This window comes from Pleurodeles waltl, chromosome 3_1, assembly GCF_031143425.1.
Source record: "Pleurodeles waltl isolate 20211129_DDA chromosome 3_1, aPleWal1.hap1.20221129, whole genome shotgun sequence".
Taxonomy (NCBI): Eukaryota; Metazoa; Chordata; class Amphibia; order Caudata; family Salamandridae; genus Pleurodeles; species Pleurodeles waltl.
The window spans coordinates 35,115,398-35,590,767 of record NC_090440.1 but is presented as its reverse complement, the minus strand read 5'-3'; the positions used below and the strand labels follow the sequence as shown (position 1 = coordinate 35,590,767).

Sequence of the window (475,370 nt, the reverse complement as noted above, 5' to 3'; positions counted from 1 at the left end):
GAAAGTTGAACATGTCCACTTGAAGAAATATTATGAAGAAGTGCTCCGGGGTCCCCACACGTGGGATGTACTATTTAGTGCTCATGACTATAAATGGAAATCCACTACGAGAGAACAAATGTTGCCAGAAGAAAAATGTTTTGAAAGGCCCTATGCATTTGAACTTCACTTGAGTTCAAAAGAGCTATGTGAGATTTAGCATGGAGTAGGTTAATACCTTCATGGATTGGTTGGCAATGCTCTAATCAGCTCTAATTCTTCTGAACACCGTATGGGTGTATTTGTTCTCAAAGGGCCCCCTATCCCTCCACACAAATACATTTCACCTCTTGCATTTGAATAGGGGTTTAGGCCTGACTCTCAAAATGGTAACTTTCATAAAATAAATGTAAATATATTTTTTTTAAAGTGTGATCGGTATTTCTCCTGGTGTTTTGTTCTGCTCTCATCCACCCAGAACTGATGAAGGATCCCGCTGTCTTCCCAGAATCCCCTTGGCAATGCTGGATCACTAATCAGGGAATATACACAACCCACCTGTGTGCATAATATGCTCAAACCTACCCTAAAAGCAGACCCTGCTTCTTTCTCCAACTCAGACCACTAGTCTTCAGCCATAAAAGGCTCCCTTGGTTCCTTCTCTATCCAGTATCCCTCAATCAACATTTTGGGGAATTCTGAGCTTTCTCTGCCTTTCAAACTACCTCTTTGATCAAATGCTGGTGTTTCACCTAAGGCTTACTGGAATTATTTCTTATAGATTGTCTAGCCACAGAGCCAGCGTTCAGTAACTGAGGCCCTGGATTTCTTCTTAAGTGCTTTCTGCTGTCCAGAATTCTGCTTTGCATGTGGTTCTCCACCATACATCAGAGGCTGTATTTCCATAGGGTTGAGTTTTCCTCACTGCATACCTGAGTCCAAGTGTAAGGGGTTTACGGACACCTACGATATTCACCCGGCCCTCCATGGTCGCAGGTCTCAATACATCTCTGAAATGAAAATGCTGGACACCCCAGATCAAACATTCAGGTCAATTGAGGTTCATTTTTGGGATTTCCCAAAAGCTATGCTGGCCTGACTGTGCCAAGGAAGATAGATAGTTACACATTAGGGGCAGGAATTGCTGTTTGGCAGGGAGTTGTAACCTTGTGTTATACTACTGTGGTGCATGGTTTCATTCAGGCCCATAGTTTGCAAGTGTCTTTACAATGCAAATTGTGTGACATTGCTAAAAGGTACCTTTTACAGACTTGCGTGAAAAAGGAATGGTTTCTTACCTGTAACTTCAGTTCTCTCATAGGGGAGTTTCCATAATAAGTCATAAGCACTGAATAGTACCGCCCATGTGCGGGGATCCCAGAGCACTTCTCCAAATATCTTCTTAAGTGGAAGTTTTCACCTTTCTTCAGGAAGGCCTGTTAAGTCACTTAAGAAAAGGACAGATAATGCAGTCTATGTTCCTAGACTACACTGGCTGAGCTCTTCATCCTAAATCAAAAAAGTGTCAGCACATTATAATTTGAGAGTAATTTGTTCGCAGAATGAATCTCCCTCACAAAGCCTTTTTGCATGATAGAGATTAAGGAAAGGAGGACAGCGTAGCCTCATAGGCTGTCATTATATGGCTGAAAAAAAAGCCTATGCCTTTAAGAACTCAGACACCACCAGTATCCCTTCATGTACAGCTGGTGTTAGTTGTTTCAGTTCTTTTTTAAGGCGACACTGGACTCATACAGTGTGTATCAATACCTCTGTCTTCTTATGACTTATCATGGGAATTCCCCTATGGGAGAACTTGAGTTACAGGTAAGAAACAGTTCCTTTCCTCTCGTATGGGATTTCCATATATAGCCATAAGCACTGCATAGAATAGCAAGCCCACCCCTACGGAGAGGGGGGGGAGAGAAAGAGGGTGAACTGGACAACATAGCAAATAGGTTCCTAAGGGAAGCCTCCCCTACTCAAGCGTCTGCTCTAGTGTCAGAGACTTAGCAGTAGTGTTCAGTGAAGGTGTGAACTGATTTCCAGGTTGCTGCCTTGCAAATTTCTGGGATAGGAATATTGCGCAGGAAAGCAGTTTGCTTTTGGTCTAATAGGGAGCGTTTTGTTAGTTTTTTGATAGCAGACTAGAATACATGAGGCTATCCCTCGCAGGATGGATGTGGCAAGGCCTGTGCGTATAGGACCATTATTGATAAACAAATGGTCCGATTTGTGGATGGTTTGTGTTTTGTCAAGATAGAATTTGACAACTTGTTTTACATTCAGGGAATGGAGTGATCTTTCTGCTGGGGTAGAGGGATTCTGAAAAAAGGCAAGGAGAGGGATTGGTTTATGTGGAAATCCAAAACCACCTTTAGGAGGAATTTGGGGTGTGTCCTCATGAGCACTTTGTTGGAATGAAATACTATGGAAGGTTCATTTGAACACAGTGCCTTGATTTCACTGACTCTGCGGGCAGATGTAATGGTCACAAGGAAATCGACTTTCCAAGATAAGTGTTGGAGAGAGGCCTTATTTATGGGCTCAAAAGGGTCCTACATAAGGCTTGAAAGAACTATATTTAGCTCCCATGGAGGAGAAGGGCGCATAATGGGAAGAAAGACTTTCTTCATACCCTCTAAGAAATCCTTGATGACAGGGATTCTAAAAAAAAGAGGTTTGTGAAGAACATTTTCTGTATGCAGTAAGAGCTACCAGATGGAATTTTATAGACGAGACCTGCAAGCCAAATTGTACTAAATGGAGTCAGTATGGAAGTATGACATCTTTCTGGCAGGTGGTAGGGTCTTTGCTTTTTGATGAAGACCATATGCAAAATCTCTTCCATTTGAAGGTATATGCAGCTCGTGTGGAAGGCTGATTCGCTTCTTTAAGAATGTCTGTGCATTCTTGTGGAAGCTTCAGGTGACCATATTGTACTAGCTCATGAGCCATGCTGCCAAACACAAAGAGGAGAGATTGGGATGCACCATCTGACCTCCAAATTTCGTTAATAGATCCTGTCTGCATGGCAGCCTGAGATGTGGATAGATGGACCAGTGAAGGAGGTCCGTGAACTACCATTGACGTGGCCACCCCGGATCTATGAGTATCATCTTGGCTCTTGACTGGGATAGCTTGATGAGGACTGCCGGAATTAGGGGAATTGGTGGAAAAGAGTAGAGAAATCTGCCTGACCAATTGATCAGTAGGGCATTCCCAAGGGTCCCTGGTTGGAAGTACCTCGATGCAATGTTTTGGCATTTTGGTGTTTTCTGTGGTGGCGAACAAATCGATGGCCGAAGTTCCCCACCACTGAAAGATGTCTTGAACAATGTTGTTGTTTAAGACCCACTTCTGGTATTCGTGGGGTATTCGTGGATGAGTCTGCTGGGAGAATAGGCTTGGGTATTTTGCTCTCCCAGAAGGTGAGTCACGGTTATCAACAAGCCCCTGGCCAGAAGCCATCTCCAGGTTGTCTGGGCTTCGTGAGATAAGGGCTTGGACCTCTTCCCTTCCTGCTTGTTGAGGTAGTACATGGTTGTTCTAGTGTCCATCTGAACTAGCAGGGAGTTGGAGGAAAACAATGGAAGGAACACTTTCAGCGCTAGATGAACTGCGTGCAGCTTTAGGAGATTGATGTGATATGTCGACTCTCTCTGTGAGCACTTGTTCAAAATGTGTAGGTGGTCCAAGTGGGCTCCCCATACTTGAGAGAGGCATCCGTGACTTAAAAAAAAAAAAATGACAAAATCCAAGCTTTTTTGGTCATAAACCATCAAAGCATCAGCCATAAAAATTACAAAAATAGATTATGTGAATAAAACAGTTAAAATCATCATAGAATTCTAAAAGAATAAAAATACTCGATTATCCAAGACTAAGCCCTAGAGCATACATAAGTAGCACCATTAATCAAACATGCATACATAAAAGATATATATTACTTTTTTTTTAAAAAGCGGGTACGTATGTTCCATGCAGCCACGAGGAACTTGCTAACTGTATGAACCAAAACCAAAACAACTGTATGAACTCTTTAAAATCCTAAAGGCTATAACATATTGTCTAATGTCCAAATTCTGGAAAATTGGCCGAGTCCACTTGCATCGTGCGGAAGCATAAGCTGTGTAAAAGAACAGAAAGTGTTCAACTGACTCAGAGGCACCGCTGCAAGCCGGGCATAAGTTAGATACAGACGATTCCTTCCTACTACTAGTAAAAGACATTAGCAGGAAGCACCCGTAACAAAAACGAACATACAAACTCTTGCCTAAGGAATCGGAAATAACATCTAAAAAAGGTTTGAACTGGGGGTACCATTTAAAATCAAGAAATTGATTGGCCAGCCGCCCATGGGTTGTACCAAGATGATTATTCCTAACATAGGACAAATAGGTTAGTTTCAAGGATTTACTTAAATCCTGAGGATTCTCCTAATAGCTCCAAAGACCCAGAATATGGAGCCGCTTGACACATGCCTGAACCATGGAATAGAGACTACAATAGATCTTTTTAGAAGATCAAGAAGTGAGTCCCTATAATTAGTGAGCTCCAGAGTAGTCCAAATCCTAACCCAAACAAGCATTTTCAATGCATCTGGTCTAGCATTTGCTCGAGTTAGAGCTATTAGCTTTGTAAACTCCTAACCGGACTTTCCTTGCCACACACGATCGTGCTGCATTTTCTTTTCATTTGTGTGGCAAGAAAAGTCCAGTAAGGAGTTTACAACGCTAATAGCTCTAACTCGAGCAAATGCGAGACACGTTGCTATTAGCTTTGTAAACTTCTAACCGAACTTTTCTTGCCACACAAATGAAAAAAAAAACGCAGCAAGATCGTCTTTTCATTTGTGTGGCAAGAAAAGTCCAGTTAGGAGTTTACAAGGCTGATAGCTCTAACTCGAGCAAATGGGAGACCCATTGCTATTAGCTTTGGAAACTCCTAACCGGACTTTTCTTGCCACACAAATTTTAAAAAACGCAGCACGATCGTGCTATGTAAACCCCAGCGCGATCGCGCTGCGGTTTTTGTTCTTTTCATTTGTTTGGCAAGAAAAGTCCAGTTAGGAGTTTACAACGCTAATAGCTCTAACTCGAGCAAATGCGAGACTCGTTGCGCCGATGAGCGCACCTGGGGATGAAAACAATAAGCTGTAGAGCTCAACTGCAAAAACACATGGTGTGTTTTGTGACCTTTTAAAAATAAGCACGAGAAATTGAATCATGTTTGCATAACATAAAAAACAATGAGGGGAGAGCAAGCTGGCCCTGGAAAAGCCCCCCTCTGTTTTATTATGTTTGCAAAGGGAGCTGGTGGGGAGGAGGAACTGAACAAGCACCCACAGTGTTGAGGTGAAACAGGCAAATGCCAAAAAAAAGTCCCTTACAGAAGACATAAACAGAACATAGCATAATTACACAGTAGTTTGTGCTGCTCCCAAAGTGAAAAAAGGCAGGACAAAGAGGCAGAACTGACCACTAGCAAGCAGCGATTTTTGAAGGACATTGCAACTAACAAATAAAAACGCTGGTACTCACTCTATAGTATACTTAAAAGTATACAGCAGGCCAAACGCTAACACTCGACCTAAAAAGTAGGGCTAACATATCAGAAATACAATTAAATCCAAGATCCAAAAAGATGGGAGCCATGGGGGTACTGCCTGGACATGGAAGTAGTGCTCTGGCAAAATTCACTCACATGCAGTTTTTGAGATTTACAAAAGCCCCAAACCTCAGTGCCTTAGGCAGCAGCATTTTGTGCTTTAGCCAAGTAAATCTTTATAGCCGGAGCGTTGGCTCTTGTATCGGTGCTTTTATGTAGGCGCAAAATGGCACCCGATCTATGTTTTAGAAGGGACATGCTTTTGGTCTTCCCAATTAAATTTATTGGTGATCCTAACACCCAAATGATCTATTGAACTAACTTTGTCCAAAGGAACCCCATCTACAGTGATAGTGCATCTTGTGGCTGGCCCGAGCTGAACACCATCAATTTGGTTTTGTTGACATCTAGTTCCAACCCACAATCTGCACAAAACACTGTGAACTTATTAACAAGAGTCTGGAGCCCGATCAGGGTCTTGGAGATGAGGAGGGAATCATCCGCTGAAAGCAATATAGGGATTTTTTGAGACACAGCTTGAACCACCTCATTTATGTATAGGGTAAATAGAGTTGGTGCCAAGACGCAGCCTTTGCGAACCCTGCTGGATAGTGATATGATCTGTTAATTCTCCCTGGTTGCCCCATCTCACCTGAGCATATGTGCCCTCATGTAGCCCTTGTAAGAGCTGAATTATATTCCCTGGAGTGCCTATTTTGTGTAGAAACTCCCACAGTTTCTCTCTAGGGACCAAATCAAATGTGGACCAAAGGTCCACAAATACAACATACAGGTTTTGTTTGGCAAGGGGTACGTAATTTCCAATAAAGGAGCGCCAACCGAAAGACTTGATCCACCATACTTGTTTTGGAATGCAAACTCGCCTATAGGGGAGAAATCATGATTGGCATCAGCCCAGTCCAACAACCTATCCAGTAACTGTTTAGAAAAAGTTTGGGAGGCTGTCAATAAGACTAATAGGTCTATAGTTATCGGGAAAGCTCACTTCACCCTTCTTATAAATAAGTGTTATTTCAGCCCCTTTCCAGGTACTGGGCATTGGGCCCCATCTGCTATTTCATTAGATAGCGTATCGCTATAGCTAGACCAAATTTCCTGCTCAGACTTAAATAGATCCCTGTTATCTTATCTGATCTAGGGGCTTTAAATGGTTTTAAAGAGTCAGTTGCGGCAGTGGTTTCCCCCCCAGGGTAACGACAATGCTATCATCGGGATTATTAACACCTGCCCCTGGCCCACCTAAGAGTGAGTATTGTTTGAAGAGGAATATCTTGAAGGAATGGTGTTCCTCGCAGGCTATTGGTTGGAGAGTGCCACCATTTAAATGACAGTTTCGTGTGATGGGATAGCTGAATCCTGTAATCCCAAATGCCAGTCCGCTGGTCCCACTGGTCCTCGATGCATTCCTGTAATGGTCTCATGTGAAGATGGGCATTCAGTGTGAGAAATATGCAGGAAGCCATCGAGCCGAGGGGAGAAGATACTGCTCTCACGGTTGGATGAGAGATCTCATGAGTGTAGGAAGCTGCCTCTGTATAGTGTGCACAGAGTCCAGGGGTTCCCCAGAGGCTTAACAGAGGCTAAAGTAGATAATACTAATGCTTTCTTTTGTGGCAATGTGGTCGAGCAGTTACGCTTATCAGAGGGTATTGCAAAGCATTTGTTGTACACACACAGACAATAGAAGAAGCACATACTCAATAACTTAACTCCAGACCAATGGTATTTATATAGCTAAAATATGTTTTTATTTCTAGAACCCCAAAATTCAAGTTGCGGGTAAGTACTTCAATAGATTTGTATTTCACACAAATATCAACAATACTTTGTTTGAAATCGATAAGTTATACAATTTTTGAAATATTGGCAATTATCTGTTTGCTGGGGAAGCAGAAAAGTTAGTTTGATTTGCAGGTAAGTACAAAACATACAGTTCCAGTTTCCGGGGTTTAGGAAGTCCACAGGTCGGGGTTCAAGTTAACTCCAAACACCCACCACCAGCCACACGGGGCCGGACGGATGCAGAGGTCAAAGTTGAGGCAAATTTGACGTATCATCCTATTGAGACTGGGGGCACTCAGTTTCAGATCTGCAGGCAGGTAAGTACCTGCATCTTTGGAGGGCTGACCTGGTTGGTTTGGAGGAGCACCGGAGGGGGGGCACAAGTAGGCACAAAACACACACCCGCAGTGGCACAGGGCTGGCCGAGCGCAGGGTGCAAGCAGAGCATCGGGCTCCCAAAGCTTTTCTATGAGGGGACCCCAAGAGTCACTTGGATGCAGCAGGCTGGGCCCAGTGGGTCGGTTCAGGAAAACCACAGGTTGGACAACTCGGAGAGCCACCGGGTGAACGTTGCTGCACTGGAGGTCGGTTTCCCCAAAGCCAGGGGGCTGCGGGTTACATGGACCTTTAGGCAATGGGTAGCTTCATCCCGGGCTTTCGTGGTCAGGGGGGTCCTCTGGATTCACACTGCAGGTGGCGTCGTGGGAGATGGGAGAGGTCAGCCCAGGGTGTGCACTTGCTTGGCATTGCCTGGGGATCCTCTCTAGTCAGTTGGGCCACCTGGACACGGGCCATGGGCGTCGGGTGCAGAGTGGTCAGGACTCACGCATCCGGGGGTGCTGGAGTCCTTGGGTGGTGTTTCTTCTTGGACAGGGCCGCTGTCCACGGGAGTTCTTGGTCCTTTTTGATGCAGAGCAGTCCTCTGGAGCTTGGCAGAGGTCGCTAGTCCCGCAGGATGCGTCGCTGTTCTTGTGCAGGTTCTTTGAAGCAGGAGACAGACCGGTAGGACTGGGGCCAAGTCAATTGTCATCTTCCTTCATCACTGCTGGGGGTTCAGCATAGTAGTTCTTCTTCTTTCTTGTCAGGCCTCCAGGAATCTGATGGCTTGAGTTCAGGTGAGCCCTTAAATCCTGGATTTAGGGGCGTTACAGGGGTCAGAGGGCAGTAGCCAATGGCTACTGTCCCTGAGGGTGGCTACACCCTTCTTGTGTCCATTCTCTTTGAGGAGGCGGACACAGTCCTAACCCTATTGTCCCTGTCCTCCAACTCAAAATGGAGTATTCTGCAGGGAGGGAGTCACCTCATCTCTGGACACCTTAGGGGTAGTCCTAGCTGGGGTGGTCACTCCTCCCTGTTTTCCCAAATGTTCCCGCCAGACTTGACGCCAAAAGTGGGGCTTTGTCCGGGGGCGGGCAACTCCACTAGCTGAAGTGCCCTGGGGCACTGTAACACAAGACTTGAGACTTTAAGGCTCACTGCCAGGTGTTACAGTTCCTGCAAAGGGGAGGTGAAGCACCTCCTCCCAGGACAGGCTTTGTTTCTGGCCTTAGAGTGCACAAGGGCTCTCACTCCATGTGGTCAGAAACTTGTCTGGAAGTGGCAGGCTGGCACAGACTGGTCAGCCCTGCACTAGCAGTTTGGCTGACATATAGGGGGCATCTCTAAGATGCCATCTGGGTGCATTTATCAATAAGTCCCACACTGGCATCAGTGTGGGTTTATTGTGCTGGGACGTTTGATACCAATTCAGTGAAGCCATTATAGAGCTGTTGGGTTTGTTATGACAACCTGCTAGACCATGCACTCAATACAGCTACACTGCACTTACAATGTCTAAGAATGGACTTAGCTAGTGTGGGGGCATATTGCTCATGCAGCTATGCCCTTACCTGTTTTATAGTGCACCTTGCCTTAGGGCTGTAAGGAATGCTACCTATGCCACAGGCAGTGGTTTGTAGGCATGACCCCCTGAAAGGAGTGCCATGTTGACTTTGCCTGTTTCTCCCCACCAGCACACACAAGCTGCAGGGGCAGTGTGCATGTGCTTTGTGAGGGGTTCCCCAGGGTGGCATTATACATGCTGCAACCCTTAGGGCCCTGCCCTGGCCGCAGGGCCCTTGGTACCAGGAGTACTTTTTACAAGGGACTTAACTGTGTGCCATGGGTGTGCCAATTGTGAAAACAAGGGTACAGATTTTGGGAAAGAACACTGGTGCTGGGGCCTGGTTAGCAGGATCCCAGCACACTTTAAAACTTGGCATCAAAATAAGGCAAAAAGTGTGGGGGGACCATGCCAGCAGTGGCACTTTCCTACAATGAGAGCTTGAGATTTCTGAAGGATTGATAAGTGTCTGTCCTCTGATGGACACACGCTTGCTTTGAGAGTTTTGATGGAAGCCCCCAAGTATTATATCATTTGTACTGGGACGAAGGTTGATTTTGCATGGTTGAGCTGAAGGCCCAGCCATCGAAGGAGATCGTACGTCAAATTGTACTGTAGTTGAACCTTTTGAAATGTGGATGCCTTGATTAGCTAATTGTGTAGATATGGATAGACAAATACTTTGTGTTTTCGGAGGTGGGCAGCAACTACAGCCATACATATGGGAAGGTTCTGGATGCTGATTTTAGACCAAATGGAAGCACTTGATACTGATAATGGTTGTGCCCCACTAGGAACCTCTAGTATTTCCGATGCTTTCTGGCTATTGGAGTATGAAAGTATGCATCTTGATGGAGCAGAGCCAAATCCCTTTGAAATAACTGAGGGTAGATTTGGTGTAATGACTGCATCTGGAATTTTTCTCATCAAATCCACTTGTTGGCCAGTTTGAGTTTCAGAATGGGTCCGAATTCGTTCCTGTCTTTATTCTTGATGAGAAAGTACCTGGAGTAAATCTCGGTTCCTTGTTGATGAGGAGGAACATGCTCCAACGCCTGTTTCTCTAAAAGGATGTCAGTAGGAAAGTCACTCTTTTTGGCATGGTTACCCCCACCTTTTGCCTGCTTTCAGTATGCTTAGACTGTTTTCACTGGGATCCTGCTAACCAGGACCACAGTGATCGTGTTCTCTCCCTCTAAATTTGGTTGCCTTGGATTTTGCACACCCCACCATTGGCATACTGGTGCCCCCTGATAAGTCCTTTGTATATGGTACTTAGGTACCCAGGGCATTGGGGCACCAGGAGTTCCCCATGAGCTGCAGCATGTATTATGCCACCCATGGGAGCCCATGCAAAATGTGTCTGCAGGCCTGCAATGCAGCTTGCATGAAAAGGTGCATGCACCCTTTCACCACAGATCAATGCACCAGGTCACTGTAAGTCACCCATATGGTAGGCCCTCCTAGCCAGGAGGGCAGGGTGCAGGTCCCTGTGTATGAGGGCACCCCTACAGTGCCAGAGGTGCCCCTACGAGCTCCAGTTCCATAAGTGTGGGGAAGCCATTTTACCTGTGTACTGGACACAGGTCACTACTTGTGTCCAGCTACATAATAGTAACTCCGAACCTGGCATGTTTGGTATCAAATATGTCAGAATCATACCTCAATACTGTTGCCAGTATTGGTTGTATGATTCCATGCACTTTGTGGGCTCCTTAGAGGACCTCCAGTGTTGCTCCTACCAGTCTTCTGGGATTTTCCGGGCAGCCCGCACTGCTGCCACCCCTCTGACAGGTTTATGTCATCCTGCTGCTTGACCAGCTCAGGCAGAGGAAGCCAGAACAAACGATTATCTGTGGGAGAGGGCAGAAACACCCTCTCCCTTGGAAATAGGTGTTACTAGGCTTGGGAGGGGTAAACTCCCCAATCCACCGGTTTGCTTTGAAGGGCACATTTGGTGCCCTCTTTGCATAAACCGGTTTGCACCAGTCCAGGGACTCCCGGCCCCTGCTCTGGCATGGAACTGGACAAAGGAAAGGGGAGTGACCACGCCCCTAGCCATCACCACCCCAGGGGTGGTGCCCAGAGCTCCTCCAGGTGGCCACTTGACTTCCATATTTAATCCAAGATGTGCAGAGGCCCCTGGGAGCATCTGAGTGGCCAGGTCAGGCAGATGACATCACAGCCCCCTTCCAGGGCTATTTAGGGTCTCCCTCTAGGCTGGGTCCTCAGATTCGACATGCAAGCTCCTCCAGGACTCCTTTGCATTGTTTACTTCATATTCTGGCCACTGGAACCGCAACTGGACTCTTCAGGAACCAACAATCTGCAACTCAGCGACGACTCCGCTTTGCAACATTGTTTCTCCGGCTCCTTCCAGCAACTGCAACATTTCCCTGGCTGTGCATCCTCTGAGGTCGGTGAGACGTCAGCCTGCACCAAGAAGTAAGAAGGAATCTTCCTTGGAGCGAAGGAGTCACTCCCCTGCATCTGCAGGCACCAAATGCAACGACAACAGGCTGCATGGATCTGCTCTCCTCTGGAATGGAATGGATCCTGCATCACAGGTGGTGGTCTGGAGTGGTCCCCTTGGTACTCCCTGCCAGCTGTCCAACTTGGAAGATGATAAGCCCTTGCCTCTCCTTGCAGAATAGTACCCCTGTGCACCTCGACTCTTCGAGGTACCAAGGCTTGTTTGCTCCTGCTCCAAGGGATCTTCAGGCTCCATGTAGCCCCGGCCCCCAGCACTTCTTCCTAACAAGCAAAGTCTCCTCTCTGCTGCTCCAGCGACGTGGGACTCCTCTTCAGGTGTACTGACTGGGCCTCACTGCAACTTGCTGTGCCTGCTGCCAGTTGGTTGCCTGTGGGGGCTGCGACTGCTTCCGGTCACCTCAGACTCCCCTCCAAGGGTCGAGTCCCCTGGGCCTTGCTGGCCCTCTTCAGCCTTGCAACTCTTCTTTTTTCTTCTTTTGTATTTGCCAAGGCTTGTTAGTGGTTCTCCAGCACTACTGACCCCCTGCAACCTGACAGCCGACGTGGAACACCATCTGCATCGCTTCAGGGACTCCTCTTCATCTCTTGCGATGCACAGCTGGTCCTCTTCTTCCACCATTAACCTGGTCCTGCATCCACAGAAGGGTAGTTAGGGTCTCCTGCCATGATCAAACACTCCATCATTAACTGGACTCGGTCCCCTTCCTTTGCAGGTCCTCTTCTGCCAGAATCCACCTTTGGGTTCTTCCAGTCAGGTCTGGGTCTCACACAATCCTTTTCTTAAGTCATCCTGTTAGTTTTAGGGAAAACCAGGTACTTACCTCTCCTCTCCTGGTCGCTGGGGGTTATTCTGGTACTTACCTATTGGGGTTTCTAGTTCCTCCAGCTTCCCTCTAATGACTCCACATCCTTGGGTGGGGGACTGTATCTCGCATTCTACTTTCTTAGTATATGGTTTGGCCCTCCTCTAGGGCCCTCACTATTTTCTAATACTTTTGCCAATGCGTGTTGTTTTTATGCTCCTTACTGATTGCTATTGTGTATATAATTACTGTGTTCTTACCAACAGTTAGGGGGGGCTGCCTATCAGTATTCTAGTGTTGTGTTACTATAATAAAGTACATTTATTTTTGTAACACTGTGTGGTTCTTTCATGTATGATAGTGCTGTGTGACTATAGTAGTGTTGCATAAGCATTGCATGTCTACTAGATAAGTCTTGGCTGCTCATCTACAGCTACCTCTAGAGAGCCTTGGCTTCCTAGACACTTCCTACACTTCACTAATAGGGATACCTGGACCTGGTGTAGGGTGACAACACCATAGGTGTTCACCATACACCAGGCGAGCTTCCTACAATGTCTACCTCCACTTGTAATTGTGGGATGTTGAATCTGGAAGGCTTCGGAGGAACAGAGGGTGGGGGACTGGTGAAGCTGAGACAATATCCATTGCAAACAATATTCAGAACACAGGCGTCTTGCATGATGTTTTGCCACTCTTCCTTGTAATGTCGGATGCTTCCCCCTACCTTTGCCGTTGAATGGCCACGATGGGTCTACTTTGATAAGGACCTCGACGGCGAGTGGTGAGGGAGCATTGCCGTCAATAAGCTACTCGATATTGATGCTCTTTGGTGCAATGACGGCATTGCCGTCGATCTTATGCACTCCGACGTCCATGTGCATTGTCTCTTCGACATTGACCCATGGAGGGACCGTGAACAGGTCGGCGCTGCATCTCTTCTCGGCATCGACGCTCTCGACATCGACTGGGACCAACAATGTTTTTCAGGCCTTATTTGACTGGAGCGCCCTCCAGAGGCCGATGACAGCGCCCTGCTAGAGAACTGTGCCTCTCCTCGCCCTGAGGTCCCACCTGAAGTCTTGGACTTCCGCTGCTCCTCCATACCTTGAAGGTGAATCTTCTCTCTATCACGTAGGGTGCACCTGGAAAAGGTCTTACAAATTTTGCAGGAATCAGGCATGTGGTTATCTGTAAGACAGAGAATACACCCACTATGAAGATCAGTGTTGGCCTTTTTCCTTCCAAAGTCTGGCCCCTTTTGAAAAAGGGATGGCATTTTTTTAAAGTAAAAAACACAGATTTCTGTCAGAAAATGCGGAAAAAGGTTGGGGAAGATCAAAGACGTTGAGTGAAAGAGTTGTCACTGAAATTCACAAGTGAATTTATCTGAAACAAAACACAAATTGGTCAAGCTCAATGCTCCCGGGTCCTGTCAGCAGGAGCCCAAAAAAAGAACTGAGGCAACTGCTACCAGCTGTGCATGATGGAATACTGGTGGTCTCTGAGTTCTTAAAGGTGCAGGCTCTTTTTTAGCCATATTATGGCAGCCTACGAGGCTACTCTGTCCTCCTTTCTTTCATCACTATCATGTAAAAGGGGTTTGTGAGGGAGAGTCATTATGTGAACAAATTACTCTCAAAATATGTGCTGACACTTTCTTTGATTTCAGATGAAGAGCTCAGCCAGCGTAGCTTAGGTACATAGGCTGCATTAGCTGTCCTTTTCTTAAGTGACTTTATAGGCCTTTCTGAAGGAAGGCAAAAACCTCCACTTAAGAAGATATTTTGAAGAAATGCTCCGGGTTCCCTGCACGTGGGCTGGACCATTCAGTGCTTATGACTATACATGGAAATCCTCTATGAGAGAACCTGTTGTTCCTAGCCTATTGCTCCATCTTCTCTTGAACCCAGAGAAGACCAATTCACGTTGTCTAGTGCAGTTAACAGGATAACTATGCCCTTTCAAAGGAAACCTAACATAATCATAACTCCTTCTGTTCTCTGGTGCACCCTCTGAATGAGCAAAAATGTGCCCACCCCTGAAGCTCTTACTGTGTTACAGCGCAATTCTGGCTAGTCTGGCACAGTGTACAAAATGTCCACGTGTCATAGATCAAGGCTATTTAGACGTAGTTTGCTAAGAGGAAGAGAAGAAGGGGGTGCGGTAGAGAAGTAACACCATATAGACATGAACAAAGCATAACCAGAAAAGTAACACCATATAGACATGAACAAAGCATAACGAGGCACAGTTGGATGTTATTTATTGTCGTTGAACACAGATCTAGATATGCTAACACGTCACATTAATTCTGCACTTCTAAGTACTGACAAGTGTTTGTCACAACACAAACAAGGTCAATGTTAGCTGGAAATATTGATAGGATCAATAGATGAGATGAAACCTCGAATAGTGAGAATAAATATGTCTGCATTCGACCACTTAAACTCAGAGGTTAGTTGTTATGAAAACCCTGACAGAGTTAGCAGGACAGAGTTTGGTTAATAAAACATTGATCATTACTTCCAAATTCATGCAATGATGGAAACAGTGTATCACAACACTAATGGGATAGGTATTGGTGAGCCGGCACCAGCTGCTGCACAAGCCCATCATCTGTCATTAGGAAACTGGACAACAATGTGTAATTTAAGATCCTCCCTAGAGACTGGCAAGGCACTGTCTTCCATTGGATCCAGCATTTCTTTTTTGAGATGCAGTCAGTCACTCCATCTCTTCCAGCCCAGTAGATCAGATCTGGATCCTTCTTGCAGGGGTGTACATCACTTGAGCCATAGAATCAGACTTATGAGTGGTCTTCTGATGCAAAGTGCACTGTCTTGAATCAAGTGACCTGCAGCAAGACTTACATATCCCCAGAAATAAAAGAGGAATGACTATGCCTCTTCGTTGCTTTGCCAAGTAAAACCTGGACAATAATTGTGATTTTCATGACTGGTTTTTGTCATTGTTTTCAGCATTAGGTCACTTCACAGTGGCCCTGTAAAATCTTCAATAGACCTGTTAGGATGTGCTGTAGCTGTACTGTTTTAAGTACAAATAATACTACTGCTGATCATCTGTTGCCAATAGAGGGTATTTTGCCAACAGAGGAATGTGACAGATAAGGCATGGAGAGACAAGACTGGTGATCAAAGGGTCCTCAAGGGTCCACGCTTAGTAACTAGAGAGAAGGAAGTGGTCGCTGGATGTGAGGGACCATGCGTGAGGTGAAACCTACAGTAGCATACTTTGGATCCCAATTGTGTGGTACTGGTCTTGGCTCCCTGCATTTGAGCCCGTCCAGTACTTGGTAATATGCAATGAACGACTTGGTGTTATGTCCATTTGTGATGTGCTGTTTGTCGTAAATTGCTGAATGCCTGAACTAGAGTTGGATGGTAAGAGGAAATCCTCTGCTATTTGACAATAGTTTTAAATTCTTCATTGGTGGACTCTCCACCAGCTAAGAACCCTCCAATAGACAATTCAGCATATTTACATTTAACATCACTCCACCGCTGTCACTGTACGGCCTTTGGAAAAATTCTGTAATTGAATTGCGCCACCAATGAGAACAGCTGCAGAATGGCAAAGGCCTGAGAAATGTGGTCAGAGACCAGTGCTTGGGTTGTGCTTATGAAATAGTGCTTGCATCCACACAACTGTGACTTGATGGGGCTGCATGTGCTTATACACAGGACTTGCCTTTGTAAATCCTATGCTAATGTAAAGTGAAAAGTAGCAAGCCATCTCCCCTGATATATCTCTCTAGCTACGCCATCTTCAAAGTAGTCTTGCATTTGACTGAGTTTTTGGGGCAGGGCTGTGCCCCCTTTCTTGATACCTACAATGCTATGACCAGAAACATCACATTTTCGTGTCAACCTCTGGTATATTTGTGATACCTAATGTGGGCTTTATTGCTGCGCTTTTTTGAAAACCCCCTGATAATGCTGGTGCAATGTTTATGGTGGTGGTGGACTCCAGTGCAGTCATTGCCCAACTATGCTTTTTGTTGTCTGTGTCCCTTCAAATTTCATAGACACTATAACTTTGCCACTCGCTGTCTCCCGTACTGCCACATGGTGTCTGCGCTCTCAGACAGTGACTGCGCCCTTAGACTGTAACTGCTTGGCTATTGACTCTTGGTCATTGTCTGAGAACACACTGAGTTCAGTGAGCCTATGAGTAGGTGGTTCTCACCTTGTGCTTAGTTGCCCCATGCCATTGAGGATTATGTAGGGGCCTCATGGTCTATCAGATAATGGTGGAAGCTCTGAAAACTGGCTTGAGGTGCTAATTTTTTTACTTATCTGCTTTGGGGGCATAGCCATTAGTAATGAATACTCTACTATGCAAGGGTTTTCACCTTGAGAATGAGTGCAAACCTCTAACACGAGGTGGCTGTGTTCTTTGTTGCTGAGTACTGCTACTCTGTCTCTGAGTTATATGCTTCTAGCAGGCACAAGAGGAGGAGGCTTCTGAGATTGCCATTAAAAACTGGTTCTAATGAAGACCTTTAGTTCATACACTGTCTGCACAAGAGGGGAAGGCCTCTAACTAGGTCCTTTATCTTCCATGTTTGGCCTTACATAGATATAGTCAAATAGCTAAAGGAGTTACCCTCTACCCAGGTCTATTCCCTTCCATGCTGGGTCTTACTTAGATCTGGTCTCCCAGCTAGAGGACGGTTTGTCCAAGTAGCCCTTATTCCATTACAACTCCTTGTGTGCAGAGTCACTGGTTTGCATTCCTTTCTCTTGTGACAATTTCTGCCCAACTATTATTGCTTTCATGTTACTGATGCATGGTGTGTGTCATCCTTCTGTGCTCTGAGACAGACTACACATCAATCTAAAGTGCTATACAAATGTGCTGTAGCAGGACACAACTAGAACAAGATGCCTTGACACGTTGTGCCCACTGGTCTTTTACATACCTCATTTGTATAGGATTAGGCACCGTTGAGTGCCTTTCATTAAACACAAGGCATTGGTCTTATAAGCCAGCTACCAAGGGCTGCCTACGAAGTCTCTGTTCCTCGTTGCCTCCTGGTAGGCAGTCCAGACGGTCATATATGAGGTAGAGAAGCAGGGGGGAGGTAAAGTTAAAGGCGCTAGTAATGTACACTTTCTATGGTCATTCATAGTATGGTTCTAACTTCTCCCCGCACTTACGTTATACCAGATACTTGTAACTCTTAAGCGCATAGAGATGCTCAGCTATCCGTGACACATATGTTCTCCTCTTCTTTACCATACACCCGTTCCCTATTGGGTTCTTCAGTTCATGAACCAAGCTAACTTAGTCCCAGACAGGGCTGTACAGCTCAGTTTGTAAATACATACATTTGAAGGGAAACATGATTACCCGACTATTTTCCCTTAACTTTGAATTTCGTTGAGGTAGCAGCTTTCGTGAACTTATGATGTAGACATCACTCAGGCCACCCTAGCTCAGGGAGGTGTATGTGTAGTTTACCCAGATTAAAGTGATTTTGGATAAATATCATGGACCTAGTACAGCAACCATAAGTTAGATATTTCACAATAATTCTTGAACCTAAGGAGCCTTCATATGGTGGTGCAGGAGATCCTACAGGATTGTGGTGCCCAGGTGGTCTTTGAGAAGTGCATATCGCACTCACTCAATTATTTAATACTGTGTTTAGCCATGGGTGCTTACTTAGAGCTGTGTCCCTCAGCACTGTTTTTACCCCATGCTACAAAAGAGTGAGCAGGTACATGTAATACTTTGACCTCGTGTTGGGGCAGTCTCTTTGTTGACTTCGAGGAGATCTGTAAGCTTGCTTGGTAAGGGCTCCATGTATTCCTTGCTGCAGCTACTGGTGAAGCTGGTGCCACATGGCGATTTGTCTCCTCGGATTGCTCAGCATTTCTTGCCAGTGGTTCCTTTCTGAGCCCACAGAGTGCAGCCCTAGGTGGCACCGCCCCAGCACATGGTATGGCCCACCTGGAGTGTGCTGGCACAGCATCTCCAGCTCCACACTGGAAGCACACAGGAGATCTTGGGGTACCTCGAACATGATCATCTCATTCCAGACCGGACTGATCTTCTGCTTGACACGCTTTGTCTGCTTCTTCTTCACCTTCAGGGCCAGGTGCCTCAAGGTTACCTTTACAGACATATCTACAGAAGGGAACAGAGAGGATGGAGAGACCACTGTCAGTCAAGTCACTGTACTCCATCAGCCTTAGCCCAATCAAGGAGAGTGAGTGAGTGCAGCTCTGAGACCTGCGTATAGGCCATCGCTGTTGGTATTCTATTAAATGAAAAGTGAGTAAGGAAGAACCCTGAAATTCTTTTTTATCCTATTGAACAGTAGTTCGACAGGAACACAAGCCCATTCCAGTTTCAGGAATGTCTACTGCAGTACGTCCATTCCATGCATCATGCTGTTTCACAAAATTCATCCAGCTCTCCCAGACAGTGACAAATATGGAAGCTTCATGCATCATGCTGTTTCATAAAATTCATCCTGCTCTCCCGTGCAATGAAAATAGGGATGCTTCATGATGATAAAATCGTGCAGGTATACTTAACAATATGGTCATTTGGATCAGGAGAGTCCAGCGTTGGTGCACAGTGCCCAATTCATTTCAGATTTTAGTTCCATTAGATACATTTACATGCAGTGCGTCTACATTTACATACTGATTATCCTACAAACAGGGCATGTATCAGGCCCACCCTCATCTAGGTTGGACATTCCTGAATTAGATGTTATGGGCTACCTCAGCTTGTCCCTTGTCCCATGCATATATCCTACAGTGTTTCATATGCAATGCAGTACAATAAATGTGGTCAATGTGTTCCTTTTCATATATCTTGTGGAACTGAGGCTATTCATATTCCTTCCATGACTCATTTGAAGAGGCTCACCCAGGTACTGACGCTCTTTAGTCCATACTTGCCTTTGCCAAGGAGGTCATCGAGCCCACTGGAAGGAAGATCTCTCGCTTTGATGAGGACCACAATCAGACGACTTGATGCTGGCAGGTAGCTGATGGACAATAGAACCTCGCCACCAGAGATAATGTCTGTGTTGGTGTCAGCTACATCCTGCAATAGAACAGATTTAAGTTAAGACTCTTCATTTCTCAATTTTGGAGGTGACCAAACTAAATGGATTTTTAATTTGCCCGGGCATGTTATGTATATCTTAATTAATGAAGCAGCAGGCTGTAAGGTTTGGGGTTTGACTATGGAGTTGGTAAAAAACATTCCCACTTTGGCTGTTATTTTGCGTTTGCAAAATAATATATTGTACTTGTGTACAATATGTATATGTTTAAGAAGTATGGATACTTAGTGATATTTTTGACTACTCTGTAGGAGAGGTTGAGTTTGGTTGTCTTGTTTTTGTCCACTTTTGGCAGCCTTGTGTCCATTTTTTCCAGTACATACAGTCTTGTGGCACCTTCTATGCCACCTTTTTCAGACCATGCAGGACACACTAAAATCTAATACCAAAGAACCTAGACCCAGATTTACAATTTGAAAACTACCTGTTATGTTATGGGCCCAATTTTGTTGGTGGGGCTGATTTCCTGAGTTCACTTGAAGGGCAATATAGTGGACAGTGCCAGTGCTTCTGTCACGTGATATGTGGGGTTTTACTCTTGCCATTGAGATGGTCGGCTGCAATTTTTGAGGCACAGCTGTTTCTTTTGTACTGCTGGACACACCAGATTTTAGAAGAACACTGATGTTAGTACTATGTTTTTGAAAGTAGTGTAGTTCTAGATCACTTTAAATTAATGTGCTGGCGAACTACATCTATTGGATTAATCAAGATGTTGGATAATTTGTAGAAGGGGAGAGAACCTGCTTCAAGGAATAATCATAATCCTTGTCAGGATGAACCACAAAACTCAATAAATAATCCTGTGCTTAACCCTTTGTTAGCTTGCCACAAAGGAGTCTAGCTTAATTTAGGGGCAATATGTAACGTATTTTATGCAAAACTCAAACAGCAGTATAACAAAAACACAACAAAACAAAAACCCAAATAAATTTCGAGAAATAGAGTACATTTTAATAAATAAAATTACATCAAAACAAAAAAAATGAAATACGTAGCACCAGAGATTTTTTAAAGTTTGAATTTTAAAACACAGCCAAAAAAACACAAAGGGGGTCATTCTGACCCCGGCGGGCGGCGGGAGCCGCCCGCCTGGCGGGAACCGCCGAATGACCGCACCGCGGACAAAAGACCGCGGCGGCCATTCTGGCTTTCCCACTGGGCCGGCGGGCGACCGCCAGAAGGCCGCCCGCCGGCCCAGCGGGAAACCCCCTGCAACAATGAAGCCGGCTCCGAATGGAGCCGGCGGAGTTGTAGGGGTGCGGCGGGTGCAGTGGCACCCGTCGCGATTTTCTGTGTCTGCAAAGCAGACACTGAAAATCTTTATGGGGCCCTGTTAGGGGGCCCCTACGACACCCGTTCCCGTCATCCTGTTCCTGGCGGTAAAAACCGCCAGGAACAGGATGGCGGGAAGGGGGTCGGAATCCCCATGGCGGCGCTGGGAGGATTCCCTGGGCCAGGGGTAAACCGGCAGGAAACCGCCGGTTGCCCTTTTCTGACCGCAGAATGGCCCAGGAAGCACCGCCAACCTGTTGGCGGTGCTTCCGCGGTCGGAATGACCCCCAAAGTGTCAACTGCAGTTATCTGGTTATATTAGACAGGTGAAAGTTGAAAGTTATGACCAACCGCTAGGGAACACAGATTGACTGCAGGGACCAGGTGGAAAGTTTTCCTTTGGACTTAGACATTTTTCTGGAGAAAAGTGATTGTTACCTCCACTGAGTTTGGTGCCAGGCTAACTAGAAAGACAAAGTGCAAGCAAGCTGAGATATAAGTTGCATCTGCCAGTGACAGGGTAGGCATCTTTTGAGGTCAGGAAGAGGCTGGGTACAGCTGCCAGGCTATCCTTTGAAGCACAGGAAGGGGCTGAAAACTGTTCTCTCAGGTCATCCTGCTTAAAAGAGGAACACCTCTCCCCACACCCAAGGCCTTTTGTCCACTGTCTAGGAGCAACACATATAAGACTGCAGGTAAATCACAGCATTTTCCATCCCCCTCTGCCTCAGGAGATACAAAGATTGAATTCTATTCTCTAGTTTTGCAGAGATCATAGCCAGACTAACAAGTCAAAAACATCACTGACAATATTTCCACAAGTCATGGCACTTAAAGTAAAACTATGATCTAATGCTCCACTGCCAGATTTTTTTTCCTTTAAACTAGGCATCAGTTTCCTTGAGCAGTGATTTTTGACTGAACACACTGCTCCAGACGCATCAAAGGGCCAGGACATAAGCTCTGCGACCCCCACCCATTTTAATGTCCGAGGTCACGAGTGAATGGAAAATAATTGTGGGAGGTTCATTCAGAAATTATCAACTCGTAATGCCCAGCACGAAGTGGGGCTGGAGACAGTACTTACCACTTAGTGTGGGTTGAACTCATGGGAACGATACTCCAAACATCTCTGAGGAAAGGAAAGGCTGTCTGGCTGTCATCATGAAGTGCCAGTTCTGTTAGGATTGAGGATGCTTGTGTGCGAGGCAGCGCTATGTGGCAGGATTCCAATAATGAACTATTATTTCCAGCAAGCCACGAGTTCTCATGCAGGCTGTAGAAATGATGGCCATATTGGCCTCCTGGACATTACTTCTACTATGGCTGTCATGACCATCTACGACTATTATGGAGGTACTGAGTATGGGCTCTGATGAGGCAGCAGCCGTGTTAACGCTCACACAGCCAGGATAGCATTAATATTTAGTAACATAAGCACACAGTATATATACGAACAATCTCCCTCCCAACTCCTGTAGGGACAGCAGGCCCTCGGGCACTTCAAAATATTTCTTTTAGTGAGGTTAGAAACGAAAGACGCGTTCGGCAGTAAACTTGATGTTGTTAACATCGCCTGCTTGGTTTAAATGCAGTTACACAGTGCTCGTGTTCCCTCAAATATTAACACAATGTGTACGTGTATTCAAACCAAGTGAGCTAAAGCTTTTTAGGCCGAGCATTCGAGGCCTCTTGTATATACTTTAGTATATACTTCTATACTTCTTTGTGGGGTCTCTGCTTTTTCACTGGTTTGTTTCAGTGTCCTTAAAAAATCCTTGCTTGCTAGTGGTCAATCCTTACTCTTTGTCCCACCTTTTCCACAGTTGTACACTCCCCTGGAGCATGGCCCTAATACTTGTACCCTTCCACTTGTGCCTATGAAGCATGTGCTTAGGGATTACTTTGTTCAAAGGCTAATAGCATTTGACCAGAGCGCTGGATGCTTCAGTGGCCCAAGTCTGTTTCTGTTGACAGGGCTCTAGTCTATTACTTACTTTTCATCTGCAGTGGTGTCACTTTGTTTAGTCCATTCATTACTCTCCCTCTGTCTCTGCCAGCTCAGCAGCGCTTTGAACCTTGCTTATGTCAACTGTTTTACTTTTTATTTTCAGTTTGTGGCAAGAAACGCTAATAGCTGAAACTCGAGCGAACACGAGAGCTATTGCAGTTCAAATGTTTGTTTTGTTTTCAGTCTGTGTGGAAATAAAAGTCCAGTCAGTAATTTACAACGCTATGAGCTCTTACTCGAGCACATGCGAGACACTTTGCATTGAAAATGCTTGTGATACTAGCAATCGGGAAATCATTCGCGAATGCACATTAGTGTGTTTAGACTGTGTCTGTTCCAGCTGGAGATCATGTGTATTGTTCTGAAGTGGGCTGACGGGCATTCTTTTCGCTTTGTGACCCCACCCTGCAAAAAAACCTCACACTGAACGTTTTCCTTTCCCGCACGCCTAAATAACGACTTTCATGGTTTTGTTTACTTTAGTGAGATGAATACTAACTTATCTGCCTCACACATTGTGTTTCGATAAATTGTGAAATACAGAGTAGCCTTTTTGGCGTTCCTGACTTCAAACATGTTACAACATCCGCTGGGGAATTTCTTCTTTTGCAACTGGCGCTTTCGTCATGGCTTGACACAACAGTCATCCACACGTGAAGGGTGTCAGAACTTTGCATTACTGTGTGGGTAGGTCAACAACGGGTCTAGTTACCCTGCTGTGTGGAGTTTCCAGCGCCCCGCATCGATGACCCATCTCTATGGGAACTCTGGGGATTTCTTCAGCTGGGAAAGCTATTGTGTTTGCCTAACTGCCGGTGCAAGGAGGGCGTGTGGACGCTGAAGGTTTACATCTTGGGACGAGATAACTTGTTGTGGATTGCAAGTTTCAGTTTTCTAAAACTGCCTCCTCTCCAACCTCAGCCGACCCTTTGCAAAACCAGTAGAGAAGTTTTGGGGTAATTTCTTAATTCCTTTTATCGATGCTCTACAGCGTCTATCTTTTTACTACAATCATGCAGCATCGTGGTATAATTTAACAACCAAAAAAAGGCGCAATGAGGTGACAGCTTCTTGCAGTTGCGTCACACCTTTCGTGTGTGCCTGCATGAGGATGTATGCCCGTGCATGCGTCAGAACGCATGTGCACACTAGCAGAATGACACAGGCAAACGTGCTTTAATTTTTTATTTAAGTATCCAAGATGGCTTTGGGATATTAAATATGTAAAGCTCTGTGTGGGTTAAGTCAGGGCTGCCATAGAATTATCAGTCGGCAAAGAGGCAACAAGCTGGTGGCTACCAGGCCAGCAGACAGGCTGAGCGCCATATCCTACAAAAGGGAGTGAAGGAATGACTTTCGCAAATATCAAGTAAAGCGCATGGGTAGAAGAGTTTAGAGTGGTTTGCTTCTTACCTGCTCTCTTACAATATGCTTGAATATGGTCTGCAGACAGTTTGAGTAAATTCTGGTGGAAGCACAGATTCAATATTACAGTCTACTTATGGAGGACAATAGAGTCTGTCAGAGTGACTGTTCTACTCTGTTTTGAACTATTGTCCAGATTTGACGATGCACTCCGCCACCTACCACTGCGAAGACTAAATGACACTCCAGTCGCACAGTCATCAGTTGGATAAAGACGTATCTCGCAAAGCCCAGCTTGTTAATTTCCTCCATCCTACTGTTTGCCATTCACCTCTCTAGTAGATGTTCTCCAACACTCCAACAGCCAGCCCTCTCCTCTGTAATGCCTCTCCCCACTTCCCTGATCTCATTCAAATTGACCTGCTGCAACTGTGCCAAACATACCCAGATATTCTTTAAACTTGAAATCCTTTGGACCTTAAATCCTCTAGTCTCGGTAAATGCCTTCTAGCAGTAGACTAGTGGACTCTGAAGAAAATTCTGAAACTTAACTCGCCAAAATGCAAATACTCACCTGGGAAAATTGTGTCCCTGTATCTATTTTACCCTGCAGACGGCATCACTACCCACCACACTGGTGGCAGTGATATGGGTGATCTTGGTGTTCTTGGTGTAATCATAAAGTTGTACCTCTCATTCCAGAGCCAAGTAATAAAGTAACTAGAGATGCTTTTTGTACAAAGAGTACATTGCAGAGTATCTTCCCTCACCTAGGCTATCCACACATGATTCAGGCTTCAAATGCATCAGTGTCATGTCGTGACTGTGCCAATGGGCTTTGTATCTGATGTTTTTAGATCCCTGATTGGTAAGGTGCAACTAATTCACAATGTTACTGCCAGACAAGTCCTAAACCTCAGTAGATGGGACCACATGACCCACGACGTTGGAGCTCTGCACTGTTTACAGTGCAAAGAAGAATGTTTGTCAGAGCCTTCTCCAATGCTTGCCAGGTAATTCACGGGCAGGACTTATCTTGGTACCACCTATACTCAAACTGTAGAGGACTAGGAGAAACTTGAGATCTAGAATAGCTTCGTCTTGAGCATCCCTTCTTAAAAAACCAATATACTCACTGAAAAAACAAACGTTACCAGGACCTTATAGTTAGGCTCACATTTCACATGTACAAAACCATAGAAATTAAGCAGGTATAGTAACCTGAGCTAGCTATAAATTGTGCTCCTGTAATGCACTGCTTATGACCTCACATATTACATCACTCATGAAATGGTCAGTGACATCACTGATGACATCTAAAATGACATTTGATCTTCGGTCATGAGCGGTGGGGGTTGACCTCAGGGCCTGGCCTACCCCATCTAACCACCGAACCCCGCACTGCATACAGCTTTGGCTGTGTTGTGGCGGGAGTTGGCCATCGACCCTGTCTCTCTGGGTGTGAGAAGGTGTCTGTGGGTGTGACAGTGGCTGTGAGAGTGTTTGAGTGTTAGAAATGATGAAAGAGGGTCTCTCTGGGTGTGGGAGTGGGAGGGAGCACTTTCTACTGGTTAGTAAGTGCTACCAAATTGGGTGAATGGCCAGTGTGGGGAGGAGTCCATGCGGCCCCCTCCCCAGACCGATTTCGGCCCCGTGGACCCCGTCCCCTGGGGGCCCACCACAGTTCAATGGGGGGGCGCACAGATCCCTTCCTGGGCTGATCTCGGCCCCTAGGACCTGATCCCCTGGGGCCCGGCCTTCATTAAATGGAAGCGGGGGCCACACGTCCCCTCTCTTCTGTCCGATTTTGGCCATAAGGATCCCATCCCCCGGGGCTCGGCCATATACATTTTTTTGGGGAGGAGGGGATTCCACGTGCCCCCCCCCTCCCCAGGCCAGTCTCAGGCCTGGGGACCCAAGTCCCCGGGGCCAGGCCTTAACATTTCTTTTTGGGGAGGGTGGCCACGCGCCCACCCTTTCTCAGGCAGATCTCGGCCCTAGGGCCCCCATTCCCTGGGGCCCAGCCTAAACATTTTATTTTTTGGGGGGAGGGGGCTGCACTCAGTTCTGGGGACCCCATCCCTCAGGGCCTGGCCATAACATATTTTTTTGGGGGGCCTACCTCGACCCCGGGGACCCCATCCCCCGAGGCACGGTCTAAACATTTTATTTTGTGGGGGTTGCGTGTCCCCCCTCCCCGGGGTGATCATGGCTCCAGGAACCCCATTCCCCGGGGCCCAGAAGAAATGTTGTGAAATGCATTAGAAAAAATGTTGTGTGTTTTAAAGTTGTTTGTTTTATTTTGTATTCTAGTTGTTCATGTAATTTGTTTTGTATTGTTAAAATGTTTTATTGTAATAAAAAAAGTTTAAAGTTACTTTGGATTGCATTCTTTAATAATTGTCATGAATTTAAAGTTTATTATTGTATTGCAATATTCAGTAAAACTGGCAGTTTTACTGAATATTTTACTGACCTACCAAACACATTACAAACCTATACCAGCAGAGGACACATAGCCTACAAACTTTACTCTCTCTCCCCCAGAACCTCCACTGTAGCTGAATCAATACAAAATAAATGGGAATCACTCTTAAACAATAGAAACAGTACTCAGGCGGAGCCACTGAACTGGACGCCCATCTGGGCGAACCTCACCTTAAACAAAATTACACCAACATTAGCTCAAAGGAGATACTGGACTGCTTATATGGCCTATCAGACCCCTGCTAAGGTCTCTGTGACTCTGACGCTTGCTGGAGCTACGAGAGAGAACTAGGTGACGTGAAACACATGATAATTGACTGCACCTTCTTTAAGTAATTCTGGATGTAACTCAGTGAAACCATTTCACAAACTACATATATCCTCTCCCGCAGCCACCAACTCTACGATATGCAAAGAAGACCGCTTTTAATGAGATATGAAACCTTGGAGATAAAACTGACCATAAAAGCTGATTATTGCCACAGGTAAGATAACATTGGAGGTCTGGGATAGTGAGATGAGGTGAAATATATTGATTTTGTTTGAAACTAACTTTCTAATTATGAGGCCAACTATGGTTTGGATATAGGGACCCATATATTTTGGTGATATTGCTTCTTTGTGATGTATAGGAGTGTGTTCAGTTATGGGGGTTCAATTGTTTTGGTTACAGATGATAAGGGACACTAAAACTACTTTGTCTCCGAGTTCAGACCAGAAGGATGGAAGGAAACCGTTAATAAGATTGTGTGAGTTGCAGTCTGAAGACCTCAAGAGACGGGTTCTCTTGTCGAACCCAGGTCAGTATGGAAAGATAACATCTGATACCAATACGTTTGGTGTTTTCAATATAAGGAAGAATAATGGAGTTTCTTTCAATCTCTAGATAGTTGCGAAGGGGGATATGAGGCTGAGTGCCATGTGAATGTTTAAGGTATTTATTGAAAACAGATAGCACCTTATTGAGATGTGGCACGGAGTTATGAGCCTAGTGTTCTTGAATTCTCAACCCACAGGTGTTGCATGTCATACAAGATAACGTGCATGGCTTTCTAATTTCAATACTAAGTTTCACTCGGGGTGTTTTGTACAACATTTACTCTGTAATAATTTTTAATAATTTGTGATAATGGATATATGGTGTTTGTTTCCTTTTTCTTTTATTACTATGGGGATGGGGTAGTGATTATATTTATTTTATATAATAAAGAAAATGTTTAGGAATGATGTATGTATTAGTTTATAAAAGAATGTTGTTTATTATGATTTTCTCAGCCTTGAAGAAGTCCGGTTTGGATGAAACACGTGTCGGCTGATGGCTTTTGTAATTTATATTTATTTATGTATTTTTTTGCATTGTTTGTATTGCGTATGTATATTTGTGATAATTTTATGTGGTATATACATAAACGTTACGCTGTTTTGGGATTTTTGTCTTTTACTAATTTTTTGTATGTTTGTCTATGTATTTATTGTTTATATAATACTGTTACCAACACCATTAGAGGAATACACTTTGATGGTTCAGTCGATGGTTTGCTGTTGTCAACTTTACTCATAAGACAACATTTGTCTTTAAACTTTTGATACATTGTGTCTCTTGGTGTGCTCCACTAATCTTGTTTCTGTTTAGTTTATGCTACCGGTTTACTTTCTTGTAATCCGGCACCACACATCATGGCAACGATGTGTTTTAGTGTATGAGCACCCTAATTTGTTTTGAATAGACTGTCAGAATGTGCATTTATTTCAATTTTTGAGTTGCCAGTTTTTTGTTTGTTTTAATGGGATATCCCTGTTTTAACTAGCCTTAAAGTAAATTCTCTCTGTATGGAAAGACCTATCCAATCTTACACACTTGGTGAGAATGGGTACAATTTAACAGAGAAGTGGATAATTCTCTAAACTCGCACCTAAAAACACCATCAGGAAAAAAAAAGCTAAAACCTGGTCCAAAATAGACAGATTAATCTCAAACATGTCTCCATAGCAGATGCCAATACCACCCCCACCTCCTATCCTCCCTCTTCCCCCCAATCTACCCCTTCTAGCTCCATATCATCCCTTTCCTACCACCTCTTCTAAACCTTTCTTTTTTCTGTTCTACTCTAATTTCACCTATCCTCTCACCTCTCTGTCTCTCTTCCCACCCATCTTACATATTAGCCTGGGTATTCCATCTAATTTTTGTTGTACTATTCCTCCACAACACTTCTCTCGCTTCTCCACCGCATAAGTAACAACAGAATTTGTTTTAATACCATCACAAAATACAGCTACACCTAGGTACTTTGCTTCCTTGAGACCCCTTCACCAATACATATACTAATGTACTCAATTGTATCTCTTACACCGTACCAAGTACTTGTTCCAGTCTATGTGCACTATTTCTGCATTCCTCAGCTTGTATAAAAAACCTTGTATTAAAAAAAGCTGACAGTGTGGAATGATATAGCTTGCCCTCTTGTGAATAAATATATTGTTTCTTCTTTTTCTCATTTCTTTCTTGTCTTTTATTCCTTCTCTTCCTTTCTTCCCTGCTTGCATGTCTTTCTCTCCATTCTCGATTTATTTTACCCCACTTTCCGTCTATCTTGCTACACATTTTCTTCCTATCTTTTTAGACTACTTCTTTCTTTTCCTACTTTTTCCTATCTTTCCATCCTCTTTGTTATGCACTCTTTTTCAGTTTTGTCTCCTGTTTTCTTCTTACCTTTATCTTACTCTTGCTATTTTCCCTACCTGTGTTTTTCTCATTTCTACCTTACTTTTATCCTCTTCCTCAATTTCCCCTTCTGTGTTTTACTTAAAAAAAAGTATTCTCCTCTTTCATGCTCTTTATTTCTCCACTTTTCTCATTTTTTTTATTCACCTTTCTCTCATTAATTAGTTCCGTTGTTCTTTTATTTTTCTCCACTTTCTTTCTCCTTTCTCCGTTTATTTTTCCTTTCTTCTCTCTTTCTTGATTTCTGTCCTTCTTTACTCTTTTCCTTTAACCTATCCTTCTTTCTCTGGTTTTTATGTTCTTTTTCTTCTTTCATTGTCCTATCTTTTTTCTATCTTAATTTTTCCTCCTCTCTGCTATTCTTTCTCTTGATTTCTGTTTTTCTTATTGTATTCACTTATTGTAGTTTTCCTTTTTTCCCTTTTCTTCCTTCACTACTGTCCTTTTCTCTGTCTCTCCTTATGTTTGTTTCTTTCCTATTTTCCTTTTTCCTCTACTCTTTCTCTTACTACCCTTCTCTCATTTTTACTCTCCTGTGTAGTCTTTTATCATTCTTGTTTTCTTTCTCTTGCTTTCTTTCTTTAAATTTTCCCTGCGGTGATCGTCCTTCTTTTTTCCTACTTCTTCCATTGTCATTCATACTTTTCTCCTCTTGTTTCATTCATTCATTCCTTTCACTTTCTTTTTCTTCCTCTTTCATCTCTTTTTGATTTCCTTTCTTTTGCTCGTTTCTTTGTTTTCCTTATTCTCTCTTGCCTTACTTTTGTTTATTCTTTCCTTGGCTTTCTCTGATTTTTTCCGATTTGCCTTTCTTTCACTCTTGCCTTTTTCTCGCTCATTCTTTCATCCTTTCATTTCTTTCTCTCTTTCTCGCTTCCTCTCCATTCTTTCTCTCATATTCTGTCTCTCTTTCTCTCTCTCTCCATGACTCTCTCTTTCCCCCTTGTGCTGTCTCAAGAGCAAAGAGACAAAACTGATCCATAGAGCCCCCAAACATAAACCTTTAGCGATGCAGATGTTGTGCTATTAATGCTGTCTTCTCCCTGTAGCAGGACTGGGATCCTCTAGGGGCAGTGTTTGTTATTTGGCCTCTGTGTATATTTATTGAATACATTCATAGCTCTTCTGTGATGCCTAATAAAAAGATTTCTTCTTCACTTTTGTCTTTGTTGGGTTATAATACTGGCCCAGTGTATCTTTGCTAAGCAAACAGGATATAATGTGGCTGCACCCAGGACCTCTCTACAAGGATATTTTATTTTCTTGCCAAGATCTACTGCTTCCTATGGATTTGTTTAGATGGATATTGGGAATACATATAAGTATTTAGAAAGTCCTGTTGTTAATTAAAACAAAGTGTATTGAACACTTACTGGGAGTTGTTACATTTTGCTAGGGTTATCCTGTAACGGAACAGGAAGGACTGATAGGCTGCCCTATGTTGTGCATATATTTTTATGTATATTACCTAGGTAGTTATAGTTAGGTCTACTTTTCTATAGACTAAGCATTTATTGGTTTGCTAATAACGTTCGTCTCTTTTGATAAATCTTCACAAAAGTTTCCCAAAAAAGTTAATCGAGCTCAGCTCCTTCCTGGAAAGTTTCAGGGTGATCTGTCCAGTGGGGCTGCAAAAAAAGGTGCAGGGTCCCAAAACGTAAAACCCCATGTGTTTTCCATAGACTTCTTTAGACAAAGCTACAGCAAATACTGCTGAACTGAATTACACCAAGTTTGGCTAGAAGCTAGATCTTGGTCTGCAGAGTGTGCTTTTTGTGATTTGGTATGAATCTGTTCACTAGTTTTTGAGGAATTATAGTTAAAAAATTATTGTTTATTTGGACAGTTGGGCTTGCAAGAGTCCTGCTAGACTCCCACAAGAGCACAAATTCAAAAATGGAGCCCTGTGATTAACCAAGAGGCCGTTGTTTTCTGTGAGCCTTCACGCTATCGTACGTAAGAGTGAGAATCTCCAGCAAGTCTTGCGAGAACAAGAATCACCTGTGAGCCTTGCGAGTGCTGTCATTGGCTGGCTGTTGGAATGTTAGAAATGAAATGGCCACCATTACTGTCTACTGTGAAAAATTGGAGGTGTTGTTGAAATGAAATAAAAAGCTATATAAGGGGGCAGCAGAAAGGCATGGTGTCCCCCTAAGCTTAGAGAGGTCTAAAGATTAACTACTGTGAAGAAAATAAATGTATATTGTTGAAACTAATTTTTACAATCTTGTTGGACCGTGAATAGTAAAAAGAAGCAGATGAGTTCTCCATACACTCCATCAGTAGGAATACACATTGTTGTGTTTTTTTTTTAGAGAAAATGTGCGGGAGATAAGTACTGTGATGAGTAGATGGTTAATTCTCATGGGGTTTGTTAGATCTGGTGACCATCACAAAACGTGCATGGAAAATGACTGGGGCTGCCGCAAGGTGTTTTACTATCCTGCAAGATTCTTGCAAGATCATAGGTGGAGAAGTGAAAAAGAAGGGCCTAGGCTCAACCCATAGTTACTATTTTTATTACATGGTTGCAGAAATGCTGTGATGTGATTGCGTGCAGTACCAGAGATAGCTCAGTTTGTTTTTGGCGCTTTGGAGGAGAAGGAAGTCTCTTTAAGTTGTGCTCAGCATTGCTCAATATATATGGAGTAGAAAGAGACTGGTGTGGGCATTTGCATTTAAGAAAGAATTCTAAGTTCAGGTATTTAATAATGTATTTGGTAAACTGTGTTGTGAAGTGTCAGTAAGTGTACTAATGCTGGAAAACTTATTCTACAATATGTTTACAGAGTGAAATGTTTGGGAGGTTTATCTGTGTTAATATAGCATTTGAGAGGTACAGACTAGAATGTAGAGCGATGTCAGCAAGATTTGCAGATTGTTGTAAAAAATGAAATGCGCAAACTGTGTACTTATGAGTAAAGGAAGCAGTGGTTCTTACTTTATAAAACAAAGAATGTAATAATACAAGCTGTACTGTTATTATGGGTCTCATGGTCCATATAGTTTAGCCCTATGAAATGTTGGAGTGGTGATAGTGATATTTGTAAACTGAAATGCTGTAGTGAGCGTTAGCAAAGTTGTCTCAAATGGAATGTGTTACTTTATAAAGTTTTATGATATGGGGTCTGGTGGCATGTTAAAATGTATTTGTTAAAAAAGTGCAGTGGGTGAGGGGGGGAATTTTTCAGATGAAAGGAAGATCAAGTTACTAGTGCATTAGACCTAAATATGTGATTGTCGGTGAAAAATGTAGAAAGGTTTAGAAAATATACTGATGTATCCCTGTTATCAATTTTTGACCAGTATGTACCTTTTATCTTTTTGGTTGGCGTTGTCTTTTTCAGGAATAAAATCAAAAGCTGTCTCTGGGAAAATAATTATTTTCTTCCCTAAGTAGCAAAGAAGAGACTTGTTAAGAAAAAGGATAATTGTGTTGTTCAGCAATAACTACTTCTTCAGGTACAGTCAATCAATCAATCAATCTATCAAATATTTTCAGAGAGCCCTACTCACCCATAGGGTCTCAAGGCGCTGAGGGGTATGTCCTTAAAGTTCAGTCGAAGAGCCAGGTCTTGAGGTCCTTCCTGAATTGAGATAGCGATGGCGACTGTCTGAGATGAAGAAGTAAGGTGTTCTAACATTTTTATGCCAGGTAGGTGAAAGATCTTCTTCCAGCTGAGGAATTCCTTATGCGGGGTATGTTGGCGACCGACTGCTGGAAGAAGTGGAGAGGTCTGAAAGGGGAGTACCATGTGACGCGGTGGTCGATGTAGCTGGGTCCGATGTTGTGGAGGGCTCTGTAGGCATGTATGAGGAGTTTGAAGTTGATCCTCTTCTCGACGGTGAGCCTGTGGAGGTCTTTCAAGTGTTCTGTGATGTGTTCTCGGCAGGGATGGTCAGGACGACTCTGGCGGCACGTTCTGAATTTGTTCAAGTTAGAAGGATGTGGAGGTGCCTGTACAGATGAGTAGTTCAGTAGCACAAGCTAACATTGCACGAGCTAGGCTTTGTGAAGTATAATTTATAGATATGGTGATTTGCTGAGAATTTATTGCCACCTAACCTGCCATCACATACCAGGAAATTGAAGATGCTGTGGCAGGTTAAGGTGGCTAACAGACTCAAAAAGAAGTGTTACCAGGATCAAAATCCAGTAGTCAAATAAAGCAAAAAGGAGGTGGGGGTGTATAGCAGCTGCTTATGAGTGTTAGAAAAAATGTTATGTATTTTAAAGTTGTTTGTTTACTTTGTATTATGGTTGTCCATATAATTTAATATAGGTGTTGTAGCTTAGTTTTGTATTGTTAACATGTTTTATTGTAATACAATGTTTGAAGTTACTTTGGATTACTTTCCTCAATAATTGCTATGAATTTTAAGTTTATTATAGTATTGCAATATTCAGTAAAAATGGCAGTTCTATGTTGAGGGACTGTAAGTATGCTACTATATGTGTATGTATGTCAGTGGCATCATGCACATCTTTTATCCTACAGAGACGTGTTAATGGAGAACCCAATGAAACTATGGTTATTTGTCATGCAACACTGAGGTGTTCCTACAAAGATTTATTGTTGTGCATGCCATAGAATAGGCAGGGCCACTGGAATTATGCGACCCGAGGACACCAAATTATGTGGCAGTGTTTAGTGAATTATGCAGCAGGAAATGGCAAATTATGCGGCATAATGTGGCACACATTGTAATATTCCTTCATTATTTCAACATATTTAAACTTGATAACATTGTCTGGGCATTAATTACACCTCGTTAGTACCATTTCAATACCCAAACGTAGCAATAAGCAACAAAAAAGGTTACCAGTCCTGTTTTGCAAAGGGCCTTTTACTGTGCAGCAACAAGTGTTGCTGAACTTTTAGTAACTGTTGAACCGTTTGAGCTAGAAACAATTTTTTTGTTGTTAAAATCTGCAGATTATGCAGAATATGGTAGATTATGTGGCAAATGCGGCAAATCTGTAATTATTCGAAAATCGCCGCACAACTGCATAGTTCCAGCGGCCCTGAGTATAGGGAATTCTGATACAAGGGAGAGGCCATGATGCAGAGGGGTGTGCATCTTTAATACACACTGCTTTCAACTGCTGTGCCCAACCTATTATGTATGGGTGTTTTGCATTGGGAGGCGTCTCAAACTGACGTGAGCATGACTCCACAATCAAATATGGACACCAGTTGTCAAAGACGGTTCTGAAGAGAGAGGATACTCCAATTTATACTCTACCATGGACATTCATCAGTATGAAGAGGGGTGTGTGTAGAGAGAGGTTTCAACCCACAGTCTACTTTGCACATATGTTACTCTGGGAAGATGCCTCACCTGTGTTTTCATATCATAGTCTCTCAGGGGTGGGGTGTTGGCTGAGGAAGCTAGGGTAGCCGGGTGCAGGGCGATGGCAGCAGGCGATCATCCTATTTACAGGAGCCCCTGTGCTGGGCTTGGACCAAGTTCCCAGCAGGACTTCTGTGAGTGCTTCATTAAAGGGCAGAAGGGTTTTGGATCTAGAAGCCCCAGGCTGAAGCATTTCCATCAAGAAGTTTGTCTTGACAGCCACTGAGGGTAGTTTGAGGTCAAGGACCTCTGCTTCCCTACACACCACCATTGCACAATGGGGGAAGAGAGTAAGTCAGTATCTGGAGAGGTGTCCAGACCACTGGCCTCTCCTAGCTCCTCATATCAGTCCAAAGATCTCTCCAACTGGTTTTGTAAAGGGTCCATTGACCCCTCCCAGTCGTCACACATGCCTGGCTGTGTGAAATAAAGCTCAGGCAACGATCTGGCATCTGAGGGCACAGTCAGCGCTGGAATCAGCATTGTGCGATGCCATTCCGGCTCGTCATCAGAATGGGGATGGTGCTGCCAGTGCCACCGGGAGCATTGGTGTCTGGAGCAGGCTGTCTTGGTACGATCAGCTCCGGTCCAGAATCGGGTCCATGAGACCCCCAGCAGAGCCAAAGCTGCCTGTTTGGAACCAGAGGAGGCCTCCTCTGACCCTGTGGGGTCCAAAGGCGCACCAGAGGGGTCGCCCCACTCAAATAAGCGGTGCATGGCCTTGTAAAATTCTTTAATCTGAGCAGGTGTTGATCCGGCTCCCAGAAACGGGAGAGCCACAGAGTCGAACTGGGTAACAGCTTCACAGAACCATGCTGGGAATGCCGACGTTCCCCACTCGTCTCGTCGGCCGATGGACGAGATGAAGTTGAAGTCCTGTTGGACTTCTTTTTCTTTTTGTGGCTCTTCTCCAAGAGTCCCGAGGACCTTGAGTGGGTCAAACAGGACCTGGGGCTCCTGGAGCAGTCTTGCAACCTCATTCTCGACCGTGACCTCCGAAAAGTCGTGTGTGCCAGTGTCGCTGACTACCGGCCACAAGCAGCTTTAGGGACCGCTCCCTCAAAGCCTACAGCGCCATAGCCCGGGAGTCTGAGCACGACCTGAGTCGTGGTCTCACTCGAGCCACCAGAGGCAAACGAGATGGGGGTCTGCAACCGATATGGCACGGTGACAGGCTCAACGCGGTTTGATCCCTGCCTTCTTCGATGACATCCTCAACACATTTGAATAAAAAATCTTGCAAAACTTTGAAAAAGCGACAGAAGGGTAGCTCTCCCCAGATCTACAGTAACTGGTGCGGACAGAAAAAAACTAATGCCTGTGCACCTGGGTGTCACCTATATAGGTGACCTCGACGCCACTTCCAGAGCCAACAATGCCACACTGATCCAAATGGAGCCACGAACCGGCGCACGCAGGGGTATTGCTTGAGCAAAAGTTCCGGATCCAGTCTGACGCCTGGGGAAAATCAAAGGTAAGGAATCTGCAGCCAAAAGTCTCTATCAGATCCACTTTTTACAGCCTTATTTGCCGATCTATCATCCAAGAGACAGGTCACAGGAGAGAGGCCAATCTCTTCTCACACTATATTATGCAATGTTATCATGCAAGAAACGTGTGTCAGGGAACAAGATAGTTTCTCCCCACTGGCTACTCTCTATACATGCCAGCATGAGAGGTTATATGAGTAGATGGATACATTTTTCTCAAACCCTACTACAGACACCTCTTGCGTGGTAAGATGTGTTGGTGGACAGGTCCTTCTCTTACCACAAAGCACTGCGTATCACTGTTGTTCTAAGGAGAGGTGTCAGCACAGAGGCCACTGCTTTTCCTCACCGTACTGAACATCCATGATGTCCTGGAGATAGGTGTTAGTGGAAATGACAATGTTTCCCTAAAAACTACTTTATATGTTTGCCATGCTGGGGAAAGCTGTAAGTGGGTACTGAAAGCCATTCCCGCACTTTATTATTTATGGTTATTTCCCTAACGGCTAATACTTGTACTTGTACTTACTATAGAATAGTCATAAATTATGTCATAGAACATGTCATGAGTGATATTATTATTGAGGTCATAAGCTGTGCAGGGCGGGGGAGCAAGTTGTAGTCAGTGCTCCTAATTACAACTGGTGAATTTCTGTGTTTTTTTTAGTTAAAAATATTGATGTTGTTACAGAGAAATTCACCTAACTATAACATTACAATCACTTTTTTTTTTTTAGAATATATACATATATCTATATGTATATATATGTATATATTTATCTATGTGTGTGTGGTGTGTGGTGTGTGTGTCTATATATATATCTATATATATTACCTAGTGGCCACTAGGTAGCTATAGTTAGGATTTAGGGGGTCAATCTGACCCCGGGGGTCGGCGTTAATATGGAGGAAAGTACTGCCAACAGGCTGGCGGTACTTTCCTCCATATTATGACATTGGAATGTACCACACCGACTGCCACAGCAGTAATGGCCGCCGGGCTGGAGACTTCAATCTCCAGCCCGGCAGCGGCCACTTGCCCGCCTGCGGGATTATGACCCCGTCTATCGCCATGGTTTTCGTGGCATCCTTACCGCCATGAAAACCATGGCGGTAGGCACTATTAGTGACAGGGAATCGTTTCTCTGTCATTGATAGGGGTCTTCCCCGCGTCCCTCTCCCTTCCCCGATTTCCTCCCTATACCCCCCTTACTCTCCAGACCCCCCATTCATACACGCTCCTCCATTCACATATGCACACGCACATACACACACGCATTCCAACATTCATCCATGCATGCATACATCCGTTCACACATACATCCACCCACACTTACATACATACACGCACACATGCAGTCACACAACTCAACATACACGCATTCACACCCCCAAACATGCACACACATACAAAACGCAACACACACCCGCATACACGCACGCACAGGCATACACCCCCCCCCCCCCACACACACACACACACTGTCGCGTGGGCTCTCATTATCCTAAATGAGACTACTGGATTTCTAGGCAGCAGGATCGATAACGGTGTGGGGGACTGAGTCTGACCCACGTGTAAGGAACTCTGTCACCCTAAATCCGGTTGTTGCTCCGGCTAACTAGCAGTGCCTCATTTCTCCCATGGGGAAGAAATGATTGGGCAGCCGAGCGCATGACATCTTTGGAACTTCTCAGGGAAGTCGTGGTCACTCAGATCCAAACCAACTCTCTCATTCACAATATGGTCTCATATACAAATGACAAAGACAGTATAAGTTTTATATAATGTTTTAATAAAACGACTGTATTTTAGATATTAAGGCGTGAGCCGCAATAACCAGAACAATACAACATAGTAGGATTGATATAGTAACCAGGAGAGTAAAACATAAGAATAAAGCTATCATAATTCCTAACCGTTTCTACTCTCCCTCTGCTTGTTCTATTTAGAGCACAGCATGTTAAGCTTCTAGCTTGCCTTTCTGTATCACTAGGGAGACGGACACACTCATACCTGAGCAAAGGCCTGTGATCTGGTTCAGCATCTGCAACGAGGCAGTCAGCGTCTAGTTGTGGTTCCCTGGTCGGAATCTCCCTCTTGCTTGTATTGGGACAAGGAAGTGATTTTATAACTAACATGTCATCGTGATCACAAAATGTCCCTACGCAGGAATGGCAAGTCTAAACTCCTACCACGCCTATCGGCAATGTACCAGACTGTATCCTTGACTGAAGCACAGAGTGAATATGTTATGAACTTCAGTGCTGAAGTAGGCAAAACAGTGTGATATGAATAAAAAACAACACCGTAGAACTGGCTATTCTGAAAAATAACAGTACGAAGCCTAATAAAAAGCATTTAGAGTAAAGTGCACAGAGGCTCTAAGCTGTTAGCAAATGAATAAAATATATTTAGGGCAAAGTGCACAGAGGCCTAAAGCCTGAAGCTAATGCGCAAAATATACGTAAAACTGACCACACTACACCCTCCCCTTGTCGGTAGCAAGTGGTTCTAATAACATAAAAAACATAACCTAAATTTAAACATAACATTTCGACAAGATGAGAAGACAACAAAGTCATAAATTTAGGAAACATGTGACAATAGAGCGAATTGCAATATAGTGTCAATTTAGTCGGGGAAAAAAAAATCCAATTGTCAGACAGAAGCAATAGAACGTAGAAGCTCTTCCACTTCGAGATATGTCAATATCGGAAGATCCACGCCACAAAGTACCGTGGAACAGGTGTGTTCCAAAGCCCCAAAACCATTCAGGGCTGCACCCCGTGTAGTGCCAAGGAAAGAGACAAAACCATCTTCCTCCAGGAAGGGAATCTCATAATCCGCTTCACGAAGCAAACGCAACCGTAGTGCACAAGTCTGGGAATGAGCCCTAATCGGGAACATCAACAGATCAGGATCTGGAGAACTGGAACTGGAGAGCGCTGCAGTGAGAGACAGAAAGCCAGTGCATGTTCAAACGAGCACCAAAGGCATCGAAACACGGGTTGCACACAATCCAAAACCGGTCTGAATGACAAAGACCAGTCACACTCCAAATGAGCCAGGAGTGTTGCTCCAAAACGCTGCATCATGCGTTCACGACACAGCTGCGCTGACGGGAGCAGCAATATAGGATCTCGTCGCGGCGGGACAGCCATTGCGAAAAAATAGTAACAATAGCAAAACTCCAGCCAATAAAGCCAAGTAATTGGAAATCCCCCAAAAATGCTTCCGAAAATAGAGTGTATAGCCGAAGGTACAAACCGAATATGGAAGAGAAGGTGTGAACGAAACCAACACCAACGGCTTTGAAAAAATGAGCAATACCAGCAGTGCTGGATGCATTAAATATACGTCCCACAAGTTCACCGAAGTGACTCGGAAAGTTAGTATTCAAAAGGGACTGTATCCCTGCCGATGACCTTGCCACTTGAAGTGCGTAGGTCTCGCCAGCAGATGTAAGGGCCACATGCTTTTGAAACAATAAAGCTTTCAGCCGACTCAACTTGTCGAAATCAACCTTGGAAGTAGCAATATGAGGCCAGATGTCTGCTACCTCCCTAAATTCAGTAGGGGGAAACAACACATTCCCGCAGCACGTAACGGCCTTGTTGACGACAACGACGTAAACTATTCCGGCACGGATGCCACAGCAGCATTCGCTGTTAAGAACAATGTAACTGCCGTTAGAAAGCACCTGGAATGTGTTTTTAATTACCGGGACTGGAACTCCCTTCAGATAACAAGCTAAGTTAGCAATCGAAGCGTTACACGCTCCGTGCAAGGACAGCTGTTTACAAACCATGGAATGGCTAACAGAAGCTTCGCAGTCGCTACTGCTAAGAAAAACTTCCCGCAAACCATTAACACATCTGTACTGAAAAGGAAGCTCCCACACCTCGTGTATGTAACTGTCACCCAATTGTTCATATCTACCCACCGGAATGTGCTTCAAACAAGAAGTAAATTGCAGAATGGAGATAGGCAAATTAATAACCCCATGAATGAACCACTCAGCTGACGGAATCTCAGCCACCGTGAAAGGCAGTTTCTCCAATTTTTCAATATTTAACATAACATACGTCGCTTCCTTCTTAGCCATCAATTGTTGTTAACGAGTTAAATTAAAGGAGATAAAGATCTCTCTAGCACGGATGTGCTGCCATGGAACGCGACCCGCCTTCAAGGTCTGAAGAGTCCAACCCAGCTGCATGATAGATCGTGTCTGACTCTGCCCATGATATAAAGAAGACATGTCTGATTTTATCATGTCAATAGCAGAAGAGACAATGCTGTCAATCGTGTAAACACGGTCAGAAAGGGTATGCATGCCATTATCAACAACAGACAAAGGCCCTCATTCTGACCCTGGCGGATTGAATCCGCCAGGGCCGAGGGCAGCGAATGCACCGCCAACAGGCTGGCGGTGCATTCATGGGCATTCTGACCGCGGCGGTAACGCCGCAGTCAGAAACGGGAAACCAGCGGTCTCCCGCCGGTTTCCCGCTGCCCATGGGAATCCTCCATGGCGGCGCAGCAAGCTGCGCCGCCATGGGGATTCCGACCCCCTTCCCGCCAGCCTGGTTCTGGCGGTTTACACCGCCAGAACCTGGCTGGCGGGAACGGGTGTCGTGGGGCCCCTGGGGGCCCCTGCAGTGCCCATGCCAATGGCATGGGCACTGCAGGGGCCCCCTAACAGGGCCCCACATTGCTTTTCAGTGTCTGCTTAGCAGACACTGAAAAGCGCGACGGGTGCCACAGCACCCGTCGCACACCTTCCACTCCGCCGGCTCCATTCGGAGCCGGCATCCTCGTGGAAGGCGCTTTCCCGCTGGGCCGGCGGGCGATCTTTTGCAGATCGCCCGCCGGCCCAGCGGGAAAGTTGAAATGCCCCCCGCGGTCTTCTGACCGCGGGGCGGTGTTTGGGCGGTTTCCGCCCGGCGGGCGGCGTCCGCCGCCCGTCCGGGTCGGAATGAGGCCCAAAGTCTGCAGCAGATTTTCTTGATCAATCTGTCTTAACCGGGCTGCAGCCTCCTGCTGGGAAAGTTTCCAAAACTCATTATACACTTCGTATAAGAACCTTTTTCTCCGGGGCACCGTGGGACCTGATAAGAAATCTTGCAAATCAGTACCATTAGACAGTAACTTGAGGTGTGACTTAACTGCACCCAGGGTGGAATACCTCAACCATTGTTGACAAAGTTTCCCCACACTGTATGTAGTTATTATATCAGCATGTTCTGGTGAAATGTAACGAGGGTCCGCCCTACTAGTCCTGAACCCCCCTGAAGAGGTAACAAAACGTTGATGACACTGATTAGTGTCTACAGGCCACAATAACCACCCGCCCGGATGTAACGATGAAGCGTTAAGCGTACCATTCTGGACCCAATGCGTAAATTCACTAAAAGTAGCATTCACATAGTGCTGCCAGTTATTTAATTTAGAAGGGACAGGTATACTAGGCAAAGTCAAGTCTCTAATCGACGCCAAGCCCAAACAACTAGTCTGTTGTACTGTGTCATTGAGGAAAATCATTTGCACAGGGATAATGCATGCTCGAAATAATGTATCTCTGCCTTGCATCTGCCAATTTTTCGTACCCCAAACACTTTTCAAGTCAACAGTCTTCAACCAGTATTCATATCCTTCGACCGAAAGTTTAGATACAAACGAATTTGAATACAGTAATTTAGTATCGGTCAACAAAATTTGCTTATTAGAATACGGTGCCACTTTAAAATAGTAAGACTTAGCATTTCGCTGATCATGCCCAGAAAAATATGCAAATTTATCATTATACGTTTTCGAACTCCCTTGTGGAGGAGTCGAGCAATGTTCCCATTGTACATAATTAAACATGGACTTAGGGCTACTCGCTTTGTGAATAAAGTGGTGTCCATAATAGTTGTAGCAAAACATATCACCATGATTATCTCTAAATTGGTAAGCATCTTCATCGTCATAGACAGTATAATATTGCAAATCTTTTAGCATAGAATCTACCGTCTTCACGTCCCAATCATCAGAAACAATGCGTGGAATAACAATATCATTCATTGATAACTTGAGGACATACGGTATTTGAATCAATTCAGTGGGACCATATATATCAAACATTACTTTATCCCACACAATCCCATCCGGAATTGGTATTGCAGAAATGTTCACATTGGATAAGTCTCTTCGAACCATATGAGACGAAAAATGTGGTCTCAACACAGTCTCCACGTGCTCAATGTCTGATCGATCAGGAAGAAAATGACCATGTATTACTAGAAAAAAAGTAACCACAAATCCCAACCATAAAAAAAGAGTCATTACAGCCATAAAAAGCCACAAATAGTTCCAAGGAATAACAAAATATGTACGTTTAAGCCAACCGAGTAGCTTACGTGGACCTCGGATTGAAGACAGCGAAGACGAAGAGCTGGATACAGCAGCATCCGCGTCGTTGAAGCAGCCAGAGGCAGTTCTTGCAAAAGGTGCAACAGTGAACAAAGAAGCAGATGGAGGCTCTCTCCTAGGTACGCTATAAAGCACATGTTCAGAAACATCAGTAGAACGTACAGCAACTTGATCAAAAGAATCGATATCAATCGTTGACTGTGGAACAATCGCAAGATCATCTTCCACCCTCCCCAAGCTCGGAGAGGAAACAACGTCGGTGCAAAGCACCTGCAGTGGGACGTCTTCCCCAGTAGTGAGAGGGATGCCGGAACTACTGGGTGTCCCTCTTGGTCTGCTGTGCAGAATCGGCCACATGTTGTAACTTGACATTATCAATGGAAACAAAACGAGTTCCTTTGGCCCCTTGCAGCGGCGGTAAAATCACAGTTCTCGTGCCGCTCACCCCTAACACCGGGACAGGTGCTCGATAAGAAGGACCAAATTCTTTCTTTACTGCGACCTTTTCACGCACCAGATCCCCAATCCTGGGTATCCAACCAGTAGGTGTTACTGGCTCATCCTTAATTCCTGAGGAGGCAGCACTTGCAGAAGAGTTATCTTCACGAAATTGTTGCAAATCCTGCAAAACAGTGACACAATCATTTATGTCAAAGGGCGTATCTGCCGCCTCCACACCAGGACCATCTAGATCAGGAACATACATTCGTGTTCCGAACAGGCACTCATATGAAGTACGACCCCCCAGTGACGACCTAGGCAAGTTATTAAGTGCTCTCTGTACTCCATACAGGTGGGCTAGCCAACAACGACCCGTACCTATAACTCTGGCTGTTAAAGATTGCTTTAAATCACGAATTAAACGCTCCACGACAGAATTTCCCTCGGGATGAAATGGAGACGAGAATTGGAGCTGGACCCCCAACGAAGCCATGGTGTCCCTGAATGCCTTAGAGGCAAAAGCAGGGCCCTGGTCCGAATGAAAAGCCGTAACTGCAAATGTATCGACAAAGATACGCAAATCTTTAATAACAGTCCGAGCGTCAGCCGAGCGCTGTGGCCAGACCCACACAAATCTGGAGCACGAATCTACAGCAACCAATATGTATTTGTATGCACTATCTGGTGTCAGCGGACCACAATGGTCCAAGTACACACACTGTAATGGTCTGTTTGAAATCAGAAGAGGCGTCTGCTGCGGGCGTCTAGCCGACGAAGCTTTAATTTGTTGACAGACGTCACAACAAAGGACATACTGCTTTGTCTCCTTATAGAGACCAGGCCACCAATAACGGGCCTGTAAAAGTGAAATCGTGGCAGCCACACCAGCATGCGCAGATGCCACCCCTTGATGTGCTGCAGAAATTAATCGAGGTCTCTCAATCTTATTCGGTAACTCACGTACACCAATGCCAGGAATATTAACAACAGCATTTAGTGCACCACTCAAGCAGTAACTATATTTAGAAGGGAATCCTTTAGGAAATGGCGTGCCATCAGCCGTAGCTTTTATGGCAGTCGAGATCTCTATGTCTGGTTTGGAACTCGAACGAGTCACCGCGGCTACAGTGGCGATAGCCACTGCCGACTTTGCAGCCTCATCAGCCAAAGTATTCCCAGCAACGTGAATTCCAACGCGCTGGTGTCCAAGTGTATGTACAACATGGACCTTAGGAAGCGTTTCTTTCAGACCCGCAACCTTACCCCACAACAATTTATGTTTAATGGTGTTGCCTTTAGAATCTCTGAACCCATTCATTTTTCAATAGTGCAGATATTCATTGAAGGATTGCACACAGTAGTAGGAGTCACAGACCAGCAAGGTCAATATCGCCGGTTCTGCATGCTCCAACGCCAACAAAAGAGCTTTGAGCTCAGCCAGCTGCGCCGTGCAATCTCCCAAGGTTTTAGTATAAGTATGTCGGGGGCAGAAGACTTCCCCCTCCATAGTCCCGCTCACCACCGCACATGCAGCAGAATACTGTTGTTTAGTCCCAACCGCCGGTTGCGCAGAGCCATCGGTATACATGACCACTTCATATTGGTCAATAGGCAATGTGCCAGCAGGAACTGGGTACTCTATTTCATATTGAAGAAATTCTTGAGTCTGCAGCTTAGGGTCAAATATGTAATCCACATCAGTGGCCGTCAAAGACGTAGCCCATTGTATCCACCGCGGGTGTAAAGCTTTCGAATTAGGAACACTCGCTTTTGTAACAGCCTCTAAGGCCGGAAACGGGGAAACAACAATAATGCGTTGGCCCTGGGCTAGCGGTCTTTCTTTGATCACAGCCATCTGTACTGCAGTGAGAATTTTCTCAGTCTGTGCAAAACGTTGTTCTGCAGCAGAATACAAGTGGGACTTGTATGCTATCGGGACTGTCTCCCCTTCATTAAAGGTGACATACGTAAATCCAACAGCCCCAGGAATCAACCTGATGACCAAATGAGTTTTATTGTCCCGTGTGTGTAAGTGTTTAACCGCTAAGAGATCATTCTGCAACTCTCGCAGTATGTGTGTATGCTCAATCGTCCAAAATCTACTTGAAAAATTCGGGCGAATCAGTTCATATAAAGGTTTTATACGTGTAGCATAATCAGGAATGTAAGTTCGGCCAAAATTCAGAAACCCCAATAATGACTGGAGCTTCCGAACCGTATTAGGAGGCTGCAATAAAGCACATTTCTCCCAAAAATGTGGCGCCAGGCTCTTGCCCTCACTCGATAACTCATATCCCAGGAAAATAACACTGAGGAAGGCAATCTTTGATTTCTTAAAATTAAACTTATAGCCAATATCAGCAAAACCCACAACAATGCGTGATACGCATCTGAGATGTTGTAGAATCTCATCGTCCGTCAAATAAATGTCATCAACATATGATAACGCCTCAGGGTCCAACTCGTGCAGAAGTTCAGTCACACGAGCCGAAAACAGTCCTGGGCTATTCTTATACCCCTGAGGTAAACGACAAAACTTTTTCTGAGAGCCAAACGCACTGAAACTGGTATAGTCCGACTTTCGGGTGCTATATTCTGGCAGAAAAATCCATTCGAGATATCCAAGGTTGTTTTGTATTTTTTACGCACTATATTATTCATAAGCGCAGTGCTATGTGAATTCTGTATGGCATATGTGCGTGTATGACTATTCAAATGCCTGTAATCCACAACTATCCTATAGGAATGGTCCGGTTTAGCAACCGGAAATAAGGGATTATTCATCGGCGAGACACAAGGCTCAATCACACCTTGGTACTCCAATTGTGTAAGAATTTTCCTAACCGATGCCCTTGCTTCAAATTTAATAGGATATTGCGGCTGTGGCTGAGGTTCTCCCCTTATTGGAATTATATGATAAGGTGATTGTTCATCCCACCCCACATTATTTCTATATAGGGCGGGGGCTTGTGCTAGAGCCCATGATTTACTATAGGACTCCGCTAGTTCTCTTGGAACAAGTGGTGAAAAGGAAGGCGCAATAACCTCCTCCCCAACCGGACAGTTGCAAACAAAGTCAGGTGGCCAATCTTGTTCAGCTAACAGGACATCATATGATTTCACCACATGGTCCCAAAAGATGGCGTGTACAATGCGGTCAATGTCCCCTTCTAATCGTAGAGTCACAAGATATACTTGATCAGGATCAGAGACTCGCATATCCGCCGTCTCGACTTGTATGAAGTCATCAGTTGCTTTCGCCTCCAGATGCTCTAGAAGACTCCGGCGAACTATTGTGACCTCTGCCGCGCTGTCTAACAGCGCTAACGCCCATGTCTTGTTCGTCAAGAGAACTCTCTTCTTGAGCGGCATGTCTAACTGAGACTGCTGCCACTTTCTTCTTTTTAAATTGCTGTTTTTGTTGCAGCGGTTTCTCTTCTTGTTTAATAGAAACCTCTGCTGAGCGTTGTGAATCCTGTCTCGGTTTCACGTACTCCGTCCTCCGCTCTGACCGCCCACCTCTCTCACTTCTTTTTTCCGAGGAGTCCTGAAAGGAACGAGATTGGCGTGTATCAGTATATTGATATCTATCAGGCGTCTTCAAAGTATCCCTATTCCTGAAATTATACTTATTTTGTGGGGTCTCCGGTTGCGGAGACTGCCCACCATCTTTCTTAGGTGTTTGCTGTTTCTTTTCCCAGCGCTTTTTTGCACCCTCAGGTTGCTGTTGCTTAGCATTATCCTTATTATTTTTACCCTGCAATTGTGGTTTCTGCGGTTGAGCCCCCAGGCTATCACGACCAATACTAGAATATGTTTCTGCTATTATTCTCGGAAGTTCCCGCTCCTGATTAATCTGTGGAACGTCCCGAAGACGCATTCGCACTGCTAGTGCTACAGCCTCCCCCTTGAGATTACTCAAAATAATAGAAGAAACCGCACCAAAATTACCCATCAATTGCATGCCTAAATCCAAGGCAGGGGCTGCCCCATATTCATCCTGAATTTGTTTAAGCACCTCCGGCAAATTAGCCAAAGTCGGTGTACTGTGTGCTGTAGTGTAGAGTGCGGCAAACACCGTGCCCCAAGTATTACAAAGGTCCACCGTAGGAACCATCCCATACGGCAAACACATCGTCAAAATTCTATGCTTATCCTGAGGTCCCGTATGGGGAAATACTGCTTCCAGCGTATTAATTTTTTGCGCCAGCCAAAATGGAGTCTCCTCACGTTTAGCCGGCACTTTGCCCATTACTGAGTGTACAGTGGCCAGATTGATTCCCGGTACCACCGCGTGTGGGTGTGCTGGAGCAGCACGCGCTGCATTAGTATTTAATGTCTGCATCACAAACTGAACTAAGCGTCTGTACGTTGCAGTTAATTCCATATATAAACGACGGACTTCAGCCACTGCCACATTTGCCACTCCAGGATATGGTGTATACGTAGCCAATAAAGGCCAGGTCGGACCATCATTACTTAACGGACCTAACCTTACTGGTGTTACTGAGTGTGGGAGGGCGCCATCAAGCCAATTATGGTGTTCTTGATAAGATAAAGGTATTTCTAAGTATGCATAAGCCCTGTATTGTCCAGGGACATTCGCAACAGTATATTCGTGAAAAGTATTTGTACCCCCATCAGCTGCTGGAAATACGACCCAAGAATAAAAAAGTTCTGTTCTATAGGCTGCATGGGCGTCCACCACAAAAGTGACCAGACCCCCCTGGACTGTCAGTCCATGTGCTATCAGATGACCCGTGAGCGGAAATCGCATATTAAGCGGTATATTTACTACAACTGGATTCGCCATTAGTATAACAAAAATAGCTCTAGGACAGAGAAGGCACACCAATATCGGGGTTTTTTCCTTTCAAAGTTCAAGCTTGAACAACCAACCACTAAGTAATAGGATGTACCCAACCTGTGGTGGCGGAAACCCTCAGCCCCACGGACGTCTCCGCATACGGAACCGAGGAGTCAAAATATATACGAGACCGAGAGAGTCAGTCGGACCCAAACATTAGAGCCAGACCAATCGTTGGTGGCGCCATGTCGCGTGGGCTCTCATTATCCTAAATGAGACTACTGGATTTCTAGGCAGCAGGATCGATAACGGTGTGGGGGACTGAGTCTGACCCACGTGTAAGGAACTCTGTCACCCTAAATCCGGTTGTTGCTCCGGCTAACTAGCAGTGCCTCATTTCTCCCATGGGGAAGAAATGATTGGGCAGCCGAGCGCATGACATCTTTTGAACTTCTCAGGGAAGTCGTGGTCACTCAGATCTAAACCAACTCTCTCATTCACAATATGGTCTCATATACAAATGACAAAGACAGTATAAGTTTCATATAATGTTTTAATAAAACGACTGTATTTTAGATATTAAGGCGTGAGCCGCAATAACCAGAGCAATACAACATAGTAGGATTGATATAGTAACCAGGAGAGTAAAACATAAGAATAAAGCTATCATAATTCCCAACCGTTTCTACTCTCCCTCTGCTTGTTCTATTTAGAGCACAGCATGTTAAGCTTCTAGCTTGCCTTTCTGTATCACTAGGGAGACGGACACACTCATACCTGAGCAAAGGCCTGTTATCTGGTTCAGCATCTGCAACGAGGCAGTCAGCGAGTAGTTGTGGTTCCCTGGTCGGAATCTCCCTCTTGCATGTATTGGGACAAGGAAGTGATTTTATAACTAACATGTCATTGTGATCACAAAATGTCCCTACGCAGGAATGGCAAGTCTAAACTCCTACCACGTCTATCGGCAATGTACCAGACTGTATCCTTGATTGAAGCACAGAGTGAATATGTTATGAACTCCAGTGCTGAAGTAGGCAAAACAGTGTGATATGAATAAAAAACAACACCGTTGAACTGGCTATTCTGAAAAATAACAGTACGAAGCCTAATAAAAAGCATTTAGAGTAAAGTGCACAGAGGCTCTAAGCTGTTAGCAAATGAATAAAATATATTTAGGGCAAAGTGCACAGAGGCCTAAAGCCTGAAGCTAATGCGCAAAATATACGTAACACTGACCACACTACAACACAACACCCCCATACCCCTCCCCTGTCGGAGCACCCCACTTACCTGTGTTCCGGGGGTCCTCCCGCAGGTGACGGGATGGGGTGCTGCTGCAAGCAGCAGCGTCCACCAGCAGAACACTGCCAGGCCGTATTATTCTCATAATACGGCCGGCGGCGGTCTACTGACTTGGCGCTGCTGGTGGCAGCAGCACCACCTTACCGCCATCTGCCGGCATGGCCATAGCCAGATTTCCGCCATCCTTCTGACGGAAATCCGTCTGGGGTCATATTCTGGCAGACGGCTGGTAGCCGCAGCAACAGTCTTTTGGCGGCCGTCGCCTCGGCGATAGGCGGTTTTTACTGCCAGGGTCATAATGACCCCCTTAGTTTCTATATAAAAATCGTTTATTATTTTGCCTATATCTTTGGTGCCGCTTGACAAAGATTCACAAAACTTTCCAAAAATATTTGCCAGTCCCGTCAGTTTCTGCCTTGAAATTTTCACGGTGATCGGTCCGGTGGGGCCGAGACAAAAAGGGGGTTCCAAAACACGTTTTCTCAATTCATTTTTCAATAGGGATTTTGAACAGCAGTAGCACAAAAACTACTAGACTGAATTACACCAAATTTGTCAGGAAGCTAGGTCCTGGTCCAGAAAAACTGTTGTGTTGTTTTGGTGTGATTCCATTCAGTAGTTTTTGAGACATTAAGGGGAAAACAAATTTGTATATTTAGGGATACGAAGGATTCGCGACCCCTTCCGATCTCGTGCAGAGATCTCATTGGCTTTTAACAGAAACTGTTGAAGAGTTGTCAGAGCATCTTGGGACTTGGCTTCACCCAAGTCCCAAAATAAAAGTGTAAAAAAAAAATGTAAAAGGCTCAGTGTACAAGCATGACCCCTTAGCTAAAAAGCTATTTTTTTTTTATTTACAAGCGGAGACGTGGTGGATCTGCAAATCCTCTCATAAAATAATAAAAAATATACAAAGCACAGTCTCCCGCGCTTTGTTATTTCAATGCTCCCGGGTGGGACAAATCCCAGGGGCTTTTTAAAAAAAAAAAAAAAAACAGTGGGGGGCCTCTTGGCCCCCTCCTGATGCCCCGGTAACTGCTACCTCCCCGGGTCTTAGTTTTTTTGTATGCCGTGGGGGCCTATGTCCCCGCTGCCCTGAGGACCATCACCTCCCCTGTGCTCTTTTAGTATGCGGGAGGGGGCCTCCTCCCACTGCCATGGGGACCGCCACCTCCCCAGGGTGATCTCGTACTTGATGGGGGGAGCCCTATGGCCCCCCGCACCCTGAGGACCACCATTCCCAGGGGCAAATATTTACAAAAAGAAAGAGGGTCCCTATGGGACCCCGCACCCCAGGACCGCCACCCCCGGGGCTAAGTTCTCATTGAGGAGTTACCTCATGTAAATATAACTCGTGTCCTAAGGTAACTATAACTCACGCCCTTGCCCTGCACTGCTAATTACCCCACAAATTACGGCAATCATGCCATCTTTCATAACATCAATGTAATATTTACAGTAAATCTTTTGATGAAAAAACTGGGGATGGCGAGGGCGTGAGTTATAGTTACCTTAGGGCACTAGTTATAGGTACATGAGGTACTCTAATTATAACTAGTGAATTTCTTTGGTTTGGTACATTTCAAATGTGAGCCTAACTATAACGTCCCTCTAACCTTTGGTTTTTAAGTGAATATATATCTATATATATATTACCTACTGTTGTCGCCAGTAGGTAGTTATAGTTAGGACCATGTTTCCATTGAAAAAGCGTTTTTTGAATTGCTTATATCTTTGGTGACAAATCTTCACAATATTTTCCAATCTCGATGAGAATAGCCAGCTAGGACTGCGGCCCCCCTTGGTCCTATCACTCTCTCTCTCTCTGAGATGGAAGAGAGAAAGAATGAGATTGTTATTGCAATGGTCACTCTATACAATGACTTCAAAGCATCAAACTAGCACGGTTTGGTGAAAATATTCTAGTTAAGTTTTGATGGACAGCAGACCAGGGTCACTTCTGGCCTAATGGTAAAGCTCTTAGAATGTCAATAGGTTTAAGGTTCAGATCCTAGTATCTCATGACAGTGTCTCTGTTCATGTTTTGATTGTTAAACATTCCTAGTGATATAACATTGAAGTTATTTCCCCTCAAAATCTGTGGGCTGAATGTCAGAGCTAAGTCTGGACACCACACAGGGAGGAGTCACCTCTGGCCTAGTGTTTAAGGTCTCAGACATGCACACTGAACGTTAAGAGTTCCAATCTAGGTGAGTCTGTGATCATTTCCTGCTTTAGCTTCTTTTCATCTATAAATATTTAAGTTACATACTGAAAGGTGATCTCACTCTTTTTAAATGACAAAAACATTTTTATTTTCAATTTGTCCAGAAATATCTCAATAATCAAATCCTAAAAAAATAAAAATCTGTGTCTCTGTCTCTCAATTTCTCACTGTCAAATCTTTCACTAAATTGCTCTCTCTCTCAATCTCCCTCTCAATCTCTCTCTCTCTCAGGGTTGGGAGGGCATAGGAGATTGGCCTCAGGTCCTGGCCGCAGACCAGGCCCTGCAGATAACCGGTACTGCATACTGCCGAAGTGCTGGGTTTGGTGGTTATAGGGGTTACCTGCGGGCCCTGCTGTCAACCCCCGCTGCTCACGGCCAAAGGCTATGCGCGGCAATGGTTGGATTAACATATGTATAGCAATGAAAATGGCTTCACGTTAAAAAATCCTTAGAAATGTACTAAAAGAAACAAAGGTTACAGGGACGTTTAGTCGAACAAAACCTTAGATATTCACCAGTTATCGGTATTTCAAGTAACTAACTTGTGTCCTAAGGTAATTATAACTTGGTCTCTCACCATGCACTGCTAATTACCCGATTTTACAGCAATCATGAAATCTTTCAGTACATCATTGATAATATCACTGTAACATTTATTGTAAAACTCTTCATTAAAAAAATTTGCAGGGCGTGGACATGAATTATATTTACTTAAAATAACTATAACTGGTGACTTTCTAAGGTTTTGTACGAGTAAATTCAGAACCTAACTATAACATCCCTGTAACCTTTGTTTTTTTAAAGTAAATATATATATATATATATATATATATATATATATACAACCCACTGGCAGTTGACAGTAGGTAGTTATAGTTAGGACCTAGTTTCCACGGAAAAGCATTTGGTGCCGCTTGACAAATCTTCATTAAATTGCAACACTAGTTTCCTACTTACTTCAGCTGCTGTCTTGAAAATTTCAGGGGATTCGTCAAATGGGGTCTGTGATAAAGGTGGGCTTCCAAAAAGCATTGTCCCCATACAATTTCCCATAGGGAATTTGTACACGACTACAGCTGGAACCGCTGAACAGAATTACACCAAATTTAGAAAAAAGCTAGATCTTGGTCCAGAAAAAGTGCTTTTTGTAATTTGCTGAAAATGCGTTCAGTAGTTTTGGAGTTGATAAAGGAAGAACAAAATATAGATATCTAGACTGACTCTTGGTGTCTCCTTGATGTTGATGCCGAAAAACTCCTCAACATTGATATTTTACTAAGACTCCTCAACGTTGATCTGCTCCTTGATGTCGATCTCTGTTGACGCCTTGACATCAATCCACTCATTCCTGACGATGAGACATTCCTCAACATCGACCTCAGTATGTTCGGCAACGCTGTATGGGCATTCAGCGCTGACTGATGTTGACTTGCCTTGACAGTGACCAACGCTGTTTTCTCAATGTCGACTTAGATCTTGACAGGAACATGTCATTTTTGCACAGGAACCCTCTTTTTGGACCTCCCATGACCTTTAGAGGTTGATAGCAGAGTCTTGGTGGGAGACTGACCTTCCCTTTTCTCTGAGGTTCCACCTCCGGCCTTTGCTTGTTTCCACTGCCTCGCCTTAGTCCTGTGGAGGCAAATCTTCTCCCCTTCTCATGATGTACGTTGTGGAAAGTTCCTGTAGGGATGATATGAGTCAGGAACATGAGATGGTGGAAGGCAGATGATGTAGACTTCATGAGGGTCCGTTTAGGCCTTCTTCCTCTCACAGGCTGGGCACTTACCAAATAAAGATTTTGATGAGGAAAAGCCAATAAAGGCTGAGATCAATGCTCCAGGATCCTGTCAGCAGGAGCTGGAAGAAAAAACTGAAGCAACTGCCACTTGCTGAGCATGATGAGATACTAGTGGTCTCTGGGTTCTTAAAGGCACAGTCTCTGTTTCTAACTCATATAACGACAGCCTATGGGGCTACACTGTCCTGCTTTACTTCATCTCTATATCAAAAAAAGGTTTGTGAAAGACATTTATGCTGTTTTACCAAAACATCATGAAATTATTTGTATATTTAATTCTCCTGGACCCTTTTTAAGTATAAGATGAAGAATTGGGCCATTGTAGCCTACTCCTATAGGCTGCATATTATTTTCTATCTCAAGTCCTTTCTGATGAAAGGTGAACATCTACACTTAAGAAGATATATTATGAAAAATTTCACCGGGGTCCTCGCACATGGACGGGACTAGTCAGTGCTCATGACTATCAATGGAGATCCCCTACGAGAGAACCTACTGTTCCTAATTGTGGTAATTTCATGTTCTTATTAAAACTCTAATGCCTTGTGTGTGATATTTATAAATGCATATACTGTGAACTGCTAAGCATTGCACAAAAGCTGGAGATTATTTTTGTAGGAAAGAAGCATCTTTCCAGTAGAGCTACCCCCACATTTTGCCTGGTGTCAGTGTGCTTAGACTGTAGTACACTGCGATCTTGCTAATCAGGACCCCAGCGTCTGTGCTCTCTCCTCTAAATTTGGTTACATGGCAATTCCTATACCCTACAATTGCCATACTGGAGCACCCATGTAAGTCCCAAATAGATGGTACTTAGGTACTCAGGGCATTGATACACCAGGGGTCTCCCATAGGCTGCAACATGTATTATGCCACCCATGGAAGCCCATGCACACTGTGTCTCCAGGCCTGCCGTTGCAGCCTGCATGAAATAGTTCACGCACCTTTCACTTCAGATATAAGGCTTGCCCTATATTGCGGACACTGTAAGTCACCCCTATTGTAGGCCCTTCAGCCCAAGGGCAGGGTGAATGGTCCTCAATGGTCCTTAGTGTGAGAGCACCCCTGCATAAGGAGAGGTGTCCCTACAAACTCCAGACTCCGATGGCTTCACCGAACCGAGGCATGTTTGGTATCGAATATGTTTAAATCATGCAACTACACCAATTCCACTGCTAGCTGCATGATCCCAGGTACTCTGGGGGGTTCCTGAGAAGATCCTCCAGATCTGCCTGTACAGACTTTCAGGGTCTGCATGCCAGCCCGCGCGACTGCTGACCCCAGACACTGTTTTGCCCTCCTGCTGCTGAGCCTAACTCGAGCGGGGAAGGCAGAACAAAGGGTTTCCTGTAGGAGGATGGTGTCTCCTACTCTCCTTTAGAACTAGGTGTCTCAGGGCTGGGTGGGGTGGCCTTTCAGTGCCACCAGACTGCTTTAAAGGGCACATTTGGTGCCTTTGGTGCCCTTCATGCAAAAACCGGTTTACAGCAGTGCAGGAACCCCCGGTTCCCGCTCTGGAGCGAAACCACACAAAGGACAGGGGAGTGACTACCCCCTGTCCAGCTTCTCCCCTAAGGAGGTGCACAGAGCTCTGCCAGGTGGCCACTTGATTCTGCCACCTGGGAAATAAAATGTGCATAGGCCCCTGGGAGCATCTGACTGGTTAGGCCAGGTGAGGGACATCCCTCTGATAGGTGGGAACCGCAGACTTTGTCCTCAAGGAGATCTTCAAACTTCCAGAAGCCACAGCCTCTAGCACTCTGCAAGTCCAAGTTCAGCTTCCACTGTGCAACTCTTGCGGCATGGGACTCCTGCTTTGTTGTGCTGCTGAGGCCTCCCTGCGACTCCCTGTGCCTGCTGCCAGTGGGTCACTCTTGGGGGCTCCAAAGATTCCTCCTGGCTCTCCTGTGTGCTGAAGGCCAGCCCTGACTCTCCTCCAAGGGTTGAGTCTCTTGAACCTTGCGGGTCCCCAAAAATATGCACATTCATCTGCAACTTCTCTTGCATCTGCCAATGCTTGTTGGTGGTCCTGCTGACCACTGACCCTCCTGCAATCCGGTGACCAACGTGGGACAGCTTGTAGGTGACTCCAAAGATCTTCCTGCATCCCCTGGACTCTGCAGCTGGCCTTCACCCTCCACCAACTTGCAGGAACTTCCCCTCTAGGAAGGTGGGCATTGCCTTTCTGCACCACCTGGACATATCTGAGTGGTCTGGAATCTGTCCCCTTCTCTTTCCGGTTCTTCTTGTCCAGGAATCCACCTTTTGGTTCCACCGACCTGGTCCATGGATCACGACAGCAGCTGGACTAACGAGGCTCCCACTGACTCTAACAAAGGTTTTCCAATGTCACTTCACCCCTATGCACCTTGGCTCCATGTTGTAGGTACTCCACTTTCCTGGCTATCCACTGGTGGGGGTACTATCCAACCTTCCTTGTGCTAACTGGTTTCCTCGGAGTCCTCTGGGAAGGGTCCTGAATCCTGAAAATTTTAACCACAACTGTCCTGTGTTAGCCTAGGGGACAACCAGCTTGATAACAACTCTGCCCCCGGGTACCTGTGGGATTTCTGATACTTACCTCTAGTACCAAAGATGCACACCATAAATTGAGCCAGCCTCCCACAGTTTCCACCAACAAAACAACTTTAGAATAGTAACTATATGAAACAAAAATCAATTTCCAATAGTTTGGAAATAGGTCAAGTTCGAAAGTCGTTTTCACGAACAATACTACTTTGTTCCTTGTAACTCTTGAGTAAATTAAACTCCAGTTCCAATAGCTAGCACTGGGACGCTGTAGTGCAGGGCAGCTGTCTTGCATTACAATTCATTAATGATTCAGTCATGCATTCATTCACAGTTCAAGCTTGGTTGAAGCTCAATGCTACAACATGACTTTAGAATGTTGTCAGTAAATTAAATTCCACTCTCAACAGATTGAAATTAGCTTAAATTCAAAGTTAGTTTTCATCAATAATACAATTTAAATTCACATCTCTGTGACCCAATAGTTGAATACAAACAATCCTCAGTAGACAACTAGATTCATGTAAACGGAATCCGGCATTCAAGTAGACTGTCCTGGCTGTAGCAATATTATAGTATGAATGCCTAGCATGGAAGCCGTAAACTATGAGGGAAGTTATATGCAATAACGTACAATGGAGGTGTCTCTGCAGAAAACAGGAGAATGTGAGAATGTGGTATTAGCTCCCTAAAGGTTTAATCTGAGAGCTGACTGGGAGGGTGAAGGGGAGATGCTGCAAAGAAGTACATGTAGAAGGACAGAATGAGAAGACAGCGATGAAGAAAGAGGAGATGGCATGAGAGACAAGCAGAGGGAAGATTCAAAAAGATGTGGGCAGAAAAGAGGGTGTCTCAAAGAGTAAGAGACTACAGAGGAAAGTGGTGTGAAGGGGAGAACAGGAGTGATTTACACACAGTCTCCTATGTTCAGATTTATTAATGTTAATTTCTTACATACTGCAAACAGACCTCAAAAAGAGCTTGCAATACTGTGTTTTTTGTTGCAGCATTGGTACAAATACTGAACCAAGAAGAATACCACCACTACATTTTGAGATTGAACAAATATGCTTTGAGCTATTTTGTAAATAGTCTCAAGTAAGTCTCAATTAAGATTGTGAGTGAAGATGTACTGGGATTTTATTGCAGGCTTTCAACATGATTACTGAAAGCTTCCATCCCCTGATTCTGGTCTTCTTAAAATTGGGGCCAGCAAATAGAAATTGTGAAGAAGACATCAAAGTTCTGACAGTAGAGCATATTCTTTGTGTAGTTATCTTTCTTGTCACAATGAATCGCATTATGGCAGAGGCAGAGGGTTCTGTTTCCAGTGGGGAGCCAGTGACGTTTTCAGTGCAGATCTCACACCCTAGACCTAGCATCTAGCTGTGGAGATTTGTACTACTTGCTGCTTTTGAGCCATATATTTTGTGCTTTTGAGTCACATATGTGTGCATCCATGGTAAAATTCAGGCACTGACATAATATATTTAAGTCTTTACACATGGGAGATATCTAGTGTGTAGGAAAGCCCCCTTTTGGGCATGGTTAGCCCCCACTTTTTGCCTGGTATCTGATGTGATTTCGACTGAAAGTGCAAAAGGTTCCTGCTAACCAGGTCCCCTGTGCCAGAGCTCTTTCCCGAAAATGGTACAGTTGCTTCTCTCAGTTGGCCCCACCATTAGCACCCACTGTAAGTCCCTTGTAAATGGTACTCTTGTAACCTAGAGCCTGGGTTACTTAACAAGATCCCTAAAGAATGCAGCATGAATTGTACCACACTCGGGGACCTTGCACCAAACACCCACAGTGCTGCCATCGCAGGCTGCGTGTCTTGGTGCAGACAAAATTGAAGAAACGACCTGTCACACATCCCAGTGTGCCAAGTCCCCTACCACTGCATATGATATTTGTAAGTCACCCCTACAGAAGACCTACAGCCCTAAGGCAGATTGCATCATATCATATGTGAGGACCTATTTGCATGAGCAGATATGCCCCTATTATGTCTATGTCAATTATTAGACATAGTAAGTGAACAGGGAAGTCATTCTGAGCACGTGCTGGACACTGGTCATTATGAGTTCCTGGCTACCTGATGGCTTCACTGAAAATAGGGGTGTTTCGTAACACACATCTCGTATTAATAAGCCCTCACTGAATCCAGTGATAGATTTATTAATACATGCACTCAGAGGGCATCTTAAAAGTGCCCCCTGAAAACCTACCCGACTGCTAATGTGTTAACTGACTGGTCTAAACCAATACAGCCACCCTACACAGATTTCTGACCTCAGGTGAGAGCAAGCGCTCTCGGAGGCCAGGAACAAAACCCTGGTCTGAGTGGAGGTGTTATCACTGTTTTCAGGCAGGATGGACATTCCAGGGTGGGAAGTTTCCAAGGTCAAGCCACCTTTATAATGCGACCCAGGTTTCTCCGGATGGTGGAGATGTCCACCCCCCTGTTCTGACCCTACTTTTTGGTGTCAAGACAGGCGGTAAAATTAGTGAGATTAGGAGGTGTGCCAACATCACGCCAGTGCCACCCCTAAGGTATACTAGCTGATGTGGACATCACTTTTCAAATTTCTCTATCTTGTTTTGGATGGAATTAGCATTCTAGGGTCAGGGTTATGCCCACTTCCCAACCTAAGTGGTCATATAGAGGCTGTAGTCACCCTAAAGGTAGGCAAACAATTGGCTTCCACCTGGCACTCCCTGTAACACTCCTAAAAGTTTTTAGGTGGCAACCCTGAACCCAAGAACTCAGATTCGACAGATCATGGAAAGAAGAGAGAAGAAGAGCCACCACCCGGTGAGAACAGCAGAAGAGCTGTGGACATTTTGGCGGGAAATCCTGCCTGCACCTCTCTTGACGATTGTGACAGAGTGACTTGTCCTGCAAGCTGGAGAACTTCCCAAGTCTCAGGTAGCCTATCAGCACTTCAAAGCCACCACCAGTCACCCTTGGAGTAGAGGAGTTACTTTCCTGCAGTGCGCAGGCACCAAAAAGCAGAGTATGGTCCACTGCCTTGCAGCTCCCTGGCCCTGACTGACTCTGCAGATGACCAGGAGGAGGTATCCGTGCTCTGGAGGACCAGGACTGTTCCCCCACCAAGTGTGATGACAGCAGGACCCACCGGAGCTGTGCAACACTAAACTCCGGGGTTCCGGAGTACCTGCATCAAGCATCAACAGTGAGATTCCTGTCGGAATTCTCACTGCACCAGGATCAAGTAGCCATCAAGGGACATCAGCATCACTGAGACCAACTTTGTGAGTGGCCCAGCTGTCTTGATTTTGCCCCTGCCAGCTGGATGACCCTGACTGCGAGAAGCCTTTTTGCGCAGAGGGCCCAGCCCCCTTATCCACCCTACACCGAGCTGTCCAGCCCAGGTCCCAAAGAATCGGCTGTACCCCCTTGCTCTAAGGCCCCTTGCGGCCCCTTGGGAGCTCTTGGACTTGTCCCCCTGTTCAGCCTATTTTTCGGAGGCCCCCTTCTTCATAGCACCTAACTACAACCACACCAGCACCCTGCTCCTGGTGGAATTCAGGGTGCTCCCAATGAACTGCTAGTTGCACCTTGGGCCCCTATATTTCTAGTTCCAGAAGGTGAACCCCAAAACCGATTGTACTTACCTTTATTCATTGTTGAATTTTCTCTCCATAGGATTAGATAGGTGTGAACTCTTTACTTATCTGTAACTTTTAAATGTGAAACTATTACTTAATCTTTGGCAGAGTTCTTGGTTGTAAAATATATATAAAAAGACGTGTTATTTTTCTAAATTGGTCTTGGATTTATTCTTTGAGTGTGTGTTTCCTTTTTTGCCCCTGTGAGTACAAGAAAGCTTAGACTCCCCTCATTTAGCCTAACTGCTCACCAACACTACCACAAAAGACAGCACTAGTGTTATCTACGTTTGCCTCTGTCAACCAATTGAGGATCCATTGGACTCTCTGCACAGTGTACTTCTTTTTGGTGCTCCATATAGAGAGCCAGCTTCCTACATTTGAGGGACACCCACAAAATACTTGTAGTTGCACCCTGGAGGTAATTCTTGATATGGGTGAAGTCACTGCCATTTTTCAGGCCCTCACATACTGACAGTACTTCATTATATATGGGGTGAGCCCTTGGCAAATTTTGAAAATTCAATTGCCCAGTACTGCAGGGGTCAGGATTCTTCGGCAAGTTGTGAAAATACTGGAATATTTCTGGAATGCCCTTTGAGGTCCCATGGGTGCTTAGCAATTTTATGTAACAATTATATGTTAAAATGCACTATTTGATCCCCTATTTTATACAAAAAGATTTCTTGGGGGAGAACACAATATAATATGCCCCACCATTTTCATAGTTGACCAGTCGCTAAGAGTAAGTAGAAGTGACAGAGAGCAGAGGAGGCAGTGTGTGAGCAGGAGTAGATATTTATCATTGAAATGAACTATATTGTCCATTCCTAAAGTGTAAAATAAGCAAAAAACAAGTAAATACGCATAGGGACTCAATTTATTCCTGCTCCAATTTATAGCCAATTTATTATATTCATGAATATGTGACAAACCACTATTCTTGTGAACCTGACTCCTTTGAGTGCACACCACATAGCTACACCTCCCAGTGATCTAAAAAAGGTCTACCTCAATAAATGAGGTAATGCCTACGTATTGTAATAGTATTTAGGTAGCGCTTACTAGTCCTGATGGGATGTTGAAGTGATTTTCTGAAGTTTAGTAGGAGTTTAAAATCCTTAGTTCGTTTTAAAAAATCTTGGTTTTGACAGCCTGTATAGAACAATGTTCTATGTAAGAGTTTTGATGAAACCTCCAACTAACCAATAAATTATAATCGTTACGTTATAATTCATGGGATCCTGCAAACCTTTTACTCATTACAGGCTATTTTTGTGAGGACTAGCAAAGCCGCTCAACTTACAGCTGAATTCTGACATCACAATTCCTGCTGTCAGAAACAGCAGCCAGGGTGAAAGGCAGGTCACAGAGCATGATTAAAGCTGCATGTTAAACAAGCACTGACAAGCCAATAGTTTAGCGTTGGGAAACCTCAATTTTTTAAAAAATGGTTTGCAATCTAATGCAATAAGTATCTAAAGTATTAAAAAGTAAAATGCTGCTGTCCCAGTTGTGTTCAAGTTTCCCAAAAATATAAAATCATGAAAAGTATGTAAGACATGCAGAAACGAAAGCGAATAACGGCCCATAAGCCCTAACACTGAAATGAACTACTTTGTAGCTGGATGCTACAGGCAAAATGTTGGTGCTCAGAATGAGTTCCATAACTTTATAAAGGAACTTGGCCTTTGGACTCGGACCTTTGATCTATTTGGTCATCGAACTCCTCTGTGACTTGTAACATCCTGTAGGAAAGTGCCATCTTTCTTGCATGGTTACCCCCACTTTTTGCCTGGTGTCAGTGTGTTTAGACTGTAGTTCACTGGGATCCTGCTAACCCAGTCCCCAGTGTCTGCTCTGTCCTCTAAATTTGTATGTGGGTAAGCTTTTTCTACCCTCAATTGGCATACTGGTGCACCTATGTAAGTCCCTAGTATATGGTACGTAGGTACCCAGGGCATTGGTACACCAGGGGTCCCCCATGGGCTGCAGCATGTATTGTGCCACCCATGAGAGCCCAAGCAAATTGTGTCTGCATGTCTGCCAATGCAGCCTGTGTGAAATGCAAGCACCCTTTCACCATAGGTATAAGGCTTGACTTATATCCTGGTCACTGCACTTAGACACTGCAAGTCATCCGTCTAGTAGGCCCTTCAGCCCAAAGGCAGAGTGCATGCCCCTAAGTGTGAGAGCTTCATGAGCAGGGTCACCCTACAGATCCCAGGCTCCATTTTCTGGAATCTGTAAGTGCTGGAAAGCCATCTTAAGGTAAGTAGTGGACACTGGTCAATACGAGTGGCCCAGCTACATAATGGCTTCTCGAAACCTAGGCATGTTTGGTATCAAACATGTTGGAATCATGCAGCTACACTGATTCCAGTGTTAGTTGCATGATACCATGTACTCTGGAGGTTCCTTAGAGGATCCCCCCAGTTCTGCCTGTGCATCCTTATGGGGTCTAGCTGCCAGCTCACGCTGCTGCTGACCCCAGACACTGTTCTGCCCTCCTGCTGGTGAGCCTGGCTCAGGCCAGAGAGGCAGAACAAGGGATTTCCTGCAAGGGAGAGGTGTGACCACCTCCCCCTGTGTGTTAGGTGTCTAAGGGCTGGGGTGGGGTGGCCTCTGAGCGCCACCAGACTGCTTTTTTAGGGCACATTTGGTGCCCTTCTTGCATAATCCGGTTTCCACCAGTTCAGGAACCCCCCAGATCCCGCTCTGGCACGAAACTGCACAAAGGACAGGGGAATGACCACCCCCTTGTCCAACCACGCCCCTAGTGAGGTGCACAGAGCTCTGCCAGGTGGCCAGTTGATTCTGCCATCTAGTAAACAAGATGGGCAGAGGCCCCTGGGGGCATCTGACTGGTTAGGCCAGGTAGATGACGCCCCTGACCCTGTCTGATAGGTGGGTCACTTCAGAGAGTGACCAACCCCCTTTTAGGGTCACTTAAGGACTTCCCCAAGGGTGGGTCCTCAGATTCATTGAGCAAGACTCTCCAAGGAACTCTCTGCAAGACATCTTCTGCTCCTGTCCTCTGAAACTGCTGCTGGTCTTCTTTGGAACCCAAACACGTCTACGTCTGGTGGGAAGGCTCCCATTGCAACATTATTTCCCCAGACCCCGTAGGAATTTTGCACCATCCAAGGCTGTGTATCCTCCTGGGTAACAAGGACTCTGTTTGCACCTGGAATCCCTGTGCACTGCGACTGCTGCACTTGCCAAGGCTTGTTAGTGCTTCTTCCAGAAGTTCTACAGGCGCCAAGAAGCCCCGGCCTCTAGCACTCTGCAAGTCGAAGATCAGCCCCTATCTTGCAACTCCTGCAATCTGGGACTTCTGTATTGTTGTGCTGGTGAGGCCTCCTTGTGACTCCCTGTGTCTATTGCCTGTGAGTCACTTGTAAGGGCTCCAATGACTTCTGCTGACCTTCCTATGTGCTGAGGGCCAGCCCAGACTTCCCCTCCAGGGTAGAGTATTCTGGACCTTGCTGTTCCCCAAAACTCTACAAATTCCTCTTTAGCTCCTGCTTGCATATGCTAGTGCTTGTTGGTAACCTGGCTGGTCACTGACCCTCCTGCAATCCGGTGACTGTTAAGGGACAGCTTGTAGGTGACTCCTGTATTCTTCTGCAGCTCCTGGAACCCGCAGCTGGTCTTCTTCCTCCACTGACTTGCAGGAACTTCACCTCCAGGAGGGTAGGCATTGCCACCTGCACCACCTGGGCACCTCCAAGGGTGCTGGACTCTGTCCCCTTGTTTTCCAGGTCCTCCACATCCGGAGTCCATTCCTGGGTTCCACTGGCCCGACCCACGGGTTGTGACAGCAGCTGCACAATCCGAAGCTTCCACTGACTTCAGAGAGAGTCCCTTCTCCCCTCTGTATCCGGATCCCTGGTGTAGGCACTCCTGTCTTTCGGGTATCCTGGGGTGGGGGCACTCTCCAACCTTCCTCTTGTCTTTTGGTTTCCTCTGGGTCTTCTGGGAAGGGTCCTGAATCACATGAACTCCAACCACTACTACCTGTGTTAGTCTATGGGACGACAGGGTGGGTAACTACCTTGCACCCGGTCACTGGGGATGACTGGGTGGGTAACTACCTTGCACCCGGTCACTGGGGACACTTATCATACTTACCTCTGCTGTTTTAATCTAACCCTAGCCCCTAGCTAACTACCTCACTTACCTTGGTTGGGTTCACTATTTCACATTCCACTTTCTTAGTATATGGTTTAGCCCTCCCATAGGGCCCTGTATATTTTATGCTAATTCTGTTGGTTATTTTGTGTATATATTGTGTGTAATATCTCCAGAGGAAGATATACCAATGCTAGTCTAGTAGTTGTGCTGTAATAAAGTAACCTTTATTTTTGCAACTCTTTCTTGTGAGTAACTGTCTGACTACTGTGGCACTGCAAGTGCTTTACGTTCCTCCTGGATAAGCTTTAGCTGCTTACCTCAGCTACCCCTAGAGAACTTCTGCTATCTGGACAACCCTTCACTATCACTAAGGGTTACCTGGACTCAGTATATGGTGCAATACCATAGGTGTACACCATAAACTGAGCCAGCCTCCTACACATCCCATATATGTAGTGCATGAAAATTAGGAGCAGCAGGGAGGCATGCTGAGTTTTGTCAACCCCCAGCTCCAGCCTACCCCTCACCAACCCCACCCCCGCAGCAGTGGATACATGATTGAGAGGCAGCCTAGTCACAGCAGCTTTCAGACGTGCGGGCCTCAGTTACCAGCAGATGCTTCACATCTCCTGCCTGCTCCTTCCTCACTCCATTATTAAGTGTCTGCCGTGAGCTGCCTTTACTGGGTTTTCCCCTGAGGAGGTTTCTCCTGAAGCAAATCTGCCTCTAATGGTGGTGCAGCACTCACATCGTCCGAAGGAGCTCCTGTGTTCTCAGGTCAGCCTAATTAGGACGAGCTCCTCCCGGAGTTTGTAACTGTAACTCATATCTAAGTATACACTAGCTCTACCTCGGAGAGAGCCAGTGCATAACTTGAGCCATGGTTGCCGGTCGGGCCCACAGGCACTCATTTTTAGGGTCCTGGACTTATTTTTCATCAGACTATCAACCATAGCAACAGAGAAAAAGGAAGAAATTGAAGGAAGAAGGATAAAGAAAAAGAGAGGAAAACAGTGACAAAGGGGGAAAGCAGTAACGAAAAAGAACCAGCAGGAGTGAGATAAAGAAACATGAAGTGTGTGGTGGTGGTTGAAAGAGTCATGAGGTGGAATCAATCATGGCTGGATCTGAGGTCATCCCTGGATCTCTCTATATTCCAGCACTGATCGGCAAACATTTCAGTGTTATGTGCACATGACAGCTAATTTGTGTGGAGGTCTGGCCCATCTGTGTCAACTTTTGTGTTCCAAAATCCATACTCCTGATTTAGAGAAACCAGATTGGCAGAATTGTACATGTGTAGAGAGTATTTGTGATACCTCACTTGTTTAGTGGGATTTCTGGCTTCCTGGACTGTGTTGTATGATTGGGTTTGTGGATTTTCCTTGGAAAATCTACCTTCAAATGTTAATGAACACCCACAAAAGCCAATGCCCATTTATGTTACATCTGGTATGCAGAAATATTCATGTGGTGGAAACTTCACATGCCTGAATGTTACCTACGTAACTACTGTAACACTATAGCTGTCATAGTTTCCCAGGAGTAGTCCTAGTTTCTTCAAGACTCCCCTGAAGGTCAGGGTTTTTCACCTAACCTAGAAGGAATCCTACAGGTTATTTTACTCTGTCTTTTTTTAATCATAGCCATCATCTCCATGTGTCTCAGATCCCTAATATATGTACCAGAGGCAGCAAAACCTTAGGCGGAGGAGGAAATGTATTCTGAGATTCAGAGTTGTACCCTTAGGGTAGCCAATTATGGGAATCAGGGATAATATACACACTTTCCCCTGTTTTCAAAGTTTGAACCAGACACTAAGGGCCACATTCATCAAACTTTCATGCAGCACAGTGCAGGAAGCCACATAGCTGTGCCGCACTGCATGAAAGGGAAGGGCAGGCATGCATTGTATTTAACATTATACAGCGCATTCCTGTCCTTTGCTTGCGCTGGCGCACTAGTGAATGCCTAGAGCCAATGCAGGCATCATTGTGCCGTGGTGCAAGGGTGCCTGCACTGTAGGAAGGATAGTTTTTGTGCAGGAAGAGGTACAGAATGCAAAATGCAGCACACTTAGAAAGAGGAAACGAGACGTAAAGATATTTCTCCTCTACGTGCCTCCCCTGGGAAGTCGTAGCATTTCGATCCATTCCCATATTCCAGTGTTGGTAAATCTGGGGAAGGGCCAAAATCCATGGGTGGATGCGTGGGAACACCCCATGTTCTGCCCATGGAATACCTCCTTGGTGCAGAGTAATGCAATGCAGTGATCTGAGCTGTGTTGCGTTCCTCTAGATTTATCAAGCTGTGCAGAGCCACACAAGGTAGCCTTGCTGGCGTGATAAATCTGACTTAGTAGTTGTGTCACTTGCGTCATCTGGTCTGGCGCAAGGGCAATGCAACTCAATGATAGCTATGCTCCTTAAGTTGCATTGAGTAGCCAGAGTTTCTGAGTGAAACGCCTCGGACCCATCAATTTACCATTGATTCTGTAATCTTGCTGGGCCGCATAGCTCCAGTCCCTGTTGCTATTAGTACAGGACTTGCAATAAGACCCTAATTTATATATATATGAAACAGTCTATTAACAGTTACCAGAGTGGATTCACTCCAAGCTGGAGTCTACCCTGGAGTGCACATATTTTAATTGTGTAGTCCAATCAGTTTACTCTTCCCACATTGTTTTGGCTTTTGAGGCTTTTCGTCCATGGTTAATCCAAGGTCCTTGCCATTAGGCAGGTATGGCCGGGTTCCTCACTGACCTTCCCTAAAAGATCTGGGCAGGTTTGTGTAGGCGATCTAGGCACCAAAATTGAAGTAGAAAAATACTAATGAAAATGTAGGGTTCTCTGTTTGCATGGTTTGCCTAGGATGCGGTCCCTGATAGTCGGGGGCGAGCTCCAGGAGCCCCCTCAGCACGGTACCTGGCCAGTGTGAGTTCGGTGGGGTCCCCTCCATGTTCAGTGCGGGGGGGGGGGGTGGGCTTCCAGTTTCCTTACGCCACTGGTAATAGGTAATCTAGGCAACCTCGACTAGGGGAATGGTATTCGGCTCGGCTGCATCTTCTGACAGGTCCCTGGTTTCATCTTATTTCCGGTTCCATACTTGGTTAGCCCTCCTCTCTTGAGCATGAGTACTTGAGCAGGTTGGCAGGGGCTGGGGGCGCATTGATAATACACAAGGCAGTGAGCGTCACCCGCCCCACGTCAATCAGTCGCTGCCTGCGTGAGTGGCTTTGAAACGATATTCACGCAGCTGAAATCTGGTGGCTTGGATGTAAGGGGGGAACGTGATTCAGCATCGGCAGAGCACGTCACAAGAGGCGAAAACTGCGGGTTTCGGAGAAAGGAGCGGAGCCTGGAACACTCCGCTTCACAGCAGAGCGGGGGCGCCTCTTGGCGCTTCAAAGAGAATAGTTTGTTTTATTGTACACGCCACAGGCTCAACAGAGCGGCTGCAGCCTTCCATTCGGTGCCAGGGCAACTCGTCGTCCAAAGTGCCCGATTGGGCTCCTGACTGCGTTAAATGTGCCCTCGTAATAAAGGGAACACGTACAAAGAGTTGCTGCTTGTGTTCAAACTGGGTAGACATGGTTTGCTCCAATACAGATACATACATGCCAACATTTTAGAAGAGAAAAGCGGGGGATTTCCAGAAAAAATCTGGTGAATGTATTTCCCCATTGACTTCTATTGGGGCTGAATTGGGTAACTGTTATGAACGGGATTTGCAAGTCTGCAGCTGCAGGATCGGATATTAGATACACAAATGTGTGGTTTTTCTCCTTACCCTTCGGGAGCACGGAGAAAAAGCTATGTCAAGCAGAGAGCGCTTAATGCAAGTGCTGTGCACTGGTCTAAGTTGGCGAGCGTGATTTTTGAGTGCGAGCTGTCGTGGTAGACCACAACCGCTCGCCATTAGAAAGCTGCCGCTTGCACTGAGGAACCTGTCGCTCAAGTAGAAAATCTACTTGAGCATCAGAAAGAAGTTAGTGACCTCTGGCGCTCCACGTGATGCCATTCGCACTGTGGGAGAAAGTTTTGGCGCTGGAAATCAGCGCGAACAATGCGACTTACCCATACTCTGCCGCTCGCTGAAATCTGCATATCGCCACAGAGTTTTTTCAGAACTTCACGGAGTTGCGCGTAGCAGAACTCCGCAAACTCCACCAGGCCTAGTTATTGGCAGTGCAAACTCCGAGCAACACAAGACCAGGCCCTGTCAGCTGAATCCCGCAGATGAACTAGGTTTTTTACATGCAAAAAATCGGGAGACTAGCATTGAAATCAGTAGTCTCCCGCCTGAATCGGAAGGGTTGGCATGTATGTAGATAACATGAAGATTCTTGCGCTAATGGGAAAAACAACAGAATTTACTTTGTTTGTAATGTTTATAGGAAGTATGTATTGTAACGAGTACAGTTTTCTCCAGTTTTAATTTGTAGAAAATGAAACAGCTTTGTCCGTTGTTATGAATGAAGCATCGATAATACAGACAAGAGCAACGTCTGTTTGCTTGCAGCTTACTGAACAAGCAGCAAAACTGTGCAAAAGTGAATATGCTCGATTTTTACACTAGTGCAAAATTTTTGTAATCTGGCCAAGTGAGTTTTCACACCTATGTAAGAATGTTGTTCTGTCCGGTACAGATTGCTGCAGATTTCCATCTGCTTTATCTATAGACAACGGAATCATACAGGGACATATCAATTAATAGGGCAAAAGGAGCAGTAGGAATTCCTCATTTGAGTGACCCTTTTGACCTCAATTTTATGGCAAGACCGGAGGCTCCTATTATGCATTTCTTTTCTTACTTTAATAAATAGCAGCTGTCAAGAAACATACTACAATTCCGAGAAGGCCAGGGAACCAGAGCCAATGGGAATAAAAACGTAGTCCAACTACTATTAACCAATCATATTACATACATATGCATTATGACATCACTTGACTGCGAACAGCCCTCTTTTCTTGCTGCTCGCAGTCAAGTTAAGTACCCTTTTTCACTTGTCTTTAGGAATGGTTATAATATTAGACTTTATATCCTTTGTCCATGTGGATATTTCATGGTATTTCATGTTATTTATTAAATACGCTTCACGCGCTGCGCTCGCGCGCTTAATGAATTTTTTTTTAGCTAGTCGTCAAGTTGCCGCATCGGGTTGGCGCGCCGCGTCTCGCACGCTTCGTTTCCAACCACCTGAAGTTTTTCTTCACAAGGCGGTTGGTCCGAAATGCTTGAGGCCTCGTCCGGTGTGCTGCGCGTCTGTTTTCTCAGCGCGCTGTTATTCTATTTACTTTTGGGAAAAAACATCGTCTCTGCTCACCTCGGAGCCTTCGGCAGCATGTCCTGCTGTGCCCATATATCTCGTTCGACGAAGGCTGGGATTTCCTGGTTCCTCTCCTTCGGCGACGCCCAAAGGCAGGCCTTCAGCTCCTCTGAAGCCTGCTTTCATTAACTGTAGGAAAGTACCATCTTGCCTGGCATGTTACCCCCAATTTTCACTGTATATATGTTGTTTTAGTTGTATGTGTCACTGGGACCCTGGTAACCCAGGGCCCCAGTGCTCATAAGTGTGCCTGAATGTGTTACCTGTGTAGTGACTAACTGTCTCACTGAGGCTCTGCTAACCAGAACCTCAGTGGTTATGCTCTCTCATTTCTTTCCAAATTGTCACTGACAGGCTAGTGACAATTTTTACCAATTTACATTGGCTTACTGGAACACCCTTATAATTCCCTAGTATATGGTACTGAGGTACCCAGGGTATTGGGGTTCCAGGAGATCCCTATGGGCTGCAGCATTTCTTTTGCCACCCATAGGGAGCTCTGACAATTCTTACACAGGCCTGCCACTGCAGCCTGAGTGAAATAACGTCCACGTTATTTCACAGCCATTTTACACTGCACTTAAGTAACTTATAAGTCACCTATATGTCTAACCTTTACCTGGTAAAGGTTAGGTGCAAAGTTACTTAGTGTGAGGGCACCCTGGCACTAGCCAAGGTGCCCCCACATTGTTCAGAACCAATTCCCTGAACTTTGTGAGTGCGGGGACACCATTACACGCGTGCACTACATATAGGTCACTACCTATATGTAGCTTCACAATGGTAACTCCGAATATGGCCATGTAACATGTCTATGATCATGGAATTGCCCCCTCTATGCCATCCTGGCATAGTTGGCACAATCCCATGATCCCAGTGGTCTGTAGCACAGACCCTGGTACTGCCAAACTGCCCTTCCTGGGGTTTCACTGCAGCTGCTGCTGCTGCCAACCCCTCAGACAGGCAGCTGCCCTCCTGGGGTCCAGCCAGGCCTGGCCCAGGATGGCAGAACAAAGAACTTCCTCTGAGAGAGGGTGTGACACCCTCTCCCTTTGGAAAATGGTGTGAAGGCAGGGGAGGAGTAGCCTCCCCCAGCCTCTGGAAATGCTTTGTTGGGCACAGAGGTGCCCAATTCTGCATAAGCCAGTCTACACCGGTTCAGGGGACCCCTTAGCCCTGCTCTGGCGCGAAACTGGACAAAGGAAAGGGGAGTGACCACTCCCCTGACCTGCACCTCCCCTGGGAGGTGTCCAGAGCTCCTCCAGTGTGCTCCAGACCTCTGCCATCTTGGAAACAGAGGTGCTGCTGACACACTGGACTGCTCTGAGTGGCCAGTGCCACCAGGTGACGTCAGAGACTCCTGCTGATAGGCTCCTTCAGGTGTTAGTAGCCTATCCTCTCTCCTAGGTAGCCAAACCCTCTTTTCTGGCTATTTAGGGTCTCTGTCTCTGGGGAAACTTCAGATAACGAATGCAAGAGCTCATCCGAGTTCCTCTGCATCTCTCTCTTCACCTTCTGATAAGGAATCGACTGCTGACCGCGCTGGAAGCCTGCAAACCTGCAACATAGTAGCAAAGACGACTACTGCAACTCTGTAACGCTGATCCTGCCGCCTTCTCGACTGTTTTCCTGCTTGTGCATGCTGTGGGGGTAGTCTGCCTCCTCTCTGCACCAGAAGCTCAGAAGAAATCTCCCGTGGGTCGACGGAATCTTCCCCCTGCAACCGCAGGCACCAAAAAGCTGCATTACCGGTCCCTTGGGTCTCCTCTCAGCACGACGAGCGAGGTCCCTCGAATCCAGCGACTCTGTCCAAGTGACCCCCACAGTCCAGTGACTCTCAAGTCCAAGTTTGGTGGAGGTAAGTCCTTGCCTCACCTCGCTGGGCTGCATTGCTGGGAACCGCGACTTTGCAGCTACTCCGGCCCCTGTGCACTTCCGGCGGAAATCCTTTGTGCACAGCCAAGCCTGGGTCCACGGCACTCTAACCTGCATTGCATGACTTTCTAAGTTGGTCTCCGGCGACGTGGGACTCCTTTGTGCAACTTCGGCGAGCACCGTTTCACGCATCCTCGTAGTGCCTGTTTCTGGCACTTCTCCGGGCGCTACCTGCTTCAGTGAGGGCTCTTTGTCTTGCTCGACGTCCCCTCTCTCTTCAGGTCCAATTTGAGACCTCCTGGTCCCTCCTGGGCCTCAGCAGCGTCCAAAAACGCCAAACGCACGATTTGCAACTAACAAGGCTTGTTGGCGTCCTTTCAGCGGGAAAACACTTCTGCACGACTCTCCAAGGCGAGAGGGATCCGTCCACCAAAGGGGAAGTCTCTAGCCCTTTTCGTTCCTGCAGAAACCTCAGCTTCTTCTGTCCAGTAGAAGCTTCTTTGCACCCGCAGCTGGCATTTCCTGGGCATCTGCCCATCTCCGACTTGCTTGTGACTTTTGGACTTGGTCCCCTTGTTCCACAGGTACCCTAGATTGGAAATCCACAGTTGTTGCATTGCTGGTTTGTGTCTTTCCTGCATTATTCCTCTAACACGACTTCTTTGTCCTTAGGGGAACTTTAGTGCACTTTGCACTCACTTTTCAGGGTCTTGGGGAGGGTTATTTTGCTAACTCTCACTATTTTCTAATAGTCCCAGCGACCCTCTACAAGGTCACATAGGTTTGGGGTCCATTCGTGGTTCGCATTCCACTTTTGGAGTATATGGTTTGTGTTGCCCCTATCCCTATGTTTCCCCATTGCATCCTATGGTAACTATACATTGTTTGCACTGTTTTCTAAGACTATACTGCATATTTTTGCTATTGTGTATATATATCTTGTGTATATTTCCTATCCTCTCACTGAGGGTACACTCTAAGATACTTTGGCATATTGTCATAAAAATAAAGTACCTTTATTTTTAGTATAACTGTGTATTGTGTTTTCTTATGATATTGTGCATATGACACTAAGTGGTACTGTAGTAGCTTCACACGTCTCCTAGTTCAGCCTAAGCTGCTCTGCTAAGCTACCATTATCTATCAGCCTAAGCTGCTAGACACCCTATACACTAATAAGGGATAACTGGGCCTGGTGCAAGGTGCAAGTACCCCTTGGTACTCACTACAAGCCAGTCCAGCCTCCTACATTAACCCCATAATTGCCAGTTCCCTTTTCTTCATTATGGATCCAGATAACTCACCCTATGTTCAAGATGCGGATGACATTAGGCAGGAGCTTTCTGCCTTTATAAAATCTTCTGTTCAACAGGCTGTAAATTATTCCATTCAAAAAATGTAAAAAAAATTGGAATTTTCATTCTCTGACATGATTTTTCGATTTATGTCGGCCGAGGCTGCGGGGGAATGCAGTCAGCGCCTCTCTCCCCCCAAAAATCCTAAAAAATCACTCAAAATGGCACAAAAGATAAGTGAGTCTACCTCACTTGTGGCAGAGGATGCGGTTCCTCAAAAGGCTCCCTCCAAGGAGTATAAAAATTTTGACTTTGGGAAATCAAGTTTGAAACATAAATCCAAATAAAAAAATATTATTACCCCTTTTTTTATTTTGTCCATCCCTGACTCGGACGATGATGTATTGGATCTGGACTCTGACTCCAATGTTTCAGATGTTGGGGACGACGCTCCTGTCTCCCCTCCTCCCCCAAAGAAATCTAAATTGACCTCTCTTTCCAAGCCTATTTCCCTCCTTGACCCTGAAGGTTTCCCAATGTTTGACCCTTCAAATATCCTTCATCCCATTTCTACTGAGTGGGTCCCTGCTGATCACGTTGCCCAATACGTTTCCGCCAAAATCTACTGTCCATTAGACAAACAAACTAGAGCTAAATTAAAATCTGAATGTCCCCGCCCCTCCTTATCCCACCATCTCTCGGTCCCCCCCTCCATAGATCAGCCCCTCCTGACATTTTGTTACTAAAATGGGCAAGGATCCACGCAAGGGAGTGGATAAGGCGTGGGCCTCCTGCCAAGATAAGTTGCGTGACGTTTTGGGTCCCTTAACCTGTATTTTCGACATTGCAGAGGCAGCCAGAATTGAAGGCTCGTTTATTGACCCTGAAGAACTCACACTATGGGTCCAACGTACCTTTTGCCTCCTGGTAATGCAAATTCCGCACTCACCCACGAGAGACGAAAAGGCTTACTTCTAAAGCTCGATCCAAAGCTGGTTAACCTGACATCTGTCCAGCCCAACGTCCACACTGATGGTGCTCTATTTGGAGATTCTTTCATCAAAGATTTAAGTAAATATGTTGCAGCCTTTACGTCATTAGACAAAGCTCAGCAATCGCTGAAAAAGATGTTCTCCCAACAGGTTTCTGCAAGGGCTGGCAGAGGTAGGAACCGCTTTGCCGGCCGTTCCTACCACAATCAAGGTTCCAGAGGATACCATAACGCCTCCTACCAGGAGTATCGGCCACAGTTTATCCTCAAAGAGGCAGAGGTTTCCGCTCCAGAGGCTTCAGGAACGCAAGATCGTCTACTCAACCAAGTAAGTCTTTTACCTCCTTCTGTTCCCATAGGTGGGCGTCTCCGTTTTTTCCTAACAAAATGGGAGGAAATCACGGCAGACCCCTGGGTTCTCAACACTATTCAAGGTTACGCCATAGAGCTCTATTCAACTCCAGCCCAAACCCCCTCCCGTCCTCTTCCTCGTTTTTCCTCAGACATGGCTCTCCTTATCTCTTCCGAAGTCCAGTCTCTGTTGCAAAAACAGGCCATATCTCCCACCTTTCCGGACCCATCAGGTTTCACCAGCTCCATTTTTCTGGTTCAGAAGAAGAACAAAAAGATGCGTCCTGTGATAAACCTCAAAGGTTTCAATCATTTCGTAGTGCATCATCATTTCAAAATGGAAACCATCCTCCACCTAAGAGACACTCTGCTTCAGCGGGACTGGATGGTGCGATTGGATCTTCAAGATGCGTATCTAGTCGTTCCAATCCACCCTCATTTCAGAAAGTTCCTCCAATTCCAGTGGGCAAACCAGTATTTTCATTTTACCTCTCTTTCCTTCGGGCTATCATCGGCTCCATGGTGTTTCACCAAGCTCATGAAACCAGTAGTAGCCTTTCTCAGGGCTCAGGGGATCAGACTTATCATCTACCTCAATGACATTTTATGAATGAGCCAATCTCCACATTCTCTCTCGACTATTCTATCCATAACGTGCTCCCTTCTTTCGGAGATAGGTTTCATCATAAACAGGGAATATTCCATCCTAATACCTTCTCAAACTATAGAATTCTTAGGCTTTCAGATAAATTCAATCTCAGCCACTCTCATGCTTCCCTCTGCAAAGATCAAAACGATAAAGTCAGAGATTCTTCAAATCCTAGGCAGTTCTCAGATCTCCCTCAGAACGTTAGCACAAACTGTAGGTCTTCTATCTTGATCAATTGAGGCCATTTTCCCGGGACCACTTCACTACAGAGCTCTTCAGAGATTAAAGATTTGGCATCTTCGGAGAGGCCTCTCCTATTCAGATGTCATTCCCTTAGATGTAGGCGCACGCACAGAACTTCAATGGTGGATAGACCATTTAGATGCTTGGAACGGAAGAACTATCTTTGCATCAGCCCCAGATCTAGTATTAGACTCAGATGCAAGCCAAACTGGCTGGGGGGCCCGGTGTGGACCAATCTCACTGGAGGCACATGGTCGTCAGAGTCCAAAATGCATATCAATTGTTTAGAGATGCTTGCCGGCTCCTTTGCAATCAAAAGCTTTGCAAAAAACAGAGTTCTTTGTGCCATCCTTCTCAGAATGGACAACATCTCTGCGGTTCGATATATCAATCATCTCGGAGGCACAAAATCCAAACCGCTGGTGGAATTAGCCAAGGGCTTTTGGGAATACTGCCTTTTAAACCACATTTCGGTTCATGCAGAGTATCTTCCAGGATCTCTCAATGCAGTGGCAGATTGGCATTCTCGCCATCTTCGGGATTCAAGTGATTGGAAACTCCACGCTTCCACTTTTCAGAACCTTCAGAACATTTGGGGTCCTCTAGTAATCAACCTTTTCGCATCCCGTCTCAATTCTCAACTTCCCCAATTTTACAGTTGGCGCCCAGATCCTCTAGCTTTAGCTTTTTACAGAACTGGTCGCTTACCCTCAATTACGCCTTTCCCCCTTTCCTCATGATCAGCAGGGTATTGGCTCATGTCAGACGCCAACAAGCCGCCCTAGTGCTCATAGCCCCTTTCTGGCAATCACAAGCTGTTGGAGCTGTCAATAGATTTCCCAATATTGATTCCTTCCGTCCCATCTCTCCTGCTAGACCCCTTGGAACATCCTCATCCTCTTGTTCTGGACAATGTGTTGACACTCTCCGCATGGAAGGTCTCGGGCAATCCCGTTTTTTCCTGTGCATTTCGGCAGCAGCTTCACGATACATCTCTCAGTCCTGGGCCCCAGGTACAAAGAAAGCTTATCAATCAGCCTGGTCTTTTTGGCACAGCTGGTGTCTGGGAAAACACATCGATCGCGTTTTAACGGATGTCATTTTTATAGTGAATTTTTTAGCGGCAGAAGCAAGTAAAGGTAAGGCTTTCCGTACTATCGGTAGGAAATTGGCTCTGTATGTACTATTTCAAAGTAAGAAATAGCATGCACAGAGTCCAAGGGTTCCCCTTAGAGGTAAGATAGTGGCAAAAAGAGATAATTCTAATGCTCTATTTTGTGGTAGAGTGGTCGAGCAGTATGCTTATCAGAGGGTAGTGTTAAGCATTTGTTGTACACACACAGGCAATAAATGAGGAACACACACTCATAGACAATTCCAGGCCAATAGGTTTTTGTATAGAAAAATATCTTTTCTTAGTTTATTTTAAGAATCACAGGTTCAATATTTACAAACAATACTTTAAATGAAAGATATTTCACTTAGGAACTTTGAATTAGCAAAATAGCATATACAGTTTTCACACAAATGGCATATAGCTATTTTAAAACTAGACACAGTGCAATTTTCAACAGTTCCTGGGGAGGTAAGTGTTTGTTAGTTTTTGCAGGTAAGTAAACCACCTACAGGGTTCAAAGTTGGGTCTAAGGTAGCCCAGCGTTGGGGGCTCAGAGCAACCCCAAATTTACCACACCAGCAGCTCAGGGCCGGTCAGGTGCAGAGGTCAAAGTGGTGCCCAAAACGCATAGGCTTCAATGGATAAGGGGGTGCCCCGGTTCCAGTCTGCAGCAGGTAAGTACCCGCGTCTTCGGAGGGCAGACCAGGGGGGTTTTGTAGGGCACCGGGGGGGACACAAGTCAGCACAGAAAGTACACCCTCAGCGGCACGGGGGCGGCCGGGTGCAGTGTGCAAACAGGCGTCGGGTTCGTAATAGGTTTCAATGGGAGACCAAGGGGTCTCTTCAGCGATGCAGGCAGGCAAGGGGGGGGGCTCCTCGGGGTAGGCACCACCTGGGCAAGGCAGAGGGCCACCTGGGGGTCGCTCCTGCACTGGAGGTCGGATCCTTCAGGTCCTGGGGGCTGCGGGTGCAGTGTCTTTACCAGGCGTCGGGTCTTTGAAGCAGGCAGTCGCCGTCAGGGGGAGCCTCGGGATTCACTCTGCAGGCGTTGCTGTGGGGGTCAACTCTGGCTACTCACAGTCTCGTAGTCACCGGGGAGTCCTCCTTGTGGTGTTTGTTCTCCACAAGTCGAGCCAGGGGCGTCTGGTGCAGAGTGCAAAGTCTCACGCTTCCGGCGGAAACGTGTGTTGTTTCAAAGTTGCTTCTTTGTTGCAAAGTTGTAGTCTTTGGGGAACAGAGCCGCTGTCCTTGGGAGTTCTTGGTCCTTCTAGATTCAGGGTAGTCCTCTGATGCTTCAGAGGTCGCTGGACCCTGTGGTACGCTTCGCTGGAGCAGTGTCTTTAGAAGTGGGGAGACAGGCCGGTAGAGATGGGGCCAAAGCAGTTGGTGTCTCCGTCTTCTCTGCAGGTTTTCAGCTCAGCAGTCCTTCGTCTTAGGTTGCAGGAATCTGCTTTCCTAGGTTCTGGGGAGCCCCTAAATACCGAATTTAGGGGTGTGTTTAGGTCTGGGGGGTTAGTAGCCAATGGCTACTAGCCCTGAGGGTGGCTACACCCTCTTTGTGCTTCCTCCCTGAGGGGAGGGGGGCACATCCCTAATCCTATTGGGGGAATCCACCATCTGCAAGATGGAGGATTTCTAAAAGTCAGAATCACCTCAGCTAAGGACACCTTAGGGGCTGTCCTGACTGGCCAGTGACTCCTCCTTGTTTTTCTCATTATCTCCTCCGGCCTTGCCGCCAAAAGTGGGTCCGTGGCCGGAGGGGGCGGGCAACTCCACTAGCTGGAGTGCCCTGGGGTACTGTAACAAAGGGGGTGAGCCTTTGAGGTGTTACAGTTCCTGCAGGGGGAGATGAGAAGCACCTCCACCCAGTACAGGCTTTGTTACTAGCCACAGAGTGACAAAGGCACTCTCCCCATGTGGCCAGCAACATGTCTGGTGTGTGGCAGGCTGCTAAAACCAGTCAGCCTACACGGGTAGTCGGTTAAAGTTTCAGGGGGCACCTCTAAGGTGCCCTCTGGGGTGTATGTTACAATAAAATGTACACTGGCATCAGTGTGCATTTATTGTACTGAGAAGTTTGATTCCAAACTTCACAGGTTTCAGTGTAGCCATTATGGTGCTGTGGAGTTTGTGCATGACAGACTCCCAGACCATATACTCTTATGGCTACCCTGCACTTACAATGTCTAAGGTTTTGCTTAGACACTGTAGGGGCATAGTGCTCAGGCACTTATGCCCTCACCTATGGTATAGTGCACCCTGCCTTAGGGCTGTAAGGCCTGCTAGAGGGGTGACTTATCTATACCTGTAGGCAGTGTGAGGTTGGCATGGCACCCTGAGGGGAGTGCCATGTCGACTTAGTCTTTTTATCCCCACTAGCACACACAAGTTGGCAAGCAGTGTGTCTGTGCTGAGTGAGGGGTCTCCAGGGTGGCATAAGACATGCTGCAGACCTTAGAGACCTTCCCTGGCATCAGGGCCCTTGGTACCAGGGGTACCAGTTACAAGGGACTTACCTGAATGCCAGGGTGTGCCAATTGTGGAAACAAAAGTACAGGTTAGGGAAAGAACACTGGTGCTGGGGCCTGATTAGCAGGCCTCAGCACACTTTCAAATCATAACTTGGAATCAGCAAAGGCAAAAAGCCAGGGGGTAACCATGCCAAGGAGGCATTTCCTTACACTATCAATTTGTACAGATCAGCTATTTCCTCCAACCACTCTTTCGTTAATGGGAAACCACTTGGAGAACACCCTCTGATTTGCCGTCTATTAACGGGAGTAAAAGTTTGCAATCCTCTTCTACCTAAATACAGTCAATTATGGGATGTTAATATTGTTTTTAAATTTCTATTGTCATGGCCTGATAATCTCATGCTTTCTTTAAAAATGTTATTTGCAAAATTAACCATGTTATTGTGCCTTGTTTCTATTAAACGCCTCTCAGACGTTAAAGCGCTAGATATTTCTAACCGTCAATTTACTCCATCTGGAGTCTTGTTTACTGTGGTTCGCCGAACCAAAACCAATTTATCTTCAGTTTTTTACCCATATTTTCCTGACCATCCCAAACTATGTGTCGGACAATGTCTAAAAGCGTATGAACTAAAGACTGCAGATTTGAGAACTCCCTCTCATTCTCAATTACTAATTTCCTTCAGGAAACATCACAACCCTGTTTCGTCCGCTGATTTAGCCCGATGGGTTAAATGGGTAATGTCCTTGGCTGGTATAGATACTTCTATGTTTGGAGCTCATTCCTCCAGGGGTGCTATGGCTTCCAAAGCTTTTTGGGCGGGTTCCTTATTTAGAGGATATTCTCAAATCTGCAGATTGGTCTAATGACAATATATTTAAAGTTTTTTACTGTAAACCTGTTGATAATGTTTCATTAAATGTAATTAATATGCTTTAAACTCGCATAATAGGAGCCTCCGGTCTTGCCATTAAATGTAGATTTTCCTATTCCCATGATGGAAAGTCTTAATTTTATGAAAGACTCGGAGGCGAGTATTATCCCTCCACTTATTTTAACTTTGTTCATTTTTTCCCCCCCTTCTCTAGCACCATTGGCCATTACTCAACCTTAAACCTAAGACTTCGACTTGCTCTTGGGCCTCTACTCGTCAAGCTATCAAGACGCCATTCACCGCTTCATTTGCTGTGGATCGAACTTTCCAGGATCTTTCGTGGTTATCTCGGACTTTGAACTTTTGTTCTCATTTTCTATCTTTCCTTATGGCAATTCTTATTTTATTTACCATATTTCCATTGTTTAATGCTAATTGACTTTCTCGCAAGAAAAGAGGGCTGTTCGCAGTCAAGTGATGTCATAATGCGTTATACTCGCCTCCAAGTCTTTAATAAAATTAAGACTTTCTGTCATGGGAATAGGAAAATCTACATTATAGCTGCCTTTTACTACCAAACGGTGAGTAGGATAGCCCATTATTATTATTAACATAATGACCTCTGGCACCCTCACTACATCAATGGCACCATAGGTTACTTCCATGCTCACCAGTGGCGCTCTCACTACACCAATGGCATCGTCGGTTCCTTCCATGATGACCTGTGGTGCCCTTGCTACACTAATGGCATCCTAGGTTCCTTTCATGATGACCGGTGGTGCCCTTGCTACACTAATGGCATCATAGGTTCCTTCCACGATGACCTGTAGTGCCTTTGCTACACCAATGGCATCATAGGTTCCTTCCACGATGACCTGTGGCACCCTTGCTACACCAATGACAACATAGGTTCCCTTCCATGATGACCTGTTGTACCCTCACTTCACCAATGGCATCATAGGTTCTATCCATGATGAGCTCTGGTGCTTTCGCTACTCCAGTGGCATCATAGGTTCCTTCCATGATGACATGTTGTGCCCTCGCTACACCAATGGCATCTTAGGTTCCTTCTCATGATGACCTGTGGTGCCCTCGCTACACCAATGGCATCATAGGTTCCTTCCACAATGACCTGTGGTGCGCTTGCTACACTAATGGCATCATAGGTTCCTAACATGATGACCTGTGGCGCCCTTGCTACACTAATGGCATCATAGGTTCATTTCATGATGTCCTGTGGCGCCCTTGCTACACTAATGGCATCATAGGTTCCTTCCACGATGACCTGTGGGGCCCTTGCTACACCAGTGGCAACATAGGTTCCCTTCCATGATGACCTGTTGTACCCTCACTACACCAATGGCATCATGGGTTCTATCCATGATGAGCTCTGGCGCTTTTGCTACTCCAGTGGCATCATAGGTTCCTTCCACGATGACATGTTGTGCCCTTGCTACACCAATGGCATCTTAGGTTCCTTCTCATGAAGACCTGTGGGCCTTCGTTACACCAATGGCAGCTTAGGTTCCTTCCCATGATGACCTGTGGTGCCCTTAATACACCAATCACATCACAGGTTCATACCCATTACAAGTGTTTAATTTGAGCTGATGACTGCCTGTGGGGGCCACCAGCACTTATTTATGGGGGACCGACACTTATTTTTCTGCATGAGTCATTTAATGATAGCAAGAGAGGAAAAACACACAAGGTAGAAAGGTGGAGGAATGGAAAGACAGAAAAGCTGTCCCAAAGGAAGAAAGCAGAATCCTGTAAGAGTGAGATAAAGGAGCAGGGTTGTCTGGTAGTGGATTAGAGTCCTGAGGTACGCTGACGACTATGCTTTGGTATTGGGCGTGCTGGCATTTAATTGTACCTGCCGTGGGCTTCTTATTAAAGCTTTGTGCATCTGCATTAATTGTTTTACAAATAAGCACTGCATAAGGACCTGTAATACCCTTGCTATGCCAGTGGAATCATAGGTTTCTTCCCATGAGGACCTGTGGCATCCCACCCTTGCTAAACCAAATACATCATAGATTTATTCCCATAAGGACATAGGGCACCCTCTCTACACCAGTGGCATCATAACTTTCTTCTCATAATGAGCTGTAGCAACCTAGCAACAGCACGGACATCATCGGTTCCTTCCTACATTTGTGTGGATTTCCATCTATGAGCTGAAGAGACCCAAACGCATGGTGGGGGTGCTGACAATGCAGCATATCTGAGGCATTTAACCCAAAGTTAGAGGACTGGTGGGCCAGCCCATCTACATAATTCCACGGTCCTGAATAGAGCAGTGAAGATCGAAAAAGCCCATATTGCATCAGCCCACTCTTGTAACTCTGTATGGGTTTGACCACCATATTGGGCTGGGCTGCATTCCAGTGGGTAGCATCACCATCCACGCATATTTCTGATTAACATGGCCAGCCACGGGGCCACCACTACACTTAACCCAAGGTAAGGTTCCATGAGAAGAGTCAGTGGAACAGGTAGGAGTGGCCAAACAGTGATTTAGAGAGAGGAAAGTGGCAAGACCATTTCTCCCTGAAACCCCCTCCCTCACCAGCAGTTGTGGTGGTAGGCAAGCCATCATGAGTCCTGGGTCCTACCCTATTCCAAAAGGAGAGCTGGAAAGAAGGAGGAAAGGAGATGAGGATGGCTTTAAAAAAGAGTTATTCCATCAGTCCAGGATTGGCCATGAAGGGATGTGCACATACCCTTACAACATGGACTTTATTTCCACCCACAGTGGATTAGGGTCTTAGAACAGTGTGAAGTGGGAAGTACAAAGAGACATGCACATCCTGAAAGTCTTCTTTCTTTTTCACATAGATAATCCTCATGGTTTTAGTTGTTGTCAACTACATTATGTAAGCTTAGGTGAAGAGAATACTATAAACGATGTACTTTCTTACATACGAGTGGTGACAACAACTTTCTTGCAATTCACCAACATTCACAGAAGTGCTCATGGGAATGTATGTATATTGTACTCATTAACTCTTCTCTGTCTCGTTGCTTAGTTCTTCCAGATTAAGTGCTACGGAAATAAACTTTTAAACAATAATCTTCTTTCACCGTATGGAAAGCTTTGTTATTTCAATCAATCATTCATTCATTTATAAAGTGCAACACTATCACCCCTAGGGTTATCTGGGGGGTGAGGTTGCTGCGTCTGCATCGAAAAGCCAGGTCTTTAGTTGCCTTCTGAAGTCTGCCAGGGAGGGTGCAGTTTGGGGCTTTGGTGGGAATGCAGGCGAATGCGCTGCCCCCGCTGCAGGTGCAATGGATGCAGAGGACTTGTGCGGGTGAAGGTCTCTGAAGGGAAGATGGAAGTTCAGCTGATGGTTGATGTAGAATGGTCCCAGTTTGTGGAGGGCTTTGTAGGTGTGTGTGACTGTCTTGAACTGGCATCTTTTCTGGACAGGGGGCAAGTGGAGTTTCCTAAGGTGAGAAGTGATGTAGGTTAATTTGGGGAGGTGAAAGATGAGTCTGGCTGCCACGTTCTCTATTGTCTGGAGTCTTCTGAGGAGCTGGGAGGGGATACCCGTGTAGAATGCATAGCCGTAGTCGAGGCAGCTGGTGACAAGGGCTTGTGCAACGGTCTTTTTGGTGTTTACTGGGATCCATCTGAAGATCTTGCAAAGGGAGTGGAAACAGGAGAAGGCGACTACATTCACTTCTTGTTCCATGGTCAGTTGGCTGTCCAAGATTATACCGAGGTTGCGAGCATGGTCAGTCTGTGTGGGAATTGGTCTGAGTTCTTCTGACCACCAGCTGTGGTCCCAAATGGAGGTATTCTTTCCAAAGATCAGTACCTCTGTTTTGTCGGAGGTCAGTTTGAGGCAGCTGTCTCTCATCCAGTTGGCTACATCAGTCATGGTGTGGAAGAAGTTGGTTTTGGTGATGGAGGGTTCTTTGGTGAGCAAGAGGATGAGCTGGGTGTCATCAGCGTAGATGATATTAAGCCCGTGGGCTCTGACGATGTCATGAAGATATTGAACAGCATGGGGCTGAGCGATGATCCTTGGGGCATGCCACATATGATATTCTTGGAAGAGAATGAAGATAGGCAGATGATCTGGGTGCATCCTGAGAGGAATGAGGTGATCCACTTGAGGCCACACTTTTGAATTCCAATGTTGTGGAGGTTGTCGTTGAGGATGTGGTGATGGACGGTGTCAAAAGCTGCAGACAGATCAAGGAAAATCAGATCCACTGTTTCTCCTTGTCCAAGTAGCAATCTGATGCCATCTGTTGAAGCGATGAGCGCGGTCTCAGTGCCATTGTTGGACTGGATACCTGATTGTGATGCATCGAGTAGGCGGTTCCGTTCTAACTAGTCGTGATCTGTCGGTTAATGGCCTTCTCGAGTACTTTGGTTGGATGTGCGAGCAGGGAGACTAGCCAGTAGTTCTTGAGGTCACAGGGGTCAGCTGAGGGCTTCTTTAGGAGGTGTCTGATGTCTGTGTGCTTCCATCCGTCTGAGAAGGATGCTGTGGAGATGGAAATGTTGAGGAGGTTGGTTAGTTCAGTGCTGATTATGTTGGATGCAAGGTTGAAGAGATGGTGGGGGCAGGTTTTGGTGGGTGCCCCTGAATAGATGGAGGATATAATGGTGGTGGTGGTCTGGACTTCAAGTGAGGACCAGGTGGTTATAGATGGGTTGGGGTTCACTGGTTGGATGAGGTTGTGGGGTCTGAACAAAGTGGTTTGAGGGTTAAAGTTATTGTAGATATTGGCAGTCTTGCTGTGGAAGTAGTCGGATAGAGATTCGCAGAGTTGGGAACGGTGTACTGTGTTTTCTGTGGCAGTCAGGTTGGAGAATTCCTTGATGATCTTGAAGAGTTTCTTGGTGTGGTTGGATGCGGTGTCGATGTGGTCAGTGATGGCTGTTCTTTTGACCTCCTTGATGCACCAGTAGTAGTCGTTGAGTGCTGTTTTGTGTGTGTCAGAGGGATCTTTGGAGATGCGCCAGTCACTTCTTGAGTAGAAGGCAGTTACGCTTGGTGGTTCTGTGACAAGCCAGTTTGCTTGTTGTGACATTCTACTGGTTTTTACCGGTTTCAGAGGGGCAACTTTGTCGATATATTTGCTGATCCAGGCAGAAAAGTTGTGGACGGGCTGGTCGGGGTTGGTTGACGTGTCGGGTGGTGTGATGCTGAGTGTCTATATCTATTGGCGCTCTGTTACATTTCCCCAGCTGCAGTATGTGGTGTCGAGGGTGTGTCCAGCCTTGTGGGAGGATTTGGAGACTAGTTGGGTGAGTCCGATGTTGATGTAGTTCTCCAGTAGGAATGTGGAGATGGCGTCCTTTGGCTCCTTGATGTGGAAGATGAGGTTGCGGAGCAGCATGTAGTGGAGGGAGTCTATGGCGAGGGGGGCGATGATGTTGCTGATGGTGTTGCAAAAAGCTGGTAGCAGTCCTGGTGATCTGTATGCAAGGTTATGGTTGTCTTGGGGTCGATGTATAGTAGAAAGTTAAGGTGCTGCATGAGAGGGGTAGGGTCATTGTTCGTGGTAGAGCATTGGATGGGTTCCCTGAAGATTATGGTGATTCCTCCTGCGTGCTTGTTGGGGCATTCCTCGTGTATCATCTTGTATCCTTCAGGGGTGGTGGTGGCAATTTTGTGACTGGAGGTGGGGTTGAGCTATGTTTCATTGATGAAGGCGACGTCTGGGGTGAGGGTGGTGATGGTGTCCCAGATTTCCAGGGTGTGTTTGTTGAGGAAGCGGATGTGAGCAGGATGCAGTGTAACAGGTCTGGGTGGTAGTGGTCTTCCTGGAGGTAGTGGTGTTGGGTCCTGTATGGGTAGGTGGTCCTGTGAGGCAAGAGAAGCGGCAGTGGTGGCAGGTGAAGGGTCCTTCGGTGGAGGACGGGGTAGGCGTGCAGCAGCAAAAGTCTTGATGTCCAGTGTTGAGGATCTGGAGCTCATCTGCGGAGTGGCGGCAGATGGTGGGAGGACCAGGGGTCCATGCGCTGGGCACGGTCCAGGCATGGACGGGTGTAGATGCGTGTTACACCTGACTGCCTTAGGGTGGTCACCCCTACCTTTTTGCCTGCCTCCCTCCACTTTATGGATACTGTTTTTGCTGGTTTTTAGACTCTGTGCACTTTACCACTGCTAACTAGTACTAAAGTGCATATGCTTTCTCCCTTTAAACATGGTAACATTGGATCACACTCAATTGGGCTATTTAATTTACTTATAAGTCCCTAGTAGAGTGCACTATATGTGCCCAGGGCCTGTAGATTGAAAGCTACTAGTGGGCCTGCAGCACTGATTGTGACACCCACTTCAGTAGCCCTTAACCTTGACTCAAGCCTGCCATTGCATGGCATGTGTGTGCAGTTTCACTGCCAATTCGACTTGCATTTAAGAGTACTTGCCAATCCTAAAGCTCCCCTTTTTCTACATATAACTCACCCCTAAGAGGTGCCCTAGGTATCCCCTAGGGCAGGGTGCTGCGTATGTAAAAGGCAGGACATGTACCTGTGTAGTTTACATGTCCTGGTAGTGTAAAACTGCTAAATTCGTTTTTACACTCCTGTGAGGCCTGCTTCCTTCATAGGCTAACATTGGGGCAGCCCTCATACATTGTTTGAGTGGTAGCTGCTAATCTGAAAGGAGTAGGAAGGTCATATTTAGTATGGCCAGAATGGTAATACAAAATCCCGCTGACTAGTGAAGTTGGATTTAATATTACTATTTTAGAAATGCCACTTTTAGAAAGTGAACAGTTTTCTGCACTTAAATCTTTCGGTGCCTTACAATCCACGTCTGGCTGGGTTTAGTTGACAACTCCTTGTGCATTCACTCAGACACACCCCAAACACAGGATACTCAGCCTCACTTGCATACATCTGAATTTTGAATGGGTCTTCCTGGGCTGGGAGGGTGGAGGGCCTGCTCTCTCACAAAGGACTGCCACACCCCCTACTGGGACCCTGGCAGACAGGATTGAACTGAAAGGGGACCTGGTGCACTTCTAAGCCACTCTTTGAAGTCTCCCCCACTTCAAAGGCACATTTCGGTACCTGCCCTACCAGCTCCGACACTTCCTGGAGAAGAAACCTGAACCAGAACCTGCACCCTGACAAGAACTGCCTGGCTGCCCAAAGGGCTCACCTGACTGCTTTCTGAAGAGGACTGCTGCCTTGCTGTTGCCCTGCTGTCTTGTTGCTCTCTTGCTTTGCTGCAGAAGTGCTCTCCAAGGGCTTGGATAGAGCTTGCCTCCTGTTCCCTGAAGTCTCAGGACCAAAAAGACTTCTCTCCTGCAGCTGAAATCCTCGTGCGGTGAAAATACGACGCACCACCTGCCAAGAACGGTGCACAGCCTGCTTGTGGTGGAAAATTCACCGCACGACGAGTCCGGAACGACGCAGCCTGACTTCGCGACAGAAGGTCGACGCAGCACCAGCGACGCGACCAGAACTTCGATGCAAGGCCCTATTAGATTGACGCAAGCTGACTTAGAACGACGACGCCCAACTTCCTGAGAGGAATCGACGCAGCCCCTGGGACTTCGCTTCGCAAGCCCAGGATTGCGTGCATCATCCCTGAGATGTCTGAAAACCCCCCAACCCGAACAGAATCCAAGTCCGAGCGCCGGAAATCGAAGCAACATGTTCCGTGCGTGGAAAATAACTACGCAAATCCGTGTGCGAATGGGCGAAACCGATGCACACTCACCGTTTTCCACGCATCTCCTCTGCTGTCCCTTGCGTGGATTTTTCAATGCAAACCAGGTACTTTGCCCTGCAAGAGACACTTGTTGTTTCTAGGAGAACTTAAGACACTTTTTATTGCTTTTACAAGTAATATTTTAACTATAAGACACTTGATATCACTTTCAGTGATAGCCCTACATTTGCTTATTTCATCTTTAATCGTTTTGATCTGCATTTATCCAGATAAATATTATATATTTTTCTAAACACTGTGTGGTGTATTTTTGTGGTGTTATATTGTGGTATTGTATGATTTATTGCACAAATACTTTACACATTGCCTTCTAAGTTAAGCCTGACTGCTCAATGCCAAGCTACCAGAGGGTGCGCACAGGATAATCTGGATTGTGTGTGACTTACCCTGACTGAGTGAGAGTGAGGGTCCTTGCTTGGACAGGGGGTAACCTGACTGCCAACCAAAGACCCCATTTCTAACAATGCGCATGCCTTTGGCGCATCAATTAAGTAGGTCCTGGAGTGGGAGGGGTGCGGAGAGGCAGGAGGGGGAGCGGAGTGGGAAAAAACAGGATGTGGTGGGGCCTGAATTAGGGGCAGAAGAGCAGAAAGATTGCAGGGGAGGCGGCCGGAGCCTGAACAGCAAGCAGCAAAGCAGAACCAGGAGCAACAATGCAGAAGGCAGCAGTAGGCACTATGCTTCAAGCGCTATAGAGTGCTTAGCAGTAAGCACAGGGGGGAGCTGGCGGGCCTGCTCAATGGCATTGTGCAGCGACCGCCATCAAGTAGGTCCTAGAGTGAGAGGTGTGCAGGGTGGTGGGAGTTGGAGCGGGGATCGAGAGAAAACGGTGGGATGTGGTGGGGCCTGAAGCAGGTGGGCAGAAGAGTGGGAAGAGTGCAGGAGAGGTGGCGGGGCCTGAACAGTAAGCAGCATAGCAGAACCAGGAGCAGGAAGGCAGCAGCAGGCACTATGCTGCAAGTGCTATAGAACGCTTAGCAGTAAATGCAGGGGGTACATGGAGGGGCCTGCTCATTGGCGTTGCGCAGTGACCGCCATTAAGTAGGTCCTAGAGTGGGAGGGGAGCGGGGGGCAGGAGAGGGAGCGGAGTGGGAAAAAATGGAGGGACATGGTGTGGCCTGAAGCGGGAGGCAGAAGAGAGTGGTGAGCGCAAGGGAGGCAGTGGGGTCCTGAACAGCAAGCAGCAAAGCAGCAAAGCAGCACCAGGAGCAAGAAGGCAGAAGGCAGCAGTACGCACTATACTGCAAGCGCTATAGAGCGCTTAGCAGTAAGTGCAGGGGGAGGTGCAGTGACCTGTTGGAGAAAGCCCTCCATATAAGTGCTTTAAAATGAGAGTGTTTGAGGAGGTTTTGCACTCATGTTTGGGCATTTACTCTAATCTTGTTTGTAGTAAGCTTTCATGTGCCAAAGGGTTAAAGGGCATTGAGAGGTATGGGATTATGACAAAGATAAGCCTATATGTGCTCAGATTTACTAAAGTGATGCAGCAACGCAAAGTGGCGCAAATTGCCTATGCAGTTTACTATTCACTGCAAAAGACTTTTTCCCAAGGAAAGGTGTCCTTTTGTCAGCGGAAATGCCTCTTTGTGCTACTTTGCATAGTATTGCATCAAGAGGGCGTTATTGTGGCAGATCAGCACAAATATCCACAGACTTTGAACTACTAAGATAGCCAAACTGCGCTTTGTGACAAAAATCTGCCACCACCTTGACGCAAGTGTATTACTTTCTCTAAAAAAAGCATGTGCCCTGTAGTACATAGTAATCATCTAATGCGTAGAATCCTTTTGAATATGTCTCTGCATAGGATTTTATACTGGAACTGTATACTTTCCAGTACGAATCGTTTGTATACATCTGCACCATATCCAAAGCTGTGGGTTGCGCAACACCACTAGTTAGAGCACCATCGACACGAGTCGTAGGCTAATGTCAGTACACTTAGCTCTGCGCTGGCAAAAAAGACCTTACTAAAGTAAATTGGATGCTGTGCCGCTTTGCATGAAAAATCAGTAAACAGTAGCCTGTGAGTTTTCTGTACCTTCCCAATTCCTAATAGTCTTTCCCCTTTGGAACACCTGTGTTACTCCTACTGCCCCAAAACATAGCACTGTGGAATCCCTGTCCTTGCACATTTTCAGTGATATTAAGGCCCATATTTATAGTTTTTGGCACCAAACTGCGCGAATGCAGTTTTGCGTCAAAAAGTATAGTGCCGGTCTGCGTCATTCCAGAGCACCAGCCGGGCACCAAATTTATGGAATGCCGCAAGCCGCCGCAAAGGGTGGGCGACTGTAAAAAAAAAAATGACTTTAGCCGGGTGGGGGCGGCAATATGGGAGAAGGGGCTTTTGCACAAGAAAATTACATTAGGCTGGTTAGAGGCAAAAAAATGGCTCTAATCAGCCTAGCGTCTTTTTCTGACGCAAAACCATCCATACCACATGACTCCTGTCTTAGAAAAGACAGGAGTCATACCCACCACGCCGATGGCCAGAACAGGGGACCAATGTCTTCTGGACATGGCCATTGTAGCCTGTGCCATGCAGGGGGCCTCAAGTTGGACCTCTGATGGCACTTTAATTTAAAAAAATACTTACATATACTTACCTTTACCTGGGATCGGGTCCTCCATCCTCTGCTGTTCCTCTGGTGTGGGTGTTGCTGGGGCTTGAGGAGGGCACGATGGAGGGGTCCACAGGTCCCCTATCGCCTGGTCTGACCAAGGCGTTAAATAATGGTGCAATGCAAGCTTTGCACCATTATTGAGCCCCTCCTCCCACCTGTGCGTCATTTCAGCACAGGGGGATAAATATGGAGCTATGGGGTTAGCACCATTTTTGAGATGGGAACGACTACCTTGCGTCACCTTGATGCAAGGTAGATGCACCCATCCAGAAAATGGTGCTAACTCCAATATTTTGACACTAGACGTGCCTAGTGTCAGAATATAATTATGGGGTTAAGTTTGCACCGAATTTGCATTAAAAATGATGCAAATTTGGCGCAAACATAGTATAAATATCCCCCTAAGTTCCATCTGCCGGTGTAAATTTCCCTAGATGCTTAGGCCCTCATTTATGGGGATTTGCATAGGGCAGTGCAGCAAGTCATCTTGCTGTGCTGCCCTACATCAAAGTGAAAGGAAGAAACGCACAGTATTTATCCAATACGGTGTATTTCTTTCCTTTCCCTGTGTACTGATGCTTTTTCAGCAGCCTAGTGCAGCACACATACAAAGAGGAAAAACAAGTGGAAAATAAAGATATTTCTCCTTGTTATGCCTGCCCTGAGGAGGCATAGGATCTTGAGTTATTACCAGGTTTACAAGTCCTTGTAAATCTGGGAATGTCTCAAAACACATGGGAGTTGTGTAGGAACACTCACCGCAACGCAGATGGAACGCCTCCCTTGCGTAGAGTAAGGCGATGTAGCCATTTATGCTGTGTTTCATTTCTCAAGATTTATGAGGCCACTCATAGCCACACAATGTGGCTTTGCCTGGCTGAATAAATCTGACTCAGAGCCTTGCGTCACACATGTACCACTTTGCTTGGTGTAGACATGACATGACACAAGGTTCTCATAAATATGCACCTTAGTTTATGAATCAGGATCTGACATTTATGTCTACAGATGGATATGTTCATGAATTTACCTAGAGGCATACAATAGGTTAGGAAAATATTTGTTACTTACCTGTAACTCTCGTTCTCCAGTATTGGAATCTTTCATAGATTCATATCCATGAATCATCCCTGTTGTCGAGGTGGGAGTCCCACGGTATATTCTAAAGCAGTTAAAGTAATTAGCATAGCTTACAATGGCAAAGGACATTGAATTTAATAGCTTATTCACATCATTTCAAAAGAACAAAACTTCTGCCAATCAGGCACTAGCACACTTACAACACTCCCAGCAGAGGCATCTTCCCTCAGAATTTTGAAGCACTAGTGTGAATAATTACAATGTGCCAAGAAGGAGAGCCTCTAAGGGGAGGATGGTGGGTCACATGTGAATCTATGAAAGATTCCAATACTGGAGAATAAGATTTACAGGTACGTAACATTTGTTTTCTCCATTATTAGGGTATATTTCATAGATTCACATCCTTGAATGAAGGTAGCAAGCAGTTATGAAACCTTATCTATAATCATAATAATATCAGGCTCACCTTATTGGAAAAGATGCCAAAGTGCATCATTGTGGTGATCCATATCTAGACAGGAGCGCTGTGTCAAAGTATGTTTGCTTTTCCAAGTTGTAGCACAGCATATACTGTCAATGGAAACACCAGCGAACAGAGCTGCTGTTGTCGAGATTGTTCAAACAGAATGCAATTTAACTTTAAAATGAAGAGGCCTGCCAGCCTTTGAATGGCAAAATTGTATTTCTGTTGTGAGCTCTCTTGCAATAATGGCTTTAGTTACTGGGCCTCCCTTGTTATGTCTACGGTATGCCACAAACAACTGGTACGTATTGCAGAAATCTTTTGTGTGCTGTAGATAGAACTTTAAACACTTTCTTACATTGAAAGCATGCAAAGGTCTTTCCGCAGGTGTCTGTGGGTTTGGGAAGAAAGTTAGAAGAACAAGAGGTTCATTGAGGTGGAAGTCTGTCGGCACTTTAGGTATGATCCTGGGATTAGTTTGAAGAATAACCTTATTATATTTGAATTGCAGAAAAGTATTGTTAATCATGAAAACCCGAAGCTCCCTTACTCTTCTTGCTGAAGTAAATGCCAAAAGCAAGGCAACTTTCCATGTTAAGAACTTAAGATCAGTTTTGTGGATCAGCTCCAAAGGGTTTTTCATAAGTTGGGACAATACAGTGTTGAGTTGTCATGCTGATGCAGGTGATTTTATTGGAGGAAGCGTTCTGAAGAGCCCCTTTAGAAATTGTTGGTTCAGTCTTTTTTGCCATAGAGAAGGGGAACTGGCAATCCTCTTATATCTAGAAATTGCTGCCATGTGTACTCTGATGGTGGAATGTGCCAGACCTGCTTCGGCGAGAGAGAGAAGATGTGGCAACACTTGCTCAGGAAGTGAGGAAATAGAATGTATGCTTGAGTTTTGACACCATAAACAAAAATGCTTCCATTATAAATGATAGGTTTTGTTTGTAGCATGAGCTCTGGCCCTTGCAAGGATATCCCTGCACTCCTGTGGAATAGCTAGATGTTGGTGTTCATTGTGTTCAGGAGCCATGCCGAATAATGTATAGAAATCAGGCCTGGATAAAGAACCTTCCCGTTATTCATTGATAACAGATCCTTCTGAGGCCTCAGCTGTACATGAGTTTCCTCCGACAACAAAAGAAGCTTCATAAACCAGTATTGTCTGGGTCATCGTGCAGCAATAAGTATTAGCCTGAAAGGTTCCCTCTTCACTTTTAAGGAAGCCTGGAAATAAGAGGGATCAGGAGAAAAAGGGTATGCAAGGATCCCTGACCACCTTATCAAAAACGCACTCCCCCTTGTAGGGATCCCGACTTTCGTAGAATCTGCATTTTTTGTTGTCTTGTGATGCAAAAAGATCCAGAGTTGTCTTTCCTCTTCTTTGGAAAATTGTGTTGAGAATAGTTTGACTCAGCTCCCATTCATGACAAGTTTAATGCGTTCTGCCTAATGTCTCTGCTAAGTAGTTGACGCCTGTCAGAAGTTCCACTCTGTTGTTGATTCTGTGAGCCAATGCCCATTTCCATGTGCTTTGCGTTTCTTGTGAGAGGGCTTCAGATTTCATACCTCCCGCTTTGCTGAGGTAATGCATGCTGACTGTAATGTCCATTTTGATCAAAACAGATGACCCTTGTATAGCTGGTAGGAAGACTTGAAGAGCAAGTGAAATCGCTTTAAGCTCCAAAAAGCTTATGTGCATTTTTGGCTATTGTGCACTCCATGTGCCCTGAATTTGCAGGTCCTGCAAGAGTGCTCCCCAGCCTTCCAGAGAGGCATCTGTTGTTATGACGTACTCTGAAATTGTGAAGAGGAAAGACATTCCCAATGGCAGATTGTCTGGATCTATCTACCAATGGAGAGCTCTTTTCATAATCGGTGTGATGCGGAAGATGACGTTGACCGACTCGTCTTCCTGGAGCCATTGTGCATTCAGTTCCTCTTGGAAAGGTCTTGTAGGAAGCCTGCTCTGTATATACTATACCAAAGTAAGGTATAGTGTGCACATAGTGCAGAGGATCCACAGAGGTTTTACAGAGGCTAAAGTAGATAATACTATCGCTCTATTTTGTGGCAGTGTGGTTGAGCAGTTAGGCTTATCAGAGGGTAGTGCAAAGCATCTGTTGTACACACACAGTCAAGAATTGAGGCACACGCAAAGACTAACTCCAGGCCAATGTTTATGCATCAAAAATATACTTTGTTACTTTATTTCTAGAACCAAAAGGATCTTTGTTGCAGGCAAGTACAGTTTTAAGAATGTATGACTTTCAAGAATTAAATGCACTTTGTTAGGAATTCACAAATAAAACAGTATTCAGTTAAGTAATACTTTTCAATTTCAAAAGTAGACAAAGTGCAATTTTCATAGAAAGCAATGCAGTCCTACGGGAGGAAAAGTAACAGCACAGTTTGCAGGTAAGTACTCGACTTACAATCTCAGTCTTTTATGGATTAAGCTGTCCACAGGGCAAAGTTTATGAAGACACCAAGAGTGCAACACAGGGCCAGCCTGGTGCAAAGGTCAAAGTTGGTGTTGGGCGCCAAATGGAATCCTATGGAGACTGGGGGCACTTTGAAAGAAACAGCTTGCAGGTAAGTACCTGCAACTTTAGGGCACAAGCCTGGGGAGATTAGATCAGAGCACCAGGGGGCCACAGGTCAGCACCAACACACACATTCTTAGTGGCACGGGGACGGGCGAGTGCAGAGTGCAAACACAGCGTCGGGCACCCAATGCCTTTCAATGGAGGAACCCCAGGAATCACAAAGAGGCTGCAGGCTTGGTCCAGGGAGTGGGCTGAGGAAGACCAATAGCTGAACAGGTAATTAGAGAGCCTACTGGACGCTGCTGAACCTTTGGTAGGGTTCCCCAAGGCCAGGGGCATGCAGGTGCAGAGATATCTTTAGGCATCAGGAAATCTTCACTGGAGCCGGTCGCGGCCACCTGAGCTTGGGCCATGGCCATCCGGTGCCGCGTGGGCGGGACTCGCATATCCTGGGAGGGTCTGTAGTCCTTTTTCGAGGTTTCTTTGTGGACAGCACCACTGTCCTGGGGAGATCTTGGTCCTTGGGTAGGCAGGCAGTCCTCTGGGGGTTTGTAGGGGTCACTGGTCCTGCAGGAGGCATTGTTCTTTTACAACAGGAGTCTTGAAGCTGCAGACAGGTTGGTAGGGCTGGGCTAAGTTACTTGTCATCTGGAGTCTTCACTGCTTGTGCAGCAATTTAGTCACTCTTCTTCTTTTAAGTTGCCAGGAATCTGAAGAGCAAGGTTCAGGGGTGCCCCTAAATACTAGATTTAGGGGCATTACAGGGGTCATAGGGCAATAGCCAATGCCGACTGACCCTAAGGGTGGCTACACCCTTTCTGTGCCCACTCCTCTTGGGAAGGGGGCACATTCCTAACCCTATTGGCAATCTTCCTCCAAAACAAGATGGAAGATTCTTCCAGGAGGGGTTCACCTCAGCTCTGGGCACCTTAGGGGTGGTCCCATCTGGGGTGAACACTCCTCCTAGTATTTACTAATATTCTTGCAAGGCCTGCCCCCAAGAGTGGGACCTGGTCCGGGGGGGCCTCTCCATTAGCTGAAGTGCCCCCTGAAGCAGCAGAACAAAAGGCATGAGTCTTTGGAGCTCACCGCCAAGTGTTGCGGTTCCTGCAAGGGGGAGGTGTGAAGCACCTCCACCCACAGCAGGCTTTGTCCCGATCCCTGAGAGCACAAAGCCCCTCACCCCATGAGTTCAGAATCTTGTCTGGTGGTGGCAGGCAAGCAAAGACGGGTCAACCACACACTGGAGAGTTGGGTGAATCTCAGGGGGCATCTCTAAGATGCCCTCTGTGTGCATTTTACAATACATACAATACTGGCATCAGTGTGGGTTTATTGAGCTGAGGAGTTAGATACCAAACGCCCAAGTATTTAATGAAGCCATCATGGAGCTATGGAGTTTGTAATGACAAACTCCTAGCCCAAGTAGTCAATATGGCTACGCTTCACTTACAGACTCAAAGAATGGACTCAGGCACTACAGGGGCAAATTGCTTATGCAGCTATGCCCTCAATGGGGTATATTGCACCCTGCCTTAGGGCTATAAGGCCTGCTAAAGGGGTGACCTACCTATGTCACAGGCAGTGGTTTGTGGGCGTGGCACCCAAAGAGGGATGCCATGTCGACTTTACCTTTTTCTTCCCACCAACACACAGAATCTGAAATGTCAGTGTGCATGTGTTTGGTGAGGGTACCCTTAGGGTGGCATAATACATGCTTCAGCCCTTAGAGACCTCACTGGTACCTTTTACAAGGGACTTAGGTGTGTGCCAGGGCTGTGCCAATTGTGGAAGCAATGATACAGTTAGGGTGCTGGGACCTGTTTAGCAGGATCCCAGCACACACTCAGTCACGTTAGCATCAGATATCAAGCAAACAATTGTGTGTGGAGGGGTACCCATGCCAAAGGGGCAGTTTCCTACAGGTTTCATCTGCAGACAAGCATTTGGAATTAAAAATATTGCAGAAGACCTCATGTCCAGTAAAGTTTTGCGAGGGCGAACTGAAGTGGACTGTCTTTTTACAAAATCGCTGGCCAGTGGCAACAGTTTCTTTTGTCTGTCTGTAGACAAGTATGCTTTGTTTTGAAGTATGTTTAAGGTTGCCCCTTGAAAAGTGATCGTTGTTGAGGAAGATAGGCGAGATTTCTGATAGTTTACTACGAGCCCCAAGGTAGAAACGCCCAAAGGCATGTTGCTGTATTCATGGGTGCTTGGTGAAAGGAAGTTGCTTTTATCAACCAGTCATCTAGATATGGAAAAACTTGAAGGCCTTCTTGATGCAAATAGGCTGCTACCGGAGCTAGACATTTTGTGAATATTCTGGATGTGGACCTGGGACCAAACCGGAGTACCTTGAATTGGTAGTGAGTGCCGGCCACTGTTAGCCCAAGAAATTTCCAATGCTTTGGGTAGATGGAAATGTGAAAATAAGCTACTGTGAACCTGAGAAATTTTCAGTGCTTTGGGTGGATGAATGTTAGACCTGACACCCTTCTAGTGGTCATCCCCCAACTTTTTGCCTGTCTCCCTCCACTCTACTGACACCGTTTATGCTGGTTTTAGGACTCTGAGCACTTTACCACTGCTAACCATTGCTAAAGTGCATATGCTCTCTCCCTTAGACATGGTAACGTGCACTACATGTGCCTAGGTCCTGTAAATTAAATGCTACTAGTGGGCCTGCAGCACTGGTTGTGCCACCCACATAAGTAGCCCTCTAACCATGTCTCAGGCCTGCCATTGCAAGTCCTGTGTGTGCAGGTTCACTGCCACTTCGACTTGGCATTTAAAAGTTCTTGCCAAGCCCTAAACTCCCCTATTTCTACATATACGTCACCCCTAAGGTAGGCCCTAGGTAAACCATGGGGCAGGGTGCTATGTAGTTAAAAGCCAGGACATGCACTTGTGTGGTTTTTACGTCCTGGTAGTGGAAGACTCCTAAATTGGTTTTCCACTACTGTGAGGCCTATACCTTTCATAGGATAGCATTATGGTGACCCTCATATACTGCTTGAGTGGTAGATTCTGATCAGAAAGGGGTAACAAGGTCATATTTAGTATGACCTGAATGGTAATAAAAAATCCTGCTTCTTAGTGAGGTTCGATTTTATATTACTATTTTAGAAATGCCACTTTTAGAAAGTGAGCATTTCTCTGCACTTGAAATCAATCTGTGCTTAACAGTCTGTATTCAATCCACGTCTGGGCTGGGCTGGTTGACAGCTCCCTTGTCCATTTCACCCAGACAACCACAAACATAGGATACTCATTCACACCTGCACCCATTTACCTACTGAATGAGGCTTCCTGGGCTGGGAGGGTGGAGGGCCTGACACTTACATTTCAAAGGCTAGTGGCCTGCCCTCACACAATGGACCACTAAACCCCCTACTGGGACCCTGGCAGACAAACTTCTACTGAAATGGGACCTTGTGCACTTCAAATCCACTCTTTGATGTCTCCCCCACTTCAAAGGCATTTTGGGGTATATAGACTGGGTATCTGACCCCACCAACTCAGACACTTCTGGACCTGAACCTGCAACCTGTCAAGAGGAACTGCCTCGCTGCCCAAAGGACTCATCTGGACTGCTTTGCTGAGAAGGACTGCTGCCCTCTGATTTTGCTGAGAAGTGCTCTCCAAGGGCTTGGATTGAGCTTGCCTCTTGTTTTCTGAAGTCTCAAGGCCAAAAAGACTTCATCCCTTCAAGAAACTGCTTGTGCGGCGAAAGTTGTCGCACAGCCTGCCGGAAACAACGCACAGCTTACCTTGCGACAAGAAAATCTCCGCACAGCCGAACCGCAACGACGCAGCCCAACTTCCCGAGTGAAGAATCGACACAGTGCCTGCCTTGCGGGTGGAAATCTGACACACAGCCGGACCAGAACGACACAGTCCGACTTCCTGAGTGAAGAATTGAAGCAGCGCCTACTGGATTGAAGCAACGCCTGTGACTTCGTCTCGCATGCCCAGGATTTTCACACATCGTCCCTGGGTGTCAAAAAGATCCCTGCATCGCAGTGAGGAACCAAGACTGCACGCCAGAAATCGATGCAAAGCCCCTTGCAGCGTGGGAAGAAACCATGCAATGTCTGTGCTGCGCCGGAAATTCTGACACCCATCATATTTTTCCAGGCATCTCCTCCTCTGCGGTGTCCGTGCGTGTGATTTTTGATGCAAGCCAGGTACTTTGTGAAACCAAGAGACAACTGTTGATTTGTAAAATTTAACACTCTTTTTAATCTTGCAAAAGTGATATCTCAACTTGTGCTTATTGAATCTTTATCGTTTTGACCTTAATTTAACCTGATAAATATCTTCTATTTTTCTAAACCTGTGTGGTGTATTTTTGTGGTGTTTTCACTGTGTTACGGTATGATTTATTGCACAAATACTTTACACATTGCCTTCTAAGTTAAGCCTCACTGCTCAGTGCCAAGCTATCAGAGGGTGGACACAAAATAATTTGGATTGTGGGTGACTTACCCTGACTAGGATTGTAGTCTCTATTTGGACAAAGGTGAATATCTCTGCCAACTAGAGACCCCATGTCTAACAATGGAAATATGAAAATAGGCATCCTGGAGATCGAGACTTGTCATGAAATCTCATTGATAGAGAAGGTTGAGAATTTCCTGGGGTGTAATCATAGAAAAAGATTGCTTTTTCAGGCTCTTGTTGAGTTTCCTGAGATCCAGAATGGGACGCCATTCTCCTGATTTCATGAGGATCAGGGAAAAATTAGAATAGAAACCCTTTCCTCTTTGTGAAGGTGGAACCTTTTCCATGGCACCCTTGGCTTACATTGCCAACTCTTCCTTGCGAAGAAGATGAAGGGGAGAAGGCAAGGATTGTGTTGGTGGTGGATGGGGTGGAATTTTAGTGAACTCCAGAGTGTGTCTGTATGTGATGAGATCCAGGACTGATTTGTCCATTGTGATCTTTTCCTATTGGGGTTTGTAACTTGCAATTTTGGCTCCCATTTCATGTTGTTTTGTAGAGGTTGTGAACGGCACTAAAAGATTGTCATTGCTTCCTGCTGGTGTCTCTGGCTGAAGCAGTTTGCTATCCCCTAGACTGTGGTTTAGAGTAAGCCACTGATGGTGGTGCTTGATAAGTCTGATTCTGTTGAAAGCCAGGTCAAAAAGGTGGAACAATTGATATGGTTGATACTTCTGGTATTCTCCTAGAAAGGAATATGTCCCGCGTACACAAGCTCCACAAAAGGGTGACTTCTGGTACTGAAGAGTTCCTAAGGATCTAGCAGTTTTGGTGTCTGACTTGATAGTGAGCAGTGCATCATTGATATGCTTGCTAAATAAAGCCTCTCCATCATAGGGTATGTCCAAGATCTTTGTTTGGACCTCTGGGCAGAACACTGTAGCTTTGAGCCAGTCCTGTCATCTGAGAACAGCTGTTCTTGCTAATTGCCTGAAGCCATTAGAGGCAATATCCTTTGCACACTCAATAATTTTGGATGCTGACCTCTCACCCTCCTGCAAAATCTTTCTTGCCTCTACTTTTTTGTCCTCTGGCAAAAAAATCAGGTATGTGGCGATGTCCAAACACATCTGGTGATCATTTCAGCAAATAATTGGCAGGCAATTAGATGCTCAGACAGATGTAGCTGCCATAGTGGAGAATCTTTTCCCAGTATTATCAAGACATCTGCCTTCTTTGACGGATTTTTCCATTGGCGCTGCTTGGGAAATCACTGAGTCTGGTAGCAGATGCCCTAGAAAGAAAGCTGGTGATCCTTCTGGTGCCTTATATTTTTTGTTGATTTGTGGTAGCACCGCTGCGACCAAAGCCTGTGTCTTCCTTATCTTGAGTCCTTCCTCCATATATAATCTATTTTAGGGATTGCCCTTACTGTCTTTCTAGCATGTTCTTTAAAGTCATAAAGAAAGCAATGAGATTGCTTTATTCGGATTGGTAAGTGAAAATGTGTTGTTGCCCTTTCCTTAAGTGTGTGAAATCTGCCAATATCTTCAGGTGGGGAATGTATTGAATGTGGCGCAAGAGGAGAAGGCGTTGGAATAAGAAATTTGTCCTACTCATTTGTTAAATATTGTGTGTCACGAATTTCACCTTCCTCTGCCTTCTTCATCTGCGGGTGATGAAGACGATGATGGGTCATCCCAAGGAGGTATAGCAATATGCCGTCTTGGAGTCATCCTGTGAGTAGATGGTGGCAAGAGCTGCAGTGAGTGTGGTGCAGCAACTGGCTTTTCAGTGGGAGACTGCGCTCCTGCTGGTGCTGGAAATCGTCTGTAGTAGTCCTGGAGTATGATTTGTAGATCTTGAACTAAAGTTGCTGGAACCTGGACCATATACTGTGAGAAAGGGTAATACTGGTATTGACCCATAGATTAATGCAGCTGGTCAACAAATTGTTGGCCTTGAACACAGGCTCATAGTGTTCCCTTTCCTCCTCCCCGTCCTGGTATTTTACAAAGAGCTCTGATGGCTGTGAGCTGTATTGAAAGGACCCTGATCTTCATCATCTGAGTCTTCAACATTTAGCAAGTGGCTAGGTGGGAACAGAGACACCTTGTTGGTTGAGGTAAGCTCTTGACGCAGCATTTAAAGTGGTAGACTGCAGCCTCATTGGCAATGTCGTCGATGGTGGTAGTGTAGATGTTAAAATCAACATGGGGGATTTCTTTGTTTTAGTGTTTGAAATTGTTACATCCTCACTTATTTGTAAAGTTGTTGGTCTCATCAACGAGGTCTTCTGAGACAATGTTGTTGTCGATGGTGTAATTGACGTGGGTACTAAATGTTTTGTCGCTGATGTATTCGCCGATGCTGCGACCTTCGCCAACGGTGCAGTCTTCATAAATGGTGTGGTTCTCGTGAACAGTGTGGTCGTCATCGGTGGTTTATCTATCGTTGATGGTGCTGTCATCATCGGCGTTGTGGTCATTGTCAACGTTGAAGTCGACGTTGTAGTTGTCGCTGATGACGCAGTTGTCTTCGTCCACATGGTAGTCGTTATCAAGCTGGTCATCAACGGTTCGAAAGGAACATTTTAACTTTAACCATTGGTGATGATGATTTTGAGGATGTCGCCGTCGTTCACAATGTCTTTTCTAACAGTTTGTGCTTTTCAAATCTGGCGCAGAAGAGGATTTTACTGGTTTTATTGATACTTCCAGAGCAGGAATAGTAGGTTCAGATCTGATTTCGGATGTTCCATTTTTTCCTCATGAAAGGAGTCTGTACACAACTGGTGGTGGGTCTTTTTCAAGCCTTTTTTCTGACTCTGACATGACCCATGGTGTGACCTCTCCCTCTTCTTAGATTTTGATTGAGAGGTAGCAGAACTAACACTATCCTCTTCCTCATATATAACTGCAGTCTTGGTTTTAAGCTTCTGGAGCCAAAGCAAAAGACGGTCCTCTCTATCTTTGAGTTGTTATGTAGAAAAAGTCCTTCAGATTTTACAGTCTTTTGCTTGATAGGCTGGGTGAAGGCAATAGATTCATTCTTTGTGAGGATCTTTTGAATGGAGCCTCTTCGTACAAAAGGTCCCACAAGGTCAGAATAATCCTTTTTCCAACACTTCTGACATACTGGAACACGGTTGAAAGTACTGTGGTAGAGAAATCTGAAGAAAATTTAGCAGAGCTCAGGGAGTCTCCCTTTCACACAGAGTGTGGTAGAAAATAGAGGGAATATGCCACTGCTGGGAGTGTCCTAAGGGTGCTGTCCCCTAACTGGCTGAAGTTTGGTTCCTTTTAAAAGATGTGAATAAGCTATTAAATTCTATGTCCTTGGTCATTGTAAGACATGCTAAATACTTCTGCTTCTTTAGAATATACTGTGAGACTCCCACCTCAACGATGGGGATGGCTCAAGCATGCAAATCTATGAAAGATTCTCCAATACAGGAAAATCATTCCTTCTGAACCCATCTAGTGCATGTCTTAACAACCCTTTTACTGCTTCACCCCCTCCCTTGTACTGTCTCTTCTCACAAGAACTGAACCTAGTTCTGAAACATTAAGGTTAATGTAATAACAGTTTTACAGAAGCGCGCTTAGATTCTGCAGCTATAGGCCCCTCATTGCAGCCTCTCTGTGAGTCACCTCATCTCACAAAGATTGGCTCACTGAGAGTGCCTCCCTATGCAGCCACTGTAAGAGAAAGGGCCACTGGCACTGGCTGGGGGCCCATTAGGGTTTGTTAAGAAGAATGACTAAGCCACCCTGCTAGACATGTTAAGGTGACCTTGTTTGATCTGTAAACAAAGATGGAAGCTTCCTGTCCACGCCAAGTACCTTTCCAGGCGATTTCAGATCCACCCAATGGCCAGGACCCTCAGCGGCATTCACGTTGGCCAAACTCAGCTTGACCTTCCCAGCAATGTTGTGCCTGGAGAATTTGTCACAGTTCCTGAGAGTTAAAGTCAGCATTGCCTCTGGCTTTTCTGCCTCTACTAGTGGAAACAGTAGTATGTCCTCCCACACAACATGACCTTTCTTGTTCACCAGTGCCGTCTGGACCTCAATCCTGCCAGTGCTGGTGACCAGGCTGCCAAGGACATAGCAGTCACAGAGTGCCTCTTCGTTGCCTTCCAGGATTCCATTGACTGCTGAATGAAAAGAGACAGTGAATTACATCAGAAGGTCTACTAAGAGAAGGGTGACATTACAAGTCCAGTGGGATTCTGGGTATTTAAGCATAATATTCACAGTAGGTCAGACAGACTGGCATCTCAGAAATCATTAGGATGACACACTGACTCTTAACATACAACTCATAAAATGTAGAGCCAAAGAAAGCATCACCAGATAGCACAAAAACACGTTCACACCTGGCATTAAAGCTGACATGCCAGTGTACCCATTTATAGGAGACAATTCCCAGGTTGGGACAGTGTGGCACAGATCATTACATTCAATACAGGGTAATGTCAAGACAGAGAGTTCAGAGGCCAGAATTACTAATAACGTGTGTTGTCCTTGCGTAACGCAAGTCATTGCTAGGCAACGCAAGACACTACATGGGATTTACAAAGCCACACAAGAAGCTATTTGCACTGCGTTGTGTGGCTTTGTAAAGAAATGTAACACAATGAAGTGCCTTGTGCTGCATTCTGTTCTGTTTTGTTGTGGTAGGCATTGCATGGATAGAGCATGAGTGGACCAAGGGGGTTCCCGTGCATCCACCAAGGAATCTGACACAATCTCAGATTTACAAACGGTAGTAAACTTGGGATTGCACCAAAATAGCATCACAAACTATCCTGCAACCTTATTCACCGAAGATTAGGTGTACAAATGTTCTACTTAGATAAAGTAGAGCAGGGCATATACAAATAATATTTTCAAATGATTAAAAGGGGATATAACCAAGGCAACACCATCAAACTGAGAAATTGGAATGTATGCAGACTAAAATAGAAGAACTATTTTTTTTATTTTATAAGATAAATTGGAGTTAGGATAATACTTTATTTTTCACTGTAGAAGTGCGTTGCATATAGCCCAGGGGTCTCCAAACTTTTCTGTAGCAAGAGCTACTTCTGATTAGTGAATATCACTGTGAGCTACCGAAGGTTAAACAACTTGCGCATTATTACCAGACACCACCATGCCCAGCTTCCTTGACTCTAAGCCTAATGTCCATAAAGCCAGATACTATGGTTTGAACAAAAAACTTTGACTAGGGGTGACTGTGGGCTGCCCTGTGTGTGTGTGTCAGTGAGAGCGTGATCTTTGGGGATGTATGAACATGTGCGCATATAAATGGGTTATGTGTCTATGGGTGACAGAGCCTGTGTCGTAAGTACTTGTGGCACAGGACTAACCTTTTGCCACATGTGCCACCGTTACATGTATAGCATAAGCATACAACCATTTTTTTCTGTGGGAGAAATTTAGGGGCAGAATTATAAAAAGTGGCGTTGCACCTAGTGCAGCGCCATTTTTCTTGTGCCCCGTAGGGTCCCCCTAATGCCACCATATGTGCGCCGTATTTAAATTATGGTGCACCATGGTTAATGTTAGGGAACTAGCGTCCAAAATGTTTACACTGGTTTGGTGCTTTGCAGGACTAGGGTCAAAAATGTTGACGCTAATCCTGCAAAGCACCCAGAAGAGACTAAAGAAGTCTGTCCAAGCTCTAGATGTAAACAGCAATGGGGAGTAACTGATCTTAACTTGACTAAGGAGCAGACAGATTAAATGTGCATAGTGTCAATATTAGTTACTTTCTGAGAGAGGGGAGCAATGCAGCCATATAATTTTGGAACTAATTTGCATATAGCTGTGCTGATTAAAGGACCCAAAGCACTACCTCCAAATTTATTTGAGAAATGTTTAATAGCGGTGAATATTTCCCTACTTCTAAAGCGAAATCTGCTTGATATAGATTCCAGTTAAATTTGTGTTCATTGTTAGACCCAGATTAAGGTAATTTAGTACTTCTCACTATTTTAGGATCAATTGCCCATTTCGATTCAAATTTTGACATCCAAAAAAGCATAAGAAAATAAGCTACTTACCTGTAACTGTGGTTCTACAGTATTGGTATCTTTCATACATTCACATGCTTAAATCATTCCTTATCGTCGAAGTGGAAGCCCCACGGTAAACTGAAAAGTTTTACAATAAAGCACACATAACCTCTAATGGCTAAAGGACATTAATTTTAATGACCTATCTACATCATTTATGCGGACTTCAGTCAATCAGGTGACAGTACTCTCTACAATACTCCCTAAAGAGGCACTTTTCGTCAGATTTTCAAGCACTAGTGGGAACGAAATCCTTTTATAATAAGGGGAGCCTCTATGGGGAGGAGGGTAAGTCGCATGTGAATCAATGAACGAAACCAATTTTGGAGAACCACAGTTGCAGGTAAATAACTTATTTTCTTCTCCAGTATGGGATCTTTCATAGATTCACATGCTTACATCGAAATAAACAGCAGCTAGAGTATCTGTACAATCATCTTGAACATAAGACAATAGCGAAAGGTGGGTTAATAGGATAGTTAGAAAGGCTCACTACATTGAAATAAATGACATAACATTGCTTGTGCTACGGCCCCATCTTTGCGTTCCGACTATTCCAGGCAGTAATATTGCGTGAAAATATGCTTGTTCTTCCATGTTGCTACTGAACGTACTTCCAAGGGGTACCACTGCAAACAAAGCAGTCCCAGTAAAGCCTGCTCTGGTTGAGTCAAAGATCTTCCAGCTTTGGAGTAGCAAAAATGGATAGCAGCTGAAAACGTGATTCCCATATGCCACTAACAGCTGATCTGCTCTCCTGAATTGTTTAGTGTAGTGTAGATAAAATGTCAGGCATCTTTTATTGTCCAATTTATGTTACAATTGCTCAGCTGTTGTTTTTGGATTTGAAAAGAAAGTTTTTAAAACAATAAGTTCATTCACATGAAGATCTGTAGGGACTTTGGGAATTAATCTGGGTTTGGTTCTGAGAACCACAGAATTTTGTTTGAACTGCAGCAAATATTCTTTAATTGTGAAGGCTTGTATCTTCCTAACCCTTCCTCCTGATGTAACAGCCAATACAAATGCTACTTTTTCACGTTAAATGTTTGATATCTGCCTTACAGATAGGTTGAAATGGAGCCTTCATTAGCTGCGCAAGCACTGTATTGAGCTGCCAAGCAGACAGAAGAGCCTTAATTGGATGGAAGATTTTAAGGGACTGCTTAATGACCCTACTAGACCAAAATGATGGTGAACCACTTGATCTTCTGTACCTTGAGTGCTGCCAGATGAGCTTTAATGGAAGCATGGATCAATACCAATGATAAAAGGGAAGGTAAAAGTTGTTCTGGTGGAGGTAAGATAAGATGAATGTCCGATTTCTTGCACCATAAACAGAAACACTTCCATCTAAATTTATACATCCTATTAGTGGTATCGGCTCATGCCTTCGCAAGAATGTCTCCGTAGTCTTGAGGGATGTTCATACTTGTAAACTCATTGTATTTAGGAGCCAAGCCAATAAGTGTAAGGAGGTCGCGTCCAGATGAAGTACATGGTTGTGGTTCATCATTAATAACACTGATAGAGGTTTTAGCTGGATGTGAGTCCTTTCTAACAGGAGTAACAGCTCCATGAACCAGAGCTAGGCCATCTTGGAGCAATCAGAATTATTATTCAACATGGCTCCCTCTTCATTTTGCTGAGAATTATTAGAATTAGAGGCTCTGGGGAAAAGTGTAGGCAAAGATCCCTGAACATCTCATAAAAAATGCATTCCCCCACGAATTGGCATTTTCAATTCTCTTGGGTGGCAAAAAGATCCAGTGTTGGTTTGCTCCATTGATGGAAGATCTTGTCCAAAGTTGACTGATTGAGCTCCCATTCGTGGCAGCTGTTTTTGGTTTCGCGCAATTTGTTAGCCAGGATATTTTTTGGTCCTGGAAAATGTGGGAGGTGTGCATCGATTTCTCTGGGCACACAGAGACGATGCATCAATGTTTTTTTATACACCAAGGGCTTTGCGTCATTTTCCGGCAAGCAGACTTGGATCCTCTTCGGATATTTGGACACCATAAGGACGATGCGGAGAAATCCTGGGTATGCAAGGCAAAGTCACAGAAGCTGCGTCGATCTGGTGGGCGCTGCAGCAACATTTCTGTCGCAATGCTGGCGCTGCGTCGATCTCCACTCGGGAAGCCAGGCTGCGTCATTCTGGTTCGCCGTTGCATAATTTTCTCACCGCAGGGCAGGCTGTGCATTGTTCTGGAAAGCTGTGCGTCGATTTTCACCACACAAGGAGTTCTTTGCAGAGATGAAGTCTTTTTGGCCCTGAGACTTCAGAAAACAGGAGGCAAGCTCAATCCAAGCCCTTGGACAGCACCTCTCAGCAGAGCCAGAGGGATGCAAGGCAGCAGGCCAACAATAAGGCAGTAGTCCTTTTCCGCAAAGCAGTCAGTTGAGTCCTTTGGGCAGCCAGGCAGCTTCTTTTAGCAGGTTGCAGGTTCTGGTTCAGAGTTCCTTTCCCAGTAGGTATCTTGTCAAGAATGATGTGAGATGGTAGGGTCAGAGGCCCTGTTTAAATACCCAAATGTGCCTTTGAAGTGGGGGAGACTTCAAAGAGTGGCTTAGAAGTGCACAAGGTCCCCTATCTGATGGAGATTCCTTACATTAGAATTCCCTGGCGTCAGCTGAGAAACCAGAGTTTTTTCTGAGCAGTACCCTGCGCGCGAGCCGTCGGACGGCGTCGTTCAGATCCGCGTGCGTCAACCAGCTCCGCGTGCATCGTCAGCGTCGTTGGAGCCGTCTATGACGTCACTGTTGTCCACATAGACGCCGTCTCGGTGCGCATACGTCAGTTCTTTTCCTTCCGCGCCGGTTAAGCGCAGTTTTGGAAAGAGCTACCCTGCTTCGGCGGTTTGTCGACGCTTTTTTGACTGTTTGAAGTCATGTCTTCGAGAAAGACAGGATTCAAGCCGTGTGGTGCGTGTCATCGCACCATGTCGGTGACGGATCCGCACCGAGTTTGTCTTTGGTGCCTGGAGAAGGACCACGATTCCACCTCGTGCTCCGACTGTCAGGCCATGGCGCCGATGGCCTTGAGGGAAAGATCCCTTAAGCTTCTTGCGGCCTGACATTCGTCTTCGGTCGTCGCGACTCCGCGGAGGTCACGGTCCCGCAGTAGAAGGAGGTCGCGCCATCGCTCCCGGTGCCCCAATTCCTCTTCCTCGCATTCGAGGTCATCCAAAGGTAAGAGGCACAAGAAGAAGAAGAAGTCCAAGCGGACTTCGTCTTCGTCACGCCCGTCGGCCGACGAGGCGTCTAGGGAACGTCCACGTTCCGAGCGCGGTTCTGCGGTGCCGTCGCCAGGGTCGACTCTGCATCTTCCCCCCTTTCCGGGGACCGGATCGACCCCGCTCAAATAAAAAAAATTACAAGGCCATGCGTCTCGTTTTTGAGCAGGCTGCACCCTTGGGTGGGTCTTTGGGCCCCATGGGATCAGCAGGGGCCCCTTTGGATTCGACGCCGGCGGCTTCGGCCTCTGCGCCATTGGGGACCCCAGGATCCGATATCGGATCCGGACCGGCGCCGGTCTCTCACAGTCGGCCTCCTTCGGCGCCGGGTGCGACGTTGACGATTCCGCCACCGGCGCCCACCGGTGGCAGCCCCATCCTTATTCCGGAAGATCCGAAGCCGGAGCGAAGTCGTACGACGTCGACTCCGACTTCGATGGAGCCAATTCGGCCCAGATCATTGTCTGAGCATTATTTAGACCAGCCAGACGCAGGAGAGGAATGGGTAGGGGTCTGAGGACCCTTTTGAATCTGGATTGCAACAGGACTGGTATGAGGATCTAGGGGAGGCCAATGGACTGGACACGTCTCCAGATACTGGTATGCTCTCTCCTCCTAATGTGGCTACGGAGGAGGGTGCTTCTTTTGCTATGGTGGTACATAGGGCAGCTGAGGTTTTGGACGTAGATTTGCCTATGGTGCCAGTCAGGACGAATATCCTGACAGAAGTGCTTCAGCCGGGGGTGTCAACATCGGAGCCGTTGTTGCCCTTCAATGAGGCTCTTACAGACGTCTTACTGGATACGTGGTCCAAACCCAGCACAGGGGATCCTGTGAATAGGACGATCGGCCGCCACCATAGACCCTCTCCCAGCAACCCTAGTTTCCTGACACAACACCCCACTCCTGAGAACTTGGTTGTCCAAGCCTCTACTTCCTGTGGTGCCTTCCCTTCCTCTCCCCCGGATAGGGAATCCAAGAGGCTGGATCAGCTTGGGAAGAAGATGTTTTCTTCCACCAGCCTGGCATTGAGGTCTGTAAACACCTCTTGCCTATTGGGCTGTTATTCCCATACTTTATGGGATACGGTGGCACAGGTGCTGCCCCAGGTCCCGGAGGCCATACAGGACACTCTCACCCAGGCTGTCAAGGATGGGAGAAATGCAGCCAAGTTTACGATCTGGTGTGGTTTGGACACAACCGACTCGCTGGGCAGAGCAATTTTATCGTCATTGGCCCTACGTCGCCACGCCTGGCTACGTTCTACTGGTTTTTCAGGGGATGTCCAGTCCAGCTTGATGGACATGCCCTTTGATGGCTCTCGCCTTTTTGGCGAAAAGGCAGACTCTGCGCTTGAGAGGTTCAAGGATTCTCGAGCCACGGCCAGATCCTTGGGCCTTTCAGCGCCAGCAAGACAGCAATCTGTCTTTCGCCCCTTTTGAGGCTTTGGAAGGGGTGTTGTACCACGCCAGCAGCAGTTCAGCCACCGTCCTCAGGCTTCACAGCATCCAGGAAGAGGATGTGGTCGTGGTACCATCAGACCCAGAGGGTCTGGCCAGAGGTCGGCCGCCACACAGCCCCCCTCCACTGCGCCCAAACCCTCCTAGTGTGGTTCTGCGGGATCATGTCCGTCCAGTTGGAGGGAGGATTAGTTTTCATCTCCCTCACTGGCTTTCCATCACCACGGACATTTGGGTCCTGCAGATCATACGGAAGGGCTACTCCCTTTCCTTCCAGTCTTTCCCTCCTTCTATCCCTCCGACAAAGGAATGGCTGATGGAGGGCCATCTAGCTTTGCTCCGCGTGGAAGTTACAGCTCTCTTGGCCAAGGGAGCCATAGAAAGAGTCCCGATATCAGAAGTAGGCAGTGGTTGTTATTCCCGCTACTTTCTGATTCACAAAAAGAACAAAGGCCTTCGCCCTATCTTGGATTTAAGGGACGTCAATCTCTTCCTCAAGAAAAAGAAATTCAAGATGCTCACTCTTGCTCAGGTTTTGTCTGCCCTAGACCAAGGAGACTGGATGGTAGCGTTGGATTTGCAGGATTCATATTTCCATATTTCTATCCTGCCAGCCCACAGGCGTTACCTGCGGTTCAAGGTGGGCCACGAGCACTTTCAGTTTATCGTGCTTCCTTTCGGTCTCACCAGTCCCCCTCGGGTGTTCACAAAGGTGATGGAGGTAGTGGCAGCTCATTTGCGCAGGTCAGGGATTTCAGTCTTCCCCTACCTAGAGGATTGGCTGTTGAAGGCTCCTACGCCCCAGGCTCTCGTCACCCACCTCCAGATGATGGCGGACCTCTTGCATTCGCTGGGGTTCACTATAAATGTGCCAAAGTCACATCTGACTCCCTCTCAGAAGCTCACTTTCATTGGAGCTGTTCTGGACACAGTGCAGTATCGGACTTATCCTCCCGATCAGCGGGTCCAGGATATTCAGGTTATGATTCCGATATTTTGGCCTCTATCCTGGATCTCGGTGAGACAGACTCTGAGGCTGCTGGGACTCATGGCTTCCTGCATCCTATTGGTCAAACATGCCAGATGGGGCATGAGGGCTCTGCAGTGGGACCTGAAGTTCCAATGGGCACAGCATCAGGGAAATCTTACCGACGTGGTTCAGATCTCAGAGGGGACTGCAAAAGATCTGCAGTGGTGGTTAGTGAACTGCGAGTGGGTCAAAGGCAGACCCCTCTCCCTTCCCCAACCAGATCTAATGGTAGTGACAGATGCGTCACTTCTGGGATGGGGCGGCCATCTGGGGGAGGTGGAGGTCAGAGGTCACTGGTCTCCGGCGGAATCCGGGTTCCACATCAACTTGCTGGAGCTTCGGGCGATCCGGCTAGCATTAAAAGCATTTCTTCCTGTTGTGAAGGGGAAGGTGGTGCACGTGTTCACGGACAACACTACCACAATGTGGTACTGCAACAAGCAGGGCGCTGTGGGGTCGTGGACCCTTTGTCAAGAGGCTTTACGTCTCTGGACATGGCTGGAACAGCAGGGCATGACCCTCGTGGTTCAACACCTGGCAGATTCTCTGAACGCCAGAGCAGATGAACTCAGCTGAAAATGCTTAGAGGATCACGAATGGTGTCTCTATCCGGAGGTGGTGCAAGGACTCTTTCAGCAGTGGGGAGAGCCTTGGTTAGATCTGTTCGCCTCCGCAGAGAACGCGCAATGTCAGCAGTTTTGCGCATTGGAGTTTCCAAGGGGGCTATCGCTAGGTGATGCTTTTCGTCGCTGGTGGAGTTCAGGCCTCCTGTACGCCTTTCCGCCTATACCACTTCTGCCCAGAGTTCTCAAGAAAATCAAGAACGACCGGGCCCAAATGATCCTAGTAGCTCCGGATTGGGCACGGACAGTTTGGTACCCAGAGCTTCAAAAAATTAGCATCGGTCCTCCAATCAGGCTGCCTCCTCGGGAGGATCTTCTGTCGCAGCAGCAGGGGAAGGTTCTCCACCCGAACCTGTCAACTCTGCGCCTTCATGCATGGAGATTGAGCGGCGACAGCTGATGGTTTATGACCTCCCTCCCGAGGTCTGTGATGTCATTCTGGCAGCCAGGCGTCCCTGTACTAAGTCGATCTACGCCTGCCGTTGGAAACTTTTTGTTTCATATTGTTCAGAGAGGTCTATTGATCCTCTTTCTTCTTCTCTATCTAACATCCTTTTGTTTATTTTGTCTCTCGCCCAGCAGTGTTCCTCCTTGGGGATTCTCAAGGGCTATCTTGCAGCCTTATCAGCCTTTCTTCAGTTGCCCGATCAACCATCTCTGTTTAAATCACCTATAGTACAGAGGTTTTTGAAAGGGCTTGTACATCTATTCCCGCCTGTGCCTTTCGTTATGCCCCAGTGGGATCTTAATTTGGTTCTTACCTTCCTTATGTGTGCTCCCTTCGAGCCCTTGCATAACTGTCCTCTTCGGCTGCTCACTATTAAGACAGCCTTTTTGGTGGCAATTACATCTGCCAGAAGAGTTAGTGAGCTACAGGCTTTGTCATCAAAACCGCCGTATCTCACAATCTTTTCTGAAAAAGTGGTTCCCAGAACTCGTGCCTCTTTCCTCCCCAAGGTGGTGACCCCTTTCCATCTGGGTCAAAATATCACCCTGCCCACCTTCTTTGCACCACCGCATCCTTCTAAGGAAGAGGAACGTCTCCATCGGCTGGACCCAAAAAGAGCGTTATCGTCCTACCTTGACCGCACTAAAGAGTTCCGGGTGGACGACCAACTCTTTGTGGGGTACGTTGGTGCAAAGAAGGGTCGGGCAGTGCAGAAACGATCCATTTCGCGCTGGGTCGTTCTCTGTATAAAAATGTGCTACGCTTTGGCGAAGAAGCAGCCTCCCGAGGGCTTGAGAGCTCATTCTACTAGGGGGGAAAGCTGCTACCACTGCGTTAGCAAGTGGCGTACCGGTGGTGGACATCTGTCAGGCTGCAACGTGGGCTTCTTTGCACACGTTTGCAAAACACTACTGCCTGGATATTCAGGTGAGAAGAGAAGGGCATTTTGCCCAGTCTGTTTTGCAAGACTTTCTGGTGTAAAAATCTCCTTCAGACCCACCGCCATGGGTTATAGCTTGGTTATCTATTCTTAAGGAAGCTGCAGCTAGAAGTCTCTATCAGATGAACAAGTTACTTACCTTCGGTAACGAGGTATCTGGTAGAGACTCTATCTAGCGGCAGATTCCTTACACCCGCCCCAGCCTCCCCGCTCTGCGGATATTTTTCTTATGTAGATATATATATTTATGTATATATGCATTTATGTGTACAGATGTATATTTTTGGTCTTGGCATTTTTGCCTTTCTTAAAGGCATGAAAGAATTTTTGCTTCAAACAGTCAAAGAAGTAAAATACATAATGGGTGGTTCTTCCATGACTCTGCGCTTCTGGCGTGGGAAGTTGTGAAAAAGAACTGACGTACGTGCGCCGAGGCGGTATCTATATAGACAACTGTGATGTCATAGATGGCTCCAACGACGCTGACGACGCACGCGGAGCTGGTCGACGCACGCGGATCCGAACGCCGCCGCCCGTCGGCGCACGCAGGGTACTGCTGAGAAAAAACTCCGGATTCGAAGCTGACGCCAGGGAATTCTAATGTAAGGAATCTGCAGCTAGATAGAGTCTCTACCAGATACCTTGTTACCGAAGGTAAGTAACTTGTTCCTCAGTTCCATCCTGCGTGCCAGGGTCCCAGTAGGGGGTTTGGCAGTCCATTGTGTGAGGGCAGGCCACTGTCCTTTGACATGTAAGTGTGATGCCCTCCACCCTCCCAGACCTTGAAGACCCAGTCAGTATGCAGATGTGTGCAGGTGTGACTGAGCATCCTTTGTTTGGGGTTATCTGAGTGAAATGCACAAGGGAGCTGGCAACTAACCCAGCCAGACGTGGATTATAATGCACAGAAGGATTTAAGTGCAGAGAAATGCTCATTTTCTAAAAGTGGCATTTCTAAAATATTAATATTAAATCCAACTTCACCAGTCAGCAGGATTTCGTAATACCATTCTGGCCATACTAAATATGACCTTAGTACTCCTTGCAGATCAGAATCTACCACTCAGACAGTATATAAGGGTAGCCCTAATGTTAGCCTATGAAAGAAGCAGGCCTCACAGCAGTGTAAAACGAATTTAGGAGTTTTACACTACCAAGACATATAAACTACACAAGTATATGTCCTGCCTTTTCCCTACATAGCATCTTACCCTATGGGTTACCCACGGCCTACCTTAGGGGTGACTAATATGTAGAAAAAGGGCAGTTTGAGGCTTGGCAAGTACTTTTAAATGCCAAGTCGAATTGGCAGTGAAACTGCACACACAGGCCTTGCAATGGCAGGCCTGAGACACGGTTAGAGAGCTACTTATGTGGGTGGCACAATAAGTGCTGCAGGCACACTAGTAGTATTTAATCTACAGGCCCTGGGCACATGTAGTGCACTTTTACTAGGGACTTATAAGTAAATTAAATAAGTCAATTGGGTATGAGCCAATGTCACCATGTTTTAAGGGAGAGAGCATATGCACTTTAGCACAGGTCAGCAGTGGTAAAGTGTGCAGAGTCCTAAAACCATCAAAAATATGTCAGAAAGTGGAGGGAGGCAGGCAGAAATGTGAGGGGGACCACCCTAAGACTGTCAGGTGAAACACTCACCTTTTCCTATAGCTAGTCAGTTACTATGTATAAAGTCATACACACATACATACAAACATACAACAGCATGAAGCCAATCAATAAAGTAGGAAAGAAGAGCAAAAGGGAAATAGAGTAGAAGAGGGTAAAAGGAGTGGCTTGGAGTCTAATCAACAAGGTGGCAGGTGAAAAGAAAGAGCTTGCCCTGTGAAAAGCAGCATTAATGTTCTGGACATTGATATTTTTACATATAACCTGGAACCTGTAGTGATAGGGCAAGAATACAACACATTAACCTCATTAAGTGCTGAAAGTATGCACATTTTCATGTGACCACCTGATACATACATGTGAAAACCTTACCTTCTAGACAGGCCACAATTAGCTCTGCTTTTTCACAGTCATATCCCAGTGAAAAGTGTAATTTGGGGATAGGGCTACTGCTGGTGCTCTGATCAGGGTCCAAACTCTCAGTAATGTGGATGCCCTTGTGTTGATCTGCAATGGAAAATGCAAACCTAAGTCACCAGGACTGACACATTAGTATTCAGGTACATAAAGAGATGTTAGAAATTCTTTAAGACAAACATGGCCCTTTATTCTAGTACATCTACATAAATATATGAACTCTTTCTTGTTGTATCCTAAATGCAGCAAGCCCATTGAGCACTGAGACTTTGATAGTGGGCCTTAGTCGCTCTAAGAGCTGCTGGAAAATAATCAAGGCCAACTTAAACCTTAGGGTAATGGAGCGCTCAGGGTACAAATCACACATACGTGAAGCATGTATGGAGAATGTAATGCCCAGGCTGATTAGGTTGGATATGACAATGAGAACTACAGATGTAAATACTAACGGATTTGGGCAAGGATTTACTTGACTTGCCGTTGAGTCATGCAAGCCCTTGAATCCGTTTTCCGATGCCACGCAAAGCCCCCTTGTGTGGTTCTGCTTGGCATAGTAAATCTGCAGTAACGCCAAGCAGGCCCAGTTGCTACCTTGCATTACTCTGGGCAAGGAAGGTGTTCCATGGGTAAAGCATCGGCGTTCCCACGCTTCCACTCATGGTTTTTGTCACATTCACAGATTTACTAACACTAGTAAACCTGGGAATGCATCAAGATGCTACGCCTTCCCAAGTGAGACGTAACAAGAAGAAGGAATGGTTTCCTACCCTTAATCCTAGTTCTCTCTCAGGAGAATCTCCACTGAAATCAAAAGCACTGAATAGTCTCACCCACTTGCAGGGATCTAGGAGCACTTCTTTACAATATATATTCTTAAGTGTAGGTGTTGGCCTTACTTCAGGAAGGCCAGGATAAATACTTAATTTATTAAAATGTTTTGCTGCCTGTAAATGAGGTCATATTAGCCAATTGCTTTCATATACATTTAAAAATGGGCCAATATACAATTTAAAAACAGAAGGAAAATTAACAGGAGCTGAGAAATGTTTCCTGATAAACCTCATTCACAAACCTTTTTTAAAGGCAAATAGAGAAGAAGGAAAAGGACAATGTAGACTTATATGCTGCGCTTCTGCAGATATGAAAAGGTACTCTGTGCCTTTAAGGGCTCACGCTCCACCCATATCCCATCATGCCCAGCAGCTGGCTGTTACCTCAGTTCTTTTTTACCAAGCAAACCTAGTATAACTAAGGACGCAGAACGCCTATTAATCGTCTCTGTCTCTTCCACAGGGGAGGAGGGTGGGTTGCTTATGATTTCAATGGCGATTCCCCTGAGAGAGAATGAGCATTACAGATAAACCATTCTTTCTCTGTAAGGGAATCTCCATTGATAATCATAAACACTGAATACAGTAGCAAGCCTATCCCTACAAAATGCAGTGGAAGAAAAAAAGATGATCCATAGTAATAACTAAGCAAAGAGATTCCTCATGGAAGCCTGTCCTAGTTGGGCATTTGTTCTAGCTTCTAAGTCCAAACAATAGTGTCTCGTAAAAGTGTGAACCGGTTTCCACATAGCTGTTTTGCATATTTCTGAAAAAGCAACCTGCCAAAGCTGTATTTGCTTTCTGGTAGCATAACAGGAAGCAATCAATTATTCAACTGGATATAGATTTTTTAGGCATCGCTTAACCTGTACATACAGGCCCATTGATTAGACTTGCATATGTCTTTTGTCTAGATAAAAATATAATACTTGTCTGAAGCGAAGTGGCAGTATTATGCCGTATGACTGGGGTTCTTACCATCTAATACTAGCACATTACCCAGAAGTAGACCTCGGATTCACACTAGTAAACATTAGCTCAGTCCTGGTAGAGTGGCAAAGAGCTGTCAGGCTGCTTAGAGGAACATGTGTTAAGAATTTCACAACACCAACATGGACGATAAGTAATTGACACGATTCGAAAGAAATCCAACATCAATTTATAAAAATAGATTTTTATATTAATTTAGACACCAAAACAAAATCAATACTTTGCAGATAACCAGAGTTATCAATGTTAAAGGATTAAATAAATCAGTACTTTGTGGAGCTGTCAAATTCTATCATAGTGGTCAATTGGCAAAAGCACAGTGTGTCATCAGTCACTTATGGAGGGAGTTCTGTAAAAGCCACCTGAGGTCAGATCAATTTTACCTGGCTTGTGGGGCCAGGATGCAGAGTGGAACTGGCTGACCCTGGTGCTGTACGTGGCTCATGGTCTTAGGATGGCACTTTGGCAAAAGGTACCTTGCAGGTCGAGTTCAGTACAGTCCTTTGGTTTTGGAGCTGGTCTCAGGTCAGGATTCACCAGGCAGTGCAACCCAGCGACACTCTGCTGACTTGGGCGTAGAGGGGATCCCGGCTTTACGGAGTGCTGAAGGGATCCACAGGTGCTGTCAAAATGCAGCACTTGTCAAAAACACACTTATGGGTGGATGTGCACTCTACACTCAGAGAGTAGAGGCCTTTGGGGTCCCAGGGCCTGGATTTAACAGCCATGCTATGTCCGGCAGCTCTGGGTGCAGAGGTGGCCTTGCAGCTGTTAATCACAGGTAGGTTGCGTCAAAGATGCTTTGCCCCTTCCTCAAAGTTGTCTCCTTCAGGATGCAGGATCTCGGCAATGGGGTCATTGACAATGTCGGTCACTATTGCTGAGGGTCGCTCTGGCACTGGGGATGTCTGAGACAGGGTTGTTTACTGGATTGGTGACCAACACGTCTTGGCAGCGGCAAAAGTAGTCCATGGAATCCACAGGTACTTCGTAGCCTAAAGGTCGACAGGAGTTTGGTAGCAGCTCGAAACTTACTGTGAGCCTCACTACAACTCTTGGGGTGCAGGTCACCATTTCTCTTTGGGCTCACTCACAAGAGGACCAACGGTTTGCACTTCTTGTGACACACCATGACGATTCTTCTCCAGGATGCAGGTGACTGGTCCCACCATGCTTCAGTTTCTGGCGTCCACTGTGGTCCCTCTTGCAAGAAGCAGCGTGCTTGTGCTACGGGCACATGTCCAACTCTCGGTTCCGGTATATGATTTCTTCATGGCACTTAAGTGTCTCATCTTTGCACTGTAGCAGAGTTCAAAGTCCTGTTGGCGGTGACGGTATCTTCTTTGTGCCTCTTCTCAGAAACAAAGTCAAAACGGAGGTTCTAGGGCTAGGGAAGGCCCTTAAATCCTAGTTTAGGAGGTGTTAAGGGTGTGGGGGACAGTGGGCGATAGGCAGCTGATCGCCATGGTTAGGCTGCCCCAGCAGTGATGACTTCCGGTGGGAGTACGTCACTGCTCTACCTAGAATCCACTAATTTAGGGTTTGCCATGATGGCAGGACCTTCCCTTGGACATCCTAGCCCACCCTAGAGGTATGACTAGTCTTTGGGGGTGTACACCTCCTGAATACCTAATTTTCCTTCCTGTCAGCTTCAACAGGGTGGGAAGGGATCTGTCCTCAAGTGGGGGACAAGAGATCATGTATCAAGGACAGTGAAAGCCTTTGAGGCTCACCCCCTTGATTACTGTAAACACAAGGCTTCCTGGTGTGACCTCCTTCCTGCCCAGGTCCCTTTTCTCTGTCCTGTGAATGTTCTAGCACATCCAGCAGCAGTGCAGACTCTTGTTTTGGCGGCAAACACTCAGGGAAGCATGCCAAGGCAGGAAAAAGTTGGTATCTCGGTGGGCAGTCTCTAAGGACACCACCTGGGTAATGCTAGGTAAACCTGGGCACGAGAATCATGTTCTGGGTTAAAAAGTATCGTGTTTGACACCAAACATGAGGGAATTTGGCTGGGCCATCATGCAACTGGACATCAAGGATCTGCCCAAGTGCCAGCCCATGTTATCTTATGGACTGCCGGTCACTTGTGGTAGCATAAAGTTTTAAATACTATCACAGGGCCATATATGCCTGCACATATATGTCCACACTCATAACAAGTGCACCCTGCCTCCTGGGCTAGAGGAGGCCTGCTTTAGGGGTGACTGACCTGTGCTATGACAGTGAAGGGACTCTGCCTGAATGTGGCGGGGTCTTTTTCCCGCGTCGAGGGAATATTGGAAGAAGGTGATAGACGCAACACTTAAGGGGGTAGTATGTTTATTTTCTTGCTCGTTTGGGATTTATAACACTGACTTGTCCGCCAAACTGTTATACTCCAAGTCCAAAATAAAATAATTCCCTTTTCTTTTCAGGGCTCTTTGGTGTTCTTGGGACGGCCTGGTCCGGTTCGGAGGGAGAGGTCTTGTTCACCCGGTATTCATGGCCCAGGATTTCCCAAACAAAAGAAGGAAAAAGGAACAGGTAAGTGGGGCAAATTATTTATACACGGTTTAATAAGGGTTAGTAAGGAGTGAAAGGGGGGGGGGTTCTGTGGAGGTGGAGGAATGTGGGGTTACTTTTCGTTTTCGTGCCGTCCTTTTGTTGTGTCCTCTCTGTGACCCTCTTACACTTTTATTCCCTGGTCTGGATACGGAGGGTGTGATTATTCTTTAATTATCGGTATTCCTACTCAGATGAGCTCCCCTTCCTTACAGGATCTCAGCCCTCCCTCCTTAACCCCCTTAAACCCAGCCAACCACCCAGAACCCCAGCCCCAGTCCCGGTACGCTCGTACCTGGCTTGGCCACGCCCCTCCAGGGACGTGGCCGGCTTGCATGGGATCTCCCGACTTCGCCTCGGCAGGGGCGGGAGGCGCCCAAGGCTTTCCGCTCTCCTCGCGTCGATCCTCGTCTACGGCGGGGCTTCCTTTCCGTCTCGGCGATCCGTGGCGTTCCTCTCTCCGGCTCTGCTTGACGTCGGCTTCTCTTTCTCGGACGCGTCCTGCTCGCCTCTCGTCGGCTGTTCTTGTCTGACGGATGACGTTGGACGTCATCACGTCAGGAATCCCTCGGGTGCCCCCGGGGTATCCCTTGTCGGTCGTTTCCTTCGACGGGGAAGGGGCGTCCGGAGGCGCCCGGTTACACATCCCCTCACATGAATGGGGCTGATCGAGCCCCACCAGATCCGGAAAGCGGGACAGATAGTCAGCCTGACCCATAAGGTCACCAGGGAGGTGGCACACCTGGAAGGAGAAAGGTTGGAGTTCGATGAACCATCTCAAAATACGATTGTTGGTATTCTTGTATCTTGAGAGCCACGTAAGGGGTGCATGGTCCGTATATAGTAGGAAAGGTCTGCCCAAAAGATAGTATTGGAGACTTTCGATAGCCCACTTAATGGCAAGACATTCGCGCTCTATAATGGGGTATTTTTGCTCCCTGGGAAGTAGCTTACGGCTAATAAAGACGACTGGATGGTTCACCCCATCTTCATTCTTTTGAAAGAGAACGGCCCCGACCCCCACATCGGAGGCATCCGTTTGGAGATGGAAGGGTTTGTCGAACTCAGGACATTTCAATATCGGTTGAGTGGTGAGATACCTTTGCAAGGTATGATAACTATGAAGTTGAGTCGGGTCTAGTTGTGGGATGTTGTTGGGCTGTCCTTTTCTTAAAAGATTGGTTAGGGGGGCCGCTAAACTGGAATAGTGGGGAATGAACCTTCGATAGTACCCCACTAGACCTAAAAAGGAACGGATTCCCTTCTTCGTGGTGGGTGCATTGGTGTGTAGGATGGCTTCGATTTTATTCTTTTGGGGTCGAAGTATACCGTTGCTAATGTGATAACCCAGGTAGGAGATCTCCCTAAAAGCCAGTCGGCTCTTTGCGGGGTTGGCTGTCAGTCCAGCCTTCCCTAAAGCCGAGAAGATGTGATCTATGTGGGTCACATGGTCTTCCCAGGTCTCACTGAAAATAACGATGTCATCCAGATAGGCCGCCGCGTATCTGGTATGAGGTCGTAATATGGTATCCATGAGACGTTGGAAGGTGGCGGGGGCGCCATGCAACCCGAAAGGGAGAACCTTAAAGTGATACAATCCTGAGGGAGTAGCGAAAGCCGTCTTTTCTTTGTCTTCGGGACCCAACGGGATCTGCCAATATCCCTTGGTCAAATCAAGCGTAGACATGTATTTTGCTTTCCCCAATCTTTCTAAGAGCTCATCTATCCTTGGAAGGGGATAGGTGTCAAATTGTGATAGGGAATTGACCTGTCTAAAGTCAATACAGAAACGTATAGACCCATCAGGTTTGGGCACCAATACCACGGGCGAACACCAGGGGCTGTGGGAAGGTTCTACGATGTCTAGATCTAACATCTTCTCGATTTTGTTTTCTACGAGGGTTTTCCTAGCTTCCGGGATACGATAAGGCTTTAGTCGCACGGTCTTCCCAGGTGGTGTGAGGATGTGATGATGTACCAATCGTGTCCTACCGGGTATCGAGGAGAACACCCGAACGTGTTTATCGAAGAGATTCTTCAACTGTCTATTTTGTTGAATCGAGATCTCTGTATTAATGAGAGGGATCTCCCTCTCGCCAGGGGGGTCAGTGGGACACCAGCCTATCTCTAGTTCCTTAACTGTATTAATTAGGCAGCCGTGCCTTGGGTCGTTCGGTGGTTCTTCCCATCTTTTTAATAAGTTAACATGGAAGATCTGGGACCTAAGGGGGGTATCGTTAAGCTGAATTTTATAAGTTACGGGAGTTACTAGTCCTGTTACGGGGTAGGGTCCCTGCCATTTGGCCAATAATTTGTTATCGGAACTGGGAAGAAGAACTAGCACTTTATCTCCTAGGGAAAAGGACCTCAATTGGGTATTCCGATCATAATTCCTTTTCTGCTTGTCTTGGGCCCTCTCCATGTGTTCCCTTACGCTTTCCCATACTGTATGCAGTTGGGTTTTTAACTCATGTGCGTATTTTAGAATGGTTTTTTCCCCGTCTTCTTCTTCCCACATCTCAGCGGCCATGTCTAGTAGGGTCCGTGGTTGTCGCCCAAACAACAGTTCAAACGGACTATGGCCCGTAGAGGCTTGTTCGTGTGTCCTGATTGCGTATAACACTAAGGGGAGTTTCCTATCCCAGTCCTTACCTGTCTCCGAGATAGCTTTCTTTAGTAGTGATTTGAGGGTACGGTTGTATCTCTCTACTAAGCCATCGGTTTGTGGGTGATAGACCGACGTCCGTAACTGTTTGATCCCCAATAGCTGACATATTTGTGTCATCAGGTTGGACATAAATTGGGTCCCTTGGTCCGTTAGGACTTCTCGAGGAAACCCAACTCGGGAAAAGAAGCCTATCATGGCGTGTGCAACACTCTGGGTGTTAATACTAGAGAGGGGAATAGCCTCAGGGTATCTTGTGGCGTAATCCACTAATACCAATATATAACGATAGCCTCTCGACGAGGGTAGAAGAGGGCCAACGAGGTCCATCCCTATTCTGGAGAAGGGCACATCAATGATGGGGAGGGGTTGTAAAGGGGCTTTTCTCCGTGAGCCTGGGTCAAACCATTGACATTTTGGACATTGTTGACAGAACTTCCTAATCTGGGAAAATACCCCCGGCCAGTAAAATTTTCTCAACAAATACTCCTCGGTTTTCTCCCTCCCATAGTGTCCGCCCCCCGGCTGACTGTGTGCTAAGTGTAGAACTTGTTGTCTATAGGGTTCTGGAACTATCAACTGTGTCTTTTCGTCTTGGTCTTTGTATGTGACTCGGTATAATAGGTCCTTGACTATGGTGAACGAGGGACCCTTATCCTGAGGTTTCCGTGGCCGTGCACTTTTCCATGCATGAATCAGACTGGGGTCTTCTCTTTGAGAAGACCGGAAGCTGGGAAGGGCAGTGAGGGCGAGGACCTTTGTAATTACCCGGGGCGTGCTGGAGAGGTCTTGAGTATAGGCTTTCTTCATTATTCTTTTCTCCTTCCGGGAGATTTTAGGTCGTACCCTCGGAGGTGATAGAGGCTCACCGGAGAAAGGAGCATCTTTCCACCAGTTGTTAGTTTCTTCGAGCTATCTGAGGCTGTCTAGGAGTTGTGGGAATTCCGAAAAGTCAGTTCCTATAATAGCTTCTTCAACCAGTTGTTCTACTAAACCCATTCTTATGGGTATTTCTTTTCCTCCCCAGGTGAGGGTTGTCCAGATTAGGGGATATTCTCTAGTTTCTCCATGGATGCAACAGATTGATACCGTGAGTCCCGAAGTACAGTCATGGGCGTCGAACAACCCGGCCCGGGCCACAGACTGGCTACAACCTGAATCGATGAGGGCCACTGTGCTTTTCCCATTGATAACGAGTCTCTTTTTATAAGGGGTGTCTCTTTTCCCTGTATAAAAGACTCTTCCCCTAGTAACCCCTATTTCCATGGGTTCCGGTTTTTCTGTTTTCAGGGGGCATCCTCGAGCTATGTGACCCCATTCCCCGCAACTGAAACACTGAGGTTGTTGTATATAGGGCCTATCCAGTCCCCGGGTTCTCCCTATGTCCTCATTGATTCTTCGTCCCCCTGTCGAGGATGTTCCCGAACTCAGACGCAGGGGACTAGGTGTTGACCGGGGGGGGGGTTACTTTGAACTCAAGGGAGCGATGAAAGGCGCAGGCCAACTCGATGGTAGCATTGGTATCTGGGTTTGGATGTTGTTTGATCCAGTTGCGCGTGGACGGAGGCAGCGCGTCCATGTATTGCTCTAAGAGCACGATCTCAATAATGTCTTCCCGATTTGTCCCTATGGGGCCCAACCATTTGAGACCCAGATCTTTGATCCTAAAATATAGGGCCCGGGGATTTTCGTTGGGTCCCCACTTGGCTTTCCTAAACCGGACGCGATAATGTTCAGAATCAAAACCCACCCGTTCTAAGATGCTCTTTTTAATATCCTTATAGGGGGTTATTCCACCGGGGTTTACCGCTTGATAGGCGGCTTGGAGAGTCCCCGTCAATAAGGGGGCGATATACTGGCCCCATCGTTCCGGAGGCCAAGTAGCGGAAGTAGCAACTCGTTCAAAATTGGTGAAAAAGGCATCGGGGTCTTCACCTTCTTGATATCGTTGTAAGACCGAACTGGGCACATTTGGGTGTACACGGGTAGCAGCGATGGTATCTGTGAGATTCTTAATGGCGGTTTCATGAACCAACTGGTTGTTGGCCATTATGGTGGCCTGACTCTTAAGGGCATTTTGTAGTGCCTCTCTTTCCATTTTGGCCTCTTTTTGTTGCTCTTCCCACACTAACTGCAGGTGTCTTTGTCCGGAGGCCAACTGTTGCATCATATCGGATATGGTACACTTCTCCTCCATGGTTGGGCAGTCTCGGTCGCCTCTTCCAATATCCCACTTCTGACACCACTGTGGCGGGGTCTTTTTCCCGCGTCGAGGGAATATTGGAAGAAGGTGATAGACGCAACACTTAAGGGGGTAGTATGTTTATTTTCTTGCTCGTTTGGGATTTATAACACTGACTTGTCCGCCAAACTGTTATACTCCAAGTCCAAAATAAAATAATTCCCTTTTCTTTTCAGGGCTCTTTGGTGTTCTTGGGACGGCCTGGTCCGGTTCGGAGGGAGAGGTCTTGTTCACCCGGTATTCATGGCCCAGGATTTCCCAAACAAAAGAAGGAAAAAGGAACAGGTAAGTGGGGCAAATTATTTATACACGGTTTAATAAGGGTTAGTAAGGAGTGAAAGGGGGGGGGTTCTGTGGAGGTGGAGGAATGTGGGGTTACTTTTCGTTTTCGTGCCATCCTTTTGTTGTGTCCTCTCTGTGACCCTCTTACACTTTTATTCCCTGGTCTGGATACGGAGGGTGTGATTATTCTTTAATTATCGGTATTCCTACTCAGATGAGCTCCCCTTCCTTACAGGATCTCAGCCCTCCCTCCTTAACCCCCTTAAACCCAGCCAACCACCCAGAACCCCAGCCCCAGTCCCGGTACGCTCGTACCTGGCTTGGCCACGCCCCTCCAGGGACGTGGCCGGCTTGCAGGGGATCTCCCGACTTCGCCTCGGCAGGGGCGGGAGGCGCCCAAGGCTTTCCGCTCTCCTCGCGTCGATCCTCGTCTACGGCGGGGCTTCCTTTCCGTCTCGGCGATCCGTGGCGTTCCTCTCTCCGGCTCTGCTTGACGTCGGCTTCTCTTTCTCGGACGCGTCCCGCTCGCCTCTCGTCGGCTGTTCTTGTCTGACGGATGACGTTGGACGTCATCACGTCAGGAATCCCTCGGGTGCCCCCGGGGTATCCCTTGTCGGTCGTTTCCTTCGACGGGGAAGGGGCGTCCGGAGGCGCCTGGTTACACTGCACTTGGTGTGGGCAGAATCAAACTCGAGCAGGTAAGCTGATCATGCAGGGCTGACATGGCAGCTATGCAGGCTTTGCGTTTACTCGGGTCACACAGGGTTGCACAATCAGTGCTGCAGCCCTGGTGACCCCTTTACCATCCCTGCCTCGTACTAGGGCCTTACAGAGGTGGTAAAGCCCTTGCCAGTTGGGTTTACCAGATCACAGTTCATGCTAAGGGAGAGAGCATTGGCACTGAGGTCTGATCAGTAGGCCTCAGCGCACTTTCAGATAAAAAACGACAGCGTCAAGCAGCAAAAAGTGTGGGGTGGTGACCATCCAAAAAAGAGGACTTTACAACATTGTCTAACATGTGGAGAATTATCTCTGCTGGAATAGAAGGATACTGCAAGAAAGCAGGCACAGTAATGGGTTCGCAAGGTGGTGCCAAAAGGCGTTAGAGTACCAAGTTCTAAGATGTAATTAGGGGAATCGGATGAAAAGGCATATTTGATTGACTAGTTGATCCATAGGTCCTTTCTGCGATGCTCATGGTTGGTAGTACCTCTAGGCAAAGTTTGGCATTTTTTTGTTTTCTGCAGTTGCAGATAAATCTATAGGAGGAAAACCCCATGCGCAGAAGATGTTTTGAACGACGCTGTCATGTAGAACCTACTCATGATTTTCTTGAACAATCCTGCTTGGGGAGCCTGCTTAAGTATCCTGGACACCCAGTAGATGGGTTGCAGTGATTTACAGGTCCCTGGTTAACCACCAATTCCATATAGTTTGGGCTTCCAGTGACAAGGCTCCAGACCTTGTCCCCTCCTTGCTTGTTTAGACAGTACATTGTTGTTATGTTGTCTGAGCAAGAAGGGATTTTGGGGGTCATTCTGACCTCGGCGGTAAAAGGCGCTTACCGCCGGTCAGAAGACCGCCATAACACCGCCACAGTCGCGGTAAACCGCCACGGTTATTCTGACCCGCCACCTGAAAACCTCCAAAAACCCGACATCCACAAAAGTCCGCCACACCAAAGGTCAGCGAAAAAATGGCGATGACCAAACCTCCACCGCCACGCCAACAGAAATACTCCCATGCCATTACGACCGACGAATCCACGCGGCAGTCTTACAACCGCGGTATTCCATTGGCGGTACACACCGCCGCGCTCAAAATACACACACCCTTACAAAACACAACCACATTGGACATTTGGAAATACACACACCTGAGACACATATACACACCACTCCCACACACCCAATACAATATAAAACACACACCCACATCACCCACAAACCCCTATGACCACAATTGCGAATCAAGGACAGAGAGAGACAGCACTGCTTAGAGTAGACCATCACAGAGAGGCAAATCACAACATCACCCACACAATTACCACGCACAAAACACCATACACCACCACACACATTACACTCCACAACACATACAACTTCCCTCACCTCATCCACACCACCCCATGGCACCCCAAAGACACCCCAGGTTCTCTGATGCAGAACTCAGGGTCATGGTGGAGGAAATAGTTTGTGGTAGAGCCCCAGCTATTCGGGGCACAGGTGCAGCACACCACAATTGCTAGGAAGATGGAGCTATGGCAGAGGATAGTCGACAGGGTCAACGCGGTGGGACAGCATCCACGCAATCGGGAGGACATCAGGAAGCGATGGAACGACCTACGGGGGAAGGTGCATTCCATGGTATCAAGGCACAACATTGCGGTGCAGAAGACTGGCGGCGGACCCCCACCTACTACCCCAGAATTTACAGCATGGGAGGAGGAAGTCTTGCACATCCTGCATCCTGACGGCCTCGCAGGAGTATCTGGAGGAATGGACTCTGGTAAGTCAATTCTTAACTACTACTTCCCACCCCCACCACACCTGCATGCCAGCAAATACCCCCACCCTCACCCCCACCCCCACCCCCATCACACCAACTCCTTGCAAATGTCCCACCATCACAACCCACCCATCCCAACACCAAGCCCTGCATGCGACCACAAAGCATGGACACCCATCACCAAAGCATGCCCACTGCACACACACATCACCCCCACAAGCCACCCTCACAAAAGCCACCACAAGGGAATGCCTGCACTTGGGTACACGGACACCCACCCATCACACGAAATGCCACACACAGAAGCAATAACCATACCCTTAAACCCCTGCAGGACCCGAACGCCACCACACCGCCACAGAGGGTACAGAGATGTCCATCCCACCCCTAGAAGAGGCCCCCAGCGATGACAGCAGCTCTGTCTCCCTGGACCCAGATGACCAGCCCGGCCCATTGGGGACCTCTGGACAGTCGGTTCCCCACACACAGCCACAGGCTACAGCAGACCTAACCCCCTCTGGGAACACCAGCACAGCTCCCACCCAGCGGGCCCATGCCTCTGTCTCCAGGACACGTCAATCAGCGGTGTGTCCGCCACTACAGGGCACCCAGGTTGACCCACCACCCCAACAACAACAGGGACCTGGGGGCAGTGGTAGTGGGCACACCGTCCAGGGGACAGAGGCCCAGGAACACAGGGGAACTGGGAGAGCTGCTGTGCGACAGGGGGGGGACAGGCCCAGGGAACCCACTCTCCAAGAGGCCCTCACCACCATCATGGGAGCATACCACCACTCCCAGGAGATGATGGCGACGGTACTGGCCAGGTTCCAGGAGATCCAGGCTCAGCAGGAGGAACGGTACATGGGGTTCAGAGAGGAACTGAGGAACATTGGTTCCGCAATGGGGACCATCGTCCTGGCCCTTAACCAGATAGTCACCACATCGCGGGACCATGTGGCACCCCAAAGGGTCCCTGTCACTAGCCTGGACCAGGAACAGCCTACCACCTCCGCCGGCGCTAGTGGACAGGAGGCCCCCACACAACGACAGGCCACCAGAACCCCACCTCCTGCTGAAGAACAACCACCCCGCAAGCGGAACCTGAGATCTCACAAGAAGACAGAGTAGGATGCCAAGACCCCCGCCAGCATAAGATACCCCATGATGTCATCCCACTGTCCCACATTGTCACGCTGTCCAACCTTAAACTGCCCCTGCTCCATCCTTCCACAGGCATATGGACAATGCACCTGTGAAACTGAGAACTGGACTCTGCCATGGACATTACTCCACCCCCACCCATCCCCGTTTTACAATCCTGTACCTATATGTAGCATTTGAAATAAATCACTTATTGCACTTACAATAACAGGAGTCTGCTTGTATTTTTCACAAATGTATTACACATAACGGTGCAATAATGTTCAGTTACATTGTGATGACAACATACCAATGTCAATAAGCTTTAGTCCATGGCCAAACAAAGCAGAAGTCACGCAGTGGGTCATACAGTTCTGAAAAGGGAAGGGAAAGTCACAATTCAGTTAAAAGGAACTGGGGGGAAACACAGACAGTAGAGATGCAGGAGGCGTTAAGTAAATGTGAAATGGCGTGGGTGATTCTTACCTGTGTGCTACTGAAAATATTGTTGTATGACTGTATCCCTGTTGTCCGTGTCGTCCCCGTCGTCTTCCTCCTCTTCACTCTCCACAGTCTCCACAGCTGCTACAACACCACCATCTGGACCATCCTCCTGCACAAAAGGCACCTGGCGTTGCAAAGCAAGATTGTGAAGCATACAGCAGGCCACGATGATATGGCACACCTTCTTTGGTGAGTACATTAGGGATCCACCTGTCATATTCAGGCACCTAAACCTGGCCTTCAGGAGGCCGAAGGTCCGCTCGATCACCCTCCTAGTTCGCCCATGGGCCTCATTGTACCTTTCCTCTGCCCTGGTCCTGGGATTCCTCACTGGGGTCAGTAGCCACGACAGGTTGGGGTAACCAGAGTCACCTAATAACCACACACGGTGTCTTTGTAGCTGTTCCATCACATAAGGGATTCTGCTATTTCGCATAACATACGCGTCATGCACTGACCCAGGGAACTTGGCATTTACATGGGAGATGTACTGGTCAGCCAAACAGACCACCTGGACATTCATCGAATGATAACTTTTTCTGTTTCTGTACACCTGCTCACTTCCTTTGGGGGGAACCAAAGGCACATGGGTCCCATCAATGGCACCAATGATGTTGGGGATATGTCCAAGGGCATAGAAATCACCCTTCACTGTAGCCAATTCATCCACCTCAGGGAAAACAATGTAGCTCCGCATGTATTTCATCAGGGCAGACAACACTCTGGCCAAAACCTTAGAAAACATAGGCTGAGACATCCCTGATGACATGGCCACTGTTGTCTGAAAAGACCCACTTGCCAAAAAATGGAGTCCTGACACAACCTGCACCAGAGGGGGAATCCCTGTGGGTTGGCGGATGGGTGACATCAGGTCTGGCTCCAGCTGGGCACACAGTTCATGTATAGTGGCTCTGTCAAGCCTGTATCTAAGTATAATATGTCGTTCTTCCATTGTCGACAGGTCCACCAGCGGTCGGTACACGGGAGGATTAATCCTTCTCCTCGCAAGTCCCAGCGGACGGTGCCTAGGAAGGACAACATGGAGCACAGAGTCAAGCAAACCACAGGTTCGTTCACACAGCTTGCACAGTAAAAGATTCGCAATGCATAGAAAGGCTTGTATGAGTGGCAATGCACGGCCTAGGCCTGTGTGACGCAGTTGAAATTATGCCATGTGGGCCCTTGAAATGGCGGCTGCCTGACCTGTGAAGTGTGACAGTGGGATGTGAGGTCAATGCGCTGGCGTGGCACACCGTGGCGGTAGGCGGTCGAAGACCGCGGTGCTAAGCCGCATTGGTTAACATTGAACCCTATGGGTTTCAGGAGCCAATGACGATGTGCGCCGGCGGTCGCGGGACAGCTTAATCACTCGAGACCTGATCATCCACAGGAGAGGACCTATACTGCAAGTGCTGCTGTGACCTCGGTCTGGGAGATACAATGGCTGCTGCGACTGGGGAAAGGGCCCCTGCCTTCACATCTGAGGAATTGGAGAAACTTGTTGATGGGGTCCTCCCCCAGTATGCGCTACTCTACGCTCCTCCAGACCAGCAGGTTAGTACACAGGGTGCACGTTGAATGGGCTATGCCTGTGTTGAGTGGGGTGGATGTAAGATGGTGGGGAGGGGAGCGAATGAGGAGTGCAACGCACGACAGATGAGAGCATGTGCCACATGGCAAGGTTGGGGAGGGGAGGCCACTCACATCGACCATGCAGAAAAGTGATGATATTTCTTTTCCCACCCTGTACATGTCACATAGGTCAGCGCCCATCAGAAGATCGACATTTGGCGTGCCATCGCCAAGGACGTCCGGGCCCTGGGGGTCCACAACAGACGGGGCACCCACTGCCGAAAGAGGTGGGAGGACATCCGCCGCGGGACCAGAAAGACCGCCGAGTCTCTGCTGGGGATGGCCTCACAACGTAGGAGGGGTGCCAGCCGCCAATTGACCCCCCTGATGTCCCGGATCCTGGCGGTGGCCTACCCCGATTTGGATGGGCGCGTGAGGACATCACAGCAGACACAAGGGGGTGAGTATCTGCACATTCTGCTATCTTTGCGCGCAGTGGAGGTGTCTGGGTTGGGGAGGAGGGCTGTGGGTAACTCTAGGCCAGGGCGCTTTCTGTAGGCTAGTCCCCTCCGTTAGGCATGGCCCTGTGCCCCCGCCCCCCACCTCTGTAGGGTGCCAAGTACAGCTATCCATGATCCTGCATCACCCATGTGTGCATTTGTCGTCCATAGACCTGTAGGCCTAGTCACAAGAACTGAGTAGTGTACCCCGATTGCGCGGCGTAGTGCTGGGGGCTTCTGTGTCTGTCCTCTCCGACAACACTGTTGCCAATGCATGCACTCAAACTGTCTTTATTTCTTCCCCCCCCCCCATTTTCTTTGTCTTCCTGTTCATGTGTGCATTAGCATCATCAGGCGGAGGAGAAGTGGCATCGGCGCACGAGGGAGCTGCATCTCACATGGCCCTGGAGGGCCATGCAACCGACTCCGAGTTCACCAGTGAGACGGAGGGCGAGGGGAGCTCCACAACAGGAACCCGTGGAGACGTCAGCGACACCGACACGTCCTCGGAAGGGAGCTCCCTTGCGGTGGCGGCAACATCCGTGCCCACCGCCACAACAGGTACAGCCGCCACACAGCGCACCAGCCCCGCCCTCCCAGCAGCCCCTCAGCCTTCGCTCCGTGCCCGCTCGCCCAGGAAGGCGGGCATCTCCTTCGCCCCAGGCACCTCAGGCCCTGCCCCAGTTACCCCTGCTGCCCTCAGTGAGGAGGTCATTGACCTCCTGAGGACCATCATTGTTGGGCAGTCTACCCTTTTGAATGCCATCCAGGGTGTAGAAAGGGAGGTGCATCGGAGCAATGCATACCTGGAGGGCATTCATTCGGGTCAGGCTGCCCATCAGCGATCGTTCAACGCTCTGGCCTCAGCACTGACGGCATCCATTGTCCCTGTCTCCAGCCTCCCTCTTCTAACTGCCTCCACCCAGTCCCAGTCTCCTGTTCCTCAGCCTATCTCATCCACACCATCAGACCAGCCTGCACACACCTCAACACCCAAGGGCAGCTCATCCAGACATAAGCACCACAGATCCCACAAGCATTCACCCAAGCAACATCCAGATGCAGACATGGCAACAGTCACTACCACCTCTGTGTCCCCCTCCTCCTCGTCTCCCTCCTCCCTCCCTGTGACGTCTCCACTCACACCTGCATGCACAACACCATCAGCCAGTACTTCCATCACCAGCACACCCTCCAGTACAGTCCGCACACGTTCAGTCACCACCCCCACTGCCATTTACACGTCCCCTGTGTCCTCTCCCAGTGTGTCTGTCACCCCCTCTTCCAAAACACACAAACGCAGGCAGCCACCCACCCAACAGCCATCCACCTCACAACAGCCTCCGTCACAGGCACCTGCACCCAAAGACAGCACACTTGACTCTCCTACAACCACATCCTCTTCCTCCACTCCCATACCCACTGCACCTACCCTTCCCATTGCTCCTAAAAAACTTCTCCTCTCCAAAATTAACCTCTTTGCATCACCTGACCCACCCCCTCCATCTGGTAAGAGTCCAAAGAGCACCTCAGCCACCACCAGCCCTGCATCTAGTATGACCATTGTGCAGGGCTATTGGAGTCCACCAGCTCCTAGGGCAGGGACATCGGCCAGCAGCAAGGGGACAGCCAACCCACCCCCTGGGAAGAGGAAAAAAAAACTAAGGGCCGGCGCGAGAAGCCTGAGACGGCTGACACCAAGGACAGTAGCCTTGCCCCGTCACCTGCCACATCATCAAAGGGAGGCAAGGGCCAGAGAGCTTCAGCGAAGGAGGGCAAGGGCAGCAGGGTGGAGAAGTCATGCAGCAGGCGAGCTGACCAGGAGGGCCCCACCAGCCCCATTCCGGGTGTGACGGAAGACACCCACGGGCCCAAGACTCCATCACAGGAGGGCCCCGCAACCGCAAGGTCGGAGGGCGACTAAGTGGGGAGTCTTGGCCAGGTCTGGCTCCCTAGAAAGACAGGACAAGCACCGCTGAACAGGCCCCGCCAAGACAGGCACCGCTGAACAGGCCCCGCCGTGAAAAGCACCGCTGAACAGGGCCCCGGCCGTGAGAAGCACCGCTGAACAGGCCCCGCCGTGAGAAGCACCGCTGAACAGGGCCCCGCCAAGACAGGCACCGCTGAACAGGGCCCCGCCGTGAGAAGCACCGCTGAACAGGGCCCCGCCGTGAGAAGCACCGCTGAACAGGGCCCTTCATCTCAAGCACCGCTCCGCTGGGCCCCGCCGTCTCAAGCACCGCTCCGCTGGGCCCTTCATCTCAAGCTGGGCCCTTCCTGTCAAACACCGCTCCGCTGGGCCCTTCCTGTCAAGCACCGCTCCACTGGGCCCTTCCCGTCAAGCACCGCTCCACTGGGCCCTTCATCTCAAGCACCGCTCTGCTGGGCCCTTCATCTCAAGCACCGCTCCGCTGGGCTCTTCATCTCAAGCACCACTCCGCTGGGCCCCGCCGTCTCAAGCACCGCTCCGCTGGGCCCTTCCTGTCAAGCTCCGCTCCGCTGGGCCCTTCATCTCAAGCACCGCTCCGCTGGGCCCTTCATCTCAAGCACTGCTCCGCTGGGCCCTTCCTGTCAAGCACCGCTGAGCTGGGCCCTTCATCTCAAGCACCGCTCCGCTGGGCCCTTCCTGTCAAGCACCGCTCCGCAGGGCCCTTCATCTCAAGCACCGCTCCGCTGGGCCCTTCATCTCAAGCAGCGCTCCGCTGGGCACCGCCGTCTCAAGCACCGCTCTGCTGGGCCCTTCCTGTCAAGCACCGCTCCGCTGGGCCCTTCATCTCAAGCACCGCTCCGCTGGGCCCTTCATCTCAAGCACCGCTCTGCTGGGCCCTTCATCTCAAGCACCGCTCCACTGGGCCCCGTCGTCTCAAGCACCGCTCCGCTGGGCCCTTCCTGTCAAGCACCGCTTCGCTGGGCCCTTCATCTCAAGCACCGCTCCGCTGGGCCCTTCCTGTCAAGCACCGCTCCGCTTGGCCCTTCCTGTCAAGCACCGCTCCGCTGGGCCCTTCATCTCAAGCTCCGCTCCGCTGGGCACCGCCGTCTCAAGCACCGCTCCGCTGGGCCCTTCCTGTCAAGCACCGCTCCGCTGGGCAACGCCGTCTCAAGCACCGCTGGCCCATTGACAGTGCTGGTTCTGTGTCGAGCAGGTGTTCACGAAGCACTCTGGGCACCATGCCTCCTCCAATACCAGTGGAGTCTGTTATCCATCTGATGGACTGTGGCTTTGCATTCCCCAGGATGGTACAGTGGGCAACCCACCCACTGTAGAGACTTGTGAGACTGTGGCTTTTCACTCCCCAGGATGGTACAGTGGGCATGGAGGCCCCTCGTGGATCTGGCGTCGTGGACTCATGTGGCTGAGGTGCCCCCCCTTCCCTTCCCCCTGAGGTGCCTGTAGTTTTTTTATCTGATACCCCTGCAGTGTTCTCTCCAATGGTATCCGGTCTCCTGTGTGGGCTTTGCCCATGTGTTTTACACATTGGCCCACGGACTATGGAAATTTAACTGACTGTGCAGGACTTATTGCCTATGTTTCAAATTTACACTATGTTCATTCGTTATTTTGTATATTTCATATTGCATATTTACCACGACTTCGATGAACCTATTTTATACATAACTTTTACGGATCATTTTAATAATGTCTTTGCATTATTCCGGGGGGTTTTGGGGGTGTCACTCTGACTTGTTGCTCTGCCTTGGTGTGTAGGTATTTGGGGTGGGGGGTGGGGGGTGGGTGTATCGCGTATGTGTGAGCCCGTAACCTTTCCTCCTCCCCCCTCCCCTGTGTCGTGGGTGCAGTACTCACCGTTGTCGTCTGCGCCGGCGTTCATACTCGTGGTAGATGAGCAGGTAGACAATAGCTGGTAGGATGTTTAATTCGGGTTCCATGCTGTCCTCCTTCCTCGTAGAGTGTGTAGAGGTGAGCGTTTTCCCGTTCGTAGTCTGTTTCCGCCGTGTTTTTATCGGCTGGGCTCCCACCCCGGAAAAGGTGGCGGATTGGTGAGTTGTGATAGGGTGGGCGGTACATTGTCTGCCGCCTGTCTGTTGGCGGTGACCGCCGCGCTGTTTGTCTGTCCCGCCGTGGCGGTCGGAGTGTTAAAGTGGCGGGCTGTGTTGGCGGTTCCCGCCAAGGTCAGAATTCCATTTGTTTGACCGCCTGCCTGTTGGCGGGTTGGCTGCCGCTTTATCACCGACCGCCAGGGTTGGAATGACCCCCTTTGTCTTGAAGGATGGTAAGAAAGATTTCAAGGCTAACATATTTTAGTCCAGAAGGCTGATAAGTCTTTTCCTTCACAAACCATGTTCCTTGAATTTGAAGGTGATCCATGTGAACTCCCCAACCTAACTGAGAAGCATCAGTCACTACTGCCTGAGAGGGAGCATCCGTATGGAAAGGCATCCGTTGTAGAAAATATTTTGGCTTACACCACCATGTGCAAGACTGCCTCACTTTCAGGTAAAGTGTGATTTTGTTTTTGCACTTGCCTGAGTATTGACACCACTGGCTCACCAGACATTCTTGTAGTCGTTTCATGTGGAGACTGACATTGGCATCAGAAAGATGCAAGAAGCCATCAAGCCTAATAGAGATGGCACTTTTCTCACCATTGAATGAGAGACTTTCATGAAAGATTGCCATTTCAGATGTATAGATAAAAGTCTCTCTTCTGAGGGATACACTTTTGCTTTTATTGTGTCGAAAGTTGCTCCAAGATGATGAAGAGACTGAACTGGTGATGATGTTGACTTCTGGTGATTGACATGAAGACCTAGGCAATTGAGAGCAGAGATAATTATTTGCTAATGGAGTTGTGCTTGTTGCGTTGACGCCTTGATAAACCAGTTGTCTAGATATGGGTAGACGTATATTCGAAGTTTCCTGAGATGTGCGGGGACCACTGCCATGCACTTCGAAAACATTCTGGGGGCTGATTCAGGCCAAACGAAGTACTTTGTACTGGTAGTGATTATTTCCTACAAAAAATCTCAGGAGTTTGTAGTGTTTTCTGGCTATTGGAATGTGAGAGTTCACATCCTGAAGATCTATGCAGCAGAGCCAGTCTGCTTGATGGATCTAAGGATAAATTTGGTCTAAAGATAAAGATAACATTCAGATTTTTTCTCTCCATACCCATTTGTTTACAAGTTTCAGATCTAGTATGGGTCTGAATTGGTTTTGGGGACCTTTCTTTTCTACCAAGAAATAACAGGAATAAATCCCTGTTTCCTGTTGGTTGAGAGGTACAAGCTCCACCACATACTTTTGCAGGAGGATGTTCACTTCTGATCTCAGCATCTGTAGATGTTGGTTAGATGATTTTGGTGGAATATTTGGTGGCGGACTGGTGAATCTGAGATGATAACCATTCTAGGTAATATTCAGAACCCAGGCATTTTTTGTGATGGATTTCCACTCGGTTAGATATTCTGAAATAGTTCCCCCTGCCGGAATGGACAACTGAAGAAGGAAAAGCAGAGGCTCATTGTTTAGAGCCTGTAGGAGGCGTTCTTGCTTCAGCTGATTGGTGGAAGCCTCTTCCTTTTGGTTGATGCCATTGATGTTGCAGGAAAGACCTTTGCTGCTTCTGGCGGTGGTGTCCTTGCAACCACTGGGCGGTTTGAACCCTCTGTGGATAAAAACACTTATCGTAAGGTTTGTAAGGATGCTTTTGTTGCTTCTTACATTTCTCCAGACCAAACTCCTTTAAGGTCTCCATCTTGCTCTTCATGCGTGCCATCTCATCATCTGTATGACTCCCAAACAGTGTTACCAGAGAAAGGAAGGTTCAATATGCTCTGCTGAGGTTGTTGCTTGACCGCGACAAAGCCAAGAATGACGCCCAACAGCCAATCTGTGACAGTAACCATGGGCTGCTAGCAAAGATGAATCATTGGCATCACTGTTTAGAAACCATTATGCCTTCATTCATGATTTCTAAGAAGCCGTCGATGGGATCTCTTGGGAGGTCATCTACTAATTGCTGTAGAGAGTATCACAAGGATCTTTTATGCCTGCTAAGAAGGGTAATTGTGCTTGCCGCTTTCATAGTCATGGCAGCTGTGCTGCGTATCTTGTGCTCCACTGAGTCGAGTTTCCTGCTTTCCTTGTCTGGTGAAACTGTGGGAGAAGGATTAGTTGCATGAACTTTCTTTGCAGCCAAAATCACAACTGAGCCAGGAGGAGCATCTCACTGTTGGAATAAGGGATCCTGCTCTGGAGGCTTATATATTTTTTTTAAGCCTAGACTGAGCTGCTTTGGCTGAAGCTGGTGTAAGGAAACGTTCCATGGCTAGTTCTAATAAACCTGGGGGTAGAAGTAGAAGGGGTCTTGATGCTGAACATTGGTGAAGAATCTCAAATATCACCGATGTATCCCTTGATGGAGCAGGCAATGAAATATTCTGTTTTGTAGCTCCTCATACAAGCACTTCCTGAGTGATGTTGGTATCTTCTGGCAAGAACACTGGTTGGTGAGAATCAGTCAGCTTTGGTGAGTATTTTCGAGTGCTAGAGGAAGATGTGGAATAAAAAGATCTGCATCTGGATCATGATCTGGACATTGCCTTGGATGATATCTATGTCTGCGCCTATGGCAACGCATTAGTTGAGAAGTGCCAAGAACGATGATGGCAACATCTGGAAGTCGCTCTTATTTGTGATCTATGGTGAGATTTGGACTGACGAGTCTTGATCTCCATGGGCAACCTGGAGTCTCACTAGTGAAGGAGCTCCTAAAGGCGCCTCTGCCTGAGGAAGAGGCGGAGGTGAAGTATGTGGTGTAGGTGCTAAAGGAATTGGCAGAGGTGAAGGAGGTGATGAGGAGAGTTCAGAATAAGGACCCGCAAAGATGGTGATTATGCCTTGGACTACTAAGAGTCAGATGTTGATGGCTAATTTTCTAGTCTCGATTTCTTGACCCATTCCACAGATCTGGCATGACTCGACATCGACAGGCTTCTTTATGTCAACTATCCTCTATGTCTTGACGACAACAGACTTTTTGACGGTGAGCATCTCCTGTGCATCAATGTTGTGAACTCTTTTGATGTTGGCCTCCTATATCTGAACATCAAATGGTCTCTCCTTCTCAATGTCGCCTCACCTCTCGACAGCACAGTACCTCATCTTGACATTGATGTCCTCAAAGTCAACTGAGAACAGCTTTGTTTGCACTATTTCTTCTCATTTTTTTGCTTGACTCTTTATTTTTTAAGCTTTAAATGCAAAGTCACAATACAATACAGAATAACATGGAGGGCATTCACATTTGTATTTCAGGCCGCCTCACCATTCAACTATGCGTCAAGGTGGAGAGTAAGCATAGCTGTAGCGCAGTAATGGAGTGATAACAAAGAACAGATAACAACTTGGAGTCTGTTTCGACCGCCCCCACCCAGTCCCAGCATACCCCATGTGTCCATCATCTATTTCTATCTACTTGCAGGAGGTGCATCTCTCCACCCCACCTCTCCCGTCAAGTAGGTCCCCCAAACTCGAATGAAGACGGCGCTCAAGCAGTATAATGATTGCGGCATTCAGCCCCTATGTACGGACATGTCAATCAGTGGACGGATATGCGTCAAGGGCCACAGTGTACCCAGGTTTGAAGATTGCCTCATCTCCCTCAGGTAATCTAGCATCGCATCCCAACTACTGGCCAAGGGGTACTTCTGGAGGCCCATGTTGTCCTCCCTATGCAGTGCCACTCCCTCCGCCTCTGCCCACACCACAAAGGAGTTCTCTCATGCCGTTAATATAGGTGGGGATGTGGCTTTCCCACCCCTGGTAATGAGACACCTAGCGGCTAGGAGCCCAAGGTCAATAAATATCAACAAGGCTTTGTGTCCCTTGGTCCTTTACACAAGCTTCCCATGTGGACAGGAATAGGTGCAACGTGCAGTCCGACAGTCGTGTCAATACGCCACACCAGTAGGCACCAAGAGAAGGACAGGACCAAAGCATGTCAAGCAAGTCCACCCCCGCCAGCGCACAACGGGGGCATGCTGCATTTAACTGCTGGTAGTATTTGTTTAGGATGGCCGGCAAAAGATAGGCCATGTGAAGAATGTAAAACTGGATGAGGCAGAACCTAGAGTTATAGGGGATGTTAGTGTGGCTAGACAATATTGCAGCCCATGTTGTGTCGGAGCAAGGCCCAGTCATATCTGCCTCCCATCTGGTACGCAGCACAATTATAGGCCGTGTGTGAATGGAGGGCATCAGTAAGCCATCGCACTAGCTTTTCCCATGGCATGCATATATTGCAGTAGAAGGTGTATTGGTGGTTCAGTGGTTATGTCCCCTCAGTGCCTCTTCAATGTTGCTAACAGGGAGCTGTGCAGCAAGAATTGTCCCGTGGACAGACCCGTCTCCACCGCCAGGGTGGGGAACGGAAAAAGTTTGCCCTCTTCGTAAAGTTCGCCTAATGTGTGAATCTCCGCTGCCCGCCAGAGTCCCACCTTAGCGCTACTAGTGTACACGTGGGGTGCCCAGCAATGCCACAGCAGGTGCATAGGAGGTGCTGGAGCGTGTGAGGTACAGGCTCCTGCAGTAGCATCGATGTGTCATGCCCAGCAAGGGTGGGTCAGGCCGCTTTGCTCTTGTAAGAGGGTGAAAAGGTGTAAGGTTTCGGAAATTGTCCAGGGCGGCGCTTTAGTCGCCGTGTCCGCCAGTTGTCCGCCACCTAGCCATCGTGCCACCCATTGAAGCTGGGAGGCAAGATAGTATTGCTCCATATTTGGAACTGCCAGGCCTCCCCTATCCAAGGGAAAGTACATCTTACTCAGTGCCACTCTGCAGCGGCCCTTATACCAAAGAAATTCTCTGGTTCTAGTCTCAAGCTCCTGAAAGAATTTAGTCAGGACATAGTAGGGTAAATTAGTGAAATAATAGAGAAGGCGGGGGAGAACTATCATTTTTAGAAGGGCTATTCTACCCATCACCGAGAGGGGCAGAGTTTGCCAGAACGTCATCTGGGTTCTAATGGAGGTCACCGTCCATTTAAGGTTGCCATCATGCAAGTCATCGTCTGCATGAAATATGTTTATACCCAGGTAATGGAATGAGGTAGTCTGCCAAGGGGTAGACACTCCGGACAAATAGAGACCCAGGTCAGGCGTGTCAGGCGCAAAAGGAAAAAGACAGGACTTCGCCCAGCTGACCCACAGGCCAGTAAGTGCGGCAAAGTTTTGTAGGATATCCGTAATGTCAGCTGGGATGTTCATAATGTCCCTGAAATATAAAAGGAGGTCGTCCGCATATAAGAAGACAACATGGGAGCCATCTCCCATTGGGATACCCCAGGCTTGCCCCCTCCGGTGAAGCTCGACTGGCACAGGCTCCATGGCAATGGAGAATAAAAACAGAGAGAGGGGACAACTCTGTCGGGTTCCGCTGCCCACCTCAATGGGGTCAGAGATGTTTGTACCAATTTTAATCCTGAGCTGTTGATGAGTGTACAGCAGTCTTGTCAGGCACAGAAAGTGGGGGCCAAATCTGAAGCGCTGCAATGCCTTGAACAGATAGGACCACTCCAGGGAGTCAAAGGCTTTTTCAGGGTCAAGCACTAGGCAGCCCACCTGGGGCCAGTCCCGAGTCGAGTGCCTCATGACCCTGAATATTCAAGGATGTGTTACGGTCCGGCTGAACCAGTTGGGGTAGGTGGGGCGTTAATCGTGACACCAAAGTTTTGCTCAAAATTTTGTAAACAGTGTTTAATGTGGCAAGGGGTCTGTAAGAGCCCAGCTTCAGCGGATCCTTACCAGGTTTGGGGAGAGATACCAAAAGCGGCTCCTGCTCTGATGCAGGCAGGGTTGCAGTTCTCAGTGCCTCCTTGTATAGGCCGAGATGGCGAGGAACGATGGCAGAAGAGAACGCCTTATAGAATTCTCATGGAAGGTCATCATGGCCCGGCGTTTTGCCCGTTTTCAGCTCACGGATACTGTCTTGTAGTTCAAGGAGCGCTAAAGGTGCATCCAGCTCTGATGCCCTGAAAGCAGTGTCCTCTAGCAGCTCAGGGCGCAGGCTCTATGTGGGGATTACAGGGAGAGATATGTCCCATTCCAGCTGCAGGAGCTGTGGGTTGTGATCAGAGTGAGTGCGGCCTAGGTAATCCGTCCCCAAGACCGCGGAGTCCAGGTTGGGAGTACATAGAAATCTGTAAAGTCTCACATGGAGCTGATGTGGGGCCGAGAAGAACGAGTAGACTCTAGCATCTGTATTACGCTGGTGCCAAATATCCAGCAGCCGCCAGTGTCCAAGCCATTCTCTCAGAGCACGTGCAGTGGTAATTTAGGTGCAGCAGGCAGTGGAGGGAAGGAGTGGTCCAACCGGAGGTCCAGGACACTATTAATGTCTCCTCCCAGCAGCCAGGGGAGGTCACTCCATCTAGAGAGAGGACCAGAGAGTCTGCTGAGAAAAGAAGCCTGGTCCACATTTGGTGCATAAATGGATCCCAGCAATATCATCCTGCGCCGCAGTCGTCTGCGCACCAACATATAACGCCCCTCAGTATCAATTTCATAGGTGTCAGCCACAAAGTGCCCGGGCAAACCCAGAACAGGGCCCCCCTGGCATGGGAAGAGTAGTTAGTCGCAAACAGCTGCCCTCGCCAGCGCCTCTGCAACTGCTCACCCTCCGGGTGCGTGAGGTGGGTTTCCTGTAAGAGCGGTATATGAATTAAGTGTCTCATAAGGTAAGAGTATATGGCATATCTGTGCGCTGGTATGTGAATGCCGCACAGATTCCATGTCAGGATGTTGGTGGAGGACATGCTAGGTGGCGTGTAAGAATTGCCCTCGACACCAGGGCCCGGGGGGGGGTCAGGCTCGCGGGCCACTGGGCAGGGCGCAGAGGAGAGGGGCAAAAGTAAGGGGAACCTGCGCTCCAACCAAAACTTAACTTGCACTGTGCAGAACTGACTGCTATCTTAACAATAAAAGTGTAGAATACAGAGCGGAGGGACAACCGGTATCTGTCCAAACTAAGAAAAAAACGTGCCCGTTGGCGTCACCAGTGTGAGTGGGAAGGGCCCGCTAACAACAGGTAAGTTGTGAGGGGAGGCGACCGGATGGCAACCAGTGAGCCTAAGAAGGTAGGGGCCCCGGACATATTAAGAATTTAGGAGGCGAATGTATGTGTTGAATGGCATCCAGCATGGCGCTAAACAGATCGCTCGGGAGCACGCTATAACTGCCCAAACAATTGCGAAAAGCAGCGCAACACAGCATTCCATTATTGTCAGTCTACTCAGTGCATCCTGCATGGAGGTCTCCAGTTGAGATGTCTGAGGGGTGATTTCGTCAAGGCGAGTCTCCAGAGAATGGGTCTTGTCCACCAGTTTACGGTGATCAGTGCGGAGCAGAGTGAAATCGCTAGCTACTTTGACCATCTTACCCTCGAGCAAGGTGCTGGCCCTGATGCGTTCCACTGCCGTCAGCACCGCATCCAGCTTGTTGCCGTCAGTGTCAGGAGATCCACTCTAAAGTGACGGTTGTTTGGCTCCCATGACGGCCCATGTCGGTTGGTCTAGGATTTAGGTGTGCCAGGCTCATTGAGACACTGTAAAGCTCCGCATCCACAGGGATGGGCCATCAGGCGTCTGTCGCCCCCGGGGGGGGGGGCCCGCTTGCCTATGCGGTGAGCAGGTCCTAGTGCGCAGCAGCACGAGGAGTCCCCCTCCCCATCCCCCCCCCCCCCAAAGACGAATCCAGTTGGTGATCCCTCCTTCACATATGCATAAGGCCAACTGCTGCTCCAGGGGCAATTAAGTTGTGAGTTTGCAAGATTGTCGATCAGGTGGCCTACACCAGCACAATAGCGGAGCAAGCAGGTGGTAAGGCAGAGTTCACGCTTGACGGCAAAAGCATGTTAGGCGGGTGGGTCGGTCAATCAGTGATATCCACAGTTCCAGGGGCCCGATTATAGGAGAGTAATAGTAAGGCCATTGATTAAATGAGCATCCAATCCACAGCCTCCGAGAGGCGCTCCTCAGCTGCCTCAAATCAACAGTGTCTCTCCTGTCACATCGCAGCCCCACACGATTCTTACTTAACCAGGGGCCTATCACACATGCACCTACAGTGCGGGCCCACAGCACGATCAAGTTCTCAGCCAAGTCGGGGGGGGGAATGGGGCACCAGCTCAGCACTAACTCACGGCCCCGGTCTCCTCAGCAATAGGCCAGTCAACAAGGCAGGAGGCAGGGAAGAGGTAGGTAGGACGGCGTCTCACCTAGCATTGGTCTGTTGACACGCCTGTAAGGGCCTGCACACCATGCAATGCTTGTGGAGGCAGCGTGGGGGAGAACCAACGCACTCAGGTCTACGCGTGCGGTCCTTCACCCCGCGACTCGCTCCACCAGCTCCTCACCCACTCACAAGTGTAGGCAGGGGCCAATCTATTCAATCCTCTCCAGGACCGGCCTTCAGGGCGATGCAGGGCACATCTGATTTGCGCCACCCTCCTGCACTGGTTGCAGGAGCAGCCTCCTCTTCACATCCAACACGCCTCTTCTCACCGCACGGACCACAGCTGCACCAGCACGGCTCCTGGCGTCTCAAGACACCTCATGAGCAGCATGTCCGGCGCCCCATAAGCTCATGTCTCACACTACACATGGCAGAGCGATCCGATCGCCTCCCAGTGATTAAGAGGATTACTGGATCGGGCCCCACCACAGAGCTCTATAACTTGCTCCCGCCATCTTGGCCAGCCAAGTCACCACTATTTCTTCTCATAATGAATATTCCTCTCCTGGAGTCCTCAGAGGTATGTGGAAAAGGCCTGGTAGAGGATTGACCCTCTCGTAAGATTTTTGAAGCAAAAAAAAAAAAGGCTGAGGTCAGTGCCCCAAGATCCCGTAACCATGAGCAGGAATAAGAACTGAGGTAACTGCCACCTGCTGGGCATGATGGGATATTGGTAGACTGTGAGCCCTTAAATGCACAGTCACTTTTCATATATGCAGAACTGCAGCCTCTACATCTACATTGTCCTTTTTCTTCTTCCTAAACAAGATTTATAAAAACAATTGTCACATCTGCTGGTAATTATCAGTTTTTTTAATTATATACTGACCCTTTTAAATGCAAATTAAAATAATTGGCCAATATAGTCTCATTTGTAGGCTTCAAAATGTTTTAATGAATTAAGAGCTAATCCTGGTCTTGGTGCAAAGGTGCCTGCCTTGACTTGATAGCCACAAGTGCTCGAGCACAGAGAGAGAGGAAGAATGCTCCATATGTTAGTATGTATGGCACATTCCTGCCCTGTCCATTTGATGTAGTGCAGCAGTTTGTATTGCTGCATTGCCCTGCTTCATACCTTAGTAAATCTTGCACTTGGTTTTCAGATAAGGGTGCAGGGATAGTGTGATAACTATGTGTCAGACCAGGATGCAGGGGCTCACAAGGGAGGCTACTTCAAAGGGTGCCATTTACTGGGTCACAAGTTGGTGTTAAAGTGTGGACTGCACAGGTTCACTGCAGTGATGGACCATCTCACCTAGTGCATTCCGCAGGCTTCACACATGCACTGCTTACTTAAACGGTTGGCTCAAAATTACAAATTTAGTCGTTCCGGATCTCTGAATAGGGTGACCAGAATTTTAAAGTAAAAAGTCGGGACATTTCATGAAAATAGAAAAAGGACTATAATTTTACTTAAACAAGCACAGAATGACAGCGCTCATCAGCATACAATTTAAGCAGAGGCACTAAGAACATAAATATAATTAAATCTTTAAGGCCAGCACTATGCTTGTTAATGAAATTGCTTTTTTATTATAAAATCTGCTAACTACCCCTGCTTTGGAAAACATAAAAAGGCTCTGCCTACAGTTTTCAGTCGATCCTCTCTGAAAACTGGGACATGAGCTACATTTCCTGAAATCTGGCAGGGCAGCTGAAAAAAAAATGGGACTGTCCCAGCAAATCCGGGACGCCTGGTTGTGAGAAAAGGCCTCTTTTGTCATGGTTAAACCCCCAATTTTTGCCTGGTATTTGATGTAATCTCAAAGTTGTTAGTCCCCAGGGCCCCGACTAACCAGGTTCCCTGGTCCAAATCTCTTTCCCTAAAACTGTTGTGATGCATTGACACAATTGGCAACACCTTCAGCTGCCACTATAGTAAGTCCCTAGTTAATGGTACTTAGGTATCCAGGCAATGGGGGTGCTAAGGGTAGGCCCCTGAGGACAGCAGCAAAGATTGTGCCACTGTCAAGAGCCATGCATCCGGATACACCCAGCACTTCCATTGTAGGCTGAGCGTCCTCGAGCAATCCTAAAATGTAAACTTGACATGGAACACAGCCTGTGTACCCTGTCCACTACACACTGCATTCAATTTAGGTAAGTGTAAGGAAATGCCTCCTTGGCATGATTATCCCCCGACTTTTTGCCTTTTGTTTATAGCAGTTCTGATTGAAAGTGTGCTAGGGCCCTGCTAACCAGGCCCCAGCACCAGTGTCCTTTCCCTAAACTGTACCTTTGTTCCCACAATTGGCACAGCCTTGGCACCCAGATAAGTCCCTTGTAAATGGTTCCCCTGGTACCACGGCCCCTAATGCCAGGGAAGGTCTCTAAGGGCTGCAGCATTCCACCCTGGGAACCCCTCACTCAGCATATGCACACTGCCTCACAGCTTGTGTGTGCTAGTGGGGAGAAAATGACTAAGTCGACATGACACTCCCCTCAGAGTGCCATGCCCACCTCACACTGCCTGTGGCATAGGTAAGTCACCCCTGTAGCAGGCCTTCAAACCCTAAGGCAGGGTGCACTATACCACAGGTGAGGGCATATGTGCATGAGCACTATGCCCCTACAGTGTCTAAGCAAAACCTTAAACATTGTAAGTGCAGGGTAGCCATAAAGATTATATGGTCTGGGAGTTTGTCAAATATGAACTCCACAGTTCCATAATGGCTACACTGAAATCTGGGAAGTTTGGTATCAAACTTCTCACCACAATAAATGCACACTGATGCCATTGTATAATGCACCCAGAGGGAATCTTAGAGATGCCCCCTGAATACCAGTCCGACTCCTAGTGCTAGGCTGACCAGTTTCTGCCAGCCTGCCACAACAAGGCGAGTTGCTGGCCACATGGGGAGAGTGCCTTTGCCACTCTGTGGCCTAGGAACAAAGCCTGTACTGGGTAGAGGTGCTTCTCACCTCACCCTGCAGGAACTGTAACACCTGGCGGTGAGCCTCAAAGGCTCATGCCTTTTGTTACAGCCCCCTAGGACATCCCAGCTAGTGGAGATGCCCGCCCCTCCGGCCACTGCCCCCACTTTTGGCAGCAAGGCTGGAGGAGATAATGAGAAAAACAAGGAGGAGTCACCCACCAGTCAGGACAGCCCCTAAGGTGTCCTGAGCTGAGGTGACACCTGCCTTTAGAAATCCTCCATCTTGAGATTGGAGGATTCCCCCAATAGGATAAGGGATGTGCCCCCTCCCCTCAGGGAGGAGGCACAAAGAGGGTGTAGCCACCCTCCAGGACAGTAGCCATTGGCTACTGCCCTCCTGACCTAAACACACCCCTAAATTCAGTATTTAGGGGCACCCCAGAACCCAGGAAATCAGATTCCTGCAACCTACACAAAGAAGAAGGACTGCTGACCTGAAAGCCTTGCAGAGACGACAGAGACGACAACTGCTTTGGCCCCAGCCCTATCGGCCTGTCTCCAGACTCAAAGAAAACTGCACAGCGACGCATCCGACAGGGAACAGCGACCTCTGAAGCCTCAGAGGACTGCCCTGAAACCCGAAGGACCAAGAAACTCCTGAGAACAGTGGCACTGTTCACCCACAGCAACATCTTTGCAACAAGGTAGCAACTTTTACTGAACTCACTCTTCCTGCCGGAAGCGTGAGACTTCACCCTCTGCACCCGACGTCCCCGGCTCGAGCTCCAGAGAGCCAACACTACAGGGAGGACTCCCGGGTGACTGCGACCTCGTGAGTAACCTGGAGCCCCACAGCGAATCATGCAGAGAGAATCTAGTGGCTCCCCCTGACTGCGACTGCCTAAAACAAGGAACCCGACGCCTGGACCAAGCACTGTACCCGCAGCCCCAGGACCAGAAGGAACCGAACTCCAGTGCAGGAGTGACCATAAGGCGACCCTCTGTCTAGCCCCGTCAGTGGCTGGCCTGAGAAGCCCCCATTTGTCCTGCCTGCACCGCTAGAGTGACCCCCGGGTCCCTCCATTGACTCCTATTGACAAAACGACGCCTGCTTTGCACACTGCACCCGGCTGCCCCTGTGCCACTGAGGGTGTGTTTTGTGTGCCTACTTGTGCCCCCCCCCAGTGCTTTACAAACCCCCCCTGGTCTGCCCTCCGAAGATGCAGGTACTACCTGTTGGGAGACTGGAACCGGGCACCCCGTTCTTCATAGGCGCCTATGTGTTTTGGGCCCTCCTTTGACCTCTGCACCTGACCGGCCCTGTGTTGCTGGTGCAGTGACTTTGGGGTTGCCTTGAACCCCCAACGGTGGGCTGCCTATGCCCAGGAACTTGAACTTGTAAGTGCTTTACTTACCTGAAAAACTAACCAATACTTACCTCCCCCAGGAACTGTTGATTTTTGCACTGTGTCCACTTTAAAAATAGCTTATTGCCATTTTATCTAAATCTGTGTATGTTACTGCTCTAATTCAAAGTTCCCAATTTACCTGTGTGGGGTACCGTGCATTTTATGCGATTTACTTCAAATCTTGCATCTTGTGGTTCTAAAATAAATTTTAAAAAGATATTTTTCAATATAAAAACTACTGGCCTGGAGTTAAGTCTTTGAGTGTGTGTTCCTAATTTATTGCCTGTGTGTACAACAAGTGCTTAACACTGCCCTCTGATAAGCCTACTGCTCGACCGCACTACCACAAAATAGAGCATTAGAATTATCACATTTTGCCACTATATTACCTCTATGGGGAACCCTTGGACTCTATGCACACTATCTCTCACTTTGAGATAGTGTATACAGAGCCAACTTCCTACATTGGTTGATCAGCTTTTGGTCTAAGACTTTGCATTTGCTGGACTACTCAGCCAATACCTGATCACACGACTACATTCCAAACATTGTCATTAGAAACTGATTTTTGCAATTTTAACTATTTTTCTAAGTTTTTAAAAGACCTGCTAGGGCCTTGTGTAAGTCCCTGTTAGCATTTCTTTTCGAGTTTAAAAGTTTGTCAAAGTTTGGATTTAAGTTCTAGAAGTAGTTTTTAGGTTCTTAAAAAGTAATCCCAACTTTTAGAGAAATAATGTCTAGCACAGATGAGATGGTAGTGGAACTCAACCTCACCCCTTACCTGCATCTAGGGGTGTCAGAGTTAAGCACTCTCTGTAAGCTAAAAAATATAAAGACTGGGTCCAACCCTACCAAAGTAAAGCTCCAGGAGTTTTTGGCAGAGTTTGCAAAGGACCACCCCTCTGAGGATAATCCTCAAACCCTGACTCCACAAATAATAGTCAGAGAGACTGGTTCTTCCACAGGGGAGACCTGTAACTCTGGAAGCATTGAGGGCATCCTCAATAAAGATGACCTCCTATTAGCCAGGATGGCCAAAAGATTGGCTTTGGAGAGACTGTTCCTAGCCATAGAGAGGGAAAGACAAGAGATGGGTTTAGATCCCATCTATGGTGGCAGCAATATAAATAGGATCAGAGAAAATACTGACATTCTAAAAATCCCCAAAGGGATTGTAACAAAATTTGAAGATGGTGATGACATCACCAAATGGTTCTCAGCTTTGAGAGGGCTTGTGCAATCAGAAAAGTAAACAGATCTCACTGGGGTACTCTCCTTTGGGAAATGTTCACTGGGAAGTGTAGGGATAGACTCCTCACACTCTCTGGTAAAGATGCAGAATCCTATGACCTCATGAAGGCTACACTGAATCCTCGAGCCAGACCTGGGTTGATTTTGTTGACTTCTCATTCAAAACACTAGATGGTTGGATAACTGGCAGTGGTGTAAATGATTATGATGGGCTGTATAAGTTGTTTATGAAAGAAGATCTGTTAAGTAATTGTTTCAATGACAAACCGCATCAACATCTGGTAGACCTAGGTCCAATTTCTCCCCAAGAATTGGGAAAGAAGGCAGACCATTGGGTCAAGACTAGGGTGACCAAGACTTCCACAGGGGGTGACCAAAAGAAAGGGGTCACAAAGCCTCCTCAGGGGAAGAGTGATGAGACATCCAAGGGAAAAAGTAAAGAGTCGTCTACGGGGCCCAAAAAACCTGCTCAGGAGGGTGGGCCCAGAGCCTCTTCACAGTCCTCAAATGGGTATAAGGGTAAAAACTTTGATACCAAGAAGGCCTGGTGTCACATCTGAACTCAGCATGGACACCAAACTGGAGACAAGGCCTGTCCCAAGAAAAGTCCCACAACAAATACTACTCCAGTTAGCACTGGAATAGCCAGTCTCCAGGTGGGATCAACAGTGTGCCCAAAACAAATCAGGGTTCACACTGAAGCTACATTAGTCTCTGAGGGTGGGTTGGACCTAGCCACACTTGCTGCCTGGCCAGCTAACATGCAAAAATAGAGGAAGCAGCTCTTAATCAATGGGACTAGAGTAGAAGCCCTGAGGGATGCAGGTGCCAGTGTCACTGTGGTGACAGACAAACTGTTTTCCCCAGGACAGTACCTGGCTGGACAGACATATCCAGTCACTAATGTTGACAATCAAACTAAAGTCCATCCCATGGCAATGGTAACTTTAGAATGGGGAGGGTTCACTGTCCTAAAACAGGTGGTAGTCTCCTCTGCAATTCCAGTAGAATGTCTGCTAGGATCTGGAGTTCTCATCATGGGCTGAGGTAGAGCTCAAGACCCATGCAGCCATGCTGGGTATCCCCGAACTGGCGTGTGTCAAGAAAAGGGCACAGTGCAGGGTAAAAAAGAAGTGTTGGAGTCGGCAACGCCCTCTACGTGGGAACAATGGCCAAGCTCCAGAGGAAATTCCAGCGCATCCAGAACGCCTCAGCACGACTCATCCCCAACCTCCCTCACCACAAAGCCCACCTCAGAGACCTCCACTGTCTCCCGTCAACAAAAGGATCATCTTCAAACTCCTGATTCACGCTCACAAAGCTCTCCATGACGACGGAACTGCCTACCTCAACGAGCTTCTCAACTTCCACATCCCAACACGCCAGCTCCGCTCCGCCAACCTCGCCCTTGCAACCGTCCCCCGCATCCACTGGACCACAACCGGCGGCAGATCCCTCTCCCACCTTGCTGCCAAAACATGGAACTACTTCCCCGTCAACCTAAGTCTGACCCAGGACCTCCTGACCTTCAGGAAGCACTTCAAGACCTGGCTCTTCGAGCAGTAGTATCCCCCCCAGCGCCTTGATACCCTACCAGGTGAGTAGCGCACTTAATAAATTACTAATTGATTGATTGAATAATGGCCCAACCTTCCAAGAGAAAAGGAAAGAAGACTGGGGAACCAGCTTCAACTCAGCACAAGAAACAGAACCTCTCTTCCCAGGAAGATGTTCTATTCCCTGAGGGAACTGAGTCCATGGAGCTGGGACCTTACCAGGTTGAGCTCTTGGGCCCAGGGCGAACCTCAAGGGAACAGCTGTGTAAGGGGCAAGAAACTTGTCCCTCTCTTGAAGGCCTTAGACAGCAAGCAGCTGAGCAAGAAAAAGGAAATGTCAGTGGAACTCACAGGGTCTATTGGGAAGATGGACTCCTTTACACTGAGGCAAGAGATCCCACACCTGGTGCCACTAGGAGAGTGGTAGTGCCTCACAAGTTTAGGGAGTTAATTCTGACCTTAGCCCATGACATTCCCCTTGCTGGGCATTTGGGACAAACCAAGACATGGGAGAGATTAGTCAACCATTTCTACTGGCCCAGTATGTCCCAGAAGGTAAAGGAGTTTTGCACCTCCTGTGTCACCTGTCAAACCAGTGGTAAGACAGGTGGCTATCCAGAGGCCTCCCTCATTCCACTTCTAGTGGTGGTGGTCCCCTTTGAAAGAGTAGGAGTGGACATAGTGGGTCCACTGGAACCTCCCACAGCATCAGGGAATCAGTATATCCTAGTAGTAGTGGATCATGCTACTAGGTACCCTGAAGCAATTCCCCTTAAGTCCACTACTGCCCCTTCAGTAGCCAAAGCACTCATTGGTATCTTTACCAGAGTGGGATTTCCTAAGGAGGTTTCTGACATAGGTGCCAACTTCATGTCAGGTTACCTGAAACACATGTGAAATGAGTGTGGGGTGACTTATAAGTTCACCACACCATACCATCCACAAAACAATGGTCTTGTTGAGAGATTCAACAAGACATTGAAGGGCATGATCATGGGGCTCCCTGAAAAATGCAAAAGGAGATGGGATATCCTCTTGCCATGCCTGCTTTTTGCCTACAGAGAGGTGCCACAGAAGGGAGTAGGGTTTTCCCCCTTTGAACGTCTGTTTGGTCATCCTGTTAGGGGACCACTAGCAGTTGTAAAAGAAGGCTGGGAGAGACCTCTCCATGAGCCTAAACAAGATGTGGTGGACTATGTTCTAGGCCTACGTTCAAGGATGGCGGAGTACATGGAAAAGGCAGGCAAAAACCTTGAGGCCAGCCAACAACTCCAGAAGATGTGGTATGACCTAGGCACTAGCAGGACCCCCAAAAGGGTGATCCATGTGTACCGCCTCAAACTCTTTCATGATAGGGCAGATGTAAACATGTTAATGGTTACAGATGAGGACCAGGAAGCTGAGAGTGAATCTCTCCCTGATCTCCTCTCCACTGACCCTTCTAAAGATGGCTCAGTAGAAGGAGAGATCGATTCAGACACCCTCTCTGGCCAACAGCAGGCTGACTGCAGGCAAGTGCTCTAGCAGTTTGCTGAGCTCTTTTCTTTAACCCCTGGTCAGACACACCTGTGTACCCATGATGTGGAGATAGGAGAAAGTATGCCTGTCAAGAATAAAATATTCAGACAGTCTGATCAAGTTAAAGAAAACATCAAGGTGGAAGTCCACAAGATGCTGGAGTTGGGAGTGATTGAGCATTCTGAAAGTCCCTGGGCTAGCCCAGTGGTCTTGGTCCCCAAACCTCACACAAAATATGGCAAGAGAGAAGTGAGGTTTTGTGTGGACTACAGAGGGCTCACCTCTGTCACCAAGATGGATGCTCACCCCATTCCAAGGGCAGATGAGCTCATAGATAAATTAGGTGCTGGCAAATACTTAAGTACCTTTGACTTAACAGCAGGGTACTGGCAAATAAGAATGGCACCAGGAGCAAAAGAGGAAATAGCATTCTCTACACCTGATGGGCACTACCAGTTTATTGTGATGCCCTCTGGCTTAAAGAATGCCCCTGCTACCTTCCAAAGGTTGGTGAATCAAGTCCTTACTGGCTTGGAGTCCTTTAGTGCAGCTTATCTTGATGATATTGCTGTCTTTAGCTCCAACTGGCAGGATCACCTGGTCCACCTGAAGAAGGTTTTGCAGGCCCTGCAAGCAGCAGGCCTCTCTATTAAGGCATCTAGGGCAGGGTACTGTGGTTTACTTGGGTCACCTTGTTGGTGGAGGCCAAGTTTAGCCACTCCAACCCAAGATCCACACTATTCTGGACTGGGTAGCTCCAAAACCCCAGACTAAAGTCAGGGCATTGCTAGGCTTGACAGGGTACTATAGGAGGTTTGTGAAGGGATATGGATCAATAGTGACATCCCTCACAGAACTGACCTCCAAGAAAATGCCCAAGAAAGTGAACTGGACCGTGGACTGTCAAAAGGCCTTTGACACCCTGAAGAAAGCAATGTGTACAGCACCAGTTTTGAAAGCTCCAGATTACTCTAAGCATTTCATTGTGCAGACAGACACCTCTGGGCATGGGATAGGAGCAGACCTGTCCCAAACAAATGATGATGGCCTTGACCAGCCTGTTGCTTTTATTAGCAGGAGGTTACTTCCCAGGGAGCAGCGTTGGAGTGACATTAAGAGGGAGGCCTTTGCTGTGGTCTGGTCCCTGAAGAAGGTGAGACCATACCTTTTTGGTACTCACTTCGTAGTTCAAACTGACCACAGACCTCTCAGATGGCTGATGCAAATGAAAGGAGAAAACTCTAAACTGTTGAGGTGGTCCCTATCCCCACAGGGAATGGACTTTGTAATGGAACACAGACCTGGGACTGCCCATGCCAATTCAGATGGCCTTTCCAGGTTCTTCCACTTAGAAAATTAAGACAGTCTTGGGAGAGGTTAGTCTTATCCTCTTTTGCTTGGGGGGCGTTTTTGTAAGGAAATGCCTTCTTGTCATGGTTACCCCCTGACGTTTTGCCTTCTGTTGATGCCAGTTATGATTGAAAGTGTGCTGGGACCCTGCTACAAGGCCCCAGCACCAGCGTTCTTTCCCTAAACTGTACCTTTGTTCCCACAATTGGCACAGCCCTGGCACCCAGATAAGTCCCTTGTAAATGGTACCCCTGGTACCAAGGGCCCTGATGCCAGGGAAGGTCTCTAAGGGCGGCAGCATGTCGTATGCCACCCTTGGGACCCCCTCACTCAGCACATGCACACTGCCTCACAGCTTGTGTGTGCTGGTGGGGAGAAAATTACTAAGTTGACATGGCACTCCCCTCAGAGTGCCATGCCAACCTCACACTGCCTGTGGCATAGGTAAGGCAGCCCTCTAGCAGGCCTTACAGCCCTAAGGCAGGGTGCACTATACCACAGGTGAGGGGGGCATGTGCATGAGACTATATGGTCTGGGAGTTTGTCAAATACGAACTCCACAGTTCCATAATGGCTACACTGAAGTCTGGGAAGTTTGGTATCAAACTTCTCAGCACAATAAAAGCACACTGATGCCAGTGTGGAATTTATTGTAAAATGTACCCAGAGAGCATCGTAGAGATGCCCCTGAATACAAGTCCGACTCCTAGTGCTAGGCTGACCAGTTTCTGCCAGCCTGCCACAAGCAGAGGAGTTGCTGGCCACATGGGGAGAGTGCCTTTGTCACTCTGTGGCCAGGAACAAAGCCTGTAATGGGTAGAGGTGATTCTCACCTCTCCCTGTAGGAACTGTAACACCTGGCGGTGAGCCTGAAAAGCTCATGCCTTTTGTTACAGCACTCCAGGGCATCCCAGCTAGTGGAGATGCCCGCTCCTCCGGCCACTGCCCCCACTTTTGGCGGCAAGGCTGGAGGAGATAATGAGAAAAACAAGAAGGAGTCACCCACCATTCAGGACAGCCCCTAAGGTGTCCTGAGCTGAGGTGACCCCTGCCTTTAGAAATCCTCCATCTTGAGATTGGAGGATTCCCCCAATAGGATTAGTGATGTGACCCCCTCCCCTCAGGGAGGAGTCACAAAGGGGGTGTAGCCACCTTCCAGGACAGTAGCCATTGGCTACTGCCATCCTGAACTAAACACACCCCTAAATTCAGTATTTAGGGGCACCCCAGAACCCAACCTATACAAAGAAGAAGGACTGCTGACCTGAAAGCCCTGCAGAGACGACGGAGACAACAACTGCTTTGGCCCCAGCCCTACCGGCCTGTCTCCAGACTCAAAGAAAACTACACAGCAACGCATCCGACAGGGAACAGCGACCTCTGAAGCCTCAGAGGACTGCCCTGAAACCCAAAGGACCAAGAAACTACCGCAAACAGAGGCACTGTTCACCCACAGCAACATCTTTGCAACAAAGTAGCAACTTTTAAAGAACTCACTCTTCCTGCCGGAAGCGTGAGCCTTCACCCTGGGCACCCGATGCCCCCGGCTCCAGCTCCAGAGAACCAACACTACAGGGAGGACTCCCAGGCGACTGCGACCTCGTGAGTAACCAGAGACGACCCCATTGGACTCCTACAGCGACGCATGCAGAGAGAATCCAGAGGCGCCCCCTGACCGCGACTGCCTGAAACAAGGAACCCGACGCCGGGACCAAGCAGTGTACCCGCAGCCCCCAGAACCAGAAGGAACCGAACTCCAGTGCAGGAGTGACCATCCGTCGACCCTCTGTCTAGCCCAGTCGGTGGCTGGCCTGAGAAGCCCCCCTGTGCCCTGCCTGCACCGCTAGAGTGACCCCCGGGTCCCTCCATTGATTCCTATTGACAACCCAACGCCTGCTTTGCACCCCCTATGCCGCTGAGGATGTGTTTTGTGTGCCTACTTGTGTCCCCCCCCAGCGCTCTACAAAACCACCCTGGTCTGCCCTCCGAAGACGCAGGTACTTACCTGTTGGCAGACTGGAACCAGAACACCCCTGTTCTTCATAGGCGAATATGTGTTTTGGGCCCTCCTTTGTCCTCTGCACCTGACCGGCCCTGTGTTGCTGGTGGGGTGACTTTGGGGTTGCCTTGAATCCCCAACGGTGGGCTGCATATGCCCAGGAACTTGAACTTGTAAGTGCTTTACTTACCTGAAAAACTAACCAATACTTACCTCCCCCAGGGACTGTTGATTTTCGCAGTGTCCACTTTTAAAATAGCTTATTGCCATTTTATCTAAAACTGTGTATGTTACTGCTCTAATTCAAATTTCCTAACTTACCTGTGTGGAGTACCTTGCAATTTATGTATTTACTTCAAATCTTGCATCTTGTGGTTCTAAAATAAATAAAATATATTTTTCCTTATAAAAAACTATTGGCCTGGAGTTAAGTCTTTGAGTGTGTGTTCCTCATTTATTGCCTGTGTGTGTACAAGTGCTTAACACTACCCTCTGATAAGTCTACTTCTCGACCACACTACCACAAAATAGAGCATTAGAATTATCTAATTTTGCCACTATCCTCCCTCTAAGAGGAACCCTTGGACTCTGTGCACACTATCTTTCACTTTGAGATAGTATATACAGAGCCAACGTCCTACAGTAAGTCACCCCTCTGGCAAGCCTTCCAGCCCTGAGGCAGGGATGCACTATATTTCATGGGTGGGCATAGATTTATGAGTAATATAAACCTACTGCGTCCTTGCCAAACCTGGGATATAATAAATGAAAAGCGCAGTCATTTTAATACATGTGCTGGACACTGGTCACTACACGTTTCACAGCCACATGATGGAATCTGAACCTTGGGTTGTTTGGTATCAAACAACTCAGAATGATAAATCCAGTCTGGTACCAGCATTGGATTTATTCCAAAATGTACTGAGGGCTCCCCTCAGAGGTATCCCCCTGCAAAAGCTAACTACCCTGGCATGGTTGCTGACCGGTCACAACCAGCCTACCACCACCAGACTGAAGATTTAGATCCAGATTCTGAAAGCCTGGGGTGAGAGATCCTACTCTCTGGGTCCCAGAACAAAGCCCTTCCTGGGCAGAGGTGCTACCATACACCCCCCCCCCCACCCCACAAATGTGCACTGCCCTGCTAGTGAGCTTCAAAGTGCTCACTGCCCTTAAAACTTGATCCCCAAGCCTGCTGCTAGCAGCAGATGGCCACCTCCCTTGCGAACCCTCACTTTTGGCAGGAGCAATAGCAGAACAATACACAAAGGACAGGAGGAGTGGTCAGCCCTAGCTTGCACCACCCCTAAGGTGTTGCTTGTGTGGTGACCCCTACATTAAATTTTCCTCCATCTTGCATGGAATGAATATAGCCAATCAGGTGTAAGACAGTGACCTCTCCCCATAGGAAGTCGTCATTTAATGGGTGTAGCCACCCTAAGGTGGTTGCTTGGACACTGGATGAACTCTACAAACACTCAGAGGACCTCCACACTTCTGAAAATTGCTAAAGATCTCCCTCCAGAGTGAAGGTATCACTCTCCTGCAACAAAGATCAGAAGACCAGTGAAGTCCATTTCACTGACCAACTACTGACCAGGGAACTGGACGCCACAGCTGGACTAAACTCCACCCTTACATACTGTTAGGACAAACCCTGCAAGTGTGCCAAGTTTGGTGGCACTGCAACCTCCAGTGTCCAAACCATGCAATAGCCCCAGTACTGGTCACTCCACGTCGGACACCCAGAAGGATTGTCCACTCCATACTGAAAAAGGACCAGGAGGAAGTCCCAATCAAGGAACTTCAGAAAACACTAGGACCTCCTACCAGAGTGCCCCTGCTGACCTGCAAGCGACTCTCAATGCAACCTACCTCCTGCTTCCAAGGGCACCTTAGGTTATGGCACCTGCCTCACTGATTTGCTCTGCACCTGGCCGCCTTGTGTCCTGCACTGAAGATCCAGCTGTGTCCTAAGAGCCCCCCAACCCTTGTTACACGACAATCCAAGGGGACCCACCGGACTCACCTTGAAGTCCTCCTGTGCAGTGCTTTTCCAAGTGGTCCCCCGTAGTGGGCTTGCACCAGCTCCAACGACTATCTACAGCTGCTCCCACCGGAACCGGAAGGCACTCGAACTTCTCTAGATGGTCCTTAGGGCCCACCAGTGACCTCAACATACCTGCAAAATGAGACATTGGCTAAACGCATTGTCTGACTTTATATGCATTTTGTAAGTATTTCTACGTTGATTCCTATGGTGCGTAAAGGTGCACAGAACTGTGAAATTTTCTAAATTTAGAAATTCATAACTTTAAAAGTATTTACCCGATTTTGATGATCTTGGTCTTAACAGTTTTATAAAAATCTGAAGTATTTTTGAAAATTGGTCTTGAGTTATTCTTTTGGGTTTGTGTCTTGCTTTATTGATACTGTGAGTACTCCAAATGCTTTGCACTTCTCCAAGATTAGCCTAACTGCTCAACCAAGCTACCATAAAAATTATAGCATTAGGTGGTCTAGTTTTTACCTCTGTAAACCACTGTGTGGTTGCCCAGACCCTCTACACAGTGTGCCTGGTTTGCACACTACAAAAAGGGCCAGCATCCTACACTGGCCACTCTATCTTTGACCATAGTCTGTAATGTATGTTGGACCAAGCAGTGCTAAGTACCTCACACTACACAACAGGAATCGCAGGCTATAGCAGTGCAAGGCAGGTTCTAAACATGCTGGGCAGACTACCCCTTCTCTGCAGCCTGGATCTTCTCTGGAGTCCTACAGATTTAGACCCTCATTATGACTTTGGCGGTCTTCCATGAAGACTGCCAAAGCCATGGGCGCCAGAAGACCACTAGTGCTGACGGTCTCCCACCCACCAGATCACGGGTACTGCTGGATTTCTGCCAAACTTTGGGTGGAAATCCAGCAGTAGTCGTGCTGGCGGGCGGAGATGCACTGGCGGTTCCACCACCGGCCCCGCACCGCCAGTAGGACACTGCCCGCCATATTATGGGCCATAATACGGCCTGGTGGTGTCCTGCTGGCGGGCGCTGCCGGTGGTGGAAGGGCTCCTTCCCTGCAGGACAACCTAGTCCCAGGAACAGGTAAGGAGATTGTCCAACAGGGGAGGAGTGGTGTTGTGTGTGCGTGTATGAGTGTGTAGTGTCTGCATGTGTGCAAGAATGTGTGTATGCGTGGTTGTATGTGTGTCTGAATGTTGAAGTGAGTGGGTGTCTGCATGTAATGGTGTATGCATCTGAGTATGCGTGTTATGATGAGTGTGAGTATGCACGCTTAAGTTTGTGTATGAATGTTGTTGTGAATACGTCTATGGATGCGTGCTTAAATGCCTGTATGAATGGTGTTGTGAATGCGTGTATGAATGTTGTTGTGAATGCGTGATGCGTGTCTGTGTGCATGTATGTAAGGAGGGGGGTAGGGGAGGGGTGCGATGTGGCTGAAGGGGGTGTGGGGTTGGCGGGAGGGGCGCTGTGGCTGAAGAGGTGTTGGGGTGGGGGGAGGGGGGTGCTGTGGCTGAAGGGGGTGAGGGGTGGGGGGGTATAGTGCTTGCTGAGGGGGGAGGGGGAGACGTCTACCAGTGACAGGGAAGAAATTCCCTGTCACCAGTAGCCTTTCCGCCATAGTTTTCATGGCGGTGCTACTGCTGCGGAAACCCTGGTGGAAAGGCAGCTCCTGATACTGCCGGTGGTCATCTGTGGACCGTCGGGTCAGAGATGATCATCTCCAGCCTGGCGGTTCCGACCACCATGGCGGTATGAGTGGAGATGTGGCGGGTTGGCAGAGGCCAACCCGCCACACTTATAATGTGGCAGTCTTCACTGCCAGCCTGTTAGTGGTGGGACTGAAATATTTACAAAATGACCCCCTTAGTCTGCCGCCTTTTCTGTATCTGGTCAAGTTTATATGGATGTGCAGAGCTTCAGCAAATCAAAGATGAACACTATTTAGGCAAAATACCCAGTCCTGGGACCAGGTGAAATTTGCAAGTATCTAATTCAATTCAAATTTTGCCCCAAACATTTAAAGGAAATCAGTCCTTTCAGAGTGCATTTCTCTTTCAGGTAGACACACCTGCATGGTAATTAGTTGGGGAGTGAAATTGCCACCTTGCTCTTTGTGTCCTACAGATCGACAATCACTGTCCTCAGGACACTACGCCAGATGTGGGGGAGTATTGTATTGCATTGTATTGTATTGGGTTATTTGTAAAGCGCGTTCCTGCGGAAGCATGGAAGCGCTATGCAGTCCATAAATGCAGAAAAACGATATAAATAACACTATATCAAGGCAGTGTAACTCCACTCTCAGAGCCCAGCTCTCCCACCATCACTAACTGATTGTATCATTGCCTGTCCCCTTGCACAGAGCTCTCCTGCCCTTCTGTAATGTTTACGCAATGGAAATACTATACCGATACCTAGATCCACAGATACCAACAGTCAGATATTGAAATTCGCAAAAAAACTGCTTTACAACCAAAAACACAGCTCTAGTTTGTACTGAGGCCACAGGATTTCTCTTTCTGACTGCAGCCAGTCTCGGAAGACAGCCAGATTGCACATTTTCCAAGTTTCCATGATCCAAGAAGCAGCATTAGTTGTAAACACAATTTAAGGCAAGTTCATAAATGTAACAGCTGAAGAGAAAATGTGTCTACTTGCCCTCTGGGTGTGATTCAGAAGCATTTCAGATATCGAGTCACTCGTAGGGTTGGAAGGGATTATAAGGCACGGACAAGTAGAAATTGAGTTAATGCAAACACTAATACTAGGCCACACAACACAGTTTCAACTGATATCCTCACTTCTGGTTTAATCTGAACACGTCTGTGGTTTTAGTGGGAGAGTCAGTATTTCAGGCCCCCTCAAGACAGGTACTGTGTTTCTTTACTTCGATTTAGTTCGCCGCCGCTTCATGCATCCTAGCACTTGTTACTTTTTACTCTTTTCTGTTCTGAATCCCCACAGTTATGGTTTCCTTGAGTTCCCTTCATGGCCTAATAGTCATTATGTGTGGTTCCTTATGTTTTTCTACTTACAGTTTTGATTCACAGCTTGAGACCTGGCGGTCTTCTGACATCCTGGAGATCTTGCCTTGGGTCCTGGTCAGGCTCTTTTCATCACCGTCAGCCAGTACGATTGTTAAGCCTCACTCTATCCTTCTGCCTAGTTTTACTTGTCTCATTGCTATACCATATACTATATTCCTAACAGTTGTATTCTACTTACCTTATAGTCCACCCAAAATCCATTGAAGTTCTCTAAATTACCTGTAGACAGGCACGGCTCGTGGGAGGGAAAAGGGGCTGGGCCGTGCGTGGCAGGGAGTGTGGGGGGGACAGGAAAAAAATAAATTATAAAAAGAAACCTTATTTTTTTCACTCGCCGCGCTGCTCCATCCGCTCTGCTCTCCTCTGTCATTGCAGGCACAGGCTCCCACCCTGCCCTGCAGCCAATCCTGACACTGCTCAAAGAAGTGTTCGGATTAGCTAGGAGCATCCAGCCATGGCACTCCCAGGCAGACTGGGAGCCTGTGCTTGCTCTCTCCAGCCCAGCATCACAATTGCCAGGCTGGAAAGAGCCTACTGTGCATGTATGTTTGGCTGGTCCAAGACGGCCGGCCAAACATACATGCGCACTGAGGGGGAGTGCTGTGTACGCCCCCTCCGTCCCCGTCAGCCCCGTGGCCCCACTCACTTTTATAAGTAAAGACATAAGAGTTTATTATGTTTTACTATAAATGTTTTGCAGCACCTGCTGCTGGTGGGGGGGGGGATTGCGATGCTCCTCCGATCTAGCTGAGGAGCCATTCCTGCCTGCAGAGTGTATCCAGTAGTGGATATCTCAAACTCTTATTTCCCTGCTCCTCCAGTGCGCGTTTTTTATACCTGATACATCCATGCAGAGATTTGGGGACTTCAAGGATTGACAGAGGGTCTGACTACTACTAGAATTTGATACCTCCTTGCATTAGACTACTGAGAAGATTCAACTCGACCTTTCCAATGGGTGAAAAAATGTTTCTGGAGTAGCACTGTAATGAATAATGGAACGTGATTAGCATCCTAAGAAATTGAGGGGCATATATAAGAGCCCCTAGCGCCATCTACCGACACATTAGCATTATTATTTTACAATAATGTTCCGTTAGATGGCAGAATCCCTGCATCATATTTACAAAGTGGCGCAATGCATGCATTGTGCCACTTTGTAGCCCTTTGCGGCTACATTATGCCTGCGCCAGGAAAGCGAAGAGATTTCCTTGTGCCTTTTTTTTCGGCACTTGTAACGGCTACTCAGAGTAGGCGTTGACAGGGGACATACCACTGATTACAATGGGCCCCTATGTACTCTGCAGGAGTAGTGCCAATATTTTGGCACTACACCTCCAGTGTACATCAATAGCATAAATAAAAATGACACTATTGTCCCCTACCCTGCACCATTGTGTACCGTATCTTAGATACGGTAGAGGTAGGGGGGTGCTAAGGGGTGCAAGGAAAGTGGCGCTGCACTGGGTACAGCACTACTTTCCTCAAATCTGCACCTCAATATTCAAAACATTTTGTAGCATGTTCGCCATTCTTTTATTGCTGAGTATACTATTGGAACAGCTAACACGTGTTTCTTTAAGGCTATTGATATGCTCACTAGCTTCCTCAAGGCATGTTTTGCTACTCTTTACTAATTTTCAAATGACAAGGTCTACTGTTGTGTATGTTTCACTGCTCGGTCAGCATGATTAGAGCAAAGTTCATGAAATGCCCCTGCAGTTGGTAGTGACTGAATAAGGGCCGAATGGACAATACAGTTCCCATTCCATCATATGTTGTTATCAGCTACAGGGTAGGGATACCATTCCTAACAGAGTCCTAAAAGCTTTTACCTTTGACATAATTTGTGATTTTCAGAAAACGATTGGCAAGTAGTTCCAGAGCAAAGGGTTGTCCACCTCATCCTACACTTTGGCATTTTCTAATGGAACAGACATTTTTAATGTGTATTTGCCTAATTGCCAAAGGCAAGCCCGTCTGCGCCCATCCGTGCGTGGACCGTGCCCAGCGCCACGCACCCTGGTTCTTGTCCCGACCGGTTAGATGCCAGCACTCTACGCACCCTCAAACAGGAAAGATCCGCAGCCTGCCACAAAGACGACCCTAGGAACAACCATGGACCTTTTTCTTGCCGCGCCTGCTCCAACACCCTCCAAGGGACACCCCATGTTCCCACACCAATCACGGACAGCCACTTCAAGTGCATACTCCTCAACACACGCTCCCTCGTCAAACACGCTGTAGAAGTCTGGGACCTTCTTGACTCAACAGCCCAGTACGTCGCCTTCTTCACAGAGGCATGGATCACTACCACCGCTGCCACAACCATCAACACAGCCATCCTGGACAACTACAAAATCATCCACAAGGACAGAGCCAACTGGTCTGGATGAGGCATTGTCATAATCTACAAGAACAACTTCCGCCTGACTATCAGCACTGAGTCACAGTCTCTTTCAATGCACGAGCACCTACCCTTCCAGATCCAGACCAACCTAAACCCCTTCCTACATGGTACCCTCATTTACAGGTCACCCAGACCCGACCCCAGTTCTGCGAAGACATCACCGACCTCGTCGCCCCTCAAGCACTCACCTCCTCCGACTACATCCTGCTCAGCGACCTAAATTTCCACATTGACACCCTCGATGACCCCAACACCTCAAACCTCCTGGACAACCTCACAACTCTCAGCCTCAAACAACTTGTCAATGTCCCCACACACAGAGCCGGACACATTATCAACCCCGTATTCTCAGCACGGGACAACATCACCATCTCCCACACCCCAGAACACCATTGGAACGACCAGAAGTATATCCACTTTACCAACACAAAGAACACTGCACACCACTCCCCTCTGCCCCCCCAGCAGATGCTGGGGCAAAGTCAACGAAGCACAGCTCACCAACGCTCTCAACCACTCCCTCCCACCGGATGCAACGGACGCTAACAAAGCCGATGGCTCTCAGACTGCACCGATCTCATAATCCCCCTAAGGAAATCAGCAGGGAATGGACAGAGCAAATCACCCTAGTGGTTTACGCCAGACCTACAGGAATCCAAGCGTGCCTGCAGACGATTGGAATGTAAATGGAGGCTTTGCATATCCACCGAAGACTGCACAGTCTACAAAATAGCAGTCACCACACACCACCAGAACATCAAAATCACCAAAGAAGCCACCTTTCAAGCATGCCTGAACACCAGCATTCACAACAGCAAAGAGCTCTTCACCATTGTCAAAGAGTTCACAAACCCTGGGGCAGACACCTCATCCATTCCTCCCTCTCAAGACTTCTGCGACGACCTCACCACCTTCTTGAACCGCAAGATCCAGGACATCTACGAAGGCTTCAGGAACCAAAGCCCGCCAGCACTGCTCACCACCACGGACCTTGCACCCCACCAGTTATTGAACACTTGGACACCTATCACCATTGAGGACACCCAAAGACTAATGAACTCCATGCACTCAGGAGCGCCCTTGGATCCATGTACTCATCACATCCTCAACTTGGCCAGCACCTCCATTGCACCAGAGTACTGCTGAACCATCAACCTGTCCTTCAAGACCGCCCCATTCCCCTCAAACTGGAAACACGCCAAAATCAGCCCACTACTCAAGGAGCCCACCACCAACCCTAGGGAGCTGAACAACTACAGACCCATCTCTGTGCTCCCTTTCCAAGCCAAGGTAACGGAGAAGGCCGTCAACCAGAAACTTACTGAGTTCCCCGAGACACACCGTCTCCTGGGCCCTTTCCATTCTAGCTCCAGAAGCAACCACAGCACCGCAACCGCACTCTTAGCAGCCACTAATGAGATATGTACCACACTGGATCACAGAGGCACTGCCGCACTCATCCTCCTCAACCTCTTCATTGCATTTGACACCGTCTCCCACTCCTCCCTCTGCGACAGACTGCATGATGACGGCATCGAAGACAAAGCCCTGAACTGGATCTGGTCCTTCCTCACCAGAAGAACACAGAAGGTCAGACTACCAATGTTCACTTCAGAACCTAAAGACACTTCCTGTGGAGTGCCCCAAGGATCCGCACTCAGCCAGATGCTTTTCAATGTCTACATGGCCCCACTCACCAAGATCACCAGACAACACAAGCTAAACATAGTCTTCTATGCTGACACCCAACTGATCCTCTCCCTGTCCGAGGACTCTGCGCAAGCCAAGAGGAACTTCCACAACTGGATGAGAGCAGTCGCTATTTGGATGGAGGACCGCTACCTCAAGCTCAACTCGGACAAGACAGAGATCCTCATAATCGGCTCCACCCCTTCTGCCTGAAACGACTCCTGGTGGCCAACCGCACTGTGTAACGCACCCGCCCCCACGAACCATGCCTGCAACCTGAGCATCATCCTGGACTCCACTGTATCAATGACCTGCCAAGTTAATGTCTTCTCCACACCTTCCACACCCTCTGTCTCCTGCGGAAGATCTTCAAATGGATTCCCCCCGACACAAGGAAGACAATCACCCAAGCACTCATCACCAGCAAACTGGACTACGGCAACGCACTATACGCTGGCATTACCAAGAAACGTCAATCAAAACTACAGCAAGTCCAGAATGCAGCAGCTGGACTCATCCTGGACATCCCCCAACACAGCCGAATCTCCTCCCACCTAAGAGACCTACACTGGTTCTCAGTCAACAAGCACATCACATACAAACTCCTGATCCACACCTTCAAGGCACCGCACAACATAGGACCAGCATACCTCAACCACCGCCTCACCTTCTAGATACCTATCACGGAAAAGCTACCACTCCAGGGAGGTCTTTAGTACCTCTATTTCGTTTACAGATAGGACTTTACACTAGGGATTGTTTGACCAGGCTGATTTGTTTTTATTTCCCAAAATAATTTTAGGTATTTTCTCAGAGTCCATTAAGAGGATAGGTTTTGTTTTTCCACGTCTCGGTCTTCCATTCCTCTGGTAATCTCTTCTCTGTCTGTTTCCACAGGTAATGTAAAGTTTTGCCATTCGTCCACGCCCACGTAGCCAGCAAGAGAAGGTGAGAAATCAAGACAAGAAGCCTCTATCAGGTAAGAGTTCCTTTTCTTTTCGTATCACCTTCTGTTTTTAGTACTATGTCATTTGTGCACTAATAGTAGGTGTGATTATAGTGTGAAGGGGGGGTTACAAAGACACTCCTTTTGTGCACCACTCAACGAGGAAGAGTGCTGCCCAAGAGATTGCCATGTTCCTCTGTCTTTAGTCTCCAATACTTTATGGTGGTGGGGTTTTCTTTATTTTATTTTTCCCTTTTTGTGGCTTATTTTTTTTTATATAAGAACAATTAAACAAAATAAATACACCAAAGCAAAATCACCAGTGGTCTCCAAGAAAACGTGCCCTAACTTCAGTTTTCTATGAGGGCTTTGCCCTATTTCACTTTTAGGTATGGTGCTCCGGCTTGCCCATTCCTCCTCCCCGCTCCCTCCCTGCCTTCCCCACCAATGTTGTGAATGAACCGCATAAGCGGTTCTGTACCTGTAAGAGCCAAGACCCTCCGGGGACATGACTGGCTTTTCTGCTCTCTCCCTTCTCTGAGGCTGGTTCCCGGCTTCTCGCTGCTCCTCCGCTATCGCCGCTAGTCTTCTTCCTCATTTCGTTGTTCTCTGGTCCTTCCGTCTTCCGTCCGTGTCCCTCCTCCTGCTGGTGCTCCTCCGAACTCCTCTCCCGGCTCTGCGTCTCTTTTTTTTCAGCTTTCCTCTCCACGACGCCGGAATTCCTCCTGATGTCATTACGTTCCGTCGTGCTTACTTGGGAATAAACTCTTGCGAGTTCCCCTGGGGTACTCAGGAATCAGCCCGACCCTTGCCCACTTCTGTGTCCTGACACAGTACCCAACAGACGTCTTCATTCCTCCCAGATCGCCTTTGCAGCTGTCCACAAGATCCGGAAAAGTACAGCAGGAGGAAGATCCTTTTACTACCTAGCAGCCTGAACATGGAACACATTTCCCCTCAAGCTCAGGCAGACCGCATCACTGAAGCAGTTCAGGAAGGACCTCAAGACCTGGCTCTTCAACTGAGCAGCACGCCTTCATTCAGTGCCTTAAGACCCCGTAAGCGATTAGCCGTGCTTGACAAGTCCTTATTGATTGATTGATTGATTGATAATTGCTTTAAAGGACCTCACCCTCACTGGTCAATAGGTATGGCCCTTAAGAGAAATCACCCATTTTTATAAATCAGGATTTTCTCTTGACCTCACGAACAATCACCCAAGGGGGAGGTTGCTAGTCTATGGAATGCTGATACTATTGCTGAGCATCTCTTGCTCAATAGCACGTCAGTCCATATCACGGATATTATTGCAGATTAACATTTAGGAACAATACTTGGTCTGCTCTGCCTTGTTTATTGGGTTGAGCCATAGTCTTAGCAAGGGCCAGCAATATTTAATCTGCCTTTAGGTTAGGTGTGAAAGAGTTGCACCCTCTCCATTGTGCTATTTTTCCACTGTGTTTAGCAGATTGCAAAGTGGATAATTTTCCTTTTCAAACTCTGCTGATTACACAAAAAGTAGTACCACTTTAGGATGAATGTATTACAGCTATATGCTATCCACATGAAATAATCTTTGTGAATCCGCAGAGGATAGATAGGGTTTCAAAGAAAGCTATAGATAGACAGTGTTGCAAATATAGATCAATAGACATATAGATAGATAGAAAGATGGAGTTCCGAAGATACATAGATTGGGTTGGATAGATTGACAGACAAACAGACTTGGGGTAAATAACATAGATAGACAGGTAGACAGACAGAAAGATAGGTGGATACATGAATTCCCGTTTTGACTGCATCAGCTGGCTTATTTTGTTGAGATCTGAAACCACATTTTAAATGCTGTTGAGTTATTTGGGACATACAAACAGGCAGACAAATAGAGAGACAGATAGTTAGGTAGACAGATAGGGTTGAATGGACAGATAGACAGGTAGCTACACAGACAGGTAGCTAGACAGACAAACATGGTTGGATGGATGGATGGATAGATAGATAGATAGATAGATAGATAGATAGATAGATAGATAGATAGATAGATAGATAGATCAGGAAACTGGAATAAATGGTGCAGCTTCAATTAGTAATATTCTATTTAAATGTCTCTATAAGCATGACATACAAGAGCACAGAAAGCATACCAGAAAGCCACACAAGCAGGACAGATTAAACTGGTTTACAAGTATGACTGTAGTTCTCAATTAAAAGACATACCAGCATAACATATAGGAGTGCGGTTATAAATGCACTTCATTGCGTACATTCTAGAAAGAGAATAAATTCATAATGACCAGTTCCAAATGGACACAATCTGGTATGCTGTGAAACGGCAGCAGTTGGATAAACAAAGGACACTCCAAAAGGAATTTGCAACATCATTGGCAGGAAACAGGAACTCCTTGTGCTCACATCAAATGCGTCCTGCTATCACATCAGGCACTAAACACAAATGCAACACTAACTTAATAGTAAATTAAAAACACTGGCACTAAAGAGAACTACCTTTTTTGAGTATGTTCTCCTTGTGAAAGAACAAAGTGTAGGCACTCAAAGTTAAGTTAGCCAGTGGCTAAAGTAGGCTGAGCTCAGAAGAGATGGCATTTTTCTCACTGTGGCATGAGAGACTTTCATGAGAGAGTGACACTTCAGATTGATTGATAACAGTCTCTCATCCAAAGAATACATTCTTGCTTGCATGCTATTGATGGTGGCACCTAGGTAATGTGGAGACTGGACTGGAGAAGAGGTCGATTGCTGTGACTTGTAGGAAAGTATCCTCTTTTTGGCATGGTTACCCCCACTTTTTCCCTACTGCCAGTGTGTTTTGACTGTGTTCACTAGGACCCTGCTAATCAGGACCCCAGTGACTGTGCTCTCTCCCTCTAAATTTGATTGCTTAGGACTTATCACACCCCACAATTGGCATACTGGTACCCCCATCTAAGCCCCTAATATATGGTACTTAGGTAGCCAGGGCAATGGGGTACCAGGGGTTCCCCATGGACTGTGGCATGTATTGTGCCACCCATACGAGCCCATGCAAAATGTGTCTGCAGGCCTGCCATTGCAGCCTGTGTGAAAAGGTGCATGCACCCTTTCACCATAGGCCACTGCACCAGGTCACTGTAAGTCACCCCTATGGCAGGCCCTCCTATCCCAGAGGGCAGGGTGAAGGTACCTCTGTGTGAGGGCACCCCTGCATGAGCAGAGGTGCCCCTGCGAACTCCAGCTCCATTTGTCTGGACTTTGTGAGTGCGGGGAAGCCATTTTACCCTTGTACTGAACATAGGTCACTACCTATTTCCAGCTACATTATGGTAACTCCAAACCTGGTAATGTTTGCTATCAAACATGTCTAAATCATACCCCGATACTGTTGTCAGTATTGGTTTATGATTCCATGCACTCTGGCGGCTCATTCGAGGACCCCCAGCATTGCTGCTGCCAGTCTTCTTAGGTTTTCCAGGCAGCCCGTACTACTGCAACCCCACAGATAGGTTTCTGCCCTCTTTCTGCCTGACTAGCTCAAGAAGAGGAAGGCAAAACAAAGGATTTCCTTTGGGAGAGGGGGATAACACCATCTCCCTTTGGAAATAGGTGTTACATGGCTTCGGAGGGGTAGCCTCCTCAAGCCACCGGCATGCTTTGAAGGGCACATTTGGTGCCGTCCTTGCATAAACCCGTTCGCATCAGTCCAGAGACTCCTGGTCCCTGCTCTGGCATTAAACTGGATATTGGAAAGGTGAGTAACCCTCTCTGTCCATCACCACCACAGGGCTGGTGCACAGAGCTCCTCCAGGTGGCCACTTGATTCTGCCATCTTGAATCCAAGATTCCCCCTCCTGATAGGAGGTCACCGTGCCAGGTGATCAATCCCTCTTCCTGAACTATTTAGGGTCTCGTTCCAGGGTGGGTCTTCAGATTTGACGTGCAAGATTCCCGCAGGACTCCTGTGCATCGTTTATTTCATCTTCTGGCCACTGGGACTGCAACTGGACCCTCCAGGAACCGACAATCTGCAACTCAAGCAACAACTCTGCTCTGTAACATTGTTTCTTCAGCTCCTTCGAGCAACTGCAACATTTTACCTGGCTGTGCATCCTCTCAGGGTGATGAGTCATCAGCCTGCACAAGATGCAAGAAGGAATATCCTTTGGGGTGAAGGAGTCACTCCCCTGCATCTGCAGGCACCAACTGCAACGATGACCGGTGGTGTGGATCCACTTTCCTGCAAAACTGCATGGATCCTGCAAAACAGGTGGTGGTCTGGAGTGGTCCCCGGGCCCTCTCGACCAGCTTTCCCACTTAGGAGACGGTGAGCCGTTGCCTCTCTTTGGAGGACAGTACCCCATGCACTGCAACTCTTGCAGCTACCAAGGCTTGTTGGCTCTTCTTCCAAGGGATCTTCATTCTTCGTGTAGCCCCAACCTCCAGCACACTTCCCTGCAAAGCACAGTCTCCTGCCTGCTGCTCCAGTGACGTGGGACTCCTCTCCACGTGTGGTGAGTGGGCCTCACTGCGACTCCTGTGCCTGCTGCCTGTGAGTTGCTTATGGGGGCTGCATCCTCATCTTCTGACTACCCTTACTGCTGAGGGTCACCTGGGTCTCCCCTCCTTGGGTTAAGTCCCCCTGGACCTTGCTGGTCCCTGGCAGCTCCGCAACTCTTCATCTGCAACATTTGCCTTTGCCAAGGCTTGTTGGTGGTTTTCCAACACCAATGACTGAAATCATCACTTCTGGAACTCTTCTCTTGCTCCAGTGCTTCACAGCTGTGTCCTTGTCTCCACCATCGACCTGGTCCTGCATCTCCAGAAGGGTGGGTAGTGGCTCCTGCCACAACCAGATACTCCATCTTCAACTGGACTTGGTCCCCTTCTTTTGCAGGTCCTCCTCTGTCAGGATTCACCTTTGGTTTCTTCCAGTCTTGTCTGGGTCTTGTACATCCCTTTTCCAAAGTTCTCCTGTGGGTTGGGGAAAAAAAAGAGGTACTTACCTCCTCTCTCCTGGTCGCTGAGGGCACCCTAGTACTTGCCTTTTGGGGTTCCTAATTCCTCCAGCTCCCCTCTACAGATTCTTCTTCCTTGAGTGGGGGACAGCCTTTCACACTCCACTTACTTAGTATATGGTTTGGTCTTCCCCCAGGGCCTTCACTGTTTTCTATTGTTTTACTATTTGCTATTGCTATATATTCTAATCACTGACTTCGAACATGTGTATAATAGTGTGTTTATGCTAGTGGAGTATTGCCTACATAGTATTTTAGTATTTGTGTTACCATAATAAAGTACCTTTATTTTTGTAACACTGTGAGGTTCCTTCATGTGTGTAAGTGCTGTGCTGTGTGACTGTAGTGGTATTGCATAAGCTTTACATGCCTCCTAGATAAGTCTTGGCTGCTCATCCACAGCTAACTCTAGAGAGCCCTGACTTCCTAGACACTGTCTACACCTCACAAATAGGGGATACCTGGACCTGGTGCAAGGTTATAAAACCATAGGTGCTCACCACACACCAGGCCAGCTTCCTACATGACTGACATTTAGCCATTATGGTTGGAGAAGATTGCTCTTCAACCAATAGTGAAGTTGGGCTTCTTGTTGCATTGACGCCTTGATATGCCAGTCATTTAGATATGTATAGATTCATATTCAGAGTTTCCTGAGATGTGCTGGACTACTGCCATGCACTTCCAGAAACTTCTGGGGGCTGATTTAAGGCCAAATGGAAGTACTTTGTTACTGGTAATGATCTTGACCTATTAGAAACCTCAGGAATTTGTGGTGTTTTCTGGCTATTGGAACGTAAAAGTATGTATCCTGGAAGTCTAACGAGCAGAGCCAGCCTCCCTGGTAGATTTGGGGATAAATCTGATGCACTGCAAGCATTCAGAACTTTTCTTTCAACATCTGTTGGGTAGTTTCAGATCTAGTATGGGTCTGAATTTGTTTTTGGGGCCTTTATTTTTCTCCAAAAAATGACGGGAAAAAATCCTTGTGCCTCGTTGTTTGTGAAGAATGATCTCCACCGCTTGTTTCTACAGAAGGATGTTAAATTTTGATTGTAGCATCTGCAGATATTGTTTGGATGGTTTTGGTGGGGTATTTGGAGGAGGGCTTGTAAACCAGAGACAATACCCATTCTGTACAACATTTAAAATCCAGGCATCTTTCATGATGGATTGTCACTCTGTCAGGAAATGAGAGATACATCCCCCAACCAGAATGTTGCTGCTGTTTGTGGTGACCTTGGTACCATTGAGGGGTTTGAACCGTTGGTGGGTAGAAACATTGTTCATAAGGCTTGTACGTGTGTCTACGTTGTTCTTTGCATATCTCTAGACCCACTGCTTCAAAGGTCTCCATCTCGGACTTCATGCAAGCCATCTCATCACTGGTATGACTTAGGTGTTATCAAGATGCGAAGAATAAAATTGCGCTGCTGGGATTCTTGTTTCAAGGCTGTGAGACAAAGCCAAGTGTCTTGTCTAAGGGCAAACATATGACAGTACCTTTGATCTGCCAGTAGTGAAAAATCTGCAGCAGCACTAAATACCTGGTTGGAAACCATCATCCCCTCAACTACTATTTCTAGGAAATCATCTTGTAAATTGTCTCAGGAGATCTTCTTCAAACGGTTGCAAGAAGTCCCATTAGGCTCTGTCATATCTGCCCAGCAGGGCTAATGCACTTCCTGCTTTCATGGTGGTGTCAACTGTACCACACACCTTGCACCCCACTGAATCTAGCTTCTCACTCTCTTTGTCTGGTGAAACTGTAGATGAAGGAGTAGTAGAATGTAGTTTATTTGCAGCTAGATGACCACTGAACTAGGGGGAGGGTCTCAATGAAGAAACAGTGGGCCCTGTTCTGGAGACCTATACTTTCTCTTGAGCCTCAACAGAGCTGATTCAGCTGCAGCCGATTTAAGGAACAGTTCCATGGCTGGTCCCAACAGACCTGGCACCAGTTGTAGGAAGGGTCTGGATGCTGGCCGTTGGTGAAGCATCTCAAAGATTTTGATGTTGATGTAGTTGGAGCAGGCATTGGAATGTTCAACTTCAATACCCCTCGCACCTACACTTCTTGAAAGATGTTAATGTCATGCACTTGAGAGAACCATGATTAGAGAGAATCAGTTAGTGTTGGAGATATATATCTCAGCGCTGTATGAAGAATAAGAGATATAGGTAGGACAACATCTTGACCGTGTTCTAGATTTGAACCTGGATGCATGATGGCGATGTGCGTGCAAGAAGATTGCCGTGAAGAGGAATGTCAAGACTGATGCCGATGTCTCAATGCGCTTGTCTTAAATGCTGATGAGATCTGAAATGAGAAGGTCTTGATCTTTGAGGAGAAGGTAGAGGTCTAGGGAGAAGAGCTTCCGCAAGAGTTTGTGGTTGGGGAAGAGGCGCTGGTGAAGTAGGTGGAAGAGGGGCTGGAAGAGGTGGCAGAGGAGGAGTAGGAGAGTCTGGAAGCAGTATAGGCAGCAACGGAGAATACACCCTGGAGTATTCACAGTCAGAAGTGGATGCTAGATGTCTTGCTCTTGATTGTCTGACTTTTTTCACAGGTCTGGAATGTCTGAATGTTGATAGACTTCTCGATGTCGATTTTTCCCTATGTCTCAATTTGACATACTCCTTGATATTGAACTTCTCCTACACCTCAACGTCATGGTATCCTTCGACGTCGACCTCCTATGTCTCGACATTGAACTTTGTCACCTCTTTGATGTCGACTGAGCTCTCAACGGCGAACATGTAGGTGCTGTATATTGTCTTGACATCAATCCCCTCGACATTGACCTGGGATGACAACAATTTTGATGTAGGCTTCTCTTTTTGGATCTCCAACACCTGGAGTCCTCAGAGGAAGGTGGAAAAGCCCTGGTAAAGGACTGACCCTTTCCTCTCTCCCTTGATGTCCCACCTTCAGATTGCTCCTGCCTGCATGTGCCACACCTCTGCTCCCTGGAGGCAAATCTTCTCCCTTTCCCTCAGGTGCACCTGGAAAACTTCCTTCAGACTGAACACTTGTCAAGAATGTGAATTTCAGAAAGACAGATGATTCAATCGTCATGAGGGTCTGACTTGGCTTTCTTTCTTCCACAGGCAGGACACATGTAAAATAAAGATGGCATTTTATTTGACTAAGGAACATTCTTTTCTGTCAGAAAATGACAGCAAAATACTGAAACAGATGAAACCCATTGAGTAAAACAGTTGTCAGATGTTTCCTAGTGAGCTTTTTGAAGGAAAAAAACAAAAAGGCGAAGCTCAGTGCACCAAGATCCTGTCACCAGGAGCATGAAAAAAGAACTGAGGCAACTGACACCTGCTGAGCATTATGGGACACTGGTGGGCTATAAGCCCTCAAAGGCGCAGATGCTGATTTCACATCTACATAATGGCATTCTATAGGGCTACATTGTCCTCTACTCTGTCATCTTTCTCCATTTAAGATGGGTTTTCTGAAAAAAATGTAGGCAGACATATCACAATTCCAGTTAATTTGTGTGATTTCTTTTTTATATATGTATTGTCCTTTTTTTAATGCAATCTGAATCATTTGGTCAATGTAACCTTACTAATAGGCTGCAGAACATTAATGTCTTAAGTATTTCTCCAGGCCTTACTGAAGAAAGTCGAACACCTACACTTAAGAAGACATACTGTAAAGAATTGCTCCAGCATACTGAGGGACTATTGAGTGCTTATGACTGCCAATGGCGACCCCCCTAAGAGAGAACTAAGGGCCTGATTTAGAACTTGGTGGATGGGTTACTCCGTCACAACGATGATGGATATCCCATCTGCCAAAATGTAAATCCCATTATAGCCTATGGTGTTTAGATTTCGGCAGACTGGATATCCGTCACCGTAGTGACAGAGTAACCCAACAGCCTAGTTCTAAATCAGGCCCTAATTTTTTGTGGGGTGTGCTCCATGTGAAAGAACAAAATGTCAGTACTCAAAATTAAGTTAGCCAGAGGCTGAAGTTGGCCAACACTTTGCCCCAAGCTTTTTGTTGTAGTGAGGGAGGCAAAATGTGAATGACTCAACAGCAGACGAATGGATGAAGAGAGGTGGCGGAAAGCCCCTTTACATAGGGATATCATACATATAATTTTAGTAATTAAAAGGTCTTGGCCTACGTCAGACCTACACAGAGATGCCTTGCTACACAGGGGTGTGATTTTGTAACACTTCGCATGCAGTCAGAAGAAGCTGGGAATGTGCCATGCCGTGTAAGGGACATGTGTAAATTAATGTAGCAGTATCTTATCACATGAAAGGGGAGCAGCTGAAACATGTAACCTATAAAGGACCTGTAACGATAACATGTAAAGAGAGTTTAGTAACAGCATGAGACATGTAGAGCAAGTGTAGCAGATGTGACATAGTGTAGGTAATGCATTAGCATGTAGGCAGGTGAGAGACAAGTTTTTTTTGGGCTATTGTCAGCTTCCACTTAGAAAAATGTCCTGCAGGGTACGTAGACTTCCTAATGTGCACAGACTCTTTTAAATGTGGTATTCTGCACTGTTCTCTTTTGAAGCACAAAGGGGCATATTTAAGAACCCCTAGTGGCACCCTAGCACCCTCAAAGCATCATTTTTTGTACTCTAATGCGGCGCTAAAGTGACATTTTCCCTGCGCCATATTTACAAAGTGGTACGATGCATACATTGCGCCACTTTGTCACCCCTTGCGCCACATTATGCCTGCGTCAGGCATAATGTATGCAAGGGGGGTGTTCCCCCATTAGGGGAGCCCAAAAAATGACGCAAGGAAGTCTAGAAGATTTCCTTGCGCCATTTTTTCGGCACTTTTAATGCATGCACAGAGTAGGCTTTAAAAGGGGGCATGCCGTTATCTATAATAGGTCCATATGGCGCTACTCCTGCCGAGTACACCAATAGCGTAAAAAAAAATGTAAATGACGCAATTGCCCCCTACCCTCACCATGGTGCGCCTTATTTTAAATGACTCGCACACAACGTGTATGGAGGTGGGCAAAAAAGGATGCAAAAAAAGCGACGGTGCACTAGTGCAGCACCACTTTTTTTTAAATGGGTATTACATTTTCAGCCTCATTTGCGCCTGTAATGTGATGGTCTTTCACCGTCGGAGACCTACAAACCCAGAGCCCGGAGTTATAAACAGATCTGCGGCCGGTGATGGATGCCTTAGACCAGTGGTACTCAAACTTTTTTACGCCCCCCCTAGTGGGGGAAATAAAAAATCTCCTGCGCTCTCGCCCCGGGGCCGGTGAGATGAGTTGCTGTTCCTGTCTGCGCTCAGGTCCGGGCGCTGTGCCAGGCCCGGCTCTGCTGCTCAGCACCGGGGCTAAAAATAGATTTCCTGGACGGCTGAGGAGAGATGAGGGGGCGAGGAGTAGCCAGCCGCAGCTCTTCACGCGCAGTGGGGAGGGAGTCGGGGCTATTTGTATTCCGTTCAGCACCTGCTGTAGGATAGAGGGACATTAGGCAGCAGAGAAGACGGAGAAATCAGGTCTACCTGAAATCACAAGAATATCCTGCGATCATGGGAGACGGACCTTGTGGAGCCAGTGAGACCCCCGCTTCCCCACCCCCAGCCCGAAAAAAGCACCAACCCTGGATGCCCCACTTCCCGATCACCTTGTCTGGAAGCAGAAAAAAAGCTATCATTTGGGTGCAATGGCACCTTAGTTCCCGGTGTCACTGCACCCGCTGTACTGTTAGTACCTGTGCCCCAACACAAGCGTGGTTTACTGACGCAGGCAACATTGCCAGACCCCGGAATATAACAGTAGAACAGCTTCTAAAATGTATGCCTCTCTACGTAGCATTTTGTCACCCGTTCCAAATGATAAAAATAATCATTTTTGAGGGCCCATCTCAAAGTGCCCTGGCAGGGGTTTTAGTGCTTCCTAGCAAAGTTACGAGGGCTTACTCTCAGCTCCCTGTCATACAGCTGGTTGTGATGTCTGTTACTGAATATAGAACTGGTCAGTATTCATAGGCACGTGTCATCCCCGACAGCATCCTCGCGCCGCAGCTGTGCGAGCCAACTAGTTATCGGGTAGAGCCATAGGTCTAGCTTGGGCCCAAGAGCCCGTGCAGGTGTGCATGAGCCGAACCATTATAAATACAGCTCGGCATCTAAATTGCAACATTCATCGAGTAAATATATGATGGAGTCTCTTCAAAGGTCCCCAAAAATATTTCTTTAATGCGCTGAAGCGCTTCGCGTTAAGATTATAACACTAAATTGAGAGGGATTCTGTACAAATGATAGCTTTTGAACATTAACTTAAAAACATGCCTACCTCTCCGCCCTGACGACAATGCCATTAGTACACTAAGGGGCAGATTTAGGAGCCCTCAGCTCCTCCTTGCGCCACGTTAGCGTCATTTTTTTAATGCTAATGTCGCCCAATGACGTCAAACTTGCAGCGCCAAATTTAGAAAGTGGCGCAATGCATGCATTGCACCACTTTGTAACCCCTTGCGCTACATTATGCCTGCGCCAGGCATAATGTATGCAAAGGGGGCGTTTGACTGTTGGGGGGGGCAGAAAAATAGGCACAAATTTGATTTTTTTGTGTCACTTTTTTCCGCACTTTTAATGCTTGCTCGGAGCAGGCATTAAAATGAGGCTTCCATTGCTTACCATCAGCCTCAATGGGCTTTTGCAGGGTGCTGCCCCTCGGATAATGTTTCCTCAGCCACCAGCCTTTCCCTGGCGGGTTTCCCTGCCAGGGAAAGGCTGGCGGAAGGGGTGCACTGGGGCACCCCTGGGGGCCCCTGCACTGCCCATGCACTTGGCATGGGCAGTGCAGGGGCCCTGGTGCAGTGCCCCATCGCGCAAGTCTGCGCGAAAGATGCAGCTGCACCGTCCGCACAGAGGCATTGGCAGCGGCTCCATGTGGAGCCGCCGTCAATGTCCTGGCCAGGCCAGGAACAATGTTTCCGCCCACCGGCCCACAGGAATGTTCCTAATATAGCCGTCGGGGATCCGGGGACGCTGGCAGTCAGTGTTTTGACCGCCAGCATGAACATGTTTATAATGAAGTTTCTACATGAGAGCAAATAGCAGTGGTAGCCCTAATCCACCAATCTAGTCCTGGAATGGAACCCAATCCCCATACCTGTTGTAGCAAAGTGGTCTGTTAGTCTGCTGGGCATCCTCCCACGTACACAAAGAGGAAGCGTGAGGTTTCAGCAGAAACTGTGACAATGAGCAGCATGAGATGGCAGGCTGGCTGGAATGTCCTTTCTGACTTATTTTGGGCAGCCTGTTGTTTCATACTAAAACATATTGTGGTTCTGAGAACTGCCAAGATCTGATAATGCATCTTTTCTGTGTTAGGTAGACATCCCACTCTCTGGACTGTCAATACCCAGTAAACTATTGTGTATAGTCTTGGAGTGAGCCACAGGATGAAATATTGTGCAGAGAAATGAATAACAATTCTGCGTGGAAGTGGCAAGTGATATAAAATAATAAAACATTGTCACTAAAATGAAGCCTTACTAGAATAATAATATGAATAAAATAAGAAGTGACTAGGTGAGGGGCACAGGCCTCAGACCCAAGCTAAAATAAATGTGCCTACTTAAATGCTAAAATAACCTCACAACAACACCCCTATTGTTGGATCGAGAGTGCCATGGTCTATACAAATATAACCTATGGCTAAAATCACTATATCAGCAACAAGTGTTATTAAAATCAAGCTAAACTAAATGTACGTGGAAGGAGATAAAATGTCCATGTTGACAAGGAGGACAGACCAAGAGCAAGCCAATTTTAAACAGTCAATTTAAAAGTTTGATACAAAACATTCCATCAGATTAAGGCCACAGTCACACAGCACTATCACACATGAAAGAACCACATAATGTTCCAAAAATAAAGGTACTTTATCATGGTAACACAAACAATAGAATATTATTAGGCAGTTCCCCACAACTGGAGGTATGTAACCACACTATTATACACACAATAGTAATCAGTGGAGATCATAAAAAGCATAGGCATTGGCAAAAGCAATAGAAAATAGTGTGGGCCCTAGGGGAGGGCCAAACCATACACTAAGAACGTGGAATGCGAGAAACATTCCCCCACCCAAGCAGGTGGAATCGTTAGAGGAGAGCTGGATGAACTAGGAACCCCGATAGGTGAGTACCAGAGTGACCACCAGCGACCAGGAGAGCAGAGGTAAGTGCCTGGTCTACCCCAAAACTAACAGAAGAACTTGGGAAAAGTATTGTGCAAGACCCAGACAAGACTTTAAGAACCCAAAGGTGGATTCTGGCAGAAGAGGACCTGCAAAGGAAGGGGACCAAGTCCAGTTCGTGATAAAGTGTCTGGTAGTGGCCAGAGCCTCTACCCACCCTTCTGTGGATGCAGGAACAGGTCAACAGTGAATGAAGAAGGCCATCTGTGCAGCACAGGAGCTGAAGAGGAGTCCGTGAATTAATGCAGATGGTGTCCCATGTCAGCTGTTGGGTTGCAGTGGGTCAGTGGTGCTGAAGAACCACCTTGGCAAATACAAGAGAGGAAGAAGGCGAGTTGCAAGGCTGAAGAGGGCCAGCAAGGCCTAGGGTACTCCGGGGCGACCCTCAGCAGTTGGGAGTGCCACAAGAAGAGGAGGCAGCCCCCACAGGCAACCCACTGGCAGCAGGCATAGCAGTCACAGTAAGGCTTACTCAGCACACATGAAGAGGAGTCCCAGGTCGCTGGAGCAGCAGAGAGGAGACTGTGCTTGGCAGGAAGAAGATCTAGGGGCCAGGGCTAAAAGAAGCCTGAAGACCCCTTTTAGAGGAGCAAACAATCCTAGAAGCTGCAAGAGTTGTGGTGCACAGGGGCACTGTCCTGCAAATAGAGGCCAAGGCTTTCCAATCCCCAAGTTGGACACCTGGCAGAGAGCACCAAGGGGACCACTCCAGACCACCACCTGTGATGCAGGATCCACATAGCTCTGGAGGAGTGAAGGTCCACGCAGCCGGTCATCTTTGCAGTTGGTGCCTGCAGATGCAGGGGAGTGATTGCTTCACTTCAAGAGAGATTGCTTCTTACTTCTTGATAAAGGCTGGAGTCTGGTCGACCTCAGAGGATAAACAGCCAGGGAAATGTTGCAGTTGCTGAAAATAGCTGGAGACACAATGTTGCAAAGTGGAGTCGTTGCTGAAGTGGCAGATTGTTGCTTCCTGAAGATTCCAGTTTTAGTTCTGGTGGCCAGAAGATGAAGTAAATGATGCAGAGGAATCCTGCTGTAATCTTGCATGTCGAATCTGAGGACCTACTGAAAAGGGAGACTGTAAATAGCACAGAAAGGGGGCTTGGTCACCTGCGACGTGACCACCTGTCAGAAGGGGACTGTGACATCACCTGCCTGATTGGGCCCCTCAAATGCTCCCAGGGGCCTCTGCCGACCTTAGATTCAAAATGGCAAAATCAAGGGGCTCAAGGAGCTCTGGGCACCACCCATGGGGTGGTAATGTAATGGGAAGTGGTCATTTCCCATTCTTTTGTCCTGTTTCACACCATAGCAGGGACTGAGGGTCCCTGGACTGGTGCAAACTGGTTTATGCAAGGAGGGCACCATATGTGCCCTTCAAAGCAAACTGGTGGCTTGGGGAGGCAAGCCCTCCCAAGCCTTGTAACACCTATTTCCAAGGGAGAGGGTGTTACCTCCCTCTCCCACAGAAAATCTTTTGTTCTGCCTTCCTCTGCCTGAGCTGGTCAAGCATCAGTAGAGCAGAAACCTGTCTGAGTGGTGGCAGCAGTGCGGGCCACCCAGAAAACCCCGGAAGACTGGTAGGAGCAATGCTGGGGGTCCTCTAAGGAGCCCCCGGAGTACATGCAATCATGCAACTAATACTGGCAAAAGTATTGGGGTATGATTCTGACATGTTTCATACCAAACATGCCCAGGCTCGGAGTTACCATTATGTAGCTGAACATTCCAGTACACTGGTAAAATGGCTTTCCCACACTTACGAAGTCCAGTGTAATGGAGCTGGAGTTTGTAGGGGCACCTATGCTCATGCAGGGGTGCCCTCACACACAGGTACCTGCACCCTGCCCTCTGGGCTAGAAGGGCCTACTATAGGGGTAACTTACAGTGACCTGTGGCGAAAGGGTGCATGCACCTTTTCACGCAGGCTGAAATGGCAGGCCTGCAGACACATTTTACATGGGCTCTGATGGGTGGCATAATACATGCTACAGCCCATGGGGAACCCTGGGTGTCCCAGTGCCCTTGGTACCTAAGTACTATATACTAGGGACTTATATGGTGACACCCGTATGCAAAATGTCTGGTGACCAAAGTCCTGAGCAACCAAATTTAGAAGGAGAGAGCACAATCACTGGGGTCCTGGTTAGCAGGATCCCAGTGAAAACAGTGAAAGAATACTGATAGCAGGCGAACAGTGGGGGTAGCCATGCCAAAAAGAGGGTGCTTTCCTACAATGGTTTGTAGCTGTCTGGAGCTGAAGTCTACAGCAGGTCAGTGAATGAGTGAGAAAAGGCAAATCATAACAATAGGGCTACCACCGAGGTAGGGTTAGAAGGTGGTCTCCTTTGTTAAGGTGTTGGGAGGTGCCTAGGACCTTGCACACAGCCAGGAAACATCTTTGGCTCCTATCCAAGTAGTAAACCTTTAACTGGTATTCCAAATGCCCAGGGTGATTCCTAAGAGAACATCTACCATCACCTTCTCACCAGACTGAATATAACTTGTCCACTTTCTGGTCTTCCCCATTCATTCAGACAAATTCACAGCAATACCAGAGGGTAACAGTTCAAAGCCAGGCATGAACCATGGAGAACACTAAGTAGTCTCTCATCGGCTGAGCATTAGAGGTTCAGCAGAACTAGGTGAATATGAGGATTGCTCTTTGTATCTGGCCTGCATAGAGTTTACTACTTTCACTAGCGTGGTTATGTTGTGCTTACTGGGTTTCTATTTTTGTTAAAGGCATTGACTTGCAGGTAGGGTTGGTAAAGTGTGTGGTTGTGAAGTGTTCAATATGGAAGAAGTTGTAAAATGTGTGAGGTTCTGAGTGGCACCATACACACTGTTTCCACCATGACTTTGTGAGTAGGTATCCTAGGGTCATAGAGAAGTGTTAAAGTGATTTGAGATGCTTTATCATCTTGGTGTTTGTCTATGTTCATGGCTGGTGTTGCATGTATACGGTAGACCTATATGTGTGACCTTCTGAAGGTGGCTGGATCTTGATGCCTCACATGTGACGGAAGTTGCATGTGTGACAGAGTCACAAGCAAGTGTCAGAAACATAAAGTTGATAAAGTTGGACTTGTTACCCATCTGTTCTGGGCTGGCGTATCTACTTGGTAGTGAACATGTGTGTTGCATCCAACATAACAGGATTAGATGAGATATGTGAGATTCTTCTAGCTGCCAACAGTAGGCCATGGTCACAAATAAGTTGGTGACGGGTACTGCCTCACTTATGTACCCAACTTTGAGGTGTGGGCGGGTGCCTGGCTTCGTATCTGATGATGTAGTGAAAGTTCAGGGAGGCAAAGAAAGGAAAAGTTACTCACCTGTAATCCTGTTTCTTTTCCAGTGGAAATCTCATCAAGATGCTGAATAGTCTCACACACATGTGGATCCCGGAGCACTTTAAAAAGTATACGTATTTGTATGACAAGAACTTGTACCATAGGAATTTATATATGCGTTTGCAGCCTAAAGAAGGCTCGAAAGGGCCGGATTCCATTGAATGTTCATTTTAAAAAGAAGCCAGTTGTAATGTATCACTATAAAAAGGTGGCCATAGGAAATCTTTCATAAACCTTTTTAAAAGGAAAAAAAGGGAATATGAGACATTGGTAGCTAATAGGCTGCAGTGCAGAGCATAGATTAGAAACCTGGCACTGTGCCTGTAAGAACCTCACAGTACCCCCTGTATCTCATCTTCCCTCACAGGTGACAGGTCATTTAATTTTTCTGGTGCCTACAAACAGGTTCACGGGGCACTGAGCTCTGCCTTTTTGGCAAAAATCTTTTGGAAATCTTTCTAAACCTTATATTTAGAGTTTTTACTCCAGAACTTTTGTTATTTGGGGCACCCTCCTGGCCCTCACTCAATGAAGGACTGCTAGGTCGAAATTTGAAGAAAAAATAGGGGTCCTTCCTTCACCAAAGCCTGTAATGGAGTGCTAACTGATCACAAATGAGATGGCCTTCCATTCCTTGGAGGACACAGTAGCAGCTGAGGACTGTCACTCTTGTCTTGGATGGTGGAGAAGGAGTGGTGGTGGACTACCCTCACCCACACATCTACAGTGAGACTGTCAGCTACACTACTGGTATCTGGTGGATCTGTGCCCAGAGGGGAGAAGAACTAAACCCAAACCAAGAAATCTGTACTCCAGTGTGGACTGAACAATATAACAAAATTCGGAGAAGAGGAGCATGTGTGGTACTGAAAACATCAGTGAAAGGCTCGGCTACATTTCAAGCAGCCTGACACAAGGCAGCATAGAGGTACATGATTGTCCCATATGAAGAGTACCACAAAGAGACCACTGGTAATGCTGAGCAGTGGGTGCCTCCAACAAGGCACAATGGATTGAGACACCTCCTGTCCTTTTGTGAACTTTGAGCACTTGAGATAAAGTAAGGCAGCCACAGGAAGGACAAGCAGATTTCCTGGCAGTCTGTGTGCAAGGAAGCAACAATGTTAAGGGGAAGAAGGCACAGCTTACACAAATCACCGGAGTGGAGAGCCATTTAAAGAAATTAAAGGACCCTCCTTTGCACCGGTCCAGAGTTTGAAGTGTACTCCCAGGAACATTCAACACAAAAATACACAAGCCTGAGGAACACTGACTTCAATCAGGAAAACTCAGATAGATGGCAGTATAGAGAGGCAAAGATAGGCAGTGTGCAGCAGAAAAGCTGGAGCAATTCACTCAGTTGGGGCCTTCAACGTACTTGGCTGACCCACACAAACTGAGATAAACTGTGTATTCCCTAAACAGGGGAGATTCTTAGAGAATGGGGGAGAAAATACTAATCTTAGGTTGTGAGGGTGGCAGAAAAAGAGCAGTGCCCCTGTAGAACAACTCATCTCAACGTTTCCCTGCAGCAACTGACTCTTCAAGTATAAATACCCACTTATGAGCCAAAGAGACTGCTCATGGGTTTTACATTGGTGTGGGGACATGAGTTAAACCCCTCGAGGATACATAGCACAGAAGGCTCAATCGTATGACCTGACCACAGGTAAAGCATACCCCCTGCTCTTCAGTGTGTGTTTTTAGTTCCATTGTCCCATAGCAGCCTTTTCCTACTTACTTAATAATCATCTTTCTGTCCCCTATACGTGGTCCCTCACTCTCCCTCCCTTTTTCTCCCCACCTGTGCCCCCATTTCATTTATTGATTATCCCACTAGAAGTGTGGGGTTCCACTGGAACTGCAGTTCATTACACATACAGATGAATGGAGCCTGCAGAGCTGGCTCATGATCCATCATCTCCAGGAGCATGGGCACACTTGAGGGCTACAACTGTGTTATTACCAGCTTATATCATTGGACATGGGCTCTGAAACATCACTTCGCCCTACATGTTTCTGTCACTGTCATGTGTAATAAAATGCCAAGAAAGGTAAAGCTAAAACAAAACTTGGGTACAGCCAAATCTTGTGACATACTAATTGTTAGAAATGGTCAGAGGCCACATACTGTTCGATGGTAGATCACAAGTCTCTCCCGTTTCTTGAGACTTTCTGGCTTGCCCATTAGTGATGTCCTCATCTGCTGGAACTGGAGTCTCAGTCGCTGGATTCTTCCTAATGTCAGCACAATTGATTAATTCTGGTAAGGTCATTGCCAGCTTTGGGCTATAGATATTAGGGAATTTCAGCAGGGTTTTCGGCTGGATGGGTTCTGTCGTCTTCTCAATACTAAACTGGAAGTAGACAGGAGAGAGAGAGATGAAACAAAGTATCAAAGAGGATGCTCTCCAGCACAAGCAAGCCCTTATACTGGAACTAACCTTTACAAGAAGAAATTGAGAAAATCAACCTTGACCTCTTCACCCATGATCTCTTGGGAACGTCGTCCGCCTCTGATAAAATTCTGGTCTCCCTTAAGAGCTATACCATTACAACTCTCAATAGCCTACCCTCCATCAGACTAACAGGGACAAAACATAATAACAACTAAAGTAACAGCTCGTGCGCAGATTAACTTTGTCTGTTGAAACACAGGTCTACCGCCCTGGAGGAATCAACAGATATATCCCTATCCCAGACTGACCACACAGCTCCACTCTCAATGTTTAAGGCCACCAACATAGTCCACCGATCAGCACCCATGCGCCTACCTGTAAACCTACATGGAGGAATCATCAGTCTCCACCACAGACCTGCTTCAACTCTACAAAGAACTGTTAACCTCGGCACATGCCCCAAGGTCTTGCTCCTTCTCGGCTATGATTCAGAGATTACAGACACCCCATCTGTAGCCTCATCCCAGGTGCAACAAACAATACTGCTGGGTTTCACACCTGAATACTCCCAGGGCATTGCTGCAAGGTGTTTCTTCTTCAACATGTCACTCACCCCAACTGACATCTGAACTGTTTAAGTTGTAAACATCAACACCTCTGCACTGAACCCCACCATCTCCAACATCATCAATCCTTTTCTGTTTACCAGTGTGGCCCTTCGCTGCACTCAATGGGCAGTATTGAAAGCGTGTCTTAAAAAACGGATCACAACATATTGTTCAGCTAGAGATGATTCTCCACTAACTGCACTTTGTAAAGTCACTATCAATGTTGGTAACTCTGCAACTCACTCTGTACCTGCAGTTAATGATGGACCACACGGCTTCCAGTCCATGCTCTCCCCAGAGTTAGAAACAGAAACGCTATGCACACAACATCAGAGAAGAATTACTCAACAGATAGGACTAAGGCCATGATTTTACTATTCTATTCCTCTACACCTGACAATGACCATCAATTACTTGTTTATATGCCTGATACAAGCACAGATGTAGTAGGGACTAAAGATTTGATTACGCCATTCCTCAACAGTTGTGGCCAGCTAGTTATGATTGATCACTTCCTGTCTGAAGCCTCCATCCTCAACCACAGGGTGCCACACAGTTTGAATGTCTCCCTTAATCTTGTCTGGATATACTTGTTCTACTGGCGTGTACACTGGTCATCACCATTACTGTGGCATCACTAGAGCTCTCAAACTTTTTGTAGCTTACACAATGCTTTGATATTAGTAATGAGGCATCACCAAAGCTCACCTGGGAGGAATTTGCTAATATTTTGCACCTGGTTTGCATCACAAAACTGACATGATGAAGCAAAACAGCCTTGAGTGTTCGCAGGGGAAGAAACAGCACCATACTGTAGGACATGGGGCTCTGTTTTGCTCTCTCCCTTTCATGCAAAGTGGCACAGCAACTATGGTTGATACGCTGCATTGCATATAAGCTCAGACGTCAGTTGTGGTGGGTAAATTTGGCCAATAATGCACATCTGTTCTGATGTGTAACATGGAAATCTATTCCACTCTTGAGACATAACGAGTTCATGCAATGCACCTGACTCTTGGCATGGTTCCTACATTGGTGTTCAGGTACTGAGAGAGCTTGGTCCACGTTATGAGCTAATTGGGGCGGTATCTCAGGAATTGAAGAACATATAGCTCTAGCCACTCCCAGTATTCCCAAAGCCCAGAGTCCTGTGAATAGAAACACTAAGGGCCTGGTTTAGAGTTTGGCGGAAGGGGTTACTCGGTCACAAACGTGACAGATATCCCGTTCGCCATATTACGATCCCATTATAGCCTATGGAGATTGTAATAAGGTGGGCAGGATATCCGTCACGTTTTTTACAGTGCAACCTGTCTGCCAAACTCTAAATCAGCCCCTGAGTCGAGTTTAACCAGGTGAAGAAATGCACCAGGTAAAACCACTGGGGCTCCACGGCCCGGCGGTGAACAAAGATTTAGGTCAGTTCCACCTCACCTACTTCTTCAGCACACAGGGGAGCCTGCTTTGACTCAGTTGCATAAAGGGCCCAGTAATTCTGGGTCTATGTGATCCCCGTTAGCTAATGGTGAAATACTGGTTAGTACTGTTAATTCCAGCCCCGGCGTCTGCCACTGACATAACAGGGAACTTTGTAAATAGGGCCCTGTAGAGCTTCTCCAATATACCTATCCTGCATCAAGAACTGGGACTCAAGTAATGAGATGTCATGCACCCTGGTATTACATTCCAGAGACATCCAAAGTGCCTTCTTAAAGCACCTCCATCCTGATCCTCATTCTGCCTTTCGCTAACGGGTACCTTTGTCCTTATTTGCAGTGCACCCAAGGTTCAAAGTACTGAGGCATACACAAGCCTGTAATGGGCCCAGGGGTATGGTGCTTAGCCCAATGAGAAGGTGCACAGCACCACCTTCTGCCACTGAGAAAGGTGTCACTTTAGATGTCTGCTCCCTCTGATTGAGACCTGCGGCCAGAGGTAACAGCAGTTATGGTGTACCAAGTGTCCTCTCTTGGCTATACAGAGACTTGAGAATGGCATTATGGCCATAAATTATCTAGCACAATGCAGTGCAAATATGCTCTAACAGCCAGTGTGACTGACAGCAGAGGCCTACAATCTGAGGTCACTTACCATGCTGCTTATTGGAAGATGCATATTGATTGGCTAGGTATTTTAGGCTCCACATTGTCAGTCACAGTGACGTGTATAGGTATGAGGCTCACTCACCATTGAGGAGGAATGCACTGCTTTCCTGGGTCACTGCAGCAACCATGTATCTTCACTGCTACCTTGTGGTCATTGAGGGGGATATTGCAGCACTGGATGTACTGAACATAGTTAGTATTTCCTGATCAGCATTTTAGACCTATGTGGGCAGAGGTGTATGTGTGTGTGGGGGAGGTGTGGGTGGTAGCCATCCCAAACAACTGGCAGCTGCCACCACATAGCATTTGCAGGCTATCACTCTCCAAAATCCTGGGCCATCGATTTCTTGGCTTCCCTGCTCCTTTACAAGGTAGACTGTCCTGTCATTGTGTAGCCCTGATTCTTGTCATAGGGATTTAAGGGTGGCTATCCTTGACGTTAAAGGACCTGATATTATGGCAAACCTAGCATATGCTGTATTTGCCTAGCACATTGTGGGTATACTGTGCATTATGATGGCCCTGAGATAATATGGTCCTCCTAGGTACATTATGTGCTTAATGCACAAAATATTATTCCTGTCATAAAGTTGCTTTCTTCAGCATTTAATGTGCATCCTAGGCATTGTGATGGTGATGGCATAAAGCGGAAATCGTTTGCACACTGTGTTTCCCGTGAAAGGAAAATCGTTCCAAGACGTGCACCATATGAATCTAAAGTACGCAGGTGGAAAAGTGTACTCACAAACAAAAATAGGAGGGACAGAAAGGAAACACATGCTCTTCCATGGAGTACACAAAAAGCAAATTAAAAATAGAGTCCCTGAAATATGCTGTGCAAATCTTTCAGTCCGAAGACTATGACACCAACATTCTCCAGGGTGGGAACCCGCACAAAAATATGGAGGAAAGCCTTCAAATAAAGAGCAGACAGCTGAGATAGACACCAAAGCCACCAATCAAGAACAGCGGGTTGACAAAAACCCCACTCTAAGTGTGTGTTGTGTACTGTAAAGAATAGGTCTACTTAAAAAAGCTGAGTGGAATCAAGTTGTAGAAAAATAGCCATGTTTTCAGAAGTGTGCAAATGGAAATCATTTAAGGTAATTTGGGATTGAAACGCCATCAACACTTCGTGGTGGTATGAAAACACAATTGCCATGAGAGATTTTAACCATTTATCTTTGCAAACCAACAAAGGATGGTCAATTTCATAACAGTTTATGATGTTTTGACTGTTTCCATTTCGATCTGGTCACCTTTATCAGGCTTGCTACAGTCGTCCTCCTCACTTTCAACTTCACACCTTTGAGCACTTTTCTTGCATGTTATGTTATCAGGTTTGCACTGGACACTATCACACGGCAGGGTGTTCTGGTGCTGAGCAGGTCTGAGTCTAGCCAAACGTAGGGCCTGGAGGTACTACTCAAAAAGCCAAGATCCATATTTACGGGGCATTGGTGTAGTGCAGCGACGCCAGTCTTCTTGCCACGCTGCCCTTCACTAATCTGAAAGGGTAGGAATGCATCTAATTTATGGAATATGATGCTTTATTGTCCTTTCCCCTTGTGCTGATGCACAAGTGGCTGCCTAGCACCAACACAGGTACCTTTGCACTATGGTAAAGGATGTCAGCGTTGCATGCTGGATTGGTTTTGTGCAGGAAGAGACTCCTTCCTGCACAAAAACAATCCAGAGAGGCATTTTCCTCTTTCCATGCATGCTGCAGAATGCAGCACACATGAAAAGAGGAAAAATGTTACGCCTGGTCTGTGGAGGCGAAGGTTTTGGCGCTGTTTCAGGTTTACATCATTAAGTAAATTTGAGGCAGGGTCAAAATCCATGGGTGTTGTGTGAGAAAACCTACCGCAACGCCCCTGGCACACCTTCCTGGCCCAGAGTAAGCAATGCAGTGACCTGCGCTGCTTTGTCTTACTCCATATCTATGAGGCCATTCAAAGCAACACAAAGTGGCTTTACATGACCTCATAGACATAGTTGAGAGGCTTTTTTTGATGCTCTGGCAACACAAGCCTCTCATAAATATGCCCAAGGTCTTTAGCTTCATCAGACCGGGTTCTGTGCGTCTTGCCTGTGAGGGAGAAAATCAGCTGTGTGATGTTGATGACGTGAGACCAGGTGATGCTGGCTTGAGATATCATGTATACATTAAAGAGGGACTGGCTCAAGGAGAAACCCTGCAGAACTCCGCAGGTGAGGTACTGGGCGTCCGAGGTATACAGTGCCAGGCTAACTGTCTGGGTCCTTCCTGTCCGGAAGGAGCAGATCCATTGGAGTGTGTATCCTTTGATTTTGATGTTGTGAAAGTGATATGTCGAGGAGGGGTGACAGATCAAGTTAAATGCTGCCGAGATGTATAGGAGGATGAGGGTCACTGTGTCTTCTCCATCCAGAGTGATGTGGATGTCATCTGTGGTGGTGATGAGGGCAGTATCCATGCAGTGGTTGGGTCTGAAACCAGACTGGTGTCAATGAGTTAGTGGTCATTGAGGTATTCGGTAAGGCACCTGTTGATGTTTTTTCTCTAAAACCTTATCTGGGAATTGTAGCAAGGAGATCGATGTGTAGTTGGCGGGTGTTGGACGTTTTCTTCAGCAGTGGGCGGACAGTTGTGTGTTTCCAGGTGTCTGGGATGGTCGTAGAAGAGGTGGAGCTATTCAAAATGGGTGTGAGCATGGCACTGATGAACCCTCTGAAGTAGGCATAGAGGGGGCAGGGGGTGAAAGGGTGCCCCTAAGTGGATGAACTTCAGGGCCATTGCGGTTTCTTCCAAGGTGATGACCGGCCATATGGTTACCATTGGTTCTTTGGATAAGATCAAGAGGCGTTTAGCAAGGTCTGTCCGGTCTGGTTGCAGGTTGAAGTTGCTGTAAATGGCTATGAGTTTATTACTGAAGAATTGAGAGATATCATTGCAAACGCCCTGTGAGAGGGGTAATCAAGCTGGAGATGTTGCTGGTGAGGTAAAATCCTTCACAATGGCAAAGATTTCTTTGCTTCTGTTGATGCTGGATTACATTTGGTTCTCTCATACGGTAGTTCAGTATATGGTAGTTCAGTATAATATACATATGTTTTATGGATGACTGTATTTAATGTCATAAATATACATAAAAAGCAATTCTGTAGTACACATTGTCTCCCTCAATAAGTTTGCAAATATTCACAGAACTATAAGATATGTATTCCCATTGTATTTACTAATTTATTGCTTTTTTGCTTACCTTACAAATTGTGAATAATTGTGACATGAAACCTGGCTGGACACTGTTGTAGCAACTTACGCCCTCATTACGTGTGGTCCGAATGGGAAGGCTATTATTAGACCTGTCAGCCTTAGGGTGGTCTTCCCCCAAACCTTTTGCCTTCATCCTCCTATTTGATGATTTTGTTTTGTTGGCCAAATTACTCTGTACACTTTATCACAGCTAACCCCTTGCTAAAGTGTTTGTGCGCAATCTTCAAAATGTGATAACATTGGCTTACACCTAATTGGCATATTTAATTTATTTATATCATATACCATGTACCATGTACCATATACCTAGAGCCTGTAAATTAAATGCTGCTAGTGGACAGATTATTTGACAGATTCTTTTTCACTTTTTAATGGTGTTTGTTGATTTTTTATATTTTGTAAAGTACAATATCAATAGTAATTAAAAAATATAGAAAAATGTTTTTTAATGTATATTAAGATTTTTTTCATTGGACTGTGGATTATAATGTGACTGCATGGAATATATATATATATATATATATATATATATATATATATATATATATTTTGTTTTTGAAGAACTTAGTTGTGAGACTACACAATTTTTAATACAAGTAACAGTATTTGCCCTGAATCGTTTGAAAATTAAGAATATGTGAAAACGCAAAAATAAAAATATTAAACACGGGGTAAATCCAGGATTACAAGCGGAACCTATAGTGGAAGTTTGAGGCATGAAAGGGAACTTAATTTGTTTTCTTGTGATACCTACCCTGTCCCTTGTTCATTTGAAGGAGTAACTCTCTTGTAGTTGAGGCTAGGGGCCTGCAACACCTACTGTGCCATCCACATAAGTAGCCCCTTAAAACATGTCCCAGGCCTGCCATTGCTGCCTGAGTGCAGTTTTAAACTGCCAATTCGACTTGGCAATATAACCATCTTGCCAAACCTTAAACTCCCCTTTTATTGCATATAATTTACCCACTAGGGCCCATATTTATACTTTTTGCCGCACAACTGCGCCAACGCAGTTGTGCGTCAAAAATTTTACCGCCGGCTACCGCCATTCCAAAGCGCCATGCGGGCGCCTTATTTATGGAATGACGTTAGCCGGTGCTGCGGACTGGTGTGCGTAAAAAAAAATGACTCACACCAGGCAGCGGCGGCGTAGGGGAAAAGAGGGTTGTGAGTCAAAAAATGGGGCAAGTCAGGTCTGAGGCAAAATTCAGGCCTCAAACCGGATTTGCGCCATTTATTTTGACGCCCAACCTCCATTGACATGACTCCTGTCTTAGCAAAGACAGGAGTCATGCCCCCTTGCCCAATGGCCATGCCCAGGGGACTTATGTCCCCTGGGCATGGTCATTGGGCATAGTGGCATGTAGGGGGGCCCAAATCAGGCCCCCCTATGCCACCCAAAAAAATCTGAAAAAAATACTTACCCGAACTTACCTTTACTTCCCTGGGATGGGTCCCTCCATCCTTGGGTGTCCTCCTGGGGTGGGCAAGGGTGGCAGGAGGTGTCCCTGGGGGCAGGGGAGGGCACCTCTGGGCTCCTTCCGAGCCCACAGGACCCTTAACGCCTGCCCTGACCCAGGTGTTAAAAAACGGCGCCCATCAGGCTGTGCGTCGTTTTTTAAGGCCCACCCCCTCCTGTGCGTCAAAATGACGTCAGAGTATAAATATGGGGCACAGGCCTTAAAGTCATTTTTTGGAAGGGTACGCCTACTTTGCATATAATTAACCCAAGGCTGGTTCCCCCTTCCAAAAAATGACGCACATGGTGGAATTTTGACGCCCGCGGGGTCGGACGTCAAAGTATAAATATGGGGCAGGGTTTGCGCCGATTGTGCGTCATAATTTTATATAAAAATTCCCCTAAGTAGCTAATAGAGCAGGGTATATTGCAATTTAGAGGTTAGACATGTACTTTTAAGTTTTACATGTCCTGCTAGTGAAAACCCCCTAAATTTGTTTTTCCCTACTGCAAGGCCTACCTCGCCCATAGGATAACATTGGTTTGCCTTATTACATTTAATTATTATTTGATTGGGAATAGGTGAACATTTCATGTTTGGTGTCTGAGAAATTGTAATTAAAAAAACTCTTTAATGGTAAAGTTGGGTCTTAAGTTACAATTTTAAAAATGCCACTCTTAGAAAGTCACCATTTTCCTGCCATGTTTGGTGCCTGCAGCCTGTCCCTGTGTCACATGACTGGGTGTAGATGGAAGTTGGACTTTCTTTATTCCTCCCAGACAGCCACACAATAGAGGGATTAGGTGTGCCTGGGTGGGCCATTACTGGCAGGATGGGAGTGTTGAACTGGGCACAACCCTACTTGCAACTGAATGGCTGTGCTATGCCTTCACACAAAGGGCTTGTCACCCCTGCATTTTTCATGCAGAAAGCCAGGAGCTATGACAAGGGAAGTAGGAAACCTCAAGCACTTCAAAGTAAATTCTCTAGAACTTCACCTACTTCAAAGAAGGCACCAGGTATAAAAATAGGACCCTCAAACCCACTTTTCCGTTTCACTTTCTGGACCTGCAGAAGGACTCTCTGAAGGTTGCCTGCTGCTGTGTACTTCAGAAGACTGCTTTGCTGAATCTGGGAGGACTGCTTTGCTGTCTGAAGCCTGCCTTGGACGATAATAGGCTCATCCTGTTTTTTGAGCGCTGTTCTACTGCTGAACCCAGGACTACTAGAGTGCCTCCAAGAGCTAGTTGGCTAGCCTCCTGGTCAGAGCCTTAGTGACAGAAAAGGCTCCAACCATCTTGAACCCGCACCTGGACCCAGCCTGAGTGAGATCTAACCTCCCATGTGGTGTCCCTCTAGTCCTGGACCCTTGGTGGTTGTGCTAAAGATGCCCAGATAGCCAAAAATCTAAAACTTGGGACTTTTGGGTAAAACTGCTCTGAGAGGAGACTGGGACCAACCTGCTTGTCTATCTGCCCAAGATGCATCCCCAGTCAACCTGACCTCATAGCAGCTCCTGCTGTGTTCTTCTCTACTGCAGCAAATCCTGTTCAGTGGCCCCATGCCATTTAGGGGGGTATGGGCTCATGGACATTTCGTCAGCTACAGGCCCCAGCTTCATCTCGCTGGAGACTTCGAACCGGTCTTGCGAGACTAGATGTCCGTGGTTGGCGCTTTGATCTTTTAGGCACTAGTTTTTAGTTTGAACCTCTAAAAAGTCATAACTCCGGTTTTAATTGGATTTTTTTTCATTTTCGTGTCAAATACATTTTTTACATTTACAGTTGGTGTGGGATTTTTCTTGTTTCGTGTTTTCACTTTTCTTTTTACTGTTTTTATGCTGTTGTATAAATACTTTATACATTGCCTCTAAGTTAAGTTTGACTGCTTATATGCCAAGCTACCAGACGGTTAAGCACAGGTTAATTCAGTGGCTTTTGTGGTTCACCCTGACAGGGGTTGTGGCTGTTGCTTGAGCAGGGTTAACACCCTACTCAAACAACAACCCAATTTGTCACAGCGACTGTTATTGTACTTTTTTACAATATGATACCACGAGGATTAGAATTTCAATAATTATTGCTGATTGCAAGTTGTGCTCTTCAAAATGGAGCATAACATGCAGACTTTGGTGCTCAGTATTTCCAGTGCATTTTCCTGTGGACAAATGTGGCAGATTTCACCTGTTGAAGTTTACTTGAGGAAATTGCACGGTATGTCATAACTACCACAACAGTTGTAATTCTGATTTCAATGTAAACAGTCATTTGCACAGGGATTGGAAAAGAATGGGCCACTTGTAGTGAGCGCCTTCTAGCAATCAGCTAAACATGGGCAAAGACCGAAGGTGCCAAAAGCTGCTGACAGATCTAGCAAGTTGATGTGATGACACTGCGTCATCCCTCTCAGACCATCCAGTACAGAGATGACCACTGACCCTATACTGTGCTCTGGACTGAATCAGCATGATAGCCCTTTAATACAGACGCGTAGCTTCATCATAAGCAACACATCGCTACATGCACAGCAGACACTGAGAAACTCCACTCTTTACTAAAACAGGCAAAATTCCTCATGGACATGCAGTTGGCACCATGGAAACCAGGCCTAACTGCCTAATACTCAGCTTGCTTGTATAGCACACACTGCAAACTGACTCACTTCCAGGCACTCCCAAATTAGCCAAGTAGTGAACTTGAGGCTTACGGAGATGTCAACAGTTGCCCAGATTGTGAACAAGCGAGGAAGCTATGCTTACCCTTGGCCGCCTGGCTTCTCTGTCAGCGGCCTTTCTGCTAGATCAGATGCCCTCCTTGAGTGGGCAGCGAAGGCTCCGCAGAGACTTTTGCAATGACCTTTTGCTGGTTGTGAAGGACCCCCATGGCTCTTCACAGCCCAGAATGTCCCAGGCAAGTGTTCACAGATCTAGGGGTTTCCTGCACTGAATGTATTTCACGAACACTAACATGAGGGCCATGCATCACTGCTGGCTTTACCCTAGATTCAAGTGCCCCAGGGCATAGCTTGCATTGATGGAGCAGGCGCTGTGGCACTGGAGAGAGATAGATTATCCTATTGTAAGGTAGAGAACTACAAATCCGGTCATGCAGCGGGGCGTTTCCTGAACATAAAGACCTGTCCTAAGGCTCTTTTGGTGACATGGCCTCAGTTCGAATCCCTTTGGTGATGGTGCCAACACTTCTTCCTGCAGAGTCTGCCTTTTTTGCACATTTCAATATGAAAATAAAGTCTCGAAGCACCGCAAACATGGCAGAATAACTGTGCGCAGTGGGGGACATAGCTGCCCCTGGAATTGTGACAAATGTATACCCTGCTGTCTCATAGTAAGAATGCCAAACTGGCTGCCAGCCGCAGATACCCACACCCAAGAGGAAGTCACTTCATCACCTCACTTAAGGCAAGTTGTGGGAGTTGGTCAGCTGACTGGGTTCAGCTCTTACCTTGGCGTTGTATTGGCGCAGGTTCACTGCCCATCAAGGTCCGTTCAACCTTTCCTTGTCCCACAAGTTGACTGAAAGGACTTCCTGAGGTGCAGTACATCAAAGGCCACTGATATGTTGGTACCTACTTAATTTTGGCAACCTTTAAAAACTGCCTTCTATGCAGATTGCTCATCTTCCGCTCTGTCGCTTCCCCCCCAGCCAGCTCGGGTTTAATGAGGCCATTTGCATAAAATCTGTATCCTTTTTCCTCTGAGATTCCATCTGCTCCACCAGATGCATCTTAAGGAGGCAAAAAACCTATTTCTCTGCAGTGTCCATTCTGCGCCAGACGTGATCACTGTGGCCAAATGGGCCATAAGACACCTAGGGGGTTATTCTAACTTTGGAGGAGTGTTAATCCGTCCCAAAAGTGACGGTAAAGTGACGGATATACCACCAGCCGTATTACGAGTTCCATAGGATATAATGGACTCGTAATACGGCTGGTGGTAAATCCGTCACTTTTCCGTCACTTTTGGGACGGATTAACACCTCCTCCAAAGTTAGAATAACCCCCCTAATGATGGACATGTAGCAGAGCCCAGACGGACGGAAACAATCTCACGTGACATCTGTGCCCCTACAAAATATATTTCAATGAATAGAAATCATACATTTTTGTCTTGGTCTGTTGCCTCACTTAGAAGCAGTCTGTAGCTGCAGCAGTGACATCACACCTGAAACAGCTACATCTCACCTGCAGCAGCGACATCCTATCCTTGTCAATTACCCCCACAGGAGTCACATTATACCATCAACTGTGACATCAAACACATAGCAGCAACATCACACCTGCAGCAGTGACATCCCATCCTTGTCAATTACCCCCACAGGAGTCACATTATACCATCAACAGTGACATCACACCCATAGCAGCGACATCACACCTGCAGCAGTGACATCCCATCCTTGTCAAGTATCCCCACAGGAGTCACATTATACCATCACCAGTGACATCACACCCATAGCAGCGACATCACACCTGCAGCAGTGACATCCCATCCTTGTCAATTACCCCCACAGGAGTCACATTATACCATCAACAGTGACATCACACCCATAGCAGCGACATCACAACTGCAGCAGTGACATCATGCCAGCAGAAGTGACACAACACTCAAACAAGCCCCATCATGACTGCAACAGAGGCATAACTGCAACAGTGATATTACACCTGCAGCAGTGATATCATATCCACAGTATTGACATCACATCACGTGCAGTGACATCACACCCACAGTACTGACCTGGGACCCTCAACAATGACATCACTCTCGCATAAGCAGCATCACACCCACAACAGTGAGACTGCCCCAGAAGCTGTGGCATCACATCCACAGCAGTGGCATCAGACCGTTGTAGATGGTTAATGCACTGTGATGTGTGTTCTTTAAAAAGGTGGGTCTTCCATTCTTTCTTAAATTGAAGCAGAGTTGGGGTGGTCCTGATGGATACTGGGATGTTGTTTCATATTCTTGGTGCTCAGAAGGAAAAGGCCTGTTGTCTGTTTTTTATTACATTTAGGGGCATATTTATACTCTGTTGACGCCAGATTTGTGTAAGTATTTTTGACGCAAATCCGGCGCAAACTTAACTCCATATTCATATTTTGGCGCTAGACATATCTAGACATCTATCTATCATAGACATATTATCCCAAGGACCGCTGCCTACTCTGAAAAAATGAAAAGAAAACTTTTTAGCTTTCTTTTTGTAATGCATCCTGTTTTCCCTTAAGGAAAATGGGCTGCAATACAAAAAAATAGCTTTATTTAACAAGCATTTGCAATGCAAAAGGTCTCGTATTAGGGTGAGTTAGAGCTGTTGGTACTATAAATGATAATGACAACCTCACATTTGGGACCTTATAAATATTTAGCTATGTAGCACGTTAAACCTCTATCAGAAATAAACTGTATTTGTGCCTTCCTTCATACACTTGGCATTAGACTGCAATGGTCTGAACAGCCCCTACAGAGCACCACAGTAAAACAGCATTCGGAAGATACATGTTCATTTTACCATACATTCAGCCCCTAGAGGGCATGATCACATACAAAAGAATAATAAAAAAACATTGCAGTGTAACCATATAATCATCCCTTTAAGGGCATAGTGTATTAGACATTTTCAGGCCTAGCAGGCCTTTTAAATATCATTTAACTGTGGAGTCAGCGGCACAAGGATGCAGTGCGCAGGTCGTTCCTAGATATCCCTGTACAGTCAATAGCAGAAGGCGCAGTGCCACTGGTTGTGGCTAGATGTCTCTGTAAAGTCAACAGCTGAAGGTGCAGTACCTCTGGTTGTGGCTTAATGTCCCTTTGGAGCCAAAAGCACTCAGTGTACAGTGTCACAGAACGCTGCCAGAACTTCTGACATCAGAAGCTCAGACTGTCTCCCAAACCTGGAAACGGCTGGAGAAGTACCAGGTCCTCAGTGAAGTGGCTGAAATATTTAGCCATTCCACACATTAAACCTTTATCAGAAATAAACTGTGTTTGTACATTCCTTCATACACTTGGCATTAGACTGTAATGGTCCGAACAGCCCCTACAGAGCACCACATTAAAAATAGCATTCCGAACAAACATGGTCATGTAACCATATAGTCAGCTCCAAGAGGGCATAATCACATGAAAAAAGAATGCCAAAAAACAGTGCAGTGTAACCATATAATCAGCCCCTTGAGGGCATAGTGTATTACACATTTTCAGGCCTAGCAGGCCTTTTGAATATTTAACTGTGAAGTCAGTGGCTGAAATATTTAGCCATGTTGTACATTAAACCTTTATCAGAAATAAACTGTGGTTATGCATTAGCAGAAGGTGCGAAACCACTGGTCTTGGCTAGATGTCCCCGTAGAGTATACAGCAGAAGGTGCAGTACCACTGGTCGTGTCTAAATGTCCCTGTGAAGCCTACTGAGTCAGTAGAGCCTTGGGGCAGTTATAATCTTTCAGTCCTTGGAGAACATAGTGCATTACACATTTGCAGGCCAAGCAAGGCTGCGAGAATATTATTACAAACAAGGCCTTTATAACACAAACTCATCTCAGCTGTAAAAACAAAAGTTCAAGCTATAATAGAGTTTACATATACATTGAATAGTGGAAGAGGTTGTGATTTCTGGGCCCCCTCTAACCTAGTGTGACCCACAAGATGGCATGGACACAAAGAGCACATCGTTCTAAATGTTTTGGCGGTGGTCCCGTTGCCCTAGGACCAGCACAGGCGGAGTTATGGCCAAAAATGTGTTGTAAAAGGAATGCCTGCAAATCATTATGAGGTGAGTTTCCCGGAGTGGAGTGAATATTGTAGTATGTTGAAGATTCATTACCTGGGTCGATTTTCTGCTATAAAAAGCGTAAAAAATTTACAAAACACACACAAGACACAACTACCTGTATTTACTGATTATGTAAAGTAAGGACCAAGTGAAGGGCAAACGCGGAAAAGTGCTTACAGAAAAACAATGCAGGCGTAATTAAACTGTACTTGGGTGGTGTGCCTCAGCCAAGTACAGGAAGTGACATATGGGCTGCCAAAACAAGAGTGACACTGCCTTCAACCTATAGTAAGCGGCAGGCAGACGGGAGCAAAGTCCTATACTCATTCCAACAAGTCTTGCAGACAGTGCATGCGCACTGTCTAGGCTTGTAGGCTCGACCTAAAAAGCAGCCACAGATATGGTGGTCTGCTGACCCTAGAAGGCCACCATCCCTTGAGTGTTAGCCATTTCCAGTGGGTCACAAATTGCGACCTGCCTCATGAATATTGATGAGGCAGGTCCCCTGTGACCCATTTGGGAATCGCAAACAATGTTAAACACACTGTAGTAAATCGCAGTTTGTGATTTTCTAATTGCGAATTGCTAAGATTCGCAATTAGGAAACCGCAACCTGGATTTTTCCTACATCTGGCCCTCAGTTTTATGCTTTATAAACAAAATATAGGAACCTGGTTCATCAAATTATTGGTAGGACCAGGTTGACACGAGCAGTGCTATGTGGATGCCTTTACTCATAAGCATGATGGTACGAGATAAACACTGTGGAATAAGATAGTTGGCCCTAAAATAAGCAACATATTTAATAGTTTTGTGCTGCGACAACCAACCAGTGCTTGATGCCCCCGTTTGTCATTCCTTGGACCCTGAAAGCAGGGCCCAAGTCATGGGAAAAATAGGAGAAATAGAACAGGCAATGTGCGTCAATGTCACTTCATTGTAAGAAGGGCTGTCATATTCTTATCACACGCTCCATTACAGTCATAGTTGGAGTAAAACCTAGCAATGTCTATAATATATGCATGTCAATATACAGTCAGGGTCATTTTTACAAGTCCTGTGGCGCAGAGAAGCGGAGCAAATGATCTTGCTGTGCTGCCCTGCACCACAGGGAAAGGGCAGAAATGCACTGAATTTACAAGATACGGTGCATTCTTGTCCTTTCCACCTGTACTGGTGCACAAATTGCTACCTAGCGCCAAAACAGGCACCCTGCACCATGATGCAAGGGTGTCTGCATTGTTGGCAGGATTGTTTTTGGGCAGGAAGGGGCACCTTCCTGCAAAAAAACAATCCTGAGAGGCATTTTCCTCTTTCTATGTGTGCTGCATTCTACAGCACACATAGAAAGATGAAACAACGGGGAGAAATAAAGATATTTCTCCTCGCTGCCCCTGCCCTGGGGAAGCGTACAGTTTTAGAGCATTCCCAGGTTTACAGATTTTTGTAAATCTGGGAATGCAGCAAAACCCATGGGTGTTGTGTGGGAACACCCGCTGCAATGCCCATGGTATGCCTCCCTGACGCAGTGTAAGGCAACCAAGCAACTTGTGTAGCGTTGCCTCACACCATATCTACAAGCCCATGAAACACCACACAACTTAGCTTTGCGTGTCCTTGTAAATATGGGCCTGCATTAAGCGCCACCTTTGCATCACAAAAAAGTTACGTACTGTGGCGCATGGGGCTTGTAAATATGCCCCCTACTTTGTATATTTTCCTACAAAAAACACGTTCAGGGGCTGAAAGATTTTTGCTTGTGTTATATTTTTATTGGTGCCTCCTAACTATTCTATTCTGAATGGAAATGGAAAGCCTAAGTTATATTACTAATGTAAAACACATGCATATTTCCAGGTATTGAGGAGTTGCCTTTATTAATGCGTGAAAATGACATTTAAAACAAAGATTACACTTTACTGGTACATTTAAAAAGGGCATAGTTTCAACAAGTAAGATAAATGTTCTGCCTTGAATGTTTTAATGCTTGTGTGCTAAAGGTCTGTGAAATGAAATAATTACTTCCTGGTAATCTTCATTACCCATTATACATCCTCATGCTCCACGTCCTGCCATGTCTGAGGATATTCCAAGTAGAAACATCTTGCACCAACAACAAGGAAGATGCTCACAGAAATGTTTCATTTGGAATGCAACCATCAAGAAATAGCTGCATCTAACACCTCTGAACCGAAAATGTAATCCAGAGACTGAGATAGCACCAACCTATATAACAAAGGTGTGTAGCACTGGCCACGTGTCCCCATGCATATTTCTTATAAGACGGCACCCACTGCTTTTGTCCATGAAGCTTACACCACCCTTGCACTCGCTGTGAAGGTTCTTGGTTTGCTGATCTCTATACTTGTGTAACAGCTTCTACTTAAGGTAGGAGTGGAAACATTTTACCTTTGTTAGACGCCAGAAATTAAATAAAGACTTTGATGCTCAAAAGTGTTTTGTTCTCTCTACATATGTCAGAATTTAAACTGAAACAGATGAAACTATCTCTTCAGTATGAAGATATCTGGCGTTGACCTTCATAATAAACTTCAGGTCTGTTCTCAAAACCACTCTGTCAGGGAAAAATGTCAGGAAAGGGTAGGAAACTATGATTGCAGACAACTCTCCCAACCTCCTAGCCGAAGTAATAGACAAAAGAAAAGCTACCTTAGAAGATAGCAACTGAAATTTAGCAGTCACCAAAGGCTCAAAGGGCAACTCCTGCAAGCCTGTCAACACTTTCGCTAAATCCCAAATTGGCACCAGGTTCTGAAGGGATGGTCTTTTGAGCCTAAAACAGGCAACAAGGGAAGACTCTCAGAAAAACTTTCATGATCCCTTAGTGCTCTCACAACTCCCACTGAGCAGATAAAGCTGCTGGAGCAAGAGACTGCCCCTCCAAACACCTGAAAAATCTCTATAGAGTCTGGAGCTCCTGACCTCTCTACATACCATGCTTTCTGGAAGAAGCTAAAGTGGAGGTTCTCCATGACCCTTACATGTCAATGGCAACCTGCATTGAACAACCCAATGGCTCCAAACGACTCCTTTCAATGTCCATGCTGTCAAAATTAGGCGTTGAGAATTTGAGCTGGTAACCTGGGAAACTGAATGGGGGAGGATCGAGAGGAAGATGAAAAGGGCCCTTGAGCACAATATGTGCGATAAGCAAAAAACAAGCATCTTAATTTTATAAAAATAGAACCCTCGATCCCTATGGTTCTCTGGTACTTGAAACCCTGCTCACTTGACAATGAGGTCCTGAATTCTGTTCAATGTTGACTCCTTTTTAGGTCAGGCGTGCAAGTGCTTTCACCTATTGTAAGTCTTGTGGGCTTTTAACCACGCCCACCGCACGCCCATCAAGTTCACTTACTTGTGGGCTAGCTTTAAAAAATCCTTTGTTATCATTGGGAAATGCTTTAAGTTTGTCCCTCCTTGGGGCGGTTTTGTTACCGCCTTGCAGACTGCCCCTGCTTCATAGATAATTGCACGATTGCTGATACGTTTGACTGCTAGCAAACGTCTTCTTTTTGTGTCTCTCCTTTGCGCTCAGACTCATGGTAGCCGTGACGCTTGGAATTGGCTCCCTTATGTCAACTGTTTTACTTTTCATTTTCAATTTATGTGGCAAGAAAAGTCCAGTTAGGAATTTACAACACTAATAGCTTTAACTAGAGCAAACGCGAGACCCACTGCATTGCAAAAGCTTGTTTTATAGTATCTCCTGGTAACGATGTACAGTTGTACCTTACTGCTGGGGGTTTGTCCTTGAACAACAGAAGATATCCTTTGTTTATTACTGACCAGACCCAGGCGTCATAAATTATTTCTGATCATTGTGGAAAAAGTCCTTCACCCGTCCACCCACTTTGATCACATCACTGTTATTGCTGTTGAGTTTAGGAAGGCTGTAACTGGGAGTTGTTGTTGAATGCAGCCCCCAATGGGCGTTTGGCTAGCCTCTCATTTTGAATCATGCTCTTGTAGAGAACTTACTTCTTCTGAGAAAAATACGTAAACGGTTTTAGAATCTAGTGGATTTCAGCAGCATTTCATTAAGTTTTTAATTGAACAACTTAGGCCTTGTAAATGACAGCTTTTAAATCAGAGGCATCTGTACATCGATCTTCGAAGGTCTCAGCCAGAGGCTGCATCCTCCTTCCTTGAAACGGAGCTGACCACTGATTGTCAACTGAAATATCCGATATTAACTAGGTAAGAGCTCTATATAAGCCAGAATACGATGAGCGTCTTGTTAAACACAATCATGAAGACCTTAGAAATCTTTCAAGAGAACTTGGGTTGCATGTGCCGCATATGTGTTTGTTTTCAAGAAACATTTAAGTGACATTTTTAAGGGATCCCTCTACTTTCCCCTCTACCACACCATAATGCGTCATATCCTCCGACGCCAGTGAAGAGGTTAAAGCTACTTAAGAGAATTGTGTACACCTTGCGAACTTGAGGGAACTGTTCCTCAAAGTTAAGAATCGCGTCCCTTTTATTAAAAACACAAATGGCCTCATTTACAAGAGGCCTGCTGCTCAGGGGTGTCACTTTTTATGACGCTCTGAGGCGCCTCTCAATCCTATCTAGGAGGCGTGGCTTTGCATGGCCTCATAGATATGGAGTATTACTGCCTTGCCTTACTCTATGTCAAGGAGGTGCTCCATGGGCGTTGCAGTGAGTTTTCCCACGCATTCCCTGATTGACAAGGCTCTGTAAACCTGGGAATGTGTCAAAACTGTCCTTCTACTTGTGTGTTCTCTCTCACATTCACTCACTCTTGTCCTGTCTCTCTCCTCATCTTTAAACAAAGGGGCATATTTAAGAGCCACCCAGTGCCTCCTTGCACCACATTAGCTTAATTATTTTGACCCTAATGTGGCCCGAGGCCAAAATCGCTGCACCAAATTTTTAAAGTGGTGCAATTTATGCATTGCACCACTTTGTAAGCCTTTGCACTACATTATGCCTAGCATAATATGTGTAGAGAGGGCGTTCCCCCATTAGAGGGACCGAAAAAATGGTGCAAAGAAATCTAAAAGTTTTCTTTGTGTCATTTTTTTGGCACTTTTAACACCTACTCAGAGCAGGTGTTAAAAGGCGCATCGTTGTTTACAATGGGCCTCAATGGGCTTTGCAGGATGAGCGTCAAAACTTTTTACGGTAATCCTGCAAAGCTCCGAACTAGCATCAAAAAGTTTGACAATAGTTCCCCTAACTACCGCCATGGTGTGCCATATCTTAGACATGGCGCACATATGGTGGCATTAGGGGGGTGGTAAGGGGCGAAAGAAAAGTGGCACTGCACTGTGCGGAGCCACTTTTCTTAAATCAGGCCCAAAGTATTTTCTTTTGCAGTAATGTTGGAACGGTAAAGTACAATGCATGATAATGGACTCCTGCCCTGAGTGCCCAGATGTACTGCTGTCTGGATCCATAATGCTGATGTTTGTTGTCATAGGCAAACATGGATAATGCATAGGAGCCATGACAAAGGCCTGTCTCACAGATTACAGTCTTGTTGTACCAGGAGGGACTCCCGAAGTGCTTCTCTCATAGTGATGGAAGGCTACCACCTTCACCAGGAGTTAAACAGCACAAGTGCAGTGGTGGCAGCATCACATTTCGTGATCAGTAGGAGTGAACAGGTCGTTTTAACCTGTGGCACTGAAGGGAGACCTACAGGCTCACCCACTTTTTAAAGTTCCGCTGCTATGTGCTTAACTCGTCCCTTGGTCTACATGAATTACATGTGAAGTATGTGAAGTACTGTGTAGTGCAGGAGTGGTGACTCTGCACTGGTTGTATGTGTGCCTTGGAAGGATACAGTACAGGGTTAGAGCAGTACTGTGCAGTGTGTGCATGTTAAGTGCATGCACTGGGTCTATGTGTAACTGCGAAGAGTGCAGTACACGAGAGATGTAGTGGTATGAAAAGGGTGCATGGTGAGTGCATGTTTTGAATGTATGTGTACCTGCAAGGATTATAATTCATGAAGGGTGTAGTTTTACTTTGCAGCGTATACATGGTGAATGTGTGCACTGGCTGTATGTGTGCCTAAAAGTGGCACAGTGCAGAAAGGCTACAGTACTGTGCACTGTGAATGTGTGTGCTGAATGTATGTGTGCCTGGGGTGGCACAATACATGGAGGTAACAGTGCTGGGCAGTGTGTGCTGTGTACATCCACAGAGTCTACGTGTGCCTGTAATGATATATTACACGGAGGACCTTGGATTCCTTTTTTGGAAGCCTAAGGCTGCCTGGTAAAGACACGAGGAGGTAGAGGAGTCCCCCAGATAGATCTGTGTATTGCTGCACTCCTGTGAGCTGAGTGGAACACAGAGAACCCTAAAAACCCTTACTACCCTTTAATATTGCCCCTCCCTGAACCCTAAAAAGCTCCTGCTACCCTTTAACACTACCTTTCCCCGAATCCTAAAAACTACTTACTACCTCTTAACACTGCTTTTCCCTGAACCCCAAAAGCCCATTGCTACCCTTTAATGCTACACTTTATTGAAATGTACAACCTCTCTACTACCCCTTAATGCTCACTCAGGGACTCTGCCTGCTGAAAGCAGGTGGAGCCTAATGGTGAAAGCCTAAGGGCAAAATTCTCATCAGTCAAATCACTAATTCCCCCACTAATTCCTCATTTGTAAGGTGTCCCTTAGGATCCCACCCGTGGTTCCTGTTGGTTCTATCACCACCTCCCTCCCTGCAGATATCAATGAGCCCCGGTATCAGGACCTCTGGGGAGGAGTCACCTGGTGATACCAGGGAAATAATTATATGGCTTTTGGTGGTGTGGAGCACAACAGAAACACTTACCTCTTTAAAGAGTTAGAACAATGGTTTTAGGACATCAGCAGAAACTCTTTCAGACCTGCATTCTGAACAGCTCTATTGCCATTTTGGAGAAATGTGCACCGCCTACTACTGGAATCATTTATTGAATGCCTGATGTTTTACGGTTACACCACAATTCGGTAATACCATTACCACAACAAGATATCATGATATTTCCACAAATGTAGAGATAAATGTGCAAGTACTATTTCTGTCTCTTTCCGCCATTATTGGTGTAAAATGAGCACCAGCTTTGAATTGGCTTCACCCGGAGGAGTATTACTCTGTCAACTCATGCTATCAGATGGGGCAGTATCATTCCGCCTTCCAAGAAGTGTTTCCTTTGGCATACATGAGGGATGATTCTGAATCATACACATAAACTGAACTATACTCTTTGTCACATTCTTCCTTTTTTCTCCTAAATTCATTCTACACAGAATACCCTGTTGCTCCCTTTTCAAAGCATTGGCAACGCCAGTACGACATGCTTGTGATAAACAACATTTATGCAAACAATGGATGCAAACAGAATTTGTGTTGCATTTGTAGGAACATTAAAGCTAGACCTGTTAGCTTTGCCAATGCCTGTCTTTTAGCAGAGGTGCATGTCGCGAGTCCCCTGGCAGGTGCTCTGCATGGTTCTCTTCCTCAGCTGGGTACTAGACACTTCTGGAGCTAATGGTACCACTCAAAGTCCAACTCCTTTGAACATGGCTGTCTATGAGCCTCATCTCCAGGTCATGACACGACTAACAGCTCGTGACATCTTTGGGGCACAGACCTCTGGTTTATCAACACCCCAAGATGGGGAGATAGCCTGATAGTTACCTGATAAATTAATAAAGTGGTATGGCCAGGCACTCCCACCCCCAAACCCAGAGCGTGAAAGGTATGTTAAGGGAGTACTTGTATGCTAGGAAAGTTGTGCTGCTTCTGTCTAGAGAAGGGTCCTCCTGTATGTATGCAGACCCATATTTGTGGGATTCTGCATAAGGACAGCTGTGGTCCTTAAATGTATGTTTTCTCTTCTTTGCATGGCCTGCAGCACCCTTAGAAACAAGGTGTTATGAATACACATTAAGTCTCAGTGAAGCAGAAAAACGTTTTGTGTTCCGTTTTGCGGTTCTCGAAGGTCAGCCCATGCATGGTCTGATAAAAGTAATACCTTAACGAAAACAGTGAAGGGCATTGCTGCTGCCAAGCACCTTACAATGTCCTGCCTGCCTTTCTCTCACATCTGGGGTTCTCCTATAGCAAGGAGAGCCTTGCCATTGCAAAACTCAAGGTTTGGCTATAAGTGTTTGGAACAGATACTTTAAACAAGTGGATACTATAGGATACCTGTAGTGACCATGGAACCACAGTGATTGTGCATGTTCCTGTAAGACAGAATTGGACCCAAAGAAGATGCACTTGACTGTGGCAGTATCACACCAACATTTTCAAGTGCAGCATCAAATCAGAGTGAGCAGATGGGCAATTACTACTGTTTCTAAACATAAGCTGGACCTGTAGCAAGGCTTTCAAGTTCCCTTTACAAATGCAGCAGAAGCTTTGTCCACTAAAACTGAGGAATGATTGATCATGGGCCAAGGAGCAGAGACTGCCCTTCCTAAAGTCAAGACCAGATTTATGGCTACACTAATAACCAGACCAGTAAGTATTAACAGGCAAACTTGTATGTGCTACCATTCATCATCAGCCACGTGGATGGGCACAGCGCAGGACGCCAATCCTAGGTTACAAGGGCTATTCTGTGCTTTTTTATACGATAAGCATGGCCCTGCGACTTGTAATCTCCATGCTGCATTGTTTGCAGAGGTGGCAAGGACTGCTAGGACTGGCGAACTGGTGGTGCAGGAGAAGATGGGCTGGCAGATGATTGGTGGGTGCCAGTCTGAGTCTGTTTCCTTGGGGAGCCCCCCATACGCCCATCCCACTGTGAACTGCTGAAATGGTGTTTGGTCTGTGTTAGGTCCTTTGAAGGTGCACAGGAGTGCATGAGGACTCGGGCCCCTGGTGAGGACAGTGAGGGAGCCAAAGAGTGAAGGGGCTGCCCAGTGGCTTGGTGTCTGCTTGTGGCAGTGGGGCTCCTTCTTGGCAGCCATTGGGAGGTGGTGACTGGACCTTTCTAGACTTTCTGTGAGTGGTGGGGTCAAGAGGGTCCCGGACCCTGACATTTCAGCACTTTGGCACCCGGCACCCTCTATCAGTGATAACCAGAACCTTGGTGGTTTGTAGCAGTGACGGTCTGGTTGCAGGTTTGGCCCTAGAGATAGGTTGACTTTGGGTCACATGTGGCTGTCTGGAAGGGAGCGTAAAGAGCCCCTGTAGGGCCTGGTGATGATTGGAGGACCCCTCCGGAAGGAAGATTGTGCGGGAGGGCCTGGCCATTACCGTGCTCGTAGCAAGCATGGCACATGCTAAAACAACATCCGTGACTACCCAATAAAAGATTGACTAGTATTCCAAGCACCATGCCTCTGTGGGGGAAGTGGGGGCCCTGTGACGGATGATAATGCCCAAATGTCATCCATACTACAAGCTATTAAGGATCTAAAGGTCACTCTGGAGGGCAGGGTGGGGGAACTTAAGGTGGATCTGGTACTGATCCATCAAGATCTCAGCAATACTACACACAGAGTCACCAAAGTCTAAAGATGGCTGTCAGAAATGGAGAACACAGTTAAGTCACATGAGGAATGTTTGGTGTAGCTGCAGTGTCGCGAGGCCAGGGCAGAGGACACAGAGGTGAAGTCCAGAAGACACATCTTGAGGGTAGTGGGCATCCCTGAAGGGGTGTAGGCGCCACCCCTACAAAGTTAATGTGGGACTGGTGAGTAGGGTTAGCAAGGAGGAAGTATCAACAAGCTTTATTGTTGCACGCACCCACAGGGCCCTGACTGCTAAATCACTGGTAGAGGCGCCGCTCAGACCGTTCATTGTGAGGGTGCTCAATTACGCTGACAGAGAAGCTATCCTTAGAGTGGCACGGAAGATGGATCATTTGCTATATCAATCTACCCCTATGATGATTTTTCTGGACTATACTTTGAAAGTTGAACAACAATGCTGTTCCTTTCAGGAGACGTAAATAAAGGTAAGTGTCCTGAGCCTCACCTAAAAAAAAAATTCCATCCCACATTAAGGTCATTTTTCAGGGCAAATCCTTCTTCTTCGATTTGCCAGAGGCACTCTGGAACTGGACTGTGGAGCGACCATCTTGAGAATCATTCCTACCTTCGGCGCAGGGGGACACAAGAGAGGGTGATGTGGGGTGAGCGCAGAGAGAATGGCATACAGCTCTACATAAGAGGTCAAGATAGAGGGAAACAAGAGCACAATTGTTGGAGCCTGTGCCCACTGAGACAAAGAAGGACATGGCCACTTCGCAGGCTGGTCCGGGAACTCAAGAAGAGGTTGCGGGTCATAAGCGGGAGCTGTTGCTCCCCTCACGATCAGAAGACTGAGTAAACATATGGGTGATCTATTTTAAGGCTTTATCTGTGGGGTTTATAGCCAAATAAGACTGGTAGCCATGTTTCCTTTTGTGTTGGGGATGGATTTTGTTGGTGAGGTGGGGGTTCAGACATGGGGGTGACACAGGTTAGCCCGGTTGGCTTGGTCCCTAGATGCAGCACGACAGGTACTTCCAGTTCACAAAGTATGGGGGGGTTTGGGGGAGAGTTGGGTGGTTTCATTTAATTTTCCCTATTAGGTGTGGATGTTCAACATGAGCCATTGAATGTACACATGGGTGGCGGACACAGCATTCTGACACATTTTATCTATGGCAAGCCTACCTCATTAGGAGCCGATGGCTTTGCCTCCACCATCCCAGATACTCTTAAAATAGTGTTGTGGAATGTGAATGGAATATTTGATAAGATCAAGAAAAGGGCTGTTCTTAAGGTGGCTGTGAGGACGGAGGCGGATATTGTCCTGCTCCAGGAAACCCATCTCCTGGGCAACAGATGTTCCTTTCTGGCTCGTAAGGGGTATTCCCAGGTCTACCGTCCAGGCTTTCACTGGGGATCCAAGGGTACAGCCATTTTGATTAGGAGGTGCACTCCACTGGTGGTTTCCCGGGTATGGCAGGACGGCTTCGGCCAATATGTGGCAATCAGAGGAACTCTATGGGGTCTTCTTTTGCCCTTGATGTGTCTAAGCCCCGCGTATGCTAACGGTGGGCTTTTGTCATACTTAGAACCTTTGCACTAAGGTTCTCTGTTGATGTAAGGAGCGCTCGCGTTCCATTGTCAGGGAAGAATGTTCGTAATTAAATCCCTGGTGACAGTTGGTCTTAGACTGGCAAGGGAGAAGGTCACTTCTGGCAGGTTGATTAAAAGGATACCAGCTCAGCATTTGGAGAACATGTCTTATTTGATACCACATTTTTGGCGACGAGCATGCCAGTCTAACCATCGGCCTTCTGAGTGAGAGAGACTTTTGATGGAACCCAACTCCTAAGGTGCACTCAGCGTTTCCCGGTCTGAAAGCAGAGATCTATGATTATTTAAGGGAGTACTGACGGTACTGTTATTTAAAGAGCCTCACTGTGTGTTACTTAGTGCGTTGTGTGTTGCAGTAGTCAGTATCACTGTATGGTGTTCAGCGAACATTGTGCTGGAGTTCGTGACAATCTATATTTAGAGAAATAAATGGAAGGCCAGCAAAATGTGCATGAAGGAAGTCTGTACTAATGGAATAAACACGTAACAATTGCAAACCTACCAACAGTTAGTAGTACTGCTAACGGATTATGAAGCGCGGAAAGGCCATCCTGTGAAGATTCGGTGTGCGTGTGCCACTTGGTTATTGAGCACGAGGATCCAGAGCGTGTCTGCCCCGAAGCTCTTGTTCACTGCTGTTGCTGTTTCCTGTTGGAGCGTGGTGACGTGGACACAAGGAATTTTTACAGTAATTTACATAGCAACGAATCCAAGACATGTTTTGCTATATATAAAGAATGCAGGAGGTGTGGGCGCAGAGGGCACTTCGCGCGCATGTGTAGAGAACGGTCTAAGGTGGCCGTGGCGTTTAAGGAAGGAAGTGAGCCCTGTTATGATCACCTTTTGAACCTAGAAGATATAAAAGACAATGATAAAAGAAGAACTAGGCCAAGAGCTTGGTTCAGCTTTAGGGTCAACGATATAGAAATAATGGTTAATATACTAGTTCAAGGTATGCCATCATTCCAAAGGGTGTGTTTTATCAGAAGTGGCGACAAATAGTCTTGAGGGCGAAGGATATTTGCCCGGGTGGGTATCAAGGAGAGGAGATCGATATTTTCATTTTTTTCACAGCATCTATATGGTTTAAAATGAGAGAGACACAAGGCAAAATTTACGTAGCTGAAAGGGGGCCACCAATCCTCAGATGGATGCATCAATACAATCTTAATTTAGTAGTAAATCCAAGGGGCTTGTAACGAGTATTGATTGTGGAGGACAGTGATGTAAATGAAATTTTCGAAGAAGGGAAAGCGGTGTTTCGAGAGGATTTGGGTGAAATAAAAGGGTATGTGCACAAGATTCTAATGAAACCAGGGGTAGTATCAGTGAAACACAAAGTCAGAAAAGCTCCCATAGTGGTTAGAGAGGAAGTCAGTCGCATGGTGTGGGGCATGGTAAGAGAGGGGTTGATTGAACCAGTGGAGGCTTCTAATTGGGTATCACCTGTGGTCATAATGAAAAAATCTAACCGTCAACTTAGAGTTTGTGTGGACCTTCGTAGTGTCAATCAGAGCATAATTACAGGCAATTTTCCCCTACCAAACATCAATGAGCTTCTCTTGTTGCTTAAGGGTGGCAGGTTATTTTCTAAATTGGACCTGAGAAGTGCTTACCATCAGATGCATTTGCATCACAGTTCCACAGATGTAACAGCTTTCATCACCATAAATGGCACATTCTGTTTTATCAGGATGCCATTCGGACTCTCTTCCGTGGCTAGTGTTTTCCAACGCATGACGTCACAAATTTTCAAGGGTGTTACCAATGTGATTGTCTTTAAAGACAACATTTTAGTGTATGCACCAACAGTGGGAGCACACAATCAGATTTTGAGGAAGGTACTTAGGAAACTGTTGGATGCTGGTCTTATATTACGTAAAGAGAAGTGCATCTTCTTAGGCAAAATAATTAGAATACTTAGGTCACACAATTTCTGGCAAGGGAGTCAAACCAAAAAAGATCTTTTAGAAGCCATAATATTGCTTTCATGTCCAAAGAAAAAGATGAACTACGGTCTTTTATGGGACTTATAGAGTACTATTCAAAATTTGTTGAGAACTTTGAAGCTAAAACAGAAGGTCTGAAGATTTTGTTGCAAAAAAAGATGTGTTTTTAAAGATCTGAGGACCAGCAAGCATGTTATGATAATATAAAGCAAGAAGTGTGTGCTGGAAAGATTTTTTTGTACCATTCAGTACCACTTTTCCTACTACTCTCTGTAGATACAAGTGCATCTGGTGTGGGTGCTATCTTATTCCAACTACCCAAAGGTGTTGAAAGGACGGTAGCCTTTGCGTCAAGCTCGTTGACTGAAACTGAAAGAAATTATTGAGTCATTGAGCGCAAGGCATTTGCGTGCTGTGAGGTCAGCAGATTACTTTAGAACGTTTTTGTGGGGGTAAAAATTTCAAACTGAGAACAGAACACAAGCCATTGATCAAAGTTTTATCTGCAGGAGCCGGTAAGGGATCTGCAAGGTTGGCGAGGTTGGCAGCTCGCTTACCCAAACCGATGCCCTTTCACGACTTTAGGTAGATTAGAATGTTGTTGATGGGGATGCAGTTTTGAACAAAGAGAAGGAAGGTTCAGTTCCATGGCTGGAGGATATATACAGCATGGCTTAGGAGTTTTTACAAAAGAAAACTGTGTTGAAGAAATGGCGGAAGTTACAGTTTTGAAGAGTGTGAGTAGGATGATTGTGGAGGGTGGAAGGAGAGAGAGTGCAGTTGCTTAGTCCGTAAGACCATATGTAAAGATAGGAGTTGTCGGTCAGTGATGGGGTGTAGTGATGAGAGGGGACTGATTTGTACCGCCAGAGAACTTGAGGAAGGAAAATTATATAATTGGTGCATGAAGTACATTTGGGCCAAACATTGACTCAAAGGAGAGTGAAATAATATTTTTGGTGGCCTGGGATTGATATACAAACTGCTCACTGGGTAGAAAAGTGAATGAAATGTAAGGAAAGTGAAAAAAGGTTAAAACTTGGAATGAAGTCTGAGATGGGGCACATTGAAGATCCGGGGGAGGCATGGTACACGGTTTGCATGGACTTCATTGAGCCTTTGCCGGGGAGTTGTTTACAATTTAAAGTTTGCCTTGGTGTTGGTAGATGTTTATTCTAAATGGATGGAGGTCATGTTTATGGGAGAGGTGACTACAAGGAGCACCCTTACAATTTCGAAAGAGATTTTCAGAAGGGAAGGTTTTCATCATACCATCATCACAGATAATGGCACTCAATTAACTTCTGCTGAAATGAAGGAATTTTTTATGTTGAATGGGATCAAACATAACCGAATGGCCCTATGTAACCAACCGTCAAGCCAATGGTGTTGTGGAGCGAATGAATCTCATGATCAAAGGTACTATTCAGTTGGCTGTGAGATGGAGTAAGGATGTAAAGGTAGCAGTTCAAGAAGCTGTACCACTGTACTTGGGAAAATAAAAAAAAAACACCATTTGAGATTATGAGGGAGCACAAAGCCAAAACAAAGCTAGTTCCTAGTTGGTTGACAGATGATGACAAAAAGGGAGGACTTTACAAGGGTATAAAGGTTCAAATATACAAATTGGTGATTGGGTGAAAGAACGGATGGGCGTGTGGGAAGTGGTTGGTTCAAATTTTGCGGTCCATTCAAAGTCAAGCAAGTGGGTGATTGGTATGTAGTGTTGACCAATGGAACCAAATGGAAGAAATGCAGAGTAGTATTGTATCAGAAAGGAGGCACATGTGGTGAATCTGGAATAGATTTGAATGATGAAGAAAATGGGTGTAGTTGAATCATTGTCTAGGGATGAGGTAGGTGAACCAATAGTTAGCTTGTCAAGTATTGATCCTGTTGGGAGTGAGGTAAGAAGAAGCGGGGTTGATGAGAGTATCTCTGGAGACAGGAATGGGAGAAGTGAAGGCAGGATAATGAGAAAAAAAAGACCACCTTCGTACCCGAATGATTACATAAGAGAACCAGCTTGAACCTGTTAATTTCTCTTCAGGGAATATGTTTTAACATGTGTTTAAGATAGAGCATCTAAGATTAGCTCTTATTTATAGGGTCAATGCTTACTTTTTGTTTGTTCCATTTTCCTTTCCTTTAACCTATTTTTACATCACTTAAATTGTTATTCCAGTCTGTGTTGTTATTTATTGTAGTCAAATATAGCATGTGTTTGTTATTGATATGTGAGTAAGTACGATGTGTCATACTTAGGACCTTAGCACTAAGGTTCTTTGTTGATGTAAAGAGTGCTTGTGTTCCAATGTCAAGGAAGAATGTTAGTAATTAAATCCCTGGTGTCAGTTGGTGTTAGACTGGCAAGGGAGAAGGCCACATCTGGCAGGTGGATTAAAAGGATACCAGCTCAGCATTTGGAGAACGTGTCTTATTTCATACCACATTTTTCTGTTGTACTTTGGGGGACTTGGTCAGAGAGATGCCAGAGGCCCTGTGGATCTTGAGTAGAGATCTTAATGGAGTGAGTGACCCGAGTATGGATTGCTCCACAACAGTGGTAGGGAGGCACAGGTGGACCAGCGGTTCTTGCAACTTTTGTGTGTAATTTAAATCTGGTTGACCTGTAGAGGGCGCACCACCCAGTAGAACGGGCCAATACCTTGTATTGTGGGGCACATTGGTCTCATCTCCAGGCTGAATTATTTTTTCATGCACAGCCGGGAGTGTCATAGAGTGTTGGAGGTCAGGCACCTCGCAAGGGGCTTGTCTGACCACTCCCCGGTAGAGATGATTTTGGCCTGGGGCACAGGGGTGGTGGGGATAGGTCCGAGATTAGATAGATGGCACCTTCTCCAGGATGACTTTAGGGACAGATGTCAACATCAAAGCTACCAGTTTCTTGCTGATAATCAAGGCTGGGTGTCCTCTCCAGGATTACTACGGGAGACCCAAAAAGCCACACTAAGAGGATATATTTTCAGGGATAAGGCAGGAACTCACACAAGAGACACGGGTGGCTTGGACGGCCACTTGCACTAGAATCTACCAATAGAGAGATAAGGCCACCAAAACCCTGCACTGGCTTTGTACTCCAAGATTCACAGCGGGTCATGTGTCATACCTGCAGTCACACGACGGGACGCAGGTGATGGGAAGTGAGCCCGAAGCCCAGGCCTTTGCAGCCTTTTATCAGGACTTGTATCAAGTGGACCCACTGAGTCCGCAAGCAGATCTGAATCCATTTGTGCATGACCTGCTTATACCCTGTCTGTCTCTGGAGGACTGGGACTTCTTGGAGTCTAGGTCACCAGTGACGAGCTGCAGGCGTCCCTGGCATAGTTGCAGCCGGGTAAGGCACCCAGTCCTAAAGGGCCCACCTGAATAGTGGCATTTGGCATGGCCCCAAGTGGACCTGCTATTACTGGAAATGTTCAGGAGGGTCTCAAGAGGGGTGAAGTACCTCCCAATCTCAACACAGCTGACATTATAGTACTCCCAAAGCTGGGTACAGCTGACACACAGCCTGAAGACTTTCAACCCATTTCTCTCCTGAATATGGAAGTGAAAATATGGGCCAAGATGTTGGCCACTTGTCTGGGGACAGTCGTTGAGCATCTGGTCCATCCCAATCAGTCCAGTTTTATGCTGTGATGAGCCACACACCACATTTTCAGGCAGGTGCATAATGCAATCACATTAAGTGATTCAGAGGTGGAACATGTAGCCTTGATGGCCTTCGATTTTCAGAAGGTCTTCACTCCGTCGACTGGGCCTACATGTTTGCTCTTCTTGCCCGAGTTGGATGCGGCCCCAAGTTCATCAACTATGTTCGCCTCTTCTACACCAACCTTTGAGCCACAGTGTGTGTGAGGGGGGTGAGTATGGAGTGGTTCCCAGTGATGTGGTGGTGACTGAACCATTGACAGCTTGGGTGAGGGTTGATGCATTGTTAAGGTTCTTCCAGTGGGTCGACTCAGTGAGTGATAGGATTTCTCTTTATGAGGATGATGTCCTTTTGTATTTAGGAGACCCAGACTAGTCGGGGCCTAGGGCACTGCAGATGCTGGACATATTTGGTACCTATTCTGGACTTTGGATCAATCCCCAGAAATTAGTGATTTACCCCATAGGCCCGTACCTCATTGACATGCCGTGGGCATCGGGAATACCGGTTCAGCCTTCTCGGTTTTGGTTCATGGGAGTATTTTTTACAGGGAATGCACAGTGTTCATATGCTAGTAATTTGGTGCCACAAATGGAGAGGCTCGTGCGGACATTAAGTTCTGGTCCACCTTTCCATTGTCCTTGATGGGTCGCTCAGCCGTCTTTAAGATGGTTGCACTACAGAGGCTTTCTATACTAGGTGCAAAATCACCTCTTCTCGATTGCCAAGACCTTCTTTGTGAAGGTAAATGCACTACTGTGGACATTGCTCTGGGGGGGAGGACTGCCCTGCATTTCATTAGAGAAGTGCTGTAGGCCGGTGTTTGAGAGGGGCATAGCAACTCCGGATGTTCACTTGTACTACTGGGTGGCCTATCTTTTTCTTATTGAAGATTGGTGGTTCAGGGATGTTTTTGGACCCGGTTTACGCCATTGAGGGGAGGACCATGGGTCCTCAGGGCCTGCCGCATTTGTTATATGGGGGCGTCACTTCTGGATCTCTCCCTTGGGCTGCTCAGGTGGTTCTGTAGACTTGGGTGGTAGCTAAGAAGGCCACCGTATGGACTGAAAGGCTAATGCTGGAGACTCTGCTATGGCAGGGCTCATAACTCCTCAGTTCATGACTCTGTGGGGCTTTACGGTGTGCGATGCTTTTGGCATCTTGACTCTGGGAGATGTTCTTCATATTGGGATATTGAAATCCTTCCAAGAGTTACAGGTGGAGTATGCTTTGCATTGTACGCAGCTTTTTCGGTACCTGCAAATCTGTTATGCTCTAACACTGGCGCTCCATGTAACTGAGGAGATACCGAAGTTCTCATCATTGGAAGCTTAGCTTCTCCTTATGAAAGAGTCATTGCTGGTACTTTCCAAGTAAAGCATTATGTACTTGCTAGAAAGTCGAAGTGCACTCTCATCAGAGGTGTGGTATAGCATAAAAGTGATGGTGGTCTCCCATTACAAGAATTGAGCACCTGCTGAATGTGCTGGTACTTTTTCATTAAAAGTATTACGCATCTGCTGTACATTGCTAGTACCGTCACACAGTGTCATTTGCCCACTGAAACTGCTGCAATCTTCCCATTAAAGGTAATGCATAAATGTCATAAAACTGAAAACAAATGAAGATGGCACTAGCACTGCAGTTATTCAAGAACGTAAAAAAGTAACTCCAAAAAAGAGAGAAAGGAAAATTTACGTACCTGTAATCCTAGTTCTCTTCCAGGGGAATCATCATAAAAGGCATTAGCACTGAATAGACACTCCCAAGTGCGGGGACCCCTGGAGCTCAGATTAAATATATATAATATATATGTATAGCATAAAAAAATGTACCTAGTACTTTAATAGATATATCAAAGGCTAAAAATGCCCAATTTAAACGGTGTTTTCATTTGATGAGCCTCTTACCAGGCTCAAGCATTTCTGTAAGTAGAAAGAGAGAGAGCATAAATTGCAAAACGCAGCCTTTATTGAAGTGAAAACTGCAAGGGAATACAAAGGCCTGGTTGCCAACAGGCTGAATTAGAAGCATAACAAGAGACTACTGGCACCATGCCTTTAAGACCTCCAGGACCTCCTGTATCCCATCATGCCCCAAAGGTGACAGTTAGGTCAGTACTTTTTTAGGGTGACATGGAAAACAGAACACAGACATGTATAAACTGCTGCATGCAAAATTCGTCCAGGGAGGAGGGTGGGTTGCTTATGACTTTGATGAGGATTCCCCTGGAGGAGAACTACGATTACAGATAAGAAATGTATCCTTTTCTTCTAGGCCATCCTCATCACTAGTCATAAGCATTGAATAGAGCAGCAAGTCCATCCCACACCCCTGCGGATGAATCAAGAGCTAGCATGAGCAGCTGGAATAGATTTCTCAAGTAGGCCTGCCCTACTTGGGTGTCTGTCTTAGTGTCTGAATCTAGACAGAAATCTCTTGTGAAAGTATGAACTTATCTCCAAGTAGCAGCTTTGCAGATTTCAGAGATGGGAACATTCCTTAGTAGGACTGCTGTTGCCTCCTTAGCCCCCGTAGAGTGGGCTTTGGGTCTGGCAGGGAACTCTTTACTTGCTAATTGGTAGGCGAACACAATACATGAAACTATCCATCTAGAAATGTTCTGCTTAGAGGAGGCGATGCCTGTCCTCATAGGGCCATAGTTAACAAACAGATGGTCAGATTGTCTGATGGCTTTGGCCATTTTTAATTAAAATTTCAGCACTCTCTTAAGATCTAAAGAGTGTAATGCTCTATCCGCTGGTGTGGAAGGATTGTGGAGAACGTGGGGAGTGAAATCATCTGGTTAATGTGTAAACCAGACACCACCTTGGGAAGAAAACTCAGATGAGTTTTCATAATCATCCCGTTAGCATGGAACACCATAAAAAGCTCTTTGGCACAGAAAGACTGAATCTCACTGACTGCATGAAATTAAATAAAAAACATATTTATAAAGTGCACTGCTGCTAAAGAGGTGTCTAAGCGCTGCCTAATAGTGAAGGGTACTGAAGCCTAAGAGATGTTTAATTATGATTAAAAAGCCAGGTTTTGAGAGCTTTCCTGAGAGGAAGAATGTAGTCTGGCCCTATATCATGTAATGCTCTGAACACAATACAAAGGGGCAGATTTATGAAAAGTGGTGCTGCAACTAGTGCAACGCCACTTTTCTCGTGCCCCTTAGCGCCTCTCTAATGCCACCATGTGTGCACTGTATTTAATATGTGGTGCACCATGGTGGTCGTTAGGAAACTAGTGTCAGAATTTTTTATGCTAGTTTGGCTCTTTGCAGGATTAGCATAAACATTTTTTACACTAATCCTATGAAGCACCCAGGGGTTAATTAAAACTAATGGGAGCCTCTTTTTAATGCTTGCTTTGATCAGGCAATAAAAATCCCAGTAAAAATGACGCAAAGAAATCTGTTAGATTTCTTTGTGCCATTTTTACACCCTCCCGAATGGGGGAATACCCCTTTGCATACATTATGCCTGGCGCAGGCATAATGTAACGCAAAGAGTTATAAAGTTGCTCAATGCATGCAGTGCACCACTTTGTAAATGTGGCACAGCGTTTTTGGCCTTGTAACGCCACATTATGGTAAAAAAATGACACTAATGTGGCATTGGAATAGCGCTAGGCCATTTTAAATCTTGGCCAAAGTGCTTTTTGGCCAGAAGCCAGTGATGTTGGATCAGTGCGTGTTGAGCTGACTTATGTTTGGGAATTCCTTCAACCAACCGAACCGCCGTATTTTGAATCATCTGAAGTTTACAGGGAAATTTCTTTGAATGTTGAGAAAAAGAGCATTACAGTAATCGATTTTGGCAAGTACCGGTGCTGACACTAATGCAATTTGCAATTCCTGAGGAATAAAAGGAAATATCTTTCTCAAGAGCTTCAGCATAAGAAAGGAGGATGAGGATATTTCATTGACCTGATGTCCGAAAAGCAGTTTATCGTCAAATTTCACTCCTAGATTCTTGGCTTTGACCTCAGTGGTACAAAGCGATCCAAGACTCTGCGGTCACCAGCTATGGGACCAGAATGATGCATCTTTAACGAACAGTATAACTTCGATCTTCCTGGAGTTTAATTTCAAACAGCTTTCGCTCATCCAGTTGCTAATGTGGACCATACAGTCCTGGGAGCTGTTAGCAGTGTCATCAGGATTGCCAGTCAAAGACACGACAATCTGCGTGTCATTGGCATATGGCACTACTGAGAAGCCACAAGATATTATTAAGAAGGCCAGTGAGATAATGTTAAGTTTTAATAGTGTGGGACTCAGGGAGGACCCTTGCGGTACTCCACATGGTAAGGAAAAAGAAGATAATGTTAATTCATTTAGGGCAACGAATTGTTCCCGCTCCTGTAAAAAGATCTTAAGAGGGCTAGTGCTTTACCTCTGATGCCAAGAGAATTTTTTTTTTCTAATAATACTTAATGGTCTACAATATCAAAAGCTGCAGAGAGATCTAATAAAATGAGTGCAACATTTCCTCCCTTATCGGTCGCCCTTCTGATCTCTCCTGTAGCTGCAATAAGGGCCAGTTCTGAACTATTCCCACTTCTAAAGTGGAACTGAGTCAGATCAAGGAGATTATTCTCCTTAATAAACATGGGCCCAGATTTCAGAGGGCTTAGCGCCTCCTTGCGCCTCTACAGCGTCATTTTATTGTACACTAATGTGGCCAGCAAGGCCAAAATCGCTGCACCAGATTTACATGCATTGCGCCACTTCGTAAACCCTTGCACCACATTATGCCTGTGCATTGGATGCAGCACCACTTTTCTTAAATCAGGCCCACAGTGAGCTCTTGGTTGATGGCTTTTTCTACAATTTGTGCCGGAAAAGGAAGACATGAGATGGGTCTGTAACTACTAGGATCTGAGACCACAAGATTGTTTTTTTAAATAGGGGTAAGATTGACACTTTTTTACATTCCCTGGGAAAAAGGCCAGCACTAACTATCTAATTATAGATTGTACTGAGATATAAAGGTATCACCTCTGGGACCCGATGTACAATTTTAGCTGGACAGGGATCTAACAGTGAGCCAGATTTGATGGTACTGAGTACTTTCTGAACCTGATTAGCAGTAAGATGTGAGAAAGAAGATAATGCCACAGAGTTGATGGGTGGTAAAGAATTATCCAGAGACCTAGATCTTATACCAAATATATCCCCCATTCTGGTGGCACAAAGTGTCATACACACATTCGACTTTTGCTTGAAAAAAGTCTGCAAGAGAGTTGCAGAAATCTTGGCTGGTGCAAGAGATCTTTTTATTCAGGAGATTGTCTAATTCTTTTACCAAAGAGGACACTTCTTTGGAGGAGTTATTGGAAGTTTTGATCTTTTGACTGTAGTATTCAACTTTAGTCTTATATAGGAGGGCCTTGTAATTTTTAATAGTAATTTTGTATTTTTCTTTTTCGGAGTCCTCATAATTTGTTCTCCTCTTGCTTTCTCGCTTAATTCATATTTATATGTTTCAAGGTTCAAAGACTGTCTTTTGATGGGGTGGTTCTGTGAGTCTGTGAGCATGCTGAAGTTATAGCCACAAAAAGTGCAGCTTTGCAGGTAAGGTGCTTTAGAGATGCTTTAGGTGTAGGCTCGAAAGAGGGACCCATAATTTTTGAAAGCACCATATTTAATTCCCAAGGAGGAGAGGGAACACCTTCTTCAGCCACTCTAAAAAATCTTTTACTACAGGTATTTGGAAGAATGACATCTGTGTGGGGGACTTCCTATTCGCAGTAATCGCTGTGAGAAGTACCTAATGGAGGTGAATTGTATACCAGATTTTGCTAAGGGAGCTAAGGCAATATTATCGCCTCCTGCTACAGGATTGGATGGAAATCTTTTTGAGCACACCACGTGTAAAATCCTTTCCACTCAAAAGCGTAAGTATGCCTGGTAGACGTTTTTCTGGACTCCCTAAGAATGTTCATTCATTCCTGTGAGAGACCTAAAGCATTCAGGAGCCATGCTGTCAAGCTCAGCGAGGGCAGGAAGGGGTGGAAAATCTTTAGTCTGAACTTGAAGAGAAGATCCGGTCTGCATGGCAGCCTCCTGAGTTGTCTTTCTGACAGGTGAAGGAGATCCGGGTACCACTACTGGCAGGGCCACTCTGGGGCTATCAGGATTATTCTGGCCCTAGATCTGTATAGTTTGTTAATGACTGTTAGAATCAACGGAAGTGGAGGAAACACATAAAGAAATGTCCCAGACCAGTCTATCAAAATGGTATTCCCATTTGTTCGCGGTTGTCAGAACCAGGATGCAACATCTGGGCATTTTTTGCTGCTTTCGTTTGCAAGCCGGGCTATTTGCGGATGCCCCTATTCTCGAAAAATATCTCATACAACCTCATGATGCAGAATCCAGTTATGTGTTTTGGTGAGGCTTCAGCTTAGAGTCCGCTTAGCTGTGTTCTGGACTCCTAGCAGGTGAATCGCTGAGATTGTCAACTTTCTCGCTATGAGCCAGTTCCAGATGGCCTGCGCTTCCAGGGACGCTTCTAGGGATGCAGCAGGAGTGTGTGCCCCCTTGCTTAAGTAGTGCATTGCGGTTGTGTTGTTTGTTTAAACGAGGAGAGTGCTGGTTTGAATGGATGGATAAAAGGACTTGAGGGCAAGGTGGACCACCCCCACGTTCAGCATGTTGATATGGTATTGTTGCTCCTTGGCTGACCACATGACCTGCTTCTGTAGGGAACCCATTTGAGCACCCCAGCTTTGAGAGACGCATCTGTTATGAGTGTTTGCGTAGGAGTGTCCTGTTGAAAGGGGACATCGATCAGCAGTTTTCGTCGATAAGACCACCAAGGTAGTGATGTTTTTGCAGCCTGAGACAGGGTGAGCTTGTTGTCCCAATGGTGTGTGAAATGATTCCACTAATCCTCCAGATTCTGTTGTAACTGCCTCATGTACAGTCTGGCATTGGGAGCAAGGAAGATACATGAAACCATTGATCCCAGAAGATAAACCATCTGCCTGGATTATGGGTGTGGAGTGTGAAGAATGTTGGCACACTTTTGAGTGATAGAGGATAGTCTCTCCTCCGAAGCACACACTTTTGCAACTTTTGTGTCAAGAGTGGCACCCAGGTAGTGTAGTCTTTGAGTTGGAATCTGGATTGCTTTTTTGACATTGATCTGTAGCCCTAAAGACTGGAGGATGGTGACACAGATTTGGTAGTGTATTCCTGTCTGATCTGGAGAGGAGCCTTTTACCAGCTAGTCATCTAAGCATGATTAGCTTAGATAAGTTAGACAAATATTATTTTCCTTCATATGGCTGCTGCTACGATGGCTAGGCGCTTCGAGAATGTGCGGATTGCTGATTTCAGACCGAACTGTAGCAACTTGTACTGGTAATGTTAGGATGCCACTTTGAACCGTTGGAACTTCCGATGCTTTCAGGCAATTGGGATGTGGAAGTAGGCATCCTGGAGATCGATGGAACACATCCAAACCCCCTGATGGAGCTGGGGATATATCTAGTAGAGAGCAAGCAATTTGAACTTTTCCTTGAATTTGTATTTCTTTAGCAGATATAAGTCCAGAGTGGGCCTGAATTCTACATTTAGGCCTTTTCTTTCTTTACAAGGAAATACTGTGAGTATACTCCTACTCCTCTTCGAGAAGAGAACATGAAACCTCTTCTATTGCCTCCTTGTGAAGTAGAGTGGAGACTTTGTTCTGCAGCAAATTCTGCTGGTGTTAAGAGGCTTTTGATGGTGGAACAGCCGGAGGAGGGGACTTGAAGTGAAGTGAGTACCTACTCTCTACAATATTTAAGACCCAGTTGTCGCTGGTGATGGTCGCCACTCGTTCAGATAGTTGGTGATACTTTCCCTCACAGGAGCAGGTAAGGGTGACGGGGAAGTGACAACTCATTGTTTGCCTGGTGTCTTGGAGAAAACTGGTGGTTGTTGATGAGCTCCTCATCCACGGACTGTTCTGTGGGGTTGTACTGAGATCTGGCTTGTTGACATTGTTGGTGACAGAGAACCCAGTGAGGGATTTGAACCCTCTGATGGTAGGGGCATCCGTCATAAGGCCTGTACCTTCAAATTAATTATTCCCGTTTCCCTAGGCCCACGCCATGAGTGTGTCCAACTCGGTTTTCATCTTTGCCATCTCGTCATCCCTGTGTGAGACAAGCAATGAATAGCCAGTGAAAGGATGGTTCAGGATATGCTACTGCACCTCTGGCATAAGACCTGTAAGACAAAGCCATGATAAGTGTCTGGCACATATACCATTTGAATATCCGTGAGCTACCAGGTCAGAGGCGTCTGCTGACATGATAATTATTTGGTTAGCGGCCAAAACTATTTGTTGCAGGTTCTCCTCGAAGTCCTATCTGTCTTCCCTGGGTATCTTTTTCTGTAAATCTCTCCATTGAGTCCCAAAGAGACCTATTGTATCGCTCCAGTAAAGCTACAGCACTAGACACCTTCATAAATGAGGCTGAGGTGCCACTGATTTTCCTGCACAAGGAATCTATTTGTTTACTATCCATCTTTAGCTACCCATCCATCCTTTCACTCACCCATCCATCCACCGTTTTACTCACATTCATCCTATCACTCACTCACCTTGGTCTAATAAGTTGCAGACAGTAGAGACCCATCAAGAACTTCACACCTAATTTAGCTGCTTAAGTTGGGGGTTCATGCCGCCCCAGCATCCATCTTTTACTCATCCATCCATACTTTTGTTCATCCATCTATCCACCCTTTCAGTTAATCTATCCATACTGTAACTCCACCCATCCATCCATCCACCCTTTCCCTCAACCATCCATACTTTCACTCCCTCAGGCATCCATACTTTCTCTCATTATCCATTCACCAACGTTCTTATCCGTCAATCCACCCTTTGATCCACCCACCCTCCCTTTCATTCATCCATCCATTCTTTTACTTGTCCATCCATCCACCCTTTTATACATCAACCCATCCACCCTATCTTTCACTTTTCCATCTAATCTTTCACTCATCCATCCTGTCACGCAATCATTCATCCATCCATCTACTCATTCCCCCTTTCACTCACCCATCCATCCACCTTTAACTTACACATCATCCACCCATCCTTTCAGTCACTCATGCACCCACCCACCCTCTCATGTTGTTTATGAGCCTTTATCTGCCCAGTTGCAGACAGTAGGAGCCCATCCAGAACTCCACCCCTACGGCACCTGCTATAGCACGGGGTTCAGGTCACCCCTGCACAAAAGTATCAGGTACTCAGTTTCTCTGATGCAGGGTTATGCCCTGTTGGTGAGGATGTCTCTGTGCTATTCCACTTTCCCTTAATATAAAGGTACCCTAGTGTAGGCTTCAGCACAGGTTCAGTGTGTCCCGCCCTGGCCTGATAGGCCTCCCGCTCCTCATTTCCTGGATTTGCGGTGGACAGGGAAAAATTTGCCACCCACAGATATTTGATGTGGCTGCATCCCTCTTTGGCACACTTGCAGGCAGTTTTTTGGAGGCAGTGGGAGTTATGGCGTTAGCCCTCTTTTGGGTACTGGGCTGTCGTCGGAAGATGGGCCCACCAGATGGATGTGGGCCTCCACCTGGACTGAGGTAAGTCCAGTCACTAGTGGTCGATGCAGCTTCTGGGTGCAGGTCCAGGGACAGAAGTTGAGTCTCTTCAAGTTCCTGCAATAGCAGCAGCTAGGTCCTGATCAGGCGCACTTCAGAGCTGCACCTCAGTGGCCGGGTAGTCACTCAGGCACACTTTACTTAGTACCTCAAGACAGAAGCTCCTTCCTCATGGACAGTCGGCACAGGCACACGACTGGCGGGTGCCACGAGGCTAGCCTATAAGTCTGTCTAGGCACACTTGGAGCACATGCCACATGCTAACTTGGGTCTCTTCCTCAATGGCACAGACCGCTTGAGCATGTTGTGGAACAAGAGTCATTTTTGCGATAGCAAGGTCTCTAGTTGCATGCTCAGCATGAGCATCTTCATGGTAGCAGTTTTTGCTTTAACAGCACAGTCTGCTCAGGCACACCGTGAAGCAGGTGCCATGGATCAGACAGCACAGTTGATGGTGTGTTTCACTCAGTTACACTTCCACAGCAAAGCAAATCCTCAACCGTCATGACCATGAGCTGTTCCGAGCATAGAGACCATGCCATTCATGCTTCAACTAGTCCCCGTCAGGCAGAGCCATAGCACCGAGGTCAACATCCTTACCCACCTCGCTAGACCACGCCTCCTGCGGGGTTGATTCAGTCCTTCCCTCTTCTGCAGGCAGGATCCTCCAGTGCTTCCAGGAAATGGAACAGTTCTTCTTCCAGGTCAAACTCCAGGTGATCTCCTTTCACCTCTGGGAGGCTTGCTGTCAGGCAACCAACCGTATTGGTTGTGGCATAGTCCTCTGTGTACTCTGTGGAGCATCCCCTCCTTGGTTGAAGATAACTTGGAACTGGAACAACAAATGAGTCAACAACTTCCACTTTTATACAGGTACAGCAGACAGGGAATGTGTATTCTCTGTTAGCAGTGCCAGTATCAGTTGGTTTCAATTAGTTTGTCTTTCATGAGTCCACCTCAGGCTGTTTCCCAGACTCAGGCTTTGTCTAGAGTGATGCTCCTCACAGCGGGGTCATCTCTAGGCTGGATCACGCTCAGCGGAGGCATTCTGCACCTACCTGCCACAGCCATGTCTTATAGAGAGCTTGAAGAGAGACAAAAGGCAGCAGCAGTTCTAAAGGATCCTTAACAATCTGACAACAGGAACTGCTCCTATGAGCAGAGGGGTTTCAAAAATACCACCCTCACTCCAGTTCCGCTAGACAAGTATACTGTGTGTAAAATGCAAACCATTTATGTACATGCATGCATTCATGAGCTCAGGATATCAATGCAGGGATCCGGCTTCACCTCCTGTGGTGGAACTTTACACGAGTGAGCCAGTAGACCACCACTATAGTGATGCAGATGGAAAGGTCTGGTTCTAAGATGACTACAAAACACAGTATGCTGCCACCACCGCTCTACATGTGTGAACCTGTGACAGGAACATTACTCCTCTGTCGCTATGGAGAGCGCACTTGAGGGCATATTTATACTCTCTCTGCACCGAATGTGCGTCAAAACTTTTGACGCACATTCGGCGCAAACCGTGCACCATATTTAAACTTTGAGGCCCGAGCCCGCAGACATCAAAATTCCTCCATATTCGTCATTTTTTGGATGCGGGAAAGTGCCTTGTGTTAATGACATGCAAGGTAGGCGTTCCTGCCCAAAAAATGACTTTAAGGCCTTTGCGCCTTATTTATACTCCAGCGTCATTTTGATGCACAGGAGGGTGTGGGCCTTGAAAAACGGCGCACAGTCTGATGTGCGCCATTTTTTAACGCCTGGATCAGGGCAGGCGTTAAGGGACCTGTGGGCTCACTTCCATGGTCTCTGACCATGGAAGGAGTCCAGAGTTGCCCTTCCCTGCCCCCAGAGACACCCCCTGCCATCCTCGCCCACCCCTGGAGGACACCCATGGATGGGGGGACCCACCCCAGGTAAGTTGAGGTAAGTATTTTTTTTTTTTTTTTAAGTGGCATAGGGGGGCCTAATTTGGGCCCCCCTACATGCCACTGTCCCCAATGACCATACCCAGGGGAGGAAAGTCCCCTGGACATGGCCATTGGGCAAGGGGGCATGACTCCTGTCTTTGCTAAGACAGGAGTCATTTCAATGGGGGTTGTGCGTAAAAAAATGGCGCAAGTCCGGTTTGAGGCATGATTTTTGCCTCAAACCTGACTTGCACCATTTTTTGACGGACAACCTCCATTTTCCCCTACGCCGGCACTGCCTGGTTTGAGTCATTTTTTTTTTACTCTGACCAGTCCGCAGGTTTGCGTCAAAAAGTATACATATGGGCCTTGGGGTGCCTTACAGGTCCAGGACGGTTCCATGAAAAACTCATATCAAGGGACAGGCATAGGTCTTTGCACACATTAGATTACAACGGGGCCAAGACCCAGAAACCAAGATTTTAAGGCCCATAATTAAGGAAAAAGATGCACAACTGTGCTAGTGCAGTTGTGCATAATTTTTCTTAACGCAAGCTAATTCCCTAATGCCATTTGTGCGCCATATTTAAGAAATGATGCACGATGGTGCTAAAGAACGGATAGCGTCTCAAAAAAAGACGCTAGCCGGTGACAGATGGCATTAGGGGAAATGGTGCTAGTGGGTCAAAAATGATGGTAGGCTGATTAGCAGCAAAGTATCTGCTGCTAGTTAGCCTAGCATAATTTTTTGACGCACAAGCAGCCAAAAAATGACTCCTGTTTAAGTATAGACAGGAGTCTTTCCTACTACCTCAATGCCCACCACAGGGGACCAGTGTCCCCAGGGCAAAGCCAACATACCCAGTGCCAGGCAGGGGATCCTATGTAAAGTGCCCCAGTGGCACACCACACACATACACTTACCTGTGATGTGCTTCCCTCCAGTATGTGGGTGGTGGTGATGCTGGGGGTTTGGGTGGGCATCTATGTGCCAGTTCCATGGTGTTTCCCCATGGAAATGGGCCTATCAGCACTTTAACGCCTGATCTGACCAGGCATTAAATAATGACGCTAATTGGGCTTAGTGCCATTATTTAGGTCTGCCTCTTAGTTGTGCGTTGTTTCCGAGTCTGGAGTTAAATATGGCGATGAGGGGCTAGCGTCATTTTTAGGAAGGTAACACCTACCCTCCATCTCATTGACTCAAGGTGGGTTGGCGCTTTCTAAAAATGGCGCTAACTCCAATATTTTGACGCTAGACGGGCCTAGTGTCAAAATAAAGATATGGAGTTAAGCTAGCGTTGCTTTAGCGTCAAAATAACTGACGCTAAGGTGACGCTAACTTTTCTTAAATATGGGCCTAAATTTTCACAGTTGGGAACTTGAGACAGCAGGACAACTGTACACCTAGCAGGAGATATTCAACGTCCCACAGTAACACAGCTCAGAAGTGGGGGAGAAAGCCCACCGTAAACGCCCTTACACCATGCCAGTTCTACCACATTTTTGCCTTTATTTATGGTATCTCTCCCATAACCCATCCTTTCATCACTATAGATAACTAGAACCATACATGAGGGGCTGCCATGTCTCTGAGATACATTTGTCGCAGCAAGGCATGAACCTTGCTTCATTTTCAACCAAATATTTTAATTGGCGGGTGCTATTGATGAGCGGATTAATGCACCTGTGCTGACAACTGGGTGTGAGTCACAGGCAGGGCCGGCTTATGGGCGATGCGAGCGGTGCGACCGCATTCGGCGCTAACCTCAGGGAGGCGCTGTGTTTAGCAATCACTTACTAAACTTGCAATTTAAAAGCACCTGCTGAAAACTTCCTGTGCGTTTAGCCTTCAAGAAACAATTAAAATGTCAAGATACCTCTTGTCATTGATGTTCCTGCTAGAGAGAGAGAGATAGGAGTTTTGCCTAGTGGCAACTTTGACTCAACATAAAGTAGCATAGAGGGTTAATTTGCCTGCTGCAAAAAAAAAGAACTATGGGGCATATTTAAGAAAAGTGGCGCTGCATACGGTGCAGTGCCACTTTTGGTGCACCCCTTAGCGCACCCCCTAATGCCACCATGTGTGCGTCATATTTAAAATACAGCGCACCATGGTGGTTGTTAGGGGAGTAGCGTCAGAAATCTTTACGCTAGTACGGCGCTTTGCAGGATTCACATTGACGATAATCTTGCAAAGCACCCAGAGGCCCATTGTAACCAATAGATGTTTCCTTTTGATGCCTGCTCTGAGCAGGTGTTAAAAGTGCTGGAAAAAATGATGCAAAGAAATCCGACAGATTCCTTTGCGTCATTTTTTGGCCCCCCTAATGGGGGGATGCCCCCTTTGCCTACATTATCCCTGGCACAGGCACAATGTAATGTAAAGCGTTACAAAGTGGCACAATGCACGCATTGCGCCACTTTGTAAATATGGCACTGCGCTTTTGGCCTTATAACGCCACATTAGCATAAAAAAATAACGCTAATGTTGCGATAAACTGGCGCTAGGGGCTCTTAACTATGCCCCTATATTTTAAATAGCTAGCTGAGTGGAATAGTAAAGCCAGCCTTTACAAGTGCTTTAAAACACATGAATGTATGTAAAAGGGGAGCCATGGAGAGGTGAGGGGCAAGTTTGCCGGGTGGAAGTGAGTAAAACCGAGGAGTAGGACAATGGGGTGGGGGACGCCTCAATAAACTAACTGTCGCACAGGGCGCCACCAGCCCCAGAGCCGGCCTTGGTCACAAGTTCTATTGTAGTCCTAGCTGGATACAACGTTTCATCCTTAGGACGTTGATAAAATAAGGAACATTTTATTGTGAAGCATTAACATATGATACATTCTCCCTGGTGGTAGCTTAAAAGTTAGATTATAAACTCATCAAAGGATATGATCTGAAATCTATCAAACCTTTTGATCTTTTGGAATATTAGAGCACCCATTTTGCTTACAAATATTATAATGCAAGAAAGAAGCAGGACCCATTCAGTCAGGATTGTAAGGTAGGTTGATAAGGTCGGCTTTATGGTAATGCTCGAAAAGAGGGGTGTAGTAAAACTTACGGTCTCAAGAAAAATTCTGAAATTGGACAAATGGCATGACCAGTTTGTGACTGGAGGCCACCAATGGACCCAGGTGGTTAGGTATTAATTATTAGGGTCATAATACATTTCCGGAAATCCTACCTGAGACAGATGTCCGCGCCCAATTCAAGTTCGGGGCTAAATCCTGTCCCTGAGCAAAGAGAGGCTTAGAGCATTGGAGTCCGGTTCCTGTAATTACCGCAGTTCCGCTGGTTTCCACCGACATATTACAGCAGATCAAACCTGGGGAAAGGCCCAGAAAACATGCAAACCAGGCAGAATTCGGTGTGTTAAACACTGATCGTGCATATTATTCCTGTTTTCTATACTCCAACTCGCATAGGAGATAATTACCACACCTGGTAAGTAACTCACTGTTTACTGGGCGCGGTAAAGTATTTACCCTGTTCCATATAACTGGTGATCAGGACCTAAGACCAGTACCGTTTGTTCTGACAACCTAGAGAGAAATGATTCTTGAGGACCTCAGAATACAGCTGCCTCAATGGCAGTCTCTATACCACTAGCCCCAGATGGCTGGCCTAGCATTGCTCTCAAGAGGTGTTCACAGTGATAGTGGTAAGACCAGGGTTGAAATGGAAGACGGACTAGCACTCGACAGCTGGAGAAGCAGTGCTTAATTTGTGTTCGCGGCTTCCGGTGCAGGGCACCAGTACTTTATTTTCTGCCTCAATCATTTACAGCGAGCAAAAGATACATATGGGAAAGACGAAGGAAGAGAAAAACGAAAATGCGGCACAATGGGAGAAAGCAGAAAGCTGCAGGAGTGATCTGAAGGGGCAGGGAGTGGCTGTAAATGGATTAAAGAGGCCCGAGATGGCTTCAGGATTACGCAGCCTCAGTATGTTGTGCTCGCACATTTAATTGCAGCAGCCGCGTGTTTCAAAAGAGAGCTTTGGGCACCGCACGTTTTGATTTACAAACTAAGCAGTGTGGAGAGGTGTGATCCTACACCCACTATTTAAGAAAAGCGAAACTATAGGCTTGTGTCAACGCCTAGCCCGCTTAGTTAATTAGCCCAGCCATTACTTGCTTAGCTGGGCTAATATTAGCAGGAGTCAAGGAGGATTGACTCTCCACCTATTTCAGATATTTTTTCACTCCAATATTCGTCAATATTAGTTTATGTGGCATCAGTATGAGAGATTAGACAGAAATATAATCTAATTAGTATAGATAGGCCATGGGCATCTGCATCTCTGTCCTGAAGCAGGCCATAGGACTGGGGAAGGGGTTGGATTAGTGAATGCAATGGTGTGGCAAAACCATTTGCATAATGGGTTTGAACATTGAATTATTGGTTCACTAGTAATCTACCTACCCAGGCAGTATAATGGGAGAGTGCTGAGTTATATATTTCACAGAGGTGGGTTTAATAATGAGATGTGAGCTATATTTCTCCGAGGCGGGTTTAAGTATAACAGATGTGAGCATTCAGTGGAGAGTAAAAGGCATTCCTACTCAGTGGAGCCAAGAAAAACACTGCATGGGCACATTGGCGATATAGAATAGCGCCAAAAGGTATCAAAAACTAGGGGCCACATTTACTAAGAAGTGGCGCAGCGCAGAGCTGCACCAAATTTACCAGCGCCGTGCTGAGTCACTTCAGAAACGCAGGGATGGGCTGTATTTAATACAATACTCACACCCCTTTGATTTCCCTAGCGCTGTCCTGGTGCCACCGTAGCCACGACTTTATTGGGAAAAGCAGATGCTAAAGTCAGTAGGCATTTAAGGGTGGATTGCTATTACTTTGCATTTTGTTACATGGAATCTCACAGACTAAGTGGGCAATGGTTTTGGTGTTGGTTAACCCCTCTGGCAAACCAGGGGATAAAAGGTTCGTAATGTGGCAACCCTTGCCAGACCCACTTAGGAAAGCTAGCTTTTTGTTTTGTTGAATGTAATTGAGTTTATAGTTAACATTTTAGGATTGCGTGCCTGCTGGTTACCTTGCAGGAAAGCTCACACTCAATACCGTAGGCCTGAGCTGGTTATGATGACCAACGAGTAGTAAAGGTCATAGGCCTGATTGGTTCACTGAGAAAATGTATCTCAGATGCCACAAGTCCAATCTATCATTTATCATGCATCTATTCCTGAGTTTGCATGCGTGTTTTGTTGTGGTTGGATACGTGGGTGAATGTAAGAATACGTCAGAGGGGGCTGAATACATGCATGAATGCAAGGATCAGTGGCAGAGTGCATACCTGATGATTTACTGAGTGTCTAAACAACATCAATGACTGATGAGGCACTTTAATTGATAAAACATACTTATTAGCATTGTTAATGCATGTTAATGATTATACCTGCTTGTTTTATTGTAACCCAAACACATTATTAAATAAACAAGACAGAACAGCTCAGAGGGTTGAGGGTGCATGGGTATGGCCTGAAGATCACACAGTCAGATCCCAGCAGGACTATTGGAGCAGTTCATTCTTCTCAGGATGAAAAAATGAGTACCACTAAGCTGAGTAATAATAACAATGTTTACTACACACGAAGAGGCAGCTTAGTTTGTGGAGTGTGATATGCATGATTAATATTACACACCACTGTAGTTGTGACAGATCCCAGGGGTTCTCCATTGGGGTTTTAGCCACTAGAGGGTGACAGAAGGAAGCTGAATCCATCATGCTGTCAGGCATCACCGTGTAACACCCCCTGCATTGAACGTGCTGTCTGCACGACTCTGGTTGTGAGGCACAAATATGCCCACCAGCAACAGTAGCTTCTCTCAGCTGGTCTTATATAAGGTTTGCAAGGATCTGGCACTGACTACTAATTGATCCCACAGCACCCCGTGCTGCTTGACAGCTGAAAGACTGCCACACAAATGAGAGGAGGGAATGCGCGACAACCCTACCTCTCCCTCCTCCTCACCCCATTTTCTCTTCTATGGCAGCTCTAAGCGCACTCGTACACTACACATATTTACTTTGACTCTGCCAGTCACAACCGTGCCACTTGGCTAACTAGGGATGTAACAGGTCCATTGTCTGAGCTGTGAGTGGGTCTCACCGCCAAAAGAACAGGGACTGGGGTGGGTCAGAACTGGGGTCTACTGGTAAAGTACATGATGGTCCCGCCACTGGGAGCTGCATGAGGTCCTGGCGGCCAAGACTGAGGTGCACTGGTAGAACGCATAAAGGTCCCACCACTGGGACTGCAGGTGGTACAGGCTTCCAGAACTTAGGTGCACTGGTAGAACACATGAAGGTCCCACCACTGGGACTGCAGGAGGTACTGGCTTCCAGGACTGAGGTGCACTGGTAGAACGCATAGAGGTGCCACCACTGGGACTGCAGGAGGTACTGGATTCCAGAACTTAGGTGCACTGGTAGAACGCATGAAGGTCCCACCACTGGGATTGCAGGAGGTACTGGATTCCAAGACTGAGGTGCATTGGTAGAATGCATGCTAGCCTCAGTGCTGCAATAACCAGAATGCCCCAGTTAAGGCTGAGGTGCTCTTCTGTCATTAAACAATATCAAGTCAAATTGTTTATTAGATGGTATACAAAAACCTTTACAGTTTAAAAACTTAATTGTAGAGATAAAAAGCACATTTATTACAACACACATAAAAGACAATTGAGTGCAACTAGCTCCTAGAACTATGTTTCCACTCCAGTATTACGCACAAATGATCTGGTCATAGGAGTGACTCTCTTCCCCCATTGTGATGTTCACAAACTGACTTGGTGCTCTCCCAGTGGCATGACAGAAATGACAAAAATCACCTAATGACAAGCAGCACATGGAGACAGTTCCTTGAGGAAGGGAGCAGATGTCAGCTGTGATCACCATTTAGTGACCGGTCTTGTAAAGCTGAAGCTCAGAAAAAAAGAACGTGAACCATCAGGATGACAACACTTTGAGGTGGCAAAATTACGGGCCCCCAAGACCAAGAAGGCATTTGTTTTACAAATAAAAAACAGGTTCCAACTCCTGGTAGAAACGGAAGATCAGTCTGAGCTGGCTGAAGACATAGTAAAAGGAATTGGGAACAGGTCTCTTCAATATGTGAAGAGCAGTGAAACATGCCTGGGCACCAAGACAAGGAAGAAGAACGAATGGATACAACAAGACACATGGCAAGCTATTGAAGACAGGAGGTCAGAAGAAAGAAACTCATGGAGGCCAAATCTGAGAGGCTGCAGGTGAAGTACAAGCAACAATATCTAGAAGCAACAGAGCAGTCAAAAGTATGACAAGAACAGACATTCAAGCGCATGTGGATAACATTGCCAACCACGCAGAGGAGGCCTCCAGTAGAAGAGAACAGGGGAAGGTCTGCAAGCTTACAAGGATAGTTTGTGGTAAATCTTTTGCAATATCCCATACAACACCCCTGTGATAGATAAGCAGGGCAGACTACTCACAAAATGGAAAGAGCAGGAAGCACGCTGAGCTGACCACTTCAAAGATGTTTTGAATAGACCAGTGCCAACAAGCAAAGGGGACCTCTATGAAACAGAGATGGACTTGGATGCGAACACTGCCCCACCACAGAAAGCAGAAATTGCCACTGCCATTGATCGCTCAAGAACAGAATAACTTCCTGGCCAAGATAACGTGAATGCAGAAATATTCAATGCAGCCTGTGTAACATCACCCAAGATCTTCCAACCACTGTTTACATCAATTTGAGAGGGAAAGAAAGTACCAGGCAACTAGAGCCAAGGCATCATCATCATCAAGATTCCAATGAAGGGAGCTTTAATTAACTGTAAAAACTGGTGGAGAATTACCTTCTGTCAATCCAGAGGAAAATCCTGGTGAAAATCATTATACTGTGAATTTTTGATGCCATGGACAAGCAGTTGAGAAAAGAACAGGATAAGTTCTGCAAGGGTAGAGTGGATGTCGATCAGATCTTTACTCCATGCAACATCAGAGTAATGCATGGATCGGCAAAGATAGACCTGCATACACTTTATTGATTTTGATAAAGCCTATGACTGTATCCACTGTGACAGACTATGGCGTATACCGAGAGTCTATGGCACACCACAGCAGAAAGTTCTCCTCATCAGGAGTTTCTATTACGTTTTTACCCTCAAGGTGGCAGACAATGGAGACAATGAGTACAGCTTAAAAGTCAAGACCTGCATGAGACAGGGGTATGTGATGTCAATGTTGCTTTTTAACATAGTCGTCGACTGGGTAATGTGATGTACAATGGAAAACCAAACCAGATGCATCAGATAGAATTTATTCTCTGTCCTGAAGCACAGTGACAGTGCAGATGACCTAGCCGTGCTCTCTCAAATACATGCAGGAAAAGACGCCGCACCTCAAAATCCATGCACAGCAAATGGGCCTGAAGAGCAACGTGTAGAAATCAGAAGCTATGCCACTCAATGTACCAAACCCTTCGCCAGTCTAGGTGGATGGAGAGGACCTAGCCATGAAGAGTACACCTACCTAGGCAGTACTATCAGATATGATGAAGAGGCAGGCAGTGACAATAATAGCAAAGTGAACAATGCTAGGAATGCCTTTAGGATGCTGAAAAATATGTTGAGTTCATCTCAGTATAGCACCAGCACCGAGATGAGGCATTACCGGAGCTGCATTCTGTCCACGCTCTTGTATTGATCAGAATGCTGGCAGATGACAAAAAGCAAAATCACTGAACTGTCAGCCTTTCACGCTAATAATCTGAGAAGAATCTTATGCACTCTCTGGCCGTGAACCATCTCCAACCAGGAGCTGCTCGCCAAATGCAGGCAGAAGAGCATGGACTCTATCATTATGAGAAGAAGACGGAAAAGGATAGGACACACTGTCAGGTGAGAACAAGATTCCATCAAAAGAACATCCCCCCACTGCATCCCAGAAAGCACATGGGTGAGAAGCACACCAAAGAACACCGGAAGACAAACTGTGGAAACAGGACTGAAGACCTTGAACCAAAGCTGGAGCACCGTGCAGAAACTTGCTGCACCTGGAGGGCACATGCTAATCTCTTTGTTAGTGGTGTCGGTCATGAAATGGGTCAGGAAAGAGATGCATGGGCTGAGCAGCTTCAGGCTCCTAGTTCTGGACCCCCAGGAAAAGCTTCTGAGATGTAATGAAGCACACAGGTGGAGCTGTATTTGGGTCCCAGTAATGGAATAGCATGTCATGGTTCTAGTAAGCATTGAGGTACATTGTTAGAGCTGTGTTTGGGTCCCAGGCCTGGAATAACAGGAGGTTGAAAATGTCACGAGTGATGCGTGGACCCAGCCTCCGACACTGCAAGGCCCCAGTGGTCAGCAATGTAGCGCGCTGGTGGATTGTGGGAGGTGTTGAAAGTCAAGATTGAGGTGCATTAGCAGAATGCGTGTATTATTGATGGGGCTAGCACAACAGAATGGTTTGGCAATGCTTGACACACAACAGGAATCTCTAGCGGGTGATGGCTACAGGCCACGTAAGGCAGACACTCTCCAGTAGGACCCCTCTCCTGACTGGGGCCTGTCTGCTTCCTTTTTAGGTTGATCATAGCACGGGCAAGCACTGCTTTTCCTACGTGTTGGTATCTATGTGGGCTTTTAACTACGCCCACCTCACGCCCATTACTTTCACTCGTGCATGGGTTTGCCCTTCAAAAATCCTTTGATGACATTGGTAAATGCTGTACGTTTGTCCTGCCTTGGAGCAGTTTTGTTACCGCCTTGGGGACCAGCTCTGTTACATGGATAATTGCATGTCTGACGATATTTTTGAATGCGAGCAAACTTCTTTTTCCTTTTGTGTCTCCTTTGCACTCGCGCTCATGGCGGCCGTGGCGCTTTAAATTGACATGCTTATATCAACTGTTTTACTTTATATTTTCAATTTATGTGGCAAGAAAATATCAGTTAGGAATGCACAACGCTAATAGCTCTAACTCGAGCAAACGCAAGACCCATTGCATTGCAAATGCTTGTTTCTTTCAACCTTGGCTCATGTGAATGGCCTTGCAGTTCGTGAGCAGTATTATCCTTATGTGGAGAGCATGTCACATCCCAAGGGTCCCATCTACCTTGGTTTCACCCTGCCCTGCTATCACATAGTGACCCAGGTGAGCTGAGTTTGTGGGGTTGGGCACATTGCACCATTACTGCCAGGCTGTACTTCTTTTCTCCAGGAAAGGAAGACGTCCTGTTATTACAAGACTATAGGTACCTTTTTTATGAAGGAGAGATGCTTGCTCCGCCTGTGGATTGTGGGTTACTCTGCACCACTTGTGCTGAGAGCAAACACTTATGGGCCTAGCTATCACTAGTGCAGCAGGTACAGTGGCACCAGTACCCGCTGAACCAGGGGCCTCCTGAAATTCAAAAAAGGCTGTCTGTAGGAGGCTGGCCTGGCTTATAGTGGGTTCCTGATGGTACTTACACCTCGTGCCAGGTCCAGTTATCCCTTATTAGTAGATTAGTAGTGTTCTAGCAGTTTAGGCTGATAGAGGTAGCTATAGCAAAGCAGCTTAGGCTGAACTAGGAGACATGCAAAGCTCCTACTATACCACTTATGTCATATAGCACTATATCATAAGAATCACAATACTCAGAGTTACCAAAAATAAAGGTACTTTATTTTAGTGACAATGTGCCAAAAATATCTCAGAGGATATACTCCCTTAGGAGGTAACTAAAAAACACAAAATATACACACAAACCAAAATCAGGTAATTAAACAGTTGGAAAAGTAGTGCAAACACTGTAGATTACAATAGGATGCAATAGGCCTAGGGGCAACACAAACCATATACTCTAAAAGTGGAATGCGAACCACGAATGGACCTCAGGCCTAGTGTAGTGTGTAGAGGGTCGCTGGGAGTGTAAGAAAACACTAAGGGTGTCCAAGATACCCCACCCCAAGACCCTGAAAAGTAGGAGTAAAGTGACCCTACTTCCCCAGAAACACACTAAAGTCGTGATAGGAGATTCTGCAAAGGCAACAACTGTGGGAAAGTACCATCTTGCCTGGCATGTTACCCCCATTTTTACTTGTGTGTATGTTTGTTTTTGCCTGTGTCACTGGGATCCTGCTAGCCAGGACCCCAGTGCTCATAATTTGTGGCCTATATGTGTTTCCTGTGTGGTGTTTAACTGTATCACTGAGGCTCTTCTAACCAGAACCTCAGTGTTTATGCTCTCTTAGCTTTTAAAATTGTCACTGCAGGCTAGTGACTATTTTCACCAGTTCTAATTGGCACACTGGAACACCCTTATAATTCCCTAGTACATGGTACCTAGGTACCCAGGGTATTGTGGTTCCAGGAGATCCCCGTGCGCTGCAGCATTTCTTTTGCCACCCATAGGGAGCTCAGACAATTCTTACACAGGACTGCCACTGCAGCCTGAGTGAAATAACGTCCACGTTATTTCACAGCCATTTTACACTGCACTTAAGTAACTTATAAGTCACCTATATGTTTAGTCCTCACTTGGTCAAGGTTAGGTGCAAAGTTACTAAGTGTGAGGGCACCCTGGCACTACCCAAGGTGCCCCCAACATTGTTCATGGCAATTTCCCCAGACTTTGTGTGTGTGGGGACACCATTACACGCATGAACTACATATAGGTCAATACCTATGTGCAGCTTCACAATGGTAACTCTGAACATGGCCATGTAACATGTCTAAGATCATGGAACTGTCCCCCCAAGCCAAATCTGGTATTGGGGTGCCAATCCCATGCATTCCCGGGGCTCCAGCATGGACCCCGGGCACTGCCAAACTAGCTCTCTGTGGTTTTCTCTGCAGCTACCGCTGCTGCCAACCGTCAGACAGGTTTCTGCCCTCATGGGGTCTGGGCAGCCCAATCCCAGGAAGGCAGAGCAAAGGATTTCCTCTGAGAGAGGGTGTTACACCCTGTCTCTTTGGAAATAGGTGTTAAGGGCCTGAGAGGAGTATCCTCTCCTGGCCTCTGGGAATGCTTTGAAAGGCACAGATGGTGCCCTCCTTGCATAAACCAGTCTACACCGGCTCAGGGATCCCCCGCCCCTGCTCTGGCGCAAAACTGGACAAAGGAAAGGGGAGTGACTACTCCCCTGTCCATCACTACCCCAGGGGTGGTGCCCAGAGCTCCCCCAGTGTATGCCAGACCTCTGCCAACTTGAATGCAGAGGTGTGAGGGCACAATGGGGGCCTCTGAGTGGCCAGCGCCAGCAGGTGACGTCAGAGACCCCTCCTCATATGCTCTTACCTGGTTAGGTAGCCAATCCTCTTCTGAGGGCTATTTAGGGTCTCTCCTGTGGGTTTCTCTTCAGATAACGAATGCAAGAGCTCACCAGAGTTCATCTGCACTTCTCTTTTCAACTTCTGCCAAGGATCGACCGCTGACTGCTCCAGGATGCCTGCAAAACTGCAACAAAGTAGCAAGAAGAGTACCAGCAACATTGTAGCACCTAATCCTGACGGCTTTCTCGACTGCTTCCTTGTGATGCATGCTCTGAGGGCTGTTTGTCTTCACCCTGCACTGGAAGCCAAGAAGAAATCTCCTGTGGGTCGACTGAGTCTTCCCCCTGCTACCGCAGGCACCAAACTTCTGCATCACCGGTCCTCTGGGTCCCCTCTCATCTTGATGAGCGTGGTCCCTGGAACACAGGAGCTGGATCCAAGTGACCCCGACAATCCAGTGGTCCTTCTGTCCAAATTTGGTGGAGGTAAGACCTTGCATCCCCACGCCAGACAGTAATCCTTTGTACTGCATGATCTGCAGCTGCTAGGGCTTCTGTGCACTTTTGCAAGACGTCCTTCGTGCACAACACAGCCCAGGTCCCCAGCATTCTGTCCTGCATTGCCCAACTCACTGAGTTGACCTCTGGCTTCGTGGGACCCTCTTTTGTTGTGTTGAGACAACCGCTGTGCTCAGATTTCTTGAACGCCTGTTCAAATGCTTCTGCGGGTGCTGCCTGCTTCTGCGTGGGCTCTCTCTACTGCAGAGGGCCCCCTCTGTCTCCTCCTCCAAGGGGCGACCTCCTGGTCCTTCCTGGGCCCTGGCAGCACCCATAATCTTCAACCGCCACTCTTGCAGCTAGCAAGGCCTGTTTGCGATCTTTCTGCGTGGAAACAACTCGCCTTTCTCCAGCACGCAGTGGGACATCTTCTGACCAAAGGAGAAGTTCCTGGCTCCTTCCGTTATTGCAGAATCTTTGGCTTCTTCCATCCGGAGGCAGCCCTTTTGCACCTTCATCCAGGGTTTAGTGGGCTCCTGCCCCCCCTTGACACTTTTGTGACTCTTGGACTTGGTCCCTTCCTTTGCAGGTCCTCAGGTCCAGGAATCCGTCTTCAGTGCTTTGCAGTCACTTGTTGTCTTTGCAGAATCTTCTATCACAACTTTAGTGTGTTTCTAGGGAAATAGGGTAACTTTACTCCTACATATCAGGGTCTTGGGTTGGGGTATCTTGGACACCCTTAGTGTTTTCTTACACTCCCATCGACCCTTTACAGACTACACTAGGCCTGGGGTCCATTTGTGCTTCGCATTCCACTTTTAGAGTTTATGGTTTGTGTTGCCCCTAGGCCTATTGCATCCTATTGTATTCTACAGTGTTTGCACTACTTTTCTAACTGTTTACTTACCTGATTTTTGGTTTGTGTCTATATTTTGTGTATTTAACTTACCTCCTAAGGCAGTATATCCTCTGAGATATTTCTGACACATTGTCACTAAAATAAAGTACCTTTATTTTTGGTAACACTGAGTATTGTGATTCTTATGATATAAGGCTATATGGTATAAGTGGTATAGTAGGAGGTTTGCATGTCTCCTAGTTCAGCCTAAGCTGCTCTGCTATAGCTACCTCTATCAGCCTAAGCTGCTAGAACACTACTAATCTACTAATAAGGGATAACTGGACCTGGCACGAGGTGTAAGTACCATCAGGTACCCACTATAAGCCAGGCCAGCCTCCTACATTGGTGGTGCAGCAGTGGGATAAGTACTTGTAACTGCTTTACCACTTTATTATTGGTGCTTTTCATAAGAAAAACATATACCATATACTTCAGAATATACACAGTAACCTAAACAGTTTAACTTTCCTTCTCTAAAACTTTCTAAAAAGTTTCTGAAAAGTTTCTGAAAACTTTCACAAGTTTTCAAAAGTTTGAAAAGTATTTTTTTCCTTTCTTTAAAAAAGTTTCAAAACTTTTTTCTCTCTCTGTCCTAAACCCTTTCTGTCATGTCTGCAGTAGAGCTTACTCCCAAAGTTGTCCAGGAAACATATGGGAATTTAAACTTTAAAAGTATGCGGGGTCTCTGCATTGAAAGAGGTTTAGCCATTGGTAAGAATCCTACAAAAGATCTTCTCCTAGAAAGTGACCAGAACCAGTCTGGTCCATCCCAGGATCAGGAGGTAGAGGAGGGAGTTACCCAACAAGGCTCAGAGGAGTCCTCTGAGGATGCTGGGGAGGGTTCTTCCAAGGACCTGTCAGCTAACAGGCCATCTAGTGACACTGGTAGTGGGAGGGGGGTCACACACTAGTAGGGCACCTTTCACTCCTAAAGGCCAGGTTACTAGAGTCCAGTCAGTTAGGGACACGTCTCTCTCTGCCAATTCCCACATTTCTTCTGTCTCACAATTCCGAAGCCTCCCACCCAGAGGATAACTTAATGGAAAGGGAACTCAGAAAGCTGAGGTTGGAAGAGCCCAGCCTGAAGCTTAAACAGCAGCAGCTGGCCTTAGACAGGGAATCTCTGGATGTGGAAAGAGAAAGGCAGAGATTGGGGATAGTTCCCCATCCTGGCAGCAGCAGTGTTTTGGATAGCAATCCTGCTAGAGAGCAAAATTCCAGAAACCTGCATAAGATAGCCCCCCCTTACAAGGAGGGGGATGACATTAACAAGTGGTTTGCTGCACTTGAGAGGGCCTGTATGGTACAGTTGGTCCCTGAAAGGCAGTGGGCTGCTATCTTGTGGCTATCTTTCACTGGTAAGGGTAGGGAAAGGCTCCTTACTGTCAGAGAAAGTGATGCTAACAATTACAGAGTTTTGAAGGATGCACTCTTGGATGGATTTGGCTTAACCACCGAACAATACAGGATTAAGTTCAGAGACACTAGAAAAGAGTCCTCTCAAGACTGGACAGATTTTGTAGACTGATCAGTGAAGGCCTTGGAGGGTTGGTTACATGGCAGTAAGGTGACTGACTATTAAAGCCTGCATAATCTAATCCTGAGAGAGCATACTTTGAACAATTGTGTGTCTGATTTGTTGCACCAGTACTTGGTAGACTCAGATCTGACCTCTCCCCAAGAATTGGGAAAGAAGGCAGACAAATGAGTCAGAACAAGAGTGAACAGAAGAGTTCATACAGGGGATGACAAGGATGGCAAGAAGAAGGATGGTAAGTCTTCTGACAAGGGTGGGGACAAAGATAAAAAACATTCTGAGTCTTCATCAGGCCCAAAAACATCCTCTGGGGGTGGTGGGTCCAAATCCTCTTCTCACAATCAGAAAAAGCCATGGTGTTATTTATGTAAAGTAAAAGGCCATTGGGCAAGTGATGCCACTTGTCCAAAGAAAGACACCAAGGCTCCCACTACCACAACCCCAACTGCAACCTCTAGTGCCCCTAGTAATAGAAGTGGTGGTGGGAAGTCTACTACAAATAGCCAAACCAAAGGTGTAGCTGGGCTCACTATTGGAAGTGTAGTTGGGGTTGGTCTTTTTAGGGAGACCACAGAGGCTGTTTTAGTCTCTGATGGTGGCATTGACTTTGCCACCTTGGTTGCTTGTCCCCTTAATATGGGTAAGTACAAGCAACTACCCCTAATTAATGGTGTTGAGGTGGAGGCCTCCAGGGACACAGGAGCCCGTGAAAGTATGGTTATAGAGAAACTTGTTCACCCTAATCAACACCTACTTGGCAGCAGGACCAAGTGACTGATGCTCACAATAACACACTTAGCCACCCCATGGCTGTTGTGAATCTCAACTGGGGGGTTACTGGTCCAAAGAAAGTTGTGGTAGCCACTGAATTACCTGTAGATTGCTTGCTGGGCAATGATTTGGAGACATCAGCTTGGGCTGAAGTGGAGTTGGAGGCTCATGCAGCAATGCTGGGCATTCCTGGGCATATTTTTGCTTTAACAAGGGCTCAGGCCAAAAAGCAAAAAGGACAGGGAAACTTGGATCCTGGAACAATGGACCAAGTGCTCCCAAAAGCTAGGTGTAGGAAAGGTAAATCCTTGCCCACTATCCCTCCCTCACCAGGAGATTCCCCTTTTGAGGAAGAGGAATCCTCTCCCTGTGCAGAATCTACACCAGAGGAGCTGGCAGCAGACATTGCTGAGCTTTTGGGTGCATGGGGGCCTGCTAGGGAAGAGCTAAGTGTGGCACAGCAGACCTGTCCCACACTATAGGGTTTGAGACAACAAGCTGTCAAACAGCAGAATGGGGATGTCAGTGATAGCCACAAGGTGTATTGGGAAGACAACCCCCTGTATACTGAATCAAGGGACCCTAAACCTGGAGCTGCCAGGAGATTGGTCAAAACTTTAGAGTACAGAGAGTTTCTTCTTACCTTGGCACATGACATTCCTATGGCTGGGCATCTGAGCCAGAGTAAAACTTGGGACAGACTTGTTCCCCTGTTTCACTGGCCTCATGTGTCGGAGGACACTAAAGAGTTTTGTCGCTCTTGTGTGACCTGCCAAGCCAGTGGCAAGACCGGTGGCACTCCAAAGGCACCCTTAATTCCACCTCCTGTGGTTGGGGTGCCCTTTGAAAGGGTAGGGGTTGACATAGTTGGCACCTTGACCCTCCAACAGCTTCAGGCAATAGGTTTATCCTTGTGGTAGTGGACCATGCCATTAGGTACCCTGAAGCAATACCCTTGAGGACCACTACAGCTCCTGCAGTGGCAAAGGCCCTCCTGGGAATCTTTTCCAAAGTGGGCTTCCCTAACGAAGAGGTATCAGACAGCGGTAGTAACTTCATGTCTGCATACCTCAAAGCAATGTGGAAGGAGTGTGGTGTAATATACAAGTTCAGTACTACTTATAATCCACAAAAAAATGGTCTGGTTGAGAGGTTTAATAAAACTCTCAAAGGTATGATAATGGGACTCCCTGAAAAACTCAGAAAGAGATGGGATGTCCTGTTACCTTGCCTCCTTTTTTCTTACAGGGAGGTACCCCAAAAAGGAGAGGGCTTTAACCCCTTTGAACTTCTCTTTGGGCACCCTGTGAGAGGTCCCCTTGCACTTGTTAAGGAGGGTTGGGAACAACCTTTAAAAGCTCCTAAACAGGACATTGTGGACTATATACTTGGCCTAAGATCAAGAATGGCTGAGTACATGAAAAAGGCCCGTAAAAACCTTCAGGCCAACCAGGAGCTGCAAAAGCAATGGCATGAGCAGAAGGCTGTCCTGACCCAGTACCACCCAGGGCAGAAGGTGTGGGTATTGGAGCCTGTGGCCCCAAGAGCACTCCAGGACAAATGGAGTGGACCCCATCTAATTGTTGAAAAAAAGGGTGAGGTTACCTACTTGGTAGACCTGGGCACTGCCAGGAGTCCCCTTAGGGTGCTCCATGTCAACCGCCTAAAACCCTATTATCATAGGGCTGATCTCACCCTGCTCATGGCAACTGATGAAGGGCAGGAAGAAGAGAGTGACCCTCTCCCTGATCTCTTCTCCACCACTGAAGCTCATGGCTTAGTTGAGGGAGTAGTACTTGCAGATTGTCTAACTGCAGAGCAGAAGGACAACTGTGTAAATCTCTTAAGTCAGTTTTCTGAACTCTTCTCACTCATACCAGGTACCACTTCTAGGTGTGAGCATATAATCAATACTGGAGACAGTTTACCTGTCAAAAGTAAGATTTATAGGCAGCCTGACCATGTCAGGGACTGCATAAAACAAGAGGTTCAGAAAATGTTAGACTTGGGAGTGATTAAGCCTTCAGAAAGCCCATGGGCTAGCCCAGTGGTGCTGGTTCCAAAACCTCACAGTAAAGATGGAAAAGGAGAGATGAGGTTTTGTGTTGACTATAGAGGGCTCAACCAAGTAGCCAAGACAGATGCTCACCCTATACCCGGGGCAGATGAGCTCATAGATACACTGGCTTCTGCCAAGTATCTCAGCACTTTTGATTTAACTGCAGGGTATTGGCAGATTAAATTATCAGAAGATGCTAAACCCAAGACTGCAATTTCAACCATTGGAGGGCACTATCAATTCACTGTGATGCCTTTTGGTCTGGGGAATGCACCTGTCATTTTTCAAAGGTTGGTGAACACAGTCCTGGAAGGGTTGGAAGCTTTTAGTGCAGCATAGCTGGATGATATAGCTGTCTTTAGCTCCACCTGGGATGATCACCTGGTCCACCTGTGGAAAGTTTTCGAGGCCCTGCAAAAGGCAGGACTCACTATCAAGGCCTCAAAGTGCCAGATAGGGCAGGGGAAAGTGGTTTATCTGGGCCCACTTGCAGGTGGGGAACAGATTGCACCACTGCAGGGGAAGATCCAGACCATTATGGAATGGGCTCCCCCTACAACTCAAACCCAGGTGAGAGCCTTTCTATGCCTCACAGGGTACTATAGGAGGTTCATTAAGAATTATGGCTCCATTGCAGCTCCTCTTAATGAGCTCACTATTAAGAAGATGCCTAAAAAGGTATTGTGGACAGCTAACTGTCAAAAAGCTTTTGATGAGCTCAAACAGGCCATGTGCTCTGCACCTGTCCTAAAAAGCCCTTGCTACTCCAAAACGTTCATAGTCCAGACTGGTGCTTCTGAATTGGTTGGTTGGGGCAGTGCTATCACAGCTTAATACTGAGGGCCAGGATCAACCTGTTGATTTTATCAGCAGGAGGTTGACCCTTGGAGAAAAGTGTTGATCTGCCATAGAGAGGGAGGCCTTTGCTGTGGTCTGGGCACTGAAAAAGTTGAGACCATACCTGTTTGGTACTCACTTTATTGTTCAGACAGACCGCAAACCTCTAGTTTGGCTAAAACAAATAAAAGGTGAAAACCCCAAATTGTTGAGGTGGTCCATCCCCCTACAGGGAATGGAGTATACAGTGGAACATAGACCTTGGAGTACCCACTCCAATGCAGATGGGCTCTCCAGATATTTCCACTTAGACAATGAAGACTCATCTGGGCAAGGATAGCCTTATTTTGTCCCTCGTTTTGGGCGGGGGGGTTGTGTAGGAAAATACCATCTTGGCTCGCATTTTACCCTCATTTTTACTTGTGTGTATGTTTGTTTTTGCCTGTGTCACTGGGATCCTGCTAGCCAGGACCCCAGTGCTCATAATTTATGGCCTATATGTGTTCCCTGTGTGGTGCCTAACTGTATCACTGAGGCTCTGCTAACCAGAACGTCAGTGTTTATGCTCTCTTTGCTTTTAAAATTGTCACTGCAGGCTAGTGACTATTTTCACCAATTCTAATTGGCACACTGGAACACCCTTATAATTCCCTAGTATATGGTACCTAGGTACCCAGGGTATTGGGGTTCCAGGAGATCCCTATGGGCTGAAGCATTTCTTTTGCCACCCATAGGGACCTCAGACAATTCTTACACAGGACTCCCCACTGCAGCCTGAGTGCAGGATGGAGTGCTGGGGACCTGGGCTGTGCTGTGCATGAAGGAAGTCTTGCAAAAGTGCACAGAAGCCCTAGCAACTGCAGATCATGCAGTACAAAGGATTACTGTCGGGCGTAGGGAGGCAAGAACTTACCTCCACCAAATTTGGACAGAAGGACCACTGGACTGTCAGTGTCACTTGGATCCATCTCCTGTGTTCCAGGGACCACGCTCATCAAGATGAGAGGGGACCCAGAGGACCGGTGATGCAGAAGTTTGGTGCCTGAGGTAGCAGGGGGAAGACTCCGTCGACCCACGGGAGATTTCTTCTTGGCTTCCAGTGCAGGGTGAAGGCAGACAGCCCTCAGAGCATGCACCACCAGGAAACAGTCGAGAAAGCCTGCAGGATTAGGTGCTACAATGTTGCTGGTAGTCTTCTTGCTACTTTGTTACGGTTTTGCAGGTGTCCTTGAGCAGTCAGCGGTCGATCCTTGGCAGAAGTCGAAGAGAGAAGTGCAGAGGAACTCTAGTGGTGAGCTCTTGCATTCATTATCTGAAGAGAAACCCAGAGGAGAGACCCTAAATAGCCCTCAGAGGAGGATTGGCTACCTAACCAGGTAAGAGCCTATTAGGAGGGGTCTCTGACGTCACCTGCTGGCACTGGCCACTCAGAGGTCTCCATTGTGCCCTCAAACCTCTGCATTCAAGATGGCACAGAGGTCTGGGATACACTGGAGGAGCTCTAGGCACCACTCCTGGGGTGGTGATGGACAGGGGAGTGGTCACTCCCCTTTCCTTTGTCCAGTTTCACGCCAGAGCAGGGGCTGGGAGATCCCTGAACCGGTGTAGACTGGTTTATGCAAGGAGGGCACCATCTGTGCCCTTCAAAGCATTCCCAGAGGCTAGGAGAGGATACTCCTCTCAGGCCCTTAACACCTATTTCCAAAGGGAGAGGGTGTAACACCCTCTCTCAGAGGAAATCCTTTGTTCTGCCTTCCTGGGACTAGGCTGCCCAGACCCCAGGAGGCAGCAGCGGTAGCTGCAGAGAAAACCCCAGGGAGCTAGTTTGGCCGTACCCGGGGTCCATGCAAGAGCCCCGGGGATGCATGGGATTGGCACCCCAATACCAGATTTGGCTTGGGGGGACAGTTCCAAAATCTTAGACATGTTACATGGCCATGTTCGGATTTACCATTGTGAAGCTACATATAGGTATTGACCTATATGTAGTGCACGCGTGTAATGGTGTCCCCGCACTCACAAAGTACGGGGAAATTGCCCTGAATAATGTGGGGGCACCTTGGCTAGTGCCAGGGTGCCCTCCCACTTAGTAACTTTGCACCTAACCTTCACTAGGTGACTTATAAGTTACTTGAGTGCAGTGTAAAATGGCTGTGAAACAACGTGGACGTTATTTCACTCAGTCTGCAGTGGCAGTCCTGTGTAAGAATTGTCAGAGCTCCCTATGGGTGGCAACAGAAATGCTGCAGCCCATAGGGATCTCCTAGAACCCCAATACCCTGAGTACCTAGGTACCATATACTAGGGGGTTATAAGGGTGTTCCAGTGTGCCAATCAGAATTGGTGAAAATGGTCACTAGCCTGCAGTGACAATTTTAAAGGCAGAGAGGGCATAACACAGTTAGGCACCACACAGGGGAACACATTTAGGCCACAAACTATGAGCACTGGGGTCCTGGCTAGCAGGATCCCAGTGAGACAGGCAAAAACAAACTGACACACAAGTAAAAATGGGGGTAACATGCCAGCAAGATGGTACTTTTCTACACTGTCTTTCCTACCCAGGCAGGAAGCATTAAACCCATTTTCATTGCCTGCCGTCGTGCTGCTTCAGAGTATGTAACAAGCCTCACTAATATACTAACAGACACGGCAGGACGGCAGCGTGCAAGATTCACTGGACGTGGGGGCGGGGGCGTCCACTGCCGAGCCCTGCTGCCTGTGCTGGGCATCACTCACGGATGCACGTATCTTCAGGATGCATAGAAATCACAGCACCGCCAGTGCTTCCCAGAAAAGGACTGGGGCTATTCTTAGGCCTCCCCGGTGAATTCAGCGCAGGAGGCGGAGCCAGGTGAAAGGGGCGGGGTCTTGCCCCCGACGCCCAGGCTGGGGCAGGCAATAGTCACCGCTTCCCGAGCTCCACCATTCAATGACCCTCCCTTCTGGGGCCCAGAGCCCCCGGTCTCCCAGGCAAGATGCAGTGGCAGTGTGTGCTAGAGGCCGTGGCAGAGCCGCACTGGCAGGGATGGGGATGAGGGCAGTGCCAGTCGCCGGCAGGCATGATGTGAAAGGGCGTGTAGGACCGTCTGCCCTGCAATGGTTATCTCTGGCAGCGGCAGCTGAATTGAGGTGCATTCGTCGAGCTGTATGTTGGGCCCCAGGACTGCAGTAGGCTGCGCTGCTGAAAGCTGAAGACTGCTGCCCACCGGCAGGCCTGTCTGTGGGTCTCATTGTTGCACTCGCCTGTGCTGAGCTGCACTGGTAGAGCTGTGTGCAGGCCGCAGGCGCAGAGGGGGCCTCAGTGGTGTCATAACATGGGAGGCTGCAGCGCAGGATTGAGGCGCATTGGCATGTGTGTGTGGTGTGTATGTGAGTGATTGCTGTGGTTGAAGATCTGGGCTGAGATGCATTGAGAGAGCTGGGGGTGTGCTTGTATGTGAGTGATTGCTCTGGTTGAAGATCTGGGCTACGATGCATTGAGAGACCTAGGGGTGGGTGTGTGTGTGTGTATGTGAGTGATTGCTATAGTTGAAGATCTGGGCTGAGATGCATTGAGAGAGCTGGGTGTGTGTGTGTATGTGAGTGATTGCTATGGTTGAAGATCTGGGCTAAGATGCATTGAGACACCTAGGGGTGTGTGGGTATGTGAGCGATTGCTGTGGTTGAAGATCTGGGCTGAGATGCATTTAGAGAGCTGGGTGTGCGTGTGTATGTGAGCGATTACTGTGGTTAAAGATCTGGGCTGAGATGCACTGAGAGAGCTAGGTGTGTGTGTGTCTTTCTACGATAGCACAGGATGTCACTGGTCTGGACTGAGGGACGGTATCAAAGCTGCTGTGCCTGGCTCCCAACGCTACAAATGATGGCAGTGCTGAAGGTCAGGGTGGATGGAGGTGCACTGGCAGTGCTAAAGGTCAGGGCAGAGGTGCACTGGCAGAGCTGAAGGTCAGGGTGGATGGAGGTGCACTGGCAGAGCTGAAAGGTAGGGTGGAGGTGCACCGGCAGTGCTGAAGGGCAGGGTGAAGGTGCACCGGCAGAGCTGAAGATCAGGGCAGAGGTGCACTGGCAGTGCTAAAGGTCAGGGCGGAGGTGCAGTGCTCAAGGGCAGGGCGGAGGTGCACTAGTAGTGCTAACGGGCAGGGTGGAGGTGCACTGTCAGTGCTGAAGGTCAGGGCGGAGGTGCACTGGCAGTGCTGAAGGTCAGGGCGGGGGTGCAGTGCTGAAGGTCAGGGCAGAGGTGCACTGGCAGTGCTGAAGGTCAGGGTGGATAGAGGTGCACTGGCAGTGCTGAAGGACAGGGTGGAGGTGCACTGGCAGAGCTGAAGGTCAGGATGGATGGAGATGCACTGGCAGAGCTGAAGGTCAGGGTGGATGGAGGTGCACTGGCAGTGCTGAAGGACAGGGTGGAGGTGCACTGGCAGAGCTAAAGGTCAAAGTGGATGGAGGTGCACTGGCAGAGCTGAAGGGTAGGGTGGAGGTGCACTGGCAGAGCTGAAGGTCAGGGTGTATGGAGGTGCACTGGCAGAACTGAGGGGTAGGGTGGGGGTGCACCGGCAGTGCTGAAGATCAGGATGGATGGAGGTGCACTGGCAGAGCTGAAGGGCAGGGCGGAGGTGCACCAGCAGTGCTGAAGGTAAGGGTGGATGAGGTGCACTGGCAGGGCTGAAAGGCAGGGTGGAGGTGCACTGGCAGTGCTGAAGGTCAGGGTGGATGGAGGTGCACTGGCAGTGCTGAAGGGCGGGTGGATGGAGGTGCACTGGCATTGTTGAAGGGCAGAGTGGAGGTGCACTGGCAGAGCTGTGATTGAGTCTTAGCAGCACCATAACGAAGGTGCCGCAGAGCAAGGCGATGTGGTTAGCACGACGTATGACCAACTTTTACCGCCATTCTCAGCAGGTCCTTTGTAGCTCTTGTTTGTGGGTGGGGGAGGTTAAAAAACTTTGAATAAGGTAAATTTTCTAGCTGCTTGGTGCGGAGAATCCAATTTACAGACAGAGGTCAGACACCCTTCTCGGGTTCCCCACCATCCCTGAACCTAGTCCTTAGAGTATCATTTGCGGACAGATGTCTGACAAAGGTCTGACACATTTCTCGGGAGCGCCTCCATCTATGAAGGCAGTCCTTAGCCTCTCATTGACAGACAGAAGTCTGATACCCTTCTCGGGAGTCCCTCCATCCCTGAAGGTAGTCCTTAGAATATCATTTACAGACAGAGGTCTCACACCGTTCTCGGGAGCCCCTCCATCTCTGAAGGTAATCCTTAGAATATAATTTACAGACGGAGGTCTGACACTCCTCTCGGGTGTCCCTCGGTCCCTGAAGTAGTCCTTAGAATCCTATTTACAGGCAGATGTCTGACATATTTCTCTAAAGTCCCTCCATTCCTTGACGTAGTCCTTAGAATCCCATTTACAGTCACGTCTGAGACCCTTCTCGTGAGCCCCCCATCCCTGAAGGTAGTCCTTAGAATGCCTTTTGTAGACAGATATCTGTCACATATCTCGGGAGCCCCCCGCCCCCAGTCCTGAACGCAGTCCTTAGAATCGCATTTACAAACAGAGGTTTGACACCCTTTTCTGCTGCCTGTCAGTCCCTGAAGTAGCCCTTAGAATCCCATTTACAGCCAGGTGTCTGACAGAGGTCTGACATATTTCTCGGGAGCCCCTCCACGCCTAAACGTAGTCCTTAGAATCCCATTTACAGACTGATGTCTGACACCCTTCTCGTGAGCCGCCCATCCCTTAAAGTAGTCAGTAGAATCCCATTTCAGACAGGTGTCTGACGCATATCTCGGGTGCCCCCTCAGTCCCTGAAGTAGTCTTTAGAATCCCATTTGCAGACAGATATCTAACACATTTCTAGAGAGGCCCACCCCATTTCTGAAGGCAGTCCTTAGAATCCCATGCGCAGACAGATTTCTGACACCTTTCTCGGGAGCCCCTCGATCCCTGAAGATAATTCGTAGAATCCCATTTACAGGCAGATGTCTGACACCATACTTGGGTACCCCTCGTTCCCCGAAGTAGTCCTTAGAATCCCATTGACAGTCAAATGACTGACACACCTTTCTCGGGAGCCCTCAATCCCTGAAGGTAATCCGTAGAATCCCATTTACAGACTGATGTCTGACACCCTACTTGGGTGCCCCTCCATCCCTGAAGTAGTCGTTAGAATCTCATTGACATACAGATGTCCGACAACCTTCTCAGGAACCCCTCCATTTCTAGAGGTAGTCCCTAGAATTCCATTTACAGGCAGATGTCTGACACCTTTCTCGGGAGCCATGCATCCCTGAAGGTAGTCCTTCGATTTCCATTTACAGACAGATGTCAGACACCCTTCTCAGGCGCAACTCATCCCTGCAAGAATGGAAATATGGTCCCACCCTCAACCCTTCCAGGAACTTGACTGGGCAGGTGGGTAGCTTACCTGCTGGGCAGATTGCAGCACATTGGCCCCGGTGCTCTCTGACGCCCCCTCCTGGTCAGAGTCCGGCAGCCCCTTCCTCATCCGCATGCAGTTCCACACGAAGAAGATGCCACAGAGGGCGATGAGGGCGGTGGCGGTGCCCAGGGTGGCACCCAGGGCGATAACTGGCAGCGGAAGCATCTTGGACCGGGCAGCTGGTGGTGTGGGAGAATAGCCTCGGGTCTCACATTCCCGGGCCAGGGACCTGTAGGTGGGTCATGCCAGCTGGCGCCTCGGATGCAGCTCTGCGCTCGCTGAGCGGGGGCACCGATGCTTATCTGAGCTCTCATTGACGGAGGAGCTCCGGCTCTCGAGGGAAGGAGGCAGAGCAGCGCTTGACGTCAGAGCCGAGGGCTGCTCGGAGGATGGCTGTAGATTCACAGGGCTACCTGGGCTGATAGCTGCCCTCTCGCCCCTTGTCTCCTGAATCGTGCAGGTTTATATCTCGTGGAGATTGCACAACAGCATGACGAACTTCCAGCCAGCGCCTGGAGGCGGGCAGCAGTGCCCTTCAACGCACCTGACAGGGCGGCAAATTCTGGACAGTGAAGGTCAAAATGCAGGACAAAGGCTCAAAATTCAGGACACAAATTCAGGACAAAGGCCAAATTTACGGACACATCTGAGTAGGTCAACCAACACTTGATCTATGTCCTAGTTGTAATTGTGTATCTGAATCTGTAGCACATGTTATGTTTATTTGTCCAGCTTATGCCTCTGCTAGGTGAAAATGGATAAATCCAGTTTGTAGGGATATGGGCATAAGACAATGTAAATTTGCCCTTATAGTATTGAGGAGTGACACTTCTCCTGTCTTAATTTACGCGGTTAGCAAGTTCCTTGCGGCGGCATGGTATATACGCACTTGTTTTTTAAAAACTTAGCTTACCAGTGGTTGTTGTTCTTAATCTTTTTTATATTTACCTATTTATTATGTATATACATTTTGGATTGTTGTGATTTTATGCTTTGATGGTTATTTATCACCGAATAAAGCTTGTGCAATACTGAGTAGGTCAAGCAATATTATAAATGTAAGTAAATAGGCAACTTTCACAAATAGAAGACGCAGTTCATTTATTGGCTTTGAAGTGTATAATGCAAAGCACTCTTGTGCAAATATTCATGTGTAACCTGGCTTATTTAAAGATTGAACAACTAGCAAATCTTTACAGTAATCAAAATTTACAGTCACCATAAAGGACGCTGTCACTAGACTCTGACCCTTTATCATGGATTGTAGCGCTAGAGGCAAGGCTCTGTAAATGGAGGTTGACTTCCAGCACATAGACAGTACTACTGTTACTACTGTTACTACTTGATTCAAGAAAGGGGGAGAGAAATGTAGAGAAAGTGGTGGGAGAGTGTGATTGTTTCCGACAGAACCTCTGGGTGCCTCAGCCTGCCTCCTGTCAGTGCTCTTTGTTGTACCCCTACCTCCACCAGCTGAGAAAGAACAGGCTTGTGTGGTAGCTTCAAGGTCTTGTACTCAATAAAGATACCAAAGTGCAGCGTGATAAAAAGTAAATAAGCACTGGCAAAGCCAATATGTTTGAAGCCCAAACCTAGATGCTGTTCGTAACAATAAATGTCTGTAGTAATTTAAAACCTATAAAAGAGGGTTATCCTGGCCCTGAGCGGATCCCAGACGTGACAGATGCTCACTTGGATCACATCACAAGAAGCCCAGAGAGCACAATGTGTATCTGAAGGAACTCAATGCTTTGAAACTACCACTTGTATTTCTCACAGACCTTCCTAGTATCTATGTGGGTTACAATAGCTTATATAAGAGTGCAAAACAGAGCCTGTTCACCCCTGGCTAATACAACAGCACTGATCATGACACACAGGCTCGCAGAAAGGCTAATAACGCATTCTTAAACAAGTGAGCAGCATGCATCAGACTTTTGTTCAGATTGAGGGTCTAGGGCAGTGGTCTCCAAACTTTTTAATGCCGCGCCCCCCCCAGTTGAAAAATAGAAATCATTGGGCCCCCCTCAGAATTTTCCATAATTATTTTAGAAAGATGTCAATGTTTAAATATGTCTAGACCTATTTAAACATTGCAGTTAAGTACTGTTATATATTTTTTAAATGCAAAAACATGCTTCTGCTTAAAACAAAGGCCTATTATCTGTATAATGCTTCTTTTGGCCATAGTCTGCCCCCCCCCCTGAGATCACTTGAGGCCCCCCTAGGGGGGCCCGCCCCCCAGTTTGAAGACCTCTGGTCTAGGGGGTAACCATACTGATCAAATGCCACCTCTGCTTTCAAATCCTAAAATCACCACTCAACCTGCAAGGCAGATTTGTGGCCATCTCTGACTCCCTAAATGCAAAGCTTTGATCTTTACTGAATATCAGCCTTCCAGGAAAGGCCAGGGAATGTCATGGCCCAAGCTCCCGGTGGTGAGTTCGTTGTGGGCGGTACTTCAGTGGTGAAATAGGTCAGTAATTCGACAGGCCTCAAACCTCTCCGTGAACTCATAAGAGTTCCTCTCCTCTTGCAGACTAAGCAAGATCCATGGACCTGGCGACCCTTGTTATCTTTCACCTCCTATATAACAACAGTTTGTTTTCCTTTAGGACTCTCACATCCTGTTTTTGGATACACTATTTTCTAATGTCATTCCCCACTCATGAGCTCTTAATGAATACACATATTCTTACCAGAGACCTGTTGCATCATTCCTCAATGGCATTGACACTGACCTTGGTAGGCAAAGCTAACAGACCTGCTGGAGACTTAGTAGATGGTGGCAGACTAAAAGTAAAGAATTTGTTACTTACCTGTAACTCTCGTTCTCTAGTATTGGTATGTTTCATAGATTCGCATGTTTGAATCATTCCCCGTCATTGAACTGGGAGTCCCACGGTATAATAGTAAACAGTATATATTAGTCTAACAGGATGCAAAGAGAATGGAGAGTTCATCTTACAGCCTATCTATATCCTTTTCCAAAAAGGACCAAAGTTGAGCAATGACCGCTCAGGCGACAGCACCCTTTAGAACACTCCTAGCAGAGGCATATTTTCAGATTTTCTAAGCACTAATGGAAAATACCTCACAGGCCAAGAAGGAGAGCCTTATATCTTTCCTGTCATGTTTTTTTGTGAGCTTTATGAATGTGTACTTATACATGTGTATATATATATATATGTAAATATATTAACACACACATATACACACACACACACACACATTTACAAGACTACATATATATAATTAGCTATGGCTTGACCGCCCACCCTAACCTGCCCCCACCCACCTCTCTACACTCCACACTTCAGGGGTGCAGACAGGACACTGTGTTGCCTGACAGCAACAGATAAATTACTTTAATTATTTCATACTTTGTAGGCGTCTGTTAAAGGAGATCATACCTTTCAATTATGCTTCCCTAGATGATCTGACCTTTGTCCCAAAATCCAGGACATTCATTTAATGATCTGACCTTTGTCCCAAAAGTTTTTAAGCATAGTCGGTTTATTGAGATGACAATCAGTGGGAACCTTCGGAATGAATTTGGGATTAGTCCAGAGGATTACCATGCTGTCTCTGAATTGAAGGAAAGGTCTTCTGATAGTGAATGCTTAAATTTCACTTAATCTCCTAGCAGTGGTAAGGGCCAATAAGATGGTCACCTTCCAGGTAAGGAATTTTAGCTCAGCTTTGTGGATTGGCTTAAACGGATGTTTCATCCCCTGGAAAAAAACGGTGTTAAGCTGCCATGCAGGTGGCGGTGATTTTATTGGGGGAAATGACCTGAAAAGTCCATAAAAAAATTGGATGATCAATCTGTGTGACCATAAGGAAGGAGATCCTAGAGTTCTTCTATACATAGACATAGCAGCACTTTGACAGTGGAATGACATAATCCGGACTTAGCCAAGGATAGCAAATAAGGTAACATTTGTTCAGGAGGAGACATGATAGGATGTATGTAAAAACCTTTGCACCAAATACAGAAACACTTCCATTTGAGGCAGTCTGTTTTGTTGGTAGAGTGAGCTGAAGCTTGCTCAAGAATACTCCAGCATCTGTCTGGAAGATCTAAATGCTCTAGCTGATGGTAGTCAGGATATGTGTAGCGAAGTTAAGCCTGGGTAGAGGACCTAGTGATTGTTCACTGATAACAAGTCCGGTTGAGGCTTGGGTTGGATGTGGTTGTCCATTGACAGCATGAGTAGTTCCGTAAACCAATGCTGTTTGGGTTATCGTGAGGCTATGAGGATTAACTGGCATGGCTCCCTCTTGATCTTTCAAAGAACTTTGGGGACAAGTTGAATCGGACAAAAAGCGTAAGCACAGATCCCAGAACATTGCACCGAAAGGGCATTCCCCCAGGATCCTTTCTGTGGATATCTAATGGGGTAAAACCGGCATTTCTTGTTCTCTTTTGATGCAAATAGTTCCAGGTTGGGCTTGCCCAATCACTGAAAGATGTTGTCTAAGACCAGTTGGTTCAATTCTCATTTGTAACATAGCTGTCTGCTAGAGAATGGCATATTCCTGGAAGATGTTCTGCCTTTAGGGTCACTTAATGTTGCAGGGCCCAGAGTCAGATGGCTTGAGCTTCTTAGGACAGAATCTTGGACCGGGTACCTCTTTGTTTGTTGAGCTAATGTATACTTGCTGTGTTGTCGGTTCTTATCAACACAGCGGAGCCTTCAACTCTTGGCAGAAATGGTTGAAAAGCCAGTGAGATTGCTCTGAGTTCTAGGAAGTTGATATGGAAATTCACCTGCGCCGGATTCCATTTGCCCTTAATCTGTAGATCTTGTAAATGAGCTCCACATCCTCCAGCGAAGCATCTGCCATTATGATGTGTTCCGAAATGGGAGGAAGGAAACTTAGTCCTGCTGAAAGGTTGTTGGAGTTTGTCCACCAGAGAAGAACTGCCTTCATTAAAGACATGGTGGTTACTACGTCGTCGAAGCTGACCTCTGATTGGATCTATTAGGCCTCCAATTGCTCTTGGAAAGGTTGCATCTTGAGTCGAGCATGAGGTACTAGGAAAATGGCTTAAGACATCATGCCCAATAGAGACTTGATTAGACGAACTGAAGCACACTTTCTTTTTAAGAGAAGATGAACCAGAGTTGAAATTTTGTACTGCTTGTCCTGGACAAGAATGCCTTGTCGAGTGATGTGTCTGGAGTGGCTTCTGTAGGAAATTAGTCTATTTTTGTCATGGTTATCGCCACTTTTTCCCTGCTGTCAGTATGTTTTGACTGGTTTCACTGGGATCCTGCTAACCAGAGCCCCAGTGATTGTGCTCTCTCCCTCTAAATTTGGTTGCTTAGGACTTTGCACACCCCACAATTGGTATACTGGTGCCATGTAAGTCCCTAGTATATGGTACTTAGGTACCAAGGGCACTGGGGCACCAGGGGTTCCCCATGGGCTGCAGCATGTATTATGCCACCCATGGGAGCCCATGCAAAAGGTATCTGCAGGCCTGTCATTGCGCCTGCGTGAAAAGGTGCATGCATTCTTTCACTTCAGGTCACTGCACCAGGTCACTCTAACTCACCTCTATTGTAGGTCCTCCAAGCCCAGAGGGTAGGGTGGAGGTACCTGTGTGCGAGGGCACCCCTACATGAGAAGAGGTGCCCCCACAAACTCCAGCTCCATTTTCCTGGACTTCGTGAGTGCGGGGAACACCATTTTACGAGTGTACTGGACATAGGTCACTACCTATGTCCAGCTACATACTAGTAACTCCGAACCTGGGCATGTTTGGTATCCAACATGTCAGAATCATACCCCAATACTGTTTCTAGTATTTGAAGTATGATTCCATGCACTCTGGAGGATTGAAGGATCCTTAGAGGACCCCCAGCATTGCCCCTACCAGCTTTTTGGGGTTTTCCGGGCAGCCCACGCTGCTGCCATACTTCAGCTCAAGCCTAGGAAGGCATAAAAAAAGATTTCCTTTGGGAGAGGGAGGAACACTCTCTCCCTTTGGAAATGGGTGTTACATGGCTTGGGAGGGGTAGCCTCCCCAAGCCACTGGTATGCTTTGAAGGGCACATTTGGTGCACTCCTTGCATAAACCAGTCTGCGCCGGTTCAGGGACCTCCAGTCCCTGCTCTGGCATGAAACTGGACAATGGAAAGAGAAGTATCCACTCCCCTGTCCATCATCACCCCAGGGGTGGTGGCCAGAGCTCTTCCAGGTGGACACATGATTCTGCCATCTTGAATCCAAGGTGGGCAGAGGCCTCTGGGAGCATCTGAGTTGCCAGGTCAGACAGGTGACATCACAGCCCCTTCCTGATAGTGGTTACCTTGCTAGGTGACCAATCCTTCTTCCAGAGTTATTTAGGTGGGTCCTCAGATTCAACGTGCAAGACTCCAGCAGGACTCCTCTGCAACATTAGTTTGACTTCTAGCCAATGGAACCGCAACTGGATTCCACAGGAACCTACAATCTGCAGCTACAGCGACAACTCTGCTCTGCAACATTGTTTCTCTGGCTCCTTCCAGCAACTACAACATTTCCCCAGCTGCGCATCCTCTGAGGGAAGCAAGTCTTCAGCCTGCACCAAGAAGCAAGAAGGAATCTCCCTTGGAGTGAAGGAGTCACTCCTCTGGATCTGCAAGCACCAACTGCAATGACAACTGGCTGCATGGATCTCCTGTCTTTCTGAGCTGCTTGGATCCTGTATCACAGGTGGTTGTCTTCAGTGGTCCACTTGGACTTCTCTGCCAGCTGTCCAACTTTGGAGATGGTAAGTTTTTGCCTCTCCACGCAGGACAGCACCTCTGTGCACTGCATCTCTTGCAGCCACCAAGGCTTGTTTCCATCTTCTCCAAGGGATCTCCAGGCTCCGTGAAGCCCCATGCATGCTTCTCCTGCGACGTGGGACTCCTTTCTAGGTGCACTGCTTAGGCATCACCACAACTCCTGTGCTTGCTGCCTGTGGGTCATTGGTGGGAGCTGTTTCCTGTAGGATCCCGGCCTGGTTTGTAGTGGGTACCTAAGGTACCTACAGGTTATACCAAGTCCAGTTATCCCTTATTAGTGAAATGTAGGTAGTGTCTAGAAACCAGGCTCTCTAGGGGTAGTGTGGATGAGCAGCCAAGGCCTAATTAGGAGACATGCAAAGCTCATGCAATACCATTGTAGTCACACAGTACTCACACACATGAAAGAAAATACTCAGTGTTACAAAAATAAAGGTACTTTATTTTGGTGACACAAATGCCAAAAATATCATAAAGACTATACTCCCTTCAGAGGTACGTAATACACAAATCATATACACTAGTATGCAGAAATAGCTGTAAAACAGTTAGAAAACGGTGCAAATAGTGAAAATCACAATAGTTATAAATGGGCCTGGGGGAACACAAACCGTATACTAAAAAGTGGAATTCGAAAGTCTGTTTCCCACCTAGGCAAGTGCAGTGTGTAGAGGGGCACTTGGAGTATTAGAAAACACCAAAGGTAAGTAATAGAACCCACCCCAGAACCCAGAAAAGCAGGAGTAAATCACAGTAACTTTCCTAGAACACACAAGAACACAAGAAAGAAAATATTGTAAGAAACAGAAGACACTACAAGACACCAATGATGGATTCCTGGACCTGAAGACCTGTGGAAGAAGGGGACCAAGTCCAAGAAGCACTAGAAAGTCTAGGGAGAATAGGAGCCCCTGCTAACCCGGATGAAGGTGCAAAGGAAGAACCACCAGGGAAGAACAACAGTCTGTACTGCACCCAAGAAGACTGATGCGGGTTCCTGGTTGGTGCAGATGATGTCCCACGACAGATGGATGGTTGCAGCCTGGTTTGCCTCGCTGGATTCCGCCAACAAGCCTTTGCACATGCCAAGCTTGTGGTTAGTGGAAAATGGCGCTTCCCGCGACCAGGAGGGACCTGGCAGACTCTACTCAGGAGTGGGAGTCAGAGGGGGCTCTCAACAACTCAGAGAGCCCTCAGAAGACCAGGTAGCGCTCACAGGAGTCCCACAGCAAGTGGACAAAGAAGGTGCAAAAGGAGGCCCATGCAGCACTACAACAAAGGGCCCCACACCGCCGGAAAACCATGCAGGAAGCTGTGCGTCGCCGGAAGGAGTACTAGGGGCCGGAGCTGTACAGTGCACGAAGAACTTCATGGAAGGATGCTAAGAAGCCTTGGCAACTGCAAAACATGCGGTGCATGGGGGTACTGTCTTGTGTGGGGAGGCCAGCTCTTACCTCCACCAAAGTTGGACATTAGGAGGTCAGGATCTTCGAGACCACTTCAGTCCACCACACGTGAGGCTGGATCCAAGCACTTTGTCAGGAGAGAAGACTTACGCCACCGTTCGTCTCTGCAGAGGGGTGCCTGCTGAAGCAGTGGAGTGACTCCTTCACTCCAAGGCACATTCCTTCGTTCTTCTGGTGCAGGCTGAAGACAGGCTGTCCTCTGAGGATGCACGACTGGGAACCAGTTGCAGTTGCTGGCAAGAGCTGAAGGTACAATGTTGCAGAATTCAGGATTACCATTGTGGAGCTGGACATATAGGTAGTGACCTATGTCCAGTGCACGCGTAAAATAGCTTCCCCACAACCACGAGGTCTGGGAACATGGTCCTGGAGGTCGTTGGGGCACCTCTGCTAGTGCAGGGATGCCCTCACACACAGGTACTCTGCACCCTGCCCTCAGGGATGAATGACCTGCTGTATGAGTGACTTATAAGTGACCTAGTGCAGTGAAAATGGCAGTAAAAGGGTGCAAGCACCTTTTCACACAGGCTGCAATGGCAGTCCTGTAAAAACCTTTGCATGGGCTCCCTATGGATGGCAAAATAAATGCTGCAGCCCATAGGGATCCCCTGGAACCCCAATGCCCTGGGTATCTAGGTACCATATACTAGGGACTTATAAGGGGGCACCAGTATGCCAATTGTGGGTGAAATACTGGGTTACCAGAATGGAGTGACAACATTTAGAGGAGGGTGAACACAATCAAACACACTGACATCAGGCAGAAAATGGGGGTAACCATGCCAAAAAGAGGGCACTTTCCTACAACCCGTCCCCTCAAATGAGGGACAATAAAGCTAACCTTGCCCAGATGAGTCTTCATTGTCTAAGTGGAAATATCTGGAGAGTCCATTTGCACTGGAGTGGTTACTCCCAGGTCTATGTTCCACTGTAAATTCCATCCCCTGTAGGGAAATGGACCACCTCAACAATTTAGGGTTTTCCCCTTTCATTTGTTTTAACCATAAGAGAGGTTTGTGGTCTGTTTGAACAATGAAGTGAGTCCCAAAGAGGTATGGTCTCAACTTTGTCAAGGCCCAGACCACAGCAAAGGCCTCCCTCTCTACGGCTCACGCTTTTCTCTAGGGGTCAACCTTCTGCTGATAAAAGCTAAAGGTTGATCCTGGCCCTCTGAACTTAGTTGTGATAGTACCACCCCAACCCCTACCTCTGAAGCATCAGTCTGGACTATAAACGTCTTTGAGTAGTTTGGGCTTTTTAGGACAGGTGCAGCACACATAGCCTGCTTTAGCTCCTCAAAAGCCTTCTGACAGTTAGCTGTCCATAATAACGCCTTAGGCATTTTCTTAGAGATGAGGTCATTAAGAAGGGCAAAAATGGAGGCATAATTCTGAATGAACCTCCTTTAATACTCAGTGAGACCAAGAAAGGCTCTGACCTGGGTTTGTGTTGTAAGGGGAGCCCAATCTAAAATAGTCTGGATCTTCCCCTGTAGTGGTTCAATCTGTTGTCCACCTACCAGGTGTCCCAGATAAACCACCTTCCCCTGCCCTCTCTGGCATTTTGAGGCCTTGGTAGTGAGGCCTGCCTTTTGCAGGGCCTCCAAAGCATTATATAGGTGGACCAGGTGGTCATCCCAGGTGGAGCTAAAGACAGCAAGATCATCAAGAAATGCAGCACTGAAAGCTTCCAGACTTTGCAGGACGGTGTTCCCCAACCTCTGAAAAGTGGCAGGTGCATTCTTCAAACCAAATAGCATAACATTAAACTGTTAACGCTCTCAGGACTCCCTTCTGTGGGTTGAGTCCCCTTGGACCTTTTTGGTCCCCGGCAGCTCAACTTTTCTTCATCCGCGATATTTGCCTTTGCCACGGCTTGTTGGTGGTTTTTCCACACCATGACTGCAATTCTTCATCCAGCATGGGACGTCAGTTGCAACACTCGGGAATGGTTCAGCTGCCCCAGGGCTGCATTGCTGACCATCTTCGTCTCACCGTCGACCAGATCCGGCATCCACAGAGGGGTGGGTAGTGGCTCCTACCACCACCGGACACTCTAACGTGAACTGGGCTTGGTCCCATTCTTTTCCAGGTCTTACTCATCCAGGATCACCTTTCGTTTCTTGCAGTCTCGTCTGGTGTAGGAAGTTGGCTCTGTATGTACTATTTCAAAGTAAGAAATAGCATGTACAGAGTCCAAGGGTTCCCCTTAGAGGTAAGATAGTGGCAAAAAGAGATCATTCTAATGCTCTATTTTGTGGTAGTGTGGTCGAGCAGTAGGCATATCAGAGGGTAGTGTTAAGCATTTGTTGTACACACACAGGCAATAAATGAGGAATACACACTCAAAGACAAATTCCAGGCCAATAGGTATTTATATACAAAAATATATTTTCTTAGTTTATTTTAAGAACCACAGGCTCAAGATTTACAAACAATACTTTAAATGAAAGGTATTTCACTCAGGTGTTCTAGGAACTTTGAATAATCACAATAGCATGTACAGTTTTGACAAAAATGGCAATGAGCTATTTTAAAAGTGGACACACTGCAAAAATCAACAGTTCCTGGGGGAGGTAAGTAAATGTTAAGTTCACAGGTAAGTAAAACACTTACAGGATTCAAAGTTGGGTCCCAGGTAGCCCACCGTTGGGGGTTCAAGGCAACCCCAAAGTTACAACACCAGCAGCTCAATGCCGGTCAGGTGCAGAGGTCAAAGTGGTGCCCAAAACACATAGGCTTCAATGGAAATAGGGGTGCCCCGGTTCCAGTCTGCCAGCAGGTAAGTACCCGCGACTTCGGAGGGCAGACCGGGGGGTTTTGTAGGACACCGGGAGGGACACAAGCAGGCTCAGAAAGTACACCCTCAGCGGCACAGGGGCGGCCGGGTGCAGACTGCAAACAGGCGTTGGGTTTTCAATAGGAATCAATGGGGAGACCCGGGGGTCTCTTCAACGATGCAGGCAGGCACAGGGGGGGCTCCTCTGGGTAGCCTCCACTTGGGCTAGGCAGAGGGTTGCCTGGGGGTCGCTCCTGCACTGGAATTCGGTTCCTTCAGGTCCTGGGGGCTGCGGGTGCAGTGTGGTTTCCAGGAGTCGGGTTCCTTGAAGCAGGCAGTCGCGGTCAGGGGGAGCCTTTGGATTTCCTCTGCAGGCGTCGCTGCAGGGGCCCAGGGGCGTAAACTCTGGCTACTCACGGGCTTGCAGTCTCCGGGGAGTCCTCCCTGGAGTGTTAGTTTTCCGCAGGTTGAGCCGGGGGCATTGGGTGCAGAGTGGAAAGTCTCACGCTTCCGGCTGGAATCGTGTGGTCTTTAAAACTTGCATCTTTGTTTCAAAAAGTTGCAGTTTCTTGAACAGGGCGGCTGTTCTCGGGAGATTCTTGGTCCTTTAGATGCAGGGTAGTCCTCTGAGGCTTCAGAGGTTGCTGGACCCTGTTGGATGCGTCGCTGTTGCTGTTTTCTTCGAAGTAGGGAGACAGGCCGGTGGGGCTGGGGCCAAGTCAGTTGTCGTCTCCGTCTTCACTGCAGGGCTTCAGGTCAGCTGTCCTTCTTGTTCTTTAGGTTGCAGGAATCTATCTTCCTCGGTTCTGAGAGCCCCTAAATACTGAATTTAGGGGTGTGTTTAGGTCTGGGAGGGCAGTAGCCAATGGCTACTGGCCCTGAGGGTGGCTACACGCTCTTTGTGCCTCCTCCCTGTGGGGAGGGGGGCACATCCCTAATCCTATTGGGAGAATCCTCCTTCTACAAGATGGAGGATTTCTAAAAGTAAGAGTCACATCAGCTCAGGACATCTTAGGGGCTGTCCTGACTGGGGGGTGACTCCTCCTTGTTTTTCTCATTATCTCCTCCAGCCTTCCCACCAAAAGTGGGGGCAGTGGCCAGAGGGGCGGGCATCTCCACTAGCTGGGATGCCCTGTGGCACTGTAACAAAGGGGGTGAGCCTTTGAGGCTCACCGCCAGGTCTTACAGTTCCTGCAGGGGGAGGTGAGAAGCACCTCCACCCAGTACAGGCTTTGTTCCTGGCCACAGAGTGACAAAGGCACTCTCTCCATGTGGCCAGCAACATGTCTGGTGTGTGGCAGGCTGGCAAAAACTAGTTAGCCCACACTGAAAGTCGGATATGTTTTCAGGGGGCATCTCTAAGATGCCCTCTGAGTGTATTTGTACAATAAAGTGCACACTGGCATCAGTGTGCATTTATTGTGCTGAGAAGTGTGATACCAAACTTCCCAGTTTTCAGTGTAGCCATTAGGGTGTTGTGGAGTTCGTGTTTGACAGACTCCCAGACCATATACTCCTATGGCTACCCTGCACTTACAATGTATAAGGCTTTGCTTAGACACTGTAGGGGCATAGTGCTCATGCACATATGCCCTCACCTGTGGTATAGTGCACCCTGCTTTATGGCTGTAAGGCCTGCTAGAGGGGTGACTTACCTATGCCACAGGCAGTGTGAGGTTGGCATGGCACTCTGAGGGGAGTGCCATGTCGACGTAGTCATTTTCTCCCCACCAGCACACACAAGCTGGCAAGCAGTGTGTATGTGCTGAGCGAGGGGTCCCTAGGGTGGCATAAGACATGCTGCAGCCCTTACAGACCTTCCCTGGCATCAGGGCCCTTGGTACCAGGGGTACCAGTTACAAGGGACTTACCTGGATGCCAGTGTTGTGCCAATTGTAGAGACAAAAGTACAGTTTATGGAAAGAAAACTGGTGCTGGGGCCTGGTTAGCAGGGTCCCAGCACACTTTCAAATCATAACTTGGCATCAGCAAAGGCAATAAGTCAGGGGGTAACCATGCCAAGGAGGCATTTCCTTACATCTGGGTCATGCAATATCCTTCTCTGAAGTCCTTCTTTTGAATTTGGGGAGAACCAGTTACTTACCTATTTTCTCCTGATCATTGGGGGGAGGGGGCACTTTGGTACTTACCTTGTGGGTTTCCTAGCTCCCCAAGCTCCCCTCTACTGAATCCACTGATTCCACTTTCTTGGGTGGGGGACCGACTTCGCATTTTACTTTCATAGTATATGGTTTAGTCCCCTCCCAGGCCTTCAGTATTGCCTATTGCTTTCACTGTTTTCTATTGCTTTCTATGCTAATTCCTGACTGCTACTGTACATATAATAGTGTGTTTTACTTACATCCAGTTAGTGTAGTGTCTATATAGGGGTTTAGTATTTGTGCCACTAAAATAAATTACCTTTATTTTTGTAACACTCTGTGGTTCTTTCATGTGTGTAAGTGCTGTGTGACTACAGTGGTATTGCATAATCTTTGCATGTTTTGTAGATAAGTCTTGGCTGCTCATTCACAGCTACCTCTAGAGAGCCTGGCTTCCTAGACACTGACTAGACACTGACTACACCTCACCAATAGGGGATACCTAGACCTGATATATGATACCATAGATACTCACCATATATCTGGCCAGCTTCCTACAGCGACTATCTCAGCTGCTGAGAGTCACTCTGGACTCCCCTCCTTTGGCCAAGTCCCCTGGGTCTTGCTGGTCCTCTTTAGCTTTGCAACTTGTCTTCCTCTTCTTTTGCATTTGCCAAGGCTTGTTGGTGGTCTTCCTGCACCACTGACCAACTGCAACCTGACAGCCGATGTGGAACACAATCTGCATCACTCCAAGGAGTCCTCTTCAGTTCCTGTGCTGCACAGCTGGTCTTCTTCGTCCCCCGTCGACCTGGTCCTGCATCCACAGAAGGGTGGGTAGTGGCTCCTGCTATGACCTGACATTCTATCATAAACTGAATTTGGTCCCCTTTCTTTGCAGGCTCCCTTGTGCCAGAATCCACCTTTGAGTCCTCCCAGTCTTGTTTGGGTTTTGCACAATCCTTTTCCTAAGTCTTCCTGTTGGTTTTGGGGAAAACCAGGTACTTACCTCTGCTCTCCTGGTCACTGGGGGCACTCCGGTACTTAACTTCTTGGGGTTCCTCGTTCCTCCAGCTGCCCTCTAATGATTTCACATGTTTGGGTGGGGGACTGTATCTTGCGTTCCACTTTCATAGTATATGGTTTGGCCCTTTGCTACGGCCCTCACTATTTTCTATTACTTTTACCAATGCTTAATGCTTTTTATGCTCTTTACTGATCGTCAGTGTGTATATAAGAGTGTATTTACTTACCTCCAGTTGGGGGACTGCTTATTAGTATTCTAGTATTTGTGTTAACCTAATAAGTACATTTATTTTTGCAACACTGTGTGGTTCTTTCATGTGTGACAGTTCTGTGTGACTATAGTGGTATTGTATAAGCTTTGCATTTCTCCTAGATAAGTCTTGGCTGCTCATCCACAGCTACTTCTAGAGAGCCTTGGCTTCCTAGACACTGCCTACACTTCACTAATAGGGGATCCCTGGAGCTGGTATAGGGTGATAACACCATGGGTGTCCACCACACACCAGGCCAGCGTCCTACAACATGCTATCTTACCACTCCTCCCAAATGGTGTTTATCAACAGATGGATATGCAGCCCCACCTCAGCTCTGAGTGGTGGTTCATATATGATTCACATACTCTGCACCTTTTGTACAGGGGCAACCCTCCAGTCTCTCGATACTGACTTCCAAGAAAATTTGAGTGCAGAATAATACACTACAGGCCACTATATGGGATAGAAACTCTCCTGTGGATGTGCACAGTAATGAAATAACTTCAGTCCCTATCAGGTTTCAGGGTCTGGAACATCAAATGCATCTCCAAATTAGGGGATGTTGTGGTGCAGAAATATGTTTGCTCATTTTCCAACCTACAATCAGACTTCCTGCCCCATAAATATCACTTCTCTAAGTACTTACAGCTTTGGCACCTCAGCCTCAGATTCCTGAAATAGATCAACGTCCTCCCAGAGTTTATCCCACTAGGAGTCAAACTACTGATGGGTGAAATGAGAAGGTAGAAAATATATCAGCCATACAAATCACTCATTCGTTTTTGATACTATGTGAAGCTTGGGAGGTAGACCTTGGACCACGTGATTAACAGGTGAAACGTCCCAGGGGCTTCAAGGGATGTGACAATTTAAGTACATACACTGTACCTACTTAGTATCCACTCTATGCGTAAAATGTAATGATGTGGAAGTGGACTTCCTGTACATGACATAGTAATGCCCCATGATTCACACCTTTTGGCTTAGTATGGCCCACACACTGTAGCAAGTGTTAGGGAAACGTCTTGAGCTCACACCCACATCTAACCTGCTCAAAATTCTATTGGACACTGAAGAGAGTAGATATACCAGAGCATCTCTACACATCAGTATTATTGTGGCTAAGAGAGACACATCGTTTATAGATAGCACAATGGGACTTCCCTAGACCTGGAAACGTGGGCAGGAGGCCTAGGCCACTGCATGACACTGCAGAGCTCAATTTGTTGCGGGAGGTGGTCGGGAACCGACGTGAAACTCCTCATTGGTTAACATTGGGCCCTAGGTGGTACAGTGGCCAATGGTGATCTACGCCAATGGTGACGGTATGCACTGCCGCAGAGGTGACCGCCATTTTCTATCATATTCCTCACTTGCTACCTGACCTTCCATAGGAGAGGACCTACACTGCATGTGCTGCTGTGACCTGTGTCTTGAACCTACCATGGCCCATGTGACCGGGAATGGCACCCAGCCTTCACTTTGGATGAGTTGGAGAGACTGGTGGATAGGGTCCTACCCAAGTATTGACTGCTGTATAGGTCTCCAGACCAACAGGTGAGTTCACTGTGGGCACAATGCATGTGGAATGAATGCATGGAGTTGTGTGTGTGAAGGCCTTGTTAAAGGGGGGTGGGTGGATGTGTGTGCCAATGGTGATGGAAACGGGTATCGTGGGCCATATGTGTAACAGGCAGGACTGTTTGTCTAATGGTGTTTTCCTGTGTGTATTGTCTCTGCAGGTCATCGTCCACCAAAAGAAGGGTATGTGGCATGCCATCGCCAAGGAGATGCGGACCCTGGGGGTCTGTGGCAGGTGAAGCACCCACTGTCGCAAACAGTGGGAGGACCTGAGACGCTGGGCACGGAAGATGGCGGAGGCCCAGCTGGGGATGGCCTCCCAATGAGGAAGGGTAGCCCATCGAACCCTGACCCCCCTGGGCATACTGGCGGTGGCCTATCCAGAGCTGGATGGGCGATTGAGGGCATCACAGCAGCCACAAGGGGGTGAGTACTGAGCCCATCATCACAACTTACATGGTAGGGTGGTATCCGGGGGGTGGATGTGTGTCAGTGGGTGCCTCTAGGTCAGGCCCGACATTGCAGCGTAGGTCCCCTGGTGGCTAGGGTTCTGAAGGGATAATCTTGCTACCTAGCTCGTAGGCATCCACTACTGGTCAGGGCTGTGTGGGTCCTAGATGTGCTGCATTTGACGTGTGTGCCCCTCCCCATGCCTTGGTGGCAAGCTATTTCTCTGGTAGTGCAATGCATAGTGCGTAGGCCTGTTCCCTGTATGTGAGGGTGCTGTGTACGCCAACGGTGGTGTTGGTCCAGCCATTGACCCAGTGTATCCTTTGTCTCTTCCCCCCTTTTCTTGTTTTGTCATCCTGTCCTTATGTGCATCAGCATCATCTGGCGGAGGAGCAGAGGCACCGGTGACAGAGGGAGCTGCATCCCGCAGGACCCAGGAGGCACAGTCCACCGACGGTGAGGGCACCAGTGGGACAGAGGGCGAGGGGAGCACCACGGTGGAGACTGGAGGGGACAGTTCAGACACAGATACCTCCTCTGATGAAAGCTTCCTGGTGGTGGCGGACACTTCTGTGACCACCCCATCTGGAGGTACAGCCGCCACCCCGTACCAGCACCACCCTTCCAGCAGCCCCTCATCGAGTTGCCTGTGCCCACTCGCTTAGGAGGGTGGGCATCTCCTTCACCCCAGGCACCTCAGGCCCTGCCCCAGTGAGCCCTGCTGCCCTGAGTGAGTAGGCTATTGACCTCCTGAGGTCCATCTCTCTAGGGAAGTGAACCATTTTGAATGTCATCCAGGGGCTGGCAGCCCAGATGCAACAATCTAATGCATTCCTGGAGGGCATTCACACTGGATTGGCGGCCCAACAGAGATCAATTCAGGCTCTGGCCTCCTCTCTGGTGGCAGCCATTGTCCCTGTTTCTACCATCCCCCCTTCAACTTCCACTGCCCAGACCCATTCCCCTCAACCCCAACCTATCCCATGCACACATACAGACGTGCATGCACACAAGACAACATGCAAGAGTGGCACAGGCAAACACAAGCACCACACTTCATCCCACAGGCACTCACACAAACACCATTCAGTTGCAGACACAACAACATCCACTATTTCCACGGTCTCCCCCTCCTCCCCCTCTACCACCCCCCTCCCAGCTACGTCTACACTCACACCTGCATCTACTACATCATCATCCACTACCAGCATCATAACCACACCAAGCAGAACATACACCTCACTGGCAGACACCTCCACATCATCCATGCACACATCCCCTGTGTACTCTCCCACTGTGTCTGCCCCCCTTAAAGTACACGAGGCTAGCAATCACTCAGACACCCAACAGCCACCCACCTCACAACAGCATACAGCCCATTCACCTGCACCCAAATCCAGCTGAGAGACACCTCCAACAACCACTCCCTCATCCTCCACTCCCATTCCTTCTCCCTCTTCCCGGCCCAATGTCCCTAAAAAACTGTTCCTATCCACCATTGACCTCTTCCCTAGCCCCCCGTCCTGCACGTATGGCCAGGGCATCACAAACCCAGCCAAGCACCTCAGCCACACAGTCCACGGGCCCAGTCCTAACTGCATCCACTCGTGGTGGAAAGGTATCCAGGCCACATGTACTGTAGGGGAAGGAGCCTGAACCAGCCAGCCTAAAGGGGAAGGAGCCTGCCCCAGCAGGCAAGAAAGTCAAGGAGCCTGCACCTGCCACCCGAAAGGCCAAGGAGCCTACACCAGCAGCCAGGAAGACCAAGGAGCCTGCACCAGTAGGCAGGAAGGGCAAGGAGTCTGCACCAGCAGTGAGGAAGGGCAAGGAGCCTGGACCAGAAGGCAGGAAGGGCAAGGAGCCTGGACCAGCAGCTGTTGAAGTACTGGGTTTTTCAGAACCCAGTGGTGCCAGGGAACACACCCTAAGACTTCGAGTCCTTCCTGTTTCAGACTACAGAAACACAGAGTCTTCTTGGTGAAGTCAAAGATCTTGTTTATTGGCTGTAGCCAGTAACAGGTATCCTAGAAGTACAACACGGTGTATATTCTCAGGAGACTGCTCCCCTTGCAAAGCTAACCTTCTCTTTTATACAAAATATTATGCTTTAGGCAAACATTCCTTATTTTACAGTTGACCATTCACATATTTTCAATACAAAGAAATAGCAGGGTTATGATGACAAGCCATATTTCAGTTTGTCCAGCCCTCAATCAATTACCCGGCAAGGCTCAGTACTTTCATCAGATATCGACGGACCCCCAATATAAATAGGCACCTCCTCCTTGTAAAGCAAGTCATAAAGAAAGAAACAGGGACAGATGTGTGTAAGATTAGGCATGGTTTGTGTGTGATGAAAAGGTTTTATGATGTGTTGTGCCTTGATACTAATCTCATTCGGCCACTGGGAAAGAAACTGGCCGAACAGGTTTGGCTTCAGGCAGTGGAGTCAGCTTGCTCAGGTCACAGAGGAGTCAGCAAAGATGTACGTGTCCTTCAGACTCATTTTCAGCATTAGTCATTGGCCTATGTGAGGGCAATCACAAAATGGCTGTTGTTTAAATGGAACCTCAGAGTTTCAGGACGGAAACTCTGATATTCGGGTGATTTCGTCACCTGAATATGAATACAATGCTTGTGCATACTATTCTAACCATTCTCGGTCTGCTGATACCAAAATCGTGATACGACGATGTTTATAACACGGGTCCAGAATTTTCAGTACCACAGACCCTCCTTTTGCCCTTACATAGGCAATAACCCATACTCACGCTAATCTGAGTCCAGGTCTATATTCATAAAGTCGTTGAGATGTTGCTGTAGCATCATCCTATTACTTAGCTCGTCTTTTGATACAGGTTTCCTTACACACAATGTAGCACAGAGGCCACATATTGCAGGAGCACACTGTACACACAAACAGGACAGGAAAAGAATGGCTAAGATCATCCCAATGACTACCAGAGTCTTCCATCCCCAGGCGGATATCAGCTCCCAGAACCACCCCATCAATGACCAATCTCCTTTATCCACGTGAATAGATTCGGAGATCTTATGCAGTTCGGAAATGGCCTGGTAGACTGTCGGAGCGTTATCTGGGATGAAAACACAACAACTTGATTGGATCACTTTACATACCCCACCTCGGTCTGCAAGTATGACGTCTAATGCGACCCTGTTCTGAAGAGTCATAAGGCGATCCGACTGGAGCTCAGCAGTCAAATTACTAAGGGCACCGGCGGTTTCAACTACCGTGGATTCAACCACCCTTGTCAATTGCCTTATGTTCCTGCTGTTAACCATAGGACCCCAAAACGGCAGAAAACCCTTTACGAAATCTCCAAATTCTTGTCCTGTAGTGTCTTCTTTACTTATGACACCTCTAACTATCCTTGTCTTATGGTAATCTGCCGCGGCCGTGTAGGTGGGAGGTAACAGGAACGAAACAAAACATGTGCCTGAGAAGTCAGGGGGCAACCATGTATAGGCTCTATTATGGCAGATGAAATAGGTACCCTTATCTGCTAATAACGAAGGAGAAGTCTGAGATGCAAAGACATATGTTTCAGTGCAGATACTTTTCCCTAACTGAGCTCTGGGATTCTTGCCATTACCTTGCAGACATAGGTGACCCTGATGGGGTACAATCCAAATCGGGGAGGATCTCTTTGCTCGCTGGTTCCCACTCAGAGTAACTCCATATCCTGTTATGTTCCATCCAATATATGCTAGTGTCTCATCTCTCGGGATAGTCTCATAGGAAATATCTTCCCTAATCATATCTACTATACCCTTAGCTAGAGCACTATTCTTAGGATTATCTTTCACAGAACGTAGGGGGTTGGCTTCATACGCGTATATGAACACCGTTCTATATGCCCACACAGAACCATTATGGCTGAAAGGCAGGACCAGATAAGGGATACCTTTATCAGTAGTATGAGGCATAAGACCACATACCCAACAGTTAGTTGTGTTCACTACTAATTGGTGTTGGTGTAGAAGCTGAATGAATGAATTGTTGACAAATTCTAATCTTCTGGCAGACTCGTGTTCAGGCAGGGGGTGAAAAGAATGCGAGGAAACAGTAGAAGGAGGTATGGGCTGTGTAATGGGTGCAAATGTCACTTGAAAAGAGAATAAAACATATCCTATTAAAAACGTCATCACACTGAGCAACATGAAAATACATAATATCAAAAATCGGTTCTTTGTCATTATTATAAGCATTCTGGCTTTAAAATCCATCTGTTTGGCAGGTCTCTCATTCTTGAAAAACTCCATCCTCTCTAATTGCTGCTCGTGGTGGTAGGGTGTTCTATGCTAGGGAATGCTTCTGTCAGTCCAGGGCAACTCCCTTAGACCGACCAGAACTGTCGACCTAACGTCTTCAGCTGCACTCCAAAGACTTGGGCAACCACGACCCTACAGCTGAACCCGGATGGCGGTTCGAAAAGAAAAAAACAAATATAAGAAAGTTTCTCAGATGAGAGAGCCGCACTTTAAAAAAAAAATAGCAAAGGAACGGGAAAAAATTATTTGTCCTTAGTTCTTGGTCTCAAATTATAACGGCTTTTTCCAGGTACTGTCTGGTTCTGGAACAAGAGTTCAGGATCTGTAGTGTTCAATCGAATTGACGGTGGCACAGCTTCTTGCAAATTATTGTCACTTTCTCGTTCAGAAATTGTTCCTTTTACACGTGCATCGCTAAATGGCAAAAAACGAGGCACAGTCTCAGTCTCAGAGTCAGCAATCCCCTCCTGGACCCACTGGTCGTACAGTAGAGGAAAAGGGACCCTCTTGCAGTGTACGCCGTGGATCCAGTTCTTTTTCCCTTCCACTCGAACAGCTGATCTTGTTGAGAGAAGGACGAGGTGGGGGCCGGTCCAACAGGGCTGGTCATTCTTTGTCCGCTAGAAGTTCTTGACCAGCACCCATGATCCAGGATCAATAAGATGTCCTGAAGCTTCAGAGACCTGAGGCAGAGTATTGTGAACCTGTTGGTGTAGAACACACAATTTAGCCGTCAATTCATACAAATAATCAAGCAGTACAGGGTGTTTGATCTCACTGAATTTTGTTGGTCTTGTCACTCCCCATATGTTGGTCGGGCAGCCGAACACAATTTCATAGGGACTAAGTCCCACTCGCGAATGCACAGTCATTCTTGTTGATAGGAGTGCTAAAGGCAGAGCGTCAGGCCATTTAAGACCAGAGCTCGCTTGTATCTTTGCCAACTTCAGTTTTAGCGTGCCATTATAGCACTCTACTAGTCCAGCTGATTGGGGGTGATGTGCAGCGTGGAATTTTTGCTGGATACCTAGCCCCTCACATACTTTTTTCATCACTCGACCCACAAATTCACTCCCATTATCACTCCAGACCATTCTCGGCATTCCAAACCTAGGGAAGAATTCTTTGGCAAGGGCTTTAGCTGTGGATAAGGCAGTGTTATCTTTTAAGGGATATGCTTCTACCCATCTTGAAAAGGCACAAACAACAACGAGTACGTATTTCAGATTGTTGCACCTTTCCATGTGGATGAAATCTAGCTGCAAAACCTCGAACGGATACGTTGGAGGCGCAAAATGACCAGCTGGAGTTGGGGTTCCCCTACCAGGATTGTATTTCAGACACACCATGCAATTCTTGACCACATTCTCTGCACATTTAGGAATTCCAGCATTTTGCCATACTGGAGCCAACAACTTACAAATCCCTTTCACACTGATATGGGCCATTCCATGAGCCATTGTCACCACTGCAACCACATACGCATCGGGTAACAACCATCGCTGATGTTCTGACAAGTCAACCCAACAACCATTTTCCTCCAATTTACCCGTACTTTCTTTCCACACATTCAACTCTTTCTCTGAAGCTTCAGCTTGAAGAGACTTCACACCCTCTATCGTATCTTCACACATTCCAACGTCACCAACCCATCTTGCGGGGCCTGTAACATACATTCGATTCATCACATCTTTTGCTGTTTCTTTTGCGATTTCGTCAGCAAATGCATTGCCACGACCGACATCATCAGTAACCTTCTTGTGTGCACTGCATTTCACAATTGCAACTTGTAATGGCAAGGTCAGTGACTCAAGAAGCTCATTCACCAACTGACCATGCTGAATTTTAGTTCCATGTGAAGTCAGGAACCCACGTTCTCTCCACAATCGTCCAAAACTATGGGCCACACCAAACGCATACTGGCTGTCGGTATATATGGTCACTTTCATTCCTTTCGATAACACACACGCTCTCGTAAGTGCAAACAGCTCTGCTGCTTGAGCTGAATTATGTGGTATACGTGCAGCTTCAACAATCGTATGCAAAGTTGTGACAGCATATGCTGCAGTCGTATCACCATTCGGAAGCTTGAAGCATGAACCATCCACCCATAAGGTACCATCACACTTTACAAGAGGAGTATCTTTAAGATCTACTCTCCCTTTCGTTTCTTCTTCTGTCCTAAGAAAACAATCATGTTGTTCAACATCGTCTGTTTCTACTGAAATCGGCAATAACGTGGCTGGATTCAATGTATTGCACCTCTTTATGTGCACATGACTCGCTAACAGTGTCAACTCGTAACCTGACAATCGAGCACTAGTAAAATGCTGTGTCTTGGTCCTGTTTAACAACGTGTCCACTGCATGTGGAACCATCACAATCAACTTATTATTCATCACTAACGCAGCAGACTGTCGAATAGAAACAGCTGCTGATGCTGTGGCTCTCAAGCAACTCGGCAATGCTTTAGCTACCGGATCCAAAGTCGACTAAAAATATGCGCATGGGCGCTGCTTGTCTCCAAAAGACTGTGTCAGCACTGACAATGCACAACCCTCTCTCTCATGGACATACAGTGTAAAGGGCTTACTGTAGTCGGGGGTACCCAACACAGGAGCCGAACACAATGCATTACGCAATTCGGAAAAACTTTTCTGACAATCTTCAGACCACGGAACGGGATTCGGTGTATCTTTATAGGTCAATGCTACCAAAGGTTTGGCCAGCAAAGAAAAATTCGGTATCCATTGTCTGCAGTATGATGTAATGCCCAAGAAAGCACGTACTTCTCTCTGTGTCCTTGGCACACTCAATTTTGCAATTGCCTGAATTGTTTCTGAGGTCAGTTTCCTTCCCTCCTTCGATAACAGATGACCTAAGTAGGTCACTTCTTGTTGACAATATTGCAGTTTTGAAAGGGACACTTTGTGATGTAAATCAGACAAATGATGCAACAACAACAAGGTGGCTTCCTTACAAATCTCTTCAGTATCTGTAGCGACTAGCAAATCATCAATGTACTGTATAAAGGTAGCGCCGTCAGGTAAAACAATTGCATCAAGCTGTGTTTTTAAAGCCTGACTATATATTGATGGACTTTCACAGTAGCCTTGAGGAGCGCGTTTGAAGCGGAAACTTCGGCCTCCTAAACTGAAGCCAAAAATATCCCTGCTCTCCTCGGCAATCGGGATGCTGAAGAAAGCATTCTTTAAGTCAATCACCGAGAACCAGGTGGCGGAAGCTGGAATCATAGTTAATATGGCAGTGATATCAGGAACAACTGGAAACTGTGGCACAACTATTTTATTTACCTCTCTAAGATCAATCACGAACCTGTAAACAGGTGGCTTAGAGGGGTCAGTACGTTTCAAAACAGGCAGAACAGGACTATTACAAACGTTGCCTCTTGTCTCTTCAATTACATCTTTTTCAATTAAATCATAAATGATCGCTAGCAACGCCTTTTCACCTTCACTAGAGATCTTGTATTGTTGAATGCGTGGTAATTTAACATTGACTTTCAATGTCACAACATAAGGCGGTATTTCCAAAAGACCCACATCATTAGGACCAGTAGCCCAAATGATATCAGGAAGAAACGACAATTCGGTCGGAAGTTTATCCTTCGACAAATACATTGGAGAGACCATTTTCCTACCCAGTGTAAGTTGTACTCCCGAAGGAGAACAATATAATGTCGCATACAATCTTTTCAACAAATCCAATCCTAACAAGTTTTCACCACAACCTGTCGTCAGAATAAGGGGTGCTTCCAATTCACAAGGTCCAACAGAAAGGGACATAGGACTAGAAATCGGGTTCCTAACCGGGGTGCAAGAAAAACCTACTGAAACATTCATCTCGCCAGACAAAGGTGCGCCAGGGAGTTTTGAGTGCATAATAGAACTCTTTGTAGCACCAGTATCCAACAGAAAAGGCTCTGACACACCTGATGTAATCACCTTAACATAAGGTCCATTCTGATCTACTGGATCTAAAAAAACTCCCTCTCTCACCGTCTAGGGCTGTCCTAGCAATTATTACCTTCCAGATTCTCATCTTCTTTATAGTAGTCATCAGCATAATACTGAGCCGTCCTACCAGACGCGTTATGTTGCTGGTCAAAGCTATTCATTGAGTTTTGAGACGGAAAGGAACGCGTGTTCTTGGGGAAACTTCCACGTCCTCTACCTCTAGGAGCTTGTTGAACACCTCGACCTCTTGCGCCAGAAGCATCATTCGTACGCTGTAACAAAATAGGACAACTATACTTGAAATGACCCTCTTCTTTACAATATGAACACTGATTGGGACCTACAGGAACACGTGGTTGAGAAAACTCGAACCATTGCGAGTTTCTCTGGAACTGTTGAGGTTGCTGATAGTTACTCTGACCACCACGTGGCGGATACACCTGTTGTAAAAGAACCTTCGTCTTTAATTCTTTAGTTTTCTAGTCTGCTCTATCCTTCTCATCTTTATCCCTATTTTCGTAGTACTGTGCAGTAGCCAATATTTGTGCTGAAGAGGAAACGGCCCAAGAACTCTCTGAATCCTTCAATTTCTTACACAGCTCGGCAAGCAAATTGTGCACAAACTTGTCGACGAACAACCGTTGACCACCTTCTGTACTCATATCTTGACCACTGTGGTCAATAAACGTTTCCTCAAACCTGGTGAAGAAATCAGACACTGTTTCATCTTTCTTCTGCTTACACGCAGACAGTTTATCCCAATTCACACGCATCGCAGGCATTAAAGTCTTCATGTAAGTAATGATACTAGCAGGCAGTTCTGCTACCAAAGGCTCAGGCTTGGCACCACCAACTTGTCTATCATTTGCAGCACTAATATTAGCCCATGAGTCACCTAACTCTTGTGCATGATCTGTATGGCGAATCAATCCCCACAAAGGCTGTGGAACAACATTCCCAAATAACATGTCTATGTCGGCTAAATTCATAATGCATGAGTCTGCAGTCTGTGATAATTCCTTATAATACCCTGCAGGGTTTTTACGGGGATCAGGCAAAGTCTGCTTAAGGGCTAAAACTTCAGCTCGCTTCCACGGAAAATGTACCCAAACACGCTGAAAATGAGCTGGGACAGCATCAATTTGATTAGCAACATCAGCCTCAACGGCGTCCTTCCATATCGGAGGGACTTCTCTCATTGGGTACTGTCGCACCTTTTTTTTAACAGAGGAGTCATGTTCGAACAATGACTGAGAAGGATCCTTATTCCTAAAGGAAAACAACGTCGCAACTGCTTTCTCAACATCGGAACCCACAATCGTGCCCTTTGTAAACTCAAACCGTACACGGCACAAATCAGGCGGATTTGTTTACAAATCATTATCCTCTAATTCCTCACAAAGGAAAGCACACATTTTCTCAAAAACGTATCTTTGTTTCGGTGCTTCCCATTGACAGAAGACATCCATAACAGACTCTACATCGTATCTTGAAGGGTAAACAACCCATTTACGCGACATACGGTCAAACATTTCTCTCTCTCTCGAGAATTAGGCAGTTGACTACGCGACTGCTTACGCTCCGAATCTGGGGTCACACCAGACGACCCAAAGAGAGGAAATATAAGGCTGGCAACAGTATCTGTCATTCTCTGTCGGACAGAAGGAGAAGTTGATGAAAGAACAGGAGGAAAAACAGAGGGAGGCAAGGCAGATGCAGAGGCAGACTCAGAGGCAGTATCAGGTAGAACACCAGAAGAGGCAGTCGATGTAGTACATAAAGTTGTAGGAGGTACAGATGGAGCAGGTAGCGAAGTCGGTGTCCCTTGAAGGGGCTGCGCCATAGTAGTAGGAGCCAACTGAAGAGCAGCTGGCGGCTGTGGAAGAACCTGAGGCACAATAACCGGAGGTTGCACAGCTAAAGGTTGTGGAGGTGCTGTAGCATTCTGCGCATAAGGGGGTGTTGAACTCAACAAGTGTGACATTAAAGGATCTTTCTCAAGTTCTTTTGCTGCATCTTGCGGAAGAAGCGGAGAAACTGGATAACATTTATCGGTCACCATTTTACGTTGCCTGTGCAACTGCTCATTCATCTGTTCTTCTTCATCATCTTTAAACTGCATGGCAGCTTGCATTATCGAGATACCCTCTTCCTTCTTATTTCTCTTTGCTAATTTAATTTCCTTTTGTTTGGCTTCCATACGCCATAGGCGGAAAGAGTCAAACATCGCCGGCCGGGCTTTCTTCTTAAAAAGTTTAACCTCCAGATTATCCAGAATCTCTGTGTCAAAACTACCATAATGGGGCCATTTTAAAACACCATCTTTCCTGGTGTATCGGATCCATACTTCATTATATGTGAGGGGGCCTATGCCATGTTTCACATATAGTTCATAGGTTGGAGTTCCAATCGGAGGAACGGGACACGAGTCCTCCAATCGGGAATCCCTATTATAACCAAGACAAAACAAATTTCCATGTCTGCTAAGACAAGGCATCTTCGCTCTCCAGTCTAGCTTCAAACTTCAAAGGATTATCGAAGACGATAGTCTCGTGAATACACGAATCCCTCAGCTTTGGTACTTACAAGTTCCAAATCAAAGATCCCAAGAGGATACCAAACTAAGAACAAAACTAAGGACTGGGAGACCTTCCACTTATACTTAACTGAGGTATCGATGACGTCACCAGAAGACTTGTTTATCGTTTCACTCTACCAAATCATCAAGGGTCCAAAACAGGGCGATAGTCAGGGCAGCAGTCCTTCGTAGCCGTCGGGAAGCGGGGAACCTCGCAGCAAAGACTTTCGGACCACGTCGACATACAGGGGTCGATGAAGTGGCGGCCTCCCTCCAGAATTTCACACGAAGCTCCTCACGAACCTCTGGCTTGGACTGGTACCGCTGAAATCGCCCCACGTTGGACGCCAAATGAAGTACTGGGTTTTTCAGAACCCAGTGGTGCCAGGGAACACACCCTAAGACTTCGAGTCCTTCCTGTTTCAGACTACAGAAACACAGAGTCTTCTTGGTGAAGTCAAAGATCTTGTTTATTGGCTGCAGCCAGTAACAGGTATCCTAGAAGTACAACACGGTGTATATTCTCAGGAGACTGCTCCCCTTGCAAAGCTAACCTTCTCTTTTATACAAAATATTATGCTTTAGGCAAACATTCCTTATTTTACAGTTGACCATTTACATATTTTCACTACAAAGAAATAGCAGGGTTATGATGACAAGCCATATTTCAGTTTGTCCAGCCCTCAATCAATTACCCGGCAAGGCTCAGTACTTTCATCAGATATCGACGGACCCCCAATATAAACAGACACCTCCTCCTTGTAAAGCAAGTCATAAAGAAAGAAACAGGGACAGGTGTGTGTAAGATTAGGCATGGTTTGTGTGTGATGAAAAGGTTTTATGATGTGTTGTGTCTTGATACTAATCTCATTCGGCCACTGGGAAGAAACTGGCCGAACAGGTTTGGCTTCAGGCAGTGGAGTCAGCTTGCTCAGGTCACAGAGGAGTCAGCAAAGATGTACGTGTCCTTCAGGCTCGTTTTCAGCATTAGTCATTGGCCTATGTGAGGGCAATCACAAAATGGCTGTCGTTTAAATGGAACCTCAGAGTTTCAGGACGGAAACTCTGATATTCGGGTGATTTTGTCACCTGAATATGAATACAATGCTTGTGCATACTATTCTAACCATTCTCGGTCTGCTGATACCAAAATCGTTGTGATACGACGATGTTTATAACACGGGTCCAGAATTTTCAGTACCACACTGTGACGGAGCCCCCACCACCAACCATGGTTGTGCATCCATCCGAGGGTGCAGGGGATGTGCAGGAGACTCCCCCCACCAGTAGCATCACCACTGTGCAGCCATCCGAGGGTGCAGGGGATGTGCAGGAGCCTCTCCCCACTAGCAGCACCACCACTGTGCAGCCGTCCGAGGGTGCGGGGGATGTGCAGGAGCCTCCTCCCACTAGCAACACCACCACTGTGCATCCGTCACCGCGGGCGGACACTATGTAATCCTGCCTCCAGGGTCTGCTGTGTGGCCTGCCCCCTCCAGGACCAGTGGGCAAGACACCCTCTTGACAGGCTGTTGCCTTGCACTCCCCAGGATCAAGCACAGGGCATGCTGTCCCCTCCAGAATGGGTGGGCAAGACACCCACTCGACAGAGTGTGGACCATCACTCCCGAGGATCAAGCACAGTGCATGTTGCCCCCTCCTGAACCAGTGGGCAAGACACCCACTTGACAGACTGTGGCCCATCACTCCCCAGGATCAAGCACAGGGCATGTTGCCCCATCCAGAACCAGTGGGCAAGACACCCTCCTGAGATTCTGTAGCCCATCACTCCCCAGGACCAAGTACAGGGCATATTGCCCCCCTCCAGAACCAGTGGTCTTGTTTCATCTCCCAGCTGAGGTGCCATCCCCTCCTCATTAGGTGCCTGCCTATTTACCAACTGATGACCCTGCAGTGTTCTCTCCATGTGTGCTGCTTTACTCTTCAGAATATCAAAACTATGCACTTCAGGATATTTTAAGGCACAATGTAAAGCAATCACTCTCAAACACCTTCGTAAGTAGAATAATCAAGTTTATTTAAGGGGCAAGTTCTCAGCTAGCAAAACTAAACCACACTAATATATATATATATATACATCAGGAGAATAACATGAGAATAATGATAAAGATATAAGCACTCTGTGAATAATTGCAAGAGTAAGTGAATATAATACAAGCACACACAATATACCTCAATGCTCAATAGCATGAAAATGACTGCAAGAATAAGTGCATATTACGCGCGCACACACAATATACTTCAATGCTCAATAGCATGAAAATGACTGCAAGAATAAGTACATATTACGCGCGCACACACAATACACTTAATAAATTGAAAAGCTTCACCGAAAAGAGCGTCTGCATCCCTCCGCCGTACACAAAGCTGGGGAACCCAAATCAGCTAGCACAGGGAGCCTCTGTTCGGGACAATCAGTCCTCCTGGCGTTGCGTCCAACCCAGAAGAGAGTTCCTAAACCAGCCCATCCAGGCCCCCAACTTTTATAGTATTTACTAACGCCCAGGAGTCTTTTCTAGAAAAAGACCCCCTCCTTTACAAATTGTGCAATCGGCGGTACCTTGTTCACCCTTCGAGACGTCTCCTCAGAACGGGCCAAGTTCCCAGGAGAGGACTCCAAGGTGAAGCTTGCATTCCTCCTTGTGTACAGGCAGCTTGCATTCCTCCTTGTGTACAGGCGCATCCCCCTGTTGTTCTAACTGATAGCTCGTGGAATGTAAATAGCGCCCTTCGTACCAGGCAGATGGAGCGAAGTTGAGCAGAAAAACACCCCACCCTTCAGCTTGCCGAAGCTTGTGGAAAAACACAGAACAGTGCCTTACGCACCGAACCAGACTCGACAAAATGGAGTCGTGAACCAAAATGGAAGCGAAGGCCAATGAAAGCAGAGGCCAATGGTCCACACTCTGCACCACTGTTTACCTTGCACGTAGTGCTGCCACATGCACGTAGTGCATGTAGCAATACACCATGTTAAAGCAGGTGACAAATGGGGCCTTGGACTTTGGCCTGTGGCCATGTGGCCCACGGAAATTGAGGACTGGGCCGTGTCCCTTTTTCTGTAGAGTTGTATATATCTGTTATATTGCCTTACTTGTTATTTCTACTGTGTTGATCTTATTACATACACTTTGGCGAAATCGTTTTGTCCTTGCATTATTCAGACGATTTACGGGGATAAATTGTTTTTCTTGTGCAGCTGGTTGTGTGTATGGTGTTGGTGTATGGGGTGTGTGTGTGTCACTGTTCTTTTCTTCCCCCCCTCCCTTGTGTGCTAGGCGGCTGTACTCACCGTCATCGTCTTCGCCGGCGTTGGTGTTCGAGTGGAGCAGAATGTAGAATATCATCAGAAAAACATGCATTTGGACTCCATGGCGCTGTGGTTCTTCCCTGTATCTCCAAAGGTGAGTCCTTTCACTTCTAAGCTCAGATTCCGCCAGGCTTTTGATGTTGCTGGTATCGCACCAGAAAAGGTGGCGGTATGCAGGGTCTTAATATGGTGGGCGGAACATTGACTTCTTTCTGACTGCAGGCGGCTACCACCGTGGTGGCTGTTGTTTCCGCCCTGGTGGTCGGTGTTGTACATTGGCTGTCTTTCGGAAATCTTTCTGCCATGGTCATAATTTGGCGGTAGTTACCTCCAGCCTGTTGGAGGTATTACCGCCACTTGATCACCGACCACCAGGGTCGTAATGAGGGCCTATATGTCTGTCATGAATTCCCGTACGGAAAATGTCTAGCCAAATTAAATTTCAGGTGATAAAATATAGACCCAAGCAAAAGCATGTGCCAGTATTATTATTACAGCGTTTGTAATTCAACCCAGTTACAATCAAATATTTATGTTAGATCCGTCGTTTCTCTTTTTTGTATTCAAATCGGATGTCCACATTGTCACTGATATATGCTAAGACTGCAAGTGCTCAGAGCAATTAAATTAGCAGAGAAAGGACAGAGGGAGACAAGCCAACCGCTGTAAGTTTGAGTGTAGTTGGGAGATAATCTGATCCGAATACCCCCTATTACGGACACGTTGTTCCAGTAGATTTAACTCCCGAAGAAATATCTCATTCTCACTGCAATTACGTCTACTTCTAGTCATTTCCCCATAAGGGATTGCATTGATTTGTGCACTCAGATGTGCACTATGTGCATGCCAAATGGAATTACACGCTGTTTCCTATATATTCTGGAGAGTACCCTGTTGTTTACCGTATATAGGATAACATCACAAAATTCCATTTGATCTAATCCCACATGATGTGTAAAGAGAAGATTATGGTTAATGTTATTCAGATGATTGATCAAGATATTCATATCTGAACTTGTACCAGTCCAACTGACTAATATGTCATCTATGTATCGTCCCCAATATAGGATGTGTTGCAAGATAGTTGGTGGACAATCTGTCCAGAGGTGTTGTTTTTCAAAGTGTCCCTTATACAAGGTGAACATTTTGCCCACATTGCAACACCCTGGGCCCTTCTGCATCAGTTACCATCATGTAAGAACATAAGAACACATTATTTTCCAAGACCAGTCGTGTAAGATCTATTAGCATATTAGTATGTTCATATAGGGTTGCATCTCTGTGGGAAAGTATGGTAGTCAATGTCTCCAGACCTTTCTCTAGAGGAATGGATCTATACAGTGACTTGACATCCAGACTCACAACCCTACAATCTTCTGTCCAATCCACATCTTCTAGCTGATATAGCAAATCCCTTGTGTCTTGGATGTAGGATGGCAGGTTGCATACCAGTTTTTAGGAAAGAGTCAATGTATTCATAAATATGTTCTGTGGGTGACCCAATCCCACATATGATGGGTCTGCCTGGAGGAAAATTACCTGTCTTGTGTACCTTAGGGAGTATATAAATACATGGTGCTCGTTGTGCAGTAATATACATGTACTTATATTCGTAATCTGAGAAGAAGCAAAGATACTTCTAGTGGGAGAGTCTGCCCTCTATCATGCGTGTGACCTCCACTAGTGGATTACCAGTAAAACGTACATGTGCTTTCTTGTCCCCCAGTTGTCTATTGGTTTCTGTAATGTAGTCCACTCTATTCATCACTACCACATTGCCTCCTTTGTCCGCTTCCCTGATCAGAATATCTTTGTTTGCAGCTAGTGTATTTATAGTTAGTTGTTTAATTTGAGATCAGTAAAAATCCTCTAAAATGCCTTAGAACAAAATGTTTGAATTTAGAATTTTTGAAATTTGGACTAAGCTGATTTTTAATCCATTGTTTGACTTTTCTAAATTTGTTCGAAGTCTGATTGATAGTTGCTGTGACCCACAACTAGGGAAACCATGGAGCTGGACCTGGCTAAACTGACTAAACTCAATGTGGCTGAGCTTAGGGTTTTGTTTAAGGCTAGGGAGCTTCCTGCTACTACCAAGATTAGGAATGCAGCCTTGGTTAGTTCCCAGAAGGTCTGGGCTAAGTCAGTCCAAGAGAGGGCAAGGGAGGGGGAGCTGGTACAGGGCCACTGCGGGGGACCACTTGGAAAAGCGCTGCACAGGTAAGTTTAAAGATGGTTCCTTGGGGTCCCCTTGGAGTGTCGAGGCCACAAGGGGGGGACCCTTAAGGGAGCAGGTTCTTCAGTGCAGGGCACAGGGAGCGGGTGCAGAGCGAATCAGTGAGACAGGAGCTGTGCACAAGGATGCCCTCAGGAGCAGGAGGTAAGTTGGTTCCAGGGTCGTTCACAGGACAAAGGGGTCACTCAGGTGGGAGGTCTGGGTTGCTTCTGGAGTCCCTTGACTGTGGCTTCCTCCTCCTCCTTTTCCATCCCCAGGTGGACTGTTTTTCTTGATACCCAACGTGGGCTGACCAATACCCCTGGTATTGGCACGGTTTGGCTGCCGGAGATTGCAGTGTCACCAAGCTTGGCACCCTGGCAGGGACTGTCCTTGCAATCGTCAGGTTGCAGTTTGGTCCAGCTGCAGTGTCCAGTTCGGGAGTTAGCGGCTGGTCAGTGAAGTGACCCTCACTGGCTTGCTGGTTTCTTGCAGTTGTAGAGTGGTACCTCCACTCTGAAGGGAGTTCTCAGGTGATTTGCGAAGCCTGGAGGTCCTCCTGGGTTTTTGTAGAGTTGTCCAGTTGTCCAGCTCCTCTGCAACAATTGTCGGGTCATGGGTGCAGCAGGCAGGGTTTGGCGCCTTTTCTTTGGCACAGCAGGTCCACAGTTCTCAGGCTTTGCATTTTCATGGCCTGTTCTTCTTCTGTCCGTCGAATCCGATTTCCTGGTCTAGGGATTTTGTATTTAGTGGGCCTTTTAGTAAGAACCTGGTAGTGACCAGTATGTCATCTACATTAGGGTAGCTACACCCACTAAGTGCCTCCTGTGGGGAGGGATCACTTCCCTATTCCTGATTGGCTATTTTTCTTCCATCCAATATGGTAGAAAATGAGATGGTGTGTTCACCTCACAGGCAACACCTTAAAGATGGTGCATGTCAGGTGAGGCCACTCCTCCTACCCTTTTTGTATTTTCCGACCGTTGCTCCCACCAAAAGTGGGGGTTTCTAATAGGGGGGGCCATCTGATGCTAGCAGCAGGCCTGGGGGTTGAGTTTCAAAGGCGGTAAGCCCTTTGAAGCTCGCTGCCAGGGCAGTGCACATTCCTGAGGGAGGGAGTGTTAGCACCCCCATCCAGGAAGGGCTTTGTCTGCAACCCAAAGAGAAGAATCTCTCACTCCAAGGTTGTAGATTGGCTGTCTGGCAGTGGCAGGCTGGTTAGAACCAGTCAGCAACCATGCCAGGGTAGTTAGCCTCTGAAGGGGATACCTCTAAGGTGACCTCTGGCTACACTTAAGAATAAACCCAATACTGGCACCAGTTTGGTTTTATCATTCTGAGATGTTTGATACCAAACAACTTGGGGTTCAGAGTAGCCATCATGTAGCTGGGAAACTCGTACTGACTAGTGTTCAGCACATGCATTTAAAATGGCTGCTCTGTTCACTTACTATATCCCAGGTTTGGCAAGGAACAGTAGGGGCATATTGCTCATGTAGCTATGCCCTCCCATACAGTATAGGGCGCCCTGCCTCAGGGCTAGAAGGCCTGCCAGAGGGATGAGTTACCTATATTGCATGCAGTGTATAGTGGATGGAGCACACAGCCTGTGTGCTATGTTGAGTTTGTGCTTCTGGTTGGCACCTGGGCACTCAGGCCCATATTTATACTTTTTGCCTCAAAACTGCGGTAATACAGTTTTGCGGCACAAAGATAAGCGCCAACTTGCACCATTCCACAGCGCCAGCCGGGCACCATATTAAAAGAATGGCGCAAGACGGCACTAAGGCCCTCATTCGGGTCGGCGGGAGCACCGTCGACAGACCGGCGGTGCCCCGCAGGGCATTCTGACCGCGGCGGTTTGGCCGCGGTCAGAAAGGGTAAACCGGAGGTCTCCCGCCGGTTTACCGCTGCCCTTAGAATCCCCCATGGCGGCGCAGCTTGCTGCGCCGCCATGGGGGATTCTGACACCCCCTACCGCCATCCTGTTCCTGGCGGTTCGCCCGCCAGGAACAGGATGGCGGTAGGGGGTGCCGCGGGGCCCCTGGGGGCCCCTGCCGTGCCCATGCCAATGGCATGGGCACGGCAGGGGCCCCCGTAAGAGGGCCCCACAAAGTATTTCAGTGTCTGCCTAGCAGACACTGAAATACGCGACGGGTGCAACTGCACCCGTCGCACCTTCCCACTCCGCCGGCTCAATTCTGAGCCGGCCTCTTAGTGGGAAGGTTGATTTGCCCTGGGCTGGCGGGCGGCCTTTTGGCAGCCGCCCACCAGCCCAGGGCAAATCCCAAAATACCCTCAGCGGTCTTTCGACCGCGGAGCGGTATTTTGGTGGGGGAACTTCGGCGGGCGGCCTCCGCCGCCCGCCGAAGTTAGAATCACCCCCTAAGTCTTGGCAAACGTTTAAAAAAAAAGATGTTAGCAGGGTGGGGGTGATGGTAGACGAGATGGAGGTTGAGCGCCAACCAATGAGGCTAGGCTGTTTGAGGTTTCCTGACGCACAACCATCCATATCACATGACTCCTGTCTTATAAAAGACAGGAATCATTCCCACCACCCCAATGGCCAGCAAAGGGGACAAGTGTTCCCTATGCATGGCCATTGCACCCTGTGCATTAGGCCCCAAGTTAGGGCCCCCGATGGCACTTTAAAAAATATTTTAAAATACTTACCAGTACTTACCCTACTTACCTTGAGTGGGGTCCCCCATCTTCTTGTGTCCCTCTGGTGTGAGTAGGGGTGTTCCTGGGGTTTGGGGAGGGCACCTGTCGACCCATTCCATGGTGTCTAACCATGGAAATGGGTCCACAGGTCCCCTAACACCTGGTCTGACCCAGGCATTAAATAATGGTGCAAAGCTTTAGAGTGCGTCATTTTAGCACAGGGGGATAACTATGGGGCTATGCGGATAGTACAATTTTAAAAATGGGAACGCCTACCTTGCATCTCATTGACGCAAGTTAGGAGCACCATCCAAAAAGTGGTGCAAACGCCTATATTTTAATGTTAGACGTTTCTAACGTCAAAGTATAAATATGGAGTTATGTTTGTGGCAAATTTGCGTTAAAAAATATGCAAATTCGGCACAAACTGAGTATAAATATGCCCCTCAGTCTTCAATGGTAGTGCTGGGTGCATCTGGATGCATGGCCCTAGAGGGTGGCACAATCAGTGCTGCTGCCCTCAGGTGCCTACCCTATGTCCTGTGTACCTAAGTACCATTTACTAGGGACTTATAGTGGCAGCTAAAGTTGTTGCTAATTACCTTTGCAATTTTTAGGGAAAGAACACTGGCACTGGGAACCTGGTTAGCAGAATCCCAGAGCACTCCAGTCCAAGTTGCATCCAGAAACCAGGCAAAATGTGGGGGATACTGCAACAAAGTGCCAGTTTCCCACACAACTATCACCCCCCAGCCCACAGGCCAGGAGACTCAGCCAATATGTGGCAGAGGCTTCCTAGTCTGTCAGGCGAGGAAGAGAAGGGAAACAGGCTGGTTAGTTGCAGGGCCTACTCTGCTTCACGTTCTATTGTCTAGGTCATTCCCTCTAGGGAATTGACCCAACTCAGCAGCTATAGGACCCAATCTGAAATGTCTTATACGTGTACCACCAGTGTCTGCACTTTTCCCTCCTGCACTTTTCCCTTTATCTTGTCTCTGCTATCCCTATCTTAGCCAGGATTACATCAAGCTTACCCAAAGAGCCTACCCATAACTGGAGTAACCCCACCATCACCAACAGGGTCAGGGGGCCTAATGTACTATTTTGTATGGGGTCGGAACACAATGCCAAGGACAGTGCAGCCATAAAGGCTAATGCCCAGCAGATGCCCCTAGCAGCTGTCAGTGCCGAGAACCACACCTATCCAGTCCATATCCACAGGGGTCAGGGCTAACCTACAAGCTTCTTTGGGTTCAGGGTTCCTGTCTGCTGTAAGGGAGTGTGGGATCACTGCATCCTGTAGAGAACACCCCATTCCACTCTCTTTTCCCTCAGCTGAGGAGCCACCAACTCAGGTTGAGCAGGAGCCTGACTAGTCAAGCTTTCTTTGAGGTCAAGCTGGGTTTCACCAGTTCCAACAGTGGAGTTCTCCCCTAAAGGGGCGATACTCCCTTGCTCTCTGATGCCTTTATTAAAGGTTGCCCACCTTTCCTTTTCTTTTTCTTTTACTTTTTCTTCAGGGACTTGCACTCATTGCAGGAGCAGCCCCTCCAGAATCCTTGTGAGAAGACTGGCACTGGACTAGTTCCTCTTTTGAGCTCTGACCAACCTCTGGGTGGTCATTTCCAAAGAGACAGTCAAGGGGGAGGTCTCTACTGCTTACCACCCTCCTCCAGCTAAGGGGCCCATCCATCTCTACAGGCACTACAGCTACTGTCCAATCAGTGACTTTCCCTGGGATAACCCTTACCCTGGCAGCCTCTACTGGGATATACTGGTTTGAGTGTACCAGCCTGTAATGCACAATTGTGTGACTGGCACAGGTCTCTCTCAGGTCAGTGTTTGGGATTCAATTCAGCAGTAGGTAGTGGAAGTGTCTACTCCCCCCTGGAATCTCCAATGTACATGTGGGGCGCCCTTTCCAGTTATAGGCTATGAAGACCTCCTCATCTGAGGAGTCATCCGCAGTGGCTACACAGATTACCCCTGGGGGCTTTTCAGGGGGCTTGTTTTCGGGACAAGAAGAGGCCTTGGTGTGGTGTGCTGTCGTTTGACAGTTGTGGCACCATGCCTTAGTGGCATCCCAGTTTTTACCCTGGTACCCACCTTTGTTTTGTGAGGTGTCTTTGGACCCACCGTCCTGGACAGATATTTGGGGGCCTAAAGACTCCTTTTTTTTTATTTCTCAGGTGCTCCATCTTTTTCTCTTGGATGGGGTGGGCTTCCCTGACTTTTTGTTTGGTCACCCCTCCCATTCTGATTTTGAACACCCTAGTTCTCATCCAATGGTCAGCCTTCCTCCCAAACTCTTGGGAGGAGACTGGGCCCAAATCTACTAGGTACTGGTGCAACCTGTCATAGGCACAATTACTCAAAAGGTGTTCTTTCATCATCAAATTGTACAGCCCTTCATAATCATGTACCTTGTTACCTTCTACCCAATCACCTAGCATTTTTACTGAGAAGTCCACAAATTCTACCCAGGACTGACTCTGGGATTTTTGGGTCCCCCTGAATTGTATGCAGTATTGCTCAGTGGTAAATCCAGAGCCCTCAATCAGGGGACCCTTCATGAGGTCATAGGATTTAGCATCTGTTTCACTCTGTGTCAGGAGCCTATCCTTGCACTTTCCTGAGAACTTTGTCCCATAACAGAGTACTCCATTGCTTCTTATGGACATCCCTCCCAATGTTGGCTCTTTCAAAGGCAATGAACCATTTCTGGATATCATCTCCTTCTTGGTAGAGGGGACAACTCCTTTTGGGACTCTTAGGCTGAAAGGTTTTTCGTCCTCCCTGTTTATTAGTATGCTGCCACCAGAGACGGGTCCTAGGCCCAACTCTTTCCTCTGTTTCTCTATTTTCAAAATAAATCTTTTAGCCAGCCTGGCAATGTCCAGGTCTGCTTCTGTGGGTACACTAGTGCTGGAGTGAGAGGAGGTACCCTCACCTCCATTGTCCACAGCTTCTTCATCTAGCACAGATGCATCATCATCATCTACTTCATCTGGGGGATTTTCTTTCTCATGCTGGGCCACCAGAAACCTATGTTTTTCTGCAGTGGGGCTCTTTGCAGTATGAATTTCGGACAGCCTACAGAGTCTCCCTAATTGGTCATAGCTATATGCCTCATAATGTTCCAGGTTGAGCTCCTGGTTCTGGGTCTCTGCATTTGTCATTTTCATTTTATTAAAGTTGGGACATTTACAAGAATTTAGAATCCCCTTTTTGGATAGTCCAACTAAAGTAAGGACTTTTTAAAAAAAACGTTCTTCTAAAGTTGTAGGGACCTAACCAGGGCCCTAACAATTATGTTAAAAATTTGCAAAAAATATTAAGCCAATTAAAAATCACCAATTAATTAATTAAAGGCAATTTGGCGAGTTACCTGTGTGCTCACAAAATTGACAAAGTAGTATCAGCAAATGCAAAGTCTTTATCCCACCGCTGCCACTAATTATTGGAAGCTGGCCCTCTAAGTAGTGTGCAAAGCTAGGCACACTGTGCTGGGGGTCCAAGCAACCACATGTTGGTTTACAGGGTTAAAAACTAGATCACCTAACGCTGTACTTTTTAAGGTAGCTTAATCAAGCAGGTAGGCCAATCTTGGAGAAGTGCAAAGCAGTTGTTGTACTCACCGCATTAATCCTGCAGCTCACACTCTCAAGGAATAACTTCAGACCAATTTATAAAAATACTTCACTGTTTTATATACATTTTAAGACTAAGATCATCAGAATTGAGTCAGTACTTTTGAGATATGATTTTTTTTAAAGTTGAATAAAAATAGTCTTTTTATGCGTAATTACGCACCATAGAAATCAATTAAGGATCACCTCTAAAAATACATATAAAATCGTACAGATGGTTTGCCAAGTTCTTCTTTTGCAGGTTGGTCAAGATCGTGGGTGGGCATACTGTGCCAACTGGAGAAGTTTGGGCGGCTCCCGGTTCCGACGAGAGCAGCAGCAGAAGGTCTCTGGAGCTGGTGCAGGGCCACTGCGGGGGACAACTTGGAAAAGCGCTGCACAGGTATGTTTAAAGATGGTTCCTAGGGGTCCCCATGGAGTGTCGAGGTCACAAGGGGTGGGGACCTTTAGGGCACAACATGTTCTTTGATACGAGGCACAGGGCGGCCGGGTGCAGAGCGAGTCGGTGAACCAGGAGCTGTGCACAAGGATGCCCTCAGGAGCAGGAGGTAAATTGGTTCCAGGGTCATTTGCAGGACAACGGGGGCACTCTGGTGGGAGGTCCAGGTTGCTTTTGGAGTCCCTCAACTGTGGCTTCCTCCTAATACTTTTTCAGCCTGGGGTGGGCTGTTTTTCTTGATGGCTGATGTGGGCTCCCCAATACTCCTGGTATTGGCACAGTTTGGCCATTGGAGGTTGCAGTACCTCGAAACTTGGCACACTGGCAGGGTTTGTTTTTGCAGTTGTCGGGTTGAAGTTTGCTCCAGCTGGAGCATCTGGTTTGGGAGTAAGCGCAGGCATGATGTGGCACAAGGGTTCACAAAGTGGTGCAATGCGTGCATTGCGCCACTTTGTAACTTTGGTGCAGCAGTTTTGCCAACCTAACACCACATTTGCGTAAAACAAATACGCTAATGTTGCTCTAGGTGGTACTAGGCCCTTCTTAAATTTGGGCCTAAGTCTCTACTCATGAACCACCATTGTCTCTCGTTGAGAGACAGCTTGAGGCCCAATTAGCTTTAATAGCTTTGGAGCAGAAGAAACTAGAGTTAGCTAAGGAGCAGTGGGAGGAGAAAAAAGCAAAGAGAAATGGTGGCAGTGACAATGAAGAAGATGTTGAGGTGCCCAGGAGTGGGTGGTTTGATTCCAAGCTTCCAAAGGGAATAGTACACAGGTACATAGAGTGGGACGACATTGAAAGGGCCCTTGAGATGTCGAGGGGCCCACCCTAAGCAGTGGAGTTCACTCTTGTGGGAACTGATACCAGTAGCTGGGACGGATAGGCTCTTGACGCTGCAGGGGAAGGAGGCTAAATCCTATATGAGGAGATGCTTAGTTGAGAAATTTAGATTGACCCCAGAGCAGTGCAGGGTGATGTTCAGAGACACCCAGAAAGTGAGTACATAGTCTTGGGTGGATTTTTTCGACACCTCAGAATGGACCCAGGAAGGATGGATTGTTAGTAACCTTGTGAGCATATATGAGGGACTGTATCATTTGTTTTTGAAGGAACACATTTTGACTCATTTTGTACAGGAGAGGTTACACCAGCATCTAGTAGACTCTAAGCAATCTAGTCCTAGGGAACTAGGCAAGGCAGCTGATGAGTGGGCCAGAAGCAGGGTTTCCAATCAGCAGCAGGGGGTGACTAGAAGAAAGGAGGGCAGGACCCTTCTCAGTGGAAACCCAGGAGAAAGAAGGTCAAAAACAGAAGGAGTCCTCCACAGACCCACAAAAACCTGAGGAAGGAGGGGGGCCCAAGCCAATCCAACTTCAAGGGGAGGGGTATCAGGGAAAGAATGGTAGGTTCTTTGACCCCTCAAAGGTGGGAAAGTGCTATGACTGTAGTCAGCCAGGGCACAAGAGAGGAGATGCTGTCTGAACAAAGAAGTCCTCCACTGTTGGGCAGTCCACAGGGATTGTTAGTATAAGTGTGGGGGTGGGGCTGGAGAGTGCCCCAGAGAGGGGTAGGGAAGTGGAAGAGGCAGCCTTAGTTGAGGTAGATCTTGCAACCCTGGCCACCTTACCTCCGAAAATGCTGAATTACAGGCAGAGGCCTAAAATCAATGGTACTGAGGTTGAGGCTCTGAGAGACACTAGAGCTAGTCAGACTATGGTGATGGATACACTGGTGTCTAAATAGCAGATGCTAACTGAGGAGTTTCACCAGGTGACCTATGCAGACAGCAGGACCAAACTCCATCCAATGGCTAAGGTGGATTTGGAGTAGGGAGATGTGACAGGCCCTAAGAAGGTAGCAGTGTTACCTGCCCTCCCAGGACAGTGTTTACTGGGAAATTATCTCAAAGCATCTGAATGGTCAGAAGTGGAGAGAGTGCTCCATATGAGAATATTGGAGCTCCCTGAGTGGATATGTGCTGTGACGAGGTCACAGACTGCTCAGAACAGAAATGCTGGACACTTGGACCCTGGAACAAAGGGCCAAGCCTCCATGGACAAGGGTGAAGGGTCTGGGGAGCCACCCCAGGGAACTCCAAAGATACAGGAGGAATCTGACCCTTACGGGGAGGATCTGACCTCTGAGGATGAGATTCCATCCATACCTGATCTGTCAAACTCAGACTTGGCATGCCTGGCAGAACTGGCAGGAGCCGGTGGACCCTCCAGAGAGGAGTTTTGCCAGGGCAGAGAGACTGTCCCACCCTTGAGGGTTCTTAAAGCAAGAGAAAGGGGATGAGAGCTGATTTCACAGGATCTACTGGGAAGATGGGCTGCTCTATACTGAGGCCAGAAACCTCAAGGAGGGGACCACCCAGAGGTTGGTTGTGCCCCAGAAGTACAGAGAGTTTATCCTGACTTTGAGTCATGATATCCCCCTTGGCATTGAAAATGCATTTTTTAAGTGCCATGTAAAGCACACATAACTTTAGGGCATGTGTACATTTTACATGTGCACATTTGTTTTGAGGGGGAGTGCATCAAAGGGGACCTTAGGCCCCCACCACCCTTGGATTTTCATTACCTAAGTTGTGAATTCCTGAAAGGAATTTGCAAATTAGGAAATGCAAAACCATTCACACCTATAGGGATAGGGATGAATGGAGTCCCATTCCCTAATAGCGATCCCCTAATGGCGACTGCAAATTTTTTTAAATCGCTGTAAGGGAATCACTATTTTCTAACATACCATTTTGCATTTTTCAGATAGTGATTTCTGAAAATGTGTTATTTAGGAAATGCTAAATGGTACTTTGATTCATGTGGCCCTAAATGTATAAGTTGAGGCCCAGATTTTGTGTCTGGGTTGCATCATTTTTTTGGCACAATCACAATGCAAAATCGTATCTGTTAAATATTGTAATGCGCTTGATGTACTCATGATAGACCTGCTAGATCACGGGTTCCCAACCTTTGGTCCATGGCCCCACCTCAGGGGTCAGTGACACATTCCCCTGGGGTCTGCAGGTCTGGGTCGGCAGGAAGGCACTTCTCCAGCTGGGGCCCTTGACGTAAACACATGTATGTTTTCATATTTATTACTTTCTCTGTGCAGCATTTTTAAAAGCACTGCAAAGTTCCTTGTACATCCAACAGCTTTCAGGGAAAAAAAGCATCAATGTAACTCTGGTGATTAATGTACCTGCTGGAGAGAGATGGGAGTTTAGTCTAGTGGCAGGTTTGACTCCTCTAAGGTAGCGCAGATGGTTAATACGCCTGCTGCAAAGAACGTGTGTCATGCAAAGAACAGCATTTTATTTGCATAGCACAGTGGGTTACTGCTTTTGTCACAGAGATTCTTTTGTTACTGTATAGCTCATAAATTACAATCATAATCTAGCACAGTGAGCTATGAACTACCACCAAAGAGCTGCTTACAAACTGTATGGCACAAATTAGAAAATGATGTTGCTAAAAAAGGTTTGCTTGTGTAGAAATATATTCTCATTATTAAAGTCAACACTAACTACTGTGTTATGTTCTGAATCCTGAGTTTGTACTTCTCCAGACCAAGCACTCTTAGAAAATGCCTACCAGTGTGGAAGACATGTGAATCCTACACCTTGTAGTCCCCTGAAAAGTGCTCCGACACCCTACACTGGTATGAGAGGTGCTAACCAGAACCTCAGTGTTTATGCTCTCTCTGTTTCTAAAATTGTCACTGCAGGCTAGTGACTAATTTGACCAATTTTCATTGGCACACTGGCACACCCATATAATTCCCTTGTATATGGTACTTAGGTGCCCAGGGTATTGGGGTTCCAGGAGATCCCTATGGGCTGCAGCATTTATTTTGCCACCCATAGGGAGCTCAGACAATTCTTACACAGGCCTGCCACTGCAGCCTGAGTGAAATAACGTCCACGTTATTTCCCAGCCATTTTTCACTGCACATTAGTAACTTATAAGTCACCTATATGTCTAACCCTCACTTAGTGAAGGTTGGATACCAAGTTACTTAGTGTGTGGGCACCCTGTCACTTGCCAAGGTGCCCCTACATCGTTCAGGGCAATTTTACTGAACTTTGTGAGTGCGGGGACACCATTACACTCGTGCACTACCCATAGGTCACTACCTATGTGTGGCGTCACGATGGTAACTCCGAACATGGCCATGTAACATGTCTAAGATCATGGAATTGTCACCCCAATACCATTCTGGTATTGGGGTGACAATTCCATGATCCCCCGGGTCTCTAGCACAGAACCCGGGTACTGCCAAACTGCCTTTCCGGGGTTTCCACTGCATCTGCTGCCAAACCCTCAGACGGGATTCTGCCCTCCTGTGGTCTAGGCAGCCCCAGCCCAGGAAGGCAGAACAAACGATTTCCTCTGAGAGAGGGTGTTACACCCTCTCCCTTTGGAAATAGGTGTGAAGGGCTGGGGAGGAGTAGCCTCCCCCAGCCTCTGGACATGCTTTGATGGGCACAGATGGTGCCCATCTGTGCATAAGCCAGTCTACACCGGTTCAGGGATCCCCCAGCCCTGCTCTGGCGCGAAACTGGACAAATGAAAGGGGAGTGACCACTCCCCTGACCAGTACCTCCCAGGGGAGGTGCCCAGAGCTCCTCCAATGTGTCCCAGACCGCTGCCATCTTAGATTCAGAGGTGTTGGGGGCACACTGGAATGCTCTGAGTGGCCAGTGCCAGCAGGTGACGTCAGAGACCCCCTCTGATAGGCTCTTAGCTCTCTTGGTAGCCAAACCTCCTTTCTTGGTAGCCAAACCTCCTTTTCTGGCTGTTTAGGGTCTCTCCTCTGGGGTATTCTTCAGATAACGAATGCAAGAGATCACCAGAGTTCTTCTGCACTTCCCTCTTTGACTTCTGCCAAGGATCGACTGCTGACTGCTCCAGGACGCCTGCAAAACTGCAACAAACTAGCAAGACGACTAACAGCAACATTGTAGCGCCTAATCCTGCCGGCTTTCTCGACTGCTTCCTGGTGGTGCATGCTCTGAGGGCTGTCTGCCTTCACCCTGCACTGGAAATCGAAGAGATCTCCAGTGGGTTGACAGAGTCTTCCCCCTGCTAATGCAGGCACCAAACCTTTGCATCACCAGACCTCTGGGTCCCCTCTCATCTCGACGAGCGTGGTCCCTGGAACACAGGAGCTGGATCCAAGTGGCCCCCACAGCCAGTGGTCCTTCAGTCCAAGTTTGGTGGAGATAAGTCCTTGCCTCCCACAACAGACAGCAAACCTGTGTACTGCGTGATTTGCAGCTGCTCCGGCTTCTGTGCACTTTTCCAGGACTTCCTTTGTGCAAAGTCTGGGTCCCCAGCACTCCGTCCTGCATTGCCCAACTCGCTGAGTTGGACTCCGACGTCGTGGGACCCTCCTTTGTGACTCTGAGTTGACTGCTGTCCTCAGATCTTCCAAGTGCCGGTACTTCTGCGGGTGCTGCCTGCTTCTGTGGGGGCTCTCTGAGTTGCTGAGCGCCCCCTCTGTCTCCTCCTCCGAGGGGCAACATCCTGGTCCTTCCTGGTCCCCAGCAGCCCCCAAAAACCTCTACCGCGACCCTTGCAGCTAGCAAGGCTTGTTTGCAGTATTTCTGCATGGAAACACTTCTGCAACATCCAGCACGCCGTGGGACATCTTCCATCCAAAGGAGAAGTTCCTAGCCCTTTTCGTTGTTGCAGAACCTTTGGCTTCTTCCACCCGGAGGCAGCCTCTTTGCACCTTCATGCGGGGTTTCCTGGGCTCCTTTCTCCCCTGGACACTATCGCGACTCTTGGACTTGGTCCCCTTGCCTTGCAGGTCCTCAGGTCCAGGAATCCATCTTCAGTGCTTTGCTGGTGTTTGTGGTTCTTGCAGAATCCCCCTATCACGACTATTGTGTCCTTTTGGTGTAGTAGGGGAACTTTACTTCTACTTTTCAGGGTCTTGGGGTGGGGTATCTTGGACACCCTGACTGTTTTCTTACAGTCCCAGCGACCCTCTACAAGCTCCCATAGGTCTGGGGTCCATTCGTGATTCGCATTCCACTTTTGGAGAATATGGTTTGTGTTGCCCCTAGACCTATGTTTGCCTATTGCATCCTAATGTGATTCTACATTGTTTGCACTACTTTTCTTACTATTACTTACCTGTTTTGGGTTTGTGTACATATGACTTGTGTATATTACGTACCTTCTAACTGAGGGTACTCACTGAGATACTTTTGGCATAGTGTCATAAAAATAAAGTACCTTAATTTTTAGTAACTCTGAGAATTGTGTTTTCTTATGATATTGTGCTATATGATATAAGTGGTATGGTAGGAGCTTTGCATGCCTCCTAGTTCAGCCTAAGCTGCTTTGCCATAGCTACCTTCTATCAGCCTAAGTTGCTAGAAACACCTCTATTCTACTAATAAGGGATAACTGGACCTGGCACAGGGTGTAAGTACTACAAGGTACCCACTATAAGCCAGGCCAGTCTCCTACAATGAGCGCCAGCTGACGCACCATCCTGAGACGCAGAAGCAGGCAGAGAATTTAGGACCAAATGCTCTAGCCTCACCCCAATGGATGATGCGACTGTAGCAGAGAGACCATCCCAGACCTTCAATCAGCTATTGAAACACCTCTGCCCTTAAGCAGACCAACTCACTTGCAATGGGAGGATGGGGTCATGTCGTTAGACCTCAGTATTTGACAGCAGTGTTTGTGATGAGCAGGACTTGTTATGGGCCATGCTAGTGGTGCTGTCTCCATTTGATACACCTGCATATACACTACATTGCCGGGCTAGACGGAGTGGTAGGCCTCAGTCATACACTCTTGCATCTGAGAATGGAAACTTTAGAGACATTGTATGAGCTTTCTGCAGTACTGTAACACTGCATGACCATTCAACTGTAAATCTAATTTGGAAGGTGAGACAGGGAGGTGTTGTGCGGTTCCTATTATGGTAATAAGACTGTGTGCCTAGGGTGGCAGCACCAGTGAGTGTCGGAGACTGAGTCAACCCCACAATGCTTGGAAGCTGTTGGCTAACTTCTGGCTAGCCCACAGTATCTCAACCAACCCTAGAAAGGAAGAGGATATTAGGGGCATCCTAAACCTGACTCTCTGACTCATCAGGGAAGACGTGGCAACAGATCACACCTCTTTCACTCAGTTACTCAGTGACTCACACATGCCAAGGCAGGACACGAGATGCAAACTGGATTTCAATGCAATTGCATCCTAATCAAATCAAATCATTAATATTTATAAAGCGCGCTACTCACCCGTGCGGGTCTCAAGGCGCTAGGGGAAAAAAAGGGGGGGAGGGGTTACTGCTGCTCGAAAAGCCAGGTTTTTAGGAGTCTCCGGAATGCGGAGTGGTCCTGAGGCTGGTGGGGAGGGAGTTCCAGGTCTTGGCTGCCAGGAAGGAGAAGGACCTCTCACCCGCCGTGGAGCGGCGGATGCGAGGGACGGCAGCGAGCGCGAGGCCCGAGGAACGGAGGAGACGGGTGGGGGCGTAGAAGCTGAGGCGACGGTTGAGGTAATCCGGTCCCTTGTTGTGGAGGGCTTTGTGTGCGTGGGTGAGAAGTCGGAAGGTGATCCTTTTGCTGACTGGGACCCAATGCAGGTGTCTCAGGTGTGCGGAGATGTGGCTGTTGCGGGGTACGTCGAGGATGAGGATTTCCTTTTTACAATCCTATTGTAAAAAGCATGAGCTGGGATGATAGGCAGCTGAAACATAGTACGGTAATCATCATTACAACCAGTGTAAAGAACATAAACAACCCCAGTATTTTGTATGATGCTAAAAAGCCTAGGCCCTAAGTCTAAACCCTATATCTAGATCTGGAAGCATAGTGGTTGTAACCCTTCTGCCTGTCCTGTTGTAAGGGAGTAATCCAGAGCCGATACCTGAATAGAATGGCAAGGGTCTGCCTGTTGTCTGGATGGCAATCCTCTCAGAAGGTGAAGAGTCAATGCCACGATCAGCAAAGCATCCCAGGACGGTCATGAATGGAATGCCCTCTGCCCCTCTTAGGCCTGTGTGCTGTTTATATAATAACCCATACAGGGTTTGAAGTAAAGACCTGACTTACTGATGTCTCTAGTGAATAGGTACTGGCTCCTGGACTAGCAACAAGTTAGTATAACACATGCTGCACATGACAGCCTTGAGCAGTGCACAGAGTGCACATTGTGCAATGGTTTGATAAAATGTGCAGTACAAACTCTGTCTCCCTAGAAAGAGGCAGTTGATTAAGATATAAAAACAACAAGCTGAAAGCAGGCTGTGCTAAAATGATATGAAAAATGAATAAAATGCATATGATTGTAAAAGGCACTAATGCTAAAATAAGTTTTAGACCTGTCAGCTCTTGGTTTGACTTCCCCTTCTTTTTGGCTTCTTACCTCCAGTTAACATCCTGTGCTGAACTTTGTTTTTGCTAGTTTAGGACTCTATGTACTTTACCACTGCTGACCAGTGATAAGGTGTAGGTGCTGTCTGTCTAAATCGGATTGGTAATTGGTTTATCCATGATTAGCATATTTTATTTACTAGTAAATCCCTAGAAAGGGCACCAGAGGTGCCTAGGGACTGTAAATCAAATGTTGCTAGTAAGCCTGCAGCACTGATTGTTCCACCCACATGCGTAGCCCAGTAAACATATCTCAGACCTGCTCCGACAGTGTCTGTGTGGGCAGTTTGGAACTGCCAGTTCAATCTGGCAAGGTTACCCACTTGCCAGAGCCAAGCCCTTTACTTCATGTAAGTCACCCAAGGCCCAGGCAGGTCATGATACCTGTGGATCTCACCTGATACACTGGGTGAGAGATCTCCTGTATAGTGAGCCTAAGGTTGCTGAACCTGGGGCAGCCTCTGTGCTGGTGGTACCCCGATGTTTCAGGGCTTTTTTATTGGGTCTGGCTCATGATGTCCTACTGGCTGCTCATTTGGGGGCAGGGCAAGACCCTTGACAGGCTTGTCACCCACTTTTAGTGGCCCCAAATGAGGAATAACTCAGATGCATTCTGCAGGACTTGTCAGACCTGCTAGGTGAGTGGCAAAACTGGGAATAGGTGCAGGGTTCTTCTTCAACTGTTTCCTGTCACAAGCACCCCTTTTGAGCAGGTGGGTATTGACATTGTAGAGCCTCTGGACCTCAAGACATCCATGGGCAATAGGTTTATCCTGGTCTTGGTGGACCATGCCACCCAGTACCTGCAAGCTATCCCCCGACGACAGTGACTGCGCCCACAGTAGCATGGGCACTGATGGGGATCTCTACCCGTGTGGGTTTCCCAAGGAGGTGGTATCTGACCAAGGTACCATTTTCATGTCGCTGAACATGAAGGCCATGTGGAAGGTATGGGGTGTAACATACAGGTTCACCACACCCTACCACCCCCAAAGCAATGGGTTATTTGAGAGATTCAACCGCATGCTGAAGGGCATGATTATGGGTCTCCCTGAACCCACAAGGCATAAGTGGGATGTCTTGTTACCATGCTTGTTGTTTGCTTACAGGGAGGTACCACATAAGAGGGTTGGCTTCAGCCCTTTTGAACTTCTGTACGGGCACCCTGTGAGAGGGCCTCTCAGTTTGGTAGAGGAGGGCTCGGAGCAAGCTTCCAAGAAGCCACCCCAGGATGTATTCATCTACATGCTGGCCTTCAGGACCACTACAGCCCGCTTCCGAAAACTCACCCAGGAGAATCTGGAGGCTAGCCAGAAGGACATGAAATGCTGGTATGACCAAAATACCACTCTGGTTGAGTTTTCATCCTGGCCAGAAGGTATGGGTGATGGCCCTAGCAGAGCCCTGTGCTCTCCAAGTCTATTGGTCTGGGCCATTTGAGGTGAAGGAGCACAAGAGTAATATCACCTACCTGGTGGACATGCAGATTCCTAGGAGCCCTTTGAGGGTTCTACATGTGAACCACCTCAAAAACATTTTGAGAGGTCTGATTTGACCATGCTCTTGGTCGCAGATGATGGGGTGGAAGAGGAGAGTGAATCTCTCCCCGACCTCCTGTCTTCCAAAGAGCAGGATGGGTCAGTGGAGGGTGTGAATTTCTCCCCTAGTCTGACCCTAGATCAGCAGAGGGACTGCCGCCAGTTGCTAGGGCAGTTTGCCTCCCTATTCTCACTTACTCCTGGGGTCATCCACTGGTGCATACACTGGTCTACCCATGACATTGATACTGGTGGCAGCCTGTCTGTTAAGCAAAAGTCTTACAGGTCAATGGACAGAGTGAGACACAGCATCAAGGAGGAAGTCTCTAAGATGCTGGAGTTAGGGGTGATTAAGCACTCCAACAGTCCTTGGTCCATCCCAGTGGTTCTGGTCCCCAAGGCTGCCCCATCCAATGTCACACCTGAACTTAGTTTCTGTGTTGACCACTGGGGGCTCAGTGCTGTCACCAGGACTGACTCACACCCCATCCCCAGAGCTGATGAGCTCATTGACCAGATGGGAACTGCCAAGTTCCTCAGCATGTTTGCTCTGACGTCTGGGTAGTGACATATTGCCTTAAGCGAGGGGGGGCAAAGAGTGTCTATGTTCTCAATATCAGAGGGGCACGACCAGTTTTGTGACATACCCTTTGGTTTGAAGAACACCCCTGCCACGTTCCAGAGGCCGGTCAACCAGATCCTGGCTGGGTTGGAGAACTTCAGTGCTGCCTACTTAGAGGAAATTGCTGTCTTCAGCTCCCGCTAGGAGGACCACTTTCACCACCTCCAGGAAGTGTTGAGGGCCCTGCAGAGTGCAGGCCTCACTATCAAGGCCAGTAAGTGCCAGATAGGGCAGGGGTCTGTGGTGTACTTGGGACACCAGGTAGTGAGTGGACGGGTGGCGCCCTACAGGCCACAATTGACACCATTCTGGCTTGGGCACTCCTCAAGACCCAGACTGAGGTTAGGGCCATTTTAGGATTCACCAGTTATTACAGGAGATTCATCAAGGGGTATGGCACAATTTTTGCCCCCTTGACAGAGCTGACTTCCAAGAAGCACCCACGTCAGGTGATCTGGACCGAGGTGTGCCAGACTGCTTTTGACACCCTGAAGGAGGCCATGTGCACAGCACCTGTACTCAAGGCTCCTGAGTTTTCCAAAGAATTTGTGGTGCATATGGATGCCTCATAGCATGGTGTGGGAGCCGTGCTCTCACAGCTTAACAAAGAGAGCTTAAATCAACCTGTAGCCTTCATCCCTAGGAGGTCACTTCCCCAGGAACAGAGGTGTAGTGCAATTCAACGTGAAGCTTTTGCTGTGGTCTGGTCACTGAAGAAGCTAAGACCCTACTTGTTTGGGAATAACGTCCGTGTTCAGACAGACCACAGGCCACTCAGATGGTTAATGCAGATGAGGGGGAGAATCCTAAACTGTTGAGGTGGTTTATCTCCCTACAATGAATGGACTTTACAGTGGGACACCGCCCTGGCACAGAACACGCCGATGCTGATGTTCTGTCCAGGTTCTTCTGCCTTAGTGATGAGAATTTCCATGAGGTTGGCTAGTTCTCCCCCACATTCAGCTGGGGGGGAGACATGTTAGACCTGTCAGCTCTTGGCATGGCTTTCCTGTCTGTTTTTTTGCTTCTGACCTTCTGTTGTGATCCTGTGCTGAACTTCTTTTTTGCTGGTTTTAAGACTCTGGGTACTTTACCACTCCTGACCACTCCTGACCAGTGCTAAAGTGCAAGTGCCTTTTGGCTAAATCGGATGGTTATTTTTTTATCCATAATTGGCATATTTGATTTACTAGTAAGTCACCAGTAAGGTGCACCAGAGGTGCCCAGGGCCTGTAAATCAAATGCTACTAGTGGGCCTGCAGCACTGATTGTGCCACCCACATGAGTAGCCCTGTAAACATGTCTCAGACCATCCACTGCAGTGTGTGGGCAGTCTGGAACTGTCATTTTGACCTGGCAAGTGTACCCACTTGACAGGCCCAAACCTTCCCTTATACTACATATAAGCCACCACTAATGTAGGACGAAGGCAGCCCAGGGTGCAGTGTATTTAAAGGATAGGACATGTACTGGTGTGTTTTAGAAAGTGGGCAATTTCTTGTTTAACCATTCTGTGCCTCTGCCTGGCTGCTGAAACACGTCTGGGTCAGACTGACAGTTGGGCTGTTTCTGAATTCACTCTAGACAGTCACACAGAGGGAGCTGAGGTGTGACATGCATATCCTGATGAGTCTTTCTGGGCTAGAGTGGTTGGAGGAGCTGACACTTGCAGCTGAATAGGGCTGTGTCTGCCCTCACACAATAGAGTCTCCAACTCCCTACAGTATGTCTCGGGCCACAACAGGGAGAGGCAGTGTCCTGTGTATCCCAAAGACTTTCCTTTGAAGTTTGCCTACTTCAAAGTCAGAAATGAGTAATGGACTGCTGACCCCACAACTTCAAAACACTTCTGAACTGAGGACATTCTGTCAGGGAGAAGAGCTGGATGCTTGAGGAGGACCTGCCAGTCAGCATGTTGCTTTGCTGTGCTGGCCTGCTGCTTCTTCATCTGCCCTGGGTGTAAAAGGACTGGACTTGCGTTTTATATCCTGCTTCCCAAGGTTCTCCCAGGGCTTGAACTGAGCTTGCCTCTGGTTGTGAAGTCTCAGAGATGACTTGCCAAATAGTATCAAATCCAGTCCCTGAGCCCTTGGAAGTCGAAGCTGGTGACCTGAAGAAAAATCCATGCACTGTGGCTGTTGCAGCACAAACATCGACACAGTGCCTGCACCGTGGCTAAATTGATTCTGCGCTGGCAAAATCAATGCATTGTCTGCTTTAGCACGAATCCACTGTTGTCGTAAGTCTGGAATTCCACACATCATCCCTGGGCGTCAAATCTACAACATCAGTGCAAGAAACCGAGGCTGCATGGCCGGATATCTATGCATCATTATTCTGCGGGGAAAGAATTGATGTATCGCCTACCCAGCAGGGAAAGAATCGACACACAGCCTCACTTGCGAGTAAGGGATCGACTCATCGCTTGCTTTTCTGATGCATCACCTCTCCTGCAGCTTTATTTTTGACGCACACCATGTACTTTGTGCGAAAACAACGCATCCATTGAGTCCTATAGAGTAAGATGCTTTCAACTTAAAAAATTGATATATTTTCTTGTGTATGTTTTATTTGTGTCATTTTGGTCTTGTTTATCTTAGATTAATATTGGCTATTTTTCTAAATTAGCATGGAGTAGTTTTGTGGTGTTTTCACTGTGTGTGGGTACAAATACTCTACGCATTGCCTCTGAGATAAGCCTAACTGCTTGTGCCAAGCTTCCAAGGGGGTGAACAGGGTTATCTTAAGTGTGTCTTACAGTAAGGGTCCCTACTTGGACAGGGTGTAAACTGACTGCCAACTAGAGATCCCATTTCTAACAATGTATGTCCAACATAGGTGCTAATAGGGTCCTACAACACCCTTTTGCTGGAACAGGAGTGCAGAGTTGAGTGCTTAAATAAAATTAGTATAACACCTATAAAGTATAGCTGAATCATAAAACTATACAAAGTATAAAACGTTTAAGTCGACAAGCAGAACAAGTCAAAGTGTAAGGCCGAATTGAAAGAAGTCTTTGTTTGAAAAAAACAGTGCCATTTAAAAACCATTGGAATCTCGCACTAGATCATCAAACATAACAGTGGAGGTGGAATCCAAGATAGACTTCTACTTCGGCAGATGATTAAACACCCAGAGCCTCATTTAAAAGGTCAGAGAAGCACACATGATCCTTAGCCTTAGACATTGCCATAGCAGAGGAGGCAGGGTTCTGTCCTGTGCCAGGTGTTGTGATACTGGGAGCCAATGCAACTTGATCCATGAAGGCTGGCTCATAGATGGCAGCACAAAACAACTGCAATCTCATGGGACAGTTCTGACAATGAACCCTTATTGAGAACATCACCAGATTTATGTCCACAGAAAGTACTTGTTGCTGGACAAGATACACTTACAGTCCAATTTTCGAAACAACATCATAAACAACGGAAAACAGGCTGCACTCAGCAGAAAATTGGTTGAAATGACAACGGCCAGTCCTTATCAAGTTCTCTCAATAGTGATACTCCAAAGTACTGCATCATGCGTTCATGACACAGTTGGGCTAGTGGGAATTCCATCACTCCTCTGTTGAGACGGGGCAGCCATTGCGAATCAGAAATAGCAACAGCAAGATACCACTGATTAGTAGGAAACATTCATCAAACCTCCCAAAAAACTTGAGAAAGTGCGGGAATGGCTGAATATGTTACTCCAAAGACAGTCTGGAATGTACTTACAACCCCAGACCCATCAGACTTAAAAAAGTGTACAATCCCTGCAGTGTTAGATGTATTAAAAATGTGACTCACCAATTCACCAAAGTGTCTTGGAAAGTTCGTGTTTAAAAGGGACTGTATCTCATTTGATGACCTTGCCACTTGCAGGTCATATGTCTCAAGGGCAGATGTGAGTGCCACATGTTTTTGAAACAATGGTACTTTTAGTCTGCTCATCTTGTTGAAATTGACATTATAAGTAGCAATGTGAGGCCACAAATTGGAGAGCGCAGAACCGTACCATATTTACAAACATATGGCACAGTTCTGCTTTCTCATTGGTCTGGCACAGTTTTGCAGGATAATTTTTGTGCACGAAGAACTACCTTCCTGTGCAAAAACTATACTCTGAGGCTATTTCCTCTTTGCATGTATGCTCCACGTGCACGTGCAAAGAGGAAATAACAAAGAGAAATGAAGATATACTCCTTGTTATGCCAGCCTCAGCCTTCTTTGCACAAATCCATATTTGCAATTCTTCTAAATACAACTTTGTGCCAAAGTCCATGGGTGGGGTCACAGGAACGCACATGAACGCACATGAACTACCTATTGATCACCTCCCTGACGCAAGGTAAAACAGGGCTGAGCCAATAAAGTAACACAACTCAACGCAAAATGTTAACAAATCTGAGACTAAATGATTGGGCTGCAAGAGCTTGAAGGTGCATGGCAAAATATGTATTCATTTGAACCTGGTGTTACGTTTGTTCTGCATGGTACTTTTGGTGCCCTTTTACTGATGTTTTGTTTTTGTAAATCAATTTATAACCAAGCAATATAGGATGTTGCTAGCCTTGAGGGTCATACTTTTTTCTTCTTTCTTTCTTTGAAGGCTTTTGGTTTGGGAAACATATGTGGGGTAAAGAAAATTAAGTGGTAAATCTGTGCTTGAAAATGACACAATAACCAATATTTCCTGTAGGGGTTTTCATCAAATAAGTGCCTTATTCTTCTCCGACAATGTATAGTCAGCTGTATCTTACTTAGGGATTAGTCCCCCGGCTTGGATTGTAAAGCCATATAGATCAGAAAATATGGATGCAAAGAGTATTAGGGTTAATTTCTCGGCTAGAAAGGGAACCCCAGATATTAAATTATGCAGGTGTAAGGAAGAGGTTGTAGGTAAAAAACATCATGCCTGTAGAATGAAACTTAGACACTATGAGGTGGAAAGTAGCTATTCAGAAATAATAATGGAGGCTAGCAGTATTACAAAATCTCATATGACAAAGTTACCTCCTTGAACTCATATGAACTGATATCACATGAAGTTACAGAATTGCAAACTGACCAACAGAGCTGTCACTTATTTTGAATGCTAAATTATCCTAAACTTTGTAAGGTAATGAGGTGTGTGCGAAAACTAATACAAATATTTATAAGCCCATATGATTTTCCTATGAGGGAACTATGGTTACTTACTCGGATGTACCTGCATAGGAATACATTGAGATCAGGGCGACATGTAGTGTAGATGGGTACTCCCTTCACTTGGATCCATATAAATATTGGCGAGAAAAGATAATCTTCATGAGAGAAACAATGGTTACTTTTTTGCTTGTTACTCCCTAGGAAAGCATTGGCCCATATTTTGGTGGAAATTTTGCTTGGCTCAGGCTAAATTCTCATGGACCTTGTGGGGGGGGGGGGGGGGGGGGGGGGTGGTGATGTGTTTGAAACACAACATAAAAATTTGTTACCCAACGTGATTTTCTTATAGGAAACATGTGAATGTTTTTTGGACATAACTGCATAAGAATTCATTGAGGTCCTGGACTGGTGCCGAAGTGCAGAAAAAGTAATCTACCAAAGCAGCGGTTTCCTGGGTAAGTGGGAGAAAATTTGGTAAGGGCGGGGAGCCTACAGGAGTAAGGAGTGATCCTCTGTTGGGGACCGCGAGGGCAGGTGGAGGGACATTGGTCCAGCTATACCAGACTAAGGGGCAGATGTATACTCTGTTTGCGATGAATTTGCGTCATTTATTTAGGCAAATTCGGCACAAACATAACTTCATATTTATATTTTGATATTATACACATCTAACATCAAAATATAGCAGTTTGCACCATTTTTTGGATGCATGCATCTACCTTGCGTCAATGAGATACAAGATAGGTGTACCCATCTAAAAAATGGTGCTATCCCCAGAGCCCCATATGTATTCCCCATGCTAAAATGATGCCCAGGAGGGAGGAAGGGCCAAATAACGGTGCAAAGCTTGCATTAAGAGGAGACCTGTGGACCCATTTCCATGGTTAAACACCGTGGAATGGGTCCACAGGTGCCCTCCCCAAAACCCAGAAACACCCTCACCCCCACCAGAGGGACACCGGAGGATACAGGACCCCATCCCAGCTAAGTCTGGGTAAGTATTTTTAATTATTTTTTTTTTTGCCATCGGGGGCCCTAATTTGGGGCCCCCTGCATGGCACATGGTGCAATGGCCATGGCCAGGGGACACTTGTCCCCTGTGCTGGCCATTGGGGTGGTGGGCATGACTCCTGTCTTTCCTAAGACAGGAGTCATGTTTTTGGTGGTTGTGTGCCAGGAAATGGAGTTAGTCTGGTTAGAGGCTTTTTTTGTCTCTAACCAGTCTAGCGTCATTTTTTTACGCACAACCCCCTCCTTCCCTACCGCCAGCCCCACCCGGCCAGCGTCTTCTTTTAAGAAGCTAGCCCAAGTTTAGTGCTGGCTTGCACTATTCCTTTAATATGGCGGCTGGCTGGCGCTGTGGAATGACGCAAGCCAGCGCTGTACTTTTTCCCACAAAATTGCATTTGCGCAGAAGTCACATGGGGGATTCCTGATTGAAATGGTATACTTTTGATATTTGACACCTATTGTAATCTGTCTCTGAGTTGTCAACACACGATGTGTCCTTTATTGTCACATGCTACATTGTACAATGGCTGTTTCGTTGTTTCATAAAAAGATTTATAAAAAAAAACTCAGTGAGGTGAAGACAAGCAGCTCGTGCGACTTCCTCTGGCAAATTTTGCTTCACATACAGGTAGTAAAGAGGGGTGCTCTTTTTATCAGGATCAATATGAAATTGGCGAGTCGAGTTGCTCTTCAAGGGAGAAAAGATAGTTACTTATTTGAATATAACTCCATAGGAATGTATTGGCTGGTGGGTGGCACCGTGGGCCTATGTTTTGGGACAAACATTGCTTGTCTCAGGCTAAGTCCTTATGGACCATGTAGGGGAATGTGGTTAGTTTTAAAACCATCCTCCTTATTTGTGAACCGATGAGTTTTTCATATAAGAGAACTACAATTACTTACTCGGATGTAACTCCTCAGGAATGCACTGCGGTGAGGGCAACCAATTTGGGGCCTCCTGCTGTGTCAAATTCTACTTGGCTCAGAAAATGTACATACAAGTACTACAGAGGGATGCTCCCTATATTACAATAAGTGTGAAAATTGTAGGACCACATTGGCTTGCGGGTGGCACAGTGGGCACATGTGGAAACATTGCTTGGCTCAAGTCCTAATGGAGCTTGCAAGGAGACAACACGGACAATTTACATACAGGTATTGCAAATGGGTGTTCCCTTTATTAAGATGAATATGAATTTTGAGGGTAGCAAAGTTGGCCTATGTTTTGTTGGAAAGCTGGCTTTTGTCAGACGTATGACCTAATTTACAGTTTGACACAAGGGGTTACTCCTTCACAACGAGGACGGATATACTGTCCGCCGACATATAAATTCCATTATATCCTATGGGATTTATTTTGGTGGATGGGATATCCATAACCGTTGTGACGGAGTAACCCCTACCCAAACTCTAAATCAGGCTCTAAATCATAATAAGCACAATAATGGTATGCGCTGTGATTGAAAAACAACATACTCATAGTTTAGCAATGCAAAGTCCCATAAAATAAAGATAGCTGAATTATTTAAGGCTGTATTTTTTATGAAATGTTGCCTGCAAATAGAATGCTGGCCAAATAAGATGCTAACTTCCACTAGAAAATGAGATGCTGGCTTAAAAAGACGCTGACTTCAGCCTCATGTCCTGAATGCAACTGGCAGCTTTGCATTTGTTAAAATTAGGCCCCTTGTAAGTATGTCGGAACCAGATGGTAGTCCCATTGGGGCACATTTAAAGCCTAAGGAGGCAAATGTAGGGTAGCTCTTTCAAAAACTCAACACCATTGGGGACTTGAACAGAGAACTTTGATCTAGTAAATAAATAAATAAATGTTAATAATGCTGCAGCATAGCCTTGTTAACCCCTTCTGTGCCGCGGACGTAGTGGTTACGTCCCGCGGCACAGTGCTGCTGTGCCGAGGACGTAACCACTACGTCCTCGGCACACAGCCCAGAGGGAGCGCTCTCGCTCCCTCTGTGTGCTTCCCCCCACCCCCCCAAAGTCAGGGATGGAAGGGGAAGCCCTTCCCCTTCCACCCCCGACCCCCCCACCCCCCCATAATGACGTCAGCGCGCGATCGCGCGCTGACTTCATTATGGGGATTTCGCCGCACAGGAAGCCATTTGCTTCCTGTGCGGCGACGAGGAAAGAGGTGAGTTCCTCTTCCCGGTGGGTGGGGGGTTTGGGCTAAAGAGGCACCGGGGGAAAGGAAAGGCTTTTCCTTTCCCCCGGTGTCTCTTTGAGCATTCCTGCTGCCCGATCGCATTGCGATCGGGCAGCAGGAATGCCCACTAGACACCAGGGATTTGTTTTTTTTGTTGTTTGCTCGTGTTTCTTGCTGGCGGGGAGCGGCCCCTTGGGCAAGGGTCGCTCCCCTTGTGGGGGCAATTAGTTACGGCCATTTCTGCCCCCCTTGGGGGCAGATTGGCCTACTTTTTAGGCGGATCTGCCCCCAAGAAAACCACTGGATCACCAGGGATTTATATTTTCTGTGCAGGTATGTTGGGAGGGGGTGCCCCCTTGGGCAAGGGGCGCCCCCCCAAGGGGGCAGAGAACTGCTGGCCATTTCTGCCCCCCTTGGGGGCAGATCGGCCTATTTTTTTTAGGTCCATCTGCCCCCAAGGGGGGCAGAAGCCACTTAGGCACCAGGGATTGTGTGTGTAGTGGATGGGGGGGCGCCCCCTTGGGAAAGGGTCGCTCCCCTTTGGGGGGCATGTCTTTTAGGGCCATTTCTGCCCCCCTTGAGGGCAGATCAGCCTATTATTTTTAGGTTGATCTGCCCCAAGGGGGGCAGAAACCACTAGAACGCCAGGGATGTTTTTTTATGTGTTTATTTTTGTGGGGGGGCGTCCCCTTGGGCACGGGGCGCCCCCCCAAGGGGGGCATTGACCTGTTGGCCATTTCTGCCCCCCCTGGGGGCAGATGGGCCTATTTTTCTAGACCCACCTGCCCCCAAGGGGGGCAGAAGCCACGTAGACACCAGGGATAGTGTGTGTGTGTGTGTGTGTTAGTGGATGGGGGGGGGCTTGGGCAAGGGTTGCCCCCCACTTTGGGGGCACATGTACCCAGGCCATTTCTGCACCCCTTGGAGACAGATCAGCCTATTATTTTTAGGCTGATCTGCCCCCAAGGGGGGCAGAAACCACTAGAACGCCAGGGATTTTTTTTTATGTGTTTATTTTTGTGGGGGGGTGTCCCCTTGGGCACGGGGCGCCCCCCCAAGGGGGGCATTGACTTGTTGGCCATTTCTGCCCCCCCTGGGGGCAGATGGGCCTATTTTTCTAGACCCACCTGCCCCCAAGGGGGACAGAAGCCACGTAGACACCAGGGATAGTGTGTGTGTGTGTGTGTGTGTTAGTGGATGGGGGGGGGGCTTGGGCAAGGGTCGCCCCCCACTTTGGGGGCACATGTACCCAGGCCATTTCTGCACCCCTTGGAGACAGATCAGCCTATTATTTTTAGGCTGATCTGCCCCCAAGGGGGGCAGAAACCACTAGAACGCCAGGGATTTTTTTTTATTTGTTTATTTTTGTGGGGGGGCGTCCCCTTGGTCACGGGGCGCCCCCCCAAGGGGGGCATTGACCTGTTGGCCATTTCTACACCCCCTGGGGGCAGATGGGCCTATTTTCTTAGGCCCACCTGCCCCCAAGGGGGCAGAAGCCACTTAGGCACCAGGGATAGTGTTGTGTGTGTTTTTTTTTGTTTTTTTTTGTTTGAGGGCTGTCCCCTTTGGCAAGGGTCGCTCTCCATGGGGACACAGTACTAAAGGTATTTTCTGGCTTCCTTGGGGCAGACAGGCCTATTTTTTTAGTAGGCCCATCTGCCCCTATGACAGAATCCACTTAGGCACCAATTTCTAAAATGTTTGATGGTGGGGTGTTTGTCAACTGAAGAAGTCTTTGCATTTGTGATAAAAAAAAAATTCCTCCTTTTTGTTCTAGTTCAAAGCTTTTGCTTTATTTGCTGTGGCTCCTTGCGGTTTTGGCGGTGGTTGACCTGCAGTTTGCACAGTTGCATGTTTTAGGTAAGTAAAAACAATTTACTCCAAAGGAGTATTGTTGCCATGCATGAATGACATGTTTGTAGGGGGTGTACTAAATGCAGGATTGTGTGTGAAATTGTCCTTAGGTTTGTGCACAATGATATTTGTTTTGTCTTATTTCTAATTTGCCTTTCTTTCTTTCTTTTTAGTGGGATATCATTGGTGATTGCTGTGTAGTTGCTGGTGAATCAAGCTTTTTCAGGCAAGTGAGCGGTATAGTTTTTGAGTTTGTAACTCTTACTAACAAAGCTACACTTTGTTACTTGTCTTACACAGTGCTGGTTGTTGGTGGTGAATTTGTCCAGTTAATTTTAGCAGGAGAGATCATGGCTAGCCGCAGGATGACCGCTCAGCAGGTGGTTGGTATGCTTTTTGAGTCACAGTCTGATCATGACTATGAGACGGACTCTGCATCTGAGGCAGAGGAGGAAGTCAGAGATTCTGGCAGTGATGTTTCTGTTGGAGGGGAATCTTCTGATGATGAAGCCACACTCAGTGCAGATGAAGGTTCTGTTTTAGAGGAGGACATTGATGTGCCAATAGTGCAGCAACCTGGGGCTGAAAGGTTTCCCGTTAGAAGACCTGATGTCTGGGTTGCCCCAAACATGGAGCAGCCAGAGTTGCCTGCCTTTACTGGTCTCCCGGGGTGTAACGCCAATACAGAGAACTTTATGCCTATCAATTTCTTTGAGTTATTCATGGATGATGTGTTTTTGGAAGAGATTGTTGAGCAGACTAATTTGTATGCGGAGCAGCATTTGAGGGACAACGCTGCTAGACTTAGGCCACACTCTAGAGCTGCCCAGTGGATTCCCACAAATTTGGAGGAGCTAAAAAAGTTTTTGGGTTTGACTTTTTTGATGGGGTTGATAAGGAAGCCGTCACTGGCTTCTTATTGGTCTACTAGTCCCTTGATGGCAACAGCTATATTTCCAGCTACCATGAGTCGTAATCGGTATTTGCTTCTTCTTAGGATGCTGCATTTTGTTGACAATGCATTAGCCTTGCCACGAGATCACCCAGATTCTGACCGTCTTTTTAAGATTAGGCCTGTCCTTGATCATTTTGTAGATCGGTTTTCGGAGGTCTATGTTCCAGGCAAAGAGATAAGTGTGGACGAGTCTTTGGTCCTCTTCAAGGGTCGTTTGGTTTTTAGGCAGTACATTCCTAGCAAAAGGGCACGATATGGAATTAAATTGTATATGCTGTCTGAAAGTAGGACAGGATATGTGTATAGTTTCTGTGTGTACACTGGTAGGGATTCCAATATTGACCCCCCTGGTTGTCCTCCCACTTTTGGAGTTACTGAGAAAATAGTGTGGGATCTTGGTAGACGACTGTTCACAAAGGTCACCATTTGTATGTAGATAACTTCTACACTGGTGTGCAGTTGTTCAAGGAATTGTTTAGAGTGGACACAGTTGCTTGTGGCACAATCCGTTCTAACCGGAAAGGCTATCCAAGGGAGCTTGTCTGTAAAAAACTTGAGAGGGGACAGTGCTGTGCCTTGCGGAACGAGGAGCTGCTAGCTTTGAAATTTTCAGACAAGAGGGATGTCTACATGCTAAGTACCATCCATGATGAGAGTACTTCCCCTGTGACTGTTTGGGGCCAGGTTGCTGAAGTGCGCAAACCTGTGTGCATTTTAGATTATAATAAGCACATGGGAGGTGTAGATAGAGTTGACCAGAGGTTGGAACCTTATACTGCTATTCGTAAGTCTTATGTTTGGTATAAGAAGTTAGCACTTCACCTCTTCCACTTAGCAACCTTCAATGCTTTTATTGTGTTTAGGGATAGGTCTCCAGACTCAAAGATGACATTTGTGAAATTTCAGGAGTCAGTGATAGAGAGCCTTATTGTGGTGGAACAGGCCAGAGTTCCTAGAGAAGCAGTGGTGGAGGATGTGGCTAGATTGAAAGATCGCCACTTTGCAGAGCACATTCCTCCCACACCCAAAAAAGACTTTCCAGCTAAGAAATGTAGAGTGTGTTTTCGAAGAGGTATCCGGAGGGAGACTCGAATGTACTGCCCAGATTGTCCTTCAAAGCCTGGGCTGTGTGTCGGTGCTTGTTTTAAGAATTACCACACCCAGAAGAATTTCTGGGAACAACCATGAGTGTAAACTCATGTCTGTTTTGTATTTTCATGTGTTTAGTTTCATGGTTAGCATTTCTGTCATGTTGTTAGTTAGAGCTTTTGTGTTTGTTGTTTTGTAATTCTTTCTACTTAGTTAGGGGTTCCTCTGTTAAAAAAAAAAAATATATGATGCCATTGTGTGTGGAGTGGGGCTTGGCTGAGACTGTACATATTGACTTGATGTTGGCTACTGCAACACACTGCAAGCCAAACACCAGTCCACACACTCCCATCAGCTGGTGTGATTGTTGTATCAGGCATGTGGGCGTATGTAAGTGATGGGCCCTTGAGTGGCGCTGTCTGTCGATGTGAGTGTTGTAATGTGCTGGGCCCGTGGCTGGCGGTGTGAATGGCCTTGTGTGTGTCATGTATGAAAGTTGTGTGAATGGACTGTAAAGCGGTTGGTGCCTTGTCGCGGCTTTACAGCTCACGAGCTGTGAGTCATTGGTTCAGTTTTTTGCCTTTCAGTTACTAACAGTGCTTTTCATTTTTGTGAAAGCTCTTGTTAGTAAAATTTGATCCACTGAACCATCACTCACCCTCGTGCCAAATCCAACCAGTATGTGTGGTAAAAATGACCAAACCTGCTCCGCTGTAATCAGGCGTCGCAGCACACCTATGACACGCTAGGAGCCTCAGGTGGGACCCCGATGATGAAGCATGCCACCAACTTGGTTGGTGGGTGAGGGGTCTTTTTCACATAACCTAAGTGTGTTTCTTTTCAAAATTTTAGTGTTTGGCACATCACGGACGTATGTGGGCACATCAAAACGATATATTACAAAACTACCTGGGTTTGGGGGGGGAGAGGGCACCTATGTTTTTGGTCCTGTGTGCGGCCTTCATCTAGGGAAACCTACCAAACCCAGACATTTTTTAAAACTAGACACCCCAAGGAGTCTAGGGAGGAGTGGCTTGCGTGGATCCCTCAACATTTTCTTACCCAGACTCCTCTGTAAACCTCAAAATGTGCTTAAAAAAAGCATATTTTCCTGACTTTTCTTCGTACGATCACCACTCCAGCACAAAATTCCTACTCCCCAGTGTTCCCCTCAGTCTCCCAAATAAAATGACACCTCACGTATGTGGGTCCCCAAAGGAGAGTCAGTCTAAAGATGTATAAAAGAATATGTCCTTATAAACTCGCAGTACTATCCCCAGTATCTCTAGAAGTTTTGGGCCTTATTCTGTTGGAGGCACCTGGCTCACCCACACAACTGAGGTATCATTTTTATCGGGAGACTTGGGGGAACGCTGGGTGGAAGGAAATTTGTGGCTCCACTCAGATTCCAGAACTTTCTGTCACCGAAATGTGTGAAAAATGCGTTTTTTTTAGCCAATATTTGAGGTTTGGAAAGGATTCTGGGTAACAGAACCTGGTCAGAGCCCCTCAAGTCACCCCATCTTGGATTCCCCTAGGTCTCTAGTTTTCAGAAATGCACAGGTTTGGTAGGTTTCCCTAGGTGCTGGCTGAGCTACAGGCCAAAAACTACAGGTAGGCACTGTTTTCAATGAAAAAATGTGATGTGTCCACGCTGCGCTTTGGGGCGTTTCCTGTCGCGGGCGCTAGGCCTACCCACACAAGTGAGGTATCATTTTTATCGGGACACGTGGGGGAACGCTGGGTGGAAGGAAATTTGTGGCCCCTCTCAGATTCCAGAACTTTCTGCCACAGAAATGTGAGGAACATGTGTTTTTTTAGCCAAATTTTGAGGTTTGCAAAGGATTCTGGGTAACAGAACCTGGTCCGAGCCACACAAATCACCCCATCTTGGATCCCCCTAGGTCTCTAGTTTTCAGAAATGCACAGGTTTGGTAGGTTTCCCTAGGTGGCGGCTGAGCTACAGGCCAAAATCTACAGGTAGGCACTTTGCTAAAAACAGGTCTGTTTTCTGTGATGTGTCCACGTTGCGCTTTGGGGCGTTTCCTGTCGCGGGCGCTAGGCCTACCCACACAAGTGAGGTATCATTTTTATCGGGAGACGTGGGGGAACGCTGGGTGGAAGGAAATTTGTGGCTCCTCTCAGATTCCAGAACTTTCTGCCAAAGAAATGTGAGGAACATGTGTTTTTTTAGCCAATTTTTGAGCTTTGCAAAGGATTCTGGGTAACAGAACCTGGTCCGAGCCCCGCCAGTCACCCCTCCTTGGATTCCCCTAGGTCTCTAGTTTTCAGAAATGTACAGGTTTGGTAGGTTTCCCTAGGTGCCGGCTGAGCTAGAGGCCAAAATCTACAGGTAGTCACTTCGCAAAAAACACCTCTGTTTTCTTCCAAAATTTTGGTGGTGTCCACGTTGCACTTTGGGGCGTTTCCTGTCGCGGGCGCTAGGCCTACCCACGCAAGTGAGGTATCATTTTTATCGGGAGACTTGGGGGAACGCTGGGTAGAAGGAAATTTGTGGCTCCTCCCAGATTCCAGAACTTTCTGCCACAGAAATGTGAGGAACATGTGTTTTTTTAGCCAATTTTTGAGCTTTGCAAAGGATTCTGGGTAACAGAACCTGGTCCGAGCCCCGCCAGTCACCCCTCCTTGGATTCCCCTAGGTCTCTAGTTTTCAGAAATGCACAGGTTTGGTAGGTTTCCCTAGGTGGCGGCTGAGCTACAGGCCAAAATCTACAGGTAGGCACTTTGCTAAAAACAGGTCTGTTTTCTGTGATGTGTCCACGTTGCGCTTTGGGGCGTTTCCTGTCGCGGGCGCTAGGCCTACCCACACAAGTGAGGTATCATTTTTATCGGGAGACGTGGGGGAACGCTGGGTGGAAGGAAATTTGTGGCTCCTCTCAGATTCCAGAACTTTCTGCCACAGAAATGTGAGGAACATGTGTTTTTTTAGCCAATTTTTGAGCTTTGCAAAGGATTCTGGGTAACAGAACCTGGTCCGAGCCCTGCCAGTCACCCCTCCTTGGATTCCCCTAGGTCTCTAGTTTTCAGAAATGCACAGGTTTGGTAGGTTTCCCTAGGTGGCGGCTGAGCTACAGGCCAAAATCTACAGGTAGGCACTTCGCTAAAAACAGGTCTGTTTTCTTCCAAAATTTTGGTGGTGTCCACGTTGCGCTTTGGGGCGTTTCCTGTCGCGGGCGCTAGGCCTACCCACACAAGTGAGGTATCATTTTTATCGGGAGACGTGGGGGAACGCTGGGTGGAAGGAAATTTGTGGCTCCTCTCAGATTCCAGAACTTTCTGCCAAAGAAATGTGAGGAACATGTGTTTTTTTAGCCAATTTTTGAGCTTTGCAAAGGATTCTGGGTAACAGAACCTGGTCCGAGCCCCGCCAGTCACCCCTCCTTGGATTCCCCTAGGTCTCTAGTTTTCAGAAATGTACAGGTTTGGTAGGTTTCCCTAGGTGCCGGCTGAGGTAGAGGCCAAAATCTACAGGTAGTCACTTCGCAAAAAACACCTCTGTTTTCTTCCAAAATTTTGGTGGTGTCCACGTTGCGCTTTGGGGCGTTTCCTGTCGCGGGCGCTAGGCCTACCCACGCAAGTGAGGTATCATTTTTATCGGGAGACTTGGGGGAACGCTGGGTAGAAGGAAATTTGTGGCTCCTCCCAGATTCCAGAACTTTCTGCCACAGAAATGTGAGGAACATGTGTTTTTTTAGCCAATTTTTGAGCTTTGCAAAGGATTCTGGGTAACAGAACCTGGTCCGAGCCCCGCCAGTCACCCCTCCTTGGATTCCCCTAGGTCTCTAGTTTTCAGAAATGCACAGGTTTGGTAGGTTTCCCTAGGTGGCGGCTGAGCTACAGGCCAAAATCTACAGGTAGGCACTTTGCTAAAAACAGGTCTGTTTTCTGTGATGTGTCCACGTTGCGCTTTGGGGCGTTTCCTGTCGCGGGCGCTAGGCCTACCCACACAAGTGAGGTATCATTTTTATCGGGAGACGTGGGGGAACGCTGGGTGGAAGGAAATTTGTGGCTCCTCTCAGATTCCAGAACTTTCTGCCAAAGAAATGTGAGGAACATGTGTTTTTTTAGCCAATTTTTGAGCTTTGCAAAGGATTCTGGGTAACAGAACCTGGTCCGAGCCCCGCCAGTCACCCCTCCTTGGATTCCCCTAGGTCTCTAGTTTTCAGAAATGTACAGGTTTGGTAGGTTTCCCTAGGTGCCGGCTGAGCTAGAGGCCAAAATCTACAGGTAGTCACTTCGCAAAAAACACCTCTGTTTTCTTCCAAAATTTTGGGGGTGTCCACGTTGCGCTTTGGGGCGTTTCCTGTCGCGGGCGCTAGGCCTACCCACGCAAGTGAGGTATCATTTTTATCGGGAGACTTGGGGGAACGCTGGGTAGAAGGAAATTTGTGGCTCCTCCCAGATTCCAGAACTTTCTGCCACAGAAATGTGAGGAACATGTGTTTTTTTAGCCAATTTTTGAGCTTTGCAAAGGATTCTGGGTAACAGAACCTGGTCCGAGCCCCGCCAGTCACCCCTCCTTGGATTCCCCTAGGTCTCTAGTTTTCAGAAATGCACAGGTTTGGTAGGTTTCCCTAGGTGGCGGCTGAGCTACAGGCCAAAATCTACAGGTAGGCACTTCGCTAAAAACAGGTCTGTTTTCTTCCAAAATTTTGGTGGTGTCCACGTTGCGCTTTGGGGCGTTTCCTGTCGCGGGCGCTAGGCCTACCCACGCAAGTGAGGTATCATTTTTATCGGGAGACTTGGGGGAACTCTGGGTAGAAGGAAATTTGTGGCTCCTCCCAGATTCCAGAACTTTCTGCCACAGAAATGTGAGGAACATGTGTTTTTTTAGCCAATTTTTGAGCTTTGCAAAGGATTCTGGGTAACAGAACCTGGTCCGAGCCCCGCCAGTCACCCCTCCTTGGATTCCCCTAGGTCTCTAGTTTTCAGAAATGCACAGGTTTGGTAGGTTTCCCTAGGTGGCGGCTGAGCTACAGGCCAAAATCTACAGGTAGGCACTTCGCTAAAAACAGGTCTGTTTTCTTCTAAAATTTTGGTGGTGTCCACGTTGCGCTTTGGGGCGTTTCCTGTCGCGGGCGCTAGGCCTACCCACGCAAGTGAGGTATCATTTTTATCGGGAGACTTGGGGGAACGCTGGGTGGAAGGCAATTTGTGGCTCCTCCCAGATTCCAGAACTTTCTGCCACAGAAATGTGAGGAACATGTGTTTTTTTAGCCAATTTTTGAGCTTTGCAAAGGATTCTGGGTAACAGAACCTGGTCCGAGCCCCGCCAGTCACCCCTCCTTGGATTCCCCTAGGTCTCTAGTTTTCAGAAATGCACAGGTTTGGTAGGTTTCCCTAGGTGGCGGCTGAGCTAGAGGCCAAAATCTACAGGTAGGCACTTTGCTAAAAACAGGTCTGTTTTCTGTGATGTGTCCACGTTGCGCTTTGGGGCGTTTCCTGTCGCGGGCGCTAGGCCTACCCACGCAAGTGAGGTATCATTTTTATCGGGAGACTTGGGGGAACGCTGGGTGGAAGGAAATTTGTGGCTCCTCTCAGATTCCAGAACTTTCTGTCACTCAAATGTGAGGAAAATGCGTTTTTTTAGCCAAAATATGAGGTTTGCAAAGGATTCTGGGTAACAGAACCTGGTCCGAGCCCCGCCAGTCACCCCTCCTTGGATTCCCCTAGGTCTCTAGTTTTCAGAAATGCACAGGTTTGGTAGGTTTCCCTAGGTGGCGGCTGAGCTAGAGGCCAAAATCTACAGGTAGGCACTTTGCTAAAAACAGGTCTGTTTTCTGTGATGTGTCCACGTTGCGCTTTGGGGCGTTTCCTGTCGCGGGCGCTAGGCCTACCCACACAAGTGAGGTATCATTTTTATCGGGAGACGTGGGGGAACGCTGGGTGGAAGGAAATTTGTGGCTCCTCTCGGATTCCAGAACTTTCTGCCACAGAAATGTGAGGAACATGTGTTTTTTTAGCCAATTTTTGAGCTTTGCAAAGGATTCTGGGTAACAGAACCTGGTCCGAGCCCCGCCAGTCACCCCTCCTTGGATTCCCCTAGGTCTCTAGTTTTCAGAAATGTACAGGTTTGGTAGGTTTCCCTAGGTGCCGGCTGAGCTAGAGGCCAAAATCTACAGGTAGTCACTTCGCAAAAAACACCTCTGTTTTCTTCCAAAATTTTGGTGGTGTCCACGTTGCGCTTTGGGGCGTTTCCTGTCGCGGGCGCTAGGCCTACCCACGCAAGTGAGGTATCATTTTTATCGGGAGACTTGGGGGAACGCTGGGTGGAAGGAAATTTGTGGCTCCTCCCAGATTCCAGAACTTTCTGCCACAGAAATGTGAGGAACATGTGTTTTTTTAGCCAATTTTTGAGCTTTGCAAAGGATTCTGGGTAACAGAACCTGGTCCGAGCCTCGCCAGTCACCCCTCCTTGGATTCCCCTAGGTCTCTAGTTTTCAGAAATGTACAGGTTTGGTAGGTTTCCCTAGGTGGCGGCTGAGCTAGAGGCCAAAATCTACAGGTAGTCACTTCGCAAAAAACACCTCTGTTTTCTTCCAAAATTTTGGTGGTGTCCACTTTGCACTTTGGGGCGTTTCCTGTCGCGGGCGCTAGGCCTACCCACACAAGTGAGGTATCATTTTTATCGGGAGACGTGGGGGAACGCTGGGTGGAAGGAAATTTGTGGCTCCTCTCAGATTCCAGAACTTTCTGCCACAGAAATGTGACGAACATGTGTTTTTTTAGCCAATTTTTGAGCTTTGCAAAGGATTCTGGGTAACAGAACCTGGTCCGAGCCACACAAATCACCCCATCTTGGATTCCCCTAGGTCTCTAGTTTTCAGAAATGCACAGGTTTGGTAGGTTTCCCTAGGTGGCGGCTGAGCTAGAGGCCAAAATCTACAGGTAGGCACTTTGCTAAAAACAGGTCTGTTTTCTGTGATGTGTCCACATTGCGCTTTGGGGTGTTTCCTGTCACGGGCGCTAGGCCTACCCACACAAGTGAGGTATCATTTTTATCGGGAGACGTGGGGGAACGCTGGGTGGAAGGAAATTTGTGGCTCCTCTCAGATTCCAGAACTTTCTGCCACAGAAATGTGAGGAACATGTGTTTTTTTAGCCAAATTTTGAGGTTTGCAAAGGATTCTGGGTAACAGAACCTGGTCCGAGCCACACAAATCACCCCATCTTGGATTCCCCTAGGTCTCTAGTTTTCAGAAATGCACAGGTTTGGTAGGTTTCCCTAGGTGGCGGCTGAGCTAGAGGCCAAAATCTACAGGTAGGCACTTTGCTAAAAACAGGTCTGTTTTCTGTGATGTGTCCACATTGCGTTTTGGGGTGTTTCCTGTCGCGGGCGCTAGGCCTACCCACACAAGTGAGGTATCATTTTTATCGGGAGACGTGGGGGAACGCTGGGTGGAAGGAAATTTGTGGCTCCTCTCAGATTCCAGAACTTTCTGCCACAGAAATGTGAGGAACATGTGTTTTTTTAGCCAAATTTTGAGGTTTGCAAAGGATTCTGGGTAACAGAACCTGGTCCGAGCCACACAAATCACCCCATCTTGGATTCCCCTAGGACTCTAGTTTTCAGAAATGCACAGGTTTGGTAGGTTTCCCTAGGTGGCGGCTGAGCTAGAGGCCAAAATCTACAGGTAGGCACTTTGCTAAAAACAGGTCTGTTTTCTGTGATGTGTCCACATTGCGCTTTGGGGTGTTTCCTGTCGCGGGCGCTAGGCCTACCCACACAAGTGAGGTATCATTTTTATCGGGAGACGTGGGGGAACGCTGGGTGGAAGGAAATTTGTGGCTCCTCTCAGATTCCAGAACTTTCTGCCACAGAAATGTGAGGAACATGTGTTTTTTTAGCCAAATTTTGAGGTTTGCAAAGGATTCTGGGTAACAGAACCTGGTCCGAGCCACACAAATCACCCCATCTTGGATTCCCCTAGGTCTCTAGTTTTCAGAAATGCACAGGTTTGGTAGGTTTCCCTAGGTGGCGGCTGAGCTAGAGGCCAAAATCTACAGGTAGGCACTTTGCTAAAAACAGGTCTGTTTTCTGTGATGTGTCCACGTTGCGCTTTGGTGCGTTTCCTGTCGCGGGCGCTAGGCCTACCCACACAAGTGAGGTATCATTTTTATCGGGAGACTTGGGGGAACATAGAATAGCAAAACAAGTGTTATTGCCCCTTGTCTTTCTCTACATTTTACCCTTCCAAATGTAAGACAGTGTGTAAAAAAGACGTCTATTTGAGAAATGCCCTGTAATTCACATGCTAGTATGGGCACCCCGGAATTCAGAGATGTGCAAATAACCACTGCTTCTCAACACCTTATCTTGTGCCCATTTTGGAAATACAAAGGTTTTCTTGATAGCTATTTTTTACTCTTTATATTTCAGCAAATGAATTGCTGTATACCCGGCATAGAATGAAAACCCACTGCAGGGTGCAGGTCATTTATTGGCTCTGGGTACCTAGAGTTCTTGATGAACCTACAAGCCCTATATATCCCCGCAACCAGAAGAGTCCAGCAGACGTAACGGTATATTGCTTTCGAAAATCTGACATTGCAGGAAAAAGTTACAGAGTAAAACTTAGAGAAAAATTTATGTTTTTTTCACCTCAATTTCAATATTTTTCTTTTTCAGTTGCTATTTTCTGTAGGAAACCCTTGTAGGATCTACACAAATTACCCCTTGCTGAATTCAGAATTTTGTCTACTTTTCAGAAATGTTGCGGTTTATGGGATCCAGCGTTGGTTTCATGCCCATTTCTGTCACTGACTGGAAGGAGGCTGAAAGCACAAAAAATCGTAAAAATGGGGTATGTCCCAGTAAAATGCCAAAATTGGGTTGAAAAATTGGGTTTTCTGATTCAAGTCTGCCTGTTCCTGAAAGCTGGGAAGCTGGTGATTTTATCACCGCAAACCCTTTGTTGATGCCCTTTTCAGGGAAAAAACCACAAGCCTTCTTCTGCAGCCCATTTTTCCAATTTTTTTTAAAAAAATGAAATTTTCACTGTTTTTTGGCTAATTTCTTGGCCTCCTTCTGGGGAACCCACAAAGTCTGGGTACCTCTAGAATCCCTAGGATGTTGGAAAAAAAGGACGCAAATTTGGCATGGGTAGCTTATGTGAACAAAAAGTTATGAGGGCCTAAGCGCGAACTGCTCCAAATAGCCAAAAAAAGGCTCGGCACAGGAGGGGGAAAAGGCCTGGCAGCGAAGGGGTTAAGCCAACAAAGGTGCACATTGTAAAATGTCTGAAAGATCTCGCATAAGAGGGTCGGTGCTCTCATTGCAAACCAGGCAACAAAATGGTTCCGCAATCTGGCATAGAGTGACTTTGTGGAGGGGCAACACCCTGAAAGGCTGACACTGGCCACCTCAGACACAGGTAAAAAATGATAACTTGTACCATGACTTGACACACCTTCCTCAGCACAAAAGGAATCAAGCATATGGCAGAAATGTATGTTTTAGCAGAAAGTTCAATGTTAGCAGAAAGATAACCCCCACAGCTCTCTGCCATAGAAACTGGAGGGTATAGGCAATGTGCATCGTGGCATGGATGAAACAGTCAACCTGAGGGGTGCCGTGCATGGCAGAGATGTTCTGTACACCTATGTGTGAAGTCACCACTTGTGTTTGGGAAGAAGTTGTTTATTCAGGCTATTGGCTTTGGAGCCTGCCAGATTGCTTATGACCAGGCAGAGGCAAAGCACCTAAACCCAGGCACAGAGCCTATGCGCTTCTCGGTAGAAGATGAGGCCTTAACACCCTTTGCCCCCCAAGCCCTCCTTAATCACATATCACATTCTGATTGTATATTCCATCAAGATCTGAATTAAGTGAGAGCAAGAAGGCCTTTGAGGCCAAGGGAATCAGTCTTTGCACAAGTGGAGACCAGAGGTCCCTGAAGACTATTTTCTCTGGATGCACATTCCTCCCTAAACTGAAGGCATCAGGTACTTCTCTGGTCACTGTAGTTGGTGTGAAAAGAAAACTTCCCATCTGACAGGTTTTCCTATAGCCCCCAACAAAGGAGTTTCATTGTGGTGTCCAAGGGGATCTTGATGATGTCCTTCAGTATGCCTGCGTGTAGGAACCTTTGACAATGGAGTCACCACTAGAGAGCCCTCATGTGCCAGTGTGTGTGAGTGACTAACAGGATGCAGATAGCCAGCAAACCTAGCAGTCCGAGAACGTTCATGGCATGAAAACTGAATTCCCTCCTGAAACTAGGAATCATAACCCAAATGTCATGAATCCTCTGGGAAGGAGGGAAAGCACTAACAGATATCACTAACTACAGCCGCTATGAACAGTTGGTGATGTGAGGCTACAGGTGCAACATGGTAAGATTGATGTAAAAGTTCAAGTCAAACACCAGGCATGCTGTAAGGTTCAGTTGGTCACCAGCTAAGGCTAACTGAGGCTAGCCTGTCTTGATAAGTCAGTCATTCAGGTATGGGAATACCGATATTCTCGCAGCACAGGTGAAGACCATGGGTGCCAGTGTTAGCCAAAACATGATGACCACTGACTGGTAATAGGTGGAGCCTACCATGAACTGCATTTATGTCCTGTGCAACAACAGGATTGGCAAGTAGAAATGCGTGTCCAGAAAGTCGAGGGACACCATTCAATCTTCTAATGCCAACACCTGAAGCACTTGAACTAGGGACAGCTTCTAGAGTTTCTCATCGCGAAGGACGAAGTATAAAACCCTGAGGTGCAGGATTAGACAAGGAAGTACTGAGAGTGACAGTCCTGCCCAATTTACCACCCACCTATACTAGCCTTTTCTGCAGAAATGCCACGGATTCCTGCTGGAGAACGGAAGTGTAATATACCAATAGTGGAGAGTGAATGGAAACTGGTGTGGGTGTGGCTTCTTTCGAAAGGACAGGCATAAGCACTTTCTACATTTTGTAAGATCACTGGTCCACTGTAGTGATCTTCCAGGCCTGTAAATAGGACAACACTCTTGCTCCTACAGGTCATAGATGCACCTTCAAGGGGAAACTAAATCAGCTTCCCAGGTGCCTCGAGGGAAGAGGAGGAGGGCTGCTGGGCCTGCCTGCCCTTGGACTTGCCATTGCTTTGTACTGCTTGAGAACTTAAATTGGCTGCTGCACAGCTGGAAGGGCTGGCACTGGCAAAATGGCAGACCTTTGGAGTGGGCATTGCCTTTGAATGGCCTTTGCTGGAGATGCCAGTCCTAAAAAATGGGCACCACTGGCCCAGTCTTCAATCCCTCAAGAGCAGAGTTAGCCTTGTTGCCAAATAGATAAGATTGATTAAACTGACCTCGACATCTCCAGAGAAGTCTGTTGGTTTAAGACAGGTGTGCCTCTTCAATGCCACAGATTATCCCAAATGTCTGGGCACTGAAGCCAGGGTATCCAGACATGCCCTGAAAAGCTGCCTGTCATTATCTTTTCTATCACTGACCACTTCAGCAAAGTGATTCTTCAGGTAGTCCCACAGCTTTGCACAACCATTTTTGCATTTTCACACAGAATATGGGTCAATTAGTCGGCTTCTACATTCTTGGATTCCCTATCAGGAGGTGCAATGGGGAACGATCCAGGGAGTATCTAAAGTTAATTCTGCAGTGTTTGGCCTATATGGCCTTTACCCCGTAGTCTTTACCACGCAGGTAAGTAAGACGCAGGGAAGTTACTTTAATGGGTTTTTACCTTTACCTCAAATCCTCTACCATGCTGTACTTTACCCTGCATAAAGTATTTGATTTTCAAATACCTTACTTTTATTGTTATTTAAAAACATGGGGGTTAAGGTGCAGATAGAGGTAATAGGGGTTAGAGTGGTTTTAGGGCTAAGAGGTGGAAAGATGTAAATGGGGGTAAGGGTGGTTTTAGGGTTAAGGGATGGATAGATGTAAAGGAAGGTAAGGGTAATTTTAGGGTTAAGGGGTGGGTAGAAGTAAAGGAAGGTAGGGGTGATTTTAGGGTTAAGGTGTGGGCAGAAGTAAAGGGAGTAAGGAAAATTGTAGGGTTAAGGGGTAGGCAGAGGTAAAGCAGGGAAGGGTTTGTTAAGGTTCAGGGGCAGGGATAGGTTAGAGAGGGAAAGGGATTTAAAAAAGATGGGGGACTTGAAGGGTATCCCCAAAGCAGAAGTGTATATATCACTACTAGGATGTTATTATTAAGTCTGCTTTTTAATAGGAAAAGTGTTTTTTTTGTTGCCAATGACTTTGGCACTGTTTGACAGATCCCCACACAACTCTCCAAAAAGGTGGCACTTTTTGACTGGTTTGCGCATGGCAAGTTTCTGGGTGATCTGTCAAGCGGGGCTGAGAAAAAAGTGGGTCCTAAAATGCAAAATCCCCATGCATTTCCCATAGACTTCAGTAAGATGCCAGTCCTAAAGAACAGAATTACACCAGTTTCGACAGTAACCTAGATCTTGGTCCGCAGATTGTACTTTTTCTGATTTGGTGTAAATCTGTTTAAATAGTTTTGGAGAAATTAAAGGTGAAAAATAATTCTATATTATGGTAGTTGGGCTTATGAGAGTCTTAGAGAGTTTTCCAGGAGTGTCAATATAAAAATAGAGTGTTCTGATGGGCCAAGAGACCTTTATTTCTCTTGGACCATTTTGCCCCTGCGGCAGTCAGAGTTCCGTGAGAGCGAGCCCTCTGATTGGCTGCCAGCAACTTGAGAAAAATGTTACTGGTAACCATTACAGTACTTGGGGATTTAGGGCCTGATATGATTTTGGTGGCCAGATCGACAGACTGCCATGTTGGCGATCCTAAAAAGACTGCGGCGCTGGCGGTCCACAGATCTTCGTATTCCGAGTTATACAGGCAGGACTGCTGTCCGCCAAGCAGAAACGACAGACTGCCAGTGGCACGGTGACTTGGATTTAGGAGGTCTGACCTCCACTGCCATCACCACCTCGGCCAACCACTGAGCATATTACAAACACACAGTTGCCGTGGCATTTCCATCGGGTTCGTCAGCCAATGGCGGTCGACCACTGCGATGCGCATTCAGCAAAGTAACAGACAAGTCCACATTGGCTGAATTCAGAAACAGCACAACTGACACACATTGCTCCAGTGGACACACCTGCAAATCACACTGTAAGACACATCCCTTCACAGACCACAATCCTTTGCATTTCCACTGCAGCACAGCAAGACAGACTGCACATCTTGTTGTCCATTTTTTTCATGTCAGCCCTTTTTTCCCCATCCCATTTTACACCCTTCACATACATCGTCAATTTTTTCCCCATATTCACTTGTCTTGTTTAGTTAGTCACTCTAACCCCCTTTCATTTCCAGTCATGTCATGGGCCAAAACTCACGATTTTCAGAGGATGCTTTGAGAGTTATGGTGGATGAGATCATTAGAGTAGAGCGACGATTGTTTGGAGCCTAAGTCCAGCACACTCCTCTCAGTAGCAAAATGGAAATGTGTGGCAGGATAGTCCACAGAGTGAATGCTATAGGCACCACCATGCACACAAAGGAGGACATTAGGAAGAGGTGTAACGGTAGAAGGGGCAACATTCATTCCCTGGTTTTCAGGGCACCAGTTGCAGGCCATAAAGACCGGTGGTGGCCCTCCCAGTGCCCAATTACAACTCTTTCCCTGTGAGGAAAGGAGAAGGTCCTGGCCACCCTGTATCCCGAGGACTTTACAAGAATACCTGGGCGAGTGGAGTCTAGTAAGTTACAAAACAAAGACAGTCATAAAAATTGAGGGCCATATTTATACTTTTTGACGCAAAACTGCGCAGCGCAGTTTTGCGTCAAAAATATTACCGCCCAAGGTGGGAGTCATTTATTTGACGCACACCGCAGCGTCAAGTCGTAAAGCAAAACGGCGTTAACGCGGCGGAAATGACTGTGGTCGATTTACGACCCAGCAAACCAGATATGCGCCTGTTTTTTTACGCAATAGCATCAAAAAAAAACACGAACACTGCCATTTCACCAGAGGAGAACCAAAATGGATCCCAGATGCCACTACAGACCCCAGGAAGATGACAACAGACCAGGAACCACCCAGGAGGACCCACACAAGAACGAGGACACTTATAAGAAGAAAAGAAAGTGTTGCTTCAGTGCAGAGGAGCAGGAAATTCTGGTTAAAGAGGTGACGGAACACCAGCACCAACTGTTTGTCACCTAAAAGTTGCCAATCAGTAGGAGAGAGGCTATATGGCAACAAATTATTGACAAGATTAACAGTGTGGCAGAAGTACGCAGAACATTCATCGAGTGCAAGAAACGCTGGCATGACTGCAAGTGCAGGACCAAGGAAAAGATGGCCAGGAACAGGAAGACAGCACTGCAGACTGGAGGTGGGAGTCCAGCACACCAGGAGGCCCTGGACCACATGGAGGAGATGGTCGCAGCCGTCATCCCTGAGGAGATCGTCACAGGGATTCAAGGACAGGACATCGCAGACTACCAGGAGACAATGCAGTCGCATGGGGAATTGAAATGCACTAATGTCAACTGCAACCCGGGGGGGAATACCTACTACACATTGCATGTAAGTCATCATATACATGGAGTGGCATGGGTAAAGGAGCACAGCATGGGGGCATGGCCTGCACAGACAGAAGCTGGGGCACACCATTACACTACACCAACAACAGTCCCATGGGGGCATGCTGTCATGCCAACGATGGAGCAAAGGGAAATCCACCCCAGGAGGGAAGGCCACAGTGTCAAACTGACATCCCGGCACACGTCAGCCATCACACCCCCCACATTAACTAGGGTCCTCTTAGCAACCTCTAGCCATACCGACAACTGGAATGTAACTGCGACAACAGTTGCCACTACCACTTCCACTCTGAGTGCACCTCAAGTAGCCAATGGCAGTAACCTCCCCATGGATCATACACACCTCAATTAGGGGGTTGAGGATGACAACTTCAACAATCCCCTGAAAAAAGACAAAGGCCCCAGTACTGTCAAATGTCAATGCCCATAGTTGTTGCAAACATCAGCCAATTTCAACAACAATAGGAGCTACACAGCACTAAGGACATACCCATGCTGCATATGTCAGGGTCCATCCTGTGCCTGGGTCACAATGTAACATCCCAAATGTCATACTGCTCAGACACCAGCATTGGGGGGGGGGGCACATGTAACTGGTCACTGACATACACCTGCACAGTCAGAGGAGGAAATAGGACACTGCTACGACAATCAGGGCAATCCAATGTACCGCACATTCCCCAACATCAGCAGTACACATTACCAATGCCAACATCCATATTGTGTCATAACATTGCTATGCATAGGATATGCTGGATGTCAAATACATTTAAGTGGATGTGAAAGATCAGAGATTGGGGCAGGTCCAGATTATTAAGTGTGCTGCCAGTGCCATCAGAACACTCACAGCCAGTGAAAGTTCTCACCATGAGACTGGATGTAGACGGAGGGTTGAGTAGGACAAGAAGGTGGCAATTCACTATTTGGCCAAAACCAACACCTAGAAGAGATGATGCCAACAAGTCTAATAACTTAATAACATACATGTGACATGCAGGTGGGCCATAGGCCTGGGATAATGCCCATCTGAAGGACTGGAGCAATGAACACGAAACAAGATCACAATGTGAATTAATCACAAGGCAGGCATGTCACATCACTCATGCCACAACACAGACACACTAATTGTACTGTGTTTCATTGCAGAGGAAGATGGATCTCCTGCAGATATGCCTGTCCCAGATTACCCTGATGACATGGATGACAAGCTGATAAACATTCCCCAGGAGACTATCCAAAAGGTCCTTGAAACCCTCCAAACCCCACCTTCAGTCACAAGGAGGAGCACAGAACAAGCAGCCATTGCAGAGGATCCACCCACCACCCCAATTGTAAGACCTGCCAGCTCCAATACAGCTGAGGACTCAGACGACACAGGCACCAGCTTTGAGAGAACTGTATTTGGGGTACAGCGGGAGCTGGCCAAGGAGGTGCAGGTGGGGATGCAAACTATGGCAGCCAGCCTAGAGGGGGTGCATTCGTACATGATGTCATCTGCAGATCAGGCAGCAGCTATGCAAGCCCTAACATCTATCTTGCAGGAAAAAACCCAGAAGGAAATCAGCACAGCTGTAATACAGTTGATCCAACTACTACAACAGCAATCCTGTCAACGCGTGCACAAATGCAACATTGAAGCTCTCAGGGCCAACCTGGCTGCCTACCATCGTGATGTGGCTGCTATTCTTAAAAATCAGCAGATCCTCCTTGCAGCAGTACTGCCCTTAAGACCTTCACAGGTAGCAGCGACCGGGATGTCTGACTCCACGTCTTCTAACACTGAGGTGTGTGTTGCCCCTTCACAACCACCACCACCAAGAACAGAGAAGGCAACACACACATCAGAAGAAGACATGGAACAGATCACCTTCACACGGAAAAGTAACCGGAAGCACTAGTCCCTGCCACATGGCCAACTATTACCAAGGTCCTGCGCTTTGTAACATGCCAGTCTTGCAACAACTCTACTTAATGACTGTTCTGCTTACCACTGTATATCTTGTCAGCCTGCCCAGTGATTGTCTCTCTCCTACTCATTGGCAAATCCTGTCCCTCTGCACTGTCTGAAACATCACCCCAGCATGTCAAAAGCATTTCCGTAACCCCTTGTGTAGGATCACAATGTAAGATGTCACTCTAATGGACTCACATTCATGGACAATGTACAGATAGCACTACAGCACTTTTCAATAAATAGCACTTACACAACAAATCTGTCTCTGGGTAATGTGACATATCAACTGTGCAGTAGATAACTGAAATGTGCCTACTGTCTGCTATTGGCCTTCAAAGGAGAAATGTACATGATATATGTAATTTACAGTGTGTGTGTGTATGTGACCATTGTATGTTACCCATCACATTAGCTCTGGGATTTTCAGTGTCCTAATCAGTATATCAGCAATGCTCCATTAGGCAACGCTCTTATTCTGATAGTTAAAGATGAAGGTTTGCAAAAATGATTAGCCAAACCATGATATGGTGATTATTATAGTTGTTTATTTAAATTAGTTCATTAAAGTGGTGATGGTGATTATATTTAAAAGAAATTGTTCACGATATGTTGCTGCCTGCGTATACTAGCGGCCGTGTTCTGTAGTTCCCCCTCATGTTGCAGGCCAGCATCCTCCTCTTCCTCCTCTTCAGGCATGTGTGGCCCTGGTTCCAGGAGGGGAATGTTCCTTTTGATGCAAATGTTGTGCAATATTGCACATGTTAGGATGATCTTACAGACCATCACCGGGGAACATAGGAGGCTACCACCAGTGATGTTGAGGCACCGGAAGCTTGACTTGAGGATGCCGAAGGTCCTCTCGACTATGGTGCGTGTCCTCCTATGTGCGTCGTTGTAGGCATGCTCTGCTGCAGTACTCGGGTTGCCAATAGGTGTCATTATCCATGGCTGTATGCCATACCCCTGATCAGCTGCAAGAGAAAATGAATGGGATCATGTTGATGTAGCTAGCTCCATTGAAATGACCTTTCATGGCAGTAGTTGTCTTGTGTTGTCTGTGACTCTTTTGTGTTATTATGTTGCATCCTAGGCTTGTAGGATGTACCATCTGCATCGTGTTGTTTCCTTGGCTGAACGAGTGTTTGGCTGCTAACCGTTTGTCAGCAGTATGTTTTGGGATTTGCAGTACAGTGTGCCCTCCCTAGCATTGTGACTTGTGATACAAGTGTCTGTGTGTCTTCACTGGGGGTGAGATGATAGTTCCATACACAGAATCATTTTGACAGTGTTGTTAACACGTTCATATCAATGTACCCTGGACATCCCATACCTTTAGACTTATGCAATGGATTAATGTAAACGTCATTGGGACACTTACAATTTGCAAGGTGACATTTAGGCAACCCACTCCACACGTTGTGATCTTTGACGTCTTAACATTAGGCTGTACAGTAATTTCAGATGTGTGACAGCTTCAATGGTGACCTAAGAAACATGGCTAGCGATGTCACGACCTCAGTGTGTTCCTGTTCACATGTCGCTGTTGTGGTGTATGTGTTGTGTGTCCTAGAGGGTTGCTGTGCAGGGTGTATATAAGTAGGTTTTTGTACTTACCAACAAGTAGTCCATTGCCATACAGTCCATCCTGGAAGTGTTCATTGATGGTGCAGTGACGGAAGATGAAGGAGTCATGGACACTCCCAGGATATTTAGCCACGATGTTGGTGATCAATCCTTGGTGATCGACTATGGTCTGCTCATTGATGGAATGTGTGTGCTTCCTGTTGCAGTAGAGAAGTTCAGATGCAGCAGGTGGCACAAGTCATACATGTGTGCAGTCGAATGCACCAAGGACTTGTGGGAAGCCACTAATGAGGTAGAACCCCTGTTTTGTTTCCTGCTGCTTCTGCAGTGTGTTAGAGAAGCAGATGTGGCGGGGTGTAAGTCCAATGATGGCATCCAGTACTTTGGGCAAAAAGGCAGAGAATGATGGTTGTGATATTCCGGCAACCAGGGCACCAGTTGTTTGAAAAGAGCCACTTGCCAGCATGTGTAGTACGGCAAGCAGCTTGGTTTCTGTTGGGATGGTGCGGGGTGTCAGCAAAGTGGGTGCCAACTGTGGTTCAATGTTTCACAGCAGCTGCTGAATGGCCTGCCAGTTCAACCTGTACCTCTGGATGATGTTGAGTTCCCTGAGGCCATGAAGGGTTGTTCTGGGGCGGAATATCCTCTCCTGCCTTCTGCGCTCCCTTTGGGGTCCCTGCTGGTGTTGTTGTAGCTGCTGTTGTAGCTGCTGGGCTCTGTCTGCGTGCACGCTGGATAAGAATCACCTCCATGTCTCCCTTTTGCTGCTCTGCTGCTCTGCTGTTGCTTCTGTGTGTTCTGATTAAATACAGGTGTGTTTGCCCCATTTTAACGCCTGCCCTGACCCAGGCGTTAAATTTTTACGCAAATTGGGCTGTGCGTCATTTTCCGGGTCCGCCTCCTGGGCGTGCGTCATTTTTGCCAGAAAGCATAAATACGACGCATGACCGTTTAAGTAATTTTTTGGACGGGAACGTCTACCTTGCATATCATTAACGCAAGGCGGGTTGCCGCATCCCAAAATTATGCACACAGCGTAATTTTGTCGTCCGCGGGCTCGGGTGTCAAAGTTTAAATACGGGGAAACATTTGTGCTGAATGTGCGTAAAAAATGTTGACGCACATTTGGCGCAGACGGAGTATAAATATGCCCCTGAATGCCATGCATGCTTACAGCTCAGTGTTTGACACTATCTTGTTCATGTACCTCACATACATTCAATACCTAGAGTATTTGGGATTTAACACTGTCAATGTGTATATGTGGATCCAACATCACAGCTACCAGGGCTCATCACATGCCATATGTCCATAGGGTGCCTGGAAATCTCACAATAACAAAAACACATTCCAGGATTCATGGTATGTCCCAAATGTAAACATGTGCTCAATCCTAAAGGCAGCCAGCATATATATATGTAATACCAAACATTTGTCAAGTGTTGGGGAGTAGAGAGAGTGACCTGACTGCAACTCCCAGAGGTCACTGTTTCTGTAATTCCAAACAGGGGTTACTTGTCCAAATACCCTTGTGTGTGAACTCTCAATTGAAGTGTACTCACCTGAGGGGATAGCACTTGTGTAGTGTGTATTGTAAAGGGAGTGACCTGACTGTAGTGCCCAGGAGACACCTTTTCAGTAACTCCAAACACCAGCTCAGTGGTCACGTGTCCAAATACCCCTGTTTGGGAACTTGCAATTGAAATGTACTCACCTGGGAGGACAGAATTTGTCAAGTGTTGGGGAGTAGAGAGAGTACCCTGACTGCAACTCCCAGGAGGCACTGTTTCTGTAACTCCAAACACCAGCCCAGTGTTTACTTGTGCAAATACCCTTGTTTTGGAACTCTCAATTGATAGTCATCATGGATGGTGTGTGTAGTAGAGAGAGTGATCTGACTGCAAAGCACAATAGACCTTGTCCCAGTAGCTCCAAACACCAGCCCAGTGGTTACTTGTCCAAATACCCTTGTTTGTGAACTCCCAATTGAAGTGTACCCACCTGAGAGGATCCCATTTTTCAAGTGTTGGGGAGTAGAGAGAGTGACCTGACTGCAGCTCCCAGCAAGCCTTATTTCTGTAACTCCAAACACCATTCTAGTGGTCACTTGTCCAAATACCCTTGTTTGTGAACTCTCAATTGAAGCGTACTCACCTAGTAGTGACCAAGATAGAGATCATGCTTAAATGAGAGACGTGTCTGTCTACTTAGCTCCATCTTGACTTCCTAAGCCAAGATGTAACTACTGAGAACAGGAATGACACTTTATCCAGTGTGTATAAGAAATATCCAAAAGGCCTCAAGCTGCATCAGCAGATTGGTATTGGCAGCAGACACATTGACACCGCACTGTGGGCATGATGACTCCAGTCACATATACAGGAAAGCCCTGGGTTTGCATGCATTCCACTCAACTGGGCCTCCAAATGATCAAAGCCATATTTTGCCTCTCCACTGTGTTGGCTGCACTGGTGGTAAAATGTCATTTTCGGGCCATCTTCCAAAGTGGACGCTGATCTGCACATCTGTCAAAGGGTGGGTCAGAAATAAGGCTTAATGGGCTTAGGTAGTGGTTGAATTCTGGCATTTAATACAATTACATATGTGTTCACTGCAACTATAACAATACATCTATTGTTTTTTTTCTTTCTTAGGGAACGTACTGTGTATGTGGTTCAACTATGACCAGGAAGTGATGTTTTTCTCTCGTTCTCTTTCCTTCTGTTTGAATTCTAGCTGATCTCCTGCCATCATCTTTGGGAAAGAAGAGACTGCAGTAGGTTGTTTTCTTTTATAGTTTGCACCGCCACCGATATACCCATGTGGTGTCACTCATCTAGGGCACAGAGTGTTAGGATTGTGCCAGTGGGAGAGGTAGATGCCGCATGTCTTCAGCAGAACTCTCCCCTCTCCCTGATCTGCGTGGCCTAGAGAAGAAAGAAAGAAGTTGTCTCAGACGCAAGCCAGAGGAAAAAATAAAGTTCGAAACAAAAGGGAAAAGTAATAAAAACTCATGCCAGAACAAAAATGTGAAATACTGAAAGTATACCACAAAATAAAGCCTCCCTGCAATATTCACTGCCGGCCCCGGTTCACTCACCGCGAAGACCACAACTCACTCTGACTTGTGGTGGGGTCAGTGTGTAGTCAGGAGGCGATAGACACCACCATTCTTCTGTCCATGTCTCGTCTGATTGGCGTCTCCCCGGTCGGCTTCCTCTGTCGGGTTGCGCTACATCTGGTTTGAAGCCCAGAGGGTTTCACAGCCCGTATCTGACAGATCTCTCCCTTGTTCTTCTTGCTTCTCGATATATTTTCTTTTTCTTTGTGTCTTTTCTCCTGTACATTCTCTCTGCTCATTCACCTCCCCTACTCTATTTTCTCTCGCCCTTTTACTTGCCTGTTCCGCGCTTCTTACGGTTGATCTCTCGGGTTCATCCAATGACTTTGTTGGTTGGGGAGTCACTTCCGGGTCTCCGTTCTTGCAAGAAAAAGTCCTTTGTCACTGTTGTTGTTTTCGTATCTCTGCCCTCCTGAAATCTGTTTTCCTTCACTTCTTGTTCCAGGAGCTGCTTGGATTGAGTGCAAGTGAAGTGAACCATCTCCAGACAGGATGACATGCCAGGTAAGGAGGGCTTTGGGGCGGGAGCACCTTCACAACATCTCATCAGCTGCTTGAGTCAAAATGGATTGGCATGCTTCACATGTCATGTCAAATCACCCATTAACATAACTTAAATGTGTCCAAGGTCTTTTTTTACTGTAACACACAGCCTTTGGAGGTAGCTGTCACATTTTAACTAGTAACAATGTAAATTTTTTATCAACAGGTGGATCTGCCACTGGGCACACTGAGGCCACGGAGCAGATTATCACTACCCCCTAAATGAAGCCCTCAGTGACGACAATACTCGTGGACTTGTGGACGTCGAGGACAGTTCTGGCCCACCTGGGGAACCTGGTCAGATGGCAACAGTGAAGCTCATTGTGCCCACAACATTACTTCCCAGGCCTCTTCCTTCAACATCACAGGAAACCATTCATCCCACAACCTATGTACCCAGCAAAATGTCCACGATCTTGTGCCCCCCAGTCATGGATCCGGAGTTGCAGCACAACACTTCCGGCAATGAGGGTCCAGAATCAAGTTGTAGAGGGCACCCTGTGTCGAGGGCACAGGCCTGTGGGGGTAGGGTGCGTGGGAGGACTGCTCTGGGCCAGCGTGATGAGTCCACTGGGACATCAACATCGGCGGCAGCCACAGGAAGGGAGGCCCTGCCAGATGAATAACCAGCCACAGACACCCCACCTCTGTAGCAGCTGATTTCCACCACCCCCCCCCCAAGCAGGGACATTACGCAAAGAATCCAGAAAGTGTGGATGGCAAGACATCCACCACTGCCTGCAATAGCTCTCTTCTTTAAGGACCTCCTTTGTGTGTTATATTCACTTTGTGGAGAGATCCTGATCCACCTTCCATTTCCAATGGGGGGAGTACTCTGAACTTTGGACTTCCAGTGGTGTGGCATCTACTCCAATGTTTTCATTCACCATGACTGACCCCTTCACATATTTATTTTGGTTGATTCACATCACATACATTTTCTGTTAGTCGTAGCTTCACAATAAAATCACCCATCACTGACTCATTGTCTGCTGATTTTGCTTTGATATTTAGCCATGTAGATATGTCAGACCATGTAAACCATACAATGATGATCCAAGGTACTTGTTTAAGATGGGATATGTTGCATGTACACAGTTTTCAGCTCAGGGTTACAACCCTCCCACACAAACACATATATACAAGTGTCAAACTAACAAACTATTACTTTTTTCAGCACAGGCTGTCAATATGTCAGAACTAATGGAACTTATAAATGATTAACTCATACTGAGTAAATGAACATATTTACAGGTAGAGACGTTCAGACCACACAAGGAAGGGATTTGTCAGACATTGTCCTGCAGAATGTGCAAACATTGGGGTGAGAAGAGGAGGGCTTCACCAGTCCTGTCCAGACAGTGAAATCTGGCCTTCAGGAGCTCAAAATCCCACTGTGTGTTCTTCCATAGGCCTAATTGAAGCAGCCCTCCCCTGGGATATTTGGATTCCTCACTGGCGTCAATAAACAAGGACGGATTGGATATGCTGAGTCTCCTGTTAAAGAATGGGACATAAGTGCAACAATGAGTCACTCACTTCATGATTGTAGCAGCTGACATTGCTCACACACAATTAGGATAGATGTGACTTACCAACAAGCCAGGCCCTCTGGTTGCAGTTGTGAAATCAGCTGGGGTATGGTTCTGTTTCGCATTATAAAGGAATCATGGGCTGATCCAACAAAATGGGCACACACATTTGAGATGTAGAGATCTGCCAAACAGACAACTTGCATGTTGATGAAATGGAAGGTTTTTCTGTTGTGATAGACTTATTCAGTGCCCTGTGGTGGCACTAAGCCAACATGTATGCCATCAATGGCCCCACCACATGTGGGAGAGGGAAAACCATAGAAGTCATTCTTCATATTGACTGAATCCTCACATCAGGGGAACCTGACATAGCTGTTTCAACATTTCTGATAGGAAATCTTTCGCAAAAAGAACAGATGATGGACGGAATGCAGAGCAAACCAAACATTCACCCCAGTCCAAAAGATCTGGGTTTAATCCATCATTTTATTTTCTCACCATGCCATCCCAGGTTGGACCCAGCCATATGCAAATCAGTCTTGACCCTGTTCCTCATAGGAACAGTCCATCCCGAACTGCCAAGCCAGGTCCTCCCTGGACCGGAAACAAGCATCCTAGGACCGGTTTCAGGGTATCACCCTTCATCAGCTAGGCTAGCTTGAATACAGTGGCGCAGTGAGCACGGGACCCACGTCTGGGCATACCCTTCCCACTTGGGGTGACAAATGCAAAAAGAACAGATGATGGACGGAATGCAGAGCAAATCAAACATTCACCCCCAGTCACAAAGATCTGGGTTTAATCCATTGTTTTATTGCTCACCACGCCACCCCAGGTTGGACACAGCCTATGCAAATCAGTCTTGACCCTGTTCCTCATAGGAACAGTCCATCCCGAACTGCCAAGCCAGGTCCTCCCTGGACCAGAATCAAGCATCCTAGGACCGGTTTCAGGGTATCACCCTTCATCAGCTAGACTAGCTTGAATCCAGTGGCGCAGTGAGCAGGGGACCCACGTCTGGGCATACCCTTCTCACTTGGGGTGACAAATGCAAAAAGAACAGATGATGGACGGAATGCAGAGCAAATCAAACATTCACCCCCAGTCACAAAGATCTGGGTTAAACCTTCCAACACCAGACTGAACATAGGTTGGGACATACCACCAGATAGGGCCACTGTATGTCGGAAGGACTCGGTTGCCAGGAAGTGCAATACTGACATGACTCGTACAATGGGTGATATGCAGTATGGATTCAGATGGTATAGCTGGATGACGTGGCATTTTCCATGGCCTGAAGGTCTGGCAGTGGACGGTAGACAGGAGGTTGTCTCATCCTCCCTCTCCCAGGGTACCTATGTGTGAAATTACATGATTTGGAACATTAACAATGTGTTGACAGCAACATACATGATGCATGGCAACAATATCATGTGAAAAAGCATTTTGACTGGATATACATGACACCCAGTACACATCACAGCTGGCAACAACACAAGGGTCAAATGTGACTCCTATGGTTGTGAACCCTGTCCACAACATGAATTCGGTGGCACCCAACTATCTGCTGCACAATTGTCAGGCGTACACAACAAGACAGATTGAGGATGTCTATAAAGATATTAAATTTATATTGTTTTTCTGACGCATATAACATGGTCACATACAGTTATTCAAGCTGCCAAAATGGCGTCAGGAACCGCCCAGGGCCGCCGGCTATTCAGTACGTGGTTGCAACTATAGAGGACACAGCCATTGGCTAACGTTGTTGTCTGTGGCAATCGTGGCCCAATGGCTGTGTCTGTCGGAGAGTGATGACCATGTATGTGGCATACGTGTACGTCATGTTTTGCAAAATCAGTCACTTGACTCCGAACACTGCTGCCAGCAACACCTCCACCACTACAGCTGTTGTGTGACAACTCTGGGACCAATCATGCCACGTCCAGGAGGTAAACGGGCCCCTGCCTTCTTTCGGAGAAGCTGGAGAGGCTTGTGAGCAAGGTCCTTCCCTTGTATTGTCAGCTCTATGGCTCACCAGAGGAACAGGTAAGTACCTCATAGGCACAATTGACTCTTTTCAACACCATCCTTTCCCTCCTCACAGGCTAAAATGCACCCCAGTTTGCCACTTAGGCTTCTTGTGTGCCTGTTGTTGCAGTCTGTGTGGCATCAATGGGCTGTACATGTTGCATGTATTGAAGACCATGGGCCTGGAAGATCGTGGAGGTAAAGATGGGGCTGTCCTCCCAATGTGGGCGGGGCCACCGTCAGAGCATGACCCCCCCGAATGGCCCTTATTCTGGCGGTGGCATACTCGGACCTTGATGGGTGTTTGAGGGGAGCACAACAGCCACAAGCGGGGTGTACAGGCCATATTCCTGCTTGTCAGGTAGCCAAGTTGATGTGTTAGGTTCTGACATCTCCCTCTGATGACTGGGGATGGGCCATGTGTGACACACAAGATGAGCAACTGTTTGTGAAGATATGTAATGTGGTGCATACTGATGTGCTTTGCCTATTCTCCAGGGACCTGGAAAATAATTGCTCTCCAGGGACAACACATGGCTGTGTACATTCATCAATCAAGTAAAGTTTGTTGTTGTAGTGGGTCTAAATTCTACTACTCCTAATTGTCACAGCCAGAAGAAAAATAAATGATGGATTACTGTGCTTAGCCATGTGCCTGGTTAAGTGAGTAAATTTAAATCTGCCCCGAGATGCCACTTATCTTCATTGTGTGATGAGTGTTGGCACCTCACTACTGTCTGTCATGTGAAGGTGGCCATCATACCTATTACAGAGCATACAATGTTCTGTTAGTGCTTCCATACAAATCAAAACTTTCCCTTGATCAGTGGGGAATGTCCATTGACATGGTTTATGTGCCATCACTGTTGCCGACATTCCTTGTGCTGACATGTTAGCATGTGTCCCTTTTCTTTCTCAAAATGCAGTTTCATGCGTGGTCTACCTGTGTTCATGGGCTGATTTCTGTATTCCCTCACATATATGTGCATGCCAACCTGTGTTTGGAATTGGACATATGCAATGGGGCTACATTTCATGGGGGGCCACAGACAAGTGTGTCACCATTGATTGTTGGCTCACACCTACCATCACCCATTATTGCTTGTGATTTGGCATGTACAACTGTAGTAGCAATGAGGGACATGACAGGGAGGACTAGAGTTTTTACACACAATGTGCATTTCTATGCCATTGATGTGGCATTATGTGGCAAAGTGCACTGCACATGTGAAATGGGGAAGGTTTGTTACCTGACTGTTGGCATGCATCATGCCGTGACTCGCAGTTATGTTGGAATCACATGTGATTGGGTACAACCATTCATCCACGGACATCTGGCTTTGCCGGACCAAAATGGAGATAGTGTTGTAGCTTCCCGGGCAACATGTTGAGGGCATTCCACACGTACTTGCGAATCCCTGGGCCTCTCCAACATACAAAGGACTAATGGCTTCTACTGATGCAATCAGAGTATATCATTATAAAGGGTGCCAGACAATAGTGCTGTTTTTTGCCTGGGACTAGCTGATTCATTGTGTTGTGGATTTTAGAGACATATCTCCCTGACAATTTGCACATTTTGTCTGTAGTGTATATTTCCATGCCAAATGTGTAGTATATCTGAGCAACATTAGTACTACTTCCATGACTCAATTACAACAATTTACTCATGGTGAAGTGTGCATTGTTGATATGTTTCCAGTGTGACATGAGTATTTCCATGTCACCTTCTTTAGGCTACTGTACTGCTGTCAGCAACATGGCAGGATTTTGGAGAATCATTCCTTATTGTTTTATTATTGTGTGTGTGAAAAATAGATGTCTGCATGACCTTGTGTGGGATCTCTGGTAATTAACTTGGCATTGGCCTACTATTGTATGACAACAGGTAACTGAGGTATGCTCCATGAGGCAAATCATTGAAGGTGATGTGCCCTCCTACTTCCTCAGTGGTTATTGAGATTGCACAACGTCACCCATGCAATTGTAGCTGTCTGAGATCCTGATTTTCCTGTGGGCAACTGTTGACAGTTCATGTGGCATGCATGCATATTGTGTGATACATGTCGGAGACACTTTGATGTTGTTTTTTGCTGGCCCTACTTGACGTCATGGTAATGTTTGCTAATCACAGCTAATATTCAAGTATGATCAGAAACATGTGGTGACCCTTTTTCTCTTTTTATTTGCAGCATTATCCCAGGCAATAGAAGAAGACAGGGTGCAAACAAGTGGGGAAGCTTCTGGTCATGGTACCTCCAGTCATGACACCACTGACACAGAGGGACTCAGTGGCCCAGAGGGTGTGGGGAGTGACATGGATGACACAGGATCACCTGGTGGTGGACCCATCAGAACTGCTCCTGTGACATCCTTGTCCGCCACCCCCAGTTCTGTCACCTCCCTCCCTGTTGCTCCTCACCCAGTTGGCCATTCCTGCTCATCCATGACCTAAGCACCTCAGCCATCGCATGTCCCTTTGCCCTAGGCACCTCAGCCCTCGCTCTTGTTACCCCTGTTGCCCTGAGTGAGGAGGCTATTGACCTCCTGAGGAGTATCTCTGTGGGCAGACTGCCATTGTGAATGCCATTCAGGGGTTGGCAAGTCAACTTCAGCAGACAAATGCTTTCCTGGAAGGCACTCATAGTGACATGTCTGGCGTACAGAGATCTTTTCAGTCTCTGGCCTCTTCACTGATGGCGCCATCCACCCCCCACAATCCCTCCCACCCAATCACCTTCTTCTTCCCAATCCAAATTCCTTATTCTCCTACATGTCCCAAGCACACAGACACATCAGCATGCACCCAGCAGCACACATCAACACAAACACCACAAGACACTGGCATGCAGGCACTCAACGTTCACCATTTCAAGAGACACTCCCACCAACCCATGCAACACATCTACTATAACCACAGACACCAGCACAGCACCCAGTGACACATCCACCACACACACCATATACCCAGACAACAGCTCCCATCCTACAGACCCACACACCTCAGACACCATACCACTAGACACCAGCACAACCCCCACAGACACAGCCACCACATCAGAGCCACCACATCAACCATAACCGCAAACACCACCCTAGCCCACCAGACACATTCACCACACCCACCATACCCACAGACACCACCCCAACCCACAGAGACATCCACATTTACTATACCCACAGACACCACCCCAACACCCAGAGACATCCACATCTACTATACCCACAGACACCCCCCCAGCAGACACACACACATCCACCACTCCCACATCACCCAGCATCTCCACCTCCCAGCACCTAAAATCCGCAAACACCCACACTCAGACACACACCAGACACCAGCACAACACAAGTATACCTTATACATGCACGGCATCTACACCCACTGACAAGGCATCTACACCCATTGACAAACCCCCTATTCCCTCATCCTCCAAATCTCTCCCCTCTTCTGATGATCCTTCCCATTTTCTCAAAGAGAGTTTCTTTTTCAACTTTGCCCTTTCCCTTGTTACCTCCAAACCACCTCTTAAACCCAAGAGGCCCCCACCCACATCCCAAACCATCCCTTCCACATCCAAGTCCACCTGTCACACCTGCCCCCGCAAGAACCCTTAACCCCTGAAGGAGAAGCCCACCCCTCCCAAAAAAAGCCCCCACTCACAAACCCAAACTCACCCATCCAAAATCTGACCCCACCTCACCCAAGGATGATCCCTGGGGTGCCTGCCTGCCAACTTCATGCCCCTTCCCGTGAAGGTTCCCTGGCAGTGATTTGAGCCAAGGTTAGGCACAGTAACATGCATGGAGTCATGTGGACTGGTCAATGGCCTTCGCTCTTCAGCATCTGAATTAAATAAACCCAGGTTCTTGTTTTGTTGGGTACACATTAGTCCTGCCATTACTTATCTACCTTTATATTGTTCTTGAGTGTAGGAAAGTAGCCCCTTTCTGACAGAGTTACCCACACTTTTTGCCTGGTGTCAGTATGTTTAGACTGTAGTACCCTGGGATCCGCTAACCAGGACCCCAGTGTCAGTGCACTCTCCCCTAAATTGAGTTGATAAATAACTTTTACACCCACAATTGGCATACTAGTGCTCCCATGTAAATCCCTTGTATATGGTACTTAGATACCAAGGGCCTTGGCACACCAACTACATAATGGCTTCCCAAAACCTAAGCTTGCTTGGTATCAAACATGTTGGAATCATACAACTACACCGATTCCAGTGTTAGTTGCATGTTCCCATGTACACTGGGGGTTCCTTAGAGGATCCCCCATATCTGCCTGTACAGCTTTGCAGGGTCTGCATGCCAGCCCGTGCTGAGTTTAACTCGGACAGGGGAAAACAAAACAAAGGATTTCCTGTAAAGGAGAGGTGCCACCAGACTGCTTTAAAGGGCACATTTGGTGCCCTCCTTGATGAACCATTTTACTCTAGTGCAGGAGTCCCCGGCTCCAGATCTGGCACGAAACCACACAAAGGACAGGGGAATGACCACCCCCCTGTCCAGCTCCTCCCCGAGGGAGCTGCACAGAACACTGCCAGGTGGCCACTTTATTCTATGGACCACAGAGAGAGACAGAGAGGAAACCTCAGCACTACACGTCCTTCCTAGAAAAATCAATAATCACTACTGGTGTGGTGGAGTAGAGCTAAGAATAGGACAAGTTGTCTACTCCACTTAGCAAGACTCGTTACCGAGTATACAAGTCTTTGGAGAACGCATTATTTATCCAGCAAGTGGGGTGTCCCTTAATGGAAGAGGTGGTCTTACACACTTACCGTGTTATGCTTCAACCTTGACTACCTCTCCCCACCCTGGTAGGACAGCGCCACCAGGGTGGACTCAACCTCTTGGTAAGACCTACACCAGACAGACTTCCTATATAAAAAAAAAATTGAACAAAGGCAGGGATCTTGATCAAATAAAAATACCTCTTGGACTACGGTTATAGTTCACCTTTATTGGTGGTGTCTGTGAGTATGATTAAAAACGCTGGAACAGTAAGAAGAGAATAATTCCTCTAACTGTCTACAAAAGCCAACATGTTTCTGCCCTCGCTGTTAGCCTAAAACGGTCGGTGCATTTGTCAGGGCTCAGGATCACTAGTAACTAAACCAAAGGTATGTCACCAAAAGCAAGCACTCAGGGCATATTTATACCCCATTTGTGCTGAATTTGCGACATTTTTTTTACGTAAATTTGGCGCAAAACTAACTCATATTTATATTTTGACGTTAGACCCGTCTAACGTCAAAATATTGGAGTTTGCACCATTTTGTAGATGCATGTACCTACCTTGCATCAATGAGAAGTAAGGTAGGCGTTCCCATCAAAAAATGGTGCTAGCCCCATATTAATCCCCCTGTGCTAAAATGACGCACGGGTGGGAGAAGGGGCTAAAATATGGTGCAAAGCTTGCCATCAGATCAGGCGTTAAGGAACCTGTGGATTCATTTCCATGGTTAAACACCATGCGTGGAATGGGCCCACAGGTGCCCTCCTCAAGCCCCAGGAACAGCCTCATCCACACCAGAGGAACACTGGAGGATGGGGCACCCCAACCCAGGTAAGTAGGGTAAGTATAGGTAAGTAATTTGTATTTTAATTAAAGTGTCATCTGAGGCCCAACTTGGGGCCCCCTGCATGGCACAGGGTGCAATGGCCATGCTCATGGGACATTGGTCCCCTGTGCTGGTCATTGGGGTGGTGGGCATGAATCCTGTCTTTTCTAAGACAGGAGTCATGTGGTATGGATGGTTTTGCGTTAGAAAATGATGCTAGGCTGGTTAGAGTCATCTTGTTTTACTCTAACCAGCCTAACGTAATTATTTTTGTGCAAAACCCCCTTCTCCCATACTGCCAGCCCCACCCGGCTCATGTCATTTTTTTTACACCAGCCCACCCTAAGCACCGGCTTGCGCCATTCCATAAATATGGCAATCGGCTGGTGCTCAGGAATGGCGCAAGCCGGTGCTAAACTTTTTGGTGCAAAACTGCGTTAGTGCAGTTTTGCACCAAAAAGTATAACTATGCCCCTCAGGACCTACTTGAGTGAGGGTCAAACTGTAGGTACCTAAACAACAGGGGGAAGGGGAACAGGAGCACTTCATGAATTCCACCATTCCAGGAAGTTCCCAGACAAACAAATAGCTCCCAAATAACGTCTACGTATACACATGTGAACATGCAAAAGTGAAAATCACTGCAAACCACAGTAAACACTAGGGTCACTAAAGGTGCAGGAAAAAACTAACATTCTTTAGGAGACCGTATCCAATAGATATCTCAACATATCATGGTATGCGACTATTATGGATCTAACCACTATACAATATCTCCTTCCTTGATTACTATGGGATTGGCGATCCCCTTACCATAAATTTAGGGGGTAACAAGCTTCCGATCTGGAGCAAAGGCGATGTCCTTTGTAGTCATACACTGGGGAAAAGAATAATAGTAATAGGCATCTGATTCATATCAATAATACTTCGAGAGTTTATTCACAGGGAATTAGGGACAGCAAATATACATTTTAGTAAAAAAAAACATCCAAATCGGAACCGCCATCTGCAGATATGCTATGCGATCATTACTGAAGTGGCCACACGAAGGACCACTCGTAAGCCTCATATAAGGGAAAGACTGCCCCAAATCCGTGCCAAGCTTCTCTTATACATTGTGGGGTCATATCTGGAAAAACTGCTTGTAGCACCATTCGCACACTTAGCATGAAATGAAGCAGTGTTACAGAAATACTCCACATAAATTGAGGAGGGTGTCAAAAAACGTTGCTGCTTGGCAGAATCAAGAAGCACAAGCCATTCGACTGGAACTCTTGGTGTACCCAGTAGAAACTCGCAATTGCCAAATTATGAGCTCACACCCACCACAATCATGTTTGCACAAATACACACTTTGTCAAAAGGTCCATCGCGTGGCAGCACCTAAGTAGTGTTGCTTCCAGCTTGTACAATACCTTAACTCCAGAACAGCATATTTCAAGCACCCATGCGGAGACTGGAGAATGACGCCTGGGCCATGTGACCACGGTCCTGGCGATGAGTCATAATCGCGCGCCCATATCTGCCGATGGGAAATGTAGTCAACGTGAGGTGGTGTCACCCAAATGAAGCCTCACCTTGCCTAGGTGAACCTGTTTCAAAGGGTCGCTCCCAGTCAAATCTCCTGAAACAGGAAAGTGATGGCAGGACATTGACTACAATTCCCATCTGCAGGTGTGGGCGCGCTGAGCATGACACAGGTGATGGTTCTGTGGCTCTTTAGAGGCCTGACCTCTCTTCTTTGCAGCAGGGATATCTGTGGTCTCTCACTGGAGCTAATTGGCTGAAACTCCTGTGCAACATGTCTGTTTGTTGTTGCCAAGGCTTGTTGGCTCTTCAGTCTAAATACCTCCTAGCTCCAAGAAGCCCTGTCCTCCAGCACTACATATCTCCAAAAACGACGTCTTCTCTGCAACTCCTGTGACGTGGGCATCCCTGTTTGCTGTGCTGCTGAAAATCCCTGCGCCTGCAGCCAGATGGTCCTGCTGGGGCTCCAGTGATTCATTCTGGCTCTGCTGCTTGCTGACCGCTGTCCCTGATCTACCTGCAAAGGCTGGGTCACCTGGATCTTGCTAGTCTCCACAAATCCTGCAAATGTTGTTCAATGTATCCCTGTGTTTGCCAAGGCTTGTTGGTGGGCCCGCTGACCACTGACCCCTCTGCAAATAGACTACCAGCATGGGGCAGCTCATGAAGGACTCCGGGAATCTTCCTGCATCACCTGAACTCCACAGCTGCACTTCTTCGCACACCATCTAACAGAAAAGCATCCCCAAGAAGGGTGGGCATGGCCTACTGCACGGCCTTGGCATCTCTGGGTGGTCTGGACTCTGTCTACTCTTTTGTTAGGTCTGCTTCTTCAGGAATCCATGCCTGGGTTTCTCTGACCTGGTGCACGGGTCACAACAGCAGCTTGACAACCAAGGCCCCCATTGATTTTAGCGCGAGGTTCCTACACTACTTTCTCCCCTTGCACCTGGGCTCCCTGGTTTGGGTGCCTCACTGTTCTGCATATCCATGGGTGGGGGCACTATCTGACCTCCCTTGTCCCAACGGGCATCCTTGGGGTCCTCTTGGAAGGGCCCTAAATCCACAAAACTCCAACCGCATCTTTCCCATGTTATCCTATGGACACTGACCTGGGGTTATCACTCTGCACATGGGCGTCTGGGGAATCCTATCTACGTACCTTGGGTGTTCTTATGCTTCCCCAGTCCTAAGGGTCCTTGGGTTGTAGTTTGGGTTGGGAGTGATTTTCACATCCATTTTTTTTTTTTTTCCTAGCCCCCCATACAGCCACTTGTTATTATATGCCTGTGCGTACCTTTTTCAAGTATATTTTTGTATGATCATATCTCCGGTTAGGAGATATACTAAAGTCAGTTCTAGCGTGTGTGTCACAATAAATATAGTATATTTTTCAAACACTGGTGTGGTTCTTTCGTGTGTGTACATCACTGACTGACCTGTGTGGTACTTGCAACCGCTTTACACATCCCTGGATAAGTCTTAATTGCTCTCTACAGCTACCTATTTTGAGACCTCAGGTTATCTAGAACCTTCTACACTATCACTAAGGGTTGCCTGGATTTAGTACAGGGTGGCTTACCTATAGTTGTACACCGTATATACCTAGCCAGCCTCCTTCACTGAGTAACTTGTGTTGTATGCCTACAGCTGTGTGTGTTTCACCCTGATTGTTGTTCCATTTGCTGTTGTTTCCAAAATCTGACTTTGTGGACAGTGCTGGTGTCACCCAAGACAAGGGTAGATGTTCACTGTATGGATATTTGTTTGTTAACCCCTTCACTACCAGGCCTTTTCCACCTCAGGTGCCAGGCCTTTTTTTGGCTATTTGGGGCAGTTGGTGCTTAGGACCTCATAACTTTTTGCCCACATAAGCTACACACACCAAATTTGCGTCTGTATTTTGCAACATCCTAGGGATTCTAGCGGTACCCAGACTTTGTGGGTTCCCCTGAAGGAGACCAAGAAATCAGCCAAAATACAGCAAAATGTTTGTTTTAAAAAAAATAATGGGAAAAAAGGGCTGCAGAAGAAGGCTTGTCGTTTTGTTCCTGAAAATGGCATCAACAAAGTATTTGTGGTGCTAAAATCACCATCCTCCCAGCTTTCAGGAACAGGCAGACTTGAATCAGAAAACCACATTTTTTAACTCAATTTTGGCATTTTACTGGGACATACCCCATTTTTACTATTTTGTGTGCTTTTAGCCTCCTTCCAGTTAGTGACAGAAATAGGTATGAAACCAATACTGGATCCCAGAGAGCTAAACATTTCTATAAATTAAACAAAATTCAGAATTCAGCAAGAGGTCATTTGTGTAGATCCTACAAGGTTTTCCTACAGAAAATACCAGCTGAAATTAAACAAATATTGAAATTGAGCTGAAAGAAACTGCCATTTTTCTCCACGTTTCACTCTGTAACTATTTCCTGCGATGTCAGATTTGTGAAAGCAATATACCGTTACGTCTGCTGGACTCCTCTGGTTGCGGGGAGATATAGGGCTTGTAGGTTTATCAAGAACCCTAGACACCCAGAGCCAATAAATGAGCTGCACCTTGCAGTGGGTTTTCATTCTATACCGGGTATACACCAATTCATTTGGTGAAATATAAAGAGTGAAAAATAGGTATCAAGAAAACCTTTGTATTTCCAAAATGGGCACAAGATAAGGTGTTGAGAAGCAGCGGTTATTTGCACATCTCTGAATTCTGGGGTCCCCATACTAGCATGTGAATTACAGTGCATTTCTCAAATAGATGTCTTTTTTACGCACTTTTGGAAGGAAAATATGTAGAGAACGACAAGAGGCAAGAACACTTGTTCTGCTATTCTGTGTTCCCCCAAGTCTCCCAATAAAAATGGTACCTCACTTGCATGGGTAAGCCTAACACCTGCTACAGGAAATGGAACATGGACACATCACATTTTTACATTGAAAACTGATGTGTTTTTTGGAATGGTCTAGCTGTGGATTTTGATCTCTAGCTCAGCCGGCACCTAGGGAAACCTACCAAAACTGTGCATTTTTGACAACTAGACACCTAGGGGAATCCAAGATGGGGTGACTTGTGGAGCTCTCACCAGGTTCTGTTACCCAGAATCCTTTGCAAACCTCAACATTTGGCCAAACAAACACTTTTTCCTCATATTTTGGTGACAGAAAGTTCTGGAATCTGAGAGGAGCCATACATTTCCTTCCACCCAGCGTCCCCCCAAGTCTCCCAATAAAAACGGTACCTCACATGTGTGGGTAGGCCTAGTGCCCGCAAAAGGAAATGCCCCAAAACACTATGTGAACGCATCAAAATGATCAAATACAAAACTACCTGTTTTGGCGGGGGCACCTGCGTTTTTGGTCATGGGCTCAGCAGCCATATAGGGAAACTTATCAAAACCAAACATTTCTGAAAACTAGACACCTGAGGGAGTCCAGTGAGGTTTGACTTGCGTGGATCCTGCAGTGTTTTCTTAACCAGAATACTCAGCAAACCTCAAATTTAGCTAAAAAATGAAATTTTTCCCACATTTCTGTGTGGGATCAACCGCAATGGGACAAATTTCCTACCACCCAACATCAGTCTCCAGGTAAAAATGATACTTCACTTCTGTAGGTGTCGAAATTGAAGGGGAACCAAAACGGATTCAAAAAGGCAGTTTGAAAAAAAACATTTTCAGGCTGACAAGTGGGGCAGAATTTTTATCGGTATAGATGAGACAATGCTGGGTGGTAGGAATGTTGTGGATTCCTTCACATTCCGGAAGGTTCCTTCACAAAAATGTTTGAAAAATGTGTGATTTCCAGCAAAGTTGGAGGTTTGCAGGGCATTGCGTGTAAGAAAATGGTGCAGGGTGCATGTGAAGCACACCACCCTGGACTCACCCAGATGTTTCGTTTTCAGATGTGTCTAGGTCTTGTGGATTTTTCTACATGGCAGCGTCCCAAAGTCCAAAAAGTGTAGCCCTCACCATTCCAATAGGGACGATTTTGAGAGTTAGACAAGCTCTCAGGGCCCAAATGTAAAACCAAGACATACAATAATTGAATGTCCTCTTGTTTGCCGTGGGATAAGATGTTTTAGTGTGCAGGGGAGAGCTGAAAGACTGTTACCGCCTTCAGTTGGGGTGGGGGCATCACCATGCCCATACTGGTTGTAGCCCCCACCCCACTATTTTTATTTTTATTCCCTGGCATCTAGTAGGTTTTCTGCCCCCGTGTGTGAATCGGGGGTAATTGCCCCATCTGCCCACCGGTGGGCAGAACACCTGTGGCCTCATTTATTTGGAGTGGGGGTATGGTCACACACCACCCTCTCTTTTGAGAATTTTTTTTTTTTCCCTGGTCTCTGTTGGGCTTTCTGCCCCCCTTGGGGGCAGATGAGCCTTACAAAAGTAGGCTGATCTGCCCCCAAAGGGGGCAGATATGACAACCTGTAATGTGCCCCCATGGGGAGTGGCCCTTGCCCAAGGGGCTGTTCCCCCTAAACAAAACACACACACCAATCCCTGGTGCTTAAGTGGTTTCTGCCCCCCCTGGGGACAGATCGGCCTATTAGAAATAGGTTGATTTGCCCCCAGGGGTGGCAGAAATGGCCTAAAATAAATTTGCCCCCCAGGGGAGAGACCCGTGCCTAAGGGGTCACGTCCCATCTGTAAAAAAAATAGAAAACCCTGGTGCCTAGTGGTTTCTTCCCCCCTTGGGGGCAGATTGGCCTAATCAAAATAGGCTGATCTGCCCCCAAGGGGGGCAAAAATGGCCTCAATATAATTTGCCCCCTAGGGGAGCGACCCTTGCCTGAGGGGTCGCTCCCCACCTCTAAAAAAAAACAAAAAAACAAATGTTTTTCTCCCTGGCGTCTAGAGGTTTCTGCCCCCCCCCCGGGGGGCAGAAAAGGCCTTGAAAATAATTGCCTCCCTGGGGAGCAAACCTTGCCCAAGAGGTTGCTCCCCTTATGCCATTTTCAGTTTAGAAAATTATCCCTGGTGTCTAGTGGGCCTTTCAGCAGCCGGATCGCTTCACGATCCGGCTGCTGAAATGCTCTGAGAAACATCAAAGGGAAAGAAATTCCTTTCCTTCCCTTCGAAGCCTCTCAGGCCCCCATCACATGATCAGAAGAGAAATGGTTTTGCATTTCTCTTCCGATCCGCGCTGGAAGCTGGGGCGGCCTCTGATGAGGTCAGCGCACGATCGCGCACTGACGCCATCAGACGTCACTGGAGGGGGTAGCAGGTGTCAGGAGTGGAAGGGGAAGCAATTTCCCTTCCAGCCCTGCCATGGGGGAGTGGGGGCACGGCCCCCGAGAGGAGCGCTAGCGCTTCCCTCGAGGGCTAGTACTAGGCCTCAGCTCCGCAGCCACGGATGTAACCATTACGTCCTTGGCGCCCAAGGGGTTAATCCAATTTGGGCGTCATTGCATTGTGTTATGTTTGATATGGTAAGTGTTTCATCTTGTGTTGGCCAATGTCAGCATGTATGGTGTTAGATTTGTTACCCTGATATGGATTGCATATTTGTCCCATGTGTGGGAGCTAGTTTTGTTGTTCACAAGTGGAGGGTGTTCAGTTGTGCTACCTTCCTTTGCATTTGGCTGACCATGAGTGCATTTTGATGTGTGTACCTTGCAGCTACTTCATCTAGATATATGGCCATGCTGTTGCTCTTTGTATGTGCTTTCTTGACTTATACTCACACATTTAGCAGATAGGCACTTGGCTCAAATATTGTTTGTCCCTGAGATACATGAAGGGCCAGTTCTGGTGCAAATTGTGTTATAGGGGCAAAATGAAATGTGTCCCAGGACAGCATCCTTCCATGAATGTCCCTGATGCCCCATCCCTCTTCTGCAGGTATTGCTTGCATTGTGAACTTTGAATATTTGTTTCACAAACAATTGGGCATCCTATTGATCTTCCATTGTGTTGCAATGTGGGTGATATGCGTAGGTCCATTACAGGGATGTTTCATGGAAGGGGTATTTGTGTTCCATGTCACATCTTTACAAGTGTGTCTTCAATCTGACCGCAGTTCAAGACGTGAGGACTGTGGGGGTGTCAGTTGAATTGGTAAATGTGATGTTGCTGCTGTGTGACACAATTTTCTGTTCACTTCACTGTTCCTGTGCCTGAGATGGGCAGACGTGGTTTTGTGGAGTGTGGCCGTGCAGTGTCAGTGACTTGCTCAAAGGGGGCATTTATTAGCTGCGAATGTGTCTCTTTTTGAATGACTTCAACTTTGGACACAATGACAAGTGTACTTGCTACCTGTAGCGTGAGCCTAATATCATGTGAATGACGGGGCAACAATCTGTTGTTGAGCTTAATGGCACAGGTAGGTGTGTGTTCTTACAGTTGAAAAAGCCCAAAATCCATGCTGCAGTGGACGCAACCAACAGTAAGAACCCGGCAACACAGTGCCGAGTTGGACAGAGTCCAGTGCGCATGTGTGCTTGGACGGCCCAAGATGGCCGGCCAAACATACATGGACACTGAGGGGAGTGCTGTGCACTCCCCCTCCGTACTTCTCATTGCCTGTGGCCCTGCTCCTCTGAAAAATAAAAACGATAATAAACACTGTTTATTATTGTTTTTATTTTTCATTTTGCAGCTCCTGCTGCTGGCAAGGGGACGACACTCCTCCACCATAGCGGTGGAGCTGCACCTGGTTAATTGGTAGTATCACGTAAAACTGCACGACGGCTGCACTTTATGTTGTAGTGCCTCACCATTACCACCGGGCATGTCTCATTGGTACGGATGTGTAACCACACCACTACGAAGTCAGTTATTAAGTGCATAACTGTGTACCTAGCTAGATTGGTTCTGTCAACCTCTGTCCTCTGAACTACTGTCAGTGGCTAGCGTGAACACAGTGCCAGTGACTGAGGCCAGCAGGTTATTGTGCATGTGTTGGTGCAGCAATGTTGTGCTCTCATAATAACCCTTTCACTATCTCCTGGTTAAGGCAAGTGTGAAAAGATGGGCTGAGGGCTAAACTTCACATTCATCTGCACCCAAACTGAGGTGGCATGGTATGCAAAATAACGATGGATTGGGATGTGGCCCGAGTGATTACTAATGGCTCAAATTAGTTCAAGCACTCCATCTATTGCTGTTTTGTATGCTTATTGTGTCCCCCTATGTGGGGCTGGTATGCCTAAACATGGGTGCCATGCACACTGTGCTACTGGAACCAAGCTGTACCTGGATGATGAGCCCATAACTAGGGAGAAACTGGTCCTGAGTTGTTTAAGTTCATGGATGATCTTGCTTGGCAGTTCGGTCTGAACTGTTCCAATTGAAGCAGGGTCAAGACTGATTTGCATATAGCTAGGTGCAAACTGAGGTGGCATGGTGTGCAAAGTAACAATGGATTGGGATGCGGCCTGCATAGCTACCAGTGGCTGAGATTAGTTCAATCTTTCTATCCATCACTATTTTGTATACTTAAATTCCACATTTATTTCAGCATCCACATTTCAGCACTGTGTTTCAGATTCTGTACAAAGAAATACTTTGAGATGGATTAGCATTTTAGCTGCAACCTTTTTCGCAACCTTGGCATTTTTTATGCTAGATCAGGTGTTCATCTTTGCATAATTGTTTATCTTTGTTTTCTTGCGGCTATTCCCTCTGAATTCCTAGTTGACATTTGTAGGAAGATGGCTTTTATGTGGTAAGCCAATGTAAGGGAACACCATGCACATAGTTCAAATGACTCCTATTTGGTTTACAGGGTTTACTTTAATAATCCCAAGTTCTCTGTTTGTGGTAGCGTGGTCGAGCAGGTTAGGCTTTTCAGGGGGCAGTGTTAAGCATTTGTTGTACCCACAGAGTCAATAAATGGTACACACACTCAAAAAATGAAATATGTTACCAATTTATGAAAATAACACAGATTTTTATATAATTTTAGACTCAAAGATCATCTAAATCAGATAAGTAGTTTCGGAGATAACGATTTTAGAAGAAAACATTGGAACAGTTTTTGAGACATGCAGCTTGAACGTGGTAAGTGGTTTCCTAAAGAAGAACAGACATTTACTGCGTATAGCTACCTGTAGACAGTTTGGGGTGCCCTTTGGAAATTTGGAAGCCAGCATTGCATATAAAAAGGTGGCAGAGGCATTGCAGCCTCTGGCCCAGATATGATAAATTGCTTGCTATCCTGCTGTAGAAGGTGATAACATCTTCTGCCGCGCAGGCATTGTTTCTGGCCTCTGAGAGCTCAAACTCTCCCATGTAGGCGGCTAGAAACGTGTTTGTGTTGGCAGGCTGGACTACACCAGCAGTCAGCACACTAGAGGGCTGGTTTGGTTTCAGGGGTGTAGGGAGATGGCTCTCTATATGGTGCACTAGAAAGAAGTACACCGTGTAGAGTACAGTGTATCCCCAATTGGTTGCCAGAGGCAAAAGTAGATAGGACTACTGCTCTATTTTGTGGTAGTGTGGGCGAGCAGTTAGGCTTATCAGAGGGCAGTGCTAAGCGTTTGTTGTACTCACAGCGATAATAAATGAGACACACACTCAAAGAATAAATCCAAGACCAATTTAGAAAAATAATACTTTTGTTTATATATACTTTAAGCCCAAGAATGTAGTTACAAGGTATAGTAGGCTGGCCTGGAGTGTAATAGATACCCATGATACTTACACCTTATACCAGGTCCAGTTATCCCTTATTAGTGAAATGTAAGCAGTGTCTAGAAGCCAGGCTCTCTAGAGGTAGCTATGGATGAGCAGCCGAGGCTTATCTAGGAGGCATGCAAATGTCATGCAGCACCACTGTAGTCACACAGTACTCACACACATGAAGGAAAATACTCAGTATTACAAAAATAAAGGTACTTTATTTTGGTGACACAAATACCAAAAATACTATAGAGACTATGCTCCCTTAGGTGGTAAGTAATACACAAAATATGTACTCTAATATGCATAAATAGACACAAAAACAGAAAACAGTGCAATTAGTGAAAATCACAATAGTTAGAAATGGGCCTAAGGGGAGCACAAACCACACACTAAGAAAGTGGAATGCGAAAGTCGGTCTCCCACCTAGGCAACTGTAGTGTGTAGAGGGGAGCTGGGAGTACTAAAAAGCCCCAAAGGTAAGTACTAGATCCCACCCCAGGGACCAGGAAAGTAGGAGTTATTCACACTAACTTTCCCAGAACACACACAGAAACGAAAAGAAGAATTATGCAAAACCCAGAAGAGACTGCAAGACACCAACAGTGGATTCCCAGAAAAGAAGACCTGTGGAAGAAGGGGACCAAGTCCAGGGAACACAGAAGAGTCCAGGAGGAGCCCCTGCTAACCCAGACGAAGGTGCAAAAGGAGAACCACCAATGAAGAAGAAAAGTCAGCACTGCACCCAAGAATACGAAGTCGGGTTCCTGGAGGGTGCAAGTGATGTCCCACGCCGGATGGAGGATTGCAGTCGGGTTTGCGTCGCCGGAGTCTGCCAACAAGCCTTGGCACAAGCAAAGCTCGCGGTTAGCAGAAAATGGCGCTGCCTAGGACCAAGAAGGACCAGGTGGACTCTATCCAGGAGGTTGGAGTCAGAGGGGGCCCTCAGCAACTCAGAGAGCCCACAGAAGACCAGGCAGCACACAGCGGAGTCCCACAGCATGGGGAAAAGAAAGTTGCAGAAGAGGCCCATACAGCACTACGACAAAGGCTACCCCATCACCGGAGAACCACTCAGGAAGCTGTGCGTCATAGGATAGAGTGCTGGGGGCCAGAGCTACAAGATGCATGAAGAACTTGGAAGAAGGATGCCAACAAGCCTTGGCAGCTGCAAAACACACAGTGCACTGGGGTACTGTCTTGCGTAGGGAGGCAAGCTCTGACCTCCACCAAAGTTGGACAGTTGGAAGAGAGGACCGTCGGGACCACTTAAGTCCACCACCAGTGATGCAGGATCCACACAGCTTAGCAAATGAGGGGATCCACGAAGCCAGTTGTCATTGCATTTGGTGCCTGCAGAAGCGGGGCAGTGACTCCTTCACCCTAAGGGAGATTCCTTCACTCTTCTGATGCAGGCTGAAGACGGGCTGTCTTCAGAGGATGCATGATGGGGAAACAGTTGCCGGCGATGCAATGTTGCAGCAGGCCTCTTGCTTCTTTGGTGCAGCTTGTAGAGTTCCTGGAGGGTCCAGATGCAGTTTCTTCAGTGAGAAGTCGAAGTGGAGGATGCAGAGGATTCCTGCTGGAGTCTTGCAATCTGACTCTCAGGAACCACCCAAAGGAGAGACCCTAAATAGCCCTGAAAGGGGGATTGGCCCTGAAAGGGGAGGGCTCTGATGTCACCTGCAGGCACTAGCCACCCAGATGCTCCCTGAGTTCCCTGCCAACCTTGAATCCAAGATGGCAAAACCCAGGCCCCTCTGGAGGAGCTCTGAGCACCACCCCTGGGTGGTGATGGACAGGCGAGTGGTAACTCCACTTTCCTTTATCTAGTTTTGTTCCACAGCAGGGACTGGGGGTCCCTTAACCGGTGTAAACTGGTTTATGCAAGGAGGGCACCAAATGTGCCCTTCAATGCATTTCCAGTGGCTTGGAGAGGCTATACCTCCCACGCCTGTAACACCTATTTCCAAAGGGAGAGGGTGTAACACCCCTATCCCAAAGGTAATCCTTTGTTCTGCCTTTTTGGGCTCGAGCTTTTCAAGCAACAGAAGGGAAGAAACCTGTCTGTGAGGTGGCAGCAGTTGGGGCTGCCTGGAAAACCTCAGAAGGCTGAAATGGCGATACTGTGGGTCCTCTAAGGAGCCCCAGAGTGCATGGAACTATACAACCAATGCTTGCAAAAGCCTTGGGGTATGATCCCAACATGTTTGATACCAAACATGCCTATGTTTGGATTTACCATTATGATGCTGGACATAGGTAGTGACATATGTCCAGTACACCTGTAAAATGGGGTCTCTGCACTCGCAAAGTCTGGAAAAATGGTCCTGGAGGTCTTGGGGACACGTCTGCTAGTGCAAGGGTGCCCTCGCACACAGGTACTCTGCACCCTGCCCTCCGGGCTAGAGGGCCTGCTATAGGGGTGACTTATAAGTGACCTGGTGCAGTGTAAATGGCAGTGAAATGGTGTTTGCACTTTATCACGCAGGCTGCAATGGCAGTCCTGCAGAAGCCTTTGCATGGGCTCCTTATAGGTGGCAAAATATATGTTGCAGCCCATAGGGATCCTCTGGAACCCCAATGCCCTGGGTACCTAGGTACCATATACTAGGGACTTATAAGGGTCACTAGTATGCCAATTGTGGGTGAAATACTGTGTTAACAGTAACCAACAACCAAATGTAAGGGAGAGAGCATAACTATTTTGGTCCAACAATCAACAACCAAATTTAAGGGCGAGAGCATAACTACTGTCCTGGTTAGCAGGATCCCAGTAGACACAGTCAAACACACTGACAAACAGGCCAAAAGTGAGGGTAACCAAGCTAAAAAGAGGGTACTTTCCTACAGACGATAAGTATGTTTTCAAGCATAAATACTGTTTAGTTAAAAAAATCGACACTGCGCAATTTCAGAGTTCTTCAATGGTAACCTATGGAGGAAAACAATGTTCAGCTAACACAGGGTCAACAGTGACTTACGTGGCCAATCTCAGGGAGTTCAGGTAAGTAATCGGCACTAATCAGCATCACACCAGCAGGTCAATCTGTGCAGCACTGGGATGGCAGTGTGCAGGGGGGCAGTAAGTTTGCAGGTGCCTAATGGTTTCCTATGGGAGTTTGGTCTTTGTGAAGACAGGCTGTAAACTCTAGCTAGGAAGCCAGTCAGGGACAAAAAACAGGTAGGTTGTAGACTTGGGGTGCTTGGGATGTGGGTACACCTTTGGTCCTTTTTTCCTGGGCATCAGGTTTCTTCATCCTGAGTACTTCAATCAATCAATCAAATTTCATGAGTGCACTACTCACCCAATAGGGTCTCAAGGCGCTGAGGGTGGGGAGGGGGGAAATTACTTCTCGAAAAGCATGTTTTGAAGTGCTTCCTGAAAGTTAGGAGGTCCTGGGTCTTACGTAGGTTGGTGGGAGTTCCAGGTTTTGGCGGCGAGGTGGGAGAAGGATCTGCCGCCGGAGGTGGTGCGTTGGATGCGGGGGACTGTTGCGAGGTTGGTGGAGCGGAGCTGTTAAGTTGGGTTGGTAGAAATTGATTTGTTTGTTGAGGTAGGCCGGTCTGGTGTTGTGGAGGGCTTTGTGAGCGTGGACAAGGATTTTGAAAAGGATCCTTTTGTTGATGGGCAGTCAGTGTAGGGATCTGAGGTGGGCAGAGATGTGTTTGTGGCGAGGGAGGTTGAGGATGAGACGTGCGGCTGTGTTCTGGATGCGCTGGAGTTTTCTCTGAAGCTTAGCTGTGGTCCCTGCGTAGAGGGCGTTGCCGTAGTCCAGTATGCTGCTTATGAGGGCGTGGGTGACCGTTCTTTTTGTTTCCAAAGGAATCCATTTGAAAGTCTTGCTTAGCATGCGGAGGGTGTTGAAGCAGGAGGAAGATATGGTGTTGATTTGCTGAGTCATGGAGAGAGATGAGTCCAGTATGATGCCAAGATTGCGTGTGTGAGTGGTGGGTTTTGGGGGTGGTCCTTGGGTGGTAGGCCACCAAGAGTCGTTCCATGCTGTCTTGTTGGGACCGAAGGTTGTGATTTCGTTTTTTTCTGAGTTCAGTTTGAGGTGGCTTGCTGTCATCCAGTTAGCAATGGCGAGGAGTCCAGCACGTAGGTTATTCTTGTCAGTAGATTGGTTCCTCGTGAGAGAGATGATGAGCTGAGTGTCGTCAGCATAAGAAATGATGATTAGGCCGTGGGGGCGGATGATGCTGGCGAGTGGACCCATGTAGATATTGAAAAGGGTGAGGCTGAGAGAGGATCCTTGATGGACCCCTCAGATGGTCTTGGTGGCTGTAGACCAGAAAGGAGGGAGGCAAACTCTTTGGGTTCTTCCGGAGAGGAAAGAGGTGAGCCAGTCCAGGGCTTTGTGGCGAATTCAGGCGTCGAAGAGGCATGTGCAAAGGGTTTGGTGGCATACAGTGTTGAAAGCTGGGGCGAGGTCTAGGAGGATGAGGGCGACGGTTTCGCCCTTCTCCAATCTGGTCCTGATGTCGTCTGTGCAGGCAATAAGGGCGGTCTCGGTGCTGTGGTTTTTGTGGAATCCAGACTGGGAGATGTCGAGTATGTTGTCTTCCAGGAAGTGAGACAGTTGTTTGTTTACTATCTTCTCTATGACCTTCGCGGGGAAGGGGAGTAGAGAGATAGGTTGGTAGTTTGTGAGGTCTTTAGGGGCTGCTTTGGGTTTTTTGAGAAGAGTGTTGACTTTGGCGATTTTCCAAATATCTGGGAAGGTTGTGGTCTCGAAGGAACTGTTGATGACAGCCCTGAGCTGGGGAATGATGATTTGGCAGGCCTTGTTGAAGATGTGGTGGGGGGCAAGGGTCTGTAGGGGAGCCTGAGTGGATGTAGTTCATGGTTTTGCTGGTTTCTTCATCGTTGGCGGGGCTCTAGGTGTTCAGTACATTGGTGTGGCAGGGTGCTGTGGTGTTGCAGTCAGGGCGTCTTGCGTTTTGAGGCTTCAGGTATCGTTGAGGAGTCCAGAAGGGGGGAACCCAGGGTGTACTCTAGCTCAAAGGAACTGGGGGATGTTGTTAGAACCAGTGACCTACCTCTGATGGGGTCAGGGGAGAAAGGTGCAGTGGTTGCAGGAGGTGTCAGGTTTTCTCTCACCACAAGGCTGCAGGTGACAATGGGGGAGTCCAAGATGGGTGAGAACACACTTGACTCGGACTCTGTGCAGTTGGGGAACCTTGTTAGGACCATTGGTTGGCTTCACCTTGGGTCATGGACATTGGGTGCAGAGGTCATTTTGGGTGCTGGGTCTTTTCTGTTATGGAGGCTGCAGAATCCTTTCTTGAGACTTTGTTGCAAAGCAGAACCACTGCTCACAGGACTCTTGAGTCTTTATGGAAGGAAGGCAGTCCTCCTTGGTTTTTTGGAGGCTCAGCAGCAGGGTGAGTCATCTTTTTGGGGCAGAGGCCGTCGAGGTCAGCAGGCAGGCCGGTGGGGCTGGTTCCAAGTCAGCTGTTTTTTCTTTTCCTCGTTCTGCAGGTGCAACTCTTCTCTGTCCTTTGCTTCTTAGGACCCCAGGATTTGAGTTCTAGGGATCAGGAGTGACACCTAAAAAACTAAATTTAGGGACGTTACGGGGAGTGCCAGACGGAAGCCAATGGGCTGCCTACCTTTAGGGTGACTACAACCTTTCTATGACCACTTCCACTGGAAAGTGGGCATAACCCTAACCCAAGTGGCCTAATCCATTCCAAACAATATGGAGGAAATGAAAAATTGGTGTCCACTTCAGCTTGTCCACCTTAGGGGTAGGACTGCCATAAAGTGGGTATGCCTCCTAATCTGCCTAATTATCCCGCGTATGCTGCTACCAAAAGTCGGTTCAGAACAGGGAGGGTTGGTCATCTCTACTATCTGGGGAGACCTGGGTTGATTTACAAAGATGGGTAGGCCTTTGAAGCTTCTTGCCCTGGAATATCCATCCTGCCTGGGTGAGGTGAGAACATCCCCGCCCAGTGCAGACTTCTGTCTCTGGCCCTCGAAAGTGCTGACTGTCACCTTAGGGGGACAGAAACATGTCTCTGGTGGCTGAACTGGTCAGGACCAGTTAGTCAACCCACCAGTACCTGGTAGGTTTTCAGGGGGCACCTCTAAGGTGCTGTCTGGGGTGCAGTTATTAATAAATCCCTCACTGGCATCAGTGAGGGTTTATTAATCTGAGATGTTTGATACCAAACATCCCTATATTCAGAGAAGCCATCACGTAGCTGGGGAACTTGTAGTTACCAGTGTCCTGCACATGCATATAAAATGGCTTCCCTGGTCACTTACTAAGTGGGTTATTACAACTTTGGAGGAGGTGTTAATCCGTCCCAAATGTGACGGATATACCACCAGCAGTATTAGGAGTTCCATAGGATATAATGGACTCGTAATACGGCTGGTGGTATATCCGTCACTTTACCGTCACTTTTGGGATGGATTAACACCTCCTCCAAAGTTGTAATAACCCCCTATGTCTGATGATCGACAAGGACATAGTAGCTGAATATCTGCTTGTACAGATATGCCCTCACATGTAATATAATACACCCTGCCTTAGGGATGAAAGGCCTGCTGGAGGGGTGACTTAAATATATTGCATGCAGTGCTTAGGGGACATGGCACACAGGCTGTGCGCCATGTCATCTTTTTCACTTTTGTCTGCACCAAGACTGTCATCCTGCAATGGCAACTGGTCATGTCCTTGGTGAGGGGTCTCTTAGGATGGCACAGTTTGTACTGCAGCCATTAGGGACCATCCTGAGTACCCCAGGACCTAGGTACCCCGGATATCATTTACTAGGGACTTACAGTGGGTGCTAATGGTTTTGCCAATTGGGAAAAGTAATTGTGCAGTTTTGGGGGAAAGAGATCTGGCACTGGGGTCCTGGTTAGCAGGACCCCAGTGCACTTTCAGTCAAAATTACACCAGAACCCAGCCAAAAAGTGGGGTGGGGAGTGACCATGTCAAAAGAGGCACTTTCTTACATGACCCCCTCCCAGACAAAAGAGGATGAAACTAACCCTTCCCAGGAGAGTCTTCATCTCCTAAGTGGAAGAACCTGGAAAGGCCATCTGCATTGGCATGGTCAGTGACAGGTCTGTGTTCCACTGTAAGGAGATGGACCACCTTAACAGTTTGGGAGTTTTACCTTTTATTTGCATTAGCCATCTGAGAGGCCTATATTCAGTTTAAACTAGGAAGTGAGAACCAAAGAAGTGTGGTCTCAGCTTCTTCAGGGACCAAACCACTCCAAAGGATTCCCTCTCAATGGCACTCCAATGCTGCTCTCTCAGGAGTAACCTCCTGCTGAAGAAAACAACAGGATGGGCAGGGCCATTATCATCTATTTGGGACAGAACATGGGCTGGCACACTGCGCCACCAGAGCTTGAAAAAAAACTGACACTCGGGTGGCGCAGTGTGCCCCTAGGGCCTCGTAAATAAGTCCCTTTGCTTTTTGACAGGCAAACTATCCCCAGTATCCACATCGTGTACAACAGGTAGTCTGAACAGGGGTCAGTCAGTCTGCTGTTGGTCAGAGAGGGTGTCTGAAGAGACCACTCCTTCTTTGAACCATCTTTTGGATTGCTGGAGAGGAGATCAGGGAGAGGTTCACTCTCAGCTTCCTGTCTTTCATCAGTGACCATGAGCATTCACCTCAACTCTTTTGTAATAGGGTTTAAGGCGATTTACATGGATAACCTTTTTGGAGTTCCTGCAAGAGCCAAAGTCCACCAGGTAGGTGACTTCCTCTTTTCTCTCTAGTACAGGGTAGGGTCCACTCCACTTGTCTTGGAGGGCCGTAGGATCCACAGGTTCCAAAACCCAGACCTTCTGCCATGGTTGGAACTCCATCAGTGCAGCCTTTTGGTCATACCAGAGCTTCCGAAGCTCATAGCTGGCCTCAAGGTTTTTGGAAGCTTTTTCCATGTACTTTGTCATTTTGGAACAAAGGCCAAGCACATAGTCCACAATGTCTTACTTAGGCTGTCTGAGAGGTCTCTCCCATCCCTCCTTCACAAGACAGAGAGTTCCCTTTACAGGATGCCCAAACAGAAGCTCAAAGGGGGAAAATCCTACTCCCTTCTGCAGCACTTCTCTGTAAGCAAAAAGTAGGCATGGTAGTAAGATATCCCATCTCCTTCTGAGTTTTTTAGTTAGTCCACCAATCATACCTTTCATTGTCTTCTCTGAACAAGGCCATTGGTGTGAGGATGATATGAGGTAGTGAACTTATAGGTCACACCACATTCAGCCCACATGGGTTTCAGATAGGCAGGCATGAAGTTTGTACTGCTGTCTGACACCACCTCCTTTGGAAAGCCCACTCTGGTAAATATACCATTGAGGGCCCTTGCTACCGCAGGGGCAGTACTAGTCCCTAGGGGTATTGCTTCAGGTTACCTGGTCGCATTATCCACTACAATCAGTGTAAATCTGTGCCCTGATGCTGTTAGAGGGTCAAGGGGACCGACTATGCGAGTCTCTACCCTTTTAAAGGAAACCCCAACCACTGGAAGTGGAATTAAGCGGGCCTTTGGGTGGCCTCTCTGCTTGAGAGGTGGCATAAGAGTTACAAAACTCCTTTACTTTCTGGGAAAGTAAACCTGGCCAGTAGAAGTGGTTCACCAACCTACTCCATGTTTCTTTCCTGGCCGAGATGCTCAGCTAGGGGGATATCATGGGCCAAGGTGAGGAGACTCTCTAAACTGTAGAGGCACTGAGGCGCTACCACTCTCCTAGTGACATCAGGCTTGGGGTCTCTGGCCTCAGTGAATAGGAGTCCCTCCTCCCAATAGGTCCTGTGGGAACCACTGATATCTCCCTTTTCCTGATCAATAGTGTGCTGTCTCAGTCCTTCAAGAGTGAGACAGGTACTCTGTCCCTGCCACAGAACCTCCTTAGGGAGTCCCCCTTATCCTAAGTGCTCTCCTGTGTAAGGCGCACGCTCCTGAGGCTCAGTTCCCCCTGGGGCTGACAGGTCTTCTCCCTAAGGAGAGTGGCTCTGATCTGTTGTCTGATTGAAAGCTGACTTCCCAGACGATTTCCTTTCCTTTTGGTAGGTTGGGCCATTATTTCAGACTCCATCTCTACGTTTTCCCCATGGGTCTTGCTCTGTGCTTTTGTTTTTACACAAATCCATTCAGGGATACCCAGTATAGCTGCATGGGTCTTTCTTTCGACCTCAGTCCATGCTGAGGACTCCAGATCATTTCCTAGCAGACATTGTACAAGTATGGCAGGAGATACCACCACCTTCTTCTGGCCAGTACCCCTCCCCATTCTAAGGATACCATCGCCATGGGATGTACCTTAGCCTGATTATCAATGCTGAGGACTGTATATGTCTCACCAGTTAGATATTGTTCTGAAGACGCCAGTTTCTCAGTCACCATGGTGATACTGGCACCAGTGTCTCTCAGTGCTTTAGGCTGTCATCTGTTTCTTTCCAGGTTACTAGGTCAGACAGCAAGGGCAGCTACACCTCCCCCACCCACTGAGACTAAAGGTGCCTCAGTAGGCTCACTGACATGATCAGGGCCTGTTTGTAATCCCATCTGGAGATTTACCACTGCAATGACTGTGCACTGGAAGCATTCTTTTTGTTGGGACATGGAAGATCTCTAGTTCGGTGTCCATTGTATTTTCAGTCATGGCACCAAGCCTTCCTGGGATCCTAATTTTTTCCCTTTTACCCACCCTTGGGTTGTAAAGAGTTCTGGGCCCACCCTCCTGTGCAGGTTTTTGGGAACTCTTAGAAGACTCCTTGTTTTTATCTTTGTTTTGGTTACTCTCGTTCACTTTTGGGGGCTTTTTGGCCTCTTTCTTGTGGTGCCCCCACCAGTGGAAGGTTTGGTCACCCTTGTTTTGACCCAGTGGTCTGCCTTCTTCCCCATCTCTTTAGGAGAAAGTGGATCTAGGTCTACTTGGAACTGGAGTATCTTTTCATCAACACAATTGCTTAACAGATGCCCTTTCACCAGTAAATTGAAAAGCCCATCATAATCATGCACATTGTTACCTTTTAACCAGCCACCTAGTGTTTTTACTGAGAAATCAACAAAATCTACCCAGGAGTGACTCTGGGTTTTTCAAGTCTCCCTGAATTTAATTCCGCCCTCCTCAGGAGTAAGCTCAAATCCCTCAATCAGGGTAGACTTGATGAGATCAGAGGACCTTGCATCTGCCTCATTCAGTGTCAGGATTCCATCCCTGCACTTTCCTGAGAACAGTTCCCAAAGGAAAGAGCCCCAGTGCTGTTTGTGAAGTTTTCTGGCCACACAGGCCCTCATAGGCTACCAACCATTTGGTGGTATCATCACCCTCTTCATATTTTAGGACAATCCGTTTGGGGATTTTAGGGTCAAAGTACTCTACTCTGACCCTTGTAATAAAATTGCTGCCACCATTCATGGGTGCTAAACCCATCTCTGCTCTTACCTTTTCTTTTGCCAAGATCCTCTCCGCTAGGGAAATTCTTCGAGCTAGTTTCTTTAAAAGAATCGCCTCTTCAGACAGCCTTTCTCTGGACCTTAAGGAACCCGAGCCATCCTCACTAGAGGGGATATCCTAGACACATGGCGTTGTTTGTGGGGTAAATATTCCACTCTTTCAAGTGATGGAGGGGCCAGTTCCTCCTCTTCACTTGACCTGCCCTGAGTCAGCAGCTTTGTCAGTAGGATGGACCTGCTCATGCTCTGCCAACAGCTCCCGGAGCATTAAAGAGGTAGGGTTTGAGCATGTTTTCATTTTGTTCCCTTTACAGAGAGCTCTTAGCTGCTTATGAGAAAGCTGGGGGTAAGGTCGAGCTCCTTATCCACACCCTCTGTAGTACTCATTTTTGTTCTAAAATTGGGACCTTTTTGAGCTAGACAAAAAATCCTAACAACTTTTGCAGTTCTAACTAAAGTACGTTTTTACAATTTTTAAACTGTTAAGCTGTTGACCTACCCAGGTCCCTAACAGTTACTTGTTAGAATTTGTAAAATATACCCAATTCAAATAATGCAATTTAACTAAAGGCAATTTTTGAACTTGTGTAGTCACTTATTGCCCAAGTGGTATTAGCAAATGCAAAGTTGCAGACCCCACCTCTGTTCCATCAATGTAGGAAGCTGCCTCTCTATATGGTGCACTAAAAAGAAATACACTCTGCAGAGTCCAGTGGTTCCCCAATTGGTTTGCAGAGGCAAAGCTAGATAAGACTATTGCTCTATTTTGTTCAAGGCTTGAGAACTGAAGTCTTGCTGCACCAAGAAAAAGGAGCCAAAATTAGCCTGCTGCACCCAAAACTCGACAATAGCCACAGAGGGGTTGCTCAGACATCAGACGGACTCTAAAAAAAAACAGAGGACCTCCACTCTTTTAAAAATCACTGAAGATCTCCCTTCAGAGTAAAGGCATCACTCTTTTACATTTCTGTGATGGAAAGTTCTGGAATCTGCATTTAGCCACAAACTTCCCTACACCCGGCATTCGCCCCCCCCCACCCCCAGTCTTTCGATAAAAATGGTACCTCACTTGTGTGAGTAGGCCTAGTGCCGGTGACAGGGAACAGCTCAAAACGCAACATGGACACACCTCATTTTTCCACCAAAAACTGACACTTTTTTCCAAAGTGGCTATCTTGAGATTTTGGTCCTAGCTCAGCCGGCACCTAGGGAATCCTAGCCAACCTGTTCATTCTGGTTCTTGTGGTTAATCAGGGTGGTCCTTGTGTAGCATACATAAGTTCCCTAACAAGCACTTTAAAATTAAGTCACGTTTTTAACATTTTGCCACACAGGGTACTCCATGACAATATGGCATATTTCTCTCTTTCTCTCTCTCTCTCTCTAAAAAAAAAAAGATATATATATATATAACTTTTTGTAATACATGCCTGGATTCCTCAGAGGCCGATGGTGAACTCCAGGGAAACCACACATGTATAAAAAAAATAATTATGGCGCCACAGGTGATTAGCACGTGTCAGGAGGGCCGACCCCATCAGTTTCATTTTTTTCATCTTTTTATTACTTTTAACCCCTGGGAGAGGGGAGGATGCGATTGGTATACCCCCACCCCCGCCCAGGGGAATACCATTTCAATATTTTAAAAATAATGCCCCTGGGGATGGTGGGCCACTTATATGAGGGCTGGGTTCCCATAAACAAGAATGGCATCAATGAAAATGGGGGACTCTCCCCTTCCCATCAATGCCTCCCTGCCATCTGGTGAGGCCGTGTTTGCCTTGTTTGCCCCACTGGAGTTGGGAAATTATGCTTATCTGCTTCTCTGAGACTCTGGTGGGGAAAACTGTGACGTCAGAGAGTCTTGTGCTGCCCTGATGTCACAGAGGGGTGGGGGTGGGAAGAGACGAGGAATAGCTTTTAAAAAAACCTCTCCCTGGTGACAGCCAATGGACGTCAGACGCACTAATGGAGTTAATAATAAAGTCAATACAGTATGTATATTGTGTTAAAATTCTGTTTACAGGCGTACCGCTCACGCGAGATGATCGCCTGAGCCGAACATACAATCCCCTGAGTGGACTATGATGGGGTTTTTATCCAGTCCTCCTCTTGCAATCCGCTCACAAGATTGTACATTCGGAATTAAGTTGATAACACTTATTTTTGCAGTTCTGGAGAAAGTAAAACATGAGAAATGTTATATACAGTAAAAGAAAAGTAGAGACGTTTTATTTGAAGCAGAAAAAGTTGATGTATTGTTACTTTTCAGATATTAAGAAAGTCTCTGTTTTTAGGATCTTGCGGGCCTCTTGCGAGACACCTCTGAGACATCTTGAAGATGAAAGACATCTCAAAGAAGGATTGGAATTGTTTCATATGGATGTCTTTATTTAGAAAAGAAAGATTCCTTTCGTGTTGCATCATGTGCCCATTGGTTTTTTCTGTCATAAGAAATTTTTGGCAACCTGTCTAGCTTAACTGATTTTATGTGATCAGAATGTCATTATCTGATTCAGATGATAACTCAGCTCCTGTTCCAACAAGTAAACCTCCCCAGTCACCCAAGGAGTCTTTGGTCTTGCAATTGTTTTTAATAGAAGCCTGGTGGGAAGAAAGTCTCTGCAAAATATACAGATACGCGAAAAGATATGCAAACAAGAATTCAGTAGAGGCAGCTGGAACAAGCAATATTTCATGAGTACTACTGGGATGTGGTGACATTTGAGAGATATGCACTCTCAACACTTTGCTTGGGCTGAGCTAGCCTCTGCTGAAGAGCTTGATAACTCATCAGGGGCATCCAAATCTTTTCAACCTAGTGGCAATGTGCCTGCCTAGGTACTCACCACCAAAGCTGATAGCAGCCCTGCTTATCTGAACAAAGCACTTTTTTGCTGCTTATACAAGTATATTATTTTTTCTTCTGAAACAAGCAGGACTACACAAGGCAGGCTTGTCCAGGATCATAAACGTCCACTGAGCAAGTAGACTATGTGGAGAAAGACTGACCTCTGTCTCAAATGACGGCTGTGTGTAATAGGGTGTATACAGGCTATAGTCTCTTCTGTCATGCCTCTGTCTCAGATGATTGCTGTGCATAATAGGGCGTGTACATGGACTAGATTCTTCTGCCAGACCTCTGTCTCAGATGGCATGTGTGCATAATATGCTCTATCCAGGAAATCATCTCCTTGCTAATACCCCTCTCTGCTATTGCATGTGCATAGTAGAGTGTGGAAGATACTATACCCTACTCACAACACCATCTCCAGTACTACTCCTTCCTACAGTACCAAGTGTGCATACTACAGTCTATGCAAAGATCACCTACTCCTTTGTACTGTTCATGATCCTGTGAGAGTCTCACAAGATTGTAACTTTTTTGGAAAATAGGAATTAACCATCTGCTTATCACAGTATGTATCTCTTATACACTTCCTCTCAAAAACAATGACCACAATATGCATTCTTACAAATGGAGTGTATTCAGAACCCCTTTTTACTATTCACAATCCTGTGAGAGTCCTACGGGATCCTAAAAATTAGTTAAAAACAATATATGTTTATTTTTATCACAGTAGTTATCCCTTAGGCACCTCCTCTCTAAATCGAGGGAGAAAGCATACCTTTCTGTTGCACCCTTATATAGCTTTTTTACTACTTTTCCACAACACCTTCACAGTAAACAGTAATGGCCGCCATTTTATTTCCAACATTCTAACAGCCAGCCAATCAGAGCACTTTCTTTTGCAAGACTCACAGGAGCCTCTCGTTCCTACGACAGCTCATAGGAAAAACTGGTTTCTCTGCCAATTAAAGGCCTCCATTTTTTAAATTGTGCTCTTGCGGGACTCCCGCAGGACTCTAACGAGCCCAACCATCCAAATATACATTTATTTTTTAACCTTAATTCTGAAAGCTACAGTCATATTTACACCAAATCACAAAAAGGTCAATATGTGGACCACGATCTAGCTTCCTGCTGAATTTGGTGCAATTCCATTCAGCAGTAGTTGCTGTTACCATGTCTAAAGAAGTCTATGAAAAATGTATGGGGATTTTACGTTTTGGGACTTCCCTTTTTTCTCTTCCCCTGCTTCACTGTTGCCAAACAACAACTGGTCTCTAGAAACTCTTTGAACTTTCTCACGTGCTTCTTGTATATATGCATGTGGGTACACTTTTAGCTGCAAACCTCTCCAGGACTGACTGAATGTTCAGTAATTGTCGTATTAAGAAATTGTTAAAGCGTATTTTATCAAATGAGAAATGTTGTCTTTGTAAGTATTATTGCACTAAAATTGTAAGTAATAATAATTGTTTCTATTCGCCCACTTGGGCGTTATTTTCCAGGTATAAAATTACTGTATAATATCACAAAGGTGTAAGATGTAATAACAATTCCCACTTGGGCTTAATGACAAGAAGTAAGGATATGCTCATATAAGAGTTTTGATGAATGTTTTTTTAATATGACATGTCATATGTTTTATGTGGATTAATAACATGGTCAATGTGAGATGTGGAATGTATAAAGTGCTGTCTAAAATCGTTGACTTTATAATTTATATTATTTGTGTGAGTATTTAGTAAATTAACGTTGCTGTTTTGTATAAGCCTTTAGTCCACATGCATATAATTTTTCTATGTTTATGATGTTGTCATGCACTTGCACTTTTGTAAATAGAGTCACAAAATTGAGTTTTCCTGTCAGTAAATAAGGCTGAGAGGTGGAGTGTATATATATATATATATATATATATATATATATAAAACATACTGGCGGTCGCCAGTAGGTAGTTATAGTTAGGACCTAGTTTCCATAGGAAAAGCATTTTTTGACTTGGCTATATCTTTGGCGCCATTTGACGAATCTTCATGAAATTTTCCAAAGAAAAGTGTCCTCTAGGGGCTTGTTGTGCATGGAAGGTTTTGGGGGGATCTGTCAAGCAAGGGCCAAACAAATGTTATTTTCCATGGGGATTTTTGAACACAACTACAGTCCGAACCACTGGACCGAATTACAAAGAATTTGGCACAAAGGTCGCTCTTGACCCAGAAAGCACACTTTTTGTTATTTGGTATAAATCCATTCAGTAGCTTTTGAGGCAGTAAAGGAAATCCAAATTTGTATATCTGGGCAGAGCCTGATCACAGATCTCATGGTGAGATCTGATTGGCTGCCAACACTTCAACCAGAAAGTGATGGCAGCCATGTTGGGACCAATATACATGATAGCACCCCTTTGAAATGTATTGGAGTGAATGGAAGTTTTTGAGGGTCACAAAAAGGAGAACGTATAAAGAGGTGTAAAAGATTTTAGTAACAATATAAATCATTTGTTGCTAAGGGGATTTTACTCTGTGAAAACACCTTCTGCTGGGATTTCGTGAAACGTGTTTGAGAGAAAAAGGTTTCTCATGATTTTCCAAAGACTTTATGGAAGGTACTCCAGAAGCTGAAATGAGAGCATATTTTCTGTAAATTCACTCTATCTCTCGCAGCCATATGAGAATGAAGTGTGACATTCTCAATAAAACATATACTCTCAACAGGAGCAGCCTGTCAGTTGATTTGCTTGTGTTCTACTGCAGCCTTTGCTGAAGCAGGTGTCTTAACTAGAAATTATTGAGTGCTTATGTAGTTCGAATAATGAATTTTGTAGAAAATGAATAATGTAGAGAAAAATAATGCACACGTTTGAAAATATGACCTCGGAGAATGGCCACCAGTGTTCACGAATTGTACTAATTGAATTGTTAATACTTATGAAATATTGAAAATGTATTAGACTAATGTAGTAATATGTCATAATAAGGGTTATGAAGTGTGCTCTAATTTTATTAATTGTCGGTCTTAACTTAGCGAGTGTCTTGGCCTATTTTGCCAGGCCTCATGCAGAAGCTGTATTTCTTAGTGGTTAATAAAATGCTGACAGAGTGAACTAAACTTTGAAATATCCATTGTGTAGTTAAAAGTGCTTAATAGAAGCTTTCTGTGAGAACCGGCTAACAGGAGATGATGTTCCTGCTAATGTAACAAATAGTGTGTAATGTGTGTGAGATGTACTTTCCCAGGACCTGAACAATGAAGACACTGACTGGAGCTGAAGATGCAACAAAATTGTTACCTGACGAGCCGGATGATGAGGACATCGTAAAGTGGACCAATCAACTTCATGTGAAGAACGAAATATCAGAATTCATAAATTGGGTATAGAAATACTATTGGGTAGTGTATAAATGTACGATTGACTGACCAATAGGGAATTAGGGGATAGTTTAGGTGACTTTGATATAACAACATGACAGAGGAGAATTATTCAGAATTACTGTGATTTTGGGAGAAGAAGAGACTTTAGAAGAGATTTGAGATTCTGTCATTGGGCTCATACTCTCTGACTGAGAGCCTGATGCTTTGCTGATCGATTGATGACCTGAGGACGAAGACTGATTCTGCTTGCCGACCCATACCGTGGATAGGTAGATATGACAATGTGACTGTTATGCATTTTATGCCTTTTCTTTCTAGGTACCAACTGTGCTGTTTTGATAGGCCCATAGCTAGATGTTTATTAAAATTGTGTTCTAAATTGTTTCGCATGAAGCTGAACATGCTGATGCTAATCTGATGTTAGTTGAGGGCACTCAACTTAAATGACGAATACAGGGATTAATGATTGACTAGTTATCTTGCTGAATTCTATGTATCATATATCTTTATTGCAGCTGATTCTGCTATTGATCTGCACCGTAACTTTAGAATGTGTTGTGATTCAAGCTCTGATTAGATTGCGTTTCTTCTGTCGTTTTGGTCAACCAGTTATGTTCTTATATGTGTTTCATTGGATTTTGAGATTATTTTACATAACTTTAGTATTGTTAATATAAGGGAAATGAAAGTACTAAATTTTACTAAGGTATGGCTATTCATGGCTGAAGGGTCATGGTGCGTGACATTTACTGACTCCATTGATTATTGATTTTATTGATTACTAATGATTGTTGATTAGTCTGACCTTTTTGCATACTCTTGTAAGTTTACTTATTAAGGTACGACGCACCAACACCTTCCAGAGTGTTCTAAAGAACAACTACAGTGCTAACAGTCTTCTTTATGATAAAAGTGTGGCACACCTGAAACCATTTTTTGATTTAATCAAACTAGTAAAACGTAAAACATTTAATTTAGAAAGGAACAAAATAAGGGGTTTCATTTTATCAAAGAAACTAAAGTTAGTACTGGAGAAAAACAAATTAGGACACATTTTATGTGAGTTATCAAATATCTTCCTCTTTTCTCTCATTAAAACATTCAGACATGCAGACTGAAAGATGCACTTTCAACACCAGCAGCAGACTGCCAGTTAACTCCCTGGTGATCAGCAGCTTTACTACAGTGTTCTAATGGGCAAATAGAGTGCTAACATTCTGAATTTATGCCAAACGTGTGGTACATCTGACCGCCATCTTGATGTGATCGAAGTGGAAAACTGAAAGCATTTTCTACTGAGGATACTGCAGTAAATGGGGGAATTATGGAGCTTCATAACAAATAAGTCTCCCAAGATGGCCACCAGAGAAATAAGAGCCCATATGTAGCACAAATACCACCCAAATGTAGCCCAGGTATAGCCCAATGATAGAAGATTTTGCAGTTTTATAAAGCACAGACTTTACCCAAAGGTATAGGAGTGCTTTACATGTGCATCAGTTACTTTCCTTTCCATTACATTCAGTTGGGCTTCAGGCATGGGGAGATTAAGTGATTTGCCCAGAATCACAGGATGTTGAGCTAACGCTGAAACCCAAACCTGGTTCCCTAGTTGCTAAGTCTGCAGCTCTGGCAGTGACGCCACATTCACTCCCCTAAATTCAACATATAATCAAGTGATCAACTGGATACAAAATATCAATATAGCAAATAATTTAAAAGTGCTTTCTCGCTAATTGAGAACTCAGAAAATATGTCCTCATTTTCGTTTTTTAGAGCACTAACCATAATTTCTATTGGAAAAAGACCCTCTCATATTTTCATTTCTAACGGAAATGCCTTAGGTATTACAGTTTTGATCACATCAAGATGACACCAGGCGTGTCACACGTTTGTGATGAATATAGAATGTTAGCAATATAGTTATTCATTAGAATACTGTGGGGAGGCAGCTGTCAGGGGCATGGACTCAGATATTTGAGGGCCGTAAGGAGGGTGAAGAGGAAACAAGTTGACCATGCAGGGCAGGGAAAAGGGGGGCAGGGGCAACAAACCAACCATGCAGGACAGACAAGAGAGGCTGTGTCAATATAACAGACCATTGAGGGCAGAAGTTAGAGGCAGTGGCAGTACTACCATATATTCTAATTGACCCGATTCAGGTAGGAGACTCCCAATGATTTTAAGCCCAGAAGGGCTTTATTTTAGCTACCTCCTGGCTAAAATCTCCTCTTTTTCAATGTAAGTCAATAAGGAAAATCAATTCCCCCGTTCTTTTTTTCAAACTCTCCCTCTTACCAAGTTAAAAATATTGGCAAGTATGGTACATTAGATCACTGATGGCAGGAGGAATGGAGTAGGGACATGGACTCGGATAACAGAGGGCAGGAGGGAGATGGACAGGGGCACAAATAGAGCTTACAGGGCTGGAGTTAGAGTTGCAGCAGCACAGTGCACCCCAGAGGGCAAACGGGACGGAAGCACAGCACAATGGACCATGGAAAGCAATAGGTAGGGGAAAGGGTCATGCACATGGACAACAGAGAGAACAGGAGAAAGAGGCAAGGACAGCAAGTTAATCATACCGGAAAGACAGGCGGGACAGTTGAAGCATAACGGACCATGAAGGGCAGGAGGGATGGGGCAGGGGCACAACAACGGACTAGGCAAGGGATGGGGGAGGGGATAGGGGCTTGCACTTGGAAAACGGAGGGCAGGGGGCAAAGGAGCAGGGCTGGAGCAGCAAGCTGACCATGGAGGGCAGGCGGGAAGGACACTGGAAGCACTGGAAGCACAACACACCATCGACGGCAACAGTGAGGCAATAATGGCATGCAGAGGGAAGTTGGGAGGAGGTCAGGGGCAGCAGGCTGACCACATGGGGCAGGTGGGTGGGGCTGTGGCAGCACAGAAGACCATGCATGGCAAGCGGGAGGGTCATTGGCAGCACAACGGCCATGGTGGGCAAGAGGGAGGGGGCAGGGGCGTGTATAAAGGACCATGGAGGGCATTAGGGATGGGTAAGGGCTGCACCCAGGCAGGAGAGGGCAGGGGAAGAGGCTTCACAACAGACCATGTGGGGTAGGCAGGAGGATCATTTGCAGCACAACAGAGCATGAAGGGAGGAAGGGAGTAGCAGCAAAATGGACCCTGAAGGACAGGAGAGTGGATAGGGGCATGGAACTAGGGCAGGCAGGTTGGAGGTGGCAGGGACACGTGGCAGTCATCTGATTATGCTAGGCAGGTGGGAGAGGCAGTCACAGCTCATCAGAACACCCAGAGTAGATAGGAGGGGCAGTGGCAGGTCCATGCAACATAGTAGATAAAAGAGGGAGCAGGGGCAAGCACACAGGGGAGGACAGGGCAAAGAAGGGTAGGGACAGCAAGCTAAGCACTGAGGCTAAGCAGGAGGAAAATGATGGGGCATAGAACTGGGCAACAGAGTGGAGGAGGAGTAGACAGGGACATCAAGCTAAATGGAGAGCAGTGGCAACACACTGGACCATGCAGGGCAGGAGGTAGGGAGCCTGTGCATGGACATGGATAACAGATGGTAAAAAGGAGGTGAATGGGGCAGCAAGCTAACTGTTCAGGACAGGCCAGAAGGGCAGTGGCAGAACCACGCTACAAAGTGCTGTAAGGATGGAGCAGGGGCATGGATTTGGATGGCAAGGATGAGGTGGGGCAGGAGCAACATGCTTTGGTGGGGGCAGCACAAAGCCTGGGCAGGCCTTGCGTCCAACTCCCCTCCCCCGTGCATTGCAATGGGCATTTTACTTAACATTTAAAAAAAACTAGAAATTCAATGGAAAAAAACAAAGGTTACAGGGACGTTATCGTTAGGAAATAGAATTTTAAAACAAATTAGAAATGTATGAAAAAAACTAAGATTACAGGGATGTTATAGTTAGGTTCAGCTTTTACACTCACCAAACTATAGAAATTCAGCTGTTATAGTTGGAGTTATTTCAGGTAACCATAAATTGTGCCCTAAGGTAACTCTAACTTGCACCCTTGCCATGCACTGCCAAACACCCCAGATATTACATCACTCATGACATCTTCTATATCACTGTAACATTTACAGTAAAATTATTGATGAGAAATCTGTGCATGGCGAGGGTTATAGTTACCTTAGGTTATGAGTTAATAGTTACTTGAAATAACTCTAACACCTGAATTTTTTTATGGTTTTGTGCGCGTAAAATCTGAACCTAATGATAACATCCCTCTAAGCTTAGGATTTTTAGTGAATATATGTTTATATAGAGCAAGAGAGAGAAAGCTAGATATGGATATATATATATATATATATATATATATATATATATATATATATACATATATATACATATATATGTATATATATTTATATATATATATACACACACATATATACGTATACATATATCTATATAGAGAGAGAGATAGATATGCATATATATATATATATATATATTCCTGTCCCAAGTGCCACTAATGCTGCCGCACATAATTTCAACGGGTGCTACTGTCAGTGGAAGTGTTCTCTACGTACATATATCCACCAAACTCCAAAAAGGAAAAAAAATGGAGCATTCAGCGGGTCACACAATGTTGTTTTAATTTCAGCAGATGTGTTTCGTCAATCGATTGCGTTTCTCAATTCCGGTGCCTCGCACCATTTCATTAAGTTCATTTAAATGCTTGGTTATTCAAGAATGTCTATTGATAGGCTCAGTGTGTGCAAAAAGTAACTTTTCTTAAAGACAAAGACCCTCACTACCTCATAACTCCATAGTAAGCATGAAGGATCCAAAGGGATATATTAGTAGAAACACATTTCCATTTTGTAATGTCCCATGTTGGTGGCTTTTCCCTCATCTTTATCGTTAGCTGCAGTTCTGGCAGCAACAATAAATTCCTGTCCCAAGTGCCACTAATTCTGCCAAACATTATTTTAACAGGTGCTACCGTCCGTGGAAGAGGTCTCCCCGTAAATATACCCACCAAACTCCAAAAAGGAAAAGTAACACTCAGCGGGTCACACAATGTTCTTTTTATTTCAGCAGACACGATTCGTCAATGAATTGCCTTAATGCAGTAGTTCCCAACCTGTGGTCCGGGGACCCCTGGGGGTCTGCGAAGCGATCTCAGGGGGTCCGCGAGAGTCTAGAAAATTTAAAAGTATTAACAAATATTTACAAATTAGGTCCCCAGCTTCCAGTAATCACTCAGGCGGTGGTCCCCGGATTCCCATGATGATGTAGTGGGGGTCCCTGGGTTCCATTAATGTTAAAGTGGAGGTCCACAGAAATCAAAAGGTTGGAAACCACTGCCTTAATGCATCTGCTGAGTGCTCAGTTGTTCTTTTTGGAGTTTTGTGGATATATATATATATATATATATATATATATATATATATAAATTAAACATTGACATAATTTAAATTAACTTAGATTAGTTCCTATGGGGTGTTAGTTTAATTCCCTCCAATTTATTAATAAGTATTCCTCATTTTCCAGCCACTTCCATGGTCCATCCTACATTACTGCCACCTTGGCAGAGAGCTACAAACAGAATTGATAGGTGAGGGTGAGGTCTACAGCTGCAAGTTTATGAACTGCATTTTTTAGGTTGAGCGTAAGCATTCAACGTGTTGTATACTTTTGAGTACTTATGCTGTGAGTCAAAGCTATTTCATTTGTTGGTTGCAGTTTCCATTAAAAATCCTTGCTTGCTAGTGGTCAGTTCTTTCCCTTTGTCCTGCCTTTTTCACTTTGGGAGCAGGACCAACTACTGTATAATTACACTATGTCCTGTTTATATCTTCTGTAGGGGACTTTTTTTTAAAGTATTTGCCTGTTTGTCTTACATTGTGGGTGGGTGTTCAGTCCCTCCTCCCCACCAGCTCCCTCTGCAAACATAGAACCAACAGCAGAGGGGGGCTTTTCCATGGCCAGCTCGCCCTCGCTATCTTTCTCTTGTTTTAGTGGCTTCTACAGGTAATAGCTTGCCCCAGAGTGCATGGTGAGTAAAGATTGTGTTGCAGTTTGTTTATTTAAAATGGTTATTCTCTATTGTTGTGCTATTTATTTACAAAAACACAGTGTCGTTGTGATTTATTTTTTACAATGTCTGGGGTCTCCTCCTCCTGCTTTCTCGGCTCCCCTGGTAGTTCCACTCATCCCTCTCCTCTGGCTGGGGGGCCTCCTCCTCCTCCCCCCCTGTAACTCCGGCTGATGAAAATGAAACTGTAGGCTTCTTTTAACCGAGGCTCTGGCTGAGGCCAGTCTCGCTGGCTGCTCTGAGTTATGTTTTCCTCAGCGCCCTCCTCTCCCCTTCCCTCTGGTGTCTCGAATTGTGGGAGTCTCCCCCACCTCGCAGCTCCACCAGGCATGACTTGCTCTCAGCAGCAGAGTAGGGCTCTAGACAGGGCTGCCAAGCGTCCCTCCTTGTTCAGTTTTATTATTTATGTGTAATTCTGTCATCCCACCCCCCCACCCTGGTCCCTGTCCCGCTCCCCTTGTTTGCTTTCACTCGCTCCGTGCTCCGTTGCATGCAGTAGGTTGTTCCTGGTTATCTTTTGCTGTTTCATCATCCGGGAAGCCTGCACTTCGTACCCTTTGAAGTCCTGTTGACTGGCACCCGCTATTGTTAATGTATGTGATTTTTGGTTTGGTTTGGCTCAAAGCATCAGCAGCTGCAGTTTGCTTGTCTGCTATGGATATGACAGGTTCTTCCAACCTTCATTACTGGCACTGCGGCTTCTTGAAATTCACCCCTTCTTGAGAGTTTGCTGCCATTGTTCAGTACAAGGACGGGACTTGACTCTCCTAATTGGTTTATTAGCAACATTTTATCTTTCACTGCTTGATTATATGGGAGGGCTGCACTTCGTACCCTTCGGAGCCCTCTTGACTGGGTGAGGCACCCGCAGCATTCCTGAAAACGCAAACAGTCCCACTCCGGAGCAACTGCTTCCCCCAGTCACTGAATCTTTACCAAGCCTCCGTTCCTCAGGACTCACACTTTGAAGTGGATGGCCATGTTTAAGGTGCTCCAGGGTGCATGGGTGAATGCCTGTAATTCCTGTTGGTTTGAGAATTGTTTTTTTGCAAGATTACGCAGTCTTTTATGATTGCAGCAAAGGGTTTATTATTATAAGAGGGATATATTGGTTTATGTGGAACTTTGAAATACACTTGCTAACATTAGATCCTTAACCACAGCAGAAAAAACAGCAAGCGTTTCATGCATTATCATATTTTGTTTACATTGTGCCATTAACATTTATCAAATGTTTAACTGTGCTTGCAACTACCGCACAATTTACAAAGTGAAAATTACTTTACTGCCATCCTTTGGGCCTGCAGGCACGCATCTGACATGCCACTGACTCTCTCCCTGCCCTGCAGGCCTTTCATAGGCGACCCCTGCTATGCAACTGTCACTGTCATAGCCTATACGCCAGACACTGGAAATGATGAAACGTCACTGATTCTGCCCCAGCCCCCTCGCTACTTCTCCAGCCATTCCACCCGTAGCTGTTAATATAAGCATTAACAACTGCTGAACACAAACAAGTAGAAGACGTCATTAATATACTGAACGGCTAACCTCTTCATCCCGAAACCCCTGTTCTAGTCTCGGCCTTGTAACCTAACAAATAACTCTGTAATGCTAAGCAAAACACTTACAGCGGTTTGTGGGGAGGGGGGCTGGCCCTATTGTTTTTTTGTCTGATTTGATTTTTATCGGGCCACCTGCCCAAAGCATACATTTCTATCAAGCTTAAGTGATTGACTCGTGCCCAGCCCTACAGGCCTTTCTAACCCAACCATGACACATGGCTGTTTGAAAAATCTGTTAAATGCAGTTTACTGTGATGCTGCCTACTCGTCTCGAGATAAACCACTGGCTGTACTCTGCTCATTCTGGCCTTTTAGGGGCAAACTAATATAACTGGCATTTCCCCAGCCCGAGCGGCTTTTAGGTCAAACTCTAACATTTGACGAATTGGTACATCCCTAAATAACATTCAACAATAGCTCAACTTGAAAATTACTCTAATACTATCCTTTGGGCAAGCAGGCGGGCACCTGGCATGCGACTGACTGCTCCTGCCCTGCTGGCCTTTCATAGTCGAGCCTGCTATGCCACTGACACTGTCGCAGCAATGTGATGGTTTTGTTCCTTATTACTTTTTTTGGTGGTGTAATATTTTGTACTTGAATTTTATTGGTAATACAGTATAACTTGCTTATATTTGGCGGTGTTAAACCCGCTCTTCCGTAACCTCAGCATGCATGGGAAAAATCCCGTAATTATTGTTGCGTTCAGCAAATTGTACAAAGCATATTAACAAAACTAACGCTTATATGGTGTTGTCGCACCTACGACTGTCTTCCCTTAAACAAGCCTAGTAGTCGCCAGTGTGCTATAACAGCTAACACACGTTTAGGTATTCTTGCAAAAACGGTCATGCACGGCCTCTGACACTGTCTGCTTTACCCATAGTAGTTGTTTATAGGCATGAAAGTATTTCATACGTAACCGATTCATTACAAGATCTACCAGGCCTTTCCCAACTAAAAGCGCTCAGACATAGGGACATTTTAAAAATGTCAGTGTTGTGTAATTACCTTTTTGAGAAGCTTTATAAAATATTTGTCATAATGTGTCTTGTATAGATTTTATAAGTAACTTACTATATCCCAGCTCTACCTAGCCTTCAAAAATACTGTTTACGACGTCACAGACTGTATCCCAATACCCTTTGCCTTTCAAAATACAATTAATTGTGTTTCTCCCAAAACGCGCTCACCCAATATCAGCTTTATTTTAAAATCGGATTTCAATTTACCTTTAGTTACTGTTCAGCATGCATGGGTGATTTCACGTATTCTCTGTTGGTTTTAGCACAGGGCTTTCGCAGGGTATATGAATCTAAATGGTGCTCTTATGGTGCTGTCCCAAGTATGAATGTGTTCCCCAAACAAACCTATCTTGCATCCCTAACGTCCATTTAACCATCCTTGCAGAAATGGTGACTCTCGGCCTTCCACACTGGCAGAAGCATCAGTTATCTCATAAGTGTTTAGAACAGACTCAGGGGCCTATTTATACTCTATTTGCGCCGAATGTGTGTCAAAATTTTTGACGCACAATCGGCGCAAACCCTGCCCCATATTTATACTTTGACGTCCGACCCCGCGGGCGTCAAAATTCCACCATGTGCGTCATTTTTTGGAAGGGGGAACCAGCCTTGCGTTAATTATATGCAAGGTAGGCGTTCCCTTCCAAAAAATGACTTTAAGGCCTGTGCCCCTGTCAAAGCCCAGCTCACCTGAGTTCTTGTTCAGTTCTGATGGAGGTTGAAGACAATCCGACCCCACCCTGAAACTGCTTGTTCCAGCACACTAGTTTTTAAAACAGTGCACTAAGAACAGAAGCTCAAGGGAAGGGGGGAAGTGGATAAAATACAAAAGAGAGACAACACCGTTCTTGCGTTTCCACTGTTGAAGTGCTGCACAAATCTGCGGCCCTTTCTGACTTCTGTAGAAACTGGTGCCTAATGAAACATAAACAAAGAACAGATAAGTGCAACCTATTCCTAAATGGGTTCCTGACTATCCCTTTATTTATTAGAAATTCTCTTCTAAAAGTACCTCTTGGATCCTGGTCTCTAGTTTCCAGGTTTGGAATGTGTTACTGCTCTGGGATGTGTTTTCTATTACTGTAAAGCTTCTAAAACATTAAACAAATACAGTTATCAGAATTACCAATATCAAACATTCATCATAATATAACTAAAGCCTACATTCCCAATAGCAGACTCACTTTTCCCATATTTCCAGAATCTTTTATAATTCAAATACTGTACTTTTACATCAAAATACAGCATGTCATTTGTGCAAGTCCTTGATTTACTGTTTGCCTTGCTGTTAATGGTTTCCACTGTTCGATTCTTAAAAGTTCCATGAAAAAACAATGTTTGCTTCACAAAGTTCTGCAAAATATTCTTGTAACAAAGAGTTTGAATCACAATGTTCGTGGAAGGTATTTCGTTTCAAATTGTCTATACACGAATCCAGAAATTGTTGTCAAAGTTCTTTCAGGTAATAAAAGGTTTTGCACTTACTTGTTGCTGGCAAGAGATACTGATCAGTCTAACCTTGTCTTCTTTCTCTTTTGCAGGTTACTCGTAGGAGAGAGGCTGAGGCAAGGAGGAACCGGAAACCGGAAGAAGGAAGAGCCAGCAGCTGCGCCCATTGAAGTCAATGAAAGTCTGTAAAGAGCAGGAGTGCCAGCGCCGAGGGATCTGTTCTCAGGTAAGCGGGAGGTAGACGAGCACAAGCACTGGGTGAGGCTCGGGGGATGCCTTTTATAGACAGGGCTGGGTGTGGTTCGAAGAGCTGGGTGTGGTTTGAAGTGCTGGGTGTGGTCCTCACATGCTGCACATGTTCTTGGAAGGTGTGCAGAGCTATGTGTGGTTTGAAGAGCTGGGTGTGGTCCTCACATGCTGCACATGTTCTTGAAAGGTGTGCAGAGTTTCAGTTATCATGCAAATGAGTTGGATTAACACATGGCCTACGGAGGAGTATTTTAAAGAAGCCTTGGTAAAAGCAAGGCCCAATGTGTAAATCAAAACAGCACATTAAACAACATACACAGAAGCCTGGGGGGGGGGAAGGTGAGATAACAAGAAAGGCTTTCAATAGGAAGTTTAAAAGGGAGCTATTACAGAACCCACTAGTGCAGTGAGAGGGGACATGCTCTTTGCTGTGTACAAACCCTAACAGCCCCTTATTTATACTCTGACGTCATTTTGACGCACAGGAGGGGGCAGGCCTTAAAAAACGGCACACAGCCTGATGGGCGCCGTTTTTTAACGCCTGGGTCAGGGCAGGCGTTAAGGGACCTGTGGGCTCGGAAGGAGCCCAGAGGTGCCCTCCCCTGCCCCCAGGGACACCCCCTGCCACCCTTGCCCACCCCAGGAGGACACCCAAGGATGGAGGGACCTATCCCAGTGAAGTAAAGGTAAGTTCGGGTAAGTATTTGTTTCAGTTTTTTTTTGTGGCATAGGGGGGCCTGATTTGGGCCCCCCTACATGCCACTATGCCCAATGACCATGCACAGGGGACATAAGTCCCCTGGGCATGGCCATTGGGCAAGGGGGCATGACTCCTGTCTTTGCTAAGACAGGAGTCATGTCAATGGAGGTTGGACGTAAAAAAAAATGGCGCAAATCCGGTTTGAGGCCTGAATTTTGCCTCAGACCTGACTTGCACTGTTTTGTGATGCACAACCCCCATTTTCCCATACGCCGGCGCTGCCTGGTGTGAGTCATTTTTTTTGACGCACACCAGTCCGCAGCGCCGGCTAACGTCATTCCATTAATAAGGCGCCCGCATGGCACGTTGGAATGGTGTTAGCCGGCGGTAAAATTTTGACGCACAACTGCGTTGGCGCAGTTGTGCGTCAAAAAGTATAAATATGGGCCTCGGTCTTTTGTGCTTGACTGTAGCAAAATTTGGTCAAGTGACTTTCAGTGCACACTTTGCCTTTGAAGTGAATAACACTTACGAAGTCTGCCCTGCCTTATCGGCTCATCTGAAGCTCTATTCTTTGTACAATTTGTTGGGTTAGCCCTTGTTTCCTGGCACTTGTGAGACGTTGCATATATGACATATAAATTACTCTACCTCAGCATTAACTATCGCTCTGAGTGCATGTAACTGAATAGCTTTACCTATACAAATGCAAGAAAGTGTCTACTAGGCAGGGTTTTAGTAATTGCATTTGGTGTAAAGGGGGTGGAGTAGGAAGTTGCATTCTACCTTTCTGTGGCAGCAGCAGCCTTTACTGTGAAGCATTCACACCTCCAGGTACATGTTCTGTGAGTGCTACAGGATGGAGACAGCCCTTGGGTGACAAGGCTGAGTAATATGTCTGGTTGGTAGTTTGGATTCCCATTTGGGTCAGTAATTAAGATTTTATCAAGTAAAAAGTAGAAAGCGAAGAAAGCAACCTAGAAAATCCCCACAATCCTGAGGTCCATGTGTTTATGATATAAAAACACATTTGTTTAACTGTAACAAGCATCCAAGCTATTTTATTTACTAGTAACATAATATCTTTGCAGTGCATGCCAAATTTCCCCCAAAATGATTAATATGGCTATGTTGTATGGAGTTGTGTTTAAATTATCTTTTTTTATTTGTTTGATTGGTATATATGGCATGCACGTTTCACCTTTAATATTATTTAAAGGATCTTATGATATAACCCATGAGACAGCAATGCAGTTGCATTTCCTCTAATTTTTGCATTTCACGGTGGCCGAACGGAGACAGAAAATAGCTGCTTCTGAGAGGGAACCAAGGGCCAGATGTATCATTTTATCCAATAGCTGTTACCTAATTGCGATGTTTTGCGAATCGCAATTAAGTAATCGCTATTGGAATGTATGAAAATCCAGGGGTTTCAGACTGCGATTCGTAAGGGCTCGCAAATGGACCTACCCCATCAATATTCATGAGGTAGGTCGCAATTTGCAAGCCATTGCATATGGCTACAATCATAGGGATGGTGGCCTGCCGGGCTCAGCAGACCACGTGTCTGTGATTGCTTTTCAATAAAGCAATCTTTTTTTTTTTTTAAATGCAGCCCATTTTGCTTAAAGGAAACCGGGATGCTTTTAAAAATGAAAAATTAAGTTTTCTTTTCATTTTTTAAGAGTAGGCAGTGGTCCGAGGGACCACTGCCTGCTCTTAAAAACCGTTTTTGCTACCATTCACAAAGGGAAAGGAGTCCTTCCCCTTTGCGAATGGATTACCACCTACTTCAAGTAGTTGGTAACTGCGATTGTTTTACAACCGCATTCATGGTTACAAAACAATCATACATACCTCTGTGATTTGGTATTGGGAAGAGACGCACTTGACACGCCCGTTCCTAATACCAAATCGGTATGTAGTCGCAAATCCAATTTGCGATTCGGTAACAAGTTACCAAATCGCAAAGTCGACTTGTTACATACCAACATGCATTTTTGCGATCGCAAATGGTCTGTTGGGCCGTTTGTGATCGCAAAAATGTTTGATACATCTGGCCCCAAGTTTGTTTATTTTTCATTGTGTTGGTGCAATTTAAGATAAACCTTGCCAGTAAATTATTTTGTATAACCCACCTTGCTATCATTATAAGGAGAAGCTCACGAAATAAAGAAAGTGCCTCCATTAATGCTGCATTTCCTCTGTGTTTCACATTACTCGACAGAAGGAGACATAAAATAGCTGCTTAGAAGTGAGGACCCAAATCTTTGGCTTTGCTATATATTTTCTGTTCCAAAAGAATGTTTGTTGTTTAGGGTCGAGCGCGCGGAAGGGCTCTGGCCTCTGTTGTAATCTCTCTGTGGGCTTTTAACCACACCCATCAGTTTGGTTGGTTTGTGGGCTTGCCTTTTAAAATTCACTTGATTTCATTAGTGAAAGGCATGCATATGTCATGCCTTTTCCAGTGTTTAGCCCTACAGCACTGGTAAACTACTGAAAACATACGAGGCTCTGTGTTTTCTGAATGGCTTCTGCACTATTTCTTTTTATTTCGTACGCAGCGCGATCTCGCTGGGCAGTTGTCGAGCGCTTTGCAAGACATCAACCCTGTTACATAGATAATTCTACTTTTGCCGGTTGCATGGATAACTGCGCTTTTGCTGATACGTTTCACTGCGAGCGAACTTCTGTTACCTTTGCTGTGTCTCCTACATGTTCATGGAGACTGTCGGCTCACATATGTGAAACTGTTTTACTTTTCATTATCAGTTTATGTGGCAAAAAAAGTCTGGTTAGGAGTTTAAAACGCTAATAGTTCTAACTCGAGCAAATGCGAGACCCATTGCATTGCAAATGCTTGTTTCGTTTGTTAGTAAAACTACTGTAGTATTCCTTTGCACACTACACATTGCAGTCTGGGAATCGGGCCCTTGGTGATTAGTGAACAGTGTTGCACCAGCGTAAAAGAACCACTGAAAACAACCTCCTTGTGGAGAAATATGTTGTTACATTATTTTTTAAATTCTGAACGATAGACAAACACGTCTACAGAAAAACAAAATAGGAGTAAGAAAACAGCTGCAACATTTACTCGAGGACATTCCTGTACCCTTGTCAGCATCGGGTTTTCACATGGCAATCACTGCATACCATTTTTCTTGGAAATAGCACTTTGCTTCCCTTTAGACAGCTCCAACGGCTTCATTACCAGAGAGCGGACCAAACTTGTAAGTTTATAACTGTGCCTGAATGTGCTTACACACCTACCACTGTCCTCCTACAGGAGAGTTTCCTGAATTTTATATGATTAATAACTGTGCTCGCTGCTCAAGCACCCAACCTGGGAGACAGCCCTGGGCAATAAGCCTAAATCATGGGCCGCTGGCCAGGACTCATCACACACCACCCTGAGACCTTTAGGTGGGGTACCTCGAGGATCCACAAACTACTGGTTGAAGCAACGTGAGCCCCCACACACACACACACAGGTAAGCAACACACCTGACTCCACATAAATCAAACGACATCTGATCTCTTGCAACTGCCCTAGGACCTGACGAAAATACACAGCAGCTGTGCGTGGTGAAAGGCCATGCTGTGGCCCTGTAGTCCTCACATGATATAAAGACCCCCGACAAGATGCTGCCCAAGGACTGGAGGATGCCACCCAAAGGACCTCCAAGGTGGCAATAAGAGAAAAGCAAGTTGTGGCCGAGTTAACTGGGCCAGGGTCTCTTCTCACTCCCTCCTAGAGGCCTCACCATTATCTAACCCCTTGCTGGCTTTTCCAGGCCTTGGATATGCAGTCCCTGGCCAGAAACAGTTTTTCACTACAGAACGCCTCACAAAGGTTGCCCCTCCCCTTCGGAGATTTTGCCATGGCACCGAACTTGGGCATCACAATGCATAACCCAGCTGTGTTGTACTTGTTTCAGACAAGAGCACAGTGGGTCCGAAGAGTTGTCCAACACCTTGTTGCTAGGCTAGTAGGAGCTTCCCATCGCCATCCTATAAAGACACCCCCTATTGCCAACCATTTCAAGGATCTGAAAGTGCACATTTGTACTCCGAGTTTGAGATACCTGTGCTCAACTTGTACTCAAGGCACCTGTGCCAACCTGCATTTGAGTCACTTTTGCTAAAGCTGGATTCCAGTCACCTGTGGGCATCCTTCATCTGATTCACCTGTACCCACCTTGCATTACAGTCACCTATGCCCAACCTGTATTTAAGTCACCAGCATCTCTATTTTACGTACTGCACATCTACAGTTTATGACGCTATGTGGCAGCACATATCAAATTGGTTTGTTCTGTTTTCTGTTCTAGAACACTGCTGTACGATTACCCAGTCTGGGGAAGTTAGAGCTACTCTCCTGAACTCTTTGCACCAGCTATGATTCATCATAGCTATTTTATGAAAAATTATTTTATTGAACCTACTAAGGAATGTCTTCACTACACATTAGGTGATGAGGAGGAATGGCCAAAGGGGCAAACATTCATTGGGGTCTGGATTTTGTGAAGTACTGTGCCGCAGTCTTTGAGTGTTGTGCTGTGGTAAACTATTGATTTTAGGGCACAGGGCACTTTAGGCCAGATTAGGAATAGTGATTTTTCAATTGTGATTTTATATGAATTACATTTTGGAAATCGCTATTCCTAATGTATGAATCTTTTATTTTTGAAATACCGATTACTAGTGGGTCACAGATCGACATACTTCATGAATATTAATGAGGTAGGTCACAGTTTGTGACCCATAAGGAATGATAACCATCGCAGGGTTCGAAGTCTGGTGGAGTGAGCAGACCACCATGTCTGGGATTGCTTTTTTTATACACTGCAAACTCGACCCAAACGTTTTGTAGCGTGTTACATGAGCACCAGTTACATTACACAAGGACACATTCATTAGGTTCTGTGAACTCTATTGTATTCAATTTAAATCTTAAAAGGGGCTTGCATCCCGCCCTTGCTTCACATTGATTCCTGTGCTTGCCACTTACTTTTCTTCCGCTTCTATTTACTCTTATCAGTGTCCCAAGGCCCAAGTACTGTTTTTATCCTCTTTTGGGGTACTTGTTTTATGTCTTCCTTGCACAGCGTTTGCGCTGTGCCTTTTACATAATCACTCTGTGGCTGCACGCATTTCATCCCTTGCCAGTACTGTTCCTTAGCGCGCTTCATTTTTCATCGAAGAGGCATTAGGTCCTCACCAGCACAATGAAGAATGCGACTCTGACTTCTAAAACATGGCGGCCCCCTTGTGATTATTATGGTAAAATGTTGCAATTCTTGTCCTTCTTCTATTTCAGCCGCTGTCTTTTCGGCAGAGGCCTCCTCATACTCCAAGACCTATCCGGGCGCTCTTGTGACAGGCGTCATTTGCAGGGTGAGTACTGTTGAGCTTTTTTCCTAACTTTTACATGTTGAACTGTGCACTGCATAGCTGCTAAGACCAACTGTACCCAGCGGAATGGTGAGATCGGGGACACCAGCTTGGTTATTTTTAGTCTTGGAAGTCTCTCAAGACCAAAGAATGATACAGAATTCTGGCCAGATGCAGGCTTGAGCCTTCCTCATCTCGACCACTCAGAGGCAACTTTTACATTAAAGCTTTTAGACAATCTGCAAGTTTAACACCCCAATTAATTAAGTAAGCAAGTATAAAACACTTAGGGGCATATTCTTACGCCCCCCTAATGCCACCATGTGTGCACTGTATTTAACATACTGCTCACTGTGGTGGTAGTTAGGGGACTACCTTCAGACTTTTTTACACTAGTCCTGCGCTTTACAGGATTGGTATAAAAAATTCGGATGCTAATCCTACAAACTACCAAGAGGCCCATTGTAAGCTATGGAAGCCTCCTTTTAACGCCTGCTCTGAGCAGGCGTTAAAAGTGCAGAAAAAAATGGCACAAGGAAATGTCTTTGATTTCCTTACAGCATTTCTTTGGCCCTCCCAATGGGGAAACTCCCCCCTTTGCATAGTTTGTGCCTGGCACAGGCATAATGTAGCGTGAAGGGTCACAAAGTGGTGCAATGCACACTTCTATAAAGCAGGCTACACCTCTCCTGTATTCATCCTCCCCCAAATCAGTGCCCTGACACTGTTCCTTTCTCTTTAGGGCATTACTCCCCCCTTTTAATTTTCTCCCTCAGGAAGCCCAAAACGCCACCTGCGCTGCCTCCCTAAAACCCCCCATCCGTTGCTAGTATCCTTCCAGTCCTTTCACGGGTATGGTGATCTTCCTCTCCCTGCTGTGCCCCCCATGAATGCTAAACTATCTGCGACATGCACTTTTGTTGGTACTCCATCACTCCAGTTGTTATTTCCATTGCTAGGTCTTTTTAACTTTTAACTGCACATTAAACTATTCTGCTTTTACTGGCATAAGCTTAGCTGTTATCACATGCTTCACAAGCATTTTGCTTCAGTTATCAGTGTTTTATTAGGTTCTGAATATGTTGTCTTGTAGTGTTCTAACATTATGCCTTTATTTTTTGCTGCATACCTACCATCCTGCCCTCTGTTGTCTTTAATGGAGCCATCGCGGTTTGTCCAATTTCATTATATAGTATCCAGTCTTGCAATTCACCTAGTTTGTTCCCTCTGCCTTTTCGCTGGAAGCCCATGCCCTATCTCCCTGTTTGTGCACTTTCTATTCTCACTGTTTTGTTGTTCCCAGTGAATCCAGATGCACCTGGCCAGTTTACAATAATTGCACTGATTCTAGTTCTTTGTTTGCCCCGGCATGTTATATGCATGAGGTATGCTTGTCTCATAGTTTCTACCCTTATTAAACATATTTAACTCCCCTCCTTGAGTGCCATGCGGAACTTGCAGAATCCCCAAACCTCTACCTATTTCTTAGTGCAAGTGGACCACTCTTGTATCTGCTTATGGATTGGGCATGAGTAGGGTCTTACTTGTGGGACCTCCTACCACCTTCCGTTTACCAGGTTTCCTGCATAGTTTTCATGGTTTATCTAGGATCAACTTTTAAAATAGGTTTAGAACAAGCTGTCTGCCATCATAAAGGTGGCCGCGATGACTCTTCATCACCATCGTCTGATTTCTGACTTTCCACTGATCAAAGCTGATCTTTGTAATTTTACATCAAAGTCTGATGTTTCTGTGAGTTCACTCTTTTTCTTTCCTACGCCATGTGCTTATTTCTTCTAACCCCACTTGCTGTTCCGCCTTAACCTGCTCTATTGTAGGCTTATGAGAGTTAGATGTCTCTTTCCTCGCAATTCTTTTAGGCCCATATTTATACTTTTTGACGCACAACTGCGCCAACGCAGTTGAGCGTCAAAAATTTTACCGCCGGCTAACGCCATTCCAAAGCGCCATGCGGGCGCCGTATTTATTGAATGACGTTAGCCAGCACTGCGGACTGGTGTGCGTCAAAAAAAATGACTCACACCAGGCAGCGCCGGTGTAGGGGAAAATGGAGATTGGGCGTCAAAAAATGGGGCAAGTCAGGTCTGAGGCAAAATTTTGGCCTCAACCCGATTTGCGCCATTTTTTTTTACGCCCAACCCCATTGAAATGACTCCTGTTTTAGCAAAGACAGGAGTCATGCCCCCTTGCCCAATGGCCATGCCCAGGGGACTTATGTCCCCTGGGCATGGTCATTGGGCATAGTGGCATGTAGGGGGGCACAAATCAGGCCCCCCTCTGCCACAAAAAAAATATGAAAAAAAATACCTACCTGAACATACCTTTCTTTCCCTGGGATGGGTCCCTCCATCCTTGGGTGTCCTCCTGGGGTGGGCAAGGGTGGCAGGGGGTGTCCCTTGGGGCATGGGAGGGCACCTCTGGGCTCCTTCTGAGCCCACAGGTCCCTTAACGCCTGCCCTGACCCAGGCGTTAAAAAACGGCGCCCATCAGGCTGGGCGCCGTTTTTTAAGGCCTGCCCCCTCCTGTGCGTCAAAATGACATCACAGTATAAATAAGGCGCACAGGCCTTAAAGTCATTTTTTGGAAGGGAACGCCTACCTTGCATATAATTAACGCAACCTGGTTCCCCCTTCCAAAAAATGGCGCACATGGTGGAACTTTGACGCCCGCTGCGTCGGACGTCAAAGTATAAATATGGGGCAGGGTTTGTGCCGAATGTGCGTCAAAAATTTTGGCGCACATTCGGCGCAAACAGAGTATAAATATGCCCATTAGTGTCTTGACTCAGCCCATTGTAATGTTGTCCCTTATTCTCCTACAGTGTCCAACAGACAGTAAGGTATTATTATTTCCATTACATCTATCAGTGAGCATGCACACCTTTTGCATGCTACACCCTTACCTTCTGGCATTCAAGTACTTCTGTTCAAATATTAGTTTACCATATCAGTTTTACACCTGCTCTCCTAAAGCATACAAAAAATATATATCAATAATCACATAGGCAAAACCTATTGCATTTACAATTGCTTGTTTTTTGTAGGCATGGGGAGATTTGCCCAGAATCACACGACGTTGAGCCAACACCAAGACTCAAACATAATTCCTCAGCTGTGCCCCTTACTCCAAATCCTGTTAAATAAAGCAATCTTCTTTACTTTGAAATGCATCCTGTTTTCCCCTCCAAAGATTCTGTCCGTCCTTGGGACCACTGTCTGCTCCTAAAAATAATTTTTCAAACATTCGTGAATGGTCTGTGAATGGTTACCACCTCCTTTCAGTAATCAGTAAAAAAATTAGGGGCATATTTAAGAAACGTGGCGCTGCACACAGTACAGCGCCACTTTTCTTGTGCCCTCCACCGCCCCCTACCATCACCATGTGTGCGCCGTATTTAAAATACGGTGCTCCATGGCTCAGGGAAGGGGGAAATAATGACATTTTTATTGACGCTATTGATGTACTCTGCAGGAATAGCACCATATTGGTGCTATTCCTGCAGAGTACTTAGGGGCCCATTATTAATAATAGTGTGCCTCCTTTTAACGCCAAATGTGCTGAAAAAAATGGCGCAGAGAAAGCCCTATTGCATACATTATGCTTAGGGTAAGCATAATGTGGCACAGGGGTTTACAAAGTGGCGCAATGCATGCATTGCACTACTTTGTAAATATGGTGTGGGGATTTTGGCCATCTAACGAAACATTAGCGTTAAAAAAAAAAAGTACTCTAATTTGTCGGTAGATGGCGCTAGGGGCTCTTAAATATGCACCTAAATGTTTTACAACCCTAATTCCTTGCTATGCTTTACATGTGAACTTCAAAGCAGTGAGTTTATCACCTTGCCTGTTTATTTCAGTTCAGAGACTCGCTTATTTCTGCCTTTTAGGCTTTCTTCTTCGGCAGCTGACACAACTCAACGTCATGCTGCAAAGGTCTGTGCTTTCTTTGTAGTAGAGCGACATCTAGTGGCATTTCCAGCACTTAGCACGCTTGGTTTGTTCAGATTGCCAACAAATTGTTAATTAAGTACAGATCCGAACGCATCGCTTTCAGTCCTCCAGAAAACTGAAAATCTATATCTACCAGTTTGTTAATATTTGGAGCTGGGACCCCAGTGGCAGCTCTTATAATTGAGTTGGGTTTGAACAACATCTAAGTTATTGATGCTTTAAAACCGCTCTTGTTTTGGCACCTAATCTGGTTCAAATCGAGTTTATTAAACTATCTCAAACTAATCAGCAAACAAGTTAGAATGGCTCAAACATTGCAAATATCGTCAACACCATCGGTTGCTAAGAATATTGGGGCTACCCAGAGACCATGGGTCGCTCGGGTCAAGGGGACCCTTCACAAATTATGTAATTGAATTGTGCGGTTGCCGAACTTCATTGAGATTTCAGTTTTTTTTAACCTTGTTATATACGTTTACTGTTATGCTTTGTATGTTTTCCTTGGGTTATGTAAAGGAGAAGATGTGTGGCATCTACATTTTATGTATTGCACATTTGCAGTTTCTGATGCTGTGTGGACGAGGTTCTGTTCTAGAATACTGCTATATGATTACTCAGTCTGGGGACAGTTTGAGCGAGTCTTCTTTCTGGGCCCTTTACAGCAGCTAGGATTCATCATAGCTATTTCAGTACAAATACTTTTCTTGAACGCATTGAACAGTTCAATTTACATGATAAATTACTATCAGGATTCAGACCCAGGCACAGCACAGAAACAGCCATGGTACTCATCATGGATGACGCCCTAAAGATGCTAGACTGTAACGGTCCCTGCCTCCTCATCCTCCTAGAACTTGCTGAAGCAGGTGTCTTAACTAGAAATAATTGAGTGATTATGTGTTTTGAATAACGAATCATGTAGAAAATGAATAATGTAGAAAAATAATTTGAAAATGTGACCTCGAAGAATGGCCACCAATGTTCACTAAATGTATTAATTGATGATTAATACTTATGAAATATTGAAAATTTATTAGATTAATGTAGTAATATGTCATATTTAAGGTTATGGAATATACTCTAGCTTATTAATTATATGCCTTAACTTAGCGAGTGTCTTCGCCTAGTTTTGCCAGGCCTCATGCAGAAGCTGTATTTCTTAGCGTTTAATAAAATGCTGACGGAGTGAAATAACTGTGAAATGTCCATTGTCTCGTTAAAAGTTGTTGTAATATCTTTTCTGCAGGGTGTAGTTACTGTTGGAAATAATCCTATGTAAATATGTTTGTACTGGAATAGGTTGGTAGGTTTTATTATAGATTGTAGTATGTCCCACCTTCCCTTCCCCTGTAGAGTGGAACATTCTGACAGTTGACAGGAGACAGGAGTTGACAGTAGAATGTTGAGGAGGTTGTTTCATGAACAGAGAGCTGTGTGGAGAGCATGGAGATGGAGCAGTAGAGATGGAAATAAAGTCTGATTTGAAAAGTGGAGGTCCTTTCAGTATAACACTGGCGACAAGTTAAGTGCGTAAGAGGACACTCTCATCTCTACCCCTTTTTGGTACTTCTTCATCCTTCTGGCTCTCATCAATCTAAAGGTACTATACAAACATTATAGGACGAAGATTTTCAACTGAACCTGAGTCAATCTCTACAATAAGCGCTACACAGAATTATTTCAACTATTCTGTTATTAGGACCGTTTTGAGAGAATAATTGCTTCACCTAGCCCCAGAAACCCTACAAGGTACTGACTTTCATGTCCATAAGAAACTTCATTCAGCTAACCTTTTGCCACGTTATAAAATTCACGGAATAATAGAATATTTGCTCTGAACAACCGCTTTACCCTCTTGGTGGTTGGATTCTCCGATCGGAAGTGCTGTTGAACCTGGCTGTGATAAACCTGTTTGTTTACAATCTTCAAATCGTATTGGCTTACCTAACTTGGCGGCACTCTTGAAGTACTGCAGGCTGGTGGAACATATATTGTGCTTCACTGAAGCGCTCGATTCATTGGCAATCGAATCGACTGCGCAGTGCTGGTTCTCCTAGTGTTCGTGTGAACACTCGCGGACGGGCTCAACTTCTGTGGGCAGTCCAGGACTGTTGTGGATGGCGCTGCCGGGCGTGGCTTCCTCCTGGAGGTCAAGAGCGAAGTGCGAAGCAATCCAAGTAGCCTGACAACGGCAAACGCTGACAGGCACAGCTTTCTGTACAGTACACAGCGATCGGCACATTTGCGGTCATTCATACTTTTTCCCCTGACTTTAATCTAAATAGCCTGTCAACAGCAAACGCTGACAGGCACAGCTGTCTAAACAGTTCAGAACTTTCTCCTGGAGTTTTTGTGAGAATTGTGTGTTTGAGACAAACAATCCGAAGAGCCTGTCATCGGCAAACACTGACAGGCACAGCTTTCTATGCAGTACACAACAAGTGTCACACTTGCTAACAAGCTTTTCCCTGACTTTAATCTAAATAGCCTGTCAACAGCAAACGCTGGCAGGCACAACTTTCTTAGCACTTTAGAGCGATCGGCACTGCACTGCTGTTAACGTGAAACGTTGACAGGCACAGCTTCTTTCCTGGCTTTATTACACGTTCGTAATTTCAAGTACAGCATAGTGGGAGATTGCTTCTCCTTACTTCTTTCCTCTAATGTACCACAAAGACTAGACTACACCTTTTTAAATTTGGTTATCAATTATCTATGCCATGTTGTTCAAGTTGAATGTTTATGTAACTAAGCAATAACTTAATCTTCGTTATTATTGTTTATTATCTACATTTGCATATTGTGTTGTAGATCTATTCATGATGGCTGCTGCAGGAATGTCCCAACCTATTCCATTTTTAAATGAAGTTGGGGAACCTAATGTTGCATGGAAGGAATGGATAAAAAATGTTGAGTCATATTTAATTGCCATTGGGGGGGAGAAATTTAACACTGTGAGAAAACAATATATATTGTTAAACAATCTAGGAACACGTGGTAGGAAAATGTATGACTCATTGCCTGAACCTTATATACCAGAAGGACAGGTGCAAGATGAATATGTCACTATATACTTTAAATTAGAAAAACAATTTGGAGACAGAGTCAACGTGGTATTAGAACGCCATCATTTTTTATGCCCCAGTGAAGGAAAACACGAAATTGTATCTAATTATGTAGCTGCTTAAAGAGGGTTAAGTACATTATGTGATTTTGGAGATCTGAATGATTCTCTTATTCGTGACCAATTAGTTCAATGCACTAACAACGTAAAAATACAAGAGAAATTATTACAAAAGCAGCCAAATTTGCAAGAAGCAATTGAGATAGCAAAATCCATCGAGCACACCATAATTTGCTTACAGGAGATTAGATCCCCGCCTTCCTTCAAACAGGTTACCGAAATCAAAGAGAACATAGGGGATGAGAACGTTCTCAAGGTTAAAAATGGAGATAAGTTACTTATAAAAAATGCTAATTCAAATTCTGGCTTGAAGTGTTATCGTTGTGGGAGCAGCAACAATCTAGCTAACTCGAGCTCCTGTCAAGCCAGAACAGCCATCTGTAGGAAATGCAACAAAAAATGCCATTTAGCTAGGGTTTGCACGGATATGTCCAGACCAGATAGACCATCTGACAGTAAGAAGTTGGATGAGAACTCTCAAATGGTTAAGAAGATTGTCTTACAAGTTAAAAATTAAGGGTTTGCTCCCTCTCAATACCTGGAGTGTAGGAGTTTCATTGATGAAATTCCGATAAAAGTCAATGCTGATTCTTGCTCACCTTTCACTATCATAAACGCTTCAGATTTTGACAAAGTTGGCGAGGGGAATGTTTTCAAGTTGTTAAAATCAGACATTAATCCCAAAGGCTACAACAAGGACCCTATTCCCCTTAAAGGCATGTTCAGAGCTCTTATTTCATTCAAGGGTCGTTCCACGGTCGGATAATTTATGTGGTAGAAGAGGGCTCCTGTTTATTGGGTTGGCAGCGTCAGAGGGAGCTAGGAATTAAACTGGACCCCAACAATCTGGAGAAAGTATTGATTATTGACACACCCAACTCAGAAGAACACATTTTTCAGGAGTTCCCAGAAGTTTTTAGTAAGAAACTGGGTTTACTGAAAAGCTTCCAACATAAAATCAAATTGAAACCCAAGTCTAAACCCATAGTACATAAAACCAGACCTATACCCCACTTACTTAAGGATGCTCTTAGAAAAGAACTTGAGAGATTTGAGTCCCTGGGTATAATTCAACCTATTGAAAGCTTTGAATGGTTATCTCACATTGTTATTGCTAAAAATAATAATTGTAATCACATCACAGTATGTGCTGATTTAAGAGACTTGAACAGGAATATTTGAGATGAAAGACACCCTCTTCCTAGAATTCATGAAATTTTAAGTACCATGGGTGAAGCGGTATGTTTCTCAGTTCTTGATCTTTCTAATGCATTTCATCAAGTAGAATTACACCCTGATTCTAAATGGCTTACTGCATTTACCACCCCTTTAGGCTCCTTCATGTTCAATCGGATGCCCTTTGGGCTTGCATCAGCTACTGCTGTTTTCCAAAAAATCATGCAGCGTATTTTAGGAGATGCTCCCAAAAGCCTTTGCTTCCAAGATGACATTTTAATTTATGGAGACACGGAACAGGAACACAACATAAATCTGAGGAGAGTTCTGAGTAAACTGAAAACAGTTGTGCTCACACTAAAGAAGGAAAAGTGCCAAATTAGAATAAAAGTTTGGTGGAATATTTAGGGCGCACCATTTCAAAAGATGGGTTCAAACCCAAAACGTCCCTAGTAGAAGCAGTTAAGAAAGTGGAGGCACCCAAGAATAAAGAAGAACATAAGTCATTCCTGGGCCTTGTGGCAAAGTATGTCAAGAACTTCTCAGAAATCTCGTTCTATCTCAGAGAGTTACTGAAAAATCACATCCCCTACAAATGGATAGAACGCCACGATCGTGCATTTCAACAGATTAAACAGGCCATATTGACAGCACCTTACCTTTGCAACTTTGATTATAAAATAAAAAACATACTCATTACAGATGGCAGCAAGTCGGGATTGAGGGCAACCTTATCTCAAGTCATTGAGGGCAAGGAGAGAATAGTAGCTTTTGCATCCAGGGCTCTAAGCAAGGCAGAATCCAACTACTCGGTCATTGAGAGAGAGGCCCTGGCATGTTACTGGGCGGTTAAACATTTCAAATTCTTTTTGTGGGGTACTCAATTTGACATACGCACAGACCACAAGCCATTAGTGTTAGTGTTCTCCACGAAGGGGGTCTTACAACAGCACTCCTAGGATTGCTAGATGGATCTTAGGACTTGAAAACTTCTGTTTTGCGGTTGATTATCTTCCTGGTAATAAAAATACTGCTGCTGACTTCCTATCTAGGGTCCCGTTAGACATAAGGGAGGACTTTGAGGCCCCAGAGTATCCTGTAGCGATAGTTGCTACACCTTTGATCAATGATGAAGAATGGATTTCTGCATATCAACAGGATGAGTCTTTATCCTTACTAAAATCGATTGCCAAAGAAGGATGGCCAGAATCCAGGAAGGATCTTGATGAGATCGTCAAAAGCTACTGGGAAGTAAGATACAAAATAAATGGTAACTTTGTATTCAGGAATGATAAGTTAATACCTCCTACAAGTTTGAGACACAAAATCATTACGCTTGCTCATGAGGGTCATTTAGGCAGAAGTCTCACCAAATCCCGAGTTTGGGAACGATATTGGTTCCCTAATATGGACTCTATGATTGAAGCTGAGGTTAAAGACTGCTCCAATTGTGCGCACAGTGACAAAACTAAAATAGTTCATAAAGTCCTCATTTCACTGGTATCCATTCCTGATAAACCGTGGGCAAAGTTGGCTTTAGATATTATTGGGCCAATCAACTTGACTGGTGTTTTAAAAAGATTTGCCTTAGTGTTAGTTGATTATCACTCGCATTGGGTCACTACTAAATTAGTCAATCAAATTACCACTGAGTCGGTTATTAATTTCCTCAAAGATGTATTTGCTGTTGAGGGCATACCAGCTACCCTTATTACTGATAATGGCGTTCAATTAACATCCTTTACAATGAAGGATTTCCTCGCCTCCCTCAGTGTAAATCACCTCACTACAGCCCTTTATTGCCCTCGGGCTAATGGCCTGGTTGAAAGAACCAATCGTATGATCAAGGAATGTATCCAATTAGCTAGTGTCAACCGGTTAAATGTTGAAAATGCAATCAGAGACATGCTATGGGCTTACCATACAACTCCAAACTCTGTCACTAAAGTTTCTCTGTTTTCAGCGCTAAAGGGCAGGAAACGGAGTACAAAATTCTTTCCTTCCTGGTTAGGTGGAGGAGAAAGAAGTGAACATTCGATCCCCCATACTAAGGTTAAGTTATCTTTGCACCAAGATAAGTATAAAAAATGGTATGATGTCAAACTTGGTACAAAACAACAACTGTGGAAAGTGGGGGATCGGGTGTATCTCTTATGCCTGACCTCATTCCACCTGGAGGTGGAATGAGGTCAGGCATGAGAGATACCAAATTTATGGGTCCTATGTTGGAGCATGGGCAGGATCGTTAAACAGCCGTCATCTCTGGAAGGCAGTGGAAAAAGCCTTGATGAAGCTGGCGTAAGGGGAAAAGATCCACAGGCTTGTGCTGAAGGGGACTGCATTTAAAGAACAAGTGGCAGACAATCTAAACCTCCCATTTGGCATAAAGGCTATGAGTTTACCACTTGTGGTAATCGCACCAGATGAACTCAGTTATAACTTCTCATGAAGGGCATCTGAAAACTTTAACATTTGTTCATATGTTATTGGGAGGGAAGATGTGCTGTAATATCTTTTCTGAAGAGTGTAGTTATTGTTGGAAATAATCCTATGTAAATATGTTTGTACAAAATAGGTTGGTAGGTTTTATTATAGATTGTAGTATGTCCCACCTTCCCTTCCCCTGTAGAGTGAAACATTCCGACAGTTGACAGGAGACAGGAGTTGACAGTAGAATGTTGAGGAGGTTGTTTCATGAAGATAGAGCAGTGTGGAGAGCAGGGAGATGGAGCAGTAGAGTTGGAAATAAAGTCTGATTTGAAAAGTGGAGGTCCTTTCTTTATAACAAAAGTGCTTAACTGAAGCTCTCTGTGAGAACCAACGGACAGGAGACGATGTTCCTAGCAATGTAACAAAATGTGTGTAATGTGTGTGAGATGTACTTTCCCAGGACGCAAACAATGAAGACTGACTGGAGATGAAGATGCAACAAATTTGTTTCCTGACGAGCCAGATGATGAGGACATCGTATAGTGGACCAATCAACTTTGTGTGAAGAGCAAAATATTAGAATTCATAGATTTCGTGAAGAAATATTATTGGGTAGTTTATAACCGTACGATTAACTGACCAATAGGGAATTAGGGAGGACTTAGACGCATCAGCAGTAATTGCTTATTTAGATTCAATGCCCTTTCCCCAAATCCCTCCAGTGGCAGCCACAGCCCTAGACCAGGACATTACTTCTACTGAAGTTTTGCGAGCTATATACTGTCTTTCCACCAGGAAGGCGCCAGGGCAGGATGGGTTTGGAGCAGAATTTTATAAACTGTTTGGGGATCTTGTTGGACCCATAATGGCAAGGCTTTTTAACAGCTTTGCACATTCAGGAATACTTACTCCCTTGATGCAATTAGGAACAATCACGGTCATCCGTAAACCCCAGCGGGACCCAATCTTCTGCTCGTCTTATAGACCTATCACATTATTGAATGTGGATGCCAAACTCTTCACTAGTGTTCTGGCAAACAGACTGAGCCCATATATGCAAGGATTGATAGATCCAGACCAGACTGGGTTTATCCTAGAGAGAACCTGTGCCGATAACACTAGGAGGTTGTGTCACCTGTTAGACAAGGTGCAGCAAACCCACATACCTTCAGTATTATTGTTTCTGGATTCAGAGAAGGCCTAATCGGATCCACTGGGAATTCTTATTTGCAGTCTTACCTCGTTACATGCTAGGGCCGAGATTCTGTAGATGGGTACAATTCAACTATACTTCCCTACAGGTCAAAGTGAGTGTTAATGGAGGCTTATCTGCCCCTTTTCATATTACCAGAGGGACCAGACAAGGCTGCCCCCTATCACCCTTACTATTTGCCCTATATATGGAAGCATTCGCAGAACGCATACGTCTATACTGGGATATAAGTGGCATCCGGATGGGAGGCAGAGACCATAAAATAGCATAATATGCAGATGATTTCCTGCTTTATTTATCACATCCACACATGTCACTCCTGGCAGTACTGGAAGAGTTCAACACATTTGGAGAGGTGGCTGGGTTCAAGGCCAACTTGTCGAAATGTTCTGTTTTTAAGTTAACAGTGCAAGAGACAGAGGTAGAGGAAATGAAAACTACCCTGCCCTTTCACTGAACTACGCAAGTAGGGCAATATTTAGGCCTGAAGATTTGCACTACCCTAATTGCAACGGCCCAAAGTAACTATGCCTCCCTACTGAGTGAGGCACGGCAAGCCCTGTCTAGGTGGAGGGGTTATGGAGTCTCTTGGTTGGGACGAATAGAGGCTATAAAGATGACGCTGCTCCCTAAAGTTCTGTTCATTATGCAAACACTCCATCTGCAGGCCACAGCTGGGGTACTCGACACTATGCAAAAGCTGATTTGGGAATTCATTTGGGCTGGGAAAAAAACAAGAATGGCTCGCACGCAGACCTCCCTTATGCAGTCAGAGGGAGGACTGAGAGTCTCCCATTCAGTTAGTTATTACCAAGCCGGGCGCCCAACTACGCTACATACTGGGATGGTCCCGGGAGCGCACTGAGAAACTCTGGTGCTTCATCGACCAAGCAACAACATATTTGGAAGATCCCATAGCTCCTCAAGGTGCATCGTCCTCTGGAAGTTTATATTTCCCCGTTCTGTGAACCACAATTGATGTCTGGGATAAGGTAGGGATACACACACAGACTGGCTACACAAACTGTGGGAGATACTGGGGATTGAGAAAATGATAGCCGTGGCTACTGGTTTCTACCCACTTCTGATAAAATATGGGGCCCCTGTGTTACATATTTTTGTGATGAATTTAAGGAACTGACATGCCCACGTTATCTGTCTGTCCTCCGTTTGACCAGCTCAGGAAACCATCTCAAGGCACAGAATACACGGCAGGGAGAAGTAGGAATTTACCCACGGGGGTGACACACTAATTATGCAGTAATAACGAATTATAGGTGTGGTTGTAATTGTCCTTCTTCTTTCTCTTTCTAGGTTTTTTGTTTTTTGTTCATATTGTTTCTCCACTGGCCAGTGGTTGTAGGTGGTACTGTTGTATATCATTGAAAATAATAACAAAGGATTTAATACTAATTACACTAACAGTGGTTGGGCTGCCCTTTGAGAGGGTTGGGGTGGATATTGTTGGCCCCCTAAACCCTCCAACAACCTCTGGTAATAGATTTATACTGGTGGTAGTGGGCCATGCCACTAGAAATTCAGAGGCTATTGCTCGTAGGACCACCATAGCTCCTGCAGTGGCCAAAGCACTCCTGGGAATTTTCTCTGGGGTGGATTTTCCTAAAGAGGTGGTATCAGACAGAGGTGCAAACTTCATGTCTGCTTACCTTAAAGCCATGTGGAAGGAGTGTGGTGTAACTTATAAATTCACCACCCCTTACCATCCACAAACAAATGGAGTAGTTGAGAGGTTTAATAAAACTCTCAAAGGCATGATAATGTGACTCTCTGAGAAACCCAGAAAGAGGTGGGATGTCCTGTTACCTTACTTTCTCTTTGCCTATAGGGAGGTTCCTCAGATGCAGAAGGGAGTGGGCTACAGCCCCTTTGAAATTCTGTTTGGACACCCTGTTAGGGGTTCCCTTGCTCTTGTGAAGGAAGGCTGGGAACAACCTCTCAAACCTCCAAAACAGGACATTGTGGACTATGTACTAGACCTCACATCTAGGATGGCTGAGTACATGAAGAGGGCTTCCAAAAACCTTAAGGCCAGCCAAGAGTTGCAAAAACAATGGCATGACCAGAAGGCTGTGCTGACTGTGTACCAGCCATGACACAAAGTGTGGGTCCTGGAACCTGTGGCTCCCAGGGCACTCCAAGACAAATGGAGTGGACCACACACTATTGTGGAGAAAAGGGGTGAGGTCACCTACTTGGTTGACCTAGGCACTCCTAGAAGTCCCCACAGGGTGCTTCATGTGAACCGCCTGAAACCCTACTATGACAGGTCTGACATGACCATACTCATGGCAATTGATGAGGGACATCAAGAAGAGAGTGACCCTCTCCCTGACCTCTTTCCCACAATACAGTATCTGGCTCAGTAGATGGGTTTGTGCTTGCAGACTGCCTCTCTAAGATGATTCCAGAAACCTCTTGGGACAGTTCTCCAAACTGTTCTCCCTGACCCCTGGTCAAACTTCATGGTGTGAACACACCATTGACAATGATGACAGCCTGCCTGTTAAAAGTAAAATTTACCGGAAGCCTGATCATGTTAGGGAGTGCATCAAATCTGAGGTGCAAAGGATGTTAGACCTGGGAGTTATTGGGCCCTCTGACAGCCCCTGTGCTAGTCCTATGGTCCTTGTCCCAAAACTACACTCCCAGAATGGTAAGAAGGAGATGAGGTTTTGTGTGGACTACAGGGGTCTCAATAATGTGACTAAAACAGATGCTCATCCTACCCGTAGGGTAGATGAGCTCAATGATACACTGGCTTTTGCCAAATATCTGAGCACTTTTGACCTGACTTCTGGCTACTGGCAGATCGAGTTGTCAGAAGTTGCCAAACCAAAAACTGCTCCTAGTGGGCACTATCACTTCACAGTGATGGTTGAATCTTGCACAGTGATGCCCTTTTGACTAAAGAATGCAGCTGCACTGCATTCCAGCAGGACTCCTCCGTATCGTTTACTTTACCTTCTGGCAGCTGGCACTGCATCTGGACCCTCCAGGAACCAACAATCTGCAACAACAGCAACGACTCTGCCCTGCAACATTGTTTCTCCAGCTCCTTCCAGCAACTGCAACATTTCCCCAGCTGTGCATTCTCTGAGGCGAGACTTCAGCTTGCAGAAGAAGCAAGAAGGAATCTCCTTTGGAGTGAAGGAGTCACTCCCCTGCATCCACAGGCACCAACTGCAATGACGACTGGCTGCGTGGATCTTCTCCCCTCTGGAGCTGCATGGATCCTGCATCACAGGTGGTACTCTGGACTGGTCGCATTGGTCCTCTCTACCAGCTGACCAACTTGGGAGATGGTAAGCCGCTGCATCTTCTTGCAGGCCAGTACCCTTGAGCACCTCGACTCTTGCAGCTACTGAGGATTGTGGGGGCTGCATCCTCTTCTTCTGACTCTCCCAGCAGCTGAGGGTCACCTCAGGCTCCCCTCCTTGGGTTGAGTCCCCTGGACCTTTCTAGTCCTCTTCAGCCTTGCAAAACCTTCTTTGAATCTTGCATTTGCCCAGGCTTGTTAGTTGTTTTCCAGCACCACTGAGCAACTGCATCACGAACGCTGATGTGGAACATCACTTGCATCACTTCTGGAACTCCTCTTCTGCTCCTGTGCTGCACTGCTGACCTTGTTCGTCCACCGTCTACCTTGTCCTGCATCCACAGAAGGGTGGGTAGTGGCTCCTGCCACAACCAGACACTCCAACTTGAACTGGACTTGGTCCCCTTCCTTTGAGGGTCCTCTTCCATCAGTGGCAGTCCCCCACCCAAGGAAGGGGACTCAGTAGAGGGGAGCTGGAGAAACTAGGAACCCCAAGAGGTAAGTACCAGAGTGTCCCCCAGCGAGCAGGAGAGAAGAGATAAGTGTTTTTACTTACCTCCAGTTGGGGTATTGCCTGTACAGTAGTTTGGTATTTGTCTCACCAAAATAAAGTTCCTTTATTTTTGTAACACTGTCTGGTTATTTCATGTGTGTAAGTGCTATGTGACTGTAGTGTTATTGCATAAGCTTTGCATGTAAACTTGAGGTTGCTTCGGTTTTTCTAGTGTTGTTGAGTCAGATGACATCTTCCAGGAGGGATTTCTTAAAGTGTAGTACATGTGGAATGCAAAGTTTGATTGTTTCCATCAGTGGCTCTATAAAAAGGTTGAAGAGCATTGAGGACATGGTTGACCCTTGTGAGAATCTGTGTCTCACTGGGGAAGCATCTGATCGTGAGCTACTTAATTTGAGCCGTTATGATCGGTCTGTAAGAAAGATACAAATTAGTTAAGTGTGTTTCCTGATACCCCCTTTCTGCTTTCTAGTAGTTTGACAGACCACACAGCTAGAGTTTGCTAGCGCATCGGACCGTAATAAGTAAACTTACAAGGAGACGCAAATAGGTTGATGAATCCTTTGACTCGTTTAAGATGTTCTTGATATAGCTCCAGTAAATAAACAATAATCAAATGCAATAATCAATAATCATTAGTCAAAAAATCAATAATCAATAAAGTCAGTAATTGTCACGCACCATGACCTTTCAGCCATGAATAACCATACCTTTAGTAAAGTTTAGTAAGTTTATTTCCCTTATACTAACAATGATAAAGTCATGTAGATTAATCTCAAAATCAAATGAAACACATATAAGAACAATATTGGTTGACCAAAGCGACGGAAGAAACGCAATCTAATCAAAGCCTGAATCACAACACATTTTAAGGCAACAGTCAAATCAAAAGCAGAGTCAGCTGCAATAAAGATATGTGATACATAGAATTCAGCAAGATAAATCGTCAAACATTTGTCCCTGTAATTTGTCAGTCGTCATGTGAATGACCTCAACTAACCCAGATTAGCATCAGCATGTTGGGCTTCATGCAATTTAGAACACAAATTTAGAAAAACATCTAGCTTGGGAAACTATCAAGACAGCGCAGTTGGTACCTACAAAGAAAAGGTATACAAATGCAATTCAATCACATTGTCATATCTACCTAACCACGGTATGGGACAGCAAGCAGAATCAGTCTTTGTCCTCAGGTCATCAATCGATCACCAAAGCATCAGGCTCTCAGTCAGAGAGTATGAACCCAATAACAGAAGCTCAAGTCTCTTCTCTCAATATCTGGAAAATCTCTCTCTAGTCTCATTGTCTGTCTAATTTCCTTCTGTCACATTAGAGAGAGGTGTAAAACTCCCCAAACTCCTGCAGATTTATCCCATCACTGTGAACGGCCTCGCCATTCTGTGCCTTGGTCACGTTTATTCGGCATTGTGTTGCCTGTGCTCGTAATCGGTGGGCCAGAATTCATCCCGCCCGGTTTCCCCCCACATAGTACATGTGCCTAGTAGGTAGCAGCGCATGTTCAGCTGTGTCTATCTCTAGGGCCTTCAGTTGTTTGCACGCCACTCCAAGCTGGCATTTTATATCCATTGCACCCATTCCCCTATGCCTTTCCTCCAATTCTTTTACCCTGGCTTCTAGTTGCTGATGTTTCTCCCTCCGGAGAGTGTTAGATTGAGCGGCGATGGCTATAAATTGGCCTCTAATCACTTGTAGGAGGCTGGCCTGGCTTATAGTGGGTACCTGAGGGTACTTACACCTTGTGCCAGGTCCAGTTATCCCTTATTAGTAGATTAGTAGTGTTCTAGCAGCTTAGGCTGATAGAGGTAGCTATAGCAGAGCACCTTAGGCTGAACTAGGAGATATGCAAAGCTCCTACTATACCACTTATATCATATAGGTACTATATCATAAGAAACACAATACTCAGAGTTACAAAAAATAAAGGTACTTTAGTTTAGTGACAGTGTGCCAAAAATATCTCAGAGGATATACTCCCTTAGGAGAAGTAAAATACACAAAATAAACACACAAACCAAAATCAGGTAAGTAAAACAGTCAGAAAGTAGTGCAAACACTTTAGAAAACAGATGGATGCAATAGGCCTAGGGGCAACACAAACCATATACAAAGAAAGTGGAATGTGAGCCACAAATGGACTCCTAGGCTAGTGTTGTGTGTAGAGGGTCGCTGGGAGTGTAAGAAAACACTAAGGGGAATATTTATACTCTGCGCCGAAGTTGCGTCAACATTTTTGAAGCAAATTCGGTGCAAACCTTACACCATATTTATACTATAACGCCCGACCCCGCGAACGTCAAAATTCCTCAGCGTGCGTCATTTTCTGGATGCAGGAAACCGCCTTGCATTAATGACATGCAAGGTAGGCTTTCCCCTCCAAAAAATAACTTTAAGGCCTGTGCGACTTATTTATACTCCCGCGTCATTTTGACGCACAGGAGGGGCGGGCCTTAAAAAATGGCGCCCATCCTGATGTGCTCTGTTTTTTAACCCCTGGGTGAGGGCAGGCGTTAAGGGACCTGTGGGCTCATTTCCATGGCCTCTGACCATGGAAGCAGTCCACAGGTGCCCTTCCCTGCCGCCAGGGACACCCCCGCCACCCCCACCCACCCCTGGAGAACACCCATGGATGGGGGACCCATCCCAGGTTAGTATAGGTAAGTTGAGGTAAGTTTTTTTTTTTTTTAAGAGGCATAGTGGGGCCTCACTTGGGCCCCCCTACATGCCACTGTGCCCAATGGCCATGCCCAGGGGACAGAAGTCCCCTGGGCATGGTCATTGGGCATGGGGCATGACTCTTGTCTTTGCTAAGACAGGAGTCATTTCAATAGGGGTTGTGCGTCAAAAAGTGGCACAAGTCCGGTTAGGGCCATGATTTTTTACTCTAACCTAACTTGCACCATTTTTTGATGCACAACCCCCATTTTCCCCTACGCCGGCGCTGCCTGGTTAGAGTAATTTTTTTTTACTCTGACCAGCCCGGATAGCCGGCTAACGTCAATCCATAAATGAGACGCCTGCCTGGCGAGTTGGAGTGGCGTTAGACGGCGGTAAATGTTTTGACGGAAACCAGCGCTGGCGCTGGTTTGCGTCAAAAAGTATAAATATGGGCCTAAGGGTGTCCAAGATACCCCGTCCCAAGACCCTGGAAAGTAGGAGTAAATAACTACTATTTCCCCAGAAACACACTAAACCTGTGATAGTCGATTTTGCAAAGACCACAACAGACTGCAAAGCACGGAAGATGGATTCCAGGACCTGAGGACCTGCAAAGGAATGGGACCAAGTCCAAGAGTCATGAAAGTGTCTGGGGGGGGGGCAGGAGCCCACTAAACCCTGGATGAAGGTGCAAAATGGCTGCCTCCGGATGGAGGAAGCTGAAGATTCTGCAACAACGAAAGGTGTTAGGAACGTCTCCTTCATAAAGAAGATGTCCCATGGAGTGCTGGAGGATGCAGAGTTGTTTATTTGGGAAAAGAACACAAACAAGCCTTGCTAGCTGCAAATGTCGCGGTTGAAGAAAAAGGGTGCTGCCTGGGCTCAGGAAGGACCAGGATGTCGCCACTTGGGAGAGGAGACAAAGGGGGCCCTGAGCAACGTAGAGCACACACACAAGAAGGCAGCACCTGCAGAAGCCCTTGAACACGGATTCAAGAAGACTGAGCACAGTGGTTGTCTCAACACTACAAAAGAGGGTCCCACGAAGCCAAGGTCAACTCAGGGAGTTGAGCAATGCAGGACGGAGTGCTAGGGACCTGGGCATGGCTGTGCATGAAGGATTCCTTGGAAATGTGCACAGAAGCCCTAGCAGGTGCAGTTCACATGGTGCACAGGATTACTGTCTGGAGAGGGGAGGCAAGGACTTACCTCCTCCACATTTGGACAGTTGGACCACTGGACAGTCTGGGTCACTTGGGTCCACCACCTGTGTTCCAGGGGCCACGCTCGTCAGGATGAGAGGGGTCCCAGAGTACTGGTGATGCTGAAGTTTGGTGCCTGCTGGAGCAGGGGGAAGTTTCCGTCAACCCACTGGAGATTTCTTTGTGGCTTCCAGCGCAGGATGAAGGCAGGCAACCCCCAAAGCTTGCACCACCAGGAAACAGTCGAGAAAGCCGGCAGGATTAGGTGCTACAATGTCGCTGGTAGTCTTCTTGCTATGTTGTTGCAGTTTTGCAGGCGTCCTGGAGCAGTCAGCGATCGATCCTTGGCAGAAGTTGAAGAGAGAGATGCAGAGGAACTCTGGTGAATTCTTGCAAGTCGTTATCTGAGGAAAAGCCCACAGGAGAGACCCTAAATAGCCCTCAGAGGAGGATTGGCCACCTAGTGAGGTAAGCACCTATCAGGAGGGGTCTCTGATGTCACCTGCTGGCACTGGCCACAATAGGCCTCCAGAGTGCCCTCACACTGGATTCAAGATGGCAGAAGTCTGGGACACACTGGAGGAGCTCTGGGCACCACCCCTGGGGTGGAGATGGACAGGGGAGTGGTCACTCCCCTTTCCTTTGTCCAGTTTCGTGCCAGAGCAGGGACTGGGGGTTCCCTAAACCGGTGTAAACTGGCTTATGCAAGGAGGGCACCATCTGTGCCCTTCAAAGAATTTCCAGAGGTTGGGAAGGCTACCCCTCCCCAGCCTTTAACACCTATTTCCAAAGGGAGAGGGTGTAACACCCTCTCTCAGAGGAAATCCTTTGTTCTGCTTTCCTGGGCTGCCCAGACCCCAGGAGGGCAGAACCCTCTCTGTGGGGCGGCAGCAGCTGTAGCTGCAGAGAAAACCCCAGAGAGCTGGTTTGGCAGTACCCAGGGTCCATAGTGGAGCCCCGGGGATGCATGGGATTGGCACCCCAATACCAGATTTGGCATGGGGGAACAATTCCATGATCTTAGACATGTTACATGGCCATATTTGGAGTTACCATTGTGAAGCTACGTATAAGTATTGACCTATATATAGTGCACGCGTGTAATGATGTCCCTGCACTCACAAAGTCCGGAGAAATTGCCCTGAACTATGTGGGAGCACCTTTGCTAGTGCAAGTGTGCCCTCACACTTAGTAACTTTGTACCTAACCTTCACTAAGTGAGGGTTAGACATATAGGTGACTTATAAGTTACTTAAGTGCAGTGTAAAATGGCTGTGAAATAACGTGTGCACTCAGGCTGCAGTGGCAGTCCTGTGTAAGATTTGTCTGAGCTCCCTATGGGTGGCAAAAGAATTGCTGCAGCCCATAGGGATCTCTTGGAACCCCGATACCCTGAGTACCTAGGAACCATATAGTAGGGAATTATAAGGGTGTTCTAGTGTGCCAATTAGAATTGTTGAAAATGGTCACTAGCCTATAGTGACAATTTTAAAGGCAGAGAGAGCATAAGCACTGAGGTTCTGGTTAGCAGAGCCTCAGTGACACAGTTAGTTATTACACAGTTACACACATTCAGGCCACAAACTATGAGCACTGGGGTCCTGGCTAGCAGGATCCCAGTGAGACAGGCAAAAACAAACTTACATACAAGTACACCACTGCCTTCAGAGCTTCCCATATCCCAACTATCGAAATCTCCGGCGTATCATTAAGAGTCAAATATGATCTAATTGTGTCCCTTATTTCTGTACAAACCTCAGCATAAGTGAGGAGTTTAGTGTTACGTCTCCATAACCTGGGCCCCTTCTTTGAGTCTGGTACTGCGAAATGTAGTGTAATCGGCACATGATCAGAAAGGGCTGCTACTCCAGTCTTTGGCTGTGCATTCCTGTGTAGGACACCGGGGGTAGCTAAAAATACGTCTGGTGGGCAGCAGAGAAAAATGTATTCTCTCTAAGAGTCGGATTTTAAGTGCACCACACATCTGTCAAACCCCTCTCCTGCAGCCAGTGCAGAAATCCCACTGAGTATGCTCCCACCTGCCGTACCTTTGTACTGATCTGTCCATGAGGGTATGAGTTTCTCTGGTGTAGGTTCCACCCAAGGAGTAGATTCTTCTCCCTCCTGAGTTGAATCCTCACTGGGGGCTTGAGTAGGGGGTACATTTTTACCCTTTCTGATCTTTTGTTTAGGAGCCTTCTGGGCCATTGGTCCAGGCCCCTCTGTTCTTTTTCTTTCTTAGCCTGTGCTCTTGTGAAGGCAAAGATATGCCCAGCAATGCCTAGCATTGCTGCATGGGCCTCCAATTCCACTTCAACCCAAGCTGAAGTCTCCAACTTTACCTAGCAGACATTCTACAGGTAGATCAGAGGACACTACAACCTTTTTAGGGCCAGTAACCCCCTCCTCCAGCTGAAATCATTAACTGCCGTGGGGTGGCACAAAGGTGGTCATTCCAACCTCGGTGGTAAAAGGCGCTTACCGCCGTGCAGAAGACCGCCATAACACCGCCGCTGCCGCCGAAAACCACCACGGTCATTCTGACCTACAACAGGCAAACCGCCAAAATACAGACATCCACAAAAGTCCCCCACACCAAAGGGCAGCGAGAATCTGCCGATGACCAAACCTCCACCGTCACGCCAACAGAAATACGCCCACACTATCACAACACACGAATCCACGCGGCGGTCTTTCAACTGCGGTATTCCATTGGCGGTACACACCGCCGCGCCCAAAATACACACACATATACAAAACACAGCCACATTGGACAATTCGAAATACACACAGCTGATACACATACACACACCACTCCCACACACCCAATACAATATAAAACACACACCCACATCACCCACAAACCCCTACTCCTAGAGATTCGTGAACACGCACAGAGATAAGAGACCCGAGCACACAGACGCGCAATTCACTGTCACCCAGCTATACTACCACGCACGTCAAAATACACACCAATACACATCACCACACTTAGCACCACACAATCCACCCCACACATCACCCAAACCACCCCATGGCACCGCAAAGATACCCCAGGTTTTCTGATGCTGAACTCAGGGTCATGGTGGAGGAAATTGTACGGGTAGAGCCACAGCTTTTCGGGACACAGGTGCAGCACACCACCATTGCCAGGAAGATGGAGCTAAGGAGCAGAATAGTGGACAGGGTCAACGCAGTGGGACAGCACCCAAGAAATCGGGACGACATCAGGAAGAGGTGGAACGACCTGCGGGGGAAGGTGCGTTCCATGGTATCCAGGCACAACATCGCGGTGCAGCGGACTGGCGGCGGACCCCCATCTCCTCACCCTGAATTTACAACATGGGAGGAGCAGGTCTTGGCGATCCTGCATCCTGAGGACCTCGCAGGAGTATCTGGAGGAATGGACTCTGGTAAGTCATATCTTAATTACTACATCCCCCCAACCCCACCAGCATGCCAACTCATACCCCCACCCTCACCGCCACCCCCATCACACCTACTCCTTGCAAATGTCTCACCCTCACAACCCACCCATCCCAACACCAAGCCCTGCATGTGACCACTAAGCATGGACACCCATCACCTAAGCATGCCCACTGCACATACCCATCCCCCCCCAAACCACCCTCACAAAAGCCCCCACACAGGAATGCAAGCACAGGGGTACACGGGCACCCACCCATTGCACTCTATGGCACACACAGAAGCAATAATCATACTATTATACCCCTGCAGGACCCGAACGCCACGTCACCGCGCAGGAGGGTCCACAAATGTCCACTCCACCCCCAGAAGAGACCCACAGTGATGACAGCACCTCTGTCTCCCTGGATCTAGATGACCAGCCCGGCCCATCGGGGACCTCTGGACAGTCGGTTCCCCTCAGACAGCCACAGGCCACAGCAGACCTTCCCCCCTCTGGGAACACCAGCACAACACCCACCCAGCGGGCCCATACCTCTGTCCCCAGGACACGTCAATCAGCGGTGTGTCCACCACTACAGGGCACCCAGGTTAACCCACCACCCCAACAACAACAGGGACCTGGGGGCAGTGGTAGTGGGCACACGGTCCAGGGGACAGAGGCACAGGGAAACAGGGGAACTGGGAGGGCTGCTGTGCGACAGGGGGGGACAGGTCCAGGGAACCCACCCTCCACGAGGCCCTCTCCTCCATCATGGGAGCATACCACCACTCCCAGGAGACGATGGCGATGGTCCTGGCCAGGTTTCAGGAGATCCAGCTTCTGCAGGAGCAACAGTATATGGGGTTCAGGGAAGAACTAAGAAACATCAGTACCGCCATGGGCACCATCGTAGTGGCTCTGAATGAGCTAGTCACCACATTGCGGGACACTGTTGCACCACAAAGGGCCCCTGACACTAGCATGGACCAAGAACTGCCTACCACCTCCGCCGGCGCTAGTGGACAGGAGGCCCCGACACAAGACCAACAGGCCACCAGAACCCCACCCCCTGCAGAAGGTGAACCACCCCGCAAGCGGGCCCTGAGATCCAGGAAGAAGACAGAGTAAGATGCCAAGACCTCCGCCAGCAAAGGATACCTCCCTGATTGTCATCCAACTGTCCCACATTGACACCCTGTCCATTCTTACACTGCCCCTGCTCCACTTTCCACAGGCATCTGGACAATGCACCTGTGATACTGATAGTCTGGACTCTGCCATGGACAATCCTCCACCATCACACCTCAACCATTTGCAACCACCCACCAATTTAGAGCACTGTAATAAACACACTTATTGCATAAAACAATCTGGAGTCTGGCTGTGATTATGTACAAATGTATTAGACATTACCGTGCCAAATGGCATATTCACATTGTGATGCCAACATACCAATGTCACACAGCTGTAGTCCATGGGGAAATAAAGCAGATGTCACGCAGTGGGGCCCACATCTCTGAAATCGGAAGGGAAAGTCACAACTCAGTTACCATACACTGGGGGAAAAGGACAGACAGTAGAGAGGTAGTAGGGGTTAAGTATGTGTAATATGCCAGTGTGGATTCTTACCTGTGTGTCATTGAAAATACTGCTGTATTACTGTGTTCCTGTTCTCTATGTCGTCCTCTTCGCCTTCCTCCTCTTCAATCTCCACAGGCTCCACAGCTGCTACAACACCACCATCTGGACCATCCTCCTGCAGAAAAGGCACCTGGCGTCGCAAAGCCAGGTTGTGAAGCATACAGCAGGCCACGATGATCTGGCACACCTTCTTTGGTTAGTACATTAGGGATCCACCTGTCATATGTAGGCAGCGGAACCTGGCCTTCAGGAGGCCGAAGGTCCGCTCGATCACCCTCCTAGTTCTCCCATGGGCCTCATTGTACCGTTCCTCTGCCCTTGTCCTGGGATTCCTCACTGGGGTCAGTAGCCATGACAGGTTGGGGTAACCAGAGTCTCCTAATAGCCACACACGGTGCCTCTGGAGTTGACCCATCACGTAAGGGATGCTACTATTCCGCATGATGTACGCGTCATGCACTGACCCAGGGAACTTGGCATTAACTTGGGAGATGTACTGGTCAGCCAAACACACCATCTGGACATTCATGGAATGATAACTCTTCCTGTTCCTGTACACCTGTTCACTCCTGCTGGGGGGGACCAAAGCAACATGTGTCCCATCAATGGCACCAATGATATTGGGGATATGTCCAAGGGCATAGAAATCAGCCTTCACTGTAGCCAAATCCCCCACCTCAGGGAAGACGATGTAGCTCTGCATGTGTTTGAGCAGGGCAGACAACACTCTGGACAACACCTTGGAAAACATGGGCTGGGACATCCCTGATGATATGGCCACTGTTGTTTGAAATTACCCACTTGCAAGGAAATGGAGTACTGACAGCACCTGCACTAGAGGGGGGATCCCTGTGGGTTGGCGGATTGGTGACATCAGGTCTGGCTCCAACTGGGTACACAGTTCCTGTATAGTGGCTCGGTTAAGCCTGTATGTCAGTATGACATGTCTTTCCTCCATTGTCGACAGGTCCACCAGCGGTCTGTACACGGGAAGATTTCTCCATCTCCTCGCATGTCCCAGTGGACGGTGCCTATGAAGGACAACAGCGAGCACAGAGTCAATCAACCCACAGGTACGTAACCACAGCTTGCACATAACACGATTCCCATTGCATTGAATAGCTTGTATGAGTGTCGATGCAAGACCTAGGTATGTGTGACGCAGTAGAAAATAAGGCATGTGGGCCCTTGAAATGGCGGTTGCCTGACCTGTGAAGTGTGACAATGGGATGTGAGGTCAATGCCCTGGCGTGGGACACCGTGGCGGTAGGCGGTCGAAGACCGCGGCGCAAAGCTGCATTGGTTAACATTGAACCCTATGGGTCTCAGGAGCCAATGACGATGTGCGCCGGCGGTTGCGGTACGCACCACCGCGGTACGCACCGCCGCGGGCGTGACCGCCATTTTCTATCAGCTTAATCACTCGATACCTGATCTTCCACAGGAGAGGACCTACACTGCAAGTGCTGCTGTGACCTCGGTCTGGAAGAGACAATGGCTCATGCGACTGGGGAAAGGGCCCCTGCCTTCACTGCTCAGGAGTTGGAGAAACTCGTGGATGGGGTCCTCCCCCAGTATGCGCTACTCTACGGTCCTCCAGACCAACAGGTAAGTACACTGGGACCATGCTTTGTGGGCAATGCCTGTGTTGAGTCGGGTGGATGAAAGATGGTTGGGAAGGGAGCGATTGAGGCATGCATCAAACGACAGATGAAAGCATGTGCCACATGGCAAGGGTGGGGATGGGGGGGCCACTCACATCGAGCATGCAGAAGGTGATGATTATTCTTCTCTCCCTGTACATGTCACATAGGTCAGCGCCCACCAGAAAATCGGTATTTGGCGTGCCTTCGCCAAGGACGTCCGGACCCTGGGGGTCCACCAGAGACGGGGCACCCACTGCAGGAAGAGATGGGAGGACATCCGACGCTGGAGCAGGAAAACGGCGGAGGCTCAGCTGGGGATGGCCTCCCAACGTGGGAGGGGTGCCCGTCGTACTTTGACCCCCATGATGTCCCGGATCCTGGCGGTGGCCTACCCCGAGTTGGATGGGCGCGTGAGGACATCACAGCAGACACAAGGGGGTGAGTACACTCAAATCCTGGTTACTTTGCACGCAGTGGAGGTGTCTGGGTGGGGGAGGAGGGCTGCGGGTATCCCTAGGCCAGTGCGATATCTGTAGGCTAGGCCCCTCCGTAAGGCATGGCCCTGTGCCCCCGCCCCCCACCTCTGTAGGGTGCCAAGTACAGCTATTCATTGCCCTGTGTCATGTATGTGAGCAGAGGTCGCCCATAGGCTTGTAGGCCATGTCCCACGGATTGCGTAGTCGACCCCAAGTGCGCGGCGTAGTGCAGGGGGCTTCTGTGTCTGTCCTGTTCGCCAACGGTGTCGCCAATGCATGCACTCAACATTTCTTTATTTTTCCCCACCCCCCTATTTTGTTGTCTTCCTGTTCATTTGTGCATTAGCATCATCAGGCGGAGGAGAAGTGGCACGAGGGAGCTGCATCTCACATGGCCATGGCGGGCCATGCAACTGACTCGGATTTCACCAGTGAGACGGAGGGCGAGGGGAGCTCCACAGCGGGGACTCGTGCGGATGTCAGTGACAGCGACTCGTCCTCTGAAGGGAGCTCCCTTGTGGTGGCGGCAACATCCGTGACCCCCGCTACAACAGGTACAGCCGCCACCCAGCGCACCAGCACTGCCCTCCCAGCAGCCCCTCAGCTTTTGCCCCGTGCCCGCTCACCCAGGAAGGTGGGCATCTCCTTCGCCCCAGGCACCTCAGGCCCTGCCCCAGTCACCCCTGCTGCCCTCAGTGAGGAGATCGTTGACCTCCTGCGGACGCTCATTGTTGGGCAGTCTACCCTTTTGAATGACATCCAGGGTGTAGAAAGGGAGGTGCACCAGAGTAATGCATACCTGGAGGGCATTCATTCGGGTCAGGCTGCCCATCAGCGATCGTTCAACACTCTGGCCTCAGCACTGATGCCAGCAATTGCCCCTGTCTCTAGCCTCCCCCCTCCAACTTCCTCCACCCAGACCTAATCCCCTGTACCTCTGCCTATCCCAGACACACCATCAGACCAGCCTGCACACACCTCAACACCCAAGGGAAGCTCATCCAGACATAAGCACCACACATCACACAAGCATTCACACAAGCAACATCCACATGCAGACATACCAACACCCACTGCCTCCACTGTGTCCCCCTCCTCCTCGTCTCCCTCCTCCCTCCCTGTCACGTCTACACTCACACCTGCATGCACAACATCTTCAGCCACTACGTCCATCACCAGCACACCCACCAGAACCCCCCCCACACGTGCAGTCACCACCCCCACTACCATTCACATGTCCCCTGTGTCCTCTCCCAGTGTGTCTGTCTCCCCCTCTTCCAAGCTACACAAACGCAGGCAGCCACCCACCCAACAGCCATCCACCTCACGACAGCCTCCAGCACAAGCACCTGCACCCAAAGACACCAGACTTCAAACTCCTACAACCACAACCTCCTCCTCCACTCCCATACCTACTACACCTACCCGTCCCTCTCTTTCTAAACTTATTTTCCTTTCCAAACTTGACCTCTTCCCAACAACTCCCCCACCCCGTCCATCTAAAAAGATTCCAGTCAGCACCTCAGCCACCACAACAGCGGGCCCTCTGAAGACAGTCTGCCATGGACTGTGGAGTCCCCCACCCTCAAGGGCAGGCAGCTCAGTAGGGAGCCAAGGCACGGGCAGCCCACCGCCGCAAAAACATGCCAAAATTGTCAGGGCCCGGCTCGAGAGGCCTAATACACCTGGGACAAAAATTCCTACCATGGCTCCGGCAGGGAGTGTGGTGCCACCTGGCACACCGCCAAAGGTGGGGAAGGGCCACAGGCGACCAGGGAAGGCTGGGAAGGGCAGCACACCCGACAAGACCGCCAGCAGCCCAGCTGAGCAGGAGGGCCCCGCATGCCCCATCCCAGGTGGGCAGGAGGAGACCAACAGGCCCGGGACTGCAGCCCAGGAGGGCCCCACAGGCCGATCCCAGGTGGACAGGAAGGCGCAGCCAGCCACAGGTCAGGTGGCGAATGACCTCCACGCCATGGGCTGAACCGCTGAACTGGGCACTCATCCGAAGCACCGCTGCGCTGGGCACCGCCGTCTCAAGCACCGCTGAACTGGGCCCTTCATCTCAAGCACCGCTCCGCTGGGCCCTTCATCTCAAGCACCGCTCCGCTGGGCACCGCCGTCTCAAGAACAGCTGAACTGGGCCCTTCCTCTCAAGCACTGCTCCGCTGGGCACCGCCGTCTCAAGAACCGCTGAACTGGGCCCTTCATCTCAAGCACCGCTCCGCTGGGCACCGCCGTCTCAAGAACCGCTGAACTGGGCCCTTCATCTCAAGCACCCTCCGCTGGGCACCCCCGTCTCAAGAACAGCTGAACTGGGCCCTTCATCTCAAGCACTGCTCCGCTGGGCACCGCCGTCTCAAGCACCGCTCCGCTGGGCACCGCCGTCTCAAGAAGCGCTCAACTGGGCCCTTCATCTCAAGCACTGCTCCGCTGGGCACCGCCGTCTCAAGCAGCGCTCCGCTGGGCACCGCCGTCTCAAGAACAGCTGAACTGGGCCCTTCATCTCAAGCACTGCTCCGCTGGGCACCGCCGTCTCAAGCACCGCTCCGCTGGGCACCGCCGTCTCAAGCACCGCTGAACTGGGCCCTTCATCTCAAGCACTGCTCCGCTGGGCACCGCCGTCTCAAGCACCGCTCCGCTTGGCACCGCCGTCTCAAGAACAGCTGAACTGGGCCCATCATCTCAAGCACTGCTCCGCTGGGCACCGCCGTCTCAAGCACCGCTCCGCTGGGCACCGCCGTCTCAAGCACCGCTCCGCTGGGCATCGCCATCTCAAGAACAGCTGAACTGGGCCCTTCATCTCAAGCACTGCTCCGCTGGGCACCGCCGTCTCAAGCACCGCTCCGCTGGGCCCTTCATCTCAAGCACTGCTCCGCTGGGCCCTTCATCTCAAGCACCGCTCCGCTGGGCACCGCCATCTCAAGAACAGCTGAACTGGTCCCTTCATCTCAAGCACCGCTCCGCTGGGCCCTTCATCTCAAGCACCGCTGAACTGGGCCCTTCATCTCAAGCACCGCTGAACTGGGCCCTTCATCTCAAGCACTGCTCCGCTGGGCACCGCCGTCTCAAGCACCGCTCCGCTGGGCACCGCCGTCTCAAGAACAGCTGAACTGGGCCCTTCATCTCAAGCACTGCTCCGCTGGGCACCGCCGTCTCAAGCACCGCTCGGCTGGGCACCGCCGTCTCAAGAACCGCTGAACTGGGCCCTTCATCTCAAGCACCGCTGGCCCATTGGCGGAAGGGGCAGGCCCGCATCTGTGTCGGGCAGGGCTGCACGAAGCACTCTGGGCACTAGTCCCCCTCCAGTACCAGTGGAGACTGATATTGACTTGAGAGACTGTGGCTTTGCACTCCCCAGGATGGCACAGTGGGCAAGCCACCCACTGTAGAGACTTGAGAGACTGTGGCTTTGCACTCCCCAGGATGGCACAGTGGGCAAGCCACCCACTGTAGAGACTTGAGAGACTGTGGCTTTGCACTCCCCAGGATGGCACAGTGGCCATGGAGGCCCCTCGTGGATCTGGCGTCGTGGACTCATCTGGCTGAGGTGCCTCCCCTTCCCTTCCCCCTGAGGTGCCTGTAGTTTTGCTATCTGATGCCCCTGCAGTGTTCTCTCCGTTGGAGTCAGGTATCCTGTGTGGGCTTTGCCCATGTGATTTTGGCCCAGTGGCCCACGAACAATGGCTGATACACATATCGGACTGGACAATTTATGTATATAAAGTTATAGATGTGTGATATATTTTATACTCAGTCATACAATATATCTCTAAGTTTATAATCATTTACTTTTGTCTTTGCATTCTTCCGAGGGGTTTGGGGGGGTAACTGTGATGTGTTGCTATGCATTGATGTGTGTGTTGTAGTGGGTGAGGGTGAGGGTGGGTGTGTCGCATATGTGTGTCCCCGAATTTTTTTGCCTCCCCCCACCCCTGTGTCGTAGGTGCAGTACTCACCGTTGTCTTCTGCGTCGGAGTTCGTGCTCCTGGTAGAGGAGCAGGAAGACAATAGCTGGGAGGATGTGGAGTTCGGGATCCATGCTGTCCAGATTCCTCGTGGGGTGTATGGAGGTGAGCGCTTTCCGTTTGAAATGTCTGTTTCTGCCGTGTTTTTATCGGCGGGGCTACCTCCCCGGAAAAGGTGGCGGATTGGTGGGTTGTGATAGGGTGGGCGGTACATTGTCTCCCGCCTGTCTGTTGGCGGTGACCGCCGCACTGTTTGTTTGTCCCGCCGTGGCGGGCGGTGTGTTAAAGTGGCGGTCTCTGTTGGCGGTTTCTGCCAGGGTCGGAATTGCATTTTTTTTACCGCCAGCCTGTTGGTGGTTTTGCCGCCGCTTTAACACCGACCGCCAGGGTTGGAATGACCCCCAAAGTGTAATTATGAGCATCAGTGTGAGAAGGTAGCCTCTTTCTAGCCTTGTTACCCCCACTTTTGGCCTGTTTGTGAGTGTATGTCAGGATGTTTGTCACTGTTTTCACTGTCTCACTGGGATCCTGATGGCTAGGCCCCAGTGCTCATAGTGAAAACACTATGTTTTCAGTATGTTTGTTATGTGTCACTGGGATCCTGCTGGTCAGGACCCCAGTGCTCATAGGTTTGTGGCCTATATGTATGTGTCACTGGGACCCTGTCACACAGGGCCCCAGTGCTCATAGGTGTGCATGTATATGTTTCTTGTGTGGTGCCTAACTGTCTCACTGAGGCTCTGCTAACCAGAACCTCAGTGGTTATGCTCTTTCATTACTTTCAAATTGTCACTAACAGGCTAGTGACCAATTTTACCAATTTACATTGGCTTACTGGAACACCCTTATAATTCCCTAGTATATGGTACTGAGGTACCCAGGGTATTGGGGTTCCAGGAGATCCCTATGGGCTGCAGCATTTCTTTTGCCACCCATAGGGAGCTCTGACAATTCTTACACAGGCCTGCCACTGCAGCCTGAGTGAAATAACGTCCACGTTATTTCACAGCCATTTTACACTGCACTTAAGTAACTTATAAGTCACCTATATGTCTAACCTTTACCTGGTAAAGGTTAGGTGCAAAGTTACTTAGTGTGAGGGCACCCTGGCACTAGCCCAGGTGCCCCCACATTGTTCAGAGCCAATTCACTGAACTTTGTGAGTGCGGGGACTCCATTACACGCGTGCACTACATATAGGTCACTACCTATATGTAGCTTCACCATGGTAACTCCGAATATGGCCATGTAACATGTCTATGATCATGGAATTGCCCCCTCTATGCCATCCTGGCATTGTTGGTACAATTCCATGATCCCAGTGGTCTGTAGCACAGACCCTGGTACTGCCAGACTGCCCTTCCTGGGGTTTCTCTGCAGCTGCTGCTGCTGCCAACCCCTCAGACAGGCAGCTGCCCTCCTGGGGTCCAGCCAGGCCTGGCCCAGGATGGCAGAACAAAGAACTTCCTCTGAGAGAGGGTGTGACACCCTCTCCCTTTGGAAAATGGTGTGAAGGCAGGGGAGGAGTAGCCTCCCCCAGCCTCTGGAAATGCTTTGTTGGGCACAGATGTGCCCAATTCTGCATAAGCCAGTCTACACCGGTTCAGGGACCCCTTAGCCCCTGCTCTGGCGCGAAACTGGACAAAGGAAAGGGGAGTGACCACTCCCCTGACCTGCACCTCCCCTGGGAGGTGTCCAGAGCTCCTCCAGTGTGCTCCAGACCTCTGCCATCTTGGAAACGGAGGTGCTGCTGGCACACTGGACTGCTCTGAGTGGCCAGTGCCACCAGGTGACGTCAGAGACTCCTGCTGATAGGCTCCTTCAGGTGTTAGTAGCCTTTCCTCTCTCCTAGGTAGCCAAACCCTCTTTTCTGGCTATTTAGGGTCTCTGTCTCTGGGGAAACTTTAGATAACGAATGCATGAGCTCAGCCGAGTTCCTCTGCATCTCCCTCTTCACCTTCTGATAAGGAATCGACCGCTGACCGCGCTGGAAGCCTGCAAACCTGCAACATAGTAGCAAAGACGACTACTGCAACTCTGTAACGCTGATCCTGCCGCCTTCTCGACTGTTTTCCTGCTTGTGCATGCTGTGGGGGTAGTCTGCCTCCTCTCTGCACCAGAAGCTCCGAAGAAATCTCCCGTGGGTCGACGGAATCTTCCCCCTGCAACCGCAGGCACCAAAAAGCTGCATTACCGGTCCCTTGGGTCTCCTCTCAGCACGACGAGCGAGGTCCCTCGAATCCAGCGACACCGTCCAAGTGACCCACACAGTCCAGTGACTCTTCACCCCAAGTTTGGTGGAGGTAAGTCCTTGCCTCACCTCGCTGGGCTGCATTGCTGGGAACCGCGACTTTGCAAGCTACTCCGGCCCCTGTGCACTTCCGGCGGAAATCCTTCGTGCACAGCTAAGCCTGGGTCCACGGCACTCTAACCTGCATTGCACGACTTTCTAAGTTGGTCTCCGGCGACGTGGGACTCCTTTGTGCAACTTCGGCGAGCACCGTTTCACGCATCTTCGTAGTGCCTGTTTCTGGCACTTCTCCGGGTGCTACCTGCTTCAGTGAGGGCTCTTTGTCTTGCTCGACGTCCCCTCTCTCTGCAGGTCCAATTTGCGACCTTCTGGTCCCTCCTGGGCCCCAGCAGCGTCCAAAAACGCCAAACGCACGATTTGCGTGTAGCAAGGCTTGTTGGCGTCCATCCGGCGGGAAAACACTTCTGCACGACTCTCCAAGGCGTGGGGGATCCATCCTCCAAAGGGGAAGTCTCTAGCCCTTGTCGTTCCTGCAGTATTTACAGTTCTTCAGCCTAGTAAGAGCTTCTTTGCACCAACCGCTGGCATTTCTTGGGCATCTGCCCATCTCCGAGCTGCTTGTGACTTTTGGACTTGGTCCCCTTGTTCCACAGGTACCCTCAGTCAGGAATCCATCGTTGTTGCATTGCTGATTTGTGTTTTCCTTGCATTCTCCCTCTAACACGACTATTTTGTCCTTAGGGGAACTTTAGTGCACTTTGCACTCACTTTTCAGGGTCTTGGGGAGGGTTATTTTTCTAACTCTCACTATTTTCTAATAGTCCCAGCGACCCTCTACAAGGTCACATAGGTTTGGGGTCCATTCGTGGTTCGCATTCCACTTTTGGAGTATATGGTTTGTGTTGCCCCTATCCCTATGTTTCCCCATTGCATCCTATTGTAACTATACATTGTTTGCACTGTTTTCTAAGACTATACTGCATATTTTTGCTATTGTGTATATATATCTTGTGTATATTTCCTATCCTCTCACTGAGGGTACACTCTAAGATACTTTGGCATATTGTCATAAAAATAAAGTACCTTTATTTTTAGTATAACTGTGTATTGTGTTTTCTTATGATATTGTGCATATGACACTAAGTGGTACTGTAGTAGCTTCACACGTCTCCTAGTTCAGCCTAAGCTGCTCTGCTAAGCTACCATTATCTATCAGCCTAAGCTGCTAGACACCCTATACACTAATAAGGGATAACTGGGCCTGGTGCAAGGTGCAAGTACCCCTTGGTACTCACTACAAGCCAGTCCAGCCTCCTACATTGGTTGTGCAGCGGTGGGATAAGTGCTTTGAGACTACTTACCACTCTTGTCATTGTACTTTTCATAAGAGAAAAATATACAAAACAAGGTCAGTGTATATACACATAGCCAAAAAGTTTTGCATTTCCTCTTTTCACTCTTTTCTAAGTGCTGAAAAGTACTTCTAAACTTTCAAAAAGTTCTTAAAAGTTTAAAAAGTTTTTTCTGTCTTTCCAAAAAGTTCTGAAAACTTTTTTCTCTTTTGCTATCACTTTAACTCTCTCAAAAAAATGTCTGGCACAGGCCAAAAAGTTGAACTGTCCAAACTTGCATATGATCAACTTAGCTGGAAAGGAGCAAGGAGTCTCTGCATAGAGAGAGGTTTGAGTGTAGGGAAGAATCCTTCCTTAGAACTGTTAATTAATATGCTTAGAGTACAAGATAAGGCCATAAGTGCCCAATCTGTAGAAAAAGTAGCTAATGGTTCTCAATCTTATCCAGGGACTCCCCCAGGAAAAGGTTCAGGAAAGAAACTTCTCAGCCTGCCCATTACTAGACAGTCTAGCATAGTTGGTACAGAGGTTGAATCACATCATACTGATGATGTGCTCTCACATTATGCTGGTAGCCAAGCTGTTAGGGTGCCCTTGGTAAGGGACAGGTCTCCTTCTGTTCATTCCCATCATACCTCTGTATCTAGAAATGTCCCTCCCACCCACCCTGATGACAGATTGTTAGAAAGGGAGCTCAATAGATTGAGAGTGGAGCAAACCAGACTGAAGCTCAAGAAGCAACAGCTGGATTTGGATAGACAGTCTTTAGAAATAGAGAGGGAAAGACAGAAGATGGGTTTAGATACCCATGGTGGCAGCATCAGTATTCCCCATAGTCATCCTGCAAAAGAGCATGATTCCAGGAATCTGCATAAGATAGTTCCCCCTTACAAGGAGGGGGATGACATTAACAAGTGGTTTGCTGCACTTGAGAGGGCCTGTGCTGTACAGGATGTCCCTCAAAAGCAGTGGGCTGCTATCCTATGGCTATCATTTACTGGAAAAGGTAGGGATAGGCTCCTTACTGTAAAAGAAAATGATGCTAACAATTTCCAAGTTCTTAAGAATGCACTCCTGGATGGTTATGGCTTAACCACTGAACAGTACAGGATAAAGTTCAGAGATACCAAAAAGGAGTCTTCACAAGACTGGGTTGATTTTATTGACCATTCAGTGAAGGCCTTGGAGGGGTGGTTACATGGCAGTAAAGTTACTGATTATGAAAGCCTGTATAACACAATCCTGAGAGAGCATATACTTAATAATTGTGTGTCTGATTTGTTGCACCAGTACCTGGTAGACTCTGATCTGACCTCTCCCCAAGAATTGGGAAAGAAGGCAGACAAATGGGTCAGAACAAGGGTGAACAGAAAAGTTCGTACAGGGGGTGACAAAGATGGCAATAAGAAGAAAGATGGTGAAAAATCTCAAGATAAGCATGGGGATAAGGGTAAAACCAAAGATCCCACTTCAAATCTTAAACACTCTTCAGAGGGTGGGGATAAAACAAATTCTTCCTCTTCTTCCCAACCTGCACACATTAAAAAGCCTTGGTGCTTTGTGTGTAAAAACAGAGGCCATAGGCCAGGGGATAAGTCCTGTCCAGGTAAACCCCCTGAGCCTACCACCACTAATACATCAAGCTCTAGTGCCCCTAGCAGTAGTGGTACTAGTGGTGGGACTGCTGGCAACAGTCAAGCAAAGGGTGTAGTTGGGTTCACTTATGGGTCCATAGTGGAAACTGATGTCATCAGTCCCAAGACAGTTTCTGTCACACCTAGTGGCATTGGCCTTGCCACACTGGCTGCTTGTCCCCTTACAATGGATAAGTACAGGCAGACAGTTTCAATAAATGGTGTTGAGGCCTTGGCCTACAGGGACACAGTGCCAGTTTCACTTTGGTGACTGAAAACCTAGTGCCTCCTGAACAACACATCATTGGACAACAGTATAAGATTATTGATGTCCATAACTCCACTAAGTTTCTTCCCTTAGCTATAATTCAGTTTAGTTGGGGTGGAGTTACTGGCCCTAAGCAGGTGGTGGTATCACCTAGCTTACCTGTAGACTGTCTCTTAGGTAATGACCTAGAGGCCTCAGGTTGGGCTGATGTAGAGTTTTATGCCCATGCAGCCATGCTGGGCATCCCTGAGGAATTGTTCCCTCTCATTTCAAGTGAAATGAAAAAGCAAAGGAGAGAAGGCCTGAAAACTCAGGATCCCTCTCCATCAACAGGTAAAAAGGGTATCACAGTATCCCCTAACCACCCTACCATTCAGGATACTATTCCTGTGGTGGGAGAAACCTCTCCTGGGGTGGCACCTGTTCCAAGGGAATCATCAGCTACCAAAGCTGGACTCCCTGAGGTGGAAGTACCTCTCTGTGGGATAACTAACATTGGTGAGAAAAACAGCACCATTTTAGTTAACATGGAGCATCCCTCCAACCCTCCCAGAGAAACTTTAGTGCAGAAACCCTGCACTACCTCACAACACTTAGGACAGCATCCCTGCCCTAGTGTGGAGCTCATAGGACAGCATCCCTGCCCTGCTCCAACTCAAGAGAAACAGCATCCCTGTTCTCTCTTCCAGCCAGATGGACAAAGTTTTTGCCCAGCTATGGCTTTTCTGAGACAGCATCCCTGTCTGGCATTTCCATCACTACAAATAGGTTCAGTGGACAATTCCCACTGCTCTAAACTAAAACTTACTGATAGAAACTCTGAAAATGCATCTTCACATTGTTGCTTAGCTAAAAAACTTCAAACAGGGTGGTTTACATCCCCACAGGGAAGTAACCATATAGTGGATGATAAAGGGAGTAACCAGTCTATTGCAGAGCTACTCTCTACTTATCACCACTTAGACAATAAAGTCTCAACTGGCCAAGGTTAGCCTTATTGTCCTTCGTTTGGGGGGGGGTTGTGTGAGAAGGTAGCCTCTTTCTAGCCTTGTTACCCCCACTTTTGGCCTGTTTGTGAGTGTATGTCAGGATGTTTGTCACTGTTTTCACTGTCTCACTGGGATCCTGATGGCTAGGCCCCAGTGCTCATAGTGAAAACACTATGTTTTCAGTATGTTTGTTATGTGTCACTGGGATCCTGCTGGTCAGGACCCCAGTGCTCATAGGTTTGTGGCCTATATGTATGTGTCACTGGGACCCTGTCACACAGGGCCCCAGTGCTCATAGGTGTGCATGTATATGTTTCTTGTGTGGTGCCTAACTGTCTCACTGAGGCTCTGCTAACCAGAACCTCAGTGGTTATGCTCTTTCATTACTTTCAAATTGTCACTAACAGGCTAGTGACCAATTTTACCAATTTACATTGGCTTACTGGAACACCCTTATAATTCCCTAGTATATGGTACTGAGGTACCCAGGGTATTGGGGTTCCAGGAGATCCCTATGGGCTGCAGCATTTCTTTTGCCACCCATAGGGAGTTCTGACAATTCTTACACAGGCCTGCCACTGCAGCCTGAGTGAAATAACGTCCACGTTATTTCACAGCCATTTTACACTGCACTTAAGTAACTTATAAGTCACCTATATGTCTAACCTTTACCTGGTAAAGGTTAGGTGCAAAGTTACTTAGTGTGAGGGCACCCTGGCACTAGCCAAGGTGCCCCCACATTGTTCAGAGCCAATTCACTGAACTTTGTGAGTGCGGGGACACCATTACACGCGTGCACTACATATAGGTCACTACCTATATGTAGCTTCACCATGGTAACTCCGAATATGGCCATGTAACATGTCTATGATCATGGAATTGCCCCCTCTATGCCATCCTGGCATTGTTGGTACAATTCCATGATCCCAGTGGTCTGTAGCACAGACCCTGGTACTGCCAGACTGCCCTTCCTGGGGTTTCTCTGCAGCTGCTGCTGCTGCCAACCCCTCAGACAGGCAGCTGCCCTCCTGGGGTCCAGCCAGGCCTGGCCCAGGATGGCAGAACAAAGAACTTCCTCTGAGAGAGGGTGTGACACCCTCTCCCTTTGGAAAATGGTGTGAAGGCAGGGGAGGAGTAGCCTCCCCCAGCCTCTGGAAATGCTTTGTTGTGCACAGATGTGCCCAATTCTGCATAAGCCAGTCTACACCGGTTCAGGGACCCCTTAGCCCCTGCTCTGGCGCGAAACTGGACAAAGGAAAGGGGAGTGACCACTCCCCTGACCTGCACCTCCCCTGGGAGGTGTCCAGAGCTCCTCCAGTGTGCTCCAGACCTCTGCCATCTTGGAAACGGAGGTGCTGCTGGCACACTGGACTGCTCTGAGTGGCCAGTGCCACCAGGTGACGTCAGAGACTCCTGCTGATAGGCTCCTTCAGGTGTTAGTAGCCTTTCCTCTCTCCTAGGTAGCCAAACCCTCTTTTCTGGCTATTTAGGGTCTCTGTCTCTGGGGAAACTTTAGATAACGAATGCATGAGCTCAGCCGAGTTCCTCTGCATCTCCCTCTTCACCTTCTGATAAGGAATCGACCGCTGACCGCGCTGGAAGCCTGCAAACCTGCAACATAGTAGCAAAGACGACTACTGCAACTCTGTAACGCTGATCCTGCCGCCTTCTCGACTGTTTTCCTGCTTGTGCATGCTGTGGGGGTAGTCTGCCTCCTCTCTGCACCAGAAGCTCCGAAGAAATCTCCCGTGGGTCGACGGAATCTTCCCCCTGCAACCGCAGGCACCAAAAAGCTGCATTACCGGTCCCTTGGGTCTCCTCTCAGCACGACGAGCGAGGTCCCTCGAATCCAGCGACACCGTCCAAGTGACCCACACAGTCCAGTGACTCTTCACCCCAAGTTTGGTGGAGGTAAGTCCTTGCCTCACCTCGCTGGGCTGCATTGCTGGGAACCGCGACTTTGCAAGCTACTCCGGCCCCTGTGCACTTCCGGCGGAAATCCTTCGTGCACAGCTAAGCCTGGGTCCACGGCACTCTAACCTGCATTGCACGACTTTCTAAGTTGGTCTCCGGCGACGTGGGACTCCTTTGTGCAACTTCGGCGAGCACCGTTTCACGCATCTTTGTAGTGCCTATTTCTGGCACTTCTCCGGGTGCTACCTGCTTCAGTGAGGGCTCTTTGTCTTGCTCGACGTCCCCTCTCTCTGCAGGTCCAATTTGCGACCTTCTGGTCCCTCCTGGGCCCCAGCAGCATCCAAAAACGCCAAACGCACGATTTGCGTGTAGCAAGGCTTGTTGGCGTCCATCCGGCGGGAAAACACTTCTGCACGACTCTCCAAGGCGTGGGGGATCCATCCTCCAAAGGGGAAGTCTCTAGCCCTTGTCGTTCCTGCAGTATTCACAGTTCTTCAGCCTAGTAAGAGCTTCTTTGCACCAACCGCTGGCATTTCTTGGGCATCTGCCCATCTCCGAGCTGCTTGTGACTTTTGGACTTGGTCCCCTTGTTCCACAGGTACCCTCAGTCAGGAATCCATCGTTGTTGCATTGCTGATTTGTGTTTTCCTTGCATTCTCCCTCTAACACGACTATTTTGTCCTTAGGGGAACTTTAGTGCACTTTGCACTCACTTTTCAGGGTCTTGGGGAGGGTTATTTTTCTAACTCTCACTATTTTCTAATAGTCCCAGCGACCCTCTACAAGGTCACATAGGTTTGGGGTCCATTCGTGGTTCGCATTCCACTTTTGGAGTATATGGTTTGTGTTGCCCCTATCCCTATGTTTCCCCATTGCATCCTATTGTAACTATACATTGTTTGCACTGTTTTCTAAGACTATACTGCATATTTTTGCTATTGTGTATATATATCTTGTGTATATTTCCTATCCTCTCACTGAGGGTACACTCTAAGATACTTTGGCATATTGTCATAAAAATAAAGTACCTTTATTTTTAGTATAACTGTGTATTGTGTTTTCTTATGATATTGTGCATATGACACTAAGTGGTACTGTAGTAGCTTCACACGTCTCCTAGTTCAGCCTAAGCTGCTCTGCTAAGCTACCATTATCTATCAGCCTAAGCTGCTAGACACCCTATACACTAATAAGGGATAACTGGGCCTGGTGCAAGGTGCAAGTACCCCTTGGTACTCACTACAAGCCAGTCCAGCCTCCTACATTGGTTGTGCAGCGGTGGGATAAGTGCTTTGAGACTACTTACCACTCTTGTCATTGTACTTTTCATAAGAGAAAAATATACAAAACAAGGTCAGTGTATATACACATAGCCAAAAAGTTTTGCATTTCCTCTTTTCACTCTTTTCTAAGTGCTGAAAAGTACTTCTAAACTTTCAAAAAGTTCTTAAAAGTTTAAAAAGTTTTTTCTGTCTTTCCAAAAAGTTCTGAAAACTTTTTTCTCTTTTGCTATCACTTTAACTCTCTCAAAAAAATGTCTGGCACAGGCCAAAAAGTTGAACTGTCCAAACTTGCATATGATCAACTTAGCTGGAAAGGAGCAAGGAGTCTCTGCATAGAGAGAGGTTTGAGTGTAGGGAAGAATCCTTCCTTAGAACTGTTAATTAATATGCTTAGAGTACAAGATAAGGCCATAAGTGCCCAATCTGTAGAAAAAGTAGCTAATGGTTCTCAATCTTATCCAGGGACTCCCCCAGGAAAAGGTTCAGGAAAGAAACTTCTCAGCCTGCCCATTACTAGACAGTCTAGCATAGTTGGTACAGAGGTTGAATCACATCATACTGATGATGTGCTCTCACATTATGCTGGTAGCCAAGCTGTTAGGGTGCCCTTGGTAAGGGACAGGTCTCCTTCTGTTCATTCCCATCATACCTCTGTATCTAGAAATGTCCCTCCCACCCACCCTGATGACAGATTGTTAGAAAGGGAGCTCAATAGATTGAGAGTGGAGCAAACCAGACTGAAGCTCAAGAAGCAACAGCTGGATTTGGATAGACAGTCTTTAGAAATAGAGAGGGAAAGACAGAAGATGGGTTTAGATACCCATGGTGGCAGCATCAGTATTCCCCATAGTCATCCTGCAAAAGAGCATGATTCCAGGAATCTGCATAAGATAGTTCCCCCTTACAAGGAGGGGGATGACATTAACAAGTGGTTTGCTGCACTTGAGAGGGCCTGTGCTGTACAGGATGTCCCTCAAAAGCAGTGGGCTGCTATCCTATGGCTATCATTTACTGGAAAAGGTAGGGATAGGCTCCTTACTGTAAAAGAAAATGATGCTAACAATTTCCAAGTTCTTAAGAATGCACTCCTGGATGGTTATGGCTTAACCACTGAACAGTACAGGATAAAGTTCAGAGATACCAAAAAGGAGTCTTCACAAGACTGGGTTGATTTTATTGACCATTCAGTGAAGGCCTTGGAGGGGTGGTTACATGGCAGTAAAGTTACTGATTATGAAAGCCTGTATAACACAATCCTGAGAGAGCATATACTTAATAATTGTGTGTCTGATTTGTTGCACCAGTACCTGGTAGACTCTGATCTGACCTCTCCCCAAGAATTGGGAAAGAAGGCAGACAAATGGGTCAGAACAAGGGTGAACAGAAAAGTTCGTACAGGGGGTGACAAAGATGGCAATAAGAAGAAAGATGGTGAAAAATCTCAAGATAAGCATGGGGATAAGGGTAAAACCAAAGATCCCACTTCAAATCTTAAACACTCTTCAGAGGGTGGGGATAAAACAAATTCTTCCTCTTCTTCCCAACCTGCACACATTAAAAAGCCTTGGTGCTTTGTGTGTAAAAACAGAGGCCATAGGCCAGGGGATAAGTCCTGTCCAGGTAAACCCCCTGAGCCTACCACCACTAATACATCAAGCTCTAGTGCCCCTAGCAGTAGTGGTACTAGTGGTGGGACTGCTGGCAACAGTCAAGCAAAGGGTGTAGTTGGGTTCACTTATGGGTCCATAGTGGAAACTGATGTCATCAGTCCCAAGACAGTTTCTGTCACACCTAGTGGCATTGGCCTTGCCACACTGGCTGCTTGTCCCCTTACAATGGATAAGTACAGGCAGACAGTTTCAATAAATGGTGTTGAGGCCTTGGCCTACAGGGACACAGGTGCCAGTTTCACTTTGGTGACTGAAAACCTAGTGCCTCCTGAACAACACATCATTGGACAACAGTATAAGATTATTGATGTCCATAACTCCACTAAGTTTCTTCCCTTAGCTATAATTCAGTTTAGTTGGGGTGGAGTTACTGGCCCTAAGCAGGTGGTGGTATCACCTAGCTTACCTGTAGACTGTCTCTTAGGTAATGACCTAGAGGCCTCAGGTTGGGCTGATGTAGAGTTTTATGCCCATGCAGCCATGCTGGGCATCCCTGAGGAATTGTTCCCTCTCATTTCAAGTGAAATGAAAAAGCAAAGGAGAGAAGGCCTGAAAACTCAGGATCCCTCTCCATCAACAGGTAAAAAGGGTATCACAGTATCCCCTAACCACCCTACCATTCAGGATACTATTCCTGTGGTGGGAGAAACCTCTCCTGGGGTGGCACCTGTTCCAAGGGAATCATCAGCTACCAAAGCTGGACTCCCTGAGGTGGAAGTACCTCTCTGTGGGATAACTAACATTGGTGAGAAAAACAGCACCATTTTAGTTAACATGGAGCATCCCTCCAACCCTCCCAGAGAAACTTTAGTGCAGAAACCCTGCACTACCTCACAACACTTAGGACAGCATCCCTGCCCTAGTGTGGAGCTCATAGGACAGCATCCCTGCCCTGCTCCAACTCAAGAGAAACAGCATCCCTGTTCTCTCTTCCAGCCAGATGGACAAAGTTTTTGCCCAGCTATGGCTTTTCTGAGACAGCATCCCTGTCTGGCATTTCCATCACTACAAATAGGTTCAGTGGACAATTCCCACTGCTCTAAACTAAAACTTACTGATAGAAACTCTGAAAATGCATCTTCACATTGTTGCTTAGCTAAAAAACTTCAAACAGGGTGGTTTACATCCCCACAGGGAAGTAACCATATAGTGGATGATAAAGGGAGTAACCAGTCTATTGCAGAGCTACTCTCTACTTATCACCACTTAGACAATAAAGTCTCAACTGGCCAAGGTTAGCCTTATTGTCCTTCGTTTGGGGGGGGGTTGTGTGAGAAGGTAGCCTCTTTCTAGCCTTGTTACCCCCACTTTTGGCCTGTTTGTGAGTGTATGTCAGGATGTTTGTCACTGTTTTCACTGTCTCACTGGGATCCTGATGGCTAGGCCCCAGTGCTCATAGTGAAAACACTATGTTTTCAGTATGTTTGTTATGTGTCACTGGGATCCTGCTGGTCAGGACCCCAGTGCTCATAGGTTTGTGGCCTATATGTATGTGTCACTGGGACCCTGTCACACAGGGCCCCAGTGCTCATAGGTGTGCATGTATATGTTTCTTGTGTGGTGCCTAACTGTCTCACTGAGGCTCTGCTAACCAGAACCTCAGTGGTTATGCTCTTTCATTACTTTCAAATTGTCACTAACAGGCTAGTGACCAATTTTACCAATTTACATTGGCTTACTGGAACACCCTTATAATTCCCTAGTATATGGTACTGAGGTACCCAGGGTATTGGGGTTCCAGGAGATCCCTATGGGCTGCAGCATTTCTTTTGCCACCCATAGGGAGCTCTGACAATTCTTACACAGGCCTGCCACTGCAGCCTGAGTGAAATAACGTCCACGTTATTTCACAGCCATTTTACACTGCACTTAAGTAACTTATAAGTCACCTATATGTCTAACCTTTACCTGGTAAAGGTTAGGTGCAAAGTTACTTAGTGTGAGGGCACCCTGGCACTAGCCAAGGTGCCCCCACATTGTTCAGAGCCAATTCACTGAACTTTGTGAGTGCGGGGACACCATTACACGCGTGCACTACATATAGGTCACTACCTATATGTAGCTTCACCATGGTAACTCCGAATATGGCCATGTAACATGTCTATGATCATGGAATTGCCCCCTCTATGCCATCCTGCCATTGTTGGTACAATTCCATGATCCCAGTGGTCTGTAGCACAGACCCTGGTACTGCCAGACTGCCCTTCCTGGGGTTTCTCTGCAGCTGCTGCTGCTGCCAACCCCTCAGACAGGCAGCTGCCCTCCTGGGGTCCAGCCAGGCCTGGCCCAGGATGGCAGAACAAAGAACTTCCTCTGAGAGAGGGTGTGACACCCTCTCCCTTTGGAAAATGGTGTGAAGGCAGGGGAGGAGTAGCCTCCCCCAGCCTCTGGAAATGCTTTGTTGGGCACAGATGTGCCCAATTCTGCATAAGCCAGTCTACACCGGTTCAGGGACCCCTTAGCCCCTGCTCTGGCGCGAAACTGGACAAAGGAAAGGGGAGTGACCACTCCCCTGACCTGCACCTCCCCTGGGAGGTGTCCAGAGCTCCTCCAGTGTGCTCCAGACCTCTGCCATCTTGGAAACAGAGGTGCTGCTGGCACACTGGACTGCTCTGAGTGGCCAGTGCCACCAGGTGACGTCAGAGACTCCTGCTGATAGGCTCCTTCAGGTGTTAGTAGCCTTTCCTCTCTCCTAGGTAGCCAAACCCTCTTTTCTGGCTATTTAGGGTCTCTGTCTCTGGGGAAACTTTAGATAACGAATGCATGAGCTCAGCCGAGTTCCTCTGCATCTCCCTCTTCACCTTCTGATAAGGAATCGACCGCTGACCGCGCTGGAAGCCTGCAAACCTGCAACATAGTAGCAAAGACGACTACTGCAACTCTGTAACGCTGATCCTGACGCCTTCTCGACTGTTTTCCTGCTTGTGCATGCTGTGGGGGTAGTCTGCCTCCTCTCTGCACCAGAAGCTCCGAAGAAATCTCCCGTGGGTCGACGGAATCTTCCCCCTGCAACCGCAGGCACCAAAAAGCTGCATTACCGGTCCCTTGGGTCTCCTCTCAGCACGACGAGCGAGGTCCCTCGAATCCAGCGACACCGTCCAAGTGACCCACACAGTCCAGTGACTCTTCAGCCCAAGTTTGGTGGAGGTAAGTCCTTGCCTCACCTCGCTGGGCTGCATTGCTGGGAACCGCGACTTTGCAAGCTACTCCGGCCCCTGTGCACTTCCGGCGGAAATCCTTCATGCACAGCTAAGCCTGGGTCCACGGCACTCTAACCTGCATTGCACGACTTTCTAAGTTGGTCTCCGGCGACGTGGGACTCCTTTGTGCAACTTCGGCGAGCACCGTTTCACGCATCTTCGTAGTGCCTGTTTCTGGCACTTCTCTGGGTGCTACCTGCTTCAGTGAGGGCTCTTTGTCTTGCTCGACGTCCCCTCTCTCTGCAGGTCCAATTTGCGACCTTCTGGTCCCTCCTGGGCCCCAGCAGCGTCCAAAAACGCCAAACGCACGATTTGCGTGTAGCAAGGCTTGTTGGCGTCCATCCGGCGGGAAAACACTTCTGCACGACTCTCCAAGGCGTGGGGGATCCATCCTCCAAAGGGGAAGTCTCTAGCCCTTGTCGTTCCTGCAGTATTCACAGTTCTTCAGCCTAGTAAGAGCTTCTTTGCACCAACCGCTGGCATTTCTTGGGCATCTGCCCATCTCCGAGCTGCTTGTGACTTTTGGACTTGGTCCCCTTGTTCCACAGGTACCCTCAGTCAGGAATCCATCGTTGTTGCATTGCTGATTTGTGTTTTCCTTGCATTCTCCCTCTAACACGACTATTTTGTCCTTAGGGGAACTTTAGTGCACTTTGCACTCACTTTTCAGGGTCTTGGGGAGGGTTATTTTTCTAACTCTCACTATTTTCTAATAGTCCCAGCGACCCTCTACAAGGTCACATAGGTTTGGGGTCCATTCGTGGTTCGCATTCCACTTTTGGAGTATATGGTTTGTGTTGCCCCTATCCCTATGTTTCCCCATTGCATCCTATTGTAACTATACATTGTTTGCACTGTTTTCTAAGACTATACTGCATATTTTTGCTATTGTGTATATATATCTTGTGTATATTTCCTATCCTCTCACTGAGGGTACACTCTAAGATACTTTGGCATATTGTCATAAAAATAAAGTACCTTTATTTTTAGTATAACTGTGTATTGTGTTTTCTTATGATATTGTGCATATGACACTAAGTGGTACTGTAGTAGCTTCACACGTCTCCTAGTTCAGCCTAAGCTGCTCTGCTAAGCTACCATTATCTATCAGCCTAAGCTGCTAGACACCCTATACACTAATAAGGGATAACTGGGCCTGGTGCAAGGTGCAAGTACCCCTTGGTACTCACTACAAGCCAGTCCAGCCTCCTACAATCAGTCACTTGATACGCGTGATAAAGTGGGTGTTGATCAGGAGACACTAGTTTTTCAGTCACCATAGTGATATTGGCACATGTGTCCCTGTAGGCTTCAGCCTTAACACTATTGATTAAGGGATGCTGCCTGTACTCACCCATATAAAGGGGACAGGCAGCTAGGGTGGCAAAACCAATGCCCCAATCAGAGACCAACGCAGCCTCTTTGGTCTCCGAGACTAACCCAGATCCCACTACAGTCCCCAAGATGAGCCCAGCAACACTTTAGGTCTGATTACTGGTAGTTATTACCACCACTACTGCTATTGTTAGGGGGCACGAGAGGTAGAAATGGTGTTAAGTAGTGGTGGGGGGCTTTGTGCCTTTCTTAGAACAAGAGATGTCTCCTTCCCTATGGCCTTTGTTTTTACAAATGTAGCACCAACTGCTTTTTACAATTTTAGGAGGAGGTAGATGATTTATTCCCACCCCCAGAGGAGCTGTTTTGGTCTGATGAAGACTTTAGTTTTATCTTTGTCCTCACCCTTATCCTGATGTGTTCCTGCTTCCTTCTTTTTGTGGTCACCCTCTGCATGAGGTTTCCTACTCACCCTGGTGGAGAGGTCAGATCAGAGTCCACCAGGTACTGATGCAGCTGTTCAGATATACAGTTATTCATAACGTGCTATCTCAGAATCAGGTTGTATCAGACCTGATAGTCATTTACTTTGCTCCCATGCAACAAGCCTTCCAGAGCTTTAACAGAGCAGTCCACAAAATCTACCCAATCTTAGGAGGACTCCTTTTTGGTTTCCCCGAACCTGATCCTGTATTGTTCAGAGGTCAAACCAAAACCATCTAACAGTGCACTTTTTAGAGCTGTATAATTGTCTGCATCTTCCTTCTGACAGTGAGGAGTTTGTCTCTGCCTTTGTCAGAGGAGAGCCACAAGACTGCTGCCCACTGCCTTTTGGGGAACTTCTGAACTTTACAGGCCCTCTCCAAAGAAGTGAACCATTTGTAAATGTCATCTCCCACCTTGTAAGGTGGGACTATCTTGTTCAGGTTCCTAGAATCATAAGAATCCTCCCTGATTCTGGTGTCCCTAAACCTAAGGTTGCTGCCACCATAGGGTGCTAACCCCAAATCCTGTATTTCCCTCTCCACTGCCTAGACCTCCCTATCTAGGGTCAGCTGTTGCTGCTGTAGCCTCAGCTTGGCCTCCTCCAACCTCAGCTTCCTAAGCTCTCTGTCTAAGGAACCACACCCCCGCCCTCCTCCTCTGGACCAACATCACATTTCCCAAGCTCTCTGTCTAAGGAACCACCCCCCCCTCCGCTGGACCAACATCACATACAATGACACCTGTCATCATCATGGCAACTATCCACTCAGGAGCACCCACCGACCCCTGCCCTCACCACATCTTCAACAAAGCCAGCATTGCACCCAAACTCTGGCATACCGTCAACCGCTCCTTCGAAACTGCCACCTTTCCAGAGAGTTGGAAACACGCTGAGATCAAACCTCTTCTGAAGAAACCGACCGCCGAACCCACAGACCTCAAAACCTACCGCCCATCTCCCTGCTCCCCTTTCCAGCCAAAGTCATAGAGAAAGCAGTCAATAAACAACTCACTGCCTTCCTGGAAGCCAACAACATCCTGGACCCCTCTCAGTCAGGATTCAGAAGCAACCATAGCACCGAGACCATCCTCCTCCTGGACCTTTCTGGCACCTTTGATACAGTCTCACATGACACGCTAAGCACCCATCTCCACGACACCGGCATCCGTGACTCAGTTCTACAATGGCTCTCCTCGTTCCTCACCGGCAGAACACAGAAGGTCCGACTCTCCCCCTTTCTCTCTGAAGCCACCAAGGTCAGCTGCGGCGTCCCCCAAGGATCCTCACTGAGTCCCACCCTCTTCAACCTTTACATGACCCCACTGGCCACCTTCGTCAGAAGCCACGCACTCGACATCGTCTCCTCTGCCGATGCCACCCAACTGATAGTCTTCCTCACCAACAACCCGACCACCGCCAAGCATACTTTCCACGAAGGAATGAAAGCAGTCGCCGCCTGAATGAAAGACAGTTGCCTCAAACTGAACTAGGACAAAACAGAAGTCCTGATCCTCGGCTACACAACCTCTGCCTGGAATGAGTCCTGGTGGCCCTCCGTCCTCGGAAACATCGCCACCCCCACGACCACGCCTGCAACCTAGGCATCATCTTAGACTCATTGCTCTCAATGGACCGACAGGTGAGCTCCGTCTCATCGAGTTGCTTCCACACCCTGCGCATGCTTAGAAAAATTTACAAGTGGATCCCTACTGAAGCCAGGAGGACAGTCACCCAGGCCCTTGTCAGCAGCCGCCTGGAACCACCGCCAAAGACCCGGAAAGACTACAATGCATCCAGAATGCCTCCGCCTGTCTCATCAAGAACGCCCCATGACACAGCCACACCTCCGCCCTTCTGAGAGACTTACACTGGCTGCCTATCAACAAGAAAATCACCTTCAAGCTCCTGACCTACGCCTACAAGGCCCTACACGACGCCGGGCCACCCTACTTCAACCTCAGACTCTCCTTCTACACTCCCGCCAGACAACTCTGCTCCGCCGAACAGGCCCTCACCAACGTCCCCCACACCTGGAAAACCACAGCCGGAGGAAGATCCTTCTCCCACATCGCTGCCAAGACCTGGAACACCCTCCCCACCCACCTCAGGCAATCCGCCACCCTGTCACAGTTCAGGAAGGACCTCAGGACCTGGCTCTTCCACTGATCCTCAGCACCCCACATTCCTACTCCCAGTGCATTGAGACCCTCACGGGTGACTAGCCGTGCTTTAGAAATCCCTGATTGATTGATTGATTGATTGTTAAGGAATCTTCTCCAGTGGTGGAGCAGTGGGTCCCCTCAGATACTGAGGAGATATGGGTATGGACAGAGGAGGACCTATACCTCCTGGGGACCCTTTGGACCAACCCCCTAGGAGTGAAGGTGGGCCTACTGACATGACACCCCTCTTACTACCTGTAGTGCTCCTAACAGGGATGTGGTGTTCCCCAGGTTCCTCCTCACCCTCCCCAATATAGCTTAAGTCTACCCTGCCTAGGTCTGGAGGGTCAGTTTCTACTTCTTCCTCCCCCTGACTGCCTGCATTGTCCTGGTCAGCCTGGAGGAGTAACCCTAGAAGCAGACTCTTATTGAGATTTCTCCCTGTCTTCCGTTTTCTAGAGGCACACATCTCCCTCAGCTCTTGGAAGGTAAGACCCTCATAGTGAGTGTCTGGGGCCTGAGAGCTCTGTGCTCTGCTGAAGACATTCTTGCTAGAGTGGTGTAGGTGTACTTAACTACTCTAATAACTCAGCTCCCTCGGAAAGTTTGGAGCAAGTGTTATGCTAGACCCCTAACTTACTCAAACTTAGGGGACTAGAAATCCTGACCACTAGGTGCAGTGTGTACCTAACAGCTAGTACTGGTCTTTCCTGTAGAAAGTAACAAGTGACATAGTGGTAAGCAACTGCAAGTGTCTTATCCCACCACTGCCACCAATGCAGGAAGCTGGCCTGGTGTTTGGTGAGCACCTATTCTGCTCCTGTGCTGTACTGCTGACCATCTTCATCCACCGTCGACCTGGCCCTGCATCCACAGAATGGTGGGAAGTGACTCCTACCACAACCGGACAACCAACCAGAACAGAACATTGTCCCCTTCCTTTGCAGGTCCTCTTCTGTTAGGATCAACCTTTGGTTTCCTACAGTCTTGCCTAGGTCCTGCAAAGTCTTTTTCCAAAGTCCTCTTGTTGGCCAGGTACTTATCTCTTCTCTCCTGGTCGCTGGAGGACACCCCGGTATTAACCTCTAGGGGTTCCTAGTTCCTCCAGCTCCTCTCTACTGATTCCACTTCCTTGGGTGAGGGACTGCCTTCCACATTCCACTTTTTTAGTATAAGGTTTGGCCCTCCCCTAGGGTCCTCGCTGTTTGAAATTGATTTTACCAATGCTTATTGCTTTCTGTGCTATTTCCTGATTGCTGATGTGTATATAATAGTGTGTTTACTCACGTCCAGGTGGGGTATTGCCTATACAGTATTTTAGTATTTGTGTTACCATAATCAAGTACCTTTATTTTTGTAACACTGTGGGGTTCTTTCATGTGTGTAAGTGCTGAATAGGAGTTCCAGAAGTGATGCAAGTGATGTCTCATGTCGGCAGTCATGATGCAGTCGGTCAGTGGTGCTAAAAAAACACTTACAAAGTTAGGCAAATGCAAGATTTGGAGAAGAAGATTTTGCAAGGCTGAAGAGGGCCAGCAAGGTCAAGGGGACTAGACCCAAGGAGGGGAGTCAGGAGTGACCCTCAGCAGCTGGGAGAGTCAGAAGAAGAGGAGGCAGCCCCCACAGGCGACCAATGGGCAGCAGGTACAGGACTATCTGTGAGGCCCACTCAGCACACCTGAAGAAGTGTCCCACCTCACTGGAGCAGCAGGCAGGAGACTGTTCATTGCAGGAAGAAGTGCTGGGGTCCAGGGCTATGGGGAACCTGAGGATCCCTTGGAGGAGGAACAAACAAGCCCTGGTAGCTGCAAGAGTCGAGGTTCATAGAGGTGCTGTCCTGCAAGGAAAGGCAAGGGCTTACCGTCTCCCGAGTTGGTCAGCTGATAGAGTGGACCAAGGGGACCACTCCAGACCACCACCTGTGATGCAGGATCCATGCAGCTCCGGAGGAGAGAAGATCTACGCAGCCGGTCATCGTTGCAGTTGGTGCCTGTGGATGCAAGGGAGTGACTCCTTCACTCCAAGGGAGATTGCTTCGTACGTCTTGTGCAGGCTGAAGACTCCTCAGCCCCAGAGGATGCACAGCTAGGAAAATGTTGCGGTGGCTGGAAGGAGCCGGAGAAACAATGTTGCAGAGTGGAGTCGTCCCTGAAGTTGCAAATTTTCAGTTCCTGGAGGGCACAGTTGCAGTCCCAGTGGCCAGAAGATGAAGTAAACAATGCAGGAGTCCTGCTGAAATCTTGCTCATCGAATCTGAGGACCCACCCAAGAGGGAGACCCTAAATAGCCCAGGAAGAGGGATTGGTCACCTAGCAGGGTGACTACCTATCAGGAAGTGGCTGTGACGTCACCTACCTGACCTGACCAGACCACTCAGACGTTCCCAGGGGCCTCTGCCCACCTTGCATTCAAGATGGCAGAATCAAGTGGCCACCTGGAGGAGCTCTGGGCACCACACCTTGGGTGGTCATGTACAGAGGAGTAGTCACTCCCCTTTCAATTGTCCAGTTTTGCACCAGAGCAGGGACCAGGGGCGGATAGGCCTATTTCTATTAGGCCAATCTGCCCCCGGGGAGGACAGAAACCACTTAGGCACCAGGCATTGGTGAGTGTGTATGTGTGTGTTTTGTTTGGGGGCACATTACTGTTGGCCGTATCTGCCCTCCTTGGGCAGAAAGCCCACCAGCAGAGAAGATTTTTTTTTCTAAATAAGAGGCAGGTGATTTTGTCATAACCCCACCCCAAATAAATGGGGCCAAAGTTGTTCTGCCCACTAGTGGGCAGATGGGGCAAGTACCCCGGATCCACACCCCGGGTTTACGGCTCCTGTTGGCAGCATCTTGGAGCACTAAGCTCAGCCTTTTTTGTCTTTTTCCCTTCAAAAATTATTAGTGGATCTCTGTGACAACGTTATTCAGCGTTTTTCATCTTCACCTTACATTTTCTGACTTTTTCTGACATAAAATTGTGGTATTTTGTCAAATAAAAAGCCTTCTTCATTTGACAAGTGTCCTACCTGTGGGAGAAAGAGGGGAAAATCAGACCCTCACGATATCTGTATTAATTGCCTTCCACATGGCCATGTTCCTGACAAATGCCAACACTGCAGGAAGCTTTCAAGGCGTACTCTAAGGGAAAGAGAAAAGATTTGTCTCAATGGCACAGAAGAGCAATGCAGACAACAGGTGCAGTCTGAAAGTGGGACATTGAAGCGAGGAGAGGGTCAGTTCTCTATCAGGCTGCAGCTGAAAACCTCTTGCCTTCAGATCCTGTAGGTCTGAAGGCACCATGCCCAAATCTGCACATGGCCTGGGTTGGTTTTGTTGGATGGTGTCTGGCATAGGGCTGGTGCGGTGCCACACCTTTTCCACAGCCACAAAAGGGGTGGTAAGCAGGCTGTGGATGAGGGGTCACTGAGAGGCCTATGGACTTGGTCGTAGACCGAGATTCCTTAAAGCGCTCCAGCACCTAGTCTGCCTTCTCACCAAATAAGAAAGTGCCATCAAAAGTTATGTCCGTCAGATGTGTTTGGACATCCCCTAAAAAGCCAGATGTCCTCAGTCAGGCGTGGTTCCTCAAGGCCACCATCACTGCAACAGCTCTGCCCAGCGAGTCAGTTGTATCCAATCCCCACTGTATGGTGAACTTAGCTGCATCTCTCCCATCTTTCACTGCTTGGGAGAGTATGGCCCGGGCCTCTTCTGGGACCTGAGGCAGCACTGGCACAAATGTGTCCCAAATGGCATGGGAGAAAGAGCCCAAAAAGCATGAGGTGCTCACCGCCCTCAGTGCCACGCTAGTGGAAGAAAAAAACTTCTTCTCAATGTGGTCCAGCCTCTTGGACTCCCTATCTGGGGAGCGGAAGGGAATTCACCATGGGAAGTAGAGACTTGGACAAATAAGCTCTCAGGGGTGGGGTGTTGGGTGGGAAAGTCAGGGTCACCCGGAGCGGGTCAAGTGGCAGCGGGTAATCATCCTATTAACAGGAGCCCCTGTGCAGGGGTTGGTCCAAGTTCCCAGCAGGACGTCTGTAAGTGCATTATTCAAGGGCAAAAGGGGTTCAGATGTTGAAGCCCCAGGCTGAAGCACTTCCACCAAGATGTTCATGTTGACCGCCACTGAGGGCAGTTCGAGGTCGAGGACCTCTGCTGCCCTATGCACCACCATTGCATAGGATGCAACCTCCTCCATAGCCACAGTAGGGGGACAGAGTAATCCAGCATCTGGAGAGGTGTCTATACCACTGGCCTCTCCTCGCTCCTCATACCAGTCCATTGATTGTTCCAGCTGGTGTTCTGGAGGGTCCAACGACCCCTCCAACCCTTCTCCCATGCCTAAATATGGATATTAAGGATCAGGCAATGATTTGGCATCTGTGGTTGCCGAAAGCATTGTCATACAACACCGTTCCCGATCACATGGGATGAGAATGGGAATGGTGCTGCTGGTGGGCACCAGAAGGTCGCATGGGTTTGACCGATGCCATTTCAGATCTAGATTTGGATCCATGAGACTCCCACTGGTGCCAAGGCTGAAGCCACCAGCATGGATCTGGCAGGAGTCGTTTCCGGCCCTGCGGGGCCCGAAGGTACACCACTTTGGTCGGTCCACTCAAATATGTTGGAGCATGGCCTTGTTAAACTCTTTAATTTGAGCGGGTGTCAACCCGGTCCCCAGACAATTTGGGAGACCCAGAGTCGAACTGGCCAATGACTCCTTAGAACCAGTGCGGAAACACCAATGTTCCGCATTCGTCCAGACAGATGAGGTGAAGTTGAAGTCCGCTTGGACTTATTCTTCTTCTTGTGCCTCTTTCCCGAATGTTCAGACCACCTTGAATAGGAAGAAGAGGACTTAGGGCTTCGAGATTGGTCCTATTACCTCCTCCTCGACTAGGACCGAGACCTTCTCAATGTCGCAGGCCACAAGCAGCTTCATTGACCTCTCCCTCAAAGGCTTTGGTGCCATGGCCCGGCAGTCTGAGCATAACTTTGAGTTGTGGTCACACTTGATGCACCACAGGCAGACAAGATGGGGGTTAGTGACTGACATTGTGCAGTGACTAGTGCCACACGGTTTGAAACCAGCCTTCTTTGAAGACATCCTTGACACAGACCAAATAATCTCGAAATTTTTTCAAAAAAAGGCCTGTCAAAAAGCGACAGAGAGGTAGCTCTATCTGGCTCTGGGCTAACTGCACAGAAATAAAAGAACTGGCACCCACGCGCCTGGTGGCGCCGATATAGGCGGCTGCAACAACACATCCAGCGCCTATGATGCCACGTGGAGCCGAATTGAGCCACCCAATGGCATGCACAAGGGGTATCGCTCAGCAAAAGTGTCTGAATCCAGCCTGACGCCTGGGAAAATCAAAGGTAAGGAATGAACAGAAGTTAAGGAATCTGCAGCTAGAAGTCTTTATCAGATGTCATAAGCAACACTCCCACCTCTCCTGTTGAGATGACAGAGTCGATATCGGGACCTACCTATCACTTGCACATCTTGTCAAAAAGAACTGAAGCAACTGCCACCTGTTAGGCATGATGGTATACTGGTGATCCCTGGGTCCTCAAAGGTGTAGGCGCTGTTTTAAACTCACTACACTGTCCTACTATCCTATATCGCTTTGCTTTTATGAAAAGGGCTTGTGAAAGAGATGTAAATTATATATATATATATATGTATATATATATATATATATAAAAATACATATATATCTTTAAAATATTATATCTATAATTTGAAGCTAACAGCAGCTTATATATATATGTATATATACAGATATATACATGTATGTATGGATTTCTTGACCTTTTTTGAAGAACGTTCTGAAGAATTTGTCAATGGTAGCCTGTTCCTATAGGCTGCATAATGTTTTCCTCCCAAGTGATTCTGCAGGCCTTCTTGAAGAAAGGCCAACATCTACAGTTAACCTTATTCCATAGAAAAATGCTCTGGGATCCCAACGCATGGGTGGGACTATTCAGTGCTTATGACTTCAATTGAGATTCCCCTAAGAGACAACTGGGATTACAGGTAAGAAACACTTCCTTTTTTGAGTCCACCAGTGGTTTGCAGTAGTTCAAGTTCTCATTTGTGAATGAGAACTTCCTAAGATTTTGATTAAGGAGTGACCTAAAATACATCTCACTTAAGTAATGCTCATTGGGTTGTTGGGTGGTCACAGTCCATCTGGCTTTCTGTCTCAGGTTGGCACATTGATGGAGACCTTGCTGCCGCATGGTATAGAAAGCCTTTTGCTGGGCTAGGTTCGGGAGAGATATCCAGAAAATGTATCAGAATGATCCAAATGTGAAAGACCCTTTATGAAGAAATACGTGAACGAGGATTATCCAAAGTGATCAATGATTAAAGGGGGAGGATCCAAAGCCCGCTCTCTGTGTGTTGATTTCATGCATCCTGGAAGACAGCTAAAGCTGTTAGTAGCGCCACCAAAAATTAGTGTATTGCTAAAAAATCTACAAGTTTGTGTTTGCTAACCTACTTTTAACTCCTTGCAACGCCCACAAATCCACTCCTAGCCAAACGTTATGAATCTACAAACTTCACTACACTGGCTGCGTTGCCACATCACAAATGGTACTGCACTATTCTGGAACTTATGAATAAGGATTGTAATTTGTTCTAACAAATTAATATATTTGTGCACTAATACTGAATTTTGGTGAAATCAACCCAATATCTGGAGGCCAAAGTTAAACAATTTGGAATGTTCATGATACCCCGTCATTCCTGTTTCACCCTCTCTGCAGGAATCTTTCACTTCCTTCAGACCTATCGAAAAGGAAGTGACCTGGGAAATTCAGAATGATATTTGCACACACAAACAACACTTAGGCAGATGAAAGTTACCATACCTAGTAACAGAGTGCAAATCTATTTTCTCACTTGGAATATTTTTCTAGTATGATGGAATTTCCCTTGCAAGAAAATGTGTTCACAGTGGCACGCGCTCAGCTTTGCTTGGGGGAGAGGGGGCACCTACAAACATGTTTGTGGCTTATCAAAACCTTCAGCAGGTCCATACTTACCCTGAAAATGGTCTGAGATTTACTCCTGTCTATGACAAGAGAAAAGCCATTTTGGGCGGGATTGGGAAATGAAGATCCCAAATAGTGCTGGGAGTGTAGAGGAATAGTTACACCGAAAGAAAAAAAATACGTTCCTTGCTACCAAACAATAAAAAAAAAAAGTGTAAAAGTGCTGGCTCTAGAATGTAGTTGTACATATAAGAAATACTACAGTGTACACTTACACAAGTTCTAACTTATAAATATGCCGGTCATAGTGAATTCTATTTCTGGACCGGAGGCTCCGATTATGCTTTCTCTTTCTTTACTGTCTCAACACAGCAGCAAATCAACAGACAGTAAAAACAAGAACATCAAAACCCATGATGCTTTACAGCAGGCCACATGTACCAATCACCACCCAAGACCCCTGTCCATAAATATCATGACCTCGAAAGTCACTTCCTCTTTCTTTGCTGCTCCGCAGCAGATAAGTGCTCACTTGATTATTTCGAATGTTATAGAAGTTCTTGTGCATGCTGTTTTCTTCAGGTCTTATAAGCGAAGCGATTCTGCTTGCATAACTTTGTTTCTGTCAACGCTTTGCGCGCTTGGTAATTTTCAGCTTCTTGACATTTTTTGCTCTTTTTCGTGGAGTGGGAGCGGGAGTGGTCTACGTGTTTAGCGCGTAGTCCTATTTTTATTTCCCTCACCCTCATGGCGTTGCGCTGCAGCAATACGAGCTGATCTTTTTTGAGTTATTCCTCTGGGAGATCGGCTCGTGTATCTGGATCAAGTGTGATGGAAGGCCCCCCTCTGTCTGTCCTTTGTGCTCCCTATACGCCCAGTGCTTAAAGCGTGGGCAGTAATAATATAAAAAGGCTTTGCCTAGAGTGCTTTGTTTTTGAATTACAGGCTGCTTGCTCCACATTTTATTGGGCTTTTCAGCCTGTTAGGGTTTTTTTTGCACTCCCCCTATATTAATATCCTGTTTTTCCTTGAATTGTGTAGGGAGTAGATGGTGTTTCAGGGCATGTCCATGCTGATGCATTTGAGAAACTACAACGTAAGCGTGCTAATGAACATAACTATGTTTCTAAAAAAGATTCTGGTTTTTCCCCATCCTCTTCAGATAAAAACTCCTTTTCGGATGATTCCGATGACTCTGAGGCCCCGGGAGAAAGCTTCTCCCCTACTGGATCTGGATTTTGACCCTACAGAAATTGTTCATCCCAGGGCGTCCAATTGGGTTTCTTCCCCAGAAATGGCAAAGTATGTTCAATCCAATATTCATAGGAGCTTTGATAAAGAGGTTCGATCCCACCTTCGGGCAGAATGCCCTAGACCAGATCTGGACTGTAAGGTTACTGACACTCCAGAAATAGACCCTACTATGGTCACCTTCATGAAACAGTTTGCTAAAGACCCAAAAAAGGGTTTAGATATGTCTTGGCATAACTGCCAAGATAAGTTACTTGACATGCCTGGCCCTTTAACAAAGATTTTTGATATGGCCTTCCACGCCAAGAAATCAGGGACTTCTGTGGACACTGATGTGCTGATTGGTTGGGCTCAAAGAGCCGTTTGTCAACTGGGAAATACGAATTGCGCAATTTCTTCTGAACGCAGAAAGTCCATACTCATGCGTATTGATCCTAAACTAATTGATTTAGCCACTTTAGAGGTTACTCAGGTAAGCATTATACCACATTCTCAGGTACTTCTTAGGGGCAGAGTGAGATTGTTTCTGTACAATTGGAAAAAGGATCCTTGGATTCTTCAGATGGTCATGGGTTTCGTTTGGAGTTTATCAGTACTCCGAAACAATTGAAACCCTTTCTTCAAATGTGTTTTTCCCTAGCAGATAAGACCTTTTGTAGATTTAGAAGTTCAAGCTTTGATCGTCAAAGGGGCAGTAAGCTTTTCTTTCCCTCACCCGTTCAGCTTTATAAGGCCTATTTTTGTACTAGACAAAAAAGGTGGGTGTCATCGACAGGTATCACATCTCAAAGATTTCAATTTTTGGATCCTATACAGACATCTCAAAATTGAAGGGATTCACATGTTGAGAGACATTCTATTAGAAGGCGACTGGATGGTCCGCCTAGACCTAAAGGATGCCTATCTTTTGAATCCCATTTTTCACCCGCACAGGAGGTTTTTACAATTCCTGTGGAAGGGCCGCTGTCTGGAGTTCAATACACTACCTTTTTGCCTGTCGTCAGCCCCCTGGTGCTTCACAAAGCTGATGAGACCAGTGGTCGAATTTCTGTGTGCCAAAGCGGTACATTTGATCATATATTTGGATAACATTTGATTGATGGCTCAGGATATACAGATTCTCCTGACTCATTTAGATTGGACCATTCATCTCTCACAGGATCTGGAACTTCCTGGGTTTCAGGATAGACTCAGTCCGCTCTCAGCTTATTCTTCCTCTCAGAAAATTTACAACGTCAAGAGGGAAGTGAGGTCTGCATTATTCAGCCTGACTGTGTCATAGAGGAAGATTGCCAGGTTAGTGGGCCTTCTAGCCTCATCTATTCAGGCCATCTTTCCGGCTCTCTTCCACTATCGTGCTCTGCAAACACTCAAGATCCGACATTTTCAGAGGGGCTGAGTTATTCAGAGCTGATTTATTTAGTTAACGACAAGGTGAAGTCGGAGATTCATTGGTGGCTCCAGCATATGGAAGCTTGGAACGGCAGGACCATTTTTGGTTCTTACCCAGAGGCCATGATGGAATCAGATGCCAGTCATTGGGGCTGGGGAGGCCATTGCGGTTCTTTGGTGACAGGGGGTCGATGGTCGAGTTCCGAGCAGACTCTTCAAATCAATTGTTTGGAACTTCTAGCGGGCTCTTTTGCCATAAGGAGTCTGTCCCCTCAGAAGACGGTCTGCTGCATATTTTTGAAGATGGACAATATGTCAGCAGTGCGGTATGTCAACAAATTTTGGGGGACGAAGTCCAGGATTCTGGTAGAGATTGCCAAGGACTTCTGGCATTACTGCCTCAGTCATCATCTGATTGTTTTAGCGGATTATCTTCTGGGTATTCAGAACACAACAGCAAACTGGAATTTCAGATTTCTGAGGGATTCCAGTGATTGGAAACTGGATCCAATGATTTTTCTTCAGATAATCCGAGAGTGGGGCCCTTGCGATGTGGATCTTTTTGCGTCACGCCTCAACTAAAACATTTTTTCAGCTGGTGTCCGGACCCTCTGGCTCTGGGGACAGATGCTTTTCTTCAGGATTGGACACAGTTTCGGGGGTATACTTTTTCACCATTTCTGATGATTTCCAGGGTTCTGTCTCATATACGAAGACAGAAAGTAGAGATTATCTTGGTGACCCCATTCTGGAGAGCCCAACCGTGGTTCCTGATTGCTCTACATTTAGCTCGTGCTCCTCCGCTTCTCATTCCTCATCGTCAGGATCTTCTGATGAGTCTGGAGGGCCTTCAACAACCACTGTTCTTGTCAGAGAAACTGGTCTTGATGGTGTGGATGGTTTCAGGTCAAGATGGAATTCCCCAGGCCTTTTGCAGCAAGCTTCAAATTTCATCAATCAGGCTTGGGTAGCAGGCACTCATAAGAGATACTCCTCAGCCTGGTGCAGTAGGAGTAGTTGGTGTGACGGAAGGGGTATCAATCCCATGGGTCGGACATTGAGTTGATTGTGAATTTTTTAGCTGAACTCGCGAGTTCAGGTTTGGCATATAGAACGATTAATAATTTCAGATCAGCCATCTCTGCTGGACATGTACATATTGAAGGTAAGCCTGTAGGGGAACATCCTCTGGTTTTTAAAGTATTGAAAGGTATCCGTTTGCCAAATCCTCCTCAAGCCAGATATTCTTGTTTTATGGCATGTGAATGTCATGTTGAGGTTTTTAGACGCTTTGCCCTCTAATAGGTATCTTTCTCAATTTCAGCAAAATTGACTTGGTTACTATGTCTGGGTGCTGCCGTCCCTCGCACCCGCCGCTCCACGGCGGGTGGGAGATCTTTCTCCTTCCTGGCGGCCAAGACCTGGAACTCCCTCCCCACCAGCCTCAGGACCACCCAGGACCACTCCGCTTTCCGGAGACTCCTAAAGACTTGGCTGTTCGAGCAGCGATAACCCCCCCTTTCCCCCCTAGCGCCTTGAGACCCGCACGGGTGAGTAGCGCGCTTTATAAATGTTAATGATTTGATTTGATTTGATTATGTCTCATTTCCTGTACAAGGGTATTAGACGTCAGAGCTTTGGATTTGGCTGGGAGAGCTAATTCTCCTGAAGGTGTTACTTTTACCCTCACCAGAAGGACTAAGACTATTTGCAGGTCAGTAACTTACCCAATGTTTCCTGAGAATTCCAAATTATGTGTATTTCAATGTTTGAAAGATTATGAGGTAGATACGGATGAATTCAGGCAAGATGTTAAAGGTCAATTATTAATTTCTTTACAGAAACCATTTAAGGCGGTTTCGTCAGTTACATTATCTTGATGGATGAAATGGTTAATGAATGAAGCTGGTATAGATACCAAAAAATCTGGAGCTCATTCAGCAAGAGGAGCCATGGCTTCCGAAACATATGCTTTAAGTTCTCGTTCAGAGGACATTATGAGGGTAACAGATTGGTCTTCTGAGTCTACTTTTCGTAAATTTTATCACAAACCTGTTGCAAATTTTGCTACTGTGGTATTTGGACAGCCTAAACAAGCATAATCGGAGTCTCCGGTCCTGAAATAGAATAAAAACATTTCTAGCTTATGCGTCAAGAATTTTCAGTCCTATTTAGGACACGGAGGCGAGGATTATCCCTCCCATATACACATATTTATGTTTCTTGTCAGATATATAATTGTGTTGAATCTTTAGTGATGTATGGTTATTTATGTTATGAATTTTGCCCTCCCTTGCATTATTTTAGATTTGCTCACAGAATTATTTATCATTTATTTTGAGAGGTATTACCTTTCATTATTTTTTGTGCTATTCCAGGATCTGATCAGAAGGCTACGTAAATTTTGTCACTGTTCTATGCTTGGAGAAGACAACGCTATGGACTTCATTATCCTTGGAAGATTCTTCTGGATGTGGCTCCTGTTGAGCTCGGCTTGTGTTTTTCCAGACGATCTGATGATCGTAGGAACAGTTCACAATCAATCAATCAATCAATCAATCATTTGTTAAGTGCGCTACTCACCCGATAGGGTCTCAAGGCACTGGGGAGGGGTTGAGGGGTGCTACTGCTCGAAAAGCCAGGTCTTGAGACACTTCCTGTAGGTCAGAAGATCCTGGGTCAGACGTAGGTTGATGGGGAGGGAGTTCCAGGTCTTGGCGGCGAGGTGGGAGAAGGATCTGCCGCCGGTTGTGGTACAGTGGATGCGGAGGACGGTGGCGAGGGAGAGGTTGGCTGAGCGGAGCTGGCATGTCGGGACTTGGAAGTTGAGATGCTCGTTGAGGTCGGCAGGGCCGGTGTTGTGGAGAGCCTTGTGAGCGTGGATCAGGAGTTTGAAGATGATCCTTTTGTTGAGGGGGAGCCAGTGAAGCTTTCTGAGGTGGGCTGAGATGTGTTTGTGGCGAGGGAGGTTGAGGATGAGTTGTGCTGAGGCGTTCTCAATGTGCTGAAGTTTTCTCTGGAGCTTGCCCGTTGTTCCCGCATAGAGTGCGTTGCCGTAGTTCAGTATACTGCTAACGAAGGCGTGGGTGACCGTTCTTCTGGTTTCAATGGGGATCCATCTGAAGGTCTTGCGAAGCATGCGGAGGGTGTTGAAACATGAGGATGAGATGGCGTTGATTTGCTAGGTCATACTGAGCGATGAGTCCAGTATGAAGCCGAGGTTGCGTGCGTGGGTGGTGGAAGTTGGAGCGGCTCCTAGGGTAGCAGGCCACCATGAGTCGTCGCATGCTGATTTGTTGGAACCGAAGATGAGGATCACGGTCTTATCTGAGTTCAGTTTGAGGCGGCTTACCTCCATCCAGTTGGCGATGGCGTGAAGTCCGTTGTGAAGGTCGGTCTTGGCGGTGGCGGGGTCCTTCGTGAGTGAGAGGATCAGTTGTGTGTCGTCAGTGTAGGAGACGATGTTAAGGCCGTGTGATTGGACGATGTTGGCGAGAGGCGCCATGTAGACGTTCAAAAGGGTGGGCATGAGAGAGGATCCATGCGTGTGGTGATAGACGGTGTCAAAGACTGCCGAGAGGTCAAGGCGGGTGAGGGCCACGTTTCACCTTTGTCGAGCATGATCTTGATGTCGTCAGTAGCAGTGATGAGAGCGTTCTGGGTGCTGTGGTTCTTGCGGAAGCCGGACTGGGAGATGTCGAGCAGGCTGTTGTCCTCCAGGAAGCGTGATAGGTAGCTGTTAACTATCTTCTCGATGACCTTTGCTGGGAAGGGGAGTAGGGAGATGGGAAGGCAATTCTTGAGGTCTTCGGGGTCAGCCTTGGTTTTTTTGAGAAGGGCGTTGACTTTGGCGTGTTTCCAGCTCTCCAGGTAGGTGGTGGTCTCGAAGGAGCTGTTGATGATGGTACGGAGCTGGGGGGCAATGATTTGGCTGGCTTTATTGAAGACATGGTGAGGGGGCAGGGGTCGGCGGGTGATCCGGAGTGGATGGTGCTCATAGTCTTGGTGGTTTCCTCGTCATTGGTGTGGGTCCTGGCACTCAGGAGGTTGGTGTGGTTTGGTGTGTTGGGGTTGGCGTTGGCAGCGGTGGTCGTGGTGATCGGGGAGGTGAAACTGCTGTGGATGTCCCTGATCTTGCGGTAAAAGAAGGTGGTGAGGGAGTCGCAGAGGTCTTGCGAGCGGGAGGGGGTTCGGTGTAGCAGAATTTGGGGTTGGAGAGTTCTTTGATAATGCTGAAGAGCTCTATGCTGTTGTGTGTTCGTTCTTTGTAGAATGATCTTTTGGTGGTCCGGATGAGCTGGTGATGTTTGCAGATGGCAGTCTTGAGGGCGGCGTGGTTGCTCTCTGTTTGTTCTTGGCGCCAGATCTTCTCGGTTTTCCAGCACTCCCGCTCGGAGGTCTGAAGGTCGGCAGTGAAGCAGGGTGTTTTCTTGCTGGTGCGGGTGTTGGTTGATTTCCTAAGTGGAGCAAGGGTGTTGGCGCAGTCTTCTAGCCATTGGTTGAGGGCAGCGTTATTGGGGTCGCTGGCATTTGGTGGCGGGGCGTGGACAAGGGTGGAGATAAGTTGGTCCTTTGAGATCTTGTTCCATCTGTGGTGAGGGGTCCGTTGCCAGTGGTGGTGAGCAGTTGGTTTCTGGAAGGAGAAGTGGACACAGCGTTGGTCGGTCCAGTGGAGTTCGGTGGTATGGGTGAAGGTGTGTGGCTGCTGGTGGAGAAGATGGGGTCGAGTGTGTGGCCGGCTGAGTGGGTGGGCGTTGTGACGAGTTGCTTGAGACCGAGGTTGTCTAGGTTGTCGAGCAGGACTGAGGAGTTGCTGTTGTCGGTGTTCTCCAGGTGAAAATTCAGGTCACCGAGGAGCATGCAGTCCGTGGAGACGAGGAAATGGGTGCTGATTGTGTCGACGATGGCGTCGCAGAATTGTGGACGGGGACCTGGGGGTCTGTAGACAAGGGTTCCTCTCAGGGTGGTGTTGGCATTGACATAAATCTGGAAGTGCAGGTGTTTTGCGGCATCGAAGGTGTCATGGGTGTTGGTTGAGATCCTGATGGTGCTCCTGTGGACTATGGAGATTTCTCCTCCTGGTTTGTTGGTGCGGTCTCTTCGGGTGATTTTGTAGCCTTCAGGGATGGCTATGGCGATGTTGGGTTCCAAGGAGGGGTTCATCCACATTTTGGTGAGGAAGGCGATGTCTTGGGAGGTTGAGGTAAGAAGGTCCCAGAGTTTGACGGCATGCTTGTGGACAGAGCGGGTGTTGAGGAGAATGCAGCTGAGGTGGTTGTTATGGGTGGAGTTGTTGTGGTGCTTGGTGGATTGGGTGCAGGTGAAGTTGCACATCCGGCAGGAGAAGGGTCCATGGGTGTGCCTCGGGGAGGCCTGGACGCAGGCAGTGGGGAGGCCAGGGTTGAGAGCGAGGAGTTCTTCAGCGGTGTAACGGCGTCTGGTGGTGTGGGGAGCATGTGGAGCAGGGGGACTGGTGCTGGGTGCGGTCCAGGCGCGGACGGGTGCAGACGGGCTTGCCTCTGGCGCGCCAGCAGCATGCTCGCTGCGCGCCGCCGCCATTAAGAAGAGGAGGTGGGAGGGAGAAGCAGCTGGGAGGCGGAAGCGGTGGGCAAATGGAGGTGCGAGGGGGTGGGGCCGCAGGGGATGCAGCGGGTGAGCGGGGAGAGCGCAAAAGCCGAATAAGTGAAAATTTGGCGAGAAAGGCAGAAATATGAGAAAAAGGCACAATAAGGGCGGCAGAGGGCAGAAAATGGCACAAAAAACGCACAAAGGCACAAACAGGCACAAAGGCACAAAAAAGGCACAAGGCACAAAAAAGGCACAAAGGTACAACAAGGAGGAAAATGGTACAAATAATACAAAGTCAACAAAGGCACCACAAAGAGGAAAAACTGCACAAATAACAAACTACAGATTACAGGACAGACACACAATACTTACGGCAACCACTAGACACCAGGATGAGGCACAGGCAGGTGCCTGCGGGTGGTGGAGGGCCTCGAACTCGCAGCAGCAGCGAGGGTGGGGTTGGGGGCACAAAGGGAGACAGGAGGAGCTGCGCGGCGTGAAGGGTGAATCCCGGCCTTAAGTCAGGTCTTAAGCCAGGTCAGTTCACTTATAAGAAGTTTCGTTTCGGATGTTTGATGTTTATCTGACTTTGACAAAGAAAGAGGAAGTGACTTTAGAGGTCATGATTTTTTTGGACAGGGGTCTCGGGTGGTGATTGGTACATGTGACCTGCTGTAAAGCATCATGGGTTTGGATGTTATTTGTTTTTACTGTCTGTTGATTGGCTGTTGTGTTGAGACAGTAAAGAAAGAGAAAGCATAATCCTCGCCTCCGTGTCCTTAATAGAATTGAAAGTTCTTGACGCGTAAGCTAGAATTTGTTTTATTTTATCTGAAACTTACTGACTAAATAGTATAGATTTCTTACCATGTGTCCAATGGCCTTGCAAACAATAAAGACCTGTTACCTGGCCACTTACGAAGTAGTAGAGATCACATACTGTTTGGCCGACAGTCGTGCAAATAACAATGAAGCCTCACTATTTACCCTGCTGCTGACTACAATAGTAGCTATTATATATAGTGTTTGGTCGGGAGCAATGCAATCAACAAGGAAACTTCACTATTTAAATGGCTACTGGCTGTATTTTATAGATTATGCACTGATTGACTGAGGACCTTGCAAATGCCAAGGCAAGTATGCTATTTACCCGGCTGCTAAACTACAGAAATTATGTATTTTTATGCTTAGCTCGGATTACAACAGGCACTTACCACCAGATAGAACTGCAAACAAGGAGTGAACACAAGATAAAACTGTCATTAATGCAATGCACACCCCAAAAGCACTAACTCATGGGTATAGAGCTCCTAATAGCCATCAAAGGAGGCCCATTTTGGAGCTGTCACTTACTCCACAAATGCTCCTTCTCCTTTGACTTTGTCTGAAGAGGTGGCTAACAATAAAGATGATTAAGTCATATACAAGACTAGGTCAAGGTGTGTACTCATATAGAGCTATGTACTTGCTTTAACTCACAAAGTCATGTTAGTGCATCAGAGCCAGATATAAGATTGCCAAAAGGCTCCATGTTATCAGAACACAACCAAGTCTTGGCCAAGGTTCATGTAATAAATCAGTGCATTCTTGAATCACTTCAGTCAAACAAGTCAGACTTCACCTGAAAACAGTGCTTTGTAAAAGCAAAGGCCAGACCTGGAACCGTTTTATCACAGTGACAATATGCCATCCTTTAAATTTAGCCAGTAGGATCTGGGGTGATCTTTTCAAGATAGAACCAGTCACATATCAATTAATCAATCAATCAGGATTTATAAAGCGTGGCTAATAACCCAATAGGATATCCAGGTGCTTGCAAGTCCCTGAGGCTTATTTGAACAGCCAGGTTTTGAGGGCCATTTGGAATTCCAGAAGTTAGGTGATAGTCCGGAGGTGCGCCAGGGGGCTGTTCCAGGTTTATGTAGTGATGTGAGAAAAGGAGCGCCCTCCACTTTGGCTTTGGTAGATGCACAGAGTATGGGCAAGTAAAAGGAAGGCAGAGCGTAGTCTTCTCTGCGGTTGGTGGAAGTTCAGGTGGTGGTTAATGTACGCGGGTCCTTGGTTGTGTAGAGCTTTGTGTGCATGGATCAGCAGGTAGAATTGGCATCTCTTCTGGACGAGGAGCCAGTGAAGTTGCCTGAGGTGGGGTGTGATGTTCATCAGGGAAGGCCAAGGATGCTTTAATGAAGTCACCAACTCAGTATCATTGACACTTTAATTTGCCATCTCATCATAGAAGAAAGAAATATTAACTATCTTTAAAAAAATAGAATTTATGACCATAGCCAAATGTCAGTCATTTTTGTCATATTTCTTTGTAGATGATTGCCAATTTAGTGCTGTCTAGATCAGTAGCTCCTAACCTGAGGTCCGGAGACCCCTTGGGGTCCCTGACTGCTTAGAAAATTTAATAAAATTCACAGATTAATAAAATGTATTTACCTAAAGAAGCAAAATTGAAAGTGCCTAAATATTCTGTAAATGTGAAGAAATATTAAATTGGGTTGTAAAAATTAATTTGGTATTGTCAGATTGATTTGTGGGAAACAGAATATATTCTGGACAGGTGGACTCAATTGAATTTAGAAAAACGAGATCCTTTCCATTTTAATACAAAATTAGATTTTTTTTATTTGTGAATTAAATAAAATATTTAAGACTTTGTGTATTTCTTTCATAAATGCTTGTTTCTGTATGTTTTGTTAACTGTTTGGAGGTTCAAATCAATACAATTGCTTAGTCCAGGGTCCTGTGATTCCAACAATGATTTAATGGGGAGCCACTGGATTTCAATAATGAGTCAGTGGTGGTCAATGGATTCCAATAAGGATTAAGTAGGAGTCCACAGAAGTCAAAAGACTAAGAACCAATGGTCTAGACTAAATGACAGTGTGGTTGTTAATGGCATTGTCATTCAGGTCATCTCTCTTGCCCCTTCCAGTTCTCTTTATTCCTGGTCTTCTTGAATGTGGCCCCCTTGTCCTGGTCCTTCTGATCATCCTCACCATTTCATTTGATTACTGGTATTATGGCCATTTGCATCACACTGGCCCTCCTTGCCCTGTTCCTTGTCTTCTTAATCATTATGACTACACTCATTGGCCCCTTGGCACTAGGTATGGACCTCCTTGTCCTCTTTGGAGACAAAGAGCCTGGTCATTTAGGTACTGGTCCTCCTTACCATCCAGATTCCATCCGTTTTGATCATCCTGGCTCTACCTGTCCTGGGCTTCCTGATCCTCTTCTCCCTGGTCTTACTACCCTGGTTCCAGGTATTCTGTTTCTGTTTGTTACCAGGGCCCCGTTCCGAGGACCTGCTGCCCTTGGCACTCCAAACCCTTTTCCTGGCTGTCTTGGTCCTGATGCTTCTAGTTCTCCTTAATTTGGTCCAGGTCTTCCTAGCTCTGGTCCTCCTGAGGTTATTGCCTCTGCCCCTAATTATCCTTGCTTATCCTAGCTTCTTTGTCCTACAAGTCATAATCCTCATGCTGCAGCTCTTCCTAGTCCTACTTGATCCAGTGTACATCATTCTAGCCTAGGTCCTCCTGCTCCTTCTCCTTATGGTTCTACACCAACTGGTCATGGTCCTCCTGGTTCTGGTCCTCCAGTGCATGACCATCCTTTTCCTTTTTCAACTTGTCATCTTGTTACTAGCCTTCTGACCTGGTTCTCCCGGTTGTGGTCATTCTGGCCATGATCTCCCTTGTCTTGATCATCTTTTTCACACTGGCCATCCTAGTCCAGGTGCACAAAATACTAACAATCCTTTTCTGATATACCTTAGCACCTTGATCCTAGTCCCCCTGGACCTTTGGCTCTTGGTCCTTTCAGAACTTATCCTTCTGGTGTTGGTTGCCTGGGTCACTGGTCTGACCACCCTGATCCCCTATGTCCTGGTCATCCTGGTGCCGATTCTCCTATTCTTCATGATTTCACGATTTCCTTTTTGTCCTGTTACCTAGAGTTTATGTTCTCCTTGGCCTAGTTCTCTGGGATCTGGTCTTCCTAGCCATCCTGATCTCCATGGTACTTGTCCTCATGGTCCTTCATGTTCTCTTCTTGAAATTGAAAGAGGGAGAAAGGTTGAGACAAATTCCCCAGTAGGAATTACAGGAAGTGGAAGAAGGGATTGAACCAGTGTTACAAAACCTACGGTGGCAGGGCATTATTAGAAGGATAGCGGCAAGCCTCTGGAACACCCCCCTCGTCCCTATTTGAAAGGGGGATGGTGTTTATTGAATAATGGTCCATAATTTAGGAGCTATTGATTAATGATACTGTGGTTCTCACTTTTACCTTTGTCTCTAATCCTTCTGTGATCCTGTCCCAGATTCCTGTTACAGCAGAGTGGTTTATGGTTGTTGATTAATGTTCAGCATTTGTTTCCTTAGTCTTGCATAAGGACAGTCAATATTTATATGCTTTACATTTTTAAATAATGGCGTTCTTTTTCAAATTCCCTTCCATCTTCTCTCAGGCTCTTCATAAAGGTTTAGAATCGTTGTAGCTTACATGGGTCTGTGTGGGTCCACTAGATTGAGGATTTGTTGATCACCTCTCATATAAGGAAAGCATGGAGATGGAATACTGTTGCATTGATGAACCATTTGTTCCAGGGAGGGCATAAGGTCTCCCTCTCAAAGTTACAGTATTGTCAGAAGAAACTAATTTATTTTGGACACAAATTAGAGAAAGGAAAGAGGAAGGTGCCCAGAAGAGGATATCAGCAATTCTGCAACCCCATACCCAAAGAAAAGTGAGGGATTTTTGGGCCGGTTGGTTATTGCAGGCAATGGATGCCATCTTTTCCTCTCATGTCCCAGCCCTTACATGAAATTGACCTGTAATGGTGTGTCCAAGCCCTTGCTTTGATCACACAAGTGCTAGTATGCATTCTTTGAATTAAAAAATGTCCTGTGTTCATCTTCAGCCCTAGGAATGTCTGATTATGATAAATAATGTCCCTATATTGTACAGAAAGGTAAGGATGCTTATTATCTGTACTGACACATGGTGATTGTGTATTTTTCTGCCATTCTGGGTTAATTTACAAAAGGCCTTCTGGAGTGTCTACAAGCCATAGCAGCTGCAGTAGTGGTGAATGAACTGTCTGATAATGTTGTGTTTGGGCACCACCTGACACTGTATGTGCCACTTTCAGTTAAACTTTTGCTCACCCGATATACGCCCAGCATTTGATTGATGGCCAGCTTATTTGCTATGAAGTAATATTGCTGTCTAGTCCTATGATACCTATTTAGAGATGTGCTCAGCAGGTGGAAGAAGAAGAAGATGACCACAATTGTATTCAAGGTATGGAGCTGTGCAGGGGATGAACCCCTGACAAATTGTGATGAAGAGTTATTTGTAGATGCCTCCTTTGTGAGGGACAACGCTGGAATTCTAAGAGCTTCAGATACTTAAAGCTTCTTTCTTAGCAAATGTGTGATCTGCAAAGACAGTTGAACCTATAGCTCTCATGAGAGCCTGTCATCAGCTTAAAATGTCAACTGTAGGAAATACAACTGGATACTTTATTTGTTCTGGCTTTAAAACTCGGTGCACTTTACTCCTGCTAACCAGTAGTGAAGTGCCTGTACTCCCCTTTTAAACATGGTTGAATTGACATAGTTCTCATTGGTATATTCAACTTACCCAGTATATGGTATAAGGTGTACCCAAGTTCCGAAAGTTAAATGTCACTACGGGACTGCAGCACCTCTAGAGCCATCCACTACAGTGACAGTGCAAACATGACTTCAGGCACCTGCATCCGACCTGTCAAAATTACTCTATATGACAGGAAAAAACTAATTTTTAAATATTAGTAAGTCACTCCACAATCCCCATGGTTTGCATGTTTTTTTTTTTTTAATGGTGACATGTTGAAAACTAATATCGCCATACCCTTATAGTGACATGGCCCATAAAATGATTTCACTGTGGCAGGCCTAGTAATCCTGTATCTCTAGAATGGGGCTAGCTAGAAAAATTAAACAACTACTTTTAATAGTAATTCAAAATCCAATTCAATGGTGAATAAGATTCTTAATAAATATTAGGGAAAAGTAACTTTTTCCTGTCTGAAGTTCCTGAAGGGTAATTTGCTGCTTCAGTCCTCCAGCTTCTTCTAGGCAGTGAGATGCCTTGAATAGGTGTGAAAATGGTGTGAAATGCCTATCAGGAGCAAACAATAGGCAGCCCTGAATGAGCAAAGATGACTCCTCTAAGTTTAGCAATAAATGCAGGATGGGAATGTGGGTCTCCATTCGACAGCACAGTGTCAAATCCTGCTTGACAGGTCTGCTGAACTACATGTGACACTTGGGGCACACTAGAAATGGAGAGAACAGGATGTCAAGACAGTTCTTGTGGTCCCCCTCTCTGGTTGCTTGAGGACCATGCTTTTATCCTACCAGAGTTCAGCCTCTTGGTTTGGTGTGGGTACAGTACCTGCTCCAAACTGGATTTTAGTATTATATGCAGGAGGACGCTAGAATTACCACAGTACACTGCCCACACATACCCTACCCTCAGAGCCCAAGTTGAATGTGACCGAAGACTTTTGCCATCTTGGATTTGCCCTGACACTTTGCATTTTGAGTCGGTTTGCAGAAAGGCTTTTAAAAAGGACTACTGAAAAAGTGGGTAGGGTTGACCCCAGAAACACTTACATCATTGGTTAGAGAGGGACTAGGGCTCGCCTATACCCAATAGCTCATGCCAGACATAAATAAGAAACCTCCAGACACCCTGTTCTGAATGCTTTCAGTAGCCATAGAAGATTTGAAGAGGACTAGACCTGCTGTTTGGGACCTGAGAGGTGCCCTAAAGGATTGGATCTGCTCCCTCTTGTAGCCAGGACAAACAAGTGGATTCCAAAAGCTAGTTGGCTGACCTCCTGTTTTGCTACAGAAGTCAACAAGCTGCAAGAGGCCTTTTCTTGGAAACACCTAGCTGACCTTTGGCAACTGGACCTGGACTGAACCCCGCTGTTGGCCTTTACTTGACACCTGGGAGTCTCTAATCACCACCTGTGATGTCCTGGGAGGGTATTAAAAGTGTACTCCTGTGGTGGATTGGGAATTAAAAAACGAAGGGCCTGATTGATATATTGGCAGTATGGATAATCCATTGCAAGACTATCATCTGTATTATTTAGGTAAACACGCAGGGCAGCGATTTGAGGTGGGAAACAGCACATGGGAAGGGAGAGTAAGAAACCACATGGACTACAATCAAGTTCTGAAACAAAGAGAAAAAAGTTGTTCCCTGATGTGGAACCAATGCAAGTCACCCAATCTAAAGGATAGGAAAAAAGCTATTCTCCATGTGAGGGACAAACACAAGAAGAGGAAAGAAAGCCATTGAACAAAATATAGGCAAACAAGATAGACAAGAAAGTCAAGCAATGGTAAGCAATGGGCTAATCCAAAGTATCTTTATTTATACTGTACAAATTAGGTCTTTGAGAACAGATGACTAAAAATTATCTTTAGGCGAGACCTGACAAGCGCTGGTAAAGTCATTCAGACTTGCTTTTTGAATGCTCTCTGGTTGCCGCTTTTAGTTTTGCAATGCCTCTCTGCAGCTAATTTTTTGTGCCGGAGCCCCACTGACCTATAATAATGACTCCAAAATTGTGTTAGGAGAGGAGCAGAACAAGCACAGCTGAAAGCCTATTCCCAGGGTTGTGTGATCTTCCTCACAGTGACCCTCTTCACATCAGGGCCTGCATAGCAACTGCGGCTAGCTGGAAGCCTGGTGGACTAGAGAGGCAGCATTGATGGGGAACTTGCTGCACCACTCTTGTTGTGTGGTTCCTATTCCTCTGGGAAGTCGTGGTGAACAGATCAGACTCCTTTCGCTCAGTTACTCTGAGACTCACATGTGCCAATGCAGAACACAAGATGCAAACTGGATTTCAATGCATTTATTGAAGAAAGTGCATCCTAGTATAAGAGGTACGGGCTGCGATAATGAGGCAGATGAAACATATTACAGTAATCATTGTTACAACCAGTGTAAAGCAGATAAACAACCCAACCATGTTTTATGATTTTAGAGTCTAGAGATTCATTGCTACGCCCTATGTCTATTTCTGAGAGCATAGTGGTGATAACCCTTCTGCCTATCCCGATTTAAGGGAGGACCCTATACCTGAATGTGAAAGCAGGGGTCTGCCTGTTGTCTGGATGGCAGTCCTCTTCGGGAAGCTGTAGTGTCAGGATCAGCGAAGCTTTCAGTGGAATAGTGTGTGTCCAATGACAGCCATGACCGGAATGCCCTCTTCCCCCTTACACCTATGTGTTGTTTATTGAATAACTCATACAGAGATCTAAGAACAGGCCTGACGTGCTGATGTGTCTAGAAAATGGGGTCTGACTCCTGGAGTGGCAATACACGTAAGAATATTATGTACCGTAAATGACAAGCTTCAACAAAGCACAGAGTGCATTGTGTACAAAGAGCTGATAAAATGTGCAGCGTGAACAACTATGTCATTGTGGAAAGAAGCAGTCAATTAAAATATAAAAACAAGCTAAAAGCTAGGAAATTAATAATAGGTGTCTAAGTGTAAGGGGCCTTATGCTAAAATAATGGTGCCCAACCTAGGGGCGACCCACAACACTCTCTTGGTGAGACTGTAGCGCAGCTGCACTTGTATAAGCAGCAGTGGACTTGAGAATTTTCCTGTCCTTCGGTCAGTGAAAAGTGTGCAGAGGAGATAGTACTAAAAAAGGGGTGTTTTGGAGGGCATTAGCAACTTGCCTGGCGTTAAGGTAGGTGACAGCATCAATAAATTGCACATTTCTGAACACAATAGAGCCGGCCTTGCCTGTGAGTGCGCGCAGAGGCCCTACTGACACGTCAGTCTTCAAATACCCCACCTGTAGTGCTCTCCAGCCATGGGACTAAGTGACTGTTGTGGTTTTACCTAGAGGTTCTGTACTATGTTTCAATAAGAGATCTGAAACGGGGTACTTCCTACTATGCCAAAACCCATGCAGCCTGCTACATATCGCATCTTCATTGACTGGCAAAGGAGACTCAAAAGGCTTTGTGCATATGCTACTTTCTAGAGCAATGAGAAATGGGGAATTAGCCTATTGTAGTTAATGTACCCAAGACAATATATCCACACTGAGACTATGTACACTAAGAACAATTTACACTATTTGAATATCTTTGAGGTACATTGCTGAATCAAGAGTACTCTCTTACAAGGCCTTTTACACTATCAACCCAACTTGTGAAATCGCCCACTGTGGAAATTGAGCTTATGACCTGACCTACATCTTTAAAACATGGGTATTACCTGTGGTGAGCATAACTAGCATTATTTTCACACATATGTCCCAGAACCATGAGGGCCCAAGGTCTTACTGTGCCTGTAGCAACCACCTTGTACAAATGATGATTAACCATGCAGTGAGTAGCCTCAAGCCAACTCATCTCCACTGAGATGGTAACAAGGAGCAGATACCCACCTCAACAGATGCTTTGAAAAGAACATGTGTGACACTGGAAACTAACTTCAAAGTAATACCTCCAGTGGGGCGACAGTTGATGCGTGCATGTGAAACCTCTACGAACAGAACTTGCAACTATTTGCATTTGTATTGATCAGAAGAAGAGAATAACAAATCTAGACTTGGCAACATCACAAATTTAAGACCAGAACTAAAGAACCTTTGGCAAGAACTAATGGATCTGAAAGACAGATCCAGAAGTCACCATGTCTGCTTTTATGGGATTTGGGAAGGGCTTGAAAAAGTCCTACTAGATTTTTTGGCCTGCTTGTCTCTTAAAGGTGGCCATTTCACCTGGTCTGGAATTGAAGGTAGCCCATGACATAAGGGCATGCATTACTGAATGATGACAACTGCCTAAGACTTATCATATAGTGCCTGTTCTGCGGCTAACAAAAGAGGCAGGTCATGCAGGCCGCAAAAAAAAAACAGAGCCTGCACATCTTATAGTCACAAGATACATATCAGTTGACCTTTAGGCTAACACTAATATTAAATAAAAAACAATTCTTGCACTAAAGTGCAAAAGAGAGCAGAAATTCAATTTACCGGACCCCGTCTTGATGATTGCCGCAGTAGATGCGAACTCTATGGAATCCACACAATCAAATGACCTTGAACAAATCCTGGAAACAGTGGAACCAGTGGAACCAGTGGACATGGACATACAAGTTCCCAGTGACATTCAACGAACTGACGATTGACATATACCTCCTCCTAAATGACATACATATCAGAGGCAAAATCACTAGATAGCCAGATACCCAGTCAAAGAAGGTTTAGAAAGAGTGGTAGATGCTTTCAACAGCAACCAAGACATATCAGGATCGTCTCTGAAACCCACAAGTCTGAAATACAAGACGCATCTGTATTAGCACCTAACCACAAGTCATGCCTATCCCTGTGCTAATTTCATGCCTCCTATTTTCTCCCTTAACTAAACCACCCATCATTCTCATTCTTAAAGTGTTCAATGATAACACACCTTTCTATACCATGCGCACTCATAAACGGACTCACTAGATCTGGGAATAACTCCAGAGACACTGATAGAGATAGCTAACATATAAAAAGCAAAGTCATGTGATTGCTGTGTGGACAACACCTCTATGATACGCAGGTGCCTCCACCACATGTTCATCCTCAACGTGAAAAAATGATTCCACTGATACAAGACGATGAAAGAGAACTTCACATATCAACCACACCAGATTGATTCCCCCCACAGATGACAATGTCCCCCTGATACCCGGTATAATGCCCTATATTTTTGTACTTTCTAGTGACTCTGTATGAAGAGAATGTCTCCTAACCGCTTGCGATCATCTTAAAAGCTGCTAGCAGGGTGGCCCATTGCAAAACGAAGTAGAGCACACTAGATGATAGTCCATGAAAATACCTGAGATTCTAAATTCATATCCACTGCTTCCATTATACGCAGTCCCTTCAAATATGCTAGTACCACCACATGGCTCATTGGATGTGACAATTGGTGCTAACGCTCTTGGGAGAGATACTGTATAACTAAGTATGTATATTGGAGTATAATAACACCCCAACAAAGAATAGATATAATGACTGGAAAAAGAAACATTGTCATTGGACTCACTTTTTTACAAACAAAAAGGAACATGCCCTACATGCACCATGACATCACCATTAAGAATATGGTGAAATGGCAGGAGGTATATAGCATTTGAATTAAGACAGCAGTTCATGCTCTGCAAGATGATGAGGGTAAGGTACACTCTCACCCACAAGATATAGTGAACATGTTTGCTAAATTTATATAAAGACTATGGTGGTCATTACGACCCTGGCGGTCTCTGTGGTGTCCGTACCGCCAACAGGCTGACGGTACGGAGGCCCTTATTACGACCGCGGCGGTAGCGCCGCTGTCGCACCGCCGGGGCCGGCAGCGCTGCCCTGGGGATTATGACCCCCCTACCGCCAGCCAGTTTCTGGCGGTTTGCAGCGCCAGGAAGAGGCTGGCGGTAAGGGGTGTCCTGGGGCTCCTGGGGGCCCCTGCACTGCCCATGCCTCTGGCATGGGCAGTGCAGGGGCCCCCTAACAGGGCCCCGGACAGCTTTTCACTGTCTGCATAGCAGACAGTGAAAAGCGCGACGGGTGCAACTGCACCCGTCGCACGGCCGCAACACCGCCGGCTCCATTAGGAGCCGGCTCCTATGTTGCGGCCTGATTCCCGCTGGGCCGGCGGGCGCAAACTTGGTTTGCGTCCGCCTGCCCAGCGGGAATGTCATAATGGGGGCCTCGTGAGTGCGGCCGCACGGCGGTTACAGCCTGGCGGGCCAAGGTCGTAATGACCCCCTATATAACACACAAAGGGAAACTGAAAATTTGACGTGAGGAGCTGGACTTTGCTAAGTATCCAGTCCCAAAGCTCTTAGACCCAGGGATGGGCTTGCTTGATGGTACAATATCTCTGGAAAAATAAATGATGCCAGATGAAGACTCCTACCCTAGCGAATTCTATAAAACAGGAAGCAGACATATAATTAAAATGCTATGCACCACTTTTAGAGAAGCTGAAGATACAGGCTTACTTCACTCACTCTCCAGAAAAAAACTCATAACAATGCTCCCAAACCACAATAATATCACCTGAACTAAACTAATTACTACCCCTTCCAATTTCACTGATCAATGCGGATATGAAGATATAATACTAGCAACAGAGAAGTAAAGTCACTCCTTTGTTGATCCATGAATGACAGGTCAGCTTTGTCCCCGGTTGGCATTGCAGACCCCACCTTGGAAACCTCACACACCAATTATGGAGTTCAAAAGACTCTCCAGATCCACCTAAAGTCCTCCCCCTTGATACGCAGAAAGCCTTCATTCGAGTGGATTTGGGAAACCTCACTAGAACTCTCAAAAGTTTCAACTTCATCTCACAGATGGCTTTATGAAGAACACTAAAGTGGTGAGTTGTTGTCAGCCCCAGTTCCCAGTGTCAGGAAGGAGACAAGGCTGCCCCTGCCACCTTTAGGGACAGATTTGCAAGGCCCTAGCACCTCTTAGCGCCACACTAGCGTCATTTGTTATACGCGAATGTGGCTCCTTCGCCATTTTATAAAGTGGTGCAATGCATGCAATTTCTTGTCAATCTGGCCCTTAGTATTTCTGCTTACCTTTGAACTGCTAGTACTTTCACTTCACAAAACACGATCCATTAAAGGGATTCAGAACCTGAGAGGAGAGATAAGGGCCCTTCTCCATAGACGGTATCATGCTCAGACTGCTAATACCAAACTCTCTTTACCTTCTCTGTGGCCTTCATAGAGACCTTCTCACTAGTTTTGTACTATACGATTAGCTAGACAATGTAGGAATCACTCCCAATGTCTGCTATTCCACTAGCTGATGGAACTCTTTCGTTTTAAATGGATCACACACAATTTTCAATATTTGGGAAATGCCTTTAATACAGGGCTCACAAATATTGTATTGTATTTTGTATTTATATAGCACTTACCACCCATGACAAACCGTTGACATGCTTTTCCACATGTACCATTCTACTCCAGAAGGTGGATTAGTTGTGGATTAGTAGAAGGAAATATTCATTGGTATTGGGAGTGGTAGACATGTGAATCTGTTAGTTGGATAAATAGGATAAAGGGTGGCTAGAAGAGGGAAGAGTTTAAAAAAAAAAATAACTTGGGAGTTTATACTAGTAAATGAGGTTTGGGATGAATAAGAGGACCTGCTAGTTGGAAACGTTTTGTAGATTTATGAAACAGTGAGCAGGTATACATCTGTTAGTCTCACATGTTGGTGAGTTGAGCTGACTGAAAAGAAATCCAAATGACACCACATACCAGGTGTAGGAGTCTGGCCTGGTTTGTAGTGGGTAACTAAGGTACTTACACCTTATACCAGGTCCATTTATCCCTTACTAGTAAAATGTAGACAGTGTCTAGAAGCCAGGCTCTCTAGGGGTAGTGTGGATGAGCAGTCAAGGCCTAACTAGGAGACATGCAAAGCTCATGCAATACCACTGTAGTCACACAGTACTCACACACATGAAAGAAAATACTCACGGTTTCAAAAATAAAGGTACTTCATTTTGGAGACACAAATGCCAAAAATACCGTAGAGATTATACTCCCTTAGGAGGTAAGTAATACACAAATTGTATACACTAGTACACAGAAATAGCTGTAAAAATTGAAAACGGTGCAAATAGTGAAAATCACAATACTTAGAGATGGGACTAGGGGGAACACCAACCATATACTAAGAAAGTGGAATGTGAATGTTGGTTTCCCAACCAGGCAAGTGTAGTGCGCAGAGGGGCACTGGGAGTATTAGAAAACACCAAAGGTGAGTAATAGAACCCACCTCAGAGCCCAGGAAAGCAGGAGTAAATCACAGTAACTTTCCTAGAACACACAAGAACACGAGAAAGAAGATTATGCAAGAACCAGAAGAGACTGCGAGACACCAACAATGGATTCCTGGACCTGAAGACCTGTGGAAGAAGGGGACCAAGTCCAAGAACCACTGAAGAGTCCAGGGAGAACAGGAGCCCCTGCTAACCCGGATGAAGGTGCAAAAGAAGAGCCACCGGTGAAGAACAACAGTCAGTACTGCACCCAAGAAGACGGTTGTGGGCTCCTGCTTGGTGCAGATAATGTCCACGCCGGATGGTGATTGCAGTCTGGTTTGCGTTGCTGGATCCCGCCAACATGCCTTGGCACATGCAAAGCGTGCGGGCAGCGGAAACTGGCGCTGCCCGGGACCAGGAGGGACCTAGCAGACTCCAACCAGTAGGGGGAGACAGAGGGGGCTTTTGGCAACTCAGAGAGCCCTCAGAAAACCAGGCAGTGCACACAGGAGTCCCACAACACGGGGACAAAGAATGTGCAAAAGGAGGCCCATAGAGTACTACACAAAGGGATCCGCCTCCGCCGGAGAACCACTCAGGAATCTGCGCGTCGCAGGATAGAGTGCTGGGGGCTGGAGCTGCATGGTTCATGAAGAAATATGTGAAAGGATGCCAAAAAGCCGTGGCAACTTCAAAACATGCAGTGCAAGGGGGTACTGTCTTGCGTAGGAAGGCAAGCTCTTACCTCTACCAAAGTTGGACAATTAGATGTCTGGACCGTCGGGACCACTTCAGTCCACACCCGTGTTGCTGGATCCACAAACTTTGTCAGGAAAGGGGACCCAAGCCACCGGTTGTTGCTGCAGAGGGGTGCCTGCTGAAGCAGGAAACTGACTCCTTCACTTCAGGGGAGATTTCTTTGTTCTTCTGGTGCAGGCTGAAGATAGGCAGTCCTCAGAGGATGCACGACCTGGAAACAGTTGCAGTTGCTGGCAGGAGCTGAAGTTACAATGTTGCAGAAGTCGTCTTTGCTTCTTTATTGCAGTTTGTAGAGTTCCTGGAGGGTCCAGATGCAGTTTCTTTGGTAAGACAGTGAAGTAAAGGATGCAGAGGATTCCTGCCACCCAAGAGAGAGTCCTAAATAGCCCTGAAAGGGGTACTGGTCAGCTACACAGGTAAGCACCTATCAGGAGAGAGTCTCTGAAATCACCTGCTGGCACTGGCCACTCAGATGTTCCCAGAGTGCCCTGCCAACTTGGAATCCAAGATGGCAAAAACCCAGGGACTCTCTGGAGGAGCTCTAAGCACCACCCCTGGGGTGGTGATGGACAGGGGAGTGGTCACTCCCCTTTCCTTTGTCCAGTTTCACACCACAGCAGGGACTAGGGATCCTTTAACCGGTCTAGACTGGATTATGCAAGAAGGGCACCATCTGTGCCCTTCAAAGCATTTCCAGAGCCTGTAGGAGGCTACACCTCCCATGCCTGTAATGCCTATTTCCAAAGGCAGAGGGTGTAACACCACTCTCCCACAGGAAATGCTTTGTTCTGCCTTCCTGGGCTCGAGCTGCTTTCAGCAACAGGAGGGCAGAAACCTGTCTGTGAGGTGGCAGCAGCTGGGGCTACCTGGAAAACCTCAGAAGGCTGTAATGGCAATACAGGGGGTCCTTTAAGGAGCCCCCAGAGTGCATGGAATCATACAACTAACGCTTGCAAAACCCTTGAGGTATGATTCCAACACGTTTGATACCAAACATGGCCATATTCGAACTTACCATTGTGAAGCTGTAGTGACCTATGTCCAGTGCACGCATAAAATGGTGTTCCCGCACACACGAAGTCTGGGAAAATGGACCTGGATGATGTGGGGGCACCTCTGCTAGTGCTGGGGTGCCCTCACACACAGGTACTCTTTACCCAGCCTTCAGGGTTGGAAGGCCTGACATATGGGTGACTTATAGGCGACCTGGTGCAGTTTAAATGGCAGTAAAAAGGTGCATGCACCATTTCACACAGGCTGCAATGGCAGTCCTGTGGACGCCTTTGCATGGGATCTTATAGGTGGCAAAAGAAATGCTGCAGCCCATTGGGATCCCCTGGAACCCCAATGCCCTGGGTACCTAGGTACCATATACTAGGGACTTATAAGTGGGCACCAGCATGACAATTATGAGTGGAATACTGTGTTAACAGTATCTAACAACCATATATAGAGGGAGAGAGCATTACTACTGGGGTTTGGGTTAGAAGGATCCCAGTAGACACAGTCAAACACACTGACAAACAGGCCAAAAACGGAGGTAACCATGCTAGAAATGGCTACTTTCCTACACCAGGTAAATGTTGAAATATATCACATGTGCAGCAGCAATACAGCTGTTGTAGACATTTTAGGCTAGCATAAAGCAATGGTTTACTGCTTTAATGGAATCATGTATGCACAGATGCAAGGGCCTACAACTTGTGATCCCAAACCAGCCCTAATGAGTCATGACGTATACAAAGAGCTGTCTGCATGTACATACACCAACCAACCATAGGCCCCATTAAAGTGAAACAAAGTGATACTGAAAGGTTCACACTGGCAATATTGTAGCATTAACTATAGTCCAAGAATACTGAGATTTGACATCAGAAACACTACTACCGTTTTTCTCAATTCTGGAACACATCAAAAGTAAAATATCAACATTACAGACTTCTGGGACTTAGGTGATTTGATTTGATTTGTTTAACTCAATTTGAGGAGAAGGTTTGGGCCATACTGAATTATGTTTATGCTCACACTTAATTATCAGTCCTTATCACCTCGCCCCCAGGCTTATTCAGTTTCAGGTTATTTATTTATGTTCTGGATCTCAACCAAGGTCCACATAAAAAATAAGCATAAAAACAGTGCATCCAGAGAACATCATCCCTCCCACACTTTACACGAAAAATCAAGTTGAACAATTTTGTTTTTACAATTGTATTTTGCATTTTCAAATGAAAACAGAAAAAAGTGACACATTCTACAGAGTTGCGAAAGATAATGAATCAGGCTCACGCATAACAGGGAGAACAAATCATGTACACTTGTATACAAGAAAAAATTATTTACACAGACAACCACTACCCCAAGTCTTTGCACAGTGTTCACATTTTGGCAAGACCATCGTCCGGTTCAGAGGAAGACATGATATGGATGTCAGAAGCGTGCAATGTTTTCAACATTGACATATGGACACCTCCTGCCCTCTGCAGTCACTTGACTTAGGTAGTGAAATGGCACCAAGCGGCATCAAATTTGACCACCTTATCACAAATGACAGCAGTCAGTTTTTCAATGGCATGAATACACCAAACCTTCCTGCACCACGTTTATAGAAGGATAGAGTGACTGTTTCCATAATTGTGCTACACATAGTTGTGCCGCCAGGAGGAGTTGGGAAATGAGGCGGACCTGAGGAGTCATTGAAGGGAAAATTCTATCGCCTCCCGGGTCACCTAGTAAAAACATCTGGGGTTCAGGTGGGAGGTGGACAAGTGATGGTCCGCACTATGTTCTGTATCCCCACCCAAAAAGACTGAAGCACAGGACATGACCACCATTTATGTATAGAGAGTCCCTTCTCACAGCATACCTTCCAGCATCAATCAAATCTCCCAAACATCTTGGCCAAGCGAACAGGCGTTAGATACCAACGGTTCAGGTCAGTCTCTGCCATTTCTGTGGCTAAGTCATCAGCCATTTCTGTGGCTAAGTCCCTTCAGCCATTTCTGTGGCTAAGTCCCTTTCCCAGTGTAACACATAGACATGTTTCTGGGGGAGTCAACTGTAATAGATATTGATAGAGCCACGAGATGCCTCGGTGGTGCATGTCATTGGAGTAAACGGACTCTATAGGTGTGGTGTTGCATTGATATTCCACGCGTGCATGGGGTCTGTTTGCTCAATAAAGTGCCTGAGTCGGTTTGAAACCACGTAGGTTGGTATCTAGCAGTCAGGCCATGTCTCAACCGTTACTCACCATCATCAAAGAAATCTCCCAAAGTAGGGGAGCACCCCTAATGCCAGCAAAAGGAACTAGGATGGGTCGCACTTGTGATTAGGTCTGAATTGAGAGCCAGAGGTATCAGGCAGAAGAGGTATAATGGGAAAGCCCTTCGGCAGCATACCTTTTCCCAGTAGGACAGGACCAGCAATGTCAGAGGTAGCAAGGGGGGATTGTGCTGGGAAAGACATCATTAACTCCAATTGCCCTGTCAAAGGGTGAATAATCATCATTGGTATACATCATAACTTATTGGATACATTTGGTGTGCCCTGGTGTCTACTTTTGAACTTTCAAGCACCATATATTCTACATATGATACTATCTGCATTCTTTGTGGCTGGATGCTCACCAGTTGGACACCCTTTTGTAGTACCAACACAATAACTATGTTGATGTTGCCTTGAATATAATACACATATTGATAGGAGGTGCGAACATCATACATAGCCACTCCTTTTTCTCTGTATGCCCTGTCAAAGGGGAAGGAGAAAAGGCCTGTTCCAACTGGATCCAAGATTTTTTGTCAGGGCTGTGGTTCCAGTGCAAGGAAGGGTGGAGCTGTGCCGCCAGAACAAACAAGTTGAACCCATTTAAAAATTCATACAGTGATATAATTCCATAAAGTGCTCAACATTACTTTTTACGAATGTGCCATTACAATGTACAGTATTCCAATATAAAGTGCAAAAAACAGGTCAATGCAAATGCGCATAACAATCAAGGCTAAGACAACTCATGTGCAAAAGTGCTAAAGCAATACAAGATCATTACACTCCATGTTATCATCGAGAGAACAAAGTGCAAATCCACAGACAAGGTGCTATACAGACAATTAAGGGAAAAAGATATGGACAAATCTGATCAAAAAAATAATGAATAACAAAAATACACAGATAAAAAACAAACATTTACTCCTAGCATACCAAAGCTCATTAACCTACATTTGCAAGCGAAATTTACAACCATCAACAGACACAGAAATTTGAAAACACATTTAAAATGTGTAAACATTTTTGCACAAGCTATTTCAGAGGGAGGGGCAGACAAGCAACGTCTAGCGTCTGCAACCAAAGTTATATTACATTTCCAAAAGATTGGTCTCAAAAAGTGACAACGTGCAAAGCACAGATTTGGACTTACAAAATTCATGCGATTCAAGTTTTGAACGTGGGTAAGACAGAGCTCATAATACCTCTCATCCTTTGGAATACCTTGCCATCCTCATGTGATATCACATAGTGGTAATAGATTTAGGGCCAGATGTAGGAAGCATTTTGCATGGTGCAAACTGCGAAAATCGCAGTTTGCGCCATTCAAAATGCTCATCGCAATGCTCATTCACATTTTGCGAGTCAGTACCAACTCGCAAAATGTGAATGCGACTCACAAATAGGAAGGGGTGTCCCCTTCCTACTTGCGACTCTCATCGCGATGCTAAATTGCTTTGTGACCGGGAACGCGGTCGCAAAGCAATTCGCAGTTGCCACCAGTGTCACACTGGTGGTAACTCATTCGCAAAAGGGCAGGGGTCCCCATGGGACCCCTTCCCCTTTGTGAATGTTGCCCAAAATGTTTTTTCAGAGCAGGCAGTGGTCCAACGGACCACTGCCTGCTCTGAAAAAACGAAACCAAATGGTTTCGTAATTTTTTTTGTATTGCAACTCGTTTTCCTTTAAGGAAAACGGGCTGCAATACAAAAAAAAGACTACTTTATTTAAAAAGCAGTCACAGACATGGAGGTCTGCTGTCTTCAGCAGGCCACCATCTCTGTGAGTGCAGGGACTCGCTATGGGGTCGCAAAATGCTACCCACCTCATTAATATTAATGAGGTAGGTCTTTGCAACCCCATAGTGATTTACAGACGGTGTCTGAGACACCGTTCTGCATCCGAATTTGCGATTCGGAAATTGCAAGTTGCACAGACTGGCAATTTGCGAATCGCAAATTCGGAATTTGCTACATCTGGCCCTTAGTCTATAGACTGCGAACACCATGCAGAAGATTCCATAAAAGGGAAGGTTGTGGTTGCTTAGAAATATTGCTACCTATTGTTAATTTGGCCCAGATGTATCAAGAACTCCTTTTGCGAGTCGGAAATAGTAATTTTTAAGAAATCGCTATTTCTGATTTGCAAAATGCAATGTATCACGTTTGCGGTTCGGTAATAGCGATTTCTTAAAAATCGCAAATGCTATTACCAAATCACAAATTGCGATACCGGCCCCATTCGCACCTATGGGCCTGTAGGCCCATATTTGCTAAAAAAAAATTCATTTCCAAAATTGCAATTTCTTAATTGGAAATCGCAATTTTGGAAATGCAAAACCCCAGGGTGCTGGGGGCCTAAAGCCCCTTCTGCTGCACCCCAAAAAGTTTTTTTGTACATGTAAGTTGCACACATGCCAAAAGGGGATGTGCGCTTTACACGTACATTTTAAAAATGCATTTTAAATGCATTTTCATAATTTGCACATGGTTACCACCAAATTCAACTTCGTGGTAAATAGCGATTCCTTAATGCCCAATTCGCATTAAGGAATTGCTTCTTACATGTGCTTTAGAAATCGGAAATAAGGAATCCTTATTTGTGATTTCTTATTTAGAGAGTCCCAATTTGCGACTCTCTAAACAGGGTCGCAATTTAAAATTGCTTTCAGAATGCCTTTGATACATTCTAGAATGGCTTTTTCTATTCGCACCGTTTGCGAATGCAAAAAGCTTTGATACATCTGGCCCCTAGTTCCTTACATACTGACCACAGAGTGAGATAGTGCTACCTTTTTAAATCAAATTGTAAAGCAGAGATTTTGAGAGAGAGAGATCCCCAGTTTGAAGAAATTCAAACATTTCCAAGGCTTTTATATAGGCAGAATAAAAAGCACTTTTTTCTTTCATGATATGAAAAATGTTCAAATTTCAGTGCAGCTCGAATAGAGTCAATTTTGCCACCCAATAAACTATTCCCCGCCTCAAGCCCACTGCCAGTGCAAGCACAAATGGGGAAGGTAACCCAAATTCAAGCCAAAGTCCTGGGATAGAGAGGCCATGGAGTTAAGTCACAAATTTGATGCCATATACGCCCCTCTTTTTTCTCAAACAAAGCCCAATACAGGACATCCATCACTTCGCAAGCATAACTCAAGGTGGGCGGCATCTTTACCTGATATACAGATACGACATGTGCAAAATGCTTCTGCCCACAACATTTGTACAGTCTTTAAATAGCCGAGGCCGGAGACAGTGCTTTACTTCTGCAATGATTTATATGATCAGCATTTGAATAGTTGCTAGAGAAAATTCTACCAATATAGGGATTAAACTGTGCTATTTCCATCAAGGGATTCCCTAAAATCCAATTAAACTTCTCCTTGATCTAACCCCCTTTATTCTAAGAATCATGACTTTACTCTTATCAAGTTTAGGTGGGTCTCCTTTTACTGAACCAACTCTGCTACGCAAGTCATGTATATAAAGAGAAAAGAGAGGCAGTGCAAGCAGGCACTACTGCTTTAAACTATTTTGTGTTGCCACTCTCCTAGGCAAACCTCGACCCCCCCCCCATCAGAACTTGAGTTCAAGTAGAAGATTGCAATGCAATGATTAACCTCAGAAGGTGAGGCGGAATCCAGAACGCAGATCATTTTCTCCACATTGTTCCGTGGTCTACCCTGTCGAACACAGTGGAGAAATCAGTAAAGGCAGAATACAAAGCCATGCCCCCACTCTTGGGATACTTCTCTATTTATGTTTGAACAACCAAAATATTATCAAAAGTACCACAGTTCTTCCAATGACCCGCCAGTTCAGCTAGAACAAGCTTATTGCCAAATGCCTAATCTTGAAAATGACAGAGTAAATTTTTAGCAAATAGTTTGCCTGTCACATCAAGAAGGGCAATTTGTCTAAAACTAGCAGGGGAGCCCTTATGACCTCTTTTTATATAAGGGTACAATGATACTACCCTTCCAAGAAGATGGAATATCGCCTGACAAACAGTAATGCTGGAATAGGGGTCGTAAAAAGGCAGCCCATAGAGACAACTCTTGTTTAATAAGAGCAATCAAAAAATCATCAGGACCCATAGCACCTGAAATTTGTGCACCTTTAATAAAATCCTCAATCTCCTTACAAGAGTGCGGACCAAATAACTCCATGTAATCTACTTTAGTACTATAAGCATGCTGATCACTTTTACTTGAGTTCCTAGCATAGAGGAATAAAATGTAAGGCTTCCAAATATCGTCTGAACTCGGAATTGCCTAGGTTGTGACTCTTGAGTCACAAAATTTATCTATCAAAGCCTAGTATTTATGAGACCTATATGAAGCGGCTGCTTCCCTCAGATTGATTAATTTATTGTCCGGCTCCTTCCTACATTCTCCAAACTTCAGTTTGATTATTTTCCGCATAAGATGGTTAATTTTTCTCTGTCTAGAAAGCACAAGAACTTTAAATTGTTCCCGAACAAGGCAATTTGGTCCTGATTACAACTTTGGAGGACGGTGTTAATCCGTCCCAAATGTGACGGATATACCACCTACCGTATTACGAGTCCATTATATCCTACGGAACTCGTAATACGGTAGGTGGTATATCCGTCACATTTGTGACGGATTAACACCGTCCTCCAAAGATGTAATCAGGCCCTTTATTTCTTAATGGACTGTTTTTACAGCCTGGGAGAACTTAAAGGCAGGTTTGAATTAATTGACACTTTCTTACTCCCCATGGTTCGAAAGAGGGCCAACTGCTTTTTGAACCAAATGATCGAGTGACTAGAAGACGCATCAGAGGGCCCCAAACTTACAATTTTCACATGATGGCCCAGAAGCTTCATACAATCATGGCACCAAAAAGTGCACCCATTTGTTGTATTACATTTAACTGTGTCCTTAGCAAAATTCCAATCATCAAGGGCCATGAAATCTAAGTCATCAGACACGGAAATAATACTGTGGTCACTCAAATCAGTCCGCAGAAACTGCAGCTGAGGACAGGCATTGAAGGTCTGGTAGGACACCACCATATATTCAATTAATGACTGTCCATGAGGAGAATAAAATGTAGAAGAGGCGGGAGAATCCTCAGGACATCAGCCATTCAAAGACAAATTCATTTGATCCCAGACTTTCTGAAAAAAGCTAATACCTCTCCTGTCTACGGGATTTTTTTCTAGTAAGACCACATCTGGAATACCCAAAGCCTCAGCCAGTTCAGAATTACTAAAAGTCATACAAGCCGAATTAGACACCTTAGCATTAAAATCACCTACAATTATTATCAAGGGACATTCCTCCAAATTACTAATATTACGGGCAAAAGAAAGCAAGGGGCTGACTAAAGAATCTTTTACCTTACCAGTGGGTTCTAGACATTTGCAAGCAGAAAAGGATGTCAACCCACCTCACTCTTTGATTGTTGATGACTTTAAGCAGAGGCATAAGTAGGAGGGATGCAGAAATACCTTTGGGTTCCAACTAATATAATTTTACAGCACAATTGCTATGCCTCTATTGGCATGACCTTTAGCGGAGGGTTTTGCCCCACAGGAGTAAACAAACTAATTCTCAACTAAGAAATCAATGCAGACCCAAGTTTCCTCCAAACACATAAGGGGCTACATAATTCAATTTTAAACTGAGTTGACCTAAGCTAGCCATGTTCCAGGAAACTAGTTTACCCCAAGGGCTACCTCCGCAACACTGGGTGCTTTGCGCTGTTTCTAGCCCCAATTAATGTGCCAGCTCCCCAATTCCAATTAGAAGACTCATCTTCCCTTCCGGGAGCTCCACCACCATTCGGAGCCACAATTGCCACAATGCT

General features: G+C 46.8%; 1 protein-coding gene across 1 annotated transcript; it reads right to left on the bottom strand.

The window, feature by feature from the left end:
* Positions 1-14,819: 14,819 nt before the first annotated feature.
* On the bottom strand, positions 14,820-251,102 carry SYT13 (synaptotagmin 13). The gene is made up of 6 exons (XM_069221782.1): positions 250,517-251,102; positions 182,464-182,689; positions 113,589-113,723; positions 101,611-101,924; positions 19,512-19,659; positions 14,820-18,726 (listed from the first exon to the last, which is right to left on the bottom strand). Exons 1-6 carry the CDS (start codon positions 250,694-250,696, stop codon positions 18,419-18,421), a joined length of 1,311 nt encoding a protein of 436 aa, XP_069077883.1. The 5' UTR covers positions 250,697-251,102; the 3' UTR covers positions 14,820-18,418.
* Positions 251,103-475,370: the final 224,268 nt, after the last annotated feature.

Excerpts from the sequence above, each read along its gene's own strand:
- SYT13 (XM_069221782.1), bottom strand. The coding sequence starts at position 250,696 with ATGCTTCCGCTGCCAGTTATCGCCCTGGGTGCCACCCTGGGCACCGCC. Across the intron at positions 113,724-182,463 it reads TTGTGATCTACCATCGAACA|ATCAACACAAGGGCATCCAC; the intron begins GTATGTGGCCTC and ends TTTCCATTGCAG. Across the intron at positions 18,727-19,511 it reads CGATGACCTCCTTGGCAAAG|ATATGTCTGTAAAGGTAACC; the intron begins GCAAGTATGGAC and ends TCCCTTCTGTAG.